The sequence below is a fragment of the Macaca thibetana genome, chromosome 20 (assembly GCF_024542745.1).
Source record: "Macaca thibetana thibetana isolate TM-01 chromosome 20, ASM2454274v1, whole genome shotgun sequence".
Lineage (NCBI taxonomy): Eukaryota > Metazoa > Chordata > Mammalia > Primates > Cercopithecidae > Macaca > Macaca thibetana.
In genome coordinates, this window is record NC_065597.1 from 19,982,022 (window position 1) to 20,558,737 (window position 576,716).

The window sequence follows — 576,716 nt, forward strand, 5'->3', positions numbered from 1 at the left end:
TCAGAAGACAAACCACAAAAGAATAAATGTCGTGGTCTCAAGTTGCTGAATGATCCCCCAGCCACTGGCAGCTGGGGAGTGAGGAGTGGGACCTCAGTTCTACACAGGCAAGGAGCTGGATTCTGCTGAAACCTAGAGTCAGCATGTATCTAAGTCCCTTTGTGTGACTGTAACAGAATAGAACAGACCGGGTAATTTATAAAGAACAGACAGTTCTGAAGGCTGGGAAGCCCTATATCAAGATGTCAGCACCTGCTGAGGGCCATTCTGCTATATACCCTCATGGAAGAAGGCAGAAGGGCAAGAGAAAGCCAACTTCCTTCCCAAACCCCTTTGCAAGGACACCTGATCCTCTTCACAAAGGAGGAGCCCTCATAGTCTACCCACCTCTTAAAGTCCCCACCTCTTAATACTATCACATTGGCAACAGCTGGATTTTGGAGAGGACACATTCAAACCATAGAGGCTGGGGAGTAGATTCTTCCTCTGAGCATCCAGGGAGAAAAGCAGCCCTGCTGACACCTTGATTGCATCGTTGTGAGACTGAAGCAGAGATCCCAGCTGAGCCATGCCTGTCTTCTGGAACAGTGAGATAAGACATCTGTGTGGCTTTAAACTGCTATATTTTAAAGGAATATGTTACATAGCAATAGAAAATTGCTACACTGAGATAGAGAGAGAGGGAAGAGAGAATGAGCAAATGAAGCAAAAACAATCAACAATTGGTGAATCTGGAAAAAGGTTATAAAAGAATTATTTGTGTTATTATTCTTGCCTTGTAAATTTGAAACTACAGCAAAAGAAAAAGTTGCACATAATTAAAGCACAGGGTAAAATAAAACCCTTTGGCATCTGTGTAACTGCTAGTATATAATGCAAACTCATAAACCCTCCTTTAAAATGTGCAGGACGTGGGTGTCTGCCATGAGTGATCCTCAGAGAGAAGACAAGTATTCAGTGACTCTGATAACGAATTCTCCGGTCTACTCCAGACAGTATGAGGTCAAAAGAAGGCTTCTCTTTTTAATTTTGGTATTAATATCTCTTTTTAAAAAGATCTCTGCCTGAATCTAATTATAGGAGGTTCATGACTCCTATCATGGCTATTATAGGCCCATTAATCCAAGGATACAGCATTGTGCTAATGCTGAATATCAGTGTATTAAGAAATGCATGATCATTCCCTTGAAAATGTCTAAAACCACATCGGTGTGATGAAGAGATCATTTGCACAACATAAAGCAACATTTTAGACACCAAGTTGTTGAGTTTACAATGCAAAGCCTCAAAAATTAGTGTAGGTGCAATAATGTTAATAACTAACTCATCTATCAGTGGTGTTCTGTGGTCTTTCTAAATAAAGTAAAACAAACATGGATAAGCAGAATCTGTTTGCTATTGATTTCTCTGCTTTGCCCTTACAAGAAAATACATTTGAGAGAGGCTAGAAATAAGTCAAACGTTGCTCAAGTTATGTTTCAAAATACCCTCTAGGTCCGTTTTCTGCATTTCCTCTGTCAGTTCTCTCTCAGTCCTACATTTTTCATTAAGCTTCCTGGATTAACTTTCATCCCCATGCCTTCTGTCGATAGTACCCTAAGATATTTTGACATTGATTATCAACATCAATTTCAGTTTGATGCCGTCTGTCGTGCACTGTGGGACTTCGACATGCCTTTTTTTCTTTCTTTCTTTCCCTTTTCCCCCCACTTAGCTCATTTGAATTCCCGTATCTCCCGACAGGTGGGCACATCGTAATACTACAAAGCAGTTTCAAACATAAGAAAAACAGACTTTATTTGAGCTCCACCACTCTTCTGTCCATGGAAAACCATCTTCTTTGCTTATAATAACTTACCAGTGGCCAAAGGACTAAAACCACGGACTCATGGAACTGTTATCAGATCTCTTCAGGGCAGCATGAGCTAGGGAGGCAAAGCCTCAGCCTTCCTCTCAGGAGGGTGCTTTCCATTTTTGGACAATGATAGTGGTTTGTTAGGAAACACTTCTGTGCGTGGATATGAATCTGCATGTCTGTAACTTCTAGTAATCGTTCTTTGTTTTGACTTTTATTCAATTATTATTCCTTTTGGGTTCGGTTAAAATTATTCCTTTTTTTTTTTTTTTTTTTTTTTTTTTTTTGAGACGGAGTCTCGCTTTGTCGCCCAGGCTGGAGTACAGTGGCCGGATCTCAGCTCACTGCAAGCTCCGCCTCCCGGGTTTACGCCATTCTCCTGCCTCAGCCTCCCGAGTAGCTGGGACTACAGGCGCCCGCCACCTCGCCCGGCTATTTTTTTGTATTTTTTAGTAGAGACGGGGTTTCACCGTGTTAGCCGGGATCGTCTCTCGATCTCCTGACCTCGTGATCCGCCCGTCTCGGCCTCCCAAAGTGCTGGGAGTTCTAAGATGTGAAGACATCCTGTTCCCTTCCAGGTCCCAGCTCCTATCTTTTCCAGGTGAAGTATACCAGAATTTTTCCAAAGGCTTACCTGTGAGCACCTCACACCTGGTTGTCCTCCTCTGGACCGGCCCATTTAGTAAGCATCACTGTGTGTGTGTATATACAGATATACATGTATATACATATATATAGTAGCCTAATGTTATAGAGTATAATAAAATTCTTGAAAATGAGACAGAATTGGCATTCTCTTACCAATTATTATCTTGTCCTTGATAGGATTGAGGCATCTGCATCCTCTATCTTTATAAAAATCAGCCAAGCATACACTTCAGTCTTTTTTATTTTGAGATAGGGGTCTGACTCTGTCGCCCAGGCTGGAGTACAGTGGCATGATCATGGCTCACTGCAGCCTTGACCTCCTGGGCTCAAACCATTCTTCTGCCTCAGCCTCCCAAGTAGCTGGGACCAGAGGCACATGCCGTCACATTGGGCTAAGAGAGAGACTGTGTGTGTGTGTGTGTGTGTAGAGAGAAAGTTTCACAATGTTTCCTTGGGACTTGAACTCCTAGGGTCAAAGGATCCTCCCACCTTGGCCTCCCAAAGTGCTGGAATTATAGCCGTGAGCCACCATGCCCACCCTCAGTCTTTATACTATGCTAATGGAGGATGGTGTGTTTGCAGGTTGGGAGGTGCTGTCATATTTTAATTAAGTGTTATTCTGTCTCTATAAACATTCAAATGCCAGTAAAGAATAATTCAAATTTTAACTGAAGTAACTGCTATTCTGTAATTACCAATGTTATAGTTGCCAAATTTTTTTTCAGATATTTATATGAAACCACTGCTTCATTGTAGCAAGGGTGCACTTCTACATAACATTTTATTTAGTTGTCAATCCATTCATATTGGAATGTAAATACACTCAGTTTTATTTGTTCTCTTAAAGAAACAACCATCTGGCCGGGTGCAGTGGCTCACGCCTGTAATCCCAGCACTTTGGGAGGCCAAGGCAGGCAGATCACAAGGTCAGGAGATCAAGACCATCCTGGCTAACACAGTGACAACCCATCTCTACTAAAAATACAAAAAAAAAAAAAAATTAGCCAGATGTGGTGGTAGGCACCTATAGTCCCAGCTACTAGGGAGGCTGAGGCAGGAGAATGGTGTGAACTCGGAAGCGGAGGTGGCAGTGAGCCGAGATCGCGCACCTGTACTCCAGCCTGGGTGACAGAGCAAGACTATGTTTCAAAAAAAAAAGAACCATCTTAAAAATAAAATGGGCATACTAGTTTTCAAGAATGCGGCTATTTAATAGGTAGCCTCTGTCACAGACAAAATAAATGGTACCTAACTCATTAAAAATTAAAATTTAGTCACATTCTGGGCCAGTTAGCAGGTTGAAATATTGGTGGTGTTCTCATAATAGCTAGACTGCAATTCTAAGAAAACTATGCTGTTTTATTGCAACTAGTAGGCCTTGAAGTCTTGTAGGCTTTCAAATCTCAGGGCATAATTTTCTGTGGTCCTATTACCTGAAGCAAAGTAAATTGCAGGATTAAAATTTGCAAAGAATGAGTGACAGTTCTACCCCAAATTCACAAAATTTTCACACAGAGAATGTTGTAATTTTCACATTAGATATCCAGTCTTGTTTCTGTACCTATGTGTAACTTATTTAAACCCATTCAAACTGTTTTGTTTAGAATAATGATGCTATGTTAATGTTTAATTCTCTTCTATGTGAAATTTGAGTGAGCAAAGAAAAATATCACGTTGGTCCAGAAACCTTTTAATATTTTTGTTATCTTAAGGTAAAGAGCCATAATTCTGGTTATCTATAGGTAAAATGCAGCAGTGATATTCACAACACAGAATTGAAGCTTTAAACTGAGTATGACCTGCACTTAGATTTTGGAAAAATTAACAATTTTGCTTTGGATGCCATTATCCTTCCTCACATTCTGAACAAGAATGTTCCTATCCTTTGCAAAATAAGACCTACGATTTCTCTTGAATCCATATTTAAATTTGTGATATAATAAATATAATAATATAAAAATAAATGTGTCTACCAAATACAAATGTTCTTAACCTACTACAAAATTAAAATTACCATTACAGCTATTTCTGCTTATAAACTCCATTCATTTTCAGAGGTTGCTGCTTTCTCCTTTCTCCCTAATGTCTCTTTGCAGTTATGACCAGCTGTTCTTGTTACTTAAATGTTTGATAGGAAAACACCTGGAAATAAATGACTTCCACAGGGGAAATATGTTGTGCCATTTGCCAAAAAAAGGTGGGGGGAGCATGAATGACTAAAAATGAACAACTTTGCTACTCTCTTTTTATGAAAACAGCATCTTAAGGTACAGATTTTATATATGTAGGAAATCTTAAGTTTTATAAAAATTTGACTAAAAGGAATGCTATCTTCAGATTTACTATTTTTATATTAATCTAATATAAATGCTATAGTTGACTTCAGCTGTTTTATATTTTTTATCCTTAGATCTAAAAGTATATATGGCTAATGAATTAAAACTGTGATATTTAATATATACTTGCAAAACCATATATTGTAGAGCCATAAAATTTTCTGCTTTGAACTTACGCTGAACCCCTTGCCCCCGATACCAAGACACTAACCCATACCTTCTACCTTCTTCCTTGGAATCAACAATTCCAAAACAGAACATACAGAGCAGAGACAGGCCAGCTTGCAAAGAAAAACCACTCTGTAATATGTGTGCCTAGGATTTCATGGCTTGTTCTAGGTGTGGTATTGAGATCCAGTATGAAACCAGTATGCCATTATTTCACTCTTATAAATACATGTGCATGCATGGATGCACACACAGACAGACATTATAGAATGTGTGTACACATTCTACAACCTGTAGAAAATGTCAAGAAGTAGACATAGTAAATGGCCAGTGGTAGCTTCTTCTGGGGTTAGAACTAGAATTGGGCAGAGGCAGAAGTTGCAATTTTGCTCTACTTGCTTTTTCAATCTGTTTTACATTTAAAACAACCAAAAAAGGAAAACAACAACAAAATAACTGACTTTGCTACTGATAGCCTTATAATGAATATTCTGCTTGTGAATAATAATCTTCTTACCATACCTAGGCCTAAGTTTCCATGGCCAGTACCATGTACTTTCTCATGCATCATTGCTTAAGTTCCTTGTGACAGCTCTCTACAGCTGTTAGAATAGATATTCTTGTTTTTATTTTATGGACTAGTACAATGGTCTTTAAACAAAGTTTATCAACAGAGTTGAACGATTTCGTATGGAGATGCAGAGTGAGAACCTGCAAAGTTTGTTTTTCTGTTCCTGGCTTATTTCATGTAACATAATTATCTCCAGTTGCATCCATGTTGTTGCAAATGTCAGGCTCTCATTCTTTATTATGGCTGAATAGTACTCCATTATGTATATGTACCACCTTTTCTTGATCTATTCATCTGTTGATGAACACTTAGGTTTCTTCCAAACCTGAGCTCTCGTGAAGAGTGCCGCAACACACAGGGGAGTGCAGATATCTCTTTGATATACTGATTTCTTTTCTTTTGGATATAAACCCATGTACTAGTCCATTCTCACATTGCTATAAAGAACTGCCCAAGACTGGGTAATTTATAAGGGAAAGAGGTTTGATTTACTGCTATATCCCATAGGTTTTGGTATGTTATGTTTCCATTATTTTTTTTAAGAAATGTTTTAATTTCTTAATTTCTTCACTGACTCACTGGTTATTACGGAGTGTATTGTTTAATTTCCACGTATTTATGTAGTTTTCAAGATTCCTCTTGTTACTAACTTTTAGTTTTATTCCATTGTAGTCAGAAAAGATGCTTGATATTATCTTAATTTTTTTGAATGTTTTAAGACTTGTTTTGTGACCTATCACATAGACTATCCTTGAGAATGATCCATGTGCCAAGGAAAAGAATGCATTTTGCAGCCATTGGATGAAATGTTCTGTAGATATCCATTAGATCCATTTGGTCTGCAGTGAAGATTAAGTCTAATGTTGCTTTATTTTGTTTGTTGATTTTCTGTATGGAAGATCTGTCCAGTGCTGAAAGTGGGGTGTTAAAGTCTCCAGCTATTATTGTATTGGAGCCTATCTCTCACATTAGCTCTAATAAAAGGTGCTTTTTATATACCTGGGTGCTCCAGTGTTGGGTCATATATGTTTAAAATTATCATATTTTCTGCTGAATTGATTCCTTTATCATTATATAGTGACCTTCCGTATCACTTCTTACAGTTTATTTCTTGGAATCTATTTTGTCTGATGTAAATACAGCAACTCCTGATCTTTCTTTGTTTCCATTAATATGGAACATCTTTTTCCATTCCTTTATTTGCAGTCTATGTATGTGTTTATAGAAGTGTGTTTGTTGTAGGCAGCAGATCAATGGGTCTTGTGTTTTCATCCATTAAGCCAGTTTATATCTTTTGGTTGGAGCATTCAGTCCATTTATATTTAATGTTATTATTGATAAGTAAGGACTTACTCCTGCCATTTTGTTATTTTTTTTTTCTGGTTGTTTTGTGGTCTTCTTTTCCTTTTTGCTTTCTTTCCTATCTTCTCTTAGTGTAGGTGATTTTTTTTCTGGTGATACGATTTAGTTTCTTTTTTATTTTTTGTGTATCTGTTGTATGCTTCTGGTTTGAGTTTGCCATGAGGCTTGCAAATACTATCTTTAACCATTATTTAAACCTGATAATAGCTTAACACTGCATAAACAAACAAGCAGAAAGAAAACTAATAAATCTCTATACCTTAACATCACCCCACTTTTTAACTTTTTGCTGCTTTTATTTATGTCTTACTATACTGTCTATGTCTTGGAAAGTTGCTGTAGTTATTATTTATGACTGGTTCATCATTTAATCTTTCAACATAAGAGTAGTTTTCACAGCACAAGTTACAGTGTTATAATACTCTGTGCTTTTCAGTGTACTTACCATTACCAGTGAGTTTTCTATCTTCAGGTGATTACTTATTGCTCAGTAACCTCCTTTGCTTTCTGATCGAAGTACTTCCTTTAGCATTTCTTGTAGGGCAAGCCTGGTGTTGATGAAATCTCTCAGCTTTTGTTTGAGAAAGTCTTTACCCTTCATATTTGGAGAATTATTTCACCAGATATACTACTCTAGGGTAAAAGTTTTATTTCTTCAGCACTTTAAATACGCCATGACACTCTTTCCTGGCCTGCAAGGTTTCCACTGGAAAGTCTGCTGCCAGATACATTGGAGCTTTATTGCATGTTACTGGTTTCTTTTCTCATGCTGCTTTTAGGATTCTTTCTTTATGCTTGATATTTGGGGTTGGATTATTAAATCCCTTGAGGTAGTCTTCTTTGGGTAAAATTTGCTTGGTGTTCTACAATCCTGTACTTGGATATTGATATCTTTCTCTAGGTTTAGGAAGTTCTCTGTTATTATCCCTTTGAATAAACTTTCTGCCCCCATCTCTTTCTCTACCTCCTGTTTAAGGCCAATAAGTCTTAAATTTGCCCTTTTGAGGCTATTTTCTAGATTCTATAGACATGCTTCATTGTTTTTTATTCTTTTGTCTCCTCTGACTCTGTATTTTCAAGTAGCCTGCCTGCAAGGTCACTAATTCTTTCTTCTGCTTGATCAATTCTGCTATTAAAAGACTCTCATGCATTCTTAGTACACCAACTGCATTTTTCAGCTCCAAAATCTCTGCTTGACTCTTCATTATTTCAATCTCTTTATTAAATTGATAGAATTCTGAATTCCTTCTATGTGTTATCTTGAATTTCTTTGAGTTTCCTCAACACAGCTATTACGAGTTGTCTGTTTGAAAGGTCACATCTCTCTGTTTCTCCAGGATTAGTCCCTAGTGGCTTATTTAGTTTATTTGGTGAGGTCTGTTTTCCTAGATGGGGTTGATACTATTAGATGTTCTTTGGTGTCTGGGCACTGAAGAGTTAGGTTTTTATTGTAGTCTTTGCTGTCTGGGCTTGTTTGTACCTGTCCTTCTTGGGAAGGCTTTCTATATATTTGAAAGAACTTGGGTGTGGTGGTCTAAGCTGTATCTGCTTTAGGGGGTGCCCCAAGCACAGTAACACTGTGGTTCTTACAGACTCGTAGAGGTACCACCTTGATGATCTTGGGCAAGGTCCGGAAGATTCTCTGGATTACAGACAGAGACTCTTGTTTTCTTTCCTTACTTTCTCTTAAACAGTCTCTCTCTCTGTTCTGAACCACCTAAAGCTGGGTGTGAAGTCACACTGGCACCCCTGTGGACACCACTGCTGTGACTGCATTGGGTCAGATCTGAAGCCAGCACAGCACTGAGTATCACCTAAGGCCTGCTGTAAGTACTACCTGGCTACTTTCTATGTTTGCTCAAGGCCCCGGGGCTCTACAATCAGCAGGTAGCAAACCCAGTCAGGCTTGTGCTCCTCTCTTCAGGGTGGTGAGTTCCCCCAGGCCCCAGCTGGGTCAAGAGGTGCCATCTGGGAGTCAGGGACTAGAGTGAAAACCTTAAAAGTCTACTTGGTATTCTATTATACTGAGGTTGAGCTGACACTCTAACCACAAGATGCAGTCCTTCCCCTTCTTCCCTCCTGCTTCCAAAGGCAGAAGAGCCTCACCCCTTAGCCACCACCACCACAGGCCATGAGGAGTACTGCCAGATTACCGCTGATATTTTCTTAAATCTGAAGCTCTCTTAAGCCAGCCTGTGGTGAATGCTCCCTGGCCTGGGACTCACCCTTCAGAGCAGTGGGCTCCCCTCTGGCCCAGGGTAGATCCAGCAATGACATCCAAGAGTCATATTCTGCAACTGGGGACCCCAAGAGCTCACTTGATGCTCCACCTCCTTGTGGTTGTGCTGGTATCTAAGGTGTAAACAACGTTCCCTTTACTTTTCCTCTGCTTTTTTTAAGCAGACGGAGCTTTGTCCCGTAGCCATCACAGCTGGGAATGTGTTGAGTCTCACCTGAAGCCAGCAAGTCCCAGAGGCTCACTCCATGCCCTTGACATAGTACCTGGTTATCACTGCTGGTTATTCCTGGTCCAGGGGCTCTTCAGTCAGCAGGTGATGAATGCTGATAGAACTGGGTCCTTTCCTTCAAGGCAGCTTCTGGCCTTGGTTGTGTCTGGCCCAGGTTGTGTCTAGAAGTGTCATCTGTGAGCTAGGGCCTGGAGTGAGAGCCTCAGGATTCTGGCCAGTACCCTATCCTGCTGTGGCTGAGCTGGTGTCCAAGATGCAAGAGAAAGTCCTCCCCACTATTCTTTCTCCTCTCCTCTTCTCAAGCAGAAGAAAAGGGTCTCTTTTTGAGCTGTGAATTGTGCAGCCTGGGATTAGGAGACGGGTGATGCCAGCACTCCCTTGGCTGCCTCAGCTGGTGTCTCCGTATGTCTCATGCCCCCCACCCTCAAGTCCATTGTCTCTGGGCGGATTTCAACACTAGGACTCTCCTAAGAGTTGCAGACCTTGTGGCCTAGACTGTCTTTCAAGTTGGAGACTCAGAGCACTTTGCCCCCTTGGTGGTGAGGTCTGAAAACTCAGGTTCAGACTGCTGGGTTCTGTAATTTCCCTCTGGCTAGAGGTTTTCCCCTCTGGCTAGAGGTTTCACAATTCCCCTCTGGCTCTGGTTTATATGCTCCCTCCATGGGTGGCTGAGTTTGGTCTTGTTTTCCCTTTTACTCAAACAAGGGTAGCACTGAGTTCAATGCCTCACAAATGCCGTGCTCTCCCTCCCCTAGCATCCAGAGATACTCTCCACACCATGCCACTGCTGCTGCTGGGAGTATGGGAGTGGGAGGGGTGGCATCAGTCATTCAGGAGCGTTTTTCTTATCTCTTCAGGGCCTCTTTCAGGGATATGAAGTTTAAACCAGGTACTATGAGGGCCCACCTGATTTTTTGTTCTTATGAAGGTGTTTTTTTCTCTGTAGACAGTTGTTACCTTGTTGTCCTTGCGGCGGGATGATTGGTGGAGCCTTCTATTCTGCCACCTTGCTCTGCCTCATTGAATTGTGGTATTTCCAGTTGCTTTTTCTAAATCCTGTCTCAAAAACAAAGCAACCAACCTTACTGGAAATATTTTGTTCAGAAAAGGCTCAATGAGCACTAAAAATGTACCAGGAAACAAAAGGAAGTCAACATATATTTCAAAAGTCTTTCTGGAGAAGACCCATAGACGAAATGCGAATAAACCCAGACAATGATTTCTACAGTCTAATACTGACCAAATAACTTTTTACAGCCTTGGTGTATTTTGAAGAGGCAGTCGCTGCTGCCAACATGAGTCCTTTCATAAATTTCAGTGCTCTATTATTACTATTATTTGCCTCTTAACTTCTCATTTCAGGTTAGGAATGTATTTAAATTGGTTTACTCCTTTTTTTTTTTTTGGACATATTCCTCACATCCTGGGTATCCCTTGCTATGCTATTCAATGTGGGGAGAGGCTTTCAATCAAAGATTTATATCTTGACTGTATAATGACTCATCGTGCAATTGTGTTGTCTGTGACTATTCTGAAATATTCAGAGTGTATTAATTGTTTCACCTGGATAACAGATCTCAGCAGCAGCATATTCTGATTAGGATATCACTCAAGTTTATTATATACCAACTATATCTTGAGCACCAACTAGCATTCTGCACTGTGGCAGAGGTATAAGGTGCCATAAAGGTCCCTGGCTTCAGAAAAACAAAGTGAGCCGTAACACAGAAATTCAGTAATTACTTATAATGTAGCAGGTGGCAAAGGACATAACAAAATAATAAAATACTACATATCGAAGACATTCCTCTTTGACGGGTGGATAAATGCAAGTGAAAAAACAATTTTTTGTGCTCCCTATCTCCTATATACCTGGCAGTGAGAGGAGTATGAGATACAAAAATATACAATTCAATAAAACGTCATCCTAGTCATGAAGGAATGCATTGCCGAACTGGGGCCAAAAGCCTAAAAAGAGGGCATTTCAATAAAGGAAGGTCATTGTTCTGAAAGGAATAACAGCATACTTCGTATGTTAAGTGAATGGTGGTCAGAAAACCCCTTCCTGGAGAAGATGATTCCTGAGCCGAAGCTGTAAGGCTAAGTAGACAAATGGCATTGGTGAATGAAGGTTATGTCCTAAATAAGCACGTTTTCCCCCAGGAAAATTCTAGACACTTTTGTTCCCAGCATCAAGTTAAGAATGCTATTTCTTCAGACTCAATAATAAATGAGTACTTTTTTAAAAAATTCAAGTCGATATATGAAAATGTTATCTTACTTGGAGTTTTAATATGCAAATATAGAACTTTTAACATTAGTGATGACATTACCTTAGGAGAGTCTGAAGAAAAGCTAAGTCTGCAATCATAAGGCAAGCAGATTATAACCCTGTGGAGGCTGGCAACCAAGGAGCAAGAGATCTAAGAATGTTCTTTCTAAATCCAACATCTTACACAAGTCATGTGGTTTAAAGTTATCTAGTGGAGATTAGCAAAGTGGATCCAATAATGAACATTCGTTAAAAAATGAAAGATTTAGTTGCAAGCTACATTTCAAAAAGAGCACATTTTATATACTAGAACTTTTAAAAAGTTTATTTCGGGTTGAAGAATTATATTTTCATAGTATTCTAGTATAATCATGCTACTTAAGGAATGAGATTTTTAACAAAGCCATACTCAATAGCGCTGTACTGTTTCATCATTATGGTAGTGATAAATATCATTTCACAGACAGGGAATTTGAATATTGTTTGTTCAACTGATTATCATTTTAATATTCTTGAAATTCTTTTATTATATGGCGTGCACAAAAAAACACTTTATCAATGTAATCAGTTCTAATATCACTAGGTTAATGTTTATTGATTATTATTTTAATTTTACTTTTAAAAGTTTTTCATTTCATTTTGATATTGCAAAATGACTAAAGGATATTGCAAGAGTTGCTAACAAATATAGAAACTGAGTATATGATAAAGGCTTCATGTCAAAGCAGTGGAGAAATTTAAAAGAAAAAAGATTAATTCTTTTCTAAAAATAGTATGAGATCATTGGTTAGTAATGTAGAAAAAGATAACATGAAAGCATACAAGTAGAAGAATGCATAGATGCATTCATCTATAAGCTAGGAATAGAAAAAGCTTTTCTTAAATATGACTCAAAATCTAGGAACAATTTGAGGAAAGAAAAATAAATGTGCTCACATTAAAAAATCATGTAAAAATACCAGAGCAAATAAAATGACAAATGAAAAACTGGGAAAACATTTGTGACTTATATTAGACCAAAGGGCTAACATACGTAATATATGAAGAGCACCCAAAAATAGAGAACAATGTAAGATAAGAACACAAAGAGTTCATTGGAAAACTAATACAAATGGCCTTTAAAAATAAAGATGCTCGGTCTTACTCAAAAATAAGATAAATGCACATTAAAAATACTTTGTAATATTATTTATCACCTATCATCACCTTTCTATCACCTATTGGTGGGGGAGAGGGTTTGACCACTCACTTGGTTGACAAGATTTGAAGAAACATTGCTGGTAGGAATCAAAATGTTGATGAAATGAAAATATTGATAGGATGAAAAACAGCATAACACCTATACAAGAAAATCCAGCAAAATATAACAGAACTGCATGAACATTAATTTTGTGTTTGACCTTAGTAGTGGGATAAAATTACCTTTTAATTAAATGCTGCTATGTTCCTACATAATAAAGTATAAAAGCTAATCTGAAGGGATCAAACTGCTTTCAAGTAGCTTAATCCCTAAAAGTCAAAAGCAAAGTGAAACAGACAAACCTAACTACCAGAGTGATTGCTTGACAACCCAGAAAGTATTTACTTCAAGTGAATTTAAAACACAGCAATCTGACTAGTGGGATAAGTCCTCAGGACAAAAGTAAAATGAAGAAATCTTAGATTGTTTTGAGTAACATCAGTTGTAATAATATTGATATTCTTAATTGAAACTATTATATATACACACAAGCATACCTAGACATACACATAGTTGAATAAAGGAAGTGAGGGATATTAATATTTTATTGTAAATATATATATAAAGAAGTTAAAAGTCTATAATTCTATATTTAAATTCAAAATATCAGTATGAACATATTTGTTTTCCTCTGGAAAAAACAAAAACATATTCCTAACTACGTCCATTGAAAAAGCCTAGAAATAATTACCCAGGCCAGGAACAGTAAGCCCCTTGCATGCAGATTTTTTAATGTAAATACTGTTTCTCACTAAAGTGAACCAAGACATTTGGAATAAGTAGGTGATTCAAGTGAGTCTGGAGCATTTTACATGATAAATCACACATGTTAACAAAGATGGGACAATTTGGCATCAGAAAGAATAAACTGCAGTGCATGAAAACATACACAAAATGTTAAATCTAAAAATTTATAATTTAAAAACCCAATTGTTACTTTTGGAGAATGCTAAGGAATCAGCTTAGTATTCTGAAAAGCAGTAAGCCAAGGGGAAGTACATAACAATTGTTATGCCTTGACTTGATTTCCTCAGTGTAATCAAACGGCTGATTAGATAAATATATATGTAATTCCAGTTAAGACAGAAGTTACAATTAAATTAACAATTACTGTTTTTCCACTTGATAAAACTATTGGTTCTAGGGACTATTCAGGGATAACTAACATGTTACATAAAAAGATGGAGAAGTTTATAATGGATGGATCAAGCTGACATCTCTTGAATGTACTCATTTAATATCGTGAAAGAGGCAGCCAGATATTAATTGTCCCTTGGTGTGTTACAATAGAAGGTGCCATGATGCCACCTATGAGATGCTCTTGCCAAAACACTGGCCCTAAATCTCATCAAGACTTTAGCTCTAACTGCACTTTATATAACACACAGAGGAGAGAGGGACATGCTGACTAAAACCATGATATTGCAATCCTCGAAACTCAGAATGCGGAATATTCCACAGGACCAACAATCTTGACTCTTCAACAGATAAATTATAGAAAAATAATAAATACTGAAGCCTACTGATTAATACATCCTTAAAGATGTAGCCAAATTCAATGGGTTGATCTTTTTTTTTTTTTTTTTTTTTTTTGAGACGGAGTCTCGCTCTGTCGCCCAGGCTGGAGTGCAGTGGCGCAATCTCGGCTCACTGCAAGCTCTGCCTCCCGGGTTCACGCCATTCTCCTGCCTCAGCCTCCCGAGTAGCTGGGACTACAGGCGCCCACAACCGCGCCCGGCTAATTTTTTGTATTTTTAGTAGAGACGGGGTTTCACCGTGGTCTCGATCTCCTGACCTTGTGATCCGCCCGCCTCGGCCTCCCAAAGTGCTGGGATTACAGGCGTGAGCCACCGCGCCCGGCCTAATGGGTTGATCTTATTTGAATTTTGATTTAAAACATATATATGCATATAATGATAGCATATAATGATGCATATAATGATAGCTAAAACATATATATATGCATATAATGATGCATATAATATAAAGTTATGGTCAAAATGATAAGTCATAGATTTCAGACGTTATAGATGTTGCAGAAAAGAAGACACAGTCCCTGGCCCCAAGGAACTTAAAATCCATTATAAATGGGAGTGAAAAAAGTCTGAGAGCGAAACTTTCTCTATCAACCGAGTTAATCTTCCATTGCATCCTCCACCGCAGAACTTCATCAATCTTCTCTAGACCTGTGCTGTCCCTAATGTTATCTACTAGCCACATGTGGCTGTTAAGCCATTCAATGGAGTTACTGTGACTGAGAAAACACATTTTTTAGTTTTACTAATTTAAATTCAAAAATCAATGCTCATTTAAGGTATTGGAAATATTTTAAGTATAATTGGAACAGCATGAGTATGCGAATCTACTTTTCAACTGCAAATTTTATGAAATCTTAATATAGCTCAAGTATTTCTAAGGAAAATTTAGTGTCCAAATTAAGATGTGCCATAATTATGAAATAGACACCAGATTTTGAAGGTTTGGTATAAGATAAATTTTGTGAAATAGCTCATTAATTATTTGTGTATTGATTCAATATTTAAATCATAATTTTTATATACCAAGTAAGTACGAGTATTAATAAATTCATTTCTTTTTTACTATATTAATGTTACTATCAGAAACTTTAAAATGACAAATGTGTGATTTATAATTTTAAATCATAAATGCATAATTTATCATTTTAAATTATAAAATTTAAAATTTGGATCTTTTCTTTTTTCCAGTATTGAGTGTTTACGATATGTCAAGTTCTATTTTAAGATGAAGAGACCACAGTTTCTGCCCTCAAGGAGCTTAAAGTCTAGTAGGTGAGGGAGACATTTCATTAAACATTATCACTTATTCTGAAAAATGCTAGAGCAGCACTGTCCAACAGAAACATAATGCACAACACATTATAATTTTAAAATGTGAGTTATCATATAAGACTCTAATTGTGCAGTATCTTCTTTCCAGAGATGCTGCAGATGTCCCAGACCATGCTGCTGCTTCTCCAATAGCACCTTCTTCCAAGCACACTGACTTGGCCAGAAGTCCCGGGTGTACACCCCACCCATGCTGCCCTTTCTGTGTTGAGTTTTCTCTCCTCTTCTTGACTTAGAAGAAAAGTTATTGGGGGATAGGATATGGCTTCAAATGAATCTTGATAATATGCCTCCAAGATTTAGGTATAGTTCCTGCTCTGCAGCATAATTTAGTCTGTCTTGAGTGATGCAAATTATCCATCAATCTATCATCTGTCTACCTATCTGTCTATGTATCTATCTTCATAGCTTCTGTGTTCCTACCATATATTGTGCTTATCTTTGTCTCTGCCTTAGTTCATGCTACTTCTCTTACCTGAAAGCCATTTTCTTATCTTTATTCTAATCCACTGTTTTATAAGAGTATGTTGCAGGACTATTTTAACCATTGTTCTCCCTTTTCCCTAATCTCCCAGCTAGCATCTATGGAAATTGTTACACACTTTTCTGCAACTAACCACTTAATTTATTTTCTTTTACAAAGTAATAATAGTAATTGTATATTTATTTCTTCATCTCCCTCTTTTGAGACCTTTTGCCTGTCTGTGCCTTCATGAAGTATAATCGATACCCCATATCGGAGTTTGCAGTGTGCTGGAGCAGCATCAGTCCTTTTGAACAGAGGTTTGGCTGCCATCGCGCAGGGCCAGAACTCAGGCCAGGAAAGTGAGGTGCTTAGGATGCGCACTTCACGGCATCACAGGGTTGTTCAAGTGCTGATGTTGAGCTGCAAATAGTTTAATATTACTGAAAACTTAGGGATAAGGATGTGGAATAGTGAGAGGTCAGACTGGACAGGCAGGTGAGGGCCTGATCATGGACAGCCTTCTATGTCCTGGAATGCAATCAGACTGTATCCTCAAAGCAACGTGGAGCCAAAGTGCAATGTGGATCAGGAGAGGAACGTGATTTTAGATGGGCATGTTAGAATGACTGACTTCATATCAGCCTAAACAGTCAGCTGGAACGAGAAAGAGACCAAAGACAGAAAAGAGTTTAGACTATGTTATCCGTGGTGGTAGCAGTAAAAATAGAAGAGAAGATTATTCAAGATATCAGTGATGAAGACTTGAGAGGATGAGGAAGGAATCAAGGCAAGGAGATCAAGAGGACCCCCCGTCTCTACTTGGCCTCCTGGGATAATGAAAATCCCATCCACCAAGATGGGTCTCTCACAGGGCTGCTGAGGTTACAGCTGTGTCTTGAAGACCTAAAGACTATGGGTGTGAAAATAAGGTAGATGGCAATAGAATTGAAGAGAGTAGTTCCTAGACAGGTTCAAAATAATGAGGAAAAAAAAATCCCTTTTCTGGTGATTTTAATAGATGGCCAGATTTGGGAACCATGAAAAACCTTATAACTTGTCTACTTCGCACAACACACTTAAAAATTCTGACACTCGGAATACTTCACTGAGAACCAAAAAGTTGACAAGAGGCTCTCACGGGTCCCACCAAAGGATCACCCTGTGTGCCACTGCCTGCCTGCTGCTAAGTCGTTTCCCAGTTGGCAGCTATCGAGGCAGCCGTAAGAATGAGTTCCATAAAACTCAGCTGAGAACTATGAAACTGGATTTGAGGGCTTTTAGGAAGCCAGGGAGAAGCAGCAGCGCTTGGACAAACTGCAGAGATAGAAGAACTTTTGGAGATGAATACAATTCCCCGTGAAGAACAGCTCATACAATTAGTCATGTTAAATTGCCAAGGTACATTATCAGCATGAGCCACAGCTGCCTCATCTCAGTGCCAGGGACTGTTATTTTTACTCTTACAGTTACAGCAAGACTCTAATTACTGAAACTGCCGATGTCACCTTAATTACAGTTTTATTTAATGATCACATTGGGTACTGCCTTATGATGTGGGATTTTTTTTAATAAAATACGGCAGAGAAGTGGAGGAGGAGAAATTAGCTCTCAATGTATTATCATTCAGCTCATTGGGGGGCACACACTTAAGAGAAGTTACGGCACAAAGAGCTCCCATTCACAGAGAATATTGTTGGAATTTAGCATTTGTTGTTTAAGAGATAAGAAAATAGCACATTTTTTAAATGCAAGCTCATGCTTTTCCAGTCAGTCATTATTGGAAATAATTATTCATACCTGTATTTCTCAGTATACAGAAACCTGTTAGAAACACAACCAAATTAGAAAGTTCTTACATGTGCTGATAATTTGCAAAATTTTTGAATGACCATCAAATAACTGAACCAGGCAGACTCCATGAGCTTGCAATGTAATCATAGGAATAAGTGACAAAGACATACATTAACTGCACATGAACAGCTAGGCACTAAATCACAGAAATGGTGAGTGACTAGCATGATTCTAGGCAGATGTGGTTAATGAAAATCATAAAAGGCTTCATATGGAATCCACCTTTAAAAGTATCTCTTTCAAATCCTTCATTCTATTGGCAACAAGAGTGAGAAACATAGAGGTTAGGGCACAATAAAAGAGTGACAGACCTGACATTGTAATCCAGGGACTCTGCGTGTCAGGGTTGGGAGGGTCAAATCTTAAGCAGTCATCAGAAGAAGAAAATGGAAAGAGTGTGTGTGTGTGTGTGTGTGTGTGTGTGTGATAGAGTTGGCAAATACAGGGATATCCATATGCAGATACTATCTCCAACACGCCCAAGGACAGAGGCTACTAAGTGAACATGGCATGATTTGTTACGTGAATAGAGAACACCACAAAGGATAGGAGAAAACCTAGAGAATTGGATAATGGGAGAAGTGGTGAACAATATATGAACAACTACATTCCTGAATTTCAAGAGACAATTGGAAGCCATTTCAAAAATACAAACAAAAGTGCTTTGCATGATCAAAACTTCTCTTGTTGATAAATCTTGCTCCCGCAAGTAGGACAGATTAAAGATGGAAAAATCTGGAGCCATGAGAAAGCCAGAAATAGGGCTGTCGCTGTGAACTGGACGTATGGTTGGGAAACAGGAGTCCCACAAGGATTTTCATGAAAAAAATAAATGAGCAACTCTGAAGCTTTTACTCAACATACAAAGACGAAGGAATTTTTTAAATCTCAGAACACAAGTTGGTAAGTCAAATAAAATACTAGTGGTATAAATTTGGATTTTAGAATAAGAAAATAAACTCTAAATTTAACTTTCATTTAGATGGCAATGGGTCTCCCAGGTAAGGATATAACATAAAGAGAACAAAATATCCAATTATAACATTAATTGGTCAGGGGCAGACACAGAGAGATTGCCATATTTTGAATATAACAATTATCTTCAAATGCTTGAATTCCTAAACCTATTAAAAATATAGAATGTCAAAGCTTAACTTGGTCATTTTTTTTTTGAAAGACTGTTTTGGTCAAAATATAGTATATTTTATACCCATAGGTTTTAAAAATTGGAAAAGAATAAGAGCCTTTCCCACACTACTCTGATACTGTGGAATCGTCCTCATAGATGATCAGAAATCGCCTGTAGCTCCATGAGGCTAATGTTGCTCTTTATGGGACATAAAGCTGCTTTAGCATCAGGCTTATTGCAGAAGGCAGCTTGAAGAGACATATTTGCCCTGCTTAAGCCTTTAAAAACTTATAAAAATAGCAAGTGCATCTCATCTGGCTCTACTGAAATAACATCCCTGAAAAGAAAAAGCATTTCAACAAGCCTGAAAAACAAATGCCTCCCCAGAGATCAGGCTGCTCTTTGTAGAGAAGACTTTTTGTCAAAGCTCTTGGGGAGTTTTATGTAGAACCAGATGGGGCAAATTTTTCCTTTTATTGCCTTCACCTCTAATTGATGGGTATCCAGAGGGAGCCTGATTCATAAAGTGCAGGAAACCATCTTCATCTATACTCTTTAAGTTCTTTGCAAGAGGTTTATTTTCAGGAAGTCTAGTCCATTGACAAGAGTACAATCAATGCAATTAAAATGAACAAATCACTTTGCAAATCACCACCTCTAATTTCCACAATGAGCCTCCTCTTAAAATCCATGAATGCTTTTATGGTCTTTGACTTTTCTCTATGGAATTCAAATTGCTAAACATTCATGAAAGTGTAGATAAGTTGGAGATAAATCCAACCTCTAGGATCAATGCATGAAACTACTCTTAAAATCCAATATTTGTCCCCAGTTCTTACCTTTGGGAGTAAACTATTTCAAATTATTACTGGAGAGGATTACCTGATTTGTGCTTCCCTTCATCCCTGTTGTTCAAGTCAACCTTCAAGGAAGTATCAGTAATTATCAAGGAAACCTCCTAGTTAACATAGAAATACACACACACACGTGGCAAATGCTGTCTGCACCTAGCACATGACCTCTTTTTTAAAATCTAAGAACACAAGTTGGTAAGTCAAATAAAATGCTAATGGTATAAATGTGGATTTTACAATAAGAAAATAAATTTAACTTTCTTTTAGATGGCAGTGGGTCTCCCAGCTAAGGATATAACATAAAGACCGCAGCACATGGCAAAATTGTCCTATTGACTCTGTAGCCCCTACATGTAAGAACAAATGAAAGTTCTGGGAAAGAAGGATGAAAAGGAATTTCAGGGTAAATGTCCCATCCCCATTGTCCCTGCATTGGATAATTCTGAGATCTGTCATTGAATTTCAGTGTTTATGCACAGGCTCAGCTTCTATATCCTAGTGGCAAGCCACTGCATAAACACTGCCTTTATTGGCTTCCTACATGTCGCTGCCTCTCTTCCCCTTATCCCTGTCAATGCTCCCTGGGATTACCTTCCAAATAAACTGCTTGGATTTAAGGTCTGCTTAGGGTAAACTAAAATAGTTTGTTACAATGTTTGTCCATGGAAACCTAGGTAGGGAAGAAACAGATCAGAGACTACAGAACCTGCTCCACCCCTAATCGCTTCTCTGATAATGGCCTTCTGAACAGGCAAAAAGCAATCCAGCATGTTACAGGGCATTAGTACTTGTGCTCTCCTAAGAACTTTCTCCCTTATCTCCAAAGACAATTCTGGTGGACATAGCGGGGTGCTATGGCGTGTATTTCTTTTATCCCTTCCTTCCGCTTTTTTTCCAGCTGACACAAGTAAACAAAAGCAGGCCATAAGTGTTCTCATGCACATCAAAGCCAAGTGTTGCGCATGGTAGTAGAAAATATTTTCTTTGAAACACAGTATAAACTTCAGGTTTGGTCCTCAGATTATTCGCATCTTCCTGGAACCTGCCATATTTCACTTTCACAGAAACTCATATGTAAATGAGAAGATTGGAAATTTGAGAACTTGGCCTGGCACAGTGGCTCATGCCTATAATCCCAACACTTTGGGAGGCCAAGATAGGCAGATCTCTGGAGCTCAGAAGTTCCAGACGAGCCTGGACAACATGGCAAAATTCCATCTCTACAAAAAAATACAAAAATTTGCCAGACATGGTGGCACATGCCTGTGGTCCCAGCTACTCAGGGGGCTGAGGTGGGAGAATGGCTTGAGCCCACGCAGCAGAGGTTGCAGTGAGCTGAGATCATGCAACTGCACTCTAGCCTGGGCAACAGAGACTGTGTCTCAAAAAAAAAAAAAAAATTTGAAAATGTACATCAGTTGCCATTTTATATTTTTATAAATCCAGTGAAATTTCTTTAAAGTCTAGGCTGATACCCTTTGCAGGTACTGAGGCAAACATTTTCAAAATCTATATACATTAACAAAAGTTAACATGAAATGGGAAATCTCTTCAAACCAAAGTCTTCCTTAGACAGGTATATATATATAGAGCATTTTTTGCCATCACTCTCTGGAGATTTACCATTTATCAAGAAAACTAGACTGCCCATAGTTGCTCACAGATAGAATGAACAGTGGGGTAATTTCAATCCCAATGCCTGATGAGGTGCTTGTCCCTCAACAACAGGCTTGGTAGCTTCCAGCTATGACTTCCTTCTTCCAACTCTTTTCCCCTCTGGCTGAACTTCAAAATCAAAGTGAAATTTATCTGCTTAGTGTAATACCTGCTTTGCCCAATTCATTTATCAATGTTTGGCTGATTTCTTTCCAAGAGGCAGATATTTGGGCATAAATATTTTCTATTCTATATGTAATATGTAGCCCTGGGTAACTTTCATCAGGGATGGCATTAAGCTCTGTGAAATGATGGACTGTTTTCCTTCACATTACCTTCCTCCAGGTAAACTACTCTGTAGATTAGTAACTGGTTTTTCTTGATTTATTTTTGAAGGTTACTCCATGTTCCTTTACACAGTACTTTTCTATGAATTATGCATGCTGCTAAAGTCCAACACCCAGCAAAGGCAGTAGACTATAATTTCTTCTCTTGTAATTTACATCATACCACCATAAATGACTTAAGCTTCTAAATTTTTCATTCAGAAGATACTGCTCGATACTAAGTGGGAGGTTTTCAGGCCATCCAATAATACTTCAGTTGAGTACCATTAATTTTATTTTGAATTTGATATTTCTATGTTTTAATTATAAACCTTATCTACATACTGAAACATAAACATACAGAACCTACATTGACCCCCAAATATAAAACATCTGAAATATGAGCGTTTCCTGTTTCTTTTCTATCTGAGGCAATAAGGTGAGTTGAGAATCAAAAACAGAAGAGACGTGAATGGAAAAAAAAAATTTTATGATATTAATATATTAATCTATAAATTATAATTTATATATAAATCTCTAGGATTTAAGTTATTTTTATCTTTAATCATCATAAATTACCCTAGTTTGTTTCTCAAGCCTACATAAATATCACTTTTTTGGCTTTTATTTTTAATGAGTTTCAGAGTTTTCTAATTTTAGTATAATGAACACGTATTCCTCTCACATAGCAAATGTTCAGGAAAATCTTTAAAAGTAAAATACATTTAAGAGCAACAGAAACAACTTCCCAAGAAAAGCTTTAATTCAGGCTGCAATTCTACCTCTCATCCCATTTCTCTTTCCTTACAATTTTTGAACATTGACAGGAATAATTGTTAAAAGTTGACACAAAGGCGTAAGAATGATGCAGTGGACTTGTGGGACTAGCGGGGAAGAGTGGGAGGAGGGTGAAGGATAAAAGACAATAAATATGGTGCAGTGTATACTGCTCGGGGGATGGGTGCACCAGGTTCTCACAAATCTCCACTAAATAACTTAGTCATGTAACCAATACCACCTGTACCCCAATAACTTATGGAAAAAAATTTTTTAAAGAATATAAAAGTTCTGGAAGATAAGTATTTTTTTTTTTTTTAAAGAAATAAAATAGTATAGGAGAGAGAGCGCCTCAAGAGTTCACAGGAGTCCATCTCTTTTACTGATCTGCAGGACAGGCTTAGCCAGTGAATTAGCTGTGAGTTCAGATCCCAGACAAGACACCAAGGCAAGTTACAGGGGGAATGTTGGGAGGATTCAAGGAAGAACCCAGAGTGGCTAGAGTGTTTATTTAGAGAACAACAGAAATTGTCTGATACACTGGGTAAACCAGTGTCATTTTTTGTTTAACTTTTTCTCTTTTATTGCTTCAATGAACCATGTTTTAGCCTGTACTTGTTATTCTCCATGTTCCTCTTCTGTCCATGGAACTTTCTCCTTTAGTTTTAAAAATCATGGCCGGGCGCGGTGGCTCACACTTGTAATCCCAGCACTCTGGGAGACCGAGGCGGGCGGATCACGAGGACAGAAGATCAAAACCATCCTGGCTAACACGGTGAAACCCAGTCTCTACTAAAAATACAAAAAACTAGCCGGGCGTGGTGGCGGGCGCCTGTAGTCCCGGCTACTCGAGAGGCTGAGGCTGGAGAATGGCGGGAACCCGGGAGGCGGAGCTTGCAGTGAGCCGAGATCCGGCCACTGCACTCCAGCCTGGGCGACAGAGCGAGACTCCGTCTCAAAAATAATTAATTAATTAATTAATTAAAAAAATTAAAAAATCATAGCCTAAAAGAACAGGAGGACCTGAGGAATTCCCAAATCTGTTGATCTCAAGGTCATCTGACCAACAGCAGAGTCAGAAAACCCTCCTGGGCACCGCGTTAGACCCCCTCTGCTCCTCCTTGACACCAGCAACTGTTCGCTGGATAACCACTTCCTTCAGATGTCGTCTGGCAATACCCGGGTTCAGTTGCCTCATTCAATGTTCAGTTTTTCTTCTGGGTTCCAGCCTCCTGGGACATCTTTAAAGGTCAGCTTCTCCCTCCTATTCCCACAACCCAGTACGTGGGTGTAAGGGTGGTTAATGCCCCGCAGTTCAGCTTTTGACTATTGCGAATGTAAACCTGTAGATAAGTCTCTGCAACCAGCCCTTGGATGGAAATTCTGAGGCACATTCTAAATGTCTTTCCATAAAGTGATGGCCAACTCAAAAACAGACTTTTTACTCACCTGCCCTGTTTCCCTGTTTCACACTCCTTTGTCTGTTACCCTTCTTCCCTGAGATCACTTCCCAAAATAAATTGCCTATGTATAAGCAGTGTGGGAGAAATTTAGCCTATTGGGGTAGGGGGGGGGACTATTTATTTGATTGATGCAACAACAGAATATTATTGACATTGCTGTTTAGGTGACCCTGCTGGGAAGAACTAGAAAAGTCCTCTGTAGAGAAAGAAGGGAATTCAGTGGTTTCCATTTAAAATTGCAGAAGTTTGGGTTGGTTTTTACTTTTGCTGGTTTTTTACTTCTCTTGAAGAGTGGTTTAAGGAGAGCGCTGCATTCTTCGATAAAGCAAATGGGCCAGGCTCAGTGACTCACACATAATCCCAGCACTTTGGGAGGCTGTGGCAGGAGCATCACTTGAGCCAAGGAGTTCAAGACAAGCCTGGACACCGTATTGAAACCTTGTCTCTATAAAATATATAAAAATTAGCCGGGCATGGTGGCGCATGCCTGTTGTCCCAGCTGACATGTAAGGATTGCTTGAGCCTGGGCGTTCAAGGCTGCAGTGAGCTATATTCTTACCATTGCACTCCAGCCTGAGTGATAGAGCGAGACTCTCTCCCTTAAAAAGTAATTGCTAAAATATCTTTGCATCTATCTATAAAAAGAGATAAATCTTTCTATAATTCATCAGAGAGTAGTGGGTTTTAGTAACTGTATAGTATAACGTGTAACTCATTTGCCCACGAAGCACTAACTTCCATACGAGTAATTTTTTGTATGTGTGTTTGCGTATGTATATGTGTGTTGGGAGAAAGTCTAGACTCCTTACCCATAAAAAGAAAGTGAATTCCAGGAAAAGTTTAACTTATCTAGGAAGAGAAGAAAACTAATGCGAATCTTGCTATTAACTTAATGCATCACGAAAATGACTTCACCTAAGTGTTTTGTGCTGCATTTTCTAGCATCTGTAGTATGGTTATAATAATAACCTTCTTAGAGAAGGAAATCTTTTTTCCAAAAATTACACTGCCCTCAATCACGAATATTGCTTCAAAATTCATATTTACAATCTGTTTTATAAGGTTATTTTTCTAAATACTTTTTCAACCCAAATGTCATGCAAATGTTTTGAAATCATCACAATGAAAAGCACAATGTTCAACTCTGTAAGACGACAACATTCCATTGTAGATGTTGCTTTATTACTTTTTCTTTTTCATACTTATGTTCATAAATGTTTAAAATACAGTATCTCCTAAAGAATCATTTAAATGATGTTTGATTTAGCAATATATTTGAGTGGAATACTTACATTTTTTTACCACTTAGAGGAAGACAAAGATATGGCTTTGTGGACAAAGACTAATTTTGTCTAAATTCTACATAAATTATGCATTTCCAATAAATCAAAATTTTCTCCATTTTTTTCATGTTTTGTTGAAAATATTCCCCTTTTTACAATACCTTTCTTATATTATTACAATTAAAGGGTTTGAACTACAATTACAAAGTTGCAGAAGAATATGATCATTGAAGAGCTTGATTAATTTTTGTTTTTTAAATTGTTTTTTGTCTTAGAGGACTTCATAATTAATTTTCAATTCAAGTGATATTCTTTGGAGGCATCACCCAAAGATTACAAAATGTTATTTCTCTATTTTATAGCTATTAAGGAAATATTTGGAATTTTGAATGAGTCTCTACAAAGAGAAAAGTTGTGAATCACTACTGACCCTCAGGAAATGAATGAGGTTGGTTGTAGAAAGCTTCATGCAGATAGAATTTAAACATCACTTTCTTATATTCCAGATTATAGAAATTCTCTTTAAGAGCAAGTGGAGATGTCAGTATGACTCATGTATATTTTACAGAAGTCAATTTGATATAGAAACCAAGTTGACATAGAAGTCAATTATACACTAATACATACAGACATATGCAAGTGTGTGTGGGTGTGTATCTTTTATTACTTACAAAAAGCTATTTATGAAAGTTTACTTTCTTTTCTTTTGTTATACTTTAAGTTCTAGGGTACATGTGCACAATGTGCAGGTTTGTTACATATGTATACATGTGCCATGTTGGTGTGCTACACCATTAACTCATCATTTACATTAGGTATATCTCCTAATGCTATCCCTCCCCCTCCCCCTGCCCCACGACAGGCCCCAGTGTGTGATGTTCCCCACTCTGTGTCCAAGTGTTCTCATTGTTCAATTCCCACCTATGAGTGAGAACATGCGGTGTTTGGTTTTCTGTCCTTGCGATAGCTTGCTCAGAATGATGGTTTCCAGCTTCATCTATGTCCCATAAAAAGGCAAAGGTTCCTTTGTCACCACAGACAATGTTTTCAAATGAATCCTGTCATTTTAGCAGACAGTATAATGTTTTCTTAACATTGTAGTTAAAGATGCAGGCTTTGGTACAACCATATAATGGATACTACCCAGAAATAGGAGGGGATGCTTGATTTAGGCAACAGCATGAATGATTCTTAAACGCACTTTTCTAAATGAAAGACACCAAATTCAAAATGCTATACACTGTATGATACCCTTCATGTGACATTATGGAAAAGGCAAACTATAGGAAAGGTAAACATACCAAGATCTGTGGTTCTCAAGGGCTGGTTGCCTCTCAAGGAAGCAGGAGCTGTCTAAAGAGGGCCACACAGTTGGGCGCGGTGGCTCACACCTGTAATCCCAGCACTTTGGGAGGCCGAGGCGGGCAGATCATGAGGTCAGGAGATGGAGCCCATCCTGGCTAACACGGTGAAATCCTGTCTCTATTAAAAATATAAAAAATATTAGCCGGGCATGGTGGGGGGCGCCTGTAGTCCCAGCCACATGGGATACTGAGGCAGGAAAATGGCGTGAACGCGGGAGGCAGAGCTTGCAGTGAGCCCAGATAGCGCCACTGCACTCCAGCCTGGGCGACAGAGCAAGACGCCGTCTCAAAAAAAAAAAGGGGGGCACATAAGGGAATTTTTAGGGTGATGGAACTGTTCTGTGTGGTACTTTGATGCACACTTGATGCATTTTTACACCACAAGGATAAACTTAACCATATGCAAACCTTTATTACAGTTTTTGATAGCTTTACTGAGGCATAATTGACAAAAAGAACTGTACGTATTTCACCATATACAAACATTAACTCAAGATAGATTAAAGAAGAAAGCCTAGGAAACACCATTCTGAACATCAGCCTTTGGAAAGAATTTATGGCTAAGTCCTCAAAGCAATGGCAACAAAACCAAAAACTGGCAAATGGGACCTAATTAAACTAAAGAGCTTCTGCACAGCAAAAGAAACTATCAACAGAGTAAACAGACAGTGTACAGAACAGCAGAAAATATTCCCAAACTATGCATATGACAAAATTCTTATTTCCAGAATCTATAAAGAACTTTAACAATTGAACAAGCAGTAAATAAAGAACTCCATTAAAAACTGAACAAAAGACGTAAATGTATACTTCTCAGAAGAAGACATATGAGCAGCCAACATACATATGAAAAAATACTCCACATCACTAACATTAGAGAAATGCAAATCAAAACCACAATGAGATACCATCTCAGACTAGTCAGAGTTGCTATTATTAAAAAGTCAAAAAACAACAGATGCTGGCACAGCTGTGGAGAAAAGGGAACACTTATACACTGTAGGAATATAAATTAGTTCAACCACTCTGGAAAGCAGTTTGAACATCTCTCAATAAACTTACAGCAGACCTACCATTTGACCCAGCAATCCCATTACTGGGTATATATCCAAAAGAAAATAAATTGTTCTACCAAAAGAACACATACACTCATATGTTCATCGCATCACTATTCATAATAGCAAAGACATGGAATCAACCTAGGTGCCTATCAGCTGTGGATTGGATAGAGGAAATGTGGTATATATATACCGTGGAATACTATGCAGCCATAAAAAAAGAAGAAAATCATGCCCTCTGCAGCAACGTGGATGCAGTTGGATGCCATTATCTTAAATTAATGCAGGATCAGAAAACCAAATACCACATGTTCTCATTTATAAGTAGGAGCTAAACATTGGTTACGCATGGACATATAGATGGTAACAGTAAACACTGGGGATCACTGCAGGGGAGGGAAGAAGGAGGACAGGGGTTGAAGAACTACCTGTTGGGTACATTGCTTAATAACTGGGTGACCAGATCAGTTGTACTCCAAACCTCAGTATCACATAATATACCCAGGTAAAAAACCTGCACATATACCTCCTGAATCTAAAATAAACATTGAAATTATTAAAAATAAAAAATAACCTTGAGGACAGATATTCTTTAGCTCACTTACCTCTGTGGGCAACCTAGTGTTTTTGTAAAGAAAATACTTGATGATTATGTAAAATAAATGAATAAACAAAAGGTATGAAGTATTAAAATTACTTAGCCCTTTAATGAAAATAATGATACATGAATTTGAGAAATAAATGATTCTTTAAGCCTGAGACTTCACTTAAGCCAAAATAATAATAGCTACAATCATTTATAGGAAATTAATTTATAATTCAACACAAAATTTTCGTTTAACTTTTAAGTTCAGGGGTACATGTGCAAGTTTGCTATATGGGTAAACTCATGTAATGGGGGTTTGTTGTAAAGATTATTTTGTCTCCCAAGTATTAAACCTAGTACTCCTTGGTTGTTTTTCCTGATCAGCTCCCTCATCCCACCTTCTACCCTCCAGTAGGCCCCAGTGTCTGTTGTTCCTTTCTATGTGTCCACGTGTTCTCATCATTTAGCTCCACTTATAAGTGAGAACATGTAGTATTTGATTTTCTGTTCCTACATAAGTAGCCTCCAGCTCCATTCATGTTCCTGCAAAGGACATGATCTTGTTCTTTTTTGTGGCTGCATAGTATTCCATAGCATATGTGTACCACATTTTCTTTATCCAGTCTACCATTGGCGGGCATTTAGGTTGATTCCATATTTTTGCTTTTGTAAATAGTGCTGCAATGAACATATGTTTGCATGTGTCTTTATGATAGAACAATCTATATTCCTTTGGGTATATACTGAGTAATGGGATTGCTGGGTTGAATGGCAGTTCTGTTTTTAGGTCTTTGAGGAATCGCCAGACTGCTTTCCACAATGGTTGAACTAATTTACACTCCCACCAGCCATATATAAGCATTCCTTTTTCTCCCCAAATAAAATTTTCTTATGTGTAGTTTTATCCTCAAAAAGAGAGTAGCCAGGTATCTTGGTTTATCCTTGCTCTTCCAACATACTCTTTGATCCTATCTGGTTTGGCCAACATTTGTCCTGGATTTTCCATATTTTAATCAAGTATTACTTTAATACTTGCACTAAGATAAGCTAAGCTGGATTTAGTAGATCAGTATTGTCTTTTCACCTTCTTCCAGAACCTACAAAGGAAGTGTTTGAATCACAGGTGTAGGGGAAACAGAGTGCTTATTGAAACGTGGTTAAACCCACAAGATAACTAACTGGCTGCGACCTCTCTCTCTTTTCCAAGCACTTTACAGACACCAGGTGATTAACACCTCCCTTTCAAGGACTGCTTGCAGGGCACTCACTGATAAAATTAAGGCTCTGTGACAGGAGCAGGTAGGGACAGCAACCCCATCGCTCTTGGACAGCGGTGGGAGGAGGGCACAATGCTCTGCCCCTGCTGGTCACAGCACTGATTGCTGTCTGTGCTGGGAGGAGCTCAAAGCAGCTGGGCTACCAGGCAGGGAGCAGAGGGGAACATGAGAATGACAGGTTAGGAAATTCCAAGTTAGGTATGTGAAATAAGTGTGACAAGACATAAAAGCTTGAATCCTCTTGCTTCCGAGGTTTTATCATTTATTGAGTGTGCAAATGTCTTTCGTTACTTGGGTATTTTAATGGGTTTTTGTTTTGTTGTGAAATAAACCTTTGACACCAATGAGCTTAAATATGCACATTTAATTTTTAAAATCAAGAAGTTTTGTGATGCATGTGTACAGTATCTAGATTTCGTCAACCACAGGAAAACCAAGAGATGCAAACTTGCTAAGAAACGTCTATTACAAAGTCAGTTGTTATTTTGAGAAGACAGTGGCCCAAAGTCACAGCCCTCATTCGGTTGCAGAAAGTGCTGAAGTTTCATTTAGATCAAGTAACTGTTTTACTAAATTAATTTTGCTTAGTTTTGATTCCAAATTTTTTGTGTACACATAAAAAGTGAAGCAGTTGCTGTGAATGTTAGCTCTATTGGCCAAATAATAACAATAGAAGTAGTACAGTAGCAATGGTAGCAAGAACCCCTTAAATTCAAATGATGCCATTTTATATCAGGGCTATCAGATATTTTCAATGCAAAATTACTTGTTGCTATATTTCCGTAAATATTCTATTTTTCCATCCAGTTATTGAAATGAAATTTAAGCTTGGGGAAGTTTATTCGGGTGGAAGACATCTGTCGTCGTTGCAAATAGTTATAAATTCATTAAAATTCATTTTTAAGAAAACATTTGATTTTGTAGCAATAATACAGACAGAAATTTTGGTGGAGCACAGCATTTTGGTAAAAGCCATGTTCTTAATAAATTAAGGAATGTTAAGGTGAGAAATGTACTTAAATTTGGCCATGTGGTACATATCATTTATCCATGGGAACCTAACAAGCTGAAGCGTTAGCAGTTTTGGAAATTTTCAAGAACTTGCAATTATCTATGTAAATTTCACAAGGAGAATAATCACCTTCACAAAATAAAAGACCCAAAATTATTGACAGATGAGAGCTAAAATGGTGTATGAGATTTAGTTCTGTACTTCCATAATTGTGTTTGAGAATATTGCAAGTTCCTATTTATAACTGGATAAATTTGATATTCTGTGCTGTAACTATATTGAGAAAGCCTATAATTTGGTGAACTATGTGAGTTTGATAAAATATTCAAAATCATCACAAGTAGAAAAAACTTGTTGACAAGTTTTGTTTGTAAACATATTTGACCCAAAAACAACAGTATTTTATATAAGGGCGAAAAGTCAGTGCCTATGAAAATATTTGCGCTGAAATATTTATATGCTTCAATTGTGAAGCAAATACACTTGAGGATATTTCCCATTTAACACGATTACCTCTGATTTTACCTGGTGATCAGGCATGTAAACAGTCTTTTCCTAAGATTTCAAAATATTGTGGTTTATGTAAAAGAGGCATTTGAACAATTAAATACAATTTTGAAGCAAAATGCAGGCACTTTTGTTTTTAAAAAATGAAAATAATTTTTAGAAAAAAGAAATTAGGAAATAACGATACACATCATTAAGGAGATAGGTGAGAAACTGACAGAAATACATGAATACAAACCAAGAAACATTATCCTACTTAGCCTTTTTCTAAATTTTCAAATAACCAACATAAAGGATTTTTGTTTAATGCATGTGAATTAAACAATGTGTTATTCTTACTTTTATAGATACTGTTTTAAGAAAATAGTTTCAACATAAAACTCTATTATAGATCCAATATAATGACTAAATAGATAGTATTATTGACTGATAAATTAGGTCATTATATTGGCCTAATTTGAGATGTTTATTTTAAATTTTTACTTCAAAGAGTTTTATGCAAAAAGTTTGGGTGATAAATTACAAGAAGAATAAAAACCCTACGAGGTAACTGTACAACAGATATTGTTTATGTGTGTGATTTGCTTAAAGTCACACAGCCACAACGTGAAAGGTCTGGGACTGGAGCCAAGTCCTTGGAGGAGGATTGAGTGAATATCTACAAACTAAGAGCAGCATTCCAAGTTCAAGAAACATATGCATTGTTCTCAACTTGCTTCATCTAGTTAGAATAGAAAATAAAGGAAAGGGGGGAAAAATAACACAGAAGTCTTTAAGCGGTCCAAACTACCAAATTTTAAATTAAGGATGCACAGATATATACAATAACATCGTGTGGACCAGAAAAGGCATAGAGGAAGGCTACTGTTTGGAAGAATTCTGAACCATGTTTTGGAAAGGGAGGAGAGAGGGGTCCATACCAGAGATCTGGGCTGGAGCCCATTGGCTTAGTGGGTGACTGTGTAGATGCATAAATCAGAATTAGCACAACGCCTGTAAGAACCGGAGGGTTTCTAATGGCCAGAAGATAGGAGCTTTAAGTGTTGAGTTTGAGATTCGTAAACAGAATGCCAGATTTTAAAGGTTACATTAGAAATGCTGGATAAAATGGAACTACTACAACCTGTTTAAACAGAAAAAGAGATGTAATACAATTTGCTATACTTAAATATAGTTTACTACATAAATTATATTTGGCAGTCATTTATTCATTAATACATTTAACAAACATCTACCAGATGTGTACAATGTACCAGGAACAGCTCTATGCAGTCAGGAGAGAACAATAAATGACACAAAGATCCTGTCCTCATGGAAGACTAGTAGAGAAAACAAATGATAATTTATATGAATCTTAGATTACAATATAATATAGAATTACAAGGAAGAAACACAAAGCGTGACATGGGGATTACAGCAACGGAGTGCAACTTTAGATGAGACGGCCAGGGAATAAAGCTAGTGCTTACATAGTTCATATTCTATATATTAAAACGTTTAATCCTCACAAAAATAGTCTGTGATAGGTGTGCAAGTTTAGTCATTTATCCAAGGGTGCATGACTAGAAAGTGGTGCCATTATTTCAAATTTAGACTGTGTGGCTTGAGTCCAAGTTCCTAATCATCACGTTAATACTTTTCCATGACTTTGAGATAGTGACTTTGACCTAAGACCTGAATTAAGCAAGAGAGTCAGCCATGTGATTATCTGAAGGAAGATTGCTTCAGAGGGAAGAAAGGGTGCAAAAACCCTGATCAAAAGTGTGTTTGACATGTCCAAGAAATACCAAAATTGTGAGATGTGGCTGAAACTGAGTTAGTCAAGTAGGAAATTGAGAGGAAAATACAGTCATATTATTAGGACATTGTGGTCCACTGAAAGGAGAATAGATGGTAGCTGTCTAAGTGTGGAAGCAGAAAGCATGACACCATCTATGTGACAGGTGGTGCTGGCTTAGATTAAGGTGTTGATGGTTGTGATGTTCTTTTTGACATGTCAACTTGGCTACAGTCTCCAGTTAATCAAACACAAATCTAGGTGTTGCTGTGAAGGTGTTTTGTAGATGTGGTTAAAGTTCATAATCTGTTGAATTTGAGTAACATAGATTTTTCTAGATTATCTGGGTGGCCTGACCTAATCAGTTGAAGCCTGAAGACCAGAGTTGAGGCTTCCTGAAGAAGAAAAGTTATCACTATGGAGAGCAGTTTCAATTCTTCCTAATGGTCCGCCCTACAGATTTCCAACTTGCCAGTTCAGTCCCCACAATCACATGAAGTAATTCCTTGCAATAAACCCTTTAAAGAATATTTCCTGTTATGTGGTAAAGGGGTAGACCCTGGTAATATTCAGGATATATCAAAGGTGGTATTAAATATTGGACGTGAATGAGAATGGGAGAAAGAAGTGCTTGCTTTGTCAACAATACTGCATTATAATTATTCCCCCACTGATGTCAGAAAACAATGGAGAAATCAGTTTGGTAAGAAGAGTAGAAAGTACTTCATAGTCAACATTCATTGTGGAATAAATCTAGTTATCTTTTGTGAGTGCCCATATGCTATATATGTGTGTATGTATGTATATATAAAATACTATATCTGTGTGTAATACAGATGTACATAATATATACAGAGAAAATGCTATATGGATATATAGTGTATATGTACTATATTATATATAGATATAAAAACACACAAAAGTTTTCATTTTACACTGTATGCCAAATATGAACAGGTTATCTCTGAGTAGGTTTGTGGGTTCATTTCATTCAGTCATTAAATATTTATTAAGTGCCTTTATTGCCCAGACATGAAATGCTAAGGGCAAACAGGAGTGAATATGATGGGTTTTTTAAAATTTTTTTATTATACTTTAAGTTCTGGGATACATGTGCAGAATGTGCATGTTTGTTACATAGGTTTATGCATGCCATGGTGGTTTGCTGCACCCATCAACCCATCATGTTTTTCAGGTTTTCTATAATTAGTTTTAATTACTATTTAAACACACAAAATTCTTTTTAAGGATGGTGTAATCTCAGTTATTTCAAAAGCATATTAAATTTATTCTCTCTAGCAGTGGGAGTTCAGAAAGAAAAACCAAAAAAAAAAAAAAAAAAAAAAAAAAAAAAAAAAAAAAAAAAAAACCACACACACACAGCACATGATTGTGTCCAAAATAAGACTAAATCATCCTGAGTCTGCTTTCATGACACCAGGTATGATTTTTTTTTTTCTGTTCTAAGTGCTTAACAAGTAATATTCAAACTTCCCTTCATGTTGAATCCTGCTGCTATTTGAACACAGTCTCTTGATTACATCCCTTTTTACAACAGCCTTTAGAGGGCCATGGACAGATTTCCACTGGCCGCAAGTCTTCCTAAAAGTGCTCTCCAGCAGGATTTGCCTTTGTGGAAGCTGCCTCATTTGTGCAAGAGAAAGCGATTGTGTGTTTGACTCAATCACTCATTCTACTACCTTCTGCATCCTGGCTGAAAGGGGAGATACAACATATGTGTTCTCTGCTGGCTCTCCCAATATGGATCCCTTACATGTCCTCAATTTCTGTCTCTATAAAAGGATAATAATAACCGTACTGCTCCTTTCTCTAAATAAAATACATTAGCAGTTATTAAGTGGGTTTAGAAATGCAAACATGCCATTCTGATAGGAAAACGCAGGATGAATAGTGTGGGAAGCAACTATGAGGACATCTCCTCAAAGGCATTTTCTTTTGAGGCCACTGCCTTCATATAATACAAAAAGCAGGATAATACCTGGACCGATTTCACATACTATTACAAAAAGCATCTAAAATGTTATTTTAAGCTACCGGAAAATTATCCTCCAAAAAATGTCAGCTTAGCGCTTATCGATAGTAATTTGAAATACGCAGGATGTCAGGGTGAACTATGTACTTCCGTCCTTACAGATAAAGTATACTACATGAGTTCAAAAGCGTTTATTCAAATGCCTCTCCTGAGAGGTTAACAGGGCTGCTGCTGCTAGAACATTCGGTGCACTGGATGCAGAAAACCCAAGGAGCCTGTGGCTCTGCTGGAAGATTAAGGACTCTCCGCTCCCTGTGTCACTGCCAGCTCCCAGCGTCCTCATCAATCTCTCCAGCAGGCTGTGCAGGCATTGCTTTCTTGTCGCAGTTTTATAAACAGGAGGAAGTGAGCTATTGTTGCTACATACACTCATGCCTGACCATAAAAAGATAAATACTTTAACTCTTAAGCTTCAGAGAGTAGAAATCTGGCTAAACACTGAGAGATAAGAAAATTAGTTCACTAGGCACCCACAGAAGTGAGTTTCCAGAAAACATTGAATGAAAGGTGACGTCACACAGATATCCAAGAGCTACTGCAAAGACCAGCACAAAGATTGTTCATCGATATGCATTATTTATTGTTCAAGGTTAGTTGTCGATTCCAATTATGTTTTATTTCTGTTGTTTCCCATTTGTGTATAAGGTTCATGTCAGACTTAATCATTCCTCTCCCTGCGGTCTCATGGCAGGTTGTTTGTACCTCACTCTGCCTTGTGTTGTCAGCAGAGTCTATCCGCTATTCTCAATCTGTTCTCCCTAACTGCAATACACACCTACAGGACAATATCCCACATAAGAAACCCCCATGGGCAGACCCAGGGTAGTACACTGTGCACACTTCAAAAGCACAGTGCTGTAGAAATAACCTTGAATCCACTCTGATTTTGGTATGTTTGACCTGGCTGATGACCAGTGGGTCAGCTTCACAATAATCACAGTGGCTTCCATAACGAACACGTGATGGCCAGAGGCATCTGCTATTATCCCTGTTGGAGGTGTGGTATCCATGAGCCACAGTCAGGCATTCCCATGCTAGAAGGAAAAAAATCCAACTCCTTATTGTTCTCTCTGCATTGTTCTTTCTTAAAGGAAGCCTGCCCCAGGGTTTGGGAAATACCATTCAGGCTATCCCTATGTCTGAAGTCTCTGAAAACGTGCAGAGGGGAAGAAGAGGGAAATAAAAGACTTGTATCCACGAATAGAAATCTCCTGGGGAAGAAGCAAGAAATCGTGTGTTTGCTAAATGTGGGAGAGGTCACTGCTCCCAGGTAGCCCCATGCTTTTCCTGTCATCTTGGGATTTTCACAAATCCTACGCTGACCAGCCAGGGAACTGTGGGGCATGCCTGCGATGGGACCTGAGCTGTGCAAAGAAGCACTATTATGTGAGCATGTCCACACCAGTGGATGTACGCTTTACATGGAAATGACCTCAGAGAATCCTTCCCAGCTTTGGCGTTGGCCAAGCAGAGTCATCTTCTCAAGGGCACTCAGGGGAGACTACAGTACTTAGTGGGAAATACCAGTTAGAGGTCTGTGGACATCCCGACAAAGAGAATTGAGATAAGTTTTTTCCTGTTAATTTGGGATTCGAAAGAAAGCTGAGTTTGCAAAGCACCCTGCAGCTCTGACTGTGCCGTGTGGAGCGCAGGATGAGTGATCTCCACTGAAGAGTAAACTGACTACATGAGGCCCCGGAGCCCGACTGTCTTTCTGTGCTCTTAGGCCCTCCCTGGGTAGCCTAAGGAAGGAAGACGGCAGGGTGCCTCAGGCTGACTCCAGGCCCCTTCACAGTTTCTCCAGGCACTGGGCCCTGAGCGTCTTCCTGTCTATGACACCCATGTGTAGCCTCTGACCAGCCAGGCCCAGAACCCACCTGTCCTGAGAAAGGCAAAACATACTCTTCCACCAAGAAACATCCATCCTCCTTAACTAATAGATCAAGAGTTAGAAAATGAACACTGGGGCCTATCAGAGGATAGAGGGTGGGAGGAGGAAAAGGATCACGAGGAATAACTAGTGAGTACTAGGCTTAATACCCGAGTGATAAAATAACCTGTACTACAAACCCCTATGATGCAAGTTTACCTATGTAATAAACCTGCACATATACCCCTGAACTTCAAAGTTAAAGGAAATATTAATAGATACTTTCATGGCCCCAACATTTGTGGAGGGCAGATGGATTTTCAATCCCAACTTAGTAACTTTCTGACTTTATCATCTTTGCAGCTACTTCACCTCTCTAGGCCTCCAGCACTGCCTTATTTACAAAATGGGTACGATAATAGTATCTACCTCATGGGGTTTAGTGTTGCATTTTTAAAAAATCATGCTAAGTGCTGAGCACACAGTGTGGCACTGTGCTAGAGAAAAGTTAATTTTTATTATGAAACAATGGTCAGTTCTGCAGCACTGGGTTAGATATTGGGCATAATATTTACCATATTGGTACCAAACAGTATAAAATTTGTCTCCAGAGACCTCTAATTTGTACTGTGACAGTAACTTAATTTGGCAAGAGCCGTGCAGTCTCTGAAAGAGACACTCATGCTATTGCAAAAAGTAATCAGGTCTCCAAGAAAAAAACGCCATCCCAGGCCAAGAGGATGCAGCAGAGTTGGCACAAAGCAACTTGGTTGATGAGAGCCTGGGAGGGTGGGGAGCGGCCTCAGGAAAATCGTGAGCAAGGAGAGGCACTGCTGAGTTTGGTGGGTCAACCAGCCAGAGAGCTGGCAAAGCCAAAGGTGTCCACTTCAGAGAGCAGAAGAGGAAAACAAGTGTTTGTCCTTATATAAAGACTCTTTGCTTGGCCAAACTTTTGTCAGGCTCTTGAAGCTCCTGCTAGGCCCATCTGTGCAATTCTTTATAAAATTCAGTTTTAGCAGGCAATGCTGCTAATTCGGTTTAGCAAGAACTCCCTACCTGTGTTACCAGATCACCCTCAACATCTGACCAGGTTCCCCATCCTCCACTGTCCTCCAGGGAATGTCTGCTCACCCTGGCCTGTCTTCAGCAAAAGTTCCCTTAGGAAGATTTAGCCGAAATCCTTCTTATTTTTGATGTTTCTTCTTAGTAATTTTCTATCCACTGACCCTTCCCTGTTGCTTGGCTACAACTTCCCACTTGCCCATTGCAGTGGGTCCTATGCCTATCACAGTGGTCTTGAATAAAGTCCACTTTACCATGTTTTTACAATATTATTCAATTTTGTTTTATTATCATCCCCTACAGGAGGGAGAGATCCTGGGGCAGGAAGAACATGGCAAAAAAATGCATGCATTTTCCTTGCAGAAAAAAAAGAAAGAAAAACCAGTGTAAATTGAGTCATACCCTAGGTCTAGGCTGTTCAGAGGCAGGAACTCACTCAGCCCATTTTCTTCTAGATAACCACCACTAGGAGACTGTGGCCAAGAGCTTCCCAGAATTTGAGTGAAGACTAGACAGCTTACCTGTCTTTTTAAATTTTTTTCTTTTTCTTTTAATTTCCAACTTTTAAGTTCCAGGGTACATGTGCAGGACGTGCAGGTTGTTACATAAGTGAACGTGTGCCATGGTGGTTAGCTGCACAGATCATTCCATCATCTGGAGCTGGAGGCCATTATCCTCAGCAAACTAATGCAGGAACCAAAAACCAAATACCATGTATTCTCACTTATGAGTGGGAGCTGAATGATGAGAACACATGGACCATGGACACATGCAGGGCAACAACACACCATAGGCCCTGTCAGAGGGTAGGGGTGGGGGCAGGAGGAGGAAGAGCATCAGGAAGAATAGCTAATAAACAGCTGGCCTTTCTTTGCTGCCCCGTTGATAGAATAAAAGGCAGTTTTAAAAGAGTGGCTTATCAGGAAGTTGCTGAGTGACTACAGAAGTCAGCAGGTTCTCACAGCCAGGGACTGGTGAAGGGAAGGAGGAGGAGAATTAACACCTGTAGGAGCCTAGTATGTGCCAGGTACAGAGCTGGACTCTATAGTTGCATCATCTGTTTTGATCCCTACAACATCACCTCACGGTAATCGCTGTTACTATTCCCGTTTTACAAATAAGGAAACAGGTGAGTTACACCTCTTAGACAAGGAACTGAAATTTAAACTCAGCCCTTTGTGATGCCAAAGTTTATAGGATAAAGTCCTGCTGGCCCTAATAGTTTGGTGGAATAAAAGTGCATGATCTTGGGACACGACCAGACCATAAATCACGCAGGAAATCAGAAGAGCTCATGGGTCAGACACGGGGCTTCATGTGTATAACCATTTATTCTTTACAGAGACCCTGCAAGAGGTTACCACTATCACATTGTATTAGTCTGTTCTTGCATTGCTATAAAGAACTACGTGAGACTGGGTCATTTATTTAAAAAAAAAAAAAAAAAAAGATTTCATTGGCTCACAGTTCCCACCGTACAGGAAGCTGGCTGGAGGACTCAGGAAACTTACAATCATGGGAGCAGGCAAAGGGGAAGCCAGCAAGGAGCAGGAGCTCCTTGGTGAAGCAAGAGGCTCCACCTCTTGGCAGGTGCAAGAGGAAGAGAGAGAGAAGCAAGAGGTGCTACACACTTTTAAACAACCAAATATCGTGAGAATGCACTCATTTTGGGAAGAGCAAGGCAGAAATCCGCCCCCGTGAGCCAATCACTTCCCAGCAGACTCCGCCTCCAACACTGGCGATTACAATTCAACACGAGATGTGGGTGGAGACACAAATCCAAACCATATCTTCCCTCTGCTTCAATGTTAATAGAAACTGAGGCACAGAGAGATTCAGCAAGATTCTCAATATCACGAGGGTTGAAACCCAGGGTATATGGTACAGTCTATGCCCCTAACTGCTATACTATGTTGCAACTCAACCACTAAATTATATTCCATATTATCTAGTTCCTGAATCAAGAAAATACAATGATGAACATTAGAAACACTTCAAACAAGGAATGGAATATTCGTAGTTTAACTCTACAGCTCTCTTAACCTTAAACCATCTATTCCTCTCTTCTAATGGAAGCATTTGGTTTCCATTGTAAATGTTTACCACCTATATAGACTGCTCAGAAGGCAAGTGAGTCTGACTTTTTACAACCTACAAATAATGTGGATGGACATTTTGCAGACTTGAGTCTAGAAGAGCAATTTTCTGTGGGTGGAATAATAAAAATAGAAAGCTCTACCTCAGACACAAATGAATGAAAGATTATGGTATGCCCCTCCCTCACTTAAAAGCCAATGATTGTAACATACAATAAAGCCAGCATGTGAAATCTATGGGGAAAACATGGGTTAGTAAATAAATGGCTTTCAGAAACCTGGAGAGCCATTTCAGGAAAAAAAATTAAATTGCATCCATACCTCAAATAATACAACAGAATAAATTCCAAGTGCATCAAAGATTTAGGAAACTTGTAAAAACCATTTTAAAATTACGGAGTAACTGTGTCCTCTTCGGCTAAACACTGACCTTCTCGCCCGTGGGTCATCTTTAAAAGCTCGGGAAATTGAGCTATGGCATCATGACACACTGAGGCAGGTTTTCCCACGGGTTTTGTGTGAATCAAATTATACTTATTTGTAAAATTTTCGACTGGTATGGGCTTAAAATTGAATATCTTATTGCAGCTGTATTCTATTCTATGTTTTAAAACAAAAACCTGGCTCAGGAAACACCAGGTCTTATTACAACAATACTGCTTAATGATACCTTTTCCTGTGCATGATATTTTAGGCACAAAGTGTGAGAAGAGAGTTTAAATACGTCCCTTGTGTGTAGTAGAGAACAACCCCAACCCACACACAGTCTATGAAAGGGAAAATTAATAAGCTTAGGTGGTGATTTTTAACCCTTCCTCCCTTTCTTCTTTGTAATCTCTCTCCTATTGTTAATTTTTTAAAAGGGTAACAATGGATAGAGCTGAAAATTATTTTTAAAAGTTTGAGGACTTAAATTTGGCCATAGATCCCAAACTAAATTCATCTGTGAACGTAGCAAGGGATTGATGGATGGGCTCAGTTTTTCTTAACAAAGAAAAACAACATAAACCATAACAAAAACTCCATACACCTTTCCCTGTTACAGGTAAATAATGTTTCTAAAAATAGCATCAGTTGGCCATAAGATCAGAGACTCCTGGAGCAAAGGACAACTGTCATTTTCTACTAATGTTGGCAGGTGGAGTTGAGGCACCATGATCCATAAGAGATGATGTGAATGAACAGCCCTGTAAATGCGAGAGGAGCCCTGCCCCGCTCCTTCCCAGAAGCAGGCGGCTACATGAGTGCTTCCTGAGATGTCTGTCTGCTTGTCACGGAGAGGAGGTCAGAACATCCTTACTAAATAGCATTGCAATTTTAGCAGACGGGTGTGAGATATGATTTTTAGCATTTTCCAAACTCTTCTGCTTGGAAAACAAAACCTGTTTACAACTATTTGGAAGTATATAAGGGTAATTTTTCCACTTGGGTTTGTTTGTTAATTTGGAATATTTCTGACAAATAGCATTCTCTGTGATGATGGACATGTCCTGTATCTGTGCTGTCCGACACAATCACCGCTAGACATGTGGCCATTGAGCACTTGAATTGTGTCTTCTGTAACTGAGGAATTTCATGTTTAACTGCATGTAGTCTTAAGTACTTTAAATATTAATAGACCCATAGGTGGTTGTTCTAGGTAAGATGGAATACGTATGCATATCCCTGTTCTCCCAGTATATGTAGCTATAAAATCCAGACAGAAATAAACTATTTAAGGACTCTAAAAAGTAACTAGTAATAATTTGCAAGAGAACGGCATTCAAATTACCAAACCATTGGTGCATTTACTGTTTTTTATCTCCAGGATTTCTCAGCAGTGACAGAAGTGAGCACTGGGACAGAGAGTTCTAGGAGAAATCCTCTAGTCTAGCATGAAGAGTGAGAAAAGGGTCTCTCAATGCCTGGATGTGGGGAGAGAAATACCCTGCCTTTTGTTTCTGTTTTCCTGTGCCCAGCCTGCAGTGGCCCAAGAGATTTTTCTCTGATCAAAGAGCAATGGCACCAACAGGTAGGGGTAATCATCCATTAAACTTTGTCTTCTTGCTGGCTGGTGCTGGACTTGAGCACAGCTGCAGAAAGTGAGCAGCAGAGTGAAGGAAAAAAACCTCCATCTTTCTGTCCAGAAGACTAAAAAGATGATCCTGAGAAAATGATAAAGTAATGGCATGACTGTGCAGAGGAAGGAGTACGTGAAATCTACCTAACAAAGTTGTTTATAAATTCCTAGGCTCAACTCTGAGCTGCACTTGGATGAACCTGATATACCCAGATTCTGCGAACTAAACTACCAGCTAGACTACAATCCATGTCCCAGATTGGCTAGTGATGGGGACCGCATAGGGAATATTCAAACAGCACTGCAAAGTTGTTGCCATCGAAGCCCAAATCCACAGAAAGTTGGTCAAACTTGTGGCCTGAGCAAAATTGGATAGATGGCCTGCTAAAACAAAAATATCAGTATTAGCTATAGGATTTAAACAAGAGCCAGTATCTAATACCATAACATTAAAAATGTTGAAGATACAATTTGAAATCGCTCACCAGGAAACTTTGAATTTGTGTGGAAAAAGGTAATTTAAAAAAAGACAATGCCAAGATGACACAGGTATTGAAATTTTCTAAAAAAGACTTTAAAGCAGCTGTTATAAAAATGCTTCAGAAGTCAGAAGAAACACTCTTCTAATGAACAGAATTAGAAAATACAAAGGAGAATCAAACTGAAATTTTTAAACTGAAACACGATAACTGAAATTTAAAAACTCACTGGATAGGCTCAATAGGCAAACAAAAATGACAAAGAAGAGTCAGTGAGCTTGACCATAGTTCAGTTAAAAATTGTCCAATTTAAACAACAGAAGGAAACAAAGAGTGACCGAAAAACAGTGAATAGTCACAGAAAACCACTGGACAGTATCAACAGCTTTAATGATCCCAGAAGGAGAGGAGAGAGAATGCAGAAGGCAGCACACATATATGCATATGTGCGTGCACATGCGCGCGCACACACACACACAAATACATTAGCTGAAAACTTTACAAATTTGGCAAAAGATATGAACCTACAGGTTGAAGAAGCTTATGATATCTAAACAAAACCCTCCACTGTTCATAACAGCAAAATCATGGAATCAACCTAAGTGTCCATCAACAGTTAACTGGATAAACAAAATGTTCTGTGTAACTGTAAACAAAAATGAAATCCCATCATAAAGCCAAGACTCCTTATAATCAAGGCAGTTATTAATCTAGGTTTAAAATATATAAATCTAGGTTTATTCATGAAATCCAGCCTCACTTGGTTTCCTTTATCAGCTTATTATTGGTTTTAATTTCCCTGCCCAGTCATCCCATCACTGTATTTTCACTTTTTTCCTGCTACCTATTGCTGGAGATAGGGGATGAGGGGGCAGCCAGCCAAGTATGGAATGTAGCAAAATCATTCTGAATAGATAAAATTGACAAAAATTGTGAAAGCAAAGAATGTGACAGCCTCAGAATCCTGACCTTTAGAATTTGAAACCAATAAACATGAGTTCTTTTGTATTATGGGTTAAAAAAAAAAAAAAGAAATGTTGTTGTATATATACACCATGTAATACTATGCAGCCATAAATGGAATGAAACTATGTCCTTTTCAGCAACATAGATAGAGCTAGAGACCATTATCCTGAGTGAACTGACTCAGAAACAGACAATCAACTACCACAGGTTCTCACTTATAAGTGGGAGCTAAATAGGGGTTATACATAGTGATATGGTTTGACTGTGTCCCCACCCAAATCTCATCTTGAATTGTAGCTGCCATAATTCCCACATATGGTGGAAGTGATCCAGTAGGAGATAAGGAATGATGGGACGGTTCCCCTCATACTGTTCCAGTGGTAGTGTGTAAGTCTCTTGAGATCTGATGGGTTTATAAACGGGAGTTCCTCTGCATAAGTTGTCTTGCCCACAACCATGTAAGAAGTCCCTTTGCTCTTCCTTTGTCTTCCTCTATGATTGTGAGGCCTCCGCAGCCATGTGAACTGTGAGTCCCTTAAACCTCTTTCCTTTATTAATTACCCAGTCTTGGGTATGTCTTTATTAGCAGCATGAGAATGGAACTAACACACACAGACATAGAGATGGAAATAATAGACACTGGAAACCTCAAAAAGTTGACAGTTGGGAGGGTGGTGAAGGTTGAGAAATGACCTACTGTGTGTAATGTTCACTATTTGGATAATGAGTACACTAGAAGCTTAACCCCCACCAGTATGCAATATACTCATTTAACAAACATGCCATGTACCCCCTGAATCTAAGATAAATTTTTATTAAACAAAGAAAAACCCAAAGAAATTCACAGCCACACACATCATCATCAAACTGCTGAAAGCTAAAGACAAGAAAAAAAAAATTTGAAGATAGCCAGAGAAAAATGGCATGTTACTTCCAATGGGGGAATCAGTGATTCAAGTGTCTGTTGATTACTCACAAAAAATAAAAGGATGCCAGAAGGAGGTGGAACATCCTTAAGGTATTTAAAATACTGGAAGATTTTTGTTTTGTTTTGTAAAATACGATAGGAGTTCTACATCTAGGGATCATCCAGGAATAAAACTACAATAGGCTGGGTGCTCATGCATGTAATCTCAACACTTTGGGAGGCCCAGGCAGGTGGCTAGTTTGAGGTCAGGAGTTTGAGACCAGCCTGGACAACATGATAAAACCCCATCTCTACTAAGAAATACAAAAATTAGGCAGGGTGCAGTGATTCACATCTGTAATCCTAGCACTTTGGGAGGCCAAGGTGGGCGGGATCACCTGAAGTCAGGAGTTTGAGATCAGCCAGGTCAACATGGTGAAACCCCGTCTCTACTGAAAATACAAAAATTAGCGGGGTGTGGTAGCACATGCCTGTAGTCCCAGCTACTTGGGAGGCTGAGGCAGGACAATCACTTGAACCTGGGAGGCAGAGGTTGTAGCGAGTTGAGATCTTGTCACTGCACTCCAGCCTGGCCAAGTGACAGAGCGAGACTCCGTATCCAAAAAAAAAAAAAATTAGCCAGGCATGGTGGTACGCACCTGTAATATCAGCTACTTGGGAGGCTGAGGCAGGAGAATCGCTTGGACCCAGAGGTGGAGGTTGCAGTGAGCCAAGATCATGGCACTGCACTCTAGCCTGGGCAACAAGTGAGACTCTATCTCAAAAAAAAAAAAAAAAAAAGGTACAATAAAATTCAGTAGGTGAAGGAAAAATAAAACAATTTGTGCAAAAAAGATGGAAAGAGAGCTCTTCTGACAAAACAGGAATTATTCCAAGGGGAAACAGAATATCAGAAATGATGGAAGAACAGAAATATCAATTATGTTAGTAAATATAATATTTACCTAAGTACCTAAAATTTACTAAAAAATGTTTTTGAGAGTTGAAACAAAAATTATAGTATTGTCCCATGGAATTTTTTATCTGTCTAGATATAATAAATACTTATATAGTAAAAGCAGGAGAATAGAGAGACCTGGAGGGTGAAAGAATGTCTCCATCACATCTGAAGTTGCAAAATAGTCATTCTAGGCAGGCTGTAAAAAGTTGAGCACTTTTACTGCAACCCCTAAAGTTATCACTGATAGATAAATACAGTTTATTGTTCTAGGAAAAGGAAAATAATATAGGTCGGAAAGTTGGATCAAAAAGAAGAGTATCAAAGAAGGATTAAATGAAGTACAATGTAAATATGAAAAGTAATATTAAAACACACAAAAGAATGGAAAAAGGTAATACCATATGGACACTAATCAAAAGAAATCTAGAGTGGCTAAATTAATATCACACAAAGTAAACTTCAGAGCAAAGAAAATTGCCAGGTTAAAGACATAGAAAAACTTCAATTCACTAACCTAATAATCCTAAATGTTTATGGTTTTGTTTAGTTTATAGTTTTGTTTCTCTGGAGAACCTTGACTAAAACGACACAAATTACTAAGTCTAGTTTCTTCCAAGAATGCAAGGTTGTTTCCATATTAGAAAATCAGCGAAATATACATTACTAACAGTTTAATAAGGAAAAAACATTTTCCAATTGGGGCAGAAAAAATCAGCTGACAAAATGTCAAGATCAATCATTAAAAACTATTAACTAACTTGGAATAACAAGGAACTTCCTCAAACCTAATGAAGTGCATCTACAAAAAACCTACAGCTAGCACCATACTTAATGGCAAAAGATTGAATGTGTTCCCATTAACCAGAAAAAAAAAATTCTAAAATGTCTACTATCTACTTCCATCCCACCTATTCAACATTGTTCTGGAATTTTTAACCAGTGTAGTAAGACATAAAAAATAAATAAAAGCCTTTCATATTGGACAGGAAGAGATTAAAGTGGCCTCATTTGTGGACAACATAATTTGTCTCTACAGAAAATTCCAAAAAGTCTACCAAAAAACTTCTACCTATAATAAATGAGTTTAGCAGAGTTTAACTTTAGCAAAGGTACAAGTGCAGTATATACACAGTATATACACAATTGCATGTCTAAATTCTAGAAATGAATGAGTGGAAACTGAAGTTTTTGAAATACCATTTGCTACTGACCGGGCGCAGTGGCTCACACCTGTAATCCCAGCACTTTGGGAGGCCGAGGTAGGCAGATCACGAGGTCAGGAGATCAAGACCATTCTGGCTAACACGATGCAAACCCCGTGTCTACTAAAAATACAAAAAAAAAAACTTAGCCAGGTGAGGTGGCGGAGCCTGTAGTCCCAGCTACTCGGGAGGCTGAGGCAGGAGAATGGCGTGAACCCGGGAGGCGGAGCTTGCAGTGAGTTGAGATCGCGCCACTGCACTCCAGCCTGGGCCACAGAGCGAGACTCCATCCCAAAAAAAAAAAAAAAAAAAACTAAGAAATACCATTTGCTACAGTTCCAAACAGAGTGAAATACTTAGCTGTAAACCTATCAAAACATGTACAGGATCTGTATGTTGAAAACTATAAAACAATGATGAAATAAATCAACAAAGACCTTTAAATAAAAGAAAGACATACTGTGTTTATGGAAAATAATATTTAACCAAGAAAATGCTAATTATTCCCGTAGATTCAATGCAATTTCATTCAAAATCAGAACAGGAGCTTTTACAGACACTAGCAAATGAATTATAAAACTGGTATGAAAAGGCAAAGAAGCGAGAATAATAATTCAAAAATGTACAAAAGAATAATGAGGCCGTAGAACACACATTCTTCCATTTTCAGACCTACTATAATGCTTCAATAATCTTGAGAGGGTGGTCTTGGTGAAAAGATAGACACATAGATCAAAAGATCAGGGTAGACAGTTCAGAGGTAGATCCATCCAAATACATAGTGCCATTTTAGACAAGGGTACACTAAGCAATTCAATGGAAAAATGATAATGACTCTACAACAAATGGCATTAGACACTGGAGATCTAGAAACTCCTAAAATGGGATTGTATTATAACAACCAAAACTAATTCGTTATAGGTTTGACTTTAATGACAGTTTATGACCTGCCAAATAAAATAGCACATTTCAAAAGTATGTATATCTTAAAATAAAAGCTAAAAAATATATATTTTTGCATTGTAAAAAACAATGTATAAATGTGTGTGTGTGTGTGTGTGTGTGTGTGTATTATTTTTTAGACAAAAGCACCAGGAATTTTATTTGCTCAATTTTCAAATGGTACTTTAGTGCAAGGGAAATTTTTTGTGATTTTTGACTAATGCAATCAACTATCCAATGAATGCAGGTAATAAAGTATACCCACGGCCACATTGTATAGCTTTTATCTAAATCGTCATGATTTAGTCTGGGTGCAGTGGCTCATGCCTGTTATCTCAACACTTTGGGAGTCCAAGGCAAGCGAATCACCTGAGGTCAGGAGTTCAAGACCAGCCTGGCCAACATGGTGAAACCCCATCTCTACAAAAATACAAAACTTAGCCATGCATGATGGCAGGCGTCTGTAATCCCAACTACTCCGGAGGCTTAGGCAGAAGAATCACTTTAACCCAGGAGGCAGAGGTTGCAGTGAGCAGAGATCACACCACTGCACTCCAGTTTGGGCGACAGAGCGAGACTCTGTCTTAAAAACAAACAAAGAAAAAAAATTACAATTTAATATTGTCCAAAAGTAAAATATTTTACGTATTAGATTCCACAATTTTTCTTCATTTTTACCATACACTCTTAGAAATACCTGACAGGTATCTCATGCTTTACCTATCAAACTTCTAAATGCTTACGTGAGATAATAATACTGAAGGGGCAACAATGGCAGTGAAGGTAGCTAATTTTCAGTCTTGGCTCAGTCGTTTTCTAGTTAGGTAACTCTGAGTCATCCACTCCTTCTCACTGGGAATTAACCACCTAAAAAAAATAATAGTGCAGAATTCATGGTATTCAAGTTCTCCTCTAGCTCGGAAAATTCCGTGCACCATCACTGTCTTGGCACCTATTAAGATCTCCTTTAAACAATATCCCAGAGAGGAGGATTTCTGTGAAGTGTGAGGTGCTTAACATGAAACACTCCAGTAAAAATGTTCCATTTTCAAAGCTTTTTTGGAGCCCCACTGTGAATGAGGCATTTTTGTAGGTAATGGAAAAATGAGAGATGAAAAGGGCATGTTTCCTGGTCTCACTTTAATACAAGACCAGAAAGAAAAAGCTAAAAAAGAAAAGCTTTAAGTCTGCTGGGAATAGTTAACAGAGGGAGGAAGAAAGTGTTGCGATTAGGGAAGTCCACCATGACAAGTGTTCCTGGAACCCAGGATTTGTATATGTTTTATGAATGTTGCTTTTAATACGTATGCGTTGGTAAAACGTATGACTTTTTAAACTACTTCTATCTCTGGTACATTTTCCACCAGAAAAGAACTAAGATGAATAAGGCAGGCATTATTAGTCCCATTTAGATTAATGGAAGCTGAGACCTGAAGCTCTTACCCATTATCAAGCTTTACTAATACTTTTAAAAAGATGAAAAAGCAGCTGGGAATGGTGGCTCACGCCTCTAATCCCAGCACTTTGGGAGGCCGAGGCGGGTGGATCATCTGAGCTCGGGAGTTCGAGACCAGCCTGACCAACATGGAGAAACACTGTCTCTACTAAAAATACAAAATTAGCTGGGCATGGTGGCACATGCCTGTAATCCCAGCTACTCAGGAGGTTGAGGCAGGACAATTGTTTGAGTTCGGGAGGTGGAGGCTGCGGTGAGCCAAGATTGCGCCATTGCACTCCAGCCTGGGCAACAAGAGTGAAATTCCATCTCAAAAAAAAAAAAAGAAAAAGTGAACAAGCAGATGTTCCAACAAAATAGGAACAGGTATGGGACACAGGAAGAGGGCGACCACCCCATCCTGCCACCAGGTCCTTCCTTCCTTTTTAGGACATCCTTTCTCAGGCTAGAAAAGATGAAGTCTCTGAGATCAGTGACATATTATTGCACACAGGAGTAAATGTTTAGTTATGAAGCAACTCCACTTTACAGCCCTGTTTAATCTTTTTTGGGAAGTTGTATTTCATAAATCTATAGATTATGGGCTATTTACTATATGCAACCCTGAACCATGAACATCCTATTAAAGACACTCTTAGTTGCACATATGTAATAATTATGTCCCTGATACATAACTTATCTTATTTCATGCAATAATCATGTGAGGCAGACTTTGTTATACCCATTTTAATGAGAAAATGCAAGTGCCAGTAACTTAAGTGATCTGGCCAGAGTTTACAGGGATCTGGCCCACAGGGCAGGGCTGGAGTTTGAAACGGACTTGTTTTCTAATCACATCACAGTTTTACCATAACTGCACAGCTGTCTGTGTCTGCTGTGGCCCCTCTGCTCTGCTGTGGGAACTGGCGAGTGAGTTCTGCAGAACTGGCCCTTGACTGACCAACTATGAGGCCTCAGTACAAAAGGGGTGCATGGAGGTGTTAGAGGAATTGCAGTTCTCCCTTTTGGAATAATTTGGTATTCACAAGAACATAATGGTTCTGGAAGGCCTAAAAGAGTGAATGCACACATTCCCCATCCCCACCCGCAATGAGTTTGAACACTGAGGAAATCAGCATTAATGTTTTTTGCCCTGGATATGCTTTATCTAAGTAGGAAGGAAATTCGTTATAGTCATTGTCTATGAAAGTACACGATTGGGGCTAGTAGCCTTAATTTTGTTTAGTAAGTCTTGACATGAATTTCGGAACCACAAGATATAAGTATTAAAGAAAAGGTCATATGATCTTCCAGAAAAAAAAAAAAAATCATGCAGGGTTAGGGCTAATTTTGTGATGTCAGTCTTTAACAGTCTTGGAGCTATTCACCCTGTGGAGAACTCTGGGGGACTTATTTTTTTTCCCCCTTTGATGTGGACCATTTCATTCTGTGCTCCATTTTCCAACTCAGTGTATTTTATAATGATATCCATCATGTCTGTTTGTCAGTTTATGGCAGCTTAAAAAATTGCCTCAAGGCCAGTAATGAGAAGAAATCTTTCCCACTTCCTGTAGATTGTTTTATGTGCTTCACAGTTTTCTGCACCAAATAATAAAAAATAACATTGCTTTCAAAACTGTTCTTTAGTTTGCCTCTTTTTCTTTTCCTTTTTAATCTTTTATGGTTTATTTTCCTTTGCTTTACTGTGTTTATTCTACTTGTTTTGTTCATAATTAACAAGAACTAGAAGACAAGAATATGTTCTCAAAATGGAAAGCTTTTTAAAGGCCTTAATTTAGCTATCCTTTAATCCAACAAAAAGGAAGCTGTCTGAAGTTTATAGTAAGAGTCTACACTTTAATAACTGTTTTTTGAAAGAGATAAATCAATACTTGCTAGCGATGAGGGTGGACACTTCATGAGCTGAGTTCTCATGAACCTGCAAGCTAACTTTAATATGAAAAGAAACCTGTAAGTTTCTCAGTGCAATTATATTAGCACCTGGAAGTGCCAATAAGTCTTAGAAAGGTCAATTATTTCAGCTATTATTAGAAAAATGTTGGTGATGGTCAGGGACAGTAAGAGAATTTTCCAGGATGGCATGTCTTTTACTCTGTTTTTTTTTTTTTTTTATTTAAAATTCCTGCCTGACTCTGAAACATCAGGTTGTATAATAATTCTATGCTTGGATTACTATTTAGTGGTGCTTGACATTTCCCGAAACATTATTTTCACTTCCATTCTATCATGCAAAAGACTTAAGCCACCTCCTGAAGTCAGTAGGTAGATAATAAATATTTTCTAAAGAATATTCTTTTTCGAAGAATTAACCATAGTTAGGATGCTTCATCAGCTATCAATTCTTGATTACCCAACATTTAACAGTGAAGAACTGGAAAAATCCATCTTTCATAGCTGAAAATGGTGAATATGTATAATGTAGTTTTATTTGCTTTTGACCTCAATCCACGTGGATTCGAAGGAATGAATGAATTAGTAGATGGATGGATAGATGGACAAACAGTTGAACAGAAGGGTGGATGGATGAATGTGATAGGTCTGACTGTACTTCTTGGAAGAGCCCAGCTTTTATACTGAACTGGAAAGCATCCTGGTGCATGAGAACTCCATCCCTCACCTCACACTTTTCTGTTCCATATTTCTTTCGAGGAATAGCTGGAATCATCTTTCACATTGATGGATTGCACCGGTCTATATTAAACTTCCCCTTTCCTTAAGACCAATACTGATTTGCTTAAATTCTCCTGGGGGCTGAGTCCAGTGACTAACGCCTGTAATCCCAGATTTTTGGGAGGCTGAGGCAGGTAGATAACCTGAGGTCAGGAGTTCGAGACCAGCCTGGCTAACATGGCAAAACCCCGTCTCTACTAAAAATACAAAAATTAGCCAGGTGTAGCGCGTGCCTGTAGTCTCAGCTACTCTGGAGGCTGAGGCATGAGAATAGTTTGAACCCAGGAGGCGGAGGTTGCGGTGAGCCAAGATGGTGCCATTGCCCTCCAGCCTGGGCGACAGAGCCAGGCTCTGTCTTAAAAAAAAAAAAAAAAAAAAAAAAGAAGAAGAAGAAGAAGAAGAAAAGAAAAAGAAAATTTCCCCTGGGATCAAGGGAAAAAATCTTACAGACTTAAATTTCTTTGATTTCCAGAAGCCCATTAGACTGCTACTCTTTATGCTTAGAAGAATAAAGGAGAGAGAGCGGCTATGAAACTATTAGGGGAAAAAGACATCTTGTAAGGAAAATTAAATTGTTTTTAAAAAGTATTTGAAAAGGAAGTTAATATCGCTGAAAAACTTGAGATGTAGGTCCACAGAGAACCCCTGATGGTCTATTTAGTCACAAAGTGCCATCAAGACCAAGATAGTCAGTGTCCTACAGAAAAACCTCAGTCAAAGCCCAGATGGCAAGGGGAGAATGCCCTTCAAAAGATATAATGACTTTTTTATGGATTTGGATTAACTGGGCTCTAGAAAGGTAAAGAGAAGAATCAATGCCTTCCCAGAAGGACTTTCCCATGGAAAGCAAGACTGAATTAAGCTGGAGCTCTGTGTTATCAACAGTATAATATAATGCCTGGCATCAACCAAAGCCCAGATACCGGCATACCTCAGGGTATACTGGTTTGGTTTCAGACCACCGCAATAAAGTACCTATCACAATAAATGAATTACACAAATTTTTTGGTCTCCCAGTGCATTAAAAAAATTATGTTTTTACTCTACTACAGTCTATTAAGTCTATGTTTATACTCTACAGTCTTTTAAAAGTATGTGTTAATTTTATTATAAAAATAATTTATTTCTTAAAAATGCTAATGATCATTGGAGCTTTCAGTGAGTTTTAATCTTTTTGCTGGTAGAGGGTCATGACTTGGTGTTGATGGCTGCTGACTGATCAGGGTGGGGATTTCTGAAGGTTGGCGTGGCCATGGCAGTTTCTTAAAATAAGACAACAGTGAAGTTTGTCACACTGATGGACTCTTCCTTTCATAGCAGATTTCTCTGCGGCATGTCATGCTATTTGCGAGCATTTTTTCCCACAGTAGAACTTCTTTAAAAATTGGAGTTAATCCTCTCAAACCCTGCCAATACCTTATCAACTCAGTTTCTGTCGATTAAATCTTTTGTTGTCATTTCAACAGTGTTCACAGCATTTTCACCAGAAGTAGTTTCCATCTCAAGAAATCACTTTATTTGCTCTTCTGTAAGAAGCAAGTCCTCATCTATTCAAGTTTTATTATGAGACTCCGGCAATTCAGTCACATCTTCAGGCTCCAATTCTAGTTCTCTTGCTGTTCTACCACACCTGCAGTTCTTCCTCTACTGAAGTCTTGAAACCCTCAAAGTCATCCCTGAGGGCTGAAATCAACTTCCTCCAAACTCCTGTTAATGTTGGTATTTTGACTTCCTCCCATGAATCACAAATGTTGTTTTTTGAGATGGCGTCTCGCTCTGTGGCCCAGGTTGGAGTGCAGTGGCCCGGTTATAGCTCACTATAACTTTGAACTGCTGGCCTCAAGCAATTCTCCTGCCTTGGCCTCCCAAAGCACTGGGATTGCAGGTATGAGCCACTGTGTCCCACCCAGATTTAGCATAATTCTCAAGGTCCCAGAATTTTTAGAATGGTAAATGAATACTGGCTTCCATTTAAAGTCACCAACTGCATGAGCCCCTAACAAGTGAGTCAGCCTTTCCTTCGAAGTTTTGAAGCCAAGCGTTGACTTTTCTAAACCTATAAAAGTCTTAGATGGTATCTTCTTTCAACAAAAAGTTGTTTCATCTACATTGCAAATCTGTTGTTTTGTGTTGCCACCTTCATCGATGATCTTAGCTAGATGTTCTAGATCACTTGCTGCGTCTCCTGTATCAGCACTTGCTGCTTCACCTTGCACTTATGTGTTGTGGAGATGGCATCTTTTCTTACACTTCATGAACCAATCTCTGCTCGCTTCCAAATTTTCTTCTGCAGCTTCCTCACCTCCCTCAGTTCTCATAGATTTGAAGAGAATGAAGGCCTTCTTCTGAATTAGGCTTTGGTTTAATGAATTAGGCCTTCCTCTGAATTAGGCTTTGACGGATGTGATCTTCTCTCCAAACCACTGAAACTTTCTCCATGCCAGCAATCACGTGGTTTCACTTTCTTGTCATTTGTGTGTTCAGTGGAGTAGCGCTTTTAATTTAAGAACTTTTCCTTTGCATTCACAACTTGGCTAACTGTCTAATGCAAGGGACGTAGCTTTCAGCCTCTCTTGGCTTTCAACGTGCCTTCCTCAGTAAGTTTAATTATTTCCAGCTTTTTATTTACAGTGAGAAGCGTGCAGCCCTTTCCTTCACTTGAAGACTTGGAGGCAATTGTAACATTAATAATTAGTCTAATTTCAATATTGTTGTGTCTTGGGGAATAAGGAGGCCTGAGGAGAGGGTGAAAGACTGGGTACCAGATGGTCAGTGGAGCAGTCAGAACACACACAACATTTATTGTTTAAATTTGCCATCTTATATGGGTGCTTTTCACGGAGCCCCAAACCAATTACAGTAGAAACATGAAAAACCACTGATCACAGATCACAATAACAGACATAATAATACAGTTTGAATATTGTGAGAATTACCAAAATGTCACATGGAGACACAAGGTGCACACGTGCTGTTGGAAAAAGGGCACCAATGGACTTGCTTGACATACAGTTGCCACAATTCTTTAATTTTCTTTTAAAAAAAAAAAGCAGTATCTGCAAAGTTCAATAAAGAAACAGCAATAAAATGAGGTACACCTGTATATATTTCTGTCTTAGGTCAGGCTGCTATAGCAAACTACTGTAGACTGAGTAGCTCGAACAACAAACATTTATTCCTCAAAGTTCTGGAGACTGGGAAGTCCAAGATCAAGGTGCTGGTGGATCTGGTGTCTGGTGCTTCCTAGTTTGCAGATGGCTTTTTTCCTGTTGCAACCTCACATGGTCAAAAGAGAGCTACTAGCTCTCTGACTTCTTCTTAGAAGGGCACTCATCCCATTCATGAAACTTCATCTTCATGATCTAATTACCCCCAAGAGGCCTCATTTCCAAATGTCATTCCATTGAAATTAGGGTTTCAGCATATGAATTTTGGGGTGACACATTCAGTTGAGATTTGTATGTATATATAACCTTTTCTTAAACTTTTGGGAAAAGAGGCTTTCAACATTTTTAGAAGTAAGTCACCCACCCACTCATATTTTAGTGCTTTTTTGTATTTCTCTCTGTTTCCTCCATTTTCTTTCATCTCTAGTACAAACACACACACAAATTACTACTCATATATGTTCTCTTATTCAGTAAAAGGGAGATTTGCTTATCCAAAAGAAAGTTCTGTGTGTGTGTGTTTAAGTCAGTAGAGTTTATTAAAAGTAATTGTTTAATGAGAAAGCTTTGTCAGTTGGGTGTGGGATTCCCTGCAGCACAAACCAGACTCATACTGAGTGCCTCATCAGTCACTGTGATCAGGAAATGTTGATAACAAGCCCAGAACAGGCACCACACACTGTCCACAGCAGCAGGACATAACAAGCCCCTCTGCTGGATGCCTTTGCTTACATTGAGAAAAGGAGATCTTAGGCAATTTATGACTTTAGAAGACCAAGTACTCATCCAGTAATTTACCTTGCCTTGGGCTGCTGCCTTATGTTGGATGCAGGTGTCTCTGGTGATGGCCTGTGCAGTCACATTCGAGTGGGTTACAGGGACACTGGCAAGGCCAGGGAAGGGCAGAGCATGTCAACGAAGCAAAAGTAGCCCCTCTCAGCTCCCTTGTCCCTCCCTGCCATACAATCACATTAAATCTGCCTTATTCAATTTCTGCTTAAGAGCGTTAGTTGATTTACAAAGGATTGGTAGATGTTACTTGAGGAGGTGTCTCTATAGTCTGAGTGTTGGGACCATTGGATTATAAAAGATGAAGCACATTATTTTTCTAAACTTTTCTGGAGTTTCAGTGCCCTGAGGCTCCAGGTGTGAGATTTGTGAGCTCTTCTCACACTTGTATAAACAAAGAATACTTCATCTGTGTCTCATCTCATGGGATCAGTGTTTTTGCAATAACACACCTGTGAAACTTTGGTTTAAGGTGGAACCTCCTAAAGTTGTTTATATTTTAGATTCTCTCTAGATAAAAGCAATAAATTCCTTTGGAATAATAGTAATATTAGTAGCTATCACTGAGAACCTACTATATGCTGAACATACTGTTTGCTATGGACTGAATGTGTCCTCCACTCCCAAATTTATGTACAAACACTAACCTCCAATGTGATGGTATTTACAGGCGGGGTCTTTGGGAGATAATTAGGGTCAGATGAGTCATAAAGATGGGGTGCCAATGATGGGATTACTGCCCTTACAAAAAACAGGAAAAGCAAGTATTTCTCACTTCATGCATGCACCATGGAAAGGCCATGTGAAGACACGACAAGGAAGAGGGCTCTCACCGAGAACCCAACCATGCTGGCCATGCTGCTCATCTGGTCTCCAGAACCATAAAAAAAAGTTTGTTGTTTAAGCCGTCCAATCTATGGTAATTGGTTAAGCAGCCCTAACTGACTTAGACGCTATTCTAAGCAGTTTAATTCTCACAATGAAATAGATAAGGAACCAGAAACAGAAGCGACATAAGTTATTTGCACAAGATCACAGAACTATTAAGCGACATCTCCAAGATTCAAAGGCAGGGAGTCTAATGTTATATATTTACAGACATGATAGACATTGGAAGGAGAAGCACACAGGGCCTTTGGTTGGGCCTCATGGGAGATAAGTGATATGTATATGGGAGGTTTATTGGAGAATGCTCTTGGTACAACGTGCATAAGAGGCTGAGAAGCAGGAATGAGAGGAGGGAGATAGTGAACAGTTAAGCAATCACAGCAGAGGCCCTAGCCAATGTGATGGGCAGGACTAGAGCTAGGATGATCTTAGGAAGATGTTCCAAATTCAGAGAAGGAAGCAAGAGTTTATAACCCCCGCTCCTCTATTGACCTATCACTGGACATGGGCTTGTCTCCATGAGTAAGGTATAATCTTGAATGGAATAGCACCCTTTGGCTGAGGGCAAGGCTTGAAGAGGGGCAGCCAGGGAGGCATCAGCAGCCAATATTCCCAGCAGATGGAAGTAACTCATCCTTTAGTTAAGGGGTGATCTTGGTTGTGCACCACTGCATCACCTGCACACAGGACCATAAATAGGGAAATTGTGCCAAATCAAAGGGATTAAGAAAAGGTGCTCCTCAAGAAATAATGATAAATCTGCTATCTAAAGGAGGAGGATTTAACCATTCAAGAAGAGCAATGAGGCTTTCTAAGGTGAGGAAGAAGCACATGCAAATAATTTGTGAAATGATTAACAGGTTGTGTTTGAGGAATTTTAAGAGCCAGGGTGGCTGAAGCAGAAAGCGAAATGAGTCCTTGGTGTGGACGTGGAGCAGATTATGCAGAGCTTTTGTGAAAAGGTAAAGATGTCACCTTTATTCAAAGAACAACAGGAAACTCTTAAACCATTTTAAGTACAGGAATGACAATGATAAGATTTATCCTTCAAAAGATTATTCTGACTCAAGGATTGGGACTGAAAGAGACATTGAAGAGGACGTGAGCAAAGAGGTAGAAGGCTATATTGCTGCTATCCAGACAAAAGAGATGATGTTTGCTTGAACAAAGCAGTATTGGAGGGGCAGAACAGGTGACAGCAGAGATGGAAAGAAGTATGTGTATTCAAGAAATATTTTAAATTAAAACTCATAGTACCCAGTGATTGTATATGACCGTGCAGGAGAAGGTTGTTGAGGATGACTCAGAAGACCCTAAATTTATGCAATTGGGTAGAAGGACAGGCTTCTTATGAAGATGGGCCAATGTAAAAAGTGAATTTTACTTAATCACTGAAGATGAAGCATTCAATTGTGGGCAGGTTGATTTACATTCCCAGTGAGATGAATAGGCAATTAGACACATGGATCTGAAGGGCGCAGAAAGCCTAGGTGTCAGGTATAAACCTGAGTATATTCTATGTAGTTTGTACTTAAAGTCATGTGCCTGAATGAGACCACTGAGGAAGAGTTTGCAAAGTGAGAAGAAAGGGGATCCGGGAAATGCCATGAGGAATATTTGGAGACATATATTCCTCCAAATTCATGCATAAAGAATACAGGGAGAGAAGAGCAAAACAGCAGGAGGCAGCCAAGGCAAGATGGTATTTCAGGGAGAGAATGGGCATCAGTGTGAAATACTGCAGAGAAGTCAAGAAGAACAGAACCTAAAATGCCCACTAGATCCTGTGATACTGACGATGTTGGTGGCTTCAGTGGAGTGATGAGCATAGAAGACATATTGGGCTGGATTTAGTACTGAGTGGGTGGACAGAAAGTGGAAACCTCAGCTTCAGACTATGCATTCTAGATGAGTGGACTCAAACCGGGCAAAGCTCTACCAAGACAGTGGAACTGGGAAAGAATATTTCTGTTTTTGTTTCACGTGAAAAAATTCTGAGCCCATATAGAAGCTGATGGTAAGGACCAGTTGAGTAGGAGAGGATGAATGTATAAACAAAGGCAAGGTAAAGAAGATAGTTTCTCATTCAAGGGAGAAGATGAAAGGTAGAGATACTCGTAGAGGTATTAGTGCTAGACAAGCACTTTATCCTCTCAAGAGCGAAGGAAGACAGAACAAGTACAAATTAAAGTAAATGTGAACACTTGGAACCCAGACGTATGTGAGCTCCCATCTGATTTTCTCTGACTGGAAGTGAAGGTCAGGTTGACACCATGAATGCTTATTTAACTCGATTGGATTAGGTTAGAATGAATTGGACTGAATTGGTTTGGAAAGGGGAAATTGACCCAAATAAAATAAAAGGTATAAATCAGAACACTAAAAAGAAAAATAGAGAGGCACCCAGAAAAAGAATGAAATGAATTGAACCCAGAAAGTTACAAGAAAAGAATGATGAACTCTGAATTGTTTTTCCTATACCTGTTCAGAGTTTCTTGGTATCGAAGAGGTTTGTCCCTCTTGGAACAAACCAGAGAGGCCTGCTGCCTGGTAGCTCACACTAACAGTAAGGCCAAAATCTTAGATCATCTTCTCCAACTGTTGCAACTTTGACTAAAAAACTAAATCAGCATTTCTTAAAGTAGCTAGTTTTGAAAGACATAGGATGAATTGTTCTCTAGGGCCTGTTTAAGAATTTGGAGAAAATATAAGGCAATTTAAAAAGCAATAAGCCATTTTACTCAGCAGTCTGGCCATCTCAAAATGCATCCTGCTCCAGCTTTCAACTCTGTCTCCTGCATCTTTGATTTCCATCACTGAGAAATAACATTGTAATGTTTCTCTCCAAATGAATATGTTACTAGCAGTGTCCATAGTGAGAAAAGAACAAATCAGAAAATACATGTCAGCTTCTTTGTATCCTTCCTGATGGTAGATTAGTTTAATTTGCACAACTAAAACAGTTTAACTTTATCTAAGAATTTAACACTTGAAACTATGCAATGAGTTTAGAGTTGTATTAAGAAACATGATTTGTGATCAGGCACTGTGGCTCATGCCTATTAATCCCAGCACTCTGGGAGGCCAATGCAGGCTGATCACCTGAGGTCACGGGTTCAAGATCAACCTGGCCAACATAGTGAAACCCTGTCTCTACTAAAAATACAAAAAATTAGCTTGGCATGGTGGCACGTGTCTGTAGTTCCAGCTACTTGGGAGGCTGAGGCAGGAGAATCGCCTGAACCCAGGAGGTGGAGGTTGCAGTGAGCTGAGATCGCGCCACTACACTCCAGCCTGGCGACAGAGCAAGAGTCCATCTCAAAAAAAAAATAAAAACATGATTTGCAAAAATACGCTACACCAATACTTGTAATCTGGGAATTACAGTTGGGACTAAAATTTGTATTTGACATTTAACTTGATTTTTATTACATGACTATAATAATATTTCTGTTATAATACTCCCCATTTCCAATTAAATATTGATTCATAACTTTTAATTTGTATTATAGATGTGAATTTATAGAAATTAAAAATTATTAATTTCAGATTTCTATAGAAATTTAAAAGTGTGTTTAAGATCTTTAGGAATCTGTTTTTTAATTTCCCATCAAGGGTAAGCCCAAACAATGTTTAAATAAAATATCTAAGATGTATCTATTAAACATTGTAAGTATTTTGGCTAACAGGAAAAAATTACAGATTATAATGTTAAACACAAACGGGATAATGAACACACAGAAAGATTTGCATCTTTTCTCATTACATTAAAATGAAAGTTAAGATATTTTTAGACATGGAAACACAAGAACTTGGAGGATGGAAAAAGGAAGAACAACAACCATATTTCAGAGGCTGGGAAACATGAAGAGTGTTCATGAACTTGGCGTGCTTGAGAAGCTGAATAAGACTGCATTGGGGAAAATAGAGCAAAATTGAATTTATACCCAGAATGCCCACGTTGCCAGAAAATGAACATGAAAAGATGGGGGTAAAAGTAGGAATATGAGTTGAAACTCTGAAGGAGATAGATGCCCAGATTCTTGCCACATACTTGCAAAAAGACTAACACTTTATATTCCCTGAGAAGAGTGGGAAATGATACAGGGAGAGTACAATTTAAAATCAAAACCCTCATGGTTATCCTGAGAGAGTCAAGAGAAAACAGTAGAGTCAGGAAACAAGGATGGTATGAAAAAGGAAATATATACAGAAGGTCCCTGAAAATACTTATGAAAAACTCAATAGAAAATTTAGAAATTTAGCTGAGGACATCTTTCTGAAATTAGAACAATTCCATGAGGAAATATTGAAAAAAATCAGAAAATTAGAAGAGTTCAAGAGGCCTAACGTGATCAGAAGTGTCAGAGATAGAGAATTTGTGTATAAACACAAGAAAATTCCCTAGAACTGATGGATACATATTGCCAGAAGAAGTGAATAATGAGAATACAGGCTCAGACTAAGACGTATTATTGGTGGGGCGGGTGGGGGTGGGAGGGGGTGGCAGGTAATGGAGGGAAGAAAGAAATAACCTACAGACTCCAAGAAGAGCAAAGCAAATAACAAAAACTGGTCACATCCAAAGGTTCTAGTGTAGTTAATAACAATACTAGAAGCTAAGAACAACAAAACAACGCCTTCAAAATTATTAGGTAAAATAAATTCCTGAGTGTTCTGCCCAGGTTACTACCAGTTAATGTAAAAGGTAGAATGAAGTCCCTTCTAGTCTACAGAATCTCAAAAATTATACTTTCTAAGTACCTTTTTCAGAAGTTTAGTAAAGTCTATTCTAGAGTTTGAAGATAGAAAACTTGCCTGGGTTTGCCCATCACTTTTGAAGTTTTAGCACTGAAAATCTTGCATCTCTGAAAAACAGTCCCAGACAAATTAGGACAATGGGTCACCCTACTCCAGAATTACCATTAAGAAGATTAAAAATAAGCCTTAAAAGGATTCAATTTATTCTCAAGTAGTCTAACTGTCCACCTTAACAAAGTCTAACACTCCTTAAGGGAAAACAAAAAAAAAAAGCACTGAAAAATTAAAATCTCACAATGTCCATTGGCTAATAAAAAATACTAGAAATAAACAGAAAAATGGGATCCATATTGGGCATAAAATCAGTCAACAAAATACCATAAATGATGAAGATGATAGAATTGTCTAAGACAATTGAAACACTCTTTATAACGAACAGGCTGAGGATTTAAAGAAAAAAATAATGAAAAAGAGAAATGGGTAGGCTGGAACCGGGTAGGACTGTCAGAGATGAAAAATGCAAGATCTGAAATGAATACTGCACTTGATGAGTTTAATGACAGATAAACAGAGCCCAATAATCACACCTTATGAGAAATTAATCTGATGGCAAGGAAATCTGGGTTGCCCAACCTTCAGATCTGTTCTTGCCATAAGACACTGATGAGAACAGTGAACTTGAAGCCATGCAACAGAAGCTACCCAAAGTCTTAAAGAGTTCTAGCAGCTTTACCTTTTGGGAGCCCAGAAACATCATTTAGAAGTCAACATATTCAGCTGGAGAGTTCACTTGGAGAAACCACGGAGAGATGCTACCTAGAAAGGAAACACAGAGATACTATATATAGATGGTGAAAGGCCCAGTTGTCCCAGCACCTCCATCAACCCTCCGGATGAGTAGAGCTTTAGTTGCCAGGTGACAACTACATGGGACATCCCAGGCCAGAGCTGCAGAAGAACTGTTCTGTTGAGCCCAATTAACCCATTAAACTAAATGAGATAACAAAATACGTATTAAGTCATTTTTAAAAGTGGAAAAGTGTAGATTAACAGACATGTTCTGACTTTTTGGAGACATGGTAAAACAGAGAGTATAGCTTATAACTATTTGTTAGTGAAATACATGACCTTACTTTTTAGATCACTCTCAACTCAATAGATCCTGTGTTACTACTGAAGTTAACTCATTCTACTACCCCCAACCTTTCCTCTGCAGTAACCTTTCAGTTTTTGAATAACCAAAGACCTTCTTCCAGCGTTTCCACTACCTCCAGAAACAGTGTGTGTTGGTCTAAGAAGGAAGAGAGAAAAAAATAATACTGTTTCATGACTGGGGAGCAAGAAGAGTAAATCCTGAGATTCGAGACCTATAGAGTACTCCTAACACTCTAACTCCTAACTCCTAACTGAGGTCAGGAGTTTAAGATCAGCCTGGCCAACATGGTAAAACCTCATCTCTACTAGAAATACCAAAATTAGCCAGGCATGGTTGTATGCGCCTGTAGTCCCAGCTACTCAGGAGGCTGAAGCAGGAGAATCACTGGAACCCAGGAGGCGGAAGTTGCAGTGAGCTGAGATGGTACCACTGCACTTTATCTCAAAAAGAAAGAAAAGACTGCTACCAAGTGACTTGAAATATGTAAGGCTTAGTCCTTCAGTATGGAATGAAAACCTGTAATACAACATCATAATATTTCAGTTATATTCTGAGTTTCACTGGTTTCTGGAGAACTAACCACCATTTTTAGCATGTTTTCACTGGAAAATGTGTTTCGCATTAATCTATTAATGATCCTTCCTACCGAGGAAGCTCACATTTGTAACATCACAAAGCCTAGTCATTCATCAGCCAGATTGCAAAAGTTCACTCCTACAGATAACAAGTTTTTCATAAATCAGGATTAAATAAGACTGATAAAGATGGCCCATAATTCTTCCATGTCTCTCCCTCCTTAGTACCTCCTCGTTACTGCTGCTGTAATATATGGCTGTTGCTTTTCCCACTCATGGCTTATCTCCTTGTCTGGGTTATAAGCACAGGGATGGCCAAGGACCATGACTTACACTCCTCCACAAGCTTTTAGACAGTGTCTGACACTTCGTAGCCTCTCCCTACACTCAGAGTTTAATTTCTGTTTGGATTCATTTCACCCACTTATATCATAGGATGGTCGTGATATAAAATCAGAGTTCCTTGTGGGTTTTTTTTTTCTCAGAGTGCTCAGGCACACATGTAGGCCTGAGGTTGCTCACTTTTGAGTGGGCTGACATGCACTGCAGTCTTAATAAAAGCAAGAATATCTGGGGTACTCAAACTGCAGACCTGTTCTTGACATAAGCCAGAATAGCTAGAGCCACTTTGGACCCACATTGCAGAGATGAGATCAGAGTCACTTTATGATCCAGAGCAGGATTAAAACCAAATAAACCAGCCAGTAGTGGTAGCTCATGCCTGTAATCCCAGCACTTTGGGAGGCCCAGGTGGGTGGATTGCTTCAGGTCAGGAGTTGGAGACCAGCCTGGCCAACATGGTGAAACCCTGTCTCTACTAAAACTACAAAAAATTAGCTGGGCATTGTGGCACATACCTATAGTCCTGGTTACTTAGGAGGCTGAGGCAGAAGAATCACTTGAACCCAGGAGCAGAGGTTGCAGTGAGCCGAGATCTTGCCACTGCACTCCAGCCTTGGGTGACAGAGCAAGACTCCATCTCAATAAATAAATAAATAAACAAACAAACCATAGCAGAAAGTAATGGTAAGTTTGAAAACTCAAGCAATTAGCTGGCATTTTCTAGGAGATATCTGAAGTAAGGGGTGAGTAGGAAGTACTATGATCTTCTAGGGCAGGCTTTGGGGTCTTCTGAGTTTCAAGAATCCAAGGTTAGGGGGAGAGAGCCGAGTATGCAAAGAGAGTTTTAGTCAATTGTTGCAATTGGGACAGGAAAAGCCTTTGAGAATCGGGATATCTGGGAAGCTCATTGGGAATCCTTGGACACTGTCAATGAGACTGGCTTTGGGCAAAACTCCTTGTTTCAAATTTCTCCAGGGGCGCATGGTAAGGGAAACAGAGACAGCTCCATATTTTCCAGCTTTATGTGTCCTTACATCTTTAATTTTTAGTGTTGAGCAAGTCTCACTCATCTGTGCTTTTTCATCGCCTCATCTGCTTCCAATCCTGTTTGTTTTATTTTATCCATTGGATGCTTGGCACTAGTTTTTGCTTCAAACTAATCACAGTTGCCATCTATTAACTGAATATGATACTGTGGAGAAGGTGAGAAAGAATGATCTAGCAGGAACATTAGAGGGTGAAGATGCCAAGAACAGCAGAGGACACAGAGCCTGATAATCACACCTTCCGAGAAACTGAATCTGATGGCAACTGAAGATACCTATAAACTTACAGCATTCTGATTCTTAAAGAGAATGCCCTATCTTAAAAATCCAATATTTAAAAAAACAAAATATGTACTTTATAGCATGAACCTTTCACTGAATCAAAAGACAAGAGCCCTGTGAACATCTGAAAGCAAGGCTAGAATAGAGCTGCATGCCAATAATTAAACGTAAGAACAGTGCAACCTTTGTAAATGGTGTTCTGGATGTGAAGTGGTGGTGAAATGACCCCAATGTCTACCCACTGAGTGGGCAAAAGGCAGGTTATGGCACAGGGTGCTCTCTGAATTGAGTTTATAAATTTCATAAAAATACATTAGACAGAGTTACAATGATGAAGCCCTAACTTGATTATTTATGTCTGAGTTGGGAACATTTGTGGAAATTTATGAATGTTCTATACACACCCAAGAAGTCGCCGAGAATAGAACTGAAATCTCAAGTCTTGAGTACTGTGGGAAAAAATGTATTACTTGAAGTTGAATTGCTCCTAGAAGTTATCATATCTGGAGTATATATTTTTTCACTCAGAAAAATCTTTGTATGAGATACACTGACTCTCAAAGAGCACTGCAACAAAAATGATGGCCCCTTTTCAAAATGTATTCTACTACGTTTTACTCATCCTTCACCCCCGCCCCTGTTCTCTCTCCCGTCCATGTATGAATTTACTGAGATGGAAATATTAAAGGGATTAGATGTGTCTCCAGGTCACTTGGAAAACAAAGAGGGGCTCAGAGTACTGCTGGAAGGGGAGCTAAAATAATCTCAGATCACCCAGAAAGCACAGGAGCAATGTTGAAACCAAAGCACACACTTTTTCAGGACAACGGGAGAGGAAGAGGTGAATTCCAGCTGGTGCAGTGGGGAGAGCCCTGGGCACTTTCCTGGAGCCTTGACCACTGGTGGGGATATCAACGGGTGGGCTTAAACACCTGAAAATACGAATCACTAATTTATGAGTGGTTGAAGAAACTAGATATAGTCTATCTGGGGAAGAGAAAAATCAATGGAAAACATTAGAGTTGTCTTCCACATCTGAAGGATTACCAAGTTGAAGAGGATGAACATTTGTTTTGAGCTCCTCCAGAGGAAAAACCCAGGATGCACCAAGGGAAAAATTCAAGGAGACAAAACTGAGCACCAGGGAATAAATTTATTCCTAACCCTTCAAAATTGAATACAGTTTTGTTAAAAAGTCAATCTTTTCCTTCAAAAATCCACATAGAGCCAAGGGACCAATAGAAAAAGTATTTCCTCCAAATAGTCATCTTCATCCAGAGAATACCTGGAAAACATAAACATTGCATGTGTTTTGATAAACATGATAATTATAAGTGTTAAAGACAAATATCCCATTAAAATGTAGATGTATGCTCTGTGGTAGTCCCCTCCACAAATCCCTCCTTCCCTTGTCTGCGCCCCAATAAGCAAGTGAGACTTAGAAAAGAGGAACTCAGCCAAAGTCATTTGCATGAGCTTGATCAATTATGAGCTCCCACAACAGAATAATAAGAAGAAAATGGAATTCAGATGAGTAACAAATATGCCATCCACTACTTTGATGACAAATTCAGTATAACTATATAAAGCGACATGAAAGAGCTCAAAGACAGAATCTGACAACACATTTTGATGTCTTTGCTGGCAGATTCTGCAGAACTCCCTAAAGACCTATTTTTCCATAACCAGGTTAAGCATCATCGACAGGTGTATTTCATAAGTATAGTAAAGGCATTGAGATTTACAAAAAAACACAGTGGATCTTATTCGTTATGTCACAATGGAGCTGTGATATATTCCAAGGGCAGACACTCACTCTAATCTTTTAAAACAAAGGGACAGACTCATTCATCCAACTAATCAATATGAATTCCCTGGTCCAGAAAAGAAATATAAATCAGCAGCTGCTCCATGGTCAGTTTTCTCATCTACCCCTCCTTCTAGCTAGAAGAAGGTAGAAAGTGGGGCATGTGTCAGCAGGAAAATGACTAGGGCTTTTATATCGACAAGCATTGCCACTGAGCTGCAAATTCCCCATGGCAGCTGTGCTCAAATCAATGGTGCTGAAGGTAAGGAAGAGGAGTTTGTTGGGTTTGGGTATTTATTATATTCTGTACTTTGCTGTACTGCAGAAGATGTTATTGTTTGTTAGGGAATGTGGAAGAAAAGAAAAATCATGCCCAATTTGCACCATCCGTCTAGCAAGATGCACATGCACTTAAAGGAATTATTTGGCTTGCACCTTGTTCTAACAGTTTCAAGTTGACCCATCATTATATTCTTTGATGAACACCAAATAGGTATTAGACACCATCCTAAGCTGCTGCTCTCTTCCCCATTATAACATTTCCCGGTCCATCAGAGTCAGTAAACGACTTTGTGACTTTGTTATGGCAACTTTGCCTGCTGAAGAGCAGAGCTTAGTTTAACACTCTGCTTCCCTCCCTCTTCTTTGCTCTTCATGTACACGTTCTCATACATCCCACATCTTCAGGAGCCTGTCTTCCTCAGTCCTAGCACTGACCCGTAGAATTTATTCAAGGGTTGCTTTTTTTTTCTTTTGTCTAGTTCACCAGTCCATGAGCTTTCTAAATGCAAGAACAGATTTCCTTCACCCTTTTGATGGACCCTGTGATGTGTTGTCCAGATCATCCTGCCAGGGAAGATTCATTTTCCCAGCAGATGGGAGTGCTGTCAGCTTTTAGGGGTTGCCTCAGGTGCAGTGCTGTGTCATGCCAGGTCATACCCCTGCCTGGGGTGGCCTATGTCAAATGGATGGTGGATGCAGGAGTTTGAAGTCCTAATCTTCCAGGATGACTCAGGATGACTAGTTCTGAATGACTATTCTAGCCCCAGACCTCTCCATGCATTCAGGCAAGGCATGTGGGGTTTGAACTGTAGCTCAGCTTCCCAAACTCCAAATTTTTCCCTCCCTTCAACATGTGTTGTCCTAAGGTCACTCCTTATGAAGGCTCCTGCTTACTAAACTCTTAGCATCTGTTTTCCAAAGAAAGCAGGGCACCCCTGTATTCATCCCATTGAAGTCTCTAGCCAGTGGTGTGCTAGAAAATGGCAAGAAGCAGGTCTAGGCGGGAGAGCCCTGATCTATAGTATTTGCCACAGTTCTGTGGCATAAATGCACCCACTGTGCTTAACATCAAGCTACTGATGGTTTATGAATCAGCTTATGAAATTCCTAAAACTTCAGCTACTGTTTCTCTCAAATTAACCATCTCTAGCACCTGTCTCCAATCTATGGTATTGCCATATTTTTGCAAAATTTAAGAACAATTATGTGCCAAGTTCTTCAAACTTAGTGTTTCATTTAATTCTCATGGCAACCTTGGGAAGCTATATTTCCAATTTTACAGATGAGGAAATGCGATTTCCAAAATGAAGAAATAAAGTAAGTAAGATGTCCCAGCAGCCTTCCTCACACTGCCAGGACTGGACAAAGATATAAAGTTTTGATGTTAGGATATATTTACCAATGCATCCATGTATTAATTCAAATAATCATGACTGCTCATCTTATGAGTTGAGCCTTGAAAGATAAGATTAGAGACTTAAATGTTAGACCTAATACCATAAAAATCCTAGAGGAAAACCTAGGTAGTACCATTCAGGACATAGGCATGGACAAAGACTTCATGTCTAAAACACCAAAAGCAACAGCAGCAAAAGCCAAAATTGACAAATGGGATCTCATTAAACTAAAGAGCTTCTGCACAGCAAAAGACACTACCATCAGAGTGAACAGGCAACCTACAGAATGGGAGAAAATTTTTGCAATCTACTCATCTGACAAAGGGCTAATATCCAGAACCTACAAAGAACTCAAACCAATTTACAAGAAAAAAACAAACAACCCCATCAAAAAGTGGGCAAAGGATATGAACAGACATTTCTCAAAAGAAGACATTCATACAGCCAACAGACACATGAAAAAATGCTCATCATCACTGGCCATCAGAGAAATGCAAATCAAAACCACAATGAGATACCATCTCACACCAGTTAGAATGGCGATCATTAAAAAGTCAGGAAACAACAGGTGCTGGAGAGGATGTGGAGAAATAGGAACACTTTTACACTGTTGGTGGGATTGTAAACTAGTTCAACCATTATGGAAAACAGTATGGCGATTCCTCAAGGATCTAGAACTAGATGTACCATATGACCCAGCCATCCCATTACTGGGTATATACCCAAAGGATTATAAATTATGCTGCTATAAAGACACATGCACACGTATGTTTATTGCAGCACTATTCACAATAGCAAAGACTTGGAATCAACCCAAATGTCCATCAGTGACAGATTGGATTAAGAAAATGTGGCACATATACACCATGGAATACTATGCAGCCATCAAAAAGGATGAGTTTGAGTCCTTTGTAGGGACTTGGATGCAGCTGGAATCCATCATTCTTAGCAAACTATCACAAGAACAGAAAACCAAACACCACATGTTCTCACTCATAGGTGGGAACTGAACAATGAGATCACTCGGACTCGGGAAGGGGAACATCACACACCGGGGCCTATCATGGGGAGGGGGGAGGGGGGAGGGATTGCATTGGGAGTTTTACCTGATGTAAATGACGAGTTGATGGGTGCAGCACAGCAACATGGCACAAGTATACATATGTAACAAACCTGCATGTTATGCACATGTACCCTACAACTTAAAGTATAATAATAATAAATTTAAAAAAAAAAAAAAAAAAAAAAAAAAAAAAAAAAAAGAAAGATAACCAGGATTTAACCCAGCTGATAATGGTGGCAAGTGTTGCAGAGCCATAGTTGCAAGAGACTGGTGGGGGTTTAAAAAACAAAACAAAAGAAAAAGACCTCTGAGCCAGGCATGGTGGCTCACACCTGTAATCCCAGCACTTTGGGAGGCCGAAAGACTGCTTGAGCCCAGGAGTCTGACAGCAGCCTGGGCAACATAATGAGACCTCATCTCTACTAACGATAAAAAAATAAATAAACAAACAATAAAACCAGGTGTGGTGGCTCTTACCTGTAGCCCTAGCTACTCAGGAGGCTGAGGTGGGAGGATCACTTGAGCCTAGGTGGTCTAGGTTGCAGTGAACTATGATTGCTCCACTGTACTCCAGCCTGGGCAACAGAGTAAGACACTGTATCAACAAAAACCAAACAAATGTAAAATGAACAACCAACCTGCTTTTAAGACTAACCTGTGAGATACAGATGGGGAACTGAAGGAAGCTGAGCCCAGGAAGAGAGACAATAGCCAGGCCCAGACCCCTGCCTTCCCACTATAAGTTTATTGTCTTGAATCAACAACTAACCATTGAATTATGTTGAATTAACCATTAAACTTACATATAAGTATGCAGATAGTGGATCATGCTGCTGCTGTTATTTCAAGGGTACTGGAAATGCATATGACTTGCAATTAATGTGCTCATAATGCTAAAAATTTTAACATTAAGGGAAGAAAGAGCAAAATGACATGAACACACACTTGATGTGATGCATGATTTTACCTCACGTCAGTGGATCATCAAATCAACTTCGCAAACGTTAACCACCATTTCTAAATAAAACAATATACAATATCAGAATGCACCAAATAATGTAAACATTAATGTTTTATGAAGTTTTTATTTCATGTATATTTGCACACAAGCACATTCACATGTATGCATTCACAGAAGGTGAAATGTTCAAAGAAGCATCAGAACACTGGCCATGGAATGACCATATTTTGGGTTTCATCTCCTCAATTATGCTATGACCCAGGTTAAAAACCTATCTATGTGCATACTCAGGGTCCTCATCAGCTTTAGCTTCAAAAAATTGTTTTCAAGATTAAAGAAAAATCATACAGTGCCTGGTACTGAGTGAGTAGTTATGGGGTTGGTGCAAAAGTAATTGTGGCTTTTGCCTTTTTAATCACAAAAACCCACAATAACTTTTGCACCAACCTAATACTTGGTAAATGGTGATGAAATTTTGAGGGAATCATCCATTATGTAAGAAGAAATTGCCTTTTATGTTTCAAAATTCATTTTTCAATTTTTATTTGTATAAATTTAGGGGGGTGCAAATGTAGTTTCGACACAAGGCTATATTGTGTGGTGATGAAGTCTGGGATTTTATTATACTCATTCCCTGAATAGTGGAAATTGTATCCATTAAATACTTTCTCATCCCTACTCGTGTCCCACCCATCCAAGTCTTCAAAGTCTATTTTTCCACACTATGTCCATCTCTACACATTATTTATTAGCACATAAACACAGTGCTGAAATCCACTTCCTATTAAGTAGCTAGTACTAACAGAAAAACTAACACTAGGCCAGGCGCGGTGGCTCGTGCCTGTAATCCCAGCACTTTGGGAGGCTGAGGCAGACGAATCACAAGGTCAAGAGAGAGAGAACATCCTGGCCAACATGGTGAAACCTCGTCTCTACTAAAAATACAAAAATAGCCGGGCATGGCAGCATACACCTGTAGTCCCAGCTACTCGGGAGGCTGAGGCAGAAGAATTGCTTCAACCCGGGAGGCGGAGGTTGCAGTGAGCCAAGATGGTGCCACTGTGCTCCAGCCTGGGCGACAGAGCGAGACTCTGTCTCAAAAAAAAAAAAAAAAAAAAAAAAAAAAAACAGAAATAAAGAAAGAAACTAACACACTAACACTAACCTAATTCTTTCAAGGTCTTAATAATCACGTTAGAGATTAAAATGAGTATTTTTTCTTCTGCAAACTGGTAAACTTAAGGGTTTGTCATCAAATGCATAAATTGTTTATCAACACTAAAGACTAAGTAAATGAATGAGTAAAAATGAACCAATTCCAAGCACCTCTTGATTAGAGACAGACAAAAGACCAAGCAGTTTGCAAAGAGGCGATTTGGGGGAAAGGACAATTGAGGGCACAAGTCGTGGAAACTGGACACTTAGGCATTATTTGATAAAGTAATTGCCTGGGAAGCTTCTACCCAAGTATCTTGGGAAGTGGGAAAAAAGTTGATTTGTGGGGAAGGGTTTAAACGTGGGCACTCCAAAGGGTTAGGTTGAGAAGAGAGAAAATATTATGACAAATGGTACTCAGAGGTCTTCCTGCTGAGATATGGATACATTGTTATGTTGACATGAAGACAGTTCAGTCCAGTTACCACCATAACCAGGGGTGTTGCCTGCAGGCACTAATTCAGGGAGTTAGTGCCATCTAACCTCTAACTGCCCCATCTAACCTCTTTCCAGTTTGTTCTGAGTTTGTTCCTCATCACCACCTCCTCTCAGCTGTCCTCCTTTTAACAAATTTAGAAGAAACCTTCTATTTCTACCTTCACAATGACAGAGAAAAACCACAAAAGGTGCAGATACCCTCAGTGTGAGTTTAGGGAACGTTTTCGATGAAGGCTGTTTCCAAGTACTGAGAACATTGTATCACAATAAGGGGTTTAAGAATTCTAAACTTGAAAGTTGTGACTTTTTGGAAACCATCACTGGCTGTTCTATAGTTGACAGTCAAGTCAAATCCAACCTCAATCGGAGGGAGAAAGAATGAAAACTTTTTAGAATCATGACACCAAGATTTTTTTTTTTTTTTTTTTGAGACAGAGTCTTGCTCTGTCGCCCAGGCTGGAGTGCAGTGGTGCGATCTCAGCTCACTGCAACCTCTGCCACCCGGGTTCAAGTGATTTCTCCTGCCTCAGCATCCCCAGTGGCTGAGATTACATGTGCATGCCACCATGCCTGGCTAATTTTTGTATTTTTAGTAGAGATGGGGTTTCAGCATCTTGGCCAGGCTGGTCTTGAACTCCTGACCTTGTGAACCTTGGCCTCTCAAAGTGCTGGGATTACAGGCATGAACCACTGTGCCCGACCCAAAGAATTTTTTAGAGAAATTTAGAATATGTTTAAAAGTTTAGGATTTTTTTTTTTTTAAATATGAGAAAATTAGGCAACATGGCGAAACTCTGTCTCCTAAAAATGCAAAAGTTAGCCAGGCACAGTGGCGCACACCTGTAGTCTCAGCTTCTTGGGAGGCTGAGGTGGGAGGATTGCTTGAGTCTGGAAGGTAGAGGTTGCAGTGAACCAAGATCACATCACTGCACTCCAGCCTAGGGGACAGATTGAGAACCTGTCTCAGAAAAAAAAAAAAAAAAATCAGAAAATATTGTGAAATGTAGAAAACTTTGGAATGAAAGAGGACAGAAATGCATAATAGGCACACAACCTTGCTGACAATAAATGAAAGAAACATTAAGTGTAAAACTTGGTGAAGTTTGCTTTGAAGGAAAATATACATCCGAAAAAAAAATTAGGTATTTTCTCATTCCTTAACTGCCACTAGGTCCAACTTTCTTAAAGGAAATTTTTCTAGGAATTTTTTACAGCAAAATGACAGAACAAGATATACTCATCTAGGAACTGACCCCATGTAGCATTTTTCAATACAAATTGAAACACTTGGGTGATGGATCAGTTCATCAGGGAAGAATTAAATAATCCTTGCCCTGAAATGTATTATCTGGAATCTCATGGGGAGAGCATTACATGTGGGGGCAGCTCTAATTACAAGAAATAATTGCAGATGAATACAAGGCAGTTCTCCACCTTAGATGATGAATTATACCGAGAGACAAGGACATCCTATGTGAAATGCTAATGCTTTCATCTCCATGACATTGCAAGGAAATCTCACACCCAAAAAAGTAAATCCAAGGAAAAACACATTTGACAAATACTGCTAATGGGAACCAGTTATTCCATTTGCAATTTGCAATGGAGTTTTACTCAGTAAATATATACCATAGATTTAGCACCTACTGATATATTTATTGACTAATATTAAAAGTCTCTAAGATCAGAGAGTGAATCAGTTGCAGTGGCATAGCATAGGAAAAGCATCTTTGCTAAATGCCATATAACTTGTGGGCATATTCCAGATATGAACATTACTGGCAAAATCCATAATCTATAATTCCGTGTGACTGATGAATATTCATTGCTGGTAATTTCTAATTTCATTAGCCTTTAAGCCACCTTGAAATCACCTGGGGAGCTTTAAAAGTCCTGATGCTGGGTTCCACCCTCTAAGATTATGATTTAATTTTAATTAGTCAGGGCAGTGGCCTGGGAATCAAGATTTTTTAAAGTTGTCCAGGTCATTTTAATGAACAGCAAAGGTTTGAGAACCACTGCTTTATGGGCACAGGACACCTCGCTACTCATCTTCTCCCTTAAAATCTCACTGATTTGGTTAACATGATGTTATGACTTTTCCTCACTCAGTCATTTCTTTGCAATTATTTCTGTAAGAGTACAAGACTTAAAATCACTCCCAGTTACCAAGCAGTATGTGAGACCTGGGGAGATCAGTGCCCTATAGTTCTGGGAAGGGCTCCCTTAGTATTTCCTCCCTGTAAAGTCACAATCTGCCAAATGCCACTTTCCTTAAAGTCCCCATTACTGTGCAAAACTTCCCACGGATTGTGAGGATATTCTCCAGGCCCTGGTACACAGTATCACACAGAGCTCTTTGAAAAGTCTTTGAGTCCAGGAGGCAGGCTGGTATTTAAATATCCAGAACAAATCTCATGACATTTCTCAGTCCCCCTCATTAGCCTCCAGACCTATTTGAACCCATAGCCTACATTTCACTGTGATTTTCCTCTCTTCATTTTGACTAATCCCCAGTTAACTCTTGTTTCTCAGCTTGTCATTTCTCTCTATTCTTACCTCCTATTGTACGAGTGCATAGATCTCCTTATTCTCCAATGTCAAGAGGAATTCTGCTCCTATGAGTTTATAGAAATGAACATATATGTACGTTACATTGTATATGTAAGGATGCTCACGTGCAAGCAACATTGTTCACCCTAGCAAATAATTTGAAGACACCTGTCTCTCAATAAGGTAATGGTTCATAAATCTATGGTATCTGCATCCTATGCATTATTAATAATACTAAAAGGAAGGAAGTAATTCTGTTTATACCAACATGGAAAATCTCTAATACAGGAGTCTCCAACCCCCAGGACACAGACCACTGTTGGCTGTTAGGAACTCGACCACATAGCAGGAGGTGAGCTGCAAGCGAGCAAGCATTACTGCCTAAGCTCTGGCTCCTATCAGATCAGTAGTGGCATTGGATTCTCATAGGAGCATAAATCCTATTGTGAACTGTGCATGTGAAGGATCTAGATTGCATGCTCCATATGAGAATCTAATGCCTGATGATCTGAGGTGGAACAGTTTTATCCCAAAACCAGTCGCTGTTGCTAAAAAGTGTGGGGACTGCTGCTGTAATAGGTATTCTTAAATGAAAGCATATAGTAGAATATGTATGGTATTATCTCTGTAATGTAAAAAACATAAAATAGTAGTTGTCTATAGAAACACAAACACATACCATAAATATAAGTATATAAATGCACACATAAACTCATAGATGCACACATAAATGCAAAGGGAATGGGGTGCAGAAGAATCTTCCAAACTGTCATTAGTGATTACACATTGAGAAGTGTGTAGAATTGGGAGCAGGGTGGGATGAAAGAAAATTTATACTTCTTACTTTAACCACTTGTATAATTTTTGCATTTTGTACATATATTTATGGATTTTTTATCACTTTTAAGTGAGAAAATTACCCACAAAATATAGTCATTGGCATTATAGTCATTATGTCATCGGTAAAAAATTGGCAAGATTTTCAGTGCAATAGTGGGGTTGGAGGTCATCTTCAAACTTTTTGTTGCATAAACGTATTATAATAAATCTATTGGCATATACCCAAGAGTGAAATCCAGTTTTATAGGAGCCAAAATTTATACAATTTGGGAATCTCTCTTCAAGGAAAAAAAAGCAGAAAGTTTTAAAAATTAGAATAAGAAATCACAAATATCGAATCCGAAAATAGTCAGAAAAATACAGTATTTTTAATAGCTTCACACAAATCAGTCATTTTTCAGATATTGGCATCCGCTCTGGAGAGCTTGTACCTTGCTTCTCCTACTACATATAGTGCAGAAAGTCGTAAGATACATTTCTATCGCTGTAGACTTTCTGGTCCTGAACTTTGAAATCATGTTGCAAGATGGGTTAGCACAGTGGGTAGTAAGAATATTCCTGAAAGACATTGCTACACCGATATGACTAGCACTAATTTAATTATCCATGGAAGTAACAGTCATAAAATATATGGCATTAATACTAACCAAATATATCTCTGAATTAATTTCCCTTTAGCAGGGTTTCTAAAATACTCATGACCTTTCCCAGACTCTCTGATAGGAAGAGAATTGTGATAGGGAGACCAGTCTTTTTTTGTGAATGCATGATTAAAAATAATCTTGGGAATATTAAGATCATGATGGGGAGACTATCAGAAATATATATGAAAGACTTTAAAATGAGCAAAAATAATAAGAGGGTATTCCGGCTAGTATATCCTTCCAGATTGTCTAATATAAACATAACCCAAATATACTGATTATATCACAAATCTCTTCTAGCAGTTTAGCAGCTGGGATATTTTAAGACACCACAGTGTCAACTCTCTCTTCTATTAAGATCGAATGACATCATTCTCTGCTTTAAAACCTGTGATAGGTCTTAACTGCTCTGGCCTGATTCCAAAGCTTGACATTGAGGGGTTTCATAATTTGGTCCTGCCCCAAATTTCACATCTTCCCATTTACCTGCAGGGATGTCCCCACCCACATCCACACCCGCATCCACCTACCTGAGAGCTAATTTTCCAGCCAAAATGCCCTTCCACGCCCCACTGCCTTTTCAAATATTTGCCCTTTCCTCTTCTTACTTTCAGTAAAAACATACAGGACTCAACTAAAATGCTGCCTTCTTCATAACGCATAGCACATTCTGTCTCATTGGAATTCATTGCTTCTTCATTCTCCCCAGACATTTTGCATGGGATTCTATTATTACGCATAACACACAGCATCATCAAGCTTGGAGCTGTAATTGCACCCATGTGAACTATATGGGACCCAAGTGGATCTTACCGATCTCTGATACGCGTGCATGGAACAAGGGCTCAGTAAATCTTTGTGGACATGAATTAGGCTAGATAATTGCAAAATTATGTCACTGAAAGTCAGTCTTGTTAGAAAACCTGTGAAATGCCAAACGTGGCCTTTACTAAAGGTTGTATAAGAGAATTACTAAGCAGCTATTGTACCCTAGTGTTAAGACATATTTCTTCCAAAAACATGTTGAACTCATGACTGTCATACCGATAGAGAATGAATGCTTGTAAAAGGTTTTATTTAACTTATTAATTAACAAGGGAATCAGTAAGAAGTTAAAATTTGTTCAAAGAATTCTGAGAAGATATATGTAAATAGGAAATCTGGAAAACTAAAATGAATCTATAAACAGAGGCAAAACTGGTGAAGAGTCACAAAGCAACAATCAATTATTCAGTACCAGACAAAATGTATTCAAGTTTATATGGATAATAATCGTTTGCATTACCATCAGCTTCTACAACTTAGAGAGTTGTAAATAGCTCAAAGCCAATGAAAGACCCAGTTAAGTTGGAAGCGTACCCTAGAAAGAACATCCATTCATCATTTTTGCTCATTTCAAAGTCTTTCCCATTTTTTACTAACAGCTTCCCTCCTACATTCATAACTTCAGAGACTATTCTTATTTTTTGGTTTTTTTTTTTTTGAGATAGGGTGTCACTCTGTCACCCAGGCTTGAGTGCAGTGGCACAGTCTCTCTGTTCACTGCAACCTCCACCTCCCAGGTCCAAGCAATTCTGCCTCAGCCTCTCGAGTAGCTGGGACTACAGGCACACACCACCATCCCTGGCTAAATTTTTGTATTGTTAGTAGAGACAGGGTTTCTCCATGTGGGCCAGGCTGGTCTCGAACTCCCGACATCAAGTGATCTACCCGCCTTGGCCTCCCAAAGTGCTGGGATTACAGGCATGAGCCACTGTGCCCAACCCAGAGATTATTCTTGACCACAAAAAAAGGCAGGTCTCATTACGATTGGCCTAGCCGCTCCTTACATTTTAATTGCCTCTTTTCTTGTCCACCTGCATTAAAATGTCACTTCCCAAGGAAAGAAACCAAACTTGTCCTTGTCTTATTGCTCTATTATGTTCTTTTTTATGATAATCCTTGGGTCAAGTATAGCTATCATGATGTGTTTTTTTCTCCTCAAGAATAATATTTGTGAACTGAAGATGTTAATGACATTTATTTTCTAAGTACATCTTTATCTTGAAAGTGAGCCCTTCTGTATTAGACAGTAATGATGTCATAGTTTTTGTACTGTTTAGTACTACTGTGGTCTAGCACTAAAGAGTATGTAACAGATCTGCTATGCTTGTTGAAAATTAGAAACATCGTACTTACAACTAAATCCAGCTTTATCATTTTGTCCAGAAGAATTTCAACTGTATTAGTACCACTGTTTATAAAATCTGTTGTCAGTTTCCTATTCCTGTTTATAAAGATACAGATATACAGACCCAATGAAGAGATGCTCACTCTGATTCTATAAAAGATTTAACATATAGATGGACTCAACACCCTTAAAAACTATGGTTACATGTAATTATAATAGAAAACATTGGAAAACTTTTAATTGCCCAACCAAAGGGATTTAGTTTTGGAAAGGGTAATTTGTTAATTAGTTTAATTGTCATGCAGTTATTTTTAAATTACCATTTGAAAACCGTGCTTCCAAAATGAAAAAAATATATATTATTTATTAAAATAGAACATGAAAGATGTATGCCTACCTACTTAAAAATATATAATCTTTAGCACAAGGCTTGAACAGTAATGATGCATATTGAAAAGAGGTGGATTACAGGACACATTTTCTATTTTTGACATTTCCTTTGTGTTGTTACATCAATAACGTTTTTGAAAAAGGAAGAAAGAAAGAAATGGTGTTCTATAAAGTCTCTTCAGTACCCTGTGATTTGGGTACTTGTAATAGAGTAAAGTAAAGGGTTTCATTATGCTTTGTTTTGTTAACGGACGTCTGATGTCCTTCTCCTGGTGTGATTTTCATTATAGCTATTTTCAAAGTGCTTGAATTGGGATTAGTTACTTAGTGAGAGTCTTCATGTTCTGTTAGTTACTAACACCAACTTTTATGTGGCCTGAAATGCAGAATTGATCGCTATTCTGAGTTCTTTAAAGTCTGGCCCACCATGACCTTGAAAATCCCCAAAGAGGAAAACCTAGATTTGAATGATACCACCGTTCAAACAAGGGATCTTAGATCCTTCATCAGCCCGTCAAGCCTGTTCCTTTCACAGGGCACAGAACTTTAATAGGTTGATGTGAATTGATGCTGCTTGGTTATGGAAGTGAGCTTACTAGAATTAAAGCCTTGCCCGCTTATTTATGGAAGTTGGCAGGTACCAGGAAACAATGGCCCACGCCTATAATCCCAGCACTTTGGGAGGCCGAGGTGGGCGGATCACAATGTCAGGAGATCAAGACCATCCTGGCTAACATGGTGAAACCCCGTCTCTACTAAAAATACAAAAAATTAGCCGGGTGTGGTGGCAGACACCTGTAGTCCCACCTACTCAGAAGGCTGAGGTAGGAGAATGGCATGAACCCAGGAGGCGGAGCTTGCAGTGAGTCGAGATCACGCCACTGCACTCCAGCCTGGGCGACAGAGCGAGACTCCATCTCAAAAAAAAAAGTTAAACCAAGCTTGTCTGTCTGAATGGAGTAGCCTACCTGTGGGTCTGCTTGGGGATGCCTTCTTTACGTCTGTATATGCAATAAATACTATGTGAGTATCATGTGTGTACCATATAATATTAATTGGATCTGAAGACTTGAGATTTGAGAGGTTTATTGTTCACATAGTAAAGCTCACTGTAGAAAGCTGAGTGGTCTCCCAAGCAAATCTAAGAAAAGAATTCCTCGAATGAGCAGAGGAAGAAGACTAGCTTATGTTGTTACAGGATGGGGCTGGGGCAAGGGTTCCTACACATGGGTCAGGACTTGCATTGTGTGAACCTCCTGCTGGTGCCAAAGGAGGGAGTACCTGGGCTCTTTTATTGTTCCAGATGTGGGGCTAAAGGGAAAGGAGGAGTGATAAGAATTAAAAGATATTAGTATTAAACATCGAAAATGGAGTTGAACCCTTAATACTAAAGGGATAAAGAAGTGAGACTTTGAAATATGTATCCTCCTTCTTGTTCTCTCTAAAAACTCTTGCCCTCCCTCCACAAATTATAAATTGGCATTTACAATCTGGTATAGAAAGCAATAAGTAAAGCAATATTTATAATTCCAGAGGAAGAGTAACAGTAGATAAATGTAGAGAGGACCAATGGGAGCACGTGAAAGGAATAGATGAGTAGGACTGGGAAAGACGAGACTAGAACCATGTGGTGAATGAAGAAGAACTGAAAGGCAGCAAGGGAGATGAGGCTTTTTTGGCCAAGGAAACAGGATGTGTAAAGGCATGGAAGAAAGAGAGCATGCCCCACTGAGCACATTTTTAAGAGATCAGGCATAGCTATAGTATAAAAGAGTTTTGAGAAATGAGGGTGGAGCTTTCTACCCAGAGTAGGTCACAAACCACAATATCCTAAAAGAAAACAGCATGCCTTTAAAGGATTTTTAAATAGAAAGCCACGAGATGGCCTATGCATTTTTGTTGGGAACAAGTCCCCCAAAATCTGGCCATAAACTGGCCCCAAAGCTGGCCATAAACAAAATCTCTGCAGCACTGTTACATGTTCGTGATGGCCATGACACCCACGCTGGAAGGTTGTGGGTTTACCAGAATGACGGCAAGGAACACCTGGCCCACCCAGGGCGGAAAACCGCTTAAAAGCATTCTTAAACCACACATGATAGCAAGAGCGATCTGTGCCTTAAGGACTTGCTCCTACTGCAGATAACTAGCCAAACTCATCCCTTTATTTCGGCCCATCCCTTTGTTTCCCATAAGGAATACTTTTAATTAATCTATAATCTATAGAAACAATGCTTATCACTGGCTTGCTGTCAATAAATATGTGGGTAAATCTCTGTTCAAGGCTCTCAGCTCTGAAGGCTATGAGACCCCTGATTTCCCACTCCATATCTCTATATTTCTGCATGTGTGTCTTTAATTCCTCCAGCACTGCTGGGTTAGGGTCTCCCGGACCGAGCTGGTCTCAGCACATTTTACATAAAACACCTGGCAGCCAATTGAAAGACAGATGAGATGGAGACCAGACAAGAGGCAAGAGCACTTATGAAAGGATTTTGTTGATGCTAGAAAGAGATGAGAAAATAACCCAGAGTAGTCAACAGTAGGCGGAGCCATGAGGTGAGATGATTTTAAAGAGGTAGCTGCTTCAGGACTCAGTGGCTGATTGCATGTCTATGAAAAGTAGGGAGATGCAGAGTAATTAAAATGTACAGAAAATTAGGAGTGACTCCCAGCCTTCTGCTTCGATGAATAAGCAGGGGGAAAAAAAAAAGCTGGGTGCGAGTTGCCTGTGTGACTTCCAGGCCATATCTAGAAAGTAAGAGAGGTAATGAGGCTACAGATGGTGACACCAAACCATTGCTGAGAAAAGGCAGGACGCGTTTCCATCCCCTTCTATAAGAACAAAAAAGATATAAGTTATATCTCATGACATTTCACAAAATAAAAACATTGTTCCATAGGATCGTGATCTACACAAGACCCTCTGGATGAGGCAAAATGAAAATGCAAACCTAGAATACCCAAGAATATTTTATAAATATGTATTTTAGGAACCAGCCTATATATTTCTTTCCTAGAAAAAAAATTACCTATCTCCAGTAGAATATTTTTAAAATCATGTCGGGAAAAGTCAGAAAACACAAGTTTGAACTCTGCATAATTAGTTGCTGCTTAATGGAAAAAGCAGCACAAGGACATAATGATAATTACAAACAGTATTAAAGGTATACAGGAAAAGTAGGTCACCCCACATCCAGAATCCCAAGTCCCCTCTCTAGAGGCAATGACTGTTGCCAGCTTCTCATGTGTCTTTTCGAAAACCTGAATCCTTTTTCTGTGAACATAACAACGGGCTCTCCACCTAATCTTTCAAAAGGATTCACCTATCAGGAAGTCTATTTTTTCAGTTCCAAGACCCACAGAGCCAGAACTGACCCCAAAAGTAAATTAAGCAGCTGAGGAATAGATCAAAGTAATGAATGGCTCTTAGACCCAGTTGAGTCAGTTTTTACCAGTTGAGTGATTTATTATCTGCTTTTAGCGAACATTCCTCCTGCTAGGTTTATGTTTCTTCCATCAGGCCTGTGACTTCAGGTGACCCACCTGTTTCCCCACAGAGATCTGAAAATTGTCTTACCTTGGAACCAATCAGAAACAGCACTGCGGCCAGGCGCAGTGGCTCACGTCTGTAATCCCAGCACTTTGGGAGGCCTACGCGGGTTGATCACCCAAGGTCAGGAGTTTGAGACCAGCCTGGCCGATATGGTGAAACCCTGTCTTTACTAAAAATACAAAAAATTACCCAGGCATGGTGGCGGATGCCTGTAATCCCAGCTACTCAGGAGGCTGAGGCAGGAGAATCCCTCCACCCAGGGATGGAGGTTGCAGTGAGTCAAGATTGCGCCACTGTACTCCAGCCTGGGCAACAGAGTGAGGCTCCATCTCAAAAACAAAACAAAACAAAAAGCATAACTGGGAATACTCTAGGACTGCAAGAGAGATGCTTACGTAGAATCTGTCTCGTCTCCTCCCTAATTTGGGGTAAGAATAGTTGTCATGAGAGAAAATGCTTTGGAGATGCTTTTATGGAATTTTATCTCGAAAACAAAGACTCCAGGAAATAAATTATCACCAAATACTGAAATATGAATTTCTATTCTACAATCCTTTTAAACATGAGATGCTGTATTCAGTACTCCTTCTGTCTGGGAACATTTAGAAACTTACCTGCTCCCTTCATATGGTATTCCCCATGTCCCACTTGATTTGGCAAGCTATTTGCATATGTGAACTATGTACTCCATGGCAGACTTTCCCAGAAAAAGACCAGTGTTTGATTAAGCTCCATATTAACCAGCCAGGCGTGGTGGCTCACCCCTCTAATCCCAGCATTTTGGGAGGCCCAGGGGGGTGGATCACTAGAGGTCAGGAGTTCGAGACAAGCCTGACCAACATGGCAAACCCTTGTCTCTACTAAAAATACAAAACTTAGCCAGGTGTGGTGGTGCATGCCTGTAATCCCAGTTGCTCGGGAGGCTGAGGCAGGAGAATCGCTTGAACCCACGAGTTGGAGGTTGTACAGCGAGCCACTGCACTCCAGCCTCGATAACAGAGTGAGACTCTGTCCGAAAAACAACAAACAAAATGCTCTATATTAAGTATTTTCATGATGCCTGAATATTAATTATTTGCAAATTAAATGAATGCCATGACACTTGAAACTGCTGTCTTCAAGAACAAAGTTTCTTCCTGACTTTAAAAAAAAAAAACAAAAATAAAAAGTAAATATGAGCTGCTTGGATAGAGCATACATTTTTAAATAGCTTTTGTGATTACAAAATAGATTGATATTTGTTGTCAAAAATATAAAAAGCTTGTGGAAATACAAGAAAACATGAAAGTCATCATTAAGCCACTGTAATCATTGCTAATGTCTACCAAGCTATATCCCATCTATAGATATTACAGTTTTGCCTAAGACCTTTGTGAGATTTTTTTCCCCCAAATACACAGTTTTCTTCTGACTCAAAGAGGTAACTCATTAAAGTGGGCTCTTTCTGTCTTTGTCCCCAAGCAGGGAGCAGCTGCTTTGGCAGGTGTGGGAATGATGTGGAATTCCACTGCAGCAGGTGTTTAATAATCCTTTGCTTGTACCTTCTCTCTCCTCCAGCGGTGCTGTGAGCAACAGAAACTGTTCTGAAAATCCACTCTGTGGAAGGTAGCGATTAAGCAAGAATGATTTATACCTGCGAGAAAGATTGTTTCCTTTAAAACTGTCTTTAAATTGTGGTTAAGATATATTTGTTTGGGAACACTGCTGGTTCAACTTTAGCATTGGGAGAAAGCTGAAAGGTAACTAGGAAGATGATCTGTGGGTATTTGTTTAATGCCAAGCTGACTCCAGCTTCTCTAGCATGCAGATTGTACAGTTTTTCTGTCCCCATAATATGTAAAAATAATAAAGGGAGGAGGAAAGTACACAGAACCTGATACTGTTAGAAATCTTCCAGTTTTATATTCAATTTTATAATGTTATATTCAGTAAGTTAAAGCTACTTTAAAAATAGTTTCTAATGAAATAATGGAAGGGTAGTGTATTCATCCCTGCTTTAAAGGGTGTCAAAGACTGTTTTAATCGGTGTAATGGGCGGCTTACGCAGCATGAATCAACAGAGGACATGCAGATTACTTGGTTAGCTTCGAATATAGCATCAGGTATTCTAATCAAGTTATTTCCTTATGCTTACATAAAGTCAGTAGATTTTATTGGTTTTACATCAGCAGGCACTGCCATATTGGTGCCTTTTTTAAAAGTGACATTGAGGCCGAGCGTGGTGGCTCAAGCCTGTAATCCCAGCACTTTGGGAGGCTGAGACGGGCGGATCACGAGGTCAGGATATCGAGACCATCCTGGCTAACCCGGTGAAACCCCATCTCTACTTTAAAAAATACAAAAAAACTAGCCGGGCGAGGTGGCGGGCGCTTGTAGTCCCAGCTACTCAGGAGGCTGAGGCAGGAGAATGGCGTGAACCCGGGAGGTGGAGCTTGCAGTGAGCTGAGATCCGGCCACTGCACTCCAGCCTGGGTGACAGAGCGAGACTCCGTCTCAAAAAAAAACAAACAAACAAAAAAAAAAGGGACATTAGGCCGGGCGCGGTGGCTCAAGCCTGTAATCCCAGCACTTTGGGAGGCCGAGACGGGCGGATCACAAGGTCAGGAGATCGAGACCATCCTGGCTAACCCCGTGAAACCCCGTCTCTACTAAAAAAATACAAAAAACTAGCCGGGCGAGGTGGCGGGCGCCTGCAGTCCCAGCTACTCGGGAGGCTGAGGCAGGAGAATGGCATAAACCTGGGAGGCGGAGCTTGCAGTGAGCTGAGATCCGGCCACTGCACTCCAGCCTGGGTGACAGAGCGAGACTCCGTTTCAAAAAAAAAAAAAAAAAAAAAAAAAAAAAGGGACATTGATGTTACTGAACCTAAGGCAAAAAACAAATGTATATGCGGTAACAGTAGCAAATATGAAAATGGAATTCTCATAATACAGTGTTTAATGTAGCAAAATGAGCAACAACGTATTTTTTGTCTGAAAATAAACATTGAAAAAGAGTCTGAAAATGGAAACACCTTTGGTAATCAGATATTCTGTCTATTATACTATCTAACATACCCTGGGACAGATGTCAAGAAAGTTGACTTCATCAACACCATCCTTCATAGCTTAAGTTAATGTGCAGAAAACTTGATTGACAATAAGCTTTTCTACAAATGTCATATTAGTTCTTCATTTTGGGTGTGTTTGGGTGTGTATTTTTCATCTTGGCTCAAATCTAAGGACCCAACATGACAATCCTGTGGTTTGGGAGGAAAATCAGAGGCCTAGAAGAATAACATTGGGCAGTCCACTCAGGTAATACAAACGCCAATTAAGGCTTTTTAAAACCTAATTTGGGCCTAATACCTGAATTGTTACAACTGCTTCCTTAACTAGATAAACTGAATTGGGTGACAGATCTCCCTGGCAGCAAAAAATATTGCACAACTCTTCCAAGACAGACATTTGCACCAATGAACCGTTAACCTCAGCCCTTCTTGTATCTTCTGCATTCCACCAAAGCTTACTATGTCATGACACATACTTTCCATTTTAAATTTTGAGGAAAATATGAATATACAATTAAGTGATACGGTTTCAAAACTGAAAAGAGTTTATCACAGATGAGTTATGTAGTCTATCACTGGTAAAACCCTAAGGTTTTATTTATAAAACGCAGAAATCAGAAAAACAAGTTAGTCGTAATTTAATTGTATGTGTATCTGCAATTGCAGGTACATTCCCATTTTTGTGACATGTTTGTATTTGGAACTTTTGTGAGGACACCATTTATGAAGCCAATCTTTGTCTATTAATATTATACTTCCTCCTCCATGCTCATTAATAGGGCATGTCTCCTAGATGTATTTGAAGGGATGCCGCCTACAGAAAATAAATACTACAATTGTTGTAGCACGCATGTAAAGCTTACTTTCTTCATCATATTGTAGATAAGAAAAATAAATGGAGAATGAAATATTATATTTCTAATGTTTAATTGTTGTAATAACGATTGTATTTTGAAACCCCATAACATGTACCCCTGGATGATATTCCGTGCACATTTTACATGTATGTTCACTTTTGCTAACTTACATCATTCACATCTGTTCCTTTGATCAAGTTGTCATGCCCTCCAAAAGGTAAGGGCTATCTGACTTCAAACATGTGGAAACTTCTGTTTTAAGGAACTTCAATATTTTCACCAATTTGTATCTATATTAAGAATGGCATGATAATTATACATTTGGTGAGTGTCTATCGTGTCCCATTTAGTCCTTATGACAACGCTGCAAAGTAGATACTATTACTAAAGAGGAAATTGACACCCAGGGAAGTTGTCTAATATGTACAAGTGTTTACATGGCACATGAGATCCACACCTATTTCAGATAAGCTTCTTTCATGTGGCAAGGGTGTGGCTTTTACCATCACCACAAAGCAATACAAGAAGAATCAGGGAGGAATGTTCTATCTTTCATTCTGTTTGTAGTAGTACCAGTGAAGAAATATAATTGGCCTAATGGAGCATGTGTCTACCTAAGACCAAGCATCAATCACTGTGGCCGTGTGTATAGGTATCACCATTGGCCAGACTGAGATCATATACCCACCTGTGGTCAATGGACAGAAAACAAATGAAGCCACCAGCATTCTATGGAATGGATGGTAAAGATGGACAAATCCCCATAAAGAGACAAATTCTTATCAGAGGAAGGGTGACAATGCTCTATTAAATAAACACACACACACATACACATATACACACATTGACTTATAAAGTATAGTTTCAAGTTCCTTTAACATGCTTCCCATTGAGAAGCAGGTCTAAGTCCCTGGAACTTGAACCTGGTTCTGTGCTGACTTGACCAATAGAATATAGCAGGAATGCCGCTGCCCAGTTTCCAGTCCAAAGAATTAAGAAACTGGCAGCTATCCTATCTCTTGGGCTCATTCTTGCAAACCAACCACAATGCTACAGAAACATTTGTGGGAAGTCCATGCAAAAAAGAAACAAGGTCCAGGTCCTCATCCCCATGAGCTCTCAGCTAACAGGGAGGATCACATTACCAGTTATGTAAGTGCATCCTCCAGCCCAAGTCAACTTGCTTTAACTGATGTTGTACAGAACAAGGACAAGCCTTCTTTGCTGAGCCCTGTCCAAATCGCGTGTTTGTGACCTATTATTGTTGTTTGACGTCATTAAGTATTAAGGGCATCTGTTATGTAAACATAGATAACTGAAACAACCAGTCACAAAATTTTTGCTGTTTCTTTTGCATTGCATACACAAATCTGGCTCAGCACCAAAGTTTTCACAGCCCTCTAAATACCCAGTACTATGCCAAGCACATTGTAGTTATGCTATAAATATGTATGAAATAATTGAATTATGCATTATTCACTTTGTAAATGGATAAATAGCACAAAGAACTTAAGTGACTTTCCGAAGTGGGTCTTAAGCTGAGCTGGAAATAAAAGATTTTCTTATCCAAGTTGAATGCATTATCTGTCAGGACTCTCAGAAGAGTCTCTTTACATTAAGCAAAATCTAACTCTTCTGTTTCTCATGGAATAAGATGAAGGGTGGTGAATGCTTTCTGAGCTTTAAAAATAAGCATGCTAAAATGCCTGGAAGGATAAGCTATAATCCATTAACAGAAGTTAACTTTGGAGAGTAGTCCGTGGAGTTTGAAGAGGCAAATTGATTTGTACCTTTGGTACCACTCTTATTTCTTACAGTGAATGTACATTAATTTTATACTTTTAAATGACATTAAATTAGAACTAGTAAGGAAATTCACCAAAATGTTAGCAGCCAGTGTCTTGATTATAGGATTATGAGGGTTTTACACTGACATTTATTATCTAAATTGCACATTGCTGTAGAAAATGTATTCCCCTGCAGTTCCTGAAGAATTTAATTTCAAATTCTTGTCTGTTAAGATCCCAAATTTTATATAACAGAAAAAATTAATTGCACATTATTCAGACGTGTCATACAAAATCAACTGTAATGTCCCAAGCTTCAAATTCACACACAAAGAGAATGACACATCGGAACGCACACTCCCAGCCTTCATCAGGAAACCATTATGGTAAAGCTCTGCTTTTGAACACAGCACCAGTAAGAATGTTGCAAACAATTCATTGATTAGCCTTTTTAGTCTTTAAGATTCTGTCTTGCTACAGCAGCATTTCCAGGATAGAGGTTTGAGGTTTGAAACATACTCTTGCTCAGTGCTTCCTGGTTAAGTGGGAAGATGGCAAAGAGCCCATTTGCGTCTGCCTCTGAGGTTCAAGCACTGCTAAGGGATACTAAATCTTCGACATATTCAGAGCTTTCCTATTTATGAAAAGCTAGAAAATTAGTTAATATGGCACTTTAGATTCTCTTCAGTTATAACTAAAAATTTTCTCTGGACACAAAATTTCAGTGCACAGACACTTTGCTCCAGATTTTCTATCAATGGATTGAGTAATTTTCAGCCCAAAATACAAGTTATCAAAGGCCAAGCATTTTATTTACTCATTATATATCCAGCCTACAGCTAAAAAGCAGGTACCATTCGACAAGCATTCTACTGAGCACTGAAGAAATATGAAGTTGGGAGATACACAATGGATAATTCTTACTCTCAACTGTTAGGTTGGTGCAAAAGTAATTGTGGCTTTTGCCATTACTTTTCATGTCCAAAGAAAGTCCAAAAAGGTGATTTCCCATCTGTCATGGGCTCTGTTAGTTACCTAGTCAGCCATCATCCTTGCTGCCTTTTTTCTTTTCTTTTCTTTTGAGACGGAGTCTTGCCCTGTCGCCAGGCTGGAGTGCAGTGGTGCGATCTTGGCTCACTGCAACCTCCACCTCCCAGGTTTAAGCAATTCTCCTGCCTCAATTTCCCGAGTAGTTGGGACTACAGGCACCCGCCACCACGCCCGGCTAATTTTTGTATTTTTAGTAGAGACGAGGTTTCACCATATCGTCCAGGAAGATCTGAATGTCTTGACCTCGTGATCCACCCGCCTCGGCCTCCCAAAGTGCTGGGATTATAGGCGTGAGCCACCATGCTCGGCCCGCTCCCTTTTTTCTAACAAAACTTAAGTTTTGTCCAGGATGACAATGTGCCAAGCTATAAAGGATGAATCATGACTGTTCTAAGCTACTCATGCCATGTCTCTTCTATTCCCTTTGCTAGAAACACACACCCCCAGACCCCTCTGCAGCTACAGGTAGTCATGTGACCTTGCTCTGGGCAGCAGACAGAAGGAGGAACTCAGTTGAGAAGAAAGACCCCACCTACTCTGACTCTTCCTTTCTGTTAAGAATGCAGCTGTATGAATAGCCTTGCAGTTATCTGTGACCATAAAACAACCCAACATTGAAGTGGGAAGGGCCCTCGTTGAAGCGGAATGGAGAGCACCTGGGGCCTTGATGCCACCGATGAGCTAAATAACCGTGTTAACTTTGACTTCTTAATCTTCTTTTGTGTTTTAAGCCACTACAGTTTGGATTCCTGTGCTTGCAGTCTATTGGATCCTAAAAATCCTGATAAACTGCCCTATTGATTTATTTCTGGGCAATTTTAGGAAAGGCTTTTTATTCATACAGTGCCTTGACATTGATATTTCATTATTTTGCAGTAAATACTGAAATTATTGAGCATATATATATTCCTGTGTGGAAGAAGGAGAAAATACCTTAAGTATCTTAAGTTTCTTTTGCTTTCATGATTCCTTTGCTTTGGCTTTTCGGAATTTGACTATGATGTGTCTCAGCGTGGATTTCTGAGATGATTTGCCTTGGTTCTCTGAACATGTTCATAATAATTGATTTTAAATCTTTGTCTTATATAGTCAACATTTAGGCTTCCTTGGGAACATTGACTGTTTTTTTCGTGTCTATGGGTCAGATGTACTATTCCGTTTTTTCATATATCTGATAAATATTTTGTTGAGGACCGGACATTGTGTATAACATAATGCGTCAACTGTCAAATCAGATGTCCCTCTTCCCCAGAGTTCGTTGATGTTGATGTTGTTGATTCTTGTTTACCTTCCTAATTCTGTACAGCCTGTATTCCCTATCATATGTGACTATGGAAGCCTCTACGCAGATTGTCAACTAATGATTGAACAAGATTTCCTTATATCCCTTGAGCCAGGAAGTCCTATTATTTATTTAATATGGCAGAAATATAAATAATCAAAATGTCTAATATGATATAGTTTTTAAACTTGAAATGATTCATTTTTCAAAGAATATATCTTTGAAACATCACATTTTGAAGACTTTTGAACATGATATAATATGAGGTAAAAAGATATAATGAAAAACTCTAAATAGTCTAGCTTAATTTCATAAAATGTACCTGCCATATAAACAACCAAAAAAAACCACAACAAAACCAAAAAAAAGTCATGCCATATAAACAACCAAAAAAATCCCTAGAAGAAAATGTTATACCTTATAAAAAAATTAAGATGGATTAAAGACTTAAACATAAAACCCAAAACCATAAAAACCCTAGAAGAAAACCTAGGCAGTACCATTCAGGACAAAGGCATGGGCAAAGTCTTCATGACAAAAATGCCAAAAGCAATTGCAGCGAAAGCCAAAATTGACAAATGGGATCTAATTAAACTAAAGAGCTTCTGCACAACAAAAGAAACTGTCATCAGAGTGAACAGGCAACCTACAGAATAAGAAAAAATTTTTGCAATCTATCCATCTGACAAAGGTTTAATATCCAGAATTTACAAGGAACTTGAACAAATTTACAAGAAAAAAAAAAAACTTCAAAACGTGGGCAAAGGCTATGAACAGACACTTCTCAAAAGAAGACATTTACGTGGCCAACAAACATATGAAAAAAAGCTCAACATGACTGATCATCAGAGAAATGCAAATCAAAATTACAATGAGTACTATCTCATGCCAGGAAGAATGCCAGTTATTAAAAAGTCAGGAAACAGTTTATGCTGGTGAGGCTGTGGAGAAACAGGAATGCTTTTACACTGTTGGTGGGAATGTAAATTACTTCAACCATTTCCTATCTCAAAAGTCTCAAAATATGAAAATAATAATAGATCTTCAAAAAGCAGTTATGGGTATTGTTTTTCTTATATTTATTTTCACCACAGTTTTTAGGACAATTATACAAAGAGGACATGATTCTGTAGGTGGACTTCCTGTCTCCCACCCCCTGAACCTTCTGCCCCAGCCTCTACTTCCTTCTTAACTCACTTGAACAAGACATGGTAAGAGGCAATTCCAGAAACCATGTGTGGTGCTCAATTTAAGAGAAAGAATATAAGATGAAAAAGACAGAATTATGTACAAATGTGTGTGTTTATTTGGAAGAAAAAAGAAATCACAGAAATCTATAAAAAGCTGAAAAATACCACAGTTATTACAAAATCTGGACACACATTTTTATTTTTATTAACACATCTCCAAAAAATATTTTCCTACCTTTTTTAGCTTATATATTCTTTGATTGCTTTCTCATATGACAACAATTTTGTTTCCAGTTTCTCTAAAAAGAATAGAATAATTTTATCTTTCCTCTAACATGGTTGGTTGAATTTTTTAAATTATACTTTAAGTTCTGGGATATATGTGCAGAATGTGCAGGTTTGTTACATAGATATACACGTGCCATGGGGGTCTGCTGCACCCATCAACCTGTCATCTACCTTAGGTATTTCTCCTAATGCTATCCCTCCCCTAGTCCCCTACCCCCGACAGGCCCCAGTATGTGATGTTCCCCTCCCTGTGTCATAGTTCTTTAAATATGCAAGTTCACATGTAGATGTGCCTTTTTTTGCAGTACTACTATAGAAGTGTGCCTTACAAACATACAAAGTCTGATGAATTCTATTTCATACTGTTTTCACTTAAAATGTAAAGTGAGTTTATAATTTCCTATGCTAAATTATATTTCTACGAAATGTGAGAGATTAGGTAAACCTGCCTGAGGTTACACAGCTGGCAGATTGCTGCACTGGGATTCCGTTCGTGACAGCTGGCATTCATCATGATCATGTTCCTACCCACTCCTCTACACTATGCCTTCCAACCTCATGCCTGCACTTCTGAAATCTTGCTTAACTGTGAAGAGGGGAAAGGAGAGAAAGGAAATAATCCAGAATTTACTGAATATTTGCTGTGTGGTAGTCTCTTATGTTTGGCATTTTCCTTATATAATTTACTCTATAAAGAAACTCTGAAAGGTCAGTACCATTTTCCCCAATCTAGCAGTGAGTAAACTGAGGCTGAGAGGTTCAAGGGTACAACATTAAAAGTCAACAGTGTAGTTCCAAAGTCAATACTCTTTCCACTATACACATCTGATTCTGTAAAAATGTAAGGGAAAAATATGGAGTGTCTGGGACGAAACTGTAAAATTAGATTTCAGAGTATTTTATTTATTTTACAAACACTTTTGTTGGTTTCCTGCTATTTCCTAGATTGTAAATGGAACCAGGGAAATGCTTGTTTTTTTGCGTATTTGTTCCACCAGATGGTCCTTTTTGTGTATTTGTTTCTATTTGTGTATTTGTGCCACCAGATTTTTGTTGTTGTTGTTGAGACAGGGTCTTGCTGTCTCACCCAGGCTAGAGTACAGTGGCACAATCTCAGCTCTAGCAATCCTCCCACCTTAGTCTCCTGAGTGGCTGGAACTACAGGCACATGCCATCGTATCTGGCTAATTTTTTGTAGGTTTTGTAGGGATGGGGTTTCACCATGTTGCCTAGGCTGATCTTAAGCTCCTGACCTCATGAAATGTTTCTTAAGATGGTGAACCTTGTGTAGACCTCTGGTAGCTAATGGGCACTTGACTAGCCCATGTTGGTGAGGAAGGGAAAGAAAGCATCTCAAACACATGGTACATATTTTGGTATTTACAGCATCCATGTATTTTTGCTTCATCCGTACAAATTTTCCTTGTTTTTATCATTGCCACACCCAAAAGTCATTTCCCAGTCCTTCAAAAGCATTTGGCCACTTTTTATCTCTAACAACACTAGTCGAATAGTCCATCATTTTTCTACAATACTAAGATGACCCAGTATCTCCTTGTGATTACATTTTGTGAAGGATTGTGGGGTTTTATACAATTTATTTTTTACTTTACGTTTTAGAGACAGGGTCTCACTCTGTCCCTAGGCTATAGTGCAGTGGTACCATCATATCTCATTGCAGCCTTGACCTCCTGTGCCTGGGCGATTCCTCCAGCCTCAGCCTTGCACGTAGCTCGGCCTACAGGTATGCACCACCAGACCAGGCTAAATTTTTAAATATTTTGTAGAGATAGGGTCTCACTATATTTCACAGGCTAGTCTCAAACTTTTGGCTTCAAGTGATCCTCTGCCTCAGCCTCCCAAAATGCGGGGATTACAAGCATAAGCCACCACACCCAGCCTTTGGTACAATTTATTATGGCGGGGGAAATGATTGCCTTCTTGTCTTATGATTTTTATTTATCTTTATTGTGTTAAACATAGCATACAATTTACCATTTTAATTATAAATGTACATTTCAGTATCATTAAGTACATTCATATTGTTGTGTAAACATTATCACCCTACATCTTCAGAACTTACCTTCCCAAACAGAAACTCTGCCTATTAGACAATAATTCCCCATTTCTCTCTCCTCTGAACCCTTGGTGACCATCGTTCTATTTGCTATGAGTATGACTACTCTAGGTACCTCATGTAAGTGAAATAATATAGTACTTGTCCTTTTGTATCTGGCTTATTTTACCTTGCACAGTGTGGTAAGTGATCAAGGTTCATTTCTGTTGTAGCACATGTCACAGCTTCATCTTTTTCAAGGCTGAATAATGTTCTGTTGTATGTAGATACCCTATTGTGTTTATGCAGTCATCAATGAATATTTGAGTTGTTTTTACTCTTCACCTATTGTGAATAATGGTTCTCTGAACATTGATGTACTAGTGTCTATCCTGTGATTTTTTTAAAAGAGGAATTAACCACTGTCAGTTTGAAAATCAGTAGGGCAATCCTGGGAGTTCTACCCCTAGCTGCCAGGCCTGGGGAACAGGGAAGGGGAAGCTCAGCTTTCTGCCATGGTCCCTGCTTGCTTGCAAGAGTAGGTCCTCATGGAAAAGGCTTTGGTCAGCACTGCTCAGGGTCAACCCACCACTGTTGTCTTGACCCAGGTCAAGGAAAGAGAGTCACGGGAACACCTGTAATTTCCCATCTTATGTCATGGTCCAAGTAAGTTACCTTCAAAATCAGGGAGGTTAAGACTCAGCTTCACTGAAATCCACTGAAAATGGAACAAAAGAAAGCTTTGTTCCACTAGTGTTTGGAGGAAATTATTCCAGGGTCACAACGCTAATTATGATCAGAGGTCATCTAGATTTGAGAGCCAATTGTATATTTTTTAAACACTTTGAATCAACTGACCTCCATGTGTGAGCGTCCCTTTTAATTAAAGTAAGCCTATATTCTCTTTCTGTCTTATTGATAAATTACTCTCAGGGTCTTAGGATAATTACCTACTGCAACACTAAATCAAAATCTACAAATGATATGACAATTACCATATACAAAGGTATTTGCTGTTTTTAAAGATAGACTTTATGGATGAATAAATTAACTCTACATTTATATTTTAAGCTTAATATATTCATTTATTAAGCTTCATTTATGATCAGTTTGGCATTATAGATCATCCATTCAGAAAACTGTAAGAAACATTTATTTGTCCTTTTCATTTTTATGTAATATTGTAAAAATATTTGTTTCTCATCACTGTAAAGAACTGAATAAATAATATTTTTTCATTGTATCCAAATGATTGTAACCTCTAAAGGTGAAAAAAATATTCCCCAATGAAGCTTATTTTAATTCACTTACTTTACTTTTGCTTAAGAACACTCTTCTAATTCACGGAAAGAATATTTCATTTGTTTGTTTTTGTTTGTTTTCATTTTCTCTTAATGTGTTTTCTTCTGTGGGCTTAGCTAATGCAGTGATGACTATCTACTTAAAACAAACCTCGCTTGTTTTAAGATAATAGCAAATCTCTGCTTTGCTTATCACTGGTCTGAGGCTCTACTGTGATGATTTAAAAAAACTCCACATAAGGCTAGGCACGGTGGCGCAAGCCTGTAATCCCAGCACTTTGGGAGACTGAGGTGGGCGGATCATGAGGTCAGGAGATCGAGACCATCCTGGCTAACACGATGAAACACCGTCTCTACTAAAAATACAAAAATTAGCCGGGCTTGGTGGTGGACGCCTGTAGTCCCAGCTACTCGGGAGGCTGAGGCAGGAGAATGACGTGAACCCGGGAGGCGGAGCTTGCAGTGAGCCGAGATCGCGCTGCTGCACTCCAGCCTGGGCGACAGAGTAAGACTCCATCTCAAAAAAAAAAAAAAAGAAAAGAAACAAAACAAAACAAAACAAAAAAAACTCCACATACGGAAAAGAGTCTTTTCACTGGAAGAGTGATGTTGTTAAAGAATGAAGTCACTATCTGTTATAAAATGAGAAAGAGAGGGTTGAATTAGGGTTTTTTCTATCTTCTTTACCTGAACTCACTTCTGACTGTCAGAATGCCTAGGAGTTTGCTTCTTAATCCCTGAGAAAATAAGCACAGCTTAGCTAAGCAAACTCTGTTAACAGGGTGCTAACTTTTTTTTTTTATGGACAACCTTCTTATTTAGTGACAGCCATTGTTAATATGCTGCTTTCTATCCTTACAAACTTCCATGTGTGTGTGTATAATTAACAAAATGAAATGGTATAGTGTATACTTATTTTTTAAATCACTTTCGCATCTAAGATATGAATAGATTCCTATATCAGTGCACTTATTCTACACAAACTATTTTCTCTTTAATTTTTTTCAATTAAAGAAAAAACTAAATATAAGTCTCTTTTATAGGTAGCATTGAGCGTGAAATCCACTGCTCTTTTCTAGTCTCCAGGAATACTATTACCAATAGTTTAGTGGGCTGTCCTCATTTTTTTAGTCTTATTGAGGTATAATTGACAAATAGCAATTGTATATAATTAGGATATACAACTTGATGTTTAGATGTTTGTATATATTGTGAAATCACAAACATGAAGCTAATTAATATTTCCAAAAACAGTTACCTCTTTTGTGGTAAGAAGCATTTAAAATCTAACTTTAGTGAGCTTCAAGATAATCAGTTTAGACCTCCACGTAGAATTTCTTACTCAGGGGAGATAGGCCAGGAGGCAGCCAGAGACGTCGTGTGCTGAGTCCTGATTATCCATCATTCAAGTGAGCTAGTCTATATCCTGGGGTCAGGAGCAGGCGCCAGGGGCCTGGCACCTTTAGGTCCCTCCACCCACTTCATCCACTGGTATTGTATCACCAACAAAAGACATGAAAACAGGAATCCCACAGACCTCTGGGGCAAAATCAACATGTAGCTCCTTCCTTTTCCCTTTAGGGTTCCTATAGAAATGACTGGCAGTGCACATGCACTCTGTATTCCACCACAGATCAGTGATTTGAAGACACAGGTTTTTCACATCTCAAGGGCTCTAAAATCTAGATGCATCTTGCGATTGATTGCTGTTGGCCAGGCAGAAGCTGTGATGTAATAAATGAACCCTGTGACTAGCATAACATTGTACAGAAGAGAGAGAGAGAGAAGACAATAAAGGTTTTGAGCATCATAGGTAAGTGGTTCTTTAACTTTAGAGTACATCAGAATCACCTGCAAAGTGTTTTAAAACCCAGATTGTCAGAGCCCTTCTTCAGGACTTTGGATTCACTGGGCCTGAGGTGTGGCCAAGAATTTGCATTTCTGACAAGTTACTGGTGTTCCTGATGTTGGCCTGGGAACCATACTGAGAACTGTTTCTCCAGGAGCTACGGACTGAATGTTTGTCACCCTCAAGATTCATTTATTGAAACCTAACATCCCAATGTGATGGTATTATCAAGGAGAGCCTTTGGCAGGTGATTAGTTCATAAGCATAGAGCAGGGGTGTCCAATCTTTTGACTTCCCTGGGCCGCCAAGGAAGAATTGTCTTGGGCCGCACATAAAATACACTAATGATAGCTGATGAGCTAACAAAAAATTGCCAAAAAAATCTTACAATGTTTTAAGACAGTTTATGAATTTGTGTTGGGCCGTACTCAAAGCCATCCTGGACATGTGGCATGTGGGCCATGGATTGGACAGGCTTGGCAGAGAGCCTTCATGAATGAGTTAGAGTCTGTAGAAGGAGCTGAAGAAAACATAGTTTTCCCTTCCACCATAGGAGGACACATGTGAGAAGGCACCATTTATGAATCAAAAAGTGAGCCCTCAGCAGACACCAAATCTGCCAGTGACTTGATCCTAGACTTCCCAGCCTCCAAGACTGTGAGAAATAAATTTATATTGTTTAAAAGCTCCCCAGTCTATGGCATTTTTTTTTTCGTGGAGATGGAGTCTCACTTTGTCACCCAGGGTGGGGTGCAGTGGCGCAATCTCGGCTCACTGCAACCTACGACTCCCTGGTTCAAGCGATTCTCCTGCCTCAGCCTCCCGAGTAGCTGGGATTACAGGCACATGCCACCACACCCCGCTAATTTTTGTATTTTTAATAGAGACGAGGTTTCACCCTGTTGGACAGGATGGTCTCAATCTCTTGACCTCGTGATCCACCCTCCGCCTACCAAAGTGCTGGGATTACAGGTGTGAGTCACCACGCCCAGCCTTTATATGCTTCTAATCACAAAGTCCTCTCGCCTAGTTCCTCAAGGGCCAAAATTAGGGATCCTTGTAGACATTCTCGCAATATGAGGTCACCCTACAGTTTAGTACACTCTCAGATTGGATTCCTCTATAGTATAGTTGAGTCTGAAAAAACACTCATTTAAGCTAATGAGCACTATTGTTATTATTACATATATTGCAGCTATCAGTTTTCTAAATGCTTTTACATATATTATTTTGCTTGAAATCTTGAAAGAAGTAAAATATACCTCTTTATTCATTTTTATTACCATCCAAAGTTCGCTCCTTGGTTCCATGAACATTGATTGAGGTCCTGCTAAGGAGTGTGGAGACTGCATTCTACAGGAGCAAAAAGAGAGGAAACTGTGGGCCCTTGGGTATCTTACAATTGACAGGACATGCTATACAGTGGGATGGAACCCATAGCACGGACGTGCACTAGGGACAGTGGGTGTACTTGGGAGAGGAGAGATTCTGCCAGCTGGGCTTTGAGTCAGATTCATGGAAGATGTCATGGATGAAGAGATAGTGGAAGGGAAGGTGAATCTTGGAAAGGAAATGGCATTTATCAGTACACAAAGAAGGGATGGGGCACCCTGGTGACAGGACTGTTTCAGTAACTTGTTGTCTTTACTCATCATCATATTCCTATGCCTAGCCCTAGGCCTTACCCAGGAAGACTTACTTAACGGAATTCAGACCATGTTACACTTCTATAAAAAGTGCCTTATGGTATTCTCTCAATCCTCACTGCTCATGGTAATCATCTGGGATATTTAAAAATATCTCTGCCTACGCTTCAACAAGGAATTCCATTGGTATTGGTGGGGTCTAAGCACCAATATTTCAGATAGCCCAAAGGTGATTGTTATGGACTGAATGTCTGTATTCCCCAGAAATACATATTGGAGTCCTAATCCCTGATATAATGGCATTTGGAGGATATGGGGCCTTTGGGAGGTAATCCAGTTGTAAAGAGAGACCCTTCAAGAATGGGATCAGTTGCCCTTTTAAGAAGAGATATGAGAGATATCTCTCTTTACCTTGTGAGAATGCAGCAAGACGGTGTCCATATGCAAAGCAGGAAAAGAGCTCTCCCTCACTAGGAACTGAATAAACTAGCACCTTGATCTTGGACTCCACAGCCTCCAGAACTGTGAGAAGTAGATTTCTGTCGTGTAAGCCGCCTAGTCTGTGGTATTTTTGTTACGGCAGCCTGAACTGACTATGACAGTAATTCTAATGTTCAACTAGATTTAAAAATCTCCACCCTATGGTAGAGTCCAGTGGCTCAGAAACAGCATTGTGGAAGAAGCAAGAAATACAGATAACGTGATGTAAATGAGACACTCACACTCTAAGCATTAGTGTCCTCATCTGTGAAATACAATAATGGTCCCTGCTTTATAGGATTGTTGTGAAAGTTAAATGGACTTCAACAGATGGCAGTATACTGCTTAGCAAAGTCTCTGACAGGGTGTCATAGAATTTTAAATTATAACTTATCTTTTAGGAATATTAGCCACTGATTTAGGGATAAGTAATTTCCTCTTTTTTAATAATAACAATGCAAACAATATTAAAAGTAATACAGAAGGTAAAGAAGTTTGATCTTCCGGCCGGGCACAGAGGCTTAAGCCTATAATACCAGCACTTTGGGAGGCTGAGGCAGGCGGATCACCTGTGATTGGGAGTTCGGGATCAGCCTGACCAACATGGTGAAACCCAGTCTCTACTAAAAATACAAAATGAGCCAGGCGTGGTGGCACATGCCTGTAATCCCAGCTACCTGGGAAGCTAAGCCAGGAGAATCACTTGAACCCAGGAGGCGGAGGTTGCATTGAGCCAAGATCTTGCCATTGCACTCCAGCCTGGGCAACAAGACCAAAACTCTGTCTCAAATAAATAAATAAATAAATGAAAGAAGTTTGATCTTCCTAGACACAGTTGCTTCCTACATGGGAGTATTCATCAGAAATACCCTACCCGACACTGTGGCTAAATGACTCGGTGTAGGCCGGGCGCGGGGGCTCACACCTGTAATCCCAGCACTTTGGGAGGCCGAGGCAGGTGGATCATGAGGTCAGGAGATATAGAGATCATTCTGGCCAACATAATGAAACCCCATCTCTACTAAAAATACAAAAACTAGCCCGGCATGGTGGCACATGCCTGTAATCCCAGCTACTTGGGAGGCTGAAGCAGGAGAATCGCTTGAACCAGGAAGTCAGAGATTGCAGTGAGCTGACATCGCACCACCACAGCACTCCAGCCTGGCAACAGCGCGAGCCTCCGTCTAAAAAAAAAAAAAAAAAAAAAAAAAAAAACTCAATGTAAGCCCCAGAAATATCACTTGACCTTGGTTAGCCCATTGGCTAAGTGAAAACAGGTTTCTTTCAAAAGGCTTCAAAAACAATAATCATTATTCTTCAGCTTCAGGAGTTTCACAAAAATCTCTGTTATTGTCTGCGATAAGAATATTGATGAAAAAAGAAGTTATTTCTTCCTGAGCTACTTTTCAAATGAATTGTACTCTAGTCTTCCAAAATTCACAAAACCCTCTTTAATTCCTTGTGATTCAAAGTGTGGTCTAGGAACCCTGCCCCAGACCTGCTGAAATGGAATATAGCTTTCAACAGGGTTCACAGGTGACATCCCCAGGTTTGCGAGGCACTGTTCTAACAGTGCTGGGATTGAAGAAGGAAGTGATTTCCTTTCCCGAAAAGTTGATTGTATGCATAAATCCTGGAACTGGCCCTGTGTAGTCTCTTTCCTGGGGAATTGAGTTTATTTTTTATTGTGGTGAGATATTTTCCAACAAACCCTGCTGAACTCTCTCAGTTGTTCTACATGGATCTGGAAAGCCTTGTTCACAGCTCTCTCCTTTGAGAAGAACTGTTGAGCCTTCCTGCTAAAAATCCTACCTTAAAAATGTGTACCCAAGCGAGGGTGGGGGATAACTGCCATTTCAAAACAGGTGCACTGCTTTCATTCCCTTTTAAATTAAAAACTCAACAGTGTGTCTATTCTGTTCTGCAGAATATCTTTTTTCTTCCCTGATCTGGAAGAATGTATCCAGTTACAGCCCAGTGGAAAAACATAACCGCACACACAGGTGTTTTTTTGTTTGTTTGTTTGTGTTTTTTTTTTTTTGTTTTTTGTTTTTTTTTTTGAGACGGAGTCTTGCTCTGTCACCCAGGCTAGAGTGCAGTGGCCGGATCTCAGCTCACTGCAAGCTCCGCCTCCCAGGTTCACACCATTCTCCTGCCTCAGCCTCCCGAGTAGCTGGGACTATAGGCACCCGCCACCTCGCCCGGCTGGTTTTTTGTATTTTTTAGTAGAGACGGGGTTTCACCGTGTTAGCCAGGATGGTCTCGATCTCCTGACCTCGTGATCCGCCCGTCTCGGCCTCCCAAAGTGCTGGGATTACAGGCTTGAGCCACCGCGCCCGGCCCCACACAGGGTTTTCTTATCCTGCTGTGCTGCTTGCTTCTGCAGAGTCTCATTCTGCCCAGAATCCATTTTCAGGAGAATGAGAAGAGTCTGACCCATTAGGACATAATCCTTAATTCTATAATCAGGAAAGTATAGACAGAAGAGTAAGATGTTTAAAGATAGTGTTACTTCCAACATAAAAGCCCCACATATTTTGGGCATTGATCTAAGGATGAGTGATTTCTTCTTGTTTAATAATAACAATACGGATATTGTTAAGAGTTATATAAGATAGAGAAGTTTGACCTTTATAGAGATAGCTGCACTTTGAAGGCAAGTCTGTCACAACTAGCCATCACTATGCCTGAAGTCCTCTGTGTATGTGTATTAGTCCGTTTTCCTGCTTCTGATAAAGACATACCTGAGCCTGGGTAATTTATAAAGAATAAGAGTCTTAATGGACTCACAGTTCCATGTGGCTTGGGAGGCCTCACAATTATGATGGAAGGCGAAAGACACATCTTACACGGCAGCAGGCAGAAAACCATCAGATCTCATGAGACGTATTCAGGACCACGAGAACAGTGTAGGGGAAACCGCCCCCATGATTCAATTATCTCCCACCGGGGCCCTCCCACAACACATGGGAATTATGGGAGCTACAATTCAAGATGAGATTTGGGTGGGAACACAGCCATACCATATCAGTATGCCTCTCTGGAATGTCACTTTGGATCTTCGTTAGCCAATTCTAACCAAGCTTTACAGAGGTGCAGTTTCCACACCACACGATTCATCCTCTTTCAGTGTACAGCTTGGTGAGTTTCAGTAAATTTGTACGGTTACAGAATACTTCTATTACTCCAGAATTTCCCTCATGTCCATTTTTCATAAATCCCTGTATCTATAATCAGCCCCAAGCAATAACTGCTCTGCTTTGTGTCTGTATTGCCTTTTCTAGAAATTTTACATAAATGGAATCAGACAATATGTAGTCTTGTGCGCCTGACTACTTAGTCAATGTTTTCCAAATCCATTCTTGTTGCATATATCAGTATTTTTTGCCTTTTGATTGCTGAGTAGTGTTTCATTGCCGGAATATACCATATTTTACTCATTCATCTTCAACCAATGGGATGTTTGTGTGGTTTACAGTTCTTAGCTATTATAAATAATGCTGCTATGGCAGCATGGATGGAGTTGGAGGCTATAATTGTACAAAAATTAATGCAGAAACAGAAAACCAAATACCACATGTTCTTACTAGTAAGTGGGAGCTACATGTTGGGTACATATGGATGTAAAGGTGGGAACAGCCGCTGGGGACTACAGGAATGGAGGGAGAGATGGGGAGAGAGTTGAAAAATTACCTGTTGGGTACTATGCTTACTACCTGGGTGATGGGTTCAATCATTTCCCAAACCTCAGTGTCACACAATATACCTTTGTAACAATCCCACTCATGTACCCCTCAACCTAAAATAAAAATTGAAAAAAAAAGTACAAAAAATGATAAATAATGTTGCTGTGATTCATGTGTAAGTTTTTGTGCAGATATATGTATTCTTTCCCTTGGTAGATTTTAAGAAGTAAAATTTTAAAACTAGGATACAAGAAATGAATATGATAATGGACATATATGAAAAGTCCACAGGTAACATCATACTTAGTGGTAAAAACTGGAAAGCTTTCCTTTAAGATCAGGATCAAGGTGAGAATGCCCACTCTCACCACTTCTACTCAACATAGGACTAAAAGTCCTAGCCAGAGCAATTAGGCAAGAAAAAGAAATAAAATGCATCTAAATCAGAAATGAAGAACTAAAATTATCTCTGTTTGCAGATGACATTATTTCATATGTAGAAAACCCTAAAGACTACACACACACACACACACACACACACAGAGAGAGAGAGAGAGAGAGAGAGACTGAGACTAATAAATTTAGTAGCAAAGTTCCAGGATGTAAAATCAGCATGCAAAATTGATTTGCATTTTTATACACTCACAATGAACTCTCCAAGAAATAAATTAAGAAAATTCATTTACAATAGCATCAAAAAGAATAAAATACTTAGGAATAAACTTAAGCAGTTAAAAGATTTGTACACTGAAAACTGTGTTTTGGTAGGAGAGTTGCATTAAAATAGAGTTGTGAGTGTGTCCAGAGAAGTGCCTGCCTTCTTAGTATAATCATTGTAAGAAGAAACAAGTGAATCTCTTCCCAAATTTACCCTATGAACGTAGGTTTACATGGTGCTTGTGGCATTAACTAGTGTTTACAAAACACCTGCCTTCTACATCTTTATACCCAAATGATGAAAGCATGATGAAAGATAATCAGAGAAAAGCATAAAAAGCTTAAGAAATGAAATTACAGGAACTCTTCACATTTGTCAGAGTATTATCTTCATATTAAAGATGAACCAAGAACAGTTTATTTTTTGTTTGAAAATATGGTATATACAGGTTGCTTCACATTTTAAGTATGGAGTTTTCTGCAGCAGCTAAAATTCTAAGTGTCTAGAGCTTACAATATATATCTACTTTTCAATTATATGCAACCTAAGCAAACAAATCTTTACTAAAAATTAAAATCCTTCCAAAATATTGAGAAAAGTGCATAGTCATCTTTTTTTATAGAACTCATATATTTTGATAAATTATTTTTCTCCAGCAAAGAGTGAGGCATAACAGCTGGATGTATATATTAATTAGTTTAAATATAAGAATATTGAGTGCCCTAAGAGACACAAGAATGCACACTGTTAAGATTCTGTACATGTGCCCCAGATATTTTCTGGTCCATCTATTCTAAAAAATTATAAAAGTCTTCAGCCACCCGTATATCATCCTCGTTTGTCCAAAGAGGATCGCCTTTCCTTCAAAGCTGTTATGAGTGTCCTCAATTCTAGATTAGTTAAATAAAAATGCTGTTTACTCCTCAGGTTTGCTATCACTTTATCAACTGAAGAATTGCCTAGGAAAGCAGGCATCTGTTGCCATAGCTCATTAAGTTTTCTCTCTTTCTCTCTATGAGCAGTCACTTACAGGATGGAGTGGAAGGAAAAAGGAACACTATAAAGAAAAATATCAGTCAAATATTTTTGTCACTCCCTTGCATTTTATCCCCTCATTAAGTTTTACCTCAGAACCAAAACAAAACAACAAAACAAAACAAAATACCACAGAGGAAACCTTCCTGCCATATTACAGTCTTACTCTTTTCTCCAGCTTGGATGCAAATGTAAGATTGTCCTTTTCTTGGCTGGAAGCCTTCAAAAGCAGTGCTTTGAGTCTATTTCTTATTTCATTTATGTGTTCAAACCTCTTATTAGAAGAGGAAAATAAGTAATGGCGTTTCTTCTAATAGTAACCATCTGATACCCCACTAGTCTGCCACCCAATTCTTGAGTGGCCATTCAAAGATTTTTTTTTTCTACATTGATAGCCACATTCCCAGTAACCTGATTGAAAGCTACAGGGTTGCTCAATGATTCTGCTCTTTGAAATATCTTTGCCACCTCCACTGGGTTCTTATCAGTCTCGAGGGCAGAAGCTCTCACTGGGAGGTGAGTTTCATGAATCTTCATTTGTAAGTAGAGGAAAAGAAGCCCGGAGCCAAGAAAATACGTAGGCTCCTCTGCTGAAAGCCACATATCAGCTCAGGCAATTTCCAGTTCCTCCACTGAAGCCTAATTTTCCCTTTGAACCCAGAGAAAGCTAAGGATGCCTCTTTCCTGGGACAAAAAGAAGAATGCCCTTCCTTGATACAAATCTATGTTGGACTTCTAAGCGAATGTGGGTGACAAAAGGACAGTGAGCCTTTGGGTGGAGGTGCAGAGATGAGGAAGAAAAAAACCTTAAAGACAATTGTGTGAAGGGGAAAAGACCTGAGAGACACTGTTATAGTTGCCTAGGGTTGTCCAAAGTCTTGATTTCTTTCCAACAAAGGATTTCTTTGTTGGAATTGTGTTCAGACAGGCATGAATTGAAATCCTAGCTTAGTCAATTACCAGGTGTATTTCTTTGTTGATTTAAGTTTTCTGGACCTCAGTTTATAATTCTGTAAAATGAGAAACACTGGCAGTGACATTCCTCTTTGTCTCTCCAGCACCTGGAACGACATCTGAAAATGTTTGTCATGATGTTTATGAAGATAAGGATGAAGAAGGGAGGGGCCAAGCACTCTGCTTCTGCTTAATAAACTCCAGATGCATGTTGATATCACTTCTGTCTCCTCCAGACATTTCCAACCAGATTGCTTTTCTGCAAAATCCATGCAAAAGATTCTTAACTAATTCAAGCAGACGGTGTATGGATGTTGTGGTCTTAAAAAGCAAGTTGGCTAAGTTTTCACTTAAATTGGTTGGTTAGATTGTTTTGCCTTAAGTAATATTTTTGGCAATTTTTTGGAGAGGTTCAATAAAAATTAAGTATTTAAGGCCAGGTGCAGGGGCTCACACCTGTAATCCCAATGCTTTGGGAGGCTGAGGCAGGAGGATCACTTGGGGCCAGGAGTTCAAGACCAGCCCGGGCAACATAGTGAGACCTAGCCTCTACAAAAATATTTTTTTAAATTAGCTAGGTATGGTGGTGCATGCCTGTAGTCCCCAATACTCAAGAGGCTGAGGTGGGAAGAGTGCTTATACCCAGAAGTTCAAGGCTGCAGTGAGCCATGATCCTGCCATCACACTCCAGCCTGAATGACAGAGCAAGATCCTGTCTCCAAAAGAATGTAGATAGTTAGATTCAGTTCAGTTTGGCAAGATAGGCCATTCCAATTCAAGCTGCGCTCCTAAACAGAGGCCAGACTGACTTGAAGGAAAGATAGTCTAACATAAGCCAGACTGCAGCTATTCTTTAGGTTTATTCTGTAGTTTAAGCACAGTGGGGCTAAAACCACTATTGATTACAGCCCTGATTTCCTAAAAATGTCATGGACGTTTTACACTTTTCCTCTGTGGTATTAAATACCAGGCCTGCCATTAACCAGATTGTGATAACAGACACAGATAAAGGCAACTGCAAAGTTAACAGTGAAGAGTATTTCTCCAAAGGTCATGCTGCAGGGATGGCACATTGTAATGACCCTCTTCTTTGAGGACTACTGATTTTTTTTTTTTACAAAAGACGTCCCCAGCCCAGCTTTGCAACTTCCACCTCCCCAACAAAAGTTACACTTCATGATAGCAAACAATTCAGAACTGATTCATGCTTCTCTGGCCTTTCCTAAGAATCATTTAACACAGCAACAGCCTCATAGAAAATTCTCTCCATCTCTTCTTACCAAGAGACACTTCACGGTTCACCTAGAGTACCCTCCCTGATTGCCGAACGTCAGTAAATATATTTTGTTGGATTAAAGGTTTGTTCCTGGTGGACTTTCGCTGTAGTAATTCTGTATTTTCCTTGGAGCTAAACAAACAATTTTTCCAACATTAACCCCAAGACACCAGGCTCAGGTAGAGGAGCCTATTCTTCCCTGGACTTTGGATAAACCTGAGGTTTGTAAAGAGCCATTGCCATTTCCTGGCATGGTTCACAAGTCCACCAGGATCAGTAGAACGGCTGGAAGCAGGAAGAGATGTTCCTCTGTGATTGAGCACAGTGACCTCCTTTCTCTGGCTGCAGCCAGTATTTTCCAACCTTGCCCTAAAAACAATATTGTGTCCTTGAGGTCCTCTTCCCCCCTCCTCCTTCTCTCCTTCCCCCTCCTCCCCCTTTCCCTTCCCCTCCCTTCCCCTTCCCCTTCTTCCCCCTTCCCCTTCCTCCCCCTTCCCCTCCCTCCCCCTTCCTCCCCCTTCCCCTCCCTCCCCCTTCCTCCCCCTTCCCCTCCCTCCCCCTTCCCCTCCCTCTCCCCCTCCTCTTACTACCTTCCCCTCCCCCTTCCCCTTCCCCTTTCCCCTCCCCCTTCCCCCGTCTCCTCCTTTCCCTCCTCCTTCCCCTCCCTATCCCGTTACCCCTTCCCCTTCCCCTACCTCTCCCCCTCCGCCTCCTACCTTCTCCTCCTCCTCCTACCTTCCCCTCCCCCTTCCCTTCCCCCTTCCCATTCCCCTCCCCCCTCCTCCTCCTCCTTCTCCTCCTCTGAACCCACGTACCACTGACTGCAAATATCTCAAAGTCTGACATTTGACACTCATTCTCCATCTCAGGGCAAGACAGGTTTGATCATTCAAGGTCTTGCTAAAATGTCATCTCTTCAAAAACATGTTCTTTATCCACTCTGAACCAAGCAGCCTCCTCACAGACAATCTCTAACACAGCAGCTAACTTTATTTTCTTTTTAGTACTTATTACACAAGAGGCGCTTAGCACTAGCTGATATTATCTTGCTAACTTGGTTATCATCTGCCTCCTTGTCCCCACCACCCTCCAAATCTAGCGTTTAAGCTTTTAAGGGTAGTTGCCTTGTCTATCTGGTTCACCTAATTTATAAGAGGAGTCCCAGTGCTTATTTGTTAAGTGAGATTATGTGTTACTTTGAAAAGGCAATTTTTTCTATACAGCAAGAGTACAGTTGACCCTTGAACAACGTGTGGGGGCTAGTGGTACCCGCACAGTCAAAACTCCACATATAACTTTTGACTCTCCAAAAACTTGACTACTAATAACCTACTGTTGACAAGAAGACTTACTGACAACGTAGTTGATTACTACATATTTTGTGTAAGTGTTATATACTATATGCAATAATTTACAGAAAAGAAAATGTCATAATGAAAATCATAAGGAAGAGAAAATATATTTACTAGTCATTAAGTGGAAGTGGACCATCAAAAAGGTCTTCATCCTCATCGTCTTCACATTTAGTAGACTGAGGAAGAGGAGGGTTTGTCTTACTGTCTCAGGGGTGGTGGAGTCGGGAGACAACCTGCATATAAGCAGACTGGCAAAGTTCAAACCCACATTGTTCAAAGGTCAACCATATTACATTTTCTTCAACCAGGTTTTAAGCCACAATGGGTCTGTTTATCTTCTTTGGCAACAAAGTCATGAGTGAGGTGAAAGTGAATTAATCTGCAGATATTCTGCAAAGGACCTTTCCATTCTATAAAATGAATTGTTGGGTTTTATATATCAATTTTTTTTAAGTTATAAGTATAAGCACAAGTTATATTATTATGACATGCAACCAAACCATACTATCCAAGTGGCAGTTGAGTAACAAAGGACCAGTTCATGCGAGTATTTAATACGTAGGAGATGGCCTTGTCATTCACTCAGGCACCCAGGACACGGCCCTGAGCACCACCCTTGGCTTTGTTCTCTTCTCTCACAGTTCACGGTCAGTCACACACTAGGTCCCCAATCAGATCACTATCCCCTGCTGAAAATCCATTAGAATAAATTTCAACTCTCCCAGGCCCCTACATGAGGTGGGCTCTGCCTGAATCTTCAACATTATGTTCCACGCCGAGCTCTGTCCTGACTCTAAGCCCTTGCATATGCAGCTTCCTCCAGCTGCAGCAGTCTCCAGAGGGTCCCAGAGCTCTTTCTTATTCTGATGTCAGAATAAACTTTACTTTCCCGGAGTCCCCTGTCATTGTCACATCACCTGCTTTATCCTGTTCTTCATAACACCTATTACTCTCATGGTTATCTTCCTCATCTGCAAGTCTACCTGTTACCTGTCTGTCTCCCTGCTCTGGAATGTAAAGCCATGAGACCTGAGGGTTTGCACACACTAAGTAGCGTCTAGGTAATTCTTTTCACAGCCCACCAGTAAGTCAACTCTCAAGTCCCAGGCACCTACAAGAGCCTATTCAACTGGCTTCTGGAAAGCAATAGGCAGGAATTTTGGCACAAATCCGATCATGTCATCTCTCTGATTAAATTCCTTTGGTTGCTTCCCATTGCCTTTAGAATAAATCCAAATTATTATTTTTTTTACTTTTTCTATTTTTAATTTAATTTTAAGCTCTGGGATACATGTGCAGGGCATGCACGTTTGTTACATAGGTAAACGTGCGTCATGGTGGTTTGCTGCACCTATCAACCCGTCACCTAGGCATTAAGCCCTGCATGTATTAGCTATTTATCCTAATGCTCTTCCTTCCCTTGTTCCCCTGACAGGCCCCAATGTGTGTTGTTCCCCTCATTAGGTCCACTGTTCTCATTGTCCAGTTCCCATTTTTAAGTGAGAACATGAGGTGTTTGGTTTTCTGTTCCTGTGTTGGTTTTCTGAGGTAACGGCTTCCAGCTCAATCCATGTCCCTGTAAAGTACATGACCCTTTTATGGCTGCATAGTATTCCATGGTGTATATGTACTATATTTTCTTTATCCACTCTATTATTGATGGGCATTTGGGTTGATTCCATGTCTTTGCTATTGTGAGTAGTGTTGCAATAAACATAGGCATGCATGTATCTTTATAATGGAATGATTTATATTCTTTTGGGCATGTACCCAGCGATGTAAACCCATGTTTTTTACCTGGCTTACAAAGGCCTTCCTCCCCACGTTTATTTCTCACCAGACAATAATTTGTAATGCTCTGTACTTTCCCCACTAGGTCTAGTCCATGGTCAGCAAAGCAGGCAAAAAACCAAGTTCAATCCAAAGGCTGGAATTCAGTGAGTGGCCAGAGTGGGTGCCACAGAATTGAGATGGATGTGGATGTAATGGTCTGAACATGGAACAGGGCCCTGGCCACAGAGGGCAGGATGGTCCCAGAGCCTACACAGATGCGAAGGGCAGTTAAGGTCAATGGCCTGAGCTCTGGGGAGTCAAGGGGCCACCCCTCCTGTTCTGCCCAGTTTCATTGTGAAGAAAGCCTGAGCTCCTGATTTTAGGGATTTTAGAAAGAAACACATTGAAGAGAGTGGGATCAGGAGTCTGAACCCTCAGACTGGGCCTTAACAGACAGATTAATGCAAAATAGAGTAGAATAGACATTTGAATTTTCATAGATCAAACAATAATTGGGCCCTAGGCCACCAACCTGCCATAAGGGATGAATGAGATAACATGAGAATGCTAGGAACAATATCACCAACTAGGGGTTCTAGGGGCAGCTGGGTTTGGGTGACAGAGAACAGGTAAGGGCCAGAGGTGACACACAATCAAAGAACTGTGGAGCAGGATTCAAATCCTGGCTTCTCTTGCTCCAAATCCCAGCTCTTTCCACTGGATGTGCCATAGTCACTGACAAGACTAGGGGGATCCATGTTCTTCATCTAGGTTTGAAGTAGAGGCTGGGGGCATCACTCATACTTACTGAGGGGCTACTTCATGGCAGTCACTCTACTCTAGGCTATTTCATTACTAACAGCTATGTGAAATAAGTACTAAATTCTTATTACTGAAAAGGATCTGAGGCTCAGAAAGGTGATTTGCCAGCCATGGTCATACATGAATCTCGTGCTGATCCCATCATGGTATGCTCTGAACTGGGCTCTTCAGAAATTGTGAAGTTGAGGCTGAGGCTCCTCTCCCATTGTCCTACCTTTTTCTATGCTGAACATGTGATATTTAGTCCACAGCAAAATAATCTCTGGCTGGGCATGGTGGCTCACACCTGTAATCCCAGCACTTTGGGAGGCCGAGGTGGGTGGATCACCTGAGCTCAGGAGTTTGAGACCAGCCTGGCCAACATGGCGAAACCCCATCTCTACTAAAAATACAAAAATTAGTTGGATGTAGTCGCAGGTGCCTGAAATCCCAGCCACTCGGGAGGCTGAATCAGGAGAATCACTTGAACTCAGGAGGCAGAAGTTGCAGTGAGCCGAGATGGCGCCACTGCACTCCAGCCTGGGTGACAGAGCAAGACTCTGTCTCAAATAATAATAATAATCATCATCATCATCATCATCTTCCCTAAATCTAGAAGTTACTTGTTAAAACATTGCATGGTTTACACAGATACAAAATAAAATAACTTCATTAAGAAAAAAGTAGTAAAACAAAAATAAATTCATCTTACAAACACCTTTGATAATATTGAAGTTGTTCTCACCGCCACCTCAAATTCTTCTCAAATCTGCAATTCCCTCTCCATGCCAACTCATACATCAGCTGATGAAGTACAGCCTACCATTTTCCATTCATTCAGTGAGCTAGTCTGTCCGTACATCAGAATACCCTCTGACCACCTATTAATATGTTCCAAACTTCATTCTTTGGGCTGAAGATATAAGGTCTAAAAGGGCAGGACTCCATCAATCAATGAATTTACAACCTACTGGAAGATACAGAGAGTAAATCAATACGTCAATTCTTACAGTACAGTCTACATAGCAAAGGATAGGCTAGAATAGGATTGGGTAGGGCATGGTGGGGTAGAACAAGATAAGGTAGGGAAGGGAAGGAAAAAGTAGTGTAGTATAAGATACCATAGGATACTATAGGATAGGGTAGGATAGTTCAGTGTGGCCACTGAAAAAATGAAAGTTGAAAACCAGGAGATGGGAGGCAGAAGTTGTCTCAATTGGACTATGGGGCCCAGGAAGCTAAAGGGAAACAGTCTGAGTTTCAATGAGTAAGTGGACATTCGCTGGATAAAGAATGGTAAAAACAGATGTATAACGTAAGAAAGAGGGCATTCTCTGGAGTCAGACTGCCCTAAATTCAAACTCCTCCTCTGCCCACTGTCACCTAGGAATAGTTTTAGAGCTTACAGCTTACAGCTTAGACAAGTTGGCAATTAAATTAATTGACTACTTGGCAATTAAATGCTCAGTAACCTGGTATGCCACCGGGCTCCTTCAGGTTCTTGATTCTATGCTTCTAGTTTTATTTTATGAAAGAAGAAAAAAGTCAGGTCATGTCCTTGGTTTGGTTTAATGACACACCAAAATGTGGACTACATTAGCAAGATGAGAGTTTTGTCCTTTTCTGCCTCCAGCCACGATCCGCCTGCCCTCCTGTTCTTCTACCACTCCGTGCCTCTCCTCTTAAACTCCAGCCCTACCAGCTGACCTCAAGTATAGGGTGTGTCCAAACCATGCTGTGTCTTGCCTCCCTGTCTTTGCTTTTGTGGTGAGCTCTGCTTACGAATGCCCTTTCCATTGTGTTTATTGGAAAACTCCTGGGTAGTCCTCTAGAATAATCTTACTCATCAGCCATCACCCCACCCTCCAGTGTTCCTCCTCTATACTAAGTCTGTTATGTGTTTTCCTACCTGTGGTTTGTCACACGCTCTGAAAACATTTTTGTACCTTTTCTTCCACCTGTGAGCACATAAGATCCCTGAGGACAGAGATACTGAGGATCTCTATAAATGTTCCATTTATAAACCAAAGGCTCCTTCCAGGCCCAAATGCACCTTCTTATCTGACAGAGGAATCCAGTTTGATGGTATTTCCACAAATTCATTTGTTATAAAATTTTATGTTTCCTCTTGAGAAGGGAAATATCTCCTTCCTTGGTACTTTAAGAAAATAAATTCACATAGCAATTATAATAACTGAGATAAAACTATAGTTTTTCACTGAGCATTTAATTTACCTTGCTTAGATAGAACTGTATATCTGTGTTAGATTAGGCCTCAGACATGCCCAATCAGTTTATCACTTAGAATAGTTTTATTTTTATTTTTATGTTTTTGTTTTTCTTCAACTTTGGTTTTAAGTTCTGGGGTACATGTGCAGGATGTGCAGGTTTGTTACATAGGTAAACCTGTGCCATGGTGGTTTGCTGCACCTATCGACCCATCACCTAGGTATTAAGCCCAGCATCCATCAGCTATTCTTCCTGATGCTCTCCCTCCAACAGGCCCCAGTATGTGTTGTTCCCCACCATGTGCCAATATGTTCTCATCATTCAGCTCCCACTTACGAGAAGATGTCATGTTTGGTTTTCTGTCCCTGCATTAGTTTGCTGAGGATGATGGCTTCCAACTCCATCCATGTCCCTGCAAAGGACATGATATCATTCCTTTTTATGGCTGCATAGTATTCCCTGGTGTATGTGTACCACATTTACTTTATCCAGTCTATCACTGATGGGCATTTGGGTTGATTCTATGTGTTTGCTATTCCATGTCTTTGCAGCAATGCGCATATGTGTGGGACATGCCCAATTTTTTTACAGTTCTATTAGGATTCTGAGAAAACAGATGGTTTATATTCTTAATGTGGCATGAATTAACATTTTTGGTTGGTTAAGTTCTTCCTTCTAGGATCTTGATCAGTCTTTCCTTTTGTCCTGGAATTCTTTTAAGTCCTTCTGTTAAGATTTTATGGTTTTCTTTGTTTATACTTTCTGGTTATATTAATTCCCAGGAATTTATGTCTCTGTTGGTTTTCTGAATAGGATTTATTTTCCAATTTTTATTTTTAATTTAGTATTATAGATATAAAAAAGGAGTTTTATATCGTTTGTTCACTACTTTATCCAGTTATCTTAACTTTCATAGTTTAGAGATTTTACCTTTATAATCATATCATCAGCATGTCTCTTTTCTCCAATATGTATTATAAATATTTCACTTTTTGTTTATATTACATTAACTGCTGCTCCAAAAACAAAGATCAAAATAGAGTAATGATAGAATCTAATCTCAGTTTTTAATAGGAATGACCTTCATATCTTACCCTTTAAAATATTGTTTTTTTTAGTAAATAACAGTTGTATGTTTTAACTTCCTTCTAATCCTGCTTTCTTGTAATATTCACAATAGCTCTACATTTTATTGAATAGCTTTTCAACATCTATTCATATCCCTGGTTCATTGATATGATAAAATATGTTGATAAAGTTCCTATATGTTAAACATGTGTTGATAAAGTCCTTGTGTTACTGTAATTAATCTCATTTGTTCATGTCATATAATTTTATAAATATCTGGATTCAGATATCTGTTTATTTGAAATATTTACCTCTATATACTTGGAATTTGTCTAATTTTCTCTTATGTCCTATCTTCATGATACTTTATACAATGAATTAAGGTTCTTTCACCTTTCTCTGTGGACTAGAATTATTTAAATAGCACAGGAATTACATGATGTTTGAATTTAGAGTAAACTCAGCAGTAAAACCATTTGAGCCTGCCACCAAATTTGGCTATGGTTATTGGTCTGTTCAGATTTCCTCTCATATTGGGTCAAATGGGGTATTTTACATTTTGACAACAAGTTAGCCATTTCTCCAAGATTTTCCATTGTCATTGGTTTGTATATGAAACTTTAATATAAATCTTTAAGCTCTTCCATATTTGAAGATGACATCTCATTATTAACATTGTATCCTTGTATATTTATTTTCTCCTCTCTTTCTCTCTCTCTGTCTCACTCATTGTCTCTCTCATACATTTGTCACACACACACGTTTCTCTGGGATTTTCTTTTGTATTCTTATCAAAAGCAAAATTTGTATTTTGCACAACATAGAACATACAGTTTGTTACATAAAATTAAGTAACAGTGTCTTAAGATAAACTTTTTTTTCCCTCAAGTAAGAGAGATGCCAAGGTGTGTAGTCTGAGACAGGTATGCCAGTGCCCCAGCATCCTCAGGATCATGCACCGATTCCCGATTCCTGCCTTCCATCCTTGTGGTCCTTATCATTCAAGATGACTGTTGGAGATCCAATCATCAGATCTGTGTTCCTAGCAAGCAGCAGGTAGAAGAAGAGAAAGATCAAAGAATCACCTGGCCAGGCACGGTGGCTCATGCCTGTAATCCCAACACTCTGGGAGGCCAAGGCCAGCGGATCACAAGGTCAAGAGATTGAGACCATCTTGGCCAACATGGTGAAACCCGGTCTCTACTAAAAATACAAAAATTATTGTGGTGGTGTGTACGTGTAGGCCCAGCTACTCGGGAGACTGAGGCAGGAGAATCACTTGAACCCAGGAGGCAGAGGTTGCAGTGAGCCGGGATCTGCACTCCAGTCTGGGTGACAGAGCGAGAATCCATAAAAAAAAAAAAAAAAAAAAAAGGCCAGGGGCGATGGCTCATGCTTGTAATCCCAGCACTTTGGGAGGCCAAGGCAGGCGGACCACAAGGTCAGGAGATCGAGACCATCCTGGCTAACACGGTGAAACCCCATCTCTACTACAAATACAAAAAACTAGCCGGGCGTGGTGGTGGGCACCTGTAGTCCCAGCTACTCGGGAGGCTGAGGCAGGAGAATGGTGTGAACCCAGGAGGCAGAGCTTACAGTGAGCCGAGATCACGCCATTGCACTCCAGCCTGGGCGACAGGGGGAGACTCTGTCTCAAAAAATAAAAAATGAATAAAAAATAAAAATCATCTCACCAACAATTTAGTTCCCTTTATTATTCTACTCAGAATTTCTAGACCATACCTTTGTTCCTATGCCATCTTCCAGGACTTAGTCACAGAGCCAGAACATGAGACAAAGGGGAACTCAGAATGCAGCTCTTTAGCTTTCCATTAAAAAAAAAGAAATTCAAAGTTCTATTACTAAATGAGAGAAGACGTTTACTGGGTAGAAGTTAAAGTGTCTGCTACAACTTCTTGCATCCTAGCAAATATTTCTGCTTTTGCTTCCACTTTAATTTTTATAGCTTTCAACCTTTATCTCAATTATTTTTTCCTGACTTCTTGTAGTTTATTTTGATACTGATTTTTTTAAAGTTCTGAAGCCAAAGAGTTCATGAAGTTTTGTCTTTTTTCAAAATTATACTAAAACATTTGAAAATATAAATTTGAAATCCTGTATTTTATTACCAAATTTGCCACATCTTAACCCATTACCAGTGGGATAAGTGTTTATGGAGCTGCCCAGAGCCTGCTGGAACTAAGAACATTGGATTTCAGGGTTTATGATCTTTGAACATTTATTTCCTGAGCTTGGTGGTTATTTGACATATTAAATATCTCTTTTCAAGCACATAGTCTCTCTGTATCATAATTCATTTAACCAATTGCCTTTTGCCAGACTTTTAGTGGTCTCTAATTCTTCAAGATTGTAAGTAATGCTGTATCTGCCATCCCTATGATCTATCTTTGTCCATCTGTGTAATTATTTCTGTAGGATTAATTTCTTGAAGTAGAATTGCTGTGTCAAAGGGCATACGCATGTAAAATCTAATACCTACCATAAAACTACTTATTAGTTTGTTTTTTGCTCCCAAAAGTGTCTCCTAGAAAATACAAAATTTCTTTCTCATATATACTTTTGGTAGAAGTGTACTTGGTAAGGCTGGTTTAGACAGCAACCTGGTAGTGTCAGACAAAACTTAAAAAAGTATAGTCACTGATGCAGTAAGTCCTCTAGGAGTCTGTCTTACTGAATTTCTTGTATATGCAATACAAATATGCACTGTGTGTGTTGACTTGGAAATATAACCTAAAGACATTAAAATTAAGTGAAAAAAATCCCTTTGAAGACATATACTGTGATCCATTTTGTACAAAGAAAACTCTATGTGCATATATAGCCATATATTAATTGTTAAATGCAAAATAAAGGAATGAGAAGAACACATTTTCAACAACGGCCAGTTGTTACCTCTGAAGAGGGAGTGAGACTGGGTCCAGTTAAGAAAGGCTGGAGTAACGGGATAGGTCTGTTTATGTAGATATGCTTTTGTCTTACGTGTATCCACTAAGAATATATTTTCCACTAAAACTATATTTTCATCTTGCTATTGAGGAAATAAGATACTTATTAATTAAAATTAGAATATGGTACATACTTTTAATTTATCTGTATTATCTTTTAATTATTTAATTATTCATATTGTTCAGTTATTTGTATCTTATTGCCTTGACAACACCATCAAGGAGATCTGGGTTCTTTCTTGCTGCTCAGTTAGGGTACAGATTGGCTGCTGCAGTAGCAGCTGTTATATGAAGACCCAACGAAATTCAGTGAAAAAAGAGGGGCTACTTTCAAAATGTCTCCTCCAAAGAATTATTAACTAGCAGACCATCCAGGAGACCCCTCCAAATATACACACATAGCCTTCCGTGGTCATAATTTTCCCATGTTCATTTCTAGACTAGTCCCTGGCAAAAGAAATGGGATGACCAAGAGAAGCTTAATGGAAAATCTGATCATAAGAAGAAAGGTACGTACTTGAGCAAAACCAGGAGGCTTTAAAAAAGAAAAAAAAAAAATGAGGTAATGGCTATTGTACAAACAACCAGTAAGTTCTGGCAATGTGGTGAAAGGGATCGCTTCTCTCCCATGATAAGTATTCTGCCCTTTTGATTTTTTTTTTAAGTAATTCTTCTAAAATTTAGACCTCAAGGCAAATCTTACAGTGAGTGCCCTTCCCCAGAAACATCAGTTTTCGTGGTTCAGCTAATGTGAGTTGTGGTTTAGGGCAATTCTTGTTGGGTACAAATTTGTGTGGTGTCTTAAAAGACTTCTTCTGTTCTACATGTACCTATAGATGATTAAGTTTCCTAGGGAACTTACTGGACTACTATAAATCTGAAAGACTATAAAATTTGATAAGTCATAAAACAAAGACATCATTTTCAGAATCTATCCATAGCTTAGAGCCACAGCCCTTTGTTCCCAAAATGGGCACCACCCAAACACCAGAGTTGCCTGGCATTGGAGCTTGGGGTAGGGAAGGCGGGTAGGGAAAGGTAGGCTTCCAGAAATCAGAGAAAGGCTTGATATGGACAGAACTTTACCTAGAGTAAGGAAATCATTCTACCTTCTTCACTAAGTCAGGCCTTACGAGCCTTACAAGTAAGATTTAAACTAAAAGTTTTAATGACTTGCTAAAGGCCAAGTATAGGGAAGTGTGAGAATACAGAACCCTTGAGAGATTCGGACACAAGGGGAGTTTATACCAATTAATGGTTATTTTCAGTGGACATCACTAGGAACTTAGAAGACAAATGGGAAACACAGTGATACAGAAGGCATAAAGCTCCACCCAGATCCTCCTCCCCTGTGGAACAGAAGCCTTAGACTGTTGGGCAAAGGGCAACAAGAACTGTCAACCCCAGAACACAGGCAAACACCCACTGCAGTCAGAGAAAGGAAAAAGGAAAACATCCACTACTGTCAAGAAAATGTCAGAAAACCAGAAATCTATGACCTTTGCATGAGTGGCAGGATCACTGAATGTGGTCCACCAGTGAGACCCAGGGATACAGTGGAAGCCCAAGACTGAGGCTAAAGAAGGAAAACCAGAGAAAACTCTCCAGCCCTATACCCTCAACCAGGCTAGGGAGGGTGAGTCACCAAAAGAAGAGCTGTCTATCACATGCAGAGGAGCAAGAGTGTGCAGAAAGACCGTCTCTGAGGTTCTGGCTCACAAGGAAAGCCTAAGGTTAAGAGTTGAACAAGAACATTGAGAAAAATTATCTGGCTACCCAACTGTACCCTAGGCACAAGGTAAAGCTGGAAGAATTCAAAGACGTTGGCCAGCCAAAAGTAACCACAGGAACAACAAAATATACACCTAGCTTACCCACTGACTAGATTGACTCAAAATCCGTTACAAAAAGTCTACTGGAAGCACCCATCAACTCGTCATTTACATCAGGTATAACTCCCAATGCAGCACAGCAACATGGCACAAGTATACATATGTAACAAACCTGCACGTTATGCACATGTACCCTACAACTTAAAGTATAATAATAATAAATAAATTAAAAAAAAAAAAAAAGTCTACTGGAAGAAGTGGTGGGCCCATTTCCCAACATAGTGTTATTCCATCTCTACTGTCCACGTGGTGGCCAGTTTTCTATCCCCCCAAAAAAGTGTGAAAACACACACACAAAACCAGAAGACAAAAACAAAACAAAACAAAAAACTGTCAGGCTTGACACAATATCTCGTGCCTGTAATCCCAGCACTTTGGGAAGCCGAGGAGGGCAGATCACTTGAGGCCAGGAGTTGGAGACCAGCCTCGCCAACATGATGAAACCCCGTCTCTAGTAAAAATACAAAAATTAGCTGGGCTTGGTGGTGCTCACCTGTAGTCCCAGCTACTCGGTAGGCTAAGGCAAGAGAATTGCTTCAGCCCAGAGGCAGAGGTTGCAGTGAGCTGAGATCACTCCACTGCACTCCAGTCTGGGTGACAGAGCGAGACCCTGTCTCAAAAAATAAAAAATAAAATTAAAAAATCTGTTAAAAAACAAACTAATCAAAAGAACTATATTCAGAGATGACTCAGTTATCTGAACAACCAGGGAATTGAGGAAAATATTACATATATATATACACATGTTTATTTATATATACATATGTAATCAACATATTAAAGTCTGTAGTAAAACACTTCATTGGAGAGAGGAAAACCATTAGAACGACTCAAATGTCCATACTATGAGATAAAAGTTGGCATAAAGAAAGTTTGAGGAGCCCATCCAAGGACTCAGCACAGCCGAGGAACTAGTTAGTGAAACTAAAAATAAATTTCTGAAGCGCAAATTGGTAAAATCAAAGTGGAAAAAAAGTGAATGGAATATCAAAGAGCTTTGAGACAATATCAAAACCCAGAAGAACATTCCGCTGGTCCTCTATTCTTCATTCCATTAGTCCTGTTTCTTCATATCTTTTCACCTCATTGTGTATTCTTTTTTAACTTGACTATATAATCTTCTGGTTTTTGTTCTACCGTTTATTTTTGTCATTACGCTCAAGACGACAAAACATACACTGTACTTATTACAGCAGACCTTAAATGATTATTCTATCATAGACTGAATTATGCTTGAGGCCATCAAAAGTTTAATTCCATTTCCCCTTGTGGCTTTCTGGTTGTTGTTTTGTTATCGTTGCTATAAACGTTATTCCTATATTTCTTATAAACCTCTCGTTGTTTTCCATTTACTCATTCTAGGGCTGCTGATTCCTGCACACCTCTGTTTCCAGCTGGGGAGCTGGGGTGGTTTTTCTTTAGCCTGAGGAATTCCCTTTATTATTTCTTACAGAGCAAGCAGATCTCCTGATAATAAATGCTCAATTTCTAGACTGAAAATGTCTTTATTTGATCTTTATTTTTAAGCACTATTTTTCTGAATTTCACATTCTAAATTTGTAATGTTTGTTTTTTCCTTTTGGCACTTTATCCCGACCAATTTCTTTCTTTTTTCTTTATAAAAAAATATTTTAACTTTCATTTTAGTTTCAGGGGTACATGTGCAGGTTTGTTATATAGGGAAACTCGTGACTCAGGGGTTTGGGATACAGATTTTTTCATCACTTAGGTACTAAGCGTAGTACCCAGTAGTTTTATTTCCTGAACGTCTACCTCTTCCCACCCCTTCACCCTCAAGTAGGCCCCAGTGTCTGTTGTTCCCCTCCTTCCAACCATGTCTAATCAATTTCTTATTATTTCCATACTTTTTAAATGTTAGCCATTATTTTTATTCTTGTTATTGTGAAAGTAATGTTTGTTTCTTATACTGTTAAGAATTTCTCTTTATTTTTGGACTTCCATAATTTGACTATGATGCATGTGGGTGTTGTATATTTTGTAGTTATTTGTCTTGGTGTTAATTGAGGTTCTTGATCTGTGGAGTAATGGCTGTCATCAGATATGGAAAAATATTGGCTCTTATTTCTTCAACTATCATTTCTATATATCTTTTTTTTCCATTCTTCCTGGTGGCCCAATTACATGTACACTAGACCTGGTGACAGTGTCCCACATTTCCTGTTTGCTCATTTTTGTTTCTTTCTCTTATTGTTGTTTGTTTGCTCTTCATGTACATTGGCCTTCGAACTTTCCTCAGGTTTATTAATCCTATCTTCTGTTGTGTCCATTCTACAGTTTAACTCAGTCAGTCAGTTCCTTATTTCAAATGCTACATTTTCTTATTATAGAACATTCATTTGATTGTTTTTACAGATCTCAATTCTTCATTTATATAGTTCATGTTGCATTAATTTTATCCTTTCTTCTCTTTTATTTCATGTATTATCCAGTTTTCTGAAGCTTTTGCCTGCCAGCTGTAGATCATCTCCACATCTGTTTCTATTGACTATTTTATCTATTTTTGGACACTTTTTCTTGCTTCTCGTCATGCCTAATTTTTTTATTGTATGCTGAGCATTGTGGGTGAGACTCTATATTCTAAAAAGTGTTGACTTTTGTCCTGGGTGGCAAAAAAGTACCAACAGATTATTTTGTTCCAGTGAGGCCCACTTTTAGAATATATGAGGTTGAGTCTATTTCATCTTTGCCCTAACACGTATGTCCTTATTCACATGCCATTGGCATTATGGAGTCTCAAACTAAATGACCTGGTAGTTCACATACTTTTAAAGTATTAATATTTTTGAAGGAACAATACTATTTTTTCATTTCTGGATTCTTACATCTTATTCTTATATAAACAATAAGTTTGCGGCTCTTTATTTAAGTCAACATAAGACACACATAATTGGTGGTAGGAGAACAACACAGTTTAACTTGACCATTGCCAGGTTATACCAGTTATGCTTTCTTCATAATTCCATGCAGAACAACATCAAAATCTGCATTTTCTTTTCCAACCATGCAGCCAGCTATCTAGGTGTCCTAAAAAGAAGTTATATTCTTTTAAAAATCTCAGGATTAAAGAGAAAGAAAAGTTTGTTACAAACAAGAACATACACTAACCTGTTCTATTAATTCCCCACTTACCATTCTGTCTGCATTCACAATGAGATGAGCTGAGTTGAATGTTAACAAGGATGAATGTCAAGTTCTGAAGTTGAACTACAAACAACAACTTCCCAGGAATAAAATAAATAATGATTTAATGAGCATCTCATGTGAGAATAAAGCTCAGTCTGAATTCTAAAGTTAAGGCTTTAAAATTAACACTAAATGTATATTAGTTAGGAAGGTTTAGTTACCTAAAGGTATAGGTGTCTGAAGATGCCCTCAGGCATCCTAGACAGAAAATGTGCCACCGACTTACCCCATAGGAAAGGTCTGGAGCTTCCCTGTTATTTCTCTTTAGAGAAATAGTTTCCACTGTATCCAGTGAAAAACATGAGAAAGTGAACCCAGATCCTTAGCAGGGCGGCAATGTGTAGATATAAGGAATCATCAATTATAAGCATGGGACTTAGAGCTTCAGGCTTCCCAAGAAATACCTTGAGATAAATTAAATGTCTTAATTCCCCCATCCCTGTTTTATTTTGCTATTTTTGAAAAGCTTGTATATAAATCTTCCAATCAATTTTGCTTCTCTGAGGATTCAAAGGTGGTAATACCATCTACCACAGAGCTGCTCAGTAAGCATAATAAATGATGGCTAAAAACAAAACAAAATGTAGAACAAGTTAAAAGAAGACATTGGTGATCTGTTTAGAAGGAAAATCCATTTTACTATATAGGCCTTACAAATTTTGACAGTTATTTCTGCAGAAGTTCAACTTAGCCACAATTAGTTAACTTGTGAAATAACGTGAGGGAGAATGGTACCAATTTTAAACTTATTGGTAACTATCTATTTCAGTTGGGGGAGCATATACTTCCTATCTTAAGTATGCTGGACATCATTCAATAGATCAGATATATGAGGTTTGCTCTTTATATACGCTTAAAGACATAGGATGATTGATTTCACTAAGATAAAAACCTGATTTGGCTTTTGTCATTCAGAAGTTCCAAACCATCGCAGATAACCCACTTAGAAATGTTAATGAATGTTGATCTTATACACAATTCAGTAAAGAAGTTGTTAAGCATTCAATGCACAGAATAAAGGACATATTTGTGGGGTGTGTGTGTGTGTGTGTGTGTGTGTGTGTGTGTGTTTTTGGTGGTGTCTTTCTCTGTTAACATTGATTAACTGCCATCCACATTCCAGACAGCAGACTGTGGACACAATGAGAACAAGGATCATGAAATACTGTCTAATGTACACAGTATTTTCAAATAAAATACAAAATATGATTAGTTCTGTGCTATAAATGTTAAAATTAGGGATATTTGTAGGATGACCATTATAGAGAGATAAAATTTTTTCATGGGGGGGATTCATTGTGTAAATGGTATTGGCTTGCTATGATTATGAGAGGTAAGAGTCAGGCAGTTAATGTTAGGAGGGGTGTTGTTAGTGGGTCAGAAGATAAATAGGTTGAGTAGTTAAGGAGGTTGTTGTTAGTTTGGCTGAAGAATAACAGGGGAATAAGACTAATGATTAGACTATGTACGGTTAGGTTAATTCAGATTATGTTGTTTTTGGAAAATCATGTTATCGGTAGTAGTATGATTGTAGGGATGACTATTTTTAACATTGAAGTAAGCTCAGGTTGTGGATATAGTCTAGGCCGTATGTGTTAGAGATTGAGATTAATAGGGCAAGGCCTACCGCTGCTTAAGAATGATGCTTAATTGAACTTGCTTGCATTTTCCTGTATGTTATTTTATTTCATCTTCAAAATTTCCCGGCAAGATACTTCTTGTGCTCATTTCATATATGACAAAATTGAGTCTTGGGGCAGTTGACGGGCTTTCTTGACCCAGGTCCCAAAGCTGTGGGCAAATATGCAATGCTCTCGCTACCTGTGCTCATTTTTTTCTGCTGGCTCAGCAGGAAGCAGCCATGGGACCTGGAAAGTGAGAAAGGATCTGGAATTGCAGGTGAAAAGTAAGGTAGATATACCCACATGCCTCCTGAGAGGCAAAGTTAAATTTCAGATTCCAGGAGCTGTGGGAAAGACAGAAAGACGGGAGACAGTAACCATGACAGCTATTTGCAGAGTATGCCGCTTGGGGAAGATGTGGAGGCGGGAAAGGAGGCTAATTGAAGACACCTGGAGGGAGATGGCGAGAAAGCTAAAATCATCCAGGATGTCTGGGCAAAGAGCCTTGATGCAGAAAGTGGACATCTTGAGAAGTTGCCATGAGGCCTTGTGAAAGAAACCAGACTTGTAGGTGGAAAATGCAACTCCTAAGAGGAATGTGTGGTTACTAAAATTCCATGGCTATACACTGGTGGCCTGCACCCCAAATCTGGCCTAAATCCTCCTTTGTCTTAAAAATAATGGAACACGGTGCCTTGGGCAGTGTCTGTTTCTTCCAGGTGCCACTATTCCCTATTCACCCTGCACACCACCTCCATTTCCCCTTAACCTACCCACAGAGTCACAGCAATTCACACGGATGGGCCTGCTCCACTTAAATAGAGTCCCCAAAACTTCAGTTTCAAAGAAGCAAAAGTTAGACCAGCATGAAACAATTTTCTCTAGACTTGCTGGTGGATTTCTTTGGGCTCATCTTTGTTTTTAGCAACTCTTTTCAACTTGGCTTATCATTATGCAACTATGGTACCAGCTAGAATCAATTGGCCTTCCAAACCCAGACACGTTCATCTTTATCCAAATGTAATTTGTCTGAAATGCCATGTTGTTGTGAGCATTATGCATTAGTGCATGGGCTTCTCTTTTCTTCTTAAATAATAAAACACCCTAATGGAAAATATTCCCTCTAAATAAATTTTAATGAGCACTTACTTGCCCAAATTGTCCTTTGTCTGAATGGCAGAAAATTAATATGAACTTGAAACTATCAGGAGCATTTTGTTATAATGGGTCTTGGGAATAAATCATGCAAATATGAAATATTTTCCTATATCTTCATAAACTGTAAGTTCTGTAGTAACAACTTCCTCCCAAATGCAAAGTGAGTGTCAATGTCTTATCTTTCATCTCTACAGAAAAATATCACATCAGAAATCATGTCAAAGTGTTAGATGTTACTGGAGCTTGAAGTGAACAAGCAAGAAGCCTAATTGTCAGAGAAGGGTGTATATTCCAGACTTTGCTACTACAAATGGCAATGCATATATCTGCTATGTTTTTCAATTCCGTGCATTGACTCATTTTCCTGGAGAAAGAAAGCAAATGGAAAATATTACCCTGTATCCTGGGCAGCCTAGAGAACTTGGGTCTCATTGTACTCACCAAGAATTAAAGCAGGCGCCAGATGGAGAACTGGAGTAAGTGCCTTCCGGAGGAGAGTTTCGGCCGGAGCAAGAATTATGAGCCAATGAAGTGGGAAGCCAGATTTGAGGGCGCCCCCTTAGACTTCAGAGTGCACTACATTAATTGCTCCTATAGACTTTCTCTCCATCTAAAATACTGCCAAAGGGAGCTATTGCCATTTCTGACTTTTTTTTTTTTTTAATAATAGAAATGATACTGAGAGGAGCCATTTAGTTCAGTTTAAGAAATATGTATTGCATACCCTCAGAGTATTAACAAGCAACAATGAAAGAGAGAGTTTCCATTTTCAAGAAGCTTTTCATTGGAATGAGGAGCTCACCACTAAGTTAAAAATACCAGTAAGTATCAGACAATCAGATTCATGTTTTCAAACCAGGAAAGTGTCAGCTCAATGAGCACCTCCAGGGGGGAGAGGACACCAATGTCCCATAGGAGGCTTCTGGGCATGGCCAGAGAGCATGGGCTCCAGATGCTGGCAGCTGCACCACTCACTGGCTGAGTGGCCTTGACAAAGACAATGAATTTGCTAAATATGCTACTTCCCTATCAACAAAATGGAAATAATCTTGTAAGGTGGTTCAGAGATACACACAGATGGCAGGCATGCAAAGAACCTTCTCGTCTCCTGCAAGCAATCTCCAGTCGCCTCTGCCGCCACCTCGTCATAAGGGTCCCAGATCCCCCCACTCTCCTGGCAGTTTTGTCCAGGGACAGTTCCACAGAAATGACCGAATGATTATATCATGGAATCTCAAATAAAACATGAGAAGTTATTTAGTCCATGTAGAAGGAAGGTGAAGAAAAATATTCAATGTAATTTAAATTATTTTGTAATCGGCCAGGCGTGGTGGCTCATGCCTATAATCCCAGCCCTTTGGGAGACCAAGGCGGGCAGATCACCTGAGGTTAGGAGTTCAAGATCATTCTGGCCAACATGGTGAAACCCGGTCTTTACTAAAAATACAAAAATTAGCCGGGCGTGGTGGCACAAACCTGTAATCCCAGCTACTTGGGAGGCTGAGGCAGGAGAATCACTTGAACCCAGGATGTGGAGGCTGCAGTGAGCCGAGACTGTGCCACTGTACTCCAGCATGGGCGACAGAATGAGACGCCATCTCAAAAAATAAATAAGTAAATAAATAAATAAATAATTTTGTAATCAATAATGGTAACATACCCCTCTTAATTGAGGTATACTAATAATCATTCCTACTTACAAAAATAAAAATAATGTTTATAAAGCATTTAAAAGTTGCAAAGCACTTTTATATTTATTTTCTAATTTAATCTGTAGAACGATCTGGTATTATTAGCAGAGGAAGAAATTCTACCAGTTTTAAGGAGGAAGAAACTGAAGCACTAAGGATTTGTCTGGCTTGACCCGGTCACATAGAGAGTTGCTGGAAAAACGGCCCAGGCAAACCCATATCATATTCTTTTCATAGCATGTCACACTTCCTGAATAAATTTCTCTGAAAGAGGACCAGACTGAAGTTTTATTCCATACGAATATGCCTGCTCCATAGCTCAACGAGAATGTCATTTATGTAACTCAAGCTAGGTACCAAACTTTATTTGTGAACTCTCCTCACACTGCCACTCCTTCAAATTTCCTGTCTTCATGTACATACAACCAGTCATCCAGGTGTTCACACCTGTAGTCTTGGGGTCACCCCTGACACCTCATCTTCCCCCACTCAATAGTGTCTATCACCCATCTCAGTGGACTTCACCTCTTAAATATCTTCTGAATCTGACCCCATAGTCCTAGACTAGACACCACTATCTCTTCCTTCTTATTGCAGTGGCACCCAACATTGCGATCTTGCTATCTCTAATCTGATCTTCCAGAGAACTATCAGTCATCTTTGTAACACACAAAGGTAGGTCCTTTCCTTCCCTACCTAAGTCCTTCCTCCCCAGTCCTCTCAGACACATCAAATCTTTCTAGGTCTCATGCATTCTAATTTTTCCTCTCCTTACACCACCTGCCCAGGGCCCTTTGAATCCCAGCCTGCTGAATCTCATCCCACCTCTGGGGCTTTCCATAAGACACTCTGGATTGCATGCTCTTGCTGCCCACTACACTGCTTACCTCCTACTCACCTTTACGTCTTTTTCTGAAAGCTCTCTTTTCCTAATGCCTTTTTCTCAACTCCTTTTTTACTCCATGTAGTAGGAAGAATAATGGCCTCCCCAAAGATGTCTACATCCTAATCCCTGAAAACTGTGGACTGCAAAAGAGACTTTGAAGAGGTGATTCAATTAAAGATCTTGAGATAGAAGGTTACTGTCGATTAGCCAGTTGGCCCGATATAATCACAGGGGTCCTTATCAAGGAGAGAAGAAGACAGGAGAGTCAGAAGATTTTTTTTAATTTAATTTTTTATTCCCATAGGTTTTTGGGGAACAGGTGGTATTTGGTTACATGTGTAAGTTCTTTAGTGGTGATTTATGAGATTTTGGTGCACCCATTACCTGAGCAGTATACACTAAACCCAATTTGTCAACTTTTATCCCTCACCCACTTCCCACTATTTCCCCCAGAGTCCCCGAAGTCCACTGTATCATTCTTATGCCTTTGTATCCTCATAGTTTAGCTCCCACTTATGAGTGAGAACTTACAATGTTGGGTTTTCCATTCCTGAGCTACTTCACTTAGAATAATAGTCTCCAATCCAGGTTACTGTGAATGCAGCATTAATTCATTCCTTTTTATGGCTGAGTAGTATTCCATCAGAAGAAGATGTAAGGACGGAAGCAGACGTTGTGATGGATTGCAGGCTGAGAGCCAGGGACCGAAGAATGCAGACAGCCCCCAGAAGCTGCAAAAGACAAGGAAATGGGATCTCCCTTAGAGCCTCCAGGAGGAATACACCCCTTCCAACAGCTTGATTTTAGCCCCTTAAGATGAATTTTGGACTTCTTGCTCCCAGAACTGTAAGATGATAAATATGTTTTGTCTTCAGCCACCAACTGTATGGTAATTGGTTGCAGCAGCAGCAGGAAACTTATAAGTCTCAACTCTTATGCCCCAGGCCCTTCAAGGCCCTTTGTCTCATGCTTGTACGGCACTCTGTGCTTCTCTTAACTGTGCATAGATCTCTTGCAAATGCTTACTTGGAATATTGTTTAATATGTGTTCTCCCGGTCCGAGAGTGTAGCACTCCTCGCATATTGTAGTTTGGCCACTCTGAATCCCCCAGCTTCTAGCGTAGCACCTGGCTCATGAAGGAATTCACAGATCCAGTGAAAAGATTCACAAAGCACTGTTCTGGCAGGAGAAGCCACCGTGCATTAGTAAAATGATCATAACAAGTGGGCTCAGACTACAGCGAAAGAGGCAGCTTCCAGATGTTGTTGAAGACATGGAGAAGGACCATCTTCCAGCGCTAGCTCAATACCCTTCTGAGTTAGCACTGGGGTACTCGCTGCTTGCAGAGTCTGCAATGAGTTTCTGAGTTTGTACAACAACAAAATGAAAGGTCAGGTGCGTCGGAAGGACAGAGGATACCCAGGGACCTGACGCTCTGAGTCTCTTTCCTCTGAAAGGGAATCCTTCCCCAGGCAGAAGGAAATGTGTGGCACTATTTGTTGCTACTGCTCTGGAATACAGAGATATGGGAAACAGTGTCTCATGGTGGGAAAACGGGAGGATTTTTGAGTGCCTAACATTACATATGTGACTCCCAAGTGGTAAAACATGCACACAACCCAAACCAGCTTAGGTACAACATATCAAGCCATCTCTCTAGGAGGACTGAGGAGGAGCTAGTGTGGTGCTTGAATTAATCTCTTATGAAGTTAGATACATCTGGCTTCCAATTCTGACTCTTCCAGTTTTAGTTAAGAAACTAGAGTCAAATATCTAAATCTCTTATTTTCTTCATCTGCAAAATGAATTTGTAGTGCCTACCTCATATTGTGCTGAGGATTACAGAAGAACATGCAGATTAGATGCCCGGTGCACATCACACGCTCAATAAATGGGAGGAATTCTTATTCTGTTCTGAGGAAGAGAAGGACAAGAATGCTCACTGAGTGGTTTTTATTTTTTTGCTTGTTTTTGAGACGGAGTCTCACTTTGTCGCCAGGCTGGAGGGCAGTGGCGCAATCTCGGCTCTCTGCAACCTCCGCCTCCCAGGTTCAAGCGATTCTCCTGCCTCAGCCTCCCAAGCAGCTGGAACTACAGGCACGTGCCACCACGCCAAGCTAATTTTTGTATTTTTAGTAGAGACAGGGTTTCACCATGTTGGCCAGGATGGTCTTGATCTCTTGACCTCGTGATCCGCTCACCTTGGCCTCCCAAGATGCTGGGATTACAGGCTTGAGCCACCACACCCAGCCCGCTGAGTGCTTTTATAAGCCACACACTTCCTCAGGGGCATTCACAAGTACAATCTCAATGCATTTCTGCTGCAGTCCAGTGAGATAGACATCATCATTCCAACCAAGCAGGTGAGAAATCTGGCCCATGAAGTGGGTGTGGTCGGCCCAGATCCATACAGTGTGTACGTGGTAGAATGTTTGATCATTCTAAGCCAGAGTGGCCTTGCTGAAGGTGGACTTGTTCTTTTACTGTGGGAAAGAATAATCAATACACCTGCAGGAACACTGTGGAGAGAATCCTGACGTGAGCACAAAGTTTCTGAGAAAAAGAAATGGCAAACATTACTGTCAACAATCAGAAGGTGATCAACAGGAGAAAAAGTACTATGAGAAAGCGTTTTTAAAAAATCTTCTTTGAAACAGAGCTGATTTCCCTAGGCAAACGGAGAGCTGCATTCCTATAATTATCTGTGCATACACTCCTGTCATCTTCTGTATTTGTAGAAAGTACATTTTATTAAGTAAAGAAAATAAAGACAGGCCATTGCTCATGTCTTAGCAAGCTAAAAAAGTATCTCTCCACTCTCTTCTCTATTGCAGTCATCAGCACAATGTGTTATGATAAGTTTTGGGTATAGGTCAACAAATATATCTGTAAAAAAACTAGGAAGAGAAATGTGTGCTGCTTCTTGTTAGCATAAGAGCATAATGAATTGCTTCCTGATTCTTAGAAGAAGGGAGCTAAGGACCTCTCCCATGGTGGAAAATAAACTCTCAGCTCCAGCCAAATGGGTCTGGTGAGTGGGAACGTGAACTCAGGGGGGCAGACATGCATCGACATCACTGCCCACTGTCCCCACACAGCCACCTGAACAACCAACGCCTCGTCACAAGGCCCATCTGGGTTCTATATCCCCAAAGTCAGGAAAGCAAAGCCTGGTGTCTGTTTGCTGAGAACATGCAAGTAAGATCTGCATGTTCTTACTTGGGACTGCTGATATGACTGTATGTTGGGGGATAGAGGGGCCTGAGCCCAGGCTGGCTAAATGTCAGGGTCGTGGATTTTGTGTAACTGAGTCTACCCACTGCACATTGAGCTGAGAATGCACATTCACACCTATGTGCTAAACTCATTGTTTCCTTCCAGAGCCTTTTCTTGAGTTCCAGAGTGCTAAATACCTTCTTCCAAACCCACAAGCACTAAGACACACCTCCAGCTATATTCAGAACTGTCCAGCAGGCCAAAACAGGCTTTTGTGCATTCTAAAAAAATTAATCTATTAGAATACTCAGTCCTGGGGCTCTCCAGGGAAGCTGGTGGGAGTGGCTAGTCAATTTTAGAGTTCCCCAGCTTCTTCCTTTCCAGGCCTGTTCCGTAGCCTAGTGGGCCCAGAAGCCACTGTGAGCGCTGGTCTACACATTCCCTCTACCTTCCCTCTATAGGGATCTGCAGCAGCAGGCTCAGCTCCAACTGGATCAGGGGCCAGAGGGAAAGGACTTGTGTAAAACAAGAATGACCAGAAACCCAAAGCCACCCATGGGAGGCAGTGGAGCAAGGGGTAAAAATAAGCAGGTTAAACTCAACGCCCATCAATGATAGACTGAATAAAGAAATGTGGCACATATACCATGGAATACTATGCAGCCATAAAAAAGAATGAGTTCATGTCCTTTGCAGGGACATGGATGAAGCTAGAAACCATCATCCTCAGCAAACTAACACAGGAATAGAAAACCAAACACCACATGTTCTCACTCATAAGTGAGAGTTGAACAGTGAGAACACATGGATGTCATGTGTTTGTCAGACACCAGAGCCTGTGGGGGGTGGGGGGCTAGGGGAGGGAGAGCATTAGGACAAATACCTAATACATGTGGGACTTAAAACCTACATGATGGGTTGATAGGTGCAGCAAACCACCATGGCACATGTATACCTATGTAACAAACCTGCACATTCTGCACATGTATTCTAGAATTTAAATATTTAAATACAAATAAATAAAAAAAAATACTAATAAATTTTTAAAAAGCAGGTTATAAAATAAATTGTACAATATAGCTGCACTGTTCTTAAAACAATAATTATGCACATGTTATTTTCATATGTTTTAAAAAGATACTAGAAGAAAATATATCCAAAGTTTGAGAGCTTTTCCCTCCATGACTTCTAGGAATATAGGTGATATTTACTTACAGTCATCCCTCAGTATACTCAGGGGATTGGTTCCGGGACTCGCACATACACCAAAATCCATGCATACTTAAGTTCTTCAGTCAGCCCTATAGAACCCACATATAAAAAAAATGTTGGAGACCAGGCACAGTGGCTCACATCTGTAATCCCAGCACTTTGGGAGGCTGAGGCAGGTAGATTGCCTGAGCCCAGGATTTCAAGACCAGCCTGGGCAATGTAGTAAGACCCCATCTCTATAAAAACAAATGCAAACAAAGGAATTATCTGGGCATGGTGGTGTGTGCCTGTGGTCCCAGCTTCTCAGGAAGCTACAGGTCGGAGGATCACTGAAACCTGGGAAGTTGAGGCTGCAGTGAGCTGTGATGGTGCCACTGCACCCCAGTCTGGGTGACCAAAAAAAAAAAAAAAAGAGAAAGTTTGGCCCTTCACATACATAGGTTTTCAGTCCACCTTAGGTTGAAAAAATGAGTATAAGTAGACCTTCACAGTCCACTCTGTGTTGTTCAAGAGCCGACTGTATACTCGTGAAAAAAAAAAAAAAACCTGTCTTTTTCTAAATTGTCTATGTTAACTATGCGCTACTGTTAAAATGAGAAAAAGAAACCTATTGTTGAAGAAATTTACAGATTACCTCCACTGGCCTGATGAGCTCGTAAGTCAAGGGGAGCCAACTGAGTCCAATGAGAACACCAGTCATGGCCGGGCGCAGGGGCTCACACCTGTAATCCCAGCACTTTGGGAGGCCAAGGCGGGCAGATCATGAGGTCAGGAGTTGAAGACCAGCCTGGCCAAGACGGTGAAACCCCATCTCTAATAAAATTACAAGAATTAGCCAGGCATGGTGGTAGGTGCCTATAATCCCAGCTACTCGGGAGGCTGAGGCAGAGAATTGCTTGAACCCAGAAGGTGGAGGTTGCAGTGAGCCGAGACTGCACCACTGCACTCCAACCTGGGAAACAGAGTGAGACTCCATCTCAAAAAAAAAAAAAATCCTCAAGGATCTAGAACTAGAAATACCATCTGGCCCAGCCATCCCATTACTGGGGATATACCCAAAGGATTATAAATCATGCTGCTATAAAGACACATGCACACGTATGTTTATTGTGGCACTATTCACAATAGCAAAGACTTGGAATCAACCCAAATGTCCATCAGTGACAGACTGGATTAAGAAAATGTGGCACATATACACCATGGAATACTATGCAGCCATAAAAAAGGATGAGTTTGTGTCCTTTGTAGGGATGTGGATGCAGCTGGAAACCATCATTCTCAGCAAACTATCGCAAGAACAGAAAACCAAACACCGCATGTTCTCACTCATAGATGGGAATTGAACAATGAGATCACTTGGACACAGGAAGGGGAACATCACATACTGGGGCCTATTGTGGGGAGGGGGAGGGGGGAGGGACAGCATTAGGAGATATACCTTATGTAAATGACGAGTTAATGGGTGCAGCACACCAACGCAGCACATGTATACATATGTAACAAACCTGCACATTGTGCACATGTACCCTAGAACTTAAAGTATAATTTAAAAAAGAAAAGAAAGCACCAGTCATTTCCAAGTCCTGCTATGCCCCAGAGATAGCTTCCCTGTAACCAAGAAAATGAAACTTTAACACATGTTCATCATCAAACATTTAGTCCTTAGACAAAATATTTTTAGATGTGGATAAGCAACTGCCTTTGCACAGATTAGACTAAGGTTATTCTGAACAGGGAGGAAGTGCAGGTAGCATCCTCTTATCCGTGGTCTAATTCTTCCATCCCAGTGCAGGGAGACTATATTTTGACCATCTCCCAGTAGGTCTGATGCAAGGCAAACCTCAGGACCATACTGTGGATGGAACAAATAAGGCTCTAACCCCAGCTCTGCAGCCATCCAGCTGCAGTCTTTGGTTAAATTATCTACTTTCCCCTGGCCTCATATTCCTGATCTGTATTGGTGTTCTCTCTTCTGTCTCTAAGTAAGCATTTTTGAAGTTTCACAAAACATTGACAGCTCAGAACAGGAACTGGGAGAAATTATAACTGTGAATCAGAGACGCACAGCATCTTAGCTTGGTAAACATGGAATGGAAATAAAGTTTACTGTGGTTGCCTTTACTTTCGCATAAAATGAAAGAAAACCAAAACACCCCACCCTCACACACACTCCAGACAAACTACAATTGTATATGAAGAAAAACTGGAGGTTTTCAAAGCAAAGCCCAGAATATCAGAATCTTCTGAGTCAGTGTTGGCAGCCACCAGCCACATGAGGATGTTGAAATGTGGCTAGTCTAAGAAAAAAGAATGAGATCATGTCCTTTGCAGGGGCATAGATGGAGCTGGAAGCTGTTACTCTCTGCAAACTAACAGAGGAACAGAAAAGTAACCACCGCATATTCTCACTTCTGAGTGGGAGCTGATTGTTGGGAACCCATGGACACATAGGGGAACAACACACACCGTGCACCTGTTGGGGGCTGTGGGGTGGGAGGGCATCGGGAAGAATAGCTAATGGATGTTGGGCTTAGTGCCTGGGTGATGGGATGATCTGTGAAGTAAACCACCACAGCACATGTTTACCCATGTAACAAACCTACACATCCTGCACATGTACCCTGGAACTTAAAGGTTAAAAAAAATTAAAATTAAAAAATTAAAGAAATGTGGCTGGTCTAAATTGAGATGTGCTATATGTTAGTTTGCCAAGTTGTCCTCACGAAATGTAGCAAACCTAATGGCTTAAACAACAGGAATTCATTGCTTCACAGTTCGGGAGGCTGGAAGCCTGAGATCAGTGTGTCGGCAGGGAAATGCTCCTTTTGAAGGCACTGTAAGGATTTGTTGCAGGCACCCTCTCCTAGATTCTGGTAGTTCTTTCACTTAGGGCAACGTAACTCAAATCTTCCCATGGTGTTCTCCCTGCATGCATGTCTCTATTTCCAAATTTCCTGTTTTTATAAGGACAGCAGTCATATTGGATTAGGGGCCATCCTACTCCGGTATGGCTTTATCTTAAAAATTACATAGGCAGGCTGGGCATGGTGGCTCACTCCTGTAATCCCAGCTCTTTGGGAGGTGGAAGTGGGTGGATCACGAGGTCAGGAGATCGAGACCGTCCTGGCTAACACGGTGAAACCCTGTCTCTACTAAAAATATAAAAAAATTAGCCAGGCGTGGTGGCGGGCACCTGTAGTCCCAGCTACTCGCGGGGCTGAGGCAGGAGAATGGCGTGAACCCAGAGGCAGAGCTTGCAGTGAGCCGAGATCTCGCCACTGCACTCCAGCCTGGGCAACAGAGCGAGACGCTGTCTCAAAAAAAATAAAAAAAAAAGAAATATGTAGGCAATAGCCCTATTTTCAAATAAAGTCACATTCTGAGGCACTGGGAGTTAGAACATTAACATACAAATTTTAGAGGGACACAATTCCACCCACGCTATGCTGGATGTGTAAGATACACACCAGGTTTCAAAGATGTCATGTGAAAAAAATATAAAATCATTATTTATAATTTTATATTGATTATTTAACTGATAATAATTTGGATATATTGAATTACACAAAATATATATTATTAAAATTAATTTTACCTGTTGCTTTTTACTTTTCATGCACCTTTTCCATTTTCTAATGTAAAATCACGTGTGTTCCCAACATGATATTTCTATTGGATAGTGCTGATCTAGAAGAAATATTTTTTTTCTTTTCTTTTTTTTTTTTTTTTTTTTTTTTGACCAGGTGCTGGGGCTTAAGCCTGTAATCCCAGCACTTTGGGAGACCGAGGTGGGTGGATCACAGGAGGCCAGGAGTTTGAGACCATCCTGGTCAACATAGTGAAACCCTGTGTCTAGTAAAAAAATACAAATATTAGCCGAGTGTGGTGGCGCACACATGTAATCCCAGCTACTCCCGAGGCTGAAGCATGAGAATTGCTTGATCCCGGGAGGCAGAAGTTGCAGCGAGCCAAGATCGTGCCACTGCACTCCAGCCTGGGCAACAGATTGAGACTCCATCTCAAAAAAAAAAAAGAAAAATTATAGAGAGAGACACTCTCTGCATACTCTCCCAGTCACCACATGGCATAAGGAGAGCATTCTGTGAAGTGCACTTGACAGAGGGCAGGTGGAAGGACTGATGGTACTCCACCACCCTAGTACTCTTCAAGTTACAAGAGCTGAGAGTTGAGCCACTTTTTTCCCCTTCCTTTCTCTCTCCTCTCCTTCTTCCTCTTCTTCTTTGCTCTTTCCTCTTTTCTTTTCTTTTTTTAAAGAATATTTATGCCAAAGTCATCTGCTGTTGTTGAACTCTAGTAGCAGAGTGGTGTCAGACAGATCATTAGTGGGCTCTATTTCCTTCATCATTAGCAGCTGATTTACTGGGCAAGCTTAACTCCAGGTGACATCATTACTTGCCAGCGTGATGTGACTGGTAGAGACAGGTCTTGCCTGCTCAGAATACTTTCAATGTTCTTTAAGTAACAGGGCTCTGTTGTTTTCTTTGCAACTGATCAATTCCTTTGACTGTGTCAATCACAATGTCCCACACCCTTCCCTTCCCCACTGGATTTTCAGGACAATCCAACTCCCTTTCACGGAATGTAGATCTCAAGAAAATTAACACATAATGAGAATGGAGGTGAAGCGAAGCCATTTTTATATCAGCGTCCAAAGGAGACTGGACCAATTACTCTTGCTACTGGATTCTTGGAGGGGCCCTTTATACTGTCCCTAATTACTTTTCAGTTCCTTCCTTTGATCTAATGAACTACCCAGTAGTCTTGAAATAGCTTCCTTTTGCACTTAAGCTACCCAGAGTCATGCTCTGTTGTCTGCACTCACAGCCTTCTATGCTATTATTCTGATCTTGCAAAACAGTGAAATGCTGCAAAAAGTATTTAAGGACCTTTATCCCTGGCTGCAAATATGAGTACCATCAGGAATAAGACAGAATAAAGGATACATTGGTTGCAATATAGCCATCAGCTTTGTCTTTGCAAAAACTGCGATCGACCAGATCCTGAGCTAGTTCTGCTAAGAGTAGAACTGAGTTCCACCAGTGCCTTGCAGACCTCCCTTCCGTGGCAGGGGAATGAGCTCTGGGAAATGGGAATTAAGTGGAGCGGGATGGCTTGGATTTCCCCAAACTTTCACTTTTGAAACCCTACTATAGTGAGTTCTTCACACTCAGGTTGTCCCTTATGAAATCAAATTCTGATGTTGTGCCTGAAGCTACACATCTCTGAATCATCTTGAAGTTACCTCTTAAATTTCATCCTCAAAGAAGCATCTATTTCCTTGTGACATGTACAAACAACTTCAATGACTCTTGCCATTCTGGTGGAATACCAGTGGTTTTGCCTGAATTTCCTGGTTAATTGAGGTAAAGAAGGGCTTTCTTTCCTCTCACAGGTACCCAAATTTCCTCTTATTTGGGGGGTTTTTAAAACTTGGTCATAGTCTTTCACCGACTCTAATTGTTACCCAATATAAATTTTTTAGAATTTTATGATGGGAAGAAGAGACGGGCTATATAAGATTTCATGTAAGTTTTGTAACTGTGGGCAGTGAATCCGCCATCACTGAACACATTGCATTTGCAAAATAAATTATCAAGAATTTGTTGTCTTTTTCATGAGCTCTATGTTTGTAGGTTCTATATTGCTCGAAAAGTAGGTGCAAGTCAAGAGGAAAGGACTCAGCTGTAAATCTAACTCCCTGATATGTGTGAGATACTGAATACTCATCTATACAAAAATGTTTTTTGTTTGCATACTAAGATTCAGGCACTGAACTAGGGTTTTTCATTTATTATTTCATTTGTTTGACATAAAAACTCTAAGAGTTAAGTATTATTATACCTATATTACAGATGAGGAGACTAAACCAACATAATTAAGTTATCCGACTAAAGACACCCCACTAAGATATAGCCAATTGAGGTTTCAAAGTCCAACAACATCTAATTTCAACTTTAGTTAATTCCATCAGATCTTCTTGTTACACTGCTGTTATTACTGTTGCTGTTTAATAAAATTAATTTTAGTAAAAAGTTAAAACTTTTATCAAGCCTACCTTGTTTCTTATGTGCTAGTAAGAACATTTTGTAAAATGTGCTTAAGTACAATGTGAAACAATGAAATAAACAGACCTCTCATGAAGGATAGGTATACTAAACCAAAATAGGAAGTCAGGTTCCAGTTTTTAAAACTTGTCTCCAGTTCCCAAGCATCAGACTGAAGCTGATGTTAAGAAGCCGTTATCCTCAATCTGAACAGATAAGACAGATAAAATAAACCTGGCATACTTTCCCAGGTCCTGCTGCTTGGAGTTTCTGGATCCAGAGACAGTGTCCCCAGCAGGCATTCTATGACTTGTTGGCTGTTCTTCCTCATGAAGAGCATCTGAACATATTTGCCTCTAGGCTTGTCCTGCCAGGTTTCTCCCTGAGGCTTAAACCAAGCTGAAGCCAAGAGGACCTCACTGCAGCCCCCAAACCTGCAATGCTAAGTTTCTAAACTTCTCAGGACCAGATCCCCCTCCTTTTAAATAAACACTTGAGCAACTACACAATGTGGTTAGTTATCCTCTGGCTCTCCATCCAGGATGTACCACTTCTCAAAGTCTCATGACTTTCAGTCACACACATGAAATAACTTAAAATACGAAATACTAAGTTATATGGTTATTTTCGAATAATGTCATACATGGGGGCTCATCCTATTATAACATATGGTTATTTCTCAATAGAGTCATGGATGGATTATCATCTGAGACTTAGTTAAAAACAACAACATATCAAGGGGAGTCAGAATTTGGATTCAGGCATTCTGGCTGTAGAGAGTATTCTCTAACCCACCATGACATAACCCTTGGTTCACCATGTTTCACTACCTTGATGTTCCTGACCTCAGCTGATTGGGTGAGCACTGCATGCAAAGGTGGACAAGCTCCTCACGTCCTAGAAGACCTGACTCGAAAAGATGAGCTGAACCAGTCTACTTCTCACTCAGACATCTGAACTAAGATACAAAGAGTTTTCCAGGAAGCAGTAGGACTTTGGGTTCAAAGTTTTAATTATAGATAAGGTCCACATCAGTAGGCTATGTGATGTGCAAATAAAGTTGGGCAGCAGAAATCAAGGCAAGCTGGGAGAGCAGCTGATGGGCAGGGAAGAAGCAGGTGTGTTGGGTAACTAAGGTTGGTGGCACAGCACCGAGGGCTGAAATCCTGAAGCTTAGGGGTTCTGCCTGCCCATGCAATCTCTGCAAGGCCGGTCTCTAATATTCCCCCCATTTGGGGTTTACATGCCTGCATTAAGGGGAGTTTTTCAAATGGCCCCCCCAAAGATGTCCTTCTCGAATCTTCAAAAGCTGTGAATATGATGAGAAAATGTTAAAACAAACATAAGAAACGTTGTTTGGCAAAAGACTTTGCAGATGTAATTAGGCTACCAATCAGTTGACCTGAATAGTATCTTTAGATAGGCAGATCATCCTGGAGCATCCTAGGTGGGTCCAGCATCATCACATGAGCCCTTCAAAGCAGAGATTGGAGGCCAAAAAAAAAAAAAAAAAAGAGGGATTCGAAGTTCAAGAAGAACTACATGCATGATTGCTGGCTTGAAGATGGAGGGGCCACATGGAAATCTGAGAAGGAAATAAATTCTGCTATTCCTATAACGACAGAGCTTGAAAAGGACCTTGAACCCGAGGTGAACTCAGCTGGCCAATAGCTTGAGCAAAGAAGTCAGGTAAACCCACAAGAGTTTTGAGCTAACAATATGAGATAATAAATGTTTTACTTTGTTTTGTTTTCCTAGCTGCTAAGTTGTGGTTATTTGTCATACAGCAATAGAAAACTATTATAATGTTCCTTTGTCCCTCTGTTCCTATGTAATGGAGCAAAGTGTTCCATCTATTCCTCATCAAAGGTGGGTGAAGAAACAAAACAATTTAATGCAGACCTCACTAGAATGGCCAATAAGAGCCCTATGTGGGGTGAGGAAAAGAACAGACATTAAAGGGTAGTATAGCTTGTATATTATTCCAGCAGACGTGAAATAGAACATGAAACAATGCTCATGATACCTTGCTCATTGATACCAACATTACCTTAGATTACAGTGTTCCCTGGAGAATTCTTATTCCCCCTTAATAGATGTGCAGGTGCTTGCTGCAAAAGTCTAATAGTAAAAGAAGCCTGACGCTTTCTGTGGTTAGAATGTAAAAAGTATACCCCACTCTGGGAATGCCTACTAGGCCAGGTGACCTAGAGTACTGTGGCTGCCCCTGCTCCACCTGGACCTTCCATAGGCCTTTGCCATCATGGGCTATAGTGATCTTCAACAAAAGCTCCATGTGTTCTGGTCTTGATGACTGTGACTTGGTGGGGACTGTCAAAGAATAAAATTTTAACAAATTCATTTTCAAAGATAGAATTGGCTTTTATTCCCAATTCATAAATCAGGTGGCATTGAATCTTCAAAATAAAAAGGCACTCCAATGAACTGAGCAGAGGACAGTGAGGTTTATAGACAGAAATGGCTGAAGAAAGAAGGAACAAGAAACAACAAAAAAAAAGGATTGATATTTTCAAAGTTAATTTCCTTAATGGGTTCAAGCAGAGGAGACTTTCTTTTCATGCTGATTGAGGTTGACTGAGCCCCTTAGGTTGCTCTGAATCTCCTGGTTTTTGGAAAACGGGCACTTTCTAGGTTCTGTTTGACTTTGTGGCTCCTAGCATGAGAGACTCCATTCTGGTTCAGTCTTGTCTGTTGAGATGGAATTCAGTCCAAAGCAGTGACCTCCCATAAATCTTACTTCACAGGATGAAGGGCTCAGAAGTTAAAATACTGCTTTGAGGGACATGTATGAAAATTTGCAAAGAAAGACCAAAGAAAGAAGTCTTTGGGGAGTGACCTGAGTCCATGGGTGAGGAAAAAAATAGAGAAAGAAAAATATGAAGTCTTTCGTGGGGCCTGGTGCAGTGGCTCATGCCTGTAATTCCAGCGCTTTGGGAGGCCGAGGCGGGCGGGTCACCTGAGGTCAGGAGTTCAAGACCAGCCTGACCAATACGATGAAACCCCATGTCTACTAAAAATACAAAACTTAGCCAGGTATGGTGGCAGGCATCTGTAATCCCGGCTACTCAGGAGGCTGAGACAGGAGAATTGCTTGAACCTAGGAGGCAGAGGTTGCAGTGAGCTGAGATCATGCCATTGCACTCCAGCCTGGGCAACAAGAGTGAAACTCTATTTAAAAAAAAAAAAAAAAAAAGAAGTCTTTGGGGGAAGAGAAGAGGCCGTGTGATCCAGAGAAACTGGGGAAAGGTTGTACTCCTGAAAGGACAGACAATTCAAAAGCAGACAGTAAGGCCAAACTTCTTGCTTGTCACATCTTGACGTAAGCTTCCTCTGGGAATGAAAAACTCCCAGTCTGGGTTACCCTGTAAGTATCATTTCCCCTCCCTTCTAGGAGCTGGATTCAAGTCACTACTTAAGCATGTCCATTATATTATTCAGCCATCTATTGAGGATTTTAAGGTTATTGTGGTAGAAATATATGGAAAGAAATAAAAATGTTTTAAATTGTAGCCAACTAAACTAAAACAAAACATTTAAAAAAATATTGTTACTCCTTTACATATAAACCTTTTTTTTTTTTTTTTTTTGAGATGGAGTCTTATTCTGTTTGCCGAGGCTGGAGTGCAGTGGCACGATCTTGGCTTACTGCAAACTCTGCCTCCTGGGTTCAAGTGGTTCCCCTGCCTCAGTCTCCTGAGTAGCCGGGACTACAGGTACACGCTGCCACACCCAGCTAATTTTTTGTATCTTTAGTACAGACAAGGTTTCATCGTGTTAGCCAGGACGGCCTTTATCTCCTGACCTTGTGATCTGCCTGCCTCAGCCTCCCAAAGTGCTGGGATTGCAAGCGTGAGCCACTGCGCCCAGACTACGTATAACTTTTACAATGAAGAGAGAGAAAAAAATCATCTTGTATTCCTTTGGAATTTTCCAAAGTCTCAGTTACCATTTGTATTAGGGTTCTCTAGAGGGACAGAACTAATAGGATATATGTATACATGAAAGGGAGTTGATTAAGGAGAATTGACTCACGATCACAAGGTGAAGTCCCACGACAGGCCATCTGCAAGCTGAGGAGCTCGGAAGCCCGTAGTGGCTCAGTCCAAGTCCCAAAACCTCGAAAGTAGGAAAGCCAACAGAGCAGCTTTCAGTCTGTGGCTGAAGGCCTGAAAATCCCTTGCAAACCAATGGAGTAAGTCCAAGGATCTAAAAGCTGAAGAACTTGGAGTCTGATGTTCCAGGGCAGGAAGCATCCAGCACTGGAGAAAGATGAAGGCTGGAAGACTCAGCAAGTCAGCTTCTTCCACCTTCTTTTGCCCACTTTTTCTAGCCCCACTGGCAGCCAGTTGGATGGTGCCCACCTACACTGAGGGTGGGTCTTCCTGAGGATGGGTCTTCCTCTCCCAGTCCACTGACTCAAATGTTAATCTCTTCTGGCAACACCCAGGTATACCCAGAAACAATACTTTACATCCTTGAATCCGGTCAAGTTAACACTTAATATTAACAATCACACCATTGCACAAAGTGTCTTTTGTGTTTCATTAAAAGACAGGGTTAGGGGCCAGGCACGGTGGCTTACACCTGTAATCCCTTCGCTTTGGGAGGCTGAGGTGGGTGGATCACAAGGTGAGGAGATTGAGATCATCCTGACTAACACGGTGAAACCCCGTCTCTGCTAAAAATACAAAAAAAATAGCCAGGCATGGTGGCACGTGCCTGTAGTCCCAGCTGCTTGGGAGGCTGAGGCAAGAGAACCGCTTGAACCCAGGAAGCTAAGGTTGTCATGAGCCAAGATGGCACCACTGCACTCCAGCGTGGGCAACAGAGTGAGACTCTGCCTCAAAAAAAAAAAAATAATAATAAAATAAAAGACAGAGTTAGGAAACCACAAAGCTCTCAAGATAGCCTCTCAACGGGATAGGATCCTGTGTCTTCTTTATCAAAGATATAAGATAATCAATGACAGCAATATTGGACAGGGATACACAGAGCAGGTCTTGTAAATCTTGTGGTAAGTCCACACATTTCCTAAAAGTCCAGTGAAATTCAACAAAACCAAAATTATCTGGATAAAAATTGTTTCCTTTCAGAGTGTCTATTTTCTGGACCGTAATGCGACGGTTTGCTGGCTCTTTCGTTGCATCTATTTCAGAGCAGTCTATTTCTGCTCGTGTTTTGTATCCTCTCTTTCTATTTTATAGTGATACTCTCCCTTAACCCTCTTAGGATACTAATTATACTAAAAGTCTTATTCTGATTGTTCTACCAACACTTGCCTCATTATAAACTCCTTTCTTATTCAGTTTGTAGATTCTCTTTTTAGAATTAGTACTAATGTATTTTAGTGATTCTTGATAGTGGACTCATCTTTCAAGGATAGCCCCTTCGACTTTCCTCTTCCTGCCCCAGCTTCTGTAGACACCTGAAGGAAGCAAAGCGTAGAAGTAACTTATGGATGTGTGCCCTGCACAGTTTCCAGTGACAATGGAGCAGGCTATTAGGTAGAGGCTGTTTCAAGGTGACTTTTCCTCACAGCATGGCTATTTCTGATTCTCCAAGGTATTATTGGCCACTTAGACCATTGAATTGTCTCTACCTCCAGTATTGTTCTGAGTTAAACACAGACACAATGGAGGGGAGGAGGGGAGGGATGCACAAGGACCAACTACTCTGATTGCTCCTATGTAGGTAGTCCCTAAAATTCCCCCCATCAGATGGCTCCAGCTTCCCTAATTTTTAGGGATAGAGTATGGATGATACCCATATTTTGTAGTTGAGCTTCCGTTAATACTCCTGAAAGCATTTTGTTTGCTATCACCACTTCAAAATGATCCTTTCTGATTTCAGACTTTTAGGGATTGCGTACAATTTTTGGTCCTCCAATATAGCTACAGATTGACTTATAGGTTTCACACAGATTCCTAATCATCTCTAAGGAGTGGAACAGGGAAAGACAAAGAAGGGGCTGCTGCTTGAGTGCAGTCTACCAGGTACTTCTTGGCTTGAGTCTTTGGTGCTTAAAGAGAGACAGAGAGAGAGGCAGAGGGGAGAAACGGAGGGAAGGAGGGAAGGAGAGGCAGAATGACAAATTTTAGAGAAAAGTGTGTGTTATATAATCTTGGAGGGGAATAAAGAAAGGTAAAAAATAAATAAAGGCTTGAATCAAATAATAGAATAAATGATCTTCATAAGTTGCATTTTCTCTGCCTCTTAACCTTTTTTGGGGGAGAGGGACAATAAAGAAAAATATTTCCTGAAACAGCAAAATGTATATTATACTTATGCCCCATGGTACTATTTCTTATTTGTCCCAATTCTATGATAAAATTGAAAATTCAAATCCATTTCTAAAAGAAGCACCGATCACTACTCTGGAATATCAAGCACGGAATACCCATAGTCGTGTAGCTAGATATACCATTTAAAATCACTCAGCAGAAAACTCCAAAAGTTAAATAAGTCTAGCCCCAATCATCTCTCAGTTTAATCACAAAATAACCTTTTGGATGGCTGTTGGAAGGGAAGAACATGGAAGTTCTGAAGTTCTATGGAAAGAAAACTGAGGTTGTCTTATAGTGGAGACCAAAGGCAGATAACATGTGCTCTGAAAAAGGTGTAAGCCAAATAATTTCCACCATTTTGGTTTCATGGGGGAATAAATGAAGATGACTACCTGGATCTCAATCTTGGCTCCTCTGGTAGCTAGCTTTGTGACCTTCAGTAGGATGTTTAAACTGTCTATCAGCTCCATCGGTTATTAAAATGGGCATGATTATATTTGCCTCATGGATTGTTGTAAAGATTGAACCAAGTAGTATATGTAAATAAGCTAGCTCAATCCCTGACATAATATGAGCTTAATGAATATTATATTTTTCCTCTTAGTTTGAGTATATCTAATACTTCTGTTGGAAAAGAGTCTTGATTTTAACTATAGATATTGTTGCAGCCAACTGTCGGTTGAGACAGGAGCTCAGATGAGGGCTCCCATCAGGCTTCTCAGTTTCCCTAAAAATGTCAAATATGGAATTTTAATTTTCCAAGACTCAGAAGTAAGGAGTTGTTCTTACCTCACAGGATTGTGTAAGTAGAAAATTAAACTATGTAAAACACCTTGCACTGTATAGCATTGACACATATTGTATGTGGGTGTGTCCCACTGAAGAAATTATTGCCAGTCACAAAGTTATGAAGATAGTCTCCTAAATAGTGTCTAGAATCATGATTGTTTTCTCTCTCACAGTGAGAAACACATCTGGAAAATCCATTTACAGCCCATCTGGAATTGATTTTTGTTTATGGTATGGGAAAGGGAGTTTATAATCATTAATGATATTTATAAGACAAAACCAGCAAAGATACTCAAAACCACCTAATTCTTCAGTAGACTCTTTTTGATCCATGAGACACTCACGACCTTGCCCCTCCAAAATTACCAGGTTGCTGCAGCACTCTGTCTTCCTTCCTTCCTCCTGCCTGTGTCAAATTCTCTTTCCCACTCTTCAAGTTTCCTATATAAGCAGACACATCCAGCCAGCAAGAGAGATTGCCTATCTGTCCTTCTGAAGCACTCATCCATCATAAAAGATGGTCCTGGAAAATCTCTAAAAGGTTGAAGTATAGGCTTTTCACAGTGGGAAGAGCCACATCACACCCTGATCCTTCTTTCTAATCTTCTGTTCATAGAGGCTGGGCAGGAAATAAGAACAGGATGATGATTGAGACAGCAGAGAGAACTTGGAGACTTCTCTAGGGGTCTAGGTTTGACCCTAGTTGTCTGGTCTCTGAGACTTGCTTCTGGGTTCCATTTATCAATTCCCAGGACACCAGACAAGTGTCACAGGTCAACCTCCCATCATGCTTGGGTGGGCATACAAGGAAGGAAGGGCAGTAAAAACACGTAGCTGAGGTCCAAGTATATATGGCGACCACTTGTCAATTTCACCGGCAGATTTACCTGTTCACAGGCTTAGAGAAAGGAGGAGTGCTAGCGCCCCCTGCAGTACAGAATCAAAAATCCCTAGTACCCCGGAGAGCATCGGTGATTCAGACTGAGGGCACATCGGGTAGGAGGCTCTCAGCCCCCCTAAAAAATTGCAAAACTAAAAAACTTCTCACAGCTGAGAAGCTGGAGATAATGTTCATTTAAAAAACTGGAACAATCTCTGTTGTCAAAGAGCTATGCGACACCTGAAAAAATAGCATGCCAATATTTGGGGAAGAAAAAAAAAATAAAGCAAAACAAATTAAAAGAAAAAGAACAGTTCTATCTCAAAAGACACAGATTTTCCCAATTCTGAGAATGTGAGTTACAGCCAACGTATAAAGTCCCTTGAAATTAACAGGTTATAAAGAGCTGATACAGCCTTATCTAAAGAGAGCAAGAACAGCCCCATTACAACAGAAAAACAAAACAAAAAAACTTCTAAATCATGCATGGCCTGAGATAAAGAAAAATTAAGGTCTTTGCATAACATTGCCCCAGAACTAAGCCTAGGAACACAATTTCCTGAGTAATCTGGAATGGGGGCCAAGTCAGATTTTCTTGTGTGGCAGAATACCTAATGGGAATTTTTAGAGCTGTGGATGGCCAGAAATTGTACTAAGAAGCAGGAAAAGTTGTGGGCAAAGAAACAAGAGTAATGATGCATGGAGGGAAGTATAGGTAGGGGTTGGGGGGCAAGCAGAGAGAGTTTTCAGACTCTTTCTTTCCAGTTTCTGCTTCCATTCTTCCTGGAGTTCAGCCATTTTCCATCCTGCCTGCCATGAAGTAACTTTAACCGATTTCATAGCCCCTTTTAAATGAGATGCCTGGGATTGGTTTCTCCTACTTTCAGCCGAGAATCCTGACCACCATAGTGGGTTTTAGGAAATGGGCCAGTGAGTGGGGAGGCTGTTCTCTAGGCACAGGACCCTGACACACAAATCCCAGCACTGACAAAGCTCACTCCTCCCAGGGATGCTGAGCTGCTGCAGGAAGCTCTTGAACATCAAGTTATGCCAGCAGACAAAGACATCAGGTAGGAAGAATTTGGGGGATGTTTTGCCTGTGGAGGGGGTGGAGGATAGCCTTGAGTTCATTCCTCGCAGAAACTGGGTCATGTGTTTAGCCACCCCATGGCACTATAGAGGGTCATGTAACCTGGAGCTAGCAGGACAGTGCTGGTTTAGAATATTCTGCTAACATCGTCCCAGCTATTGTCACATGTTCCCTTAAGCATTAATTTATGGCCACAGTTACTGTAACACAGCTAAAAATATTTTTTTTTACCATATCTACTCTTTCTAATGGTCTAATAATGAGAAGATTTTTAGCACATGTGTCACAGGGTCAAGAGAGCAATTACTTTTCATCTGAATTCATAAAACCCTTATTATACTAACATAAAGCACCATATTTTTAATTCCATGTCGTATAAATAAATAAAAAGAAAATAAGCACATACATTTTTCTAACCATATGACCTTGAACAAGTTACATGAACTCTGTGGAGATCTGTGTACTTTTCTGCAAAACAGATTTACTATGCATTGCATCATATAATTACTGTGATGGTTAAATAAATTTATTCATATAACGTGCCTAGCACAGTGACTGGCACATGTAAAGTGCTGAGTAAATATCAGCTCTTATTATTACTAGAAGTACTTGGCTTTCCCCATTGACTTGATTTCAGAGGCAGATGAATTCTCCCTTGTCCGAAATTATTTCATACACCACTCTGGCCACTAGATATTCATTCACGCTTTGAGTTGTCAAATAATTTCTACTGTTATGCAGAAAATCCTAGTAGAAACCATAAAACGCTACCTAATAGTCATTCAAGCTTTTTATAAAATAGTTTTCAAAGTAGATTATTTCCTTTATGGGTTTTAATGAAGAGAAGGATCAGCTTAACCACAGGACTCTTGAGAGAGGTACAGATTTGGGGGATTTGCATGGCGGTGGACTGATATCACAATGATCCCTAATTTTCTATATTCATCAGGCAGGTGAGCTGGTCTCAGAAATACTCAGTTTCAAAATCTTCAGAACAGGTGCCTCCGTATCAGGTACATGGGTTTTTTCTGCCATCTAGTGGCCACCTTTGATAAAGACAGTCATCTTTGTGTGAGCGAAGGTTTCCCACCCAGAGCACTGCACAGGAACCTTGCTGGCTCCCAGGCATCTTTTTCAGTTCACGCTTTTCAGGGAGTTCCCCTAAAATTTCCTCTGAAATTGGAATAAAAGCAAAGGTCTTAGTCCTCATGGAGGCACAAGGCTAGGAGAAGTTGTTAGAAGAGCACTAGCTGAGCCACTGATTTTCTGGGTGACTGCAGGCTAAGTCACTTTTCCTTCCCCAACCTGTTTTCTCATCTATAAGATAAATCACCCGGGCAGGTCTCTGTTAGCTCTAATACCCTGGTGTTCTCGAGTCCCTCCAATTTTAAATCTTCATTTGGATAAGCGTGTCTATACTTCCCTCATTAATAAAAGTAAATCGAGGAGAAATTATAACATCTAGACAACGAAGTTACTATTCCCTAGGACAACTCAGTGATAAGGTGGTTGAGTATAATGTTTCTGACATCATCTTCCTCTTGGGGAAGGTTTTCCTTTTCGATTCCGTTGTAGAGACTGTATGAATCATGGCTTCATTTATCCTAAAGTCCATAAGCAAAATGCAAATTAGCAATGAGCAAGTTGTTTATTTCAAATATTTAGATATTCCTTGACAAATTCTCGAAAGGTTTTCATCGCACTAATAACAGATAGTAATCTGTTTATTTGATGGGGTTTACTTAAATAGTAATTTTCCATTTGCCAGAGAAATGGCTTAAGTCTTCCCAAGCTTTTATTCGAAGGACTGCCATATTCTCGTTAGCATCCCACCTGCTTCTAAAATCTCTTTCCCTTCATCGTTATTCCATCCAAATCTCAGGAGAGAATAATCTTTTTTATTCATCTTTTTAATTAACAGATAAAATTATATATAGATGGTGTCCAACATGCGGTTTTGATACATGAATAGATATTGTGAAATGGCTAAATCAAGCTAATTAATATCTGTATACCTTCACATACTTAACTTTTTTTTTTTTTTTTTTGGCAATACGAACACTTAAAATCTACTCTCTTAGCAATTTTTCAAGTTTGCCATACTTGCACCCAAAGATTCCACTGGCTTCCTGCCACCATCCTTCAGTCTAAACCTGTATCATGCCATTCCTGGCATTCTTTGATCAGGGTCTGTGAGAGAAATATATTTCTTGCTTCCTGGGTATTCAGATTCCCACCAGCTGCAACAACCTGAACTTCCTTTGGAAAATTAATCCTTATTACGACTTGAGTGATCTTGGCCTCACCTTCAAACCCAGGGTGAACCTTCATTGCCTTGGCCCGCTCTAAATGAATCATTTCCTGGCCAAAGTGATTGGTTCTGGCACGGACACGTATCCAACAAGAGTTGATGAGATTTCCACTGAGACTTCTGAGAAGTAGATTCTCTCCCATTTCTTCTGGACTTAAAGCAAGATATATGTAGCCACGGAAGCTGCTGGAGCGCTCTTGAGACCTGGAGGGAGAAACTGCTAGAAAATGGAGTATACACCAAGGAAGAAGAGGAAAGAATGAAGAAAGAAACTGAATCTTCACCACATCATTGGAGCCCTGGATCAACCCTCACCTGAAGATTGCCCTCAGCTTCTTTTCAACTAGCCAATAAGGTCTTTTCATTGTTTAAGGCAGTTCAAGTTGGGTTTTCTCCATTTTAAAATAGTAATAATAATAATAATAAAATCTATAGCTCATGTGGGTTCCAAGCAACCTTTCCATGTGTTTCACATTAGTCTTCATAGACGCTTTTCTTCCAGTTTTGCCAAACTAAGGGAGAATATTCAGGCAGCAGAGACAGTGTGGTTTACTCTAAGAACTCATCCAAGTTCTGAAATTCCTGAGTTGGTCATTAATAATTGGACCTGAGTATGTGGGAGAAGGCAGAGGCAAGGGTGACCCCAAGGTGAGGGACATGAGTCACTGTGGCACTGAGTTCTAGTAACATTAAGAGAAGAAATGGCTGGGTGCGGTGGCTCCCACCTGTAATCCTGGCACTTTGGGAGGCCGAGGCAGGTGGATCATGAGGTCAGGCGATCGAGACCATCCTGACCAACATGGTGAAACTCCATCTCTACTAAAAATACAAAAATTAGCTGGGCATGTGGCGCGTGCCTGTAATCCTAGCTACTCGGGAGGCTGAGGCAGGAGAATCACTTGAACCCGGGAGGCAGAGCTTGCAGTGAGCCAAGATTGCGCCACTGCACTCCAGCCTGGCAACAGAGCTAGACTCCGTCTCAAAAAATAAAGAAATAAGTTTGGGGAAAGGAGATGAGTTTCCATTCAGAAAAACTTGAATTTAAGTAGACTTATCCTTTTGAGCTGCAAACGTTGACCTGTCTGCATTCCCCAGAAAACTGGCAGCTTGTTAAGGGCATGGACTATGGGTTCTTAATCTTCAATCATCTCCCACAGGACCCCAATAAATGTGTGTTCTAATAATAAAGAAATAAAACCAATGAAAGTTAAGTTACCCAAAAAGAGAAGAGTAAAGTCCAGGTCTCCTCTGTAGGCTTGGTCATTACATCTGTCAAAGTTTGGAAAAATTCTGAGATGCCTGCTGGAGAGAATGAGTTATGTCAGTAGAGGAGGCAGCATTGAAGCTGTACTTATAATATTTGTTTGGAAGAAGAGGAGTACCCCATCCTGGAGGAAGGGCTTGAGCAAAGGCGTGCCTGCTCCCTATCTGATTGGGGAACAGCACTTGTAGGGTACAGAATCATACCATTATTTCAGAAAACTGGGGAGAGGCTGGAGTTATACTACCAATCAGAGATCCCACCTCACCCGACAAAAAATGACCCATCAGAGTGGTCAGAGAATCAGAGGCTACACAGAAGGGATGGTGCTTGGAGAAATAGGTCACAGATAATTAAACAAAAAAAGAATCTTTTTTTTTTTTTTTTTGAAACAAAGTTTCACTCTTACGCCCAGGCTGAAGTGCAGGGGACAGCAATCTCGGCTCACTGCAACCTCTGCCTTCTAGTTTCAAGCAATTCTCCTGGCTCAGCCTCCTGAGTAGCTGGGATTACAGGCGCCCACCACTGTGCCCAGCTAATTTTTGTATTTTAAGCAGAGGGGGTTTCACCATGTTGTCCAGGCTGGTCTCGAACTCCTGACCTCGTGATCCACCCGTCTTGGCCTCCCAAAGTGCTGGGATTACAGGCGTGAACCACCACACCCGGCCAAAGAGGACTGTCTTTAACAATGCCTGTTCTTGTAGGAGTAAGATGGAATCTCATCGTGGTTTTAATTTGCATTTCCCTGATGATTAGTGATATTGAACATTTTTTATGTTTTTTGGCCATTTGTATATCTTCTTGAGAAATGTCTATGGTAGAAATGTAAATTAGTCCAACCTCTATGGAAAACAGTATGGAGATTCCTTAAATAACTAAAAGTAGGTTTACCATTCAATCCAGAAATCCCACTACTGGGTATCTACCCAAAGGAAAAGAAGTCATATATTAAAAAGACATATGCACACATATGTCTATTGCAGCACAATTCACAGTTGCAAAGATATGGAACCAACCTAAGTGCCCATTGGCCAATGAGTGGATAAAGAAAATATGGCATATATACATCATAGAATACTACTCAGCCCTAAAAAGGAATGAAATAATGTCTTTTGCGCAACTTGGGTGGAGCTGGAGGCCATCATTCTAAGTGAAGAAACTCAGGAATGGAAAACCAAATACCATATGTTCTCACTTATAAGTGGGAGCTAAGTTGTGAGGATGCAAAGGCATACAGAGTAGTCTAATGGACTTTGGAGACTCAGAAGGAAGAAGGTGGGAGAGGGGTGTGGGATAAAAAAAACTACATAGTAGATAGAACGAGCACTGCTCGGATGATGGGTGAGCTAAAATCTCAGAATTCGTCACTATATAATTCATCCACGTAACCAAAAACCACCTGGGGCCTAAAAGTATCAAAGAAAGATATACATATATATGTTAAAATGTATATTTTATATATATTATATATATGTTAAAATATTTTTTAAAAAGAGGATTCTGAACAACAACTTTCTACCTCCTTCAGCTGACTCAGGAGACCATTAAGTGTGTCTCTATTGAAATCCAAGGACGGGGAAATGAGGCAGATAGTGCTGATGCTATGGGCTTCTGTTTTCTGATTACATACAAGATGGAGTGAAGGAAGAAGTGACTTTGACCCATTCTGATAAACGAATTCAGAAGTCAATTGCATTGGTTTGTTGTCCTAACGCTAAAGAAATTTTCCAGGGGGAAAGCTATAAAGAAAATATCTATTTAAAGAGGAAAAGTCTAACACCCATAATTGTTGCAAATTCAAGAAAAAAAAATCTTCAAAAGGAAAGCATTACTTCTAAGCTACATGTTCCATATGCATTTTAGAAAGAAAATATGGGACAATATAAAGCAGCTTTCTGTCAGCTATTGGGGATTTGCATGAGAATGATCAAAAAGGCCCTCTTCCCTCTCTCTGAGATGTATAAAGTCTTATCAGTCCCTTCTCAAAAGACTCTCTGAGTAGGCAGTTACTTCTCTATCAAAACTGTTTACACTTGCAGGCAATATAACTCTCATGGCTGGTTTTATGAATTTCTTAGCTGTCTGAAAGGAAGTAGTTTGAAACATTAGAAAACCCATTCAAATCTTATTTCGCTGGCAGCAGGTAACTTGGAAATGATTTTGTGCTCCTTCCCCTTTTCTAATTCTTTGAAGAGTGATGATACTGATGGGCTTCATTACTTCCACGGGGAAACAGATCTGAGGACCTGTGAAGGCAAATGTACTCGCCCATCATCATGATGCAATTTACACTGTCTAAGTTTTTGGTGGCCAGATGAGATTTATGCAAAAGAATACTGAGATAATTGTGGCCTTGAAATTCTGGGAGATTGCTCATGTTTTTGCATTTCAATAGGAACACTGTAAGGGAGAGCTCAAGTGGGGAGGAATAGTAGATAAGGCATGGGATAGGGTGGCATGAAATCTCAGATGCGAATTCAAGTTTGACTTGGCTAAGTAATGTAAACTTTCTAAGCATCTGCGTACTTTCACTCTAAAATGGGATAGCTATATCCATTTCAAAGGGGTGTTCTGGAGATGAAACAAGATAATGTATCCATATGTAATATATGTACATAATATATAAGATAATATATGTAATATATACATAAGATAATGTATATCTATCTGACATTCTCCATATATGTCACACAATAATGGTTCAGTGAATGGATGGTGGTGGTGGTGGTGGTGGCAGTGGTATTATTATTCTTACTATACTTTAAGTATCCAATGAAAGACAACATTTAAGTGAGATAGTCAATTCTGAATTATCCATGATGATGGCAAAGGGTTAGAGTAGGCATTAATGTCACAGATAAGCAACATTATTCAAACATTATTGAAAACCAACATTGCTTAATGTGGGATATAATTATTGTTTTGTTATTTAATGTATGCTCATTTTCAAATATGTTTTAACATATAAAAAGCTGTTCATTTTTAAGTATATAACTTGATATATACAAAGTATACAAAGTGATATATCACTTTGGTGATAAGTATATACCCATAAAACTATCACCACTACCAAGCCACAAACATATCCATCACCTCCCAAATTTTCCTCCTGTCTTCTTTATTATTATTATTTTTGGTGGTAAGAACACAACATAACACCTACCCTTTTAGCAAATTTTAAGTATGCGATATAATATCATTAGCTGTAGGTTTTGTGGTGTATGGTAGCTCACCAGAACTTACCTTGTATAAATAAAACCTTGTAGGCATTAACCACTCCCTCTCCAACTACCCCTCACCCCAACTTCTAGTAACCACCATTCTACTCTCTGCTTCAGGGTTTGGTTATTTTAAATTTCACATGTAAGTGAGATCATACAGTATTTGTTGTTCACTGGGCAGAATGCCCTCCAGATCCATTCATGTTGTCACCGATGGCAGGATTTTATTCTTTTCTATAGATAGATAATATTGCATTGTAGGTATGCACCATGTTTTTTTAATTCACTCATCCATCAATGGATATTTTGGTTGTTTCTTTTTCTTGGCTATTGTGAATAGTGCTACAATGAACATGGGAATGCAGATATCTCTTCAAGATCCTAATTGCAATTCCCTTGTATGTATACCTAGAAGTGGGGTTGCTGGATTATATGGTAGTTACATATTTAATGTTTTGAGGAATATACACAGTGGTTTTCATAATAGCTGGACCAATTTAAATTCCCACAAAGAGTATACAAGTGTTTTATTTTCTCTACATTCTCACCAACATTTATTATTATTTTTTAACAGGTATCCTAACAGGTATGAGGTGATATCCTATTGTGGTTTTGATTTGCATTTCCCCGACGATTAGTAATGTTGAGCACATTTCTATAGACCTGCTGGCCATTTGTATGTTTTCTTTGGAGGGATGGCTGTTCAGAACCTTTGACCATTTTTCAAATCAGGTTATTTGCTTTTTTTGCTATTGACTTATATGGTGTTCTTTATATATTTTAGATATTAACCAAATATATTTTCAAATATTTAAATGACAATTGTATAAAGTGGGAAATGAAAGTATCTTAGAATTGTATAACTTCTTGCTCTATGATATGGTGATTATACTCTCAAATTTATTTTTGTGTATGTATAAAATAAGCTTTAGAACAAAATAATAGCTTTTGACTCGACATTAAGGCTTGATCTTGATGAGATGATGGACCATTTTATCTCTAGGGCCTTATCTTTGAGGTAGAGTTCACTGAGAACTTTAAAATTTTGGTTCAGTTTATGAGCCAATAGCAAATTAGGCTTTCAGATGAACAGAGGGGATGTGAGTTTTCTATTACCAAATAGTCTTGTTGAACTTAGTATTTCTTGTTGAACTTCACAAAGTAGTGACTTTTGGCAAAGAATAATTTCAAAAAGCTAAAACCAGGATTTTCATATAAACATAAAATACAGACATACAAAGATTCCTTTGCACACCTCATTCAGTTTAGAATTCAAGGAACAGAAATTTAAATAGTCACTCAATGAAATGTGAAAATTAATTTGTTAATAGATACAAATCTGCTTAATGTTAAAGATGACAAAACAGTCACCTTTGGCATTTAGAGTTCTGATCAAACAAATCTAAAACTTAACAGACAAAATTATATTATCAACGTTCCCATCAAACAATAAAGAACAAAATTAAACATAGGTGCATTGTCTTAAATAAATAATCCTTGGATGAGACCTCTTAACAATGACCTCGTTTGACTTTGAAAATGCAGGATCTCATCTTTTGCTTTATTTCTAAATTTTGAATGTTAATTTTTCTTAATACTTTTTTTCACCTGTTCTTGCTTGTTATGATCATGGTCCCTATTATCTTTTGACTGACAAAATATTCTCTTCTGATGTGTCTTTTATTTTTTTCATGTGTTTCATAACAGAAAATAATCTTTTATAAAGAAACAAGATTTTGAATTTTGTTCACTTGTTCTTTTTATTTTATAGATAGGTAAAAGAGAAGTGGAGTCCATTTTATCTCCTATTCTAGAGCTGATTCCGCCAAAACTAAAGATTAACTATTAAACTCTTATCTTATTGCTACTTTTTGCATATTTCTCTGAAGTTTAAGCTTAGAATAAATTCTTCTTGCTGGGAGCGGTGGCTCAAGCCTGTAACCCCAGCACTTTGGGAGGCCAAGGCTAGTGGATCACCTGAGGTCAGGAGTTCAAGACCAGCCTGCCAGAATGGTGAAACCCTGTCTCTACTTAAAAATACAAAAAAATAGCCAGGTGTGATGGTGGGCACCTTCACAGTAGTAATCCCAGCTACTCGGAAGACTGAGGCAGGAGAATCACTTGAACCCAGGAGGTGGAGGTTGCAGTGAGCCAAGATCACGGCACTGCACTCCACAAAATAAGACTCTGTTTCAAAAAAAAAAGAATAAATTTCTCTCATGCCCTATCCCACCCCAAGACCATGTAAAATGTCTCTCTTTTATGCCCCACTGCACTTGTGACTCTAAGATGATATACTTCCTAGCCACCTTCCACCACCCTCACGCCCTTCCATTAACTTAGAATCCTTAAGGGCAAAAATTGTCTTTGTTCCCTGCTCCTCATGGCCTGATTTATATTAGGCACTTAATAAGTAACCCTTGAATTATTTACTGATGTATGGACACTATTCTTGTGGTCAATGAAGAAAATGAAAAAAAAAAAAATGTTTAATGTAAAAATGCAAACTAAAAATAAAATCAGAGCTTCTTTGCTCATATCTCCCTCATGTTTTTGTTTTAGTCATTAAACAAAACTTACCCTATCACTCAACCTAAACATCCTAACACTCTTCACCTTTTAGTGTATTTACACAATTAATTAGTAATTCTGCTGTAATTTTACCTTAATTACTCTTCCTTGGGTGAAACATAGCAATATGGTCAAATCTGAGTTTCTCAACTCAAAGTTGAGCTTAGGTGTTCACAACCAGCTTTACTGAATGTAAACATGTGTTTAACTTTGTTTTATATTCAATAGTTATAAAGGGATGTTTCCCTTCTCTGAGCAAAAAAAAAAAAAAAAAAAAAAAAAAAAAAGCCCTCCTAATTTCTTAGAAAATAACTGAATGAGAAAGAGTTCCTTATCATAAAGCAATTTTGTGGTGCAACTAAGGCTAATTCTTGACACTCAAACTAGTAGATGAGACATGAGATGCTGCAGTGACAAGTTGGTATGTATTGCCCAACCAGTGTCACACAATGTTCCCATCTGTCTTTGTTCCAAAATACATGGCAGATGGGAACAAGCACAAGTAGACCAGAGTTAGATAATTCTTGCTGCATAATGCACCCATATGAGGCAATCAAAAACCAAGGATTACTAGGTGACTTAGAGATATTACATAAAGGCCGGGCGCCGTGGCTCACGCCTGTAATCCCAGCACTTTGGGAGGCTAAGGCAGGCAGATCTCAAGGTCGGGAGTTTGAGATCAGCCTGGCCAATATGGTGAAACCCCATCTCTACTAAAAATACAAAAATTAAGCGGGCATAGTGGCATGTGCCTGTGGTCCCAGCTGCTCGGGAGGCTGAGGCAAAGGAGTCACTTGAACCGGGGAGTCAGAGGTTGCGGTGAGCCAAGATTGCACCATTGCACTCCAGCCTGGGCAACAGAGCGAGACTCTGTCTCAAAACAAAACAAAACAAAACAAAAAAGAAGGATTACATAAAATAGTTTGCAATACCACACTACCATAATGAGAACTGAAAGAGGCTAATGTGTTGGAGAAACAAGAAGCCAAGCCTTCCCCTACTGTTGTTACTATCACTGGGGGACGACATAATAAATGCTCAATGAATGTCGGCTCATTCCACTCCTCTCTCGCCTGCCGCCCAGGCCGGATCACCATCTGAGAGGTGTTACACGTACACTGAGAGTTACCAAGTAAGGAGGAACATGGTGACTTGGGGCAATTGGAAGTGGGGTTTCCTCTTTCTTTTCTGTAGGAATAGTCCAGTGCCATGCTAGTTAACAATCAGCTCTCCCAAGCATGGCAGTGGACAGCCTTGGATTTTACCATTTGCCAATTTCCATGGTGTAAATACTTTCATCATCACATTGCCAATCTCAAGCTACTAACCTGAGTTTGCTGAAATATGTCCTTTAAATACATTAGATATCTCAGATATTTCAGCTTCTCCCTTCAGTAACTTATAAAAATGAACAGAAAATTACTTGGTATTTAGAAGACATAAACAACACTGTTAATCAACATGATCAACAGCAGGATAACAATTATTTTCCTTTGCAAATGGAACATTCTTCAATAGGGATGATATTTTATGACGTTAATCTCAAATATATAAAAGGATTCAAATAATACAGACTATGCTCTCTAATCACAGAGAATTAAACCTATAACTGAAATTATTTGAAAATGTTTGGAAATTTACAAATTAAACAGCACACTTCTGCATAACCCACAGAAAACAAAGAAGAAATCACAGAAGGAATTAGAATATATTTTGTGCTGAATAAAAAACCAGAACATTTCAAATTTTGTGGAATAGGACTTAAAAGAACATTGAGTATAATTTATAGCTTTAAATGCTTCAACTAGAAAAAATAAAAAGATCTCATATCAGCAACCCTAAGATTGTCATATTAAGATGCTGGAAATGAAGTATATATTACCATGAAACTTAAGAGAACAAAAAAAAAATACGAGTATAAATCAAAAGAGAGAAAACTAGAGAATTTCAGTTAAACCAAAAGGTTGTATTTTGAAAAGGGCAACTCGCTAGGTATATTAATCAAGGAAAAATTAGAAAAGGTGCAGATGACCATTATCTAGAATAATAAAAGAATATCATTACAGATCTTACCTACATAAAAGTAGAATAAAAAATTAAGAAAATGTTTATGCTAATTAATTTGAAAGCTTAGATGAATTGGGTAAATTTACCTTGAAAGATAAAAATTACCAAAAGAGGGCCAGATGCAGTGGCTCATGCCTGTGATCCCAGCACCTTGGGAGGCTGAGGCAGGTGGATCAATTGAGGTCAGGAGTTCGAGAACAGCCTGGTTAACATCGTGAAACCCTGACTCTACTAAAAATATATTTTTTTAAATTAGCCGGGCATGGTGGTGAGTACCTGTAGTCCTAGCTACTCAGGAGGCTGAGGCAGGAGAATCGCTTGAACCTGGGAGGTGGAGGTTGCAGTGAGCCAAGATCACACCACTGCACTCCAGCATAGGTGGCAGAGCAAGACTCTATCCAAACAAACGAACAAAAAACTTACCAAAATACACTCAAGAATAAATACAAAATTTCAATAGCATGGAAATAATTAAATAAACAGACTTTGCATATTGAATTGGTTTTACAATTTAAATAGAGTTTGTTTAACTGAATTCAAATGAATACTTATGAAAGAAATAATACACTCACAAACTTTAAAAAAAAAAAAAAAAAAGAAGAGAAATAGGCTGGGCGCTCTGGCTCACGTGTAATCCCAGCACTTTGGGAGGCCGAGACGGGCAGATCACGAGGTCAAGAGATCAAGACCATCCTGGCCAACACGGTGAAACTCTGTCTCTACTAAAATACAAAAATTAGCTGGGCATGGTGGCACTGGCCTGTAGTCCCAACTACTCAGGAGGCTAAGGCAGGAGAATTGCTTGAACCTGGGAGGTGGAGGTTGCAGTGAGCCAAGATCGTGCAACTGCACTCCAGCCTGGAAACAGAATGAGACGTCATCAAAAAAAAAAAAAGAAGAAGAAGAAGATGACAAAGAAGAAGAGAAATAAACTTTTCTCAAATATTTTATCAGTAAAAAATTATCTTGATACTAAAAAATCAGAAAAAATACATAAAAATACCCTCTAACATCAATGTTACTCAAGAGCATATGTGCAAATCCCAAAAGAAAATATTAGCAAACTAAATCCAGCAATAGTAACATTGGGATTTAGGTCCCAAAGCAAAGTTAGTTTACCTTTAGGAAAATCAAACAAACAAGGTGCTTCACCTCATTAACCAAATAAGGCTAACATCTATTTGATTATATAACCAGATGCAGGAAAAACATCTGACAAAATTCAACATCCATTCTTAATATTTCTCAGAAATGTAGTAATAACAAAGTACATTGTTAACCTATTTAAAAATGTACAACACCTTACAGTTAACATCATACTAGTCATAAAGGCTGAATGATTTCCTCTTAAGATCAGTAACAAGATAAATATTTTTTTCTGCCTTTATTCATTCTATTCATCATTGTAACAAAGGTTCTATAGTCAGTCTACAGAGCAATTCAAAGGAACAAAAGTCAGTGATTGAAATGGAAGAAGGAAAACTGGCTTTATTCACAGATGACATTATTGTATGTGTAAAAATTCTTAAGAAATTTAAAGACAATCTATAGTAACTGATAAGTGAATCTAGTCAGGTTATGAGACAAGAACAATGTACAAAATGTATGTGTATTTCTACATGACAGGAACACTTACAAACTGAAATTAAAAATCAATATCTGTTACAGTAGCATAAAAATAAATAGTTAAGAACAAATTAAACAAAATGTGTGCAAGATTCATAAGACTGAAGATGCTAAACAATTGCCAGAGAGAAATATAAAATGATGTAATGAAAGGGTGTAAAGTGTTCAAGGATTTGAAGACTTTACTTTTCCTTAAAATCATCTCCAGAGTCAAATGTATTCCAATCAAAATCTTACCAGGCATTTTTATAGATATCGACAAGCAGTATTTAAAATATATATGCGGTGGGATTTACATAGAATGGAAATAACAAGATTGCTCTGAAAAATAACAAATTTGAAAGAATTGTATTATCAAATTTCTTTTTTTTTTTTTTTTTTCCCAACAAAAGCAGCTTGATTTTATTGCGGGGAAGCTAGGAAGGAATAGGACAAGTGAGGGTCTCCACAGGAACACCGTTGCCCAGCATGACTGCCAAGTCCCAGGTCTGTCTGGAAGCCAGGGGAGGATCAGCATCCTGCCCGCTTTGGTCCATCCTGTGGGCTGTGGGGACCAGGTCCCTACTACTCGAGGCCAAGGTAGGAAACAGTCTTTCCTGTTTTCTTTAGGGCTGCAAGCAGAGTGTCCACGCTGGGCTCAGATCCAATGCAGATCTCCTTGTTGGGCAGGTCAGTGTCATACTTAACTCCTCCAAGCTTATCAAGGACCCGGGAGACAGCTGCAGCACAGCTTCCACAGGTCATGTCCACGGAGAACACGTGCTTCGGCATGACTGAGGCAGCGGCAGCGTGGTGGCGGTGGCAGCAGCGCCTCTCTGGGCTCCTATCAAATTTCAATTATTGTATAAAGCTATGGTAACAAGGTACAGTATTAGCCTGAATTTAGATGTATAGGTTATAAAACAAAATATCCAGAAACAAATTTACACATGTAAGCTCAGTTGATTTTCAACAAAGTAGCTAGAGTGACACAGTGGAGGGATTGGTTCTTTCAAAAAATGATGCCACAACAATTTATGTTATCTGGGAAATAATAATTAGCTTTGATTCTGTCCTCAGACCAACCACAAAAAAATTAACTTGAAACAGATCACAGGCCAAAAGTAAAAATTTGGGATGTGTAACTTCTAGAGAAAAACAGAGTAGAAAATTTTTGCAACCTTGGCGTAAGCAAAGATAGGCCAAAAAAAGCATGACATATTTTTCTTTTAACTTTTGTTTAAAGAAAATACTTCTGCTCTCCAAAGGATGCTGTCAGAAAAAAAGCAAGCCAGACTAAGAGAAAATATTGAGTATTTTATGCAATAAAGTCGAAAAATAAGACAGCTGATTATCCCTTTTTGAAATAATAAAAAATTAAAACTTGCCAAAAATTAATCTTTTAATATCCTGAGATAATAATAGTGATAATATTTGTTGTAATAGTAGTAGTAGTAAATTAAATAGAAGTTTATCAATTATGAAAAGCTGAGAACCACCTTAATTGCTTGTTCCTTTCATGAAAATTCCACTTTAAAATACCTGCCAAAAAACAGATCGTTAAACACTGTTTGGGTGTTATGACTATTGCATTATGAGAGAAAACACAAAGTTTATTTGGTTAAATATTTTTCCAGTCATGTAAAATGTGCTCACTTTCTTTTTTCTTTTTTTTCTTTTTTTTTTCTTTTTTTTTTTTTTTTTTTTTTTTTTGATGGAGTCTCCCTCTGTCGCCCAGGCTGGAGTGCAGTGGCGCAATCTCGGCTCGCTGCAAGCTCCGTCTCCTGGGTTCATGCCATTCTCCTACCTCAGCCTCCCGAGTAGCTGTGACTACAGGCGCCCGCCACCATGCCCGGCTAATTTTTTTGTATTTTTAGTAGAGACAGGATTTCACCATATTAGCCAGGATGGTCTCGATCTCCTGACCTCGTGATCTGCCCACCTTGGCCTCCCAAAGTGCTGGAATTACAGGCGTGAGCCACCGTGCCCAGCCAGTGTGCTCACTTTCACTTAAATTCCTCTAATTAAATAATGCTTAAATTCTTCTGATTAAATTGTGTGCCTACACATAAAGAAGAAATATTTTATTATTAAAATAATTTTATATTACTCAATTAACTTACTATTAAAAAATTATTTTAACAAAACCCTGGCCATCCTCCTCCCTACTGCATTTTCGTGGATACTAGCCTGCCATCAGTCACTCTGAGTCATGGACCTGACAGCTCTCATCTCCTGCACTTTGGAGCACATGAGATCTAGAATGCTGAGAGGTAGAAGACTTCTCTTCCTCTCTAACCCTCTCACCACTGATTTGCCCGTAGTTCCTACCTTCCAGCTCATACCAATTATACGTGTCCTTGTTTGAACATGAAATGTTGATGAGACCCATGTCTATAATATAAGCACCGAGGCAGGTGAAGGTCTCCTGCCCAATTTCCCATACACTCCATGGGTTGTACATGGCTGCTTCCTTCCCTATCACATCTGTGACATGTGAACTACATTTGCTCATCCTCCTCATTTCATGAAGAGAAATTCTGAAACAGTATTCTCTATGTGCCTCTTGATTATGTTATTAGTGATCTTGGAACTCCTCAGCAGGTTCTCCATAACCAGATGGCTAGGCAGGGTAACCTGCTGACAACCTAGGCCTGTAGGCAATAGACTGACCTCTCAGCACAGGACCTTGTCTCACCAGCCTTTTGCTAGTCAGGACCTGGCTCAGAGTATCGCAGATAGTGACAAGCAGTATCTACAATGTACATGCAGGCCAGGTGCAGTGGTTCACGCCTGTAATCCCAACACTTTGGGAGGCCAAGGAGGGCGGATCACCTGAGGTCGGGAGTTCGAGACCAACCAGACCAACATGAAAAACCCTGTTTCTACTAAAAATACAAAATTAACAGGGTGTAGTGGTGCATGCCTGTAATCCCAGCTACTCGGGAGGCTGAGGCAGGAGAATCACTTGAACCCAGGAGATGGAGGTTGTGTTGAGCCGAGATCGCACCATTGCACTCTAGCCTGGGCAACAAGAGCAAAACTCTGCATCAAAAAAAAAAAAATTGTATATGTAGGCTGGACGCGTGGCGCATGCCTGTAGTCCCAGCTATTTGAGAGACTGAGGCAGGAGAATTGCTTGCGCCCGGGAGGCAGAGGTTGCAGTGAGCTGAGATCACACCACTGCACTCCAGCTCTGGGCAACAGAGCAAGACTCTGTCTCAAAAATAATAAAATAATAAAATGCATATGCAATGGGATTTACATGCAATGGGAACAACCAAGATTGCTTTGAAAAGGAACAAATTTGAAAGCATTACATTATCAAATTTCAATTATTTTATAAATTGATGGTAACAAAGTGTAGTATTTATCTCAAAATAGATGTGTAGGTTACGGGACAAAATGTGCAGAAACAAATCTACACATGTAAGATTTGTTGATTTCACAAACACAGACCTCAAAAGAGAAAGCACTCTGCTGGGCACGGTGGCTCATGCCTGTAATCCCAGCACTTTGGGAGGCCCAAAGTGGGCAGATCACTTGAGGTCAGGAGTTCAAGACCGACTTGGCCAACGTGGTGAAACCCCGTCTCTACTAAAAATACAGAAGTTAGCCAGGAGCAGTGGCATGTGCCTGCAGTCCCAGCTACTCGGGAGGCTAAGGCAGGAGAATCGCTTGAACCCAGGAGGTGGAGGTTTTAGTGAGCCAAGATTGCACCACTCCACTCCAGCCTGGGCAACAGAGTGAGACTCTGTCTCAAAAATAATAATAATAATAATAATAATAATAAATTAAATTTTAAAAAAAGAGAGAAAGCACCCTTAGTCAACGACTGCTCACTAGACATGATGGCCAATGTGAAATGTGAGTGGCCTCTATGAGGCAGAAACGATTCTATAGAGAATGTATAAATGAGGCAGCCCATAGTTGAGAAGAGTGCTTTTAATAGTTTTAATGAGGCATCGTCAAAGTGTAAAATTTTAGGTTCTTGCAAATGTATGTGTGTATGAAACCATCACATAATTAAGACAAAAAACATATCCTGTACCCCAAAAGTTGCCTCATGCTCTTTAATAATCCTCACCTCCCCTTTTCTGTCCCCATCTCCAGAAGACCATTGCCACTATGGGTTAGTTTGCATTTCCTGGAATCTTATATAAATGGAATCATACAGTACTATTTTTAAACATCTGTATTGAGGTATAATTTACTGTATTGAGGTACAATTAATATAAAATTCAATAATTTTAGTAAATTTGTACAGTGTAGAGCTACCACCACATCTAAGTTTAGAATATTTCTACCACCACAGAAATTGCCTCCATGCCCATTTACAACTACCGAGCCCTGGGCAAAAATCTGTTTCTTTATAATAAATTGTTCTAGACATTTCACATCAGTAGAATCATATAATATGTAGTGTTTTCAGCCTGGCTTCTTTCACTTAGCTTAATGTTTCTAAGGTTCATCAATGTTGGAGGATGTATCTCTGCCAGTTAATTGTGAAAGAAAATACCATTTTAGGCTGGGCATGTAGGTAGCTCACACCTGTAATCTCAGCACTTTGGGAGGCCGAGGTGGGCAGATTACCTGAGGTCAGTGTAAGAGTTAAAGAGGAAAGAAACATGAAAAGCAGCTCAATAGTCAAAGACAGGTTTATTTTGTTGAGCCACTTTTCATGTTTCTTTCCTCTTTCTTTAATTCTTACAGTCAAGAGTTTGAGACCAGACTGGCCAACATGGCAAACTCCATTTCTTACTAAAAATACAAAAATGAGCCAGGCATGGTAGCAGGTACCTATAATCCCAGCTACTCAGGAGGCTGAGGCAGGGAGAATTGCTTGAACCTGGGAGGCGGAGGTTGCACTGAGCCGAGATCATGCCACTGCACTCCAGCCTGGGTGATGGACCCAGATTCCATAACAAAGAAGAAAGAAAGACAGAAGGAAGGAAGGGAGGGAGGGAGGGAGGGAGGGAGGGAGGAAGGAAGGAAGGAAGGAAGGAAGGAAGGAAGGAAGGAAGGAAGGAAGGAAGGAAGGAAGGAGAAAATAAAGTACCATTGTAAAGTATACCCCTTTTATCTATCAGTTCATGTAGTAGGCTACATAATGGCTGTCTGAAGGTGTCAGGTCCTAATACTTGTAAATATTATCTTTTTTGCATGATAGGTCTTTGCAGATATAATTAAAAATACTAAAATTAAGGGATTATCCTCAAATCATCCATGTGGTCCCCAAATGGCATCACAGGTTTCCTTGTAAGAGAGTCAGAGGGAGATTTGAGTCACACAGAACATGGCAGAATCTCAGGAATGAGATTGAGTGGTAAAAGCCAGAAACAAAGAGCAGAAGGTGACAGAGGTAGAGAGTACAGTGATGTGACTACAAGTCAAGGAATGTCGGAATGTTGGCAGCCAACAGCAGCGGGAAGAAGCAAAGACCTGATTCTTCCGTAGAGGGAGTGCAGCCCTGCGGACATCTTGGTTTCAGGCTTCTGGCCTCCAGAACTGTGAGGGAATCAATTTCTATTGTTCTAAGCCACAAAGTGTGTAGTGATTTTTTATGGCCGCCTACTAATATAATTCACCAACTGATGAGCATTTGGAATGTTTCAGGATTTTGGCTATGATGACCAATGCTGTTATGAATAATCGCATACACGTCCTTTGGGGGACACAGGCTTTCGTTTATCTCGGATAGATATCTAGGAGTGGAATTGCCAAGTCATATGGTAAATCCACGTTTAACACTTTAAGAAGCCACCAGTCTTTCTTCCAAAGTGGCTGTGCGATTTACATTCCTACCAGCAAAATACGAGGGTTCCTGAATCCCCAGACCATTATCAACCCTTGGAGTTTCCTTTTCGTTGTATTATACCCGCTTTGGTAAGTGTAAAGTGGTTTCTTGTTGTGACTTGCCCTAATTGTTAATGACACTGAACGCCTTTATGTGGGTATGTTAGCCACTTGCACACATTCTTCAGTAAAATGTCCAGTCAAAATTTTACCCACTTTTAATAAGGCTGTTTTTCTTCTTATTCTTGAGTTGTAAGGGCTGCTGTTTTGTGGGGTGTTTTTTTTTAAGTAGACATTATTTTTAAAAGAAGTTTTACCTTCATAGAAAATTTGAGCAGAAGGTATTGCTATTTCCCAGGTACCTCTGACCCCCACACATAAATGGTCTCCCCCTTCATTATCAACACTCTCTACCAGAGTGGTACATTTTTTTACAATTGATGAACTTGATGAACCTTCATTGACACATCATTAGCACTCGAAGGCTATAGTTTACATCAAGGTTCCCTCTTAGCGTTATGCACTATATTGATAAATGTATAACATGGACCCACCAATATAGCATCACACAGAGGAGTTTTACTGCCTAAAAAAAAAAAAAACACCTTCTGTGCTGCATCCATTTACCCCTCCCTCTCCGCTAACTCCAGGTAACTACTGATCTTTAACTGTTTCCTTAATTTCGCCTTTTCCTGAGTGTCATTGAGTGTCATATAGTTGAACTCATACAGTATGGAGCCTTTTAAGATTGGTTTATTTCACTTAGTAGTATGCATGGTGTTTCTTTCATATATTTACACGGTGTGACATTTAATCTTCCAATCCAAAAACATAAAATGTCTTTCCATTAAATTTTATATTCTTTTATTCTTCTTAGCCATGTTTATAGTTTTCTCAGTGCAAGTCTTTCACTTTTTTTTTTTTTTAACTGCCAAGGGCTTTATTTTTCCAACATAACCACTGTGCCATTACCATACCTTTTAAAATTAACAAGCATTTCTTAAGATCAAATAATACCCAATACATATTCAAATTTCTCAAAAATATCTTTTTATACATCATTTGTATGAATCAAGATCCTAACAAGGTACATCCATTTAGTATTCTCTTACATCTCTTTTTATTTATTAACAGTCTCTCCTCTCATTTTTTTTAACTTTATAACATGCATTCCTATACACCTTTTTATTTTATGGCTATTTTATTTCTGGATTTCATTTTCAAATTCTTTATTGCTGTTATATAAAAATAAATAAAATTGTTGTTTATGTATTTGTCCCATATTCTATAGCCTTGCTGAATTTATTGTTTTTTTACCTCTAGTAGTTTTTTGGGTTTTTGTTTTGTTTCGTTGGTGGTGACAGTAGTGTTGTTTTGTCTTTCACAGTTATGATTGCCTTTGCAGATGTTTTAAGATTTTCTGCATATAGAATTATATCAGCTGTGAATAAAGCGTTTAACATCTTCCTTTCCAAACTGAAGGCTTTTACACTTTTGCCTAATGGCACTGGCTAGAACTTGTACTTCATGGTTAAATAGAAGTGACAAAAACAAGGATTTTAGTCATTTTCCCAATTGTAGTGGGAAACGTTTTTTTTTGTTTTGTTTTTTGTTTTACTATTACATATGAAATAAGGTGAAGGCATTTTGCAGATGTCCTTTATTTCATATGCATTTAAATATATTTTCACTTGATATAGAATTATAGGTTGACCTGTTTTTTCTTTCAGTATTTTAACAATGTTTCTCCATTGTCTTCTATCTTTCATTATTACTGTTGAGAAATCTGCTCTTATCCTTCTTTGTTTCTCTGTACATAATGTGGCTTTCAGCTCTCGATGCTTTTAAAACTTTATTTTTATTACCTATTTTGAATACTTTAATTTTAATGTGTCTTTGTGTCATTTTATTCATCTTTCTTGTTTTGGAGGTTTGTTGAGCTTGTATCTGTGAGATTCTAGTTTCCAACAAATGTTTTACCATTATTTATTGACATAGTTTGTTCTGCTGCACACAGCGGACTCCAATTATACGTATATTTTCTGTTACTTTCTTTCACAGGCTTATTGACCGTATGTATATTTTTAGACTATTATACTTGTTTTGTGTTGGATAGATTATATTAGGGTGTTTTTAAGTTTCCCAATCTTTTCTACTATAATGACTAACCTGTTAATCTCATCCAGTGAAACTTTCATCTCAGATACTGTCATGTTCATTATTAAAAGTTTAATTAAAAATTTTTCATAGCTTCCATATATTTATTTGTCTTTTAAGACATATAAAATGCAGTTCAGTAATTTAATGTCCTTATCTGTCAATTTGAACATCGGTGTCAGTTCTGGATTGGTTTTGATTGAATTTTCTCTTCAACATGAGTTACATTTTCACACACACACACACATTGATCAGTTCTCTGTTGAATACATGGGGATACTCTTTACAGAACCGTAAAGTTGTCTGTGCAAGTCTCTGCTTTTGGCTACTCTGTCCTACAAACTTTAGCTACATTGGTCTTTCTGGATTCTCACCTCTGTCCTCTGGTTCATGCAGTCCAGCAGATTATACCCGAGTTCCCTTTCTATGTTTAATGGTCTGAATACTCTCTCAAGGCAAAGAGCTAGAACATCGATAAGTTTTACCTTGTTTATTTTCCATTTCAGAGAGATCAATGTCCTTTGTTGCCTTGTGTCCAATAACTTAAAAATACTCTATCTGATTTTTTGACTGTTTCAGACTGGAGGGTAAAATTGATCCCTGTTACCCCATCTTTTCTGGAAGAAGGGATCCTTCACTGAGTTGTTTTGAAGTGTAACCAAAAAATAATAATGCTTTGTGTATGCTCCATTTAAATTTTCTATTTGCAATCCTTAACAAAAAGATGCATTGATACACAATCCAGCGTAAGCACTTTCGTTTAATTCTAAATTCTAACTCCACCAGCCTTCCAGTATTATCCAGCCTCACTCACACTGGCTTTTGCCATATTTCTGCCTGATCTGTCTCTGAGGAATTTGTTTGTCATTTCAGTACCTACATAACCTGGTGAAAAATACTAAGGCTTTTCACCTGCAGGAGACAAGATAAACAGCAGTTAATGCAACATGTCTTCTAGAAAACAGAGAAAATAGCGATTAATGCAACATGTGTTCTTCTAGAAAACAACTATCTTACACTGATAATATTTGTTCAATTATTCATGTCTGCTTTTCATTTTAAATTTAATATTTTCTAAGGGAAGTGTCATGGACATATTTGTATGAATTTGCATATTATCTCTTTGTACTCAGTGAGAGAAATTCTGTAAAATCAATGATAGATGGTCTGTGAGCCAGTCATGGGTTATTTGATGATCTGATTTGTGGCAGGTCTGAGAGATTAGTGACGTAAAATTTAGGTGCAGTCCTGGAGATTTGTGTGTTCAGGTAAGGATGTTTGTGTGGAGACTGACACGTGGCCCATTAAGTCAGAAATTGGAAGGTATCTATGGTCAATAATGAGGAATCTTTGCAGTGAATGATGGGGGGACTATGGGGTAAGTTATAGGGCTTTGGGGTTAATAATCAGGTGTATGATTAATTATTATAGGGTCAGTGATAAGTCTCTGTGGCTTCAGTGGTGGGAGTCAGTGGATCCATGAGCAGAGGCTGAGGGATGAGTGACAGAGGACTGCGGTATTAGAAATGAGGTTTTTCTGGAGTCAGCAACTGTGTTCCCTAGATGTGTCATCTAGAAGAGGTATGAAATCTGGGTCTGTGATCTGGGGTCTCCAGCCTCAGGATGTGGGGTTTTGCATGTCAGTGATGTGTGGCAGTGATATGAGTCTGTGAGTTGGCTAACATGTGGTCTCTAAAGCTAGTGATACGGTCTCTGGGGCCAATAACAGAGGTCTAGAGAGTCAGCAATGGGAGTACTGTGGGCTCAGTAATGGAAATTCTATAGTTTGGTGATCTGTAGAAAAAACCATGGTGAATCTCTGAGCTGATGATAGTGCATCTGTGGCTTTAAGGATAAGTGATGTTTGTATTAGGCTGTTCTTGCATCGTTATAAAGAAATCCCTGAGATAGATTCATTTATAAGAAAAGAGGTTTAATTGGCTCACGGTTCTGTAGGCCATACGGGATGCATAGTGTTGGCATCTGCACGGCTTCTGGGGAGGCCTCTGGGAGCTTTTTCTCATGGTGGAAGGTGAAGTGATAGCAGGCACATCACCTGACAACATGGCAATAGCAGAAGCAAGACAGAGTTGGGGGAGGTGCCACACACTCTTAAACAATCAAATCTCATGAGAACTCACTCACTATCATGAGGATAGCACCAAGCCACGAGGAATCCACACCTAGGACTCAAACACCTTCCACCATGTCCCACTTCCAACATTGGAGATTACATTTCAACAAAATATTTGGAGGAACAAATATCCAAACTATGTCAGTGTTGCTTTCTACCTTTTGTATTACCACCTGGATCAGTATTAGATGCAAGCTTTATGCAGACAGCAGGTGGAAACTTATACAATTCACATAAAATGAGAGCAATTCCCTGAAGGTGACTCAGCTATAAGATGTCAACAGCCATCATACCCAGAGTGTCCCAGACCTAAAAGGGGCTGAAAGAGGGAAGCTGTACCCCACACCGTGAACTAACACAGACAATATGATTTTAAATGTGGAAAACCCAAAAGAATGATTGCAATATCACTGCAACCAACCATAATAATTAGTAAAATAGCAAGCTGTAGAATTAACCTATGAAAATCAATACTCTGGACATATATAAAGAAATAGAACATATAATGGAAAAGAATTCTCCATTTACAGTCACTAAATAGGTATGTAAACAGATAAAAGGCTTAGGCACAAATATATCAAGAAAGGACCAGCATTAAGATACAATTTTGCTTTATTTATATTCTTGGAAAACTGCATAAACTGAATGTAATCATGGGAAATATCACCAAACTGAAGTTGAAGAAATATTGCACAAAATAACCAGACAGAACTTTTCAAATGTGTGAAAGTCATGAAATAAAATGAAAAGCCGAAGAACTGTTTTTTAGTAAAGAAGTCTAGAGAGACATGATAACCAAATAAAATGTGTGATTCCTGATTGAATCATGGGGATCCAGATATATAAAAATAAAAGTAAATCACTCACAAAGGACAAAAAAAAGTCAATAATGCATTAAATAAACTTATTGAATCATTGAGAAATTTCTTGGCCCTGGGGAGAAAAAAATCCTCATTTTTAGTGGATACATAAATTCAGGTTAAAATATCATGCTGTTTAAAATTTGCCTTCAAAGTTGTTGAGAAATGAAATGTGCATGCACTTTATTTTTATTTATTTATTTATTTATTTATTTATTTGAGACAGAGTCTTGCTCTGTCACCCAGGCTGGAGTGCAGTGGCATGATCTCAGCTCACTGCAACCTCTGCCTCCCAGGTTCAAGCGATTCTCCTGCCTCAGCCTCCTGAGTAGCTGGGATTACAGGCAAGCACCACCATGCCTGGCTAATTTTTGTATTTTTAGTTGGTCAGGCTAGTCTCAAACTCCTGACCTCATGATCACCCACCTCGGCATCCCAAAGTGCTGGGATTACAGGCATGAGCGACCGCACCCAGCCTGTACGTGCACTTTTTAAAGAGGTAAAAACATTGTTTTTCAATAAGAGGTTCCAAAACACATAAAGTCTCAAAAGACACAAATATAAACTTGAATAAGTGTAAGGATGTAGCCTGTCCGAGGTTCTCCAGATTTAAGCTCTAAAGTGAAGACTAAGGCCCTCATTATTTATGAAGGATGTGTTCCAGATAAAACCAGCAAGAAAAGTGAAGCAGGATAAGAAAGGGGAACCAAGCCAGTGGACAATCTCTGGCCAAAATACCATCGTTAGCAGTTTTCAGGCTTGGACTGCAGGGAGCACTAGTGTATAAGTCTGGCCACGGAGTCTTCTGACCTTGTGCACCTGGTTTTCTTTGCTTTTTGAATTTCATTGGCAAATGGTCTTTCCAAAGCTGGGATTAAATATCCTGCCCTTTCACTTTCTACATAAACTGTGCAATTCACAGCAATGTGGCTCCATTTGCTTGGAGATAGGATTGTAATGAACCTCACAGAGGGTAAAAGGGATGGAATATTTCTAGTCAAGCTCTGATTTTCTAAGTCCTGGAATAGGAGTATATATCTCAATGTTTTTTAAGTAAATTAATACATTGAATGCAATTCTACCCCATGGTGGTTGGAATAATGCCCTCCAGAGATGACCTTTTCCTTGGAACCCATGAATATGTTATGTTAAAAGACAAAGGGAAGTTAATGTTACAAGTGGAATTAAGCTTACTAATCAGCCAATTTAAAGAGGTTATTATGGGCCGGGCACGGTGGCTGACACCTGTAATCCCAGCACTCTGGGAGGCCAAGGCAGGCATATCACCTGAGGTCAGGAGTTTGATACCAGCCTGACCAACAAGGTGAAATCCGTCTCTACTAAAGATACAAAAAATTAGCGGGGAGTGGTGATAGGTGCCTGTAATCCCAGCTACTTGGGAGGCTGAGGCAGTAAAATCGCTTGAGCCTGGGAGGTAGAGGTTGCAGCGAGCTGAGATTGTGCCACTGTACTCAAGCCTGAACAACAAGAGCAAAACTCTGTCTCAAAAAAAAAGAAGGAAAAAGAAAAGACTGTTCTGGATTATCTTGGTTGACCCAATGTAATCATAAAGATCTTTTAAATGTGGAGGAAGGCAGAAGAGTCCATGTCCTATGACGCGATGTGAGAAAGACTTGACTAGACATTGGTGGCTAGACCAAAGATGGAAGGGGCCATGGGCCAATGCATGCCAGCAACATCTCGCTGATGGAAGAGGGGAAAAGGAGAGTCTTCTCTAGAACAACATCAAAATATCAGGAACATAAGAAAATATTTTTAGAAGTCTCTGTAGTGTAGTATTGGTGCAGGAATGGACACATAGACAAACTGAATAGAATAAAATATCATGATATAGATTCAAATGCATGTGGAAATGTAGTATATAATAAGGAGGACAGCTTAATTAACTGTGTAAAGGATATCTTTGTACTAGTGGTATTTGGTTAATTGTACATTCCTTAGGAAAAAGATAAAATTGGGCACATGCCTCACAATAACACCAACATAAACTCCAAATGGGTTAAAGATCTAAATTTTAAAAAAGAAATTGCATAAATAGGTAAAAAATAATGGGTAAAATCCTCTAATCCTTGTTAGTAGGAGGACTCTGTACTATGAGTCAAATTCCAGTGGCAGTAAGTCAAAACATTCTTAAGTAGATCCTATTAAATATATATATACACACACATATATGTATATATGTATAATATATATACACACACATATGTATATATATAAAATATATATATATTTTAACTCAAGAAAAGTAGATGTTATATGACAAACTGAGAAAACTATTTACAGTCATGCCATGAAGAGTTAGTATTTTTTTTTAATTTATTTTTTTTGGGGGGGGTATATCTGAATTTTTTTTTTTTACTTTAAGTTCTAGGGTACATGTGCATAATGTGCAGGTTTGTTACATGTGTATACTTGTGCCTTGTTGGTGTGCTGCACCCATCAACTCGTCAGCACCCATCAACTCGTCATTTACATAAGGTATAACTCCCCATGCAATCCCTCCCCCCTCCCCCCTCCCCCCTCCCCGTGATAGGCCCCCGTGTGTGATGTTCCCCCTCCCGAGTCCAAGTGATCTCATTGTTCAGTTCCCACCTATGAGTGAGAACATGCGGTATTTGGTTTTCTGTTCTTGCGATACTTTGCTGAGAATGATGGTTTCCAGCTGCATCCATGTCCCTACAAAGGACACAAACTCATCCTTTTTGATGGCTGCATAGTATTCCATGGTGTATATGTGCCACATTTTCTTAATCCAGTCTGTCACTGATGGGCATTTGGGTTGATTCCAAGTCTTTGCTATTGTGAATAGTGCCGCAATAAACATACGTGTGCATGTGTCTTTATAGCAGCATGATTTATAATCCTTTGGGTATATACCCAGTAATGGGATGGCTGGGTCATATGGTACTTCTAGTTCTAGATCCTTGAGGAATCACCATACTGTTTTCCATAATGGTTGAACTAGTTTACAATCCCACCAACAGTGTAAAAGTGTTCCTATTTCTCCACATCCTCTCCAGCACCTGTTGTTTCCTGACTTTTTAATGATCGCCATTCTAACTGGTGTGAGATGGTATCTCATTGTGGTTTTGATTTGCAGTTCTCTGATGGCCAGTGATGATGAGCATTTTTTCATGTGTCTGTTGGCTGTATGAATGTCCTCTTTTGAGAAATGTCTGTTCATATCCTTTGCCCACTTTTTGATGGGGTTGTTTTTTTTTTTTTTTCTTGTAAATTTGTTTGAGTTCTTTGTAGGTTCTGGATATTAGCCCTTGAGTTAGTATTTTTAACCTATAGTTTCTAAAATCAGAGGAAAAGTCAATCAACCTTGTAGAAAGAAGTGCATAAGATACAAACAAATCACGGAAAAGAATTGCTATTGGCCCTGAACTCAACCCTATTTCTAGGAATCATTTTTAAAGACTTATTTTCAAATATAAGAAAAGGTATACAGTTGACCCTTGGACAACATGAGTCTGAACTGTACACTTCCACTTATATGCTGATCTTTTTCAGCTGAACACAGATCAAAAACATGGTATTTGCAAGATGTGAAACCCACCTATACAGAGGGCTGACTTTTTGTAAAGGCAAGTTCTGAAGGGCTGACTGCAGGACTTGAGGACATGCAGATTTTGGTATAGTGGGCAGTCCTGGAACCAAACCCCAATATATACTGAGGGACAACTCTACTCACAGACCTATTCATTGTGGTATTATTGTAAGAGCAAACAGCAGAAAATTATTCAAAGGACCAAAAATTAGGAATTGGTTGGATAATCTAAGGCACTTCAACACGGAGTATTATACAACTGTATAAAGAATGAAGAATTTATATACTACTATGGTACCATCTCAGGATATATTATAAAATTAAAAACATGAGGTCACAAAAGCTACACAGAGTATGCTACAATTTTACCTAAAAAAGGAGATGCGGCCGGGTGTAGTGGCTCACGCCTGTAATCCCAGCTCTTTGGGAGGCCAAGGCAGGCAGATCACAAGATCAGGAGTTTGAGACCAGCCTGACCAATATGGTGAAACCCCGTCTCTACTAAAAATATGAAAATTAGCCGGGCATGGTGGCGGGCACCTGTAGTCCCAGCTACTGGGGAGGCTGAGGCAGGAGAATGGCTTCAACCCAGGTGGTGGAGGTTGTGGTGAGCCGAAATTGCACCACTGCACTCTAGCCTGGGTGACAAAGCGAGCCTCCATCTAGAAAAAAAAAAAGAGGCGTGTGTTTATGACTATGTTTATAGATGTTTAAAATTAAAAGAGCAATGGAGGATAAGTTGTAACATAATAAATGAAAGTCTATAGGAGTGAGATAGAAAACAGAGGTATGGAGAGGGAAGAGAAGTTGGGTGGGTGGCTGAATAAATCTGGTTTTAAACATTTGGTGTTGGAGGTGATTTATTTTTCTCAAATTCCTAATACAAGTTTAAGTTGTTTAAAGGCCCTGCTTTATACACACACACACACACACATATACACACACACACATATATACATATATATATGTGTATATATATATATTCAATGAAACAAAGGAGTTTGTTAGTTTTCTAGAGATATCATAACAAAGTACCACAGATTGAGTGGCCTATATGGCAGAAATTTATTTTCTCAAAGTTCTGAAGGCCAGAGGTCTGAGATCAAGATGTCAGTAGTGTTGGTTTCTTCTAAGGGACTCTCTCCTTGGCCTATATGTAGCTATCTTCCTCCTTTGTCTTCACATGGTCTTTATGCTGTGTGTCTGTGTCCTAAAGCTCCTCTTCTAACAAAAGACCCAGTCATATTGGATTTGGACCCACCATAATGACCTCGTTTCTCCTCAGTTACCTCTTTAATGATCCAATCTCGAATACAGTAGCATTACGAGGTATATTGGAGGTTAGGACTTCAACACATGTATTGGAGTGAGAGGTGAAGGAAAGACACAGTTCAGCTCATAACATTATCCGTGAATGAGTGGAGTTGGTGCCTTTTGTGTAACTATAGAGAGAAGGAGGATTCCAAGTGGCAAGTGCACCCAGTAATGAGATTGTACCTGCCTGGTTGATACGCTTGAAGGATGAAAAGAAAATGCAGATGAGAGATGAACATTCCAAGTAACCAGTACACCTGGTAATCACACCGTACCTCCCTAAAGGACATGCCCCAGGGTTGAAAAGGGCATGCAAACGACATATATTCTCTGCGGGGCTGGGTGTTCTGCAAAAGCTGTGGTATGCCTTGGCTGAGACTGGCAGTGGTGAGTCATTTCAAATGTGGGGCACAAGATCAGGGGAGCTAGACCACTCCATCCCTCCCAAGTCCCCAGGCATTAAGAAAGGGGAGGGTCCTCAAATCCAGCCCAGCTCTGGTCTAGAATTGAAGGGGGAGGGGAAGCCGGGATAGAAAATGTTCATGCCTCAATCTGTGCCCCTTGTCTCTCTAGCACGCACCATGGACCCTTCATTCCTGCTGTCCTTTCCTTTGCTCCTGACTCTATTGCCACCTTGTAGTGCTTGTCTTTGTAAATTAGTGCACCCCCAGACTGTTTACTGCGAGACGGATGTCGGTGAGTCTAGGGAAACACCAGGGAAGTCTACCCAGGAGAGGGTCTCACCACTGGGGTATAGAACTGCGGAGCTGGGGGAGGTTTTAGGATGAGGGAATCTTAAGTCACTAAACCCCTATGTCCCCTGACCCATTTCTTCTTCCTTCAAGTCATAATTGTTGATATACTGGGACCAGGACAAATCACCAGAACTAGACGAAATTTCAAAGTCAACGTCACTCAGGTAAATCCAATAACCCCTTTCTTCTCGGCCCCTTCCCCAGAAATAAACAAGTCTCTCCAATCTGCTCTTGCTGAGGGAGTTGGTTTCTGGAGTCCAAGAACTTCTGTGAAAGTATACGATCGTAACCCCCTCCCCCTCCCCATCACAGATACTGAAGGCTCCCAAGGGGACCTCTGAAATCCGTTATATCTACACACCTCGCAGAGAGGAGGACTGTGGTTACACAGTGGTCAATTCTCACCAGTCACAATTACTTATTGCAGGTGAGCACTCCTATTTATGCACAGCACCTCCACCTCGTACCTCCCCCTGAAAGCACCATCTTTCTCCCCAACTCCAGCACCACCAAAGACCAAGCAAAAGCGCATTCTCCAGGGTCTGACAGATTCTTCCCAGGGAAACCCCGAACCAGCCAATCATGGCTGACTGTATCCGCCTTAGGGCTTCCTTACTTTCTGGGGCGTACTACGTATAAGTCATAGCATGTCCTTCCCAAGGGTCAACCCTCCCTGCTGCACTGACTCTCAGGCCATGCCCTCTGCTTGCCACAGGTTACCTGAGTAGGGGGAAGGTGTACTTCACAAGATGCCATCTGTTTTATTTTTGGTATCGGCTTACGCCACATCAGCAATTAGGTTTCCAGTCAGTGTACAACGCAGGATGTGACTGTCAAGTGAGTGGGCTCCTCAGCATGTGGGTTTGGTTTTTGTGATGCCTGGGCACTGGTTCTTGCTGCCTGTCCCTGTTCCCAGATCCTTTTTGCTATCTCTGCCCTCTAACAGGCCTCTGCTCTCCCCTGCCTTCTTCCTATCCCAGGCCTTCCTGTTCCCTGCCCCGTCACTGTCCGAGGTAGCATCGCTCAGTACCCAGACCACTGGTGGTCTTATCTTTCTAGGATGGGGTATGTTAACAGGAGGTGGGAAGGGAATGCCAAAAAAGGCATCTTGTCCCCGCTTCGCCTCTAGATTCTGCCCTGCCTTCTCTGCTGGCGCAACTGCCCTGAACCTGATGTCACAGACTGTACATGGAAACAAGCAAACTGTGAGTACAGTATATGGCAAGGAGACGAGTCCCTGTTTTCCACGTGTGTTCCTTCGACATCTGGTCGGTGTGGGTGGACGAGAATTTCACTCCGGCCCTCAAATACAACTTCGCCAAACTCTTTGCTTACAACGATTCCTCCAAGCTCTTCACTTACGCCTTTACCATAGGTTTTAATATTCTCTTTCTTGATCTGGGTGATGTTGATAGAACTGGGTTCATTTTGTAAGCAATCATTGAGTTGTACGCTGAAATTTGGTTACTCTAAGCGCCTGTCGACCAATGAATGGATAAAGAAAGTGTGGTATATACACACTATAGATTACAACTCAGCCATAAAAAAGAATGAAATAATGTATTTTGTAGCAACTCGGATGGAGCTGGAGGTCATTATCCTAAGTGAAGTAACTCAGGGATGGAAAACCAAATATTGTATGTTCTCACTTATAACTGGGGGCTAAACTATGAGGACTCAAGGGTAAAAGAGTGATACAATGAACTTGGGGACTTTGGGGGAAAGGCTAGAAGGGGAGTGAGGGATAAAAGACTACATATGGGTACAATGTACGCTGCTCGGGTGACAGGTGTACTAAAATCTCGGAAATCACCACTGAAGAACATATCCATGTAACCAAAAACTACCTGTTCCCCAAAAACTATTCAAATAAATTAATTAAATAATAAAATTGTGGTTACTTTCTGCAAGCAGTGTATACATCAACAAAATTTACAAAATAAATCTGAGGCCAGCAAACCCCACCCTAGTGACAAATCCTCTTGATCTTCTGAGTTCTTCATTCACTCTTTGTCTCCCATTCATTTGGCAACTGCATGCCTGACATCAATGTTTTTCATGCCAAAGTTTCTTCCATCTCCTCATGCTACCAAAAGCAGAAGCTCTGGATATAGATAAAAGGATAGATCCAGAAAAACTAGAGGCTCGACTTGACATGCTCTGAACCTTCCCTAGATGATTAGCTGAATCAATCATCACTGAAAGAGGGAGAAAGAATATTCCTTATTCCTGCAGAATCAAGACTCCACTGCAAATATTTAAAAAAAAAAAATCATTCCCTGACAGAATAAAAGCCTGTGAATAGAAAACAAAACTTTTAGTTTTTATAAAAACACAAAGGACAACATTTCTAGGACTTGAAGACACAAAACGCAAAGATGAAGAAAAATACTGATAAATGTGACTGCTGTAAAATAAAATACATTTTAAAAAAAACAACTAAAAATACTATGAAAATATAAGAGGTAGACACACAAATCAGAATTGTAGAGGATTTGTAACTTTATAGTACACATACAGTCTGAACAATGAATGTTTTGAGGAATTGATTGAAATTTTCCTTTGAACAAAATTTACCAACTTAATTTTTTTTTCAGATTTCTTCCAAAAACAATGTCTTTTCTCTTTATTTGATTTTTGGGAAAATTTTTATTTTTTATGTTTTTGGGTTTTTTTCTAGCTTGCAGTAATTTTAGATATACAAATAAAAGTGCCAAGGTGATTACACACAATTTCTGAATACCCTTTACCTAGCTTACCCTAATGATAACATCTTATGTAACCATGATACATTTGTCAAAACTAAGAGATTTAACATGGATACAATACTATTAACTAAATGACAGAGTCTTTTCAGATTTTTCAGATTTCTTTAGCTTTTCTTTTTTCCCTGTACCAAATTCCAATTTTTTCCCTGTACCAAACTAATAGCAATTAGTTGTTCTGTTCCTTACTCTCCTCTGGTCTATTACAACTTCCGATTTTCTTTGTTTTTTTGTGACTTGATGATTTCAAAGAGGACTGTACAGGTATCCTGCAGAACGTCCCTCCTTCAATTTGAATTTGTCTGCTATATTTTCATTATTAGAATGGGTCTACAGATTTGGGGAAATAATACCACAAAAAGGAAGTGCCTTTCTCATTGCATCTTATCATGGGTACATAACATCGATACGACATCATTACTGTTGTTAACTTTGATCACTTGGTTAAGGTGGTTTCTCTGCCTTAAAAGCCAGTATTTTTGCCTTTCTGTATTTTATTGGCCATGTCCTCCCCACCTGTTGTGTTAATTGGACAATGCAATTGAGAAACCCATATCTAGGCATTGGGATAGTCATTACTACCAGGATATCACTGCTTCCAGGCCATCTCAGTAGACAGAACTAGGAAATATATGTACAGATACTAACCAATTTAGACACACCTAGTTATAACTATTTCTATGTTTCTCTCTCTCTGTGTGTATATACACACACACACACACACACACATATATAGATACATATATACAGATATATCTGCATATATATACATACACACAGATATATATACACACACACATATATATCATACTGATATATCCCAGTGAAACAAGTAACACAGGGTTCATTGTTAGCCCTCAACCCCTGATTACTTGTACTTTTTTTCTGACAGTAAGAAATATGACTCCTATCTTATACAATTTATGTACTTATTTTTTCAACATTAGCATACATGCGTTTTCAGAATTGTCAGCATATGACCCTGTGAAAAATAAATGTACCAACTAGAACGTCAGGTTTAAATACAGTGTTTATATAAAACACTCAACTCCTTCAAACTCGAATGCACACAGTTCCTCCCCTGGGGCCCCAAAGGTTTCCAAGGGCACCTTATCTCACTCTGGAAGGGAAAAGCTTTGCAGGGGAGATGGTTCTCCTGGCACACACTCAGAAATCCCAGTGGATTTAAGTGCAGTGTAAAGAATAAAGACACTGTCTGATACTTATACACCTCTTGCCCCACCCCATTTATCCAGACTCTGCATTTCAGTCTTCCAATGAACAGGTCTTCCCATTTAAAATTCTCAGCATAAGATGGAGCTTCTGGCAAAGAATCGAGAATCTGGGTGGGCATAGTTTTGGTTTGTAGGCAGAAAGAGGCTGCATAATCCCTGCACAAATCATCCATCATCTCATCCTCCCTGGAGTTCAACCAACAACCTTAGAATCAGAGGAGGATTCCAGGACAGGAATACCTATAGAACAGGTGGAATAACTGGCACAGAGAGGTTTCCTGTGGCTACCATCTGGATTCTACAGACAATGGCACATGACTAGTGGAGTAAGCATCCATGAGGGAAGACCAGGGTGCCATCCAGGAGGCTTTCTCCTGCCAGGCACCAGAAAACTTGATGACCCAGAGACAGCCCAGCCAGAAACAGACTTGGGAAGAGCAGGGAGTGGGTGCCGCTGCAGTGAAGCTTCACCAAGTTGAGTGCTTTCTTTCTGAGAAACAGATCATCCAAAACAGACTGGGAGCTAAAGATAGAATTCTGTTTATCTGTAAAATGCCGTTAACACATCAGCTAGATGTATTTCCCAAATGCAGGGTGATCATTCTCTTATTTGAAGACATAAAGAGTGCTGAAGACTTGAGATAAAAGGTCACAGAAGTCATCTTCAATGGTTCATTAATAAATGCTATGGTGACTATTGATCTATTTCAAATACTTGTGGCATAAACAAAGCAGTTCACCTCTACAAAGTGGGAAAAATAAAGACCAGAATTCTATGTATGGAAATCATTCCCAATGTTTCCCCAAATAATATTATTTTAGAGGCTTTGAAAAAAATTATGTCTCAATAAATGGCACTTTAATTTTAATTTTTTTTACAGTAAAAAGAGAGAAGAAATCAAGAACTTTATATGTTAAGTAGAAGGTCATCAGGTTTCTCTGAAAAATCTCCCTAAAATAACAAGTATTATAAAAGTCAAAAGTTATCTGAGCCATCTTTGCAGGAAGAAAGTATAGAAACATTGGATGATATCATTTGTAGAATATTAACAAAATTGTTTTGTGAAATGTCAAAAACACTAACAACAATTTTCAGCCTTTAAAAAAATTGACTTAGCTGGTTGTGAGGGTTCATGCCTGTAAATCCCAGCATTTTAGGAGGCCAAGGAGGGCAGATTGCTTGAGCCCAGGAATTCGAGACCAACCTGGGCAACATGGTAAAACCTCATCTCTACTAAAAATACAAAAAAAAAAAATAGATGCACGTGATGATGCGTATCTGTAGTCCCATCTACTTGGGAGGCTGAAATGGGAAGATCACTTAAGCCTGAGAGGTTGAAGCTGTGGTGAACTGTGATCACACCACTGCACTCCAGCCTGTGTGACAGAGCGAGACCCCGTCTCGAAAACATAAAAATGTTTTTCCTTTCCTGATTACAAAATAAATATATGTTTCATTATAGAAATTTTAAAAATACAGAATGGTATAAAAAGAAGAAAATAAAATCCACTCCTCATTCTACCTCTTTTAACATTTTAAAAGATAACCACTGTTAATATTGTTTCTTATTCACTTCTAGTCTTTCATCTCTAGTCAATTATATTATAAAACTGTACTATAATTGAAAAGAAAAGACAATGACTTCTCTGCCATTAAGTCCATAGGACTTGACCACAGTGATACAAGTATCACCATTGCTAGTACCAGAAACGCTCATCCCTGATATATATCTTCCTCACTCACTATGTGAGTCACATCACTGTTCCAAAAGATGCCTTAACATTGAGGCCACAGACCCTTGGCACTGAATCCATAGTTGCGTATCAGGGGAACCACCCCCAATATTTCACATAGGTCGTTTTCTATTTCCCTAAGTGTCAGTCGGTCTGAGAAATAAAGGGAAAGAGTACAAAAGAGAGAAAATTTAAAGCTAGGTGTCCAGAGGAGACATCATATGTTGGCAGGTTCTGTGGTTGCCCCCCAAGCCGCAAAACCAGCAAGTTTTTATTAGTGATTTTCAAAGGGGAGGGAGTGTATGAATAGGGTGTGGGTCACAGAGATCACATGTTTCACAAGGTAATAAAATATTACAAGGCAAATGGAGGCAGGGCGAGATCACAGGACCGGGGCAAAATTAAAATTGCTAATGAAGTTTTGGGCACACATTGTCATTGATAACATCTTATCAGGAGACCGGGTTTGAGAGCAGACAACCAGTCTGACTAAAATTTACCAGGCAGGAATTTCCTCGTCTTAATAGGCCTGGGAGCAATATGGGAGACGGGGGCTTATTTCATCCCTTATCTGCAACTGTAAAAGACAGGCATTCCCAGAGCGGCCATTTTGGAGACCTCCCTCTAGGAACGCATTCTCTTTCTCAGGGCTGTTCCTTGCTGAGAAAAAGAATTCAGTGATGTTTCTCCTATTTGCTTTTGAATGAAGAGAAATATGGCTCTGTTCCACTCAGCCCACAGGCAGCCAGACCTAATGGTTATCTCCCTTGTTCCCTAAACATCGCTGTTATCCTGTTCTTTTTTCAAGGTGCCCAGATTTCATATTGTTTAAACACATACGCTTTACAAACAATTTGTGCAGTTAACACAATCATCACAGGGTCCTGAGGCGACATACATCCTCAGCTTATGAAGACGACGGGATTAAGAGATTAAAGTAAAGACAGGCATAGGAAATCACAAGAGTATTGATTGGGGAAGTGATAAATGTCCATGAAATCTTCACAATTTATGTTCAGAGATTGCAGTAAAGACAGGCGTAAGAAATTATAAAAGTATTAATTTAGGGAACTTATACATGTCCATGAAATCTTCACAATTTATGTTCTTCTGCCATGGCTTCAGCCGGTCTCTCCATTTGGGGTCCCTGACTTCCTGCAATAGTTGCCAATACTAGACTTAATCACATTCTTGAAATTTAAAAATGTAAAACTGGAGAATGATTACTGGCTTCCAGGGATAAGAGGGATAGGGTAAGAAAGGGGGAAAGGAGGTAGATATGACAATAAAAGGGCAATGGGACTGCCATTACTGGTACATGCAGGTGCTTCCCAAGGGCATAAGGACAGACCCAACACACTCACCTTTGGTACCCTCACATGCCTGCCAGAGGCTCAGGGACTGGTCATGCATCCTGCTGCTACCAGTACCCATTCACACATGCCATCAGAGGCCTGCTGACCAGCCTGCTAAGCATGCCACTGCTACTGCTGGTGCCCATGCTAGGCATTCACAGGCCCAAAAGTTAGCCTGCTACTACTACTGCCATCATCAATGCCATGCATGCTGCCTACAGGTTCAAGGACCCGCCCACTTAGCCCACCATTGCCACCACAAGAACCTGAGCACATCACCTGGAGACACAAGAACCAGCATACCGGGCATGCTGCTACCACCACTGGTGCTTGAAGACTGACCTACCTGGCATCCCCCATTCCACCAAAGCCTTTCCACAGCCTCCACTATCAACTACAGCCTAAGCCACTAAAGAATTCACAGATACCACTGATGCTGGTGATAGCCAAAAAAAATCATACAGAGACTACATTACTGTACCCCTCAGAATAAAAGCCAAAGCACCCTATCCAACCAACACTATAGATAAATCTATTGGAAAATATATTTTCCTATGAAAGTCAATTGATAAAATTGGAAGAAGTGATGCACAAATATCAGTGTAAGGACACAAGAAACATGAAAAAGTGAAGAAACATGACACCTTCAAAGAAACACAATAATTTTCCAGTAATCGATCCCAAAGAAAAAGAAATTTATAAAATGCCCAAAAGAAAATTCAGAATAATGATATTAAAGGAACTCACTGAGATACAAGAGGAAAATGTATGTAATGTTCACAACACAAGGAAAAAGATATTTTAGGTGATGAATATTTCAGTTACTCTGATTTATCATTGCACATGGTATACATGTCTCACAATATCACATGTACCCAGAAATACGCACAACTAATATATATGCATTTTTTTTAATTTTTAAAAAATAACACAGGTAAACAATACAGAGAAATCAGGAAAACAATTCATGATCTGAATGAGAAATTCAACAAAGAAATAGATACTATAAAAAAGAACCAAACTGAAATTCTGGAATTGAAAATTCAGTGAATGAAATAAAGAATACAATCAAGAGCTTCAACAATAGACTGGATCAAGCTAAAAAAGTTCTGACCTTAAAGACAGGTCTTTTGAAATAACACAGTCATAGAAAAAAATAATAAAGGATAAAAAAGAATGAAGAAAGCACATGTGACATAAGAACACATATAAAGCCACCAATTTTTTTTTTTAATTTGGAAGTTCCAGAAAGAGAAGAGATGGGTCAAAAACATCTCAAGTGTTACAAGACATTCAGATACAGGAGACTTAAAGATTCCCAAAGAGATTCAACCCACAAAAATCTTCTCCAGGGTACATTATAGTCAAACTGTCAAAAGTCAAAGACAGATAATTTTAAAAACAGCAATAGAAAACTGTCAAGTCACATATGAGAGGCTTTCATCAAACTAATGGTGGACTTCTCAGCAGAAACCTTACAGGGAAGGAGATAATAGGGTGATGTATTCGAAGTACTGCAAGAAAAATGTTGCCAGCCAAGACTACCATACCCAGCAAAGCTATCCTTCAAAAGTGAAGAAGAAATGAAGTCTTGCCCAAATAAGAAAAAAAAAAGTGAACTCATTACCAGTAGACTGGCCCTAAAAGAAATGCTTAAGAAACTCCTGGAAGTGAAATGACCATATCTACTATCATGAAAGCACAAAAGTATAAAACGAACTGGTAAAACATACACTCAGAGAAAAAAAAGGAGTCAAATATTCCGACTAGAGAAAACCAACAAATGATAAACAATAAAAGAGGAAGAGAGGGGGAAAAAAAGAATATATAAAGCAAACAAAACAATTAACAAAATGGCAAAAGTGTTCATGTATCAATAACCATGTATATTAATGGCTTAAATTTCCAAATAAAGATATAGATTGGCAAAATGGATTAAAAAATAAGACATAACTTATATGCTGCCTACAAAAAACTCACTTCACCTGTAAAGATACACATAGACTGAAAGTATTGTGATGGGAAAAAATATTCCACACAAACAGAAACCAAAAGCATGCTGGAATAGCTATACTTACATCATACAAAATGTATTTAAAGACAAATATGTAATAAATATAGAAAGTCACTATATTATAATAAAGAGATTAATTCAGCCAAAGGATATAACAACTGTAAATACATATGCATCCAATACCAGAGCACTCAGATATATAAAGCGAATAGAGCCAAAGAGAGAGACAGACTCAAATACAACCATAGTTGGGGACTTCACCCTACTTTCAGCACTGGACAAAACTTCTAGACAGAAAATTAACAAAGAATCATGAGACTTAATCTGCGCTATCGACCAAATGGACTAACAAACATTTACAGACTATTTCATCCAATAGCTACAGAACGCAGATTTTCCTAATCACACATGGAACGTTCTCTAGGATAGGCCACATGTTAGACTACAAAATAAGCTTCAGAAATTTTTGAAAAGTCAAAGTTATATAAAATATCTTATCAGACCACCTGGGAATAAAACTAGAAACCAACAACAAAAGGAACTTTGGAAACTCTACAAATACATGGAAATTAAACAACATGCTCCTGGGTAAACATTAGGCCAATGAAGCAATTGAGAAAGAAATTTTAAAATTTCTTGAAACAAATGAAAATGGAAACACAACATATCAAAACCTATGGAATACAACAAAAGCAGTGCCAAGAGGGAAACTTATAGCAATAAACATACACATCAAAAAAGAAAGATTGCGGTCAGGCGCGGTGCTCACACTTGTAATCCCAGGACTTTAGGAGGCCGAGGTGGGTGGATCACCTGGGGTCAGGAGCATGAGACCAGCCTGGCCAATACAGTAAAGCCCCATCTCTACTAAAAATGTAAAAAATTAGCTGGGCCTGGTAGCAGTCACCTGTAATCCCAACTCCTTGAGAGGCTGAGGCAGGAGAATTACTTGAACTCAGGGGGCAGAGGTTGCAGCGAGCGGAGATTGCACTGTTGCACTCCAGCCAGGGTGACAAGAGCAAAACTCCGTCTCAAAAAAAAAAAAAAAAAAAGTAGAAAGATTTCAAATAAACATCTAATGATGCACCTTAAAAAACTAGAAATGCAAGAACAAACAAAACCCAAAATTAGTAGAAGGAAAGAAATAATAAAGGTCAGAGTATAACTAAATGAAATAAAGACTAAAAAACAATACAAAGGATTGATGGAACAAAAAATTGATTTCTTAAAAAAAGATAAACTCAATGAACTGCTAGCTAGACTAACCAAGCGAAAAAGAGAGAAGACCCAAATAAATAAGAAACAAAAAAGGAGACTTAAGAGACTTACAACTTTATATAACCACAGTCACATCAAAAAGGATCATTAGACACTGTATACAATGATACACTAACAAACTAGAAAAGCTTAAAGGAAATATATAAACTCCTGGACGCTTACAACCTACCAAGATGGAGTCAGGAAGAAATAGAAAACCTGAGCAGACAAATAATGAGTAACAAAACTGAATCAATAGTTAAAAGTTTCCCAATGAGGAAAGCCCCAGGACCAGGTCGTTTTACTGCTGAATTCTACCAAAGTTACAAAGAAGAACTTGAAGGGGTGGCCTGTCCCTCCATACCTGTGGGTATTTCTTGTCAGGTGGGATGAGACTGAGAAAAGAAATAAGACACAGAGACAAAGTATAGCAAAAGAACAGTGGGCCCAGGAGACCGGCGCTCAGCATACGGAGGACCTGCACCAGCACCAGTCTCTGAGTTCCCTCAGTATTTACTGATTACTGTTTTCACTGTCTCAGCAAGGGGAATGCAGCAGGAGAACAGGGTGATAGTGGGCAGAAGGTCAGCAAAAAACCACGTGAGCAAAGGAATCTGTGTCACAAATAAGTTCAAGGGAAGTTACTATGTTTGGATGTGCACGTAGGCCAGATTTATGCTTCTCTCCAACCAAACATCTCAGTGTAGGAAAGAATAACAGAGCAGCTTTGCCACCAGCATAGGTCGCCTCCCACCACAGGGTGATTTTTCTCTTATCTCAGAATAGAATAAATGTACAATCAGGTTTTATACAGAGACATTCAGTTCCCAGGGGCAGGCAGGAGACAGAGGCCTTGCTCTTATCTCAACTGCAAGAGGCCTTCCTCTTTTACTAATCCTCCTCACCACAGACCCTTCACGGGTGTCGGGCTGGGGGACGGTCAGGTCTTTCCCTTCCCACAAGGCCATATTTCAGGCTATCTCAGTGGGAAGAAACCTTGAACAATACCCGGCTTTCCAGGGCAGAGGTCCCTGCAGCTTTCCATAGTGCATTGTGCCCCTGGTTTATCGAGAATGGAGAATGGCAATGACTTTTACCAAGCATACTGCCTGTAAACATTTTGTTAACAAGGCACATCCTGCACAGCCCTAGATCCCTTAAACCTTGATTCCATACAACACATGTTTCTGTGAGCTCAAGGTTGGGGCAAAAGTTACAGATTAACAGCATCTCAAGGCAAAACAATTGTTCAGGGTACAGATCGAAATGGAGTTTCTTATGCCTTCTTTTCTACATAGACACAGTAACAGTCTGATCTCTCTTTCTTTTTCCTACGAGAACTAACACCAATTCTCCAAATATTCCAAAAAATTGAAGAGCAAAAAATTGTTCTTAATGCATTCTGTGAGGCCAGCACTACCCTAATACCAAATCCAGACCAGGACACAATTAAAAAAAAAAAAAAAGAAAGAAAGAAAACTATAAGCCACTGTCCCTGATGAACATAGACACAAGAATCCTCAATGAAATACCAGCAAACTGAACCCAACAACATATCACAAAGATAATATACCATGATCAAGTGGAGCTTATCCCAGGAATGAAAGGGGTTCAACATGTGCAAATCAATAAGTGTGATACATCATACCAACAGAATGAAGAGCAAAAACATTATGATTATCTCAATAGATGCAGAAAAAGCATTTGATAAAATATGACATCTCTTCATGATAAAAACTCTCAACAAATTGGGAACAGAAGGAACATACCTCAACATAATAAAGATCATGTATGACAAATCCACAGATGATATCATACTGAATGGAAAAAAAAGCTATTAGGCTTTCCTGTAAGAACTGGAACAAGACAAGGTTGCCTGCTTTCACCACTTTTATTCAAGATAGTACTGGAAGCCCTAGCCAGAGCGAGCGGGCACTAGAACAAGGCAAGTTTGCCTGCTTTCACCACTTTTATTCAGCATAGTACTGGAAGTCCTAGCCAGAGCAAGCAGGCAAAAGAAAGAAAGTCATCCATATTGGAAAAGAGGAAGTCAAATTTTCCCCCATTGCAGATGACATGATCTTATATATAGAAGAAACTAAACTCTGTCCCCCAAAAAGTCTTAGAACTGATAATGAATTCGTACAGTTCTTCATACAGAGTCTTTATACAGAGTTTCAGGCTATAAAATCAACATACAAAAATCAGTAATGTCTCTATACACCAAAAATGAACTAGCTGAAAAGAAATCAAGAAAGCAATCTCATTTATAATAGCTACAAGAAACATAAAATGCCTAGGAATAAATTCAACCAGAAAGGTGAAAGACCTCTGCAATGAAAAACACAACACACTGATTAAAGAAATTTAAGAGGACTCAAACAAATGAAAAGATATCCATGCTCATGAATTGAAAGAATTAATACTGTTTTAAAATGACCATGCTACCCAAAGCCATGTGTGTATATATATATATATATATATATATATATATATATTTTTTTTTTTTTTTTTTTTTTTTTTGAGACAGGATCTCACTAGTTGCCCAGGCTGGAGTGCAATGGCATGATCTCAGCTCACTGAAGCCTCAGCATCTGGGCTCAGGTGATTCTCCACCTCAGCCTCCTGAGTAGATGGGACTATAAGCACGTACCACCACACCTGGCTAATTTTTTGTATTTTTAGCAAAGATGGGGTTTCACTATATTGCCCAGGCTGGTTTCAAACTCCTGGACTCAAGTAATCTGCCCACCTTGGCCTCCGCAAGTGTTGGGATTACAGGCATGAGCCACCGCACCCGACCACAATCTGTATTTTCAATGAAATTCCTATCAAAATTCCAATGACATTCTTCACAGAAATAGAAAAATAATCCTAAAATTTATACACAACCACTAAAGACACCTAATATCCAAAGCAATGCTGAACAAAAAGGAAAAAGCTTACGGCATCACACTAGCTGACTTCAAAATACATTACATGATTATACTTACAAAAATAGCATCACACTGGTATTAAAAACAGACACACTGACCAATGTAACAGAACAGAGAATCCGGAAAAAAAAAAATCCATGTGTTTACAGCCAACTGATTTTCAACAAAGCCACCAAGAACATACATTGGGAAAATAATATCTTCTTCAATAAATGGTGCTGGGAAAATTGGATATCTATTTGCAGAGGAATGAAATTAGAACTCTATTGGCCGGGCATGGTGGCTCACACCTGTAATTTCAGCACTGGGAGGCCGAGGTGGGTGGATCATGAGTTCAGGAGTTCAAGACCAGCCTGGGCAAGATGGTGAAATCCTGTCTTTACTAAAAATACAAAAATTAGCCAGGCATGGTGGCGTGCATCTATAATCCCAGCTATTCTGGAGGCTGAGGCAGATAATTGCTTGAACTCAGGAGGCAAAGGTTGCAGTGAGCTGAGATTGCACCACTGCACTCCAGCCTGGGCAACAGAATGAGACTCTGTCTCAAAAAAGAAAAAGAAAAGAAAAAGAGATTAGAACCCTATTTCTCACAATATACAAAGAGCAATTCAAAATTTATTAGAGAGTCAAACATAAGACCCAAAACTACGAAATGACTAGAAGAAAACATAGAGGAAATACTTCAGGATGTTGTTCTAGGCAAAGTTTTTATGGCTAAGGCCTTAAAAGCACAGGCAACAAAAGCAAAAATAGACAAATGTGACTTCATTAAACTGAAAAAGAATCAGCAGAGTGAAGAGACAATCTGTAGAATGGGAGAAAATATTTGCAAACTATTCACCCAACAAGGGACTAATATCCAGAATATACAAGGAATTCAAACAACTTAGAAAAAACAACAATGGTGATGATCTCATTCAAAAAGTGAGCAAAGGATCTGAATTGACATCTCTCAAAAGATTTACAAATGGTCAACAGGTATGTGAAAAAATGCTCAGTATCACCAGTTATCAGGGAAAGGCAATTCAAGAACATGATGAGCTATCATCTCACCACAGTTAGACTGGCTGTTATTAAGACAAAAAACAACAAACACTGGCAAGGATGCAAAGAAAAGGGAACCCTTATATACTGTTGGTGGGAATGTAAATTAGTACAACCATTATTAAGAAAAAAAAAACAGTATGGAGATTTCTTTAAAAAGTAAAAATAGAACTATCATAAAATCCGGTAATCCCATTACTGGATATTTATCTAAAGGAAAGGAAATTAGTATTGCAAAAAGATACTTACAGCAGGGCACAGTGGGTCATGCCTGTAATCCCAGCACTTTGGGAGGCCAAGGTGAGTGGATCACCTGAGGTCAGGAGTTCAAGACTAGCCTGTCCAACATGGTGAAACCCTGTCCCTACTAAAAATACAAAAATTAGCCAGGCATGGTGGTACATGCCTGTAGTCCCAGCCACTCAGGAGGCTGAGGCAGGAGAATTGCTTGAACCCGGGAGGTGGAGTTTGCAGGGAGCCAAGATCATGCCATCGCACTCCAGCCTGGGCAATAAGAGTGAAACTCTGTCTCAAAATAAAATAAAATAAAAATGCTTGCACCTCCAAGTTTATTGCAGCACTATTCACAATAGCCAAGATACAGATTCAACCTAAGTATTCATCAGTGAATAACTGGATAAAGCAAATGTGGTATATATACACAATGGAATACTATTTCTTCATTTAAAGAATAAAATCCTGTCCTTTGCAGCAGCATGAATAAATCTGGATGTTACTATGTTTAGTGAAATAAGCTAGGAAGACAAAAACAAATATCACATGTTCTCACTAATACATGGAGCTGAAAAAGTTGATCTTATGGAGGTAGAGAGTAGAATGCTGGTTACCAGAGGATGGGAAGGGGGGGGCGGTGGTGAAGAGAAGTTGGTTAATGTATAAAAACACACAGTTAGGTAGAAGGAATAAATTATAGTGTTCAATAACACAGTAGGGTGACTCTAGCCAACATTAATTTATTGTAGGTTTCAAAATAGCTATAAAAGAAAATTTGAAATGTTCCTAACATGAAGAAATGATTAATGTTTGGGGTGATGGATATCCTAAATACCCTGATTTGATAATTACCTATTGTATGCATGTATCAAAATATCATATGTACCTCATAAATATGTACAATTATTATGAATCCATAAAATAAATATAATGGGGCAATAGGAGAGATTCTCATATTGAGGGAATTATATTATGTGCTAGTTATATCACTGTCAATATCCTGGTTGGGATAGTAGTTTTGCATGATCTTACACTTGTGATAAACTGGGTAAAGGATACACAGTATTTCTTTATGTTATTTCTAAAATTGCATGTGAATATACAATTATCTCAAAATGAAAATATAATTAAAAAATAAAAGTAGATCACGCTTGGTGGTCACGCCTGTAATCCCAGCACTTTGGGAGACCAAGGTGGGTGGATCATTTGAGGTCAGGAGTTCGAGACCAGTCTGGCCAACATAGTGAAACCCCGTTCTCTACTAAAAATACAAAAATTAGCTGGGCGTGGTGGCGGGTGCCTGTAGTTCCAGCTATTCGGGAGGCTGAGGCAGGAGAATCACTTGAATCCGGGAGGTGGAGTTTGCAGTGAGCTGAGATTACCCTTCTGCACTCCAGCCTGGGTGACCGAGCGAGACTCCATCTCAAAAAAAAAAGTAAAATAAAATAAAAATAAATAATAAAGTCATCAGCTACTGATTCATGCAAAAGCATAGATAAAACTGAAGTGCATTTCCCTAAGTGAAAAAAACAGACCCCAAATTTTACATGTTGTATTATTACATTCACATTCATCAAACATAAAAAGGGAACATCTATGGGCTTTTCTTACAGGGATAGAAAACACATCAGCGATTGCAAGGACTTGTAGGAGGTGGGAGGGAATGACTAAAGGAGGACTACATGCGGGAGTTTTTAAGGTGCGGGAACTGTTGTGTATGGTACTGAGGTGGTAGACACACTATGCTGCATTTGTCAAAACTATAAAATGCATATACATTTTAAGTATAAGTTTAGCAGAGTTAAACTTCACTGATTGTAATACAAATAGGTAGGAAACAGGTAGCAAGATCAATGTCTGGGGATAACGGGGTGAAATGCAGTGCAGCCTGTGGCAAAAGAACCCAATTGTTTTTATAAATGTGGGATATAACCTCTCCGAGGAGAATAATGAAAAACAAAGCGAAACTAAATAACTTTAGAAAACATTGTTTTGACCGAATATTATAAATTTGAAGACAAAAAGAACTGCATAAAACTGTTTAGTGAATTTGTTTCTTACAGGGATAGAGATTAACAATGCTAAACCATTTACCAGGACTGATAAGAAAAATAATGGCTCCCCAAAGATGTCCACATCTCATTTCCTGGAAGGAGGCTGTGAATGTGTCACCTTAAGTGGCAAAATCATCTTTGCAGAGGTGGTTAAGTAATGGGTCTTGAGATGGGGAGATGATACCTGATTATCATTGGCCTCAAAGTAATCACAGGTGTTATTAGAAGTGAAGGAGAAAGGCTGAAGACTCAGAGGGGCTGGGCACGATGGCATACACCTGTAATCCCAGCACTTTGGGAGGCTGAGATGGGTAGATCACTTGAGGCCAGGAGTTCGAGACCAGCCTGGCCAACATGGTGAAACCCCATTGCTACTAAAAATACAAAAGTTAGCCAGGCATGGTGGCACATGCCTGTAGTCCCAGCTACTTGGAAGGCTGAGGCAGGAGAATCGCTGGAACCCAGCAAGCGGAAGTTGCAGTGAGCTGAGATCGCACCACTGCACTCCAGCCTGGGCAACAGAGTGAGATTCTGTCTCAAAACAACAACAAAAACAAACAAAACAAAACAAAACAAAAACAGAGAGAGAGAGAGGAGATTGGATGATGGAAGCAGGAGTCAGAGTGATGCAACTGTTGGCTCTCACAAGAGAGGCAGGTACCATGATCAAAAAAATGAGGCAGCTTCTAGAAGCTAGAAAAGGCCAAGAAATGAGATCTCCCCCAGAGCCTCCCAGAAGGAACACAGCCGTGCATACACCTGACTTTCAGCCCAGTGAGACCCTTTTTGGACTTCTTACCCCCAGAAGTATGAGATAATAAATCTGTGTTGTTTTAAGCTACTAACTTTGTGATAATTTATTATGGCCGAAATAAAAAACTAAAAATATTTTGGTAACAGGCAGTGGGGTGCAGTTGTAGCAAATACCTAAAAATATAGAAGTGATTGTAGAATTGAGCAGTGATCACAGGGTGGAAAAAAATTTAAGGAGCATTATTTTTAAAAATATTAGGTCGCCTTGAAAAGGCTGTTTGTTAGAAATATGGATGCTCTTGACTCTGCTAAACAGAACTCAGAAGGAAGCAAAGAGAATAGCAGAGAAAACATATCCCCTTAGAGAATACCTAAATCATCATAAAAAGGCTGTAAATATATGGATGTTAAAGATATTGCTGGTGAGGACTCAGAAAAAAATGAGGACCATGCTATTGGAAACTGTAAGAAAATGAATCCTTGTTATTTAATAGCAGAAAGCTTGGTGGAATTGTGCCCTGCAGTTATGCAGAAAGCGCAACTTGTAAACAATGAACTTGGATATTTATCTCAGGAGATTTCCAAGCAAAGTGTCAAAAGTATAGCCTGGTTTCTTTTGCAACTCGCAGTAAAATAAGAAAGTAAAAAAAAAAAAAAAAAAAAAAAAAAAAAAAAAAAAAAAAATGGATTAAAGGAAGAATTGTTAAGAATGAAGAAACCAGGGCCTGATTCTATGGAAAATTCTCAGGCTATCTAGTTTGTGAAAGATGCTAAAATTAGGATATTGACTGTCAGGAAAGTGTGCTTGAAGAGAAAACCAAGAGTATGGCTAAATAATATTTTCCTAGTGCCTCAGCAGGACAAACGTTCAGAGTATTCAGGCATATGTAGGGTTCTTTGAAGGAACTGAGCATGTGACTCATGGATCCTGTCAGTCACATCAGCAAAAGCCAGGAATAAAGATGAAATTGCATAGGAAAAATATGCAGAGACATCTCTTGTCTAAAGGAATGAACCCTGTGATCTGTGCGGCAGACCCACAAAGTTCTTGAGAATTCCATTCCAACAGCAATAGAAAATGAGTACACTGGGTTTGAAGAAATAGGTATCTAAAATGTAGGTAACAGGAAAAGATTTATCACTGTCATAAAATGACATTATACATAACCAAGAAGGGAGGCTTTAGATATACCAAGCAAACTTCTTTCCTAATCAACCTTGTTTTGTTTTTTTTTTTTTTTCCACCATCAGATGGATATGTTATAAATGTAGTAAAGGGCTTGGTACAATGATATGAGGTTCTGGGCTACTTGCTCACACAATTTTTAAGATGTAAACATACCCTGGTGTTGTAGAGTCCTCTCACCCCTGAACCAATCCTATTCTGTTTTCTGTGGGTTCCAAGTATAGATATTAGCTCAGGTGTGTTACGGCCTCTGAATCTTCATCAAGCAAAGGGAAACACTAGCCCTTAATGAGGAGGAGTGGACTAATTGGATTCACTCATAATGTCGCTAGGATTCTGGGCTTTTGAAACTTTTTAGTACATCAACCCAGATATATCTGAGGCCCAGGGCCGTGAACTCTAGAGCCCAGAGGTTACAGCAGCTTCATGTCCCCTGGGGCATAGAACCTGGGTCTTTCCTCTTATTCATACTGGTCTAGTGTCAGGATATGGCAAGATTCATCTATGTGTTTGATCTTATTTCTGCTATTGCCATTATGCCTGTCTTTGATTCCATATTCCCTTCAGTTGTACCTCTTTTCCAATACCACTGGGTGAGGGAAGACCCTGAGAAACTTAGAAACAGCATTTATATGTATGATTTTGGCACTTAGTTATTATTTATTTAGGATGTGTGCAACTTAGTATATTTTATTCCATTCTTTTCTACAATTTCATAGGTGCGAATGTTCCCAGTAGATCATATTTGATGTTCAGACAAGAGGAGCATTAATGGTTCCGTAAGGAAATAATGCTCTGTTGATCTGATCAGAGCATAAATTGCTCTTGACCTCAATTTACAATAGGCTTCGACTTACTCCAAAATGTATATTATAATAGGCCTAATTTCATCAAAGTGAAGACCACATGAGATGCTAACACAGGTAAAACATGCTCTTATCTCACTTGACAAAGCTGTAAACACAATGGCTTTCAGGAAAACTTGAATGGAGTTTCAGTCCTTTCACAATACTCCACGTCCCCCTGCATTTCCAATACAAGTGGCTATGTTTCTTCTTTTCTCTTTGGTGCTTTTTCTTTCCCATGCTTAGATTAACCCAGAGCAGCTCTTAAATATGCCCTTACATATGTATTTTGCCTTTTCCACGTTCTCCTTCAATGAACCTTGTCCCTGTTTTACCTTTGTTGTGAATCCCAAACTATGGCTCAATACAGACCCACACAATAATTCTACATGAGAAGTTACGACTTCCAAGTCCCTGCATGGAACTGTTAGGAATCTGAGACTTGGAAGGAAATGCATCTTTCCAAAGTAAAACAGCTCAAATGCAGAGAAAATGAGCCTTGGGTGATACTGTGGGCTTCGAGTTCACAGTGTTGTTGGTAGCGAGGACTCATTTCTCTTGAATTTGTGGTCCAGGGTTTGGGGTGAGGTTTCTCTGAGGGTTCTCATTTCCTAACCATTCACTAAATGAAGGATTTTTTTCTTCCTGAGTATCGTGCCAGTCTCAGTAGACTTTTTTCATAAATTTTTGGTCAATACTGAGCACTGCATTGTGTGGGGTGGAACAGGGTAGATCTCTTCAGCCTGTCCCTTACTAACCAAACACAATAGTTGCTTTCTATTACATTTAAGATGAAGATAGAAATTCTTATGATGATACTTGAGGATTTTCTAAGTTTTTCAATTAAGAAAAACTCTACAGAGAACTGTGTGTGTGTCATGAGGACATTGCACTCTCAACTTGTACAAATCACAGTATTCCTCTCGCCTGAACCCAGATCAAGAAGAAAAATACAGGAGAAATAAATGTTGATAGAAGTGAAATCTGTGAACATTATGATTTATTTCAAAATGACTGTTCACAGAGGGTAGACAGGTGCTTGCCTTGGTACGCTGTATTCCTTGAATACAGGGTAGTAACAATTTTACCCACACATTGAGAATCTGAGTAAGCAGTGACCAGTATCTGTATGGAAATCTCTCTGGAGGGTGAGGAAAACAGAAAAACAAGCTTAGCACATCTTTATCCTGTGGCCTTACTCATGGAGGCAATACAGGAAAAATGGAGCAGAAGATGAGAGAAGAAGAGAGTCCTGGGATCAGAGAGGAGCATGGAGCAGAAGGAGGAAACAAAAAAGATTAAAGACGGAACAAACAATGGCCAGGAGCAGCAGATATCACTGACAGAGAAAAGAGGAGAGAGAGGAGGCTGATGGAATATAAAGAAAGAGCAAACACAGAGAGAAAATAGGGAAAGGGGGACAGAGAAAAAAAAGGGGGAAAGGAAGAGGGAAAAGTAGTAGGATATGGGAGGAAAGAATAAGCAACAGACCCTGGAATGAAAGAACAGCTGGTGGGCCACTCATGGTAGAATTGCCATCTGTCCTGGGGATATCAAGGCTCCTTCTTTCCCCTCCTAGTCATGCTATTTTGAATATTTCACTCTACACCTATTCCGCTTTGATCTATTGATCTTCAAAGCTGCTCATGAAGACAGAAGTCATACTTTGATGGTCAGCACACTCTGTCCACTCTGTGGTTTATGTGATCCGGCCCCAGATCCTCGGGACAAACAGAAACAGCCATGGATGGGCAGTCGTGGAAGGACAATGTTCTGAGTTACTCAGGGGAGACAATGGGTGTGTTTCTGGTCTGTCCACCAAAATTGAGGGTTCCATACAGGGTCAGAAAAGGCAAAGGTCCAGGAGTGTGTGAGCTTATCCTAAATGAGGTATTTTGACTGAAAAATACTCACTATGAATATTACCATAACAGTTTTCCTCAACAGCTGTGTGGATAAATTCAGATTATCTCCTTAGGGGCCAGATTACCTGTGAAGGAAACAGGAAATGATATACAGCACTCAGGAATATTTGTGGGGTTTGGGACCAATAGTCTTGGTATTTGACCAGAACCTGTTAAGCTCTGAACATGCTCCACACTTTCTCATAGCAGGGTAAAGAGTCTTCCGTTTTGGCAGGGAGATATGTATGGGAGGAGTTGATAGCTTTACCTGGGTAATGTGATCTCATACAGCTGCATTTTCCTGCTGACTTGAACAGCCCCGGAATAAAGAAATACTGCTGTGGAGGTTGGAAAGAATCTACCTGGGATCCTTCATAGTTAGGCATTCAAGATGCCACTTACATGCCTTCAGCCAAGTCTCAGAACAATAAAATATGCAATCCCCCTGCACCTCCACCTTGGATCTTCCTTAACCACCAGAGGTAGAATTTTCACCTCTTCATAATTATACCATAGTAGCAAGACATCATGGTGAAGGGCTCTACATTCTCACCAAACTCACCACCTCCCAGGTAAACAATCGGTGGTGTGACAGTGCATAAGAGCAGGGCTGCCTAGAGACAGTGCTGAGAGGCAGGAGGATAGAGGCCACCAGGAAGGTGGGAGCCCGGTGGAAGCTGGGGAACAAGAGAGGATTTCAGAAAATACCTTCTTTCCATTCCTCTGTCTTCTCTGATATAACATTATAATATTGACAAAATGTGGATAAATAATATTAGTAACTCTCATATGTATTTCTTAGTCATCATGAGAAATATAGAAGTTAAGTGAAATCTGGACCCAAGGTACTTGGTTTAAAATTCAAGTGGTATTAATTCATGGCTATAGTAGCTCAGGGTAGGTCATTCAATAATTCTTTGCCTCAGGTTTCTCAACTGTGAAATGTGGAAAAATATAGAACCTCTCTACAGGATGACTACCCAGATTAAATATTTAATACATGGAATGCACTTGAAATATCTAAAACCAAGTAAGTGCTCTATATATTTTGCATTTGTATTATATTTATCACCATTACTCTATGGTATTTATTATTACTACTAGATTAGCAATAATTAACACTGCTTTAATAAATGAGGATCTACCTCTTTTATCCATTAAAATATAAACTTATTCATACATTTACAAGCATGGCTTGTAAACATCTGGCTTACAAGCATCCCTTCAATCCCAATTGTAGTATTAATTTCGATTATACTATTAATATAAATGCAAATGATAATCATATCAATGAGGATCATAACGATCCTAATTTCAGATAGATTAAGGGGGAACAACAGGACCCACCAGAGTAGTTATGGTTTTATATGTATATAGTCATATATTAACATTAGTCATAATGTTGTGCTATTGCAAATTAATCATGTACTGAAACTATACCCATTTCCCAAAGAAAAACCAACATTCCCAAAGAGAATGCCAATATTCTTATGACTATTCCGTTGTCCCTAAAAAGGTCCCAGAATATGAAAGAACTCTGTAGGATGTTGCAAAGAGCTCAGAGATTAGTCCCACAATCATTGTCCTTCAAAGATGGCCATGCTTCTTCTTGGACAAAGTCATGACCCTACACCCTCACCTGGTGACAACTCACCATGGTGAGGCCATGACCCTAGTCTCTCCCACTATTCTAAAAATCATCAGGTCCAGGCAGGCATGTAGCTGGAACTTTCTTGCAGAGTAGGGGCCCATAGCCATGCCCTCAACACAATCCATCCCCCAACATACAACCTACAAATTTAGGCCATGAACCCTGGGCTTAACCACATACTGAGCCTTTTGCCTTAAGAGGAGACCGGAAATAGGTCAAGGACAATTTGCTTGACCCATTTGCTATTCCAGGGCCTCTCAGTACCACCAAAGAACTCATCAAATCCTCTGCATAAGCAAGGGGAGAAGGGCTACATTGTATTCTATGGTGATGAGAGACACTTTAGAAGCATGTCCTAGACTGGGGTCATCTTGTCCACAGGATCAGAGATATCAGCACAGTGTGAATTCATGTTTTTTTTTTTATTTAAAATTTTTTTGTAGAGATAGGGTCTCCCTTGTTGCCCAGGCTGGTTTCAAACTCCTTCCCTCAAACAATAACCTCAGCCTCCCAAAGTGCTGAGATTATAGTTGTGAGCCACTGCACCCAGCCCAGGTTTATTATAATGTATATTCAGATATACATATGCAGACATAATTGTAGAGATGCTTATATACAATGATTTTCTGGCTCTGTCCCCTGAGTAGACCTGGAAGCATTGACACACAGTAGAATGAGAACACCTGGAACCAAGATCTAAACACCATTGGTTTCTAAACATAATTATTCATTAAAAGAAACCAGAGCCCTTCGGGGAAATGTCAGGATCAGAGAAAACACAAAATAATCCTGGGTGTTTCAAAAGGACACATGAACCAATCTGAAGTAGCCTCTAATAGCCAAGGCAGCCTCAATGAGGCCTCAATGTGATCTGTTATCCTGGATTGAATCGGGGAAATGAAAAAGGTATGGGTGCGAAAACTTATTAAACCCAATGAAGTTCATAGTTTAAACAGTATTGCACCAGCCGGGCACAGTGGCTCTTGCCTGTAATCCCAGCACTTTGGGAGGCTGAGATGGGTGTATAACCTGTGGTCAGGAGTTTGAGACCAGCCTGGCCAACATGGCAAAACCCCGTCTCTACTAAAAATATTTAAAAATTAGCTGTGCATGGTGACATGCACCTGTAATCCCAGCTACTCAGGAGGCTGAGGCAGGAGAATCACTTGAACTTGGGAGGCGTAGATTACAGTGAGCCAGGATCGCACCATTACACTACAGCCTGGGCGACAAGAGCAAAACTCTGTCTCAAAAAAATAAAAGTAAAAATAGTATTGTACCAATGTTAATTTCACAGTTTTGACAAATGTACCATAAGATATAAGATATTTATACAATTTTCCCAAGTTTTCTGCAAATCTAAATTTATTCCAAAAAGTTCTCTTAAAAACGTTAATTGTAAAAATATTCCAAAAAATAAAACAACAAAGCTGACAAGTAGATAGAGTTAGCGGCTGTTGTAAAGGAAACTGAGAAAAATGATTACAATTAACTTGTGAAGCCATCATCAGACTGTATCTCCCTCATGAACATCCCCAAAAGATGAAAAAAATGCAGGTGACTATATATCCCCAGTGTAATTTGGGGGAGACAGTTTACAAACTTGTCTAGTGGTCCGGCGCGGTGGCTCACACCTGTAATCCCAGCACTTTGGGAGGCCGAAGCAGGCAGATCACCTGAGCTCAGGAGTTCAAGACCAGCCTGGACAACATGGCGAAACCCTGTCTCCACTAAAAAATAAAAATAAAAAATAGCCAAGCATGGTGGGTGGACGCCTGTAATCCCAGCTTCTCAGGAGGCTGAGGCAGGGAAAATTGGTTGAACCTGGGAGGCAGAGGTTGCAGTGAGCTGAGATTGTGCCACTGCACTCCAGCCTGGGCGACAGAGCAAGACCCCATATCAAAAAGAAAAAAAAGAAAAAGAAACTTGTCCCAGACTAGGGTCATCTTGTCCATAGGATCATAGGACCCAGACCACCCCTAGGCTGCTGAACATTAAGAAAAATGCAGCTCCCCCAAATCCAGCCTTCTTTCTGGTTAAAGATATGGGGCCACCTGAACTGGGAAATAGTCATGATTCAAATTACTTCAAGTATCATTCAGTGACCACAATAGACTCTGCATTCTTTCTGATCTTTGCTTTGCTCTGGTTATAGTCAGGCACAACTTATCATTCTGTGATTGTAAAGTACTGTTACCCTAGATCATTCACTACGTATCAGATATTGGTGAGTCTAGACGACTCCAGAAAGGGCCCACAAAGAAGGAAGCCTTGGCTTTCACTTGGCACAACTATCTAGGCACATGCCTCTTGCCATTTCCCAATGTCCCAAAGCTTTTCCAAACCCTTCCATCCAACTGGATTCTGGTGACAAAGTTGGTTTTGTTTTTTGAAACTTCATTAGCTGTCCAATTAGGTATTGTGCACTTTCTGCCATGGTTAATACATGAATTAATTCTCTAATTGCCTTTCAATCTCTTAAGCATCCAGCAAATGCTCCTGGGACCTTTATCCTTCTTACCACAAAGGTCCTCCTAGCTCCCCACCCTACACAAAGCAGGAGCCCAAGGCTCTGGAAAAAGGCTGAATCCAGAGTGCCTGGGTAAAACACTCCACCTGGCAACACCAAAGCTTTTCTGAACTAGGATTTGCTTAGGTTGAGGAAAAAGGAAGGTTTCCCTGGCCCCACAACATCACAACAGAACACAATGGAGCCGGGCATGGTGGCTCATGCCTGTAATCCCATCACTTTGGGAGGCTGAGGTGGGTGGATCACTTGAGGACAGGAGTTCAAGACCAGCCTGGCCAACATGGTGAAACCCCATCTCTACTAAAAATACAAAAATTAGCTGGTGTGGTGGTGGCAGGCGCCTGTAATCCCAGCTACTCAGGAGACTGAGGCAGGAGAATTGCTTGAACTCGGGAGGCGGAGGTTGCCATGAACCACTGCACTCCAGCCCGGGCGACAGAGTGAGACTCTATCTCAGAAAAAAAAAAAAAAAAAAAAAAAAGACAAAGAAAACATAACACGATGAAAAAGATAGGAGACAACTGGAGTTGTATATGATTTATAGCTTTGTGATAAAGATGGGATCTGCCTATCACGTTTTGGAAATTGGTTAATGTCTTCGGACCTAACTTACTGATTTACAACATTTTCCAAAGAGCAACCATGAATGTGTCCTCTGTTTTTAGGTTTGTAAAGTAACCTATACAATCCAATCAACAGCTACTGCACAGGATCCTATGCTGAAGTCACAAACATTTCCCAGGAGCACTTGGGCTGGCTGTGGGCGGGGAACTGTGCTGACGACACAGTGCTCCTGGCACACATTGGAAATCTGAGTGAGCCGAGGTGCACTGACGGGAATATATGCACTTCCAAATATTGACATATTCACCACATCTCCACGTTCAGACCCCAGATTTCTCCCCTCAACTAAGAAAGGCCCTCATAGCTGACTGAAAGGAAGATAAGTTTCCTTTCACAGACTCCAGAATCTGAGGGAACAGATTCTATGCTGTGTTCTATAGACATAGAGGAAGTTTTCCAGTTCCTCCCATTCCCAGAATTCCAACCACACATCTGAGAATCAAGGTGTGTCTTCTCAGATAGGAACACAACTGGGAGAGATGGTATAACGAACACAGACTTGGAAACGTGAATTGGCACAGATGGGTTTCCTGTGGCTTCATGCTGGCCCTATATTCCAGACACCCTGTGACCTTACAGCTGATGGGGCCTCCAGCTGATGGCCAAAAAGAAGCCAGGGTCTTCAGTCCTACAGCAGCAAAGAAATCAATGCAACAAAAATCCTCAGTGAACATGGAAGTAGATCCTTTCCTAATCAAGCCTCCAGATGAGAGTGCAGTCTCTCTGTGACACCTTAATAGCAGCCTGTGAAACCCTAAGTAGAGAGACCTATAAACAAAGCTCTGATTTATGAGCCACAAAAATTCTAAGATAATAAATAAGTGTTGTTTTTAGCCGCTAAGTTTGTGGTAATTGGTTCTGCAGCAATAAATGACTACATAGTTCACTGTTCAACCATCACTGATCCTACATTTAGAATATTCTCCATCACTGGCCTCCCATATCTAAACTTATAAATACCACATCACTGATCACTTGACTTCACATCCACTTTACTTTTCCACAAATTTCATACCATGCAGCCTAAAATACCACTTGGCAACATTAGCCTCTTATCTCTGGAATCCTGTCATTGAAACTATAGACTCCACCTCACTAATCCAATAGTTAACACCTCCCTGAATCCAAAGCTCTACACCTTTAACACAATGGCTCCCATAACATAGAACCCACATCACTGACAATAGAGTCTCCTCCTCACTGGCCTGCATACCAACACAATTTAATCTATACCCTGACTATTACTGACCCAGTAATCTGCTATCCCTTGTAATATGATCCTTCTCTTTGAGCTTACATATTCTGATTATCAATATCATTGATTCTGAAGTGTAACGAACCCCACATAACAATATTATTGGCCCCACAGTTCAATAACACTGGCACGAGGAACCCTGATCACTGAACTCACAGACCATCATCAATGAACCCATATATTCCAGCAATTTCCCCACAAGTCCTCATCACTCCACCTCTAACATTTTATATAAATGGAATCACAAAGTAGGTGGTATAATGTGTTTAGCTATTTTCACTTAGTGCACTATTTCTGAGCATATTATTCTATGTTGTAGCGTTTTTGAGCACTTAATTCCTTTTTTGTTGGCTAATAGCATTCCACTGCATGAATATACAACATTTGCTTATTCATTAATTAGTCGATAAATACATTTTGGCTATTATGAGTAATGTAGCTATATACATTGGCATATGAATATTTGTATAGATGTCTATTGTAATTTATCTTGGGTGAATATCTAGACATGAAATTGCTGGGTGATATGCTCAAATTTATGTTAACTCTTTGGATAAACTGCCAAACTAATATTGCAAGATGGCTGTACCGTTTTACTTTCCCTCCAGTAGTTATAAGGCTCTCAGGTACACCACCTCCTCACCACCACGTGTCATTAATATTTTTTTATTATATCCATTCTAGTGGGTCTAAAGTGGTATCCCATTATGGATTTAATTTCTATTTCCCTAATGACAAATGATGTTCAACATCTTTTTATTTGCTTATTGATCATAAGTATATTATCTCTGGAGAAATCTCTACTGAAATGTTTTGCCCATGTTAAATTTGGTTGTCTTTACTGAATTTAAAGCATCTGTTATATTTTAGATAGAAATTTTTTATTAGGCATGAGATTTGAAGCATTTTCTCATATTGTGTTTTTTTAAATTTGTTGATGATGTCTACTGAAGTGCAAGTTTGAATTCTGATGAAGTCCAGTTTATTATTTTTCTTTTGTTGCTTTTTATAAGCCAGTACCTTTTTATGAGCCAGGTAACACTTCTCCATTTGTTGAAAAGATTATCCTCCCACAATAACATTGCCTTTGCAATTCTAGAAAACTAATTATTGGCTGACAGCGTGATTTTTGCTTTTCTTCTTTCATCATTTTGGATATATCATTATGTTGACTTCTGCCCTCCATTGTTTCTAGTGGTAAGTGAGCTAATTAATTGATTGTGGCTTACTTGTAGATGATGAGACATTTTCCTTTTTGCTGCTTTTAAGGTTTTATTTCTGCATTTGATTTGCAACAGCCTGCCTAATGTGTTCAATAAACTTTTAGCCATCATTTCTTTAATATTATTTTGCTCCTTTTTTTCTCCCCTCCTCTTCTGGGTATAGACTTAAATTCATGTTGATGGGCTTAATGGTTTCTAATTGGTCTCTGAAGTTATCTTTATTTATCTATGTTACTTTTTCTTTCCATTCTCCAGTTGGCTCATCTCTATTGATCTGTCTTCAGGTTTCTTGGTTCTTTCTTCCACCAGCTCAAATCTACTGTCAGGTCCCTCTAGTAAACTGATCATTTTAGTTATTGTATTTTTCATCTGCAGAATTTACATTTGATTCATGCTTATACTTTCAACCTCCTTATTGATATTATCCACCTTATGTGTCATTGTCATGGTGCTTTCTTTAATTCTTTAAACATTATTTCTATTAGTTCTTCGAAGATATTTATAATAGCTATTTTGAAGTCCATTCTTGCTAGTAACAATGCCTTAACTCCCTGCCCTGAAAGAGTCTCTATTGATAGATTTTTTTATCTTCCGTATGAGTCACACTTTCCTATTTCTTTGTATGTATTGTGACAAGTTTGCTATTTTATATTATATGCTCTAGTAACTTTGGACCCTGTTACCCCAACCCAGGTGGTTTTGTTGCTTTGCTTTCTTTCTTTCCTTCCTTCCTTCCTTCCTTCTTTCCTTCCTTCCTCTCTGTCTTTCCTTCTTTATTCTTTTTTTTTTTTTTTATTGAGATGGAGTTTCGCTCTTGTTGGGCCAGGCTGGAGTTCAATGGCACAATCTCCGCTCACTGCAACCTCACCCTCCCAGGTTCAAGTGATTCTCCTGCCTCAGCCTCCTGAGTAGCTGGGATTACAGGCGCCCGCCACCATGCCTGGCTCATTGTATTTTTGGTAAAGACAGGGTTTCACCATGTTGGCCAGGCTGGTCTCAAACTCCTGACCTCAGGTGATCCACTTGTGTCTCCCAAAGTGCTGAGATTATAGGTGTGAGCCACCGTGTCTGGCCTTGTTGCTATTTTTGTTTGTTTGGTTTGTCTTTTTGTTTGTTTAGTGATTGTTCTGGATGAATTCTGTAAAGTCTGTTTCCTCTGCAGTGTGTGCTTGCTCTGTCATTTTGCTTATTAATCCAATTAGCATTGCAACCTCAGGCTAGCTGCAATGTTAGCCTCCCACCGAGATCACTATGGCTTTAAAAAATTGCCCCGGCATAGATTTCTCTACACTCTGTGGGAAATCAGCCTCTCCAGCAGAGCAGCAAAGCATAGTGTCCGCAGCCTGCCCAGCACACTCCTGTAGAAATTCTATGCCACAGAGCTGGGAGAAAATTGGAGCAAGCCAAAAGTAAAATGCCTCAAAACTCACTACTCTAACGAAGATGCATTAGATTGTCTGGATAAGTACTTCTCTGCTGTGTGCATTTGATCAGTTTCCACAGACTTTAAGTGATTTATTTTGTCAACGTTGCCCAGCTTTATCATGGATTTGGGGATGATGATTTGTCAGCCTCCTCACACTGCCAACCTGGATGTCCTGTCTCACTCCCACATTTATTTATGTGTTATCATTTCTTTCCTTTATTAACATTCAACTGATTAGTACTCTGGTTCTTTTTCTTTTCAGTAATATACAAAGTATATTTTAGAAATATATCAACTTTTTCTCTTTGAAAAGTGAAATTTACTTAAATATGTAATATAATGCATTATATTTAAATTGCAACTCCTTTGTAAGCCTGTTATAATATACAAATTTATATGACTATAACCACTAACTTAAATGATGACAATTACATATTTATCCTCATTTTGGGATAGATTTTCTTATTTAGAAACCACTAACTCAGTGCAACAATTCACCTCAAAATGTGACTAAGAGAGTGTCCTTTAGGGGACTTGCCTTTAGGTTTTTTGGGGTGTTTACTAAAAATGTGACTCATATTACATATTTCCTTTTGGGATACCAATTCATATTGTTAATGACAGAAGATAAAGATGTCTTGGCCTTCGTGATGCTTGGCATATATATGTCAAAATATCATGTAATTGGCAATTTTCATATTTTCTTCTAAGTATGTTTCAAACTCTTCTCTTTCACATACTCTGAGCTCAGTTTACGGTTTTGCAGGCAGAGGGGAATTTAGGGGTTTCTACAACATTTAGTTTCTATACCTTGTTAGGAAGGTGAACATGGAAAACAAATGATAGGAATCAGACTATGTGTACCATTTTAGGTGATCTGGGTGTGCTTAATTCATGTATTTGACACCACAACATTTCTGCCTTGTTATAACTATCCCTTGTTTCCATATATAATTGCACACATAGATCTGAATTTAGGCTTTAGGTTACAATGTCCCTACACCCATGGAGGTGTAAAGGCCAGAGTCTATGAGGTTGAACACATGAATGGCACAGTCACTATGGAAGGTGGTCTGCTACATCTGTAGAAGGGCATGCATGTATCAGTCAAAAGAAAGGGATCCATAAGCTTAGACACAGAAGTCTGTGATTCCATTAAAAGGCATCTAAAGATTTAACAACATGACATTTATAGGCTCAGTGAGGAGTTTATGGAATGAATTGTGGAGTAGAGGAGCTATAGCCTTAGTGATATGGATTTTGAAGTATTATTGATGTGGAATTAGTAATCTCATTGACGTTGGTTTTCATGTAGTCCACGATTTGGATTCTCTAATACTACCAATGGGGTCTATGATGATATGCATTGTATTGTGTCAGTAATATAGATGACATTTGGTCAGTAATGGGGAGTGTGAGGGCTCTATGAAGGGCATTCCATTACTATCTTAAAAAAGTGAACACAAGTTACGGATCAATACAGGTCCACTCGTGATTCTAAAAAAGTCTTGTTAAGGCCAATGAGATTGACTCAAGCGAATCATCACTGGAAGGGAGGTACCAAAGAAGTGTAAATTTTATCCCATCAGAGTTATGGGAGGGGCTTCACATAAGAAAAATAATTCTTGCCAGCCAAGAGTGAAGATTATATCTTACCCACTAGGAAGTATAGATGTATTCAGAATAAGAACAAATTTATAAGCAAAGATAAAAGATAGTATTTGAAGATGGACATCCATTTACGATTTCTTTTAAAAAGTCATAAAACTAATAACAAAAGGGAACTTCCTCAACTTAATAAAAGATATCTTCAAAGCACCTAGTGCTAATTTATGTTTTCAAACAAGACGGAGTAAATGCATTTCAGTATAATTGTACCACTAATTACAGCCAAAACCCTTGAAAAAAAAACAAAACAAATATAAACACTTGGAGAAGTAGAAAAAATAAATTGCCATGACTACAGACCTTGGAACTCAAGAAATGGCATGGAGGTTATTTCCATTTTCTTCCCCCACCACCCTACTCCTATGTAACCTGGACTGGGCATTGGAGAAACCCACAACCAGGAAATGGCAACGCACACAGACAAAAAGGTCCAGGAAAAGCCTGCTTCCTCTAGTAAAAGGAACAGGAAAGTGTCAAGTTGTCAATGAGAACACTTTCACAAGTACCCTACTCAGCTTATCACCATGAATAAAATCACACCACCTTTTTTTCCTTCCAGCTGTTGTGATCAGCATGGGAACTGTGGACAGAGCCCTACATTGCATTTCTCTTGTAGTAACAAGGAGACATATCATCCTTTCCCACTGAAGTGATGTCTGCTAAGATTGTGGGCAAGCTTTGACCTCCACCACTTCCCTGCCTCCCCATCTGGTGGGTAACCTTGAGACTATGGGCAGAGTCGGAATTCCATCCTTAACCTTGAGTAACAAGGTGACAAGAAACAACCTCCCCTTTCTGAGGGGCCATTGTGATGATTAATTTTATGTGTAAATTGGGCTAGGTTACGGTGCCCAATGTTTGATCAAACACCAGTCCAGATGTTGCTGTGAAGGTACTTTTTAAATGTGGCTAACATTTAAACCAGTAGGCTGAGTAAAGCAGATCATCCTTCAGAACGTGAATGGGCCTCACCCAATCTGTTGAGGTTCCCCAAGGAAAAAGTACTTCTGCCTTCAGAATGGAGACTACAACCTCAGCTCTCCTAGGCAGGGCTGCCCTGCAAATTCCAACCTGCCAGTTCCCAAAATCGTGTAAGCCAATTGCTTAAAGTAAATCTCTCTCTGTCTCTCTCTCTCTCTTTCTTTCCCACTTTCTCTCTCTCTCTGTGTCTATATATAAAATATCTGTATATGTAAAAATATATCTCTATATAAAGTGTCTCTATATATGATATCTCTCTATATACATATCTGTATATATACATATGTATGATAGGATATACCCTGTTCTCTTGGTTAGAATAGAATATTGGTTCTGTTAGTTCTGCTGGTCCTGCTTCTCTACTGGTTCTGTTTGGCTAGACAACCCTGACCAATACAGTTCTGGGTCCTGTGAGTGGAGTTATGACTTCCATTTCTTTTTTTTTTTTTTTTTTTTTTTTTTTTTTTTTTTTTTTTTTTTTTTTTTTGTTGAGACGGAGTCTGGCTCTGTCGCCCAGGCTGGAGTGCAGTGGCCGGATCTCAGCTCACTGCAAGCTCCGCCTCCCGGGTTCACGCCATTCTCCTGCCTCAGCCTCCCGAGTAGCTGGGACTACAGGCACCCGCCACCACGCCCGGCTAGTTTTTTGTATTTTTTAGTAGAGACGGGGTTTCACCGTGTTAGCCAGGATGGTCTCGATCTCCTGACCTCGTGATCCGCCCGTCTCGGCCTCCCAAAGTGCTGGGATTACAGGCTTGAGCCACCACGCCCGGCCCTGACTTCCATTTCTAATCTTCAGTGACAAAGAGGTGCCCCTACTCCTTTCCATGAAACATGGAAAAGCTCTGTAGTCCCAGAGTTAGATCTGCTATTGGAAATCATTCAGCAAAATATTTCCAAAAGCCATATGAATCCAATTCTAAGTATCTCTCAGTTTAATTTAAAAATGTCTCACAGAAGGGATGTTAAAAAGAAGGCACATGAAAGTCCTGTGGTTCCATGGAAGGAAAACCAAGATTTTCCTATAGTGGAGGCCAGTAGTACATAGCACATGCTATGAAAAATTTCCAAGTCAAGTAACTTCTACCCTTGATAGACATCTATGGATAGTAGGAGAAGATGACTGTCTAGATCCCAATCCTGGCTCCTCTGTGACCTAGCTGTGTAATGTGAAATAGGTTGCTTAACCCCTCTGTCAGTCAGCTTCAGCAACTATAAAATGAGCATGATTATATTTGCCTTGTAGGACTATTGTATGGGTTAACAAAAGCAGTACATATAGCTCAGCTAACTCATTTCCTGCTGTGGTATATACTTAAAAAATATTAGGGTTGGCTTTTTTATTAATTTCAGTATATCTAATGCTCCTCTTTAAAAGGAGCCTGGATTTTAACTATAAATATTCTTGTGGCCCACCTGAAGGTCAACATGAGTTGATCTTTGATCCACATGAAAGCTCTAATTAGCTTCTTATTTCCCCTTTAAAAAGTCATCTTTTAGGCCAGGCGCAGTGGCTCACGCCTATAATCCCAGCACTTTAGGAGACCAAGGCAGGCAGATCACGAGGTCAGGAGATCAAGACCATCCTGGCTAACACGGTGAAACCCTGTCTGTATTAAAAATACAAAAAAATTAGCCGGGCGTGGTGGCAGGTGCCTGTAGTCCCATTTACTCGGAAGGCTGAGGCAGGAGAATGGCGTGAACCCGGGAGGCGGACGTTGCAGTGAGCCAAGATCACGCCACTGCACTGCAGCCTGGGTGACAGTGCAAGACTCTATCAAAAAAAAAAAAAAGTCATCTTTGTCTTGTACCCACTGGGTTTGCAAAGTCAGTGGTCAGTGATATGTTGAAATTTAATTTTCCAAGACTCAGAAGTGGGGTGTTATTCTTAAACACAAAATTGTGTGAACAGAGTTAAATTATGTAAAAACACCTGTCACTGTATAATGTTGGTATATAAAGCATGTGTGAGTGTGTGCATGTGTCCTGTTGAAAAAATTATCAAGCAGAGTATCATAAAGATATTCTCCTTAATTATTTTCAGATCATTATTGTATTATTTTTCATATATAGACCTAGAAACTACCTGGAATTAATGTTGTTTATGAGGCTTTATAAGAACAACTGATATTTATTTGATGAAGCCTGAAAGAAGAATTAAGACCTCCTCCTCTTCAGCAACTTCTCTTGATTCATGCATACCCTCAAAATGATGGGGTACCACCACAGTCCATCTTCCTTCCTTTCCGCTTCCTGTCTCAAGTCCTCTTTCCCACTCTTCAAGCTAGTTCCCTGGAAAAGTACACGTCTTTCTAGCACACGAAATTTCCTATTTATATTTCGGAAGCATCCTACCCTCTGCAAGCCTCCCAGTCTTTATAAAGCTCTTGGAGACTCTCTAAACTGTCAATGCATAGGTGGGAATCACAGTGGGAGAAGCCACAGGGCACCCTGAGTTTTCTTTCTCATCTTCCATTTATATAGGCTTGGCAGGGACTGAGAATGGGATGATGACTGAGGCAGAAGAAACAATTTGCAGACTTTCTGGGCATATAACCTCAGTTTTTTTAGTTTTGGGTTTTCGGGGTTTTTTTATTTTTATTTTTAATCTATGATGCCTCTTTCTCCTCAGTTTTGGGTTCCATTTATCAATTCCCAGACAACCAAGCAAGGTCACCACCCCCCCACCATGCTGAGGTGGGCATGTGGGGAGAAAAGGCAATAACAACAGGGAGCCGGGGTCCAAACTTACACGGAGTTCACTTGTCAAATGTTACCTGAGGCTTTACGTGCTCACGGGCTTAGAGAAATGAAGAGTGCTAGTGCCCGCTGCAGTACAGAGTTCATGGGATTCAGGTGATTCAGTCTGACATTCAGGTGCACGTCTTATGAGGGGCTCTCAGTCACTGCTAAAAATAAGAAAATAAAACTTCGTCACAGCTGAGCAACTGGAAATAGTGATCATTAAATGCAACTAAAGCAGACTGTGTGTTGTTAAAGTCACACATGGTACCTGAAAACATAGCATTCCATGTTTTTAGGAGGAAAATAAAAGTAAGAAGAGACAAAAAAAAGAAAAATAACATTTCTATCTCAAAAGACACAGATGTTTTTCAATTCTGAGGCTGTGGATTACAGGCAGCTTATAAATTCCCTTGAAATTAACAGGTTATATTAAAAATGCTGATGCAGCCTTATCTACGTAAGCAAGAGCTGCCCCATTCTGACTAGAAAAGCAAAACAAAAATGTCTAAAGCCTGAGACAATGAAAAATTAAGGTATTTGCATAATATTGCAAAGTTAGCAACTGCTTTGATACTGCTCTAGTAGTTAAATTCATATACAAGCGCCAATGTTAGACGCATAATAGGGAATTTAAATATATACGGAATACAATGCAATTACAGAGCAAACTATTGACTGAAAACTAGTATAATACACCGTGCAATGAAGTCATTGTAGCTAAATATATTTTCTCTAGCTCTGCAGGAATGCCTAATATTAGCCTTGAAAAAATTTTAATGGACTTTCTTTTTAAGTTAGGCAATTTGCCCTTGTAAAAATTATTTCATAGTCTTTCCCTAAAATTTTCACCTAAAGGAAAACATAATAACAAGATAATATTCCTAAATCTATGAATTATTTCATGATGCAACACCAAATGTTACTAATCATAGCAACAGCTATCAAGGCTGTGATGAATTGTGATATTCTGGAGCTCTGTTGCTGATTAGTTAGATATCTTCCTTTGAAGATTTTACCAAAAAAAAAAAAAAATCCATCATTAAGGAAATGATTAAATGGAGCTCGTGGGAACCCTCAGAGCCTGTCGTGAGTTGAGGCATATGTGCCAGCATATTAATTCATAAGTGACAAAAAACTAGCTCAATGTAGCTGAAGCAAAAGAGAAAGGCTTTATGAACTCTCGTAATTGGAGAATACAGAACTGCTTCTGGCTTCAGAGCTGGCTTGACGCAAAGACTCTGTCTTTAGGGCTCCTGGTCTGTGTCTCCACCTCACAGCTCTCCTTGACTCTCTTCTGACATCATTCCTACAAAAGGCTCCCTCTCTTTGGCAGGTCATGGGACTTTTAGAGCCTCAGGCTTGCATCTAACCGCCCAGCAACCCCACTGAAAAGAGGTAGCCTTTTGCTGCTCAGGTATAAAAAGTCCCAAGGAGGATTTTCGTTGGTCTGCCTTGGGCCACATGCCCTTTCCTGGACCAAACACTATGGTCTAGCTGGGGTACTTTGATTGCACTGGGGGTTCAGGCCTTCTATGCACATGTCCAGGGAAGTGTGAGTCCAGGAGATTCATTCGCCAAAAGGGCCATATGAGTGAGGGAGGAGCCTTTCCTGAAAGAGGAAGAGAAAACGCTTTCCTGAAAGAGGAAGAGGAGAAAGACATGAAAGGAAATCACAGCTCACATGACCCCTCCAGCTATAGTGCTCCCCGACCCAGAGAGAATGATCGTATGGAGATCATCTACGGGAGCCTGGCAGTGCTACCCAAATGGGGCCTCAAACACCACCCCCTACCCTTACTGTCCTCAGCAAAGTCTGCTCCAAGCCACATGAGAAAGAGAACCTTCTCTCTGGGTGATGTAGCTTTGTTCACCTAGGCCCTCAATTTGGTGCCCCTTTCCTAAAACAGCTCTCCCACACACAGGAGGAGCAGGTTCCCATGGGCCGTGTTTCTATGGTGTGATCCCACCCTGCTCATAGACGTTGGGTAGGAGGTGAGTCCCAGAACTAAGTGCATCAGGTATTTACTGAAGAACTTGAAATTGGGGCCAACGGGTCAGATTTCTCTGTGTGGCTGAACAATAAAGATGGGAATTTGAGAGCTTTGTGTGGCCAGGGTGTTTATATAGAAACAGGAAAAGCTAGAAGCTGAGAAACAAGTAACAAAGATACAGAGAGATATACACAAAGATTCAGAGATTATACGTAACGAAGATGTTCACAGAGAAGTATAGGCAGAGGATGGAGAAAGGGTTCTTGGGATCTTGGTTTCCAATTTCTGCTTCCATTCCTCCTGGAGTTCAGTCGCTTTCCATCCTGCCTGCCGTGAAGTAATTGTAACTGATTTCATAGGCACCTTTTCAACGAGCCGGCCCGAGTTGGTCTCTCCTACTTTCAACTAAGAATTTTAACCACCATAGTGAGTTTTAGGAAATGGGCCAGTGAGTGGGGAGGCTGTTCTCTGGGCACAGGACCCTGACACACACATCCCAGCACTGACAAAGCTCACTCCTCCCAGGGATGCTGAGCTGCTGCGGGAAGCTCTTGAACATCAAGTTATGCCAGCAGAAAAAGACATCAGATTGGAAGAATTTGGGGGATGTTGTGCCTGTGGAGCGGATGGAAGATAGCCTTGGATCCCTTGAAGCCCTTAGGACATATGTTTAGCCACCCCATGGCACTACAGAGCGTCATGTAACCTGGAGCCAGCAGGACAGTCCTGGTTTAAAAGATTCTGGGAACGTCAGCTAAGCTATTGACATACCACTACCTTAAGAATTAACTTATGGTCACACTTACTCAGCATAACACAGCTAAAACTGTTTCCCACATCCACTCTTTCCAGTGGTTTAATAATGAGAAGATGTTAACACATGTGTCACAGGGTCAAGAGAACAATTACTTTTCATCAAAATTCATAAAGCCCCAACATTGCTAACATCAAGCACCATATTGTTAATTCCATGTAGTATGAATATATAAACAGAAATAGTCCTGCACATTTTTCTAATTATATGACCTTGAGAAAGCTACTTGAACTCTCTGGGCATTCATGTACTTCTTAGCAGAAAATGTTCAATATGTGCCGGGCACGGTGGTTCACGCCTGTAATCCTAACACTTTGGGAGGCTGAAGTGGGTGGATTACCCAAGGTCAGGAGTTCAAGACCAGCCTGGCCAACATGGGGAAACCCCGTCTCTGCAAAAAAAAAATACGAAGAATTAACTGGGTGCGGTGGCATGCACCTGTAATCGCAGCTACTCTGGAGGCTGAGGCAGGAGAATCGCTTGAACCCGGGAGGCAGAGGTTGTGGCGAACCGAGATCACACCATTGCACTCCAGCCTGGGCTACAGAGCAAGACTTTGTCTCAAAAAAAAAAAAAAAAAAAAAAGGAAATGTTCAATATATATCACTTTATAGGGTTATTGTAAAAACTAATGCTATCGTTTGAATGTTTGTCCCTCCAAAACTTATGTTGAAATTTAATTACCATTGTAATGGTATTAAAAATTTGGACCTTTAAAAAGTGGTTACATCATGTAGGCTTTGTCCTCATGGATGGATTAATGCCATTATGGAGAGAGTGGGTTCATTATAAAAGAGAAGGTTCAGCTTCTGTCTCTCCTTCTCTCTAGCCCTTCCACCTTCTACCATGGGATGATCCAGCAAGACAGCCTTCACCAGATGCCAGCCCCTTGATCTTGCACTTCCCAGCCTCCAGAACTATGAGAAAAGAAACTTCTCTTCACTATAAATTGCCCAGTCTGTGATATTTTGTTATAGGAGCACAAAAGACTAAGACAATTAAATTTACCAATATGAGGTGCTTAGTACGATGCCTGACACATTGTTCATGCTGAATGTCATTACTGACAAAAGCGGAATACTTCCTGATACAGTTTGGCTGTGTCCCTGCCCAAATCCCATCTTGCATTGTAGCTCCCATAATTCCCATGTGTTGTGGGAGGGACCCGATGGACGATCACGGAATCGTGGGAGTGGTTCCCCCCATTCTTTTCTCGCGGTAGTGAATGAGTCTCACGAGATCTGATGGTTTTATAAGGGGAAACCCCTTTCACTTGGTCCTCATTTTTCTCGCTTGCCTGCTACTGTGGAAGACCTGCTTCTTTCCTTCCACCATGATTGTGAGGCCTCCCTAGCCACGTGGAACTGTGAGTCCATTAATCCTCTTTTTCTTTATAAATTACCCAGTCTCAGGTATGTCCTTATCAGATGGTGAAAATGGACTAATACACTGTCCAATGTACTAGAAGTCAATACTATGACACCGTGTTTTTGAAGAGAAAAACTTAATGTCGCAGGTTGACTCACAAGGATACAGAAATCAAGATCAAATCTATCTCCCTGTGCAAGCTTCAAGGCAGTATTTTTAATAGAAAAAGTTCAGGCGTCGATTCTGAAATTAGTAGGCGATCGGTGGAAGAAAAAGGAGGTCAGCAAAGTCCTCGGGCATGTGCACTTATCTCATCATACTACCTCGTCGGTTGCATGTGCAAATTCAGAAGAAGTCAGTATGAAATTGCAGTGGAAATTCAGGCTGTGACATCAGCAAGCTCGTTCTGCAGACTCCAGTCAGTCAACTTGTTTCCAACCAATTTCAGCCAGTTTTTTCTTGATCTCACAAGTGAAGGGAGTTTCAGTCTTGCAGAAAGTTGTTTCTTTTCTTATCAGCGATCCTGGTAACACAAGAATTTCTATCACTTACTGGTTTCTTACTTTCTGGGACACAGTTTCAGTTTCAGCTTTTCTTATCTGCTATTCTGTAAGCCCAAGAATTTAGTCAGTGGGTTTTTGTTGTTGTTTTTTTTTTTTTTTTTTTTTTTTTTTTTAACTCTTTGAGACACAGCTTCAGTATCACTTATTACTACTACTAAAAGTATAGCACTGCCTCCACTGACTTAATTTCAGAGGCAAATAACTGTCTATTGTACTAAATTATTTAATACACCACTTTAGCCAATGGAGATTCATGATTTGGGGTTGTCAAGTAATCTCTACTGTAATGCAGAAAATTCTAGTAGAAAACATGAAATATCACATGTAAACCTTTTATAAAATAGTTTTCAAAGTAACTTATTTTCTTCTAATGGGTTTTAATGAAGAGAAGGGTGAAATAAACCACAAGACTCTTGAGCGTGTTACAGATTTGGATGGGTGGCATTGAGGTGAGGTGGGCTGAGAAGAAAAAGTCTTGATGGAGAATCTGCTGATGTCACATGATGCCTAATTCTTGGTATTCACCAGGCAGATGAGTTGGTCTCGGAAAGACTCTAGATTCTAAGGTCTCCTAAATCATTGAAGGATGTGTCTCTAATAAAATAAAAACATCAATTTTCCTGCCAATACTAGACATTTTTGAAAAGGACAACCATCTTTATATGAGCAAAGAAAGTGTTGTCCCACCCCCGAGCCCTGTATAAGGATATCACTGGCTCCCAAGTGTCTTCTTCAGTTTACACTTTCTGCAGGGTACCCCTAAAATCTCCTTTGATATGGGAATAAAAACAAAGGCCTGAGGCCAGGGACGATGCTCACACCTGTAATCCCAGCAGTTTGGGAGGCCAAGACGGGTGGATCACTTTAGGTCAGGAGTTCGAGATCAGCCTGGCCAACATGGTGAAACCCTGTCTCTACTAAAAATACAAAATTAGGCAGGTGTGGTGGCGCATGCCTGTAATCCCAGCTACTTGGGAGGCTGAGGCAGGAGAGTTGGTTGAACCCGGGAGGTGGTGGTTGCAGAGCTGAGATCGTGCCGTTGCACTCCAGCCTAGGCAACAAAAGAGAAACTCCATCTCAAACAACAAACAAACAAAAATGCCTGGATCTCCAGGGAGACACAAGCCCAGGACTGGCTCTTGCAGATCATTAGCTTAATAACTGATTATCTGGGTCACCTCATGTCTGTTACATCTCTCTTCTAACCTGTTTTCCAGTCTATAAAATGAATCCTATTGGTAGCTTGATGCTAGCTCTAGGAATCTGAGGTTTAAAACTCCTCAGGTTAAATAACCATATCTATACTTTATTAAAAAAAAAATCCACTTTGCAGATGCCACTGGCACTGGGAGCCCCGTATTAACAGTCATGGTCAACCCCACTGTGTTTTTCAACATTACCATCAATGGTGAGTGGCTGGGCTATGACTCCTTTGAGCTGTTTGAAGACAAGGTTCCAAAGACAGCAGAAAACTTTCATGTTCTGAGCACTAGAGAGAAAGAATTTGGTTGTAAGGGTTCCTGCTTTCACAGAATTATTCCAGGGTTTATATATCAGAGTGGTAACTTCACATATCATAATGGCACTGTTGGCCAGTCCATCTACAGGGAGAAATTTGATGATGAGAACTTCATCCTGAAGCATAAAGGCCCTGGCATCTTATCCATAGGAAATGCTGGACCCAACACAAACGGTTCCCAGTTTTTCATGTGCACTGCCAAGACTGAGTGGTTGGATGCAAGCATGTTGTCTTTGGCAAGGTGAAAGAAGGCATGAAGACTGTGGAGGCCATGGAGTGCTTTGGGTCCAGGAATGGCAAGACCGGCAAGAAGGTCACCATTGCTGACTGGACAGGTCTAATAAGTTTGACTTGTGTTTTATCTTAACCACCAGACCATTCCTTCTGTAGCTCAGGAGAGCACCCTCCACCCCATTTGCTCCCCATATCCTATCATCTTTGTGCTCTCGCTGCAGTTCCCTTTGGGTTCCATGTTTTTCTTGTTCCCTTCCATGCCTGGCTGGATTGCAGAGTGAAGTTTATGATTATGAAATAGAAGCTAAATAACAAAAATTCGAGGACAATTTATAATATTTAAACAATTAACTAATTTACTATTTTCTAGGACAACCCAGTGATAAAGTAGTTGAATATAATGTTTCTGGCATCATCTTTCTCTTGGGGACGCTCTTCCTTTTTAATTGTCTTGCAAAGATTGTCTGAATCATTAATTCACTTACTCTAAAGTCCACAGATACAATGCAAAGAGCAGTGAACAAGCTGCTGCTTCTGATACTTCAATAGTCCTTAATGTATGCTAGAAAGGCTTTAATCACACCAATAATACAATGTAACTTATTCAATTGTTGATATTTATTTCAACCTGAATTGTTCTTTATCACAGCACTGGCTCAAGCTCTTACAAATGCTATTTAAAATTAAAATATAACTCAGATATCATAAGATGCATCCTTGTAAAGTATAACATTAAATGGTGCTTAGTAGATTCACAAAATGTGCAACTACCATACCTGTCTAATTTAATAACTTCATCTCCCTAAAAAGAAACCCAGTATCCACCAGCAGACATGAGGATTTTTAAAATTTAGAGAAACTGATTGGCTTATGGGGGTGGCAGGCTTAGGAATGGAGCCATTCCCTGTGGAGTAAAATTAGAGTGAAATACAGAAGGCTATTTATTTGTACTTCTGTTGTTATTGATTAGTCTCACATGGAGGCAGATGCTGATTTTGTCCAGTTTTTGCACTTGAATTCAAGTCAAGGTATGCCCCATTCAAAACTATGTATCTAGGAAAGGATCCAACCCTTTCACTGTGAAGCCTATTTGAAGAGTGCAATATATGCAGCCAAGATCATCATTCCTCTTCTCTCAGTTTCTGTGTTTAGCCCAGTTTGAAAAAGATACTAAGAGCAGAGAATCAAAGACAAGAAACATGGTAAGGTAGAGACAGAAGAAGCAAAGAACAGTATGAAGTAGCACAGACCAAGGAGATAGAAGAGAGAACAGCATGATGGGCAAGGAAACAAAAGTAGGAGCAGAGGCTGGGTGTGGTGGCTCACGCCTGTAATCCCAGAACTTTGGGAGGCCGAGGTGTGTGGATCACTTGGGGTCAGGAGTTCGAGACCAGCCTGACCAACATGGTGAAACCTCATCTCTACAAAAAAATTATAAAAATTAGCCAGGTGTGGTGGCAGGTGCCTGTAATCCCAGCTACTCAGGAGGTTGAGGCAGGAGAATTGCTTGAGCCTGGAAGGCAGAGGTTGCAGTGAGCTGAGACCGTGCCACTGCACTCCAGCCTGGGCAACAGGGTAAGACCCTGTCTCAAAAAAAGAAAAAAAAAGAAGCAGGAGCAGAGAGCAATGACTCATCAAAGAACAAAGCACAGAAAAAGGTGAGGGGGCAAAGAAAAGAGAGAAGCAGCAAGGAACAGTAAGAAGGGGCAGGTAATGGGGAAGGAAACACAGCAAATGTTCTTGGACTGCAGGTACATCTGAGGGAGCCAGTCACAACTGCACAACGACACTACAAGTTACCTGCTTTCTGCTCGTAGCTGAGTTCCTCTTCCCACGCTGTTATATGTATTCAAGTTTCCAATTCCTGCTGTATGTATTCAAGTTCAATTTCCCAGCATTCGTGGAGTCTAAAAGGAGAAGAACCCATGCCTGAGGGTCATCACAATGTATCCAGATGGGCACAGAGAAATTCCCGTTGTGACTTATGAATAGTCAGTTACAGAGGCTCAAAACACTCTGAGGCAAGTATAGAACTAGACATGGTTGGCCAGGTCTGAGTGTATAGAGTACTGGGGACCTCATGCAGGAAAATGTGCATGGAAAGGGACTGTTTCCTGGGCTTGTGAGTGGGGCCCAGGATGAAAGGATCCATGCAGAGGCTGAAAGGGCAAAGGATATAGAGACTTGGCAACTCATCCAGATGAGTAATTTTCTTACTGGGGTTGCTCACTTTTTGATGTTAGCACAATTACTCTTCTTAAAAGCCATATAAATGAACTCAAATACCCTTAGGTTGCCATAATCATCTGTAATGAGGAATGAAGAACGCTTTTGTGATCCCAGAGCCTTAGTATTAGGTTGTTGCAAAAGTAATTGCGGTTTTACAATGCTTTAATGGCAAAAATAGCAATTACTTTTGCACCAACCTAGTAATTCACCAGGATTCACTGGACTCTGGAAACTCATGCCCTTCTTCGGTCAGAGTTGTTTTTTAATGCCCTGTATTTTGGTGAGATTGAGGATGCTGGAAGAGTTTATTTGTTTATCTGGTGATGCTGATTTCATGAAAAAGCACATTCTTGCTGACATGATGATGACCATGGAATTTAGCACAGCATGCTGAGGGGGAAAGTGTCACAATTCAGAGAACCCCTTGTTGTGAAGAAATGCAAGGCTTTACCCCTCAGTGTCCAGAAAAGCATTCAGTCTATTTTTCCTTTCCTTTTTTTGGAAGACAGGGTCTCGTTCTGTCACCCAGGCTGAAGTGCAATGGCGCCATCTCGGCTCACTGCAACCTCCGCCTCCCAGGTTCAAGCGATTCTCCTGCCTCAGCCTCCTGAGTACTTGGGGACTAAAGGCGTGCACCACCAAACCTGGCTAATTTTTGTATTTTTTTTTGGTGGAGACGGAGTTTCACCATGTTGCCCAGGCTGGTCTCAAACTCCTGACCTCAAGTTATCCGCTCACCTCGGCCTCCCAGAGTGCTGGAATTACAAGTGTAAGCCACTGTGCCCAGCCCAGAGTTTATTTTTCCTAAGATTCCCCAGTGCAAATAGAGATGTGGGAGAATTGCCCATGGGGATTGAAAATAAAGGGGAATGTATTTGACCCTGAGAACTGTGATGACACCGAGAGGACTTGCATATTCACTAGGTAATTCTAAACTGAAAACTTCCTTTTGACTCACTCTGTCAACTGGTCAGTGTGATGCAGTCCCAAGGAGATAAAAAGTTGTAGGACATTGAATGTACCTATGATCATGATTATGCAAATTGAGTGCGTCCACATGGGGTAATTGTCACACAGTGACATGAAGGGCCTTATAGAAATATGTGAGGCTGAGGACTTTTCCCAAGAATCTTATTCCATTTGTTAACCTGCTGCTGAGGTTATGGGTAATGTCCATGGGGAACCTGGGACCTGCAAGGATGTAAGGCAAGCCTATTCATTGTAATGAATTCTGTTGAAATGTAACTTACATACTATAAAATGCCCCCATTGAAAAGCATGGATGGTGGTTCTGACAAATGAGTTCACAACTGTAACTACTCCCAAAACCAAGATAGACACTTTCGGTTATAAAAAGATTTCCCCAGCCGATGCGGTGGCTCACGCCTGTAATCCCAGCACTTTGGGAGGCCGAGGCAGGCAGGTGACGAGATCAAGAGATAGAGGCCATCCTGCCCAACATGGTGAAACCCCGTCTCTACTAAAAATACAAAAGTTAGCTGGGCATGGTGGCACGCGCCTGTAATCCCAGCTACTCGGGAGGCTGCGGCAGGAGAATCACTTGAACCAGGGAGTCGGAGGTTGCAGTGAGCCAAGATCTCGCCACTGCACTCCAATCTGGCAAAACAGCCAGACTCCATCTGAGAAAAAAAATTTAAAAAAATTAAAAAATTAAAAATAGAAAAACTCCCTGGTGACTCTTTGCTGAGTCCTCCCTAGCCCCTGCATTGCTTTCTATCAAAATAGATTTGATTTTTTTTCTAGCATTTCTTACAAATGGAATCATAAAGTGTGTACTTTTTTGTATCTGGCTGTTTTGCTTAGCAAAATACTTTAGAGAGTCATGCTCTTGTTATACGTATCAATAGTTCATTTGTTTTTGTTGCTGAGTAGTATGAATATGCCACAATTCATTGTCCATTATCTTCTTGTTGGATATTTGGAGCTTTTCTCCAGTTTCTATTTACTATAAAGAAAGTTGCTGTTAGCATGTATGCAGAAATAATTTGGTGGACATGTTTTCATGGTAAATACTGAGAATAAAATGGGTGGGTCATGCCGTAAGAGTGTGTATTTATACCTCATAAGAATCTACCAAAGCATTTTTCAAAGTTGCACCATCTTGCATTCCTACCAGCAATGGGGAAGATTTTGTTTCTGCAAATTTCCCCGAGCAATTTGTATTGTAAGTTTTTCTTAAATATTGGAAATTCTAGCTAGCATGTAGTCATTTCTCACTCTAGATACAATGGGCCTTTTTAGGACTGATTATGATGGTAAGCATTTTTTCATGTACTTATTGGCCATTTGTGTCTTATTTGATCAAGTGTTGGTTTAAATTGTTTTTATTGGGTTGTTTGTTTTCATATTATTGAGTTTAATGTGTCCTTTTAAAATTTTTGTATTATGGGTACAAGTTATTTGATGCCCGCAGGTATTTTTTCAGTCTATTGCTTGCATTTTCATTTGCTAACACTGTCTTGAGCAGATTTGAATATTTTTCTTTTTTTTTTTCTTTTTTTTTTGAGACGGAGTCTCGCTCTGTAGCCCAGGCTGGAGTGCAGTGGCCGGATCTCAGCTCACTGCAAGCTCCGCCTCCCGGGTTCACGCCATTCTCCGGCCTCAGCCTCCAGAGTAGCTGGGACTACAGGCACCCGCCACCTCGCCCGGCTAGTTTTTTTTTTTGTATTTCTTAGTAGAGACGGGGTTTCACCGTGTTAGCCAGGATGGTCTCGATCTCCTGACCTCGTGATCCACCCGTCTCGGCCTCCCAAAGTGCTGGGATTACAGGCTTGAGCCACCGCGCCCGGCCTTGAATATTTTTCAACTGCAGTTTCTCCTTGTTTTGGTTGATGATTCATGCTTTTGTGACAAAACTAATAAATCATTATATATACCACAAGAGTGTAGAATTTTTCTTCCATGTTTTCCATAAGAAATACCATTAGCTTTTCTGTTAAGCTGTGTAATATACTGTAAATTAAATTTTTGTATGGTGTTATCTAAGGATTGATGTTCATTTTCTCCATGTGACTGTCCACTGTTCCAGTTCTATTTGTTGGGAAGATTAGCATCTCTTCAATTAATTAGATTGGTGTCTTTGTTGAATCATATAGGTGTGGAGAAATCAGGACTGTGTGATTTGATACATTGATCTATATGTTTATATTTACATCAATATGTGATCTTTGTTATTTTAGCTTTACAGTAAGTATTAAAATAATGTAGTTTAAGTCTATCTGTCTTTGTTCTTCAGAAACATCTTGGCTATTCTAAAATACTGGCATTTTCATATCAAAATAATTTTGTAATTTTTCTTTAAAAACCATTCCAGGTTTTATATTAGAATTATGTAAAATTCAGTAGATAATTTTAGGGGGAATTTGTGTTTTGACAATGAGATGTTTCCAATTGATGGACATAGTGAATATCTCAATTTACTGAATCTTCTAAGTTCCTCCAGAAAAAAAAAAATTGATTTTGCAGTGGATAATTAAAGCATATGTATTATTATAATTATATATGCATATATATCATAAGCATAATAATTATGTAAGCATATTAATTATATATCATTATAATTATTCCTAAGTATTTCAAGTTTTTATGCTATTGCATATGGTATTTATCTTTTAAGATTCTGCATTCCATTCCTTCATTAATTTTCTGTGTATGTATGTGTGTATCTATCTGTATTATGGCTGTGTGTATTTCCATATGTAATTGATTTTTGTATGCTTTAACCTTGTTACAGTCCCATGTATATAACTTAAAATCTATATACAATGCCATATTGTTTCAGAAAAAAAGATATTTTCATTACTAATATATAGGGGTTTTTATTTCTTTTTTTCTATTAACACTATATTGAAATATACAATGTAATCTTGAGCAAAAGTGACAAGAACAGACATTCTTGACTTTCTCCTAATCTTAGGGAGAAAGTAGTCAGTTTTTTCCCATAAAGGATAAAGTTAACTGCAGGTTTTTCTTCCATATTCTCATCATCTTAAGTACATTTTATTATATTTCTAGTTGATAAGAATGTCTTTAATGAATAGTAATCAAATTATCACTTTTGATATGTCAATATATTGAATTCAACAGTCTACAGATTTTTGAATCCATATTCTTGAAGAAATTTGGTTGGCTTTTTCATTTTTATAATGTTTGTTATAGTTTTATTGTTAGGGTAATTATCCAATTATAAAGTTGAAAAGTTTTTCCCTTTTTTTGCTTTTCTGAACAAAATTATACAACATTTGTAATACTTACAACTTAAATATTTGAATCCACCACTGATGTCATCTAGGCCTGGAATTTGTATGGGAAAACTTTTAATTATAAATCTAATTTATTTAATGATATTGAGCCCTCAGGTTTTTTTAGTTCCTTGTGAATAAATATTTGGATTGGCATCTTTCAGTAATTTTTCCTCTATATTCTCAAAGTTTTTGCCATTAAAGTGCTTATAGTAGTTTCTTACTACCCATGTATGTCTACGGGATCTCTAATCATGTTACCTTCTTTCAACCTTACTATTGGTAATTTGTCTCCTGTTTTATCATTTAAGCAAAAGTTTCAGTAATTTTATGAACCTTTTCAAAAAATATATATATTGGTGCATTGATTTTCTCTTTTGGTTGTATGTTATCTGTCTCACCAAATTTCACTCTTATCTTTATTATTCCCTTACTTCTTAGTTACTTTGGGTTTAATTTCCTCCTTATTTTCCAGCTTCTTAAGGTTCACATGTAGACCACTGATGATAGGCATTTCTCCCTATGTACATAAGCATGTAGTTACACATTTTCTTATAAGCACTGCTTTGTATCTTCCAAATTATTTGTTGTGTCTTTATTTTCATTCAGTTCAAAGTATTTCCCAATATTCCATGAGATTTATTATTTGATCCACGTGTCAATATGAAGTGTGTTGTTTTAATTTGCAATATTTAGAGATTTCACAGATATTTTTGTTAATAATTTATATTTTAATTCTATTGTAATCGAAGAACACCTTCTTTATAATTTTACTTATTAAAAATATATTAAAGCTTGTTTTATCTTCCAGCGTATGCCCTACCTTGTGAGTGTCCCATGTACGCTTTAAAAGGATGCATACTTTACTATAATTGGGAGGAGTATTCTTACAAATGTCAGTTAAGTCGATTTGGCTGATAGTTGTTCACATTAGCTATACCCTTATTTGTTTTCTACCTTAGTATTCTGTCAGTTACTGAGCATGGAGTGCTGAAATCTCCAGCTATAATTAGGGGTTTGTCTATTTCTCCTTTCAGTTCTGTCAATTTGACATTTGTGTATTTTGAAGTTTGGCCTTTGTATATATCCTCTGCCTGCCAGGTTCAGCTGATTCTTCTGCCTCAGACTCCCAGGTGGCTGGGATTGCAGGCGCATGCCATCACGCCCAGCTAATTTTATATTTTTAGTGGAGACAGGGTTTCACGATGTTGGCCAGGCTGGTCTCAAAGTCCTGACCTCAGGTGATCTGCCCACCTCAGCCTCCCAAAGTGCTGGGATTGCAGGCATGAGCCACCATGCCCAGCCCATTTATATTTTTATAGACCACATAATTATGTTGAGGTCTTATAGTGAGCCTATAGTTAGGCCCTGATGTTATATACAGTTGGACAATCTCTGTTTTAATTAAACTATTTATTTGTATTTAATGCAATTTTTAACATAATTGAATTAGTGTCTTGCCTCTTGCCATTTGTTCTCAATTTATCCCATCTGTTCTTTGTTCTTTCGTTCCTCTTTTTCATCTTTCTTTTGGATGGCATACACTTAGTATTCCACTTTATCTCAACTCTTGGCCTATTAGTTAAATTTCTTTGGCATTTCTGTATGTTTTTTTCCCCCATGTTAACAAAATGCTTCTTTAATTCCTCACAATATATCTTCAAATAATAAGTCTTCATGTAAAATGTGAGAGCCTTAGAATAATGTGCTATCATTTTTAACATCAATCATTTGTGTTACTGCTGCCACACATTTTATTTCTATAAATATTATAAATCCCATAATACATTGGTTTTGCATTTAGATAGTCAATTATATTCTTAAATGAGAAAATATACTTTACTATTTATCCACATATTAACAATTTCTGGTATATTTCATTCATTTACATACATCAGTTTTCCAACTATTATTTAACTTTTATTTTCAAAAATTTTTATTTTCTTATTGTGTAGATCTGCTTGTGAAAAATTCTCACAGTTTTTGCTTGGAAGTGTTTATTTTACCTTCATTTTGAAAGCAAATATTACGGGGTATAAAAAGAAATCCTTAAAATTCCTACTACCTGAAGCTCAAACAAACCAATAAGAATAATACTAACCTGTTCATAGAAAAATAGATGAAGAATTTTAATAGAAAATTAATTAGGAATACTTTCACATATCCTTTGAAAACTTTCAAATTTTTATCATATCTATAAAATGCAGGTTAACAGATTCAATTTTTTTTTTATAGCACTTAAAATAATGTACCCATTGTTTCTTGCTTGAATAGTTTTTCATAAGAAGTCTGCTTTAATTCTTATTTTGTTCTTCTGGTTCTAATGTGTCTTAGTTTTTCTGACTACTTAAAATATTTTGCTTTTCACTGTTTTTCAGCAATTTGTTGAGAATATACCCTGGTGAGATTCTTTGTCTGCATGAATTTTGTTAAGCTGCTTGAATATGCGAATTAATTTTTATCAAATTGGAAAATGTTATCTGCTATTTTAAAAAACATTTGTTTCTGTACCGGGTAATTCATCTACCCTGGGACTTCAATTGCATATATATTTGCCACTTGGTATTGTCAAAAAATGCACTGAGGCACAACTTATCTTTCCTTTTAGTTTTCTCTGTATTATTAATCACTAGTCTTTTCTTTTTCAGTGTATAATATGCTGTTAATCCTCTTCATTGAACTTTTCTTTTAAATATTGCATTTTCCATTTATAGCTTGTTCCATTTGGTGATTTAATATCTTCCATTTCTCTATTTTTATTCATGTTTTCATGGATATCCTTGGGTATACTGGCCATATTTATAATTGCTAATTGTATTCATTTCTAAAGACTAATTGTTTTTCACACTTTCATGCTTCCATGACTAATAATTTTAATTGGATGTTTGACATCAAAAATATGTTGTATACTTCTTGAATTTGTTTTCTTATTTTAAGGCTTTGTGTTGTCAGGCAAACCAGTCTAACTTGGAGATCAGCTTCATCTCTTATGACTTTGGGATAGTGTAGCACTTATATTATGGCGTGACAGTTATGCAGTCTCACACCAATGCGCTAGGTAATTAACAAGGACATTCCATTCTGACTATTCAACCAAATGCATGAGCACGTTAACTGTGTGAGATGTTCATCTTACAGTTCCCTAGTTGTTCTTTGCCCAGTTAATGGTTGATCCCATATGCTCATTCAGCTTTATATCCAGCAAATATTCAAGGAGACCACTCTGTAGATATAAGCCCTTTTTCTGCAGAGCTCCCTCTTCTTCGAGTTGTTTCACAACTTTTAACCTTTTGAACTTTTATATTACAGTTAAAACTGTAAACTTTTATTTAATAGATGTTATACGTAGTATATATTCATACATTATAAACATCACAGCACAATGTTGTTGTTTTTATTTAAACAGTTATATGGTTTGTGTAGAAATTAAGAGAAAAAAGAATTTAAAAAATGAAAGAGTCTCTTGCATTTACCAAGATATGTAGTATTTTCAATGCTTCCCCAAGTATTCCCGACGCTTTTAGTTTTCTGAAGGTCTAAGTTTCTGAGGCAATTTCCCCGCAGCAAAAGGAACTTGATTTACCATTTTTTTGGAGAATAGGTTTTTAACTTTTTCATCATCTCATTTCACCAGTTAATCCGTCCAGTAAATTTTATTTTTATGTATGTATGTATTTTATTTTATTTATTTATTTATTTATTTTTGACAGAGGGTCACTTATTTATTTATTTATTTATTTATTTATTTATTTATTTATTTTTGACAGAGGGTCACTCTGTCCCCCAGGCTGGAGTGCAGTGGCATAATCTCGAACTCCTGACCTCAGATGATCCCCCGACCTCAGCCTCACAAAGTGCTGGGACTACAGGCCCCACCCTGTCCGGTTACTTTTTGTATTTTTAGTAGAGATGGGGTTTAGGCATGTTGACCAGGCTGGTCTCAAACTCCTGCCTCAGGTGATCTGCCTGCCTTGGCCTCCCAAAGTGCTGGGATCATAGACATAAGCCACCTTGCCTGGCCACCATCCAGTAAATATTTAAATTTCATATAATATAGTTTTCAATTCCAGAGCTTTCAGTATATTTGTTTTTAGAATTTTCATTTCTATGCTAAGCATATTGCCTTGCTTCATTAAGAATTATTTTAATTATTATTTTACAGTTCTTGGCTGGTGTTTTTAACATCTGGTTCATCTTGTGGTTGCTGTAGGTTGATTTTACTTTTTCTTGACAAAATACTTCATTTTCCCGGTTTTCTTATGCCCATGAATTTATAAAAATTAAGCTGAGAAGATGCTGTATTATTTTATTTTATATATCAACACACAGATCAAGAAACAGACCATTACAAGCATTCATAATCAGAATTTGATGGCATGGAGGAAACTGGGAAGGATGTAGCTGGTGACCTTGAGCAGCTGCTGAGCTTGAGGAAAGGCTTACTCAGCAGGCTGTGGGCGAGTGGAAGGATGATAAAGACTAGGAAGACTGGAATTTAAGTAGGTTCATTAGCAAGGATCAGACACCAAAGAGAGTCATGGGAGTTCACGAAAAAAACATCTGTTATCATGTACTGGTTATTTCACTGTTTGGTTTCTCTAAAAGTCTGCACATTGGAAGTCAATCTACTTAGTTCATCAAAGGAGGCAAAGATGCATCTATATGTGGAATTACGGAGCATCACTTACTGGAATTTCACCAGAATTCCAGCCCATCTTAAGAAAACAAAAGAAGAAGGAGCCTTGATGGCAGAGAGAGAGATACTAGAAAGGGAGCAGGAAACAGTGATATGGACAAAGGACAAAATGAGACAGCAAGGGACATAAAGGAAAACACAAAATAGTGCCTAGGACTTGAGGACAGGAACTCAGACCCTCAAGTTGAGCCTGAGCTTGATCTCTTATATACCATTTCTGTTTGATAATACAGCGTCGTGTCAGGCCGGGTGCAGTGGCTCATGCCTGTAATCCCAGCACTTTGGGAGGCCGAGGCGGGCAGATCACAAGGTCAGGAGTTCGAGATCAGCCTGGCTAACGTGGTGAAACCCCGTCTCTACTAAAAATACAAAAAATTAGCTGGGCTTGGTGGCAGGCACCTGTAATCCCAGCTACTCGGGAGGCTGAGGCAGGAGAATTGCTTGCACCTGGGAGGTGGAGGTTACAGTGAGCGGAGATCGCGTTACTGCACTCCAGCCAGGACTACAGTACCAGACTCTGTCTCAAAAAAAAAAAAAACAAGAAACAGTCATGTGAACACACAGGGAAATGGCAGTTGACTCCAAGTCAAGAAGAGACCTCAGAATGAAACTGATCTTGCCGGCATCTTGATCTTGGATTTCCCAGCCTCCAGACTGTGAGAAATAATTTTTTTGTTGTTGTTTAAGCACCTCGTCTATGTTCATAGCAGCCCAAGATGACTAAGACACAAGCATTGTGCATCTTTTTTTGTGTGGTAGATAGTGAGAGGTGTAATTTGTCTTTCTTCTTGGAGGAATAACTTGACATTGCCAAGGTCATTGAACTCCCAGAAACTTCACTGAGGGGACATGCCATTTGTTTCCTACCCTCTCATTTGCATATGGCTTTCTAAGACATCTCATGTACAAGCTCACCGGATCCATTCAACATAATATCAGTGTAGTAGGTCACTGTGATGTTTTGTAGAATGTCAAGATATTATCAACAATATTGGCAATATATTGATAATTGTTGAACCTGGGTAATGAGTAATAGGGGTTTATAATACTATTCCTTCTACTTTTGTGTATTTGAAATTGTGAATAATAAAAGATTAGGGCTGGGCGCGCTGGCTCACGGCTGTAATCCCAGCGCTTTGGGAGGCCGAGGAGGGCGAATCACAAGGTCATGAGTTTGAGACCAGCCTGGCCAACGTGGTGAAACCCTGTCTCTACTAAAACTACAAAAATTAGCCAGGTGTGGCAGCACATGCCTGTAATCCCAGCTACTCGGGAGGCTGAGGCAGGAGAATTGCTTGAACCTGGGAGGCGGAGGTTGTAGTGAGCCAAGATCATGCCACGGCACTCTAGCCTGGGTGACAGAGTGAGACTCCGTCTCAAAAAACATAAAAATAAATAAAGATTAAAACTACAAAGGTAATAAATATTCAAAATTCAAAAAAAATGACCAATATCTTTGAGGACTATATTATGGCAGATAGCAGGTGAACTATAGGCCTCAGGAAATACTGTGAATATATAGTCCTGGCCCTGCAAGATAAAAGAAAACTGCTTTTTGTGATTCTTGTAGACTGGTATGGAGAAAAGACATTCGCCAAGTCAACAGCCCTAAGTGATGGACTGTATGTCCAAGATGATCAGGCAATTCTATCCCCTGCTTAGACTCACCTGTAGCTTGGGATTATCTGGGACTTACAGTGTCCATAAAGTCAGGAAGTATAAACATATATAATGTCACAAAGACATCTTTGATCTGTTAAAAAAAAAAAAAAAAACTCTGTGTCTGTGTATGTGTCTACAATTTGTAAACACTCTGCAGTTCAAGCCATGAGCCAGAACTTAAAATCTGCTGGAGAGGTTTGTTGAGATTTTTTTGGTTTTTGCTTTTCTGATTTAAAAAAAAAAAAAATGGCAGACACACCAGAGATGGCTCTGTGTTCCTTCACGTGTTCCCATCTCTCATCTTTGATTGTAGAAATCGTTTTGAGTGGCAAATCATCCAATATTGAATGCTAATAAAGCTCCATAATCTTACATCTGCAGTTTTGAAATCCAAAAAGCTCCAGAAAAATAATTTTTAAAAACGCACTTGGAGGTAAAACCTGAACTAAAGTAACATAAGACGGCTTAGTGTTTCTCTTAGTGGGAGTAATAAAAAGTTTCACTCAGAAAAAATAAGTTTAGTTATCAGGCATTTCCCAGTCCCTTGCTGGGCTCTATATAATATATGGCACATGCACTTAATTTCATTTCTAAAATCAGGAAAAAGTGTGAATTTAAAACATATCTGGCACTAAGGGTTTCAGATAAGAGATTGTGTGAGAGTTGTTCTTAGTTCTGCCATTTTCCCTGGAAAACAATCATTAAAGTTTACAGAGCACATCAGCGAGAATTTTTAAAAGGAGCCTAATTGTGATATGGTTTTGTTGAAATACAAGGCAGGTGTAAAAGGAAAATAAATCTCAGGACCCCAAAATTACTAAGCCAAAAGGAAAAGTCAAGCTGGGAACTGCATCAGGCAAACCTGCCTCCCATTTTATCCCTAAATAAGATACCTACAAAGAAAAGAAAGCTACATACTTCCCTCATAATTTGCCCTCTCGGGATTCCTTGTGGACCCCAAGATCTTTACCCTAAAACGGTTCTGTTGAATTTTACCCTGACAACGTAAATTGATAGTTTATCTTCACAGGTGCGAGACACAGGACAGAACCCCAAGTCCTCCCTCTGCTCACCTGAAACAAATGCATATCTGATTGCTTCCTCTGAGGTAAAAATGCAGATTCACAAAGCTAGATGAGGGCGTGACTATTCCTCTACTCCCCTGATAAGTTTTGGATCTATGTTCCCACCCAAATCTCAGGTCGAATGGTAATCCCCAATATTGAAGGTGGGGTCTGGTGGGAGGTGATCAGATCTTGGGGGTGAATCCTTCATGAATGGTTTAGCACCATCCTCTTGGTGATAGTGAGTGAGGGAGTTATTGCGAGATCTGGTTGTTTAAAGTGTGTAGCACTAGGCTTGGCATGGTGGCTCACGCCTGTAATCCCAGCACTTTGGGAAGCTGAGGCAGGTGGATCACCTGAGGTCGGGAGTTCAAGACCAGCCTGGCCAACATGGCAAAACCCCGTCTCTACTAAAAATACAAAAATTAGCCGGACGTGGTAGCGGGCACCTGTAATCCCAGCTACTCCGGAGGCTGAGGCAGGAGAATTGCTTGAACCCGGGAGGCGGAGGCTGCAATAAGTCAACATCTCGCCACTGCACTCTAGGCTGGGTAACATAGCGAGATTAAGAAATAAATAAGTTTGCTTATGAGATGCTATTATTTTATTGTACTTTTTTACATGTTTATTATATATTATGTACTTGTAAATGTATTAGGTAAATATATTTTGTAGGCACATAAATTTATTGCTTTATGTAAATTTAATATTTCATTACTTATCGATTATCTATTGTATATAAGGCACATGATGCTACATTGGTATTTGGAATTCATTACCCTAACTATACTGTAATTAAAATAATTCTCCTAACTAGTACCAAAGGCTTCCACTTAGCAATCACTCGAAGTGTGCCAGCACCTCCACTCACTTCACGTCAAGCGATTCCCATCATTGTTTCACTGGTGGAGAAACCGAGGCCCAGGGCACATGGGGTAAGGCGTTCAGGGGGCTTTCGGTCCGGAAGCAGCGTCGGGGCGGGAATTCGAACCCTGGGTTCCCACACTCGCCGGTGGCAGGGCCCCCAGGGCCTTTTCCCAAACTGATCACAGGAAGTGACGACCCGTTCGCCCGGCGGACCGGGGGGCGTCGGGCAGGTCCTGGTCCAAGTGAGTGCCCGCCCCTGCCCTGGGCTGACGGAGTTCTTCCCCCAGCTGCTGGTAGACGTGGGAACCCGCAGGGGACGGAGCTGCGGGATCCGATAGGACCTCGAGGACCCTTGGGGCGCCGCTGTTCTGCCCTGGGAGAGAGGGTGGGAAGTAAGTGAAATGCCGTCAGAAAGCTAAAGAACTACCGAGAGACCAAGACCCAGAGAAAGAGGCGGAGGTAGAGAGATGGGGAAGGAGAGCACAGGTGGATGTGTAAAGGTGTTCATTTACACATTCAGAGACACAAATACAGGAAGAGACAGGGGCGCAGGCAGACACCCCGAGACAGGCTCGGTGAGGCGCAGGAAGAGACAGTCAAGAGACCCCAAGAGCAAAGGAGATGGGCAGTCTAGACCAGGCGCGTCTACACCCGCGTTCGCCCTCAGGCTAACATTGTCAGCTAGGACCACCTTCCTTCCCCTGGCCGCCCTAACACCTCGCAGCTTGCAGGCTGCGGCTGCTGGCAACACCCGAGTAAGATCCTATCCAGCCGCTGCGCTCTACTTTCCAGGGAAGTGTAGACCTTACAGGGGACGGGCCCCAGGTGCAGGGGCCGTCGCGCTAGCCAAGGGTGGCGTGCGGAGATCGACGCGGCCTCGCCTTCGGCCAGTCAGGACTCAGCGGCCTCTTGGCCGCGCCCACACGCGCACCTCCGGTGGGCCTGGGCTTTCCTTTGCACATTCCTGCCCGCTGACGCTGCCCACGCAAGTGAGGTCAGCCGGGCTTTTTGCGCGTCTGGACAAATCCAAATCAGCCTGAGCTTTGCCTTCGCATACCCCCTAGCCAGGCGCCACGAGGATGTACGTGGCTCGCGCTTCCTTTTTTCCAAAGGCCGCCGAGCCCTTTGCGTGAACACGGAGTGACCAACGAATACTTCCTCCTTCTGCGAGACCTGCCTCTTTAGGATCCGAGTCCTATAGACTGACCAGACTCGGCGCAGCACGCTGATTGGAAGCGGCGACTGCCCGTCAAGCATTCGCGTCTCTCCCCTCCCTTGACTTTCTTGGCAGGGTTAAGGGATAAGAGAAAGTGGAGTTGCCTTAGTTCTGGGAGAGCCGGTTTGTGGGTCCGGCACAGGTATCCATGCGGACTTAGGCTGCAAAAGTCCTCTTGTGAAACGAGGAATAGGCTCGAGCCTTCGATTGGGTCGAGGGAAACGTCAATCAATGGATGGGCGGGTGCAAACGCAACAGAACGTACAGTATTGGTTAGGGTTTGGCGGGGGGCGTAGACAGCGGGGAAATGAGGCGGCTTATCTCGATTGGCCCAGAAAGAAGGGGGTCTCGCCCTCTGTACTCCGGGATTGGCTAGAGCGAGCCGCGCCCCCCTCACGCCAACAACCACCGGTAAGCGAAGTGGGCCTAGCTCTCCCGGATTAGCAGCCGTAGCCGGATGCGTTCAAGGGAAGGCAGAGAGTTCTCATTCAGCTCCCGAACAGACCTGACGTAGATCCGGAAGTAGCCCGCACCATCTCAATTATGAGGGGACACCTGTAGGCGACGGGAGAGGGACGCCGCGGGGAGCCAATAAAGCTCCGCAACCGGAAGCGTTTTCTGGGGGCGTCGCACCCGGAAGTGTGGCACCTTCCCGGCCGCACCCGGAAGTGTGATGCCACCGCCGCTACGGGGAAGTAATGGTACCCGGCCAGTTGAGATTCGGGGTTAAAACAGGTGTTTGTATATCTCTATTTCCTGAGGCCCATTAGAGTCTCCTCTTTTCGGAAAGTGTTGGAGGGGGCACGTATTTGGGCATGTTTTTGAATGTCTCGTCCTATTGAAATCCGTGGGGAAACAAGCAGTAGGAGTGTGTCCAAAGGGGCCTGACTCTATAAAGTCTTTTCAGAAGTTTCTTTCACCGCCCGTCACCCTCGATTCCCCTCCCCTTCAGGGATGTGCAGATGGAGGCCGGAGGAGACACTGCTGCCCCGGTCCCCGGGGGCGCGGAGGACTTGGAGGACACGCAGTTCCCCAGTGAGGAAACTGGAGAAGGTGGAGGGGTTCACGCGGTCCCACTGGATCCCGAAGGCGAGGGCCTGGAGGAAACAGGTATGACTCCACTTAGTGGGGTCTTAAAATGGATCCTTAGGGGTTGTCATTGTTGGACGGGGGGAGGGTCAGTGGGTGATGAGTAGGGAGTCGTTTGGGACTCAAGAGAAGTGGCTTAAACCATAGCCGGGTCAGGAGGAGGTCATTGTGGACACATGGTGTAGTTTACTTCACTGAGGAAGTCATTGGATGTCAACGGGTGTTCACTGGGAGTTTGGTGTGAGTTTAGGTCATTGAAGAATCAGAAAGGGGGCTGTTAGAACCAAAGAGGGTCACTGAGGATTTAGAGTGTTTAGGTCAAAGAATGCGCAGAAGAAAGTCAATAGACTCCAAGGAGTACTGTTTAGAAGTTAGTGTTTTTGAGGAGTAGGGTGTTATTTATTAAATAATAGAAGTGGGAAGGGGAATCAGTGAAGTTCCATGGGCACTCAGAGTATTTACATCATTGAAGTCATTGGTAGGCTGTTGGGAAGTCTTTAAGGAACCAAATATTAGTGGATGTGTAAAGTTGTTCATTTGGGATTTAATGGAAGTCACTGAGAAGTCTGTACCATTGATCACTTTGGAACCAGTGGATGCAAATGGAATCATTGGGAAGGATCAGTGATGTGAGAATAAATGTGGGTGGGGAGGTTGAGGACTTGGGAATTAATAGCAGGTAAGAGCAGTTATTAGGAGGGAGTAATGATATTTGGGGACATGGGAGTGTCAGTCATGGGAATGTCAATGAGAGAATGTGCAATTATTGGGATTTCATGGGAAAATTATTGAGACATAGCTGCACATGGATAATAATGACTGTCATTGGGGGATGAATGGGAATAAATGGATGTGTCAGTAGAGGCCATTGAAGTTGTGGGTTTTCGTGAATGTTAATGATGGTCATGGGGAGGGGCAGTGGAAGTCATTAAAGTCTTGTGTGTTAGTGGATATTATAATGGTTACTGTACGGAGGGGAGTGGATATCAATGAGATTGAAGGTGGTCAGGGGAGTGAGCGAAGGTCTCTGAAGTGCTGGGTGTTAGTGGAGGTTAATGATGGTCATTGTTGGGGGCGGGAGGAGTGGACATGGAGTAGAATAAATTGTGGATCAGGGCAGTCATGGAGGATCACTGAAAAACCAGGTGTTAATGATTGTTAAAGTGGGGTCATTGGGGTGTTTGTGAACCACAGTGGGAGTGAATAATGGATTAGGGGAGTCCTAAAGATCTGGGTGTTAGTGGATATTAATGACAGTCACTGGGAGAAATACTGGACATTACCAAGAATATAAATGGGCAACCAGGAGAGTTAGTAGGGGTCATCACCTATCAGTGGGCATCACTGATAGGGTAGTGATGGGGGAAGGGGCATTCAGATACTTAAGATATTAATATATGTTAAGGGTGGCCATTGGGTGAGCAGATATCAGGTGAAAAAACAGGGGTCGGAGGAGTTAATGGGGGATTATTGGAGACGAATAATCATCATCCAGAGTCAATGGGGTGCTTTGAAGACTTGGGAATGACAGTTATTGAAAAGGAAGTAATTGGTCTGTAGGAACATAGCAGGTCCAGTAGAATGACAATGAGAATGTGTTGGTTTATTAGGGTTTTAGGAAGATCATTGCAGGGTCCCAGGGCAGTCATTTGTCATTGAGGGGCATAGGAGACACTTGGAGGTCTGTGTCAGCATGCAGGGCTCCTGGAGGGGCTAGTAGATATTTGGTGGGTCCTTGGGGATGTGGGGTTAGGGGTTCACATGCAGATGACCCACCAGGGGCTCCCTTTCAGGATCCAAGGACAAGGACCAGCCACCCAGCCCATCACCACCGCCCCAGTCAGAGGCCCCGTCAAGTACCTCTCGGCTCTGGAGTCCTGCAGCCCCTGAGAATAGTCCCACGCGTAGCCCTGAGAGTAGCTCTGGAGGCCAGGGCGGGGACCCCAGTGATGAGGAGTGGCGCAGCCAGCGGAAGCATGTGTTTGTGCTGAGTGAGGCTGGCAAGCCCATCTACTCGCGGTACGGTAGTGTGGAGGCGCTGTCGGCTACCATGGGTGTAATGACCGCCCTGGTGTCCTTTGTGCAGAGTGCAGGAGATACCATCCGCGCCATCTACGCTGGTGAGCAAACAGGTGGGAGGCAGAATGGGGGACAGTGACCGGGAATATGGCTGGCATGGGTAGGTCCGTCTGCCTGCCTCAGGCACTATCCAGCCAGCCAGGGTTGGGTCCATGTGTGTGGATGGTCAGCCAGGGCTCTAACTGTCAGTGGTGGGAGGTGGGGAGGTTCATCTCTGTCTGGCCTGCTGGTTTCTGAATGATTGACTTGCTGGGATCTGAGTGACTAGCTGGATACTTCTGTGTTGCCTGAGAGCATGACTGGGGGGGCTGTGTGGCTAAGCTGTGTCTTTCCGGCTCTGTGTCAGCCCTTGTACCATCTCTTCCCACCTGCCCCTGCTCCATGCTGTGTATCTAACCTACCTGTTCCTTTGGCCATCCCATCATGTCTCTGCAAATGTCCAGATTCCTCCAGCTTATCCTTACCCCAGTCCAGGTGCCCACAGAGTGATCGTGTGGACTGGGGCCCGGTGTGTGTATGGTAGGAGAGAGCGGAAGAGCCCCACTGTCTCCCTCTGGTCATTCCTGATCCAGCTCTACCCCCTCTTCTTACCCCTCCCTTCCCCAGAGGACCACAAGCTGGTGTTCCTACAACAGGGCCCACTGTTGCTCGTGGCCATGTCACGGACTTCTCAGTCAGCAGCCCAACTGCGGGGGGAGCTGCTAGCTGTGCACGCACAGATCGTGAGCACGCTGACACGTGCAAGTGTCGCCCGCATCTTCGCACACAAGCAGAACTATGACCTCCGCCGCCTGCTGGCTGGCTCGGAGCGCACACTGGACCGACTTCTGGACAGTGTGGAGCAGGACCCAGGAGCCCTGCTCCTGGGTGCCGTGCGCTGTGTGCCCCTTGCCCGCCCGCTGCGAGACGCACTGGGTGCGCTCCTCCGACGTTGCACAGCACCTGGCCTGGCGCTGTCAGTGCTGGCAGTAGGCGGTCGACTGATAACAGCAGCCCAGGAGCGGAATGTGCTGGCCGAGTGCCGGCTGGACCCAGCTGACCTGCAGTTGCTGCTCGACTGGGTGGGTGCACCAGCCTTTGCGGCGGGTGAGGCTTGGGCACCAGTGTGCCTGCCCCGCTTCAACCCTGATGGTTTTTTCTACGCCTACGTGGCCCGCCTGGATGCTATGCCTGTTTGCCTGCTGCTGCTTGGCACCCAACGTGAAGCCTTCCATGCCATGGCCGCCTGCCGGCGCCTGGTCGAAGACGGGATGCATGCCCTTGGTGCCATGCGTGTTCTTGGGGAGGCTGCCGGCTTCTCTAATGCCTCATCAGCCAGTGCTCCTGCCTACAGCGTGCAGGCTGTGGGGGCGCCGGGCCTCCGGCACTTCCTGTATAAGCCACTGGACATCCCTGACCACCACCGCCAACTGCCCCAGTTTACCAGGTAGGCCCTGACCCTAAGGCAACTGGCTGGGTGGGAAGGCCTGTCAAACCAGGAAGTTCAGCATCTCAGGGATGTGACTCAGGAGAGATAACCGGCCATGCTTAAGAAAGAGGGAACAGAACAAGTCTCTGATGATGGAGCATCAGTTATGGACCTAAAGGAATCCCCCTCTTCTGGTGGAGAGCAGGGCCCTAGTACTCAGGGAATCCCCTAGTTTGATGAGGAAAGGTCAGCCTCCAACCCCTGAGAATCCTCAAGTCTCATGGGAGAGGCTCAGCTCCCTAACTTAATTGAAATCTCTAGACTGAGGGAGGAAATGGGCCAGCCAAGAAGGCCCTGGACTAATCTTTCCCTCCATCATGGCAGCCCTGAGCTAGAGGCCCCCTACAGCAGAGAGGAGGAGCGGCAGCGGCTGTCGGACCTGTACCACCGCCTGCATGCTCGTCTCCACAACACCTCCCGACCCCTGCGCCTCATTTACCACGTGGCTGAGAAGGAGACACTGCTGGCCTGGGTAAGTTGGGCAGGGCTCTGAGTGGATTGATTCCCCACTTCAAGCCTCCTTTCCCTATATTGTATCCCCTCCAGCCATAGTGCCTCCACCAAACACAGCAGGCCTCTGGCTGGGCTGTGCCTTGCCTGCGACACTGTCCCTGCCTTTACACACACATCTTTGAAGCCCCTGACAACTAATGACCGTGACTCTAATCCGACATTAGCCTCACCCTTCTGTGTGCTTTTCCCCGATTAGCAACCAGGACAGTGTCTTTGACTTTCCAGAGGCTCCATTAACCACCATTGCTGTGCCTGCCAATTCCCTAGTAGCCCAGTCCATGTGTCTGGAGGTACCCCATTCATCACCAGCTCATTATGACTCCATGAGTCCCCAGCAGTCCTCAGACACTGTAGGCTTGGTCCCTTGCTGTGCCCTCCACCTGGGGTACCCTTCCCTTGGGTCTCCTCTGGGCTCCAGCCCTCACTTCCTAGGGGTTTGCTGAAAGTCAACTACTGAGGGAGGCCAGAGAAGGGGACCTCATCAGAAATGGCACCTTCCCCCAGGCCCTGCCATGTAATGCATATTTATTAATTTATTGCATGACTGCTGTGGATCAGGCATTGTCCTAGGCTAAGGATTTTGTTTTTAAATTTTTTTAACTTTCATTTTAAAGAAGTCGCAAAAACAATATAAAGAGTTTTTATATTTATATTCATGAAGAGTTATAAAGGGTGTGGTGAAAACCACACCTGGCCAGACAGTGGTTTTCCTAACTCCATCATTCTTTCTACATTCATTGGTTGGGATTTTACTATAAAGAATAACATGGGGCCGGATGTGATGGCTCACACCTGTAATCCCAGCACTTTGGGAGGCTGAGGTGGGCAGATCACTTGAGGTCAGGAGTTCGAGACCAGCCTGGCCAACATGGTGAAACCCCGTTTCTACTAAAAATACAAAAGTTAGCTGGGTGTGGTGGTGTGTGCCTGTAATCTCAGCTATTCATGAGGCTGAGGCAGGAGAATCACTTGAACCTGGGAGGCGGAGGTTGCAGTGAGCCGACATCGTGCCACTGCACTTCAAAAAAAAAAAAAAAAAGGAATAACTTTTTCTTCTATTTATTGAATTTTTAATTTTCTATCAATATTATCTCATGGATTTTTCTTTAATTCAGTGAGTTAAAATCTTTCTCTAGCATTTACTTTGGTGTTCAAATTGCCTCTGATTTAGCCAGCGGGTACCCTGATTCAGCCAGGCTGATCCCTGCGTCTCTGACACGTCCCCTTCACTATGTGAGCACATCTTACTTGACTTTCTCTATTCCAGTCCTCAACTCGGCCATTTCTCCATGGAGCCTTTGTACCTTTTAGTAGAGATTGGAATTTAAAACCCAAGATATGGGCCGGGTGCAGTGGCTCACGCCTATAATCCCAGCACTTTGGCAGGCCAAATAGGGGTGGAGAGGGGGCTGCGGGTCACAAGGTTAGGAGTCTGAGACCAGCCTGGCCAACAGGGTGAAACCCCATCTCTACTAAAAATACAAAAAATTAGCCGAGCTTGGTGGCATGCGCTTGTAATCCCAGCTACTCGGGAGGCTGAGGCAGGAGAATCGCTTGAACCTGGCAGGCGGAGGTTGCAGTGAGCTGAGACCATGCCACTGCACTCCAGCCTGGGCAATAGTGAGACTCTGTGTCAAAAACAAAAAACAAATAACAACAAAAAAATAAGATATGTTAGGACCAGAATTTTAAACCAAGTGATCAGAGTGGCCTCCCTGAGCAGATGGCATCTGAGTGCAGTAAGGAGGTATTGAGCTACATGGGTATCAGGAGGAAGAGTACACCTGGCAGGGGGAAGGGACTGATGTGCTGTGAGGTGGGACTGAGCCTGGCTATGTTTGAGGAATAGCAAGGAAAGTGCAGAATGGCCGGAGCAGAGGGAGTGAAGGGGAGAGCTCTTGGAGGTGGCACAGGAAAGGCACTAGTGACCTTGTGGGATCAGGCCTCTCCATTTAGTATGAGGCATAACTTGAGTTCCTCTTTATATTAATTCCTGGCTGTTGATGAGGAAAACATAGTTGTATGAGCTTAGAGCAGGACCTTGTACACAATAGGTTACTGACAGAATATTAAACATTGTTACTGTGTTCCCCAGTCCCCAGATGAGCAGACAGGTCTAGAGAGTACCCACAAACACAACCAGCATCACCCAGTTGAAGCCACTAGGTCCCGCTGACCCTTGGCTCATTAGTTGCACAATATCAGCTTACCTACCTTAGCCCAGTATCTAGGCAGCACCCGGTAGGAGGTGCTGCCAGGTACAGGTTCCAGGTTGCAGGAGGCAGACATGCAGCTGCATTGGGGTAGACAGGGTTGTCCATAGCCAGCTCTGGCCCATCTGACTCTGTCTCCTCCCAAACCCCCAGGTGACCTCCAAATTCGAGCTCTATACCTGCCTCAGCCCTCTGGTGACCAAGGCAGGTGCAATCTTGGTAGTGACCAAACTCCTGCGCTGGGTGAAGAAAGAGGAGGACCGGCTCTTCATTCGCTACCCACCCAAGTACTCCACACCACCAGCCCCCTCTACGGACCAAGCTGCCCACAATGGCTTGTTCACTGGACTCTGATAGATGGAGCTCCCAGACCAGGCAGTGCTGGGAGCAACCACCTTTGTTTTTTACCTTCTGTCCACCCTGGAAATGTGGGTGGGGGTGTGTCCGTGGCTAGTCATTGTCTCCCTAGGCAATGGGGCAAGATCTGAAGGCCCATCTATGAAAGAGATGGTGGCAACAGCCAGGCGAGCAGGCTGCTTTCCTCGCCTGGTCATGCACCTCCACCTCTGGGGAAATCCTTAGGCCTCCCTCTCCCTTCCCTCTGTCTCATCTCCTCCACTTGAATGATGCTCTAGCCTCTGTGAGGGATTGTCCCCTCCAAACTTGCTTCAGGGGTCTGCCTCCTCAGTTGAATCTCAGCCGTGAGTGTCCAGATCTGGCCAAGGTCTCTAGGGTGGCCCACAGGGGTGCTGGAATTGGCACTTCAGGGCCACGCTATGCTTGGAACTGGCCTGAGGGTATTAAAGAAAAAAACTACATAAAAGTCCTAAAAGTAAGACCCACAAGGATATTCCTTTGCCCTTCTTGTAGTTTTCTTCATCTTTACCCTGCCAGAAATGACCCCCTCAATGCCGGCTGCTGCTAACATTAATGAGAAGGTGGCCTCTAGTGTCCACCTGTGGAACCCAGGACACAAAGCACCTGACTGCACACAGTGGCTGAAATCCAGCATTTTTACATAGAAGATGCACTTAGCTTCTAAGCCTCATTTTACTCATCTGTGAAACAGAGATAAGTAACCCTCTCTCGTAAACTCTGATGAAGATTTGTAAACGAAAACAGACTCGAACTATTGTGTACCACCACATAGCACATGCACGTCTGTCCCAGACTTTGACAACCTGCACAAGACAAGCAGCCTAAAGCAGGAGAGACCTTCCTAGGGTTTTGTATGTGTGCACACTACCCTCACTCCCCAACTGGCCATTACCCTAGCTCTGCCCTTGTTTGTGGAGTTACAGCCTCAAGGTTGTAGCATGCAATCGGGGCGCAGTGTGTTCCGCGCTTGCCCAGAGCTGACTGCTAAGTCAACCGATGGCGTAACCGCGGACTGCACGCATGCGTGGTGAAAAGCCTTTCGCCCTCACGTGGTTTCTTTTTCAACCAGTCATCAAGCAAGGCTCGCGCGCAGGCCCCGCGTTGGAAAATGGCGGGGAAGCTGAAACCTCTGAATATGGAGGCGCCAGAAGCCGCTGAGGAGGCTGAAGGTAGTGAGGGCAAGTGGGCTGTACTCCTTTCTCTCCAACCAGGGCAGAAAGGAGGGAGGATTCATCCCATTACAATAATGAAATAATGATATTCCAATATTTTTTAAATAAAATGTTAAGCCTTTTATTATTGAAGAAAAACAATTTTTTAACCGTTCAGCAGAGTGGAGATAAATTAACAGGCATATTCTTACCATCGAGATTAACTTTTGTCAACTCTAGTGAATACGTTGTTGAAAGTAAACAACACATAGTTCAGTACGCAAGTCTTCAAACAAAAGTGGGGCGGTGGGGATATTCTCATAAAAATCACCTTGCTGCAGCCACCCCTTATTAACAGTAATTCCCAATGTCGCCATTTCACACCTAACACCTACCACACTTTGATGGACTCTTAAACCTCTTAATCGAACATGGCCTCCCCCACAGCCTCTTTTCTCCAGTGTATCGACTTGAATGACAGGCAAAGGAGGGTGGAGGGGTGTCGGCCTAGACGCTATTGGAAATTGTATTCCATCCAAAAGAAAAAAAATCCCAGACCGGGCACGGAGGCTCACACCTGTAATCCCAGCACTTTGGGAGGCAGAGGCGGGCAGATGACGAGGTCAGGAGTTCGAGACCAGCCTGACCAATATGGTGAAACCCTCTCTACTAAAAACTATATATATATATGTAAATTAGCCGAATGTGGTGGCGTGGACCTGTAATCCCAGCTACTCAGGAAGTTGAGGCAGGAGAATCTCTTGAACCTGGGAGGCGGAGGTTGCAGTGAGCCGAGATCGCGTCACTGCACTCCAGCCTGTGTGATAGAGCGAGACTCAGTCTCAGAAAAAAAGAAGAAAAAAATCTTCCTTGGCCCGGCTTGGTGGCTCACTCCTGTAATCCCAGCACTTTGGAAGGCCGAGGTGAGTGGGTTACCTGAGGTCAGGAGTTCGAGACCAGCCTGGCCAACATGGTGAAACCTCGTCTCTACTAAAAACAAAAATTGGCCAGGTGTGGTTGGCAGGTGCCTGTAGCCCCAGCTACTTGGGAGGCTGAGGCAGGAGAATTGCTTGAACCCAGGAGGCGGAGGTTACAGTGAGCTGACATTGTGCCACAGACAACAGAGAAAAAAAAAAAGGAAAAAAAAATTCCCAAGGCAGTAATGCATTTGTATGCCACTAGTATTTTTTGTGTTGTTACGGAAGTATTCAAAGTGTACCAACGTAGAGAAAATAGCATAAACAAAGCCCATGTACCCATCACTATGCTTCAACTGTTGTCACCTTTCTGTCCCACTTTTATCTATCTCTAACACCCCTTTCTGCACACTCTTTAAACCACTGTATGAATAAACACACTAGACTGCATCCTGCCAGACCTACCCATATAGACATCAAAGTAATGATTATTGTTAATTACCTGACCTAGGATGTGAGCTCCATGAGAACAGAGACTGTTTACCTCTCACTCCCCTGCACCTAAAACAATGCCTGCTTGGTGTAAAGTAGGTGTTCAGTAATTTTTTAATGTGTGACTAATGAAATAACTTCCACACAGAGAGGTGTTTTAGATTAGAGCCACATACTAAGTGCCAGCATTCAACAAAGGACAGAAGGAAGTAAGACAGATGCAAATAGATCTCATGTATTAACTGTGTAATACAGCTGCCACTACAATTTTAAAAAACTATTTTAGTATCAACCTTTCAAATTCCTCAAAATTAAAGTTATGACTGACTTCACTAGCAAAGGAAAAATTGAAAGACGTATCAAGTTGCCATTTCTAGCCCATCAAATTGGCTTTATAAAGGGAAGAATAGTATCTGGTATTGATGACCTTGTAGAGAAACAGGCCTTTTCCTACCTCAGGGAAGAGAGCTGACTCAAAGTAAAGGCTTTGCTAGAGGCAGTTTGGCAGAGTATTTTTAGCATCTAAAATGCTCTTCCACTTCTGCAGTCCCCATGCTATGTAATCATAGGAGAATACCTAAGTGTATGAACCAGGAATGGTCATTGGAGTGTTGATGCAGGCACAACACAAGGAACAGTCACATAAATGGCTAAGTCTAGGTTTATGTGTGCATGCTGTGGAATGTCTCTGTGGTGGACTTTTTTTTTTTAAGAGGCAGAAAAAGATAAATTCTAATTTAAATGTATAAAAATTAAATTTTAAGTTGATAGGATTATTATTGACACACAAGGAGCTCCAAAATAGACCCTATTTTTATTAGAGACAAGCCAGTTGGGATTGAAACAAAAATGGAGGAAGGTATAGCCCTGTGTATGTTGCACAGAAAAAGTGTCTGAATGGTAAAGGCCTGAGTGATAACTCTGGACAAGGGATTTGGATTTTGGGAGTACTGCAGAGGTAGAGGCATTTTTGTGATTTATTGTTTTATTTTTCTTTTAGAAAAATGTAAGTAGTCATATATAATTTTAAAATATAAGGGAGAAGAGGGAAAATTTTGAATGGCAACTGAGGATCCTATATTCATATTGGATCAGTATTAACATCCAGGTTTTGATTGTTGTACTGTGGTTACCTGGTAGATTCCCTTTGTATATAGGAAATAGACACTGGAATAGTAAGGTGTAATGAGTCAAGTTGTCTGCAACTTATTATTCAAAATCACTCACAAATGGGGAATCTGGTATAAGGGCAAAATGGGGGCACTGTGGCCTATTTTTACAACTTTTGTGTACATCTGAAATTATTTCAAAATAAAATGTTTACAAGGGTGCTCTTACTGTGCTGGCCGTTTTCTTTTGTAATGGACTTTGTGTGTGTGTGTGTCAAAGTGTTAGTTGGATTATTTAAAAGATTTACTTGTTACCCACTCTTGGCCTTATTTCATGACTAGCACTAGAAAGCAGAGAGAGGAAAAACACAGATGGAGCTTTTGCAGAAATGGTTGCAAATGCCAGCCATAAAAAAGATGTGGAGACAATCAGGAAATTAATGCATAGCCTGGGTATTGGGAGATGTTACCTGATGAGTATTAATCTGGTCAGTTGTGATTATAGGATTGGGGTCATCTAAGATAATGTCCTTAAGTAGCTCAGACTCCTGATGAAGTATCTGGGAATAAAATGTCAAGAAGCCTGGGCATTGCTTAAAAATAATTCAACACAGGAGAAGCATAGGTGAAATAAATAGGGTGAATATTAATAATTGTCAGATCTGGACAATGAGCATATGAGAGTTAATCATAATATCTTCTCTACTCTCATGTGCATTTGAAAGTTCTCATAATAAGGTACTAAAAATAAAACAATCACAAACACCTTCCCTTGTTATTAAAGTAGCTTTACTTCTTTGTCTTATTTCCAAAATATTAAGAATATTTTTGAAATTAAAAAATATCTCAGGATGCCAACTTGTTCCAAGTGATTGTATCAGGGGAAGCAGTGAGATTTAGGATTAAGGAGAAAAGAGGAAATTTCATTTTTAACGTCACATATTTCTTTGTTTGAATTTTCTTAGAATTTTACTTGAGTCAGAAAGTAAAATTTAGAGCAATACATGAAATGTATTTTACTAAAAGACCAAATGTTGTCACCAAACTGCTGGCAGTGGTTACTTCTGGGAAGGGGAGTGACTTGGAGAAGGGGCTGCTGGTGAGGGGAGACTTTTCTTTTTAATTTTTTTCTTCCACATTTGTTTATTATGTAAGTTATTCTACATGTGTTTATTATGTAATTTAAACATGAAAATGCAAATTAAAATAATACATAATAATTTATAAAGGATTTCAGGCCAAACAAAAAGACATAAAGAAGGTGAACATACCACCAAATACTTCAAAAAGTATCTAATAAGCTCAGGTTAAAAAACCCTGATTTACAACATGGATTTTAATGGCTGCAAAGAATTTCATCCTACAAACATGCTGTAATTAATCCCCTAAGGTATCTTCAAGTTATTTCCTTTTTTTTTTTTTTTTTTTTTTTTTTTTTTGAGACAGAGTTTTGTTCCTGTTGCCCAGGCTGAAATGCAATGGTACCATCTCGGCTCACTGCAACCTCTGTCCTCTGGGTTCAAGCAATTCTTCTGCCTCAGCCTCCTGAGTAGTTGGGGTTACAGGCACACACCAACACGTCCGGCTAATTTTTGTATTTTTAGTAGAGTTGAGGTTTTGCCACACTGGCCAGGCTGGTCTCAAACTCCTGACCTCAGGTGATCCACCTGCCTTGGCCTCCCAAAGTGCTGGGATTACAGGCGTGAACCACCGCGCCCAGCCGTTACTTCTGAGTTTAAAATTATAAACAGTGAAACAACATCTCGCCCACCATCCTTAATTATGTCTTTAAGAGGCATTCCGAGGAGTGGAATTTCTGATCAAGAGGAAATGAATAAAGTTTTGGTATTTATTTATCAGAAAGTTTGAAATGAAACAGTTTTTGCCGGTTAGCAAAAAACAAAACAAAACAAAACAAAACAAAAATGAAGAAGATTAAAAACATACTTGCCTGGTAAGAGTATGATTTTTGGGCCTGAGACAGGTGAAAGGCAATTTCCTATCAGCCAAATTCCATAATATACATACCTTTGATCCACCAAGTAGCATCTAAGTAGTACTCTATGTGTACCCAGTAGATACACTCTAATGCAAGCACAAAGAATAATGTACAGGGATGATGTACTAGGTTAAATTGTGTCCCTTCAAAATTCATATCCACCAGAAATTCAGAAATGTGACTTATTTGGAAGTAGGGTCTTTGCAGATATAGTTAGTGAAGAGGAGGTCACACTGGATTAGGGAGGGCCACATTCAATGGCTGGTGTCCTTATAAGTAGAGGGAAATATAGACACATAAAGATATGAGAGTGGCAGGTGAAGACACGGACACAGAGGGAAGACCCAGTTTGTGGTACTTTGTTATGGCAGCTTGACAACACGAATGCAGATGATCATTGTGGCATTCTTTGTAACAGCAAAATAAGGTAAACAGCTTAAATATCCATCAGTAGGATATTGTTTTGAAATTATGGTATATCCACACAGTGGAATGCCATGCAGCCACTAAAAAGAATAAAAAGATCACTGGTGTACATTGTCAAATGATAAATACAAGATGGGGTGCATCATGTACAACATGCTACCACTTATGCAGAAAATGTGGGATGTGGGCCAGGCGCAGTGGCTCATGTCTGTAAACATCTGTAATCCCAGCACTTTGGGAGGCTGAGGCGTGCGGATCACGAGGTCAGGAGATCAAGACCATCCTGGCTAACATGGTGAAACCTCGTCTCTACTAAAAATACAAAAAAAAAAAAAAAAAAAAAATTAGCCTGGTGTGGTGGCGGGCACCTGTAGTCCCAGCTACTCTGGAGGCTGAGGCAGGAGAATGGTGTGAACCCGGGAGGCGGAGCTTGCAGTAAGCTGAGATCACCCCACTGCACTCCAGCCTGGGCGACAGAGCAAGACTCCATCTCAAATAACAAAACAAAAACAAAAAAAAGAAAAGAAAACGTGGGATGTAGTTGGCCGTGGTGGCTCACGCCTGTAATCCTAGCACTTTAGGAGGCCGAGGCGGGTGGGTTGCCTGAGCTCAGGAGTTCGAGACCAGCCTGGGCAAAACAGTAAAACCCCGTCTCTACTAAAATACAAAAAATTAGCCAGGCGTGGTGGCATGCGCCTTTAGTCCCAACTACTCGGGAGGCTGAGGCAGGAGAATCACTTGAACTTGGGAGGCAGAGGTTGCAGTGAGCTGAGATCGTGCCACTGCACTCCAGCCTGGGCAACAGAGCCAGACTCCATCTCAAAAACAACAACAACAAAATGAAAAGCAAAATGAAAATGTGGGAGGTATGTTTGTGTATACATTGAATTATCTCCAAGTACCTACACATAACTTGTAATGCTAGTGGCCTCTGAGGAGAATTAGAGAACTGAGGGAGAAGGAATTTTCACTGTATACTATTGTGGGTAAGCGTTTCTTCATTAACTTTTTGGCTATCATGTTTGCGAGCTGCCTTTCATCTTCTCTGTTCAATTTTCCTTAGAGAGGTGTAGGTCACTGAGATTTGACCTTTACCATTGATTTCAAGACTTAAGGATTTTTTTTTAACGTTAACATTTTCCTGTGGTTTTTCTTGTTTGAATTTTAGAAGTAACACAGGCTCATGTTAAAATATACATAGAAGTATGTATGGTGAAAAGTGTGGTGAATCAGGGTTCAAATAAGGTCTGTTCATTTAATTGATTGATATATGCCTCAAGTCTTTTTTAATCTGTAGGATTTTTCCCTCTCCCTCATTTTCTTCTTTGCAACTTATTTGTTGAAGAAACAGGTTTTCCTGTGGAGTTTCCCACAGTCCACATGATATTGAGCACATCCCCAGTGGTGTCATTTAATGTGTTTTCCTGCCCTTTGTACTTCCTCTGAATTCGTATTTAGATGTGGAAACCTGATGGGATTCCATCAGGCTTTTTTGGTTTTGGTGGGGGTTTTTGGGGCAAAAATCCTTCATCAGCCATGTTGTGTTCTTCCATCTAGAGGCTCATAGGGAGCACTCCCCAAGACAGCTTGTAAGTGCACTCTGAGCTGCAGTCCTCAACTTAGCTGAAATAAACTCTCTATATCAAAAATAAAAATAAAAATCCATTGAACTGGAGCTGCAGGGTAAAGAAAGAAAAAGAGAGAGGCTCATAATATCCAGTTGTCTTTTTCTGATGTTAGTAGCCATTAGTAACTATTACCTAGATCTATAAGTTCATTAAGAATGTATAAATTATGAGCTATAATTATTTTAAAGAAATTCATATGAAATCTTCCTGCCCTATTGCTCTGGTTAGAACTTCATAATGATCTTGAACAGCAGCATCAGCAAACATGCATTCCCTTCTTTCACCCCTGAGTTTCATTAAGGGGATGTTTGTGGTGGTGTCTTTTAACCCCTCAGGGAGAAGGTGACCCTTCGGGGTCCTGATTTATCTAGCACACACCATAAACCTCAAGGGCAAGAGACGGGGGCCCTGCTTCGGATGGAAATCTGTCTCTCATCCCATCCTTAGCCCCAGCCCAGGGGTGTCTGCAGACCCCGCTGGGACTTCCTACTTCCCTTCTCTGTCCCCTCTCACTCTCGCTATGTCCTGTAATTTTGATTTTCGTTTCTACAGGGCAAGCCAAGTCTTTGAAGACTGAAGACTTGCTGGCAATGGTGATAAAGCTGCAGAAAGGTCATGTGTCTCTTTGTTTCTGAGCCTCAGCCTGGGGTTTCAAGTCAGAAAGACATGGTTCAAATTCAGCCACCTCAACTCACAACCTCAGGAAATTATCCCATTGCACTTTCTCCCTCTTATACAATTTAATTCTTTGAACCAAGAATACAGCCTCACAGTTTAAAATTCAAGAAGTTTAAAGGAAAGGAAAAACCAGTTCCCCTGCCATCCCTCCTCCCTCTCCCCACACACTAGACATCCATTTCCCTGACTCACGGGCAAGCAGCTATTGTTTTTCAATTCTTAAGTATCTTTCCAGAGGTTTTTAAAAAATGCATTCATGGATGTGTTTTTTTTTTTTTTTTGTCTTCCCTTTTACATACAAATGGCAATGCAGTTGGTTTTGCACCTTGCTTTGCTTTTTGCAGGAGATCTGGGAGCCAGTGTGCACCCAGTATCTACATCAGAGCTGAGGCAGTGCTGGCCAGAGGTTAGACCCCCAGTCCATTCTCATCTTAAAATACTATCACGTCAGTCTATTCCAAACAAAAGCAGCAGCCTCCCCTTCTCCCACTCTGTGGCTGCCTGCAGAGGAAGTGCACTGGGACTGCTGCCTAGGTAAAATTAGGGAGAGAAATTGCAGGGCCAGAAATGCAGTGACCCAAACTGATCATTTCCAGTAAAACAAAGACCCCCAGAGATTTCTGTCAGTCATAATCAGCACCGTGGAGAGCACCCACTCTCCTGGAAATCACAGAAGCTGGAGTCAGTGACCTTGGAAAATCCAGGGTCTGAGTTTATTAACCCCAGAGTGTCTGAGGGGTCGGCAGTGAGACCTGGCAAGGGTTGGGCAGCTTTTTGCCCCCGTTCTTTGTTGCCAACCTTGATGCCAAAGAGGCATGAGAAGGAAGTCTCCTGCATACAGAGCACTGAAACAGGGACTATGAGAAGTTAGAGCTGACTCTCTAAAGGGACAGTGATCACCCTGTCACTGAGAAACTTGCAAGCTGCCACCAGCAGTGTAAAAGCAGGGTTTCCCCATTTCTCAGATGAGGCCAGTACCAGAGTGCAGACTGACAACCCTTCCTGTCTGGCTTTTGATAGGGCGGGGCAGATGGGACGTCTCCATTGGCTCACACCACACTCAGAGTTACATCTAAAGGCTTCCACGATGGCCCAATAGGCCCTGAGTGATACCACTTCCCACTTCCCCCACCTCACCTTCTGCTACTCTCCACTTGCTCACTAGACCTGAGCCACACCAGCCCCTCACTGTTACTTTCGACACGTGCCTCACCCGCTCCTGCCACACTACGGGGAATTTGCACTTGTTCCCTCTGCCTTGTTGCACTCCGCCTGGAATGGGTCCCCCCTCCACACTCTACCCCCACAGAACTGCAGGACCTGCTCCCCTCTCCTCATCTGGGCCCTTTCCATATCTCCAGACACGCCTTTTACCCTTTTGCTCTTCAACGCTTTGCCTCACTTTATTTCTCTTCACAGCAGCTACTGCCACCTGAATTGATTTATTTATCTTTGCTCAATGTCCATCTCCCCAGCCCAGAATGCAAGCCCTTCAAGGGGCTCTGGCAGAGCTCAGCACACAGCAGGTGCTCAATATATGCCTGTTAATTGATAGCAGCAGACACAGTGCTTCTCCGTCTGCCTTGGACAGCCAGACACCAGTCTTCTCTGGCTCAGTCTTTCTTCCTTTCTTTCTTCAGAGGGAAGTCTGGAGCCACAGATAGAGGACCTGATTAACCGGATTAACGAGCTTCAGCAAGGTAAACTTGGGAACCTAGCCTGGCCAGCTGGGGCCAGCAGGAAGAGCCTGGATTTATAATGAATCCACCTCCTCATCTATAAAATCTAGGCCCCTGTAGGGTTGTTTGAAGATGAATATGCAATGTCACATTTGCGAGAGAACAGCAAGGCTAGAGACTACACTCACACAGTGTCTTCTTCCCTTCTTGGCCCAGCAAAGAAGAAATCCAGTGAGGAACTGAGAGAGACCCACACTCTCTGGGAGGCCCTGCATAGGGAATTAGACTCCTGTAAGTGGGGCCAAAAGAGGGACCCATCAACACTGCGGATGCTCCTGTGCATACCTCGGGGCCTTTGCACAGGCTGTTCCCCGGCCTACAATGCTCTTAGCTCACATCATCTGTATTGCCTCTCACTGTCTCATGTCACCTTTCAGCTCTCAGCTCAAATTTCACCCTGACAGGCCTATCTTGATGGTCTCATCTCAGAATAGAATCCCGCCCTCTCTTGGTCATTCTCACGCCCCTGGCTGATTTGTTTCTTAGGAGCCTTTATATCCACCTGACATTGTGCGTGTATTTCTTTATAGCCATCTCTCTCCTCAGTGTAAACCTTGTACATTCTTCAGGGTCTTCCATCCTTCAACATTTACAAGGAATGTGGGCATAGAGGGGGAGAAGCTGGATCAGGATGGTCCTTGTGGGAGATGGTTGCAAGGGTGGCAAGAAGATACGTCAGCTCTCAGCTCTCCTAGGGCTGTACTACACCTTCTGTGTGGCTTTCCCCTTATATGAAGTTGCAATGGGGATGGCGATGGGGTGCCTGGAGGCTGAAAGTGTCATTGTGTTTTCCAGTGAATGGAGAGAAAGTGCACCTAGAGGAGGTCTTGAGCAAAAAGCAAGGTATTTACCAGTTGCTGTGTCTTCCTTATTCTACTCTTCCATCCCACAAAAGTCCATACTCCTCAGAACAGCCAGAGGAATCCCACTGAAACCTAAGTCAGGGTGCTTCCCTATCTGCACAGATCTCTCCCTGGATCGCTACCTTACTTGGAGTAAACACCCAAGTCCTCACGGTGCCCTCCAATGCCTGACATGATGTGGGGCCCATTACCTCTGGCCAACCCTGACTCCCCAAGAGCTCCCAAAGGGTCCCCTTGGTTCCTTCCCCACAGAGGCACTCAGGATCCTCCAGATGCACTGCCAAGAGAAGGAAAGTGAGGCTCGGAGGTAAGTGGCCCTGCCTCAGCTCTTCCCCACCTCATTCCCCAGCTGAAAAAGGAGGGAGCAAGAGCTATGGAAATCAGTCTTGGACATGGAAGCCTCATTTTACCTTTCTATAAATAGAACAGTCAGACAAAAGACTTCCTTGGTTATCTCTGATATTAAATGGTCATGTTAAGATCAATTTACTCATTTAATTATTCATGACTAATTTCTTTATCAAATATATTCCATCCATTGGTGTTAGCCTCAGTCTTTTGCTATCGGCTATCCAGGTCCTTTGATATCCATTCACTTGCTTATTTGTCTGCTTATTCTAAGCCCCAGCCATCCATTTGCCCACCCATTCATCTACTTACCTATCTAGCCATTCACCTACTCACTCATTCATCCATCTGTCCAACTATCCAACCATGTCATCCAGCCAGATGGCTATTTTATCTACAACCTTCCACCTAACAATCTTCCATCCATCCAATCATGCATTCATCCTCTCTCTATCCTTCCCGTCATATATTCACTTAGCCATCCATCCATCCAGACATCTATCCTTTCTTCTGGCAATCCTTTCTTTCTCTATCCAGCCGCTATTCCTCTACTCATCATTTCTTTAATCAGCTATCGTTTCTCCAGCCAGCAACTCACACATCCAATCAATTGTCTCTCCAACCGTGTATCCATCCATCTCTTCATCCTCCCAAGTAGCTGGAATTATAGGCATGTGCTACCACGTCTGGCTAATTTTGTATTTTTAGTAGAGATGGGGTTTCTCCACATTGGTCAGGCTGGTCTCGAACTCTTGACCTCAGGTGATCCTGCCTGCCTCAGCCTCCCAAAGTGCTAGGATTTCAGGCATCAGCTACCACGCCCAGCATCCTCTGAACCTTTACTTAGCACATTCATGTTACCAGAGGTCTCACATCCTGGTGCACCGTGATTTTAATTGCATGGGGAAACCTGATGTTAGCTAATGTGTGTATACTTAACCACACTACTCACACTGTCTGATGAGCATTTATGCCCATTTATGTACCTAATCCTCATAATGACAATTATAGGAGTTAAAGGGTAATGTCACCCTCCACACCACCATTTTACATATGAGGAAACTGAGACCCAGAGAGGTTAAGTAACTTGCCCAGGGTCACAGTGAAGTAACAGATCAGGCTTCGAGCCAGGATGTTACAGAATCTGTGGTGCCAGATTACCACACGCCTCACAAAGCTTTCTTGGGGAGGCAGAGTTCATTCCATGGGGGACAGGATGGACAGGGTGATGTTCTCAACAGAGGCCCATGAAGGTTCTCGTTCAGCAGGGGAAATGAGAAAGGTGAATGCCGTGAACAGACATCCCAACTCCCACTCCTGCTGGAGTGAATGGTGGGTCATTCAGAGAACACCATTCAGGGTTGTCTTTCCCTTCCCAGGAAGCACACGTTGCAACAGTACATGGAACACATTTTTGTCCATAACTCTCAGGTTTCAGAGTCCCGAACAGAGGAATCTGGGGTAACTCCAAGCCTGGGGCCTGGCAGACCACAGTGTAGAAAGTGGGAGCAGGGCTTGCCTCAGGGAGAGTTTGTTGGAAGAGGTGCTGCAGGAACCAAAGCTTAGAGGATAAAACCCATGAAGTGGCTCCCAGCAGAGGGAGCATGGGCAGGATCTGAAGGCTCGCACATGAGGAGCCCCCATCAGGGGTCAGGCCTAGCATGTGTTCTCTCATTCCTGGGTGTCGGCCTCCAGGTTGGATGTCAAAGGACAGCTGGAGGATCTGACGGGCCAGCACAAGGACCTCTGGGAATTCCACGTGAGCCATTATCATTGCCTGCAACCAAAGCCACTCCTCCCTTGGCTTTAGTGTCCCACTCACTGGCCCAGAGTCCACCCCTGCCCAGGCCCAATGCCGGGGGATAATCCTTGATTCCTTGCTTCCTCTTGTCCACCTATTCAGTCCCTCAGCTTTTATCTAAAATCAACTTAAGTCTCACCATGCCTTACTGCCACACCCAGCATCACCTGCCCAGACGGGTGCGTACCATTGTGATCTGCTTTCCCCCTGCTCACCCAGAGTATGTTTATCTTGCAGTGGCAAATGGCAGCCCAGAGAAAGCCATGGTCAGGTCGTTCCTTCATTCAGCTAATGTCAATGGCTGCACTGGGCTGCATTTGAAGCAGTGAGAGAGGGTAGCAGATCAAAGAGGCCAAGTCTTTAGCAGATCAAAGAGGCTGTCTCAAGCTGGTTGGGGACAGTGGAGGCACCAAGAAAGTTAGTGGCTAGATCGTGGAACGTCAGTGGGAAGGACTCTAAGCAAGTGACATCTCAACACAGAGGTTAAGGAAATGAGGGAAGAAGCGGAGCAGGTATCTGGGTACAGAAGGAAGGCCCTGGGACTGGACGGTGCCTGAAACCTTTCAGGAGCCGCAGACTGGGGAGTGGAGGATGAGGAGAGTGGGAAGAGTTCAAGTTTGAGAGGTGCCTGGAGACATGCAGAGCGTTTGGGGGGAGGTGGGTGGGTCTCCAGCCACAGCAGAAACTGCACATTGAGTTAATAAATAGTTGAATGAATGAATGACCTAATGTAGGTGAAGACTTCCCGAGAAGCACAAAAGGGGAGGGGCGGGCCGTGTAGCCAAGAGGACATCCAGACGGGCAGCCCTCCTCTTTGTCCTGGCAGATGCTGGAGCAGCGACTGGCCCGGGAGATCCGTGCCCTGGAGAGGAGCAAGGAGCAGCTGCTCTCGGAGAGTGAGCCTCCCGCGCCAGGTGGGCCGGGGGAGGGGCATGTGGCCGGGCCTCGGCCCTGCCCCTGACGCCCGCCCACCCGCAGGGAGGCTGGTGCGCGCCAAGCTGCGGGACGTGGAGCGGCGGCTGAGCTCGCCGCCTGAGGTCGAGGGCGCCAGGGCGGTGAATGACGGGTGAGAGGGGAAGGGAGGTGTGGGCGAGGAGGGCAGGGACACGGCGGAGGGGAACCAGCCCAGGTCCCCCGCTCCGCCCCCCACTGCCCCTTCCCCCGCCTGTGCCTCCCTCGGCGTCGTCGGGTCTCCGCGTCTCCGTGGCTTCCTCCTTGTTCCCTAGACTCTCCCTCTTTTCCTCCTCTCTCCTCGGCCCCTTCTCCGCAGGCTGAAGGCGGAGCTAGAGATATTCGGGGAGCAGGTCCAGAGCGCCCCCGCGGTCGGGGCCGGCGAGGGAGAGGTAGGGAGCCCGGGGAAGGGAGGCGGGGCGGGCAGGGGTCCTGGGAGTGGCCCCTGAGAGTGGGGTCTGTGCGGAGCAGGGCGGCCCCGGAGGTAGAGGAAGCCTGGGTGGAGGCCTAGGGCAGACGCGGGCGGATGCGAGGAGCGCGGGAACCTGGTCTGCAGCCTCACCCCGCCCCCGGCAGGCCGGACCTGAGCTCCCCCGCCCCCGCGACGAGGCGGATCCGGAGCCGCCGGTGGCTGCCCCTGACGCCCCCTAGGCCAGCAGGACCCGCCCGGTCCCCGCCCTCCCCCGAGACCGGCCAAGAAATAAAGGCGATAATTTCCGACCGTGCCTGCGTTCTCCCCGGAGTCTGTGCTTCACGGTGGAGAGGGGAGGGGCGTCCTGGGGTCTCGAGGCGGGGCCTCTGCCTGACCCCGCCCTCTAGTCAAGCCCCAGGCGCCAGAGGCTCGGTAAATGCTCCTGAGCTCAGAGAGAGTAAAGTGGGTGTCAGGACCCCCCGCCCCACAGCCTCATCTCGAGTTCCCAAATCTGTGTTGTCAACAGGGGCTAGAGGGCACGTGTTAACCCATTCTGGTCCTCGGGGTCTGTGTGTCTCCGGTGGTCTCAGGAAACCCAGAGTCTCTGCAAGACCCGCAGACTCGCGCTAGCTCTGGGACGTGTCCGCCCATCTGAGCTCCTCTCACACATTGGATTCTAGCCAAGGCTGCCTCTCCACCCTTCTCAAACACTCCAAACACGTGTCCCTTCCGGGCCTTTGCCCTGCTGGTCCTCGTCTGGGGTCACATCCCCTAGGCCACCTCAGATCTGTTAAATGTGTCCGCCACTCCGGAGGCCAGCCTTGGGAACTCAACTCCAAAGGCACCCGGCACCAGGCTGCTGCCATTGACCGAGCATGTAGTGACTAAGCAGGCATTTGCCGATTGCCTGCTGGGTACCAGGCACTGTTGTAAGCCCTGGATTTTAAACAGCGCGGTTAGCGAAGCCTCACCTAGAAAGTGGTATCTGAGCGGAGAAGTGAGGTAGCAAAGGAGGGAGTGAGCCCTGTGGATGTTTGGGGAAAGGTGCGCCTGGCAGAAGACATACCTCATGCCAAGGCCTGGAGGTGAGGCTGCACTTCGCTGTGTTTGAGGAGCCGTCTGGAGGAGGCCTGCGTGGTGGAGTGGAATGAGGTAGAGTGGGGTGGGAGACGACACTGGAGAGTTGCCAGGGACCAGTCAAGTTGGGCATTATCTAATGTGTGTAGAAGAGGACCTGGTACACAGTATTCAGTGAATGTCAACTCTCACATACTGTTGTGATGATTCACTATTCCCAGTCCCTAGAGAATGGGAACTGAGACGTGTGACTCACTTAAATCAGGGCTTGTGTCCATTAAGTGATCAGTAAGTGGTTCATATGATTTATTATTATTATTATTCTCAGGCTACAGATGAGGAACACCAAGGTGTGTATATCTCTCAGAACAGAGATTTTTATACAGTAAATGCTCAATAAATGGTATCTATCATTAATTTTTCTCACTACTATTCTTGTTGTTATTCCCAATTTAGTGATGAGGAAAATTGAGATAGTGAATCTGTACAGTAAGCACTCAATAAACGTTGGGTATCGCAGTTGTTGCCATTATTATCCCAAGTCCACAGATGAGGCCCAGGGAGCTTTAGTCCCCGAGTCATCACTCGCATCCGGGCACAACTGACTCCAGGCCTAGGTTGTGATCCCCTGCCCCACTGACCCCACCTGCTTGCTAAGGCCAGTCTGCAGTATCCTCTTCGTCATCCTCTCTGTGTCACACAAATGGGGTCAGCCTGGATATTCTGCCGACTTACCACTGGGTACCTAGGATTCGAGTCCTGGTTTCCCTGTTCACGGGCTGGATGACTTCAGGCAAATTGCTTAATGTCTCTAAAACTCAATGACCAGCTGGGGGCGGTGGCTCAGGCCTGTAATCCCAGAACTTTGGGAGGCTGAGGCAGGTGGATCATGAGGTCAGGAGTTCAAGACTAGCCTGGCCAAGATGGTGAAACCCCTTGGTTTGGTGGTGGCGGGTGTCTGGAATCCCAGCTACTCAGGAGGCTGTGGCAGAGAATTGCTTGAACCCGGAAGGTGGAGGTTGCAGTGAGCCAAGATGGTGCCACTGCGCTCCAGCCTAGGCGACAGAGCAAGACTCTGGCTTTTAATTTGCCCTGTGTTCTCCTGACTCAACTGAACTTCCTGGCAGGGCTACTTCTCCTTTCATTGAAATGATTGACAGCTGCCTGGGATGTCTTCACTTACTTCCTGTAACAGCGTTTCTCTCCCCACCCACCTCCTCTCTCCGTAGGACTTGCATTCATCCCATAATTCTCAAGCTTCTTAGCTTGTAGTTCAGGTTCAAATGTGAATGAGCCAGGGGGAGCTCAGTGTTGTCAAAAGGCTGAAGGACATTCTTTATTTTTTATTTATTTTTTTTTTTTTGAGACGGAGTCTTTCTTTGTTGCCCAGGCTGGAGTGCAGTGGCGCGATCTCGGTTCACTGCAAGCTCCGCCTTCCCGGGTTCACACCATTCTCCTCCCTTAGCTTCCCGAGTACCTGCGACTACAGGCGCCCGCCACCACGCCTGGCTAATTTTTTTTTTTTTTTAATTTTTAGTAGAGACGGGGTTTTACCGTGTTAGCCAGGATGGTCTTAATCTCCTGACCTCGTGATCCCCCTGCCTCGGCCTCCCAAAGTGCTGGGATTACAGGCGTGAGTCACTGCGCCTGGCCAGGACGTTCTTGAAAAAAGTAAGCCAGAAAGAAACCCACTGAAAAACAGGAGAGGAGTCAGAGGAGGGGCCCGAGGAGAGGCAAACATAGCACAGCCTGAGTAGCAAGCTAGACAAGGCATGAAAGAGACAGTGGCTAAAGTGACTGCAGTGGAATCTCCCAGAGGATAATAATATTACTGCCTAATAGAGCACACGAGTTAGCAGAACAGAACCCAGGGCCAGACTGTCTTTGTAAGAATCCCAGCTCTGCTGCATACTAGCTGTGTAACTTCAGGTTATACAGTTAAGTTACTTAAATTCCCCCCCGTTTTTTGTTGTTTTTTTTTTTTGAGATGGAGTTTTATTCTTGTCGCCCAGGCTGGAGTGCAATGGCGGGATCACTGCTCCCTGGAAACTCCGCCTCCCAAGTTCAAGTGATTCTCCTGCCTCAGTCTCCCGAGTAGCTGGGATTACAGGCGCCCACCGCCACGCCCAGCTAATTTTTGTATTTTTAGTAGTGACGGGGTTTCACCATGTTAGCCAGGCTGGTCTCAAACTCCTGACCTCAAGTGATCCACCCTCCTTGGCCTCCCAAAGTGCTGGGATTACAGGCGTGAAACACTGCGCCCGGCGGAAGTTACTTAAATTCTGTATGGCTAGTTTCCTTATCTGTAAAGTAGAAAGTTATTGTGAGGGTTAAATAAATAGATAATATATGGAAAGTGCTTGGCCGACAGAGCGAGACTCCGTCTCAGAAAAAAAAAAAAAAAACATACTTGGTACATCATAAGTACTGCGTTGGTGGTAGCTGTCATTATTACAAAGAATTTTCACATCCTCATTTGGTCATGATCGTAGGGATCTTACATAATAAACATTATATATTTTTTGTTACTTTACAGTTAAGGAAACTGATGGTGACTTCACTGAAACCAGGGAAGAACTAGTATTCAAGGACAGATCTTCTTACCCCGCATCCGGAATTCTTCCTCTTCTCCATACCACACCACACTGCACTCTTTTCCATTTCATCGAAGTTCTTTTGCTTTTTTTTTAATTTTTTTTTAAAATTTTTTGGTTCATTTCTGTCAGAGAGTTAAGATCACAATTGACTTGACTTAATTCTTCCAAGTTCAGTGGAAGAACTGGCATTTATTGAATATCTGCCATATCCCTGGCACTTTGTTAGCTACTGAGAAAGCAGAAAATGTATCAGTCATAGGTTCTGTCTTCAAGGAGCTTAAAAACTCACTGGAGGGAGAAAAGTACACAGTAAACGATTGCAGACCTAAAATCGTGTGCTCCTGAAAGGCAGTGAGCCAATGGAAAGAATACCACGCCAGGAGTCAGACAGTTCCTTTTGTGACTCAGCTCTGCTTCACTGTGTGACCTTATTGGGGACATATAACTGAAACAAAATCTGCCAACCCAGAAAACTTCATAAAAAGTAGAAGAGAAAGAAGACAGTTCCATTACTGCATAAGCATTAAACCAGAAGGTGATGTCACAGGCAATCACAAAAGAGATTGCAAAGGCGGAGAAATAAATCTCACCCTTTAATATAGCCAGATACATCTCATTCAGTGATGAGCAATAACTAGTTCTCAAATAAAGACTTAATAGCACGATTTGTCACTCATAGTTCATCCTAAATTGGGGTTACTCTCTGTGTTAGTTAATTGGCTTTATCCAAAGGAAAATTCAATGACGGGACACAGTTCTGGAGCAAGGCACCTGCATGCTGCAGCTGGACCCTTACTCTCTCACAGAAACTATGAGACAGGGATGCTATCTTCCTTGATTCAATTTCAAAGAGATGGTTCTCAGGTCCTTTAGAAAGACAATCATAGGTCATAAAGGTAGTAGGAGGTTTATTAGCTTTTTAAAAAGATTTATATGCATTTCAAAGAGAAATAACAAGGTTTTTAAAGTAGATGCTCTCAGAAAAGGCAAAGGGGAAAGGGTTGGGGAAAACTGGGAAGGGGTAGGGTAGGAGTATCTTCCCTTATATTCAATAGGGAGAATGAAGCCTCTTATTTTTCTCTTTTTTAAAATTTTAAATTTTTATGGGTACCTTGTTAGTATATATAGTTATGGGGTACATGATATATTTTGATAGAGGCATACACTGTGTAATAATCACAAAAGGGGTAAATGAGCTATCCATCACCTCAAGCAAGCCTCCTATTATTATTATTTTTTTTATTATTTTGAGATGGAGTTTCGCACTTGTTGCCCAGGCTAGAATGCAATAACGTGATCTCGGCTCACCGCAGCCTCCACCTCCCGGGTTCAAGCGATTCTCCTGCCTCAGCCTCCTGAGTAATTGGGATTACAGGCATGCGCCACGACGCCCGGCTAATTTTGTATTTTTAGTAGAGACGAGGTTTCTCTATGTTGGTCAGGTAGGCTGGTCTCGAACTCCTACCTCAGGTGATCCTCCCGTCTCGGCCTCCCAAAGTGCTGGGATTGCAGGCGTGAGCCACCGTGCCCGGCCATCTCATTTCTAACTCGTGTTTACCTTTACATCTGTGGGTAAATCACTTCATCTTCCTGGGCTTCTTTTTCCTCCTTGTAGAAAGAGGCGGAAGTTTTTTGTTAGTGTTCATAAACTACTGTTCTAGGAAGAAAAAAAAAAAAAAGCACTAAATGTGGCCTTCAATTTTAATTTAATTTAATTTTGTTATTTATTTATTTATTTTGAGACAGGGTCTCGCTCTGTCACACAGGCTGGAGTGCAGTGGCCTGACCTCCGCTCACTGCCATCTCCCCCTCCCGGGTTCAACCGATTCGCCTGCCTTAGCCTCCCGAGTAGCTGGGACTACAGGTATGTGCCATGACGCCCTACTAATTTTTTGTATTTTTAGTGAAGAGGAGGTCTCGCCATGTTGCTTAGGCTGGACTTGAACTGAGCTCAAGGAATCAGCCTGCCTTGGCCACCCAAAGTGCTGGGATTACAGGGATAAGCCAATGCGCCTGGCTATAGTGGCTTTTCAAAACACTTTAAAAATAATCTAAATGATGTCTTTGGAGAGGGGCATGCACATTTAGATTCCCATAATCCATCCTCATTCTGCTCTTTTTGTCTTGTAGCTCACCTGCCTAGCCCTTCCAGCTTCTATTGTGTAGGATTCTATAAGGTGCCCAGATGTATTAAACATGGGTTAATAAGAAAAGAGAAAGAGCAGTATTAGTCATATTTTCTGAAAAGATTTATGGGGTCATAGAACTTTTTGTGATCCTTGGTGAGTAGGGAGGATTTTAATTATAAAACAATAGTATTTTTGTTCCAGTTCTTATATTTCCTTCCTTATAGTCTCACACCGCATTACCACCCATAAAACAGTGTTAAATAATGGTGTTGATTTTAAAAATCCGTGTTTCTTCTGATTTTAAAGGAAATGCATATTGTCTTTTGAATGTGTGTATATTTTGTTTATGAAGAGATTATACCCATCCAACTGAATTTCATTGAGATTTTAAAAATTAAGAATGAATGTTAAATTTTATAAAATACTTTTGAACATCTGTTGAGGTGATTTTTCTATTTGAAATATGTATATGGTAAATTTGATTAATAGATTTCTTCTTACCGAGCTATCTTAGCCATGGTTGAATCAATGTCTAGATTCAGTGTGTGAATCTACACAAAAGTAACTGTGCCTTCACACAAAAGTAACTGTGCTCCCCTTCTTTTCACTTCTGAGACTACTTTTATAATATTATTTTATAATTTATTTTATATTTTATAATATTATTTTAAATATTAAAATATTTAATCTTTTAATATTTTTAAAAATTATTAAAATACGATTTCTGATGCAATTATTTGTACTCATTTCCTGTTTTAGTTTGCTAGGTCTGCTGTAATAAAGGGCCATAGACTGAGTAGCAGTTCTAGATGCAGGAAGTCCAAGATCAGGGTGTCCTCAGGGCTGGTTCTTCCAGGGACTGTGAGGGAGGATCTGTTTCCTGCCTGTCTCCTAGCTTCTGGTGGTTTGCTGGCAGTGTTTGGCTTGTAGCTGCATTATTCACTCTATGCCTTAATTTTCACATGTTGTTCTCCCTGTGTACATGTCTGTCTTTGTATCCAAATATCCCCTTTTAATAAGGACACTAATATTGAATCATGGTCCACTGGATTGACCTCATTTAAATTTTATTATCTCTGTAAAGACCATGATATGGTTTGGCCTTATGTCCCCCAACAAAGCTCATGTTGAATTGTAATCCCCAGTATTGGAGGAGGGAGCTGGTGGGAGCTGATTGGATCATGGGGGTGGACTTCCCCCTTGCTTTCTCATGATAGTGAATTCTCAAAAGATCTGGCTGATCAAAAGTGTGTAGGACCTCCCCTCTCACTCTCTCTTCCTGCTGCTCCCACCATGTAAGACGTGCCTGCTTCCCCTTTGCCTTCTGCCATGATTTTCAGTTTCCTGAGGCCTCCCAAGGCATGCTTCCTGTACAACCTGTAGAACCATGAGCCATTTAAAGCTTTTTTCTTTATAAATTACCTAGTCTCAGGTAGTTCTTTATAGCAATGTGAGAATGGACTAACACAGACTATATCTTCAAATAAAATAATATTCAAAAGTACTTGGGGTTAGGACTTTAATGGATGAATTGGGGTGGGGGGGTTGTGTGTGACAAAATTCAACCCATAACACCGCCTAATAGAGAAAAAATCATTTAATCAAGTGGATGACTTGAATATTGGGATATTTTATATGACAGTATAGGCCGGAACTTTTAATCAATTAGTAAATAGATTTAACCTAATTTGTTGAATAGTCAGACAACTTTGAATATGCCTATTTCTCATGGGGTTAGAAAAGTTGTCATTTTGACCACATTCCACACTTAATTTAATTACAGATTTCAGTTGCCAGACCTTTCATGCCTTGTAGACACAGCATGCGTTATCCTTTAGGTCATTTGCCTTTGATTCACGTACCCACTTTTGGTTAGTTTGGTTGCCTCAAAAATATAAATATGTGGGTTTTTTTGTTTGTGTTTTGTTTTGTTTTGTTTCGACACGGAGTCTTGCTCAGTCAACCAGGCTGGAGTGCAGTGGCGCAATCTCTGCCTCCCAGGTTCACGCCATTCTCCTGCCTCAGCCTCCCGAGTAGCTGGGACTACAGGTGCCCGCCACCATGCCTGGCTAATTTTTTTTGTATTTTTAGTAGAGACGGGTTTCACCATGTTAGCCAGGATGGTCTCGATCTCCTGACCTCGTGACCCACCCGCCTCGGCCTCCCAAAGTGCTGGGATTACAGACATGAGCCACCGCACCTGGCCAAAAATATAAATATATGTATTAGGAAAACATACCTAGATTATCCACATAATTATATTCTTTGTTCACCTAAATACAAAACCAACCTTTGTTCTGACCTCTGGCTACCTCGCCTATTGCTCTTAATGCGTATATTTATTAGTAATACATTTCCATAGACTCCCAGCTCTGTGTGTAGCTCAAGCTGTGGTCCCGGATTCAGAAAAACCCCTCTGGAAGGGGAGGCTCCGTGCTGCTTTGATGTGAACTTTTCTCAGACAGGTGTTACAAAGAATTACATTCAACTGTTTCTCACTCCTTTATATTCATCCAGTTAATTATTCATGATAACACTATTTAGTTATAAATAGCACATCTCAACTAGTCTCATGGGCATCTACTCCTGAAGGAAGCAAACACTGGGGAAAAATATTTAATACTTGCAAACTGAAGATAGTAGTTTTTCCAGGTTTAAAGCAACTCATTTGAGGAAAATATGCCACTTAATTTAGCTTCCCTATAAGAGATATTTTGTTCTCTAAATGTGTTTCCCTACCCTTTTTTAATTTTTCCTATCAGATGGTCTCTGAATACAGGAAAGCTGTGGAAACTTCAAGGGGGGTGCTTGGTGTACTCTTTGCTAACTTGATAGGCAAAATGGTTACTTGGTTGGCTTAATTTAAATTATCTAGTAATGAGAAAAATTGAACATATTTTCATATTTTTAAGAACCATTCTCATATCTACTGTGAATTATCTATTTACCTCCATTTACCTTTTCCACTCGGTTGTCTTTTTCTTGTTGATTTAAAAGAAGATATGTATGCACACTATATATATTTTTTATATTTATGTGTGTGTATATATATATATATATATAAAGAGATCAAGTTTTTTGCATGCTATTTAAGCGAAAAACATTTTTCCACTTGATCTTTTGACTTTGCTCATAGGTTTTTGTTTGTTTGTTTGTTTGTTTTAAACAGGGTCTCACTCTATCACCGAGGCTGGAGTGCAGTGGCACTATCTCGGCTCACTGCAACCTCTACCTCCCCGGTTCAAGTGATTCTCCTACCTCAGCCTCCCAAGTAGCTGGGATTACAGGCACCCGTCACCACGCCCAGCTAATAATTTTGTTTGTTTGTTTTCTGAGACGGAGTCTCGCTCTGTCGCCCAGGCTGGAGTGCTGTGGCATGACCTTGGCTCACGGCAACCTCCGCCTCTCAGGTTCAAGCGATTTTCCTACCTCAGCCTCCCAAGTAGCTGGGATTATAGGCACGTGCCACCACGCCCGACTAATTTTTGTAATTTTAGTAGTGACAGGGTTTCACCATGTTGGCCAGGCTGTCTCAAATGCCTGACCTCAAGTGATCCACCCGCCTTGATCTCCCAAAGTGCTGGGATTACAGGCGTGAGCCACCATGCCGGGCCGTTCATAAGGTTTTGAGGACATGTAGCATGTTATGTTTCAGAGAATCAGAAGTATCCACCATTTCTTTTTAGATCTTTCAATTTTATGTTCTATTTAGATTGCAGACAGCAATTGAAACATCGAGTATAGCTGAATACAATCACAGGCCACCTTTTCCTGGGAACCTGGATATTGAGCTCTTACTTTTCTCCATTCCAGGGTCTTGTTAAGCAGTGATGCTAACCAGTGAGTAGAATAGTGAGAGGTCTATGCATATTCTATTTGCTGATCTACCAGCTGTTTTAAGGGACTGGTCAGTGGCAGAATTAACATATTTGCAATATCTACAAAATTCACAAGTACATAGACTTCATTTTCCATTTTTCTACAAAACTGAAACTCTGTTTTTGTGACTTATTACTCACCGTAATCCTACTCAGCATCTTTCTCATTGGGATCTTGAGTAACATTTACCCAGAGATTACAGTAGTTCCATTCTTCTTCTTCCTTTCCTTATCAAGTCGTTATTAGACGCAGACAATTTGATTAGCCTAGGTGCCTGTTTTTTGTCTTGCAGTCCTTCCTTGGTGTTAACTCTAAAATTAATTGATTTATTTTTTATTTTTATTTTTATTTATTTATTGTTTGAGACAGACTCTCACTCTATCACCCAGGCTAGAGTGTAGTGATGCAATCTCGGCTCACTGCAACCTCCACCTCCTGGGTTCAAGCAATTCTCCTGTCTCAGTCTCCCAAGTAGCTGGGACTATAGGTGCCCGCCACCATGCCTGGCTAATTTTTGTAGTTTTAGTAGAGGCAGGATTTCACCATATTGGCCAGGCTGGTCTCAAACTCCTGAATTCAAATGATCCACCTGCCTCAGCCTCCCAAAAAACTAAGATTACAGGCGTGAGTCACCGCACCCTGCTAAAATTACTTCATTTCTTCCAAGAGTGTGCAGTCATGTTTTACTTCTGTGATCAAACCTATTTAAGAGTCATAAAGATTTCTTCCAACTGTATCTTATGAAAGCCATTAGGAATTTAACAACCTTCTTTTCTAGAGTCATTGTCTTTGTATTTTGTGCCTGATTTTTGGAAAGCCTGTTTTACTTTCTATGTGTCTTCTTATTTCTAAAGTCTTATTAAACCTGCATTATCTAAAATGCCCATTACCTATAAATTTCTCTGCCACTATGAGATTGAATATCTTTCTCAGTGGTTACCTTTTTTTTTTTTTTTTTAAAGAACGTTTTATTGTTTAAAAATCACAGTCAAAGCTTCAAAAAACATACAACCCCAAGTGTCCCAATTCCAGTCTCCTACTACCCAGAGGACAGCACAGGGCTGTTCTTCCCCTTGTGGTGCCCACAGCACTAGCCAGGACCCTGCCCGGAGGAGACCACTTGCCCACCCTCCTGCCCACTGTGTGTTAAGTCACCATTCCTAATACATTTATTTATTTATTTATTTTGTAAGGTGGAGTCTCGCTCTGTTGCCCAGGCTGGAGTACAGTGGTGCAATCTCGGCTCACTGCAACCCCTGCCTCCCAGGTTCAAGCAATTCTGCATCAGCCTCTTGAGGAGCTAGGATTACAGGCACCCACCATCACATCCAGCTAATTTTTGTATTTTTAATAGAGACGGGGTTTCACCATGTTGGCCAGGCTGGTCTGAAACTCCTGACCTCAGGTGATCCACCCACCTCAACCTCCAAAAGTGCTGGGATTACAGGTGTGAGCCACTGCTCCAGGCCCCTAATACTTTTACAATTTAGTTTATATTTGAACTATTTGGAATTTATTTTGTGTCTGTATATAATCTGGAGAGAATTTACTGAATAGCCCATGTATCCCCCCCAAATGCAGTGCCATCATTGCCATATACCAAATAATCGTATCTATTTTGGTCAATTTCTGAACCGTTTATTCCATTCCTTTATCTAGTTACCTATTTATACACAAATACCAAACCTTTTATTATTATACCCTTAAAGAATGTTATGAAACTCAGTCGGTGTTACCTCCTCCATATTTTTCTACTGTTTCAGAATTTTTCCAGGATAGTTTCTTTCCTATGCACACTCCAGAATCATATTGTCTATTTCCAAAAAAAAAAAAAAGAAAAAAAAAAAAAAACCCAGCTAGGCAGGGTGGTTCACGCCTGTAATTCCAGCACTTTGGGAGGCCAAGGCAGGCGGATCACGAGGTCAGGAAATCAGCCAGGAAATCCTGGCTAACATGGTGAAATCCCATCTCTACTAAAAATACAAAAAAAATCGCTAGGCGTGATGGCATGAGCCTGTAGTACCAGCAACTCGGGAGGCTGAGGCAGGAGAATCACTTGAACCTGGGAGGCAGAGGTTGCAGTGAGCCGAGATGGAGCCACTGCACTCCAGCCTGGGTGACAGAGCGAGACTCTGTTTTGAAAACAACAACAATAACAACAACAACAACAACAAAAACCCTATTATTATTATTATTTGATATTTGTATTGAATGAAATTTATACATTAACATGCAGGAAATTAATATCATTATATCGAGTCTTCTAAAGGAGAAAATGGTGTTTTATCTATTTAATTTTTTTTTTTCCAGACAGAGTTTCACTCTTGTTGCCCAGGCTGTAGTGCAATGGTGCGATCTCGGTTCACTGCAACCTCCACCTCCCGGGTTCAAGCAGTTCTCCTGCCTCAGCCTCCCGGGTAGCTGGGATTACAGGCATGTGCCACCACACCGAGCTAATTTTGTATTTTTAGTAGAGACGGGGTTTCTCCATGTTGGTCAGGCTGGTCTCGAACTGCCAACCTCAGGTGATCCACCTGCCTCAGCCTCCCAGCATGCTAGGATTACAGGCGTGAGTCACCAAGCCTGGTGTAATTTTTATTTTATGTGTTTTTCTCCTCTGTATATCTCTTTGAATTCTGTTTTACCTGATAATAATATTGCTACAATAAATTATTATTATTTTTTTTTGAGATGGAGTCTCGCTCTGTTGCCCAGGTTGGAGTGCAGTGGCATGATCTCAGCTCACTGCAACCTCTGCCTCCCAGGTTCAAATGATTCTCCTGCCTCAGCCTCCCCAGTAGCTGGAATTACAGGCACCTGCCATCTCACCCAGCTAATTTTTTGTGTTTTTAGTAGAGATGGGTTTTCACCATTTTGGCCAAGCTGGTCTCGAACTACTGACCTCAGGTGATCCGCCCACCTCGGACTCCCAAAGTACTGGAATTAACAGGCGTGAGTCACCACGCCTGGACAATAAATGTATTTTTATGAATATTTTTCTCCATATGTTTCTTGACTATCTATGTAGGTACCAATTTTTCAGTGTTTGTTTAATAAAACTACACTGTCATTGATAATTCATAGCCTAATGAGAAAGGCAACTCAGGACAAAGGGTTCAAAGACACAGGTACTTACCAGAGTCTGGGGAGGCATGCAGGCACATCCTAATGCAGGTAATGCTGACTACATTATTAAAGGCAAGTAGGAATTAGTCAAGCAAAGAGGAGAGCAAAGGAAACGCCCTGCAGAAGGTCATGGCGAAGAGAGAAGGCATGAGCGCTGTGAGTATGATACATCAATTTCTACATCAGAATCTTTGGATACAGTGTTTGCTTTATGACAAAAGATAAGGTCAGAAACCTATGTATAAACAAGATGATTAAGACCTTTCCTGCCACATCAAGCTGATTGAATTCTACCTCGAAATGCGGAAGGGATACACTAAGAAATATTTAACTATTAAAACCTGAGGGGCTCTTTGATACCTGTTAAAAGTTGAACAGGTCCCCATTCTTAATAAGGCATGAGGTTCAGTGTAAATTCTCAGAAAATAATTGCCATTTGTGTAAATAATCCAGGATAAGGCAGAGTTCAGCAAATGTTTTTCTTAGAGGGCCAGATAGTAAATATTTTAGATTTTGCAATCAAACAGGTGAAACTGAAAATATGTAAATGCTTGTATAACCATTTAAAATGCAACCATCTAAAAGTATTAAAACATTCATAGATTATAAGCCCTATAAAATTAGTAATGGCTAGATTTGACCTGTAGGCTAGTTTGTGGAGTCTTGGCCTAGAGAATGGATATTTAAATGTTTAAGGGAGTATAATGCTTTCATTATGAAAGAAAATGGAAAATAATTTACTGGCATATGGAAAAATGAACAATGAGAGAAAATGTTATTTTGGGAAATAAAACCAAGGAGAGAATGGGCATGTTAGTCTGAAATTATTGCTTCTGTAACATGCTTTTAGCATGACATTTGAGTATAGCACTGAGTGGACAAGGTGCCCTACAATGCGAAAAATGACTTTTTGTTTCTGGGAATCAGTAAGAATTTATGAACCTTAAACAAAAAACCATTGCTTTTTCAGATACTATTCAGTATAAGAAGTGTCCAGATGATCAATATCAGAATACTCAGAGAATTTACTGTCTTCCAAAGGATGTGAACTTCTTAACTTTTGAAGACCCTTTGGGGATGGCTCTGGCCTGCACAGCTCTGCTTCTCTGTCCTTACTACAATGGTCCTTGGGGTATTTGTGAAGCATCAGGAAATCCCCTCAGTCAAAGCCAGTACATGGACTTTCAGATACATTCTGCTGAAAGTCCGACCTCCCTCACACTGTTCTTCCTCTGCTCCGCCCTCTTCATTGGCCACCCCCCCACACAGTTACCTGGTGACTCCAACAAATAACATTTAGAGTTGGGTTTCTATCATTCTGACCAAAACCATCACTGTAGTTCTGGCTCTGAAGGCCAGAATGCCAGGGAGAATAAGATGGTGATTGGTATCAGGATCTCCTAATTTTGTCCTTTTCATGTTCTCCCTGATCCAAGTGGAATCTACCTCCTGATCTGTCGACTCGGGCTGAGAAACTTTGCTCCCTTCATTGACACAGACACACTCTAAGCTTGGATCTGTAGTTCTCACACGCAATGAGGGTTTCAGCACTGCCTTCTACCATGTCCTAGGATACCTGGGCTCCTTGACCCTGGGGAGCTTTGCCTTGGCTTTCCTGGCCATGGGTTTGCCTGACACCTTCAATAAATCCAAGTTCTTGATGTTCAGCATGCTGGTGTTCTGCAGTGCCTGGGTCACCTCCCTCCCTGTCGCCCATAGCACCAAGAGGAAAGTCCTGGAATCCATGGAGGTCTTCTTCATCTTAGCTTCCAGTGCTGAGGTACTTGGCTGCATCTTTGCCCCCAAGTGTTACATTATTCTTATAAGATCAGATATGCATACCCTCCAAGGTCTGAAGATTAAAATAGCTTCTGGAAGCAGTAAGAATTCCAGAGGTTTATTTCAAAAAAGGGGGAAAAAAGAGGCGACACCCTGAATTTAAAAATTCACTATTATTACAGATGCAAGTTAATACTTGAATCAAACTCACTGCCTCCGAAGATAAAGTCAGTCTCATAGCTTTAAAGAAATTAAGAGCAATTCACCCTCAGTTATCCTGTTTCATAGTGTGAAAGTTATGGATGTTTTCCATCCATGCCTTTTTCTTCGATGTATCCAATCTTTCGTGCAGCATTTTTCTTCCTTTTTATGGAATAACAACCTATATAACTCAGTGTCTTCAGCCAACAATCTTGCCTAATTTTCCAGTTTGGAGATTGTTTGCCTTCACAGACATTCCTTTCCTTTCCCCTGTCAGCTGTATTGCCTAAGATTCCAGCCCTCTGGGTTCTGAGTGGGGTCCTCCAGAAGAAAGCAGTGTTAGAATAATGATGGCTTTTTCTCAGTGATTCTACCTCCTCCTAGACAAATCTATTCTGCTTTTCTGCTTGCAGCCTCCATCGAGTGATCCCAGACCGTGGGCACCGGTAACTCTGCCTCCCTGATAATTTCTCTCTCTCTCTCTCTCTGTCTTTCTTTTTTTTTTTTTTTTTTTTTGAGATGGAGTCTCCCAGTCGCTCAGGCTAGATTGTAGTGGCATGATCTTGGCTCACTGCATCTGTGCCTCCCAGGTTCAAGTGATTCTCCTGCCTCAGCCTCCTGTGGAGCTAGGATTACAGATGCCTGCCGCCACGCCCAGCTAATTTTTGTATTTTCTTTTTTAGTAGAGACAGGGTTTCACCATGTTCTCCAGGCTGGTCTCAAACTCCTGACCTCAAGTGATCTGCCCCCCTTGGCCTCCCAGTGATAATCTGTTTTTAACTGCTAGTCCTATGTTTGGTTCTCAGATCCTCCAGCACCTGCAATTCCTTGCTGTATTAGTCCAGGTTATCCAGAGGAAAAGAACCAAAAAGATACACACACACACACACACACACACACAAACACACATCTTGGAGAATTATTATGGGAATTAGTGCACGTGGCTATGGTGGCTGAGAGGTCCCACAATATACCATCTGCAAGCTGGAGAACCAGGAAGGTCGGAGTGTAATTCAGTCCAGTTGGAAGAGCTGAGAAAGAGAGGAGCCAGTGGTATAAATCCCACTCTGAGACTGAGGCACTGGCTTAAGTCCCTGGAGTCTGAAGGCCTGAGAATCAGGAGGTCTGATGTCTGAGGGCAAGAAAAGATGGATGTCCCAGCTCAAAAAGACAGTCAATTTATCTTTCTTCTGCCTTTTTGTCTTATTCAGATGAGATGATGCTCCCCAACACTGGTGTGGGCGAGTCTTCTTCCCTTAGTGGACTGATTCAAATGCTACTCTCTTCCAGAAACAGCCTCACAGATACAACCAGAAGTAATATTTTTCTATCTCTCTGGCTGTCTCCTATCCCAGTCAAGGTGACATATTAAAATTAACCATCACACCTGCAATTATATTCCCTCTGCTGTAAATAAATTCTTTCTTTTTATCTGATTAGACCCTGACTGCCAATCTTGCAACCGGGAGAAGAGCCAGGAAACACATCCTCCTGTGGGATTCTGGATGGGGTTGGCCTCCTTGTGCATGAACACAATCATGATCTTATTACAGGTGGAAAATGGAATACTGGTTCTAGCAGATAGGGTCAGTGTCTACCCATACTCACTTCTCTTATACCTCAGTGCACGCCAGGCCGGCTTCCATCTGCCAGGACATAAATTCCTTTACAAGACATTTTTCCCTGGATGCTGAAGCATGCCTGGCCTATATGTGTGGTGGGCTAGAAGTGTTGCAGAAAGAATTTCTGCCTCCCTAAGACTCAGAACAGTCTTCATCTATTGACCGATAGCATTGGGTGTATATGCCAGTTAACAATATATTGCCTCTCAGCTCCAAATTCACCTTTACCACATGCTTTGTGAAAATGGATCAGGCCTTTGAAACAGTTTCCTTTGCAGCTGATGCGATGTTAAGCTTTGCTCAGTAGAGGGTGCTGGGGAGACGTTTCCGCTTTGGTTCTGGTGTTCCAGCTAGGTAGGTTCCTGCAGGGTGGACGACTTCTCCAGCGCAGGCTCATGCAGTGCATGGCAGCCTGCAGCGTCCCAAGACACCACCTTCGGTAGTTTTGTGGCAGTGACTGTGACGGCAGCCAGCAGCATCCAAAGATACCACCTTCAGTAGGTTTGTAGCAGTGACTCTAGAGAGATACCGCTCCATGAACAACGTTCCCCAACACTTTAGAAGATGGATTTCTGGTAAGGTTTAGAGGGCAAGTTTCCAGAAAGTTCTACAAAGACAGCACTACAGCAACTTATTTGCCCTTCAGTGAGTCACAGCCATGACCTGTCCAACTAGGACCTGACCTCACCCTGTGGGTAGAGGGTCTCCCTTGGACACTTCAGCTCAGCTTTGCAGGCAGTGGCTGCTCCGTAGGTCGGCTATTTCTGTATTCTTTAGAGTTCTCTTTGCTTTTTACTAGTCAACCCCTCACTGCTCCAATATCCCATTTTAGTTAATAATGATGTATTTTAAACTTTGTTCCAATTATTGCATAGTTTTTCTCCTTTGATTGGACTGTTACTGTGCTTAAATTCTCCAGCTCCTTTGGCTGGAGTAAGTTTGAGGCATGCTTTTATTTATTTATTGAGGTGGAGTCTCGCTCTGTCACCCAGGCCAGGGTGCACTGATGTGATCTCAGCTTACTGCAAACTCCGCCTTCCGAGTTCAAGTGATTATCCTGCCTCAGCCTCCTGAGTAGCTGGGATTACAGGCACGTGCCACCATGCCCGGCTAATTTTTGTATTTTTAATAGGGACATGGGGGAAGTCTCACCATGTTGGCCAGGCTGGTCTCGAACTCCTGACCTCAAGTGATCTGCCTGCCTTGGCCTCCCAAAGTGCTGGGATTACAAGCGTGAGCCACCACGCCCAGCCAGGCATGCTTTTTTTTTATACTGGCTCCAGTGTGTCCCCAGTGGCTTGGTAACAAAATACATCATTGGCTGCTTTTCCTTTCTTGCTGTGGGAACGTAAAAGGAACTGATGAGGATGAAAGATACCACTTGTTGACAGCCCTGGGAGTCTAGAAGGAGGTGGAAGTCAGAAATGTTGCAGTTGTTCAGAACAAATTCCTAGTACTGTAACTAGGCCAGTGCTGGCATCGAAATACAGATTACCTACACACCCCAAAGGGGGCTTAGGCCAGAATGCACCTGGTGATTGAATGAGATCGAGAGGGCTTTCCAACAATAGAAACATACACTTTCCTATTGCTCCAAGATGCCAAGCAGAAAGTCAACATACATCTGAATAGGTTCTATCAAAAGAACAGTGTTCTCTGATGTGGGTCATGAAGTAGCAATTATTCTATCTCTATTCCCATGCAAGCTAAGAGTACACAAACAGATGACCCTTTCTGGGTTATCTCTATGTCATAAATTTGTTTAATACAGTTGCTGCCTTGGCATCCATTGTTAGGCCGGACATAAGTTGTTTGAAGTCCAGTTGTACCCTGTCACCTTTGGCCTAGTTAAAACTTCCTCTCCCCATGTGGCTGTTTGCAATATAGCCCACTTGTTCCTCATCCTAGTGAATCCAAACCCAATATATCCCACAGCTGTTGACCGTGATAAAACCCAATGGCCAACAGCAGAGTCGTGTAGGTACATTCCCCCTTCTCACACGTGTTTTCCTTAAACGAGCAAATTCACAACCCCCTGTGGAAAGCCTAAGTGAGAACACTCCTGGAGCCCCTAGACCTTGATAAAGGTGTGCTCCTGCTGGTCATCTCTCTCTCACGTCATGCATTTCAGTTTCCCGTTTTCCTTCTGTCTCTCCTGATTGGCACACCTAAACCTTACTAGGTAAGACATAAGGAGAATAGGAAACCAAAATGCAAGGTCCGGGGGCTCCAGGAGTGTTATCACTTACAACACGCTCTCCTAGAGAGTAGCTATCTTGGCAGAAATAAACTGGACACAGATCAGACAAGATCCACAAAGCGTGTCTGCCAGATTTCCTTTGAGAGAGACAGCTGGCTATGGATCAGACTCAGGCATTAGGCTGTCAATCAGGATAAAGAAGCATCATGTGAAAGACACACTGCAAACACCTGTGAATACCTCCCCTGGAGCCCTAGGACAGCCAAGCTTTATCGCCGCTCTCCAGAGAGGCCTGGAGACCAAATTAGAGGAAAATCTCAGCAGTTAAGTTATTCATCTGAAGAAAGCCTAGAGAACAAAGGTAATAACCACCAGAAACACACTTGCTGGTATGGTTTGGCTTTGGTGTCCCCACCCAAATCTCATCTCGAATTGTAGTCCCCATGTGTCAGGACAGGAACCTGGTTGTGAGAGGTGGTTGGATCATGGGGGCGGTTTCCCCCGTGCTGTTCATGTGACAGTGAGGGAGTTCTCACGAGATCTGATAGTTTACAAGGGGCAGTTTCTCTTTCTCTCTTTCTCCTGCTGCTGCCATATAAGAAGTGCCTTGCTTCCCCCTTCACCTCCCACCATGATTTTAAGTTTCCTGAGGGCTTCCCAGCCATGCAGAATGGTGAGTTAATTAAACCTCTTTTCATTATAGATTATTCAGTCTCAGGTATTTATAGCAGTGTGAAAATGGACTAATATACTTGTGTTAGTAACTGTAAGCTTTGGAACCCCTATTTGCTGTGGCCCACTGATTCTCAAACCGCGCTACATGCTGCAATCAATAGCAGTGCTCTGAAGTGCCCAGAATCCCCTTCAGAAGGTATAATTCACTCAGTTTGGGATAACACCAGAGTATATTTATTTTAAAATTTTTCAGTTGGTTATGTGCAGTTGGAGTTGCAAACCATTTATTCAGACATAAAAGGAAACCTATTGACTGATAGTGCTTCTGGAAATGTGATCCCTGGAGTAACAGCATCAGCATCACCTGGGAACTTATTAGAAATGCAAATTATTGGGTCTCACCCCAGATCTATTGAATTAGAAACTGGGGCAGAGCCCAGCAATTTGGATTTAACAAGCCTGCCAGGTGATTCTAATGCCCAGGTTTGAGAATTCTTGAACTATCACAGGGAAGAGTTCTTGAATTCTTCCACTTTTCGTGTTGGAATAAAAATAAAAATACCCTTTGGAGTCAGGAATTTTGGGTTCAAATGTGACCCAGGACAAATTATTTTGCTCTCTAATCTTCAATTACATCACTTGTAAATTAGAAAGTCAGATAATCCCAGTTTTAATAAAGTTGTTGAAAGATAAAATAAGATGTCATTTTCTCTCCCTTCCTTATTAAGGGGATTATGAAGTCTGTGCTGCGACGGGAATGATAAGCATATCTATGTGTTCGCCCTGGATCCCAACTAAGAATACTAAATAATCCATCAATGTAATATTTTTTATCAGTGGCTTAGATGTTTCCCCAAAGTGTGGGACAACTCTCACTTGTGATCTATTTGGCACTGGTGCTCAATAGCATTGAATCACATGGTAGAATGTTATTCTCCTTTCAAAAATTTCCAAAAATTGTTTAAATACATTTAAAAAAAAACCATTTTATTTTGGTTTAAAATGCCGGAAACACATCTCTAAACTTCTAATGTCCCCTTTAAAATAAAGCCTTTGACAAGCAAATATATTTTTCTAGACCTTAATAAATTTGTTTACCTTCTTTTGAGGACAAGTCGTGCTAGGTTTTTATATATGATAATAAAAATGTTTTAAAAATAACTTTAAGTTTAAAAAAGAGTTTACTGAAATAAACACTGAAAACACACGACAAAGTTGTGACCAATGAAGGCATGCATCAGTGTCGCTATTTTCCATACTTCAAGGTGTGCAGCAGAAATCCCAGTCTTAGATAGTTCATAGGGAGAGAGGAGGACTGGTATATGGAAACTCTGAAAACAGAGGTCAGAGTCAACATTCTCATGGGATATGTGTGAATAATTTATATGATGCCGAACTACCAGGGTTAGGGTATAAACAATTTAGCAGAGGTTCCTGTGAAACAGATCTTGAGGGTTTAGATTACATTGTGGAAGAATGTTTAATAACTCTTAAAAACCAGTTTTTGCACCTTAAACACATTAATAGAAGTCTAGTATGCAGAACAAGGATGGTTGTGCCAACTTGTCCCTGCTCAGGGCATTTTATAAAGCTGTAATAAACTCAGTTTGAGTTGAATATTAACAAAACAAAGCCCATTTAGATGGAGGAAGGGGCTAGTATGATAGAGATTTTGAAGTGTAGATTACGAGAGCTAAGTCTGAAGGATTTAAGAATATTTACTATGAAAAAGAGATACCTGGGTACTAAATATCATCTTTGTATATTTGAGCATATATCATGGGGTAAAGGAACCAGAGAGGCAAATGAGGACTTGCTAAGAGATACTGCTGTCCAGCAGTAGCATCAGCAGCCACATTGGATAGGGCAAGCTCCATAACCAGAGGTAATCCACCAAGGAAAGCAGCAGGTGTCTAGCGTGCCAGAGCCATTGTGGAGGATGGTTGGGATGTTAAGGTAAAGGCCGGATTGAAGTGCATTTGTGTGTTGGGGTGGGGGGAGTGTAGAAAGGGAATTCATATATGGAAAGTACCTGCTGTGTTACAGACTCTTACTAGCACTTTGAGTGATCCTCTTACCCATGACGGGGTTGAGGCTCTGGGAAGTTTGCAGCCTTCTGTAGTTCTCATAGCTAATACTCCATTTAAACTCAAGTCTATTGATCTTCACAACCATTGCTGCGCTTTATTCTGAACTCGGTTCCCTTCCATCTCTGCATTGTTATTGCTTCTTCATGGGTTGTAACCCAGATAGAAGCCACGAAAATATATTTCATGAATGGGTGCTTTTTACGGTCTCTGGCTAAAGTCACCAGCAGCCAGTGTGGGAGAGAGAGCTTGAGGTCCCTGCTACCAAACCCAGTGCCAAGTCAAGCCCCCTCAGGATACCTGATAGAGAACATCTGTACCGAAATGCTGTCAATCAGGGTGAATGTTGCACTGCACCACATGGATCCCACTTTGGGAACAGAGGGCTTATTCCTGCAGCTGCATGAAGTACTGCTGCTGCTGGAAAGCTGCCCTCAGTGTGAGTTCCCTTCAGTATCCCCCTCAGCAAGAGTCAAGGCCATTAAAGTTATGCCTCTTCTTGGGGGAGGCCACATGCAATAATCAACTGACTTAGAAGTGTAAAAAAGCCCATCAGTCATGAAGACCTGACCCTCGTGACTGAACATGGGGCAGCTCAGAAGGGTCAACCCATCTTTAGAACTCTCCATGAGGGTGGCTAATGCTTTCATTGAAATTTCTCCCTCTGCTCAATCCTGCTTCCTTTTTTTCCCCCTTTCTTTCTCTTCCATGGGAGTTGATCCCAAGAACAGTCCCTAATGAACATTCAGAATGCTCATCCTCATTTCACAGTCAGCTTCAGCAGTCAGCTGCAAAATCTCAGCTCGGCATCTTCTCATGTGGTTTGTCTTCTGTTTCAGTTGTTCAAATAAATAAGAGGTCTGGCTACTGAACTGTACTCATTCATTTATTCTTTCATTCAACAAATATTTAACCACCAGCAACGTGGCAGTGAGTGTAGTAGGCAATACTAGAACTACTGCAATGAAGAAGGATTCTGTTCTAGCCCTCCAGGAGCTAACAGGGAAGAAAGACAATCACATAAAGAATGATGTGACGACTTTATGAAAAGGGTTTTGAAGAACTGCAGGGCACTGCCAGTGAGATTACAGGAGTCTAGTCTAGTCTAGTTTAGAGAAATCAGTAAGATCCTCCGAACATGGTGACATTTAATCTGAGACCTAAAGACTAAGGGAGGAGGGTGTATGGGAGATGGGACAATTCTAAACAGAAGTAACAGCATTAGGCAGAAAGGATATTTGTCTGTTTGAGAAAAAGAAAAGCCTGACTGGCAACCACATAGTGAAAAAAATAACTGAAAATGAGACTTGCACAGATACTATAGGGGCTTATACATTTTTTTGGTACAATTATATGTATGAAGTAGTTATATAATGTGGCTTGGACTGATACTGTTTCACATTATTTAATTCTACCAAGAATTGTGTGCATCGTTTGCCATTTCCTCCTGCCTTTTTTTTTTTTTTTTTTTTTTTTTTTTGATACAGAGGTTTGCTCTTGTTGCCTAGGCTGGAGTATAGTGGCGCGATCTTGGCTCACTGCACCTCCGCCTCCCAGGTTCAAGTGATTCTCCTGCTTCAGCCTCCTGAGTAGCTGGGATTACAGGCGCCCACCACCATACCGGGCTAATTTTTGTATTTTTAGTAGAGACGGGGTTTCACGAGGCTGGCCAGACTGGTCTCAAACCCTTGACTTCAGGTAATCACCCCGCCTCCTAAAGTGCTGGGATTACAGGCCTGAGCCACCGCGCCCCGTCTTTTTCCCCTTTTTTTAATAGATGGGTGAGGAAACCTAATTTCTGAGAGAGAGTGTGTTTTGTTCAAGGTCAAAAAACAGCTCAAAGAAGACAAATGAGCCCACTTGGATCCAAAATCTATATACCTTCTATTATATCATATGAGAGTCCTCTGACTGCCTTTAGGGAAATGATATTTTCCATTTGAGTCAATGGAAGCTATAGCTTTACAGAGTAATGACCTTTACCTTATACCCTATTTTAATTCCCTTTAAGCCTGAGGGCCCTTGAATGGTTGGTTTCTACCAAAATGAAGCTGAAAAACAATTACCAAAATGTACTAATGACCTCCATGCTGTAAAACTATTCACGAGCTAGGCCATGGCCAGACTTCTCTAACAAATCCACATCATCCATTTCAAAATTTTAAATTACATTGATGGCTCCTTAGCTCTGATATGTCACTTTATTTATTTATTTATTTAGAGACAGAATTTTGGTCTTGTTACCCAGGCTGGAGTGCAGTGGCACAATCTCGGCTCACCACAACCTCTGCTTCCCGGGTTCAAGCAGTTCTCCTGTCTCAACCTCTGGAGTAACTGAAATTACAGACTTGTGCAACCATGCATAGCTAATTTTTTGTAGTTTTTTAATTTTTTTAATTTTTTTTTTTGGTAGGGACAGGGTTTCTCCATGGTGGTCAGGCTGGTCTCGAACTCCCGACCTCAGGTGATCTGCCCACCTCAGCCTCACAAAGTGCTGGGATTACAGGTGTGAGCCACTGTGCCTGGCCTGATATGTCACTTTTAAAATTCCAAAGGCCCTTTTCCATGAAAGGATCCAGGAATTACTGGCTTTCTGTCCCCTTCACGGTCCTTTGTTCATTTTGCCAAACTAGGGTTGCCATTAGAATGGTTCACTGAAGCCCATTCATTCTGGACATTGCCCAGGTGTCCTGCTGTGAAGAAAATTGATATTTTTATTGTGGCTCCTTGAGTTTGCATTGCAAAGACAAGTATTTTTGAAATTTTGAAATAGAACTTACAATACTGTGTTAAATTCCTAGTGCTTATTTCCTCATATCTACTGGCTGTGTTCTCACGTCCATCTTTGTCTTTTCCAGAGCACCACTATCCTAGCTCACATTGGCATTGCCACTTGCATGGCTACGGAAGAACTTTATTTCTCACTCTGCCTCTAGTCTTGTTTATTTCCATTTATCAATCACATTGCAGTCAGAACTAATTCACTCTTAGCTCTTTACTACTCTGGTTTCCCATGAACTACAGCGTCAAATCCAGAAACTTTATTCCAGAATGCAAGGCCCTCTTTGATGGTCTTATGTGAACCTACTTTTCCTACCTGGCAGAATAGATGGCCAAGAACCAAACGACCCTCAGTGAAGCCCCACATTGTAACTCCTAACATCACCCTTAGAGATTATGTCAGAAGCGTTTGAACCAGAGTGACTCCATCTTGAATAAGGCCTGGGTAAAATAAGACTGAGACTTTGCTGGGCTGTATTCTGAGGAGGTTAGGCAGTTTAAGTTACAGGATGAGATAGGAGGTCAAAGATCACATACATCCCACTACTACCTCCCACCACTCTGGACCCCAGCTTGTCTACCCTCAACTCATGCAAGGCAAGATTTCTTCACGAATATGACTTTTCTCCCTGCATTGTGTTTATTCTGATTGTATTTTATCTTCAAACACCAGAATTTATTCATTTTTAAGTGCCCCTTTACCATACAGCATTCCTTGACCTCTCAGAGCAACCTCTATTTCCTCTGTGTTTCATTATCAAACTACTTGTACCATTTCTAGATGAAGTATGATCATTGATGTTACACACCTTTGTATGCTGGCTGAGAGCTTACATTCTAAGGGATGAGGATGTACCTTATTAATTTTCATATTATCTCATAGAATAATAAGTATGACAAGTTACTGAGTAATTGCTATAAGAGGAGAACACCTTTGGAGCATCTAACCAACTCACCAAGACTTTTAAAAAATCATCTCCCTCCATCAACAGCACTACATGGTGTTAATATTCTCAATAGTCATGTCGCCAAACGTAATCTTGTTCAATTCACTTGCACGCATCTGAAGATTACGGAATTTAAAAATAAAATGTAATCACTCATGTGCTTAGTGGCAGGCCCTCTGCTTAATGTTATTACATAAGCATCAGTCATTCAGGTATGGTCTTATTCCATTGTGTCATTATGGGTCTTATAGACATTAAAATAATAATAGGGTGTATGTGTGTGATAAACATCTTTGGAGAGCAAATTAAAACATTTAGATGAAATGGACACATTTCTTGAAACACGCAAATCCCTTAAACTGATGCAGAAGGAAACAGAAAATCTAAATAGCTCTATACCTAAATAGTTATTTGGAAAAAGTTAAAATTGGGTCCATGTCTCACCATTCACCACAAGAACAAGCGAATAAAGGATCTAATGTAATAATATGACAGCATACAAGTGCTAGATGGAAACACGGGTGAATTTCTCTTTATTCTGATGTAGGAAAAGGCATTCTGGCTATGACTCAAAACCCAGAGGTGATAACTTTGACTACATAAAAAATTTTGCATGGAAAGAAATACCACAAATGTTCAAAAATATGTTACATATATTATGGATAAAGATTTAACATCTATAATATATAAAAAAAACTCTTGAAAGAATAAATTTCAAAAACGAGGATTCTTTAAAATATAAACAGCAAGAATCAAGATTACTTATGCAGAATTATACATATGTAAAAATAACAGCGAAATAATGAAAAGGAAATAAACTAATTCTTTTTTTTTTCAGACGGAGTTTCACTCTTGTCACCCAGGCTGGAGTGTGATGGTGCTATCTCAGCTCGCTGTAACCTCTGCCTCCTGGGTTCAAATGATTCTCTTGCCTCAGCCTCCCAAGCAGCTGGGATAAAAGGCACCTGCCACCACACCTGGCTAATTTTTTGTATCTTTAGTAGAGACGGGGCTTCACTATGTTGGGCAAGCTGGTCTCAAACTCCTGACCTCAGGTGATCTGCCTGTCTCAGTCTCCCAAAGTGCTATAGTTATGAAATAATGACAATTGCTGCTTTGTTCCTTTTTTCTACTTCTCTGTCTTTTTGAAATACACTAAGTCCATATTTCTTTTATAAGCAAGTAGATATTATTATAATAAAAAACAATGTTAAAAGACACAAAGAGATACTACTACAGGCTCACTAATGTGTAAAAATATTAATACACATTGCCGGGAGGATGTAAAATAACCAGAACACTCAAACATTGCTGGTAGAAGCACAAAGTGGTGCAAACACTTTGAAAAACTCGTAGTTTCTTCTAAATTTAAACACACATTTACCATATGATTCAGAAATTCCCCTCCGAGGTATTTACCCAAAAGAAATGAAAATACATCGCTTCATTAAAAATTATACGTAAGGCCGGGCACGGTGGCTCAAGCCTGTAATCCCAGCACTTTGGGAGGCCAAGACGGGCGATCACGAAGTCAGGAGATCGAGACCATCCTGGCTAACACGGTGAAACCCCGTCTCTACTAAAAATACAAAAAATCAGCCGGGCGTGGTGGCGGGCGCCTGTAGTCCCAGCTACTCGGGAGGCTGAGGCTGGGAATGGCTTGAACTCGAGAGCTGGATGTTGCAGTGAGCCGGGATCGTGCCACTGCGCTCCAGCCTGGGCGACATACCAAGACTCCGTTTAAAAAAACAAAAAAGTATACGTAAATGTTCATAGCACATTTTACTAACAGTTGCCCCAAACCGGAAACAACCATTGTAATTAGAGTTTGAAATCAGTATGCTCCACATTCAGGCCACTATCATAACCACAAAGATAATGGGAAAATAGAGCAGGAAAATACTTTGATATACTTAATTTCTGTGAAAAAAAAAAAAAAAAAAAAAAACCAGGATGTTTTTCTGATGTCTGTTTCTTGGAGACAAGTAATTGTTCCTCTCATTATGGCCTCAGACGAGAAACAAAGCAAATAAGAAATGAGATTGTTCTAATTCTTCTATATATTTGCCCAAATCTTAAGTCACAGAGTAAATAAGATTCTCGGGCATGGATGAAAATAGGGCTACTTTGTCAAAAGTGGAGTAGAAAAAAGAGATGCTTCCTCGCAGATGAGAAAGAGCTTCCTCTGGGTTGGGAAGGGAGTGAGGCAGGAGAGAAGCCAGGTGGTCTGTGACCCCGGAATTGGAGGAGGAGTCCCAGGTTTATGCAGTGTTTTCAAAGAAGTCGCAAGACTGAAAGAGACCTGCCCAGTGGACATATTTATATAAACATGGGATTGTCAAAGAACCACCCCCCCAGTCCTGCACACACCATGGAAATGTTCAAGGACCTCTTAAAGGTCCAGAATTCTCAGATCTCTCAGAAATCACCTGGCAGAATAGATAACCAAGAACCAAACGACCCTCAGTGAAGCCCCACACCATAACTCCTAACATCACCCTCAGAGGTTATGTCAGAGGCGTTTGAACCAGAGCAACTCCATCTTGAATAGGGGCTGGGTAAAATAAGGCTGAGACGTTGCTGGGCTGTATTTCGAGGAGGTTAGGCATTTTAAGTCACAGGATGAGATAGGAGGTCAAAGATCACAAACACCTTACTGATAAAACAGCTTGCAGTCAAGAAGCTGGCCAAAACCCACCAAAACCAAGATGACATCCAAAGTGACCTCTGGTCGTCCTCACTGATCATTATACGTTAATTATAATGCATTGCCATACTAAAACACACTCCCACCAATGCCATTACAGTTTACAAATGCTACAGCAATGTCAGGGAGTTACCCTATATGGACTAAAAAGGGGAGGAACCCTCAGTTCTGGGAACTGCCTACACCTTACCTAAAAAACTCACAAATAATTCACCCCTTGTTTAGCATGTAATCAAGAAGTTAACACTAAGTCTGAGCAGCTGAGAGGCCCAGGCCGCTGCTCTGCCTATGGAGTAGCCCTTCTTTATTCCTTTACTTTCCTAATAAACTTGCTTTCGCTTTATGGATTCACCTCTAATTCTTTCCCGCGGGAGACCCAAGAACCCTCTCTTGGGGTCTGGTTCAGGACCCCTCTCCGGTAACAGTTGGGACATATAATTACCACCCACCTGTCAAGATGTGGGCCCCCCAAAATACATTGTTTTAAAAATTAAAGCTGAAACGGTTTGGATTTGTGTTCCCGCCCAAATCTCCAACGTCGAATTGGAGGAGGGGCCTGATGGGAGGTGATTGGATTTTGCGCGTGAGCGTCCCGCTTGCTGTTCTCGCGATACTGAGTTCTCAGGTGATCTGATCTTTTAAACGTGTGTGGCACTTCCCGCTTCTCACTCACTCTCCTGCTCCGCCGTGGTACAAGGGTGCTTGCTTCCTCTTCTGCCATGATTTTAAGTTTCCTGAAGCCTCCCAGCCATGCTTCCAGTTAAGTCTGCGGAACGGTGAGTCAATGAAACCTCTTTTCTTCATAGGTTACCCCGTCTCAGGTAGTTCCCTATAACAAGGGGAGAACGGACTGATACAGAGTATAGCTTTTTTCACACCTAGTTGGACTGAGATTCATACTGGCTACATATACATGGCAGGTGTCTTCATTTTAACCTAGGAGGATGTTTGAGGAATGATTAACACTGGTTTCCCTTGGGAAGACAGGATGAGGAGATAAGACTTTTTCTTCATTTTATGCTATTCTCTTTAAGTTAATACATGTTAAGACTTTAAATAATTTTTTTAAAAAACCAAAAGGAGAGGATTATGAATTGCTTTTTGTTTTAGTATTTATGTGTTTAATTTGTTCTATAAGTACACACAAAGCCAAGTGAAAAGGTTCTAATAGAGGTTTGGGTGTGTGGCTTTAAGTGGCTTCTATTTTGCAAGGTTTCTATGAGGTTAAACAGTAAATATAACAGTATATATTGCTTTAGAATACATATTTGTTTACATGCATAAATAACATGGAAAAATTACTTTCTGGTAAAGTTGCTTAATTCCTACCACTGACAACAACATCTTCACATAATTTGCTTCAGAATCATGCAGGCACCTCAAAGACCAGAAAGAGAACAAGCAGCACAGGGTGGTTTGTGAAGTGCAGCAGGGTGCGCACAGTGGCTCACGCCTGTAATCCCAGCACTTTTGGAAGCTGATGCAGGAGAATCCCTTGAGGCCAGGAGTTTGAGACCAGCCTGGGCAACACAGTGAGACCCTCACCCCCACCATCTCTGCAAAATGTATATTTTTAAAATTGGCTGGGCGTGGTGGTGTGCACTTGTGGTCCCCGCTACTCAACAGGCTGGGGCGTCAGGATCACTTGAGCCCAGGGAGATCCAGGCTGCAGTGAGTCGTGATTGTGCCACTGCACTCCAGCCTGGGTGACAGAACAAGACAACAACAACCCAACTACCCCCTCCCCAGACACACACACAAAAGTGCGGTGGTAAAGATTTGTGTAGGGGAAGGCGGCCCGGAGGATGTTTTGAAGTCATCAGCGCCTCTGCTGGCAGCCAACTTGTCTTTCCTGTGTGTTTTCATGCCTCCCAAAAGTGGGCCCTGGGAATTCGGGCGAAAGTGGCCCGGCCCTTGTGGCTCCTAGCCTAGAACGCTGAACGTTCTGGAGATTTGCTGAATGCAACTCTCACCAGGAGATGGCAGCGTCGGCTCAGAGATGCTCCAAGCTGTCCCAACCGCCTTGTGAAGCCACGCAATATGGTCTGGGAACACCAGAGGGCACCACGGCTTCGCGGCTGGGCGCTGAGCTGGGCTGGCTCCGAGGCTTGCTTTGCAGAGCCTCCTGTCTCCGCTCCTCAACCCACATGTGCGGCTACTCACAAAGAGCGCCCTGTTACTGTCCACGTAGGTGTGACTACTCTGTGTAGACACACACCGCCAGACACAAGACTTCCAAGCTGAGACGAGGCCACTGAGCCACCAATTCCAAGGCTGGGAGGGAGTTGCCATCTCTTTAGAACCTCTTTTATACTTAAGCCACTGCGGGGAAAAAGCAAAGAAGTAGGACGAATTGCATGCATGCTTCAGTATACTCAGCACGGTGGCCACCAATGCGCACACTAAAAGATCATATCTATCCACACAGATGTGTACTTTGACATGAGAAAGTAATTTTATCCTTGACCCCGCCCCTTAATACTCTAGGGGATTGATTTACCAGGTGGCAGAAAAGAGATGCTATCCCAAATTTGTCTAATTCTAAATCATCCCTTCTTGTTACAGCCCTGATTTCCCCTGCAGCGCTGGAACAAGAAAAAATTCACTGGAAATGAAATTCAGTGTCACTTGTAATTTTTTTTTTTTTTTTTTTTTTGGCAGGGTGTTGCTCTGTTGCCCAAGCTGCAGTACAGTGCCACGATTTTGGCTCACTGCAGCCTCGACCTCCACATACCTGGGAGGTCGGGGGATCAAGCGATCCTTCTGCCTCAACCCCCACCTAGCTGGGACCACAGGCACACATCACCATGCCCCGCTAATTTTTTTTTTCTTTTTTTCTTTTTTTTTGTTGTAGAGGCAGGATCTCACCATGTTGTCCAGGCTGGTCTCAAACTCCTGGACTCAAGTGATGCGCCTGCCTCACCCTCCCAAAGTGTTGGAATTACAGGCATGAACCACTGTGCCTGGCCTTTTTTTTTTTTTTTTCTTTTCCAAATAGATCACTATTGAACTAAATAATTTTACCAATTGCTAAATAGAAGCTTTTCTACCAAAAGCAAGTTCTGGTTAAGTGAAATATAATATGGAATTCTGGCCTGGTGTAGATTCTTCCCCTGGGAATTATTCTCTGACTTCCGCAGTTATACTACATTTCACACACCCATGCTTCTACTGCCTGCTTTTCCCACCAGACTGAAGCCCTGGGAAGGACAGGACAGAGCCTGTCTCGGTCACTGTCATACTCCCAGCTGGCATCTACTTTAGCACACACCATCCGTGGAAAGAATTTTCTGCTTATGTGTTAATATCTCATCAGTCCTTCACGTGTTTACCCATCCCTTCACCTGGCTACCCGTTTCACTATAGGATCATGATGTGTGGGACAGTTTTTCTCCTTAAACGATATACGCTCTGCCTCTGTGTCTATGTTCTGTTCATAGGTCTACATCTGATCACTAAGAGCCCTTCAAACCTTCCCTTAAGCATTGCATAATACGGTCTCTTGGAATCACAATAGCACCGAGAAAGTACAATTACCATATACATTCTAAAACAAGGCTAAGGCCTCACAGCTTGTAATCTCAGCACTTTAGGAAGCTGAGGCAAGTGGATCGCTTCAGGCCAGGGGTTTGAAACCAGCCTGGGCAACATAGGGAGACCCTTTCTCTACAAAAATTAAAAAATGAGCGTGGTGGTACATGCCTGTAGTCCCAGTTATTTAGGAGGCGGAAGCTGAGGTGAAATAATCGCTTGGGCCCAGGTGGTTGAGGCTGCAGTGAGACAAGACCCTGTCACTGCACTCTAGCCTGGGCAACAGGGTGAGACTCTGTCTCAAAAGAAAAATAAAATAGAACAAGAGTAGATGAAACATGCTGTGCTTGTTCCCTAAAAATGTTAATAAGTAAAACAAAGTGCCTGTTCTCAGGTAGAGGTGAGATGTGAATGAATGCTGACCCAGGAGTCTTTTTCACCCGGGTGACTGCTGGCTGCAAGGCCTGTATAATCAGCAAAACAAAGCTATCTGGTAAATCAACATGAGCTTAAAGTGACATTAACAAAAGAAAAAAGATCCAAAGCCATGAATGTAACGATTTTTCTCTACTCAGCCTTGGTCCGACCACTCTTGGTGGTGCTAAGCTTTTGTTGCTAAACTTCGCAGGTGTTTTGAGCGATTGAAAAATTGTCAGGAGAAGGCTCTGGATGGTCAAGTACTATCCCAGGCCAGATGTTCCCAAGGCCCTGAGCTGTTTTTTATACTGTAGGCTGAAGAAGAGATGACTTGCAGAGAGCTTCACACCTGTGTTCAAATACGCACATACTCGGGGAAGGTTTGAAGGGCTCTTAGTGATCAGATGTAAACCTATGAACAGAACATAGACACAGAGGCAGAGCGTATATCGTTTACGGAGAAAAACTGTCCCACACATCATGATCCTATAGTGAAACGGGTACCGTGGTGAAAGGATCGGTAAACACGTGAAGGACTGAGGAGATACTAACACATAAGCAGAAAATTCTTTCCACGGATGGTGTGTGCTAAAGTAGATGCTGGGAGTATGACAGTGACCGAGGCAGGCTCTGTCCTGTCCTTCCCAGGGCTTCGGTCTTGTGGGAAAAGCAGGCATTAGAAGCATGGGTGCGTGAAATGTAGTATAACTGCGGAAGTCAGAGAATAATTCCCAGGGGAAGGTTGTCTAATCTGTGACCTGAAAAGTGAGTGAATAGGAGTGACTTAGATAAAGAGGGCGGGAGAAAGAGGATTTTCCCATGGTAATAATCTGTCTTCCCAAACACAAAGGTATCTGTGACTTCCTATACGCATGTGACTTTTCCAAAACACCAAGAAAAATGTCCTAACCAACTATCCCAAAATTCTGTGATTGAAAACCACGACCATGTATTTGCTGATGATTCTGAAGCTTGGGCTGGGCCTGGGTGGTTTCTCTCTTGGCTTACCTGGGGCCCCACATAGGGCGGTCATAATATGTTAGATCAACTTGGGTAAATGGTCCAAGTTTCTGGCAGTGGATACTGGCATTGTCTGGGTCACCTTCATTCGTTCCACCTGTTCTCTGTTCTCTTACCCTCTAGTAGACTAGACAATTTCTTTCATTATGGTCTCAGAGGAGCATTTCATAAGGGTAAAGGAGGGTGTTTCAAGGTATTTGGGGACCTGGGTCATAGAATTCACATACAAGGCAGCTCAGTTGAGCTCAGGGGTTCAAGAGCAGCCTGGCCAACAAGATAAAACCCCGTCTCTACTAAAAAGTGCAAAAATTAGCCGGGCATGGCGTTGCATATCTGTAATCCCAGCTACCCGGGAGGCTGAGGCAGGAGAATTGCTTAAACCTGGGAAGAGGAGGTTGTAGTACTGTACTTGAGACGAGGTCGCAGTACTGTAGTCCATCCTGGGTGACAGAGCAAGACTCAGTCTCCGATAAGTTTGCAAGCTCTCTTTTAAGCAAATCCTTCTGTCATTTTGAGGTGAACCGACAACCCCTCTCCTTTGTATTCGGAAAGTCTTTTGGAAATCAAGTAGAAGCATGTTCCTGAAACCATACCAAGCATAACAAGTGTCTTCCGCTTCCTAAGGGTACCTCTTTGTTCCTTTAACCCAAAGAAGCAACTGTAGACATACAAATCAAGAATCCAGCAATTCTTTATAGTTATGAGTCGGAATTTGTGTTATTTAATCAACCTTAATGCTGGCAAAAACGATACCTTTGTTTTGCTTTGGGGAGAACTGGAGTCTCTTTGAGGTGGCAGGAATAAAGATCTGTTGATTCAATGCATTTTGTGTTAGATCAGCTAGACTCTGTAAAATGACATGCCCCTGAGCATCAGGTTGCCTATATTTTGCTAAGATAGGAAGGATCCCCTTAGGGACAGACAGGCCTGGGGCTAATTATTGCTGCAGGGTGGATTCATTGCTGAATCTTCTCACTAACAAAGACAAATTACCTCATACATTTTACAAGGCCCTAAAAAATTAGGTGAGTGACTCTAAACATCCAGCCAACACATGAACCCAGAGTCAGCAGACAGCACCCAGCCAGAGAGACTCCTCATTTTGGTTTGCATAAAGATGAGACTAGGTTGCCACAATGGGGCAAACAGTTGATGAGATCTTTCACATACCATGATTTTCTTTGATCTTCACTGCAGTCATTGAGAGGGAGACATTATTATTACCTTCATCTGCAAACAAGGAAACTGTGACTTAGAAGCCTCAGAATCAGAGTCAGTAGAGCTTGGGTTTTGTGGACATCCAGCTCTCAGTGCCAATTCCACCTCTACCACCCATTTGCGGTGTGACGTTCAGCACGTTTTTAAACCTCAAGTCTCTTTGAGACTCAGTCTTCTTATAATGGGGATGAGAATACCTACTTCATAGGCTGGTGACAACAGAGGAGAATTCATTCTCACCTGCACACACTAACAATGCCTGGCGCCTCAGCAGTGTTGTCAGTGGTGGTTAAGCATTGGGCCCTGAGGTCAGGCTGCTTATGTTCAAAGTCTGTCACTGCTGTCTGCCAAAGGTCAGACATTTAAAACCTGTGCCGTATTGCCTGATTTATAAAATGTGGACAATGGCTGGGCATGGACGCTCATGCCTATAATCCTAGCACTTTGGAAGGTCGAGGCAGGTGGATCACTTAAGGTACGGAGTTTGAAACCAGCTTGGCCCAAGTGGTGAAACCCTGTCTCTACTAAAAATACAAAAATTAGCTGGACGCAGTAGCACGTGCCTGTAATCCCAGCTACTTCGGTGGCTGAGGCAGGAGAATTGCTTGAACCCAGGAGGCAGAGTTTGCAGTGAGCCGAGATCGTGTCACTGCACTGTAGCCTGGGCGACAGAGTGAGACTTAGTCTCAAAAAAACAAAGTGAACAATAATAGCTGCCCTAGTAGTTTATTGTGAAACTTGAAACTGATAATGGTAGGAAAAGCCAACAGTAAGCACTTAAGTGAAGATGATAGTAATGATGCTTTTAACCCTCACGTGATCTATCCCAGGTCACAGAGCATGTAAAGCCCAGAGCCTGGTTCCAGTTTCAGGTCTTCTGAATTTAAATTCTGAAGATTTTCTATGGTGAGACTAGAGCATAGGCTGAGTATAGTGGTTCATTCCCGCAATCCCAGCACTTCGGGAGGCTAAGGTGGGTAGATGGTTGAGCTCAGGAGTTTGAGACCAGCCTGGGCAACATGGCAAAACCCCCATCTGTATAAAAAATACAAAAATTAGCTGAACATGGTGGCAGGCACCTACAGTTCCAGCTACTTGGAAGGCTGAGGTGGGAGAACTGCTTGAGCCCAGGAGGTCAAGGCTTCAGTGAGCCGTGATCGTGCCACTGCACTCCAGCGTGGGCAACAAAGTGAGACCCTGTTTCAAAAATTAAAAAAAAAAAACAGTAGAGACTAGAACACAGAATTAAGGGCAAGGATGGTAAACAATTTGAAGTCCGAAGACATGAGATTTCTGTGATGGCAGAAGAGACTTGAGCAACTTTCAAGAGTCAGTGGAAGCGTGGGAGGGCTGGGTTAGTGCCTTCCATGTGGCCAGGATGCAACCTCTCAGGGTTTAATCAGAGAGGCTCAGAATGAGGTTATCTTGCAAGACCTGCATAGCTTTTCTTGTCTGTGCACAAACTGTGTTGCTCATGGGCTGAGTTATGAAGCTAGTGGGTCTGGGTGTGAATGTCAGGGTCTGTCTTCAGCTCAAGTTTGATAGAGGAATCTCTGCCATAGCCACAAGGAAGCCATGTTACTTTATTTTCCTTCCTTTATCTCTGTAGTGCCTCTTTTCAGGAATTACTGGGGGTAGTCATTTATATCTGTAGTGAAAAGTGTCTTCTGTATCATTCACTCTTTTGTCTTTTCTTTTCTTTCTTTTCTTTCTTTTTTTTTTTTTTTTTGAGACGGAGTTTTGCTCTGTCACCCAGGCTGGAGTGCAGTGGCACGATCTTGGCTCACTGCAACCTCTGCCTCCCGGGTTCGAGTGATTCTTCTGCCTCAGCCTCCCCCATGCCCAGCTAATTTTTGTATTTTTAGTAGAGACAGGGTTTCACCATATTGGCCAGGCTTGTCTCGAACTCCTCACCTCGTGATCCGCTTGCCTGGGCCCCTCAAAGTGCTGGGATTACAGGCGTGAGCCGTCATGCCCGGTCCCATTCACTTTTTTCTGGCACTACCACTTGACTAAGGTCAAATGGCTATTTGTGTTAAGATTCCATTTCCTTATCTGTAAAATGGGTAACAAATATCTATTCTTTCTAAATAAAGTATTTCCTTGGGATTTTAACTGAATTTATATAAGATAATGTAGATAAAGCACTTGCCAATTATTTACTAGTCACTGCTTTACTACTTATTGATAACTTATTGATAACTTATTGTATCCCTAATATAGTATTAGGGATATAGCAGCAAGAACGGGATTTGGTTCTTTGGTTATAGCCTGGAGGTCTGAGTTCAAGTCCTGGTTCTGTTACTGAGTTTTGTGATCTGGGAAAAGTAACTTTTTCTTTCAGACCTTTTTGGGTTTTTTTCTTCAGCTTTTAAGTTCACGGATATATGAGCAGGATGTGTGGGTTTGTTACATAGGTAAAAGTGTTCCATGGTGGTTTGCTGCACAGACCATTCCATCACCTAGGTATTAAGCCCAACATCAATTGGCTATTCTTCCTGATGCTCTCCCTCCCCCTGCCCCTCTCCCCCACATAGGCCCCAGTGTGTGTTGTTCCCTCCCTATGTCTGTGTGTTCTCATAGTTCATCTTCCACTTATAAGTGAGAACATGCAGTGTTTGGTTTTCTGTTCCTGCGTTACTTTGCTGAGGATAACAGTGCCTGGCTCCATCCATGTTCCTGCAAAGAATATGATCTCATTCCTTTTTATGGCTGCATAGTATTCCATGGTATATGTGTACCACATTTTCTTTATCCAGTCTATCCTTGACGGGCATTTGGGTTGATTCCATGTGTTTGCTGTTGTAAATAGTGCTGCAGTGAACATACACATGCATGTTGTTTTGTGTTTTCATCTGATTTTGGAGAAAATCAACATTTAAAGTTTATATTTCAAGAATCATTAGGCCCATGAGATTGCCCTCAAAATGAAAAGGGTTTCAGTGGACATGCAAGTCTGGGAAACTTTGCATCTTACATTCTTTTTTGTGGAAATCTTCAATACATACTATAGTAAAGACCCTGAGAAGTCGTGCAGTAAAGAAACTTGTTTAATTTGGATTAAACTAAAGTTTCCCTCTATAATAGCAAATCACCATCCTCTGGAATATTCTTTGGAACATACTGAACTAGGTGATCTCCTAAGAGCCTTTTCTACTTTGAAAATCTTTTTTTCTCTCTTCTCACGTCACCTGTGTTCAGTGTTTCTTTCTGTAGTTTCAGCATCACATATAAGGGGTGATGCTCCTTTTGTTGATAAGAGGCTCACTTTTCAATTCTAAACCCTCTGGCATGAGCAACTGACAGACCTACATTTACATAGAGCCACATGGGTAAAATACCTGTCATTGTATGAGCGAAGAAGATGATCTGCAAAACCTAAAATGTGCTTTGCAACATTTTTTTTTGCTGCCAATGCCATTTTTTCCTTCTGTTCCCTGGGCAGTCTTTTTTTCAGGTACTGTATCCCATTTTTGCCACCCAAATGGAAAGAAAAACTTGGAAGCAGAAGCCTTTCATTGTCTTCTAAGTAGGGGAATCAAATAAGACTGATGGTCTGGAAACATAAAGTTTGGACTCTAATTCTGCATGCATTTCCCCATCTAGAAACAAAGGGAGTGAAGCTAGATTGGTCTCTGTGTTTTTATCCAGCATGAGATGTTGTTTCTTTCTAGATAAATAGCATCCAGTAATCTAGTACCTGCTTTTAATCCAGCAGTGGTTCCACAGTTTGTCACTGTAGCCTCCTTTTTTGGTGGGAAGAGTCTTGCTCTGTCACCTAGGCTGGAGTGTAGTGGTGCGATCTTGGCATACTGCAACCTCCACCTCCCGGGTTCAAGATCCTCTTGCCTCAGCCTCCCAAGTAGCTGGGACTGTGGGTATATGCCACATCACCCAGCTAATTTTTATATTTTTAGTGGGGACGGAGATTCACCATGTTGGCCAGGCTGGTCTCAAACTGCTGACCTCACGTGATGTGCCTGCCTCAGGCCTCCAAAAGTGCTGGGATTATAGGCATGAGCCACCATGCCTGGCCTGCAGCCTCTTGTATCCTCTGATCTTATATGGTTTGCATTAATTTCCTTGCACCAGTGAACACCATCAGGGGTTGGAAGCAGCCCAAACCTATCTGGCTCTTTTAATGGGGCTGAACTTCACCCCTCATGCCAACACTAGTGTCACCCTCATTCTTCGGGAAAATACCGTTACTATTGAGGCAGCCTTGTGTCCACTAGATCAGTGGCCTGGATTCTAGGGATTTGGGTGTTTTGTTTCTTTTTCTTATATTAAAATAAAGAGCACTGACACAAACCCTAATTTACATTATATAAAGGATTTTACTTAAATCCACAAGAGCAATGAGAATCAGACCTGGGCCTGCAACTAGGGTCAGACACAATGGCATAGATTAAGGCACGAGGCTCAGCTTCCATTTGGAGGCTCAAGATTGTTCTTGCTTTTGTGGCTCTGTCAGACCCTTAACATCACTTAAGCATAATTGATTCGGGGGAACTGAAAGTTGTGAACGTGTACATTGGCTTCTGTTGCTCCAAACGTGTGTTTTAAAGCAGCTCCAATTTCCTGAACTATTGAGCATAGGGACTCTCTCCCCAGAAAAAGCTTTAAGCCTTGTTTTTGAGGTTATTTACTGCACTTATCTCCCTGTTGCCGTGTGGGATCAGCTAATTAGGACCCATTTGTGGTGTATCTGAATCACATCAGTAACCCCCTTGTTAGGGAAGAGGGGTCCATGTACTTGCAGGTAAAGGAGCATCAAACACCTGCGCTGTGTCTCAGGGCGGCTCAGTGACTTTACTACTCCGTGAACTGGGGCCAAGTGTTTTGCCCCCCCTGGGTCCCACTCAGCTTTCTTCTGTGAAATGAAGCAGATAACTCCAGGCATGAACCTCTCTTAGGACTGCTCAGCTGGAACACCGTTTCTCTTCTCCACAATTTGCCCTAAAACATCTGTGGGCAATCTTGGCTCTCTCTGGCCCACCTTGTTCTCTGGTGTCCTTGAGGATTGGCAAAGGGTGCTCCTGTTTCTGGTGACACCTATTATTTTGATTGATGAACTTATACTCATTCTTCCAGATTCAAACCTAGTGTTTTCATCCCGGGTAGTTTTTATTGACAGGAGAGATGCCGCTGTTCTGTGCCCCTCAGATGCTCTGCATTTACATTCATCATAGCACTTGGAAAACCCAAAGCCCCACCTTCAAAACGCTTACAGACTCTTCTGTAATAATGTTTCCAGCATCCCATGCTCTGTATGTTGGCATATGCTCTTCTAGAAATATGATAGTTGGTGAACGAAAGTGAAGAATAGTTCTTATTTTAATATAAGTGGTTAAAAAACAAAAACCAGAAGAAAGATCCCACTAGTGAGCTGAGTGCAGGAAAGAAACCCAAAAAAACTTGATGATGATCTACTATGAGCCGGACACTTCAGGCATTTTACCTTCTTTAACCTCTTCTCATTTGAATGATATATATGGTAGCAATGCAATTTGAAAGAGGAAGAAATTGACTCTCAGAGCATAAGTAACTTACTGTGGTCAGTTGGATCTTTTGGGAAGCAGACACCCAGACAGAGTCAGGAGTGCACGTGGTTTATTGTTTGCATAAGTGATGCTTTTGAAAGATAAAGCAGGAAGGAACCAGAATTAAGCACAAAATCCTTCAGACTGCAACATCGATCTGATGCATATAAGGACAAAGAGATGAGGACACAGGATTTGGCAAGGAGAGCCACAGAAACATGATGCACATCTGAGGAAGTGTTGGCCAATACCACAGGGATCTCCAGAGGAAAAAAATGCCCATTAGAAGTGCCCGAAACTGGGCAGAATAGTCATGCTCCAGTATCCAGCATCACTGGGGGAGGTCAGAAGCTGAGGTGCATTCTGAAGGCCTTGCAGCTGGAGGTTGTCAGTTCAGTGTATTCCTTGCCACATTTACTCTAGATGTTCCAACAAATTCATGATTTGAAGGTAGGTCAGTCTGACTTTAAAGCCCATTTTCTACTATACTTTTGAAGCTTAAAGAGCCTCATGTTTCATATTCTGAAATAAAGTTTTAATGATGAGATGCATGACCAAGTTTAGCATAATACCAATGTAAATGTGACACTAAAGTTTAAGGTCCTTTGTAAAACAGGATACAAGGTGACCTTCTAGTCTTGGTTCCATTAGTGTTTCTTCTCTCATGAAATTGTCTTGGCAGGATCTACAGGGATCATATAATACACTGAATGATTAAAAGTTATTAAAACCCAGATGATTGAACGCACTGATTAAGCAACTGTATAGACCTCCAAATTACTTAACAGGCTCTCATGGTTGCCAAGTGTTGTAACCCTAGGCTGGAGAGGCAAGGCATTAATATAAGCTGGATTGCTTCTTCTGCTTCCTCTACCAGGGCTTGGTATAAGCCAAGTCTTGATTAGCCATGACCTCATCTTCATGATAGACATCCTGGGACTGCACCCTTTCAATGTCCTCCATTGATGGCCACTTGAGGGCTATCCCATGGAATGGCATGGGATCCGGCACAGTATAAGTTCTCTGGAGTATTCAGAAAACTACGAATCAATACTGAACCTCTCCTTTCAATCCAATGCTCTCTCAAATCTTTTTAAAAGCTGCAAAAAAAAAAAAAATAAAAGTCAAGTAGAGGGAGACGGAGATGAGTTTAAATTATTATAGTGCTCAATTTTTTTCTTTCTTTTTTTTTTTTTTTTTTTTTGAGATAGTCTTACTCTGTCACCCAGGATAGAGTGCAGTGGTGCAATCTTGGCTCACTGCAACCTCTGCCTCCCAAGTTCAAGTGATTCTCGTGCCTCAGCCACTCGAGAAGCTGGGATTACAAGTACCCACCACCATGCCCGGCTAATTTTCACGCCCGGCTAATTTTTGTATTTTTAGTAGAGATCAGTTTTCACCATGTTGGCCAGGCTGGTCTCAAACTACTGACCTTAGGTGATCTACCCACCTCAGCCTCCCAAGGTGCTGAGATTACAGACATGAGCCATCACACCTGGCCATCTAGTGCTCAATTTTGTAAAGCCAGGTTGAGAGATGGTGGTAAAAATAGTCTCAATTACTCTATTTCTCAGACCCCAGCCTAGAGCTAATAAGTATCTCTTGAGATTGAGCTCAGAATAATTACATTATTACAGATATAATAAAGATGAAGATGATGCTTGTATCAAAAGAATAAGAAGATGAGTAGCTGGCACCAGCATTGTAAATCCCGTCCTAGTCTACACTGATCTTACAAATTCTAGTCCCAGAGTCACCAGTTCTTTAGTGGAAAAGACAAGCCTAAAATCCAGTCTAGTAGTCTCTTATAATTACAGGGAGTAATATAGCTCTTGAAATTAACATGTTGGTGGTTGACTCAACTGGTGGTGAAATCCCATCCATGGAGCTACTGAAACAGAGGCGAGAAAGTAATCACTCAAGCAGGCTGTGGATGAGAGTCCTATAGAGAAGGGGAGGTGGGAATCTATAAATTTCCTTGCAACTTTTAAGGTTGACCTTAAGATGGGCACAAAGAATCCAAGAGAAAAAAACTTCATTATAATTTATTCCTAATTCCATATTTGTCAGGACCTTTCTTCAGATTATGCTCTCATGTCTAGGCATTTATTTTCTAAGTCATAAGTATGACTGTATCACTTAATTGCCAAAATTAACAATGGCTTTTAAAAAATATAGTTATTGTGATTCATTCCAACTACAAAACTTTTCCAGTATGATCTTCTTCCTCTTTCCCTTTAGACCTCACTCCTTTTTATCCCCCTTCTTATGTTAAAGCATGACATAAACTTAGATGCCACCTATATTAGCTGTTTATTGCTGTGTAACAGATCAACCGAAAACATAGTGGCTTATAACATTATGCATTTATTGCATGGAAATTCAGAAATGGTTAGCTGTGTGGTTCTGGCTTAAGGTCTCATCAGGCTGCAAGAAAGATGGGAGGTGGGGCTGTAGTTATCTGAATACTCGGCTGGACTGGGGAATCTGTTTCTGGAAGGCTTTTTCACATAGCCCCGTGGTTGTCAGGAAACCTCAGTTCTTCTTCATGGGCTGCTTGAGGACCATCACAGCATGGTAGCTGGCTTCCTACAGAGTCTAAAGTCCAAGAGGGAGCAAGGCCAAAGCCCAATGTTTGTTATGGCCTAGCCTTGGCAATCATAATTATTTCAGCAATATTATATAAGTTATACAGGTCAGCTATTTTCAGTGTGAGAGGGAACTTACACAAAGGCATGAATACTAGGAGACAGAGGTCATCAAGGGAGTTTCTGGAAGCCAGTTGTGATGCCCATAACTTGGAACATGCTGTTCCTTGTGCCTTGATTGTTTTTGCCTCTTCTCTACCAAGAAATCTCCTGTCCTTCCTTGTAGAATCATCTCAAATGCAACCAACTTTGTGGAGCCTTCTCTGAATGTATAAACAGAACTAATCATTTTCTTTTTGTTTTTCTAGAGCATTTTGTATATACTCTTATAAAAAGATGCATTTTTATTGTAAAGTATAAAGTCTGCCTCTCTACCAAGAGGTATGTAAAAGAAAGGGTCACATCTTATCTAGTGTTTTTAATACTAACTTTTGGCAAATAGCAGGTACTTAAGGAATATTTTAATGAATGAAACTTATTTTCCTCATCTCATCATACCTAACCTTGTTTTGTGGCCAAAATTGATACTAATGAAAACCAAAGTACAGGCAGCACCTAAGATAGAGTAAAAGGCATCACACATTTTTTTAAAATTAAACACTAATATAAGTATACTTTTAATAGGAAATAACTTTCTGTAGGAAAAACTTGGGATAAGATGGAAATTGCAACTATTAAAACAGTAAAAAGCCCTGGAAATTATGGCGCCCAAATTCAGTGTTTTGCAAATGGGAAAAACTGAGGCCTCATTTTAACACATAATTTTCATGGCAGAAACTAGATAAGAGAGTTAATTAACCTTGATAAAAACAAGATAATTAAATCGCTTGAGAATATTTCTCTTTTTATTCTTATCACTCAAGTCTTTCTTGAAGAACAACAATATAGAATGAATGGCTTAAATGGGCCAGAAGTGATTAGGAAAGCATATATATATATATAAAAAAAAAATATAGGTATTCATATACAAGTATAGAAATATATATTCATATACAAATATAAATATATTTATTCATATACAAATATATTTGTTTATTCATATACAAATATACATATATATTCATATACAAATATATTCATATACAAATACAGAAATATATATTCATATAAAAATATATAAAATATATATAAATATATAAAATATATATAAATATATATGTGCTTTCCTAAATTATAAACATATATATTATATATTTTTTTTACTTTGAGATGGAGTTTTCCTCTTGTCACCCAGGCTGGAGTGCAATGGTGTAATCTTAGCTCACCGCAACCTCCGCCTCCTGGGTTCAAGCGATTCTCCTGCTTCAGCCTCCTGAGTAGCTGGGATTACAGGCATGTGCCATCACGTCCGGCTAATTTTGTATTTTTAGTAGAGACGGGGTTTCTCTATGTTGGCCAGGCTGGTCTTGAACTCCCAACCTCAGGTGATCCGTCTGCCTTTGCCTCCCAAATTGCTGGGGTTACAGGCGTGAGCCACTGTGCCCTGCCAGGAAAGCGTATGTTGACTTCAAAACACTAAAATAAGACTCAGGCATTTGGTATCAGGTATGGGTAGATAAGAGCTCTTTAAAAAAAAAAAAAAAGGAACACTTGGAGGAAGCTTCATTGCTTGCTGAACTCCAGTGTTTTCTATTCTCCATGCAAGATCCTAACTTCCAGAGAGGGGTGTATATTCCCTGGAGAAGGAAAAATAAATGCAATGGCCAAGGCTTTGCTGAGGACTGAAGATTGATATTCTATAATAAAACTAGGAGTGAGGCTGGGTGCAGTGGCTCATGCCTATAATCTCAGCCCTTTGGGAGGCCGAGGTGGGTGGAACCCACCTCGTCAGGTGTTTGAGACCAGCCTGGCCAACGTGGTGAAACCCTGTCTCTACTAAAAGTACAAAAATTAGCCGGGCGTGGTGGCGGGTGCCTGTAATCCCAGCTATTTGGGAGGCTGAGGCGGGATAATTGCTTGAACCCGGGAGGCAGAGGTTGCAGTGAGCTGAGATCGTGCCATTGCGCTCCAGTCTGGGTGACAGTGAGACTCCATCTCAAAGTAAAACAAAAGTAGGAGAGAGAAATGGAGGGAATTGGAAAGGGGACAGAGAACAATAACTTTTTAAAATTCAACCTTGAATTTAAACTTTTTTTTTTTTTTTTTTTTTTTTTTTTTGAGACGGAGTCTCAGGCTGTTGCCCAGGCTGGAGTGCAGTGGCGTGATCTCGGCTCACTGCAAGCTCCGCCTCCCGGGTTCCCGCCATTCTCCTGCCTCAGCCTCCTGAGTAGCTGGGACTACAGGCGCCCGCCACCGCGCCCGGCTAATTTTTTGTATTTTTAGTAGAGACGGGGTTTCACTGTGGTCTCGATCTCCTGACCTTGTGATCCGCCCGCCTCGGCCTCCCAAAGTGCTGGGATTACAGGCTTGAGCCACCGCGCCCGGCCTTTTTTTTTTTTTTTTTGAAACTGAGTCAGCTGTGTCGCTGCCCAGGCTGGAGTGCAGTGGTGCAATCTCTGCTCACTGCAAGCTCCGCCTCCCGGGTTCACACCATTCTCCTGCCTCAGCCTCCCGAGTAGCTGGGACTACAAGCGTGTGCCAACACGCCTAGCTAATTTTTTTTGTTATTTTTAGTAGAGATGGGGTTTCACCATGTTAGCCAGGATGGCCTTGATCTCCTGACCTCGTGATCCACCCGCCTCGGCCTCCCAAAGTTCTGGGATTACAGGTGTGAGCCACCGTGCCTGGCCTAAGCTGTATTTTTTTTTTTTTTTTTGGTCTGTGTAGATCAGGGCTCACTTAAGGCCCTAGTCTCATTTCTCTGTGACCATCACCGTCTAAAACTGGTGCAAGTAGTTCTCATTGTCAACAGTTGTGCCAGTATCAGCATAAGTTTTCAGAGGTTCTTGGGTGAGGAGAAGGAAAATGAGCTCTCTGTGGATTAAGAGAACTTTACTGCAAACAGCCTCATTGCACCAAATTCACCACCAAGGTGTAGGCAGGGCATTTGCTGCTAGCATGGCAACAGTGACATCTAAAAGGTTTCGTTTGAATTGGTCAACAAGTTATCTGAAGACCACTTCTGCTCATCCTCATTGTGTCCTATGTCCGTGCAGCAACTAATACTCAGCACAGATGTTTTCAATCTTTGCTTACTGAACCCACCCAATGCAGATAAATAATAGCTTTAACTATTGCACTTTAAGGCTACTTACACAATAGGCTGAAGTCATTCTAAGATTTTCAGTGAGAATGGAAACCATCATAGAATTATCGAAGATTCAGGGGCTTGGGAGAACCCTTAAATGACTCATCTACAGTGTTGCTGGAACCAAACCAAAGATTCTCAGCCTTGCTGAGAATTAGAATAACCTGGGGAATTTACAGCTCTATCCCAAATCAGAGGAATCAGAATCTCTGGCAGTGGGGCATGGGCATGTTTTTTACATTATCTCCACGTTATTATAATATACATTTGGGGTTGAGAAGCACAAGCTCTAATGATATCCAGGGCTCAAAGAGGGTATGAGAATAAATCAGATTCACAGAGAACTAGTGCCAACTCTAAACTCGAAGTTTAGAGTTTCTTGGCTTCCAATATGGTCTTCTTTCCAATGTACCGTGGTTATGTACCTGGTAATTACTGTACTTAATTATATCTACTCAATTCAGAAAGTAGAGATGATTTTTGTTTTTATTTTTTTTTGAGGTAAGGTGTCACTGTGCTCAGGCTAGAGTACAATGGTAGGATCATGGCTCACTTGTAGCCTTGAACTCCTGGGCTGTAACAATCCTCTGCCTCAGTCTCCCAAGTAGTTAGGACTACAGGTGCATATCCCAGTGCCCAGCTATTTTTTAAAATTTCTCTTGTAGAGGTGGGATCTCACTTTGGTGACCAGGCAGGTTTCGAACTCCCGGCCTCAAGCCGTCCTCCCACTGAATTGATGATTTTTGAGAGACTGCATAGTCCATAGAAAGCCATAGGACTGGAAGTCATGGAAAACCAGGTTCTAGTGTCAGCTTTGTCTTAGGTTAGCCAGGCAACTTAGGTTGAATGGCATTCACTTGGGGCCAGGGTTCTCTATCCTGGCTGCATACTAGAATTTCCTCTGTACGCTTAAAAGAGACAAAAACTCTGACCTCACTCCCAGATACTTGTATTTAGAAAATGTACATTGGATCATTTCTTGGCCTTTTGGCTAAAATCAAGTGTAGAAAATCTACATTGGCCTACTAACATGTTTTAGAAGATTTTCAAGTGATTCTAATATTCACCCCTAGATGAAAACCCCTGTACTAGTGATCTCCACAGACCCTTTTTTTAAAAAACACAATTCACCCATTTAAAGTGCAAAATTATATGATTCTGATATATTCACAACCAACTTCGAAGTCAGTTTTAGAGTATTTATCACCCAGCAAGAAACTCTGTATACTTTATCACCTTCATGACCCCTAGGCTCTTCCTATCCCTAGGAAACCACTAATCTACTTTGAGTCTAGAGGTTTCCATATTTTGGACATTTTATAGGAATTAAATGATATGTGGCTTCTTTCACTTTGTGTAGTGTTTTAAAATTAATACATGTTGTAGCATGTGTCAGTAATCTTTTTATCATAAAATAAGTTATATATTTGTGGGCTAAAAAGTAATATAATGATACATGTATATAATGTGTAATGATTCAGTCAAGCCAATACATGCATCCACCTCAAATACTTACCATTTTTGTAATGAGAACATTTAAAATGTACTTAGCAATTTGGAACTATACATTATTATCAACTGCAGTTAATATGCTATGCAATAGATTTCAAAAAACCTCATTTCTCCTAACTGAAACTTTGTACCTTGAACCATCTCCCTATTCCTCCTTCCCCCAGCCTCTGTTAACCATTATTCTATTCTCTATTTCTATGGCTTCAGTGGTTTTAGATTCTGCATATACGTGAAACCAGGCAGTTTTTGTCTTTCTGTGTGTCTTATTTAACTTAGCATAATGTCCTCCAAGTTTATTCATATTGCCACAAATGACAGAATTTCCTTCTTTTAAAGGCTGAATATTACTCCATTGTGTATAATACCATATTTTCTTGTATAATATCAGCTGTTGATGGATGTTTAGGTTGATTCCAGGTCTTGGCTCATTGTGAATAATGCTGCAGTGAGTTGGGTGTGTAGATATTGCTTCAACATACTGATTTTAATTTCTTCAGATATATACCCAGAAGTGGGATTGCTGGACTTCATGATAATTCTATTTTTAGTTTTGTGAAAAACCACTATGTAGTTTTTTATATTTGTTGCACTGATTTACATTCCCACCAACAGTATGCAGTGGTTCCTTTTTCTCTACATCCTCATCAACACCTATCTTTCATCTTTTTTGAGAATAACCATTCTGACAGGTGTGCGGTGATAGCTTATTGTGGTTTTAATTTGCATTTCCCTAATGATTAGTACTGTTGAGTGTTTTTTTCATATATCTGTTGGCCATTTGTATGTCACCTTTTGAGAAATGTCTATTCAGGTAATTTAAATTGGGTTACTGGATTTTTTGCTATTGAGTTTTTATAGTTCCTTATTTATTTTAGATGTTAAACCATTATTAGATGCAGTGCTTGCAAATAATTTTTCTCATTCTGTAAGTTATCTCTTTATTCTTTATTTTTATCTGTTTATTTATTTTTTTGAGACAGAGTCTCACTCTGTCACCTAGGCTGGAGTACAGTGGCTTGATTTCAGCTCACTGCAACCTCTGCCTCCCAGGTTCAAGCAATTCTCCTGCCTCAGCCTCCCCAGTAGCTGGGATTATACGCACGTGCCACTACACCCAGCTAATTTTTGTATTTTTAGTAGAGATAGGGTTTCACCATGTTGGCCAGGCTGGTCTCAAACTCCTGACCTCAAGTGATCTGCCTTGGCCTCCCAAAGTGCTGGGATTACAGACATGAACCACCACCTGGCCATCTCTTTACTCTTGATTGTTTTCTTTGATGTGTAGAGCTTTTTAGTTTGATGTAATCCTGTTTCTCTATTTGTGCTTTTGTTGCCAAAGCTTTTGGGGTCATTCCAAAAGATCTTTGCCTAGACAAATGTAATGTAACTTTCTCCCGTTTTTTCCTCTAGTAGTTTGATAATTTTCGGACCTACATTTAAGTCTTTAATCTGTTTCGATTTTTTTTAATATGGTATGAAACAGGGTCCAATTTCATTCATCTGCAGGTGGATTTCAAGTTTTACCAACTCTCTATTGAAGAGACTGTCCTTGTCCCATTGTGTGTGTTCAAAATACAATTAGCCATAAATATATGGATTCATTTCTATGCTCTCTATTGTATTCCATTGGTTAATATGTGTATCTTGATGACACTACCATGCTATTTCAATTACTTTAGTTTTGTGTTCTATTTTAAATTCAGATAGTGTGAAGCCTCCAGCTTTGGTCTTTTTCCTTAAGGTTGCCTTGGCTGCTTAGGGTGTTTTTTTGTGTGTGTGATTTCATACAAGTTTTAGGATTTTTTTTTTCTATTTCTGTGAAAAATGACATTATAATTTTGGTAGAGATTGTATTAAATCTATAGATCACTTTGGGTCTGTGTGTACATTTTAACAATATTCATTTTCCAATCAGTGAACGTGGAGTATCTTGCTATTTATTTGTGTCTTTTTTAACTTCATCAGTGTTTTATAGTTTTCATTGTAGAGCTATTTTACCTCTTTGGTTAAATTTATTTCTAAGTATTTTATTTTTTAGTAACTATTGTAAATGGAATTGTTTTCTTGATTTCTTTTTCTAATAGTTCATTATTAGAGTATAGAAATGCTATTGATTTTTTAAAATTATACTTTAAGTTCTAGGGTACATGTGCACAACATGCAGGTTTGTTACATAGGTATACATGTCCATGTTGGTTTGCTGCACCCATTAACTCATCATTTACGTTAGGTATTTCTCCTAATGCTATCCCTCCCCCAGACCCCAACCAGGCCCTGGTGTGTGATGTTCCCCACCCTGTGTCCAAGTGTTCCTATTGTTCAATTCCCACCTATGAGTGAGAACATGCATTGTTTAGTTTTCTGTCCTTGTGATAGTTTGCTGAGAATGATGGTTTCCAGCTGCATCCATGTCCCTGCAAAGGACATGAACTCATCCTTTTGTATGGCTGCATAGTATTCCATGGTGTATATGTGCCACATTTTCTTAATCCAGTCTATCACTGGTGAACATTTGGGTTGGTTCCAAGTCTTTTCTATTGTGAATAGTGCCACAATAAACATACGTGTGCCTGTGTCTTTATAGTAGCATGATTTGTAATCCTTTGGGTATATACCCAGTAATGGGATCGCTGTGTCAAATGGTATTTCTAGTTCCAGATCCTTGAGGAATCGCCACAGTGTTTTCCACAATGGTTGAACTAGTTTACACTCCTACCAACAGTGTAAAAGCGTTCCTGTTTCTCCATATCCTCTCCATCACCTGTTGTTTCCTGACTTTTTAATGATCACCATTTTAACTGGAGTGAGATGGTATCTCATTGTGGTTTTGATTTGCATTTCTCTGTTGACCAGTGTTTACCAAGTAGTCATTCAGGAGCAGGCTGTTCAGTTTCCATGTATTTGTGCAGTTTGAGTGAATTTCTTAATCCTGACTTCTAATTTGATTGTACTGTGGTCTGATAGACAGTTTGTTGTGTTTTCTGTTCTTTTACATTTCCTGAGGAGTGCTTTACTTCCAACTTTGTAGTCAATTTTGGAATAAGTGTAATGTGGTGCTGAGAAGAATGTATATTCTGTTGATTCGGGGTGGAGAGTTCTGTAGATGTCTGTTAGGTCTGTTTGGTGCAGAGCTGAGCTCAAGTCCTGGATATCCTTGTTGACCTTCTGTCTCATTGATCTGTTTAATATTGACAATGGGGTGTTAAAGTCTCCCATTTTTATTGTGTGGGAGTCTAAGTCTCTTTGTAGGTCTACAAGGACTTGCTTTATGAATCTGGGTGCATATATATTTAGGATAGTTAGCTCTTCTTGTAGAATTGATCCCTTTACCATTATGTATTGACCTTCTTTGTCTCTTTTGATCTTTGTTGGTTTAAAGTCTGTTTTATCAGAGACTAGGATTGCAACCCCTGCTTTTTTTTTGCTTAGAAATGTTATCGATTTTTTATGTTGGTTTCACATCTTGGAACTTTATTCATTTATTCTCACATATTTTTGTGGAATCTGTAGGATTTTCTATTAAAAAGATGATGGTATCAGCAAACAGACAATTTTACTTTTTTCTCTACTATTTAAATGCCTCTTTTTTTTCCTTTCTCTTGTCTAACTATTCTAGTCAAGGACTTCCAATACTATGTTGCATAGAAGTAGAAAGCATGGGCATCCTAGACTTGTTCCTGGTCTTACAGGAAAAGCATTCAACTTTTCCCTATTGTTTATGATGTTAGCTGGGGTTTTGTCATATACAGCCTTAACTGTGTTGAGGTGTGTTTTTTCTATACTTAATTTGTTGAGAGTTTTTATGAAGGCATGTTGAATTTTTTTTTTTTTCCCTAGACTGCTGATATGGTTTGGCTGTGTCCTCATTCAAATCTCATCTTGAATTGTAGTTCCCATAATCCTCACATTTGGTGGGAGGGACCTGGTGGGAGGTAATTGAATTATGGGGGTGGTTTTCCCCAAGTTATTTTTATAATAGTAAGTTCTCGTGAGATCTGATGGTTTTATAAGGGGCTTCCCCTTTTCACTTGCTTTTATTCTTCTCCTTCCTGCCACCACGTCAAGAAGGACATGTTTGCTTCCCCTTCTGTCATGATTGTAAGTTTTCTGAGGCCTCTCCAGCCTTGCAGGTTGATTTAAACCTCTTTCCTTTATAAATTACCTAGTCTTGGGTATTTCTTTATAGCGGCGTGATAATGAACTAATACAACTGCTTAGAAGAATTTTATTAAATGCATTTTATGCATCTATTGAAATTATCATATGGTGTTTGTCCTTGATTCTGTTAATGTGACTTACTGTGTTTGTCCTTGGTTCTCTTAATGTGACGTATCATGTTTGTTGATTCGCATATGTTAAACCATCCTTGCAACCCTGTGATGAATTCCACTTGATTATGGTGAATGATCTTTTTAGCATGATGTTGAATTTAGTTTACTAGCATTTTGTTGAGCATTTTTGCATCTATGTTCATAATGAATTTTGGCCTATCATTTTCTTCTAATGTCCTTGTCTAGCTTTGGTATCAGGGTAATGCTGGCCTTGTAATATGAGTTTTAAAGTGCAGGTTGAGTGCTCCAAAATCTGAAACTTTCCGAGTACCAATATGATGCTCAAAGAATGCTTATTGGAACATGACAAATTTTGAATTTTCTGATTCGGGGTGCTCAACTGGTAAGTATAATGCACATATTCCAAATTCTTAAAAAAACTAAAATCAGAAACACTCCTGATCCTAAACATTTTATTTTATTTTATTTTTAGACAGAGTCTCACCCTGTTGCCCAGGCTGGAGTGCAGTGGCATGATCTTGGCTCACTGCAACCTCTGCCTCTCAGGTTCAAGAGATTCTCCTGCCTCAGCCTCCCAAGCAGCTGGGATTGCAGGCACACACCAGTATGTCTGGCTCATTTTTGTATTTTTAGTAGAGACAGGTTTTCACCATGTTGGCCAGCCTGGTCTCGAACTCCTGGCCTCAGATGATCCACCTGCCTCAGCTTCCCCAAGTGCTGGGATTACAGGAGTGAGCCACTGTGCCCAGCCTCCAAACGTTTTAGATAAGGGACACACAACCTGTATTTTTTCCTCTTCAACTTGTTGAAAGAATTTCAGAAAGAGCAGTATTAGTTCTCCTTTAAATGTTTGGTAGAATTCAGCTGTAAAGCCATCATGTCCTAGGCTTTTCTCTGATGGAGGCTTTTTATTATTGATTAAATCTTCTTCTTATTGATTTGTTCAGATTTTATGTTTCTTCATTGTTCGGTCTTGCTAGGTTACTTGTGCCTGGTAATTTATCCATTTCTTTTAGGCTGTTCAGTTGATTGGCATGCAATTGTTCACAGTAATCTCTTACAGTCTTTTGTATTTTTGTGGTATCAGTTGTAATGTTTCCTATTTCACTTCTGATTGTATATATTGACTCTTCTCTCTTTTTTTTAAAGTAGTCTAGCTAAAGGTTTGCTGATTCTATCTTTTGAAAAATCTAACTCTTACCTTAGTTGATTTTTTAATTGTTTTTCTAGTCTCCATTTATTTCTGTTCCAATTTTACTGATTTATTTCTTCTAATTTTGAGCTTAATTTGTTTTTCTAGCTTGTTTGAAGTATTAGGTTGTTTGAGATCTTTCTTGCTTTTTTGACATAGGTGTTTATTGCTGTAAGTTTCTTCAAACAAATTGGTCAGTGTCTAATCCTCTTCTGTTTTTAAAAATGTGTATTATTAGTGATATTTCTTCCTTGAAAGTTTGCTAGAATTCACCAGTAAAACTCCTTGGGCCTGAAGTTTTCTTTGTGGGAAGGTTTTTGCTAATAAATTCAATCAGTTTAAAAGATAAAGGCTACTTGCGATAATTTTCGTAGGTTGTGTTTTTCATGGAATTTAGAAATTTTATCTAAGTTATTGGATTTTGGGAGTAAAGTCGATCGCAAATATGACCTTATTATCCTTTAGTGTTCTTTAGCATCTATAGTGATGATCCCTCCTTTTAGTTCTGACAGTTGTGATTCGTGTTTCTCTTGTGTTTCTTAATCAGCTTGTCTAGGGGAGTTGTTAATTTTGTTGTTTCAAATAACTAGATTTTGGCTTTTTAAATTTTCTTAGTTTTCTTTTTTTTGATTTATGCTTTTTATTTAATACTGTATTCATGGCTTGTACTTTAGGATTACTTTGTTCTCTTTTATCTAGCTTCCCAAAATGTAATCTCTGGTTTATTATTTTATACCTTTCTTCTTTTTGATATGAACATTTAATGCCATTGGTTTCCTTTTAAGCATTGGTTTAGTAATGCAACTCAACACAAAATGTGTTTTAATTTTTCTTGTGGTGTTTTCTTTGGCCAGTATTATTTAGAATTGTGTTGCTTAATTATTAAATATTTGGGATTTTCATAGATATCTTATGGTTCTCTACCTTAATGTAATACATTTTTGTAAGAGAACATACTCTGCATGATTTCAATGTTCATATCTGGTTGGTAGACACATCCTTTATTATTAAAACATGTTCTTTGTGTCTAGTACCATGTTTTTGTCTTAAAGTCTGTTTATTTGATATTAGTACAGCCACTCCAACTGTCATTTGTTATTCTTTGAATATTTTTTTCTACCCTCTTAATTTCAACTTATTTGTATCTTTGAATCTAAAATGTGTCTCTTGTAGACAGCTTGTAGTTGCATTTTTTTAAGTCTATTCAGCCAATCTCTCCTTTTAGTGACTAATCAATTTATATTTAATGTAATTATTAGGTAGGATTTATAGCTGCCTTTTTTGCTGTTTATTTTTTTGTGTAGCTTATGTATTGTGTTCCTCTATTCCTCTATTAATTCCTCCTTTTGTGTTTAACATAGATTTTCTAGTGTGCCATTTTATTTCTCTTATAATTTCTTTAACTATATTTCTTGAATAATTTTCTTAGGGGTTTGAAGATTATAATTAAGATCTTAACAATCTAGTCTGGATTTATATCAATTTAACTTCAAAAGCATGTAGTCGTCTGTATTTGCCAATATGTTTTTATGGCGCTCTTCTTAAGAGTTGAGGTTACTAGGCCGGGCGTGGTGGCTCAAGCCTGTAATCCCAGCACTTTGGGAGGCCAAGACAGGTGGATCATGAGGTCAGCAGATCGATACCATCCTGGCTAACACAGTGAAACCCCTTCTCTACTAAAAAATACAAAAAACTAGCCAGGCGAGGTGGCGGGCGCCTGTAGTACCAGCTACTCGGGAGGCTGAGGCAGGAGAATGGCGTAAACCCGGGAGGCGGAGCTTGCAGTGAGCTGAGATCCGGCCACTGCACTCCAGTCTGGGCAACACAGTGAGACTCCGTCTCAAAAAAAAAAAAAAAAAAAAGTTGAGGTTACTATCTAATGTCCTTTCACTTTAGCCTAAAGTACTTCCTTTAATATTTCATGTTGAACAGGTCTGCTAGTGAGAAAATATCTGTTTGTTTTTTATTATTTGTGAGTGCCTTAATTTATTCTTTATTAGTCATGAATAGTCTTTCTGGATATAAACTTTTGGTTGGCAGTATTTTCTTTCAGGACTCTGAATATGACTTCTACTGCCTTCTGAAATCTGTAACTCCTAGAGGGAAATCAGCTATTCATCTTATTCAAGATCACTTGTATGTGACGAGTTAATTCCTTTTTGCTGTTTTTAAAATCCTATGTTTGGTTTTAACTATGAAATTTTATTATTAAGTATATAGATGTTTTTCTTACCTGGAGTTCATTGAGATTCTTGAATGTATAAATTAATTTTCTAAACCAAATTTGGGGAGTTTTCAGCCATCATTTGTTTAAATATTCTTTCTTTCTCTCCTGTCCATCTGGGATTTCCATTATAGGTTCATTGGTATGCTTGATGGTATCCCATAAGTCTCCGAGGCTCTGTTAATTTTTTTTTTTCTTTTTTCTTTCTGTTCTCAGACTAAATCAACTCAAGTTTGCTGATTCTTATCCTGCCTGATCAGCTCTGCTATTTAGTCTTTCTAGTAAATTTTTATTGGACTTTTTAAACTGGAGAAGTTTTATTTCTATTTTTAAATAATTTTGTTCTCTTTATTGTGTGAGACATCATTCTCATATTTTACTATAGTTCTCATACATTTGTCTTTTGATATAATTTTTTCTTTTTGAAATACTTGAAATTACTGATTTAAAGACTTCACTTACTAAGCTCAAAATGAGCACATGAACAGTTTTTATTCTTGTTTTTTCTTTTCCCCAGTGCAACAACTATATATTTTTTTGCTCCTTTAAATGTTTTGTATTTTGTTGTTGCTGTCACTGGAAACTTTACAACTTAAAAAATATAACATGGGCCGGGCGCGGTGGCTCAAGCCTGTAATCCCAGCACTTTGGGAGGCCGAGGCGGGTGGATCACGAGGTCAGGAGATCGAGACTATCCTGGCTAACATGGTGAAACCCCGTCTCTACTAAAAATACAAAAAACTAGCTGGGCGTGGTGGCGGGCGCCTGTAGTCCTAGCTACTTGGAAGGCTGAGGCGGGAGAATGGCGTGAACCCGGGAGGCGGAGCTTGCAGTGAGCTGAGATCAAGCCACTGCACTCCAGCCTGGGAGACACAGCGAGACTCCATCTCAAAAAAAAAAAAAAAATATATATATATATATATATATAAAATATGGAACTCTGGAAATCATATTTCTCACACTTTCCATGATTTGTTTTTCTGCTCTTGCTATTTGTTTTTGTTGCTGTTGCTATTTAAGAACTTTTCTGAACTAACTCTGGAAGACTGTATTTTTTCTCATGTGTGGCCAGTGAAGTCTCTGCACTGTTCAGTGGTCAGATAATGATTGGACAGAGATTTTCTTAAATGCATGTAAACAATAAATAGCAAATATCTGTCTTTGCCAAGAGCTCTGTATTCATGTTGCAGTATGCTTTCAGTACTCAGCAATGCAGTTTACAACTCTGCCTTAGCCTTTGCTTGCTGCTTGTGCAGAACCTCCGTGTCAGTCTAGGTATGGATTTTTAGGTATTTCCTGAACATGTGCAGCTCTGGGCATGTGCTCAGCCCTACACATGTACATGGCCTTCTTGAATTCCAGGAATATGTTAGAGCTTTTCAAAGCTCATATGGACCTCTCATTCATTATAAATTTTCTTTTAAGACTTTTGATTAACCAATTGTTTTCCCCAAATGTTATCCAATATCTCAGGCAGCCACAGTGTTAACTAGTTGCTAATGATTGTTTTTTTTTTTTTTTTTACAAATGTCTCCAAGAAAAAGACTGCATTGAATGATCTGAATGATCTGAGTCAGGTCAATTAGAGACAAGTCTTGTGAATGGGGTTTTCCAGGGCACCACTAGACAGGTCAAATGATAACAATTGTCTGAGAATTGTGCTTGGAAGGATCCCCAGTGCCATTCTGTTCCCTCCAGTGGCCAGGTTATTGGTTTTCATTATGATTGCAGACTCTTCGTTTTCAAGGCTACCATGTTGCTGGGGAGAGAAAAATAGGACTAGAACAAGTCGAACACTACAAAACTCACTGTTCTTACAAATATTCAGCTGTTTTTTTTGAACAAAATGGCCACTGGATTGCTGCAAGTCTTTGGTTAATTTTGAGTTCTGAAATGATTGATTCCAATTTTCTCCAATGTTCTCTTTGCTTTTTAAAATATTTTGAAATCCTTTGCTAAGTTCTGGGATACATGTGCGGGATGTGCAGGCTTGTTACATTGGTAAACATGTGCCATGGTGGTTTGCTGCACCTATCAACCCATCACCTAGGTATGAAGCCCAACATGCATTAGCTATTTCTCCTGATGCTCTCCCTCCCTTTTCCCCTACCCCCACATAGGCCCCATTGTGTGTTGTTCCTCTCCCTATGTCCATGTGTTCTCATCGTTTAGCTCATTTATAAGTGAGAACATGCGGTGCTTGGTTTTCTGTTCCTGTGTTAGTTTGCTGAGGATAATGGCTTCCAGGTCCATCCATGTCCCTGCAAATGACATTATTTCATTCCTTTTTATGGCTGCATAGTATTCGATGGTGTATATGTATCACATTTTCTTTATCCAGTCTATCCTTGATGGGTGTTTGGGTTAATTCCGTGACATTGCTATTGTGAATAGTGCTGCAATCAACATATGCATGCATGTGTCTTTATAATAGAATGAGTTTTATTCCTTTGGGTATATACCCAGTAATGGGATTGCTGGGTCAAATGGTATTTCTGATTCTAGACCTTTGAGGAATCACCACACTGTCTTTCACAATGGTTGAATTAATTTATGTTCCCATGAAGAGTGTAAAAGCATTCCTATTTCTCCACAGCCTTGCCAGCAACTGTTGTTTCTTGACTTTTTAATAATTGCCATTCTGATTGTGTGAGATGTTATCTCATTGTGGTTTTGATTTGCATTTCTTTAATAGTCAGTGATGTTGAGCTTTTTTTCTTGTGTTTGTTGGCTGTGTAAGTGTCTTCTTTTGAAAAGTGTCTGTTCATGTCCTTTGGCCCCTTTTAATGGGGTTGTTTTCTTGTAAATTTAAGTTTCTTGTAGATTCTGGATATTAGACCTTTGTCAGATGGATAGATTGCAAAAATTTTCTCCCATTCTGTAGGTTGTCTGTTCACTCTGATAGTTTCTTTTGCTGTGCAGTAGCTCTTTAGTTTAATTGGATCCTATTTGTCAATTTTTGCTTTTGTTGCAATTGCTTTTGGCATTTTGGTCATGAAATCTTAGTCCATGCCTATGTCCTGTGTCTATTTATTGCCTGGATTTTCTTCTAGGATTTTTATAGTTTTGGGTTTTACATTTAAATCTTTAATCCATCTTGAGTTAATTTTTGTATAAGGTGTAAGGAAGGGATCCAATTTCAATTTTCTGGATATGGCTAGCCAGTTTTCCCAGCAACATTTATTAAATAGGGAATATTTTCCTCGTTGCTTGCTTTTGTCAGGTTTGTTGAAGATCAGATGATTATAGATGTGCAGTCTTATTTCTGAGTTCTCTATTCTGTTTCATTTGTCTCTGTGTCTGTTTTTGTACTAGTACCATGTTGTTTTGGTTACTGTAGCCTTACAGTATAGTATGAAGTTGGGTAGCGTGATGCCTCCAGCTTTGTTCTTTTTGCTTACGATTGTCTTGGTTATACAGGGTCTATTTTGGTCCCCTATGAATTTTAAAATAGTTTTTTCTAATTCTGTGAAGAATGTCAATGGTAGTTTTAATGGAAATGTCATTGAATCTATACATTACTTTGGGCAGTGTGGCCATTTTCTCAATATTGATTCTTCCTATCCATGAGCATGGAATGTTTTTCTATCTGTTTGTGTCCTCTCTGATTTCCTTCAGCAATAGTTCTCCTTGAAGAGGTCCTTTACTTCTCTTGTTAGCTGTAATCCTGTGTATTTTATTCTCTTTGTAGCAATTGTGAGTGGGAGTTCATTCATGATTTGGCTTCCTGCTTATCCGTTGTTGGTGTACAGGAATGCTTGTGATTTTTGTATCCTCAGACTTTGATGAAGTTGCTTATCAGCTTAAGAAGCTTTGGGGCTGAGACAACAAGGTTTTCTACATATGGGATCATGTCATCTGCAAACAAAGACAAAAACCATCATTCTCAGCAAACTATCGCAAGGACAAAAAACCAGACACCGCATGTTCTCACTCATAGGTGGTAATTGAACAATGAGAACACTTGGACACAGGAAGGGGACCATCACACACCACGGCCTGTTCTAGGGTGGGGACGGGGGAGGGATAGCATTAGGAGACATACCTAATGTAAATGATGAGTTAATGGGTGCAGCACACCAACATGGCACATGTATACATATGTAACAAACCTGCACATTGTGCACATGTACCCTGGAACTTAAAGTATAATAAAAAAGACAAAAAAAAGACAATTTGACTTTCTCTATTCCTATTTCAATACCCCTTATTTCTTTCTCTTGTCTCATTGCCCTGGCCAGAACTTGTAATACTATGTTGAATAGGAGTGGTGAGAGAGGGCATTCTTGTTGTGTGCTGGTTTTCAAAGGGAATGCTTCCAGCCTTTGCCCATTCAGTATGATATTGGCTGTGGGTTTGTCATAAGTGGCTCTTATTATTTTGAATTATATTCCTTCAATACCTAGTTTGAGAGTTTTTAACATTAAGGGAGGTTGAATTTTATCAAAGCCCTTTTCTGCATCTATTGAGATAATCCTGGTTTTTGTCTTTAGTTCTGTTTAAGTGATGAGTTAAATTTATTGATTTGCATGTGTTGAACCAACCTTGAATCCCAGGGATTAAGCTGACTTGATTGTGGTGGATAAGCTTTTTGATGTGCTACTGGGTTTGGTTTGCCAGTATTTTACTGAGGTTTTACATCAATGTTCATGAGGGCTATTGGCCTGAAGTTCTCTTTTTTTGTTGTTGTTGTATCTCTGCCAGGTTTTAGTATCAGGATGATGCTGGCCATCTCATAAAGTGAATTAGGGAGGAGTCCCTTCTTTTCAGTTGTTTGAATAGTTTCAGAAGTGGTACCAGCTCCTCTTTGTACCTCTGGTAGAATTGTAAATCTGTCTGGTTAGTAGGCTATTTGTTACTGTCTTAATTTCAGAACTCATTATTGGTCTATTCAGGGATTCAGCTTCTTCATGGTTCAGTTGTGGGAGGGTGTATGTATCCAGGAGTTTATCAGTTTCTTTTAGATTTTCTAGTTTATTTGCATAGAGGTGTTTATAGTATTTTCTGATAGTTGTTTGTATTTCTTTGGGGTCAGTGGTGATATCCCCTTTATCATTTCTGATTGTATCTAGTTAATTATTTTCTCTTTTCTTTGTTATTAGTCAACTTGTGGTCTATTTTGTTATTTTTTTTTTTTCCCAAAAAAATAGCTCCTGGATGCGTTGATTTTTTTTTTTTTTTAAGGTTTTTTTGTGTCTTTATCTCTGTCTGTTCTGTTCTGATCTTGGTTATTTCTTGTCTTCTGCTCGCTTTGGGGTTTGTTTGCTCTTGGTTCTCTAGTTCTTTTAGCAGTGATGTTAAGTGTTAATTTGAGATCTTTCTAGCTTTTTGATGTGGGCAATCCTGCTATAAATTTCCCTCTTAACACAGCTTTAGCTGCTTCCCAGAGACTTTGGTATGTTGTCTTTTTGTTCTTATTAGTTTCAAAGAGCTTGATTTCTGCCTTAATTTCATTATTTACCCAGGAGTCATTCAGAAGCAGGTTGTTCAATTTCCATGTAGTAGTGTGGTTTTGAGTGAGTTTCTTAATCTTGCGTTCTAATTTGGTTGTGCTGGTCTGAGAAACTGTTATAATTTCAGTTCTTTTGCATTTGCTGAAGACTGTTTTACTTCCAATTATGTGATCAATTTTAAAATAAGTGCCATGTGGCCTGAGAAGAATGTATATTCTGTTGTTTTTAGGTGGAGAGTTCTGTAGATACCTATCAGGTCCACTTGATCTAGAGCTGAGTTTAGGTCCTGAATATCTTTTTTAATTTTCTGTCTCAGTGATCTAAAATTGACAGTAGGGTGTTCTATTATTGTGTGGGAGTCTATTTGTAGGTCTCTAAAATCTTGTTTTATGAATCTGGATTCTTCTGGGTTGGGTGATAATACATTTAGGATGGTTAGCTCTTCTTGTTGAAATGATCTCTTTATGATTAGTAATAGACTTATTTGTCTTTTTTTGGTTTAAAGTCTGTTGTCAGCAACTAGGATTGCAAAGCCTACTGTTTTCTGTTTTCCCTTTGCTTGGTAAAATTTCCTCCATCCCTTTATTTTGAGCCTATGTGTGTCTCTGCATGTAAGATGGGTCTTTTGAGTACAGCACACTTGGTAGGTCTTTATCCAGCCTGCCATTCTGTGTCTTTTAATTGGAATATTTAGGCCATTTACATTTAAGGTTAATATTGTTATGTGTGAATTTGATTCTGTCATCATGATGCTAGCTGGTTATTTTGCAGACATGTTTATGTTGTTGCTTCATGGTGTCATTGGTCGGTGAACTTCAGTGTGTTTTTGTAGTGGCCGGTAGTGGTTTTTCCTTTGTATATTTAGTGCTTCCTTAAGGAGCTCTTGCAAGGCAGGCCTGATGGTGATGAATTCCCTCAGCGTTTGCTTGTCTGAAAAGTATTTTATTTCTCCTTTACTTATGAAGCTTAGGTTTGTCCAGATATGAAATTCTTGGTTGGAAATTCTTTGAAGAATGTTGAATATTGACTCCCAATCTCTTCTTGTTTGAAGGATTTCTGCTGAGAGGTCTGCTATTAGTCTAATGGACTTCCCTAGAAAGGTGACCTGGCCTTTCTCTCTGGCTGCCCTTAACATTTTTTCTTTCATTTCAACCTTAGAGAATCTGATGATTATATATCTTGGGGTTGGTTTTCTCATGGAGTATTATGCTGGGGTTCTCTGGATTTCCTGAATTTGAGTGTTGGCCTGTCTTGTTAGGTTGGGGAAGTTCTCCTGGATGGTATGTTTTCTAATTTGGTTTTGTTTTCCCCATCTCTTTCAGGTACCCCAGTCAGTCGTAGCTTTGGTCTTTTTACATAATCCCACATTTCTCAAAGGTTTTGTTCTTTCCTTTTCATTCTTTTTTCTCTAATGTTGTGTGCCTGTTTTATTTCAGGAAAATAGTCTTGAAGCTCTGAGATTCTTTCCTCTGCTTGTTCTATTTGGCTCTTGACACTTGTGATTGCATTGCAAAGTTCTCATGTTGTGTTTTTTCAACTCCATCAGGTCATTTATGTCTCTCCATAAACTGATTATTCTGGTTATCAGCTCCTGTAATGTTTTATCATGGTTCTTAGCTTTTTTGCATTGGGTTAGAACATGCTCCTTTAGCTCAGTGAAGTTCACTATTACCCACCTTCTGAAGCCTACTTCTGTCAATTCATCCACCCCAGTCTCAGCCCAGTCCTTGCTGGAGAGGTGTTGTGATCATTTGGAGGAGAAGTGGCACTGTGGCTTTCTGAGTTTTCAGTGTTTTTATGTTTTGTTTTGTTTTTTTTCTCATCTTTGTGGGCTTATCTACCTTCAATATTTGAGGCCTGCTGGCCTTTGGATGGGTTTTTTTTTGTGTGGTCTCTTTTTGTTGATGTTTTGTTTTGTTGCTTTGTTTTTTCCTTTAACATTCAGGCCTCTCCTGTGTAGAGCTCCTGCGGTTTGCTGGGGGTCCACTCCAGACCCTGTTCACCTGGGGCCCTCCCACACGTGGAGGTATCACTAGCAGAGGCTGCAAAACAGCAAAGATGGCCACCTGCTCCTTCCTGTGGGAGCTCTGTCCCAGAGGGGCACCTACCTGATGCTGGCTGGAACGTTCCTGTATGAGGTATCAGGAGACCCGGGTTGGGAGGTCTCGCCCAGATGGAAGAAATGAGATCAGGGACCCACTTAAAGAAGCAGTCTTACTGCCCCTTGGCAAGTGGGTGTTCTGCGCTGTCCAGACTCTGCAGAGCCAGCTGGCAGGAAGGATTAAATAGGCTGAATCACGGAGACTGCAGCCACTCCTCCTCACAGGAGCTCTGTCCCAGGGAGATCAAAGATCTGTCCATAAACCCCTGGCTGGAGTTGCTGAAATTCTGGTGGGGAAGTCCTGCCTGGTGAGGAGGGATGGATCAGGGTTCCACTTAAAGAAGTAGTCTGGCCACGATCTGTCACAGCCACTGTGCAGCACTCTGGGGAATTCCTCCCAGTCCAAACCACCCAGTCTCCTTGGCACCGGCAGGGGAAAACAGTTGGCTGGAGCCACAGAGATGGCAGCCGCCCCTCCCCCTGTAAATTGGTCATCTTAGGCAGTCTCCAGCCTGCTGCCACTGGCCAGCCAGAGATTCTAAGCCAGTGGATCTCAGCTGGTAAGGTTCTGTGGGAGCAGGGCCTGTTGAATGATGCCACTTGGCTCCCTGGCTTCAGCTGCCTTCCTGCCTCACCAGGAGTCCCAGGGCTGAAGTATCCAAAACAACTCCTCTGTCTCATTGCTTGCCTGAGCAGCCACTGAGAGTCTGTGCACCTCTGTGCTTGGGACCCAAGGTCCTGGCGGCGTGGGCTAACTAGGGGATCTCCTGATCAACGAGTTGCAAAGATCCATGGGAAATGTGTGCTTTCCCAGGCGGGGTAGCACACTCACTCACCACCTCCCTTGGCTGGGGGAGGGAGATCTCCCTTTGCCCCATGCCACTCCCAGGTGGGCTGTGACCCCACCCTACTTTTCCTCACTGTCTGTGGGTGGCACCAACTGCCTAGTCAGTCCTAATGTGAGAACCTGGATACCTCAGGTGAAGGTGGAAAATTCATTTCACATTTTTGTTCCTCTCTGAGAGAGCCACAGCCTGCACCTGCTTCTAATCGTCCATCTTGGCCCCTCCCTGCTCATTGCTTTTATGGAGGAAGTGATTTTTGGAGGTCCTTACCTCACCATTATCCCAACTCTTTGTTTTTTTAAAATCATTTATCTTTCTCTCTATAGACTTGATAAGTTCTGTTAATCTGTCTTCAAGTTCACTGCTTCTTTCCTTTGTCATATCTATTATTTCATTATGCTCAGGCAGTAAATTTTTATTGTTAATATTTTTCAGTTCTAAACTTTTCATTTGGTTCTTTTTTATATTATATTTCTCTGATATTTATATTCTTTTTTCACTTTGAATGTATTCTTGTTATTATCAAGGATGGTTCTATCATCTGCTCTAAAGTTCTTATGTAATTTTAAACACATGGATTCTCCCAACATCTGGGTCATTTTGGGATTGGCATATGTTGATCATCTTTTCCTATAGAAGTGATTCATATTTGTCAGTTCTTTGTTTGTTGAGTAATTTTCTATTGGATCCTGGACATACGGTTATAATGTGAAGGCCTCTGGGTTCTGTTGCATTCCTCTGAAGAACAGTGATTTTATTTTAGCAGATAATTCATTAGATCAGACCCAAAGTATAAGCTCTGTTTCATTTACTGCGGTTATTAGTTCAAATTTCAATTTAATTCTTTAAGCCTTTGCTGTGATGTTTTGAGTTTTCCCACACATGCATGGTGTTCTCCAGGTTGGAGATTTATATAAAATTCATATTCAGGATTAAGAAATGCCTTTTTTTTTTTTTTTTTTTTTTTTTTTTTTTTTTTTTTTTTTTTTTTACATTTCCCATTTAGGTGGGATTCCTCTGTTTTTATCTGGGAGGCTGACCTGATATTTGGGGTTCCTTTCCCTAGTTCTTTCATCCAGAAATTCTATCAGGATTCTAGCCCCACCATCCAGATGCTGTGCTGTGTGTATAACCTGTCTTCAAGATAAAGCCATAAATAAGAAAAAAGAGAAGAAAAGAGAGAAGAAAGAAAACTTAATTTTTTGTACTTTACTTCTCCACACTTGACTTTTCTTAACATTTCTGCTTATATTTACTTTCTAGAATTTTTAGGCAGGTTTTTTCCCCCCATATTTTAGCCAAACTTTATCTGTTTACGAGTAGGTTTGCAGGAAGCTTCTACCATCAAATAGTAAGTAGAAGCCACAGAGCAATATCTAAATAGATCTTAATATTGGCTTGTTATTTTAAAAGTTGGCTGCTTCTACTCCCTTTCTAAGTAGAAAGACCTTTGCTTTTGCCTGAAACAGACCAATTCTAAACTTAGTTACATCATTTATTTTCTGTGTGATTTTAAGTGAATTATTTAACTTTGCTGAACTTCATTTTCCTCCTACTTAAAAGGGAGGAAATGATAATAAGGGATTTGATATGAGAATTAAGGAAAGAGTGCAGATAAAGTGCCTAGGAGAGTATCTGGCCCATAATTGGAGCTTAGTAAGTGTCAGCCCTCTTTTTGTGTGTGGAAGTGAACTAAGCTAGCTGGTGATTATTTGGCTACTGCATTTGAAGGCAGTAAAACCGAAGTCTGAATTATCTGAGTTGATAAGATTATCTAGATCACTGCTAAATCTCCCTGCCACTTTATCCTGTCGATACTGAGACACCTAACTCTCAAATATAATCTTCCAAAAAGCAATCCTTTACAAGGTGACTCTGAAAGACTCTTTGTGCTAGTAAACAATACCCAAAGTGTGCCTTCCAGAGAGACAATATAGTAAAGCAGCACATTAATCTTGCCCCAAATCCTATTTCAAGTCTTCCGGACATTGCAGAGGCGAGATGGGTGGAAACAATGGATCCATTGAGAATTACAGGCTGACCTCCAACTAAGACCTCTACCTGGGTGACTACATTTGGATGGAGAACAAGTACTTTGGCCCCAGCCACAGGTTGTTTCCTGTTCCCTGACTGAGGCTGACTGCAGTTCAGTTATGAACTCTGCTAGCAAGACTGTCACACTGGAAAAGACGTTAAAAGTGCCCACCCATTCAGGATTTAATTAATGGTCGCACAGGAACCAAATTCTTCCTACTCTGCAGAGAAGAAAGGGTTGGCAGCTGACCACTCCCCAGGCTGCCAGCTCTCAGTCCTTTGAGGACCTCAGCCATGCAACTTTGCCAAGAGATTGGCAGCTAAGGTTGGATGAGCCAAGGCCTCACAAAATCTCATCCACGAATCAACCATAAGCATCGTTATTTCCTGCAAAGCTTCAAAACCATAAAATTCTTTCTCAGCTTTGTGGAGGTATCATTGACAAATAGGAATTGTATATATTTAACATGTATGACTTGATGTTTTGATGTATGTATACACTGTGAAATGATCAGCACAGTGAAGCTAATGACATATCCATCACCCATCTAGTTACCTCTCTCTTCCCTTTTTCTTTTCTTCTTTCCTACCTTTTTTCCTCCCTCCTTCCCTCTTTTTCTTTTTTTCCTTTTCTTCTTTTATGTGGTGAAAATATCTAAGATCTACCCCCTTAGCAAATTTCAAGTCTATAACATTATAAACTGTAGACTTGATCACCATGTTGTATGCTAGATCTCCGGAACTTACAACTTCATCTTATAACTGAAACTTTGGATACTTTGACTAACATCTCCCAATTTCCCCTTGTCCCTCACCCCAATCATTTTACTCTTTGTTTCTGTGTATCCTAGTACTTTAGATTTTATACATAAGTGACAGCATGCAGTATTTGCCTTTCTCCGTCTGGCTTATTTTACTTAGCACAATGTCTTCCAGGTTCATCCATGCTGTCACAAATAGCAGGATTTCTTTCTTTTTAGGAGTAAAGAATATTCCATGGTATATATAATCATATTTTCTTTATCTATGCATCCATCAATGGCCACTTAGGTTGCTTCCATAACTTTGTGAATAATGCTGCAATGAATATTGGAATGCAGATATCTCTTCAACATACTGATTCCATTTCCTTTGGATATATGCCCAGAAGTGGGATCGCTGGATCAAATATTTATTTTGTTTTTTGAAGAACCTGTATATAGTTTTCCATAATGGTTGTATTAATCTACATTTTAATCAGTAGTGTACAAGGATGCCTTTTCTCCATATCCTAACACTTACTGTTTTGTCTTTTTGACAGCCATTCTAATAGGTATGAAGTGATAGCTCATGGTGGGTTTGATTTGTGTTTCCCTGATAATTGGTGATGTTGATCACATTTTTACGTACCTGTTAGCCATTTTTATATCTTCTTTTGAGAAATGTCTATTCAGGTCCTGTGCACAGTTTTAAAATAAATTATAAGTGTTGATTTCTTTCTTTTTTTTTTTTTTTTGCTATTGAGTTATATGAGTTCTTTATATATTTTGGATATTAACTCTTTATCAGATAGATGATTCACAGATATTTTCTCTCATTCTTTAGGTTGACTTTTTTATTCTATTGACTGTTTCCTTTGTGAAGAAGCTTTTAAGTTTGATACAATCCCCCATGTCTATATTTGCTTTTGTTGCCTGTGCTTTGGGGATCATATCAAAAATATCATTGTTACCAATGTCAAGAAGCCTACCCTACCCCTGTGCATAAACCCTTCTTTTACCCTCAAAATATCCTTAGTTGTTGCTAGAGCATCTGTTGCCCTCTTTTCTTTCTCTTGTCATTTTATAGTTACCGTTTGTTGAGTATTACTAGGTACCAGCTACGTCCCTTTAGTAAACAAAACCTTATAAAAACTGGAAAACAATTCTGGTTACTAAAGTTACTCCTGACTAGGCCAATTGCCAATGAATGAATGACACATTGGTTGCAAGCCTGCACCTGGCTGGATGGGAGAGTAAATTTCCAGGCACTTGTGGTTTTCTGTGCTTGCATCCAAAGTGAGTGCTGGCAGTGCGTGCCCACCCCTGGAAAAAGAAATGCAGGTGCTAGCTTTGGGAGTAGAATCATGCCACAGGCTGATGCAAGAAAATGGCTAAGGGAACCAAGCAGATACATTGAGAGCACCATGTAGCTTCTGCTGCAATCATACATCTTTTCTGCTTATGCTTCTCTTGGTTGTAATTTTGTGGGATTCCTTGGTTAATGGTGGTCCATATCTGTCAGTCATGAGCCCAGTGATGGCAGAAACCTTGTGTATATCTATTAAACTGTGTAGAATCCAGTATAAATGGTGCTAACTTTCATTGAATAAATGATTAAATGCCTATTCCTAAATGAAGAAATTAAGGCTTAAATAAATGAAATGACATTGCTGCTGACCAGATGGATTCTTTGGGGGAACTCAGGATATGAACTTGAGGCTCATAGGGATGCAAATGCCTTGCTCTTAGTCAACATAATAGGCTCTTTGTGAATTCAGTGCCATTGTATGAAATGTCTGTGAGCCTTGGTTCACAAGCATAATTAGGAGAGTCAATAATTATTTCATATCTTAAGATGCAGATAATTACAGAAATTCAAATTAATACGTGGAAAATACAAAGTATATCCCTTGCTCATAGCAGACGGGCATTAATGTCAGTTGTGATCATTATATCATCATTGCTTCTTTCTGTTCTGCCTACTTCTGTTGCTAGTCTTTGGGAACTCTAACATCTTAATACATTGTTAATCTTGGTTTAACAGATAGGTCCCAGGAAAATTTTCTGAAAACAAGCAAAACGTTAAAACTTCATCAGATAATTCTTAAGGCAGATTTTTAAAAATATTTCATAAAATCCACAAGACATTAAAGAACAGTGTGTCCACAATTCTTTCCCCCAGATATTTTTCCTATTAACCAGTAGGATAGAAAGAAGGGGATAATACCAAATTAGATTTTCCTACCTTCTGCCCTCTCCAACCCTAGCCTTATCATGGATATTTTTCCCTCTTGGGATGGAGATGACTGCAAATACAGATGTTGCTGCTCCTGCCAAACTCTTAAAAGTAGGTTTAGGCCGGGCGCGGTGGCTCAAGGCTGTAATCCCAGCACTTTGGGAGGCCGAGACGGGCGGATCACGAGGTCAGAAGATCGAGACCATCCTGGCTAACACGGTGAAACCCCGTCTCTACTAAAAAAAATACAAAAAAAATAGCCGGGTGAGGTGGCGGGCGCCTGTAGTCCCAGCTACTCGGGAGGCTGAGGCAGGAGAATGGCGTAAACCCGGGAAGCGGAGCTTGCAGTGAGCTGAGATCCGGCCACTACACTCCAGCCTGGGCGACAGAGCGAGATTCCGTCTCAAAAAAAAAAAAAAAGTAAGTTGAACGAGTCAAGTGTAATGCCAATGGCAGATCCCCATCACTGCAACTGTTTTCTGCAACCTGAGTTCAGAATCTTGAACTCTTGTCCAGCAGAAATAGGCTTGCTCCTGCAAGGACCCTGTCAGTGTCATCACAGCAACAACAGGTGTGAGCAAAGATAGTCCTCATTGTAAGCATATTCTTTTTACTTCAACAGTTTTATTGAGATATAACTTACATACCATAAAATCCACCCATTGAGTGTCTAGTGGTTTTAGTATAAAGTTGGCAACATTCAATGTTATTCTTAATTCATGGCTGAAAGCAAAGCGATAGTTCAGTTCCCTGAAGATATTTGACTTTTGGAAAGGGAATGGGTCAGATAGTTTTAAAAATGGATACTTTCATAATGTCACCTTTTCCCTATAGAGAGGGAGGATGACAGTATTCTTGGGTTTTTTTATGGTACCAGGGCATTTTTGCGGGGGGAACAGAACTTCAGATATCATGTATATGAACTAAGAAATGGTTCTTACTAGGTTTTTATTTTAAACTCAGTACTCATCAAACATGTCCTTAAACTCAACAAAAAATGTCTACCTGTCAGGCAAAAATCAATAAAATTTTATAATACAGCAAAAAGTATGCTTACCTAAAAATTGTCCCTTAATGGACCTAACTTTTAAATCACTGGGTAATTTTAGGAAAGGCTCTAAAATATTTAAGTGTCTGTTTCTATATCTGTGAAATGAAGGAGATAAATGAGCTCTAAATTCTCTTCCAGTTCTTCATTTCTATCAATTAATTTTCAAGTGGACTCCGTTCTGCTTAATGCCATAATTTTGTGATATTATTATTTTGGAGGAGGTTAAAAACACTTTTATATTCCTGCTGTGCATATATGATATTCACAATAACAGACTGAAACAAGCATTTTCAAATGCTAACCAGGATCAATGTAAAAGTGAAGTTTTGTTTTTGTTTCTAATATTAGGACTATATGACCTTGTAACATTGCCTTCTGTATTTTTAAGTAAAGTCCCTTTGGGTCAGGAACAAGATATTTTTCCGTGCTTGGAGCTCACATTGCAGTTGATAGTCAGTATATACTCATCAAAAGAATAAATGCATTTTAGTTAGCAAAAATGCAAGAAAAAATATTAGTTAAGGCAGACCAAACTATGAAAGGGTGATTCTGCATGTCAGAGGGACTTTTAGCACTAAAACAAATACAACCTCTAAGAAAATGTGAAATGTCTATCTTCTCAGCAGGCCTAGCTGTGAGTAATAAAAGCCCGCACAATATGGGCATCATAACAAAGAAATTTGCTGAAAACAATAACAATTATTTCTTTATTGGTTTCAGACTATGTGGATATAGAAATAAACAACGTTAATATTTAAATATCTGGAATCAATCTTAAAAAATACAAAAACTGTGAATTAATAAAATTAGCCATTAAACAGAAATCAAAGGCCAAGAAAAGCACAAACAGTGAAGCTAACATCTTTAGCTGGGCCAAAAACATCATTCTAGTGGCTCTTCCCTATCTAACTTTTTTGTTGAATTTTGGTTTTCTGTTGTACAAAAGCTGAAGTGACCATTTTATTTAGTCAAGGCAACCAATGCATTTCTCACAATTTATAAGGATGTTGACAGTTGGCACCATCCATTAAAAAAAATGATTAATTCACCTCTTGGCACCTAATGACCAAGCAGGAAGTAGGACAGCAGCTGTCCTTCTGCCTTGACTGTGCATTTCTCCGTAAACACACATGAAGCCTTGGGAGTAGCTTGCGAGAGGCATATTCCAATGGGCATTTCTGCGGGTTTTCTATTGTACAGTCTTTTTTAAAAAAAGTATTTTTTTAAAAGCACAGTATTCTAGCTCTTGCATGTGAGTGTTTGAGAAAAATGGTCAATTGTTTTCAACGCCTCTGCTCCCCATCCTCCAAACCTGAGTGCAGGCTCCTGGCTTGCCTGACAATGAGAATAAACTAAGATCACCAGCATGTGGGGTCTCTGCCTGTGAACTGTTATCTTGACCAACTGATAGTTACCGGTGAAATGTACATGCAGATGAAATGTACACACAGAAGATGAGACAGGCAAAGGGTCACTTGATTATTAGCTAAATTTGGCCTAACCACTGCACAGCTGCATGGGATAGCATGCAACCACAGGCACTCCTTTGTCTAAGGAAACACATCCAAGCACTTCCTATTTTATTTTTTGGCCTTAGACCAGTAGTTCAAAACCTAGCTATTCTTGAGAAAAACTTGAATGCCTTTTAAAATATAAATTCCCAGGCCCCACCCTCAGGCTTAATGAATTATGTTTCTTGAAAGGGACCTGGAAAGTTTTTGTATAAAATAACTTTAGGTGGTAGTGATGCAGCTAGTAATTTAGAAACCATTGTCCTGAATCTTACTCTACAGCCAGCTTGGCTCTCAAAAGGCATGGGGACAGGGGAGAGAAGACCCTCTTTCTAGGAAGAGGAGACTCTCAGCTGCTAGGATATGGAGAGTCTGCAGGAACTGAGGGACACACTGAAGAACGGTAGAGCTAGGCCTTCTGCCAAGTGGATGCTGCCTTCTCCTCCTTGTAGTCCAGCCACATGAAAGAAGGGATAGGAAGAGACAAAGGGGGAACCGGGCCTGGGCCTCATCAGCAGGAACAGCCTCGGGCTCTGGTTTATCTTCAGAGCTACCATCTCCCTCAGTGCTGTGACTGTTAATGGACCACTCCTTGTACTGCACGCCAGTTTTAAAAAGTCTATTTGCCATCAGAGTGGAGAGTTGAGGAAGACCACGTGGTTTGATCTAGAATAGCATTTTCCAGCGTGTGGTATGGGCATTGCAGTGCAACACGAGACGATGTCAAGCTATCTCCTAACCTGTATGGGGCAGAGATGGCCTAAATGGGGAGGCCAAGGCTATGTGAAGAAGAATGGGTTGAATGAAACGGGTAGGAAGAAGAGACATGCAGGATCTCCTTTTCCTAGATATTGGTGTCTCTTTTTAATCCCAATTAGAATGTTGGGAACAATTTTTAAACCTAATTTATTCATTAAACCAACTAATAATTATAAAAATGACTTTTTGTTATTGAATGACCTGATTATAAACTTGACTGTGTCCCTCATTAAACATAGTTTAAGGAAGCTGAGCACAGTGGTTCATGCCTGTAATACCAGTACTTGGAGAGACCAAGGCGGGCAGATTGCTTAAGGCCAGGAATTTGAGACTAGCCGGGCTAACATGGCGAAATCCCTTCTCTACTAAAAATACAAAATTAGCTGGTCGTGGTGGCATGCACCTGTAGTCCCAGCTACTTGGGAGGCTGAGGCAGGAGATTCGCTTGAGCCTGGGAGGCAGAGGTTGCAGTGAACTGAGATTGTGCCACTGCATCCCAGCCTGAATGACAGAGCAAGATTCTGACTCAAGAAAAAAAAATAGTTTAAGGAAACACTTAGGACACTTTGCAAGTATCTCTTGATGACATTCAAACAATATGGTGGTTGTAGATGAGTAAGGCACTATGCCATTGTGGAAACTAACAAATAGCTGGGCACATTCAGAGAAACACATTGTAGGTACTGCTTTTGAAGGCTTCTCTACAAAAATTAGTTGAACAAACGGCACTTACATCATGATCCTCAGTGTCGAGCTCTATCAGCCAAGGCACAATTAAATGGACATAATTTGTTCTTTCTCTGTGCAATTGTGAATTGGGATTCAAGAAAATCTTACATAAAATCTCATCTTTATTCTAAACTTAGTGATATTAAACTGACTCTTCTTGAGAAACTATGAACAAGTCACTTAGTCTCATTGAGGAATTCTTTTATTTTCAGATGAGTTTTGTAAACCAATTGTAGTGACTGTATTTTATTTTTTAATTAAAATTAACAAATGTAAATACTTGGCTTACTTTTGTGGCCACCCTTTATGCCATGTTCTATCAATTCTATGTTTAAAGGAGTTATAAAACAGTTGCTTTTTAAATATCTTTTTTTTTAGAGAAATTAATATTTTTACTTTTTTTTTTTTTTAAATACCTTAAGCTCTGGGGCACATGTGCAAATCATGTAGTTTTGTTACATACACATGCCACGGTTGTTTGCTGCACCCATGAACTCATCACCTACATGAGGTATTTCTGTTAATGTTATCCCTCCCCAACACTCCCCACCCCCGACAGGCCCTGGTATGTCATGCTCCCCTCTCTGTGTCCATGTGTTCTCATTGTTTAACTCCCACTTATGAGTGAGAACATGTGGTATTTAGTTTTTTGTTCTTGTGTTAGTTTGCTGAGAATGATGGTTCCTAGATAGAGTCTCACTATATCCCCCGGGCTGGAGTGCAATGATGCGGTCTTGGCTCACTGCAACTTCCACCTCCCGAGTTCAAGCGATCCTCCTGCCTCAGCCTCCTGAGTATCTGGGACTACAGGTGTCACCACCAAGTCCAGCTAATTTTTGTATTTTTAATAGAGATGGGGTTTCACCATGTTGGCCAGGCTGGTCTCAAACTTCTGGCCTCAGGTGATCCGCCTGCCTCAGCCTCACAGAGTACTGGGATTACAGGTGTGAGCCACCATGCCTGGCCTAAATATTTTTTGCAGCAAATCGTATTTTCACTTAACTAGATTTAAAAGTTGGTAGAGGTGATATGTCCTTATGGGAAAAACTCACATGATAGCAATTGAGTGACAACAGTTTGAGAATCACCTCTCAGGAGCCTGTGGTCCTCTCAGGAGGAGGAAAGTGTCAGTCACCCACATCCAGGGGTGACTGATGAAAACTATCTTAGGTGTTAACCCTCAACACCAGTGGAGACCACAAAGGTATTCAAGGAATTAAGATCTTAGGGGGAAGATAAGGTAAAACAGACAAAGCATGGAATCCTTATGCGTATTTTTACATTTTCAAAGATAAAACCATATAGCACATAATTAGATGACCTTTTCCACATCACACTTAGCAGTAATGGGTTCTGTGCTATAAATTTTCATAAACCATGTGTTACATAATACATGCTGGTATATTGTGAGGTATTGTGGTGTATTGGGCTATTATGAGGATTAAATGAGATAACATATATAGTTTAGTACAATACCTGATTCCCATTAAACACAAATATGTGGTTGCTTATTACCAAAAGATATAAAGACAACGGGGTTTTTTTTTTCTTTCTGGTGTGGTGTCGTCTTTCTACCATTAGCATATAGAACCCATGCCAAGAGAATTCTTGCTCACGCTTTCCCTCCATCTTAATGGACTTGGAGTTGCAGGCTCCAGATAACTCTGGTGCGACTGCCCAGGAAATAATATCATCCCAGAGCAAAGCAATTATTAAGGAATAAAGACTTAGATATGCAACAAGTCTTTAAGTATACTTTGTTGAAAAGACGAGCTAAGTGAGAATTTATTACTTCCCAACCCCAGTTCCCCATCTGAAATTCCCAGCTCTGCCCATAATTCATCATTGTTAAATCACTTATTGTCAAACTCCATTCACATGCATCTAAGGGGGCAAAAAGTAGAGTTCTAAGGCCTGCATGTTCTTTTTCTTCCCCTAACCCAGGGTAATGCAGCACAGTGACGAGAACCCGAGTGGATCTGGGTTTGAGGCCTGACCCTATCACTCAGTGACTGTGTACTAGCGCTAAATATGTAATGTCTCTGAGTCTGAGTTGTCACCTGCCAAGAAAGAATAATAGTATCTTCCTAAGTGGGCTATTGTGATGATTAAATGAGATAACATACATAAACAGTTTAGTACAATACCTGATTCCCATTAAACACTAATATTTGATTGCTTATTACCAAACGGTATAAAAATTTTTTTTTTTTTTCTGGGCACGGTGACGGGCGCCTGTAATCCCAGCTACTCGGGAGGCTGAGGCAGGAGAATCGCTTGAACTCGGGAGGCGGAGGTTGCAGTGAGCTGAGATTGTGCCATTGCACTCCAGCCTGGGTAACAAGGAGGAAATTCTGTCTCAAAAAAGAACAAAATACCTTTTTTTCTGTCTTCTATTTTATCTGCATCTGTTCCATTTTCCTTTCTTTTTTGTTTGCTAAAGAGCAATAATTTATATAAACATTCTCTTAACTATAAAGATATGCATATGAACATATGTAATCACAGATGCAGGGAAAAATACAGTATTTTCAGATCAACTGGACTTTGCCCAGTTCTTATTCTCCACTGGTTTAATGATTCAAAATTTCGAAAAGCCAAGAACAATTACTTTGTATTTTTTTCTTCTTTTCCTGCCCATCCTTCCCTTTCCCCTCTTTATTTTTACAAAAATATTTTAATAGAATGACGTTGAAATGTAAAAATACATTTATGGTAGCTTTATCTTAGATGATTTCCACAAATGTTTTCATGACAATTACAGGGGAACAAAATAGGGTGTCCTTAAGAGGGTAAATGTGTCATCTGTTTCATCCTAGCATTTGATACTTTGATTTCTTCAAAAGCAAACAAGAAAAATCACTAATCGTTGAATAGCTTATCTTTCCTCTTCTCAGTGAAGTTACTCTCTAAGATTTGTTGTTGTTGAGACAGAGTCTCTCTCTGTCACCCAGCGGGGAGCGGTGTGGCGCAATCTCATTTCACTGCAGCCTCAGCTTCCCAAGGAGCTGGGACTACAGCCATGCACCCCCACAGCTGGCTAATTTTTTGTATTTTCAATAGAGACAGGGTTTTGCCATGTTGGCCAGGCTGGTATTGAACTCCTGGACTCAGGTGATCCACCCGCCTTGGCCTCCCAAAGTGCTGGGATTACCGAGGTGAACCACTGCACCCAACCATTCTCTAAGAGTCCTGACTGACAGTTATACAGTTAAATTACCTTGGCGATTACTGACTTTTCACTAACTTATTCAAGAATTTAACAAGTGTCAAAGATAAAGAAACGGAATACTTTATTATAAAACTTATAAAATAATTAAATATTACACATATATTTTGACTTTTCTCTATAATCCATGGTTTTATTCAACATTTTTTCTCAAAATATTACTTAGAGAAGCAAGTGAGAACACATAATAGGCTATTAATTAATAAATTAATTTTCCATAAAATAATAAAATGATAATTATATAAAGAAATAACTTGCTGTTTTTCAGAAGGCAAGGGGGTTGTAGTAGAGAACTTTTTTTTTGTTTTTTTTTTTCCTCTGTTGATAAAATGGCTACTCCTCTAGGCCAAGCCAAGCCAAGCAGATGGAGAGAAGTTTCTAAGCATTATTTCTCTGGGATTCAAGAACTCAGGATTTTAATTAGAATGGGAACAAAGTATGCTGCTAAATTTAACAAACCACTGTCTAGTTGATTATGCTGAGCCGGCTAATCCAGCCTGAATTGAGACTTTTAAAGAAGTAAAATTGGGTTACATTCATCAAAGAAGTTGAGGAATAAAGTAGAATTTATGTAAATATGCCCTTTATAACCACTTCTCAAAAAATTACAGGAGGACACAGTATTATAATTACTTTGGTTTTGGCAAAATAGTGTGATTTTTTTTCAACTGAGAACAATTTTAAACTCATTAATGCCTACCAAAAGCTGGCTTCTGATGGCTGAAAATACTCTTATTCAGTGTGGGTCTTGGCATATTATGATTTATTAATATTAACATAGCAAGAAGACAGATGGATTTTTTTTTTTATTACCACTGTTTCCTTCTTTCTCTCTTTTTTTTTTTTTTTTTTGCTGTTAACTAGATCCTAGGGCAAATTTAAAGGTATCAGTTGGTAGGAAAAAGCCACAAGAGGCCTTCAATTTTCCAAGCAGCTCTGATAGTATGTACAGAGCATTATAAATGATGGTCCCTTCTCCCTCACAACACTGCTGTTTTGCCATTTAGCTCCTCCTAGATATTTTCTAAATACCAGAAATGTGTATCTTGCCAAGACTCATTCCCAAGGAGCGGGCTATAGCCTTTCATGGACTGATTCAGCAAGCACCAAAAGTTACGAGGTTGATAACATGTGAAGGGCATCCATATTTATCTTTTATATGAGTTGTTTTCTTGTATGAATTTCAATTACATGGAGATCTTAAAACAGTCCATGTTGCCCTATTTTCATAATATTCCTTGGAATACTTTTCAAGTTGTTAATTTTAGTCTTAGAGACTCTCTATAAGCAGAATATAGTTTAAACAAAATAATAAAGACACACACACACCAAATAAACATAACATGAAGCTTGCCAGTCCAGCAGCAAGCGCAATTGCGAGCACCATTTGGCTTCTCATAGAACTCCTGGCTTGGGTGTTCACAGGGTTAGTCAAACTGTGAACTCCACGCAACAGTTAGGCAAGGTATTCCATCCAGATTTGAAAGTTCTGAGTCTCAGTCTTTAACCTGAAGTCATAAAGGACCTTTTTAAAACAGATGTCTTTGCCCTTGAACCCTTTGAAATTCAAAGGGGGTCTTTTCCCAGATCAACATATCTCAGTGTGATTCACCACTTCTTGCATGTAACAGTGCAAATCAAAGATTTTTTAAAAGTCAGATTTGTCATCGCTTCCCATTTTCAAGTGCTTCAGAGTACCATGTGCTTCAGGGAATTGAAATAGGAGCCTGGTGGCAAACTGTCTGTTCCTCAGAGCAGGCTCCTTCATCACAGCCGCAGCTCACAAATGGTTCTCAGTACTCAGCTCCTGGTCTCAAAGGCAGCTGGTCTCTCCAGAGGTTGAAAGGTAAGCCCCTGGCCCTAAGATGTTGGCGAGGACACCAAGATCAGATCTTCCTTGTGCATGACTTGCAGCATTGTTTTCCATAAAACTTGTGGTTGCAGACACCATGCTGAGGAACTAGGTGACACCAGTTGAAGAAATCTACACAGGATGGATCCTCTAAAATAAGAAAATACATTTAGCATGTTGGCTAGGGTGTCTGTCCTGTTTGTTTATTTTTTGAGATGGAGTCTCACTCTGTCACCCAGGCTGGAGTGCAGTGGTGTGATCTCGGCTCACTGCAACCTCTGCCTCCCCGGTTCAAGCGATTCTTCTGCCTAAACCTCCCAAGTAGCTGGGACTATAGGCATGTGCCACCAAGCCCGGCTAGTTTTTGTATTTTTTAGTAGAGACAGGGTTTTCCACCATGCTGACCAGGAATTCCTGAGCTCAAGTGATCTGCCTGCCTCGGCCTGCCAAAGTACTGGGATTACAGGTTTGAGCCACTGCGCCCAACCTTTGGTGATTTGCATATCATGATTTATTAATATTAACATAGCACCTTTTTCTTAAGGTGAGAGCCTCCAGAACAAAGGTCTTGGGCCCACATGTGGTTCTTCCGATTAAACATTGGGACTTTGGTAGGGGAGTGTGGTAGGGGCAGGATTTAGATGCCAAGAAAAGACTGACCGTTAGCAAAAGTAAATGATTTGTTTTTAAAAAATGTTGCATCCAATCCAAGATCAATGTCTGATCCTCTCTGTGTAGTCTGGGAGCTACCACTGAATTGAGTGTCCAGGGAAATACCCTAAAACAGTGCTTTCGGAATCTCCTAAGGATTTTGTTAAACCACTGGTTCTGATTCAGAAGGGCTGTCGGAGGGGAGCATTAAGGGAGGGTGTGCTGCTGGTCCATGAACTATAATTCCAGGAGCAAGGAGCCCGATATATTGGGAGTCAAGCCACCTGATATGCCTGCAAATGGGTTGAGATTAACTAAAAAAGCTGGGTCTCCAACATTCTGTGTAGGTTTAAGTCAGTCTCAACCAGTTTGCAAGTAAATTAAGTCAACACCAGTCCTTGCTAATTTCTTTAGTTGTTCAATGAACAGGACAGATGTGATTTTTTCACTGTACTTCAGGAACTCTTACTCAGATGGGCCTCAGGAGATACAAAATGCATGTGAACATAAGTACATGTTTTAGGAGCAAGGGCACATTTTACTGTTTTGTTTGAGAAGGAATTTTGCTCTTGTTGCCCAGGCTGGAGTGCAATGGCATAATCTCAGCTCACTGCATCCTCTGCCTCATGCGTTCAAATGGTTCTCCTGGGTAGCTGGGATTACAGGCACCCACCACCAAGCCCAGATAATTTTTGTATTTTTAGTAGAGATGTGGTTTCACCATGTTGGCCAGGATGGTCTCGAACTTCTGACCTCAACCTGCCTCAGCCTCCCAAAGTGCTGGGATAACAGGCATGAGCCACCACCTCCGGCCCATTTTGCTGTATTTTTAAGGCACAGTTCTGACTTTGAAAATATTTAGAGTCTACACTACACATAATTCAGAAATGCTTAGAGTTCCTTCTTCAAGCCTTGATTCTTCTGCCTAAAATTCCTTTTTACACACCCCTTTCATGTAAGTCACGAAGCATAAGTGAGATGTATTACTATTCTGTCAGTACAAGTGTTTTTGATTATAATAATTACTGAGAGTCAGGTATTTGATTTACACTATTGAAGATGACCTTGGAATCACTGCTTTGCTTCAAATTCTCCATGCAATCAGCAGATACTCTTGGCTCAATCTTTAAAATACACCCAGCATCCAACCTCTTCAGTACTGCCACTGCTCTAGTGGAACCTCCTCCATCCGCTTCCTGGCAGAGTTTACAAGTCTTTGTTCTACTCTAGACAACCTGCACTCCTTTCACCTTAACTATCAGTAATCTTCCTAAAGCTAGATCCTATTGCTCTTCTGCTCAAAGTTCTGCTTTGGCTTCCATCGTACTCAGAGTTAAATCTGAAATACTTACACTGACTGACAAGGCCTCCAGTACCACTTTTCATGTATTGCTTAACCACTCTTCACCTTGTTTCTTGTACTCCAAGCATCGTGCCATTCCTCAGTTAGATTAGTATATTCCTGCCTTGGGGCCTTTGCTGTCTCTCTGCGAGCAACACTTTCCTTCTAGATCCATATGTGGCTCACCTTCCTTGAGGTCTCTGTTTAAGTGCTAAATCATCAAGTGGTCTTGCCTGACCATTATAATCTCAAGTTGTTTTCCTGTCTCCTCACCCCTGCTACTTTACTGTCTGACACCGGGTGTTAATTGGTTGGTCTGTTGGCTGTTTCCATTTAGAAGTAAGCTTGTCAGAAGGTGGGATCTGTGCCTGTTTACCTGGTTGCTATTTTTGTAATCAGACCTCAGAACAGTTTCTGGTTCATAGTAAGCACTAAAGAAATGTGTGAAAAATTGAGTTACCTTCTTTACTACTCAAAACAATCTTTCAAAGTAAGCATTATTTCCCATTTTTTTCAAAACTTGCCCAAAGCTCCATGGCTACTAAGTGTCAAGTTAGTGTGGATTCAACTCTATTTTTATTATTTTAGAGTCCTTGCTCCTTCCACCATACAATGCTGCCTGCCCCCATCTCACAATGTGGGATTCCATGAGGAGCAGCTTATTAGTATTGAGTGTCTGGTCATCCTTAACTTAATATGACTAGCCTGCAGCCCAGGCAGCTTCCAGCCACATAAACAACCAGTTTTAATGCAGTGTGACACAAGTCTCTGGGTGGTATGACTGCTTTAGGGCCTTCCTTTCCTGAAGAGAATTTTACATATTATATGTACAGTGCAATCATAAGGATGGTTTCCCCAAGGTGGAGATCTAACCAAGACACCCAGCTAAGGCATTACACACTGATGATGGTATACAATGACTGCCCCTAGACTGGCACTCAGGATGGTCTAGGGGACAACAGGGCTGTTTGGTGACACTGGATGACAGGATGCCACCATGGGCAGAATGGTCTTCTCTAGGGTCTAGTTTAAGTGACTACAATGGGTAGAAACTTCCACCTAAGTGGAGGAAACTCTCACGGTACCTAGCAGAGTGCCTGGTCCATAGTGGGGGGCTCAGAGAAGAGGCAAAGAACGGAATCTTCTTCCTTCTGTCACCATGGGCATCCTTACTGCTCACTAATGTTTTCTGAAAACTCAGTCAGAAAATACACTCATCCAACGTTCATAGTAGTCACCATGTCATCATCCCTATACTTGGTACTTGGAATGGGAGAAAATCCTCAATTTAGTAAACTGTAGGCTACATTTTTGGTCCAGAACAAACCCTTGGGCTTGTATCCTTTATTCTTCCAAAAGGGACTTGACTCAGCCAAGAGGCACAGAGAGAAGCTCCTCTTTTTGAGACAGGGTCTCAAAAAAAAAAAAAAAAAGCCCAGGCTGGACTGCAGTGGTGCAATCTCCGCTCACTGCAGCCTTCACCTCCTGGGTTCAAGAGATCCTCCCATCTCCCCAGTAGCGAGGACTACAGGTGCCTGCTACCACACCCAGCTAGTTTTTATATTATTAGTAGAGACTGGGTTTCACCATGTTAGCCAGGCTGGTCTCAAACTCCTGACCTCAGGTGATGCACCCAGCCAAGCTCGTCTTTTAACAAGCTGTTTCTCATATGCACCCTATGACTCCCCTCATTCCAGCACCACAGGTAGAATTGACCATCACTGTAACACTGTGAATACTCCACCACTTATTTGTTATTGTAGCTTTCTTTTAAGAACAGGACCCACCTCTATTCTTTCATTCCTAGAAAAGTGCTGGAGGTATACAAGGTGCTTGGTGACTTCGAGTACCTCACAGCACTTTGCACACGATCTTTCATGTAGCCATACATCATGCATGTATTCATTTAAGACTTACTGAGCACCTATTTTGTGCCCAATGTGGCATTAGGTGCTGGGTGAGCAAAAAATAATAAGACAAATGGCTTCCTTGGGCCATATGTGCATGTTGACTCTCCCTTTACTGTTGGGCAATTTCATAATCGGCCATTGTCGTTGGGGGTGCTGGTGGCCTTCTAGGCTGAATAGGCTGAATCTCTGGCAATTAAGGGTGGAAATGAGAAATCACTGATAGTGAAGAAAGGAGGACAGAGTCTGGAAGAACATGACCACTTGCTCATTTCTTCCCTATGCAGTATCCCAGCATGGACTAGGATGATCTGGCTCTGAGTAACTGCTACAGAGCTAGTTTTTTTTTTGGTCTTGTGCAAGATTCTTTAGCACGAGGCAAGCATATTAGGCTGAAAAATATTTCCTGGCATTTGTCAGATTAAACAGTGAAGAATGGTACAGTTTACTCAGACTTTCCATTTTCCTGTGAGTACTCATTGCACTTTACCTGAACTAACTTTAAGAAAATATTTAGGTATAGTCCTAGGGCAGTACATATTCACTGATGACTATTTTGATTTCTGAATTGTTTTATATATTCAACAAATATGAAAATCTTTATGTATGGATTGTAATTGTCTCCTCCATTAAAATATGAGCTCCCTCAGGGCTATTCTTGTTCACCTTTATGTTCCCATTTTCAAATTAGTAATGGTTAAAAAGCATTATTGTGGCAATTAAATATTCCCTTCAGACCCATGCAAACAAGATCACTAGGATAGGCGGGGCACATGGCTTGTGACTCTAATCCCAGCACTTGAGATCAGGAGTTCGAGACGAGCCTGGTGAAACCCTGTCTCTACTGAAAATAAAAAAATTAGCCAGGCGTGGTGGTACACACCCATAATCCCAGCTACTCAGGAGGCAGAGGCAGGAGAATCACTTGAACCCGGGAGGTGGAGGTTACAGTGAGCTGTCTACTCCCGCCTGTGTGACAGTGAGTGAGACTGTCTCCAAAAGATCATTTGGACAGGAACTTCCCCAAAGTGGTGCCTTATACAACTCCAGGGAGCACTGTCACACAGACTTCGGGTGAATGGCTCACCCATGCCACAGACTGTACCACCAACAAAGTAGGCTTTGAAAAAGTTATCTAGAGACTAGTACAGTTCACTGGAGCGTGGTGCCTTTTACCTCTCTTTTCAGGAGCTGGACAGAAGTTTGTATTACAGGCTCGTAGCACCGGAGGTTTCTGATGGAGCAGACAACTTGAGGAAGGCCGGCCTTGCTGGACACAATGGACTGACCGGGTCTGGACCCCTCCCCCACAGGTGACTGTGCACTGCAGGAGAGAGAAGAGGAAGGAGTCAAACACTCTGCTGAGGTCAGTGACATCAAACAGAAGGAATTCCCATGCTTCATGACATTACCAAGATGCCTGCTGATGAAACAGATTGGCTGGAGCCAGGCACATGTGCTTACAGTCCATAGCATCTATCCTAACAAGTGTGATCCCTTTGATCTGATTAGAAGGGTTTTAGGCAAATGCTATCTATCTAGCCCAAGAGTGTGTGTGTCTCCCAGTTAAGTGACTCATAAAGAAGAGAAGCTCCAGAAATACAGAAGCTGCTCTAAGAATGCAGAAACAAATACACAGCTAGGGACTTAATCACACAATTTAAAGAATTCCAGACAATCTGCGCAGCTGCAGTCCTGGAGGACATAGTTCAAAACTGGGACAGAAAAAAATGGTCAGAGACAGCTCTGGAACCACATTTGGAGTTGGCATGGTAGAGTTGGTGTTTCTTAGAAGTCGGTGATTAGACAACTCAACTGTCTTTTTTTCCAGATAGCCATCAAAAGGAAAAAACCAGGGAAAAATGTAGCCCTTTAAATGGATTTTTCTTATTTTAAAGTTACTGCATTAAAGAAAAATGTACATATGCCTTATAATTGACTGTAGTTCTGTCTCAATTAAAATTTGAGGGCAAGTCTTGTTATCAAATAATCTAAATAAACTTTTCCTGTAAAGGGCAAGATAGTAAATATTTCAAGCTGTATAGGCATGCGGCCTCTGTTGCAAGTACTTGTCCCTGCCTTTGCAGCACTAAAGCAGCTGTGGTCAATATATTAAGCAAATGAACATGGCTACCTTCCAGTTAAACTTTATAAAAACAGGCAGATATCGGGGGAGCAGATTTGGCCAGCTGGTAACTGTTTGCTGACCCCTTAATCTAATTAGAGTCAATTTAAAAAAGAAATCCCCAGCAATATGTGTAACACCTAGCACAATGCCTGGCCAAAGACAATCATGCTAATTTCCTCTAATCCATGTGTTGGTTTCCAGATCCTCCCGAATAGATAACATACATACACATATTTATACCTCTACCCGGACTCTCTGAGGTGGGTAGCACCCGAGTCCTCTGAACAGCTGTGCAACAACATCTGTTGGGTGGAATGCTGGAAGGACCGCATCACACACCAATCCTAGCTAAAGTTTCATCCAAATCTTCCGAAAAGGTAAGTTTAAAAGTTGAGTATTCTTGGCTGAATTGCCTGAGCTTTACGGACCATACTATCCACGAATAGGAGTACTTAGCACCGTGCATAGTAATGGCTTGACAAATATTAGCTATTCCACTGTTCAGAAACATGATGTAAGAACCAAATGAGTAAAGGCTGTGAGCAGCATTTCTAAAACAAAGACTTGAGTGATAGTTTCAGTAGCAGCAGCAATTAGCAGTGTATGATTGGCCTGGTGCTAAGTGTTCTATACACATTTTCTGATGATCAGCTCTGCCAGATAATAATTTTCTAGACGTGAAAACTGAGGTTTACAGATTGTTACCTGCCCAAGGCCACATGGGCAGAGATGGCCAAAGAACAAAACCCATTCTGCCTTCAGAACTTGAACCCTTAGTTGTTTTTACTTAGACAACCATTAACAGACTAAGAGCAACTGTTTGCAGAATGCCTCATTTTTCGACATCTCACTTGAATAGAAACCTCCTCAATCTGCCTGTACCCACCTGCTGCCATGGCGATGAATACCATCCAGCTACCACGTTGTACACTGGATGGGCTGGGCAAGCCCGTTGGTTGCAGGTCTCTTCCAAGTCCAGGTTTGGTCTCTTAATATTCCGGCATCTTCGCTCTGGGAAAGTTATCAGCTTTCCCTGGAAGCCCTTCTCGCTGCACTTGATCTCCCTCTTCCTCACGCCCAAACCACAGGTTGCAGAACACTAGGAGACAAGACAGGATGTGTAAAAGTGAAGACTACCAAGGTCAAATCTTCTGAACAGATGCACATGAAACAGGAGGGATGGGATTACACAAGGTCAACCATACTCGCTCATCGTAAAGATACAGCAGCCAAGTACCTCATGCTATAGGTAAGGAAACCAAAGTTCAGCAAATGGAACTCACTTTCCCAAAATCACATAGATCATTAGCCTCATGAAACAAAAAAGGGACCTTGAGATGCCACATGGGTGTGAGATGGAGTCCAGAGGGAGAAAGGCAAGGTGGGCAAAAGGATTTCCAGGTTTAGGGTTACACACTTACAGGTCCAGATCTACCTAAGGCCTGGGGAGTTAGGAATCTGAGTTGAGGAGGGTAAGGGCCAGACAAAAGGATTAAGAGCTGAATGGGAAAAACCAGTGTACAGCAAATAATTACCCTTTAAATTTACCCAACCTCTCACAAACCCTGTCTCAAATAAAAGTGACTCCCCAGTTTTACTTCTAGTGTGTCACCCAAGGCCCGCATGATCTTTCCACCCCATCCCATGTCCCTTCTGTACTGAATGTGCAGTCACCTGTCATCACTCCTGAGGAGACATTGCACCCACTGTCTGGCACAACCTTCCCCCCAAATCCCCTTTTGCTTTGATTCCTGCTCATTTTTCAGGCCATGCTCCCTAGAAAGGTCTCTTCTGATAAGGGTTCTTCCCGAAGTCCAGCGTGGGTGAACCTTGAGCTCTCCCATAAAATTACAGACTTCTATCAAGGCACTTGGCATACCTTATCCATGTTTCTCTATGGGTGCTATACAAAATCTTGCGCCCCTACTGCTCAGGCATAGGCCTGAACAATGTGGGGGTGTTTTAGCAATGTTTCGTGAAGAAGAAATCAGGAGAGAAGAACTGGCACGTAGCAGGCGTTTGGTATCAATGTGTGCAACAAGAAGGAGTTCTGTGAGCCTAGATGCTAGCGGGTCAGCTGAGCATCTCAAGAAACCTCTAGCAGTGACTTCTAAACCATACCTCGCTCCATGAAGAAGCGACCCACTGGAGCCGGTTGTTCTTAGGGCATCGTCCAAGCACGCAGCCCTCCTGCAGCTCAGGTCTGGGGAGGCTGGTACACTGGCTCTCAGGGAGGGTTTCTGCGGCAGAGCCCTTGCACAGGAGTTCACGCCTCCTCACTCCTCGTCCACAGGTCTTGGAACACTTGAGAAGGAAAAAAAAGTTCTATTTGCATTCCCCTAAGGTTTCAGTAGCCACATTAAAACATAAACAAAAACACTAAATATATTCCTGTGAAAGGTGGGATGAACTCCATGAACTAAAGCTCTTTTTATGAGGTCTACTTAACCACCCCCATTCCCATTTCCCTTTATGCATACCTACCATATAAACAATTATTTGAATTCTTTTTGTAAATTCTTTACTGCAAAGAAAGAGACTAGACTCAACACCATGTACTACGTAGATTTACCCTCTGCTATAAAGGAATATATTCTCTCATTTGAAAGAACCCCTAAACAAGCTAAAAAATACTCTCCCTCCTGACCCCTAATTCCCTAACATAGCAGACTCCAATTTCTTTGGCACTAGGGACAGCTTTTGCAGAACACTGTATTTCCATGGACGGGCAGGGCAGTGCTTTTGGGATAAAACTGTTCCACCTCAGATCATCAGGCATTAGATTCTCATAGGGAACATGCATCCTAGATCCCTCACCTGTGCAGTTCATAAAAGAGTTCAAGCTACTCTGAGAATCTAATGCTGCCACTGATTTGACAGGAGGCAGAGCTCAGGCTGTGATGCTGGCCCACTGCTCATCTCCTGCTGGGCGGCCCAGTTCCTTACAGGCCACGAACAGGTACTTGTTCATGGCCTGGGGGTTGGGAACCCCTGTGCTAACAGATATGTCCTAACATAAAAAAAAAAAAGAAAAAAAAGCCTTACTCTGACCTCTGGTAGGGGATATGGTAGTATATTGCTGAAATTAATCAGAAAGCAGCATCCTCCAGCATCTAACATACCCTAAAGGAAAACACAGTAGAACTGTCTTCAGTGGCTGCTACCTGGCTTCATAGTTCAGACGGTAAAACTCTTGCCTTTTTTTCATTCTTCCCTAAAATTTTTTTGCCAGCCATGATTGAGCAGCGGTTGAGCTATCACTGCAAGGGAGGCAAGCTATCACTGCAATAACTGCTTCCAAAGCAGTTATTGTGAAAGGTAGACCACCTATGGAAGCCATGGATCAATTTCAGAACCAATAAGTTGTTCTAATTGTTCTTTGATGGATCCAGAGGCTTATACTAATGTGATCCAGATATAAGGAATCACATTTAATCATCCTACAGTTCTACAACTACACTCCTGCCTCTGCATGAGAAGAAATCCACGTCACTTTAAAATCTGCACAATTCATTGAGCCAAATTTGTTGGGATTTTAACTATGTATCAGGGACTCTCGTAAGCATTAGGATTGGAATGCTTAGGGCAGGGCTTCTTCCCTTCAGCACCACTGACATTCCGGATCAGATAGTTCTTTGTGGTGAGGAGCTGGCCTGGGCTGTGTAGGACATTCACTCCTACCTCACTAGATGCCAGGAGCACTCATCTCCCTAAGTGGTGACAATCAAAAATGTTCCCTGGTAGGCAAACTTACCGACAGTTGAGAACCTTTGCTTTCGAGGGAACTCTGAGCTGTGAAGGACAGGTAGCTCTATGTCTCTTCTAACTTTAAAATTTTGTGTCTTTCACCGGGAATTTGTGACCATAGCCAACTCTATGTCCTACTTTTCTCTGTATTCTTCTAACTTTACCTCTTTCCCATTGAAGCAAGAGTTAAATATCTCTTCTGTGCTTCATTCTTTGTATTTGTGTTTCCCGTTAGCTTTGGAGAATTCTAAGCCAGGTCTCTATGCCAGTCTTCTGACACTGGAATCCTTTCTAGCTGTGCTCACAAATCTGGCCTAACTGCCCCCACACTCCAATTTCTGATCCTCTGAGGAGGATCCTAAGCTCTGGGAAAGGCATGCCGACACTTCAGATTTCATAAGGTTCCCTAAAGAACATTAGCAGATTCCCATGAAGATGTAAACCGCTAAGAGCCCCTCGGAGAGCAAAGACACCTGTACCCCACTTGCCTTCATGGGGAATGAGACCAGTAACTCCCAAATTTTCTCCTGTTACCTGAGACCAGGGTCCAAGGCTCCATTCTGGAGGGCAGGCGTGGCTGTTGCAGGCTTGGACCTGAGTGGGTGTGCTCACTGGACACAGAGAATGCAATACTGCTTCCTCCTTCTGGAAGGGTTTCTTTTGCACACACTGGATCTTTCGGCTCTGCTGGCCTCCAGCACAGGACTTGCTGCATGTACTCCATTCACCTGGCATCCAGCTTTCAGTGCAAAACAAATATTTCCAATGAAGCCAAACTTTGTACAATAACTTCCAAAGCAGTTATTGTGAAAGGCAGACCACCTATGGAAGCCATGGATCAATTTCAGAACCAATAAGTTGTTCTAATTGTTCTTTGATGGATCCAGAGGCTTATACTAATGTGATCCAGATATAAGGAATCACATTTAATCATCCCACAGTTCTACAAATAAAATCATCTATTTTATCTACAAAAAAAAACCATCCCACAGTTCTACTCCTGCCTCTGCATGAGAAGAAATCCACGTCACTTTAAAATCTGCACAATTCATTGAGCCAAATTTGTTGGGATTTTAACTATGTATCAGGGACTCTCGTAAGCATTAGGATTGGAAAAATTAAGGCAGCAGCACTCTTTCCATTAAGAAGCCTATAACACAGTAAAGGGGTGGATATGTGAACAAATACAATACTTTCTGATAAGTGCTGCCATGGAAGTCAACATAAAATACAGTGGTGAGGCTCATGGAAGAGTGATCAATGAGAGAGAAAGGTTTGTGCAGGAGAGAAGGGTACATTTAGAGAAGATCTCACAGAGGATACTTTAAGTGGGTACTTCCCCAAATTACTTTTCTGATTACCCCTGAATTTACTGATGAGTTAAATACATACCTTCATTTTCTTTAAAATTTGCCAGATCATTTTTTTTAATAGCTATCTGTCTGAGATTTGGTATATATTTGAATGCTTTATCAATTGAAACTTTGTGAGATGGAATCTTGATCTTGGCTCACTGCAACCTCCGCCTCCTGGGCTCAAGTGATTCTCCTGCCTCAGCCTCAGATTATGACAAATGCACTATTATTTGCAAGAAAAAACGAGTGTGTGTGTGTATGTATATGTATATATATACATATGCACATCTTTATATATAAAGATTGTGTAATACAATTGCGTCACCACAAACCAAACACCACTTATTAAGATGATCTAAAACATCGGTGAATACAACACTGCTTTAGAAGAAACTCTGTTCATTCTATATAAATATATTTGGCAGAAGATAAATCACATAAAAGAGACTCCATTTGACTGGGAAGATTACTTAAAATTAGTCTTCAAACAGTAGTGTGGCTAAAGTCAATCCAAGAACAAACTCACTGAGCTCCTCCAAGGCTGCCGTCATCAGCGGTGGAGTTACCACTTGGCCTATACCCCATACCCCATTCTTTTTATTTTGTGTCTTGCTACCGTGTAATTTTGCATTTGGGGTTTCATGGCCTGCATAATATTACGATTTTTAAATTCTTGGACCATTTACATAAAAGTTAAGCACACAACCACATGCAAATTGAACTAATTTAGGATTCTGTGTTATTTATGTATCTGTCTGATTCCATTCAGAGAAGAGGAATCCCTATGCAAAGGTTAAAAGAAAAAAGCACCTCATGCCTGTAATCCTAGAACTTTGGGATGCTAAAAACAGGCAGATCACTTGAGGCCAGTAGTTCGAGATCAGCCTGGCCAACATGGCAAAACTCCATCTCTACTAAAAATATAAAAATCAGCCAGGCGTGGTGGCGCACACCTATAATCCCAGCTACTCGGGTGGTTGAGGCACAATAATTGCTCAAATCCAGTAGGCAGAGGTTGCAGTGAACTAGCATGAAGCCTGGGCAGCAGAGAGACTCCATGCAGTTGTATTTTTCAACTCATATGTAAACTTCAACCATCTTCTTTTTAAAAAAAATTTTTTTAGAGACAAGATGTCACTCTTTCACCCAGGCTAGTATGTAAGTGGCACAATCATGGCTCACTGCAGCCTGGAACTCATGGGTTCAAGTGCTCCCTCTTCAGCCTCCCAAGTAGCTGGGACCACACACATGCCACCACACCTAGCTCATCTTCTTCTATTACTTTTTAATGTATTGCATCTACCTTTGAATCACTTTCCATTAGCAGGATTGACATTGGGCTTTCATCATCTCATAAGAACAATGAAGGCATACAAGTACAAAAGTAAACAAAAAGACATTTCTAAATGACTTACTAAGCCGGGCAGGAGAAAGCGTTGCAGATTTTGGGTTCAGTTACTGGCTTGGTTCTTACACTGCAGAATGAGGAATTGACTTGAATATTTTGATCATGCAAGCAAATGGCCTTTACATTTATGTAACCTGATAAGACATCAGAAGTGACAAAGTGAAAATTACAGATTATTATTTCAATTTGGTTTCTAAGTTTAGCTTCTGATTTACCAGCATTGTGATATTTTATTTCAGATACGGAATCCAAATATTTTGTGGAAGCACCTCCTTTTGATGAAATCTGCAACTAATTTGAATTACATTCCCTTCCCTAAAATATTTTATATTTTAGTAATTTTAACATGTCAATTATTGGTTTTCAAGACTGATGTGGATACTAGAACCATAAAGTGATAAATATAACCTTTTGAAAACAGAATGACTATAAAGGGAAACATACCAGGCAAACTTTATTATCAGATGGATAATGTTCTTCAGAGAAAAACCATTAGTGAATTATATGTGGAAACCCTAAGATTTTTGCCTTACCATGAAACTTCTCATACTTCCCTAAGAGTATGGGGCACATAAAAGCAAAGAGTAGAACTCACTAAATATGTATTAAAACCTGTCAGCCAAGGCTCTGCTTGTTGTTTTTGTTTTTTTTTTTTGTTTTTTGAGATGGAGTCTCGTTCTGTTGCCCAGGCTGGAGTGCAGTGGCGTCTTGGCTCACTGCAACCTCTGCCTCCCAGGTTCAACTGCTTCTCCTGCCTCAGCCTCCCAAGTAGCTGGGATTACAGGCATGTGACACCACACTCAGCTAATTTTTGTATTTTTAGTAGAGGCGGCCATGTTGGTCAGGCTGGTCTCGAACTACTGACCTCAAGTGATCCACCTGCCTCGGCATCCCAAAGTGCTGGGATTAAAGGCATGAATCACTGCGCCCGGCCTCTGCTTTTGCTTCCTTAGTGGCAACCCACTGCCTTGCTTTCAATGTTAATTTCAGGACTTCTTATCGGGGCATACATTTTTTTTAAAAATGTATGAATAATTGAATTGTGTTTTTTATTTCCATTGGAACTTTGTCTTCAAAGGTAACCTGAGAAAAAATGAGTCACTCCTGCTGTAATGATTAGCAGTTAGTCCAGCTCCTGGGGCTGAAGCAGATTTGCTTTCAGGAGGCGCTTAATGAAAACCACATCAAGGCCGGGCACGGTGGCTCACATTGATAATCCCAGCACTTTGGGAGGTCAAGGAAGGCAGACTGCTAGAGGCCAGGAGTTTGAGACCAGCCTGGGCAAGATGGCGAAACCCCATGTCTATAAAAAAGAAAAAAATGGGCCAGGCATAGTGGCAGGCACATATAGTCCCAGCTACTTGGGAAGGTGAGGTAGGATCGCTTGAGCCCCAGAGGTTGAAGCAGCAGTGAGCCATAATTGTGCTACTGCATTCCAGCCTAGGTGACAGAGTAAGACCCTATCTCAAAAAAAGAAAAAAGAACAACAAAAAAAATCAACATTCCTTGAAGTTAACTGTTGACTTTAATAGGACTTATTCATCTGAATTCTTTTTTTCTTGGATATAGGACACATCAGAGTCTGTGAATCATGCAAAGGGGTTGCTAAGTCAGGGCAAGGCGAGAATTCCGCAACTGGCTTCCTCTGCATCCTCCTCTTGGCTGGATTTAGTTTCTGTAAATGGAAAGCAAGTCAAACTTCTCTCCTTCCCAAGGCACTGTGCTCTCCCTGGAATACCAGAAAGCTATTGGAAATGTTCTCAAGAAACACTGGATATAAGAAAAACCTCATAATCTATGACTAAATGAAACAGTGTGAAGAGATGTCTGTAACGTGATTTCAGTACAGAGGGATACAAATGATACTCACGGTATGTGAGTCTGTCAAACACATGTTTGCTTACATGTACATACGGGAAAAATAAAATTATATAGACCAAACTATTAACATTGGCTATTGCCTATTTATAAATTATGGGAATTACCTTTCTTCTTTATAGCCCATTGCCTTTAAAATGTGTATTACTAGAAAATGTATTACTTTTTAATTATTTTATATATGTATACTTAAAAAGTATTTTTTCATATTTTGTTAATTAGCATGGACCTACAGATAGGCCTTTCAGATATAAGAACTTCTTCTTTTTCTGTGTCTTTGCTCTGTCTCTGATTCTAAGAAGGCTTATAATGCTTAGTGGGATATAACCAGTAGGAAGTCTCACTGTCACCAGGTGCTGCGAATAATAGGAAATGAGAGACCAACATTCAGGCTTTGGTGTCAGGAACTTATTTTTGGGCACTTATTCTTCCTCCCAAATGGGCAAGTGTGACAATTGTTTAACCCCCAAATATGTGACACGGTTCACATCTAAATAAAATGCCTTCCTTCTCCTCACCAAATAGATGGTTGCTGCTGTTCCTTCCTTGCAAGGGTTGTCTCAGATTTAATCCAGTCCTCTAGTGAGAGAGCCTTTGCTGACCTTACCCCTGAGGGGATAGCCATATTTCGGATAGACATCTTAAGTTTGCCATGTTTGTGTCCTCACTTGTCTTGACCCTAGCTTTTACAACTTCCAAATGGAAGGTTTATAACAACAGAAAAGTCAAGAATGGGGGAAACTAAATTATAAGCTGAAAATTTAAAAAAACATATATACATCTAATATAAATATATGCTTACATTTGTAAATAAGTCAACATATTTTATATGCCATCAATTTTAGATGTGTAAGTTTTGAGCCTTGGCTGTGGTTGATTTGAGCTTTCTGAGAGTTGATTCCTTACCACATAGGAAAATCCTTAACTGATGCCATAATATTTGCTTTTATGGTGACGGTTCTTGGGTGGCTTATGTAAACCACGTTATGTTAAAGATGCCTGGAGTGAAAGAACCTGTTTTAGGAGAGACAGACTTGGAAGACAAACTGAGAAAATCATGTACCTCCACCACAGGAGACGGGGCACTCTGACTGCACAATACTCCAGGCATAGGCAGGTCTTTTTGTGGCTGGTGGAGTTCCATTCATGACCTTGGGAAGTGCATACTTCCAAGCTATCCCTGGATTTTTGCCTTGCATCAGAATCTGGACAGTGTAAGATAAAAATCAGAGATCAAGATACAGGTCAGACCCTGAAATTCCAGAAGTCTTACCGAACATTTTAAAGATATTTACATGACATTTTGACCTTAACATTGGTATACTTCATTGTTCCCAAGTATGTTTTATGTTGACTTAAGGTTTTCCCACGACACTTTAAAATGTGTAACTTCATGTTATCAAAACTGTGATTTAGGCAGATACTAAAGAGCAAAACACAACTGACATTTGCCATAAGCCCATACCGTATACACAAACACACACACATACACACTCTTTCTCTCTCTGTCTCTCTCACACACACACACGTATATGTATTATAATGAAGACAGAAAGGTTATATTGTTGGGTCTAAACCCTAAGTTAAAAACCTCCCATGATAAACACACAGAGTGGTGCCTTACAGATAATAGTTAAAATTGAATCTACGTCTATAGGTCACAACTTACAAGCTCTCTCCTGAGTGCTAGTGGAAGTTGAAACAAGAGAAGCACTCCAAAACCCACAGAATCCCCCACTTAGAGTTGCTATCGTCAACTTTAGAATCTAAATGTGTTTCTAATGTAATTTCCTTAGAAAATTTGCCCAAAGAGAATTTGTTAACTGTGTGCAAGGATGAGCAGGTAAGAAAAAAGAAACATGTTCAGAATCAGGAATTGGAATATAGGCATTAGAATAGACTTAACCTCCAAAAAGGCAACAACTTAGGATAAATCTGATCCTATAAAGTCTGACTACTAAAATAAGAGCAATCACATTTTGGGCACTTCCCAAGTGCCCAGCACTCTGCAGGCATTCTTAATGCATCATAAAACATTCTTCTAACAACTCTATAATGTAGCTGCCTATATTTTCATGGGGAAAAACAAAACAAAACAAAACAGAACTTGTGCAAGATCACACAAGTGACTAGGGACTGAGCTTAAATAAAGCCACCAACCAAAATGTGCCTACAAAATGCAAAAATGCATCACCTTGTTTTTGACGTAGGCAACATATCTGTCTGCCTTCTTAATGCCCTCTTCACTACTCCTCTTTCTTTTTTTTCTTATTCAAGCTCAAAGCATGAATATAAATAGCTGGTTCTTTCCCACTCCATGAATCTTGTGGAAAATACTTTACCACTAGAACTGGGCATTCATGCCCAAGAAGCAAAGCTGATTGCCAGTTAAAAATAGGAACCCCTGGCTCTGTCTCCGTCTGGTAGGATCCCACCTCCATTAGAGTTTGGTGGGTGGCAGCTGTTCAAGGCCCTTCATTTTACCAGATCACTCTTTAGGATGCTACACAATGGTTTCTATTTTGCTACTGGCTTAAATGTCTCTACAAGTATTATGACTGACTCTTAAGATTCCATGGTGTACACATCACTTTGTAGTGCAACAAAACAAATCTTGATGCCTCCCAGAAACAATCAAAATGTTAATAGATGGATCTGTGTTCCCCCACCCCCATTCAAAACAAAATCAATACAAAACACAACAGGTATTACCATTACATGAACAAATGCCCAATTATTATCAGTCGCTAATAAAAAAAAAATCTCAAAATCAGTCTTAGGAGTCTTTTAGTTTTGAAGATCTTTCTAGCCTTTGCTTTGCTTTTTTAATTTTTTTCTTTTAAAATTTCACAGCTAAATCATACAACTGTTCTTGGAATTCTGTGTTCAACTTTACACAACATTTCATACATGTTGAATAAATACTATGCTTGCTTTATTTCCATAGTAGTTTTGAATAAATAGTATGCTTTCCTGCAGTGTTTCTGTTCATGTTTTCATCTGATATTAAGTAAATACAGAAACTTTACAGTTTTATTCATGGTCAAACTAGAATTGTGAGAGCAGTTTTACATTCAGAAGATGATCCTGATGCCGGTTGATAGTTCAATTTCTTATTCAGTTAAAGCAGTATTTCAAATGTAGCACTTATTGTGCTTTTTTTTTTTTATGCAACAAAAACGCAGAGACCTTGTACCAGAGAAAATTATGCAGTGTACCGTATTTACTTGTGTGGCAATACAGTATGAGTGCAATGCGTAAGAGTTATGGTGTGCTAAGGCCCACAAGGCAGAATGGTATTGCAATACAAAGGGGTTGCATCACACACATACGCACGTAGTAGAGGCAAGCTTAAGTTTAAGTGCTATACAGAAAGAAATTAACTTATTCATCTCCACTTTCTGGTACCACCCCATTCCTCCCATTCAAACTAGATCCTAATATTTTCTGCCATAGGGGAACAGATCCCCAATAGAAACGCAAAGAAAATATAAAAGAACATTAGTTCTTGCCTTTTGAGCTTCTAGGACTTACGTTCTGCTGATTTAAAAAGTAGTTTGACAGATTTTCAACGGGCATTTGAAATATATTCCCCTTTCACCTTTTAGACAGATTCTAGAGCTTAAGCCATACATGGCCTGTGGTTTCACTGCAAAACATTTTTAAATGTTGCTGTGAACAGCAGGACATGTTTAAGAAAAAAAAAAAAAAACATGTTCAAGAAAAAGACTGTGATGATAAAAGTGTCACCAGTATTAAGCAAAAACAACCAGATGTCAAGCTTCCCCAGACCTTCACTCAAGCCAACCATAAAAGATGATCAATGCAATCAACAAGAAGGGAACTCACACAATCTCCCATTGTCAAACCTGTCTCTGCGTCTGTATCCGTATCCTCCTCCTCCTCCCCTGCTGTCACTCAGGATGCCCTGTCCTGGCTCCAAGTCCGAGGTCTTTACTACACACTGATTCCATCTGCCCTCATCTCCACCAGGATGTGACCACCATAGCTGCCCCACATGTGGCTACTGAGCGCTTGAAATGCACTCGCGTGGTCAAAGTAAAAGGCCTTTTAATTTAAATTTAAATAACCACATGTGACTAATGGCTACTATATTGGATGCACAGCTACGGATGAAGCCCAGCCTCTGACGCCCATCTCCTATACTAGATTGTCTACTTGGCATCTCCACTTGAATGCTTAAAAGTGTATCAATGTCTAACTTTCCTGCCTCTCCCTGAAAGACTGCTCATAGGCAATACCCTTCCAGTTGATGAGGCCAAAATAAAAACTTGGACCCATTTTAGACTTCTCTTCTTCTGACACTCATATTTAATAGATCAGAAATGGTGTTACTTTAACTTTCACCCTCTCTCATATCTTACCACCTCATGTATGTTGCTGCTGCCCTGATCTAAGCCACTATCATGTCTCTTGTGACCTCCACGGTCAAGACAAAAAAAAAATGACTTTTGGGAGGAGGAGAAGCGATATCCCCCAGTGGAGAAGGTGAGACAGATTCATATAGACAAACAACAGAGTCACAGTTACTTCGGATAAAAATCAAGTGCTAGGGCTGGGCGCGGTGGCTCATGCCTGTAATCCCAGTACTTTGGGAGGCCGAGGTGAGTGGATCACGAGATCAGGAGATTGAGACCATCCTGGCTAACACGGTGAAAATCCATCTCTACTAAAAATACAAAACAATTAGCCGGACGTGGTGGCGGGCGCCTGTAGTCTCAGCTACTCGGGAGGCTGAGGCAGGAGAATGGCATGAACTCAGGAGGCGGAGCTTGCAGTGAGCCAAGATCGTGCCACTGCACTCCAGCCTGAGCCACAGAGCAAGACTCCGTCTCAAAAAATCAAGTGCTGTAGATCCTATAAAAGGAATTCAAATGGTTTAGTAAATCTGAGGTGGAAGAGGAAATCACATCATCATCTAAAGAAGCTTTGTAGGTATCACTTATTAATAACAAATCTTGGTGACGATTACAGCAAAGAAGCCACAAAGCAACAAAACCTGAGTTTCTGGCCAGGCATAGTGCCTCACTCCTATCATCCTGGCACTTTGGGAAGCTGAGGCAGGAGGATCTTTTGAGCTCAGGAGTTCAACATCAGCCTGGGCAACATAGCAAGACCCCATCTCCAAAATAAAATTTTAAAAAACTAGATGTTGTAGTGTATGCCTATAGTTCCAGCTACTTGGGAGGCTGAGGCAGAGAGGACTACTTGAGCTCAGGAGTTGGAAGCTGCAGTGAGCTACAGTCGCACCACTGCACTCCAGCCTGGGCCACAGAGTGAGGCACCGTCTCAAAAACAAAAACAATTAAACCCTTCTGTTTTCTTTGAAGATTTCTATTCCCCCTCTGAAGAGGACAAAACTGTTACACTGCATTTCCCACATCCCCTTTCCTAAACTTGAAAATGAGGATCCTCAGCAAAGTAAAATCCTTGAACTGAAGGTAATACCAGCACTGATCAGAATATTAAAACAGCAGTAGGGGAACAAATCCATTGCATAATATCATGGTAATATGAAACTCAAGTATCTGGCCAAAAAAAAAAAAACCACACAATTTACTGTACATGTTCTTAGGAATGTGCAGCTTTAAATTAACTCATAAAATACACAGTAGCTAGTTGTATGCCTGTGTATGTGTGTTACTATTAGTTTTATGGCCAGTAGCATATAGAGCATATTGTTTATAGTTTATTTCCTTAACATATTAATGCATACAATGAATACAGAAATGAAGGCCTCTTAACTTTACAAAATCAAATGATTCAAGGCTTGCCTTTAATATCTGTATAGCTATAAATTCATATGCAGAGTTCAATGTGTAATCATGTACACTGAAAGACAATATTTGTATAAACCAGCAGAAAGCTGATGTAAGAATTTACTTAACATCAGCTCATAAAGGCCTTGTAAAGGAAGTAAAAACTTAAATAAGTACCAAGACCAAATATATAAAAGATAAGTATGTGCCAATTGTAATATATTATTTGCTTCTCAATAACTAAGATGCTCTTTGCCCCCACCTTTATCCTGTGTTGAGAAGAACAGTGACCAAGAGTCTCCTAGAAATCCTCTTATCTCTTACTGTTTGATGCCTGCAAATACTTAAACCTTTGGAGATTGTCTACTTGGCTCATAGAATCTCTGTGGAAAAGTTTCTCTTTCACCCTGTTCTTAAAAAAAAATCAGAATTTTCTTAAAGAAATCAAATCCACCCTCAAAAACTGCTACATAATTTATAAAGCCCAGTGCAAAATGAAAATTCAAGAGTCATTGTTTGAAAACTTAAGAATTCAAAACAGTGACAGTGAATCATTAAACCACAGGGTCCTTCCAAGCACGAGGTCCTCTGCAGCTGGGCAGGTCCCATGCCCATGAAGGTAGCCCTGCCCAACTAAATCTAGGTGTTCTCACCTGGATCAGTTTTAAGACAAAATTTAAAATTTTTCAAATTCTAAATGACCCTGCAATCTAACAATGACTTCTCTCTCATTTCATGGCTTGAGAATATAGCTCCCAATTTGGTTGCCTCGATTATATCTCAGCATGTGCTTTAGTGTGTCCATCACCATCAACTGAACCACAGACAACCTCTCCCACTGATGTGGGGAAGCAGGACAATCTTGGAGAGGCGTGCACAGAACCACCTGAGATACTAACTTCCTCTAGGAATGCCAGGGAACACATTTTGGGCAATACGTAACTTGAAAATGATCATTCCCATTTTTCACATTTATTTTAAAACATTTTTGGTGACCATGTCAAGAGCAGTCCATTGCTTTTCTCAGCATTCCTGCAGAACACAAACACCCTCAGGGCACAGGAGCACCGCATCCCTCCTGTAATGGCACCACATCACAATAATGCCATTGCTTACAACCCCATGCCGCATGTCGGAGTGTATAGCCAAGCCGTCAAATGCACAAATTTGGAAAGACCGCCAGTGATTCAGTCTACTTAACTGGACTTAGTCCAGAGAATCTTCCAGCCAGCTGGCATGGAGTCTCTAATTTACAGCTGGCAAGCAACCTCCTTAAATGCTTCCAGGTCCTGCATAGAGCTGTTTAATGTCTACCTTTAACACACACCTGACTTCAGACGCAACACTCAGCAGCTCTAACTGCAGGGTGCAGAGTTATAAAATTTACAGCTTCTTAAGTTGGAAAACCACAGACAGGGGCTGGAATCTACCAACCATTCTCTGAAGGAAGGGGATGCAGTTTCTGTTTAGGGCACATAAAATTAAAACAAAGGACACCGTGAGTAATCATGGGTAAATAATTTTCCTTCTTTTGCCCCCACTTTTAATTTTTAATGTTAAAACTTTTTAAAATTCCTTCAGTCAGCTTTGTATTTGTTTCATTATTTAAGACCTCTTTTTTTCTTCTTCTTCTTCAAGAAGTTGTCCTCATTTTGCCATAAAGGTTATGGATAGATTTTAAAGACTAGCTATTTAATGCATCCTAAGAAACTCAATTCCTATCCTCAATAATGTATTTGATTGCTTTAAAAATAACAATGCCTATTAAGTGCTTATTGTGTGCCAGGCAAAGCATTGTACTTGCATTATCTCATTTAAAATTGATAATGACCTTATGAAGAAGGCACTATTAATTCCAGTAGTGGAGACGAATAAACCAATACTCAAAGTCACACAGCTAATAAGTCACAGCGACAGGACTCGACTCAAGTCTCTGGTCTTGTTTCATCCTAAAACCTCACATCTTCGCTCTCACAACATTGCCTCTCAAGCTTTGAAACACCAAGCCCAGGATTCTAGTTTAAAATTTAAAAAACTGTGCTAACTATTGATAAGACAACACTGGGCCTCCCTGGCGTGCTGTGACGTTTACTTTGTGACACTGGGTTTGAACCTAAGAATTTTATTTCTTGAACATACTGGCATCAAATTTAAGCATATATGATCTCGTCCATCCATTTTCCCCTGGATTTATTTATAATCATTGTTTCAACAACTGAAATATACTAGACTTTATTGGTTGGCCCTTTTTGATAAAGCCCAAATTGCACCTTACGCTCCTATGTCTCATTGAAGGGATGGTTTTGTGGTGGTGTGGATTCATGTTTTTGTAAGCTCCTGTGATTTTTGGAAACTTTTGTGATGTTAAAATTCAGCCAGTTTTCTTTGACTTCTTATTTGCTTCAAAGCTAGAAGAACATGACCAGGTATCATCATTGCTATTATGTGTGAGTGATTGGATTTGACAAGAGACAGTAATACAAAGACCCTGATCGGGGATTTGGAAATGCATCTGTCAGGCAGCTTCAAAGGTGTGGGCTGACACATTGAACCTTGACTACAGTTCTAATTCGACTCATCAACATTCCTCAGAGTATAGTGAGGAGAAATAAATAGTGTTCTCTAACCCGTCACAAAAGTATTTGCCATGAATTAACCGGAGGCCCCCACTTCAAACAGCAAATGGCAAATCTCTAGACAAATGACGTGCCATTGCAAAAGTACCTCTGAATCGTCCTCTCGAGTTTGACTTTTCTATCATCTGTTCTGAATTAATTCTCCATTACTTCTCTGCTGCTTTTGTGTCTTGTGTCTTCACTCAGTCCATGCTACTTGGCTAATATCCCTTCCCTTACACTGATTGTATCTTGAGGCACTTCCTTACTCATTTCAGCCCCTTTACCTTGGGGAGAATTCAGCAGGCAGAGTCACAAAGGAGCTGGATGACAAGGTAATACTTCGTCAATGGTGCTCACACTGTCATCTCATTGATCAATGTGCCTGTCCACCTGGTCCCCACCACCCCATCATCTTCTTTGGCCAAAGAGTGGAGGAAGCTGTTTATTATAGTAATTTTCTTTAGATGTCTCTTCCTGCCTTGAAACTAGCCTGTGGTTAACCTATTTCTCACTTACTGTCATGAGAAAGGCTCCTGTAGTTTTCAGCTTCAGGATTCTCCCTTATTACAGTAGGAACGGGCTTTCAAAGAGTTAAACACCTTTTTCTTCTGCTAAACATAGAGAAAAAAAAATCCTAACATAAACGAGAGCTTTTCTATTTTTCAAAACTTTTTGAAAAAGGAATGCTGTAAAAACACAGGTGGTCATATTTCAGCCATAGAATAGCAACCTGTATTATCATGTCATACTGAATCACTTTGTTTATCAGACAGGGATGAAGTTACTTTATAATGAAACACTCATGATGAATTTTCTCACCTCCACTCCAACTGCATGACAGCTTGATAGAGAATGTGACTCATTCATTGTTGTGTGTGTGTGTGTGTGTGTGTGAGAGAGAGAGAGATACAGACAAAGAGACAGAGAAAGATTGAAATGGGGGGAAAGGAAGAGGAGAGAAAGGAGGAACGTGAGCTAGTAAGATACCTCATCTCTAGTCACTTCTAGAGAATGGGTCATCTCTAAGTGGACACCTTAGCTAGTCGTGAAAAAAATAAAACCAAAACTTGTGTATGTTTTAATTCTTACTGCTAAGGTCTCCTAAAATTGTATGTTAAACAGGCCTTTTCCATATTGCTTAAACAAAGGACAAAGTCAGTGATCTTAAATTACCTACACCTAAACCTCAACATGGAAAAACATTGTTTTCAGCCATACTCCAAAAGTCCAGCATATGTATGTCTACTTCAGATGAACTGTCTGTCAACAAAGCCTTGTGAAAGTGTCACTCTAATCTTCAGTTTTCACAATTCCATCACTTGAAAAATTAATTTCTTACAACACACGCACACTTAATTTAGATATTCGGGGTGAAGAATTAAAATAGATTTAGTTTTTCTCAGGATTCCCAAATGCGTTTGGGAATAAAATAAACATAATGTGGTCACTGATACATAATATCCTAAACTCTATTAAAATAAAAGCTAAATTTAAATCTTCTGGATGACTAACAAGTCCACTAGTTCAATGAGAGATTCCTTAGTCTTTATGCCAGACTTATGTTGTAGAAAATAAGTTGAAATACGTGGAAATGATTTAGTTTTATATTAGCTACATCCATAGTGATCTCAGAAACTATGATTGCTAAATCAATATTTACTTTTATGCTAACGTGTGCATGTACATGACTAGTTTTTTTTTTTCTGGGAAATACAGAAATACATGGTCAAGAAAATTATCTCCTTTCTCCAAGTCACTTATATGCACATATTTGTATGTATTTCAAGATAAAAAAGTTGATTGATTTAAATAATGCCTAAGAAATTTAAGACCTAAGACAGTCATACAAATCCTTGGTTACCCTTAGGTATTTCCCTTTGCCACCAAGGAAATCAGTGGGGCCAGCAATGTATACATTGACATCCACCTGTTTCAAATGTTGAAACCATTTAGAGCCAAGGATCCAAGGAGAATGGATGTCTGTAATACAGACTGCATTTTAAAATTGGACTGGCATGTGACTTACTGATAAAAGTGAAGTTCTGTTTTCTATTTAGCTTAAATTTTGAGCTTCCCATGAAGACATTCTGTAAAGTTTTGACATATAAATATAACCAGAAGCAGAAGACACTTTTATTTGGCATCAAACCATGCACTTATTTCTTGGGATTAACTGACAGCAGTCGATTATTTCCAGGATTGTATTATCCTGCCTTGTACTAGAAAATACCAGGAAATAAGTGGAATGATCGGCAAACTCAACACTCCGAAAAGGGTAAATTGCTATTCATCTAGATTGAGGTTAAGTCCACTGTGAACTAACTGGTCAGTGACTTCCTAGGTTTAAGTTACTCACTTTGGGAAAGCAAGTGTTTTAGGAAGCACACTGATTCCTCAAATGCATTTTAGGAGATCAAATTTCATTACTTTAAACGCTGTTTGCGGCACTTGACTTTAAACCATATGGTTGTCAAGGCCAGTCTCAAGAGATGATCAAATACAGTGGTTTTTAAAATGTGTATTACAGAAGCCTCGGGATCTTCAGAGGACTTCAGGGCTGAAATGGGGTAAGGACAGGCTGGGTTCTGGTCCCTTCACTCCTGGCTTCAGTGAAAGAAGCTCTCCTTTCATTTTATTTTTTGTTTCCATGGAAGATTTCTTCAATTTGAAAGAAGGTTGCACTTTTTAAATGGACGAATGAATTTTATCATTGGATGCTGTTCACTCAATACATTTTCTTAAACATCCCACGATGTTCCAGATACTGTGTCAATTGTGCAAGCTACAATGATAACTAAGTCATTGTTTGATAACGCAGGGTTTGGGGGTGCTGTAAAAGTACTTCAGGACAGTGCTATAGGACACAGTGGGAGACATTAGTTCACCTGGGGAAATCATTTCTGAAATGAGGAAACTGGGACTCTGATCATTTCAGCGATTTTTCCAAAGTCACATAGTTTGTAGCAGAACAACCTATATCCCAGCTATTTATGCAGATGCTCCTTGTCTAACCCATGTTGCTTCCTGAAAGAATGGAATCCACGTACCAACGCTTGTTTTTTACATTATTTAAAGACTTAAGGCTATAAAGTTTTGGTAATATAATTTATGTCTTAATCTTTTTTTTTCTTTTTCTTTGGAGACAGGGTCTCTGTTACCCAGGCTGGAGTGCAGTGGCACAATCATAGCTTACTGCAGTCAGCCTCCCAGGTTCAAGGGATCTTCCCTCCTCAGCCTCCCAAATAGCTGGGACTAGTGGCATGCACCACCACTCCCAGCTAATTTTTGTATTCTCATGGAGACAGGGTTTTGTCATGTTTCCCAGGCTGGTCTCAAACTCCTGGGCTCAAGCAATCCACCTGCCTCAGCCTCCCAAAGTACTGGAATTTTTGCACTTGACCCCTCTTACACCTTAAACATTTATGCATCTCCAATATCTAACACAGGGCTGGACAATGAATGTTTAATTTTTTAAACCAGACAATGAGAGGAAGTGAACAGAAGAACATTGTTTTGATAATTACCTACATCAATACACATGAAAGCAGATGAAAATGAAATTTAGCAAGATATGGGGAGAATATGATGTCATACATATGAAAGGGAAAAAAAAGAGGAACATTAATCTCACAGTGCCATCCTCATGCATTTTGGGAAGCATACACTTCTGCTGAATTTTACGTCATCATAAGGACTTAGTGAATATGCCATAATTTTAGGTCACCAAAAGAGAGAGTGCTTTCATTCACAGATTTATTCTTTCTGTGGATGGAACAGCATTTTTCATTTTAGTAGGTTCCCACAGTGATTTTAGCATTTCACAAGATTATAAAAAAGATTTAACATTTTTATATTGGAGTAAATATATATTTGGCTCCAAAAGTATTCATTTTGGCTCAATTCATACTTCTTGTATGGAAAGACCTATGAACTTAATTTAACTTCCTTTAAAGAATACAGCCATGGATCACTTGGATATCAATATACAGTCCAGTTTTGGGAAAATATAATTTATTGCTTATTATAATTTTATGTTTTTAGAATATCTGTGTTCCATCCATTTTGGAGAGATACAAGCATGAGCTAAAAACTGACCAGCAATTTGATGATGGTCTGTAGAGTACAATAAAGTGTAATTTAAGTACCAAAGGCATTAACCCAAATTATCTGAAAAGATATCATAAACAAAATACTAGGTTACTGGAGGGTTTTTTTTTTTTTTTTGCTTCAAATATATTTGCAACTTTTGAATGAAACCATAACTCCTTTAAAAATATAAGCAAGGCATGTCCAATTAATCATACAAGTTTCCATCTAGATTGTTTTCAGATAGGTCAGATTCCTTGGACATTAAGTTCTTCTTGAATCTATTGGTAGAATGAGTGCATAAGGAAATATTTTGGAAAACAATAAGCAAGCAAATATGACCTTATTCCACTGTGGAGAAACTACAATTTTGTATTACTGGAGATATTGCTGTAGTTCTTTTATGTAGTAGTAAATAATTACTTTTAAAAACATATGATATATATATCCAATTGAACCTGGGGTAGACTTTGTTTTTATGATTTTATTTCGATCTACTCAACATTTGTCCTTACATCTTTGTTACTGTTGTCATTCAAGGTGCTGTCTGTATTATTTACAAAGAGATACACTGATGAACCAGATCAATTTTAGAGAACTCTATCACCAAAGGAGGCCAATCTTCCATTCCTCAAAAATAACTTTTTTTTTCTTTTTTTTTTTTTTGAGATGGAGTTGCGTTCTTGTCTCCTAGGCTGGAGTGCAATGGCACAGTCTCAGCTCACCGCAACCTCTGCCTCCTGGGTTCAAGCAATTCTTCCTGCCTCTGCCTCCCAAGTAGCTAGGATTATAGGCGCCCGCCACCATGCCCAGCTAAATTTTGTATTTTTAGTAGAGACAGGGTTTCACCATGTTGGCCGAGCTGGTCTCAAACTCCTGACCGCAGGTGATCTACCCACGTTAGCCTCCCAAAAGTGCTGGGATTGCCAGCATGAGTCACTGCGCCCGGCCATCTCAAAAATAACTTGTAACTATCAGGAAAAATCTTACACCTGGTGAAAAATCTAAACGTTTAGTTTTTGTCAGGGCTAAATCATGTAGATGAATGACATATGGAGCTGTGCATGGATTAAACAAAGCACAAATAAAATGGCTCAGCTTGAAGCTTATCTAATGTTCAGTGACAGCATGTCAATGGCCTGGCTAATGTGATCAACAGACAATGGGAGATTTCAGGGTCTAAAAGTGAAAGTGAGAAGGAACTCCATCTCTGTTTTACACTTTCCATCATTTCTCGTCTCATTCTTTGTTGTGGTTCTCCCGCAGATAATATCAGTTTAACACAAAGCTTAAATCACAAACAGAATTGTGGAAGCCTGCTGGAATGGTTCTGTGTCTATGAACAAAACTGGAGAGACAAACAGCAGAGAACATGGTTGTCATTAAGCGGTAAAAAACGTATTTCTCATCAGGAGTGATTTGCACTTTGTTCTGAGTACCCATGGCAGAGATTGTGAGATACATGTGCCCCCGTTTCCCTATTCAGGTTCACTTTCAGCCACAGAACTTGGTTTGTGTACATTTGCTTTGAGGTGGATTGAAGGCCCCTTGGCAAAAATTAATGAAGTTCTGCTCTCTAAAACGGGTACCTTCAAAAACACAATATATCTAAAAGATGACTGAAAAAAAATCCAGAAATCTTTAATAGGAGAGTTCAACTCCTATGACTTAGGTTTAATTAACATATAATATCAGGGGCTGGATTCATTGTTGAGCTCCAGACTATCCTGACCATAGTCTATTTTGATTGGGAATTGCTTATCTCTTCCTCTCAAATAAAAATGCTGAGAGGGTTGGGAGAACATCTCCTAATGACAGCTTCTTTCGAGTAGGTGGTATGAGATCTTTGAGGCATGTGATGGGACTAGGTATCTCCAGTTAGAAAGATGATGGGAGTTAACTCATGATCAAGGTTGCAAACTCAAATATCTCCTGGGACGAGAGGTTTTCTTAAGAATTTCAAAAATTCATATGTGTATAAGAAGTCACCTGATACTAAAGCATTAATCTATTTTGTCCATTTTAATATTATACATGGCTGGGCACGGTGCACACCTGTAATCCCAGCACTGTGGAAGGCCGAGGCAGGTGGATCACTTGAAGTCAGGAGATCCCTAAACCTGTTTCCAGTCATCCTCAAGACAATAATAGTGGTAAAACCATCCTCCAAAACAACCTCCAGAACATCCTCCAAAACATCACTTGAGGTCAGGAGTTCAAGACCAGCCTGACCAACATGGTGAATCCTCATCTCTACTAAAAAAAATATAATAATAATACAAAATGAGCCAGGCATGGTGGTACATGCCTGTAATCCCAGCTACTTGGGAGGCTGAGGCAGGAGCATCTCTTGAACCTGGAAGGTGGAGGTTGCAGTGAGCCAAGACTGGGCCACTGCACTTCAGCCTGGGCAACAAGAGCAAACTCTGCCTCAAAAAATACATATATTTATATTTTATATTCAAATATATAAATGTATATTATATATTTATATATAGATATATATCATATATATCTCATATATGATATATATGATATATATTTTGTATAATATATCACTATATATCTCATATATTTTGTATAATACATATTTTATATATCACTATATATCTCATATATTATATATTTTATATATATACACATACAATGTGGGCCTAGGGCTGAACTTGATTGTGATCACCAGTTTGCTAAATATGGTCTCAGGTTTCATATATATATAAAATATATGTGATGTACTCAGAGGGCAAAATAATGGCAATAGTAATAAACATTATGGCCTAAGTACTTTGTAGGCACTGAACTTATCTTCAGTTATCCTTATAATGGCCCTAATAATTAGCTGGTATTGTTTGCCCATTTTACAAATACAGACATTAAGTAACACAGAGATTAAGAAACTTGCCCAAGTTATATAGCTAGTTAAGAGTCTGTACTCTCTTGGCCGGGCGCGGTGGCTCAAGCCTGTAATCCCAGCACTTTGGGAGGCCGAGGCGGGCGGATCACGAGGTCAGGAGATCGAGACCATCCTGGTTAACACGGTGAAACCCCGTCTCTACTAAAAAATACAAAAAAAAAAAAAAACTAGCTGGGCGAGGTGGCGGGCGCCTGTAGTCCCAGCTACTCGGGAGGCTGAGGCAGGAGAATGGCGTGAACCCGGGAGGCGGAGCTTGCAGTGAGCTGAGATCCGGCCACTGCACTCCAGCCTGGGTGACAGAGCGAGACTCCGTCTCAAAAAAAAAAAAAAAAAAAAAAGAGTCTGTACTCTCAGCCATTCCATGTGTAGAACATCTTAGAATTTAAGGTTGTGTGTTTTATTTTTAATTGTCTGCTACTCTTCTTCCTTAGTGAATATTTAAGGCTAGTACTACTTAATCACTACTCTTGGGAATAGAAATGAAGGGAGACTAACCCTTCATTTTCTACCACCACGGCCTAAAAAAAAGTATTTCTCTATTATCTACTAATAGTCCTTTGATGTTATGGAAAATGCTATGCTTCTGAAATCTGAATAATAGATTGCGTGGTCTTAAAACTGTGAAACTGGCACTTAGTGGGTTTCTCTGGTTGCCTCCACAGAGGGTATCAAATGTCATCAAGGGAATAAAGTTGCAAAGCCTACTGTAAACTGAATTTGCATAGCTCTTGTGTATGAGATTCAGACAGATCTAAAATACCTTAAAATCTGGATAGAAACATACACGATTGGAGCAACAGCAGGAAGAACAGCTAGGATGCCATCCCTGTTGCCATGAATGAGGGCATCTCCACTCTCATGTCTGTGGGTGTGCAAGTGCAGGGCACACATACAAGACTAGATGAGAGATTTGCATCTACATACAAATGCCCTCACATCTGTGAAAATCCTGTTTCCAGCACCAGCACGCCTCTCCATGCCAGGTGCGTGCTCCTCTTTATTGGTGGTGTCAACCAAGGCTCAATATTTCTTCACAAGGCACATTCTGGATATTGCAATTATTTGGCTTCTCCCAAGAGGCAGCTTATCAGAGAAAAGTTGGATCCAAGTGCCCTGCTCAGTTAACAAATGATATACTGCTATACTCTTTTAGGTATTTTTAGGAACTGATTTGCATATTCATTCCAAGGCTTTTTTAATGCATTAAACACATACTCAATTGCCTACTTGATAGCTACTCTTGAATATCTAAGATACATTGCAAATATATGGCGGCTAAAATGGAATTTTCCCTTATCCCTAAACCTGTTTCCAGTCATCCTCAAGACAATGATAGTGGTAAAACCATCCTCCAAATGCTTGGGGAAAAAACCTGAGACTCTCCCACATCTTTCTCTCTCAGAATTCATTTCTTATACATCTCTAGTAACTTTTCTAGCTTCCAATTCTCTACTATAATACACTGCAAACAGATCCACATCCTGCCACCTTCACAGTCACCACCTGTTTCAGCGTCTGTCACTCCTTACCTGGAATTCTAGAACCATTTTCCTATTTCCCCAGTTTGCTTCTTGCCTCTTAATCACTTATTTACATAGCAGCCTGGTTGAATTTTTTTTTTTTTTTTTTTTTTTTTTTTTTTGAGACGGAGTCTTGCTCTGATGCCAGACTGGAGTGCAGTAGCGCGATCTTGGCTCACTGCAAACTCTGCCTCCTGGTTCAAGTGGTTCTCCTGCCTCAGCCTCCCGAGTAGCAGGGACTACAGGCATGCGCCACATGCCCGGCTAATTTTTGTATTTTTTAGTAGAGACGAGGTTTCACCATGTTGGCCAGGATGGTGTAAACCACTCTCTTTCTTGAAATCCTGATATTATTGGGATGAAATCCAAACTCCTTACCATGGCTTATATTAGCTGTGGGCCAACCCCGCCCCCACTATACCCCTCTCACACCTCAATACTTTCTTTCCTCACTACGCTATAGCTAGATTCGCCTATTTTTTAGTTCTTCTAAAATATTAAGTTGATTCTCCACATGAGGTTTTATTTATTCGGAGACAGTCTCGCTCTACCACCCAGGCTGGAGCGCAGTCGTGCGATCTCGGCTTATTGCAACCTCTGCCTCCCAGGCTCAAATGATTCTCCTGCCTCATCCTCTCAAGTAGCTGGGACTACAGGCATGCACCACCACGCCTGGCTAATTTTTGTATTTTTAGTAGAAACAGCATTTCACCATGTTGGCCGGTCTGATCTCATAATCCTGGCCTCAAGTAATCCACCCACCTCAGCATCCCAAAGTGCTGGGATTACAGGGATAAGCCACCATACCCATCTGGGGTTTTAAATTGTTGCTTCCTCTGCCTGAATTTCCTCTACTCTTTACCTGGCTCGTTCTTCTCATCCTTCAAGTTTCACCTCACATGGTAATTCTCAGATAATTCCTCACCAACTCTCTAATTCAAACAGTCTCTCTCTTTTTTCTTATACTTTATTTTCTCTCAAAGAACCTACCACAATCTATACATCTGCCTTTGTTTATATATTCATTTGTGTAATGCTGTACTGTACCCTCCAACATTCTAAGTTTCATTACAGCAGGAGAATTTTCTTTTCTGTTTATCTACTACTATACACCCAGTTTACTATCAGTGTGAAACACAAGAGCAGCTCAGTGCATGTGACACAGAGGAACGCAGTGATTTCTTTTGTTTGAGACGGAGTCTCACTCACTCTGTTGCCAGGGCTGGAGTGCAGTGGTGCCATCTCGGCTCACTGCAACCTGTGCCTCCCAGGTTCAAGCAATTCTCCTGCCTCCACCTCCTGACTAGCTGGGATTACAGGCGTGCACCACTACAACCAGCTAATTTTTGTATTTTTAGTAGAGATGGGGTTCTGCCACGTTATCCCGGCTGGTCTCAAACTCCTGGCCTCAAGTGATCCACCTGCCTCGGTTGATTTCTTAATGTATGGACATTTTCACTATTCTGCTTTCTGAAGTTCTAGCAAATCTAAGAATCCATTAGGGAAACCAAGATGTCATCTGATTTCACCCACCATAACTCAACACACAGAATACAAACTCCCACACACTGGGTAAGAGAAATTCATTTCTACTGCTTTCCCCATAAACCACTGTGAGCTGCAGAAGGTCATTACCAATATCATGGTATATGGTATTTGTTCAAAGAATCCAGTCCCACTGTGCATGGAACTGAGAAAGATAATAAATTGAGTGCCTCAGTTTAGACAAAAGAAGTAGCTGCCTCTGAAAAACTGCCTTATTAATCACTTATCTGACCAAAATACCCCGAGATGATTGAGGACACAGCATGCTGTCAGCCCAGAAAACAAGCACTATGTCCCTTTTCCTCAGCACCAAGAACACGGTAAGTGCCAATAGTCTTACGTGAATTAACATATGTAAGATAGAGGAAAATAAATTATTTCAAGTAAAAATCATCAGACAACTTTATGAACACAATCTTCCTAATAGTCACTTTTCAGATCAACCCTCTAGTTGCCACAGATCTAGGTCAGTGTTGGTCAAAATACACGGATATGTTCTCAGTGTTTTATGAATTCAAATCTGGATGACAGATGCTTCCAAATAGCAAACTCTCTATCCCCCACCTCTAGTAGGCTTTGTACCTCCCACAGAGTCAACCATTTCACATTGAGAAAAACCATATAATGACAAATAGCTGAGCCTTGCCAGTATTGGTGATATATTAGGATAATGGTGTGGGCAAGTGAGTCAGAAAGACTTATGTTCAAACCTCAGTCCTACTACTTATATGTAACACAATCTCTTTAAGGCTCCATTTTCTCATCTGTACAATGGGGATTAAGTAACAATACCTACCTTCCTAAGGTTGTTGTGGGCATTCAAGAAATGAATGCATGAAACTGATCACAGAATGCCTGAACCTACTCTATTATAGTCATAATAATAATGATAATAATAACAGTTGCATTGATCTTGATCTTATGTTTATTTGAGAAGAGAACAGTAATCTGAGTGTTACATAGATCTCATACTCCTGGGTGGAAAATATTTTGACTCCACTTCAGCTCTGTTTTTTTCCTGGCTGTATGAGATAGGCAAGTCTTTTAATCTTTTTTCACACTTGATTCCTTATTTTTCTGGTTAGTGAAGTCCATTTTCTACCTCGATTTCACAGGTAAGAAACTGAAGCTTAAAATGACTCATCAGAGTACCTGGATATGTAAGTGCTCAGTATCATTTCTAGACAACCTGAAGCAAATCACTTGCCTGTAAGAGCCAACAGTCAGCCCCATTTTACAAACAGAGAAAAAGCACTCAGAAACATGATGAGGACTAAAAAAAATGTTTCTATGATAACAGCCTTGCAAATCATTTCCAGATATGTTGGTTCTTTTAATTATCATTTTTATTACCCTTTTTTTCCTTTTCTTATCTATGGGGAAGCTACAACCTACAAAATCATGGTAGTTTAGTATGACGAAACTCTGCTGACACCCAAGCAAGCATTTTCTCTACTATTAATCCCTTCTCCTAGTCCAGTTGACCTATGTTATGAATAGCTACAATGGAGCATCCAAATGGCATACATAGACAAACCAGAATAATATAAAAAGTATTCTTGCTACATTCTTTGGCATTCTTGAAACCCAAGCACAGTGGTGAAAGGTTGGCCTCTAAATATGAAAATCTACCCATTCTCTTAGAGGCCTTTGGGTTCCTGTCCTCTTCCTCCAAATGGAATCACTGTCTTCTCCCCATTACTTTGTAATTTAGTCTATTAGGAAACACCTTTTTTCTTGTTGTTGTTTTGAAATAGAGTCTTGCTCTGTTGCCCAGGCTGGAGTGCAGTGGCGCGATCTTGGCTCACGGCAACTTCCACCTCCTAGGTTCCAGCAATTCTCCTGCCTCAGCCCCGACTAACAGCTGGGATTACAGGCACGTGCCACCACACCCGGCTAATTTTTGTATTTCTAATACAGACAGGTTTTCACCATGTTGGCCAGGCTGCCCTCGAACTCCTGACCTCAGCCTCCCAAAGTGCTGGGATTACAGGCATGAGCCACTGTGCCCGGCCAGGAAACACCTTTGAACTAGAAGGATTGGAGTTCTTTAATCTGGCTCAAATTGTAGTCATCGCTATAAACGAAGCAAGAAGCATTGAGAACTGAATACACAGAGGGGGCTTACCTCAAAGACCAGCGTCTCATTTGTGGGCCCTGGTGCGTACAGACGTTCCGGGAGGTTGAAGGAGCGCTGGTATTCAAACGTGGTCCCAGCGAAGGGGAACTCCCCAGGCCAGTCTATGCTCCAGCCCCCGGTGAGGTAATACTTTTGACTGAGGCTTCGAACTGCGAGGTAACTGGAGGAAACCTGCAGCTCCTGGATTTCGATGCTTCGGGCACCAGCTGGAATGATGACCACCGGATAATATTCTAAATGGAAAGAAGAGAACACGTCTGAATTCTACCCTCTGCACTGTTGAAAGGGGACTAGAAATGGCCCCTGACATGTAGTGTTCATTTTTATAGAGTGAGGTTTTTGAATCACTAGCTAAATTCATTTTTACTCTATGAAGCAAATATGATCAATGATTTCATTTTCCAAATAGTAAGAACACTAGAGAGAAAATGTATGTGGCTTCCCAAAGCCTTCCAAGCATATTTTCTGTGGACAAGAAATACACTCTTCTCCTTCCCAGACCCAAAAAGGCCACAAAATTCAGGAAGATTTTTTTAAAATCTTCCTAAGATCAAAGTGGGCGGATCACCTGAGGTCAGGAGTTTGAGACCAGTTTGGCCAGTGTGGTGAAACCCCATCTCTACTAAAAATGCAAAAATTAGCTGGACATGGTAGCAGGTGCCTACAATCCCAGCTACTCAGGAGGGTGAGGCAGGAGAATTACTTGAACCTGGGAGGCAGAGGCTGCAGTGAGCTGAGATCACACCACTGTACTTCAGCCTGGGTGACACAGCGAGACTCTGTCTCAAAAAAAAAAAAAAAAAAAAAATCTTTCTAGAAGAAACTTGGAGCCATGTATCTTCAATGATGAAATTCAGAAAATAGGGATCAAAAGTTTAATTTTACTCAAGATATTTAGATAATTGCTTCAAATATTCATTTAACACTGTGAGTAGAGTTCACTAAAGTTTCACAATGTTTCTTTGCTTAACAAATGCACTTGGACATACAAGGGGCCTGGTCGGCATACTAAAAATGCAAAGCAGAAAGGCATTTGTTTAGTATGTTTCTGCGAGGTAACGAATTGACGAAATTCCTCATAACTATCCTCCCTTACTCTTGCACGAGTGACAAATGCCACCATCACTAGTGTGTCCAGTGAACTAGTAAAAGGCTCAATCACATTTGGCGTGACTCAAATTTGTTCAGTAGCAAAAGTTGTATCTCATTAGCAATAACAAACAGCAGCATCTCTCACCATTTGCTTTATGCTGGTTGAGGTACAGGCCTTTATAAAACTTGCAAGTTGAATTATCACCTTTGCAAACGCCACATGCATCTGAAACTGCTTTAGAGCCTAGTTCATGGTCACATCCCACTAGCTGTGACAAAAACAAAAAACATGAGAAAATCAAACATCAGAGAAGCCAGAAACTGGGAATAATTAAGAGATACATGGTTCTCTGCATTTACAGAACATTAGGGAAGCAGTACAGCTTATGGTTAAGAATCATAGCTTCAAGTTAGACTCACTTGGGGTTGAAATACCTACCCTGACATTATTAGATGACTGGGCAAGTTATATAACTTATCTAAGGCTTAGGCTCTTCAGTGATGAAACTGGAATAAGAAGTCACCATTGCTACTAGTTCCAGCTGAGATTATTCAGGCCAGCTGTGTGACTCCAACATAAAAATGCTGGACAATAGACATGCATGCATGTGTACAAACACACACCCTTAAAAGATCAAAGGGCTCAAACTAAAATTAAAATGGAAAAGAAAATGAGCAACCAAAGTGAAAGGAAAAATAACTGGGGACAAATAGTAGTAGTATTTCAAAATACATTTGTGAGGTTCTCATCATGTAGCAAAAGTACTTAGTACACATGCAATAGAAGTTTATTATTTACATTTTTTTTTTGAGGTGGAATCTTGCTCTGTCCCCCAGGCTGGAGTGCAGTAGAGCGATCTCGGCTTACTGCAAGCTCTGCCTCCCAGGTTCACGCCATTCTTCTGCCTCAGCCTCCCGAGTAGCTGGGACTACAGGTGCCCGCAACCACGTCTGGCTAATTTTTTTTCTATTTTTAGTAGAGACGGAGTTTCACCGTGTTAGCCAGGATGGTCTCAATCTCCTGACTCCGTGATCCACCCATCTCAGCCTCCCAAAGTGCTGGGATTACAGGTATGAGCCACTGCACCTGGCCTAAGTTTATTATTTACATTCTTATTTCATTTTTACAACTCCTATGCAAAGTAGGATATAGCATCGTCTCCTTTTATATATGTGCAAGTAGAGTGAAAAATAAACTAAAATAATTGGACAAGGCTCATGCAACAAGTAAATGAGGAATGTACATATGGTGCTCGGCCAGGCGTGGCAGCTCACGCCTATAATCCCAGCACTTTGGGAGGCCGAGATGGGTGGATCACCTGAAGTCAGGAGTTCAAGACCAGTCTGGCCAACATGGTGAAATCCCGTCTCTACTAAAAACACAAAATCAGCCGGGCATGGTGGCACGCACCTGTAATCACAGTTACTAGGGTGGCTGAGGCAGGAGAATCACTTGAACCCAGGAGGCAGAGGTTGCAGTGAGCCGAGATCGCACCATTGCACTCCAGCCTGGGCAACGAGAGTGAAATTTCGTCTCAAAAAAAAAAAAAAAAAAAAAGACATGGTGTTCAAATCCAGTGAAACACTTTGCCCTTTCCCTCTATGCCACCTGCTTTTCTGCAGACACACCATCTCTCACACCACTCTTCAGAGTACACCTATGATATGATGAAACACAAGCATGCTCATATACTCCAAAGCAGAAACATTCTCTTACTTCACAAACCCCGTCAATGCAAACATCATTTTTGTTTGGGGAGCAGGGAGTTCCATCTTTCACTTTGCCGGACATTGCAAAAAAAAATTCAAAGTTCTCAGCCTTGCAGTACAGTTTGCATCGATCTTCCTCTAGAAGCAAAGAGATCAAGATAGGAAATGGTCAAGAGGAAACTAAGGAAAAATGATACGATTGCCAAAAAGATGAATTAAATTTACTGAGAAAGCTGTCATGATGAAAATGGAAAATGTTATGCACAGTGTTATATGCATATGTGCATGTGTGTATGCACATATAAGCCCATATTATGTGACTTTCAAAGCATGAGTCCCATTTAACAATCCATATAAAACTAATTTAAGAGTAATATGTAACAATTTTATTTTTCTCATCCTTAGGGATAGTCACCATACACATGATCAATGGGTTACTATCCAGCCTCCCTGGATAGTAAATCTTTCAGGTTTCAAAGGCCTGATGGTCAGCCATTGACAACATAGAAATGAAGTAGTGTTGTTGTGTTCTAATAAAACCCGATGAAACAAATACACACCAGATTTGGCCAGCAGGCCATAGTTTGATGAGCTTGATTTAGGGCATGGATTACTTTAGATATTTACTCAGTCTGTTAAGAGAAAAGGTTTTAGGCACCAGGGAGAAAAGTCATATGGTTAGTCATGTTTGTAAAACACATATAGAAAAAAAAAAAAAAACCATGTCATAAAAATGAAGAGAAAGCAAATAAACTCATCCCGAAAGCTACAAAATGGTAACTTCTATTGGCCCTTAAATCCCTGAGACGTTTCTGATATCAGAGTCAAAAATAAAAAATATATATATATTTATAGAGCTCTTGTTATCAGAAAGGAGTTCCTATGCCAATTTCTCAAATAGAAAGAGGTCTTCTTGGCCAGGAATTCCAGATGATGTTTCTCCCAAGAGACCTTCTGTGGGCGATATTGAGCGATATCCCCTAACAACAGTTTTACAAATGTGTCAACAGTTGGCAAATAGTGCTTCATAAAACCTCTCTAAAAAAGACAAAGTCAAAACTCAAACATGAAAGGATTTAAATTATCACAGTTCAAATATGCAGATATGTGGGTGGGTTAAAAGTTTCTCTCTCATCCATTTTTTTTTTTTTTTAATAGCAGCTTTATTTAATGCCTCCTAGTTTCTGCACATGAGATTAGGGAGTTGGATGACCTATATGCCCTTTCTTTTCTCTATCATTTCCAGGAATTAACAAGTTTTAGAAAGTTCCTTTTTTTTTTTTTTCCCTTTTAGCACAGATTCCTGGGTGAGTTTATGAGTTCATTAGAAACACAGAGGAAAGAAGGGAAAAAACCTCACTCCTGCAGCACAGAGATTGGCCACATTTATAAACAAAGTCTTCCTTTGTTCTTTCTTAACTGCAGGAAAATCGCAAGACCTTAAAGTCATGGTCAGTCTCCCCTGATGTAAGTATCAAAAGGGGACAAGGAGACACTAGAAGGCCTTAACTTTTCTGTCTCCCTCCATTGAGAGGTAAGATCCTAAGGCTGGGAGTCTATGTTTGATTCAATGCATTCTCCTATGCATCTAGCAAAGTGTCTCGTACACAAAAAGAGCTCAGTAAACATCTGTCGCATGCATGAATGAAACTGCATGCTCCCTACTCAGTGAAAACTGCAATAAAATTAGTGAAAGAACTTTGAAACCAGCAAACATTTTCTAAATTGCAAAATGTATTTGTTTAACTTCCTCCTTATATCTTCAACACAGAATTTATTTAAGGGTGATAACAGGACCGATTGCATAAACACTATATTTAAATGAAAGATGTAATGTGATAAAGGCCAAGGAATATCCATGAAGCCAAAGCAAAGAATAAAAGAGGAAGTAAAAGGAGGGACAACAGAGTCATGGAGAAAGAACCACAGACAGGAAGCATGGGTTTGCAAGAGTATACAACCAAGAGCAAGGAAATCTTCCAAGTTTGGAATTGGAAGCAACTGCAGCATCTGCTGGGACCTGCTGTATAGCATCCTTCCTTTGAAATCACTCAGTTCCTGGTAGAATGCCTCTAGTGATGGGGAGCTTATTACTTACAGAGGGAGTATATTTTCATTTTGGACAGTTAATATTTAGTTACTTATTCATTCATTTCAAAAGTTAAAACCATTACATAAATACACACCAAATGCTGTTCTTAGATGCTGGAGATACAAGCAAGCTCAAGATAGAAAAAGCCTTAGTCCTTGTGGAACCTAAATTCTTGTGGGGAGGAAGATAACAAATAAATGACTAGATAAAAATACATTCATGCACTGAGAAGAGCTATGAAGAATAAAACGGGGTAAAGGGTTCAGAGAACAACATGAAGGAAGAATATTTTGACAGGCTGTCAAGGAAGGTGTCTCTGAGGAGATAATATGGCTAGATTGTTCTCAGCCCTTGAATTAATTCTGTTCTCTAAAGCAATTTGAAATAAATCGAACATCCTTCCTATTCAATAGCTCTTTGAAGTTTTGAATGTAACTCGTTTCTCAGTAAACCTCTATACGTCCCTCATTACTTCCTCCTAAGACACAGCTTTGGAACTGTCTCTATCTATGCTTTATGGACAAACAGTCATGACCCAAAACCGCATCAGTGCTCCTGAAATGGCTGGGCTGATACTGAGCAAAGCTGCACAATCCTCTCGTTTGATTTGGAGGCTCTACTTGTTATAATGATGCCTGTAATTATATAAGCTTCCTTTATGATCACTGATTAATATAGGTTCATGTTGAGCTTTTGCACAAAACAGCCCATGAATTGTCATTAAACTTAGTCTCTTTCCAGTCTACACATGGGCAGTTGGGATTCGCATACAATCCTGTTTCAAGACAGCATGAATAAGTTTTGATAAATCAAATGGATAGAAGTAATGAAACAACTAGAATGATGACAGCTTATTCTACATAGGCAAAAGCAACTACATTAAACTGTTCTGCTGTAACTAACGTTTCATTATTCAGTCAAAATAAAGACATATTAATTTAAAAAGTAAAATACAAGCCATAATAACTTTAAATATAGTAAGTACCAAGAACTTAGTCTAATTTTTATATATGATTCTGTGTGTGTGTCTGCATGCATGCACACACTTTACAAACAGGCCTTGCCACGCTTGTAATTAACTGACATGTCAGTTACTGTGTATGGTGCCTCTATGGGGTATATATGGTTTCATGAGTTTTTGGTCTGGACACTTCATACCCATTTCAATTAAGATCCCTGGGAGACTTAATTGCCAAAATGTCAAAGGTAAGTTGAGAAACATAAGTACATTCCAAACATATGAAACCTTGGGTTTACAGATGTGGGAGACAAGAGGTATCTTATGGGAAAAAAAAAATATATAGTAGAAAAATAAAGAAAACCCATGGAATGAAACACTGGGCCAGGATGGGTCTGGGGAATGAAAGGTAAACATGTAAACTCTTTGATACAGGCAACAATTTCTTCTGTATTGTTCAATCACATTATTATCCACATAGAGACTTATTTGAATGTCATAGAGACCACATTACCTTCCACTTTTGTATAGGGTTTCCACTGGTAGAACCATCCACGGAAAGGTTTGCTGTTATATTCTGCGCACTGTTGAGCCCGAAAATCCAAGCTGTTTTCATTACAAGGGTTAATGTTGCACAGCTGATAAATACGGCTAGAACCTGGACAGAATTTGCCACCATACTGAGGCCTAAAAATGAAATTAATGAACTTTAATGTTAGCAATCAAAGGGTTCACTGTTAGTCACATACAACAATAGAAAGAGAGGCAATCAGGATGAGCATTGCCACAGCGTATGCAAATGCACAGTCTATTACAGGAATGGAAGTACATAGCATACAATTTACCACTTTTCTTCTTGAATCTAACTAATCAATCAGGGAATCTTTTTTTCTAGTTCTTTTCTTTACCACGGCTCCCTCATTAAAATTGGCATGCCAAATCAAATTTATTTGCCATCACCAATCTAATTTTTACATTCTGTCAATTTCCCTAAACACTGTTGAAATAATATTTACTTTTTATTATTTTTGAGACAGGGTCTCACACTGTTGTCCAGGCTGGAATGCAGTGGCATGATCTCGGCTCACTGCTGCCTCCCCACCTCTCTGGCTCTGCCTCCTACCTCAGCCTCCCAAGTAGCTGGGACTAGAGGCATGCACTACTACACCTGGCTAATTTTTGTACTTTTTGTTGAGATGTGGTTTCACCATACTGCCCAGGCCAGTCTCAAACTCCTCAACTCAAGTGATCTACCCGCATCAGGCTCCCAAAGTGTGGGGATTACAGGTGTGAACCACTGCATCCAGCCTGAAAGAATATTCTTTTGTTTTTAAATTAAAAAAAAATTTTTTAAACTTTTATTTTAGGTTCAGGGGTACATGTAAAGGTTTGTTATACAGGTAAATTGCGTCTCACAGGAGTCCGGTGTACAGACTATTTCATCGCCTAGGTAATAAGCATAATATCTGATACATAGTTTTTCAATCCTCTCCCTCCTCCAACCCTCCACCCTCAATATCTGTTGTTCTCTTTTTTGTGCCCATATATACTCAATGTTTAGCTCCCATTTATAAGGAAGAATATGTGATATTCAGGTTTCTGTTCCTGCCTTAAGTTGGCTTAGGAGAATGACCTCCAGTTCTATCTGTCTGACAGCAAAAGACATGATTTCACTCTTTTTTATGGCCGCATAGTATTCCATGGTGTATATGTATCACATTTTCTTTATCCAGTCTACTGTTGATGTGTATTTAGGTTGATTCCATGCCTTTGCTATAATGAATAGTGCTACAATGAACATATATGTGCATATGTCTTTATGGTAGAACAATTTTTTAATTTCTAATTTTTTTATTTCAATAGGTTGTTTGGTTACATAAATAAGTTCTTTAGTAAACATTTCTGAGATTTTAGTATACCCCTCACTCGATCAGTGTGCCCTGTACCCAATGTGTAGTCTTTTATCCCTTGCCACCTCCTACCCTTTCTCCTTGAGTCCCCAAAGTCCAATGTATCATTCTTATGCCTTTGTGTCCTCATAGCTTAGCTCCCACATATGAGTGAGAACATACAATGTTTGGTTTTCTATTCCTGAGAAACAACACAATTTGCAATTGCAAAAATATGGAACCAGCCCAAATGCCCATCAATCAATGAGTAAAGAAAATATGGTGTATATAGATCATGGACTACTACTAAGCCGTAAAAAGTAATGAAATAATAGCATTCACAGCAACCTGGATGAAACTGGAGACTGCTGTTCTAACTGAAGGGATTTTCTTGACCCTCATCATATTAGCTCCTCTGTTAGGGAAATCTGTAAACACACCTAAATGTTCTTTTACTGTATATGTTTGCTTGCGTGCTACCTGCACACACCCTATCTTTTGGCATCAAAAGCTGTTCAAACATGGACCCAAGCTACCTCTCCAGCTTTCTCCCATTTTCTAACACTCTCATTATCTTCCCACACTTTGCCATGCACCTGCTATTGCAGAGAATGTCAGCACATTGGGGAGAAGGAACAGAAAGCACCATTTGCTGCTCTCTTCAATTCAGCTGTCAGTCATTGAGATATTTTGATTATAATATGACTGTTGTGTGTTCCTTCTGATTGATTCTGAACCCAGAGGGAAAACATTCTCTTGTTTTCATCAGCATTATCACTTCTCAGCTTTGCAGGTGGCCTACTCCTTTCCTGCCAAGCACAATGGGAAATGGATTTCCAGAGTAGGGAATTCCATTAGAACATAAATAATTATGATGTAAAGGCAAGCTCTTTAAGATCTTGGTAGGCAGAGTCTAATCTGCCAAAACCAGAAAGCAAAATAAAGGAAAAAAGAGCACCACCACATTGAAAGTTACCCATATCATTGTATCCAGCTTACTCTGTGCACAGAGCTGTGGTTTCTTTTCATTCCTCCCATTTGGAGTTTTCTCTGAAGGCCAAAACTCAACTATGGATCATCTTGTATAAAGATTTGATGCCAACATGTAACATGAAAGGCGGCTCCAGGTTAATAAATTTATGTGATTAAAATTCCTTGTCTTTTTAGGAAGCACAAGTATGCTCTAAAACAGCCCTGGAATTGCTTCAGCATAATTTATCCAGTCCTCCTATAGCTGCATGCTAAAATGGATTCAACAGGAACGGGAAATGTCACACTGCCAGAATGAGAGTTTTATGCTATTTCAAAACACTCTAGAGCAACTACTTAAACATGCAGCAGCCATTGTGATAAATCAGATCCCTGAAGACTTCTTAAATGATTATCTAAAAAGCACTTAGAAAAATCTTAAAGTGCTATATCATAGCCTCAATATTCCTGGTCATCTTTACAAGGCGTATTTAAAACTAATTTCTCAGTTTAAGACTCTCTGAGATTTAACAAACCTCATTTGGACCCTATGAAGTTAATGAAGGGAAAGAGGACTGCAAGGTGTTACTTTATCGACTTATAGAACTTGTAATGTGGAAAAGACCACCAAATTCATACAGCCATTGTCCTCCTTTTATAGATGAAGTGGGAACCAGCTGACAAGAGCTCACAAAACTTGTTGAATGAGGGTCACGCAGCTAGAAAGAAACAGAGACGAGCTCAAGCTCAGGCCTGTGGACTCAGTCCAGGATTTTTTTCCTACTTAACTATGCCTGCATTTAACTGAGTTCTTAGGCCATGGGGCCAGGCATGGAAAGAAAGATGAATAAGGTGCAATGTTTAGGGAGCTGGCCTTTTACAATGAGGCAGATTCTTTTTTTTTTTTTTTTTAATTTTTGATACAGAGTCTTGCTCTATCACCCAGGCTGGAGTGAAGTGGCACAATCTTGGCTCACTGCAGTCTCAAATTCCTGAACTCAAGCAATCCTCCTACCTCAGCCTCCTGAGTAGTTAGGACTACAGACATGTGCCACCATGCCTGGCAAATTTTTGAAATTTTTATAGAGACGAAGGTCTGTGTTGCCCAGGCTGGTCTCAAAATCCTGGCCTCAAGCAGTCCTCCTGCCTTGGCCTCCCCAAGTGCTGGAATTACAAGTATGATCCATCAAACCTGGCCAGACCCTGATTTAAACACAGTATTCTCTGACTCCTTCCAGCTCAATTTTAGGTGATTTTATTTAACCTCCTCATTTGCAAAATAGGAACAACTGTGACAACTAACTGACCTAAACTTTGTAAAGAATGTAGGGCAGTACCTAGGGCAGAGTTAGAATAAATTATAACTATTTATAAATGCCTTATGCTTTTGTATTGAGTACCCACCCTGTGCTGAGTATTATGTGATCTGATTTTTATATACTATTACATTTCATTTTTAATTATGGGATATGGTCAAAGTGATCAAAAGTAATTGCTGGCAAGCATTTGGGCATTTCCATAAAAATATAGACAATATTTGTTTGCACCTTTGAACATGAGTGTTAGCCTAACTTAACAGAAAATTCTATCATGATATGTCTTGGTATAAGAAGTTCTTTAATATTACAAAGAAACATAGAAATAGAAAACAAAAACCTAGGCACATGATTTTGTCCTTATATTAGACAGCTATAAAGAACATACCAGCATTTGCTTCTGTATCATTTATCAAGTCCTGACTACAAATATTTAAAATGATGTTGCTTGGATAAGTATTAAAATCACTTAGAGAGCTCTGTTAAACTATATACATATACAGATTCCTGGGGACCTCCACCCACTTTCTCAATAACAGTACCTGATATGGAAGATCCAGAAATCAGTATGTTTAAAAACACACCTGGTGATTCTGATAACCAGCTGAGCCTCAAAATTACTGGTTGGAAAATACACCACCAGTTAGATTCAATTATTCTTCTGGGGCCATGATTTTCCTCCTAACTCCATGTGCTAAGTTGCGTTAGAGTTAGCAGACAATTCTTTCTCAAATAGACTCATGTTTTAGGAAAGTTCTAGAACACCTTACCACATCACTAATAATTTTCTTGGAGAGTTTATAGAAATTTCACTAGGGCTCCCTTATGGGGTGATAATTTAATAAACAAATAACCAGAAAAAAACGAAAAATGTCAAAGGATTAAGACTATGGGATCTTAATCTGACTCTGCCATTACCAGCATGGGGACTTGAGCAAGAGTTGCTACTCTGAATGGGGCCCTCTGCCTCCCTTGGTTACTCATCTGTGAAATAACTGGATTAGGCAGCAGGTTTCAACTCATGTGTCACTTCTAACCTGATTTGGAACAAATGCCTACAGAAGGATATTGGGAAGGTCCCTGAGGCATAGGAGGGCTCAGCGAAAAACAGGGCTTCCATCAGTTAACATTGTTTACCACTTACATGGGACAAAGGACGTCCCTGTGTACCTGGCATTGGCCATTCCAGAGCCAGATAGCCGTCAACAAAAAATTGGTAAATCTATGAATCAGCCAAGAATCATTCATTTTTTATGAAATAAAATCTGTTCTGGGAAAAACACCTTTATATGAAACAGAAACCTCACACTGCTTCTTGGATGAGACAATGAAAATGGCTACACTGAGCGATATTAATAGAACCAAATACTTAAACTGAAGCAAGAAAGAAATCCATAACTTGAAACAGGGAGAAAAAACCAGCATTACTGCAACAGAGTGAAATAAGAACAGAGAGAGAACAATTAATTCAACTGTCTCGGGATCACCTATCATCTACTTATTTTTGGCTTCATGCATAAAGTAAACAGTATCCTGATTTATTTTTAATTTTGTTTAAAATGATAAAACTGCACTGAATGAAAATACATTAGTGATTAATTCTTCTTTTAGGCATCTCTAAATTACAATATGTTGTTTCCATGAACAATGCCCTATTATAATGAGAGCTCTCAATCCTACAGATATGAGAGGTTTTAATTTAAATCTCAGGGGTGTCATTCATGCATTTTACCAGCAGAGCTATTGAATTAGGTAATCTATGTCTTTCTTGGGAAAATATCGAGATTGTAAAATGTTGTAATGTATGAAAACCAGATCCATGAACTATGCTTCAAAAATGCAAAGTAATATGATGATTTTAACAATTCAACTTAAGACATGGTTGCATTCAAAGTATCAGGAGGGTAGAAACTACCTTCCTGCTTAAACCAGGAGATAGTGAAACAACATCATTGTTTTAATATTGTTACTAAAACAATAACCCGGTATAAGTTGCAAATGCATCACCAGCCTCCTTATCATTATATTCAGTCACTGGGTCTGATTACATCTGTGAGTCTCAATCAGAGATGATTTTGTCTCATATAGGAAATTTGGCAATGTCCGGAGACATTTTTGATTGTCACAGTTTGGTGGGTGGGGGGAAGAAGAGTGGACCCTACTGGCATTAGTAGGTCAAGGGCAGGGATGCTGCTAAACATCTTACCATGTCCAGCACAAACCTCCACAACAAAGAATTTTCCAGCCCATGTCAATAGTGCTGAAATTGAAAAGATCTATTTTAGCCTGCGATATTCCAAGTAGCACCTAACACGTGATGGTCCAAGTGTCTCCAAATTCTGCTTTATATTTTGGGGAAAAAAATTGACTTTTTATCTAACTCAGACTGCTGATTCAAATGCAGTACTATTCATCTTTTAAAAAATTTCCTTTTGCTCTAGTGTCATTATTTCTCAATTTACCAAATAGTTATGCAATGTTAATGACATGTCAGACCCTTTTCTAAGGCACTTTGCAAACATTAACTCAGCTGACGTAGGTGCTATCATTGTCCCGTTTTTATAAATGAGGAATCTGGAGCAGGAAGACTAAGTTGTCTATGGTCATAGATCAGAAGTGTTAGGGTCAGGATGCAAAAACGGTCTGTCAAACTTCAGAGTCTATGTTCTCATCCTCTTCACTATGCTACCAACTTAAATCGTGTTGTAAATTAAATGTTTTCCAAGGTTCCATCACATTCTTCTCACCCCATCACATTCTTCAAAGGTCAGTGTCATCAGTAAAGGCTCTGCCTCTCCACGCTCCTTTGGTGGGTTGACCTCTGTGACCCCGTCCTCCCGGTGAGCTTGGGATGAGGATGATAAAAACCACACAGATCCCAGAACCTTTTGATGAATGCCCACGGAATGTTCCCCAGTCTGTCAGGCATCCTACAGATGCAATTTCTAATCCTCATCCAACCTTCCAAGGTTATCTTCTACATTTTTTTGTACATAAACCCAGGTCAAATGACTTTTACAAAGCCACAGAGTTAAGAAGTGGCAGACACACGGTTTAGAGTCTTTCTATCTATCGCCAAAACCTGGGCTCTCTCTACATCATCCTGCCAATTGGAAAATCTACATCTCACATGTGTTTCATGTGGGAGTTAGAGCATATAAAAGTAACATAAAACCGGCCAGGCGCGGTGGCTCAAGCCTGTAATCCCAGCACTTTGGGAGGCCGAGGCAGGTGGATCACGAGGTCAAGAGATTGAGACCATCCTGCCTAACAAGGTGAAACCCCGTCTCTACTAAAAATACAAAAAATTAGCCAGGCGTGGTGGCGGGCGCCTGTAGTCCCAGCTACCCGGGAGGCTGAGGCAGGAGAATGGCGTGAACCCGGGAGGCGGAGCTTGCAGTGAGCTGAGATCGTGCCACTGTACTCCAGCCTGGGCAACAGAGCGAGACTCCGTCTAAAAGAAAAAAAAAGTAACATGAAACCACCTTCATGTTCACAGAGCACAAACTGCAGTTCAGATTCCAGTATGACCAGACCAAAGAGCGCCCACAGGTGACCACAGGCCACTTTCAATCCACAGCTGATCGGACTAGTTGTCACAGCGGGTTTTTCTGTCTTTAAAGAAAATTGAATTTGCTGTCAATATTTTTAAAATTGGGAAATTTCACATGCAGCATTTTTCCGTTATTTCTGGTTTCTCTTGAAAAGTCAGGCAGATCTGTCAACACATGTTGATGTACATTCCTGCAAGGCAAAAATCAGCATACTTTCTGCAGTTCACCCGTTTGAGAGACTCACGAGGTTTGCCGGCCAAACTTTTCTGTTCTACAGTATCACAAGTATTTAATTATATGACGGTAGAACCCTAGTTTAGATGAATAGAGTAGCTCAGAGTCTTACTGGATCATCACAGTCCGATAGAGAATGACTCCTTTGCTGTGTTTTGGTTTCTGCCCACCACACCTTCCCTCGGTGCACATGGACTTTACATGCGAACAGTACAACTCTGGTTGATTGTTACTAACTGGATGGAAGAAAATGGCACTTTAAAACAGTGTTTTCTCACACCAGGGCCTGTCGGGGGGTGGGGGGCAAGGGGAGGGAGAGCTTTAGGACAAATACCTAATGAATGCGGGGCTTAAAGCTTAAATGATAGGTTGACAGGTGCAGCAAACCACCACGGCACATATGTACCTAGGTAATAAACCTGCACGTTCAGCACATGCATCCCACAACTTAAAGTAAAATAATATAAAAAAAGAAATACCAAAAAAAAAAAACAGTGTTCTGTTGGTGGGAATGTAAATTAGTATGGTGGTTCCTCAGAAAAACTAAAAGTAGGACTACCATATGATCCAGCAATCCCAAAAGGAAGGAATACCCCAAAGGAAGGAAATCAGTGTATAGAGATATCTGTATTCCCATGTTCACTGCAGCATTATTCACAATAGCCAAGACACGGAAGTAACCTACGAGTCCCTCAATGCATGAATAAATAAGGAAAATGTGGCACATATACATAATTGAATAGTGTGCCATGTTTTCTTTATCCATTCATCCTATTAATGCTACTAGATAGTATAGATACTATATATTAATACTATTATATATAGTCTTACATATACGATATAGTATTGTATATGCTATATATGAATAGTAATTATATATAATATAGTATAATAGTATTATTCAAATTAATAGTATTCAGCCTATTATGATAGTATTAATCCTATTTCATACTACGAATCCTATTTAGTACTATTCAGCCATTATAAAAATGAAATCCTGTGATCAATGTGATGGAAGCTTGGAAAACATTTAATTTAATTTAATTTACAACACAATTTAAGTTGGTAGCATACTGAAGATGAATGGAGCTGCAGGACATTACATTAAGTGAAATAAGCCAAATGGAGAAAGACAAATATTGCATTTTCTCCCATGTGAGAGCTAAAAAAAAAAAAAAAAAAAAAAAAAAAAAAATTGAACTCAGCTAGAGCTAGAGAATGGATTGATAGAGCTGGGAAGGGTAGTGGGGAGGGAGAACGGTAATGTTGGGATGGTTAATGGGTACAAAAAAAAAGTTAGAATGAATAAGATCTAGTATTCAGTAACACAAATAGGGTGACTATCATTAACAATAATTTATTGCATATCTTAAAATAACTGAAACCATGAAATGTGCCTAATAAAGAAATGATTTTGGAATGTTTTTTAATAAAGAAACAATAAAGCCTAGAGGTGATGGATATCTCATTATGCTGATTTGATTGTTCCACATTGTACACCTGCATCAACACATCACATGTACCCCCATAAATATGTATAACTATGATGTACCCAAAATAATTAAAAATTTAAAAAACTTATTAAAGTATGAACAAGAAAAACCGGTGTGTGACAGGCTGAAGGTTAATGCCTTGCAAAACTACCTTTCTGCTGGAGCCTTACTTGGGGTTATTGCAGTGTCTCTCCTGGTACTTGACTCCTCCACCACACGTCCGGGAACATTCTGACCACTTCGACCAGGCGGACCACTGGCCATGGATGGGCCGGGGCCCCAGCTCCCCAAACTTTACGCACTGGCCTTGCCGACACCACTGTGAAAAGAACGTTTAAGATGGTTCCTGTCAGACACCACCTGGGAAAGCACAGGGAGTTGCCAACACCTGCACAGTAACAGGAAAAACAGGTCTGTTGGGAGAAAAGGAAAATGCCTGATACCTTGATAAATTCCTTTGCTGTGCTCTAAAAACACTCAACTACTCTGCATTGACCACATACATTCTGAAAGGCTGACATCTGTAGAGAAGTAGCGTTGCTCACCAACAGGCTGAGTATGATACGCTTTGTGAGCTGTAGAGGTGACATGTTCAGATGATAAGATTTCACCTACCAGCCAAGGGAGTCAGTATAAAGTTACAACGAAGCCTGCCTTGCCACTTAGAGACAACGCTACTGAAAGAACAATTGGGATCACTCATCCAGGAAGAAACAGTTAAGATATTAACACAATTTATCATTCTGAATAAACAATTGGGATCACTCATTCAAGAAGTAACAGGTAAGATATTAACACAATTTATCATTCTGAATGATTATCTTATCATAAAACAGATACAATTACACATACATTATATTTTTGTTTATTCCAAACCCATCACTATAGAGCATTTCTTATGAAACTAAACAAGTCAGTCTATACAAATTGTTCTCTTCAGATAGCATCCTTTTTCCTTTTGTCTACATAAAAGGTGCCCACTTCAGATGCTCTGATGACTTTGAGCTCTTTCAGTGTCTTTGATGAATCAGCCCAGGGACTTTCATTTGCCCATGATCTGTACAAGCTAGATGGAGAGCTATTTTCTTTACTAACCTTTCCATTTTAGTTCTCCTTTGTAACAAATTCCCGGCTTTCCTGGTCATCTCTCCCCAGGGGATGCATTAGCCTCTGGTAGTGTTTCTTTAGTTTTTGTTTTGTTTTTTGTTGTTTTTACCTACCCCCCACCCCCGACCCCTGCAGTGCTTTGATTATGAGCAAGTTCTGCATGACTTAGCATAACTGCTCTTTTCTGAAGGCCTCTGCAATTAGATCCAAAGGGCTGGGGTTTGGACCATGCCAGGTTTTGCTGAGGAATCGGGGGATCGGTTACAGAATTATGGGAAGGTTGTTTTACTTTCAAATCTTCACTTTTCCCCTGTGAGACATTTGGCTTCATGACTGTTTATTGTGTGGTTTGGTTGCTAGTGCACTTTGTCTAGGTTAAGATATTGCTTCCTTTCTTCAAATTCTTGCCATGTGCTGATTAATTCTTCTGTTTTTCATTTTTCTTTTCCCCGGATTAATTGCCATTTCAGAGTTTGCATGAAATCATACAACACTACTGAGAACTTTTTGGGGAAGGCAATTGGTCATTTGAGGATTTTGTCTACCATAAGCATGCATCTTTTCTACCAGGAATCACGAGGACTCTACTGGACTGAGTTCAGTGGCTGAGACAAAATTACAATAGCCAATAACAGTAACGGCGGCAGCAGCCACAGGTTATCAAGTTGCTCCTATGTGCCAAAAATGGTGCAGAGAGCTTCACATGCAGTATCTTATCTAATCCTTGCAAAGCACTGAGTTAAAAACCATTTTTTTCAGTAAGAGAAATTTAGCAAAGAAATACTAGCTAACCTGCTCAGAGTGACACAAACTACCCAAACAGAGCTATTCAAGTAACTATGCAAGTATAAGAGACTGGATTTAACTCAGTAGCCAGAACTTCTAAGCAGGACACTTCTACTTCTCATCTTGGAGGCAAACTGCTGACCAATGTACCTTAATTCTAATCTAATTTCTTTTTGGAAAATGTGTTTAGATCTCTTCCAGTCATTCAATTAATTTGATGTTCTATTACTTCAGTATTCATTCTAGTATTAGGTTAGGCTGCTATCAGATTGTTTCCCTTTGGCTTTTTAATCAGTGTAGAAATCAGGAATATATAGGAATGTACACACAGATTTGCACACATTCACATGTATAGGTAAAATTCTACATAGAAAATGCAAATTTACAATATGTACACCTGTAAGTTTATCTTTTTTTTTTTTTTTTTTTTTTTTTTTTAAGACAGAGTTTCACTCTTGTTGCCCAGGCTGGAGTACAGTGGTGCCATCTCGGCTCACTGCAACCTCCGCCTCCCGGGTTCAAGCGATTCTCCTGCCTCAGCCTTCCAAGTAGCTGGGACTATAGGCGCCTGCCACTACGCCCAGCTAATTTTTGTATTTTTAGTAGAGACGGGGTTTTACCACGTTGGCCAGGCTGGTCTTGAACTCCTGACCTCAGGTGATCCACCCACCTTGGCCTCCCAAAGTGCTGGGATTATAGGTGTGAGCCACTGTGCCCAGCTCCATCTTTTCACACATACATATTTTTCTTTTCTTTCTTTTTTTTTTTTTTTTTGTTGTTTTTTTAGACAGGTTATCACTGTGTCACCCATGCTGGAGTGCGGTGACACGATCTCGGCTCACTGCAGCCTCCACCTCCCGGGTTTAAGTAATTCTTCTGCCTCAGCTTCCTGAGTAGCTGGGATTACAGGCATGTACCATCATGCCTGGGTAATTTTTTGTATTTTTAGTAGCGATGGAATTCAACCATGTTGACCAGTGTAGTCTCAAACTCCTCACCTCAAGCGCTCTGCCCGCCTAGGCCTCCCAAAGTGCTGAGATTACAGGCATGAGCCACCATGCCCAGGCCCAGCATACATATTTCTGGCACTACATCTAATTTCCAATTGAATGGCCATGACTTGGGCCAGTATCTTTTTATAGACAGCATGTACAAACCTGTCTTTCCGTGTACACGTATCTCTAGATAAAAAAGTAAGTGGCTTTCATACTGCCACATGTTGGCTGAGTATTCACAGTACAAATAGCGCTGAAGGACAAAGGACTAGAGAAGGAAGAGGAAGGACAGAGTTGGGTTCCAGTTACAGAGAAACAAATGAAACATTCAGTACCTGCTACTGTGTGTCAGACACTCCAGATGAAACAAGAGTAAAACCAGGGCACTGGCCCTCATGAAATTTACAGTCTAACAAGCAGCCAGTTATATCTCCTGGTGAAGGAAGAATCTGAGGAACCCATATATGAGTGTAATAATTATTTCACTGGAGTGATGATGGATGGAACTTATTAAGATGCTTTCTGTTGAGCATGACATTACAGTTAAGGGCTTTTCACCAGTATATAACTGTAGCCTGGTGTTTTAAAATAACGTGGCGTGGCAGTGATATCAAGACATTTGCTTTCTTACTTCTGACTTTATCTCATGTTCTGTTTACTGAAGCCTAACACAAGTACATTTTACTCCCCACGGAACGTAGATATCTGAGGTGCTTATGTAATCAATCTTTAGACCTCAGTGATGTATCACTTATTTTTCTCATTCATTATTTTCCTGTGTATCCCTTATAGGTAATACGATTGCTTTTTCAATTTAAAAAAAACCAAAAAACAAAAAACACTAATCCTCAAGTTACAAGTTCTAAGTTGTAATGCCTCAAAAGTCAAAATGACTTGAGCAGTATTTATATTTTAAATTATTCCACTAAGTCATTGTTTTGTATCATCATGGCCATAACATTTCTATTAACATTTTCAAGAACAGTCCTCCTTGGGATTCCCTAAGACCACTATCAGATTAAAAATTGCACATAACTCCTCAATTTTTAACATGTTCATTTTCTTTAAAATAAAGAGTTAAAAATTACAAACCTTTTTAAGAGATAGTGAATAAGCGTCCTAACAAATATCAGAAATCTGTGCCTTTGCCTCTGATGTTGGCCTGTCTCTGAAAAGTCCTTTCTATCATCCAACTGAAGAACTTTAACCCAAACTCCAACAACCATCTTGATGCACACACTTGTTGTGGTTTATTTTAAGTGCATAGCTAATCTCAAGCAAGATTCATCTCTCATTTCATCTGGGCCCTGATAGCAACTACTGCTTAGAGAAGGTGTGTTTAAAGAGAGAATTCGTTATTTGCTTCTGTATGTGTTTCCCCTACTAGACTGTAAATTTTTATTTTTTTAATTTATTTTTGAGAGAGTCTCGCTCTGTCACCCAGGTTGGAATTCAGTGGCACAATCTCGGCTTCCTGCAACCTCTGCCTCCAGGATGCAAGTAATTCTCATGCCTCAGCCTCCCAAGTAGCTGGGATTTTAGGCATGCGCCATCGTGTCCAGCAAATTTTTGTATTTTTAGTAGACACAAGGTTTCACCATGCTGGCCAAGCTAGCCTTGAACTCCTGACCTCAAGTGATCCACCCACCTTGGCCTCTCAAAGTGATGGGATTACAGGCATGAGCCACTGTGCCCCGCCTGGACTGTAAATTTTTAAAGAAATACAACTGTGGTTTATTCATCTCTATATCCCCAGAGTCTCCTGTTCCCCATATCTAGTAGTCAATAAATTATTGTGGAATGAAATACCTTTTTTAGAGACAGGGCCTAACTCTGTGGCCCAGGATGGACTACAGTGGTGTAATCACAGCACACTGCAGCCTCAAACTCCTGTGTTGAAGCGGTCCTCCTCCCTTAGCCTCCCAGGTTGCTGGGACTACAGGCATGCACCACCATGCCTGGTTAATATTTTGTAGAGATAGGGTCTCGCTATGTTACCTGTTCTTGAACTCCTGGCTTCAAGCAATCCTCCCTGCTCAGCCTCCCAAAGTGTTGGGATTACAGGTGTGAGCTATCACACCCAGCCTTGAAATAACTTTAAACAACCAATGACCATTTTTTTCTGTATAGGTTTATACTGCCTTGAGACAGAGACAATAATTAAGATCAGCAAACCTGTAACATCTCATTATCTCTTGTCATTCATAGCTCCTCTTTGATTGGTCTTTCAAACGAACTCCCCAAATCTGGATCATTTACTAGTAGCCCAAATGCAACCTGCCCTCCCTCCAAACTCTATTGGGGAAGAGGAAGAAAAATAGAAATATATGAGAGTTCTTCATTCAAAATATTGAGATCTCCCATAATCTTTCAAAATGGAGGTGGTTCTCTGGGTAGAAGATGCTCACCAGCAAAAGGACCTTAGGTACACACTAGGTGGAGGAATCTCTTACCCTTCAATAGGAAAGTCACTGTACATGATGGGAATCTACAGGGCATGTCAGAAGCTCAATGACAGGTCCTGTGAGTTGAGCTGAGTAGCAGAAGCCTTGGTCTGGAGGGACAGTCATTTCTTGACTAACAAGACATCTGATCCCTGAGACTTTTTAAATACCATAAGTTTAAAAGGAAAATGGTATGTAATGAAACCTGTTAGCTCACTGAAATAGAGATATTTTGAGCCAAGACACCATCTAAAACAGTAAGACAAAGAAAAAAGAAAAAAAAATCTTCTGAAACAATTGAGCTATCTGGGTTATGTTAGCATTAAGCTTTATAATTGCTCCTACATAATGTTGGTTAATATAAAGAGGAGTCAGAGACATAAAATGCCGAAGCATTCCATCCTAAGGTCACAACACAAACAGTTTGAATTCTATGCCTTATCAAATTTCTGGAGCTAAAAACTAACAAGTATGCAGTTTACCATACTCAAGCCACAAACGGTCCCTTCTGCTGCAGGCATAAACTTGGTCTCACACCTGTGGCCTACTCGATGGCACCAAAGCGATTTGCAAATGTCCTGAAAGAAAAAAAGGGGCTGGTAAGGGTGATATACAATAAAAACAAAAATATTCAAAGATGTTGTATACAATATTATGTTTTGGGGCAGCAGAAATCAGAGAAATTATTCAGAAAGTAGAGGCCAGTGAAGTTGGTAACACCAAAGTTAATGTTTTAGCAACTATGTAAGTGAGGAGTTTCTACAGTATCCAGATACTCATGTGCGTTCAGTAACAGCAGGTAGGTAGCAACAGTTAGAGAACACTTGGCTTGGAAGTGATAGATCTGGTTTCTCATGATAGTGATAATAATAACCATCGTGTAGAATACATCAAGATTATAATAAAGCAAGTCTGATTTAAATCCTCATCCTGAAATGCCTGGTTTCATGCCCTATGGACATGTTATGGAATCCCTCTCAGTTGCAGTTTTCTCACCTGTACAATAGTAATCAAATAAGCACTTGACTCTATAGACTTATTCTCAAGGATAAATGAGGAACTACATGTAAAGTGATGGTTTTGCCTGGCGCATGCAGTTCTATAAAATATATCATCATTACTACCTTTTTCATCTTTTCAAAAACTGCTTTACAGTTGCTTTTTCAAAGTCCTGTGTATGCTTAACTGAAGCATTTTCTATGAGTGCTGTTTATATTTTAGTGATTGATTAATTGTACAGACACATTCTTGCTTTATTGCCCAGGCTGATCTCAAACTCCTAACCTAAAGTGATCCACCCACCTCAGTCTCCCATGGTGCTGGGATTACAGACATGAGCCACCAGGCCTGCCCACCTTCTTCATCTCTATCGCAATTTTCAAATATATAGACAATTAAATTCTCAAACCAGACCTATGAAATAATTTCATTCTCATGCTAGACTGTGGTACACAGAATAATGGCCCCCAAAGACATTCGCATCCTAATCTTGGGATCCTGTGAATATGTGAAGTTGTGTAGCAAAGGAGAATTAAAGTTACAGATGCAATTGAGGTCATCATCAATTGAAATGGAGATGCAGACACTGTCCTAAATTTTCCACATGGGCCTAACATAGTCACAAGGGTCCTTATATGGGAAAGAGGAGCTTAGAAGAGAACCAGAGAAATTACAGCTTGAGAAAGACCTAGGAGAATGTTGTTGGCTTTGAAGATGAAGGAGGGGCCATGAGCCAAGGAATGCAGGCAGCTTCCAGAAGGTGAAAAAAGCAAGAAAATGACTTCTCCCCTAAGGCCTTCAAAACCCTGCGGACACACTGATTTTGGTTCTTTCTTTCTTTCCTTTCTTTTCTTTCCTTTCTTTCTTTCCTTCTTTCCTCTCCTTTCTCTCACTCTCTCTGTTTCTTTCTTTTTCTTTTTTGAGACAGGGTCTCCCTCTGTCACCCAGGCTGGAGTGCAATGGTGCAATCTCGGATCACTGCAACCTCCACTTCCTGGGTTCAAGCAATTCTCCTGTCTCAGCCTCCCGAGGAACTGGGATTACAAGCATGCGCCACCACATCCGTCCAGTTTTTGTATTTTTAGTAGAGACAGCGTTTCACCACATTGGCCAGGCTGGTCTGGAACTCCTGACCTCAGATGATCTGCCCGCCTCGGCCTCCCAGAGTGGTGGGATTGCTGGCATGAGCCACCACCATGCCTGGCCTGATTTTAGCCCTTTCAAATGTCTACTTTCAGAACTATAAGATAATAAATGTGTGTTGCCTTAAGTCACACTAAGTTTGTAGAAATTTATTTAGATAGGGAACTAATACTTTTATTACCATTTTAGTGGTGGAAACTGAACTAATTCTTCATCTAAACCCATTTAGCTGAAAAAACGGAGCAAGCTTCTGATGCTGTTGAAGCTTTAAAGTCACAGAGCTGGCCAGGAACAAAGACAGGCCTCAAGCTGGCCTGATTTCTGAGTCTAGTAACTTAACCACTACCCTGGGCCTGGATTTGCCATTGATGGGTATTGGAAGGCTGTCAAATTCTCCAGGCCTCAGTTTTCCAGCCTATAAAGAAATGGAACCAGATTACTTTCAGCTCTAACAGTTAAAGTTGATATTCAGAATTACGGCACTAATGGAATGTCATGAAACATCGGGAAAGGTCAAAGTGACTCCATTTTGGTGGCCACATTCTATTTCCTAAGATAGAAATGTGAACACGTACATTTTGTGGAAAATATAAACAACCAGAGAGGAGGAAAAAAAAAGTTTGTCGTTACTTGTTGTAATCCTGAAAATTCAACGAACCAGGTACCTAATTCCCCAAACACTCCATTTCATGTAGATTTTACAGTTAGAAAATATGGCAAGAATATGCTTAGAAATATTTCAGAAACACTCAAAAAAAGAAAAGCTTTCCATGGGACTGAGAAAAGAAAACATAGGGAAACCAGAGAGATATATATATACAGTAATTTTGGTCTTGTAGACCATAAAATTCTTCCCACAAAAGGAGAATGGAAGAATATTTAGGACACTACTTAGAAACACCAACGCCACCAGCTGCCCCAGATATGGGCACGTGTACCATTCCCAACTCTTAATACAGCTCCTAAGCTAGAATATATACATCTTCCCGTGAACCTGCCACTGACATTAGCAGAAAGCATATGGCAGCCTCCCAGCAAACTGAATGAGGGTCATCATCGCTACCTGTTACTGTATTGAGTCACCCTGGGTTTGAGGGAAATCAATCAATGTGGGTAAGAGAGCCGCTTATGTGAAATGGGAGCATGAGAGATAGCACTGAAATGATTAAACCTACACTTAGAAAGCCTTTCAGAACTAAACTGTTTTTCTTCTTACAGCCAGGAAAAAGCCATAACCCATACCCAGTGCCTATGTGGCAGCCACCAAAATGGCCCTAGGGCAGACCAAAGAAAAGGAGGGCTAGCTGTCGTAGCCAATGCCAAGCCACAGGCCCAAGAGAAGGGGCTGCTGGAAAGAACCAGGAAAACAAAGCAAAACAAAAAAACACAGGGATTCCAGAGTGAAATAAGACAGGCTGCATGAACGTGTTATTTCTTCTGTGGTGGAGCGCAGAACTCAAGGGTAATTATAGCCAACTACATGCTCTGACGACCATGAAAGCCCCTTGAGAAGGCTCCCTTTCAAAATAAACGCAACTCAGAGTTTGCACTTTTTTTGTTTCTACCTCCCCCCTCTTTTTACCAGCATATTCAAATAACTTCCCCTTATCTATAATTCCCTGGACTTAAGTCTTAATTTAAGGGAAAAAAGAAATAACCACAGAGACCCCAAGGTCTCATGTTGCCTGCATATGATTTTTTTGAACTAGGCAACATTTTAAAGAGTCCCAATGCTATCCACTATTCTGTCCTGTCACTTGCTATGTCCTCCAGTGGTATTTCATAGGCTGGATACCCCTTCAAGTAAAACTCGACATGCTAAAAATGTTAATGACTTTTGGAAACCAAATTTCATGAAGCATTACAAACTGAACACATCCACAATAAAAGCTCTTCATCGGCTCCTCCAAACCTGTCTCATGTTTCACTGTCCCCATCTCACTCTATGACACCTCTATATTCCCAGTAGTTCTGGTCAAAAATCCGAGTCATCTTTGACTCTTCTGTTTCTCTCACATTCTATCAAGAAATCTCCCACTAGGTTATACATATTGGCATTGCCTTCAAAATATTTCCAGAATCTGAACAATTATGGCCACTTCCATTTCTACCACCCTGTTCCAAGCCACCAGACACACAGCTCACTGCCAGGCCCTCCTCACAAGCCTTGAAGGTCTACTTTACCCACACCCTTACCCAGTTTATTTTTAACACAGTGACTAGAGCTGTATTGTCCAATATGATAGTCACTTTCTACATGTGGCTTGTTAAACCTGAATTTACATTACTTAAAAACAAATTAAGAATTCACTTCCTCAGGCATACTGGTCACATTTCACGTTCATGTGTAGTTAGTGCCTACCATATTGGATAACAGAGAACATTTGCACCATTATACAGAGTTCTGCTGGACAGCACTCAGCTAGGGAGAGCCTTCCAAATCAACTGAGTGTCGGTCAGCTCATGGCACTTTTCTGCTCAAAACCCTGTTATGTCTTGTCAATTCACCATGAGAAAAATCCAAAGTCTTCCTTGTCATCCATGAAGTCATATGCCCCCTTTATCTCCCTGACATTGTATGCTACCAGTTTATGCCTTGCTCACTCTGGTTTAGCCACACTGGCTCCCTGATGCTCTGCAAACACTCAAATCTTGCTCCTACAGTGGGTCTTTACACTGGCTGTTCCATTTCTTCAACTATCTGCATCTTTCTCTCTCTTACCTCCTTCAAGTCTTTGCCTAAATTTCATGTCCTGTGACCTTGCTATTAAAAAATTTAATCAGCCACCACCCAGTCAGTCTCCCAATTTTCCTTATCTTATTCCAAACTTATTTAGCACTATGTGGCTTCATTTACAACATCATTTACTTATTTATAAAGTTTATTGTGCTTTGTTTTCTCCCCAACTAGCCACAAGAGTACAGAACTGTGTTTTCCCTCAGATATATCCCAAGCACCTAAAACAGTGCCTGGTACAAAGGAGGCTTCAGTAAATATATTTTAGTAAATCAATACATGAATAAAAATGACAGACTTTATGATTTAAAATAGTCTTCATTTGTAATAAAGACTCTGGAATTTTTAAGGGTTTTCAAGAATTAAAAAAATAATAACAACATGAAAGAACCTGGCAAACAGTATATGTGAAAAAAACTGGATGATGAGTTTTCCATAAATTATTTCATTGTATCATCATTGTGGCCATGTGAGGAAAGTATGACTGTCTCTTCAATGTGCTCCTGAGAAAACTGAGACTCAGAGAAATTAAATAAATTCTTCCAACTTCCTTTAGCAGTTAAGTCTCTAGTTGTCCTGGATTTAAGCCCATGTATGTCTGACTTTATTACCCTAGCTTTTAAGCTAAGCAATAATTTTAAAGTAAAGTTAACAATTAACAAGTAGGAGTCACCAAGAACTGCCCCAATGCCATTAAAAAAATCAACTTTAGGCCGGGCGCAGTGGCTCACGCCTGTAATCCCTGCACTTTGGGAGGCCGAGGCGGGCGGATCACGAGGTCAGTAGATCGAGACCATCCTGGCTAACACGGTGAAACCCCGTCTCTACTAAAATACAAAAAATTAGCCGGGCGCGGTGGCGGGCGCCTGTAGTCCCAGCTACTCGGGAGGCTGAGGCAGGAGAATGGCGCGAACCCGGGAGGCGGAGCTTGCAGTGAGCCGAGATGGTGCCACTGCACTCCAGCCTGGGCGACAGAGTGAAGACTCCACCTCAAAAAAAAAAAAAAAAAAAAAAAAAAAAAAACAACTTTATAGAGGTATGATTTATACAATAATATGCATTCATTTTAAGTATACTGTTCTATGAATTTTGGCAGATACATACACCACTATAAATACCACCACATTCAAGGCAGAATATTTCCATCACTCCAAAAAGTTCCCTTGTCCCCTTTTGCAGTCAATTCCCCTCTTAGGGGCAACCACTATTCCGATTTCAGTCACCAATAGGTGAGTGCTGCCTATTCTCTTAGATTTCATATAAATGGAACCATACAGAATGTACTCTTTTGTTCAGCATGTTTTTCAGTCATCCATGTTTTTGTGTATATCAATAGTTCATTCCTTTTTATTAATAAAAGAAGTTCCATTACATGAATACAGCAAAATCTAATCTGCTTGTACATTCACCTTTTGCAGGACATGTAAGTTGTACCCAGTCTTTGGCTTCTTATGAATCAAATAGTAGCTAAGAATATTCTTGGACAAGCCCTTTTATGAACACAGGCCTTTATTTATTTCAGGCAAATACCCTGGAGTACATTTGCTGGGTCAGAGGGTAAAGGTATGTTTAACTTTCTACATTGAAACAGCTCTGCCAAACCATTTCCAAAGTGATTATGCCGCTTTATGCACTCATCAGCAATATGCAGAGTTCCAGTTGCTCCTGGTCTCTGGTATCATTTGGTGGTGTCAGTCTTTTTAATATTCCCCATGCCAGTCAGTGTACAGTGCTGCCTCATTGTAATTTATTTTATATATTCCTGAGAGTGATTGATATTGAGCACCATTTCATGTGTTTGACTATGTGTATGTCTTCTTCTATAATATATTCATTTAGTATTTTGCTCCTCCCCTCCTTTTTGGGTAAGGGGGTTGGCACTGGTACCATTTTATGTTTTTTCTAGGTAGATAATATGAGAGGCAGTATAGTATAATGGTTAAGAGAATGTGCTACCCAGATCCAATTTTAGTGCTACCATTTGCTCATATAAAGCTTAGTAAAACATTTATTTTTATGTACTTTAGATTCCTTATCTAGAAAATGTGAATAATAGCACATGCCCCAAAGATACGGAACTATTAATATGTATCATGTGCTTAAAGTACTATTTGATACATAATAAGCACTGAATAAATAGTAGTTATTATTATAGGATGGAAAGAGTATTTTACCCTCAATTTTCTACGAGTTCATTCACATATAGATATCACTACAATTTTGACTCTAAAATCTGGGCCTTTTGTTTTCCTGTGTACTAACACTTTCTGCCTAATCTTGATCAGATTATTTAACTTCAATTTCCTTTCTGTTGGATTCAGGGGGGACAATAAGTAATGTTCCTGTCTCTTCCACCACTAGATAAATAAGACATTGGAGTCTAAGAAATGGAAATATAGATAATAACCTTATTACTGATAATCCTGAATTGGGGAATGTGGCTGAGATTTGTGGCCAAATAAGTCTTCTAACACTATCTCCACTGCATTAGACTGACGATCCCTTCACACTTGCAGGTAGAGGAGGCAGACACAACTCTCCCATCCGAGGCAGGCAACCTCCAGGGTGGCAGAAGAGAAGTGTGTATCCTGCAGACAGGCAGCACAAGAGAGAAGATGCTGAGATGGTACCGTGGCATGCCTGCTCGGAAATAGTCTTAAACTGGTCGATCAGATAAGTCACTCCTGCTTTCTTGAGGAGAGATGAGAGAAGAGGGAGAGGGGACATCTTCTACTTTATAGAAATGGGAGTGCTAAAACATGTGAGCTTTGGTTACCACTGTAAGCCCAATAAATAATACTGAGTATCTGATATGACATCCGGCACATGTTAGGCATGGCAGATACTCTCTATCAACGAAGGCAACAGATGTGTATACATAGTTAAACTGTATCACAAGTTTATAAAAGTGACACATAAGCTGGAAGTGGAGCCCAGAGAAAGAAATGTTTAAATCTCCCTGAGGAAATAAGGAGATAACACTTGAACTGAATCTTTAACAACAATAAAAAAAAAAAAAAGATTAAGCATCAGTGGGTGGCCACACAGCATACTAGAATAAGAAACACATGCAAAGACTTGTAGACATGAAAAAGGAAATATTTGGAAAACATAGAAGAACATCAACATCACTGGAGTGTAAGTGCATTGGGGAAAGTTAATAGAAGTTAAAACGTGACGCAGTAAACTTGGTATATTACAAAGTAATAGTATAATAGTATCAAATAGTACGATTCCATACTAGGAAGTTTCTAGTTATTCTCCATTCATTACATTTCTTGAAAGAAGTGTGAAAAGAAGTTGAAAGTTAAATTTTGGGACCCCAAACTCATTAAGCCAAAGAGAAAAGTCAAGCTGGGAACTGGGTCACACAAACCTGTCTCCCCCTTTTGGTTCCTAAATAAGATGGCTTCAAGATGAAAAACTACATGCCTCTGCCATATTTTGCCCACAAGGAAATTCCTAGAGAGCTATTAAAGTTTCACCATGGCAATCAAAATTGATAGCTTATCTTTACAGGTGCAGTCACCCCAGCCCACCAGACACAAATGTATATCTGATTGATCCCCTGCCCCATTGTGTCTATATTTATCTTATGTAAAATGCAGTTTCACTGCATTTCTCCTCTGCCCCATTTGTTTTATGTCATTTTATGTAAAAAAAAAAAAAAATGCAGGTTCTCTGAGCCAAAGGCATGAATAACTATGAATAACTATTGTTCCCTGCCCTGCTCTTATGTGAAAATTGTGTACTTCTCAATTTCCCGCCCTTTCCCCTTTAAATTTGCAGTCCTCAAAATCATCTTCAGAGAAAGGCATAGACCAGTCCCCCGGGTGTGTCCTTAACTTTGGCAGATAAATCCCCTAAAACGCTTGAGACTTGTCTCGTCATTTTTCTTGATTGACAGAAGAAATATACATGGATCCTGCTATCCTTCCAATACAATGCTCTCTAGAATGATGGGCCTGAGAACATTCACAAGAATTTAAATATCTTCCCCATAGTTTCTACTCAGCTTCAAACTCTCAGTGGGTCTATAAATAAACATTAAAACTGAGTTCCTGCTATGTGATAGTGACTGCTGGCTACTGAGGTACAGGGTCAGCTAAAGAGGATTCATTTGATCAGCTGCTCACTTCTAGCTTAGTAAAATAACAGCACAGAAGCTGTCAGTCTGTGACAGCACTTGGGACCCTCTGACAAACAGCATCAGTTCACTCATGGAGTCGGTAAGCATTTCTAAAGTGCAGAATAATCAAATGGGTGCTCTCTCCACTTGTTACAAAGGGAATCCTGCTTTGAGTCTTTCCAGATAACACAGAACCATTAGAAAGATTAGCAACTCATTTTCTTGAACTCTTTGGATGAGAACAGAGATCAAGTCTGGCATGCTGAAGACACAGAAAATTCATGGCTGGGAGAGCAGGGGAAGATGGTGATGAGTGATCCAAAGAGCCAGCCCCAGAGCCTTTACCAGGGCAGCTACTGGGGAAGAAGAGACAAATGTGATGGTGGCTATGACGCTGAATACATAAGGAAGAGAGTCAGAAGAAACCATATTGTTTACCGGGTGATGCAACTGTATCAAAAGATGTATCCTCACAAATGAGCCATGGAGGAACTATTATAATCTTCACCTTTCAAAGGTGAACTCTAAGGCTAAGGAAGGTTGAGTCATTTCCCCAAGCTTGTAAGAAATCTCAGAACAAAATTTAAACCTAGGTCTATGTGACTCCCAAATCCAGAGATTTGTGTGGGCAAATGTGTATGTGTGAATGTTCAAAATTGAAGACTGTCGGCCGAGTGCAGTGGCTCATGCCTCTAATCCCAGCACTTTGGAAGGCTGAGGTGGGTAGATCATGAGGTCAGGAGATCGAGACCATCCTGGCTAACACAGTGAAACCCTGTCTCTACTAAAAAATCAAAAAAAAAAAAAAAAATTAGCCAGGCGTAGTGGTGGGCGCCTGTAGTTCCAGCTACTCTGGAGGCTGAGGCAGGAGAATGGTGTGAACCTGGGTGGTGGAGCTTGCAGTAAGCCGAGACCGCTCCACTGCACTCCAGCCTGGGTGACAGAGGGAGACTCTATCTCAAAAAAAATAAATAAATAAAAAATTGAAGATTGTCTAACTCAGTGATCCTCAACCTTGATTGAGCATCAGGGTCATCTAGAGCTTTTGTTAGAATATGGGTTTCTGGGTCCTAGCTCCAAAATTTCTCATTCCTTAGGCCTGGGATGAGACATTTCTCACAAGTTTCAGGTCTTGCCAATATACTGCACCAGCCGGTTTGAGGACACTTTGAGAATTAGTTCCTTTTTGTTGTTCTTCTTCTTCTAATCACTATGCAACCCTGCCTTTCTAGGAGGCATGGAGGGAAAAAAAAAAGTAAAGTGAGGAGAAAAGATTAGAAAGTAATAATGGGACAATAAAAGCCCTGAAGACAAACTTCACCTCTTTCCTGTGTTGCCAGAGAGGGTCTAAACTGTTTCTACTAGACAGGATGAATAAGAAATTTTGTTGTTTTGGAAATTCCTCTTGGCTAGAGCCTGGCAATATTTATGATCCTCATAGGTGTGGCCATGGGTTCAAGTTACAAGTAGGTTTAACAACAATACCAAAAGCTAAGGTGTGGGGAAAACAGTCTACATTCAGAATCTATCAAACAACCCTACCTTCTCCATTAACCTCACCACCATCTTCAATCATTCTTCTCTTAAGCAAGTCTTTCTCACCTTCCCTTTCCTTGTTTGACTCAATCTTTTACTTGGAAATTTTCATTTCTATTTGCTCTGTTTCCCATGAAAGACCATCAGAATGAGAAGCTGTCTTTTAAAAATATAGTGAGGTCCCAGAAAACAATCTATTATTTAAAAAGGTTGTTTAAGCCCCACACACTGCCTGACACAGACCAGGTACCCCACAAATACATACTTCTGAAGGAACAATAGTAATTTTAGGAACCTCCTTTGTATTTCTAAAGAAAATCATACTTATTACCAACTGTGCTTTTGCTGCATAGCATGTAATAAATTTGTAATTAATAAGATAATGAATCCTTTAGAATAAAGTGAACAAGAGGCAAATTAGGATACAAACTTTTTCAACAAAGTAAATGGCTAATTACTTCTGCCAAAACCATCAACTTAACAGGCAAATAGAACAGTCTGTTGATTTTTTTTCTTAGAGATAGGGTCTCAGTCTATTCCCCAGGCTGGAGTACAGTAGTGCTATCATCCTTCACTTCAGCCTCGAAGTCCTCGGCTGAAGTGATCTCTCTGCCTCAGCCTCCGTAGTAGTTGGAACTACAGGTACATGCCCCTAGCCCAGCTAACTTTTAAATTTTTTGTAAAGAAGGGGTCTCACTTTGTTTCCTAGGTTATTCTCAAACTCCTGGCCTCAAGTGATCCTCTCACCTTGGCCTCCCCAAATCTTGGGATTACAGATATAAGCCACTACACCCAGGCAACTTGTTAGTTTTTACATATGGTTCACCACCAGTCGTGAAAGTAAGGTCCATGTGTCATGAAGGATACACCAAAAAAATGTGAATGACATCTGGAAAATATTTTAATAGTTATGCACTGAAACTGTATTAGAAACAATATGTAATCCCATATCAAACCTATGATTTGATGCATATTATTTCTTAGGACTGAAGTTATATTTTGAATGTGAATTGGTTTCTAGAAAAGCAATAAGTGAATAATAATATAGAGATAACACAACTAAAGAAGGTAGTTATTAATGACTGAATATTAATGACTGAAGTTTAGGAAACACGGGTAATAGTGACTGGTACCAGTCACCGATGAAGAGGAGGAAATTTCAGGTCAACATGTGTGACTTGTTTTGTTAAATTCTACCATTTAAAAGTTTGTGGCTTTGGGCAAGTTAAATGTACTTTCTGTGCTCCAGGTCAAAAGTGGTAATAATTCTTTTTTTTTTTTTTTTTTGAGACGGAGACTCGCTCTGTCACCCAGGCTGGAGTGCAGTGGCGCGATCTCGGCTCACTACAAGCTCTGCCTCCTGGGTTCATGCCATTCTCCTGCCTCAGCCTCCCGTGTAGCTGGGATTACAGGCACCCACCACCACGCCTGGCTAATTTTTTGTGTTTTTAGTGCAGACGGGGTTTCACCGTGTTAGCCAGGATGGTCTCGATCTCCTGACCTCGTGATCCACCCGTCTCGGCCTCCCAAAGTGCTCGGATTACAGACATGAGCCACCGCGCCCGGCCCAATATAATTCTTACTTGAAGGGTTTTTGTGAAGATTGAGGTAACGTAAAATAAATCTTTAAGTAGAATGCCTTAAGTGGGGCACAGGCTCACTTAGCAACTACTGGAGATGATAGTAGATGGTGATGGTGATGGTGATGGTGATGGTGATGGTGGTGATGGTGATGGTGATGGTGGTGTTGGTGGTGGTAGTGGTGGTGGTGATGGTGGTGGTAGAGAAGGAGGAATAGGGAGAGAAAGAGGAGGAAGAAGAGGAACAGGAATAGAGGGGGAAAGAGGAGCTATAAACCTCCATAATTTCCATGCATTTTTCAGTTACTTAGAACTTCCATATTTCTCTTTGGATATTGGGAATAAACCAACTTAAAAATGATTCTATTTTTTAGTAAAGTTGAGACTGTAATACTACTGTCAGTAAAATGTCATTCTTGACCAAGCGGAACAAGGTGTCTCTCATTTCTATAACCTGGACTTTTGTACTTTCCCAATTATCTTTTTTATAATTTATAATTCTTTGAAGACTTGACACAATAATCTTACTAATGTTACTCAAGATATACCTTGAATTTATATACAATTAAAAAAGCTAGCTGCTAATAATAGTTTTCCTATATTATAAAGGGCATATAATGTATTTTGGGATGGTGATGATTTGAAATGTATTAAATTAAGAAGGAATAGGATCATACAGAGAAAAGAAGCAGTGATCAGCAGTAGGTACAAACTCTTGTTCCCAGGTTTCCTAGTAGGGATAAAGTCTTCATTTAAAGAGAAATAATTTTCTACCAAGCGGTATTTAAAGCAGGCATGGTCTATGTGGATAGGCCTGGATAATTCATTGACAGTAAAATTGCCACTTAATTATCATGCCAAACAACTGACATGGTAGAGATAACCCAGACCCTAACCCTTGGCCTTGGCAAACCAAATGTTTACACTTCTGTTAGGGACACAGACACATTGCAGAGTCTTAATGTAAGTTTGAAATCACAAGCAAACATACCTTCACAAAACCAAGGCTGCATAACTTGGCTTTTGCTCCAAATTGCCATTTACACTGTGTGTCAGCATCATAAATCTGTCCTGGTAGTTTGTCTGGATATTTATACTGTCCTGCTTGCTTGGGCTCATCCACTAGACACCCGGCCTGAGGTGTGCTGTAATGACAATACATGCTTATTAATTACTCTGTTGATCTGTGATCTTTCCATTGATGACAACACACTTCTGAATGCATTCATGCAAAGAAAAATATAACATGCTTTGAGAAACAGGTATATGTTTAAAGTTCAAATCCATGTTTATGCCAAAGAGTGAGTCCTGTCTAAGAGGATGGAATGTACACAGCCAGGCAGGGTTTTACAGGATGCTGAAAATTCTAGCCATCCAAGTGATTTGGCTTGGGATTCGACGGGAGATGGGGAAGGTTAATATATTTGAAAACTCCTATTAACAATCTCATTCAACAATATCTGACAATTTGTACTGAGTCCCTGCTGTGGCAAACCTTAGACAAAGCACTAATGGTACAAAATAAACCAGACAGACACAGTACCTGTCTTCATGGAGTTTTAAATCAAGTATTTTTGTTTTAACGGATAATGGAGCAGAGGTCAAAGATGTACTTTAACTCACAATAAGCCTTACAGACAAAAATAAATAACATTCCTAAAGAATCAAGAGGAATAATGAACTGGGGCATGAGGCAGAAAAATTTCCTTTAGGTATATTTGATGGAACCTGTTGAGAGCAAAAATCAGTCCTGATGGCATGGATATTCTTAGCACCTTATGTCCACTTACTTAAATAATTAAAATATGGTACCATTGAGAGGTTGATTAGCATGGTGGTTAAGTGTAATTTTGTAGCGAGATAGATGGGGGTCCTAATCAACCATGCAACCAAGACCGAGTTATGTAGCTCTTATACAGCTCAGGAGTGACAATGACTCTCATAAAGGTTGTTACACAGTTCAAACAAGAAAATATAACATGTTTCATAAAGCATAGTAAGCAAAGTTAGCTGCTGCTGTTATCATTATTATAACATTTAACTACAAAAGCATTTAACTACATACTAATGGAAATTCAATCTATGTCAAGTAGATCTTAATTTCAATACTTATTAACTGCATTCTTACATGAGTTGGAAAAAATAATTTTAACCACCAAATCATGAATTTAAAACTAATAGGAAAATCTTCATGGCAAAGCTCACTAGCAAAAAGTCTGTTGATTTTTTTTACTACCCTTTGGGCATATTTAGTTACGTATCTTTAAGTTTAATATGCTTTGTGTATATATCTTAGTAATTCTTTAAACATTTGCAAATAATATACAGTGGTATGGGTTAAAAATAAAGTATCAAGAATGTCAATTCCCAAAGAAATTTCACTAACATCTGGTCAAACAGATATGGGAATAGTATCTAAGTACCCTAGTGGGTCAACATAGATTAAAAAGGTAGGTATGTGTATATGTCTGTGTGTGTGTGTGTGTGTGTGTGTGTGTGTGTGTGTGTGTGTGTGTATTTCAACTTTGGGTTCATTATTTAATATGAATAGTGCAAATTTCCTAACTCCTACTTTTACTAATGCAACTTAAGGGTTCTGTGTTATTAGAAGCATTTTATATAGCTACCATCCTCCTTGGCTATCACTTGGACATAAAGCTGGCTCCTGGCCATTTCAGACACAATAGTCAAACAAGAAAATGCTCTATTCATTAAAACACAAACACACACTCATGCCATGTGAGCATTTTAAAAATACTCTATGGCACATTGATTGATAAGATTGAAATAATTAGTCACAGTAAAAAGACAATATACCTAGCAGCCTCTGGAAGTCACAGGGAAGAGACGGTTGAGTACACATCCTAGAGTCACAACAGATCTAAGTGTGAGTCTTCTGTCTGCAACTTACCAGCGATAGTACCTTAAGCCACACAATTAACCTCTCTAAGACTTGATTTCTCAACTCTAGATTGAGGATAACAGTATTGCTGTGAGGATTGAAAGAGGAAATATGTGGAGAACATTTAGCACAATATTAGGCTTCAATCTATTTTTTTTAACAACAATAATATCATCATCATCATCATCATTTGTCTTTCTGTTTATTGAGAGATCAAAAGGTAATTCCACTGAGGATTTGTTTTCACGTCTATGGAGCACAATTCTGTCACCACTCCAAACCCAGGAGCACCCCTGGATTTAACCTGTCATACCTGAGGAATTTCTTGAGATACTGTCGGCTGCAGGAAGACCATGAAAACACGCCATTGTTTCCGGTCAGTGTCGGAGACATGATATTGCCTTCAGCCTTTCTGCAGGGATTGCCTTCTCCATCGTGAATCATGCCAAAGCTGAAACAGAATGAAGAAAACAAAATCCTGCTTTGTGAACCCATTTTCCTGAAGGATAATCTGAGGAAGAAAAAAGATGCCGTGATCATCAACAAAACCAACTGAGAGAGTTATTAAAACTGGAACAGAGAAAGACAAATTACTGTAGACTGTTATAAAACTCACGCAGAAAATTTAAGAAGCGCTGAGGGCTTTGTTATACTATTTCCTGACCACAGAAGCAAAGAATGGTCTAGCTGCTACATGTTGTATGGGCTGGAAAATGTTGGGCAAGTTAAATTTAGGTATAAGCTAAGCCAAAGTGATGGACCAGCCAAATTACGTTATTTCAAACAGTAAAATTCTTTTCTTGTCACCAAACATAGAACTATGGTAAAGAAGTTCAGAGTGAGTAGGAAGGAGGTGTAGAGAGATGCTGATTCTAAGCTGTTTATGAACTGTTCATACATAAGCCTAGGGTGGTATAAAAACTTCTCTCCAACTATGATCAATTCATTAGCTGAAATCACAAACTCTGATTATAATTAAACTCTCTTATAATAAACATTTTTTAAAATGCTTGAACCCCTTTATTGAAGGCTATTAAACCTTGACCGTTACTGTTATCTTTCAGATGTATTATATGAGAAAACTTTAATTTTTCCATTTCATCACAGAAGGGTCTAGTAATTATAGAATAAAAATTTTAGGTGGTCTACTCAATAGGAATCATGCATATTATACCTAAAGAATTCTCCAATCTCCTGACAGGTAGAATAAATGTTACATCAATGTGCATACCCACATAGGATACATACTATAAAGACAGAGCTTACTTCAGGCTATATTAAAGTGGTAGAAGATGGAGAAACAAGAGTCTTCGATCTGCTCTAAAAAAATTCGGTGGGGCCGGGTGCGGTGGCTCAAGCCTGTAATCCCAGCACTTTGGGAGGCCGAGACGGGCGGATCACGAGGTCAGGAGATCGAGACCATCCTGGCTGACATGGTGAAACCCCGTCTCTACTTTAAAAATACAAAAAACTAGCCGGGCGAGGTGGCGGGCGCCTATAGTCCCAGCTACTCGGGAGGCTGAGGCAGGAGAATGGCGTGAACCCGGGAGGCGGAGCTTGCAGTGAGCTGAGATCCGGCCACTGCACTCCAGCCTGGGCGGCAGAGCGAGACTGTCTCAACAACAACAACAACAAAAAAAAAAAAAAAAAAAAAAAAAAAAAAAAAAAAAAAAATTCGGTGCAGAGAAAAGTCTTTTCCGGTTCTTTTTTTTTTTTTTAGGAATGCAGAGGATGGAGGGATATAAATATGAATTTCATCATTAATTTAAATTGTTCTTAATCTCATTATTTAAAAGAATAAAACTCGTTTCTTAGACCATATATTTATAAGGCAGATATGATTCCTATGTAAATAAAAATGTTATTCTGATATAATTTCATTTATAGAGTTAGCCTTTGAAAGTCGTCTATACCAAATAAATATGTTACAATAAAAGATATGACTTTTTGTGACCCATGTCTATAACATGGCCATTTTTCCAGCATTCCTTCCAGTTTGCCAGGAAAGTAGTAGCAGGGCAGCCGTATGCTATGATCCTATCAGTGACTTCCGTAGGTATTCAGAGGTGACCACTCAAAAATAGGTATTTAATAACCTCAACATATACTCACTGAAAGCATTTTCTTATCGTTAGCTTTTCCCAATTTAATTCTTCTTCTCACCTAACCAAGATCTTAAGGGGATTTGTTTGGGAGACACCCTTTCTAAATATATTTGTGAAAGTCAGAAACAGAAAGGAACCTATAAATAAAGCACCCGAAGTGAAAAACAGAAAGAAATCTATAAATAAAGCACAAGAAGAAAGAGCAAGAATCCCAGAAACAGAGATGGCGTAGGAGAGATTGAAGCTATTACGCCAGAGGAAAAGAACTTACTTAGAACTTCAGTGGAATTTTATGTGCATAAGAAAACCAAGTTGGAATTTAATTCTGAACTTAACATTCTTAAATTTACTTTAATAGCATTTTAGAAGATGATAATGTATTTTCTTTAGCACGTGCCAAATGCCATATAAATATCTTAGGAATTGTCTATTTCAAAACTTCATAAGGCCATATTATTTAGAACTTAAGTATGTATTTTATTTTACATCTGTCCTTTCTCCAACCTCTGACTTCTCTCCCGCATCCTACCTGAAGAATATTTTCTAATTTTCCTTATCTAAAATGTTGGATTTTGATTTTGGATAATTTTAACACATACGCAAAGAAAATTAAATTTTTCAATGACCAGTATTTTGAAAAGTGGACTTCATGCTGGTTCATGCTGGTAAAACAAACTTAGACATACATTTGATATGTATATATATTTTATTTCCTGCTTTGCATGAGAAACATCATTCTTACTGAGCATTTTTGCTTCTCCATTTACAATTTTAAAAATTGGCTTATTCATATTTAAGTGTGTGTGGGTGTCTAAGTGTGTGTGTGTGTGTGTGTATAGTAACATTGGAAATTTGTTGGATAACAATAACAACAATTGTCAACATTTAAGTTTCCTAGAGATAATAAGTGTAGCTCATAGAAGATACCGGCACTGGCCGGGCCTGGTGGTTCACACCTGTAATCTCAGCACTTTGGGAGACCGAGGCAGGCAGATCACCTGAAGGCAGCCTGGCCAACACGGTGAAACCTCATCTCTACTAAAACTATAAAAATTAGCCAGGCCTGGTGGTGGGCACTGGTAATCCCAGCTACTCAGGAGGCACAGGCAGGAGAATCACTTGAACCTGGGAGGTGGAGGTTGCAGCGAGCCGAGATCACACCACTGCACTCGAGCCGAGACGACAGATCGAGACTCTGTCTCAAAAAAAAAAAAAAAGAAAGAAAGAACAGAAAAGATACCAGCACCAACATATAAAAATATCAACTATGGTTACTGAATATTTGCTTTTTAAGTCAAAAATTAACTAGATGCTTTAAAAATATATGAGTTATTTCCTGTATGTTGAATAAAATATACACACATGCACACACAAACATCCCTAAACGGGTATACCTGAAGAGTACTACACATTGAAATCATTATTTTGTAAAGTAGTATACTTGCTCCAATGCAGCTGCTGTTGCTCAAATGTTTGAAAATTCTCTATAGCGTTGTCTCCATCATAAAAGGAAGATTTACTAACACCAATTAAAAGAATATTAAGTACATGCAATGTTACTAACTAAAAGAATATTCAGTACATGCAGCAAAAGTTTTTTTAAAAAGTTGTGTGCCATTTTACTCTGGGAATTAATTTTTCTCCATGATTACTTCCTGTGCGTAAAGAATCAGCTAGAAGTGTCTCCATTGCTGCAAAACATGAACAAAAATAAACAAATGCCTAACAGCCTAGAGACTCAGTTAAATAACTTGCAATCCGTGCACACGAAGGAGTACTGTGTGGCCATTAAATGCTGTTGTTTAAAAAGAATGAAATCAACAATAACTAGCCTTTAGTGAGCCCTTTGTATGGCCAGAAACTATTCTAAGCTTTACACAAGATTGATCCTCTTTGTTCTGCCTAAGTCAACAACAACGGTTAAAACGCCAATGAATCATCCAACTAGTTTTCATATAAAGTATTGGGTCAAAGAGCCACTTACTTGTGCCCCGACTCATGAGCGATGGTGAAGGCAAGGCCAAGTCCTGTGTCCTCATTGATGGTACAACTTCGGTACTTAGAGCACATTCCACTGATGGGGGCAAACCCTATTGAAAGATCAGTTTCAAATGTGAATCCAAAGGTTGCACACACAGATACGTGATAATTTACATCCTCGAAATGTTCTACATAGTTTTAGTTTAATCAATGCATTCAATGTTTTTGCAAAAAAAAAAAATTACTAATGATCTACAGTTCTTTGTCCTGTGTAATGATAATATATAAATGCAGCATTTCCTATTTTCTTGCTTTTGTTACATATTGTTATCAATTGATCCTCATAACAGCCCTGTAAGGTCAGTATGAGTACTGTAATTCCCATTTTACTTTTAGTACAGTAAGTCACAGAATATTTATATGCCTTGTCTGAGTTTATCATTTGGGTCAGAGCAACGGATAGAATGATAGCAAAACCAATGCAAAATGCTCACTGAACAGTGGCATTCACGTCACAGCTCAGGGTATATTTTCCAAGAAAAAACACGCATCCTGGTCTTTTTCTAGAGCAGAAAACATGAAAATGCCTAAGTAATGCATGCAGATTAAATTAATTTTTCTCTGGTTCTTTATGATGTGGTAAGTGCTTCTGTTCCCAAAGTTACCTCCTCTAAAAGCCATTATAAAAGTGTCCCAGCCAGCTCTTAAGTCTATCTTGAAATACAGTGCAGTGTGTGAGAACATCTTTCATTCCAGTTTTGGTCCTAATAATCACTAGAACAAATCTATGTACCCATCTAATATTAAATGCATGCTTGTGAACTGACTGTACTCACTTCACTGTCAAGATAGAAGGGAGATCAGCTGGGAAATCTAATATAAAGGCACAAATAAGGGGTAGCATCATTATCATTACTGCCATCATCATCGTCACTAAATAAATGGTTGCCAAATTCACACACTCTGCTATATGTCTATTATATATCTGTGTGTATGTATTTATAGCTTTAGGAAACCAAACCTCAGAGAGGTGAATTAACTTGTTCAGGATCTCAGAGTCATAAATACCAGACTCAGCAATCAACCACAGACATATGGGAAGTCAAAGCCCATGCACTTTGCATTAGGACATACTGCTTAAAGTAAGTGACCTTTTCGACAAGTGGTGGAATTTCTGGCGTTTTGTTTTTTCCAAGCCTTTTCTTACATTTTGGTCTCTGGATAACAGATAACACTGTCTGCTTCTCAGAATCTTCAAAACATCAACAATGCATTGGATTATCATATGTCACTTTGCACATTCCAAATCCAGAATATGAACGGATGTATATCGTTTTTCATTATAAAAACCCTTTCTCTGGAACAATTTCCAAAATAGTTGTGTTTTTGAAGACTGTGATTAATGGCTAATTGTTAAAATAAACTTATTTATAGGACATAACAGAGAAACTACAGAGAATTTGAGAAACATAAAAAATAAAATTTCTGCCCTGGCATGGTGGCTCATGCCTGTAATCCCAGCACTCTGGGAGGCTGAGGCGGGTGGGTCACTTGAGGTCAGGAGTTCGAGACCAGCCTGGCCAACACAGTGAAACCTGTCTCTACTAAAAATACAAAAACTAGCCAGGCGTGGTGGCGGGTGCCTGTAATTCCAGCTACTCTGGAAGCTGAGGCAGGAGAATCACTTGAATGCAGGAGGCAGAGGTTGCAGTGAGCCAAGATCGCGCCACTGCATTCCCGCCTGAGTGACAAGAACAAGACACCATCTCAAAAAATTAAAAAATAAATAAAATGTCTTATGAAGTCCAACATACTATTGTCTTTAATGTATCATAAGGGATTATAAAGTACTTCGAGGAAAAGTGTGAGAGAAGTACATCACATAAGCTTTTCTCAGCTCCACAAAATTCTACCATTCATCTGGACTATTAGTTGTATCAGCAAACTATGGCTCCTGTGTTCTGTTTTTGTAAATAAAGTTTTATTAAAACACATCTGCATTCATTTTTTACATATTACCTGTGACTGCTTTTGAAACAATACAGCTGAAATGGCTAGCTGCCACAGAGACCTGTGGCCTGCATAGCCTAACATACTATCAGGTCCTTCACAGAGAGTTTGCTGACTCCTGATTTGGACAACCATTCATCAACTTTTAAAAAATGTTGAATTCCTATTATGTGCAATGGAATATACTGGAATATAGTATAGATATAAAAGATGCAATTCGTGCTATCACTGTCCTGTACAAACTAATATGGAAGAACTGAGCACTTGAAAGTCATGTAACTTTCTAAAAGAGGCACTGCTACCTAGTGGCACAGTTAGGTACCATGGAACCCAGTAAAATCTTCTTCAGCTACCTGATTTTGTGGTCATGATGCTTATGGAATAACCTACACGTTTCTAGTTAAATAATGTATCTCACACCTCAGTGATCATCAGTAGGATCAATCAAGAAAAATACAAGCCAGGTGAGGTGGCTTATGCCTGTAATCCCAGGACTTTGGGACACCAAGGCAGGCAGATCACCTGAGATCAGGAGTTCGAGAGCAGCCTGGCCAACATGGTGAAACCCCGTCTCTACTAAAAATACAAAAATTAGCCAGGCATGGTGGCAGGTGACTGTAATCCCAGCTACTTGGGAGGCTGAGGCAGGAGAATTGCTTGAACCCAGGAGGCGGAGGTTGCCGTGGACCAAGATTGTGCCATTATACTCCAACCTGGGCAACAAGAGTGAAACTTCAACTCAAATAAAAAAAAAAATACAAAATGAATAAAGTAAGTGGGCTCCCCACATTCTAAGTTCAGTTAAAAAGAACAATAGTCTCCAGAGGGCATGGGAGGTTACTCCACAATTTAAATATTATGTCTTTTTATTAAGGAACATAAGGGCTATCCATCATCCATAGAAAGTTTGCATACTGTGTTTTCAGCTAACAGGTGTGTGTGAAGGATCTGTTCATACCATACCTAGAGTGTCACATGGTTCATTCTTCCAAGAACAAATATCAAATCCCGTGAGTAAGATGGCATGATCATGTCTCTTGCCATTCTTTCCAATGAGGGCAGACTGCCATTGACAAAAGCTATTCAGAGACTGGTCTGCATGATGGTTGATCAATAATCCTCCCTATGGGAAACCCACACAAATCAAAGTGTGAATTTGTCACAGAGATGAGAATGCTGAGTCATTCCATTTGTACAGGCAAACACAGAAACTTATTTCTAGGGAAAAAGATCACTAGAGGAAAACACTTGAGCTAAGGTAGGAGACGGGAAAATATCTATTTTAGGTAAATGCTCACAATATTTAAAGCAACTACAAAGTTTCTCTAGTGTGGTTTATGATTGATTATAGTTCTACAAAAAATAACCTGGCATCACTTAGAACACCTTTGTTCATCTCATCTGGTACTACCTTTATAAAACCGTTACAACTTTTAAAACAGGATAATAAATTAATGGTGATGAAGTTCAATGGCTTTTCCATAAAGCCTTATCATTATTTCCATAGATGTCAAAATTATCAGCAAAGCGTCTGGCACATCATAGGTTATAGTCAATCAATCAATATAATGAAAAGCAATATAATGAAAATTCACAGAGTGAATAAACAAATGATGATATGATTCCAAAGGATAAGAGAGGACCTACCCTTAAAATAATCATCTGTCAAATGTTTGCTTAGTTGAAACTATTGACTTGGCCAAGTTGAAAGTTGACAGACAAGATCTTTAATTATCAGTTAATTAGGATGTGGCTGGCTTCAGTGTCCTTGGGCAACCTATTAGTAGGCTAAAGACAAAAGTGTCTCCTGATCAGCACGCATCCTTCCTATCTTTCTAAAATTCCAAAAACCATTTGACAAGCTGTTAACTTCTGTAGCTCTCCACAGCTGGGCAATTAGATCAATTTTTGTCTTGTCTGTGTCTTCCTGCTTTTTATGTTTTTTATTGGGGTTACAGAAGAAGAGGAAGAGCCTCGGGGGACTTAAAAAATACCCATTTGAATGGTAATCACTATCTCAGAGAAACAGAGTTTAAACATCAAAACACTACAAAGCAGTGAGTACCATGTAATTTAACACTTTATTACATGTTCCGGTTTTCAAAATTTGCCCCATGTTTGTGTCTTGCATCTCACTGTGATCAATTCAAGGGCAGCTAAATATCCCTTGTTTATTCCCTGTATTACCTAAGATGGTACTGGGGAGACAGTAGGTTTACTACAATAATTTTCTGATGTCTTATTTTCAGTATATTTTTGAAATATCCTTCTGCATCTACTAGCAATTACTCAGCATACCAAACTTGTAAAACCTAGCTAATGCTTAAATCTATGACCAAATTCACCTTCTTTGTGAAGCCTACATAACATTTATATTTTTATGTAACATATTTATGTTTCATATTTTTATTTATATTATATATTTATATATTTAATACTTTATGTACCATTATTTATGTATATATATGCACATATGATATAAATACATTTAAATATAAATATTTTTCTGGTGCTTTAGTTTAATTATGTGATTACACAACCTTTTAAGATTGTACCTTGAGGAGAGTCAGCCTAGTTTCAAATTTAAGCAGCTAATGACTAGTACATGGATTAGTGAACATAGTAGGTATTCAAGGAATGTATTCTGAATGGCAGACCGAAAGAAGACATAAATGAAGTTTGCTACTTACAGGTTCTTGTTCCAGAAGAATTAGGCTCACCACAACCACGTTTATGTCACTTCCAATAGTCCCATCTTTAAATAGGCCAGAAACCTGTTGGAACAATGGAAGTCAAACAAAATCTCAAAATGTTCAAAACCTTATGGGGGAATCAATCAGACATACTGACCGAAGTACACAGGCTTCAATTTTAACCAATATATGTATATATAAAGACAATTTCCTCAAAACTCAACTTAAAAAAATAAAACCACATGTGTAGCTATTAAAAGTAATGGCAGAAACTACAATTACATATGCACCAACCTAATATATATGCTATTCAACCCATGCAAGAGAATTCTATGACTTTTATCTTCTTTAAAGAGCCAGAAGGTTCGTGACACCCCACCTTACCATGTTCATTACTGTGAGAATGTACGTGGTGACATTTCCCTTGCCATGCTTTTCCACCATTTTCTTGTCTGCCACCACAAGGGTTTCCACATTTAGGCCCTTTTGTGATTTTCCAGCTGATCTCCTGGGTCGCCCAGAGCTCCCATATTCATCAAACCTTAGATAGGTGTCCTCTGTGGGAGGCTTGGGAGCATCTATGATGAATATAAGAGCATTTGGAAGGGATATTAGAGAATATCTAGATAAGACCTGTTGAAAGAGAAACTGAAACAAGGGAAGAAGAGAAACTATGTAATCAACACTCCACCAATCCACTAACAAGTGATGCTGCCAGTGCCTGCCCGGGTGCCTTGCATCTAGTATGTGGTCAAGAAGGACCTACTCAATAAATGTTTGGATGCACGGATGGGTAGATGGATGGGCTGGACAGGATGGATGGATGGATGTGTGGATGGATAGATGGGTAGATGAGTGCATGGATGCATGTTGGATGGATACATGGGTAGGTGGATAGAAATAAATGGATAATGGATGAATTCAGTAACTCAAAAATGCTCTAAAAAGTTTAAAAAAATGAAAGAAAAAAAGAAAAGAAAGGAAAAGAAAAGAAAAGAGCTCTAAGCCAGGCGTGGTGGCTCACGCCCGTAATCCCAGCAATTTCAGAGGCAAAGATGGGTGGATCACTTGAGGTCAGGAGTTTGAGACCAGCCTGGCCAACATGGTGAAACCCTGTCTTTACTAAAATTACAAAAATTAGCCAGGCATGGTGGTGCATGCATGTAATCCTAGCTACTTGGGAGGCTGAGGCAGGAGGATCACTTGAACCCAGGAGGTAGAGGTCTCAGTGAGCCAAGATCACGCCACTGCACTCCATAAGGAAGTCTCTCGTTTATGTCCTCAAAAGAAACACCCAACCACACCTATGCATTTACCTTTGAGATACAGTCTCTGGATGACAGAGTGAGACTTCATCTCAAACAACAACAACTAAAACAAGCTATAATTCTAGTTAGTAGAACAGATCAACAAAAAATCAATTTTGTGGGGAGAAACTTTGAAAGTAGAAAATGCTCATTTTTCTACTCAAAAACTGCAGAAATAGTGTTAATCCTTTGGCTCCAAATTTATTATTTATGAATTCATTAAATATACCACTTCATACATTATTTTCTAAACAAAATATAAACAGCTCTAAAACTTTATACATCATTTTCTAAATAAAATGTAAACAGCTCTAAAATACTGGTCATGTCTGAAACTCTCATTTCATCAACACAGACTTTCACATAGCACATAAGAAGTGGTCAGTAATAACTCTTTGATGTGATATTGGCTTAGTTATCGGGGAAACAGCATAGTCGGGGGGTGATATTAAAAACTGTATTAAACACTTTTCATAACTGGTAAAGTGTGGACACCAAGTTAACAGAATGGATACTGGCCATAGCCATTGAGCAGAGACCTAGAAATGCCTGCTGGGCCAGACATGATGCCTTTAGTTAATGCATAGAAACAACTACGCGCATTCCTGGGAAGAAAAATGGCATCTGGAAAGTTCAGGGAAGTACCTGTGTACTAACTAGTATGGAAATATTTTAGTACTATAACACCGGTCCAGCCATAACAGTGAAACTAGCTCTCTACAGAGTAAAATTCAAAGATCAAATTATTTAGAGTTAAATTTAAAAACTCAGGTTGGCCACTTACGATCACAGTGACCTTGAGTCTCAGTTTCCTTATCTATGAAAACAGGTGACACCTGTTTATAAGGTTGCTGTAAAGATTTGCTTTGATGTCTCATATCAAACATGTCTTACCACTATAAACATTATTACTATCATTAGTACAGGTTAAATTATTACTCTATACATGCCCCTTAATGAGGATATTTCAATAATACCAAAAACTCAAAAACCAGTTAAAATGGTAGAAACTCTTTCATTATTCTGCCTGATTAATATCTTAGTGATACCAGTTCCTCTTCTCCATGAGAATAACCTTTTTCTGGCTATGCTATACAACTTGGTACCCACTTTCCACCTGTAGCTATTGAGCCACAGAAGAATTTAAAAGTTTAAAAAGCAATACTTGATTCAGGTATTAAAAGTCTTTTGGCTAGGCTCAGTGGCTCATGCCTGTAATGCTAACATTTCGGGAGGCTGAGGCGGGTGGATCACCTGAGGTCAGGAGTTTGAGACCAGCCTAGCCAACATGGAGAAACCCTGTCTCTACTAAAAACACAAAAATTAGCTGGGTATGGTGGCATGTGCCTATAATCCCAGTTAGTGGGGAGGCTGACGCAGGAGAATTGCTTGAACCTGGGGGATGGAGGTTGCGGTGAGCTGAGATTGCGCCACTTCACTCCAGCCTGGGCGAAAGAGTGAAACTGTCTCAAAAAAAAACAAAAAACAAAAAACAAGCAAAACAAGAAAAAAGAAAATGTTTTAAGTATGTCCCAAACAACTTGAGTATGCAAATCTACTTTTTTGACCTTAATTTTATGCAAGTTAAATGAAGATTAAGTATTTCCAGTAAAAATTTATCATCTGAATTGACAGGTTTAAGTGCTGTACGTTTAAAATAAACACTGGATTTCCAAAACTTATTAGGAAAAAATAATGTAAATCTCTCACTAATCATTTGTTATACTGATTACATGTTGAGATAATATTTTGTATATGTTGCATTAAATAAAATGGTATTAAAATTCATTTACCCTTTTTTTAAACTTTTAAAACTTGTGACTATTAGAAAATGTAAAATTGTATTTAGGGCTTGTGTTACATTTCTATCGGACATCGCTGGTCTGGAAACAGCTGAAGGTTGTACCAAGGTCACAAACCATGCTCAAGGATACCTGTGTTTCACAGCTACCTCCCTCACATGCTAATATTCTTGTTTCTGGAAGTCTCCTTTACGTCTTCAAAAGAGACATCCAATCACACCTAGACATCTACCTCTCATTTCTTTTGTCATTGGAAATCTAGATACTTTTCTTAGGAGCAAAGAAATCAAGATAAGATTGGGATCTATGGCATGAAAGTAGGAGATACTAAAAGAGTAAAAGAGAAACCATATCTAAATATTTCCTAGTTTAACCTAGATTAATTGATCATTCAGCATTTGCCTGAGAGAGATCATTACTGGTCCTACGCCAAGACAGATGCTCAGGGTAGCCCATTTTGACTTGCAAAGCTTGTACACCCAACAGCTCTCAGGAAAACCCGTCGAGGCCCACATAAGAACAGAACAAGAAAAAGTTTCCTTACATACATTTCTTGCGTCGTCCACAAAAATGCTGCTTTTGCAACCTTCGATGGTGATACTCTGTCTCTTGACTCTGAGATGCATGGGGAATGTGACTTGGGGAGTAACCAGGATAATTCTGGCCGGAGCTGGGGTAGCCACGGTACCGCTGGACCTTCTCCTCTGCTGTCCTTTTGTACAGTACATGAGGATGGTGACCCGCAGGGGAGCTGTAGTTGTGTTCCTGGGCCAGGAGCTGAGGTAACGGCGAGATGAGGAATTCATTTTTTCGTGTCCTTATTAAACCTGACTAAAAAGCCAAACACAAAGCAAATAGTCATGATTCCATGCCTCCCTGTGCCAAGGGTTGGTTTTCAACAGCTATTTCCTGACTAATTCCTGTATGTGGGCACAGGAGCTAAAAGCTTCACACATATTGCCTCATTTTTATCTGCATCATTACAACAAGTTGCTATTATTATTGAGACAGGGTCTCACTTTAAAACCCAGGCTGGAGAGCAGTGGTGCAAACATGGCCCACTGCAGCCTTGACCTGCCAGGCTCAAGTGATCCTCCCAGCTCAGCCTTCCAAGTAACTGAGACTACAGGCACGTGCCACCATGGCCCAAGAAGTGGTTCACACTTGATTTCTTTTCTCTCTCTCTTTTTTTCTTTTTTCTTTTTTTTTTAGATTAGGTTTCATTCTGTCCCTTAGGTTGGAGTGCAACAGCACTATCGTGGCTCACTGTAGCCTTGACCTACTGAGCTCAAGCAATCCTCCTGCCTCAGCCTCCTGAATAGCTGGGACTACAGGTACACACCACTACACTCAGAAATGGGGTCTCTCTATGCTGCCCAGGCTGGTCTCAAAGTCCTGGGTTCAAGCGATCCTCCTGCCTCAGCCTCCTAAAGTGCTCAGATTACAGGTGTGAGCCACCACTTCCAGCCTATCTTGATTCATAATTGCTAAACCAATTAAAAAACAAAAAAACTAGCAAGGATCGCAAAGGAAGGCATGAGTGATGATCTCTAAGTGGGAGTCTAGAGAATCTGATGAGTGGTGCTGCTATAATGAAGAGATATATTTACCAAATCCAGAAGAAAGGGGAGACCCTGGGAAGCCCATTCAATCACAATTTTGCTTTCCAAGTTGATGGCACAGTGTATATCTTCATATCTGATTTTGCAACCATGATGCACTCTTGTCTTTCTTTCAGCAAATGCTGTACTCTATCTTCTCTAGATATCAGATATCAGAGTTCTTCTCCAGATATCAGAGTTCCCTGATACCCAAGACCCTGCTGGGGAAACTGTGGTCTGCAGACCAGTAGCTTCAGCCTCACCCAGGAGCCTGTGGCATTCAGAATCATGGGCCTCACCCCAAAGCTGCTGGATCAAAGTCTGTGCTTTATTGATATCCTCACATGTTTATGGGATCCTTTGTATTTCTGTGGTATCAGTTATGTCGCCTTTTTCATTTCTGATTTTATTTGAATATTCTCTTTTTTTTCTTCATCTAAGCTAAAGGTTTGTCAATTTTATCTTTTCAAGAAACCAACTTTTTGTTTCATGAACCTTTCGCATTCTTTTTTCAGTCTATATTTCATTTATTACTGCTTGGATCTTTATTATTTCTTTAGTTGACTTTGGGTTTAGTTTGTTGTTATTTTTCAAATTCCTTGAGATGCAATATTAAGTTGGGTTATTTTGGGGATCTAATTTTTTTACGTAGGTTGGTTAACGCCAATGAATTTGAAAACTTAGAAAGAATAGAGAAATCTCGGACAAATACAGCCTGACAAAACTGAATCATGAAGAAACAGAAAATCTGAACAAACAAATAATGAGTTAAGGAAATTGAATCTGTAATAAAAAGTCTTCCATCAAAGAAAATCCCAGGGCCTGATGGCTTCCCTGCTGATTTCTACCCAATTTAAGGAAGAACTGATATCAATCCTTTGCAAACTATTGAAAAAAAATTGAAGAGGGAGTAGTTTTCCAAACTCATTCTACATGGTCCGCATCACCCTAATACCCAAACCAGACAAGAAGTAAAAAGAAAGCTACAGGCCAATATACCTGTTGAAAATAGATGTGGAAATGCTCAACAAAATACTAGCAAACCAAATTCAACAGCACATTAAACAGATCATTCACCATGATCAAGTGGAATTCATCTCAGGGTTTCAAAAACAGTTTAGTATACATTGATCAACAAACATGATGTATCACATTAACGGAATCAACATTGAAAAACATAATTTTAATAGAGGCAAAAAATGCATTTGATAAAATTTAACATCTCTTCATGATAAAAAAACTCTCAACAAATTAGGTATAGAAAAAGTGCATCTCAACACAACAAAAGCCATATATGACAGATTCCCAGCTAACATCCTACAGAATGGGGAAAAGTTGAAAGAAAGCCTTTCCTCTAAGATCTAGAACAAGACAAAGATGCCCACTTTCACTGCTCCTATTCTACATAGTACTGGAAGTCCTGGGTAGAGCAATAAGGCAAGAGAAGGAAATAAAGGGCATTCAATTTAGAAAGGAGGAAGCCAAATTGTCCCTGTTTTCAGATAACATGACCTTATAAAGAGAAAACCCTAAAGAAACCATCAAAAAACTATTAGAATAGAGGAATACAGTAGAGTTGTAAGATGCAAAAATCAACACAAAAAATCAGTAGCATTTCTATATGCCAACCGTGAGCTATCTGAAAAAGAAATCAAGAAAGTGCCCAGGTGCAGTGGCTCACAACTGTAATCCCAGCAGTTTGGGAGGCCAAGGTGGGTGGATCACTTGAGGTCAAGAGTTTGAGATCAGCCTGGCCAACATGGTAAAACCCTGTCTCTACTAAAAATACAAAAATTAGCCGGGCGTTATGGTGGGCATCTGTAGTCCCAACTGCTGGGGAGGCTGAGGCAGGAGAATCACTTGTACTCAGGAGGTGGAGGTTGCAGTGAGCAGAGTTGGTGCCATTGCACTCCAGCCTGGGCAGTAAGAGCAAAACTGTCTCAAAGAAAATCAAGAAAACAATCTCATTTACAATAACTACCAAATACATACATACATACATACATACATATATATATATATATATGATCTAGAAATAAATTTAACCAAGGAGAAGATCTCTACAATGAAAACTATACAACATTGATGAAAGAAATTAAGAGGATCCAAATAAATATGAAGATATTCTGTGTTCATGGATTGAAAGAATATTTTTTAAATGTTTATACAAGGCTGGATACAGTGGCTTATGCCTATAATCCCAGCACTTTGGAATTTGACACCAGCCTGGGCAACACAGTGAGACCCTGTCTCTACAAAAACTACAAATATATTAGCCAGGTGTGGTGGTGCATGCCTGTGGTCCCAGCTTCTTGGAAGGGTGAGGTGGGAGGATTGCTTGAGTCTGAAAGGTAGAGGCTGCAGTGAGCCGAAATCATTCTACTGCACTCCAGTCTGGTGACAGAGCAAGACCCTGTCTTAATAAAAAAAATAAATAAAAAAAATAAAAAATAAAACACAATCCTAACATTCATATGGAACCACAAAAAGACCCGAAGAACCAGTGCAATCTTGAGCGAAAAAGAACACAGCTGGAAACATCACATTACTCAACTTTAAAATATACTAGAAAGCTACAGTAATCAAAACAACATGGTGTAGGAATAAAACAGACACATAGAACAACAGAACAGAAGAGAACCCTGAAATAATTCTACTCATCTACAGCCAATTGATTTTTAACAAAGGCATTAAAAACATACAGTGGGGAAAGGACAGTCTCTTCAACAAATAATGCTGGAAAAACTGGATATTCATATACAGAAGAACGAAACTTGACTCTTACATCTCACCATATGTCAAAATCAACTCAAAGTGGATTAAAGACTTAAGTAAGAGATCTGAAATTACTAGAAGAAAACATAGGGAAAATACTTCATGACATAGGTCTGGGCAAGGATATTTTGGAGACAAACTCAAAAGCACAGGCAACAAAAGCAAAAATAGAGAAATGGAATTATATCAAACTAAAAAGCCTCTGTACAACAAAGGAAACAACCAATAGACTAAAGAGACAGCCCACAGAATTGGAGAAAATATCTGTAAACTATGAATCTGATAAGGGTTAATATCCAGAATATATAAGGAATTCAAACAATTCATCAGCAAAAAATAACAATAATGATCTGATTTTTAAGATGGCCAAAAAACCTCAATAAATACTTCTCAAAAGACATACATATGGCCAACAGGGGTATATGAAAAAAATGCTCAACATCAGTAATTATCACGGAAATGCCAATCAAAACCATATGAGATACTACCTCACCCCAATTAGAATAACTATTATCAAAATGACAAAAAAATAAATGCTAGCATGGATGTGGAGAAAAAGGAACTGTTACACACTGTGGGCAGGAATGTAAATTAGTATAGTCGTTATGGAAAATGGTATGAAGGTTCCTTCAAAAAATTAAATATAGTTCTACCATATCATCCAGCAATCCCACTACTGCGTATTTATTCAAAGGAAGTGAACTCAGTATGTTGAAGAGATATCTGCACTCCAATGTTTATTACAGCACTAGTCACAATAGCCAAGACACAGAATCAATCTAAGTGTCTATCAACAAACAAATAAAGAAAATGTGGTATATAGACACAATGAAATACTATCCAGCCATTAAAATCATGAAATCTTATAATTTGTGGTAACATGGGATAGTCATCTTAGGAGCTGTGGCATCGATATGATGTCTAGAGCCTGAACTCAAAGACACAGTCTTCATTCACAAGCACATGTTGGGCACCTGAGTCCTGGTCTTGTTCTAGGCATTGCCATCAACAAGAGTGGTACACAACAAGTAAGTGAAATGGTTCACATTCATGGCCTTACGGATATTATGGGACAAGAGAATCAATAGGCAAGATAAGTAAAATCTCACAACCCTAAAAATCCTTTCCATTATATCTTTAGGATATACCTCAGAGAAGCCCACCCTTCCAGATCTAGCACAGGTCATTCTGGTAGACGCTCGCATCTCTTATTTGGACACATTCTATTAACGTCCCAAATTCCACCTGTCCTATCCAGTAGGGTCTCCCAACATCAGCCAGAGTCCTCATCCAGCACAAATCAACTTCTTCCATTTACTCTGGTATTAATCACAAATTCCTGGCCCACTAATCTCTGCATCATCAACTCCCTGCAGAACCTGCCAGCTTTATCTGTGCTCTCTTCCTCTTCTCACACCATTCTAAACAGGACGCTGCTTTCACTTTTTGAACCTAAGAAGTTCTTTGATACTAAATGGCATTTTCACACATTTTTTTTCTTTCCCCTACAGTCTTCTCCTATCAATTCACTTGGCTTTCTGGTGCTCATGGCTGATGTCTCAATTTAAACACCGTCTTCTCAGAGAAGCTGTACTCACGACCCTACTGAAAATTATCCTCTCAGCCGGGCGCAGTGGCTCATGCCTCTAATCCCAGCACTTTGGGAGGCTGAGGCGGGTGGAACACAAGGTCAGGAGAATGAGACCATCCTGGCTAACATGGTGAAACCCCATCTCTACTAAAAATACAAAAATTAGCCAGGCGTATACTCCCAGCTACTTGGGAGGCTGAGGCAGGACAATTGCTTGAACCCGGGAGGCGGAGGTTGCAGCAAGCCGAGATTGCACCACTGCACTCCAGCCTGGGTGGCAGAGCAAGACCCAGTATCAAAAAAAAAAGAAAGAAAAAAGAAAAGAAAACAAAGAAAGTTACTCCCTTTCATGCAAAGGCATAAGAATAACATAACGGATTATGAGGACTTGGGGGAAAGGGTAGGAGTGGAGGTGAGGGATAAAAGTGTACAAATTGGGTACCGTGTATACTGCTCAGGTGGTGACGGGTGCACCAAAATCTCACAAATCACCACTAAAGAACTTATTTATGTAACCAAATACCATCTGTTCCCAAAAAACCTATAACATAAAGAAAATTATCCTCTCTCACTTCCAAATAATCTCAGGCCATAGTTAACTGACTTTATATCTATCTTCAATAAGGAAACAAACAAAACGCAACCCTCCTATGCAGTTTTATTGCACACTCTGTGACAGCAGGGGTCACCTTAGTATCCCTGATGCATGCCACGTGTTATCAGCTAGTAAATGTTTGTTTCTCAAGGCAGGGCGTGGTGGCTCACACCTGTAATCCCAGCACTTCGAGGAGGCCAAGGAGTGAAGATCACTAGAAGTCAGGAGTTACAGACCAGACTGGCCAACATAGTGAAACCTCACCTCTACTAAAAATACGAAAATTAGCCCGGCGTGGTGGCGGGTGCCTGTAATCCCAGCTACTCAGGAGGCTGAGGCAAGAGAATCGCTTGAGCCCAGTAGGCAGAGGTTGCAGTGCGCTGAGATTGTGCCCCTACATTCCAACCTGGGCAACACAGTGAGACTCCATCTCAAAAAAAAAAAAAAAAATTGTTTCTTCATCCCCAGACTTTTATCAGAGTGGAGGTGATGCCGAAGGCATGCCAGTATCAGAGAAGAAAACCAGACATAGAAAGTGACAATTTCAAGACTGTAACGCACATGAACTCATCTATATTTCAGACATGAAGCCATAAGCACTCAGTGCAATACCTTAACCTAACCTCACAACTCCCTGGGAGGAAAACCCAGCAAGGAAGCACAGGCGGAATTCAGGTCCCTCATTCGCTGAGCAAGACCCTCTCTTCCAAGCCATGCCCTCACCTCTTTCAAGCTGCATGCAGACAAAAAACCCCATTTAAAGTCCCTCACTGAATAGAAGGAAAAAAAAAGTGAATTATCCCTGAAAGTCCTCCAGCCTTACTAACTTCCTTACTTGGCTCAACTAATATCAAAGGCTTAAGCCACTTAAGTGCTTTAACTGGACTAACCGGTTTGGAAGCTTTCTATTTTCTCCCTGCTACATGCAAACTGCAGACAACTCAAATGCAGAGAGAAAACTTCCACACTGAGAAAGCAATTTAAAAAATAGTAATAATGGGCATCCTATGTTGAGACAAACACTTTTTCTCACATAGCCTGTCATCTTCCTATTCAGAGTGACAAGGATAAAAATTTAGAAGAATTCTTTATAACAATACAAGAATTTTACAGTGCTAGATATTAAAAAAGAAAAATATTATTTTTCTGCTTTAGATAGAAAACCTTGGAATATAACCAAATAAATACATTTTATTGCATAAAAATATAAACCCAATAAATCCCAAAGAAACCATCTGTTTATTTGTGGAGCGTGTGAAGCATTTTGAGTTACCGAACACAAGCAACGTTCTGGCTGAGTAACAGTGAATGAGACAGATCTGTGGTCTCCCGTGGCTTTCAGTTCAATGGGAGAACCAGGGACTAAACCAGCAAATATCACAAATGGGAATGAAATACTATTCCTCTGTATAAAGTGTGAAGAAAAAGATGGAGTTTCACCACGTTGGTCAGGTTGATTCCGAACTTCTGACCTCAGAGGATCCGCCCACCTCAGCCTCCCAAAGTGCTGGAATTACAGGCATGAAAACCAGTCTCTCCTAAAAATATAAAAAATCGCACCACCGCACTCCAGCCTGGGTGACAGAGCGAGAGTCCCTTTCAAAAAAATAAAATAAAATAAGTATGAAGAAAAAGAGCAACGTTCTATGAGAGAAAATAATAGAAGGGGTGAGAGGAGCGTGGAAGCTAATTTTAGAAAGGGAGGTAACCGAACACTTTTCTGAGTAGAGGCCTTTCTTGTGAGACCGGAAGTCCTCTCTTGGTCCATGATGGGGAAGTCCAGATGGAACTGAGAGACTGATGTCTCAGACCTAAGGAGTGGAAAGGGTGGTGAGAACAGGAAGAAAGCAGAGACCCAGTGGCCTGCTAAGAAGGGGATGGACTAGGGAAGCCCTTAGGCTCCTCCAATAGAGGGCAGGAAAGGCCTGGATTCATCTGTTCTAGCACTGCTATAAAGAACTACCTGAGAATTGGGTATTTATAAAGAAAAGAGGTATAATTGGCTCATGTTTTCACAGTCTGTACAAGAAGCATGGCTGAAAGCCTCAGGAAACTTCCAATCATGGCAGAAGGCAAAGGGTTTTACGTCTTTTTTTTTTTTTTGAAACGGAGTTTCACTCTGTCACCCAGGCTGGAGGGCAATGGCGTGATCTCGGCTCACCACAACCTCCGCCTCCCGGGTTCAAGGGATTCTCCTGCCTCAGTCTCCCGAGTAGCTGGGATTACAGGTATGTGCCACCACGCCCAGCTAATTTTGTGTTTTTAGTAGAGACGGGGTCTCTCCATGTTGATCAGGCTGGTCTTGAACTCCGTATCTCAGGTGATCCACTCGCCTCAGACTCCCAAAGTGCTGGGATTACAGGCATGAGCCACTGTGGCCGGCCGCAGACACATCTTACATGGCCAGAGCAGGAGGAAGAGAGAGTGAAGAGGTACGTGCTACACACTTTTAAACAATAAGATCTCACGCGAACTCACTACCATGAGACTAGCAAGGGGGAAATCCACCCCCAAGATCCAATCACCTCCCACCCTTCCTCCAACACTGGGAATTACAAATCCACACGAGATCTGGGTGGGGACACAGAGCCAAACCATATCAGACCCCAAGGATGGGCTGCCAAAGGATGACGGTGGTGGAAGAGCTGCCCCCAACTCTCCACCCAGGGAACCCCTTTCCCTCAAGAGACAGAGTCAAGCTGAGGGAAAGGACTGGGTTGCGCCCCCTACTGGACTGTGTGTGCGGCAGGGTCAACTCACATTGCTTCTTCCTGCATTGTGTTTTGTCTTTTCCAGAAGATACAGAAATTCAGTTTATGTGACTTAGCTGCTAAAGCTTAAGCATTAAATTGATTCTGACTCAGAGTCAACATTCTATTTAAATAGTTTAATGTTTTATTCTTTAAAATAAAATAAAAATAAGTATGCTTTATTTGTGAACAGGTGTTTTCTATATTAGATATCAAGGGTCTAAATAATTCTTTTTTTTTTTTTTTTTTTTTTTTTGAGACAGAGTCTCCCTGCAATGCCCAGGCTGGAGTGCAGTGGGACACTCTTGGTTCACTGCAACCTCTGTCTACCAGGTTCAAGTGATTCTTCTGCCTCAGCCTCCCGAGTAGCTGGGATTATAGGTGCCCACCACCACTCCCAGCTAGTTTTTGTATTTTTAGTAGAGATGAGGTTTCATCATATTGGCCAGGCTGGTCTTGAACTCCTAACTTCAAGTGATCCGCCTGCCTCGGTCTCCCAAAGGTCTGGGATTACAGGCATAAGCCACCTCACCCGGCCTCAAGGGCCAAAATAATTCTTAAAGTACTAATGCCAGGTATAAATCACACTTTATGAATTTTCCCTAAAGTTTTCTTTAAAATATACTCCTCATTGGTCATATCACAGGCTTCAGATTTAACAGAAAAAGGGAGACTGCAGCTTCCAGATGTAACTGACAAATTTAGTGTTAGGATGAGCGCACAATTAATTTTTAATAGTTCAGTGTGAAGAGCTTTAAAGATCAATGAAAATTAGGAAGCTATAAATAAGCTTCCTGAAGTCAGGGACCATGTCTTAAGTGATTTGTATCCCAGTGTTTATACCTCTTTAATAATCAAAATTTAAAAGACCTAATGAATGAAAAATGTTTGTAACAACAGAGCCAGAACTTCAAATAGAATGATATAAGCATATCTTAAAGAAGTATCTTGAAATAATAATAAAAACAGCCCCATGGGCAGTATCATTATTCTGTTTTTATTTTTAGTAAAGACTAATTGACAGATAGAACAAAGGAGCCCCAGTAGACTGCCTGGAAAAATAATAGCAAAGACATATTTGTGGTCAGCAATAATCAAGTTATTTTTCAATTTTTAATTTTTAATCTATCTGCAACAACTAAAAAATGCTCTTACCTCAGTCAAGATGTCACATTCTTTAACATTTTTTTTAAATCTAAACAAGAACACTAAAGAATAAGTCATTGATTTGTTGCCCAACATGTATGAGGATACCCCCAAATGAGAAATCTCAGTTCAGAATAAGGGAAAGACTTAGAGTATAATCAATATGAAATAGAAATTAATGGACCAGGGGTTGGGGTGAGGAAGGAGGGAAAGAAACATCAGAAAAATTAAAGACTAAGAAATAAAGAAAATGCTGAGGAAGTCTTTGAGGAAAACCATTGGTATAAGGATGTTTAGGACTTTATTCAGTAGCAATGAGCTGGGTGTTATATATAGCACATGCCTGTAATCCCAGCACTTTGTGAGTCTAAGGCAGGAGGATCACTTGAGCCCAGGAGTTTATCAGCCTGGTAAACATCGCAAGATCCATCTCTACTAAAATAAAATCTTAGCCAGGTGTGTGTGGTGGCATGTGCTATAGTCCCAGCTACTCAGGAGGCTGAGGTAGGAGAATCACATTAGCCTAAGAGGTTGAGGCTGCAGTGAGCTATGACTGCACCACTGCTGTCCAGCTTGGGACACAAGAGTGAGACCTTGTCTCAAAAAAAAAAAAAAAAAAAAAAAGCCCTTTACTTAGATGATTTTTAGAAGATTAAATGAGTTAATACTTTTAAAGTGCTAAAAACAGGCTGGGCACGGCAGCTCACACCTGTAATCCCAGCACGTTGGGAGGCTGAGGCAGGTGGATCACTTCATGTCAGGAGTTCAAGACTAGCCTGGCCAAAATGATGAAACCCCGACTCTACTAAAAATACAAAAATTACCCAAGCATGGTGGTGCGTGCCTGTAATCCCAGCTACTCGGGAGGTTGAGGCAGGAGAATCACTTGAACCTGGGTGACGGAGGTTGCAGTGAGCCAAGATCACACCACTGCACTCCAGCCTGCGTGACAGAGTGAGACTGCGCCTCAAAAAAATTAAAATAAAATAAAGAAATAAAAGTGCTAAAAATAGTGCTCAGCACATAGATAACATTCAATACATATTTATTAACATTGTAATTACTACATTTGACTATTTGAGGGAACAAGGAGAAGTGTGGCCTTTTTCTAACAGTGTGTTTATATTATAAGTTTTTCCTTCAATTGGACCTGAAATTCTGGGAAGTAGCATAAACATTCTTTCAGTTTCTTGAGAAAAACAATGAAAGAACTAAGCAAGGTTTGAAGACCTGAAAAGATCCATATTGATGAAATTCTTACAAAAGTAACCGAAGATACTTAAAGACAGAAGAGAAACCATTAATTTTTCTACCTTGGAGAGATGACCAACCCAAGGACTCTAGGTTTTAGTTTTGACTGGTTGGTGTGTTTTGGTGGGGATGGGAAAGAGAAGTGACCAATGGCAAGGAAATTACGAGGCTGCTTCTCTCATGAGGCCCCTTCTTGGGCCCATTAACTTCACAACCATAAGGTTCACCAATTCAAATGTTTAACTCCAGCCTTCGTCCATTCTGAAGGCTCAATCTCTTATCCTCCTGCTCCACTGAAAAGCATCAACAATCTCTTTTTGGTTTGGCTAGCATCATCGGGAGAACACTTGTCACTGGCCTTAAAGAGTAAATGAATGGGTATTGCTGGGAGAACTAAGCAAAGTGGACTTTATGGAGAATGTGGCAGAATAGACTGTGACCATGGACTAGAGTTGTCAGCTTATATGCTGGCCATCTGTTTATTTATTTTTATTTATTTATTTATTTATTTTATTTTATTTTTGAGACAGAGTCTTGCTCTGTAGCCCAGGCTGGAGTGCAGTGGCACGATCTTGGCTCACTGCAAGCTCCGCCTCCTGGGTTCATGCCATTCTCCTGCCTCAGCCTCCCGAGTAGCTGGGACTACAGGCGCCCACCACCACGCCCGGCTGATTTTTTGTATTTTTAGTAGAGACTGGGTTTCACCGTGTTAGCCAGGATGGTCTCGATATCCTGACCTTGTGATCCGCCTGCCTCGGCCTCCCAAAATGCTGGGATTACAGGCGTGAGCCACCGCGCCTGGCTATTTATTTTTATTTTATTTATTTTTTGAGACAATGTCTCGCTCTGCCACCCAGGCTGGAGTGCAGTGGCGTGATCTTGGCTCACTGCAACCTCCACCTCCCAGGTTCAAGCGATTTTCCTGCCTCAGCCTCCTGAGTAGCTGGAACTACAGGTACGTGCCGCCACACCTGGCTAATATTCTGTATTTTTTGGTAGAGATGGTGTTTTACCATGTTGGCCAGGGTGGTCTCAAACTCCTGACTTCAAGTAATCCATCCACCTTGGCCTCTCAAAGTGCTGGCATTAAAGGTGTGAGCCACCATGTCTGGCCCTATCTGTTTAAGATGAGACAGGTAAAGGCCCACCCCTTCCCAGTGAACACATGAGTACTCCAAGGTCACTCCACAGATGCTCACTGCGTCCTCTCCGCCTGTGGTTCATGCAGCTGCATCACTGGGCAGTTGATTTGTCCAAGCAATCCTGATCTCCTAGCTAGGCAGGTAGAGTGATCCCTGTAACTTTCTGAGTCATGCTGATAATGGCAGACTAGAAAAAAGATTCCAAAAATCTTGCTGCGAGGTCCTCAGAAACGTTTGACTTTCTTCTCTTCCCTCACCTGGGATGTTCAGCGACTGCAAATACTCCAACAGGCTCAAAATGAATTATCCTTTCACTTTACTCACTAACCCAGTGGGGCTCCAGAACAACATTAACTAACATGGCTTTGACTATATACAATGGTTTATGCTCCTGACCCAGAGATGAACAGATTCAGTCTCTGTCTTCAAAGCCCTTCAACAATAATCGTCTGTACAGATGTAGATGTCATTCTAGCAGCTCTTAATAGATACTAATAACATATTGATGAAATTTATTTAGCTAATTATAATTTCTACTGAAATAAACACGTAGTGACTTCAACAGCCCAAATCCCATAAGACCAGAATACAGCGTCATGGCTGTATTCACAACTCCATATTGGTTTGGAAAGTATAAGCAGATTCTGTCCAAGTTATGCCTGTGCCTATTCTCAAAAGAGTATGTACCTCTAACAAACTCTTTTTAAGTTCTATGTACCAATATCAAAATGGTTGATATTAACATCTATTGCATACATTTTAATATAAATTAAAAAATTAAAGGTAAAAATGTTAAAATGCATATAGTTTATAAGCAGCCACAACCTATGTTTCAGCATTTATAAATTAACCTCAGTGGTTTAATCATAATCAACAGATGTTGGTAAGTCCCCTTCCCACTTATTCTCCCCGTTTTCCTTTAACACATCCATCTGGGGGTCAGTGTTTCCTACACACCAGACACTACACATAGCATTTCATCTGCAGAATTTCAACTGACTCTCACTGCAGCTCTATTTGTTTTTTGCTGTTGTTATTTTATATTTTATTTTATTTATTTTCTGAGACAGGGTGTTGCTTTGTCACCCAGGCTGGAGTACAGTGACATGATCTCAGCTCACTGCAACCTCCACTTACTGGGTTCAAGCAATCCTCCCTGCCTCAGTCTCCGGAGTAGCTGGGATCACAGATGCCGCCATCACGCCTGGCGAATCTTTGTATTTTTAGTAGAGACGGGACTTCACCATGCTGGCCAGGCTGGTCTTGAACTCCTAATCTCAGGTAATCTGCCTGCCTTGGCCTCCAAAAGAGCTGGGATTACAGGTGTGAGTCACCACACCTGGCTTTGCAGCTCTATTTGATGGGTACTTTATTAACACCTCTATATCATGGGGCTATCTGACTCCATGGCCTGCCCTCACTCTTAAAAAATACACATTCTGTTCAGATTCAGGAAAGGTTCCAGAGAGGGTGGGGGTGGGGGCCAGCTGAAATGCTGGACTCTGAAGGCATGACTCTTTAAGAACAAACCAGTTTTGGGCTGGCATAATGGCAGTAGGTCCTAGCCTTCTGCCAACTACCTGCTATTCCTTTCCCCGTTTCAAAAGGACCAGAAGAACAAAGAGATGCAAGTAAACTCAGGTCATTCCCAGAAGTGAGGGCTGAGGTTAAGCGACATGAAAATCAGAGAGTCGGCTGGGTTGGGTGGCTCACACCTGTAATCCCAGCACTTTGGGAGGCCGAGGTGGGTGAATCACGAGGTCAGGAGCTTGAGATCAGCCTGACCAATATGGTGAAACCTTGTCTGTACTAAAAATACAAAAATTAGCCAGCTGTAGTGGTGCATGCCTGTAACCCCAGCTACTTAGGAGGCTGAGGCAGGGGAATCACTTCAATGCGGGAGGCGGAGGTTGCAGTGAGCCGAGATCATGCCACTGCATTCTAGCCTGGGTGACAGAGCAAGAATGTCTCACAATAAATAAATAAATAAATAAATAAATAAATAAATCAGATTCCTCTCAATTTTCACACCAAAAGGTATGAAAAAAGAAAGTCCTGTGTTCAGCAGAGGTACTCAGAAAGCTTCCTGCATGGATCCAGACATAACTGGCTCAATTGTTCTCTGGAACGTGTCCTTACTGGTCATTACCAATCTAGTTCAGATTTCACCCTGCAATGTTCTTAATCTCTCTCGTAGGGTACATTCTATGTACTTCAGGGCAGAATTGGACTACTCTGCCCTGCAACAGCCATGCCACATCCTGTATGCCAGAGATACTCCACATATATTTGGGAGAGACATATCCACAATAATAGAAGATACCGTTATCTTCCCCTGAGATAGCCAAATATGCCCTAACAATCAGTTAAAAGGACAGATACCAAAGCTGCATGATCTTTACAAGTGGTTTGCTCATGAAGACTTTCTCAATCTAGGGAAGATGAAGGAAAGCTGTTTGACACCCTTGTGCCTCATAATCCTCTTTGCTCCATGCTTATGAATGTGATCATTTCAAAGGAAGCTTAAGGGTATCATTTGGAAAACACATGACTGCCACAAAGGCTGTTGGTGAACTGTGAATGACCAAGACGACAGCTAGCATGTCTCGATTTAATGGAAATGAGACCTTCCATGAAGTTCACATGGGAACATGCAGCCAACCTTCCCCCTGGATCATTCCAGGCTTTGTTGCCGTGTCTGCTAATAACACTCCTCTTCACATGTTGGTATCCTTGGGAAGTGGGGGCCTGAATGGCTGGGAGGAGATGATCCTACCTCATATCCATCTAAGTTGTGTGTTTTAACGTGAATTTCATGATCCAATTTTGTGTTCCCCTCCTCCAATCCTTCTTTGCTCCAAACTGACATTGGGGAATGCGGCATTATGAAGTTAAGAATACCGACAAATTGCAACGAACAACCAATCTCTTGAGCTGCTCTCTCTGTCCTCCCTGTGTTCTCATTCCAGTCTGGTCATGTATTGCCCCAAGCATAGACTAAGCAGTGGTCTCCTATCTCCTCTCCCTGTTGACAATCTCTCTTCTCCCTTGCTCCAAAGTTATTTTTTCCAAAGCATCACTTTTAACAGGTCACCCACCACCATGCTCTACCACTACAAGATGAATTCTTGACCAAGAGATATGGATTTCAAGCCACAGCAGCCCAGTCCCATCCAAATGCAGCATCTGGTAGCTTCTCTAGCATCTTCTACTTCTTATTTTTTCTTTTAACTGAATTCCAGTTACATTCGCTCCATTGCTGTTCTATAAATTAAAAAGCCAAGTTCCCATCTCAGAATCTTTTCATTTGCCATTTCCTGTGCCTAGAATGCTCTTCCCCTAGATAACTCACTTCATGTAGGTTTGTGTCCAAAGGTGACCTCTTTTTTTTTTTTTGAGACAGAGTCTCCCTGTCACCCAGGCTGGATTGCAGTGGCGCAGTCTTGGCTCACTGCAACCTCCACCTCCAAGGTTCAAGCAATTATCTGCCTCAGCCTCCCAAGTAGCTGGGATTACAGGCACCCACCACCATGCCTGGCTAATTTTTGTGATTTAGTAAAGACGGGGTTTCACCATCTTGGCCAGGCTGGTCTTGACCTCCTGACCTCGTGATCCACCCGACTTGACCTCCCAAAGTGCTGGGATTATAGATGTGAGCCACCGTGCCTGGGCCAAAAAGATGCCTGAGAAAACAAGGTTGGCTTTGTTTCGATAGGATGCTTCAAAGGCCACCTGTTCAAAGCATCCTATCGAATGAAACAAAGCCAACCTTGTCATTTTCTCAGTCAGCCTTTTTCCCCCATAACAGTCCTTATCATGACATGACAGTGCCACATGCAGCTGTTTCCTTCATGTGTTTATTGTTCATCCCTCCTATTAGCTCCTTAAAGGCTGGGACTTGTGTCTGTTCTGCCGACTTCCCTATGTCCATTGTCTGGCATCTGGTAGGAGCTCTGCAAATATTTTTGGTATTAATCAACTAAAAATAAAGCAACATGTATAGTGCTAAGGGAGACATAAAAACAAGCAAGACTTCAATGTCTACATTTAAGAACCTCCTCTACTTCTGGAACTAAACACATCCAATTAATCAGATATATCCTTTTCCCAATTCATCATTCTGATTTACATAGCCCCCCACCCCCTTGGCTTCCATACCATTCACAGCACATATCAAGGAGACAATTACTTCTCTAGTTCCTCTCTCTTTCCCTGTAATATAAATTCTGGGCAAAGCAGAGTTGATATTGTGTTTGATTTTGTGCCCTTAGAACTCAGATGGTACTGCCGTGACACTCAAATCATACTGACTGAATAGGAGAATATATAAAATTCTCTAAGAGTACAAAGTTAGGGCAGACCATCTCTGAGGATAGTGTTTGAACTTTTGTACAGTGGGGGAATGGCTGAAGGTTTTGAATGGAAAAGACATAAGAATCGATCTACATTATAGAAAACCCTGGCTAATACCCAACTTATGGGGCATTTCTGCTGCCTGTAGCAGGGAGAATGTACTAACACTTTATATTCTGCCTGGCATTACTGTGAAATATGACAAAAATTTAGACAGGAAGAGAAACGTATATAGTAAGCTATGTTATCTAACATCCAGTTCATCAGCTCTTCTTATACCATTTTTGCTTCAGATTTTTTAAAAAACTCAACATTTCATATATAGTTATTAAAATATTGAAATCTAACCTCTCCATATGAAATCAATTCAGATTAGGTTTTCTGGTTTGTTTTTTTGAGACAGAGTCTTGTTCTGTTGCCCAGGCTGGAGTGCAGTGGAACAATCTCAGCTCACTGCAACCTCCGCTTCCCGGGTTCAAGCCATTCTCCTGCCTCAGCCTCCCGAGTAGCTGGGATTACAGGCAGGCACCACCATGCCTGTCTCATTTTTGGATTTTCAGTAGAGACAAGGTGTCATCATGTTGACCAGGCTGGTCTCGAACTCCTGACCTCAAGTGATCCACCCACCTCAGCCTCCTAAAGTGTTGGGATTACAGGCGTGAGCCACCATGCCTGGCTGTAGATAAATATTTTGATATAAGATTAGTATCCCTTGTCACCAAAAGTCTAACTCCCTATTTAAATTATCATTATCCACATGTATTTGGTTTCTAAGTGGGGATAGTAAGGAATTTATACTTGATTCTCAATGCATGTTTGCTGAAAATAGTGACTTTCTGCGAAGGAACAGTTGACTTGCATTCTGTAACTAAGCTGGCGCTGCATAAATAGATAAATAGCGTCTGCCACATTTGCAAGACAGGGATTCCAATTTTTGGAATAAGTGATGCTCTCCCTTCCCAAGGCTGCTGGCTGCTGATGCACACTATCAGAAAGACACGTGTTTTTACTTGTTTCTGTGGTGGTAATGGGTTATGTCAAGCTTTCCACCCGACCCTGCCCTGCCTCCCTTGGAACTGGCAGCATTTATTTGTTAAACAGACAGCTGGAGCTGGAAGTCTAGGAATCAGCTGTTAAGAGATGTGATTAAGTACGCTACGTGGCATCAACCCATTGGGTAGCTGCACCGTAGAGCTGGATGATTGACAGGACTTCCCAAGCTCTCCCAGGGGTGGGGTGGAAGAGCCAGAGATGACCACCATGTTGGAAACAGCTGGTCCCAATTTTTCTCAGTTATTTATCTTTTCCTGCCCCTCCTCATCCCCTGCCTTGAGGTAAAACCAAGAAAAATAATCATAGAATTACGAGATGTTAGCAATTGTGCAGTCCATCCCCCTGATTTTACAGAGGAAGGAAATGGGATCTGGGGAGAACAAAGAATTGTCCAAAGTCTCAAAACGGATTAGTAGCAGAACATTTTTGGCTAGCATTTAGTCTTCCCATTTAATGAAGTGATTGGACTTGGTAACTTAGGGGTTATTCTACATCTGAAATTCTATTCCTTTTTCACTTGGGATGTAGGTAACTTGCTGTGATACAAAGTATAATTCCTGCACAAGACAGCAAGCTCCCTTGAGAGCCTAGTGTACACTCAGCAGTAAAAGTGTTTTGATGTTGCTGCATAATGTCAGAGCCCAGTTAAGGGGCTCAGAGCTCATCATCAACCTGGCTGAACACCAGGCTTAAAGATGCAAATACCTGTACCCAGCTTGGACTTTAGAATCCACATTTCCAGTGTTTTAAAACCAATCTTCTAAAATAGACTACAAACCTATACCTGCAGGCCCAACCTGGACTTTGATAGGTTTTGTTTGTTCCTCTCTGTGCTAACTTTTCCCTAAAGGAATTTGAGCCCAATACTGTCATTTCATCCAATTTTTCAAGAGAAGCCAGAAATTCCATTTTGTGTGTAACATTGCTGGGCAGCAGCTAGAGAGTGGCTGCCCCATAAAGAAGTGGCATAAGCTCTCCAGTTCGTCAAAGCCCTACCCCTTCTGCATCCCTCGTTATATTACTGGTCTGGTGCCCATGAACATTTGACTTTGTGACCCCTGCCCTAATTCAACCTTACACTTGATGCACTTCTTATGCAAAAGTCGTATCTTGCTAGCTAGGGCCTTTCTTTTTCCTTCTTTTATAGCTGCCAGATGACGTATCACAAAGCTAAGAAATCCGTACATAGCCAAAGATATTTTTTCCTCCTCAATAATTACATTTGCATGTAATTTATTACATGCAAATATGAGAAAACATGAGGAAGGCTGGGATAGAAGCATGGCTTATTTAACTTTGTGAAATCTGTGAGTTTGCAAATTCTTGGTGCCGTCCTGCAGAAACAAACAACAGAAGCCTGCAAAGGGGTAAACACTTCTGTTCAGTGAACTATGCTTGCCTTCTATAGCATCCAAAATGTCACTCCAAACAGATGCTGGGGATGAAGAAGAGAAGTCTGGGGGCAAAATAGCAGAGGCCATTTGCATACTAATATCCTCCATTCAGATTCAGGTGCAGAAGGACATAGATAAGATAATGTGTTAGGCAAATGCATATGCGGTTAACTCGCTAACATGTAACAGGGAGATTAATGGAACATGTGCAGTGATTTCCAAGTTTTTCCTCCTGCTGTCATGGATTTTCTTGGCTCACCCAACTGCCATGCAAATTCTCTTCCTGTTACAAGCACAGTGTGGCAGGAAGAAAAGTGGCTTTCTTGCCAAACTCTGGCTCATTTCCATCTCATGTCAGATAGTCAGGGGTCATGGATCACTTTACAATGTTTTTCAAAATTTAAAATGGTTCAGGTCATCGCTGTCATGGGATAACCTATATTTCATAAACCAAATATGTTTAGGCTTCCAGATTACCAATAAAAGCAGATAACCAGCTTCTTGGAAACAATCTCAAAATGCACTACTCAAGAGTACACACACAGAGGAAGCTCTATCCTAACTCTGACCACTCATGCCTCCTTCCCTGCAAATTACTCCATATCCCTTTTTAAAAATTTTAATGTAAAGCATCTGAATGCAAACTGCTTCTGCTGCCATGTCTTTCTTGTAATAAGGCGATTACAAGCTGAGTATCAGTGGCTTGCCATGATCACATTAAGAAAATCAGCTGTTGGATGTTGAGTTTTTTAACTTCTGCCAAAAAAATTTTAAAAAGTTTTGATTCTCCAATCACAGCTAAGATAACACATAAACTGAGATAGCAGCCAATATCTTACATTTGTCCATCAACAAGACTGTGAGTAAAGCAACCTTTTCTATCCAGGAGTTTATTTATTTAACTGATGACTGCTGCCCTCATTTGGGTGCTGCAGACTCATCCATGAAGCTGGAATGAGAAAGACGGTGCCTGCTCCTGTATTCTCTGTGGCGCTATCTCTCACCACTACACTGACTCCCAACCCCCATCCTTTACTGCTTCCTAGGATGGCAGAGCTTTCCACTGTTCTTTAAACCTGCTAAACCTGTTTCTGTCTTTCTCTGGTCTACTCGCTCTGCAAGGCTAGATTCACCTACTCAGAAAGCTTTTCTTTTTTTGAGATGCAGTCTCACTCTGTTGCCCAGGCTGGAGTGCACTGGCGCCATCTCAGCTCACTGCAACCTCCAGCCTCCTGGGTTCAAGTGATTCTCTTGCCTCAGCCTCCTGAGTAGCTGAGATTATAAGCAGCTGCCACTGTGCCCAGCTAATTTTTGTATTTTTATTAGAGACAGGGTTTCACCATGTTGGCCTGAACTCATGACCTCAAGTGATCCGCCCGCCTCAGCCTCCCAAAGTGCTGGGATTACAGGTATGAGCCACTGTGCCCGGCCAGAAAGCTCTTCTACGACCAACTCATCAAAAACACTTCTCATTATGTTGTAATATCAGAAAACAACGTGATCATTCCACAGACTGGAACCAAATGTCTGGGTTCAAATTCTGACTCTACTGCTTGTAAGGCGTGTGACCTTGGATGAGTTACTGACTTTTGTGCCTCCGTTTACTGAACACAAAATGAGGATAAATGAAGGATACAGGCTTTCTCTCAGCACTGAAGGCATTAATATATATAAATCACTTAGAACAAAGCCTGCCACACAGTGAGTGCCTGGTGGGCCCATTTCATTTGCTGCTTCACTGTCTGAAAATACTGGGTTTCTTGATTGACTGGTTGTTTTCTTCCCCCCAGAAATGTTCAGGGAAGTAGAAAGGAGGAACCTTGTATATTCTGGCCCAGTTTTTTAATCCTCAGATTCCTGGTACCAGGAATAGTATCTCACGCGTAATAGCTTCTGAATAAGTGTTTGTCGATTTAATGACTAATGTCCAAATGGTACTTTTGCGTCAAAGTAGCAACTTCTAATGAAGCTGACAGCAGTCAACTAAATGAAGAAGTCATTAGGTGGAGAATCAGTGATGCGATTCAGTAACAAATAAAAACAAGAGCAGGCTGGGCACAGTGGCTCATACCTGTAGTCCCAGCACTTTGGGAGGCCAAGGTAGGTGGATAGTTTCAGCTCAGGAATTTGAGAGCAGCCTGGGAAACATGGCGGAACCCCATCTCTACCAAAACTACAAAAAATTAGCCAGGCATGGTTGCACACACCTGTGGTCTCAGCTAGTCAAGAGGGAGGCTGAGGTAGGAGCATCACTTGAGCCTGGAAGGTCAAGTCTTCAGTGAGCCTTGATGGTGCCACTGCACTCCAGCCCAGGTGACAGAGCGAGACCCTATCTCGAAAAGCAAAGAGTAGTCCAATCTTTACATGATCTAATTCCACAAAATGCATCAAAGATTAGAGCTTAAATGAGGGGTTTGGTTTTGCTTGTTACTGTTTTGTTTTGTGGGAGTGGCATAGTATTACGGAAAACTCCTTTCATGGCAGTGTGTGTCCGTCAGGTTAATTCATTCAACAAACATTTGTATTTACAATGGGCCAGGCAATGAAGTAGGCCCTGCGAGCAAGGAATGGAGCAGGGCTGGATGAAGCCCTCAGGACAGTCAGTTTCTTACCAGGAAGACCTAAAGCTGCACAGACATCACAAGACAGCCCTTTTCTGCCTACTTGGAAGACCACTCAAAAGGCACCTGATATATTCTTGGAAAGGTTTCATAGAAGATGGGAATCTACGCCTTCCTTAAAGAGGCTAAAGTTAGCCAAGTGAACAGAGAGAGAATGGGGGAAGGAACGCCAGGTGAGGGAGTAGAGGTGAAATAGAGAGAGGAGCTCAGCTGCAGCCATTTGATTTTTCAAGCATAGAATAGATCTGTGCACTGATATGCACAGGCTGTTATGAGCGGAAAGTGGTAGATTGTTTTTACAAGCCCTAAATATAAAAAAGATAATGTGTGCCCACATGTGATTCAAAATAAAAATGTTAGCAAAACTTACGTTCAGCCAACACTGAAATAGCCAGAATTCTACAACTTGGAATAAAATCTACAAAATCTACTATGTTCATTAAAGCTAAGGACTTTGAGCTTTACCCTAAGAAAAATGCAGACTCCTCAGGGATTTTAAAGAGAAGACTGGCTGAGGCTGCATTGTGGAGGATGGATTAAAAGGAAGACAAAAACTGAGAACAGGAAATCAGTCAGGAGCTATTGCCCGGGTTTCTGCAAGAGATAACAGCAATGGAAACCAAGCAATGATGGTAAAGATAAAGTAAACACATTAAAAATAAATAAATAAATGTAGATTTACCAGGGTTGAATTACTGGTAATATGTGGAGAAGAAAATTTAAGGAGGGTACTCAAATCTTTTTTGTAGCTAACTGTGTAGATCAGAGAAGAGCCATTGGTCTCACTTTCTATCACCTGTAAAGAATCACCCAGCCCTTGCGGGGCACGGTGGCTCATGCCTGTAATCACGGCATTTTGGGAGGCCGAGGTGGGTGGATCACGAGCTCAGGGGTTCGAGATCAGCCTGACCAACATAGTAAAAACCCATATCTACTAAAAATACAAAAATTAGCTGGGCATGGTGGTGCGCGCCCGTAATCCCAGCTACTCAGGAGGCTGAGGCAGGAGAATCACTTGAACCCGGGAGGTGGAGGTTGCAGTGAGCGGAGATGGCACCACTGCACTCCAGCCTGGTCAACAGAGCCAAACTCCTAGGGGAGGGGAGGTGAGGGGAGGGGAGGAAAATAATCGAACTCCCTGCATGTGGGGTTATTTAAATTTGATCCATGACAATGATATAAAATGAAAAATTCAGCACCTCAGTTATACTGGCCATATTTTAAGTGCTCAGTAGCCTCATGCGGCTGGCAGCTACCATACTAAACAGCTTGGAAAGTTCTATGGAACAGCATTGCAAATTATTGCCAAATATGTTGGTGATGCTGCCACATCTGATGCCACCATCCTTCCATCACCTCTATCCAATCTCAATTGTGCATGACCCCTTTAAACATTTATATTTTTTCTTTTTAATCTAAAAGACATCAAACCACTTCTGAAGTCAGGAGTGTCTATCTACCTGCAGGCACAAGTTAAATGCATAAATACTTTGGAAGAGAAATGTACCAGATTACAAACCAAACCATTATTAGTCCTTTGTTTTATGTAAGACTAAAAGAGAGGCCAGGCAAGGTGGCTCGTGCCTGTAATCCCAGCATCTTGGGAGGCCAAGGCGGGTGGATTACCTGAGGTCAGGAGTTTGAGACCAACCTGGCCAACGTGGTGAAACCCTGCCTCTACTAAAAATACAAAAATTAGGTACACAGCTGTAGTCCCAGGTTTTCGGGAGGCTGAGGCAGGAGAATCACTTGAACCTGGGAGGTGGAGGTTGCAGTGAATCGAGATCATGCCACTGCATGCCTGGGCCAACAGAGGAAGACGCAGTCTCAAAAAAAAAAAAAAAAAAAAAAGTCTTGTGACAAATGAGCTGGAACCTGGCAATGTCAAATAACAAGTAACTATTTGAGTATTCCTAACACAGTACCAATGGCCAGGAAGACAGGGAGGAGTCACCTTAATGAGATTCAATTCATCTCCCTTTTAATAGTTGCAAAGAATTTTGTAAATAACCTATAATCTGCTGGGGTTAGAAATAGCAGAATGACAATATCTGAAAATGACAAGAACTACAACTCTACTTGGTTTCAAGTTAAACAGAACAAAAAGATATTGTTTTCTTAATGAAGAGGTCAGGCAAGGGGACCCAGGAATTCATTTTAGATGAACTGATACAGATATTTCACTTTCTGAGTTTCTAAAGAGCCTCACAAAGGGATCCATCCACATCATGGAAAGGAGGTGGTTTGGTGAAACAGACAGAGGTGCTCTAACTTTAAGAAATGTAATTGCTACTGCCCTTTAAAAAATGCATTTCATTGATCACCTGTGTTCCCAGAAACTTGAGTATCAGAAAAACAGTCTCTCCACATTGAAGATGCCCAGTCATGATGCAGAAAAATTGAACAACACCAAGACAATCATGTAATCAATTGCTGACCACATAGATGTGCCAGGCACACCTGTTAATGCTCTGGGACAGAAGACAGAATCACATGATACCATCCACTCCTCTGCTCCAAACCTTTGGCTGGCTCCTGTCCAGCTCAGAGTAAATGCTGAAGCTCTCATCATGGCCTGTGTAGTGGTGTTATGTTAATTTTCTGATTTGCATGACCTGAACTCACCCCTTCTTCTTTGACTTCATTTCCTAGTGCTCATCCCTTGTTAAATGAGTCCCAGCTACACTGGCCTGATGCCTAATCTTGGAATATGCCCAGTATGGTGCTCCAGTATGGGGCGTTTCAAAGTCCTATTTATTCTGCCCTAAACAGTTCTCCCCACAGGTTCACACTGCCATTTCCTCCTACACGTGACCTCCTCAGAGAAAACTTCCCTAACACCCTGTATGAAATCTCCACCCCATCCCTTCCCATGCCTGCTCCCTGCTTCACTTTCCTTCACTACACTTTACCCCTAACAGATTCAATAGATTCTAAATGGCTTTGCCTATTGTCCATTTCTACACTAGTGTGCAGGCACCAGGAATACAGGCACTGCTGTATTCCCACGGCCGAACCCCATTCCTAGCATAGAGTAGACATCGTAGATATTGGTTGAATAAGTGAGTGCCTCTGTCCTGATGGAATTTACATTCTAGATGGCAGATCTCTGTGCAAAAACATCAAGTGCTAAAATTACATCTTTCTGACACTAGAGGAATGTCTTTCATTTACTCTTCAGTTTAATCAGGCAATAAATGAGAAGGCGTAAATGGCATCTATTAAACCCTTTTCTGTGCTGACTTGATGAGTGGGCTGGCAGAGGGAACTTTTAGACAGTATGGAGAGCTCATGGTATCTGAAAAAGCAGAAAAATGTAGGCAATAAAGAAAGAAAAGGACCCAGAATCAGGAATGAATGGGTACCATCGTAATGTGCTGGCCATGATTTCATCGAAAGTCAGCTGCATTTTTATGAATAGTATTTAAAGCACTCTAAAACTGAGTGACCAGTGACCATCTGGTCACCATGGAGGTGAAAACGGATGTCCAGAGCAGAACATGACTTGTTCAAGGTCATGGAGCGGCCACGCTCTGCCTAGAACCCAATGTGTGGCCCTCTTGGGTACAACCCTAAGTTCGGGGCAGTCATTATCATGCCATAGCCCTAATACAGGGGTTTCAAAATGAAAGGCTGCCTGAGGGTTTGCATTCATCCAAAAGGGGAGGCAGGCAGGTTTGAGCCAGCAGGGGCTGGGCTGCTTACACTGTTACACATGGCCCAGTGGACAGGGTTCTAAGCCCTGAGCTGACATACAGACTAGCTGCTATGATCTGAATGTTTTTATCACTCCAAAATTCACATGTTGAAACCCAGTCACCAAGATGATGGTCTTAGGAGGTAGGATCTCTTGGGAAGTGATTAGATCCAAAAGGCAGATGAAAAGATGATTGCTCTTATAAAAGAGGCCCCAGAGAGTTGCCTTGCTTCTTCCACCACGTGAAGACACAGCAAGAAGGTGGCAATTGGTAACCCAGAAGAGGGCCCTCTCCAGAACTGGACCGTGCTAGAACCCTCCCCTCAGACTTCCAGCTTCCAGAACTGTCAGAAATACACTTCTGCTGTTTACAAGTTACCATGTTATAGCAGCCCAAGTGGACTAAGACACCATCGAAACAAAACACCTCTGTGAGCTGGGCCCATTATGGTCCCAAAGCCTCTATTGTGACTCTTGCTGTAGGTCCATTCTTTCTTCAACTATCCTCTGACAAACAGAAGCCAAACATGAGGAACATATCCATCCAGCAGGATTTACTTAGCCGGGGTGGACACCATATTCAGCTGGTCCTGGCTATGAACCATACATGTGGTCTAACGGGATTATTACTGCTGAGATATTTGATTCAAGTTAATAGGGCGTTACATGATTGATGATGATTTTGTTTGTTTTTCAAGACCATCAACTTCATTATAAAGATTGATCCCCTGGAATTCATTAAACTCGATATCACTGCACATTAAAACGCATCCTTAGCAACCATTTGGTGGGGTGAGAGTGGGGAAGATAATGATCCCATTTCCAAAGGATTTTTTAAATAGAGTCTAGTCCGTTTAAGTGTGTTTCTTTATAGACTATTTATTGCTTTGTGTCTGGAGACAGCTGGTGGTCATAGAACAGGTAAGAAATAAGACCTAGTTTTAAGTTCTGGTTACCAGCTAGGTGACATTTTTCAGTTACATAATCTCCCTGAGCTTCAGGCATCTTATTTAAAAGATGAAAAAGACAATAGCTTTATATGGGGGCTGGCATGAGGATCAGGTGTTTGTCTAGTACCTGGTATACAGAAAAATGTTAGTCATTAGTTTAACGGAGAAGAAAGTTTTCAAGGAAAGCAAATAAAACTAAAGCATTAGAAATTTGTGTGAAAAGGAAGTGATCAGTATTTAAACATATCTTAATAAACTGAAAGAGGAGGGTGGAAATCTATTACAGACTAAGATAAACACTAAAGATTACTGCATTTGAAATTACTTTTTGAATAAGAATAAAATAGCGTTCTCACCCAAAATGTGACTTACCAGGAAAATTTCAAGAAAATATTTAGCATAAAAAGCAGGCAATTCTTAGATTTTTGGAATTCTAGAACCTAACAATAAACCATAACTGATAAACATTAATGTAGGATTGCCATCATTAATTCATCAGACCTGGGATGGTCCTTTAGCATCCGTGTTTTTATAAGCTCCATGGGTGAGCCAACTCAGCCATCCTCACTCTCGAGTGCACAGCAAAGCTCCAAGACAGCATGGCCATCTGCTTGTAAGTGACAAGTCCGTGTTCCTTCCATCATTTCTATCTGGGCTCTCAACATGCAGAAAACCCTAGGACCATGAAGCTGCATTTACCTATGGCTAGTGGGACTATGGATGATCTTCCCTTATCAGCAGAGCTTCACAACTTTATTTCTGGTCCAAGGAGGTCTGAGGAAGGAGACAGCAAGCCCCGGTACCAGAGGAGACCTGAGGAAGGCTGGTGAAATTTACCTTTGGGGAAACTGGAAACTCTACTTAGGTCTCTCCCAATCAATTAGCAGTTAGTAAATGTGACCTGAGATGGGGTCGGAAGGTGGGTAGGGAGTGTTTGTAGGAGAGGCCAATGTTCTCTGGAAAACCAGTAAGGTCCTTGGGACTGGCCTCTGAATACCTCTGCAGCCTCTCAAGGACGCTGTTACTTGGCTTTCCGCTCAGTGTGGCTCCATCACGGTAGTCTCATTGGTTCCCCAAGTCAGCTATACTTCTTCCTCCTACAGAGCATCTGCACAAGCCATTCCCTCCACTGGGGCTGCTGTGAGGTTTCCTCTCTGCCCAGTTAAGGTATCTTCCTATCACCTCTCAACTGAATCACCTTTTCCCTCAGGGCTGCCTTCACTCTCCATAAAGCATAACTTCACAGCACTATGCTCCTTTCTTTTGAAGCACTTGCCCCAGTTTTAATAACATAGCTCCATCATTCTTCAATGGAAACACTCACTTTGACAGTGTTTTAAGCTATACATTCCAGAAGGGCAAGGATCACACCTTTTAAAAAGTCAATCATTTTATCTCTAGCACCTATCAAAGGCCCTGACACTAAGCATTAAAAAAATAGTAATAGGCCAGGCGTGGTGGCTCATGCCTGTAATCCCAGCACTTTGGGAGGCCGAGGCGGGCGGATCACGAGGTCAGGAGATCGGGACCATCCTGGCGAACACGATGAAACCCGTCTTTACTACAAGTACAAAAAATTAGCCAGGCATGGTGGTGGCGCCTGTAGTCCCAGCTACTTGGGAGACTGAGGCAGAAGAATGGCGTGAACCCGGGAGGCGGAACTTGCAGTGAGCCGAGATCGCGCCACTGCACTCCAGCCTGGGTGACAGTGCAAGACTCCGTCTCAAAATAATAATAATAATAATAATAATAATGATGCTAATAATAATAAAAGGATGGAGTGGACAATGGCAATAAGACTGGAGAAATTTGAATTGGAAAAGCCTTTTGGGATTTTTTGGTCTAGAGAAATGTGATGGATATGAGTTGGATATATTATTACTACCACTGCTACTCCAAGTTTCAATGATAATCATGATATTTTCTAATGTTTTTGAAGCATTTGCCACTGTGAGTCAGGCAGGGTACGCAGCTACTCAATGTCATTTAGTATTCCTAACACCACCCTAGGGTAGGGACAATACCATTAATATTTTGTAGATGACAAAATCGAGCCTCAAAAGAAGTTTAGCAACATGCCAAGGCCACCCAACACGTTTGCCAAAGCCAGAATTTTCACTAGCCATTGACAACCAAGCTCTGTTACTAAATCATAACCTATAACTGCCTATCCTGCTCCACCCAAGTTTTACCTAGAATCAAAGAATTTTTAATCTCTAGACATTCCAGTTGGGTAAATAAAGCTATTGCCACTTGACAGCAAGGGAAGCCAAAAGGTTAATCAACTTACTGTGTTTGCCAAAAAGGGAAATTTGAAATATCAGCAGAAAGAAATTTATCAATATGGCTTCAAACCGCTGTAAATTTAAAACAGATCACAGCCTTTCTACAAAAAATATGACTACACTTCAGCATAAAGTCATTTAAAAATAACTATTTCCAGACACCATGTGGGTTATGAACCAGTTTCACATGAGTAGTGTAATTTTTGAAGGAAGTTGTTATTAGAAACACAAGGCTGAAAAATCATTTTAGACCAAAACTACAGGAAATATTTGAAGGTAGATATCTTAATCGAAAAACAAATGTTGAAGGTAAAGATAGCCGGTCAAGAGAAAACCTGCAGAGAGGAAGTTCCAAATTCCAGCAGACAGAGGAAATCAAAATTCCAAGAAGGCATGTAACATACGGAGATTGCTTTGTAAAACACAGAGACCAGGTGAATTCCAAAAACATTGCTGTTGTCAGAGAGGCGAACATTAAAGGCCATTCCAGCTTTGTTCACTAAACAAGTGCTAGTCTTCATTGCTTTTTTTTTTTTTTTTTTTTTTTTAATTTCTTGAGACACAGTCTCACTCTGTCTCCCAGGCTGGAGTGCAGTGGAGCGATCTTGGCTCACTGCAACCTCTGCCCCCTGGATTCAAGCAATTCTCTTGCCTCAGCTTCCTGAGTTACTGGTATTAAAAGCGCTCACCACCATGTCTGGCTAATTTTTTGTATTTTTAGTAGACATAGGGTTTCGCCATGTTGGCCAGGCTGGTCTCATACTCCTGACCTCAGGTGATCCACCCGCCTTGGCCTCCCAAAGTGCTGGAATTTTAGGCGTGAGCCACCATGGCCGGCCTGCATGCTTTTTAGGAGACCCATACTGTCCCAAATCTAACACAATTATTTCTACATATAGAGTAAAGAAAAAAATATCTTTAGAATCTGAGTTAGACATGGGAAAGAAGAAAACTCAACTGTGTAGAAAGGAGAAACTCTGTGTATGTATTCTTACATAAGTGAAATACACTGTATACAAAAGAAGGGCAGAGTCCTCATTTTTCCAATTTCCCCAAGTACAAATAAAAAAGAATGTTAGACTTCCCACAGGCCATGGCTATAGTGTTAAAATACTATAATTAACACAACTTTTCCACTGCAAACATTTTCATTATCATTTAGCAGACGTTATATTCAAAGAAAGAAAGAACTCCATTCTAAAGGGAATGCTCTTCTTTTTGACAAGTTTAATGGGTTCTTCTTAACTAGATAGATACGTAGGTCTCACAGAATTTGGAGTCATTAACACAGTGATGTTAATCTATTCCAAGAACTGAGTACAACTCTCCACTACACAGAGCATGAGAAGAAAATAGGATTTATACAAAAAAGAGAGAAAATGTTGATATTTGGGGTGATTGCAAACGGGTAACAGACATGTGCTTTGTTTTGCCAATGCAGAGCTTACAAAAAATGTTGAGTAAGTTGCCCACATTAAACATCGGAAGATTTCACATCATATCCAGATGTTGGCTTGTCTGGAAAACTCAAAGCAGGCAACACTTGGACCTTGATCCTGAGAAACTGAAGACAGGAAGCACCTTCCCTAATGAGATGTAGCCTCCTGTCCCTGTCTGCCTCAGGGTCCTCTGTGTTGTCCTATGTACTGCGAAATTGCTTTACCTACTTGTATATCCTCCCTGACCTTAGGATTTGAGTTTGGGACACCCAACATAAAGGATGATAAGGGTAAGAAATCAGGAAGAAGTAGTCTAAAGAAGAGCAAGGGCTGGGCGTAGTGGCTCACACCTATAATCCCAGCACTTTGGGAGACTGAGACAGGCGGATCACCTGAGGTTAGGAGTTCAAGACCAACCTGGCCAACATGGTGAAATATTGTCTCTACTAAAAATACAAAAATTAGCCAGGTGTGGTGACACATGCCTGTAATCCCAAGGAGCCTGAGGCAGAAGAATCGCTTGAACCTGGGAGGCAGAGGTTGCAGAGAGCCAAGATCATGCCACTGCACTCCAGCCTAGCAACAGAGCGACACTCTGTCTTGAAAAAACAAAACTAAACTAAAAAAAAAAAAAAGACAGAGAGAGAGAAGAGCAGGAACCCTATGGGGTGGTATAACAAAACTAAACTAAACTAAAAAAAAAAAAAAAAAAGAGAGAGAGAGAAGAGCAGGAACCCCAAGGGGTGGTGTAACAATCACACATGACAAAGAAACGGAGGGCTTCCAGAAGGCAGTGATCAAACTTGCCAGACACTTCAGAGAAGTCAGATAACCTAAAGCCTGAGAGCAACCCACCAGCTTAGCAACAAGGAAGCTGTGATAACTTTGGTAACAACCATTTTAAGGCACTGATCTAGATCATGGTTTCTCAATCTCTGCACTGTTGACAGTTTGGGTCAGGTAAGTCTTTGTTGTCGGCGGGGGTGGGAGCTGCCAGTGCATTCATTGTAGGAAATTTAGCAGCATCCCTGGCCTCTACCCACTTGACAGTAGTATCTGCCCCAAAACGTGATAACCTAAAATAACTGTAGCCATTGCTGAATACCCCCTGGGGTACAAAATTTCCCCATGGTTGAGAGCTACTGTTGTAGGTAGAAAAAATACAAAAATGTGTTAATAAGCATAAGTTTAAGACCTAAAGAGAGAGAAGATTGAAAATATGTACCTAGACATTTGGGTGGGATGAGAAAAACGGTCACAGGGTAGCTGCTGCAGGGAGATGTTGAATATACAAAAAATATTTTACTTATATATGGAGAAATACAGCTGACATGAACCTGTACAGTGGCCATCAGCATCCTGACCTGACTGGCATCTTTTCTTGCGGGCCAGGAGCAACACTTCTTTGTGGGAAATGCCTCCCACCCTTCCCTTCCATGTGATTCAGGTAGCAGCTAGACCCACCACCAGCTTTGGGGGCTGCCACTTTACTCAGGTTTAGAGATGAGGCTATCTCAATCCCAGCCAAGGCACCAGCGCTGTGCACATTGCTGTCCTTGGTCTGAAACTGTTAACTGATAGGCAGTAAGGCTAGGTACCACTTCAGGCAGTGGGGGATGCTGAGGATGAAGCAGAAAAGAAGGAAAGTAGGCCCTAAAGATGGAGACACACCAAGTCCTTCTGACATCACTTAGCACCTGAATCCCCCAGAGTTAGAACCAGATACTTCTTTTTCACTTACATTCAGGTGAATGAAGCATTTATCTCTTGAAAGAAAGACTCATAGAAGCTAGAGGAGTTCTGACTGAAGTTTTTATGTTGTTGTCCCCCTACCCTAAAAGAAGATAAAGCTTAGTGATGTCTGCTGTTTCTTTTCAGTCAGAGACTCTACTACTACTTGCTGGTATTAGGCTTCTAGAAAGTTGCTTAATCACACTGACCTTTTGTTGTTTCAATCAAGAAATGGAGGAGAAAACACTATACACTTCATAGAGTTGTCTGGGGCGACAAGTAATATAATGTTGCCAAGCACAAAGTAGTACAATGCCTGGGTTACGCTAAGCACTCAAAACATGTCAGTAGCTACTGTTCAGGATGCAACCATGACTTGATTACCATTAGTGCTGCTGCTATTACCACTCCTACTAATAATGATGATATTCACAACTGTAACTGTAATGTCCCTAAGTAATAGTCTCTAACATAAATTAATTACAGATAGCTCTGTCTGTGCAATCTGGAATCCTACACGAGTCTATCTTTAGGAATAGAGTGGCTTACATGAACGTCTTGCCAGGTATGGCTCTCTTTAAAATAAGCAAAAATACTTTCTAGGATCAATAACTCTATGGTGGCACTGGTTAGAGCAAATCAATGCCCCATAGCCAGATATCTCAAATAAGCTAACACAATTTAAAATGAAATCTCTGACCCTGCAGAGGTGAAAATCTACTCCCCGATTTGGGGTCTCACAGAAGACCTCCATGGTCTTACAGCCATTCCCTATAGGCTCCTCTCATCTCAGCCCCAGCTGCAGTAGATAGTTCAGGGTAAGCTCAGCTTTGCCTTCAGCAGACCACATCCCACCTAGAGCCAGCACTGTATATCTCTGCACCTGTTCCCCATGGTTTTCTTCTATCCCAGAGTCCACTTAGCCTCCAGCCATCCTTTGGGGATGGAGTGAGCTAAGACCCCTGGGACAACCCCTGAGTAATGGAGGGTAGAACCCAGTGAAGATCCTATTTCAGGGGGAATTCTCTGTGGTTCTTAAGAGATTCTGGCAGAATTTAACTCACAGTGTGCCCTCAGAAGAATTCTCTAGAAAGCACTTTCATACTGTTGCTTTTCCTTCCTTATCTCATTCTATCTGTCTGCTCACTTCACTTCCTGGGATCACCTCCCAAATAAACTACCTGCACCCAAATTGTTATCTCAGGCTCTGCTTTGAAAGAAACCAAATTGCGAGGCACAATGGCTCATGTCTATAATTCTAGCACTTTCAGAGGCTGAGGTGGGTGGATCACCTGACGTCAGGAGTTCGAGACCAGTCTGGCAAACATGGAGAAACCCCATCTCTTTAGCCAGGTGTGGTGGCAGGTGCCTATAATCCCAGCTACTCAGGAGGCTGAGACAGGAGAATCGCTTGAACCCAGGGGCAGAGGTTGCAGTGAGCCGAGGTCACGCCACTTCACTCCAGCCTGGGCAAAACAGCTAAACTCCAACTCAAAACAACAAAAACAACAAAAGAAAGAAAGAAACCAAATTGCAACATAAATTAAGCCATAACGATCGACGATAATAGCAAATATATTTACTGTGTGCTAGATGCCATTTTCAAACCATTACTGAAATTCATCATTCCTTCGAAGCAGATGATATTACTGATTCCATTTTAGAGATGTAGAAAGGGAGGCACAGAACATTTAAATAATTTGTCCAAATTCCACAGCCACCAAATGGTGAAGCCAGGTTTGGAATTCTGGCTGCAGAGCCTCAGTCACCGTACTATGCTCTCCATGTCTACACTAGAATTGACAAGTTCTCTGTGATGATGAACTTTATATATCAAACACACTGGGCTAACGGATTCTTCGATAGCTGGTGAATGTTATTTCTGGGTGTGTCTATGAGGGCATTTAAGGAAGAGAAAGCATGGGAGTCCGTAGACTAAAGAGAATTTCACTGACACGGAGAGGCATCATCTAATTTGTTGAGGGTCTAGATAGAACAAAAATGAAGAGGAAGGATGAAGTTGCTCTCTATCTCTCTCTCTTCTTCTGCCCTAGGACATCAGTGCTCCAGGTTCTTGGACTTCTCTTGTTTGGGATTTACATCAGCAGCCCCCACATTCTCAGGCTGTCAGCCTTGGAGTGACAGTTACACCTTTGGCTCCCTTGGATTTCAGGTATTCGGACCCAGGTCAAATCACATCATCATCTTTTCTGGTTCTCTAGCTTGTAGACAGCATATTGTGGGAATTTTCAGCCTCCATAATGGCACATTATGGCAAATTCCCTAGCTACTTAGCTACCTACTTACCTACCTACCTAACTGTATGTCCTATTGGTTCTGTTTTTCTACAGAACGCTGACTAATACACTCTGTCTCCTTCTAGAACAGTTGCAAACACACAGGAATACAAAGAACTTTAGTTATATAATGAGATACTCAATTTCCTAAGTTTCCTGCTGCAGCACGAAATATGACCCATCACTTGCTTCCTGCCCAGTGAAAGGAATATTCCACTGGCAGATGTCCAGTCCCTCCACCTCTGAGCACTCCTGTCCTCTTCTGGAAGCAGACCCAGGGGCCAGCAAGACCTATTATCCCAATAGTCCTGGAGCACCCTTCTAAGTGTGTTAGGTCCTAACATAGAGAGAGCTTTACCAGGTTCCTGCAAATCCCTGGGTGTGGCCTGGAGCATTTGAGGTGGAGAAGGAAAGAACTGAATCTACTTGTGAGTGGTGGCCGAGATCACTCACAGGGATTTAAACTGAGAGCAAATTTAAGTCCCAGATTTAGACAGAATGTAAATAACTTTTAAAAATAACTTTAAGTCGAAGATTTGTTTATGTGCCTTCCCCTCCTTCATTTGATCGACTTGAATAATTAAACACTAACAATAGAAAATACATTCACAAAACAAAGTGAAGGCTGGATGAGCACTGTTGGCCTCCAAAAAGCAAAGTTTTGAGTTCAGTTCTCATCTTTACAAAATTATTCTAACTCTCTGCCTTTTTAAAAGGTACCTGGCTCAAGACAAAGAACTCCAGCCATGGTTGAATGCCCTGAATATTTTACCTTTGTGTCCAGCTTCCTCATGGGAAATGCCCTAAATGTCACTGAAACACAACCTCTCTCAAATACACATTGAGCAATTGCTGGGCAGCAATCACATGGTGATACATTATTAATAATTATCCTTTTTCATCATTATCATAAATTACAACCAACAGTAGCCACTATGTTAACTGCTTATTATGTGCAAAGTAAACCTTCGTACACGTGTTAATGCAATTTCGTACTCACTATAACAAGGTGACAGATAGCAATGCCAACTTTGTAGTTAAGGCAACTGACGCACAAAGAGGTCAAATGACTTACCCAAGGCCATATAGGTAAGTGGGAAAGATAAGAATTTATTATTAGGAGAATGTTAGTACCATAAGAGATGGAGTCATAAATGTGAGTCCAGAGAGAATTTTTTTTTATCCTTAGGCTGTTAATAATAATGACCAGCACTTACTAAGCATCCTTTAAGTCACCTCATTTAATCTACGTAATGAAATTTGGAGGTAGGCAGTGTGAAGAGTCAAGCAACTTTCTCAATGTCACAACCATTTCATGAAGTGGCAGAGCCAGTATTTGAACTCAAGATTATCTATCCTCAGAGCCTGTGCTTCTAACTCACTACACATCCCACTGTCATACAACATGAAAAAATAGAAAATGAGAGAATGGGAGGAGAGAAGGTTTAGGGACCAATGTAGTTAAAAGTCAATAGTAATAGTCCCCTGCCCTCTGAATATCTCTGTCCCTCTGCTTGGAATACAGCCTACTGATGCCTCAGTCATGTCCTCTGAACAACACCTAAATGACCTTCATGTCTCAGCCAGTTTACTATCTGTTTAGGGGAGACTGGGTCATTCATTCATTCAAAATAGATATGTTGAATATTCATATACATCACAGATGCTGCGAAAAATCAGACACAGCCCTCTTCATAGCATTTACAGTCTAGTGAGAGACAAATAACCTAGGAATCACACAATTTCAAATAAGTAACTTGAAAGGAAGGGACATGACGCCATGAAAGTATAAAACAAAGGGACTTGAGTGAATCTAGTTGGAGAAGAGGGTTGGCTGGGAAGGAAGGCTTTCCTAAGATTGTGACCTTGAAGCAGAGATCTGAATGGCAATTGGAGTTTTACACTGGAAGCAACCCTTTCCCCCTCCCTCCCTCCCCCCTCACTTCCTCCCTCCCCGCTCACTTCCTCCCTCCCCTCTCCCTCCTTCCTCCCTTCCTCACTTCCTGTCTCCCTTCCTCCCTTCCTCCACTTTCTGCAGAGTACAATCTGAAAATTCTTCAGATGGTAATTCTTGTGAATCAAAAAGCCTTGCCCTTTAAAGACAACTGTGTCTCCTGGCAGGAGGAAGAGAAGGAGGTAGAGGAGCAAAACAAATGTGAATGAATAAATCAAGAGCTTGAACTGACTTCTGTATTTCTGCTAAAGCAATCATCAAACTCCACAAGTCAATAGATGCCTATGACCAAAGGGAAGGTGGTACTTCTCAGGGCAACAAGAAAATAGATTTAGAGGATAACTTTTCAGGGCCACAAAAAATTCGATTTAGGGGGCAAACAGATTTTAAGTGCAAACCTCAATTCCACTGTACTATATAATCATACAGACCCAGGATTTCTCTATAAGTTCTTCTCCATAAGTCTGTAGAACCAATGGCCACAATAAAATTACAAGAAAGAAGAAAGGAAATCATAGAAAATTTACCATAAACTCTGTGGGGCGAAATGTCATCTAATAATCAACATTGGAAACAAGAGCAAATATAATTTGACTCTCAAATACATAGTAGATGGAGTAGTTAACAGTGCTGGAGTGTTTTGTTTGTTCTGTTTGTGTAATGAAAGGATATAACTTCCCTAAGCCCAATCCACGTCATTCTGTCCATCTTGTTTTCTAATGTATTTCTCACACAGTCCACTCTGTGATCCTTTGCATCTAAGGTGACTGATTCTATGCTAGGCTCTGAAGCTGCAGAGATGAGAACCACTCTCCATCCTCAAGAAGTTCCTTATCTAGTAGGAATATGGCCAAGTAAACTGGTAACTACGGTGCAGCATGATGACAAAGATAAGCCCCAAGAACTCAAAGCATGAATCCTTAACACAGTCTGGGAGTATCAGAGAAGAATTTTTGCTGAAAAGGATGTTTGAACAGTGTCTTAATGAACAAGGCCAGAGTCCCCAGGGGGGCAAAAATGTTTTTAGCACTGCTGTTAATTACCTTAGCCACTGGTGAGGAAAAAATTCAGAGTGATTTTGGGCAGATCAGCTCTGACTGAAGGTGACATTAAAATCCAGTCAAAGGGAACATTTGTCTTGAAGCAGCACTTGGCCACCCCTCTGCTGGGACCGGGAGAGAAAATCTGGACTCCTCAGGGACATGTTGACAGCTAAGTGGATCCAAATTCATGTCCAGACAAGCAGCTCACGGTCAATTGCATTCAAAATTTTTCAATCCTGAATGAAAATCAAACCAAAACAGTGGAATCCGTTGCAATACCTCGAGCACCTTTTCATCCCACTTGGGAGAACAGCTTGCAGTGTCCAATCCTGAGTCCAGTGCAGCTCTCATTTTGATCATCAATAGGACAGATTTATTGCAATGCTTTGAATGAGCAGATGGCCTGTAGTCAAGTTTCAACTTAATTTGATGCTGAAGAAATACACCTCAGGAAATGATCCCTTCCTGTGTGTTCTTAAGTGCAACTTTTCCAAAGTGAGAAAGCAGTGTTAAGCCTACAAAAGTTATTCCTCTGCCTTAATAGATGGGAGATCTTAAGTGATTAACCTCTTGTATTGCCTGCCAGGGCTTTCCTAACAAAATACCATACACCATGTGGCTTATACAACAGAAATTTATTTTCTTACAGTTCTGGAGGCTAAAAAGTCTAATATCAAAGTTCTGGCCACTTTGGTTCCTGATGAGGGCTGACTTCCTAGATTACAGATGGCCACCTTTTCACTGTGTTCTCACATGGTGGAGAGGGAGATCTCTGTATTTCTCCCTCTTCTTATAAGGACACTAGTCCTATCAGATTAGAGCACCTTCTTCATGACCTCATTTAACCTTTACTACCCTCTCACAGATCCTACTTCCAAATACATCAGGGATTAAAGTTGAAAAAGTGATGATCTAATAACCTATGTAAGAAAATGATAGAGATATTAAACTCAAAGAAAGCAGTAGAAAAAAATCTACATTTTTAAATTCACTTTATGAAGATAGTCTAACTTTGATACCCAAACTTGACAAGGGTATAACAGTGAAATTATAGACCAAATTTTCTCACAAACATACAGATGTGAAATCTTAAAAAATTTACAAATGAAATCTAGCAATGACTAAAAGTGATACATCATAACCAAGTTTTATACCAGAAAGCCAAGGCTGGCTTAACATTTGGAAAACCAACCCATTTCCTGAGGCAAAAAAAGAGAAAAATCATATGGTCAAAATAGATGCTGAAAATATAATGTATAGATATAAATTATTAGAGAATTACAAATAAAAGGTGTTATCATCAATCTGATAGAGGTTATCTCCAAAGAAACCCACAGTTAACATCATGCATAATAGTGAAATAAAACCTTGCCCTCCAAGATCACGACTGAAACAAAGATGCTTGCTTTGATCACTTGTAATTATCACTACACTTGAGGTCCTTCACACTATAATAAGCAATAAATAAATAAATAAATCCATGAAAATTGGGAGAAGGGGAGAACTGTCATTATTCATTGGAAACATGACTGTATATTAAAAAAACTGAAAAGAGTTTTTAACATCACCAGGTATATACCCAAAGGAAAATAAATCATTCCACCAAAAAGACACATGCACTCATATGTTCATCACAGCACTATTCACAATAGCAAAGAGGCAGAATAAACATAACAGCCCATCAATAGTGAACTGGACAAATAAAATGTGGTACATGTACACACAGCCATAAAAAAAGAATATCATGTTTTTTTGTTTTTGTTTTTTGCAGCAACATGAATGCAACTGGACACCATTATCCTAAGCAAATTAACACAGAAACAGAAAACCAAATACTGCGTGTTTTCACAAGGGGGAGCTAAACATTGGGTACATATGGATATAAAGTAGGAAAATTAAACACTGGGGATTACTAGAAGGGAGAGGAAGGGAAAAGAGAAAGGGCTGAAAAACTACCTATTGGGTACTCTGCTCACTACCTGGGTGACAAGATTATTCATACCCCAGACCTCAACATCATGCAAAACACTCATGTAACAAACCTGCACATATATACCTCCTGAATCTAAATAAAAATTGAAGAAAAAAGAATTTATAAGTAAACTTCTACAATTGATAAGTGAGAGAGTTCTTAATAAGAATCTATATACAAAAATCAACTTTATTTCTATGTATCTGTAGCAGAAAATTAGAAAATAAATACAATTACTCCATTTTTAAATAGCATAAAAATATCAAACAGGCAAGAATAACAATCTAAAAATGAGCAAGATCTCTATAATGAAAACTACAAAACATCACTGAAAAGAATTTAAGACTTAACCAAATTAGATATACCATGTTCAAAGACTGAAAAACAATAACATAAATATTAGCCTGTAAATTCAATGCAGTCCAAATAAATATCCCAGCAGAATTTTGGTAGAAATTGGCAAACTAATGCTAAAATGCAAAGAATACAATATAGTCAGGACAATACAAAAGTACAAAGATGAGGGACTTATACTCCTAAATACATGTAAGACATGTTACAAAGCTACCATAATTAATAAGGTGTGGTATTAGAATAAAGACTTTTTTAAAAAGTGAAATAAAATACAGAACTCAGAAACAAACCAACACATACACAATCACCTATGACAAGTATCAGATAGCAATGTAGTGTGCTTGTAGTGTCTTTCTGATAAAATGCTGTATCAGCTGAATATCCAATAGAGAGAAAATGGTATCTAGACCTGCATTTCCTATCATTCAAAAACTCAATTCCAAGCAGATTATAAACTAAATGTAAAGGCAAATAAATATAACTTACAGAATTTTACACTGGAAAATATTTTCATGATCTTGGATGTAAGAAAGTGTTTTGATACAGGAAGCCAGAGACTGATACATTGTGAGAAATTAAAATTTAAAAAGTGATTCATATTTAAAAAGCCATTAAAAGGATAAAAAGGTATACCAGGATGTACAAGAAAATACACTTATCCAAAGAGATGCCATATCCAGAAAATCTGATAGAAAAATGGCAAAAAAAACTTAGGGAGATATTTGACAAATATCTAAATGTCCAGTAAATGTGAAAAATTTGCTGAACTTCTTTAGTCATCAGAGAAACACAGATTCACGATACGATATCCTAAGCATACTCTAGATTAAAATTTAAAAACACAAAAATACCAAGTACTGGCAAAGATGAGGAACATGTGGAACTTATATGGACAGTTTGTGGGAATGTAAATTGGTAGAACGACTTCGGAAAACTGATATTTTCTACCAAAGCTGAATTTGCACATGCTAGATGACCCAGAAATTCCATTTCTAGATAAATATAGCCAACAGAAATGAATACATCTGAACCATAAGACCTGCAAAAAGAAGAGTCACAACAGCATTATTTGTAATATCCCCAAACCAGAAACAACCCAAATGTCTGTCAACAAAAAAACAGATAAATGGTAGCTCATTCATGAGGTGAGATACTGTGAAGAAATGAGAATAAACTACAGCTACATGTAACAACATGGATGGATATTATGAACATACTGTTGAGCAAAAGAAACTTGTCAAATTAGAGCACTCTATTGATTGCATTTATACAAAGTTCAAAAAAAGGTAAAACCAACCTTCTGTGACAGAAGTCATGGTAGCAATTATGTTTGTGGAGTGAGACAATTTGGAACTGAGAGAAGGTATGAGTGAAGGCCTTTGCAATGATGGTAACATGATATATTTTCATCTGGTTGGTGGTTAGAGGAGTGTGGCCACTTTCTGAAAGTCAGTTGAGCTGTATACAATAGTTCCTCCTTAACCACGTTTCACTTTCCATGGTTTCAGTTACTTAAAATCAACCAGAGTCTTAAAATAGATGAGTAATTATAAGATACATTGAGAGAAAGACTATAGTCACATAACTTTTCATACAGTGTATGTTGCACTTGTTCTATTTTGTTATTATTGATAATCTCTTACTGTGCCTAATTTATAAGTTAAACTTTATCATAGATAAACTTTATCATAGATAGATGTATAGATAAATACATACATATATTGAAGAAAAAATAGTTTAATATTGGGTGCAGTGCCATCTGGAGTTTCAGGCATCCACTGGAGGTAATGGAACGTATCCTCCGAGGATAATGGGAGGGCTGTGTACTCATTATTTGTGTACCTTTCTAGACATATACGCTATTTCCATTAATTATTTTTAAAACAGAAACTGAAATATTCTTCAAAGGAGAGAAAGCACTATGCAGGATTGCAGAAGCACCTTGTAAACTGAGTGGCCACATTTTAGTCAAAATCTTTAGACTAAAGCTACATTGCCTGAAGCCTTGTCCTACGAAACAGACACCGAAGAAAATAGAGATAAGAAACTGCATTAGCGTCAAAAGTAGCATTTAACTGGGGACTGGCTTATTCCACAGAGAATAACAAAAAACTGTTCTCCTAAGCTGATATGACAGGATAAATAGTATCACAGACATTCTGCTCGCAGTAGCTGACTCAACAGCCAAGGCTGACAGATTTACAATGGAGAACTGAATCCTAAGATCAAAAACCATGTGCTCTGTTTGGGGCTTGATGACCTACAGTATACACTGAAACCCTTAAATCAACAGGTTTATGGCATTTATGGTGAACCACTCTGACGGGTCTGCTTCATCAAACAAGCCTTGTCTTGAATCTGAGCTCAGCTAAAAGCTAGGCTATCAAAGGCAAGCATTTACTAACATGGGAGGAAAAATGCTCCATTTCTGTTCAAATGCTTAATGGAAATCTTTCTTGTGCTTTCGGAGTAAAGAAAAAAAAAATGGCACCAATGTAGAGAGATGTTTATAATCTTTAAGACCTATAGTGCTAGAAAAGACTTATTCGGTGATTCCATACCTCCTGCTAATATTACCATAGTATAATTCTCAGTATTTGTCTGGGTGGGATCAAATCGGCTCACCCAATACTACTTACTTGGCGGACAATTACATATATGACTGTATAGATCTATTAAATTTTGATGCTCTATAATTGTGTCTCTGAAACCATTTTGACTAAAAACCATGGCTAAGAATAAGCACACACACCCACACACATTTTATAACATGGCTCAGTGCACACACTATAAAGTATCACGAAATACTCACTCTTCCTAGATATTATACAATCAGACGTAGTCTATTCTATTTTATGTTACTTTATGATATTTTCTTTCTTATTAATGTTGGTCATAAGCAACTGAAGTGATTTATGACCCATGAATTGGTTGCAACCCAAAATTTGAAAAAAAATTTCCTACAAAGAATCAAAAATGTTTAAATGTATGACTAGGCCTAACCTCTGTAAAAAAAAATTCACTGATTCTCAAAATTTGGTGAGCATGAGGATCCTCTAGCGTACTTATTGAAAGTACAGATTCAATAGATCTGGAATGGAGCCTAGGAATCTGAATTTTTTCAAGCACTCCAAATAAGGCCTATGGAGGTACATAAAGATGGCAGTTTGAGAAATGCATCCCTAATCCTATCTTCAAGTGAGTAAACTGAAGTCTAGAAAGGGGAAATAATTTGCACAAGAACACAGTATTTGTTAAGAGTCTTGGGACTAAAACCAAGTCTTTCAACTCCCCTACCATCTTAGCAGGTAGCCGGAGACCTCCCTTGCTTGTTGTAATCCCTGCTGAGAAACTGATGGTTCAAGAACAATAAAATTGAGCATTAGAAAGGAGAAACTAACAACACTGGAGGTCCCTTTTCAGAAATGAGCTAGACTCAAACCCAGGACTGAGTACAGGTAGCTGGGAACCCCTTTTAGCACCCAGCCAATATGGCAACAGAAATGCATTTAGTGCAACAAACCATTCTAAAACCTTCCTTTTTATCATCAAACTTCACAGTGTGGCAAAAAATATAATATTCTGGCCTTTCAGATACTCCCTGTTTATTCATCGTTTTGGAAGGTCACTACATCTTTTCCATTGGCTCAGTTATTCCAACTGAAACCCTCATTTTCCCGCAAGTGCCAATGAAGCATGAACATCCACTGACTACCTGTTTTAGGTGATGAGTAGAAGAGAGTAGTATGGCAGCAATGATTTATTGTGATGCTCGATGCTTATTGAGTATTTGGGTTCCTGGAGTATACCATTCCTCCTTACCACAGGGCATTCACACTCAATGCCGTCCTGCTGGGGTGCTCTTCCTGATCATAGCCACCTGGCTGGCTCCCTGACATATATCCCCCAGTGTCTGTCAATTCATCAGCAAGACCTTTCCTGGCATTCAGCATAAAAGAGCATGCTGGAGTCAGTCTCATGCCAATGCCTTTTTACAGGACCACTAGGGCCATATTGCTTTCTGGATACTCTCTGGTTGGACCTGCTTGACACTTGAGACATATTTCATGAGTCAGTAGATGGACTTGGACTTTAAAAATATTTAATAATATATCATTATATTGGAGTTCATACATTCATGACACTAGCCATCTAGTACAGGAGACAGATATTATTCAAATAAGCACATGACTAAATGTAAAAACACAACTGGAGTGTGTTATGAAGAGGTGCAAAGTCAACTTTACCAATGAATAGTGAAAAGGTCTGTGATGGTTAATTTTATTTGTCAACTTCATAGGCCACAAAGTACCCAGTGTTTTTGTATTTTTTAGACAGAGTCTCACACTGTCACCTGGGCTGGAGTACAGTGGCGCGATCTTGGCTCACTGCAACCTCTGCCTCCTGGTTCAAGTGATTCTCCTGCCTCAGCCTCCACAGTAGCTGGGATTACAGGTGCCCACCACCACACCCAGCTAATTTTTTGTATTTTTAGTAGAGACGGGGTCTCACCATGTTGCCCAGTTTGGTCTCCAACTCCTGACCTCGTGATTCACCTGCCTCAGCCTCCCAAAGTGCTGGGATTACAGGCAGGAGCCACCGAGCCCAGCCAGTGCCCAAAGATTTAAGCATCATTCTGGGTGTGTTTGTGAGGGTGTTTCTGTGTGAAACCAACATTTGAATCAGTAGACTGAGTAAAGCAGATGGCCCACCCCAGTGGGTCTCATTCATCCACTGGGTGGGTCTCATTCATCCACTGAAGGCCTAAATAGAGCACAAAGGCTGAGTAAGGAAGAAACCCTGTCTCTGAGTTGGGATATGCATCTTCTGCTGCCTTCTAACTCAGACTGTAGCTCATACCATTGGCTTTCCTGGGTCTCCATCTTCTCAATGAGTCTTGGGACTTCTCAGTCTTCATAATGCATGAGTCAAATAATATTATAATAGTATAATAAATTTCTTTTTTGAGACAGGGTCTCATTGTAACCCAGGCTAGAGTGCAGTGGCACTATCATAGCTCACTGCAGCCTGAAATTCATGGGCTCAAGCAATCCTCCTGCCTCAGCCTACAAAGTAGCTAGGACCACAGGAGTATGCCACCATACACAGCTAATTTATTTCTTTTATGTTTTATAGAGATGGGCTGTATTAGTCTGTTTTCATGTCGCTAATAAAGACATACTCAAGACAGGGTAATTTATAAAAGAAAGTAAGTTTAAGGGGCTCACAGTTCCACATGACTGGGGAGGTCTCACAATCATGGAGAAAGATGCAATGCACATCTTACATGGCAGCAGGCAAGAGAGAATGAGAATCAATCAAAAGGGGGAACCCCTTATGAAACCATTAGATCACATGAGACTTATTCACTACCATGAGAACAGTATGGGGGAAACTGCCCCCATGATTCAATTATCTCCCACCAGGTTCCTCCCACAACACATGAGAATTATTAGAGCTACAGTTCAAGATGAGATTTGGGTGGGGATACAGCCAAACCATATCACAGGGTCTCACTATGTTTCCCAGGCTGGTCTTGAACTCCTGGTTTCGAGCAATGCTCCCGCTTCCGTCTTTAAAAGCTCTGTGATGGCAAGTGTGAGCCACCATGCTTGGCCCTTATAATGCGTTTCTTTACACACTCACACACACATATATTTATGTGTAAAAAAAGAACTTGTTGATTCTGTTTCTATGCAGAATTCTGGCTAATATGCACCCATTCGTGCTCATTCTAGCAACAAGAATAGACAGAGAAAGGAGGCACACCTGAAGACCACCCACTACCATTTCCCTAAACTGAGAATTCTTTCTGTAGAATAAACGCCAACTGCTCCTCATTTCAGGTGTTCCTGAGAAAACCCTCCCCTACTTTTTGGGCCTACGGAAGCCAGGACTCAGCAAGAGAATAAAACATTAAAACTAAAGACAAGCTCTAACTCTCCAGCTATGGAAGAAACCACCTCTGGGGTAGAGCATAGAAAAATCTTACTCCTGGGGTGATTTATCCTGCCTTTCTGTGGAAATTGCCTGCTTTGGTGCTAGCATTGCCACCAGCAAGGAAAATTTGTTCAAATCCATTTGAGTAGAAATACAAGTTAACTAAAATTTCTGATACACTAAATGTGACCTCAAGTCAGATACAATTTGTTTTTGAATGCCCACTGCTCTGAATTATTTTTGTCACTCAACCCCTCTATTAGGGAAGGGAAATTTATAATAGTGGGATATTGGGTTTTAATTTCCCAACCATGGATATTTTTTAAACTATAATTGCTTTGCTTTCTACATATGTTATTTAGTATACTTAAACATGTTATTTAGTATAGCTATTTAGTATAACTAAGAAAGTTATTACAAAAACAAGCTATAAGGCTGACACTTAATAAAGAGGTTTCCATTTGAAAACAATAGCAAAAGTTAATTAAACTAGCAAGTTTTAACCAAACACAATTAGAAGAAAATCAACATGTACATTCTGAAAATTTTCAGAACATGACCTATTTCACTTATCTTCAAAATAAACATTTAATTCAGTCTCTTTATTTTAAATTCAGTTTTTGCCATCAGAATTGTACAATTTTCCGTACAATTACTCAGATGACTGCAGTAATGAATGCTGGGCAGGTGAAAGAAATATAGAAATATAATGACATAGAAATTTCTGCATAAAAACTATATGACCCATATAATGGGTGCATATTATCCAGAATTCTGCAGAGAAACAGAACCAAAGTAAGTATATAATGGCCAAGTGCCTCCAAACCAAAATACCAACCTGTCCACACTAGAGTATTCAGCTGAAAACTGCACATTCTCTGAAACTACTGTTTGGAAGACAATTTTAGCAAACCAGTAAACACAAAGGGACTATTCTTCTACCTGTTAGATTTCACTGTATCTGTTAGGGAACTTCAGGGTAGGAGATGGCTATACCTGAACTGCCCAACACAGTAGCCATTACCGGACACTTGAACTGTGGCTGGCCTGAACTGAAAGTGCAGTATGTATAAAATGCACACTGGACTCTGAAGACTTATGTGAAAAATAAAAGTATTTCATTAATTTTTGCAGATTATATTTTGAAATACCAGTTTTAAGGTACTGAACTGAAATATAATACCAACATAAATTTTCCCTATTTCTTTTTGCTTTATTTTTTCCTATGGCTACTAGACAATTTAAAATTATATAGGTTGACTTGCATTATAGTTCTACGGTACAGCACTAGCCTGAAGCAAAGAGGTGTAGAGTTCCACACATCACAAAAAAGAAATAGGGGATTTCATGGCGGAAAAACAAACTTCTGTTGTTATTATTTAAAAATAAAAATCTACTGCACACTAAAATTAGATTCATTCAAATAAACATCTTCAAAGACACAAATGAACTGCATATGAAGGTTGAGCAATGTAATCCATCAATAAGAATTCTTGGTTTACAACATTACCCCACATGTCATCATCCAAACAAATCAAAGAAATCAATTAAAAATGGTTATAGAGTGTGAAGTCATCCTGTAAGCCAACCATGAAGCCTGTCTCCCTCCAATTGCTCACTGACAGGCACATAATGCGCTCACTTGTATTTTCTACTTTAAAAGTATCTGCAGTTACTGTTGGCAGACACAGAGAGGTGAGTAATAACAAGACAACTGACATAGAAAGTAGTGAATCAACAAGACCAATAATGTATCCAAGATGCACTGTGAGGAACAAATATTGACAATGCTAGATGCCATAATACTCTGTGCTGTGGGCATTGCACTCAATAAATGTTGATTCATGAAGTGTGTAGGCAAATTGCCCGTCGCATCTACCTGTCAGCCAGTATACGCTCAATGCGCTTATTGCACTATGCTTGCCTGTTTCCTGCATGAGACTAGGAGCTCTCTGCAGAAAGTGTCTATAACTCATTCATTTCTATCACAGTTTGGACTTTCACTTCAAAATGACAGAAACTAAAGTTAAACTAGATTAACAGAAAAGGGGAGATGGGTTTATGCATAAAACACCCGCAGTACTTTAATTTCAGGCATACTTGCGTATCACAACTATGACCACCTACTCTCAGGGGGGCAAAATGGTTGCCAGCAACCCTGGGATTATCTTCCATCCTCTTTGTTACCCCGAGGTGTCCCAGATTTTGATTTTCACTTTCACTGATCTTGTTGCATGTTTATTTCTGAACCAACTAGTGTGGATCAAGGATATCTGATGTTCTGACCAGTCAGTATGCAAAACATGTCACCTCCCCACAGTCTGCATGGACTTGAGGAAGAGGTGGGGAGGGTAGATCCTAAAGGAAAGCTTCAATGTTATCAGATGACTGGAGTAATGAATGCTGGGCAGGCGAAAAAAAAAATCATAGGCGGCCACTGTCGTTTTTGAGTCCCCACATAAGACACAACATTGATGTATTTCCCAATGGATAAAAAAATGACAAATATCCAATGTATGATGCATTTCAAACACAGAAATAATTTATCTATTTGTAAATTGCCTGGATAATTATATACATTCATGTAACAAATGTTTATTTTGAGTGCCTATTATTTGCTAAGGATGATTCCAGCCACTGGAAATACAGCAGTGAACAGCAGAGATAAAGCCTCAGCCCTCATGAAGTTGATATTCAAGTGGGCAGGCAGAATATGCCAGGCAATAAACAAGTCAGTCGAGCACTGGGCAATTAATAATACAAAGAAAATTATAGCAGAGAAGGGAGGTGGGGAGTGATGGGAGTGTCAGGGAAGATCATTCTGGAACGACAGTATTTGCATAGAGAACTGAGGCAAGAAAGAATCAGATGGATATTTGGGGGAAGAGCATTCCAAGTGCAGTCACTGAGGCAGGACATCTGGGGATGTTGAAAGGCAGTGGAGCCCAGCGGAAGAGCTCAGTGGCATGCACAATAATGGAAGAGATAGGAAGTTAGGTCCAAGGGGCTTTGTAGGCCATGATAAGAAATCTGGATTATATGCTGATATGGTTGGGCTGTGTCCCCACCCAAATGTCACCCTGAATTGTAATAATCCTCACATGTCAAGGGCAGGGCCAGTTGGAGATAACTGAATCATGGGGGTGGTTTTCCCCATACTGTTCTCATGGTAGTAAGACTCAGGAGATCTGATGGTTTTACAAATGGGAGTTCCCCTGCACAAGCTGTCTTGCTTGCCACCATGTAAGATGTGCCTTTGCTTCTTCTTTGCCTTCAGCCATGATTGTGAGAACTCCCCAGGCATGTGGAACTGTGAGTCCAATAAACCTCTTTCCTTTATAAATTACCCAGTCTCAGGTATGTCTTTTAACAGCATGAGAACAGGCTGATACATATACTATGCTCAATGTAAAGCCATTTCCTGGTGGAGAACAGGAAAATGAAGTCATCTCACCACTATGAGAAGAATAAAGAGACAGAAGAGATGAAAGAGTCATTAGAGAAGAAGCTGCTATAGGAATCCAGGTGAGACATGAGAATGATTTAGAACAGTGAGGGTAGCAGTGGTAAGAAGAGGTCAGAATTGGGCACGTTTTTAGCTGATCCGTGAGCAATGAAGTTTACATGGCCTTGAGCATAAGATCACCTGGTATTTATATATTATGAAGGGAAGATTCAGTTGCTTACACAGTTCGCCCTTTACAAATTAGTCTCATCACTTATTTGTGTTCCCATGGTCCTTTACACATACCTTAACTAAAAATATTAATTTTGTTGCAGCATCCTTATGACACCATTATTCCTCACCCTCACAATGAAATGTCCAATAATTTAGGAATCAAACTATCATTTTGGTATTCTTATAGTCTGTCATAATGTGAAGACATATACCAGGCTGAGGAAAATGTTTTAGAAGTGTGAATGGGAGGATAGGTGGGTGGGTGGGTAGGTGAGTGGGTGTGTGGATGTATGGATGGAAGAATGGAGGAAGGCATAGAGGAAAAAAGAAGAAATGTCAAGTTGTTAGTTACCGGCAGCTAGAAACACAAGCCCAAAGTGACTTAGACTTTGCTTACCTTATATTTTATAAAGATATTGAGAAATTTAGAACATGCTGCTAATTATATAAATGCCAATGTACTACTCACTGTCACCTGACAGGTCTATTCAACAAAGGGATGGCAGAGAGGTTAAATGATTAGGTCGGCTGGTGAGTCTATGCAGATGGGAGAATTAGGTTCCATGTCTTACAATCCAATTACAAAAGAGCTCTTTGCTTCTTCAAGTATGGCGACTATTTTTAAAAGAACTAAAGTGTAAGTGGCCCAACTACATACAATAGAGAGAAAAACCTAATAAACCTTTCCAACGTTCTCAGGCAAGGGCACACATTCACAAAACACAGGAAACATCCCTTATTTCATTTTCAGAACAGCTCATCGCTCCTGTTCTTACAGGTCAAGAGAATATAGAGGACATTTAACTTTGGTCTTAGGTCAACTGCAAAAGCCCAGAAACAGAATCCACATTTCAAATCTACATCCATGTGGTTAGGCCCCCTTCCTCATAAGAATGCAAGGGTGAATTTTATTATAAATATATCTCTGTTTCTTTAGAGATTCAGTCATTTTCAGGAGTCTGGGTTGTCATGCTGTGAAATTCAAAAGCAAATACACATCTTTTAAAACACTCCCAGATGGGTATTCTGCTGCCATCCAATCGACTCCCAGCCCCCACACACCATTCATACGTATTCTCAGCAGCTAAGTTCCTCAAACATAGATTACCTGAAATCATTATTCATAATGACAATGAAATAAACAACAGGTTACTCTGAAAAACAATAAACTCATATAAATGCACTATGGTAAAGAATACAGTTTGTGATTGTGCCCTATGAATAGTTCTCAGCTGGGGACAACTGTGCCCCCAGGAAAGATACTAGGCTATGTCTGGAGACATTTTTAGCTGACATAACTGGGGGTTGCTACTGGAATCTAAAGGGTAGAGAAGCCTGGAATGCTGCTAAACCTCCTACAATGCACAGACATGCCCTGCATAAGAAAGAATTATCCATCCTAACAAACCAGTATGTCTCCAGACAGCTTCCCCCAAGAAAGAATTATCCATCCGAACACATCATGAATGCCCTATTGACAAACCCTGTGCTAAACGTAACAATTTCCTAAGCAATTTTAAATAGTGAATATCTAAGAAATCTTGCTTCCTCTCCTTGGGCTTACTGTCTTACAAATCATTGACAAGATAATTTAAGATGGCCATGAATCTGAAAAGGGAAGGGACTATTTGGTGAACACCTGCTAAAGAGTGGGCACTATAGATATTTTCTGTATTTGTTTTCTATCGCTGCATAACAAATCACCACAAATTCAGCAGCTTAAAAACACCCAATTATTGGCTGAGTGTGGCAGCTCACACCTGTAATCCCAGCACTTTGGGAGGTCCAGGCAGGTGGATCACGAGCTCAGGAGTTCGAGACCAGCGTGGCCAACAGGGTGAAACCCTGTCTCTACTGAAAATACAAAAATTAGCTGGGTGCGCGGTGGCAGAAGCCTGTAATTACAGCTACTCAGGAGGCTGAGACAGGAGAATTGCTTGAATCCAGGAGGCGGAGATTGCAGTGAGCCAAGATCGTGCCACTGCACTCCAGCCTGGTTGACAGGGCAAGACTCCATCTCAGGGGGAAAAAAAAAGTTATTAATTCACAGTTGTACAAGTCTGAAGAGTGGTACAGTGTGACTGTATTCTCTGCTTAGGGTCTTCAGGATATCACCCAGGCTGCATTCTTTTTTGGAGGCTCCAAGAAAGAATCCACTGCTAAGCTCACTCAGGCCATTGGCAGAATTCACTTCCCTCTGGCTGTAGGACTGAAGCCCCCTTTCCCTGCTATCAGCTAGACATCACTCAGCTCTGACACCCCCTTCTCACCCCTAGAGCCCCATGTTCCTTGTGACATGGCCTCTTCCATCTCCAAAGTCCACAATGGAGAATTTCTCATATGCTAAACCCCTCCAGCTATGAACCTCTCTGACTTCTTCTTCTCTCTTTGACCTCTAGACCCAATCAAATTTAAAGGCATCATGTAATTAGATCAGACCTACCTGGAAAATCTTCCTATCTTAAAGTTTACCGATTTGCAGTCATGGTAACATCTGTGAAAACTCCTTCCCAGAAATTGACTAAATGCTAGGAGAAAGTGTTGGTGCACTGGGAGCCAGCAATTTTGGGGGCTGTCTTAGAAGTTGACCTCGCCAGGTGCAGTGACTCATGCCTGTAATCCCAGCACTTTGGGAGGCAGATGAATCATGAGGTCAGGAATTTGAGACCAGCCTGGCCAACATGGCAAAACCCTGTCTCTACTAAAAATACAAAAAATTAGCTGGGTATGGCAGCGGCGCCTGTAATCCCAACTACTCGGGAGGCCGAGGCAGAAGAATCGCTTGAACCCAGGAGGCGGAGGTTGCAGTAAGCCAACATCACGCCACTGCACTCCAGCCCGGACAACAGTGCGACACTCTGTCTCAGATTTAAAAAAAAAAAAAAAAAGACGTTGACCTCCTACATTTTAGACACATTATCTCAATTCTCACAATACACCCCTTCGGAGCCCTTTTTTTTTTTTTCATCTCCACTTTACAGACGAGAAAACCAGATTCTCAGACAATTTGATAATTTCCCAAAGGTGGGTGAAGGGTACGTGGGAACTCTCTGTATACACGCAGCAACTAGTAAGTCTAATTATTTCAAAATAATATGTCCTCAAAAAGTCATTTCTCCAAGATCACATAACTAGCATTTGAACATACCATCCTGCCATGTTAAACTATGACACCACCATGTCTAAGATGATTGCATCTCCAAAGCCCACAACATTTACGTAGCCCAGGGTTTCTCAAACTTAACTGTGCTTTAGGACTACCCTGGGGAGTCTTTAAAATAACACAGACGTTTGGGCCCCGTCCTCAGACATTCTGCTCTAATTGTTCTGGGGTGAGACCTGAGCATAAGCATCTGTGTTTTTTAAAGCTCCGTGCACTAAGAATCACTGTTCTAGACTTATGTGCTAGTCATACACACCAAGGTTAAACATGTAATATTAAACAGACATTAGTAGTTGTTTCACACACAAAAGAAACTTTTTACAAGAATAGAATTCATCCTACTCCAATGCATGTTACTGGAAAACAATGACAAAAGCAAAACCCTATGACAAGATGTAGAGATATTCATTAGCATATTTAAAGAGTGAAAGTGCATTATGGTAATTTTTTTTTTTCCATTATGTCTCTTCACTGCATAAAACAGACTTAGACTCAATAACTAAGGCAGGAGGGAAAAAAGACTGCATGAAGTATTTACCCACAGAAAATTAATTTTGAGTAACACTTCATTTACCTCCTAGAAGACGCAAAGTTAAATAGAAAAAGGAGATGAGGAATTGCAAAATCACAGGGTGAACCCATAGACACTAAAAAGTACTCTGTTGTAGGAGAACTCGGTAAATCAGCAGAAAGATAATCTCCTTTTACCAGCTTATCTCAATCCCTTTCAAGTGCCGTCTCTCAAATAAGGGTGTGCACATAGCTGACTTGTAGTAAATTAGAGATGTGCACTATATAATTTATATTAGAAAGCATGCCCCCTTGACTTGTAGTGGTAATAAGGGCAGATAAAGTATTCCCAAGCTCAGCAGCATGAATAAGCAATCAAAGGAATTCAGCTGAAAACGAAATCCTTAGATACATCAAAAGCATCCCTTCAGGAGAGGTGAGCTTGCTGTCCAGACAGAACACTCTCACCAGACTTGTATTATGGTATTTGAGTGTATTTTGCCCTGTAATTGGATAGAAACCCGTGGGAACAGGCTTTCATGGGAAAAACTTGATGTGACTGAAGAGGAGGAACTCCTGGGTTTGTTCACAGAGATGTGTACAAAGTCCAAGCAAATGTTTTTGGTCATGAAAGCCTTAGTGCTATCATTAGACCTGTTTATATTTAGACTTCAGATATTTATCAGTACCACTTTCTCTTAAACTGTTTATTGCTGATGGTGGGAAACCATCAATTTCACCAACATATAGGGTCTGCTGGAGAGAACTATTCTAAACCACTGCCCTAGGCTCATGGAAAACAAGGATGAAATGAGTTCTCAGTAACTTTGCATGTTACACAAGCCAGGTATTAATGATGGTGATACTGGGTGACTAACGTCAATATTGGCAAGCCATATCTGGCTATAGCTAATGTCTCATATGTATTTGACATGTCAGCTTTTCACAAAGTAGGTCTCTCTCTCCCTACCCTCCTCATAAAACATACAATTGCATGCAACTAAGAAGAGTCATATATCTCCATGTTATTTTCTGCAGCATCACCAACAAAATCCTGGAAATAAACATTAATCAGAAGAAAACAAATATGCAGCAATTAAAAGAATGTGATAGATCTATTGGTAGTAATTTTAAAAAAAAACTCCAAAATATACATTGTTTTTAAGTAATCCCTCTTCCCCCACCAAAAAAGATGTTTGGCTAATGCAATTTATGTATGTTTTAACCACACACACAACTTCCAGAAATAATAAGCTCTGATTTCATGAAGTGTCCAGCCAAAAACTGTGCAACCCTCAGTTTGCTATGCATCATTCCAGACCTGCTTCTGTGCATTAATTCACAGATCAATCCATAAATAAAAATATGGTTTAGTCTTGTTGGGATACAGAGACAAATTTAGTGTGGTCCTCTGAGGCTTGCAGATAAGTGAGAGACCATATAAAGCTCTCAGCTCCACATACTTCTTCTCAGGTATTACATAGGGTCCGGCTGTGCAGTTATTGCTGAATAAGTCACAGGAGACCCCAGGTACCCAAGGAAGTGATGAAATCCTCATCTAAGGTGGCTGCACATGCAGAAGGAAGCCAGGCAGAAGCAAGAAGAGCCGAGAGAAAGAAAACAGTGGAGACATCATTGGAGCGCTTGGATCTAGCCTTGCTGAAAGCTAGCCAATCCTAGTACAAGGGAGGAAGGAAGAGATGCAGGGAGATGGGGAGGGAGGGAAAAAGAGAGAAGGGTGAAAGAAAAAGAGGAAGGAAGGGAGGAACAAAGAAAGGAGGGAGGTGGGGAGGTAGGAAAAGAAGAAAGGAGAGAAAAAAGGAGAAGGGAAGATAGGAAAGAAGAAAGAAAAGAGGGAGGGATAGAGGAAGGAAAGGATGAATTAGGAAGATTATTCCAGAGCCAAAAAGAATGCATATTTTGTATGTTTAACATAGCCTGAGATGGAGTTTTCTACTTACAACTGAAAGTCTTATAATATATAAACAAGAACCATCTCTACATTTTGATTCACACTAGCCACCCCAATTCCCTCCTTAGGATACCCACCAGATCATGCTAGTCTCTGCATTGACAGTCTCACTTACATGGTGTGATGCTTTCCACAAAGCAAAAACAACTCTCCCAGAGAGGTTCAGCCAGTCCCTTTTCCACTGAAGGTCCTGTTCAGACACCTTGAGGACAATGACTCTGAGTCCCCCATATGTGAAGCTTATCTTTCCTTTATTAAACTTGAATCCCTACGCTCCACCCAGGACCTACTGAATGTTCAGAGGTGGAACCTATACATATATATATTTTTCAAGTGCTCAGCTCCTCTTAAAGTGCCTTACTAAAAAGATTGCTACACTTCAGACGTTAACTACTTATAATGCCAGCTCATAGTTAAATAGTCTAAAGACCTCCCTCTGTGTTTTAGCTGAATCTCTTCTCAATGGCTCCAGTGTTCATAGCCAGAGTGCTTAATAAATATTAACTGTTGTGTTTTTATCTAGGCTGAGACTCTTTTCTGCCTGTGGGTTATAAGAACTGTCAGTAGTCAATTCTGAAAAGTCCTTTGCAGAGGAAGGTGTGCAATAATGATATTTAGTACTATATCATTATCACAACTGATATTATTACTATGTGCCAGGTTGTGGTAATGATATTGGTTGTGGTAATGATATAGTAATAATATCATTGTAACTATGCACATAGAATATTTTTCTTTCAATTAAGCATCCATAGCCCTCATGGGAGAAGTACTATCGTTATCCCCAGCTTATCACTGAAGAAATAAAGCATAGTCAGGGTAAAGAGTTTTCCCTGTGTTGTGTAGCTAGCAAAGACAAGAGATGGAACTTCAGAGTCTCAGTCCAAAGACATTACACTATGCTGCTTCGTCATACACGCATTGATGCAAATCATTATCTATTTGTTGATACTCCTCTTTGATTCTTTTTCTCTCATTTTATGTCTTCAGTTTATAAAGTAGCGGTTACTTTCCCCTCCCACAAGATCTCCAAACATTCCCGCAAGGAGAATTGCCAGTATCAAAGTGTTCATTTCCTGTTCTGACAGGGCTGAACTTTAAAAGGCCTTAAGGCAAGACAGGGGTGGTAGCTGGTAAAGAGAGAGAGAGGGGTTGGGCGCGGTGGCTCACGCCTGTAATCCCAGCACTTTGGGAGGCCGAGATGGGCGGATCACGAGGTCAGGAGATCGAGACCATCTTGGCTAACACGGTGAAACCCCGTCTCTACTAAAAATACAAAAAATTAGCCAGGCGTGGTGGCGGGCGCCTGGAGTCCCAGCTACTCGGGAGGCTGAGGCAGGAGAATGGCGTGAACCTGGGAGGCGGAGCTTGCAGTGAGCCAAGAACGCACCAGTGCACTCCAGCCTGGGCAACAGAGCAAGACTCCGTCTCAAAAAAAAAAAAAAAAAAAAGAGAGAGAGAGAGAAAGAGAGAATATGTGTGTGTGTTGTGGGTGAGTTCAATGGCCATTTCCTTCCCAGACCTTCTCCTAGTTCAAAGTTAAGACTAATCAAGCATGGAGCTTCCACTGAGTACCAAGCTCAGCACTCATAAATCTTCACAGTCTTATGAGAGAAACAGAGGATTACCATTCCCACTTTACAGATGAGAAAACCAAGGCCCAGAGACATGAAGGAAGCCCAATACTTACAACACAGGACTTGGGGAGCCTGATGTCTTAGTGGCCATACCCAAAAAGGCAGGCAGGCCGGGCGCGGTGGCTCACGCCTGTAATCCCAGCACTTTGGGAGGCCGAGGCAGGCGAATCACCTAAGGTCGGGAGTTCAAGACCAGCCTGGCCAACCTGGAGAAACTCCATTTCTACTAAAAATACAAAATTAGCCGCACATGGCGGCGCATGCCTGTAATCCTAGCTACTGGGCAGGCTGAAGCAGGAGAATTGCTTGACTCCGCAAGGCAGAGGTTGCAGTGAGCCGAGATCACGCCATTACACTCTAGCCTGGGCAATAAGAGCAAAACTCTGTCTCGAAAAAAAAAAAAAAAAAAAGGCAGGCAGCATAGGCAGGAAGGACTGGCCTTTCAGCCTCCCATGTGAGACCCCTCAAACTGGCCTTAGTCACCTTGGGGTCCTGCTCTCTGGCAAGAACCTTGGCTATTCTTTTTAAAAAGGAGTCGAGCATTTTGGCATTTTGCTACAAGTTTCTTATGAGCAAATAATTCTCTTAACAAATCATGTCTTAAGAGGAGAGAAGCCAAAACAAAACAACAAAAACTTTTTACCCTTTCTTAATGAACTGAGCCTAAGAAAACATCACTGATTTCAGTTAGCCTGTCTCACAAGACACGTAAATACAACCCAGTGTAATCCTTAACTTCACGTGATCCTCTCAAGTGACCGAAAAGCTCCAAGGGGGTATATGTAATTCAACAAACCCCTACTAACTAACAAGGCTCTCCAAAGCCTCCAAAGCAGCCGAGCCTAGTTTCTTTCTGCCCGCCATGGACGAAGGTCATTCAACTTCAGCCCTTTTATGAATGGAAATCAGCTTTTGTAAAGACTGTTTGGCAGGCAGTGACCAGCAACAGACAACTCAATGACTGAGCTTTCTGAGTCATAAAATACTTTTGAAAGGGGGAGATCAAAGCGTCCCTACCGCCTATTGAAATCCAATTGCTTCCAAAGTTCTGCAAGAACCCAGGCTCTCTGGAGAATGGGTCACTGCAGTCATAGTCTAAAAAAGGCCACCACTAAAAAAAGATACAATGGGGACATTAGGGCAGCCAGCCATGGGGGAGAAACGCCACTTACGGTTTAATTGTTGGGGACAAAGAAAAGAGAAATAAGGGTAAACCAAGTGACAAAATTGGATGATGCATCACGAATTGAGGCTGGAGGGGGTTCTCATGGCAGCCTTGATCACGGTACATACTGCACTCAGAGTGGCAGATGCAGTGCTAAGGCTCGATAGTAATCAGACACCAGGCAGAAGATCCAAGAGAAACAGCAAAGCAGTCCACTACTCTTGCCAGCTGGGCCTTCACTGAAGTTATTCATCAATGGTAAACTCACCCATGTATTACAAAGCTGGGCAGAAATGCAATATGAGTGACAGTTTTTGCATGTATTTTCATTCAATCTTCACATGAAGAATGGAGCTTGGTTTAGAATTTCTTAAGCAAGGGGTGCATTTCCCCAACAGGAACACATATCAGGTACAAGTACAAATAATCTCAGATTTAGAAACTGCTGTTTTAGGGTGAACCACAGAACACTGGTACAAGGTGTTAATGGAAGTGTGATTCAAAAAGAGGAGTGGGCTGGGCACAGTGACTCACACCTGTAATTCCAGCACTTTGGGAGGCTGAGGCAGGTGGATCACCTGAGGTCAGGAGTTCAAGACCAGCCTGGCCAACATGCTGAAGCCCCATCTCTACTAAAAATATCAAAAAAATTAGCTGGGCGTGGTGGTGGGCGCCGGTAATCCCAATTGCTTAGGAGGCTGAGGCAGGAGAATTACTTGAATCCAGGAGACCGAAGTTGCAGTGAGCCAAGATCATGTCACTGTACTCCAGCCTGGGCAAGAGAGTGAGAATCCATCTCAAAAAAAAAAAGGGGGGGGGGGTTTGGGGAGGAGTGGTCAAACTACTATGGAAATTCCACCTTTTGGCACTTCACAATGCATATTAGTGTATTAAAACGTATGAAATCTGTTAAAGATGTTTGTTTAGCTTCCTTTAAACCTCTAAATTTTCCGTAACTTGTGTGACCATAAAGCACTTATTCCTGGAGCATCTCTTAACAGATAAAAATTAATACATAATATTATAGTATCTCTTTTGGGAACCATTGTGTTGACATTTTTCACGTCACCACCAAACTGTGAAGAGATGCTCCTTGGAAAAAAAAAAATTCATTGACCAAAGAAGTTAGGGAAACTCTAGGTATGAACAGAGTTAAACAGGTGTCTTTAATATAAGACATTTCTGACTTGTCAATATGCTAATATGCATTGTACAGCTCAGAGAGGTGGCATTTTGGCAATAACTTGACCAGCTCCCCACTTTTCTAAAACCACACTCTGTAAACTCCTCGTTCCAGTGTTGAGTCACAGCTCGGTTCACAATAAAAATCGAAATTTCCAGGTCTAAAAGTATTGCTCCATCCTCTCCCCTAGATTGTAACCTCTACAACCTGGATCTAACATCCATCTTGTTGGTAAGCTTCATCCACCATGCTCTCAACAGTGCCTGACACACTAGAGGCTAACAGTTGTCGAATGAAAAAAGGACGGGGTGGGGTGTGGTGGCTCAAGCCTGGTAATCCCAGCACTTTGGGAGGCTGAGGCAGGAAGATTGCCTGAGCCCAAAAGTTCGAGGCCAGCCTGGGCAACATGGAAAACCTCACCTCTACAAAAATTGGCTGGGTGTGGTAGTACGTGCCTGTAGTCTCAGCTACTTGGGGGGCTGAGTTGGGAGGAATGCTTAAGCCTGGGAAGTTGAGGCTCCAGTGAGCCATGATTATACCACTGTACTCAAGCCCAGATGACAGAGTAAGACCCTGTCTCTAAAAAATAACAACAATAAAAACTGATGAGTCAATGTGTCTTTCTAACAAGTTCCAAAAATACAAGCATTTTCACTAAGTGGTTCTCAGATATTTGTATGCATCAGAATCATTTGCAGAATTAAAAATACGCTTTCCTGTGCCCAGCCTCCCCGAGTTTCTGTTGTGGACAAAGAAATGCACATTTCCAGCCCTTCAGGTGAAGCTATCATAGTTGATCACACTCTGATAATCACTGTCCTGACAAAAAGGATCACTAAGACTATTTTTGAGCAGCAAAATTTCTTAGATCTCTTAGCACATAGGAAGAAAGACGCAAGTTTGTTCTGTTGGAAGACAAAATTTAAAAATATAGGTAAAAATTGTAAGACTGTGGTTGAACAGCAAGATGAAGAGTCTTCAACAAGGTCATGACTTGCTGGATGTAATGACTTTCTCATCCCTGTGCTAGTCAGAGGGAGGCTGGATACAGCACAAAGGACAGACATGGCAGATCACGATGAGATTAGGTTAATCTGTACCTCTGAGGTTCTGGGACAAAGGCTGCAAATCCCAGTACCTTCACAGATTATAAGGCCACCTGGTATAGAAGACAGGGGTGACCTTTTCTAGGTTGCATGTATAAAAGCATTCAAAAATTTTAAAATAATCATCTCTAAACATAACAGTAGGCAGTATTTACTCCGGGAAGTGTGCAATCCTGTTTCATGAATTATTCCAAGTAAGTAACAACCACCTCAACTCTGGAATAAAGTGAGACCTGTGAGTTGGCAGGGGAGGTGGGTGCATTTTAAGAAATTATTACAAATATTTTAAACAGGTTAATTCTGAATTATTAAGACAAATTCTCTGCTAGGAAAATTTTAGCTGGAGTATGTATGCATGCATGTCTACTTATATGTATGTGTGTACATATGTATTCACTATTATAACCATTCTACCATTTTTCACTTTCTTTGTGGACTTCTCTAGCAGTCAAGATAATGGTAGATTCCTATTAGTACTTTGTCAAATCATTTAAAGGTGACATTGCTTTCCTAATATACACTGCATGCACACGAGAAAATTGCTACCACATCCAAAAGGATCCTAAGGCCAGTGGTCTGGCCCCACTCAGAGAAACACTGATATATAAACTTCAGGTGAAAAAGTTTCATCTCCCAGTCTCATTCATCTTTTCTCAGTCTCTGTATTAACAGAAGAAGAGTGGCTGTCTCTCCTGGCATGTTAACTCGATGAGTCTCTCCAACAAGCTTGTTAAAGGCTTGTTCCTTTTCTGAACTCTTGAATCTACTATTCTGAATCCATTACTATAGTTGCTAATTAACTCTAGAGGAGTTATGAACCCCTGATTAGCCAAAGAAGCTGAGCAATGTCTATAAGAAAATGTAAACAAAAAAAAATGCATTCAATTTCATTAACCATCAGAACAATGTAAACTACACCCATAATGTGGTACTACTTCACACCTATCAATCAGAACAGCTAAAGTGGAAAAATAGGCAATATCAAGTGTTCAGGAGGATTTGGAGCAACTGGAACTCTCATACACTGGTGATGTGAGTTTAAATTAGCACAACCACTTTGAAAAGCTGCTTGTCAGTGCTCATTAAAGCTGAACATACACAGGTTGAGCACCTCAACCCAAAAATTTGAAATCTGAAATGCTCCAAAATCTGAAACTTTTGAGTACTGATATGACACTCAAAGAAAATGCTTATTGGAGCATTTCAGATTTGTGCATTAGAGATGCTCAACCAGAATATATTCTGCAAATATTCCAAAATCCTCCCCAAATTGAAAATCCACAACACTTCTGGTCCCAAACATTTCAAATATGGAATACTCAATTTATACATACTCTGTGCCTCAACGACTTTATTCTTAGGCATGTGTCCAAAAGAATGTGTCCATAAGTTCATCAAAATGCATATACAGGAATGTTCAGTCATACCAGCCCCAAACTATTGGTACGGGTATAAATTAGTTCAACCATTATGGAAAGCACTATGGCAATTTTTTGAAGAGCTAAAAGCAGAACTACCATTTGACCCAGCAATCCCATTACTAGGTATGGGAGGAACATAAACCATTCTAACATAAAGACACATGCATGTGAATGTTTATTGCTGCACTATTCACAATAGCAAAGACATGGAATCAACCTAAATGCCCATCAGTGACGGATTGGATGAAGAAAATGTGGTACACAGACACCACGGAATACTATGCAGCCATAAAAATAAACGAGATCAGGTCTTTTGCAGGAACACAGATGGAGAGGAAGGCTATTATCATTAGCAAACTAATGCAGGAACAGAAATTCAAATCGCACGTTCTCACTTGTAAGTGGGAGCTAAATGATGAGAAGTCATGGACACAAAGAAGGGAACAACAGACACTGTGGTCTACTTGGGGGTGGAGGGTGGTAGAAGAGAGAGGAACAGAAAAGATAACCATTGGGTACTGGGCTTAATATCTGGGTGATGAAATAATCTGTACAACAAACCCCTGTGACATGAGTTCACCTATGTAACAAAACCTTCACTTATACCCCTGAACCTAAAAGTTAAAAAAAAAAAAAAGGATAAAAGCATTGTGAAATCCTCATAAAGAAAAATTTATGATTCTACCCATGTAAAATTTTGATAATATTAATCTATTACCATGAGATTATTAATATGAGACAATTGATCAGATTTCTCATCACTCACAGAGTGGAGTCCTGAGAGTGTTAAACATGAGGAGGCTAAGTTTTGCTGAAAATAGAACAGCTATAGGGCAATTATTCCTGCCAGGAACTGCTATAGCACTTTCCACATAAGAAATCATTGAATCCCCACTGCCCTGTGATGTAAACTCTTGTTATTCCCATCTTAGAAATAAAGAAACTAAGGCATAGTTAACTCTACTTAACACAGAGTTAAATAATTAGTCCAGGGTCCTATGAGTAAATGCTGGTGTGAGAATTAGAACCTGGGCAGACTGCTTTTAACTACTGGTATGTGGAATGAGATAGTTTAAGCCAGTATGGTGGGTTGTGTAAACTCCTCCTTTAGGATACTGGAAATAGACAGAAGAAAGAGAAATACAGAGGGGATGCTAAATAAAGACCAGGAGATATGCCACAACAAAACAAACAAACAAACAGAAAATCAAGATATAGTCATGTGTGCATACACAGGGGCACGTAACCATGTAATAATATGTAGGTCATTGGTGAGCCACGTTCATCATTTTAAATAGACCAAAGAAAGAATACCATGATTGTGGTTGTAAAGAGAGGTTTTAGCTACATTTCAGGCCAAAATAGGGGTAAAAAATTAAAAAAGTAACTGAAAGTTTCAACTAATGAAGAACATGGGGGTCCTCATTCACCCGCACCCAAGCCACATCTTGCTTTGTGCCATGATGTACCATGTACATTACTAACTACATTCTCATCTGGGTTTTCTCACATTTTCCTTCTTCTGGCCATGCCAGAGCATAATTGCCGTGTGTCTCAACACACACCAACTCTTCTGTCAATTCAGGACACTTCTCAATCACAACACAGAATGAAATCAACCCAGAACACCATTTACCACCTCGTATATTTGATTGAATCCTGAGAAGAGTATCATTTACAATGATATTCTTGGCCTGGTGCTCAGCAGATGAGGATTACATAGGCAGGAAATAACGCTTGTCCCAAATGCTTTTAAAAGGTTCTGCTTCCCTGGATGCCACATTGAATCCTGCCAGCCCAGGAACACAGCACACCACATTCTAAAAGGATGTCTTATGTGAGCAGGACACCAGCAACAGATTAGTTCAAAGAAAACAAAGGGCCTCCCTTCAGCAAAGTGAAGGTTGATCTTACCAGGGCTGCTGAATGCAATTTTGCTTTGAAATACAGTTTTCCCATTTCAAAGCCATGTAGACGCATGCAGCTTGTTAGATTTATAGAATGCCTGGTCTCCCAGGACATTACAAAGCGAATGGCATCCATCAAGTTAATTTCCTTGGGGATCATCTCAAACATGGAGAATGAAAAGTCCCAGACCATTAAACATCAAAAGAATGTTCTAAATGGTAATTAAAGTTCTATTATATTTTCTTTTTCTGGGAGCAGATTAGATTAATTCAATTGAGAATATTAGAAGTATCAAGGCTGACAGTGTGAATGTGTGGACTTGGCTCGAAGAGCACTTATACTGCAGACATCTGTTCACTCAAGTTACACAAAACACGAAAGAGGGAGCTCAACTCAGACTGGGGTGAACTTACCAAGCCAGCACACGTAGACACAGCGACAGAGGAGGAGCTGTCATTTCTGATAAATCCCTGATAGAAGCATTGCTGCACCTCGGGTTTCTGAGTCTCTGAAGCACCATCTTTTCCAAGTACCTGGACAATAAAGTGACTGCTCAAAATCGCCGAGGGCTTAAGTTCTAAGTGCAGTTCCTGTCCAAATGCTGAAAATCGGTAGTGCAGGGAGCTTCTGGCATTCTGCGCCGATCGCTTTTTCCTGCCGTTGTGCAAAATGTCGTGTGAAATATATGACCCGGCTGAGTCTACTTCTACTGGCGTGACAAAGACATAATCTGCAATGGGAAAAGTTTAGCTGTCAGCACCCAGAGCCCACAATTCCAAATGGTCACTTTCCAGCAGGCTGGCAAAGAGCAACACAAAACTCAAAGATATCTTTGTTCCTGTTGCCTTGCACCTAGATCAACTATAATTCAGAGCAGCACAGGAAGCAGAAGATCTGTCTCTACAATTAACTCTGCCACAGTCATTTCTACAGGTGCTCGAAAGCCAATCACGATTTTCATGAATTTCGTGGATGTCCGTGGAAAAATGTAACGCCTCTCGTCTGGAGAGAGATTTAGAATGTTCTTTTGATGTTTAATGGTCTGGATCTTTTAATATATTGGCCACAGAGTCATGTATATAAAATTTAATTTTTTGGAAGATAAAGTTAATGAATATAAAACTACAAAATCAGGAATTTTCTTCAAGGAGGTTAATTTATCTGTGCTTAAACTGAATCGGGAGCATTTTGGCAGAGGCAGAGTTTACACTTCAAGTCCTGACTCACAGTGTGGGGTAGCTTCAGATGATATTTCAGATCATTAACAAGCAAGAGCATTTTCATATTTCCAATATTATTTGTGAAAAGAAAACTCTGGCACTTGTATCACTCTTAGCATTTTTACTGTGAGCTTTCACAGGGATGATCCCATTTAATTGTAAGCATAAAATACAGCACATGCACAAAAATGCCTCAAAATTCTCGAACCCTCCTATATAGTCTGATGTATAAAATTCCTCAGGCATGTTGGTGGGGGAGTGGCTTATCAGGGGACACCTGGAAAGGCATGTTTAAAAATACATTCACCATTGCTCCCTAGAGCAGCACTCATTGCTAAATGTTCCAAAGAGGAGGAGCTAAAATCCAATTTGCTATTTGAAAAGCAAAGCCAGCACAGTGTTTCCTTTCACCAAACATTGAAGCTGAAAAGCATCATCCCACAAAATGATTTGGAATATGCCCTCTGCACATTAAAAACACTCCACATTTCCACTTCCGAGACACAGAATGGGAAACTACTTTGGAAAGTGTTTAGAAAGATGTTGAATAACGATGAGGTATGTTTGAGTCACTTGGGTCCCCGGTTACTGGAGGAGGAAAAGGAAGAATTTCCCTTTCCCCTAAACAGTCAACAACTTTCCCCCTCCTCCAAAACAAACAAACAAACAAAGGAAAAGTGGAGCCCTGGTAGCTACCAAGGATCAATGAGTGATGGCCTAATTAGCTTCACATAAAAAAAAAAAAAAAATTCTCCCCAATAGACAATAATTTTCTTCTGTTTATGAACCATCTGTGACTCTTATTCCTTGGGCAGCTTTCATTTTTATATTCTTTATGTCCTCCCACTCCCATTTTTCTTGACTTCGTCCTTTAACTAAAAATGCTATAAAATTGACACACATATTTTAAAATAATGGGGGGGGGGAGTTTTTCCCTTCTCTTAACCTTGAAAATCTGAGCCAGACATACAATATTTTTCTTCTCTTAAAAATCTGATATATTGCTTTAAAGCGCTGTGGCTCTTGATTATGTGCAAGTCCTTAGAGAAAGTCTACCTCCTCCTCCTGTCAAACTAAAACTTAACTATGAAAATGCTTCCTGACATATGCAGAAGTTTGTTTCTCACCGTCTTGTCCCAAATTATATGAAACTCTGCCTGCTCTTACTTGGAAGGCTCTGCAGGCACGTTATCCAGCCAGCCTTCTATGGAATCAGCCATCAAGGTCCCTCAGACACCTGCTACCAGCTTGTTTCCAAGGGGAGAATAACAGGCTATTGGTTACATTCAGTCCTTCATAGAAGAAGGGCAGTCAGTGTCCCCTGTAAAGAGTGATCTCTGACTGATCACTTCAGGAGCTGAGTAAGCGTAAGGCCTTTACAAAGTGGTGGCTGGGTCGGACATGGCCTCCAGCCATCTGATCCTGATATAAGAATGAGAGGTGGTTTTAGAAACTGCAGCCTCTCTGTGGGACAAAAGGTGAATCCCTTCTGCATAACTCCATCCTGCCCCACTCCCCATCATGACCTCTTTACCCTGACAAGAAAAGGAGATAACCTTGCAAAACTAAAATTTACAGAATTCTAAAGAACCCAGGTTGAACAGTAAGGTTTTGCTAGACGCGTTGCGTCAGGAATCAGCTGTTCTCCTGTAGCTGATGGGAAACAATCAAAACAAGGATTTCCCTCTGCGCGCCACTGGGAAGTTAATAAATGACAGAAGTGAGGGATGTTCTAGGAAGTTTGTGGCTGCGCGACGTCAGAAAAGATAAAGAACTCAGAGACCTCCAGTCACCTGCTTTCCTCTCTCTAAAAGCAGCCTTAGGCATCCGTGAAACAAGGGAAGCAAAAAGGAAAGAAAAAAGAAGAGATAGAAAAGGAACAAAAGTGGAGAGAAAAATAAGGAAAGATGGAGAGAGGAAAGAGGCTCACATTCTTTCATCTCCCACTAAGAATTAGCTTCCCCCACCAAGAGTTAGGAGAGGGAGGAAATAAGTAATTCCTTAGTTAATGTCCACCTCCCTTAGAATTTCTCACTGCAGTTAAGTTTTTTTTTTTTTTTTTTTTTTTTTTCTTAACAAGCCACCTGTGAAGGAGAGAGAGTATTTTCTTTTATGTGACTTGCAGCTTGGGGCATTGATTCTTTTGATAAGTTCAGTCCTTGCCAACCTTCCCCTCTCTCCAAATAGGAACCAATCCAAGACAGCGTACACCTGCCAGGTTAGGGGGTGCACTTTTCCATCTTTTCTGTTTTTGGGGGAAGGAAGGGACAAAGTGCTGGGAAAGGCCCTTCTTGGGGGTGGGGGGCAAATACGAACCATCATTTAATCCGCTGGCGCCGCTGCTGCTGTCACTGGCTAAGGCCGCGGCGACCGACGCACAGCAGAGGCAGCACAGCTGGAGCGCCTGCAAAAGAAAAGGTGACATCGCGCGTGAGGGGCGCGGTTGGGCTGGCGTCGGGCGCCCTCTGCCACCCGCTCTCGGAGCTCCGCTCGGCGGCACCTGCCTTAGCCACGCGCCCCAGTCCCGCCGGGCCCCTCGGCGGGCCCGAACCCGCGGCCGGGAGGGCGCACGCGAGCAGGAGGGCGCACTCCATGGTCAGGTGCGGGCGCGGCGGCTGCGGGTGGCCAGACGCTGCAGGCGGAGCGCACGGGCGGCGAGCATTCTCTCCGCGGCCCCGGAGCTCGGCGCCCCAGGTGCGGCTCCAGGTGAGAGCCGCCGCCGTTCACATCGCAGCGGAGGCGCGCTGGGACCTCCCCTCCTCCGGCTGCCTGCGCGCCCTCCCTTCTCCCGCCGCGGGCCTGCCGAGCTGCCCTTTGCGGCACCCCAGGGGGTGAGGGGTGCTCCCTGGGCCGGGACTGGAGCGCAAACGGCTGAAAGACTCTGTCGGTGCCTGCCCGCCCGTCTGTGAGTCTGTCTGTGTCGGTGTGAGCGTCTGAGGCTACGGGAAAGCAGCGCCAGCTGGCTCCCCCAGCGCGCCGGAGCCGAGCGCCCGCCTCTCCACCGCGCGGTGATTGGCGACCAGCGGCTCCCGGGCTCGTCCGAGCCCCCGGGCTGGTGCAAGGGCGTGGGATTCCCGGCTCCAACTCCGAGGGAGGGGGCGAAGGGGGCGGGGAGGCTGGATGGGAGTGATGGGGAGGGAGGGACCGACAGCCGTGAGAAGGAGGGGAGCGCCCAGGGTCAGGCTTGGAAAACGTAATTTAAGCGCACTGGGGAGATGAGTTCAGAAGAGGAAAGGCTCAGGTGAGTGGCACGACTTCTTCGCTGTCTGTGCAGACTTCTCATTTTCAACTCTTCTGGCAAAGAGTCAAGATAGCGTCCTCCACACCTCCTAAGTGCTGGGAGCTATCCCCTGCTGTATCGCATTTGCCTCAAGCCCTACCCTTTTCAGGTGGGAATTAGTAATTCCTTGATAAAGATGAGGAAGAAGAGGCTCAGATGCGCACAAGATAACCTAGCTTCACAGAGTCAGCAAATCTTAGGCAGCCCGGAGGACCAGAACAATGAGCCTGTCACTGTCTACAGCATGTAAAAACTCATGGCACGCGGGGGCCTCCCTCTTCTCCCGGGTCTCTCCCTCTCTTCTCACGGTGACCGTGCTTCCCACTCTTCGAGATTGAATCTTGGCCCCAGATACCCAAACCCACAGAAATCAGTTATAACAAACAGTGCACGACATCACCAGGAATGTGCATCCAGTTTGCTGTGTGCCTGTTCATTTACTCAAGACATTTATTGGATCCTTTGATCCCTGTTTGCAGAGGTGAACAAAATACATTCTCACGGGCCAGTGGAAACGAATCTGATTGGATAGCTCGACAACAGTAATAGAAGCAAAATGAATACAAATACTAAAAGGAAAAGAATAGTCTCCTAAATTAGATGGCAGCAGAATCTAATTTAGATGTCTACACACACACACACACACACACACACACACACACACACACACACACACACACGTGCAAGGCATCTCTTAGGCGCTGACACTTAAATAAGGCCAGAGAGTGGATCGGTTTTACGAGGGAAGAGGGGAGTAGGATCTTGCATGTTAGGTCAGGGGGCACAGCAGAAATGAAGGTCTCGAGGTAGTTAAGTGATTGCCACGTGAAAACTGTTACAGGCCAGAGGAAAAAGCAAACACAGCAGTTGCTGGGTCAGCTGGACCTTGTAAGCTGGGGCGAAGCACGTTGGAAGTCATTAGATTTAAATGAATGGGGGTTTGTGTATGTGTAGGAGGCAACATCACCTCCAATAAAAAAATAATGCGAATCATTTTTTGAGCAAGGGTAGGGATTGGACGCGCTGAGGCAGGGCCAGAAACAAACTAGGCAACTGTTGCTGCCATGAAGGGGCACAATGACAGTGTCTTGCTGGGACCAGGGTAGTGGCAGTGGAGGTAGATGTGTTACTCTGCTCAATCCTGTGGGTACTGAAATAGTTAACATGAGGTCCATGTCAAGCCTCGATTAAGTGATAGCTCCATACACATAGTCGGTTTTATTGAACACGACCGGGAAGAGGTAAACCCCGGCTGCAGAGGCAGAGAAGGTGATATGTCTGCCTAAGGAACATGAGGCAAGTCCTCACAGAACATCAGGGCTAAACAAATCACTTGGGTTTCCCTACTTCATCTGTTTAAGCTCTGTGGCCCCTGTTTTATAATCTGTAAAATAGGAATCAGCATGCTACATCAAAAGGATAGCCTAAGGGGTAAGTGAATGTATTTTTCGAAGCACATTATAAGTGGACTTTAAGAAGTGATGATGGTGTATTTCTGTGATTTCATCCATCCTATGTCAAACTTGAATGTATGTCAAAATCACCTGTAATGCTAGCTTAAAAATGCAGATTTCCAGGCCACGAAGCGCTGTGATTCTGACTCCATGGATTTGGTGTACGGCCCAAGCGTGCATTTGCAGTAAGCACTTTTGGGAGATTCAGACACAAGTGACTTAAGTGCTTTATGTGATTCCGTGAAGAACTGGACACCATAGGAAACTGGACGTCGAAGATGTGCAGTAAAACACTGCTGGAGGTCACGTCACCAAACAACAGGCTGAATAAAACAACAGGCTGAATAAAATCCCAGGAGACTGGGATCAACAGCACTGTCAGCAACATCATCAGGTGAATACGGAAGGAAACTGGAGGGTAAAGGGCTTGTCCACACTCAGCTAAAAATAACCATGGCCCTGATTTGTGTCTCTCCATTAAGATACATTTGCATGAAATTATCCATATTTCTCTGGTCCTCCTCTTTTAGGGTTAATAATATAGGTTACTCGCCATGGTCAGGGTTGAAGTCGGAGAACCACCCTTAACTATGCTCTATGCTCAATTGTGGAGTTTCTCAACCTCAGTAGTACTGAGATTTAGGCTGGATAATCATTTGTGGTAGGGGTTATCGTCCTGTGCATTATAAACATAGGATGTTTAGCAGCATCTCTGGCTTCTCTCCACTAAATGCCAGTAGCAGCCCCCAAAATGCAACAAAATGTTGTGAGGTTTCCAAATGTTTCCTGGTGGGTAAAATTCCCCTAGGCGAGAACCTGGATAAATAGTACAGATTCCCAGTCCTATTCTGTGACATTTTTTGTTGAGTGCCCATTTTGTTGAGAGACTAGAGGGCTCCTCTTGAACTTAATGTAAGTGGTGTGTAACTGATTTTATAGCTGTTCTTCCATACCCTAGTCAATCTTGCTCTCCATAGATTCAAGTCCTCCATGATTGGGTACAGAAACCAAGACTCATTTCTTACATAGTTCTAGATCTAGAAGATCAAAACTTGCAGTTCCATTCATTTGTAGATGTCCAGTCTCTTTTTTAGGGCTGATAAATACTTGCAAAGCCGTAAATTCTGGGATGATTTCATACACAGTTTTCCAGGAACTGGCCCTGCAATATGTATAAATTGTCTCTAGATGGTGACAGAGAATCATGAGCCCATGGTCCAGTCTTGGAGTTGTAAACTGCAAAGTCGCTGTTAAGTTACTTGGGAATGTCAGTCTTACCTGATTTTAAAATGATAAATCTAGGACACTACAATGGCTATCTGAAGTTTGTAATAAACCAATGGGGATACGGGGGCAGAGCTCATTGCTGATGTGTTGTACTCTGTCATACGTAGCCCAGAATCTGTCATGTAACAGACATTCATAAGTGTTTGTAAGAGGAGCAGAGGGAGGGAGGGAGGAATGGAGGGAAAATTTGAGATAGAGAGATCACACTGTTTCACTCTTAACCACTAAAAAAATTCCCCCTTTCTCTTCCTTTAAAATCAATGGTACAGTTCTAGGCATTGATTTTCTTTCTTTTTCTGACATAAGCTTAATTAAATTATTATTATTATTATTATTATTATTATTTGCTAAATAACATTAAGATATGTGCCTCCTCCTGGACAGATCAAAAAATAAATGGCAAACCACGTTGCTTACTCGCTTTCCTTTGTCCCTGGATTCATGAAGATGCAAACATCCCTTCCATGGAAAATAAGAAACATTTACTGCCTCTCCTGGTGCGGTTGACTTTCTGTGCTATAACTGACTCCTTATTTGCTCCTCTCCTTTTCCGTCAGCGAGTAGAGGGAAACTCTTCTTCCTCTAGCTGCTCAAAGCTGCATCAAACAGTGGGCTGGGTTTTACTGAACAGGTGTCCGGTACTTTCCTGTAGAAAACATTTTGATGTCCAAAGAGATAAATGTCCATAGTCACACATCTAAACCTAGAAGAGGGTAAAATAGAACACAAGAATTTATTTCAACACAGTAGCCAAAAGGAAAAGAAAGAGATGGAAATGGATTTCTCTCCTTGAAGGCGTAAGATCTAAGGCCTACTTTCTGGTCAATGTCTCAGAAATGCAGTCCAGTTAGCAACCCAGACCTCAAAAACAATGGGGAGAAGGAGAGAGAGGAGGTGAAAGAGAAACAGAGCAGCAGGTCTTAACTTTTTTCCTTCTACAGATAACCATCCAGAAAGATAAACAGTTATATTTTGCTACACAAAGAATGAAATTCAAACAAGTGACAGGCAACAAACTTCTATTTACTTAGTAGTAACAATACAGGAAGCAGAACCCCTTAAATAGTTTTGTAAATAGATCCGTCATCACACACAATTTAGCAATTACCAATTGTTTTCCTTCACCTGCTATTTATTCTTCTACTCAACTTTCTGAGGACATTGGTATCCATTTCTTTCCTTTAAAACCATGTGGTTGTCTGACTTATCTATATGATAAGGTTCTCTCTGCTCATCTCATTTTCTCTGTTCTTTGTACTCTGGCTGCATGGGCTTGCTTTCCTTGTTCTATTTTTAGTCTTTTCCCAAGCCCTACTATTAACAGTAGCATGCTTGCCAGAGGCTGAAGAGGTAGTATTAGAACTAGACTACTAAATTCCACAAGCGAACTGGAGGCCAAGTTCTGAGCTCTCTGTATCGTGAAGAGTGGAATATATACTTTGTAAAAGCTCTGGAAAATATCAGGCTGCCTGACAAGGGCAAATAACTTTTGTTTACATGGAGTATTTTCTCCTTCTTCTCCACTATCATGAGCCCATCATGAACAAGCTCAGATGTCTGTGCTAATGATGATCAAACTCTCATCTCTAACACCGTCTTGGCCCCACTAAGCCTTTGTCCTGGAACAGCAAGGATTGGGAACTACTGCTAATGAAGAACACCCAGAACATGGTTAGAAATATACATTCTTGGGCATCCCTGTAAGTATTTCCATTAAGTGGGTCAGGATTTCTGATGTAACTATTATCACAAACCAATAATTATGACCCATAGTACTTGCACTTGAATGCCAGCAACATCTCCTAGTCAATAGGACTTAAAGCTTTTGGGATGCTTTTGACTCATTTCTTATTCATGGAGAAAGCAAAATATAGCAGAAAGAATAAAGGGATTTAAATCTGGAGATGTTGGCTGTCCTCCTGAGCTTCAAAAAGAAAATACAGATAAAAGTAGAAAAGAAATACGAAAATACACAGGTTCCAGTCTGAGGCCAATATTTGTCCCTTCTCCTTTGATCCTTGAAATCACCACCAGTTAAACCAAGAAATCTTTCTCCAACCCTATTTCCCCCTTTATATTAGTCTGTGTTGCATTTCTATTTCTTTCAATGAAAGTTGTCTTAGTACTTTTACTATGTGATGTTAAACATGAAGTCTTAGCATGCCCATCTCTAACACAGGGGAGCAATCCCTACCTCACATCCATTTATTTTCATGAGGATTGGATGAGGTAACACACATAAAGTGTCTAATGCAAATCCTCAACCACTAGTGCTCAATGAATGGTAGTGTTCTTTCTCTTTCTTAATTCTCCTTTGATTCTTACTCCTATAGCCAATCCCTTCCTAGGCTGTGAACTCTTGTGTAGAGGTGAATACTTCAGTCTGAGCCCTGCTATTTCCCATCTGATTTCACAATTGCAATTCCCAGAAACAGTGACTGGGTGAGCATAAGAAAATGATATTCCCTTTTGCATAGGAACAAAAAAGTGACCAAAAGTTGGAAGCTATGAAAATTAGGAAAAGAGCAACCCTCCGGGCTAATAAAGTCTTGTGGGGACAGAATGAAGAAGACTGAGACCTACTGGATTTCATTTTAACTCACCTCAAGGCAGGGTACAGCCATTCATCAGGCCCAGCACAGGTTGCAATCTCCTTAGGCCTTTTCTCTCCTTTTTTCGTTTTTGTTTTTGTTTTTTTTCTTTAGAGACAGAGTTTCACTTTGTCACCCAGGCTGGAGTGCAGTGGCACCATCTAAGCTCACTGCAACCTCTGCCTCCCAGGTTCAAGCAATTCTCATGCCTCAGCCTCCTGAGTAGCTGAGATTACAGGCACCAGCCACCAAGCCCAGCTAACTTTTTGTATTTTAGTAGAGACCGGGTTTCACCATGTTGCCCAGGCTGGTCTTGAACGCCTGAACTCAGGCAATCTGCCCGTCTCAGCCTCCCAAACTGCTAGGATTACAGGCATGAGCTACTGCACCCAGCCAGGCCTTTTCTCATCTTAGATTGGGAAACTAAATAGGAGCAAAGATTCATTCCACCTACTTCTATGAACTGCATTACAATTTCTAAGCTACTGATTCTGCTTTGTTCTTCCACTTACTGAGCATCCTTTCCATGAACTCACACTGTCTCCGAGGGCTCTTTCAAAAGGCTTGGCTGTGAATGTGAAGATAAGTACATTATATCCTTCATCAATTAACCTTCACTTCTCAACAAAATGCAATCTGGCTTCTACCCCCAGTCACATGTTCTTATAAATAAAAGTACAATAAAGTTTTTGAATAAATGAATAGAAAGAGAGAGATGTGGACCTTTCTCCTTTCACTCAGAGAGAACCATTAAAAATGCTAGAGAAAGAGAACCCATGCTAATCTTTAAATTGTTGTAGTGTTTGAAACTAATGACCACTGCCTCTTTTTTGAAACCCTCTTACCTCCATAGCTTCCAGGTCATTACTTTGCCCTGTTTTTCCAAGTTCCCCCCACCCCTCTTTTTAAAAAATTTTTACTAATCAATTTTCTTTTTTTGCCCTTTTTGTCTCTTAAATATTGGGCTTCAGACTTTGGTCCTTGTTCTTCATTTTTTCTCACAAGATAATCTCCTCTATTCCTGAGAAATGAGGGCCCATCTCGTCTGCTGATGAGTCCCAGATCTATTATTTCAGCCCGAATTTCTGTCCCAAGCTCTAGACAATTATTTCCAACCACTTACAGGGCATTTTTAACTAAATGCATTCAGAGGCACCTTAAACCCAACAAGGCACCACACATAGATCATCGGCTATTCTCCATATGCCCAGAATCCCAAACTGGGAAGTTTGGGAGTCATCCTAGGATATGGGAGGTGCAAGGGGTCACCTTATCTTGCTTTCTCAATGACTGTTCCTCTCCATACTCATTGCAATTACCTTATTCTGGCCATTAGCATCTGCCACCCTTAAAGACTCACAAAAGGAAGTGTCTTATCCAGGCAGACTTCCCTGACTGCCCTGGCTGAGCTAGGCTGGATTAAGCACACCTCCAAGTGTCCTCATAATAACCTACCATTTCCCCATGGTCTCTGTCATAAAAGTGAGACAGTTCAATAGAGGCCATGACCCCCAACCCAACTAATGCTGTTGTGTCAGCTGTTTAGAGCAGGGAGATGTCATTGTCATCTTTGTTTCTAATACTAAGAACAGGGCTAGCACTTACATGCTTGATAACATGTTAAATTGAAACCTCATTGTGCAGAAAGAAAACAATCCAGGCTGTTGAAACAGGCACTTTGAACCACCCCCTAAGCCAGCCTCAACTATGGAATCTTACTACTATTCCTGCACCCCATAAGGGAGAACTTCCATGACTAAGTAGGTTCCATACCTGCCTGTCAACTATGTCCAGATATTTTATTTATTTTTATTCCTTCCCTCATTCCCCAGTTTTTCCTCATTTTCATTCCATCTCTCAGTCTCCAATACACAGTGGTTTCTTTTTCTCCTTTCCTTTTAAACTAAACTGTACAGTATTGTTGTTGTTCAAATAAGTCTAAGTGCCTTGAGACTTACCCTCACTTATTTAGCCATACAATTCCCCACCTTAGCAGATGTTCTCAACTTTGGTGCTCATTGGGCAAGTCCTGCCCCCGGAGATACTGAGCTAATGGGTCTGAATGCACGCTGGAATTCTTTTTAAAGCCCTTTGTCTCCAGGTGAATATAAGAGCCAACCAAATGAGAACCAACCATCATCTAGCCTCTCTGTGATCAGCGTGTAGTTCCCAGACCAGCAACAGCGGCGTCACCTGGGAGCACATTAGATATGCAAAGTCTCAGGTAACCTACTGCTTCCTGCATTGGAGCCAGACCCCCAGGTGAGTGTGTGCACACATTAATGTCTGAGAAATGCTGTTGTAGAGTCATGCAGAAACTTGACCCTAACAGGATACACTTGGAGAGTCCCCTGCCATAAGTAACTTTCAGTTTCGCTGTCTACATGATGGTGAAAACAATAGTACTGTCTCACATGGATGTGGGGATCATGATCATCAGGTGAAATGCCACATTAAGCATTTGGTAAGTAATAGCCTTGTTACCACTCTCTCTGTCTCCTTTATCCCTCTGCCCGATGTGGTGAGGGTGGAGCAGAGCAAGTACACTGTTTACTCCTAGGATGCTGGCTATGGGATCCCACGAAGCACAGCTAATAGGAGGCTTGCAGATGCAGCACTCTCATCCAAATTAAACATTTCCCACTATAAGCACACAAACAGGTTGCAGCTCCCTTGACTTTCTGCATCACCCAAAACACCCACCATGATCTGGGCTCTGGACACCCTGTCTACTCAGTAACGCAGTCACCATGCTGCTGGGAGTGCTGTGTGAGGCTGCACCCTATTACATAGGCAATTTGTTTCCAAGAGCTGCATAGTGACTTGGCCCCCACCATGCGCAAGACTGGCATTTCCACAAGACTGCAAGGCACAACAATTTCAAGAGGCAGATCATTTAAAACTAATTATTGGAACTCAACTGGCTTTTACAAGGAATTAATTTAAGGAATCCAAGGTGCCAGAGGGAGAATAGAAGAGATGGAGTGGGGAGGGGCGTGTTTTTTAATTTTAAAGCAGCCTGGGATCTATTTAGAGAGATTGCAAACATAAGGTCGTGTCCAGAGAGCAACCTAATACTTTGTATTGCTCTCTTTCTGCAGAGTCCCACTGTCCCCTGTGATTGGATGGAGTGTCTCGCATTTTACATTGTCCCCAAGAGGAGAGAAGCCCTTTGGAAAAGTCTGAAAAGCTAACATTGAACTGGGACATAACAGCAGCCTTGGGACATCAGAGCCTGCTTGTGCCTGCTCTCCAGTGTTGGATGTTTTTATGTGCACTCCATTAAGAGCTTCCATCTCTCTGGACAAAGGGGAGAAGCGCTTCCATACTGGGTGGCCCCAATTAAACCCTGTGCCTAGTGAGTTTCCGCCCAGGCTGACTGGAAGTCAGCCAGGCCTGATTAGAGAGCAGGTACCTCAAATGGCCCAGCACGGCCATAATGAAATAGCCCTGGAAAATTGCTAAATGACATAGAGGAAAATCATTACAATTGAAATGCCTCCCTCCCCCTTACCCTTTCTAACATAAAGAAACACTTCAGAATTGCCTAAATATTGCTTTGCCCAGTGAGTTAACTGTATAGTAAATGAAAGATCTCTCACAAACACACAGCTTTGAGCACACTGCTTTCATTATGAAATGTTTATTTTGTTGAAAAGCACATAAAGAAGACAAAAACAGAATACAGAGGAAGCAAAAGCAACTTTCCCCGACTCCACCCCTAAAAAACAAATAAATTGTCACATACACTATAGAATCGACTAGTAGGCTTAATATGGAAGGATTTTAGGTATTCTTTCACTTAAAATAGTAATAAATATTTACTTTTTATGACAAAATCAATACAAGCTCTTCTTGAAAACATTGAAAAACACAGAAAAGTATAATGAGAGAATAAGAATGGCTCAGGTGCTGTGGTTCATACCTGTAATCCTACCACTGTGGGAGCCCAAGGCAGGAGGATCCCTTGAGCCCAGGAGTTTGAGACCAGCCTGGGCAGCATAGTGAGACCGCGTCTCTCTCTTTTTTTTAATTGAGATGGAGTTTCGCTCTTGTTGCCCAGGCTGGAGTGCAATGGTGCAATCTCAGCTCAGCACAACCTCCACTTCCCGGGTTCAAGCGATTCTCCTGCCTCAGTCTCCCAAGTAGCTAGGATTACAGACATGCACCACCATGCCCAGCTAAGTTTGTATTTTTAGTAGAGATGGGATTTATCCATGTTGGTCAGGCTGGTCTCAAACTCCCGACCTCAGGTGATCTGCCCACCTCAGTCTCCCAAAGTGCAGGGATTACAGGAGTGAGCTACTGCAAAGTAACTCCGCATCCATTCATCCACCCCTCAGAAATAACCAGAGTGAACATGATGTGGTATGTCTTCCTTCTGCAAACACTGTTTCACATAGTTGACAATGCATTGTATATACTTTTGTGTTCTACCTTGACTAGTACTATATATGGAATATGTTGCAGATATTAAGATTCCCTGGGCAATTATCATTAATGGCTGGGACATCATCCATTAAAGGAGTGTAACGTAATGCACTTAGCAAAAATTTGGATGTCGCTTTGTCACGGGGCTACTAAGCTATGATAAGCAGTAGCAACATCTGCACCATAAAATGGGGAAGGGAAATGGGGACTCATGTTCCATAGGGTCGCCAATCCTTCAATCCTCCACCAACACCGTGAGGGGGTTATTACTCATCCACTTTAACAGATAAGGAAACGGGGGCTCATTGATAGGTGAGATAACTGGCTGAGGTCACAGAGCAAGGAGGCAGAGCCAGGATGATGACCCAGGTCTGTCACATTCTTTTTTCATCTTTATTCCTCATCTATTCTGTGTAGACACAGAGCAGTGTAGTCAAAAGAGCATGGTTTTGGAGTCCAGGTATGATTTGTCTTATACCTTGCAAATGTTAGGTGCCCAATAAATACCTGTTGCCTAAATGCTTTTTATTTTAATTAAAATTTTATGCATGCTATCACTCACAAACCTGGTGATTGCACCTGCTAAATGTTAGATTTGGAAGGCCCTATCTTTTCACAAGAACTACGATTTAGAATTCAGCTTTACCTATGAAGGGTATCTTAAGTTTCATTGATAATGTAGAGCCGGGAAAACAGAAGCAAGACAAGGCATGACTATATCTCAGAAAGTCCCATTGTAGGGGAGAGAGACCCTAGTTTGGTTTAGAAAAGAAGAGTAGTGATAACGATTAAATGTACTCTCATTAATTGATTGCTTCCCTGGAGTGGGGCCAAACACATTACCGTTTAAGGAAAATAAGCATCAAAGTAGTTTTATAATCTGGAAAATGAAAGCAAGACTGTCTAATGTGCAAAGAGGTAATTACCAGCTGACAAAATTTGGATAAGAGGCAATGGTAGAATTGGAAACTAGGTCCGAATCTGTTGTATTGTAGAAACACAGGCTAAGTTCATCTCCCCATTCTTTATTGGGTAGCCTGAGGCATTGGACCAGTGGGTGTGAACCACCCCAAGTCATGCCAGCAGTCATTTCAGGTTTCTAGGGTGTTCTAATGTAGGAAGAGAAGCCCCTTGTACTCCGGAAACCTGCCGACAGATGTCTGTATAGCCATCCCTAAAGGCTTCACCAGAAAATACCTCAGCTGGAAATGGGTTTGGAAGTCATCCCTAATAGTCAGAATTACATGAAAAAAAGTACCTTCACAGTTCACATGGGCTATCGCTGTTGCCAGTCACAGGCCTGACCCAAAATGGCATTTATATGCTTAAATTCTAGGGGAAAAGGAGTTAAAGGAAGCAGAAATCAAGACATGCCAGGGAGAGGAGAAAATTTATGAAGGTAAAAAACCTTAGAGAGCAAAAATCAAAACCAACAACCATCAAAGGGATGTAACACAATGTAAAATAAACCATTAATAGTGTGTGAAAAGGGAGCATGGAATAATACAAGTTGGTATGTACTAAATCGGAATAGCTAACTCCTTTGACCCTTACAACAGCCCTCTGAGACAGGAAATATAAATATGTAAATGACTGTTGATAAACTCCAGGCTAGAGCACAGAGTGCCATCCGCCTGAATCTCCTTTTTTGTTTGTTTGTTTGTTTTTTAAGACAGGGTCTCACTCCAGTTGCCCGGGCTGGAGTGCAGTGATGCAACCTTGGCTCACTCCAATCTCAACCTCCTGGGCTTGGGTGATTCTCCCATCTCAGCTGAATCTTTTTTTTTTTTTTTAATCCTTCTGTATAAGCTAGATGACAGCTGAGTTCACCCTGTCCCTTGAAATGTGAACACCATCAATGTGATCCCTAAATCCCATACAGTGTAGGAAGTCTAGCATCCTTGCCAGGACTTGAGTGACCTCCTAGGGATCTTCTTCCTCATGTTCACCCACCCTTAACTCTCCACTGTTCTTTCCTCTGTCCTACATCAACCCAGACATAGAAGGTAGCTCCTTTAGCTTGTCCCAAACCACTTAAGGAAGGCATGCACGTATGTGTGTGCATGCACTCATGTGTTTGGCAGTTGTTAAATTTTGAAAACTCACACTGGTTTTATTGTATCATGGTAAAATACACATCACATAAAATTGACCATCTTAGCCATTTGAAAGTGTAGAATTCAGTGACATTAAGTGCATTCATGATGTTGGGCAACCATCCCCACCATAGAATGAGGTTTACATCACACAGGTGGAAACCAACGTAAAGTGAGTATCAGATATCCTGTTTCTTACAAGTGGCCACCCACCAGGTTTCTTAAGTCTCTGTATTCCCCAGAGACTCCCCTTCCTCTTCCTTTTCCCTATTTTATGTGCAGAACTATTTAGCCTCCACCCCATTCAGTTCCAGTCCTATCTGAGCATATCAAATAACTAATTAATGTTCTCTGAAGAAATAAAAGATTGTTAATTCCTTGCCTCATTCCTCAGTCAAACAGAATAACTGACAGAGGGCATCTCAGCTCCCCATTCTGCTTGCCCAGTTCTCCCAACTGAACAGCAGCTGAGAAGAGATGAATTACTTCATGGCTATGAAGGATGTCATTTCCCTCAGAAGGCAGAAACATTAATCATCAGCTTCAACTTAACACAAAAAATGGCTGTTGTTGTCAATTTCTAAAATGTGAAAGCTGGAATGCATTCTCTCCACCATGGAACTGGAGTGAAACCAAGCCCAGTCTTCTCATCATGGGTTCAGATTGACCCAGTGGGTCTATTTATAAATGTAACCACCGAAAGGTCAATTCTATAGGTCTTAATTGGAGGAGCACTCAATTTGGCATCAGCCTGAGCTCAGATTTCTTCATGGGAAGCCTTCCAAACCATTCCTAACTTCTCCAGCATGGATTTATATCCCTTCCCTATGCTCTTTGAACATCCATAGAACTCTTCGAACTCTGTCATGGAACATAGAAAATTAAACCAAAAATTAAAATAAAGTAGAATGACTTCTCTGCTGGACTTTGAGACTCTGAGATCCAGGAGCTATGTACACACTATCTTTAATGGTGGTTCTTTACTGGGGACATTCTCCACCCAGGGAACATATGGCAATGTCTGGAGGCATTATTAATGATCACAACTAGGCTGGGGGTTGTTGGGATATCGTGTGCAGAGATCAAGGATGCTGCTCAACCTTCTGCACTTCACAGGACCCCACAAGAAAAAGTTATTTGGTCCAAAGTATCAATAATGCCAAGATTGAGAAACTTTAATACTTAAGGTTATTCATTTAGCAAATATTAAGTACTCTGTATGTGTCACACCTTGTGCTAAGGGATGGAAATATCTTGTGCCTGTTTTTCCATCCCCCACCCCTCTCCAAGATATTTGAGAATGTTCAACTCTTGCTCTGTTGCCCAGGCTGGAATGCAGTAGTGTGATCTCAGCTCACTGCAACCTCTACCTCCTGGGTGCAAGCAATTCTTGTGCCTCAGTCACCCAAGTAGCTGGGATTACAGGCATGCATCATAACACCTGGCTAATTTTTATATTTTTGGTAGAGACAGGGTTTCACCATGTTGGCCATGCTGGTCTCAAACTCCTTGCCTCAAGTGATCAGCCTCCCTCAGTCTCCCAAACTGTTGGGATTACAGGCATGAGCCACCATGCCTACCCATGTTTTCTTACTGTAATTTTTATTTTTGTGATAATTATAGTAAATACCTGGTAAGCATTAATGGATATAGTCTCCTACATTAACTCCACATACACAATATTAATTTATATAATCTTCACAATCACTCTGTAGTGCTACTGTCTACTTCTCCCCTCACTCTTCCTTTTTAAACAAATGGTAGAGAGTAAGCTCAGAATGGTTGGGTAACTTTCCCAAGGCAACATAACATTTGATTTATGTTTCCTTGATTCATAGCCACTATACACAATTGCCTGCCAGCTTAAAAGCAATTGCGAATCATACTATCTGTGTCAGAGGGCTGTTAAAAAGATTATTTATGCTGTCTTGTTTGGTGTGTTTAATGACTCCAACACGGTAGCAGATTTAGAGATGCTAGATTGTCACTTGAGGTGAGTGAGAAGGAAATTTAAAAAGCAGCCATGATTGCAGGGGATTTAGAAGCCAAATTATTCCCCAGGGATAGTGAAACTTTCTTGAAGACCCTCTGCAGGAGAGTGAGCAGGTGTATGTTGGACAGAGGTAAACTTGATGAATGGAAGAAAACAGAGCAAGAATCCTGGTGGATGATGTTGATGAGATCCCAGACCAATTGACAAAATAATTTCTTAGTATCTGTATCTACCTCTTTTCAGAAAATGTTTCTATATCTTCACACAAGTGAAGAATATTCTGTGCCTTCTCATATTACCAGGATTAAACATGCAAGGATCTTATGGGAAATGTCTACAAGAAGAAGTGGGGAAGGAGCTGGAAAGGCTGCGAAACTCATCAGATCACAGTGTGAGTGGGCATGACCCCAAGTGAAGGAGAGAGGGAAAAAATGGGTACAGAGTCATAGACTTAGACCCAACTTACACTTAGACTTCTAACTCAACTTAGACATCCGTGCAGTAGAAAGAAGGTTCCAGAAGCCACAGAAGAGGACTCAAGTCACAGTCAGCCATTAGAGGAGTCCCATGTCTCCTAGAAATGGGTCTGCCTGGCTGGATGCAATGGCTCACGCCTGTAATCCCAGCACTTTGGGAAGTGGAGATGGGCGGATCACTTGAGGTCAGGATATTGAAACCAGCCTGGTCAATGTGGTGAAACCCTGTCTCTACTAAAAATACAAAAAATTAGCCAGGTGTGGTGGTGGGCACCTGTATTCCCAGCTATTTGGGAGGCTGAGGCAGGAGAATCACTTGAACCCAGGAGGCAGAGGTTGCAGTGAGCCGAGATTGGGCCACTGCACTCCAGCCTGGCCAACAGAGTGAGACTCCATTTCAAAAAAAAAAAAAAGAAAAGAAAAGAAAGAAAGAAATGGGTCTGCCTTAGTAACTCTGATACACACACTCACTGCTCACTGGCTAGGGGCCACCCACTAGAAGTGTGGCCTGTGCCCTTGGTCAATTACCCACCCTGTAGTTGAATGTTTATGTGGCACATCTTCATGGCCACCACACCAGGCACTTCTAAATGTTGGATGAAACAAACACAAATCCTCTGCTTTCAATTCAACTAGACACGCATGTACTCAAACACATGCCCTTTGGGCAAACAGCACATCACCTTCCTGCCCTCTGAGTTGTACCTGAGGCCCACTTTGTAGAATTAGCTTAAAACCAGTGAGCTCATCAGCTTTCAGGACATGTTATAAATGCCCCTCTCTGTACACTGACCTTTTTCCATTCCACCCCACCTCCCCCCTCAAAAATGTCCGATTATTGTCTGGTCCTCCTGTTGCTTTCTGCAGCCACTAGTCCTGAGATAATAAGCTATAAACACTGTAATCATGTGTAAACAATACCTTTCTGAGGTGAGCTCCAAGCAAACAAGGCAGTCCAATAGCCGTCTCTTGTCCTGACAGTCCTGCCTGTCCTCCTTCCAGCAGCACGGATGATGGGAGGAGCCAGCCTGACCTGCTGGACCCCAGCCAGCCAGCTGGGAGTCCTCTGGCGAGACCTGAAATAGTGATCGAGTGGGCAGCTGGAGGTGAAGGACTTTCAGGATCCTACCTGAGTGCTGCATAGGTGGCCGCAGGGCACTTGACTCAGATCCAAGAGAGGCACCTGGCTCCATGCTGGCACAGTGCCAGTTTCAGAGGGTAAAACTTGCCCTGAATGATGGTGTCTGGACTCAGTTCATGTTTTATTGTTGTGTGTCTCTTTAAAATTAATTCCTCAGTGAAAGATGTTTGAAACCTAAGCCTCCTCATTCTCCCTCCCCATTTTATTTTCAGTTGCAGGCACTTGTCCCTGTTGAAAATCAGGGCAATTACTGTTCAGCAAATTGCTGCTGGAAACTGGATTCCTGAGCAGTGCCAGGCACAATTGTTGAAATACTGAAGCTTCTCCTAGGTCTAGAAACTACCAAGGAAAGGACAAAACTGTCCATTTCCTGGAGCATCCAAGGCTGTGCCTAGTGTAGTGATGAGGAAGGGATGATTTCTCAAAAATGTTGGAACACAGAGATGTAGGAACTGACTTTCAAAACTCCGTATGGACTAGTACAGTCGTTCTCAAAGTGTGGTTCCCAGACTAGCAGCATCAGCATCACCAGGAAACTCATTAAACATGCGGAGTTTTGATACATCCAGTCCACACCTACTGAATCAGGAACTCTGGCGGGAGGACCCAGCTCTCTGTTTTCACAAGTTCAGCAGGGGGTTCTAATCACCACCAAAGTATGACAATCCCTTCTCCAGAGACAAAGGTGGTGCTTGTTGTTATTCACAAATAAGGAGAACACAAAAGTTTGCTTATAGAATAATCCTATCATGCTGCTATAGTTTGGATGTTTGTCCCCCACATCTCATGTTGAAAACTGATCTGCAGTGTTGGAGACGGGGCCTATTGGGAGGTGTGTTGGTCATGGGGGGTGGATCCCTGGTGAATGTCTTGGTGCCCTTCTCATGGTAATGAGGGAGTTCTTACTCTCTTGGTTCCTGAAAGAGCTGATTATTAAAAAGACTATCCCCTCACTCATCCTTGTCGCCTCTCTCTTCAAGAGATCTCTGCACATACAGTCCCCCTTCCCCTTCCACTATGAATGGAAACAGCCTGAGGCCCTCACCAGAAGCAGATGCTGGTGCCATGCTGTTTGTACAGCCCACAGAATCATGAGCCAAATGAACTTCTTTTCTTTAGAAAGCAGCAGTTCCCAACCTTTTTGACACTAGGGACCAGTTTCATAAAAGACAATTTTTCTACAGATCAGGGGCGGGTTGAGGGTTTTGGGATGATTCAATTGCATTACATTTGTTGTACACTTTATTTCTATTACTATTACATTGTAATATATAATGAAATAATTATACAATATGCCATAATGTAGATTCAATGGGAGCCCTGAGCTTCTTTTCCTGCCACTAGACTGCTCCATCTGGGGATGATAGGAGGCAGTGACAGATCAGGCATTAGATTCTCATAAGGAGTGTACAACCTATTTCCCTCACATGCACACTTCACAATATAGTTTGCATTCCTGTGAGAATCTAATGCCACTGCTGATCTGACAGGAGGCAGAGCTCAAGTGGTAATGAGAGCGATGGGGAGCGACTGTAAATACAGATGAAACTTCACTCACCCACTGCTCACCTCCTGCTGTGCAGCCCAGTTCCTAACAGGCCACAGACAGGTACTGATCCATGGCCCGGGGGTTAGGGACCCCTGTCATAAAGTACCCAGCCTTGGGTATTCCTTTATAGCAACACAAACAGACTAAGACACATGCCTTATCACAATGTATTTGTCTAAATACTTATTGAACTACTACTATGTACTAGGATCTACATTAGGCATAGGAGGATGTAATGGTAAGTAAAAACGGACATGGTTCTTGTTCTCATGAACTTACCTTTTAGTCAAGAGAATTGATATTAAATAAACACAAATAAGTACATAAGTACTAATTATTTAAGGTGCTTTGAATAAAATAAAGTTGTTTTTTCCCCCCTTTTTAAGACAGAGTCTCACTCTGTCGCCCAAGCTGGAGTGCAGTGGCATGATCTCGGCTCACTGCAACCTCTGCCTCCTAGGTTCAAGCAATTTTCATGCCTCAGCCTCCTGAGTAGCTGGGACTACAGGCATGCGCCATCTTACCCAGCTAATTTTTGTATTTTTAGGGGAGACGGGGTTTCACCACGTTGGCCAGGCTGGTCTTGAACTCCTGACCTCAAGTGATCCACTTGCTTTGGCCTCCCAAAGTGCTGGGATTACAGGCATGAGCCACCGTGCCCAGCCTAAAATAAAGTTTCTTAAATAACAATAGCAAAAGACCTGATCCAGTATGCGAGATTAAGGAAAATTTGTGTGGAAATTATACTTGAGTTGAGATATAAAGGAAGCATAGAAATTACATAGGTAAAATTTGGAATGGAGGTGCCTTTTTCAGGCAAAGAGAACAGCACATGCTAAGATCTTGCATCTAGGTGACAATGTCTCACTCAACTGACAAGATCAGGGTGGTCAAAGTACAGCAATCAAAGGGCATATACTTATGAGACAGGATAAGTAAAAGATACTTGGAGTCATATTAAAAGTGTTGATCTTTATTGTAAGATCCATAGGCAACCGTTGAAGGTTTTTTTTTTTTTTAGACAGAGTCTCGCTCTGTTGCCCAGGCTGGAGTGCAGTGGCACGACCTTGGCTCACTGCAACCTCCCTCTCCTGGGTTCAAGCGACTCTCCTGCCTCAGCCTCCTGAGTAGCTGGGATTACAGGTGGGTACCACCACACCCAGCTAATTGTTGTATTTTCAGTAGAGACAGGGTTTCACCACATTGGTCAGGCTGGTCTCAAACTCCTGACCTCAAGATCCGCCTGCCTCGGCCTCCCAAAGTGCTGGGATTACAGGCATGAGCCACCATGCACAGCCACCATTAGAGAGTTTGAAGATGGGGGAGGGGCAATGGGAGAAAATGGCATTTGGAAAAATCCCATTCTCGTTGATGCATGAGAATGGATTGGAAGAGGACTGTTAGGAGGGCATTGCAGTTGTTCAGGCCAGAGATGAGACAGGGGAGACCAGCGTAGTGGAGGGGGAGATTCAAGACATCAAAGGAATTACAAGGTCTTGGGAAGAGTCTATCACAGGTCCCAGGTGACACTGACAAAGGTGACAAGGATGGGCCTCGTTTCTGTCTTGCATGCCTGGAGGAATGGGGAAACTATTCAATGAGGTAACATCACTGAAACCATCAGGTTTGGGACAGGGTGAGTGGTGAGACACACAGAGTGAAGTTTTTAAAACGCCGAGTGTTAGCGGCCCTTGAGATTTAAAGATGTAAGCCTATTGAGGATTTTTGCATCGATGTTCATTAGGGATATTGGTCTAAAATGCTCTTTTTTTGTTGTGTCTCTGCCAGGCTTTGGTATCAGGATGATGCTGGCCTCATAAAATAAGTTAGGGAGGATTCCCTCTTTTTCTATTGATTGGAATAGTTTCAGAAGGAATGGTACCAGCTCCTCTTTGTACCTCTGGTAGAATTCAGCTGTGAATCCGTCTGGTCCTGGACTTTTTTTGGTTGGTAGGCTATTGATTATTGCCTCAATTTCAGAGCTTGTTATTGGTCTATTCAGGGATTCAACTTCTTCCTGGTTTAATCTTGGGAGGGTGTGTGTGTCCAGGAATTTATCCATTTCTGCTAGATTTTCTAGTTTATTTGCATAGAGGTGTTTATAGTATTCTCTGATGGTAGTTTGTATTTCTGTGGGATCGGTGGTGATATACCCTTTATCATTTTTTATTGCATCTATTTGATTCTTCTCTTTTTTCTTCTTTATTAGTCTTGCTAGCAGTCTATCACTTTTGTTGATCTTTTCAAAAAACCAGCTCCTGGATTCATTGATTTTTTTTAAAGTTTTTTTGTGTGTCTCTATCTCTTTCAGTTCTGCTCTGATCTTAGTTATTTCTTGCCTTCTGCTAGCTTTTGAATGTGTTTGCTCTTACTTCTCTAGTTCTTTTAATTGTGATATTAGGATGTCAATTTTAGATCTTTCCTGCCTTCTCTTGTGGGCATTAAGTGCTATAAATTTCCCTCTACACACTGCTTTAAACGTGTCCCCGAGATTCTGGTATGTTGTGTCTTTGTTCTCATTGGTTTCAAAGAACATCTTTAGTTCTGCCTTCATTTTGTTATGTACCCAGTAGTCATTCAGGAGCAGGTTGTTCAGTTTCCATGTAGTTGAGCTGTTTTGCTGAGTTTCTTAATCCTGAGTTCTACTTTGATTGCAGTGTGGTCTGAGAGACAGTTTGTTACAATTTCTGTTCTTTTACATTTGTTGAGTCATGCTTTACTTCTAACTATGTGGTCAATTTTGGAATAAGTGCTGATGAACATCGATGCAAAAATCCTCAATAAAATAATGGCAAACCGAATCCAGCAGCACATCAAAAAGCTTATCCACCTTGATGAAGTAGGCTTCATCCCTGGGATGCAAGGCTGGTTCAACATACACGAATCAATAAATGTAATCCATCATATAAACAGAACCAAAGACAAAAACCACATGATTATCTCAACAGATGCAGAAAAGGCCTTTGAAAAAATTCAACAGCCCTTCATGCTAAAAACTCTGAATAAATTAGGTATTGATGGGACGCATCTCAAAATAATAAGACCTACTTATGACAAACCCACAGCCAATATCATACTGAATGGGCAAAAACTGGAAGCATCCCTTTGAAAACTGGCGCAAGACAGGGGTGCCCTCTCTCACCACACCTATTCAACATAGTGTTGGAAGTTCCGGCTAGGGCAATCAGGCAAGAGAAAGAAATAAAGGGTATCCAATTAGGAAAAGAGGAAGTCAAATTGTCCCTGTTTGCAGATGACATGATTGTATAGTTAGAAAACCCCATCGTCTCAACCCAAAATTTCCTTAAGCTGATAAGCAACTTCAGCAAAGTCTCAGGATACAAAATCAATGAGCAAAAATCACAAGCATTCTTATACACCAATAACAAACAGAGAGCCAAATCATGAGTGAACTTCCATTCACAAGTGCTTCAAAGAGAATAAAATACCTAGGAATCCAACTTACAAGGGATGTGAAGGACCTCTTCAAGGAGAACTACAAACCACTGCTTAACGAAATAAAAGAGGACACAAACAAAAGGAAGAACATTCCATGCTCATGGATAGGAAGAATCAATATCATGAAAATGGCCATACTGCCCAAGGTAATTTATAGATTCAATGTCATCCCCATCAAGCTACCAATGACTTTCTTCAGAGAATTGGAAAAAACTACTTTAAAGATCATATGGAACCCAAAAGGAGCCCGCATTGCCAAAACAATCCTAAGCCAAAAGAACAAAGCTGGAGGCATCATGCTACCTGACTTCACACTATACTACAAGCCTACAGTAAGCAAAACAGCATGGTAATGGTACCAAAACAGAGATATAGACCAATGGAACAGAACAGAGCCCTCCGAAATAATACCACACATCTACAACCATCTGATCTTTGACATGCCTGACAAAAACGAGACATGGGGAAAGGATTCCCTATTTAATAAACGGTGTGGGAAAACTGGCTAGCCATATGTAGAAAGCTGAAACTGGATCCCTTCCTTACACCTTATACAAAAATTAATTCAAGATGGATTAAAGACTTAAATGTTAGACCTAAAACCATAAAACCCTAGAAGAAAACCTAGGCAATACCATTCAGGACATAGTCATGGGCAAGGACTTCATGTCTAAAACTCCAAAAGCAATGGCAACAAAAGCCAAAATTGACAAGTGGGATCTAATTAAACTAAAGAGTTTCTGCACAGCAAAAGAAACTACCATCAGAGTGAACAGGCAACCTACAGAATGGGAGAATTTTTTGCAATCTACTCATCTGACAAAGGGCTAATATCTAGAATCTACAAAGGACTCAAACAAACTTACAAGAAAAAAACAAATAACCCCATCAAAAAGTGGGCAAAGGATATGAACAGACACTTCTCAAAAGAAGACATTTATGCAGCCAACAGACACATGAAAAAATGCTCATCATCACTAGCCATCAGAGAAATGCAAATCAAAACCACAATGAGATACCATCTCACACCAGTTAGAATGGTGATCATTAAAAAGTCAGGAAGCAACAGATGCTAGAGAGGATGTGGAGAAATAGGAACACTTTTACACTGTTGGTGGGACTGTAAACTAGTTTATCCATTGTGGAAGACAGTGTGGTGATTCCTTGAGGATCTAAAACTAGAAATACCATTTGACCCAGCCATCCCATTACTGGGTATATACCCAAAGGATTATAAATCATGCTGCTATAAAGACACATGCACATATATGTTTATTGCGGCACTAATCACAATAGCAAAGAGTTGGAACCAACCCTAATGTCCATCAGTGATAGACTGGATTAAGAAAATGTGGCACATATACATCATGGAATACTATGCAGTCATAAAAAAGGATGAGTTCGTGTCCTTTGTAGGGACATGGATGAAGCTGGAAACCATCATTCTCAGCAAACTATCGCAAGGACAAAAAAACCAAACACCACATGTTATCACTCATAGCAGGGAATTGAACAAGGAGAACATTAGGACACAGGAGGGCAACATCACACACCGGGGCCTGTCGTGGGGTGGGGGGAGGGGGCAGGGATAGCATTAGGAGATATACCTAATGTAAATGACAAGTTAATGGGTGCCGCACACCAACATGGCACAAGTATACATATATAACAAACCTGCACGTTGTGCACATGTACCCTAGAACTTAAAGTATATTAAAAAAAAAGACAGAAGCCTAGAATAGGATCTCAGAGAAAAGGTTTGGACTGAAGATATCAAAATGTGGCATGACTCACACAGCTAAGTCTCAGGGTTGAAGCTTACAAAGAAAGTCTAACGTGAGAAGACAATAGGTCTCAGGATCAGCCTGGAGGGACTCCAATAACTATGACTCATGTGTAGCAGGAGCACAATAAAATTTTTTTTACAATAACATGAAGAAGAAAGAAGAGAAGGAGGGAAAGGGATGAAAAAATAAGAGGGAAGCAGACTGTATTGGATTCAATGTCTGGCTCTGCCATCTCAACACTTTCTTATTCCTCCAAGCCTCAGTTTCCCATGTGTAAAATGGAAAGAAGTTGGTTCATATCTCATGCATGTACCACGTGGGTTAAATAATGTAATATTTGACACATAGCAAATGCTCAGTGACCTTAGCAATTATTACTCTGTGGATGGCACAGAGCAGGCTCTTAATGTTATTTATGGGAGTGATGAATGAATAAAGCATTGGTTGAATAAATGATATCTATCTCCTTTCTCACAGAATTATTTTTTCTGAAATCCCATTTGCATTAATAGTAATGCAGTCAGGGTGGAGTAGAGGGAGTATGTTTGAGTAACGCATTCATGCAGTAATCTGGGGCATTCATTTTAAGTATCTATCTCATTGAAGAAATGGGAAACATTGAGACATGATTTTTTTTTTTAAAGACAGATTAGACAATCTGTGTTGTGTTGCTTTCTCAAAGGAAGTAAAAGCAACCCTGTATTATCCTGTGTTACATACCTCAGGATGTATTTTGCAATTTCTCCACTGATCTTTTTCACCCTGCCTACACTTACCATTTTTAAAAGTCCATATTACTTTGAGGGACCTCATCTCTCAGAGCTATCATCTCCTATGCACTTTTACAATAACAGTTAAAAAGGCAAAAATAAAATCAGAAGTTGTAAGAGACACCAACATGACTGGACAAATGAGGTGTTTCTAGGAGGTTGGAAGTAACCTTGAACTCATACATTCTGGTTTATGTGAAGCCACCAAAGGCAAGAGGGACCTCTCTCTGCAAACACTCAGGTCCATCAGCCTAACCAGCCTTTTCTTTATACTAACATTTTAATTAGCATCAGACATCTGCATGGATTAAAAAGGAAATAATAATGAGAGTGACTTTAGAGCTATTATCATTGTATTTTATTGAGTGCCTATCAATTTAATGGCTGAAATGTAACCATTTTTAAAACGAGGGTTGTTACTAGAAAACAAACATAAAGAACAATTGATGACAGTATTGCATCTTTGGACAGAAATAAATATTTTCTTAGGATTGATTCAAGGAATGTCACTTGCTCTTTGCTTGACCCTCTGAGAACATGGGAGTGGCATGTCATAAATGTCATCTCTTAAACAGTGACTTGAAGATTAACCCACAGGTGTCCCCAGTCAACAGTCATGAGTTGGCTCTACCTTGGAGGAAGTCACAGAACCAAGGATATTGCCTGGAATCTCATAAATTAAAAAGGGTAATACTAATGAATAATGCAATCTGACAGTATTTATAATGGCTTCAAAATCTCAGCATAGAGATATCATGCACCATCATTCTGAAATATGTCTCTCTTCACATTAACCACTGTGAAAAAGAATGTACTGTGTGGCTAATAGCATCTTAGAAACATGATGATAATGAGAACGAACAATAACTAGAATTTATTGGGTGCTTACATTGTGTGCTGGGAACCATACTAAGCCTTTTTTATGCATTAGCCATTTAATCCTTACAGTAATCCTACAGGGAAGGTACTGTTGCTCTCCTCATTTTATAGAGAAAGAAACTGAGGTATAAAAAGATCAGATAATCCAAGGCCACTAACCCAAGGCCAGTAGACCAGCGAATGATGAAACTGAAATTAACAAAAAGGCTTATATGACTCCAGACTAAGCTCTCTTAACATGAACTGGGGGGCAGTTTTATAAGTCTCTCCCTCTAGCCAACAAATAACGCTTCCTCCTCGTTAAAAAAAAAAATAGTAACAGAAGATCGTATAGTTAAATATATACACATTCTGTGAATTTGAAAGAAAACAGGAATAGCACTGAATCTATACATTTCTTTGGGCAGTATAGCCATTTTCATGATATTGATTCTTCCTATCCATGAGCATAGATTCTTTTTCCATCTGTCTGTGTCCTCTCTGATTTCCTTGAGCAGTGGTTTGCAGTTCTCTTTGAAGAGGTCTTTCACCTCCCCGTTAGCTGTATTCCTAGGTATTTTGTTCTCTTTGTTGCAATTGTAAATGGGAGTTCATTCATGATTTGGCTCTCTGCTTGTCTGTGGTTGCTGTATAGGAATGCCTGTGATTTCTGCACATTGATTTTGTATCCTGAGACTCTGCTGAAGTTGCTTATCAGCTTAAGGAGCTTTTAGTGTTAGGTATCATTACTATTGTTGTTGTTAAGACATAAGAAAAACAATGGGAATTTTCAAAAAGGAAAAAAACTAGAATAGCAGAAATTTTGGAAACTGAGTTCAATGGCTTGTGTGCCAACCTCAGTTTTGTTTCTTTTGCCTAATACCACCTGAACTATTTACTTATATTTATGTAACTTACATTATGTATATTTATGATTCACTTTACAAACTTTAAAATGATGTTATCTAATGTGACTATAAGAACAGTCTTAAGCATCAAGCTATTCCAGTTTTTAAAAATTCTGTGAGCCCCCAAGAACCTTCTGGAGTGCCAGAAATGGATTGTATTCCCCACATTGGAGACTCTGGTGAGAATGACCATGGGGAATGCAGGGGAAAAGATAAAAGAAAGCAAACAATGGCTAGGAGACGTGGTGGCTCCAGACCTCTCATCTCCAACATCTTTTTTCAACTTCCCAAGGAATCCCCATAGGGCATGACTCGGTTGCCTGGGAAACTCCGGTCTGTATAACCTGACCACATGTCATCCTGTGACAGATGGGAGAGCCTGTTAGCCACACTGAGGACCTGTCATAGACATATCACCCTAGGTCTGCACATTTCATGTACAGTGAGCTCTGAATTTGAAATCAAACGGTTATTCATCAGGAAGGAAAGGCATCACAAAACAAAACATGAAATGTTCTAAATTCAACAGTGGATTTAAGAGCATATAACACTGTGGTCTCGTGTACACAGGCAAAAAATGCCTCAGCGCCCAAATGTTTAGTTTCGAAAAAATGGAAACATCTAGTCAGTTCTACTCCTGTGTCTTCTCTGTGGTCTAATTAATCAAACCAGAATGAATTCAAAACTGGTAGCCACTTGCCAAGCCTGCAAAAAATGTCTTATTCTGATTATTAAATAAACAACTCCTAAAAAAGGAAGCGTTTTGAAGAAAGAAAAACATTTTCTTCCCTCTGAATTGTAGTGTATTGAACTCCTCCCACGAGTTGGTGGTAGGAAAAGACTAAACTAGCTAGAAGCTGAGAATTTATCAAATCATTCTTCATTCCAAACATAAGATATCAAAATGTCTAAAGTGGCTCTTAAAAATGTAGGAGTGTTATTGCTTTGTCTTCCATTTTAAAGAAAATAATTATGACACATTTTTGGATGGTAAAAGGTTTGACTATATATTTTTTCACAGAGTTTTATAAGATTAGTTTTCTCTTAAATGTGGTAGCTTCAGTGGCCAATACTAATGAATTCAATTTTGATTTCATATATTCTTTTTTATGATTTTTTAATGTCATCATTCAGAAGGCTGATTTTCACACCCCCAAGGCAGCTGATGTCGAGGTAAGAAGCCACTGATTTAGACAGCAAGGTCAGTTTCAACCCTGACTGCTACATACAGCCTATAGCGGTAGTATGCCACTCACTCTACCTTTATGACATTTATATTCATCATAAGGAAAGTAGTAACCCTTCACATGATTGTTGAGGCTACAAGTGAATCCCCTATGGGATTCAAGCCACAAGAAACTCAACTGTATTCAGAAAGAACCCATTTGCCAACTTCTCTGCTTTAGTACTGTTAAGCTTCAGATGTTCATTCCCACGTAGCATTCCAGATTGCTGGAATTTGGTTTGCAGCTTCATAACTTGGTAACCCGTGACTATAGCTCAGTTACCTGAACTCTCTAGCATGAGTTTTCACGTGTGCAAAATGGGGAGGATAATAATGTGTTCTTCAAATATTGTGCAAACATTAAATGAAATATTGATTTAAAAATACTAAGCATAATCCCAAGACCATAGCAAAATTACAATAACTGTTAATGATTGATAGTAATAGTGTTAGGACTATAGTTATGATAAACAGAGTGACTACAGAAGTTTGCTGAGGTTTACATCTTCATTTTCTTTGTCTTCTCTCTCTCTCTCTCTCTTTTTTAATGCTTCAAGGATTTCAGGCTATTTAATGAGGCAGTTTGGACCCTGAGTGGACCTCGATTTCTGCGGTGCTGCCTTTCCTATGACTCTCCTGCCCAGCTGACCTTAGAATCAAGACAGCCCTGGAAGAGCACCGATGGTTCTGGGGAAAGAAGGAACATGGGCACGAAAATCCACACAGTTTCACTTAGTTCAGCAAACAGATCAAGAACCATGAACCCCTTCGTTTTGTCTTCTTGCCATTTTTATGTGTCTTGTTAATCTTTGATATTTATACATGAGGCATGTTCCTTTTAACATATCATTCAAATAGTTTGGAAGTGTGTAAAATATAAAATAGGAGTCCTTCATCACCCCATGTACTCAGTCTCCTCCTCAAGACACACCTTCACAAATTCCCAATACCCTAAAGGACAGTGTGGGTGAGAATTTGATGTGTATCCTTGCAGGTATATTTTTTTCTTCTGTCCAACCACAAAGAATACCCACTTAATGTTATAATGGATGGTGCAGGTCTTTGAGTTCAACCTCTCTGTCAATAAGAGAGAGTAAAATAAAGATATCCATGATATATGATCTTCTATCTGCTTAAACAGCTCTAGTAAAAGGAAATTAAAAGAAGTATGTGAACAAATCTTATTTCAAAGAGGACACACAAAAAAGGAAGAACATTCCACGCTCATGGATAGGAAGAATCAGTATCGTGAAAATGGCCATACTGCCCAAGGTAATTTATAGATTCAATGTCATCCCCATCAAGCTACCAATGACTTTCTTCAGAGAATTGGAAAAAACTACTTTAAAGATCATATGGAACCCAAAAGGAGCCCGCATTGCCAAAACAGTCCTAAGCCAAAAGAACAACTAGCTGAATAACTCCACTCATGACAACCTCTTCCTTAAATTAAGCAGAAATTGGTTGCCCTATGAAATTGCACCAAAGACTTTGGTTCTTGTATCTGGAAAGCCACATAGGTATGTGCTGCCTCTTCCATAGGATAATGTGATAATGTTTGAAAGATGTGACTGCAATGCTAAATTTGGATGGTTTTTCTAAAAGAGAAGGTAGAGTCTGGGCTTAAGCAACTTACAGTTCTAGACTCAAACCTCACTTTGGCTTTTTGCTAGCCATTAATCTTTGAGCAAGTTCCTTAAATTCCAGGTCCCTATGTATTTAAATCTACAAATTGAGGAATACAGTATCCATGCCATAGGACTTATGAGAACAAATATGAAGTTCCCAGTGCAGGATAGTGCCAGGCACAGAATAAGTATCTAGGACATACTGGTTTTCTCTTCTTTCACCGTTTTGTTTATCTTTCTGATTTCTCTCTAGTGTTTTCATGAACCTCTTGAAACATGAGACTCTCATATAGACACAGTCCTCCAGATGACTCTAATGCAAAGGAAGGTAAAGTTGGACTGCAGATCTCATGACATAAACAGTGATTTTCTATTTAAATGTCTTCATTATTCCAAAGATACATATATAGCCTACAAATAGGTGAAAAAATCAAATCCCTTTTCCCTGTTTCCTAACCAAATCTGACATCTCCCATATGAAACTTACTGATTTTACTATTAGTCTCAAAAGACTATCTTTTCTCCCTATTGAATTCTGTTTTCTAGCTCTTAGTCCATTGGTCCTACCTGTTGATATTGTGTTTTGGTTCTGTCAACTATGCTATTAGCAATCTCTCCCTCACTTAGTGGCAGCTGAAAATGTGATAAGCATACTTTCAACCCAAGGAACTGATTTAAAAAAAGACAAACAGGACAGGGCCCAGGAGTGCTCCCATGTCACATAGCTGCAGACCTCCCACCAAGTTTACAAGAAGTCATTAATCAACCCTGGTTGGATGGAGCTCCTCCATCATTGATGACTGTGTCCAGCGGTCCTACCATGTAGTTCCCATGTCATAATTCTACACGTGCCTATCAGGGAGACTTTGTAAAATGCTTCTCTGAAACCAAGATACATTCAGTCCCTATACCACCAGACTTCTAATAAAACCATCAACATAGGATTAGGATATGCAGTTATTTTGGCACAAAGTCACAAACTGCATTAGTCTCAATACTCATTTATATATGCTCATCAATATTACCATTGACGCTAGGCTCTGTGTTTTTTTGTTTGTTTGTTTGTTTTTTTGTTTTGTTTTTTTTGAGACAGAGTATTGCTCTGTCGCCAGGCTGGAGTGCAGTGGCGCGATCTCAGCTCACTGCAACCTCCGCCTCCTGGGTAAGCGATTCTCCTGCCTCAGCCTCCGGAGTAACTGGGACTACAGGCCCATGCCGCCACGCCAGGATGGTCTTGATCTCTTGACCTTGTGATCTACCCACCTCGGCCTCCCAAAGTGCTAGTATTACAGGCGTGAGCCACCATGCCCAGCCAGACACTAGGCTCTTTAGAGAACATGACTTTTCTCAAAAAGATGAAGTTACTTCTTTGGTTTCCAGAAGTGATTAACATGGATATCCTCCAGTTTAGAGCATCTGAGTGTTGCTAAGCTAGTGGAATCCTTCCTATTCGCTAATAAAATTCAACAGTTATAGAAAATTACTCTAATGGATCTCTAGACCTTAGAATTGTTTTTACAATCCCTGAAGGAAGGTATCTGCTTTTATGCATGTGATCATGATCTTCTGTCCTTCATAGGATAACAGTTTCCACTTTTCAAGAATATGTTTGATCTTCTCTTAGCTGTTAGAAAATGGAGCCATGAAGCTCCAATTCAGAGCAGAGGAGGAAGAAAAATGAACATCGCACGAGCAGAACTTTAGTATTTTACCAAACAAGCCTTAACTCTTATTCACGCATCTTCCTTATGTCATTTCCAGTTTATTTGTTATATTTTAAAATATGAAAATGGTTTAGAAAATTTTTTCATCTTATTTTAACAAGCTTCTTGAATACAGTCACCTCAGCACAAAAACTAAAAGATATTGGCTTTTGTTTATATGTATTCATATTTTACCTATTTGCAATCATATTTATTTGTATTTTTAAACCTGTAATGAAATATGCCTTTGTTTTTGCTGTTACACATTCTAGGGATAAGATTGAAGCCCAGTTTGGTATAGCAGATGCCTGAGCTATAACATAGATCTTAAAACATTGAAAGTCTAATAACTACCTAATTTTTAATTTAATTTTTATACAAATATTTTAAAATCCTATCTATATTAGTAAATAATTGCCTTATCTATTTTATTTATTTATTTATTTATTTATTTATTTATTCATAGCACTGGGGTCTCACTATCTTGCCCAGGATGGTCTCAAACTCCTGGGCTCAAATGATCTTCCTGTGTTGGCCTCCCAAAGTTTGGGGATTATGGGCGTGAGGCACCATTCCTGGCCTTGAATTATTTTTTTAACATTAATTCACCTGAGAGAAAGAATTGGATCAAAATGAATGAGTAACTTATTCCTTTTTTTTCTTTTTCACTAAAGACGTGTCATCCCTGCATTTTTATTCTTAATGTCTATTGCTACAGACATTTACAATAATTCATAGTGCTATCACTCATGCACAGATATTGCTTGAAATGTTAATTTTCTAAGCACTTTGTTTTAATGGAGACCTTTCCTTCTGTATTTGTTCCACCCAGTGCTGTATTTGTGGCTTTTAGATATTAGGGAGTATATAAATTTGCTACATCAATTTTCTCTATGGTAAATTATAAAGAAAATTATTCTATTTAGTTTTATTCATCTCCTTATCAAATAGTACAATTAGATTTTGGGATGTGAAAACCTTACATCATTTTTTCTAACATATCTAACTGATATTTTTATGAGAGAGTTGGTTGTAAGGCTAACATTATTACAGCTATGCATAAACTAACAATGGCCACTGCAAGGCTTGTAAAAGCTCATGTAAAATATGAGATGATTTTCAAAATTCACAAAATTTGTCTGCCATAGAAGAAAATTGTTGAGAACTCATTTGTGCCAAGTAAGTAGGTGCTATGGAGAAGCAAAGATGAACAAGACATGACTGTTATAATTGAGAGAGGTGTCGTTGCTGAGGGATAATAAAGGAAATCTTGAAAAAATAAAACAAAAAGGCCCCACAGAAATAGAGGCAGAATGTGGAAAATGTCCCAAGTGGAATGAAGTGTTATGGCATTTAGAGATTGGAGAAATGAATTTGGGGTTTGAAACTCCCTGTTTGGGGCAGGAAGGGGTGGTGGAGTTTATGGTGATGAAGATTTATCAAAGCCCAAAAAAAGACATTTTTTTTTTCTGTCTCTCAAGTTATAAAATAGTGCCAAATAAGGCTAATTCCTGGGGAATCAGAAATAAACTGTTCTCCCTAGAGAAGGGTCTTCTCTTAGTCTTTGTTTTTCAAAAGCTGAGATTGTGCTGAGTAATGCAATTCTTTGGGAATTGTGCTGTGGGAGAATGCAGTGTGTTTGGGGTGTGTTTGCTTTTGGGTGGTGCTTTCCCAAGGAGTAGAGTTTGGTCTGGGGTCCAGAAAATCTCTGGAAACTGGGCTTCGCTTCCCATCATCCTGCAAGGGTGGAATGTGCCTTGTATACTGAGCTACCAGCGTGGTTTGCCATCCAACACCAGGGACTGCAAAAGACAATCTGTCATTCCAGTATTTATCAGCAAGTCCACCAAACACCAGACGATTGTATCTTCTTGTTTTTCCTTTGCCACCGAAAAATCCCACTGTAGCTAGTCCTGGGTCTGGAGAATGGAATGTATGCGTTGCATTCCTTTCTAGGATAGCTGATCAGGGTGTCTGCTGCCTTACCCTGTAAGAAACTTTGTTTATTGATCTTCAGTAAATTTGGGAGCCTACATTCCAGGACAGCTTGTCAAAATACTGGTCAAGTTAATATGTCATTTGATTAGTCCCTCATGGCTACCAAGGATCCCACAAATTTGATACATAAAGAAATATAAATCACATCTTTTCTTTCTCCTTTTACCTTTTCTCCCACTACTTTTAAAGTATTAAGTCATTCAACTTTGCTGATTAATCTTGAAATGCATACTACAATTTGTTTCAAAAGAAAGCTGGGAGGCATGGCTACAAAGCTTGGTTCTGCCACTGTGATCAAGTGGGCTGGATTTAAGTGTGTCGTTTCTCATGCAATGATTAGTGAATATTCTCCCAAATCCTTAAATAACTGGCCCCTTCTCACCACTCAAGTGTCAGTTAAACTAGCAACACCTCAGAGAGGGCTTCCCTGACCAATTTAGGCACCTTCTCTTCCCCATTTCCCTATTGCTCTCCATTCCATTATATTCTGATATTGTATTATTATTATTTAATTTTGTGTTTATTTTAGTTTCATCATAGAACTTGTTGCTATCTAATGTCTAATGTTATCCCATTTATTATTATTGTTGTTATTGTTACTATTTGTCTCCTTTAACTAGAGGAATGTAAACTTCATGAGAGACAGGAGATTTTTCTATCCTTTTTTTTTTTTTTTGAGATGTGGAGTCTCGCTTTGTTGCCCAGGCGGGAGTGCAGTGGCGCGATCTCCGCTAACTGTGAGCTCCGCCTCCGGGGTTCACGCCACTCTCCCGCCTCAGCCGCCGAGAAGCTGGGACTACAGGCGCCCGCCACCACGCCTGGCTAATTTTTTGTATTTTTAGTAGAAATGGGGTTTCTCCGTGTTAGCCAGGATGGTCTCGATCTCCTGACCTCGTGATCCACCCGCCTCAGCCTCCCAAAGTGCTGGGATTACAGGCGTGAGCCACCACGCCCGGCCTTTTTTTTTTTTTTTTTTTTTTTTTTTTTTTTTTTTTGAGACAGAGTCTGGCTCTGTCCCTCAGGCTGGACTGCAGTGGCGCGATCTCCGTTCACTGCAACCTCCACCTCCCTGGTTCAAGTGATTCTCGTTCCTCAGCCGCCCAAGTAGCTGGGATTACAGGTATGTACCACCACACCCAGCTAATTTTTTTTTTTTTTTTGTATTTTTAGTACAGATGGGGTTATACCATGTTGGGCAGGCTGGTCTCGAACTCCTGACCTCAAGTGATCCACCCGCCTCGGCCTACTAAAGTGTTGGGATTACAGGAATGAGCCACCGCGCCTGGACTATTTATCTGTAATGCCTGTCACATTTTCAGGCATAGGATAAACAGTCAATATGTATTTGTTCAAAGCAAAGTTAAATGAATGGCCTTTGTCAATGGATTCTTAGGTATGACGCCAAAAACACAAGCAACAGCAACAATCAAAAATAGATAAATTGTACTTCATCAATACTTAAAACATTTGTACCCCAAAGGACAATATCAAGAAAGTCAAGAGACAACTTACAGAATCAAAGAAAATATTTCAAATCATATATCTGTAAGGGTCCAATATCCAAAATGTACAAATAACTATAACTCAACAACAAAAGGACAAACAACCCAATTTTTTAAAAATGGGCAAAGGATTTGAATAAAATTTCTCCCAGTAAGATATACAAATGGCCAACAGGCACATGGAAAGGTGCTCACCACCACCCATGATAGGGAAAATGCAAATCAAAACTGCAGTGAGATGCCATTTCATACCCACTAGGATAGCTGTACAAAACAAAGACGTGGAGAAGGCGGAACTTTTGTATCTTGCTGGTAGGAATGTAAGATGGTATAGCTAATGTGGAAATAGTCTGGATGTTCCTCAAAAAGATAAACAGAATTACCACATGACCTAGCAATTCCACTTCTAGGTATATATCCAAGAGAGTTGAAAATAGAGACTAAAATAGATGCTTCTGCACCAACATTCATTGTAACTTTATTCGTGGTAGCCAAAGGTGAAAACCACCTGTCTGTTAACACATGAATGAATCAACAAAATGTAGTATATCTGCACAATGGCATATTACTCAGTCATAAGAAGGAAAGAAGTTACGATTCATGCTACAACATAAATGAACTTTGAAAACATCATGCTAGGCCAGGCACGCTGGCTCACGCCTGTAATCCCAGGACTTTGGGAGGCTGAGGAGGGCATATCACGAGGTCAGGAGTTTGAGACCAGCCTGGCCAACATAGTGAAACCCCATCTCTACTAAAAATACAAAAGTTAGCCAGGCGTGGTGGCACATGCCTGTAGTCCCAGCACTCGGGAGGCTGAGATAGGAGAATCGCTTGAACCCAGGAGGTAGAGGCTGTGGTGAGCCGAGATCACACCACAGGACTCCAGCCTAGGCAACAGAGAGAGGCTCCATCTCAAAGAAAAAAAAAAAAAAACATGCTAAATGAAATAAGCCAACTCATAGTACAATAGTTAAGATCCCACTAATATGAAACTTCTACAATAGGCAACTTCATAGAGACAGAAAGTATATTTAGAGGGGCTGGGGACAGGGGAACAATAGAGTTATTGCTTGATGGTTACAGAGTTTCTGTTTGGGGTAATAAAAAGCTTTGGGAATCAATGGTGGTGAAGATGGTAAAATATTCTGAATGTAATTAATGCCACTGAATTGTACAATTAAAGATGGCTAAAATGACAAATTTTATGTTATATGTAACATGATGTTATATTTAAGCAGCTTTTTTCCCCAACTTGGATTGTATTCCTAATATACTTTGGAGGTATATCAATATGATTTTTGTGTAACATTTGTGTTGAATGAATGAATACATGATTTAAAGTATGGAAAATTCATTGCTCCAAATGTTTTCTCCTTACTAAGGAAAATCATGTATATCCCTGAAGAAACCTGCTGTGAAAATGAGAATTCCTTCAGGCTGAGAACTTTTTTTTTTTTTTTGAGACAGGGTCTTACTCTGTTGTCCAGGCTGGAGGGCAGTGGCATCATCTCGACTCACTGCAACCTCTGCGTCCTGAGTAAAGCGATTCTCCCACCTCAGACTCCCAAGTAGCTGGTACTACAGGCACGTACCACCACACAGGGCTATTCTTTTGTATTTTTTGGCAGAGATTGGGGGTTTTCACCATGCTGACCAGGTTGGTCTCGAACTCCCAATCTCAAGTGATCTGCCTGCCTCGGCCTCCTAAAGTACTAGGATTACAGGCATGAACCACCATGCCTGGCCCAGGTTGGGAACTTTTGATGCTGTCTGTGTTCTTCTGTGGAAGCAAGCTTTAAAATAAATGTCTTCTGGGAAGCCTTCTCTCAAGCATGGGCTAGGTTAAGCTCCCTGCCAAAGGCTTGTGCCCATCACAGCTTAGGCTTTTTCGATAATGCTCCTTCGAATTGGTGTCCCTGGCATAGTATGTGGCATACTGTAGATTCCCAATAAAAACATACTAAAGCTCGGCATGATGGATCACTCCTATAATCCCAGCATTTCAGGAGGCTGAGGTAGATGGATCACTTGAGCTCATGAGTTTGAGACCAGCCTGGGCAACATGGTGAGACCGCCTCTCTGCTAAAAATACAAAAAATTAGCCAGGTGTGGTGGCACACACCTGTGGTCCCAGTTACTTGGGAGGCTAACGTGGGAGGCCTACTTGAGCCTGGGAAGCAGAAGCTGCAGTGAGCCAAGATCGTGCTACTGCACTCCAGCCGGGGTGACAGAGTGAGACTTTATCTCAACAAACCAACCAACCAACCAACCAACCGACCAACCAACCAAACAACCAACCAACAAATGAACAAATGTGTTAAGGAATGCAAGTCGTCAATGTAGCCAGAGGATCCTAATTCTTCTAGGGCATCATGACAAATTACAGAAATTTAACTTCATATAGAGTATCAAACTCCGTAGCTAAATTGTCAAATTAGAGTAGGCATTCTTTTTTCCATCTTTAATAGACATTCCCAGTCAAGTAGCTTTTTTACGCTCAAAATCTTCAAAGCAGCATGTATTTCTTTGAGTTACTGTGGGGAGAAAAATGCCCCATACAATTTATTCAAGGTTCCATTAAGAAACCCTATTAAACTCTTTCCCTCCAAACATATGTAGTCTTAGAGAGTATAGCTGTGTGTGTGTGTATGTCTATGTAAGATATACATGTCTTCGAGACATATCATTTCTATCCTGAAATGCTCCAGTTGGATTTTTCATGTTGTACAGGAGGAAGGGCCTTTAGAGGGATGGGGGAGGCAGAATCATTCTGAAGCCTCCAGGGACTGAAGATTTCAGAAAGCCTGATGGAGTGAGCCTGGCTCTGACTATAGGGCTTCCTCCTCTTCAGATCCCAGGGGGCTCTTTCTCTGCAACTGTAGGAATCTTAATCCCTTTGAGCCTCAGAGTCTTTGTTGTAAAGGTAGAATCATTTGACCTGAATAATTTGATCATAGTAAGGGTTAAAGGAGGTGATGAGTAAAGTCTCTCACGATTTCGGGTGGTTAATTAAGCCATTCTCACCACCACCACTACCACCATTTTCTTTCTGATAAAGTAAATGAAGCAAAGCGTGTGACAATGAGGACTAAAGGGCCCCTATAAACCAGGCCGCCACCCCCGGCCCCACCATAGAGCCTAAGCTCTGTGATCTGCTGGATGCCCCGGATCTGAGAATAGCCACACAAGAAAGAAATGTGATCCCTTTCTGAGGACCCAGGACCCTGAGTTACTGTATATACTCAGTTCATCAATTATCAACAGCATTTTCTGTCATATCCACACATCTAACAGTATCCTCCTTCTCACGTGCCCACTGGCACACTCAATTTTAAAATTTACTTGTAAAAAAGAACAGAGATTTTCTACCAAGCTCCTCTGCCTTTTAATTTTATTTCTGTCCCTAGGTCCCCAGTGGTTTTTGTTTTGTCTGGTTCTCCATTTACATGGAATTGCTCAGGGATGTTTTTTGTGGTTAGAAAGAGCCTGATTTCTGTAGCTATCTATGTGTGAATATAAACCTCACCAGTTTATAAGAAGCCTGGACGTTCCAAATGGTAGAGGAATGGTTTGTGCAATGCTTGATACTAGTTCCTGAGGCTTCTGTTCTGTCACTTTCCGGAAAGAATTAGGTAGTACCAGAATTGTTAGAGAATCATTTGTTTTTACGTAGGGCATGTATAAAGCCTGCACCAAAACAAGCAGTCATAAAAGTACAGGGTTCTGCCTCTTGCGAGGAAATTTCTCAAATGGCCAGCATGGATTTCAGCCTATCAAGGATAAAACTGTTGTACTAGACCTCTGGCGAGGCATCAGAGAGTCTCCATTTCCCATTCTCTACGGCAAAAAATATGAACCAGTTTCCACTGGCAGTACTGGAGGTGATTTTCACAAGTGCATGAACAAAATAACAATGAAATCTCAGGGACTGAATGTAACTGGAAAGGGACTCACTTTCTTATTTGCTGATTACATCAAGGGGAAGTTCTGTCTTGGCTCAGCCCCAGAATGTCTTTAATTCTTCTCTGTTAAAAAGGGAGATTAGCAAGCATTAAGGAGAGAACAGGCTTCAGGCTAGAGGCTTTGGCAGGCAACAGTACTCAATTAGAAGGTAATCAAAAAAAAAAAAAACAGTGAAAATAATAGAATATTTTAAAATTCTTATTGTGGCAAATGATATAAAGATTCATTTTTATGTATTTCTATTTGGGAAAAAAAGTGAGTTGGCTTAAGGAGAAATATTATGGAAATATTAATACACATGGTTTTTTGGATATCACCTGGAAGATTCCGATCCATCAGGGGTTCTGTCTGTATCTATAACCTACATTTTGCCCATTTACTTCCAGCCTAAGGGTAGAGAACAAACATGGGGAATTTTGAATTTCTTGAAAATGCTACAGGAAATAGAATAATGGCCCCTTAGCTATTCCCTTCATGTTTAGAGTTACAGCCTGTTTTAATTAGATAATCTCTAAGATCCCTTCAAGCTGTAGCTGCTCACTTTTTAGATGAGACTGGGGCTCAAAGACATAATGGAATTTGCCCAAATTCATAGGACGAGGAAGTGGCAGACCCAATACAAAGACCCATGGCTCCCTGTTCCCCATCTGCCGAGTGAAGCTGTCTAAGAAGGTTGGGGCAATATTCCTCTCTTCCCCAGTTCCAAATGTGGTTTTATCCTGCCAAATCTAGCCTGTAGGTATTGGTCAACTGGGACAGGAGGGGCCTCAGCTTGCCAACTTCGAGGCCAAGACCATCTGGTGTGTGAGAAAGACATGTGTGATGATGACCTCAGGGATGAGATGACACCAGCCCCAAAGCCCCTGGAGACCCTGCAGTTCCGTTCTTCCAAAGAGCCCAATGATGGTTTCTTCCTTCCTATGACATAGGAGACTACCCTGTGTTTATCGTTCCCACAGCCCAGTCCCAGTCCCAGGGTGGGCCTTCTGTGACTGCTTCCCAGCCCCACCCTGTCTAAACATGCAGCCCCTACTGAGCTCTCTTCAGCCATCCCAGCAGAACTTTGCTAAACCCTATTGCTGATAAAAGCCAAAAGCCATTTAACAAATGCCAGAGATGTCTGTGTCATTTTGCTTATTAGATTTGGTCTCCTTTACAGTTAAAGATCTACTTATTTTTTAACAAAAATTTCTTTTTACTAAAAAATTGGCATAGGAAAATGACTTCCTAGACTCGCTTATGCTGTAAGTCATCTGTCCATTTATGTGGCATGCATACTACTACTGAGTCATGAATGGCGCATCCATTCAAAGACCAAAACCTACAAAGAATGCATTAGCCCAAATTTTTACTCACAGGGCTTTTCTTTTTTCATTTTGTAATCAGGACACCTGGGAATTCTATAAAATCAAGTGCTTCAATATGAATAAATGAAAAGCCTATTTGTTTGTTTCATATACAAGCAAAACAGATTCACAGATTTATCAAGAGAATTCTGCTATAATGATACCTGAGCTGGGACAGTGAATCTTTTTGAAACTTACGTTAAGGGTATTCCCTTAAGCACCAGAATTTACCCTCAGCAGTCTTGATAGACAATCTCAAATGGAACAAACAAATCATATGGACGCAAAACTGGGAAGATAAATTTACAAAAGGACGGGGGTAATTGTGTTCCTCTCTCTCTCTTGGTCTGTCCTGAAATGTGGCTTCCACCTACTCTTTTATTCTTCAATGAGAACTCTAAATGGAAGTGTCTGTATAGAATGAAAAACCATACTGTGCTATCAGCAACTAGTTGAAAATCACTTTCTGAGCACATGCGGTGCTCAAGCAGAAGGGACTTGACATTCAAGCACAGGACAAGAACAGCAAAGTGGTCAAGAGCATTGCTGGGAGGTCAGACTGCCTTCATTTTAGAATCCTGGCTCCAACACTAACCAGTTCTGACGCTTCAGGTATGTGACTTCACCTCTTCAAGCCTCCATTCCCTTATCTTCAAAAGGGAGATTATAAGGAGATCCTCTTCACAGGTTGTGGAAGGATCATATAATACCTTTAGAATGTGCCTGGCACTAAGTTTTTATGGTTTTGATATGCACGTACCAACAATAATAAAAAATTGCTAGCAGCCTTTATGCATGGTGGAGACTGCTCACTCCAAGGTGAAAAAACAGGGTCCTAAATTCTCTCCCTTGCCTCCTGCTGTATTTAAAATAGAATGACTAGAATTCTCATTCCAGCTCACCTACCAATTCAAGGTCTTAATATCAGGAAAATTACTTCCTTTCTGTATTTATTGAGACTGTTTTTGTTCTATGTGGCACGAACCCTACTCACACCATTAGACATAGAATGTAATTTATTAGAACATGCAATTGGGAAGTCCAGGTACCAGCTTCAGGTACTATTGGATATAGAGATTGTAAATGACTAAACTCTGTTGACCTCTTGTTTTCTGATGCATTATCCTCATCCTTAGCCTTCTCTAATTCATGGCTTTGTTTCTATTGGGTCTTGTCTTATTCTTATCTATTGCACACAAGTTTCTTTTACATGTTCCAAGATATCCCTGATCGTGTCTTCTGATTCTGTTTCCCAAAAGATAAAACCTCCTTTTCTTCAGCTCTAGATGAGCAAAGTCCTAGAAAAGAATTAGAATGACCCAGCTTGGGACTTGGAAGTAAAAGCTGAGCTAATTGACATGATTGGAGAAACGTGGTTATGATTGTCTGGGTCTACATTATAAACCCAACCATCTCTCAGTAGACCAATGCTGAATGGAGTGGAGTATATCCACAGAAGAAAGAGAGGTGTTCCAAAAAATGAGAATAGTTGTACCCTCTCAGAGAATGAATTTCCCTATGTTGAAGGGTTTACACCAAGATATAAGTGGTTCTTGATAAAGGAACATGCTGGAATCTCAAGAAGAAAATGGAACATATTACTTTTCACACTCTTCTGCATTTTCTGAATTTTATTGTGCTTTATAACCCAAGACTTTGATATCCTCCCCAGTGAAGACTTGGTTTGCTATTTGTGTTGCTTTTGACTTTGCGACCCACTGAAGCAGAAGATCTTCAAAAATGCTTTCAATTTGACATAGTAAGATTGTTGTGAGGGAAGAAAACAGTGACTCTTACTGGTGTGGTTCCTGTATCTGGACCATAGGCTCAAATGCCCACCCTTACTCAATTTTCTCATCCCAAAGGAACAGGGAATTGGCCTCCAAAGAGTAGTTTGTGCTCTTATTTTCAACCCGAATTCCTTTCCATTCCCTGTCCTCCAGAGTACTTTAAGTGAAGGAAATGCAGAGAAGAGGAAATCATATAATCAGCTATTTCCAAGAGACAAACTTGAGGTGAATTCTGAGATGTCAACACTTACAAGCTATTTGAGCTTAAAAGTCATGTTGCCTATCTGAGCCTCACCTTCCTCTCCTGTAAAATGGGATAAGGTTAACTTTTGATAAGATTAAATGAAACACTGGTAAGGGCACCTTCTGCTTCCAGATAAGATAAGTTAACAAGGTTTACCCTTGCTAATTCTTGAAACACCTGAAACAAACCAACAAACAAAAAGAGAAAACATATATAGAAAAATGGTTTTCAGAACTCTATGCATGAAACTACAAAAGAGTGATCCCTGAAAGATGAGGAAAAGATGATGGTGATAGGACTGCAATGGCCCCTGCTTACATCTTTGAGAGGGCTTCGGCAGTCTGTGGTGTAGGGAAGGTGATTTCAAATGAAGCCTGGCAGACTCTGAGTTGAAGAGTCGAGCTGAGTAACCAGGAAACAAAGGTAGCTAGAGTATGCTGGGCAGAATCTCGGAAAGGAAAGAGTTGCACTTAGAGAAAACTCCAAAGATCGTGAGATGGTCCTGCTTGACTATTCAACAGAGTACTAATCAGCACAGGCATCTTAAGAAATGATTCCAAATAAAGAATCATTCAAAATATTAAAGGGGAAATTGTCTGGTACTCACACAGTACCGGAAATAATGTCTTTTACCCCAGCTATAACCCATACTTCTTAGGGAATTGGGTAGAGCCCTCAGGAAGCTCTTGCCTCCACAGTAGGGAATAATAAACCCTAGACTGAACACTGCTCCAGACCTTCCTAGGAAACAAATAATAAATACAAAGACCAAAAAATGATCAAATTGTTTCTAAGCAACTCCACTGCATCACAGAAAAATCTCAAGAACAGTTACAGGAATACAAAAATATCCATTATATGATAAGGTGAATTCACAATGATTAGCATAAACACATGACCAGGCATGTAATGAAACCAGAAAACACAAACCAAATTGAGAATAATTAATATATTGAAAGTGACCCAAAACAGTCATAGATATTAGAATTAGCAGACAGTGACATCAAAATGGTAGTTATAAATGTACTCCAAATATTCCTAAGTTTTGACAAGATACTTTGACGCAAAAAGACAAAAGATATTTTTTAAAAAAGATTCACATTCAACATCTAGAAATTAAATCTATAATGTCTAAAATGAAAAATACATTGGATGAGATTATTTCCAGATTAGACATCGTAGAAGAAAAGATGTGTAAACCTGGAACTATGGCAATAAAATCTAATCAAAATAAAACTCAGAGAGAGAGAAAAAAAGCCTGAGTGAACTAAAGGACAACTCGAGGCAGTAATTGGATTCTGTGAAGGAGAGGATGGGTAAAGCAGAAATAATATTTGAAGAAATTGTGGTCAATTGTTTTGAAAAATTTAATGAAAGTTGTTATACAGACCCAAGAAACTCTATGTCTCCCTGGCACAAGAGACACAAGGAAAACTATAGAAAGCTACCTCACAATCAAAATTGGCTCAAAAGTATCAAAGTCACAATAAACATCTGCTTAAAATCAGTGATAAAGAGAAAATTTTAAAAGCAGCCAGAGGGGGAAAAAGATAAGTTATGTCCAGGAAAACTAAAATAAGGGTGAAGGAAGATTTCTTATCAGAAACAATGCAAGTAAAAAAAAAAAGTGGAGCAACATCTTTTAAAAACTGAAATAAAAATTAAAAGCTAGCAACCTAAAATATACTCTGTAAACTATCTTTCAAAAAGTCAAAGTTAAATACAAAAGCTGAAAATATTAATTATTTTCAGAAACACAAAAGCTGAAAATATTAATTACCAGCACACACAAAACCAATAAATGTTAAAGAAAATCCTTCAGGAAGAAAGAAAATGATATCAGATGAAATGGAGAGCACCAGAAATCATAGCTTAATGAGCACATATATCATATTTTAAAATTATTTAAACTATCCGGGCACGGTGGCTCACGCCTGTAATCCCAGCCCTTTGGGAGACTGAGGTGGGCAGATCACCTGAGGTCAGGAGTTCGAGACCAGCCTGGCTAACATGGTGAAACCCCATCTTTACTAAAAATACAAAAATTAGCAGGGCGTGGTAGTGAGCACCTGTAGTCCCAGCTACCTGGGAGGCTGAGGTGGGAGAATCGCTTGAGCCTGAGAGGCGGAGGTTGCAATGAGCCAAGATTGCGCCACTGCACTCCAGCCTGGGCAACAGAGCAAGACTCTGTCTCAAAAAAAAAAAAAAAAAAAAAAAAAAAAAAAAAAAAAAAAGATTAACCCAAAACAAGGCAGAAAAAGAGGATAAAAGAAGAATAGATTGAAGAGAAAAATGACAAGATGAAAAACTTTAAACCTAACAATATCAGTAATCATGTAAGTGTAAATGGTTTAAATGTCTCAATTAATAGGCAGAAATTGTCAGACTGAATCAAAACACAAAATTAACTATATGCTACCTGCAGGAAAACACATTAAATGCAGATAGGTGAAATATATATCATGCTAATACTAGTCAAAAAAAAGCTGGAATGGCTATATTAATATCAAAGTAGATGTAGGACATGGAAAATTACCAAGCGAAAAAAAGGTCACTACATAATAAAAGGATAAATCCATCAAGAGGACACAATTCTAAATGTTTGTGCACCAAATAACAAAGTATCAGAATACATGAAACAAAAACTGATATAACTATAAGGGAAAATGGACAAATCAAAAATTATTGTGGGATATTTCAATATCACTTTCAAAAATTTATAAAACAAAAAGAATATCAGACTATGAAAGATTTGACAACACTATTAACAAATTTGTTCTGATTGATATGTATAGACTCTCCATCACCAAACTCAGAATACACATTCATTTCAATAGTACACAAAACATTATAAATATAGGCTATATTGTGGGTGATAAAACAAACCTCAACATATTTAAAATACTCAAGTCCTACAAAGTATATTCCTTTCCTGCAGTTGAATCAAAATAAATAAAAACAAAATATATATTCCTTGCTCTCAATGGAATTAAATTAGAAATTAAGTACATTATTTGATCACAATAAATTATAATCAATGACAAGATATCTGGAAAAATCTCAAAATATTTGAAAACTAAATAACATACTTTTAAACAACCCACTAGTCAATAAGCAAATTGAAACAGAAATTAGAAAGTATTTTGAACTGCATGAATATGAAAATCAACATTTAAAATTCTGTGGGATGCTGCTAAAGCAGCACTTAGGAAAAATTTCGTAGCGCTTAAGTACCTATATGATAAAATTTTAAAAAGTCTCAAATCAATTACTCAGCTTCCACCCTAAGAAACTAGATTAAAGAAGTGCAATTAATAAAAAGAAAGGTAACTAGCATACAGGACATAATGAAGATCAAAGTAAGAAATAATGAAATAGAAAAAAAAATGGAGAAAATAAATGGAATCAAAAGCTGGTGTTTTGAGATCAAGTTAGACTGGCTCTAAGAAATACAATCTTACACAAACACACACACACACACACACCCCCTATAATATCAGGAATGAGAGGGGTAACATTACAACAGAATCCGCAGATCTTAAGAGCATAATAAGGGGAAAATATGGACTACTTTATGACTATAAATTTGACAACTTTTAATAAAATTGACATGTTTGAGAGATACAACCTATCAAATGTCATTCAAAAATATATGGACAACCTGAATGGCCCTGTGTCTCTTAAATAAACTGAATTCTTAAATTTTTGCAAAAAATAAGGCTCCATCCCCATAATTCCTAACTTCTCTGGTGAATTCTATCAAACGTTTAAGGAATAAGGAATAATAATCCTACACAAATTGTTTCAGTAAATTGAAGAAGAGGAAATACTTCCCAATTGAGGCTAGTGTTACCTTTATATCAAAAAAACAAAGAGAGTACAAGAAAATAAAATTACAGACCAACGTTCTTCATATATGTGGGTTTCATTGGTTAGCATCTTATTTCAAACTCTTGTATCTAACGATATATGTAAAGGATAATACATCAAGTGGGGCTTATTCAAAAAATGCAATCCAAGGATGAACACCCATCAGTATAATTCACCATACTAAAACTAAAAGAGGAAAACCATAGGATCATCTCAACGGATACAGGAAAAGCATTTTTAAAACTAAAATATCCAATTTCTGAAAATAAAAATTCTCAAAAATTAGAAATAGAAGATAACTAGAAATAAAAGATAACTTTTTCAACTCGATAAAGTGCATATACGAAAAAACTTACAGTTAACACTAGATTTAATGGTGAAAGACCAGATAGCTTTCTCTTAGGATTAGAGACAGAACAAGATTCTGCTTTCCACCATTTGTATTAGCATTTTACTGGAGGTCCTGACCAGTGCAATCAGAGGCAAAACAAAACTAAACAAAACAGAAATAAAAGGCATTTAGTTTAGAAAAGGAGAAGTACAATGTTTTAATTTCCAGATAGCATGATTGTCTATGTAAAAATGCCAATGGAATCTACACAAAAAAGCCACTAGAAATAATGAGTGTAAAAAGTGTATAAGAAATAAAAATCTGTTCTGGGCATACCAGTTAGATGATTTAGCTGGGCAAATGGAAAAGAAGCAAAATCTCAGTAGAGATTGCAACCAGTGAGGCTTTTATAGATCACAAGACATGTCAGTGAATTGGAAATTAAACCTACCATCCAGGATGAGAGCTAGTAAGTCATACTCAGCAAATAAAAACATATTTTCTAATTTTTCCCCTCACCAGAAACTACTTGTCTATTTGTGCTGTTATACCAACATACCTGAGACTAGGCAATTTACAAAGAACAGAAATTTATTTCCCACAGTTTTACAGGTTGGGAAGTCCAAAATAAGGCACCTGCCAGTTTGGTGTCTGGTGAGGGCTGCTCTCCACTTCCAAAATGGCATTTTTATGATGTATCCCCTGGAGGAAAGGAAGGCTATGTCCTCACATGATGAAGGTGGAGGGGCAAGACAGTGGAACACGGTGTGAATGAAGCCTCTTCTACAAGGTACTTAGTCCCATTCTCAAGGGAGGGGTCTTCACAGCCTAATAATCTCTTAACGGCCTCACCTTTTAATACCATTACATTAGCCTCCAAGATTCAGCACTTGAATATTGGTTTTTTTTGAGATGGAGTCTCACTCTGTCACCCTGGCTGGAGTGCAGTGGCATGATCTTGGCTCACTGCAACCTCCACCTCCCAGATTCAAGCGATTCTTGTGCCTCAGCCTCCCAAGTAGCTGAGATTACATGCGTGTGCCCACCACACCTGGCTAATCTTTGTATTTTAAGTAAAGACAGAGTTTCACCATGTTGGCCAGGCTGGTCTCCAACTCCTGACCTCAAGTGATCTGCCTGCCTCGGCCTCTCAAAGTGCTGGGATTACAGGTGTGAGCCACTGCCGCCGACCAGCACCTGACTTTTAGAGCGGTCACATGCAAACCATTGCGCTCCCTCTCTCTCTTTCTCTCTCTCTCTTTCACCTCAGTTCATAGTTCCACCCTTTGCTCATTTGCCCAGCCTGGACAGGTTTACTCCCCAAACCTGCTCAAATCTGCCCACTGTACTCCACCTTCAAAGATACCCTTGTCCTGGCTGGCACCACCTCTTACCCTGTTTCAACAGTCTCATCATTTGTCTTGCTCTTTCCACATGTCCCCTTCATCACCGCCCCGACCCTCAAAGTTATCTAGGCATCAATCAGAGTGATCTTTATAAAACCAAAATTGGATTCTATTTGAAGCATCCTAAGAAGCCTACCTTTCTTAACCTATACCAACCCATTGGTTAGCTACATTTTAGCTATATTGACCTTCCAAAATCCCCCTAGGTTATGATAAGCTCTTTCCTGCCACAGGGCATTTGCAAATGTCACCCTCCTGCCTGTAATCAGTCTTCTCTCGCTCTGTATGGTAACACCTCCATCCTGGAGGTTTCCTTAAATCTCTCCTTCGTGACACCTCTCCTAACTCATCTCTTTAATGCAACTTCTTGCTCCTTGACTAAACAGGTATAACAAAGGTACCCAAAATTCAGAGGATCACTCAGAATAGAAATGTATTTCTTCCCCATGAAACGGTCCATAAGCAGCCAGGCAGTCTAAAGCAGTAACTAAGCCTTGCTGAAGCTCCTTCTGTTTCTTTTGTTTTGATTCACTCCCACTGTCTTTGTTTGAGCAGTTATACCAAAGTACCATAGATGGGGTGGCTTGTAACAGGTTGCTGCTCTCAGTTTTGGGGGCTGCAAGTCTAAGACCAGGGTGCTAGCAAATTCTGTATCTGATGAGGACCTGCTTCCTGGTTGATAGGTGGCTGTCTTTTGGCTGTGTCCTGACTAGTCCCATCCACGAGCGTTAGACCTTCATGACCTAATCACTTTCTAAAGGCCCCATATTCAAACACCATCACATTGGTGATTAGGTTCCAATATATGGATTTAGGGAGGACAGAAATATTCCTTCTACAGAACCTATCCATACCGTGTTAACCTCATCCATAAGGTTGAAGCTAGCTTCCCTGTGCATGGCAAGGGAAGAAAAGGAAAGCGCTTCCTCTAAAGAACATGGCTTTAAAAATGTACACATTTTCTCCACTCACATACCATTGACCAGAACTGAGTCCCAGGGCCAAACCTGGCTGCAAGCATGCCTCTAAGTGTAGTTGCTAACCTCAGGGAAGATTACTGCTAGAGGAAAAATGAGCATGTGTTTTTTGGAGTGATTATCAATATCTGTCAAACTGCCCTACTCCTACTCATTCTCTATCCAAAACTCTCTGTTTATTAGACCAATTAGCAAACGTGGGGCTGCCCACAAGACTTTGAGCTTCAGAAGAAAAGAGAACTATTCAGCCTGGTATATCTCCACACTAAAACCCGGGGACTTTTGTTTGTTTCTGTTTTGTTTTTTAATTCTCTGTTAGTTTTATACTGCTTCTATACATTTTTTTTTTTTTTTTTTTTTTTTTTTTTTTTTGAGATGGAGTCTCACTCTGTCGCCCAGGCGGGAGTGCAGTGGCCGGATCTCAGCTCACTGCAAGCTCCGCCTCCTGGGTTCACGTCATTCTCCTGCCTCAGCCTCCCGAGTAGCTGGGACTACAGGCGCCCGCCGCCTCGCCCGGCTAGTTTTTTGTATTTTTTAGTAGAGACGGGGTTTCACCGGGTTAGCCAGGATGGTCTCGATCTCCTGACCTCGTGATCCACCCGTCTCGGCCTCCCAAAGTGCTGGGATTACAGGCTTGAGCCACCGCGCCTGGCCCATACATTATTTTTTAAACAGCTTTATTGATGTGCAATTCACAAAGCATACAATTTGCCTATTGAAATGTACAATTCAATGTTTTTAGTAGATTTGCAGGATTATACCACTATTTCCACACTCTAATTTTAGAATATTTTCTCACAACAGAAGAAACTCCATACCTATTAGCTGTCATCATACATTCTCAAGGTAAAGCCTCCCCCCAAAGACTGTTCTAAATACATATTGCTACTCAGCAGACTTTTTATCACTTTGTCTTGGAGCCCAGAATAAACAAACAAAATTCTACCATATGGCAGGTAGTAATTATCTCATGTTGCATTGCCTCCACCATAGACATCTGTGAAGGGTAGAATTATAGCTCCCATGTTACAGAAGAGAATACTCAAGTCTGGCTCCCTCCTCACTAGGTTGAGGATTTTTGAGAAGTGTTAACTCACTTGCTCAATATGGATCTGTCTGAGTCCTCAGCTTCAGGTAAGCAAATAAAATGCATATCCACATCTCTTAGAAAATTCTGTCTTCATAGGGCTTCTTTTGGCCTGGGTGTATAACCTGTTATATAAACAGTATTGGTTTTTTTGTTTGTTTGTTTGACACGGAGTCTTGCTCTGTCGCCCAGGCTGGAGTGCAGTGGCGCGATCTCAGCTCACTGCAAGCTCTGCCTCCCGGGTTCATGCCATTCTCCTGCCTCAACCTCCCAAGTAGCTGGGACCACAGGTGCCCCCCACCACACCCGGCTAATTTTTTTTTTTTTTGTATTTTTAGTAGAGACAGAGTTTCACCATGTTAGCCAGGATGGTCTCGATCTCCTGACCTTGTGATCCGCCCGCCTCAGCCTCCCAAAGTGCTGGGATTACAGGTGTAAGCCCCTGTGCCCAGCCAACAGTATTGGTTTTGAAAGTGAATCCTCACGACCTGCTGTCTGATCTGCCCGCCAACCACTTTCATATCAGGCGTTCCGATTGTGCCATCATTTTCCCTAGTGACATAAATATCCATACCAACACTCAAAAGAACTGGACATCTTCACAGACAAGAATTTTTCAGTTTCTTAAACTGTTTCCCAGCTTGCTGTCATGGCTGGCAAGGTGCCTCTGTTGAATTACTTGATATTCTAACTTTTCTTACGGTAAACTCTGCAAACAAGCAGGAGGACAGACACTCTTCCCTAACTGTGTAGATTTGGGTCCATGGAAACTTGAGAACATTCAGGGTGCTGTTTTCTCAGAGAAGGCCCTCACAGTTTGCATCTACTTGCTTTATTTGAATATAGCCATTTAATGTATCAAAATTAAAATTAAAATTGTCTACAGTATCTACCTCACAGCTCCTGGTCCTCGCCACAAGCCACAAAGTTGCCAACAGTTGTCTGCACTTTCTCTCTTTCCAACGAGTTCCCTTTGGAAAGGAACAATGGTTTCTTTCCAGACACCTTGCAGGGAAAAATGGCTGAAGCCAGGTGAAGTTGGCAAGGATAGGAGCTGCCACTGGAGGCTCAGGCTGAGAGGCAGCGTGGTGAGGGAACTCAGGAGGAGGGCTGTGCAGCCTCGCTCCACTCCTGTAGACTTTGATGTTTTAAAGGCATATGGAAGGCCGCCAGGGAAATTCAGATACACTTACTCAGTAAATGGTTATTCAGCTGCATCTCGGAAAGACATAGCTTGGCCTAGGCTGACAGCTATTGTTTCCTTTTGCTGCCTTTCGGGGTGGGAGCCAAGGAAATGTGGGGCAGAGATGCAGCCTTAAGGGGACCGGAGGTAAGAAGTCATCCAGCCCAGAAAGCCTATTGTTTAAATATTTGCCAACTTCTTTTGTACTTCCAGTGTGAGATAGGCAGTGATGAGAAATAGAACCTGATAAAAAGAGCCATTGATGAATGGGAAAAGAAGGGAAAATGAAAGCAGACTCTATGGACACACAGAATTACTGTAGGTTTAATGATTTTTCAATTCTTTGTGGGGTGAGTCATATGAATACCCCATAGTTCAGTGTGTACACAAATATTTTAAGATAATGAATATTAATCTGATCTATCATGCATTTGTTCCTCTGCTTGTTGACTTTCACTTAATTTTAATATATAACACTGGAAGAGCTTATGAAATATTATACCTCTCATTGCAATTCTCTTGTTATTTTTTGACAGATGAACAAATGTCCATGCTAATTTTTGAGTAACTATTTCTGTTGGTTGTCTTTCATAAGCATAATGGGTTAACACTCAGGCTAGGAAAGGAAACTTAGAGACCTATGAGGGCAGTGATTTGAACTTGGTGCATATGAGTATTGGGGGAAGGTATATTCAGATTTTCACAGGGGAAATTCACGCATACACTTTAAAAGATTTTAAAATTATCCTACTGCTTAGATTTAATGTGTTTTAAACAGTTTGATATATTTGGAAAATTCAAGGGAGTAAGCCAACTTCTCTTTTACAGTCAGGTAAACTGATGTCCAGAGTGGTTTGTACAAGGCCACCCAGCCAGTGGAAGTGGCAGATTTGAGACTTGAAATCATTACTCAATCTAACCTCAGCCCCGTTTCCTAATATTCACATATTTGGTGGCTGCAAGGACATGGTTTGGTGTCTGTTCTAATTCTCTCTCTGATAAAGAGGAAAACAAGGATCTTGTGAATGGCAGTTTATAAGTTCTAGACATAGTGTTTAATAGATGTTACTAGTTTTTACAGATCATTGTGCTAAGCATTTTATGTGCATGATCTTATTTAAAACTTGTAACTATGCCACAAGTTGAGTACTATAATTACCTCCATTTTGCAGTGAGAAAAGTGGTACCGGGAGAGATTCAGTATCGTGCACAAAGTCACACAGTTAACATGTGGTTGATTCAGGATTGGAGCACAATGCAATCTGACTATAGAACCCATAACTCCTAAATGCTGGAACCTATAAATATCTAGGATCACAACTGTTTTTGTTCTCAAACAAGGTAGGCTCTGAGTTTAGTAGAGTTGGAGGAGAATTTGACCAGTGTTCGTTCTCAGGGTTCTAACAATATTATGTGTTGCCTCAGCACAGAGTGAGCTGAACATCACAGAGGAGAATCAAACCAGTGTTGAATACCTACTGAGGAAAGACGCCTCCAATCTGGGGTGAGTCTATTGACCTTAGTGAACCTCAGGTCTTTTCCAATACTGGGAGTCTATGACTCTCATGACTTGCATTCTGTACCTTGCCTCTAGGCTTCAGATCCACTAATTTTGGCTTTCCCACTGGTCCCTCTCAGATTGTGGCACCTGTTCGCACTACAAAAGTATGTATGGTCTTGACCATATTGTTAAACTGCCTTCACATAAGAATATGTGGGAATTCTAGAAAGAAGAATTTTTAAGAGTTTAGTGTTTTGTTTTGCTTCTCTCTCTCTCTCTCTCTCTCTCTCTCAATCTCTCATCCCAGTGAATCAGGCAATAAACGACATCCAAAGAGCAAGCCTCTTGAGTCCCAGCTGGTACAATGGTGTGGCTTATTGTCAGGTGTTGAGATCCTACAAAAGTGATGAATCTTTGCTTGAAAGCCACCTGCCACACAGACACCTACCTAGCAGCATTCTGGGAGCTCAGGATATGTGAGCAGGAAAGGATTTGATTACCAACTGAAAGGCGTTTTCATTTTGACATATGAAGAAACCAGAGAGAGCAAGTAAGTTGGTTTATGTCACGCAGCAAGTTGGTGGTAAAGTCAGCAAAAATTTGGGACAGCCCTGAGATCTTCCTGAGGAATTCTTCCACCCATTTTTTTTCATCCATCCGATAAACATCTGTCTGACCCAGAGACTGTGCTTAACTCTCAAAGTGATGACAAGTAACTAGACAAAATGAAACACGTTAAGTGGCAGAACATGTGAAGGGAGAGGATCCACAAGTGTGGAATCATCTTCTAATAACCATCACCAGTGCAATCATTTACAATTGGAAAGGACAGGCTGCTGGAAGACAAGGGGCTGTCCTGGCAAGGCAAGCACAGCCCAGATCCCTGCCTTTCTCTGTCTTTTCCCATTTCTGCACTGCTTTGACAGTTTTGAGCTGATTCTGGTCATGGCCTGGAGGGAGAGAACATTCATGGCAGCCCCAAAGAAGAACAATTAGGTTTCGCATTAGCTTCTCTCATGACTTCATCATTGACTGTCTCTCTTTGTTGAAATATTTGAGAAAATAACCCCAGAGAGATTTCTGGAATACATGAGACATGGAGATTTTTAAATAAAGGACATTCCATGGAGAACAAGCTTAAATATTGACTCATCAGAGGAAGCACATTCTCAAGGTAATGCCAGTAAGTTCTGGAAGTTGAATCTGAGCTCTGCAATTTTAGTCTGGGTGGACGTGGCAATGAGACAGTTCCCCAAGTTTCTCCCCAGATCTCCAGTGTCTAGCTTAGATAAGGATAGAAAACAACCATTAGTCAGCCCCACTTCTCCTAGTTCTCCTTTCCCTTGCTATGCTTGTCTGCTTTCTCCTTTCCCCTATCCTATTTGCTACCAATGTGGCTGAGGAACTTTCATCCAGCCTTGGTAAGAGCTAACTGTGACCATTCTTCTGTTTGGAAATAACGAACTCAGAGTGCTGGAGGATGAGGCCATGGAAGCATCTTTGTATCTGGAGATAAGATTCAATTATTCCAGTATTTGCATGCCCCCCACCCTCCTTCTGCATTAGCTTAGATAATCCACTGCTGTCCAGATGGTTGTCTCTCTGCCTCTCCACAGGGTGAACATTTATTTCCATCATCTCCCAGATTTTCCAGTTATGTGTTTGCATCTGATACGTGTCTCGGTATTCTCCAGTGTTGATCCTGTTTTGTTTTTATTTCTCCCTTTGTATAGTCTTTAAGTACTCCCTGATGGTGTGTGTTGTGTGATTTCATATCACGAGAATGGTGTGGCCGTGGCAGTGAGGCATTAGGTTGTATCATAAATCAACCACAGTTTGGGGATACGATGACAGGTGTGATTTATAGGCTATTTCAGCTCCGATTTCCATAGAGTTATTCTCTGATTCACAATTATTCCTTGGAGGAACAAAAAGTAAGAGAAAGTGCAGTGTGGGTGGTAGTTCCCTCCCTAGATATTCACAATAGTCATCATATCCATATAGGAAAGCAGATATTTATGCTTTCTAATGGATGAATATTATCCATGGCAACTGGGAAACTATCAGAGCTGGAAGAAGTGACTCAACTAAACATTATTTTCCCTTGACCTTGGTATAACAAGACTAATTTTACATAGTGGTCAAAAGAATTAGACAGTTGCCAATAATTTATGGTAGAGTAAATCCCCAGAATGAACCTAAACTATCAAAAATGATAAATTTTGATGATCAACTTTTTTTCACATCAAGTAGAAGCATGAAATGTGATCAATTTTACCAAAAGATAATTCTTGTCACACATATAGGACTTTTGAGACTTGTCTGCCCCAGCTAGGGTGGACCACACAATATTATCTTCCAAACTGGGATCTTTTTGAGAGTGAAAGGGAGTGCATTGAATTATTCCAGGTAACAGGGAGTTCCAGGAAAACTGGATCAAACTGTGACTCTTATTACATTAATGATTTTTACTATATTTTCTATACCTTATCACTAGATCCTTAAGAGCGGGATCAAGATGACATGGTTGCCTTTTGCGAGAGCTCATTTTATTCTCTGCTAGGGTTTAAGAATACATTTGTATTGAATGAATGAAACATTGATGTTTGAAATAAACTCATCAAGGTGCCTGGTATAAGTGTCCAGTAAATTATATTAATAAGTACAATTTAGCTATAAAAGTGGGTATAATTTATTATAGTTTAGATGGTTAACATTTTTTGCAGATGCTCAATATTAGCGGTTTTCAGGATGCTTTAAAGTTTTTTTAATCATTTTTTCACTAAATCTCTTTTAGTGGTTTACATATGTAATTTTACCCAGAGCCCTAATATATAAAACTTATAAAACTAAGCATGTATAGGTTGGCAGAAATCTTTTCACCATTTGCAGTACTCCTAAAGCACAACTTCAGATCCAAATGCTTCATCTGGGGCAAAATTCAAACTCTACAACTCTAAATAAACCTTAACTAAAGTGTTCACATATGAACTAAACATAATTTGGAGGAAAAAAAATCCCAATACTTTTAGCAAGTTCAGAAGTGCATTAAGGAAGAAATCAGAAAGATTTTGGCATTCACTGTGCTTTTGGTTTTCTTTAAAGTTCAACACTTAACGATAATGCAAGTTGAGTCCTTGGTGATCCATTTAGCTGAACTTTAGAGATAGAACAGAATAGAAAAAGAAAAAGACCACTGCTAACTGCATCATTTATCTTTAGACTCTTGTAGACCCAAAAAACATTCAGTAGAAAAGAGATTTTCTGAGTGAGTTCTACAGTATTCCTTTTAAACCTCCTCTTCTCTCTGACCTGCTCAGTCCTTGCTTTGACTCTGTAGGCCTGTGTGGATAGCTGTCGTTCACTGTGATATTTGCTGAAATATAAGTAGATTCTTCCAGTCATTGTGATCCCAGAAGATTCCACAGAATGTTCTTATTAAGGATTGTGAGGGTTGGAGCAACTATTTGAATTCATTGACTGTTTTTAGGAGAAGCTTCTTTCTATGTTCCACAAAGCCAGAGTTGTTGATGGTGAGTTTGTGCCAAGGTCTTAGCAGGGGTATGCCCATAACTATCAGGCTCAAAGCTCTGGAAGCAGTTGGCCAATGACTGGGCCACACTGGGGCTTCTCTCCCATCTTACATACTCTTTTTTTTTTTTTTCCTCACTGGACCTCAGAACATCACTGTATTAGGTATCTGTTGCTACATAACCAATTGCCACAAACTTAGTGACTCAAAACAACATACATTAATTATCTCACAGTTTGTTTCTTTGTTTATTTATTTATTTTTGAGACAGAGTCTCTCTCTGTTGCCCAGGCCAGAGTGCAATGGTATGATCTCGGCTCACGGCAACCTCTGCCTCCTAAGTAGCTGGGATTACAGGCACCCACCCACATGCCCAGCTAATTTTTGTATTTTTAGTAGAGACGGGGTTTCACCATGTTGGCCAGGCTGGTCTGGCACTCCTGACCTCAAGTGATTCACCTGCCTCAGTTTCTCAAAGTGCTGAGATTACAAGCATGAGCCACCGTGCCTGGTCTATTATCTCACAGTTTCTGTGGATCAGGAATCCAGCACAGCTTGGCTGGGCCCTTGGGTAGAGGATCTCTCACAACGCTGCAATCAAGGTGCCATGGTTGGGTTCTCATCTTTGAAAGTTTGACTGGGGAGGCACTGGTGTCCAAGTCATGTGGTTGTTTTTCAGAATTCAGTCCCTGGAGGATTGTTGGACTGAGAGTCTTAGTTCTTAGCCAGCTGTTGACCAGAGATGGCCCTCAGTTCCTCGCTAGGTGACCTCTCCATTAAGACAACTCACAACATGGCAGCTTGTTTCATCAGAGCGTGAAAACAAGAAGAGTCCAAGAAAGGGACACATTTCAAGACAGGAGTCACAATTGTTTTTTATTACTCATTTTTTAAAATTATACTTTAATTTCTGGGAAACTTGTACAGAACGTGCAGGTTCGTTACATAGGTATACATGTGCCATGGTGCTTTGCTGCACTCATCAACCCATCATCTATATCTACATTAGGTGTTTCTCCTAATGCTATCCCTCCCCTTGCCCCCTACACCCCCTGACAGGACCTGGTGTGTGATTTTCCCCTTCCTGTGCCCATACGTTCTCATTGTTCAACTCTCACTTATTAGTGAGAACATGCAGTGTTTGGTTTTCTGTTCCTGGGTTAGTTTGCTAAGAATGATGGTTTTCAGCTTCATCCATGTCCCTGCAAAGGACGTGCACTCATTCTTTTTTATGGTTGCATAGTATTCCATGGTGTATATTTTATAACCCAATCTTGGAAGTGACATCCCATCATCTTTACCATATTCTTTTGGATGGAAGGAGATCCCCAGTCCTGTCCACACTTTCAGTGGGAGAGGATTGCAAAAGAGTGTGAGTACCAGAAGGTGGGGTCCACCTGTGAGTCCACCTGTCTTAATCACTGTAGGCTGTTGGGGACTCATGTGAAGTGGAGGAAAAACTAGAGGTCAACACTGGTCTAAGCAAGGCATTCAAGTCCAGCATCTCTGAACTGCTGTCCAGCCTCCTCACGTATCCCTCCCTTCCTAAGCCTTTTCTATCTTCTGTGAACACACCATGTCTACTGAGTCTTACAGCCATTGTGTCTGCTCCTCTCACTACCCAGAAAGTTCTTCTCTCAGCTCCACCTACAAATGACTCCCTCTGTTTATATGTCACCTCTTCTCAGAGACCACCTGAATGCCAATTGAACACTTATTTACTAAGCTCCTGCTATGTATTAGACACTGCCTGGGACCCTGAAACAAATAAAAGAAAATTTCCAAAATATGGAATCTCAAGGAATGCTCTACTTAGTCGAAGAGAGAAATAAGGAACTAGCACTAAGTTCACCCTATAAAAATTTACTATGGGAGAGGCAAGGGCAGGGTGCAGAAGTAGTAAACTACAAAGTCTTAGTGGATTGGGGGAAATACACTAATTTGCCCATAAGTTGAAGTCACACTCCTCAGTCTAGCACAAAAACCGTTCCCAACTGGTATCTCTTCAGCCCTCATGCTTCTCACTACATGATCCCATTCCAAAGAGAAAGTAAAGTTGGGTGGGGAGTCTGTGTTGTGTTTGTCCATATGTTGTCCCTTCCATGTGTTGTTCCCTCTGCTAAAAATCTCTCTTCTTGCCTGTTGAACTCTTCCGCATTCTTACAAGGATCAAATCAAACCTCTTTTATAGAGACTTGCCCAAATCCCTAGAAATTTAAGTGGCTACACACACTTTGCTTCCACAACCCTAGATATATAACTTGAATAGCATGTGCAACATGTATTGCAATTGCGAATGTGACTCTCTTACCAAACGGTGAACTCCTTGGTGGCAGAATATGTCTTCATTGCTATCCCTACAGTGCAAGGCTGTCACTCAGGAGTTTCTCAGTAACACTGTGAAGAATTCATAAGAAAAAAACAGTATAACACTCTTAAGCTATTCCTCACTCACCTTGATGTTTTTTTTTCAGCTTGCGTAAACGCTCACTGAACTTCTGGCTGCCTGACTCTCAGCAGGAATGTTTTCAATACCTGGCCATCCTATAGTTGGTGAGAAGTTCCAACATGCCCACCCAGAAATTAGAAACCTGAACAACCCCTGACTCTAGGACGGTCTTTGAACCCCAGTTTGAATTGGATACATCTGTCTTCAAAAGAACTTAAAATCCAACATGAAAGTCATGGAGGAAAACATTGTCTTCACATTTAGAAGGTGGGGTTCCAAAGCGTGAATTTTTCTGTCCGGTCAGGATTGCTTTCTTATTTTTAGGACCCCCAGGTCGATTGATGCTTTCTCGCTTCATGTCTCTGTTCTTGAAAGAACTGCTGGACTGCCAAGGTTCTCTGTGATCTTTAAAGCACAAACGTACACTGTGATAATATCTTATATGCAATCTCCAATGTATTTCAATGTAGTGAAGACATGTCTTTTCTCAGACTTTAAAATAAACTTTAACATGTTTTAGGAGGTCTCACTCTACAATTATTTCTGCCATTTTAACCCAGCCCCTAATATGGATGGTAATAATAAAAACAGTGATAACAGTAACTACCACTTTGAGCATTTATCATGTGCCAAGAACTATACTAGGTGCTCTCTGTACAGACTTTTTTTTTTTTCCATTTTACTCTCTGAAGCCAACTGAGGTTGAGATTGCTAACACATTTTGCAAATGAGAAAATTTAGTCTCAAAGTATCTGAGGGCAGACAGAGATGTACATTTCAGGGGAACCAGTAAGAGGCCTCAGTTCCTAGCTGACTGTTGGTTGGAGGTCATCCTCAGTTCTCCGACCCCATCCTGTCTCCTGACCTTCAGTCCTTGGGAATAAAGCATCTTGTTCCCCAACAAGAAATAAAATAAGTGCACCTGAGGCTGCAGAATCAAGAACTAATAATCACACAAAAATACAGTGACCAACCATTGCACCTTTTTTGAGGATAGGTTTCAATAAAAAAGGTTGGGGGAAGAATGAAAGATGAGCAGGAAGTTGAATCAAGACCCCTAAATGACTAGAGAGGAAGGAAGGGATCACCTCTCTCTTATCAGAAAATTACCCAAATGATTAAGGCTAGTTGGACTGAAGATAAAACTAGATCAATAACTGTGACAAATTCTCCTAGAGTTGGGTCTTATTTATTCCTTCCTTTCTTCATTCAGCAAATAGGGTTGTATCTGTTCATCATATAGGATTAAATAAATGCCTTAACAAATACCATTCAACATCTCATATAATTTTCAAGAAATAATGTTTCAACAAGTTACCAGTGACTCATTTTGTTTCTGAATTTGTGGCTAAAAAATCTGTTTCTTGCATTATTCAATCAAGAAGAATGAGCACATGTAAATAATTATTTCACAACTTTGCAGAGCCTCAGGTTAGACCCCTATTGGCCTCTAACCCTCATGCCCTTTCTGTCTGTGTAACGGATTCCACGTGAGCCCACCCCAGGATCTACGATCACTTCAGAGCCATTGTAAAGGGGATTTCAAGAGCCTTCAGTTCAATACTTAATGATCTGACTGTACTCAAAGACCCTGCTTAGAAAACAAGATTTCAGCCTTACCCTGTGACCCTGCAACCAGCACCCAGTACTGTTCCAATAAAGGCCTGACATCCTTCAGGACTGCTGCTGTGCCCTGTTTTTGCTGCTCCCGCTTCTGCAGTGGGTCCTCCCACCTGTTGCTGAGGCTCTCTGTTTCCCAGTGCTTGCTTGTGTTTCTTCGTATTTCCTCCTCTCGTGAGAAAACCTGGTAATGTGAAATCTATTGTAACATCCCTGCTTTCATTGACAAGAGAACAGGGAAATACCCTGGCCTTAGAACTACTTTGTATGCTTTCCTTAAACAAAAATTAGACTTTCTTCTTGAAGGAGAGGGGGGAAAAACCTTTCAATTAATAAAAGTTTTGGAATAAGACTTCTAATATTGCTCTAGTATTGACATCCTAAATGGTCAATGAATAGTTGCCAGTGCTGATCAGAAAGCCATAGAACAGATATCACTTGTGAAGCAGAAGAGACCAGGATTTTCTAGAAGTCACAAACTAATTAATTCCCATAAACCTTTGGACTAGGCAGACTGTCCTCATCAACAAAGAACACAACCAGAATATACAGACTTTCATTCTCAGTGCTGCAGTTTTAATCCATAAGATTTAGGTCATCTGAAATACGATGTCCACTGTAGAGATAGATGATAGATAGAGGAATGGATTGGGTGAACACACAAGATAAGTGATGATAATGATGATGACGATGATAATGATTTTTTTTTTTTTTTGAGACAGAGTCTCACACCTTGTCGCTCAGGCTGAGTGTGGTGGCACAATCTCGGCTCACTGCAACCTCCGCCACCAGGGTTCAAGCGATTCTCCTGTCTCAACCTCCTGAGTAGCTCAGATTTCAGGCATGTACCACCACGCCCAGCTAATTTTTGTATTTTTAGTAGAGATGGAGTTTCACTATGCTGGTCAGGCTGGTCTTGAACTCCCAATGTTAGGTGATCTGCCTGCTTCGGCCTCCCAAAATGCTGGGATTACAGGTGTGAGCCAATGTGCCCAATCTAATTTTGTTTTAATGAACAGATGTTTTCTTTCTCTATCACTACCAGTACTCAAAAATCATCACAAAAAGGGATCTTACAGTACAGAACAGCTACATCTCAGAAAAGAGATTTTGGCATGAGGAGCTGCATCATTCTCTCCACATGCAGCCACCAGCCAGCAAGGCAATCAGGAATCTGGGGAAACAGATGTTACACTCCAGGGGCAGGTCCACTCCTCATTGGAATGTGGGTAGAATTAGAGCCCTGGTCTTCGGCAACCCTCTAACCTTTCTGGACTATGGATCCCTCCAAGAGCCAAGGGCTTCGTTTGTTTTCCCTGCCTGAGAAGTCCAAAACAATAGAAATTAGCAAAGCAGAAATAACGCCACTGGGAGGAATTTAGCTACCTAACTTCTGTGAACCACACATGGAGGAGGAAGTCAGACTCCATGCCCCCAAATGCTCAACTGGCATAGAGAAAGACACAGACTTGCTGGGAAGGAAGGTGGAGGAGGTACTGATGGTGATCATGGCTTGCCTAAAGAGTAAAGGCAGCAGCCAAGGAAGAAAATCTGAGACTAGGTCTTGGGGAAGCAAAGGTGATGCAGGAAGTCATCCAGGGAGGAGCAGGGTGGAGTGTGGAGGGTGTCTTGCATTACATTAATAGAAGCCAGAATGGAAAACACAAGAAATATGCACGGGCCATAAGATACGAGTTCTAACTATAAGTCAAAAAAATTGCCTAACTTCAGGTCGAGGAGAAGTTGGCCTGTTCATAAACCACCCACCAGGCTGAGATGCGACTCTTCCTTCTCAAGAAGCTCAGAGGGAAGCTTGGGGAAAGTAGGCTTCTATTGGTGCAACTTTGCTCAAAATATGTCACTCATCCTCAGTTGGCCTCTATCCTGGTACCCTCTACGTGGAGACAAAGGTACTCAAAATAATGTTTATGCTCCTCTTTTGACTGACCCATGGCAAGAACACAATCACATGCCAAAACAGATTAGAAAATGTAGGCGCTATTCTTTTTTAGCATTCTTACCTCCATTTCACAGAAAAAAAAATTGAGGTACAGAGACAGTAAGTCACTTGCCCATGGTTTCATAATGAATCAGAAGCAGACCAAAGGTTTAGTACCAGCAAACCCAGCTACATCCAGTTCCAAAGACTATATTTTTTTCCACCATAGATTTTAAGGCTATATAACAAACAGGCTTAGAAGGTAGAAATAGTATCTGCCTCTGGAGCCATAGGCAGGCATGCTTACTGTCCCGTAGTAAAGATTCAGGTTCCCCCAGCCTGGGGTTCCTCATCTGTGACTCTCCCTACAGCTATGCATTGTCCTGTGGGAGTCAGGTGAGGACAGCTGACACAAATGTGAAGTGCATGCTACTTGCTGCAGTGGGATTAATAAAGCCCTTTGTCACTGGCCCAGGAGTCTCACATCTTCTGCCAACATCCATGAAAGCTTGGGAGACTCACCTGTTAGCTGGCAAGTAGGGTAAAATCTCAGACCCCACCAGAGGAAACCTCCTGGATAAGCAGGAAATGGGCAGAGAGATCCAAATGAATATCTTCCTATTTGTCTTCTGGCCCTAGAACAAAGTCTACAGGCCCTCCTGTGGCACACCAGAGAGCTCTCGGGCACCTTGCACATCCTTAGGCAATGAAACCTAGGAAATGTCTTGGACAGGTAGCAAGTCATTCTCACCAGGTCCTGGTGCTGAATCAACACCGTCATTCCCTGGGCCAGCATGTATCTATACAACGAGGGCACCGAGCTAGAGTAATAACATCTGACTTAAGAATGGCAGACACTTCTGAGAGTCTTATGTATTATTTCATTGCATATCAACAGTAACTCTACAAATAAGGAATGATTGCTCTCAGAAAGGGAACTAGCTCATCCTGGTCACAGAACTGGGACACACGTCTGTCCAAATCCATGCTCATCGGTCACCACCCCTGTGAGACTCCGTCTTCATCCTGCCACCCAGAAATTCATCACTATCCTTGGAATATACTTCCTTTCAATTGTTTAAAACATTTTTTTAGATAGAGAATTTTGTGCTAGTAAGAAAAGGTAATTGCCACTCTGGGTGAAAATAAAAAATAAAAAAACCCAACACCCTTGTTTGGTTAATGAGGAACACTTGTTCAAGCAAAGAACCACTTTAGGGCAAATGAAACTTTATTTTTTTCTCTAATCATCTGAAGTCCATGTTGGGGTAATCCAAACCGCCCCACAGAGAGGGTGCAGTCTGCATAACCCCATTTTTTTTCCTTTTTGCAATTGCAGGAGCTACAAGGACCTGGGAGTGACCCAGGTCCCTCATTCTTTTGGAACGAAGGAAGACAAGACGCCCATAAGTTTAGGAAGTGAGAATGCCTTTTGCTCAGCCAAGAGACATAACCAGTTCCTCAGTTCATGCTACAGTCAGGATGGAGGCCAGGCTGCAAATATGAGCCTGTCCATGCTTATGTAGCTGCTAGGATAGTGGGACTGTCAATTTCCAAGGTGTCTTGCCCTCTGACAAAGTCCATTTCAGGGAGGAATCTCTATGGACCCCTTCTGGGAGGGCGGATAGATTGTGATCAGTTGAGACATATTATCACTAATGAGTTACTGTATTACTTTTCTAGGACTGTCCTAACAACTACAACAAACTGGGTGGTTTTAAACATAGAAATATATTCCCTCACATTTCTAGAGGCTAAAAGTCTAAAGTCTAAGCTGCTGGCAGAACCATCCTCTCTCTCCTAGCATCTCCTAGCAGGGAACACCGAAGGGAAGCTTTGGTGTTCTTTGACTTTCAGCTGCAAAATTCCAGTCTCTGCTTCCATCACACGGCTGTCATCCCCGTGCCCCTGTCTTCATGTGGCATTCTCCTCTCCGTGTGTGTCCATCAGATAGACACACAGATGTGTTTCTTCTACCAGGACACAAGTCATATTGGAGTCAGGGCCCACCCTACTCCAATATGGCCTCAACTTACTTCTCAACTACATCTGCAAAGACCCTTTTTCCAAATAAGTTCACATTCACAAGTGCCAGGGGTAAGGGCTTGAGTACTACTCGAACCACAACAGTTATTATTAATAAAGTGTCCAAGTTTATTTCTTTCATGTAGTTGTCTTTCATCTATTATGGTTAAAAAAAAATCAGAGGCTGGGTGGGGTGGCTCACACCTGTAATCCCAGCACTTTGGGAGGCCAAGGTGAGCAGATCACTTCAGGTCTGAGGTCAGGAATTGGAGACCAGTCTGATCAACATGGTGAAACTTCATTTTTACTAAAAAAAAATTTAAAAACAAATAAATAAATACAAAACTTAGCCAGACGTGGTGGGGGGCACCTGTAATTCCGGCTACTTGGGAGGCTGAGGCAGGAGAAGCACGTGAACCTGGAAGGCAGAGGTTGCAGTGAGTCAAGATTGTGCCACTGCACTCCAGTCTGAATGACAGAGCAAGACTCTGACTCAGAAAGAAAAAAGTCAGAATAATGCCATCTTCGCGCATTTTTACTCTCTCTTTTGCCCTCTACACTTCAGGCATACCAGGCCTTTCTGGCTTTAGGGCTTTTGTACACGTTGCTCCTTCAGCCTGGGACATACTTCCCAGGCCTTTTGCACCGCTGACTTCTTGTTCTTCACAGTCATTTTAAAAATATTGTCTCCTCTGTGAGGCCTTCCCCTAAATTGCTTTAATCTCTACCTGGCTAGCCCACTCATCTCCTTGGTAACGCCCAATATTCATCTACTATAATTTGTTTATTTGTCTAAGGATCATCACCTCCCATCTCACTGGCATGTCAACTATACATGAGTAGGAGTTTCAGTCTGTTTTGTTTTACTCTTGTATGGACCAACACATCACCTGGAACACAGAAGTTCAATAAATACCTGTCGCATATGGGGATGAAGGAGACATTTTTCATAAATCAAAAAAAAATGGGATGTGCATACAGCAAACACTCTAGAATGACCCTTAACATCAACAGGTCCTGGTGCAGGCATGACATTTCTTTTATTGTATGTTAGTATTTTGTCGTGGTTAGGAATGTGGGCTTTGGGCCAAGTGCAGTGGCTCACGCCTGTAATCTCATCACATTGAGACACCGAGACGGGCAGATCACTTGAGGTCAGGTGTTCCAGACCAGCCTGACCAACATGGTGAAATCCCGTCTCTACCAAAAACTACAAAAAGTAGATAGGCATGGTGGCGCATGCCTGTAATCCCAGCTACTCGGTAGGCTGAGGCAGGAGAATTGCTTGAAACCAGGAGGCAGATGCTGTGGTGAGCCAAGACTGCACCACTGCAATACAGCCTGGGCAATGGAGTGAGACCCTGTTTCTCTCTCTCTCTCTATCTCTCTCTTTCACACACACACACACACGCACGCACACACACAATGTGGGCTTTGAAATCAGACCAACTGGGGTCCTATTGCTGGTCTTCCCCACAGTTCCTGTGTGACTCTCAGCATGTTACTTGGCTTCTCTGAGATTTTGTATCTTAAGAATGTGTGATTCTTCTTTCATAAGACTATTTCATGCTTTATTCAGTTAACAAATATTTGTTGAAGTCTTCTCGAGCGCCATGATAAAATAAGGCATATAAAGTACTTAACAAAGGCTTTGACTTTGTTAAAATGTGAGAGGGGTTAGAAAAGTGGGATTTTGCTTGACTGAATACCTAATATGCGAAAACAGAGCAAATTCAATGGAATACCTAATAGGCAAAACCAGAGCATTGGAAGGGACCAAATGTCCTTAGTGTCCTTTCTCGCTCAGGGACTCTCCTGCTGCTTCATTGTGAACAGCAACATTTCTACTCAGCAGCAGGAAGAAGGGCGGTGAGAGGTGTAAGTGGGAAAATAGCCTGAGGGATACCACCTGTGTGAAGCACCATTTGTCACCATTCTGTTGAGGAGTAGTAGGGGTGGGAAGATTGGCATTTGAACTCCAGAGGTACAAATTCTATCAGCCAGAAGTGAATGCTGGGAAGGTAGAAAGGGGAGGCAGAAAAGCATGGGCTTCACAGTCAATCCTTGGATTTAAAAAAAAAAGGAAAAATTTCTGCTGCTTACATGCAGAGGATGAAACAAACAACCACATTCCAAGAGGTTTCTTTGGAGGATAACATTGAATATCCAGGAGGTGCCACATCCTTCACCAAAACATCATACTACATGGTTTCACATAATCCTGACTCAATTCTTTGAGGCGGTCTTTAATATTCCCATTTTATAGATGTAGAAAATACATCTTGGGAGATCAGCTCCATTTCCCAAGGACAACCAGCTCGTAAGTGGAGCAAGGGTTGTGATATGGTTTGGATTTGTGTCCCCACCCAAATCTCATGTCAAATTGAAAGAGGGACCTGGTGGGAGGTGATTGGATGATAGGGGCAGATTTCCCCCTCGCCGCTCTCATAATAATGAGTTTCACAAGATCTGACAGTTTAAAAATGCGTGACACTTCCTCCTAGTGTGCTCTCTCTCTCCTGCCGCCATGTGAAGAAGGTGCTTGCTTCCCCTTCCCCTTCTGCCATGATTGTAAGTTTCCTGAGGCCTCCCAGTCATGCTTCCTGTGGAACTGTGAATCAATTAAACCTCTATTCGTCATAAATTACTCCATCGCAGGTAGTAATTTATAGCAGTGTGAGAACTCATCTAGGGTGTGACCTCTGCATTCTTTCTGCTCCCAACCCTCCATATTCCTCCCATTTTTAAGATTTGTGGTTGTGAAGTTTTTGAACCATGGGCGGGTCAAAGTTCCAATGGGTTGTTCAGTGCATAAATGTCTATGTGGCCATCTCTATCACTTTGTATAGGGAACGGAGTTATTTGAGTATGCTGGCACAAGGCTTTTCTGAAATGTCACTAGCCTCTTACATGACTCCATATCATCAAAACCACATTAATGGAACACATTATCTTTAAGATGAAAAAGCGAAACTTTGAAGCAAAAATACTAGACCAGGTTTGTTCACCTCAGCATTATCAAAATTTGGGGCTGGCTATCTCTTTCCTGTAGGATTTCCTGTAGGTAAAAACCACCCAGTTGTGACACAGTAAGCTAAACAAACATAAACTCAAAGTCTTAGTCTGCAACTTTTATAGCCTTGGGACAGTTGCACACTCTTCATGAGACTGTTTCCTTAGGTATGGAATGAAGACGGCAATTTCTATCTTGCAAGATAACTGTGAGAATTAGTGAGACGATGTATATAAAGTTTATCATTTGCGGGCCTTCAGTAGGTGCTCAACAAGTGGACCTTATTTTTGTGACACCTTTGATTAGCTTTCATAATGTCCACATTTGAGGACTGTGTTTTCTTTATCTCTGTCAAGAGCAAGTTACTCTCTTTAAAATTGCTGCTTCCCCTTCCATGTAAATAGGTCTTCAATATTTATGAATAACATCTATCAGGTATGTTTTGCCCATTATCTCCTTTTAAACTTTACAGCAGTCCTACAAATAAGGCGGCACTGTCATCATTTTAAAAAATGAGAAAGCAGATTTAGAGACATTAAGTAATGTCCCAAAGATCACACAGCTAGAAAGTAGGGTTCAAACTCTGACTCAACATCCCAAGATATTTTCCAGACTCTTATCTTACTTCTGCATGTATCTAACAGGTGCTTTCTGAAAACAGATTCTCTTTCATTCAGTTTACAAGGAAAATAATCAATTGCCTTAAGAGTTATGAATACATTTTATAAAGGTGTAAAACCAAGAGGCTATGAAAGCACAGAGGAGGAATATTTATCCCCATCTGGAAGATTCTACAAAGCTTGCTAGGGCTGGGGGCACAGTGGCTCAAGCCTATAATCCCAGCACTTTGGGAGGCCAAGGTGAGTGGATAACTTGAGGTTAGGAGTTCGAGACCAGCCTGACCAACATGGTGAAACTCCATCTCTACTAAAAATACAAAAATTAGCCAGGCATGGTGGCACACACCTGTAATTCCAGTTACTTGGGAGACTGGGACAGGAGAATCACTTGAAGTTGGGGTGTGGAGGTTGCAGTGAGCCGAGATCACGCACCACTGCACTCCAGCCTATGCGACAGAGCGAGACCCTGTCTCGAAACAAAGGGAAGAGAAAGGGAGGGGAGGGGAGGGGAGGGGAGTGAAGAAGGAAAGAAGGGGAGAGAGACAGAGAAAGAGAGAGAGGAAGGAAGGAAGGAAAGAAAGGAAGGAAGGAAGGAAGGAAGGAAGGAAGGAAGGAAGGAAGGAAGGAAGGAAGGAAAGAAGGGAGGGAGGGAGGGAGGGAGGGAAGGAGGTAAGGAGGAAGGAAGGAAAGAAGGAGGGAGGGAGGGAGGGAGGGAAGGAATGAAGGAAGGAAGGAAGGAAGGAAGGAAGGAAGGAAGGAAGGAAGGAAGGAAGGACGGACAGACGGGCGGGCAGGCAGGCTTGCTAGCAGAAAAGATGCAAAGAGGATCATAAAGAACAACATGGAGGTAGCCAAGAGTATCCAGAAGACAAAATGGTCCTGACAGCGGTAACACAGGCATGAAGTCCTAGCACTGAGAAAGAACATAGTATGAGTAGGAGAAATGAGAGATGAGAGGGGAGGTCAGCCAGGGCCAGCCAGCCAAGGAGTGTGCCTGTCGCAGTGCTTAGAGCTCATCCCTTGGGTCAAGGGGCTTAGGTGTTGCAACTCTCTCCTATGACCTACTTGGCACATCTACCCCTAGAATTACTCTCCAGTGCTTTATTGGGATATAAAGGACTCTATTTCTTTGTGAAGGTTGCAGCTGTAGAGTTGACATTCCACACTTTGGCAAGTGGAAATGCTCTCATGGTAGCATTGATCCATGTGTGAGCACATCCTTTGGCCAAGGACCTAATGTAGAAAAATTAACAAGTGAGCAGCATTTTATAGAGGACTCATAACAAGCCACATGCCACCAGGTTCTTTCCAGAAGCCTGCATGAAAACAGACACCCAGTTCAGCCAACACAGCAAAGGCCGGGGCTCCTGACAGGCTGAGAAGGGACGAAAAATGGGCATGCAGTCTGGGAGGCAGGGCCACGCTACTAGGATGACTCAAAGCCTGGATTTATGAGGCCAGATCTCTGCTGGTCTTGGCAGGTCCTCAGAGGCCACTGCTTCCCGAGCGGGACGGCTCCTCCATGGTACCTCCCACACATTACAGCTTCTCATCATGACCAGCAGGCAGGCAGGCTGCCCTTTCCCTCACGTTTTAACATTTCAAGTGAGAAATGTTCATTACGTTTCAGACTTGAGAAACCAAAATGATCCAGTCTGGCCATTCTATTATAAAATGTGTATATAGAATGGCCACTGGGTTGAAGGGAAGACCTGTGGAGTTTTTCCTCCGACTCCTGGCGCTTTGTTCATGGTGGGTATTTGGCAAACAGTGGGAGACAGGAAGTGAAATTGTATTCCCTACGATAGCATAAAAATTGTTGTGTCTATCCCTATTAATTATTCACAGCTCCAATCACCACGGATAAAAATATCAGGTGTCCAAAATACCTGTGGATTCATTATTAACCATAGTATGCTGCATTCATTCTTATTTTGAAAAGATTAGGGTAAGCTTGGAAAAAGGTTGTTCTAGGGAAGGAGGTAACACACCTGGAAGTCAAGCCCATATAACAAACACACACACACAGAGACACACACAGAAACACACACTCACAGACACACAGAAACACACCAGATACACACACATCCACACACACACAGCCATGCACACACAGATGCACACAGACACGCACACACACAAGTTATATATTACTCAAGTATAAGTCTTTTAAGTTACCACAAAGATAAATCATTTGTAATATAACAATGCCCTTGAAACACTCCCTTAACAAAAAAAGAGAAGCAGGGGTAGGAATGGTTTTGTCATGCAGCCCTGGGGTGGTATCAGGGAGGCGGAGGGCTTGGAACTGACATGTCACTGGCTGTTAGGGACAAAGGTGCTGTGATAACAATGAGGTCAGAAGGATCTACTAGAATCCTCTCTTCTCTTCCAAGAAATGAATTTGAGTATTAGGAAAGCTAAATAAACTCAGATCCTTAAAGAAGGGCTAAAGAAGCTGCTAATTTACACAGTATTTCTGCCTTCTCCCTAGTTACACCAAGCTAAGCGTATCAATAAATGGTAACCTCTTTTCCTTTGAGAAATATTTGAGTTGTTCTGTGCCTCCTGATCCGTAACCATACTGACAGACAAGAAGCAGCTGTGAAATTGAGTAATTTTATACTGATTTGATTTAATGCAGGAATTAAGAAATACTAGGATATCATATGTTAATGCTCAAGTATTTATATTAAGATGCAACATCAGTCTTCCCCTTCAAGTTCTAAGGCCAAAGTCTCTGACCTATACTTTGCACTTAAATCTACAAAGAAAAACTGGAAATTCAATGGCATTTCCCTGAGTTCACCTTTTTTTAAAAAATTTTATTTTAAGTTCTAGGATACATATGCAGAACGTGCAGGTTTGTTGCATAGGTATACACATGCCATGGTGGTTTGCTGCACCCATCAATCTGTCATTTAGGTTTTAAACCCTGCATGCATTAGCTACTTGCCCTGATGCTCTCCCTCCCCACCTCCCCGATAGGCCCCAGTGTGTGTTGTTCTCCTCCCTGTGTCCATGTGTTCTCATTGTTTGACTCCCACTTATGAGTGACAACATGCGGCGTTTGGTTTTCAATACCTTTCTAAGCTTCCTCCTATTCTGGGACCCTGACTGACCAATCTTCAGAGGAAAAGATGGATTGTTCGAGTTTCCACTGTGTGTTCCCAGTCTCTACCAATCACCACACACAATAAAGTGGGTATAAGCCAGTCTAATTTTTAAAAAGTCTAGAAGTTTCTCCAATTAAAAAAAAAAAAAAAGATAGTCAAGGAATCATTCCTTTGTTATTATGTAGGACACTCTTCAAGGGGAGGTTATGTTTGGCTGAGTCTGGGGGCTCTAACATGTACCCAGCCCTCTCATTTGAAAACACACAGGAAGTTTGGAATTTCAGGGGGTCACAGATCCCTGGAAGACCATCCATGGACATTCTTCTACAAACAAAGAGCTTCCTAAGCAAATTAACTGTGCACAGAAATCACTCTCTGAAGTAAGTAAAGCTCCTACCTCTAAACAACTTCTACTAGTTTTGTTTCTTATGGAGAAGTTCCCACTTTGACAAAGTTACTTAGAAGGCTTGTGCAATTATGTCAACAAGATCACTTCTGGGATTTTCATTCCTCATTAATGTGTCAAAATGACTATGTCTATAGGAGAAGCTTCAGGGGAACTGAAAGGTTACCCTGGGATTTTCCCTGGGTAAACTTGGACGAGACATTTCCCCTTCTCAAGCGGCAGTTTCTTCATCTGTGAAATGAAAGGATTATGCTACATAATCTCTAAAGCTCCTTCAAGCACATAAGATAACTAACACTTACATCCCTGACCCTTCGGGAATTTTGATAGACCTTCCCTGGAAAGAATTCAATAGCTCAATGTTGATGTTTATAGGAACAGAAGAATAAGAGTTTCTGCAGACAAAGCAAGGATGAACAAAGACTGCATTTCGACAAAGAACTGAAAATAAACTAGTGGCCTAATTTTGCCTCTGCTTTGAGAATTAATAGACATTTTTGAGTGTAAAGAAATTCCTCAAAATTATCAACTGTGGCCAAAAATGAGCCATCAGAAACTGCAAAGATCTCTTGCAAAATACCAGAAGAGAAGGCAGGAGTACGTCTTTGTTTTCCTTCTGGTTCCTCTGCTGACTTTATCATACCTTCTATTGACTATTTCTTTCCTTATAACATGAAGACTGGCCAAAATGGAACAGGAAAGGAAGAAAAAAGGGTGAATCATCATTTGTTGGTGACAATTACAGACCAGGAGCTGTGCATATGTCATTTCATTTCTCATAGGAACTCATTATGAATAACGAGGACACTGAGACTTTGTGGTGATAAAAACCATGCAAAAAATAATCCAAATAAAGAGCATCGTAACAGAGATGTCTGTTGGCTCAGGGCTGTCTATTCCTAAACCTCAAGTGATTTTCAATAAATCAGACTGCCTCCATGAAGTTCTGATATACACCCTCCACAGAGATATTTCTGCATTTGGAAGCTAAAAGGATCTGACATTTATCACATGACTTGGGTTTATAAAACACACCACCACTGAAAGGGCCACAGATGATGACTGCAAAGACTAAAATGAGAGATGATACTAAAAGGCACATTTTGGCAGGGATGAATAGTATTATTCTGTAATAAAGCACCATATTGAAGATGAGAATTCTAGGCTATCCTTTCTCACTAACCAGTTAAGAATCTTGAATAACCACTTCACATACCTAGAATTCTGTTCCTTTGCCCTTAAAACACAGATGGATGATATCATTAGACACCTTCCTCACTGGGCCTTTGTGAAAAACAAAATAGTATATGTTAAGATGCCTTTAGGATGACAAGGTGATGCTTTATGAATGCAATGTTTAAATTTTAATGTATATTCTGAATTTTCCTTCCAGCCATCGGTTCAGGTAACTAAAGCCCAAGCTAACTAACCAGACAATTACCTAACCTATAATTCACTTTTGATTGTGTTTGCATTCCTATGCCTACTGAAGAATAAAATAGGAAATAAAAATAAAAACAGATTCCAGATACTATTTCATTAGAAGAGCACATGTTCCCTGATTAATTAGAGCCCCGAACAATAGTTTCTAGTTTTACCCAGGAGGTTGAAAACCTCTCTGTTTATCTCAGAGTGGGAACTTCCTTTAGTTTAGCCCGTATCTCTCTTCAATGCCTTATTTCCAAACATCAGACTGTAGTAAGAATTTAAGGTTAGGAGCTCTCTGTCACATAGCTAACAAGTGGTGTTATTATTCAAACTGAGGTCTGCGGGACTTAAAAGGTGACGTTCTTTTCACAAATGCTACCCTGCCTTGTGTAGCAATAGAGACTAAACATGAGAAATAAAGCTTGAAATTCCACTTGTCTGATTAATACACAGTGCCTATCCGAAGATTTACGTTTGTTTTTCTACTAAATAAATGGTTACAACATTTCCCCAGCCAAGAATACACAGGACTAATTAATACCAGCTTTCTTTCAAAGTCTACTGTATAGACAAAAATTCTATCCCCAGGGACAAATCCCTCACAAAGGCCATGGAAAGACCCTCTCAAGAGTCCTTCATCAAGAGACCCCTAAGAGCAGCCACACATTGACACACTGTTGGCCATTAACACCTTAGCAAAGATTAATAGCGTTCAGTTGTCAAGCAGAAAATAATATAGAATTTTCTTTTCTTTTCTTTTCTTTTTTTTTTTTTTGAGACGGAGTCTCGCTCTGTCACCCAGGCTGGGGTGCAGTGGCCGGATCTCAGCCCACTGTAAGCTCCACCTCCCGGGTTTACGCCATTCTCCTGCCTCAGCCTCCCAAGTAGCTGGGACTACAGGGGCCCACCACCTCCCCCGGCTAGTTTTTTTTGTACTTTTTAGTAGAGACGGAGTTTCACCGTGTTAGCCAGGACGGTCTCAATCTCCTGACCTCGTGATCCGCCCGTCTCGGCCTCCCAAAGTGTTAGGATTACAGGCTTGAGCCACCGCGCCTGGCCTTTATAGAATTTTCAAGAAGAAAATAGAATAGACAGAATAGAAGAAGAAAGGAAAAGAGACAGAGAAGAGGGAGGTGGAAAGGAAACACGAAGGCAAAAATAAGAAGGGAAGAACAAAACTGTTGAGAGCCCATTATTTGGATAGGAAAGTATTTACGGACCTGAAATATACATATATATATGATATAGATATAGATATATATCACAAAAAAGGAATGGGAGCCCATTATATTATAGGCACTTGCTAAGTAACATACACATTGGTTCATTTAACAGCATACAGTGTTGTTTTGTGTTCTACATTCACTATTTCTTCAAATGTTTAGATCAATTTTATGAAATATAATTACATATAATAAAAAGCAGAGGCTGGGCGTGGCAGCTCACATCTGTTATCCCAGCACTTTGGAAGGCCAAGGCAGGAGGGTCACTTGAACCCAGGAGTTTGAGACAAGCCTGGGCAATATAGTGAGACCTCATCTTTACAGAAAATTAGCTGGGTGTTGTGGTGTGCAACTGTGGTCCCAGCTACTCAAGAGGCTGAAGTGGGAGGATCTCTTGAGCTCGGGAGGTGGAGACTGCAGTGAGCCATCATCGCACCACTGAACTCCAGCCTGGCCAACAAACGGAGACCCTGCTCCAAAAAAAATAAAATAAAATAGAATAAATAAAGCAGAGTTTGGTGAGTTATTCATGTAGGTCAGCATCATTATAATCATGATACAGAACATTTTTGTCACTCTAAAATCTTCCCTCATTCCCCTTTAATGTCACCTCTTCACTCCCAGCTTCAGGCCATCAACTAATTTGATTTCACTATCTATAAATTTGTCTTTTTCTGTACACATTACATAAATGAAATTGTACAATACGTAGCTATTTTCATCAGGCTTCTTCCACTTAGCATAATGTTTCTGAGCTCTGTTCATGTTGTAACATTTCTCAGTATTTCATTCCTGTAATTTTCTCTGAATAGTATTCCATCATATGAACTTACTCATTCTTCTGTTGATAAATTGTTTCCACTTTGGGGCCATTACAAATAAAGCTACTATGAACATTAAGGTACTAGTCTTTGTGTGAACATTTGCTTTTATTTCTCTTGGGTAAGGATCTAGGAGTAGAACTGCTGGGTTGTTCAAGTGCATGATTAACTTTTCAAGAAGCTGCTAAACAGTTTTAAAAACTGGTTGTGGTATTTTATACTTCCTTTGGCAATGAATGAGTATTCCAGTGGCTTCACATCTTTGCCAACACTTCTTGTTGTCAGTTTTTTGTTTGTTTGTTTGTTTGTTTGTTTTGAGACGGAGTCTCGTTCTGTCGCCCAGGCTGGAGTACAGTGGCACAATCTCGGCACACTGCAAGCTCCGCCTCCGGGGTTCATGCCATTCTTCTGCCTCAGCCTCCCGAGTAGCTGGGACTACAGGTGCCCGCCACCACGCCTGACTAATTGTTTTGTATTTTTAGTAGAGATGGGGTTTCACCGTGTTAGCCAGGATGGTCTCGATCTCCTGACCTCGTGATCCACCAGCCTCGGCCTCCCAAAATGCTGGGATTACAGGCGTGAGCCACCATGCCTGGCCGTTGTCAGTCTTTTTAATATCATACATTCAGTGGGAGGGTTTTCATGTCTCATTTTGGTTTTAGTTCGCATTTTCCTGACAACCAGTAATGTTGGGCATCTTTTCATATGCTTATTAACCGTTCACATATCTTCTTTTCTGAAGTGTTAGTTCATATATTTTGCCCTTTTTAAAAATTAGGTTATTCATCTTCTCATTGAGTTGTAAGAGTTTCTAAATAGTCTAGTCTTTAGTTCTTTGACAGATACACACATTACATTTTCCAAGTCTGTGGCTTAATGCATTTTATTATCTCAATGGTGCCTTTTAAAAAGAAAACATTTTAAATTCTGATAAAGTTCAATTAATCTTTTAAAAGATTTTATGGTTTCTGATTGTTATCCCATATGTAATAAATCTTAGCTTACACCCAGTCACAGAGATTTTCTATGTTCTATCTTCTAGCTTGAGGTTTTACCTTTAAGTTTACAATTCTAATTAATTTTTGTATATGCTATGAGGTCAGGATCAAAGTTTTTAAAATTTCATTTTGATATACAACAAATGGTGTACTTTTCATTATTTTTTTGCAAAGAATATCTTTCTCCACTGAATTACCCTAGTTCCTTTGTGTGGGTCTATTTCTGGATTCAGCATTCTATTTAATTAATCCATATATGTCTATGCTTATGTTAATACCACATTGTCTTGATCCCTATAGATTTTTAGTAGCCCTTGAAATTATGTAATGCACATCATTCAACTTTGTTCTTTTATGAAATTGCTTTGACTGTTATGGTTATTTTATATTTCTGTACCATAAAGTTATAAAGTTGACTTGTCAATTTCTCCAAAAAATTCCCGCTGGGAATCAAAACCAAAATGAGATACTATCTCGTGCCAGTCAGAATGGTGATTGATTATTAAAAAGTCAAGAAACAACAGATGCTGGTGAGGTTGCCAAGAACTAGGAATACTTTTATACTGTTGGTGGGAATGTCAGTTAGTTCAACCATTGCGTAAGACAGTGTGGAGCTTCCTCAGAGACCTAGAACCAGAAATACCACTTGATCCAGCAATCCCATTACTGGGTATAGACCCAAAGGAATTAAATCATTCTGTTATAGATACATGCACGCATATGTTCACTGCAACACTATTTACAATAGCAAAGACATGGAATCCACCCAAACGCCCATCAATGATAGACTAGACTGGGTAAAGAAAATGTGGTACATATACTCCATGGATTACTATGCAACCATAAAAAGGAACAGGATCACGTCATTTGCAGGGACATGGATGGAGCTGGAAGCCATCATCCTCAGCAAACTAATGCAGGAACAGAAAACCAAACACTGCATGTTCTCACTTATAAGTGGGAGCTGAACAATGAGAACACATGGACATAGGGAGAGGAACAACAAACTCTGGGGCCTGCAAGGTGGAGGGAGAGCGGGGGGAGGGAGAGCATCAGGAAAAATAGCTGAAGCATTCTAGGCTTAATACCGAGGTGATGTGTTGATAGGTGCAGCAAGCCACCATGGGACATGTTTGCCTATGTAACAAACCTACAGCACATCCTGTACATGTATCCTGGAACTTACAGAAAAAATTCCTGTCGGGATTCTGATTGCAATTGCATTGAATCCAGAGATCAATTTGGGGAGATTCAAATTGGGGAGATTCTCAATATTGAATTTTTGAATCTATGAACATATTATATCTCTCTATTTATTTTATTCAATTATATTTTTAAGAATCTGGATGATACGCTGACTTAGGGTTAGGTCTGAAAGACATGTAAGTGGTTACTAAACCCAAATCATTTATTTTATATGTAATAAACCATGTATTATTTTTTTCATATAGGTGCCTAGTCTTTCTTTTCCACCCAACTAGCCAAAATATTTTTGATTGTCAGTCTAGTATTTTTTTTTCTTGCTTATTGAAGGTTAATTTGAGTTAAATAATAAAGTACTCAAAGGAAAGAGATAAAAAAAATTTTTTAATGTTGAATATACTTAGGGTTGAGGAGGGTTCTTCCCTATAGCACATGCATTCGTGTGTGAGCAAACACACACACAGTGCACAGAAGGACACCATCAAGCCTCTGCTCAGAGAAAGATGCCAAACTATAGGAGGCAAGTGACTGGAAAAAGAAGCAGGAGAACTAAATATAAATGTGGACTGCATATTTGACTTCTCTTCAATGTCTTTCAGTCAATGCTAGTAGTATCTGTGAGTGATAAACTGTGATTCCTGAAGGTGACGCTGCCACAAGACTGAACCATTTGCGTTTCTGGATTTGTAAAGATCCCATACAGATAAAGGAAGCATACACCCAGGAAAGGTCTAGCTTGACTTAATAGTAAAGCAGACCATGGCAGAATCAGATCTGAATCTGAGGCTGGCCTCATTCTGAGCAGAGTCCTATGTAGATGTCCCCAGGTGAATGGAGCTCTGGCCCTGCCCTTCATAAGCCCTACTGTCTGGAGCTGTGTATACACAGCACATATCATGTGATCCTGAAGCACCCAGGTAGCAGTATTTTCATGATCAGTTTCTCCACAGACAAGGCTGAGAAACATTAGTACAGCTGTCCTCCTATTTAACTATTGAAATACTTCCATATGTGATGGAAGTCAAATGTCTTAATCAATAGCCATTTCTTCCAAGGACTTTCCCCCACCCTATAGGGCCTCTAGCTGCCCTAGATGTACCAAACAACATTGTCACACGATCCAGCAACCAAAGATTAAAGGTTGGCACAGCTGGCCCCCATTCCCAAACCCAGAGGTGTGGCTTTTATCCATGCTGACTTGTACCCATGTCATACTAATTGTTATGTATTTTATATATCACCACTTTCTACAGAAATGTTTTAGAAGACATTTAATTTCACAATACCCATTTCCTAATATTTCCAGCCTATGCACTCCTTTTTATTCTCATAGTCCCTATCTCTGACCTAGATGCTTATATAAGTGAGCATCTCATAGCTATAAAAAACATAACAGCCACTATCATTGATTAAGTACTTACTATATGCTAACTCTTCATGGTCACAATTTCATTTAATCCCCAAATAAACCTACAGAGCAGGCACTTGGGTCCTCATTTAACAAAGGAAGAGCCTGAGGCTCAGAGTGGTTGAATAACTTTCTCCATGCCAACATATGGGCTCCTTTCAGTTTGAATCTTTCTACCATGCCTCATCACATTTTCCGTTTTGTGTAATGAAAGAGATTTAAAAATAAAAGTTCCAATTAAAACTAGGAGGATCATCCTCAAAGGCTCCAATTCATATTAAAATGCTAATCACTTTGTCATTTTTAATGTGTTTACCAACTCATACTTGTATATAAAAATATGAAAGTACCTAGACACGATTCTGGCAGTAGCCTGGCTGCTTCTCACTACAGTGGGGACTGTCATCTCACGTGCTGGGAATGTGAAGTCACCTCCTTTACGCACTGCACTCATAAAATAATTCACTTTTGCACTCCAAATCTTACACTTGTATTTATTTATATTCTCAACCACCATTTTTTTCATGCTTTTATACTCCCTTGTTATAAAATAATACATAGATTTAATAGAGACAGCCTTTGTCACAGTAAGAGGGCTGGATTTAGTGGTTTCTAGGGGGGAATTATTTGGGATAACTAATTGAAACCAAAGCACATTACCATTCCTTGCCTGCAACAATAAACACTGGGTCTTCAAAGGCTGACCAAGTTTCCAATGATTCCCAACAATAGCAGTTGTCATTTTCAAATGATGGTCCTTTTGAAACGCCAAGTGGAGTGAAGAAACAGTGCGTGCTATTGCTGATTAGACAGGAATATGACTTGCAGCAGCCTATGGTACTCTCTTGTCTGCAAATTTTCTGCCCTGATTAATTACAAAGAGTGCCAGAGTGTGTTGATGTTAGTTAAAAGCATTTGCTCTTTCCAGCCTGTCGTTATACTCGAATTAAGGATTTCTGTGTCAAGGTGAGGTCAGGAGAGTTCAGATCTGTTTTCCACTGATAAATCTTGCTGTCCCATAAGGATTAAAGGAACTCAAGGCTTTCATATGTAAAACTAATACATGATCGCCTATGTGTTTATGTCCCCATGATCAAAGAGCTCTTGGCCAAGTGGGACTGCCTCAAAGAGATAAGTAATTTGTTCACTACAAACATTACAATTCTCTATCCCTCTACAAAGTACTGAAAATAAATTCTCTGATCAGAGTTAATTAGCATCCTTCTTGCTTTGGGTTGAGCTGACTAGTCCTCTTAAAGGCACAAGAACGTTAAAACTACATGGCTTCTCTGAGCCAGCTTCTTAAATTCTATCAAAGTTAGTTGGTGTATCCAGGCATCAATTAGCTTCAACCCATTTACTTTAATCAAATTAATTGAATAAAATTTATTGAGCTCCTTCTCTATATTCATGAACCCTTCCATGCTTCTATTTGTTGACTCTTTACTCTGTGCCAAGTGTCTTTTAGAGAGCCTAATGCCCTCAAATTCACAATGCAGCACGGGGTGTCAGAGAAAGGAACTAGCACAAGCAGTCAGAGGCCTTGAGAGATGGAAATGACCTATCTTAGGTGATGTTCAAGATTGGCTTGGAAGAATGAGTAGGAATTTAGTAGGTTTATATGAGAAAGAAGGGCATTTCAAGAAATAAAGCCAATAAAGTCACATGAAATAATAACTGTGGATTCATACTGTTAGCCTTTCCTTCTTAGTAAGTTTTCCATCAATTTTAAATGAACCTAGAAATGAAAAAAATCAAGGCTATTTCCCTTTAACTTTTTTTTTTTTTTTGGTGGGAGGGTCTCACTCTGTTGCCTAGGCTGAAGTGCAGTGGCACAATCTCAGCTCACTGCAAGCTCCGCCTCCCAGGTTCACACCGTTCTCCTGCCTCAGCCTCCCGAGTAGCTTGGACTACAGGTGACCACCACCACGCCTGGCTAATTTTTAGTATTTTTAGTAGAGATGGGGTTTCACCATGTTAGCCAGGATGGCCCTTTAACCCTTTTAAAGGACAGGGGTAGAGACCAACATTGGAGTAAGAAGTCTTGGTAGCAAGTCCCAGTTGTTCCTGCTAAATCCAGGTTGCATGACATTTGGCTTCTCCAAGCATCTGTTCCCTAACTTAGCAAATGGAAGTAATATCTCTTCTATAGTTTTTCAAAAGCTGGCCATTGTAATAAAAAATAACCAAATCAAGTCATTAATGACTTTATCTATAAATGACCTAATGGAGGACCGCAAAGAGCTTACCCAGAACTTCTGTGTCACATTGCTGGTGCACGTTCCAATTGTGGGAGCTCACCTGGGTGCAGACTCCTTACATGGACCTCTTCAGGTATTGCTAGAGTCATCAAATTCAGGCTTTGCCAATAATGTTTTTCCCCAATTTTCAAAATAGTCATCAAAGTTATGTGTTAACCAAGTCATATGCACGCACATCTACGTGTTTGTTTCTGAGTTACAGCAAAGCTATAGGATAATTTGGGCCTGAGAACAATTTCTACATGACCTTGCCAGAATAGACGAGACATTGTGCAAACTAATGAGTGTATTGTCATCATCTAATTTGCTTAAACAATCTAACATTATACTGCCCAACAAGGAATCCTTTGTACAACCTCTTAGAGTGTGCAAAATTCTTTCACTTGCATTATCTTATTGCAAATTTACAGTAGACTATAAGTAAAGCATATCAGAGGGCAGTGATTGTTATCTCTAGGTTACAGAAAAGGAAGTATAGTCTCAGAAAGGTCAAGAAAGCTTCTGGAGACTTTGTAATTAAAATATGATGACACCTACTCCAAAGACAGTACTGTTTCCACCATAGCACACTGTCTTCTCTGATCAGCAATTGCACAAGAAAGATCATTGACACGCAGACCCTAACCACAGAAGCCAACTTACCAGCAACCCTAACAAGCAGGGTTTTTGATGCTGTTCCTACTAACTCAAAATGCTGGAGAAAAACAAGGGCGTAGACTAGTGGTTCTCAACCAAGGGTGATTTTGGACCTGTGGGGACATTTCTCAATGTCTGGGGACATTTCGATTGTCACAACTGGGGAGTGGGGTGCTACTGGCATCTAGTGGGTAGAGGCCAGGAATACTGCTGAACATCCTACAATCATAGGACAGTCCCTGCAACAAAGACTCATCTGACCCATAATGTCAATAGCACTGAGGTTGAGAAACCCTAGCTTAGAATCACTGCGCTTAGGATGACAGGAGAAAGGAAGGAATACAGATTGCTTTTCCCATTGGCACAAGATAATTTAGCACTATCCGGGATGAGCCACTTCCAGCCTTATGGGATGCTGTGCCTACCAGGTCTGGGTGGTGGAGTGGGAAAGGATCTCCCAATATTTTGCTAGGAGATATTTTTCATTTTATGTAGGGAATAAATAGAAAAATAAATGCCAACATATAGAAATTCCGATTCAGTTTATAGCTAACTTTTTAATTCGGGATGCACTTATTCTTAATATATTTGAATATCAGATGATAAATTACCCACTATGTGTAGGCTTCATGGTATACTAGGGAACATTTAGATTGATCCCCTGATCTCATGAAGAGTACAGAAAAATAAACATAACTCAATTAATGACAAGAAACATCGAAGGGGAAAATCTGAAATGTCTACATAAGGTTTTTAAACTTTAAGATCAAAATATATTCTCAGAAATATTTTTTATTATGTCCTATGAAAAGAAAAGCAATAGACTCTCCATGCTTGAATAGTTTCTTTTTAACATAGTAAAGGAATTATCAAAACATTTAAAATAGTAGCAGCTTATTAATTCAATATTATAATTGTTATATAAGCAGTTTGTAATCCCTGAAACTCAAAGTAGGCTAAATATAAGCTTAAGATGATTTTACATACACATCTTTTTTTCCAAAGTGCAACCGCCAAACAAATGGTAGCTGGGATGAGTGTTCCATTTTCACTATGAAACTGTAAATCCATCATCTATGAGAGAACTATAAATTATGCATTCTGGGGGAAATTCCTCTCACTTGGCCTGCTGGGGAAATCCAAGAAAAGCAGTAGGAAAAATGACTTACTACCTCTCAACACTGACCTGAAACTTGTACAGATACTTCACTGCTAGAGAGGAGAACTGGCAGAATGTGAGCAATTCAGCAGCAAAGCTCAAAATGAACTTCTAGGAGTGATGAAGAGGAGACAGAGGTAGAAAACAGACTCCAGTATTTTCATTTTGTTCCCCCTAATCCAAGATACCTCTGGACAACCTGATTTGCATTCCTTGAAATACATTGATTTGACACATCAGGATATTATACACCATGGCATAGAAAAGAATCAGGTGTTACCTATGTCTTCCATATCTGGTTCCTGGCAAAAGGATATCTTTGCATATTAAGTGCCAAATGCATAAGAAACAAAGTGCATAAAAAAATTAATCAATCAACTCTGAGATGATTAGCCAAGGTCTTTTCGTGTGTTGTCCAGACAGTAAATACAATGTTTAAGAAATGGGGATATGAGAATCTTTTTTTTTTTTGAGACAGTTTCCTCTGTTACCCTGGCCGGAGGGCAGTGGTGTGATCTCAGCTCACTCCAACTATCGCCTCCAGGTTCAAGCGATTATTGTGCCTCAGCCTCCCAAGTAGCTGGGATTACAGACGCATCACCATGCCTAGCTAATTTTTATATTTTTAGTAGAGACGGGGTTTTGCCATGTTGGCCAGGCTGCTCTTGAACTCCTGATCTCAAGTGATTTGCCTGCCTTTGCCTTCTAAAGTGCTGGGATTACAGCCGTGAGCCACTGTGCACAGCTGCAAACGAATATTTGCTAATACGCCAAGAATAGTCCTTCCCTTAGATTAACTGAAGTTTGGATCAAAAGAGCCACTGGTCATCTTTGACCAGGAATGGGATTACAGAAAGTAGTGTAAGTTATTTTTACGCAATATGAAAGTATCAATACCTTTTTCACAGGATAGCCAAATTTGTTAAACTAAACACTCTGTGTAATGGGGTTACAGCATAGGCCTGTTCTATAAATGTTTCAGAATAAATGTGTCTTACTCTGTTCAGGGTGCTGTAACAAAATACCGTAAAGTAACTTATAAACACAGAAATTAATTTTCCACTACTCTGGAGGCTGGGAAGTCCAAAATCAAGGTGCCAGCAGATTTAGTGTCTAGATAGGGCCTGTTTCCTGTTTCACAGACAGTGCCTTCTCGCTGTGTCCTCACATGGTGGAAGGGAATGGGGCAACCCTCTGGATCCTCTTTTATAAAGCCATTACCCTTATGACCTAATAACCTCCCAAAAGGACCTACTGCCTACGACCATCACCTTGGGGGTTGGGACTTCAACCTATCAATTTTGAGGAAACAAAAACACAAACATTCAGACCGTATCAGGATGCAAGTAGGAAAAGAGTTTGCTCCATGTAGCTCCAGAGCAGAGATACAGGACTGACGTGAGAGTATGACAAGAAGGGGAAGTTTGGCTCACATAGGATAATGTATAGGGGGAAGTCTGGCTCATGCAGGGGAATATAGTTAAGAGACTAGGCTCAGAAATCTAACATTGTGTGACCTTAGGTAAGTACATTGATTTCAGTGAGCTTCTATTTCCTTCTCTGTAAAGTGGAAATACTATTAGTGCCTTTCTCAGTGTACAAATAATTTACACAAAGCAAAATGCTTAGAGAATTGGTCTGACAGATGTTTTTAAAACCTACTCTATAAATGTGAGTTATTATTCTATTACTACTATAATCATTACTAGCAAAGACTAGCCCACGCTATTCTCATTCAGAATGTTTTGAGACATAACGAGTTCTCATTATTGATCATATTTAGCCAGAGCTGGGAAAATCACCACTTAAGAAAGCCATGCCTTGGCTAGAAGGTTGCTAAAACCCCAAGCATCTCATAATTTTCATCATAACTGGAAGCCAAATTCGTACCTGCTGAAATATGCAGAACTTTCAGAAAGGCCCCCCACTTTAAAGTTTCAGCAGAGCCAAGTCATAAAATTGCACTTATTTCTCTGGTCCATTTCTTGGCAGGCAGGCCCTTCAGGATCCTGTAGCAACTCCCCAAACCTCAGCAATATCTTAGAGCATTTCCCATCCCAGTGCCTCCTAATAAAGTGCAAGACAAATTGGTAGCCGGGGGAGAGAAGTGTCTTGTGTTACATTTTGTGTTCTTTTAACTATTCCATCTGTGATTTACAGCTCAACAGAGGGGTAGGGCTATCATTCAGGGATGAGGGAGCTGGGTGAGTAAAATGTTGAGAATGAAAGGCGAAGCATCACACAGCAGCTGCACACACGAAGACGCTTGGCTATTTAGTTTGCAGGAAGCAGAAGCTAAGAGAACCAAGGTGATGCAACAGAGGACAGCATTTGAATGTGTGGCCAAATTTACATAAACAGACTTGGGAAAAATTGCACAAGTACATGACCAGTTTTGCCTGTTAGTTGTAAAATCATGATGAAGGTTATCTCAGGACCCCACACAAAGCTTAGCTTGTTCTTCTGTGAACTTAGTTCTGATGAAGAAGAAAGAACTCAATAGATATTTTTGTGGGTCTTTCATATACACACCCCCTCAGATGTCAAGTTTATATACTTCTTTTCAAAACTGGAATCTCCCAGATCTGAAACTTCAGGAATAAGGGAGTGATTTTAATGCCTTTAAGCAACATTCTGTTAAATGTCCTGTTTATTAATCATTATTCTAAAGGTGCTCGTGTATCTTTTCAGCTTTCTCTGTAAAGACTTAACTTTTTTTTATCAGAAGATCTAAGAACATAATTATATCTTAGCTAAGAAGATGATATATTTGTAAATTAAGCTACAAATAGTTTGTACATATACATGGAAGTAAAAACATTCTGTAGCACATCTGATTTTACCTAATTACACTGAGGCATGTTGCATCTCAGATTTAAAAAAAAAAAAAAAACCGCCAGAGCCCCTACAATTTAATGTAAAATTCTAGTTCTATGATTAAATATCTGCTTGACTGGATACACATAGAACACAATGGGATGGTGAAAGATCAGGGCCCACCTTTCTATGACACAGAAAAATGGTATTAAAAGGATCTCATGGCTGGTATAATATACCCCCAGGTCCATCTGTCAGATGAGATCATTGTCAATTCACTCCTGGATGTATAGGTTCTGCCTCTGAACTCCAAAAATAACATTTTGGTGGTGGCCAAACTCCATTTATTGATGGATCACTTTCTGTAGATGGGAATCAAAAAACAAATTTAAATCTCCAAATATGACCCATAGCCACACATTACCATGTCTAACAGAAATTACATCTGTTCTAAGAATAATGTGGCCAGCTATATTATGTTAGGAAAGTTAGAATTGCTTCTTCATTTTATTCAATCATGATTTGAATTCAGCAAAATACAAAATTACTCAAACATTACTAAAATGACTTGAGTTGATAAAGTCATTATCAGGGATGAAAACACAGGATGAAAAGCTTCCTCTTTATGGAAATTGCTGAAGTCCTGAACCTTCACTACTAAGATTTCATCTACACTGTTATTTCTTCATTGAGGAAATAATTTTCAAATACTATGTTCTAGTTACTAAACTTCTTTGAACTTCAACAGGCATTTATCATTAGATAAAATCTAGGGCCAGGCATGGTGGCTCAAACATGTAATCCCAACACTTTGAGAAGCCAAGATGAAAGGATTGCTTGAGGCCAGGAGTTCAAAACCAGCCTGGGCAACATTTCAAGATGCCATCTCTACAAAAAATACAAAAATTAGCTAGATGTGGTGGCGCACGCCTGTAGTCCCAGCTACTCAGGAGACTGAAGTAGGGTGCTGGAGCCTGGGAAGTCAAGGCTGCGGTGAGCTGTGAGGGCACCACTGCAACCCAGCCTTGGTAACAGAGCATGACCCTATATCTAGAAAAAGAAAAAAGACAAAAAAAAAAAAAAAAAAAAAAGACAAAATCTAGGTTCAAGGAATAGTGAAGAAAGTAATACAAATAACTAAGACAGAAACAAATTATTCCTTTCACTCAAAAAGGAAAAGCAGGTGTGCTCAGTGAGGGTTAGTTTTGGCATTCTGGTTGGATCCCACACTTGATGAAAATGACCATAGGTCTTACTTCCCACCACAACTAAGCCATATCCAAAGTGGAGCAGAATGATGGATAGCTCATCCAGAAGCGGGACTCTGAGAAGAGGAGCAAAGTGGCTGACTGGCCCAAGTAGCCATGGAGTAAAAGGAAGAGAGTAGTTAGGATATTTTGGAATAGTTTGTCTACTGACTATCGGGAAAAGATGGCCAGCGCTGAAATCCATGTCATGTGATGCATTTCCATTGAAGAGTGGGGTTGAGACAATTGAAGACAGTGCAGGAGCCATTCTTTCACCTGTCCCAACAAAGATTCTGTAATAGAGGGTAGGATCTGAACTTGAAATAAGGCCAGGCACTATAGCACAGGCTTGTAATTCCAGCACTTTGGGAGGCTGAGGCAGGCAGACCACATGAGGCCAGGAGTTCAAGACCTGCTTGGCCAACATGGAGACTAAAAATACAAAAGTAAATTAACTGAGTTTGGTGGCGGGTTTCTGTAATCCCAGCTATTTGGGAGGCTGAGGCCTGAGAATCGCTTGAATCTGGGAGGCGGAGGTAGCAGTGAACCAAGATTGCACCACTGCACTCTAGCCTGGGCAACAGAGTGAGATCCTGTCTCAAATAATAACAACAAAAACAAATGAACGTGAAATAAATGACTATATTACATATCTTTAGATGCTATATATGCTTTTAACCAGGTAATATAAGGTTGTTTAATAGTGGGAAAAAGACATAATTAAGTCTCTTCTTAAAGGAAAAACCCGAGACCTATTTATCCATTCATTCAATGAATCATGATTAGTTATGAAAAGCACGAGAAATACCAGGAGCTTTGACTCTTACTCTTCCTGATCTTTCTTAAGCATTAAAAGTCTTCAATACAAGGAGGTTGGGGAATGGAAAGAGTCAAAGCCCAACCCTGAGCCTTATTCCCTTCCCCAGAGTAGGAAGAAACCAGTAGAATAGAGTACTGGATGAGACTAGACAACCTCATCCCTGTGAAATGTGGAATGAGAGAAGTCAGGAATTGGAAACAAAGATGCAGCACTTTTTCTGCCTCATTTAGTCATCCTCACTCTACACATGACCACCAGGAATGTCAAATGACAGTTTCCCTAAATATTTTTTATGTGACAATTGGCCTTGGAACAATAAACAAAGCGGCAAAAATAAAATAATTGGTTTTAAACTACTGCTTAATTGCTTTTATTTGTTAGCTTTACTTGTCTTTTTTGTCTAGTCATCACATGGCCTCCAAATTTGTTAGAGTGATAATAACTTATGATAGAAAATGCTTGTAATTTACAAAAGGCTTTCACAAAGAGACCATCCTCCCAATCCTCAGAACAAGTCTGGAAGTGAGGCGTTACTGTTATTTTAACATGATAGATCTGGAAACCTGAGGTTTAGAGAGCTTAGGAGAGCTGTCCAAGGAAATACAGTGCTATGCATACATCATGCTTTATCATGCCTTTTTTTTTTTCTTTTTTTTTTAGATGGAGTCTTCCTCTGTCGCCAGGATGGAGTACAGTGGCGCAATCTTAGCTCACTGCAACCTCCGCTTTGTTAACTGAGTATAAAATTGTGTGGAATCACATCACCAGCATCCGTCTTAGTATACTCAGTCCTCCTGTGTTACACTCATGCAGCCTGACCTTCTGCAAAAAAATGAAATATGGGAGGGAGTGTTCAAAAAGAACCATAGACGATAGTAGGTAGGAGCTAAGCATGGGTGTCCAGCAGATCTAAAATCAAATTATGATTGTGACTTTTTTTTTTTTTTGAGACGAGTCTCACTCTGTCGCCAGAATGGAGTGCAGTTGTGCAATTTCAGCTCACTGGAACCTCCGCCTCCCAGGTTCAAGTGGTTCTCCTGCCTCAGCCTCCCAAGTAGCTGGGACTACTGGCATGCGCCACCATGCCCAGATAATTTTCTGTATTTTTCAGTAGAAACGGGGCTGGCCAGGATGGTCTCGATCTCCTGACCTTGTGATCTGCCTGCCTTGGCCTCCCAAAGTGCTAGGATTACAGTCATGAGCCACCATGCATAGCCCACATCACGCTTTAAGCTGTGTGGTCTTCTTATTCCCATTTTGCTTTGTTAACTGAGTATAAAATTTTATGGAATCACATCACCAGTGTCTGTCTTAGTATACTCAGTCCTCCTGCGTTACACTCATGCAGCCTGACCTTCTGCAAAAATATGAAATATGGGAGGGAGTGTTCAAACAGAACCATAGAGAGTAGTAGGTAGGAGCTAAGCATGGGTGTCCAGCAGATTTAAAATCAAATTATGATTGTGACTCTTGGCAGTACAGAAGTTAGTTTACATCTCTCAGCCTTAGGATCTTTACCTGTAAAATGGTGCGAAAACAGTGCCTACCTCACGACATCATTATGAAGATAAACATGCTAAGCACAGAAACAACTGCATATGCTATTTACAAGATCTCCCAGATAGGCAATGTACTGACAACATTACAGCAACTGGTAGCGGTAGCAAAAGTATCAGCAGTAGCAGTACTAGTAGTAGTAGTAGTAGTAGTAGTAGTAGTAGTAGTAGTGACAACAGCAGCAACAATAACAGCGGTAGCATTAAGTAGTAATAATATAATAGTAGAGGTAGCTGTTTTATAGCAGCACTAGTAATAGTAGTAGTAGTAAAGTAGTAATAGGCATCATCCTCATAGTCATTCTCACAGTATTCATTAGTATTGGTAGCAATAATAGTAGTAGTAATAGAAGGTATCTTTGGCTAAGAGTTCATGATCTCTCAAGTGACATAGAAACAAAGAAGACAAATGTCCATTAAGAAACATTTGCAGGCCGGGTGTGGTAGCTCATGCCTGCAATCCCAGCACTTTGGGAGGCCAAGGCGGGCAGATCACTCGAGACCAGGAGTTTGAGACCAGCCTGGCCAACATGGCAAAACCCTGTCTCTAGTAAATACACAAAAATTAGATGGGCGTGGTGGCATGCACCTGTAATTCCAGCTACTCGGGAGGCTGAGGCTGAAGAATCACTTGAACCCAGGAGGCAGAGGTTGCAGGGAGCAGAGATTGCACCCCTGCACTCTAGCACCTGGGTGACAGAGTGAAACCCTGTTTCAAAAAAAAAAAAAAAAAAGAGAGAAACATTTGCAAAGGCCAAACAGAGGTAACAGTTTCTCTAGCTTTGATGGGTGTGAAGTTACCTTTGAGGACACCTGATTAGAACACATTTCTGTAGTAGAAAAACATATATTTTATTTCAATAATCAGAAGATACTAATGAACAAAGGAAGTCCCACACAATCACTGGCTTCTATTCCATGACAGTTAGAACCAGTGGCAGTGAGAGACAATGGTCATTGCATGTCAGCTCCAGACACCTAATCTTCTCTGTACTGCTGATGCATAGCAACCATACAATCATAACCAAGGGAGGTAAAAATCATTGCTTCAAACTCCATTTTTTCTTTTAGTTTCCTCTCAACTGATTTCGGAAAGCAAGTGGGGCCAAATAAACTTTCTGTATAGAGAAGAAAATAAAAAATGAATTTCAATTTCCTGAGTGCCTACCAAACATCTTACCTCATGCTGGGTTTGGTAACCTCATTTGATCATTGCTTATGACTGCGGAAGGAATAAGGGAACCAAGGCCCAAAGAAGTCAAGCAAGGCAGACACCATGAGAAACTGGAAGCAAGCCTGTTTGAGTTCATATCTTAATGTCTTTCTCACTAACCTATGCTGCTTTCTGAAACTATACTTTGAAAAGTCATTTGCCATTAAAAATAAGGACATGTCTGTTAAGTCACATGGTCTTAGTTAGCTTTGGCTACTATCGTTCCATGGAGCAGGTGGCCTATAAGTGACAGAAACTTATTTTATATAGTTCTGGAGGCTGAAAGCCCAAGATTAGAGTGCCAGCATTGGACAGGCTCTAGTGAAGGCCCTTTCCTGGGCTGCAGACCACTGACTTCCTGCTGTATCCTTCCATGGTAGAAGCTGCAAACAAGCTCCATTGGGCCTATTTTATAAGAAAGCTAATCTCATTCACAACAGTTCTGCCCTCATGATCTAATTATCTCCCAAAAGACCCCGCCTTCTATTACTATCACATTGGTGATTAGATTGCAACATATGAATTTTGGGGACATGCAAATATTCAGACCAGGCTACACATGTAACTTCAAATTTAAATTGTGATCGGCATTGTAGCTATGAGTGCCCAGTCATATATTCTCATCACTAAAGTGCTCACTGGGTTCTGCCTCAGGATTTCTTGTTTTGTTTGCTTGTTTGTTTTGAGATGGAGTCCAGCTCTTTCCCCCAGGCTGTAGTGCAGTGGCATGATCTTGGCTCACTGCAACCTCCGCCTTCCTGGGTTCAAGCGATTCTCCTGCCTCAGCCTCCTGAGTAGCTGGGATTACAGGTGTGCCATGATGCCTGGCTAATTTTTGTATTTTTAGTAGAGATGGGGTCTCACCATGTTGGCCAGGCTGGTCTCGAGCTCCTATTCTCCATTGATCCACCTGCCTCGGCCTCCCAAAGTGTTGGGATTACAGGCGTCAGGCACCATACCTGGCCTGCCTCAGGACCTTCTTCAGCTGCTGAAGCCCAATTTACCTGCCCACCTGTAAGTGCAGGAGGTCAGAAGTACAAGGAAACAAATCCCATTGGGAACATCCCCCAGCCAATGACTGGTGAGAGTTAGTGAATAAATACCCTGACTTCCTCATTCGCAGGAGACACACATGGAGGTGTTTGTTCTACACTGGGCCTCAGAGTTCCCAAGCAAGACTAACATCCAGTGGTCACAGGAGTTACTGCCTTGAAAACATGTGTATTATTAGCTGCCTTCCTTTTTCTATCTCACCTGCCCACACCTCCACTGGTATTTTTTTCTTCTCCCTAGTAAATTTAAATTCTTCTATTTAAATTCTTGCTCAGTGTCTGCTTCGAGGGGAGCCCAAACTAAGGCAAGTATCAGAGCACCTTTGGTCTATGTGTGAACTGTGTTCTTAAATTCCATCCTACAAATGTAGGATCCCGCCCATTTTTCTAAACCCTTCTGTATTTTTTTAATTAGCCAGAATCATGCCCAAGAAATTGCTGCTTAAAGTTAAATATAACACACTATTGTCACAATTTCATTATTTTGAGAGAACACTGTAGACTCTATTTGGGTTTTTGAAGATTCTAAAATTTCTATCAATTTTTCCATTGTTGCAAGTACAGGATTAATTATTACCAGCTTTCTAAAGAAAAAGAAAAAAAATATGATCCAAAACATTTCATATGTAGTACAAATCTGAGTTAAGAGGAAAAAAAGATCTCAGCCTTCCAACTATGTGTCAGAGTGAAAACCAGCCAGAAGAGCAAGACTGAGGGGAAGATGAATGGGGCTGGTGATGGTGGGGACAGGAGAGTACATCTACTCGAGTTTTTGGATGGGTGGGGGAGGTATATTCATAGCCCTTTGGGTGCAGGTAGGGTCTCTATGGACAACGGTCTTTGAGGAGAATGTTCTTAACAAAACTGAGAAAGAAAAGGATGGAAAGAGAACACATATTGTGTTTTTACTTTTTAGGGATTAAAGGATCTTCCAGGAATTTTATATATTCTATTAGAGCAATTACTATTATACATAAGGCTTCTATAAGGACCATTATCACCATTTACAGGGGCTAGAATAGCCTGAGAGAATATAACGTAGTTAATAAGACATTTAACAAGTGGCAAAGCTGGAGTTCAAAACCCAAATGTAATATTCTAAAGCCCATTAATATCAATGATAAACTACCGCCCCAGCAAAACTGCATGGAAATTCATCACATCACAGTTTGCGACGAACTTTCATTAAGGCTAAGAAAGAGAAAGAGAACTATTGACAGCCAGGGACTGGTCTGGCTCTATTAGCCAAGCCTTGGCATTGGTAAGAAGTGTCCAGTATGCATAGCTAGGCTGTGATACTTTCCTGTAAAATGATTTCACAGAACACTAACATTAAGGAAGACCATGATGAGGGAATGATCATGAAAGAGCAAGACAAAGATAAGACCCCTCCATCATGCCTGAGAAAGATAAAAGTATATTCTCCAATAATAATAATAATTAATTTTAAAAACCAAACAACATCCTTTCCTGGCTAATACAAGTAATTACTAATGCTATGCTTTGTTCTACTTACCTTCTAGATAGGAATTTAAAAAAAAAAAAAAAAAAAAAAACAGTTATTCCAAGATGGTTGAGTAGGAACAGCTCTTGTCTGCAGCTCCCAGCTTGATTGACACAGAAGATGGGTGATTTCTGCATTTCCAACTGAGATACCTGGTTCATCTCATCGAGACTGGTTGGACAGTGGGTACAGCCCACAAAGGGTGAACAGAAGCAGGGTGGGACGTTGCTTCACTCAGGAAGCACAAGGGTTCAGGGGATTTCCCTTTCTTACCAAAGGGAAGCCCTGATGGACTGTACCTGGAAAAACGGGACACTTCTGCCCAAATACTGTGCTTTTCCCAGTCTTAGCAACGAGCAGACTAGGAGATCCTCCCCCGTACCTGGCTCTATGGGTCCCACGTCCACGGAGACTCACTTACTGCTAGTGCAGCAGTCTGAGATGAACCTGCAAGGCTGTAGCCAGGGAAGGGGAAGGGCATCTGCCGTTGCTGAGGCTTGAGTAGGTAAACAAAGTGACTGGGAAACTCGAACTTGGCAGAGCCCACCGCAGCTCGGCAAGGCCTACTGCCTCTAAAGACTCCACCCTCTGTGGGCAGGGCATAGCTGAACAAAAGGCAGCAGAAAACTCTGCAGGCTTAAACGTCCCTGTCTGACAGCTCTGAAGAGAGCAGTGGCTCTCCCGGCATGGTGTTTGAGCTCTGAGAAAGGACAGACTGCCTCCTCAAGTGGGTCCCTGACCCCCATGTAGCCTAACTGGGAGACATCTCCCAGTAGGGGCCGACAGACATCTCATACAGCCAGGTGCCCCTCTGGGATGAAGCTTCCAGAGGAAGGATCAGGCATCAATATTTTCTGTTCTGCAATATTTGCTGTTCTGCAGCCTTTGCTGGTGATACCCAGGCAAATGGGTCTGGAGTGGACCTCCAGAAGGCTCCAACAGACCTGCAGCTGAGGAACCTGACTGTTAGAAGGAAAGTAACAGAAAGGAATTGCATCAACATCAACAAAAAGGACATCCACACCAAAACCCCATTACAGACAAGCAAATGCTGAGAGATTTTGTTACTACCAGGCCTGCCTTACAAGAGCTCCTGAAGGAAGCACTAAACATGGAAAAGAACAACTTGTACCAGTCACTGTAAAAACATGCCAAATTGTAAAGACCATCAATTCATCATGAGAATTGATGCAGAAGAAACTGCAACAATTAACGGGCAAAATAACCAGCAAACATCATAATGACAGGATTAAATTAACACATAACAATATTAATTTTAAATGTAAATGGGCTACATGCGCCAATTAAAAGACACAGACTGGCAAATTGAATAAAGAGTCAAGACCCATCAGTGTGCTGTATTCAGGAGACCCATCTCACGTGCAGAGATACACATAGGCTCAAAATAAAGGGATGTAGGAAGATCTACCAAGCAAATGGAAAGCAAAAAAAAAGCAGGGGTTGCAATCCTAGTCTCTGATAAAATAGACTTTAAACCAACAAAGATCAAAAGAGACAAAGAAGGCCATTATATAATGGTAAAGGGATCAATTCAAC

General features: G+C 40.5%; 5 protein-coding genes and 1 long non-coding RNA gene across 10 annotated transcripts; 2 read left to right on the forward strand and 4 right to left on the reverse strand.

The window, feature by feature from the left end:
* Window positions 1–160,291: 160,291 nt before the first annotated feature.
* On the reverse strand, window positions 160,292–160,744 carry LOC126943988 (copper transport protein ATOX1-like). The gene has a single exon (XM_050773233.1). It carries the CDS (start codon window positions 160,691–160,693, stop codon window positions 160,487–160,489), a length of 207 nt encoding a protein of 68 aa, XP_050629190.1. The 5' UTR covers window positions 160,694–160,744; the 3' UTR covers window positions 160,292–160,486.
* A 72,259-nt stretch (window positions 160,745–233,003) lies between these two features.
* Window positions 233,004–234,433, reverse strand: LOC126943982 (uncharacterized). The gene is made up of 2 exons (XM_050773226.1): window positions 234,234–234,433; window positions 233,004–233,549 (listed from the first exon to the last, which is right to left on the reverse strand). The coding sequence occupies exons 1-2, from the start codon at window positions 234,431–234,433 to the stop codon at window positions 233,201–233,203; spliced, it is 549 nt and encodes a 182-aa protein (XP_050629183.1). The 3' UTR covers window positions 233,004–233,200.
* Window positions 234,434–234,706: 273 nt separating this feature from the next.
* On the forward strand, window positions 234,707–246,023 carry MON1B (MON1 homolog B, secretory trafficking associated). Of its 3 annotated transcripts, none has more exons than XM_050773204.1 (6): window positions 234,707–234,803; window positions 235,345–235,502; window positions 237,275–237,601; window positions 238,167–238,986; window positions 239,353–239,500; window positions 241,908–246,023. In XM_050773204.1, the coding sequence occupies exons 2-6, from the start codon at window positions 235,355–235,357 to the stop codon at window positions 242,106–242,108; spliced, it is 1,644 nt and encodes a 547-aa protein (XP_050629161.1). In that variant the 5' UTR covers window positions 234,707–234,803; window positions 235,345–235,354; the 3' UTR covers window positions 242,109–246,023. The 3 variants fall into 3 exon arrangements, with proteins under 3 accessions (XP_050629161.1, XP_050629159.1, XP_050629160.1); XM_050773202.1 differs by lacking the exon at window positions 234,707–234,803 and adding an exon at window positions 234,838–235,127; XM_050773203.1 differs by lacking the exon at window positions 234,707–234,803 and adding an exon at window positions 234,899–235,093.
* SYCE1L (synaptonemal complex central element protein 1 like) lies at window positions 243,222–348,308 on the forward strand. Of its 2 annotated transcripts, XM_050773236.1 has the most exons (11): window positions 243,222–243,301; window positions 250,407–250,466; window positions 252,173–252,232; window positions 252,428–252,502; window positions 253,067–253,114; window positions 253,387–253,441; window positions 255,178–255,241; window positions 256,110–256,179; window positions 256,262–256,349; window positions 256,554–256,626; window positions 256,811–256,956. In XM_050773236.1, exons 1-11 carry the CDS (start codon window positions 243,241–243,243, stop codon window positions 256,883–256,885), a joined length of 729 nt encoding a protein of 242 aa, XP_050629193.1. In that variant the 5' UTR covers window positions 243,222–243,240; the 3' UTR covers window positions 256,886–256,956. The 2 variants fall into 2 exon arrangements, 1 of the variants encoding a protein (XP_050629193.1); XR_007721919.1 differs by lacking the exons at window positions 243,222–243,301; window positions 250,407–250,466; window positions 252,173–252,232; ... (5 more) ...; window positions 256,554–256,626; window positions 256,811–256,956 and adding exons at window positions 262,067–262,184; window positions 338,866–341,054; window positions 347,885–348,308 and having other exon boundaries at window positions 256,258–256,349.
* LOC126944001 (uncharacterized) lies at window positions 280,439–285,006 on the reverse strand. The gene is made up of 3 exons (XR_007721931.1): window positions 284,903–285,006; window positions 281,756–281,862; window positions 280,439–280,711 (listed from the first exon to the last, which is right to left on the reverse strand). It is a non-coding gene; the product is annotated as an uncharacterized LOC126944001 (long non-coding RNA).
* Window positions 333,368–483,757, reverse strand: ADAMTS18 (ADAM metallopeptidase with thrombospondin type 1 motif 18). Of its 2 annotated transcripts, XM_050773234.1 has the most exons (22): window positions 483,573–483,757; window positions 480,450–480,766; window positions 416,907–417,189; window positions 413,634–413,827; window positions 413,247–413,330; window positions 411,520–411,679; window positions 408,551–408,656; window positions 404,775–404,912; window positions 402,551–402,704; window positions 389,918–390,013; window positions 384,274–384,422; window positions 375,163–375,335; window positions 371,606–371,736; window positions 370,034–370,157; window positions 368,785–369,029; window positions 349,257–349,398; window positions 346,323–346,449; window positions 344,087–344,291; window positions 341,927–342,109; window positions 340,692–340,904; window positions 338,854–339,001; window positions 333,368–333,927 (listed from the first exon to the last, which is right to left on the reverse strand). In XM_050773234.1, exons 1-22 carry the CDS (start codon window positions 483,679–483,681, stop codon window positions 333,812–333,814), a joined length of 3,597 nt encoding a protein of 1,198 aa, XP_050629191.1. In that variant the 5' UTR covers window positions 483,682–483,757; the 3' UTR covers window positions 333,368–333,811. The 2 variants fall into 2 exon arrangements, with proteins under 2 accessions (XP_050629191.1, XP_050629192.1); XM_050773235.1 differs by lacking the exons at window positions 480,450–480,766; window positions 483,573–483,757 and having other exon boundaries at window positions 416,903–417,185.
* Window positions 483,758–576,716: the final 92,959 nt, after the last annotated feature.

Bases quoted from the DNA above. Each gene is read 5' to 3' on its own strand.
- MON1B (XM_050773204.1), top strand. From the start codon at position 235,355: ATGGAGGCCGGAGGAGACACTGCTGCCCCGGTCCCCGGGGGCGCGGAG. The intron at 235,503-237,274 runs GTATGACTCCAC...GCTCCCTTTCAG, and splicing joins CGAGGGCCTGGAGGAAACAG to GATCCAAGGACAAGGACCAG. The intron at 239,501-241,907 runs GTAAGTTGGGCA...CCAAACCCCCAG, and splicing joins AGGAGACACTGCTGGCCTGG to GTGACCTCCAAATTCGAGCT.
- SYCE1L (XM_050773236.1), top strand. From the start codon at position 243,241: ATGGCGGGGAAGCTGAAACCTCTGAATATGGAGGCGCCAGAAGCCGCT. The intron at 250,467-252,172 runs GTCATGTGTCTC...TTCTTTCTTCAG, and splicing joins GGTGATAAAGCTGCAGAAAG to AGGGAAGTCTGGAGCCACAG. The intron at 253,115-253,386 runs GTATTTACCAGT...CCTTCCCCACAG, and splicing joins GGTCTTGAGCAAAAAGCAAG to AGGCACTCAGGATCCTCCAG.
- LOC126943988 (XM_050773233.1), bottom strand. From the start codon at position 160,693: ATGCCGAAGCACGTGTTCTCCGTGGACATGACCTGTGGAAGCTGTGCT.
- LOC126943982 (XM_050773226.1), bottom strand. From the start codon at position 234,433: ATGCTTGACGGGCAGTCGCCGCTTCCAATCAGCGTGCTGCGCCGAGTC. The intron at 233,550-234,233 runs GTATGCGAAGGC...CCTCTCTCCCAG, and splicing joins TCGTGGCGCCTGGCTAGGGG to GGCAGAACAGCGGCGCCCCA.
- ADAMTS18 (XM_050773234.1), bottom strand. From the start codon at position 483,681: ATGTCACCTTTTCTTTTGCAGGCGCTCCAGCTGTGCTGCCTCTGCTGT. The intron at 417,190-480,449 runs GTAAGTTCACCC...TTGGCTTTTTAG, and splicing joins TGTCTACGTGTGCTGGCTTG to TCAGGTTTAATAAGGACACG. The intron at 370,158-371,605 runs GTAAGAGAATGT...TTTTTGTCACAG, and splicing joins GCATTGACGGGGTTTGTGAA to CTAGTGGGATGTGACCATGA.